This window comes from Engystomops pustulosus, chromosome 9 (assembly GCF_040894005.1).
Source record: "Engystomops pustulosus chromosome 9, aEngPut4.maternal, whole genome shotgun sequence".
In the NCBI taxonomy this organism is placed as follows: domain Eukaryota; kingdom Metazoa; phylum Chordata; class Amphibia; order Anura; family Leptodactylidae; genus Engystomops; species Engystomops pustulosus.
The window spans coordinates 44,157,287-44,734,002 of NC_092419.1; the positions used below are offsets into that span (position 1 = coordinate 44,157,287).

At 42.4% G+C, this 576,716-nt stretch overlaps 17 protein-coding genes and 1 non-coding gene across 32 annotated transcripts; 10 read left to right on the forward strand and 8 right to left on the reverse strand.

Annotated features, from left to right (window-relative positions):
- Window positions 1–298: 298 nt before the first annotated feature.
- PGRMC1 (progesterone receptor membrane component 1) lies at window positions 299–12,335 on the reverse strand. The gene is made up of 4 exons (XM_072123995.1): window positions 12,196–12,335; window positions 11,734–12,075; window positions 5,203–5,358; window positions 299–4,643 (listed from the first exon to the last, which is right to left on the reverse strand). The coding sequence occupies exons 2-4, from the start codon at window positions 12,026–12,028 to the stop codon at window positions 4,537–4,539; spliced, it is 558 nt and encodes a 185-aa protein (XP_071980096.1). The 5' UTR covers window positions 12,029–12,075; window positions 12,196–12,335; the 3' UTR covers window positions 299–4,536.
- A 4,604-nt stretch (window positions 12,336–16,939) lies between these two features.
- On the forward strand, window positions 16,940–44,320 carry SLC25A43 (solute carrier family 25 member 43). The gene is made up of 5 exons (XM_072123994.1): window positions 16,940–17,487; window positions 23,996–24,237; window positions 26,947–27,119; window positions 41,826–41,960; window positions 43,109–44,320. Exons 1-5 carry the CDS (start codon window positions 17,216–17,218, stop codon window positions 43,313–43,315), a joined length of 1,029 nt encoding a protein of 342 aa, XP_071980095.1. The 5' UTR covers window positions 16,940–17,215; the 3' UTR covers window positions 43,316–44,320.
- Window positions 44,321–46,202: 1,882 nt separating this feature from the next.
- On the forward strand, window positions 46,203–49,199 carry SLC25A5 (solute carrier family 25 member 5). Its single transcript, XM_072125760.1, has 4 exons — window positions 46,203–46,399; window positions 47,872–48,358; window positions 48,445–48,585; window positions 48,686–49,199. The coding sequence occupies exons 1-4, from the start codon at window positions 46,289–46,291 to the stop codon at window positions 48,841–48,843; spliced, it is 897 nt and encodes a 298-aa protein (XP_071981861.1). The 5' UTR covers window positions 46,203–46,288; the 3' UTR covers window positions 48,844–49,199.
- Window positions 49,200–75,438: 26,239 nt separating this feature from the next.
- On the forward strand, window positions 75,439–117,776 carry LOC140076717 (uncharacterized). 2 transcript variants are annotated; one of them, XM_072123375.1, is made up of 20 exons: window positions 75,443–76,008; window positions 84,169–84,226; window positions 93,913–94,132; window positions 95,691–95,824; window positions 96,862–97,051; window positions 98,075–98,112; window positions 98,690–98,799; window positions 99,011–99,115; window positions 101,032–101,157; window positions 103,029–103,139; window positions 104,696–104,824; window positions 106,170–106,272; window positions 108,325–108,386; window positions 109,075–109,183; window positions 109,856–109,917; window positions 111,605–111,800; window positions 112,794–112,830; window positions 114,629–114,810; window positions 114,913–115,025; window positions 117,078–117,776. In XM_072123375.1, the coding sequence occupies exons 1-20, from the start codon at window positions 75,841–75,843 to the stop codon at window positions 117,144–117,146; spliced, it is 2,322 nt and encodes a 773-aa protein (XP_071979476.1). In that variant the 5' UTR covers window positions 75,443–75,840; the 3' UTR covers window positions 117,147–117,776. The 2 variants fall into 2 exon arrangements, with proteins under 2 accessions (XP_071979477.1, XP_071979476.1); XM_072123376.1 differs by lacking the exons at window positions 111,605–111,800; window positions 114,913–115,025; window positions 117,078–117,776 and having other exon boundaries at window positions 75,439–76,008; window positions 114,629–114,762.
- An 8,976-nt stretch (window positions 117,777–126,752) lies between these two features.
- UBE2A (ubiquitin conjugating enzyme E2 A) lies at window positions 126,753–139,637 on the forward strand. Its single transcript, XM_072125579.1, has 7 exons — window positions 126,753–126,806; window positions 126,917–126,981; window positions 127,086–127,166; window positions 133,661–133,686; window positions 136,573–136,662; window positions 138,051–138,139; window positions 138,221–139,637. Exons 2-7 carry the CDS (start codon window positions 126,938–126,940, stop codon window positions 138,347–138,349), a joined length of 459 nt encoding a protein of 152 aa, XP_071981680.1. The 5' UTR covers window positions 126,753–126,806; window positions 126,917–126,937; the 3' UTR covers window positions 138,350–139,637.
- Window positions 139,638–144,598: 4,961 nt separating this feature from the next.
- Window positions 144,599–151,201, reverse strand: NKRF (NFKB repressing factor). Its single transcript, XM_072125962.1, has 3 exons — window positions 150,849–151,201; window positions 150,147–150,271; window positions 144,599–147,333 (listed from the first exon to the last, which is right to left on the reverse strand). The coding sequence occupies exons 1-3, from the start codon at window positions 151,124–151,126 to the stop codon at window positions 145,370–145,372; spliced, it is 2,367 nt and encodes a 788-aa protein (XP_071982063.1). The 5' UTR covers window positions 151,127–151,201; the 3' UTR covers window positions 144,599–145,369.
- Window positions 151,202–159,343: 8,142 nt separating this feature from the next.
- SEPTIN6 (septin 6) lies at window positions 159,344–389,967 on the reverse strand. 8 transcript variants are annotated; one of them, XM_072123546.1, is made up of 11 exons: window positions 371,582–371,713; window positions 370,303–370,465; window positions 199,144–199,258; window positions 194,341–194,536; window positions 194,033–194,219; window positions 193,668–193,829; window positions 193,250–193,346; window positions 192,365–192,533; window positions 191,592–191,724; window positions 174,971–175,161; window positions 166,383–167,866 (listed from the first exon to the last, which is right to left on the reverse strand). In XM_072123546.1, exons 4-11 carry the CDS (start codon window positions 194,505–194,507, stop codon window positions 167,842–167,844), a joined length of 1,131 nt encoding a protein of 376 aa, XP_071979647.1. In that variant the 5' UTR covers window positions 194,508–194,536; window positions 199,144–199,258; window positions 370,303–370,465; window positions 371,582–371,713; the 3' UTR covers window positions 166,383–167,841. The 8 variants fall into 8 exon arrangements, with proteins under 8 accessions (XP_071979644.1, XP_071979648.1, XP_071979649.1 ...); XM_072123544.1 differs by lacking the exons at window positions 166,383–167,866; window positions 370,303–370,465; window positions 371,582–371,713 and adding exons at window positions 170,272–171,079; window positions 172,415–172,450; window positions 389,837–389,965; XM_072123543.1 differs by lacking the exons at window positions 166,383–167,866; window positions 370,303–370,465; window positions 371,582–371,713 and adding exons at window positions 159,344–161,885; window positions 389,837–389,966.
- Window positions 385,205–389,476, forward strand: LOC140076815 (protein EOLA1-like). Of its 2 annotated transcripts, none has more exons than XM_072123549.1 (3): window positions 385,205–385,335; window positions 385,413–385,685; window positions 387,208–389,476. In XM_072123549.1, exons 2-3 carry the CDS (start codon window positions 385,433–385,435, stop codon window positions 387,417–387,419), a joined length of 465 nt encoding a protein of 154 aa, XP_071979650.1. In that variant the 5' UTR covers window positions 385,205–385,335; window positions 385,413–385,432; the 3' UTR covers window positions 387,420–389,476. The 2 variants fall into 2 exon arrangements, with proteins under 2 accessions (XP_071979650.1, XP_071979651.1); XM_072123550.1 differs by having other exon boundaries at window positions 385,257–385,298.
- Window positions 389,968–396,852: 6,885 nt separating the features above from the next.
- Window positions 396,853–404,644, forward strand: SOWAHD (sosondowah ankyrin repeat domain family member D). Its single transcript, XM_072123379.1, has 2 exons — window positions 396,853–397,320; window positions 399,458–404,644. Exon 2 carries the CDS (start codon window positions 399,619–399,621, stop codon window positions 400,525–400,527), a length of 909 nt encoding a protein of 302 aa, XP_071979480.1. The 5' UTR covers window positions 396,853–397,320; window positions 399,458–399,618; the 3' UTR covers window positions 400,528–404,644.
- A 4,410-nt stretch (window positions 404,645–409,054) lies between these two features.
- On the reverse strand, window positions 409,055–412,225 carry RPL39 (ribosomal protein L39). Its single transcript, XM_072123961.1, has 3 exons — window positions 412,067–412,225; window positions 410,412–410,515; window positions 409,055–409,239 (listed from the first exon to the last, which is right to left on the reverse strand). Exons 1-3 carry the CDS (start codon window positions 412,067–412,069, stop codon window positions 409,191–409,193), a joined length of 156 nt encoding a protein of 51 aa, XP_071980062.1. The 5' UTR covers window positions 412,070–412,225; the 3' UTR covers window positions 409,055–409,190.
- On the reverse strand, window positions 409,320–409,454 carry LOC140101504 (small nucleolar RNA SNORA69). Its single transcript, XR_011850100.1, has one exon. It is a non-coding gene; the product is annotated as a small nucleolar RNA SNORA69 (small nucleolar RNA).
- A 3,866-nt stretch (window positions 412,226–416,091) lies between the features above and the next one.
- Window positions 416,092–425,863, reverse strand: UPF3B (UPF3B regulator of nonsense mediated mRNA decay). Of its 3 annotated transcripts, none has more exons than XM_072125334.1 (10): window positions 425,762–425,863; window positions 424,114–424,220; window positions 423,893–423,999; window positions 423,294–423,392; window positions 422,224–422,334; window positions 421,326–421,369; window positions 420,817–421,005; window positions 419,303–419,448; window positions 417,612–417,927; window positions 416,092–416,953 (listed from the first exon to the last, which is right to left on the reverse strand). In XM_072125334.1, exons 1-10 carry the CDS (start codon window positions 425,816–425,818, stop codon window positions 416,807–416,809), a joined length of 1,323 nt encoding a protein of 440 aa, XP_071981435.1. In that variant the 5' UTR covers window positions 425,819–425,863; the 3' UTR covers window positions 416,092–416,806. The 3 variants fall into 3 exon arrangements, with proteins under 3 accessions (XP_071981435.1, XP_071981436.1, XP_071981434.1); XM_072125335.1 differs by having other exon boundaries at window positions 417,708–417,927; window positions 425,396–425,854; XM_072125333.1 differs by having other exon boundaries at window positions 425,396–425,853.
- A 263-nt stretch (window positions 425,864–426,126) lies between these two features.
- NDUFA1 (NADH:ubiquinone oxidoreductase subunit A1) lies at window positions 426,127–436,808 on the forward strand. Its single transcript, XM_072125336.1, has 3 exons — window positions 426,127–426,347; window positions 435,556–435,645; window positions 436,709–436,808. Exons 1-3 carry the CDS (start codon window positions 426,246–426,248, stop codon window positions 436,727–436,729), a joined length of 213 nt encoding a protein of 70 aa, XP_071981437.1. The 5' UTR covers window positions 426,127–426,245; the 3' UTR covers window positions 436,730–436,808.
- Window positions 436,809–441,701: 4,893 nt separating this feature from the next.
- Window positions 441,702–446,782, reverse strand: LOC140077094 (putative defense protein 3). Its single transcript, XM_072123979.1, has 5 exons — window positions 446,498–446,782; window positions 444,936–445,048; window positions 444,581–444,696; window positions 443,244–443,308; window positions 441,702–441,951 (listed from the first exon to the last, which is right to left on the reverse strand). Exons 1-5 carry the CDS (start codon window positions 446,694–446,696, stop codon window positions 441,803–441,805), a joined length of 642 nt encoding a protein of 213 aa, XP_071980080.1. The 5' UTR covers window positions 446,697–446,782; the 3' UTR covers window positions 441,702–441,802.
- Window positions 446,783–453,567: 6,785 nt separating this feature from the next.
- AKAP14 (A-kinase anchoring protein 14) lies at window positions 453,568–464,046 on the forward strand. Of its 2 annotated transcripts, none has more exons than XM_072124035.1 (6): window positions 453,568–453,720; window positions 457,770–457,905; window positions 459,963–460,054; window positions 460,331–460,510; window positions 460,928–460,980; window positions 462,498–464,046. In XM_072124035.1, exons 2-6 carry the CDS (start codon window positions 457,776–457,778, stop codon window positions 462,580–462,582), a joined length of 540 nt encoding a protein of 179 aa, XP_071980136.1. In that variant the 5' UTR covers window positions 453,568–453,720; window positions 457,770–457,775; the 3' UTR covers window positions 462,583–464,046. The 2 variants fall into 2 exon arrangements, with proteins under 2 accessions (XP_071980136.1, XP_071980137.1); XM_072124036.1 differs by lacking the exon at window positions 453,568–453,720 and adding an exon at window positions 456,760–456,827.
- Window positions 464,047–465,270: 1,224 nt separating this feature from the next.
- Window positions 465,271–472,035, reverse strand: NKAP (NFKB activating protein). The gene is made up of 9 exons (XM_072123551.1): window positions 471,689–472,035; window positions 470,272–470,352; window positions 468,866–468,942; window positions 468,098–468,208; window positions 467,850–467,898; window positions 467,390–467,502; window positions 466,105–466,183; window positions 465,850–465,999; window positions 465,271–465,701 (listed from the first exon to the last, which is right to left on the reverse strand). Exons 1-9 carry the CDS (start codon window positions 471,952–471,954, stop codon window positions 465,527–465,529), a joined length of 1,101 nt encoding a protein of 366 aa, XP_071979652.1. The 5' UTR covers window positions 471,955–472,035; the 3' UTR covers window positions 465,271–465,526.
- An 8,325-nt stretch (window positions 472,036–480,360) lies between these two features.
- LOC140077682 (phosphoglycerate kinase 1) lies at window positions 480,361–503,467 on the forward strand. Its single transcript, XM_072125029.1, has 11 exons — window positions 480,361–480,514; window positions 484,962–485,012; window positions 491,383–491,538; window positions 492,923–493,067; window positions 493,613–493,716; window positions 496,032–496,151; window positions 497,506–497,620; window positions 500,869–501,048; window positions 501,883–502,060; window positions 502,633–502,731; window positions 502,997–503,467. Exons 1-11 carry the CDS (start codon window positions 480,450–480,452, stop codon window positions 503,035–503,037), a joined length of 1,254 nt encoding a protein of 417 aa, XP_071981130.1. The 5' UTR covers window positions 480,361–480,449; the 3' UTR covers window positions 503,038–503,467.
- A 29,502-nt stretch (window positions 503,468–532,969) lies between these two features.
- Window positions 532,970–574,704, forward strand: AMOT (angiomotin). 3 transcript variants are annotated; one of them, XM_072123459.1, is made up of 13 exons: window positions 532,970–533,097; window positions 550,419–550,529; window positions 551,605–552,462; window positions 554,783–555,236; window positions 555,510–555,654; window positions 556,928–557,020; window positions 564,127–564,272; window positions 566,853–567,002; window positions 569,875–570,065; window positions 573,105–573,227; window positions 573,439–573,671; window positions 573,778–574,002; window positions 574,097–574,704. In XM_072123459.1, the coding sequence occupies exons 3-13, from the start codon at window positions 551,642–551,644 to the stop codon at window positions 574,192–574,194; spliced, it is 2,679 nt and encodes an 892-aa protein (XP_071979560.1). In that variant the 5' UTR covers window positions 532,970–533,097; window positions 550,419–550,529; window positions 551,605–551,641; the 3' UTR covers window positions 574,195–574,704. The 3 variants fall into 3 exon arrangements, with proteins under 3 accessions (XP_071979560.1, XP_071979561.1, XP_071979563.1); XM_072123460.1 differs by lacking the exon at window positions 532,970–533,097 and adding an exon at window positions 541,077–541,379; XM_072123462.1 differs by lacking the exons at window positions 532,970–533,097; window positions 550,419–550,529; window positions 551,605–552,462 and adding an exon at window positions 553,442–553,781.
- The last annotated feature ends 2,012 nt before the right edge of the window (window positions 574,705–576,716 follow it).

Sequence of the window (576,716 nt, forward strand, 5' to 3'; positions counted from 1 at the left end):
CGCATGCGCGAGTTTTTAGACAAGACCACGGGAGGATGGGGAGGAGACCAAAAACAAGGAGGCGGGAGTTACCTGACGAGGCAGCCGGGTGGTTGGATGAATGCTTGACTACTGTTCGTTGAAACCCAGCCCCTCTGACTGGTTACTAACCATGAATATACAGGCGGTCCCCTACTTAAGAACACTTGACTTACATACGACCCCTAGTTACAAACAGACCTCTGGATATTGGTCATTTATTGTACTTTAGTCATAGGCTAAAATGATCAGCTATAACAGTTATCACAGGTGTCTGTAATGAAGCTTTAGTGTTAATATTTATTCTTATGACAACCCAACATTTTTAAAATCCAATTGTCGCAGAGACCAAAAAAGTTCTGGCTGGGATTACAATCATAAAATATACAGTTCCGACTTGCATACAAATTCAACTTAAGAACAAACCTACAGACCCTATCTTGTATGTAACCCGGGGACTGCCTGTAACTATATTTTTCAGGATAAAGGTAGCGTTAGAAATTGATAAACACATGTGCAGAAATCATAAAAAAGCACCTATAACGTACATTTTGCTGGTTTATAAGCGGTTTTCCAGGTGACAGGCTCCCTTTAAGTTTGTGAAAAAGTAGTAGAGGGAGCTTTTTAGGCACTGAAATGGGTTATTGTTGTAAAAGGTAAATTAATGATTAGATCACTTTTATGCCGCAGCTTTATAGGCGTTGTTCACAGGTTTAAAAACTTGGCATATTTCTTCCAAAAACAATGACACACCTGACCATTGGTAGTGTGTGCTGCAATACCAACACAATCTATGGTCGCTGTGGCACTGATTTTGGAAGAAAGCAGCCATGTTTTTTGACCTGTGGACAATGTGTGCGATTTTTAACATACGAGTCTATGGTGCAAGTAAAATCCACAAGAAAACTTTGTATTCATGTAAGCTCACATGTGAAAATGATGTGCAGATGACCTCAGGGTATGTTCATACAGAACAGTTTGGTTTAGCTTTTTTTTCCACCAGAAAAACCTGTGGCAGAAGGTGGTCATTTTTATATTGAGCAGATTTATCGGCTTGTGTAAGGAACATGCCCTATATTTTGTGCAGAATATTGTATTGAGGGCAGACCTCATTCTCAACATAGTGAAATATGCAAGTACACCCATAACAAGACATCACAGGCACTTTCTTTTGTGAACAGATCATACAATACAGTTATTTTGATGAAACAATAGCCAAAAACTATGAAAGCATTTTATTAACCAAACATGCACAGAATTTCCCCATTGTGCTTTTCATCTAACTAGTTTACATCGGGTGTGATGGCTCTTATTTCCATTCCTGCATCTCTTACACAAACTTCCGTTACACTCCCAGCGGTATACTTCACATGAATTCAAGTGTAGTCCAATTCTCAGATGAATACATTTTTATATTGATGGGGTTTAGACAACATTTTTCTAAATAGGGGGTTAAAGTGTCCCAGTCGAACCGTCATGTTTCCTATTATATCTGAACTAACGTAATTAAAAAGCAGGAATGATGTGAAGACTTAGACCTAACCTGGTCACTACTACCATAGACAGGGATAGTAAAACAAAGAAAAAAAACACAGGTAAAAACATAAGGTCCACCATAACAGGCACAACAATTCCAAAAATTGGAGCAACTCAGCAGTATTGACTGCAATTCAGTTGTCAGGGCTAGACAAGTGACCCATGTCTTTTGATCTGAGAGAGAGAGATGTGCTGTGTCCATTCAAGAAATCTGCCATTTAGAAAAAAGGTGGATTACTACACAGAGCCAAAAGTACATCTACCACCAGAATGAAGGACTGTATGCAAATGAGGGGTCAGGCTATTTTGCATACAGTCTTTCATCCTGGTGGTAGATGTTCTTTAAAAAAAAAATCTACCATTTGATTTAATGCATTATGAAGCAAACATACCTCGAGAATGCTGTAGCTACACTGATGCAGAATCATATCTTGTTTAAACCCTGTGCTGAGAGGTTTTTAGCTAAAAAACTATTATAAAATTCAGGACCTTGGGAAAGCTGGATCCACCTTACACAGCAAAGACAGGACTTATCAGCCAGAGCTGGATCACTCATACACAGCAGCTGGGGGATGGCGCAGCAATTGATTATTCTGCCTGGCAGGGAGAACAGTGATTGCATCATTCTCCGGTGTAGTGCATAACTAATGTAAGAAGAAAAGCGCTGGAGCCTGGTAAAGGAGCAACAGAGCTTCATTATCTTAATTTTATAATTATTTTTTCACCAAAACCACTCGGCTACAGCATTCTCAAGGTAGGTTTGGTTCATAGTGCATCAAATCCAATGGTAGGTTTTCTTTCAAGGAAATCTACCACCAGGATCAAGGATTGTAAACCAAGCACACTGACATACTGTCAAGTGTCCCCTCTGGCATGATAAGGAAGCTTATTTTAACAAAAAAAAAAAAAAGGCTTAAAACATTATACAAATAATGGGCTCTATCGCTGTGAACCCCTCGGGCTCATTGGCACAATTTTAAAGCCTTTTTTTTCTTAATAACAAGGACATAGGAAGCTAAATGACAGATCCTCCCAGAAGGGGCATATTCCAGCATGTAACTTTGCTTGGCTTACCCTGATCCTGGTTGTAGATCCCCTTTAAGCTCTACTTTCAGCAAATATTTGATATGGTTTGTGTAAGGAAAAGTTATCAAATTTTCCACTATACTTTCTGTATCAATTCCTCACTGTTTTCTAGAGCACTGCTTGCTGTCCTGCCATAGAACGCTTCTTTGTTTACTTCCAGTGGATAGAAATCTGTCTATGTGATGTTATGGACATTCATGTGCATTCTCTGTTATTATTCTCTTAATAGAAGCTGCATTTCCATCACATCACATGGGCAGATTTATATCCACCGGACATAAAAAATAGAAGCTTTTAAAGCAGTACAGCAAGCAGAGATCTAGAAAACTTTTCCTTACACAAGGCATATTTAATATTTGCTGAAAGTGGACAACCCCTTTAAGGACTGCCTCTGGGGCACATGAAGGAACAGAAGGCTGTGCATAAGAGGATCACTTCTACAGTCAGATACAAACATCAACCAATGTGATTAAACCAGTTTTCAGGTCCCCTTTCATTTGCTGCAAGTAGTGATACTCCCTTCAATATGCAAAGGAAAAAAAAACGTGAATGATGTAAGGCTGAGGTTGTATTTAAAAGGGACATAAAGGGAAAATTTTCCAAGGAAGAAAATTTGCAGTATGAACTTTTATAGTAGTGCCAATCTGAATGGGCTGTGTCTGGACCTTTAGTACAGCAATAGTCACTTGAGCAGGAGTATAGCGCATAAAATCTCCCAAAGAGAAAGATTAGAAAGCTCATCCTAGGAATGGCGGCTTGTGTATGAGTGTAAAAGGTGAACAATAAGGCCTCATACACAGAGAGCTCCGATACAACACCACAACACAAGGGTTTTTAGAAGATTTAAAGGGATTGCCATGTTCTTTAACCAAAAAAAAAAGATAGAGGTCATTTATCCTCTTTATGACTTTACTAGCTCCATCCTGGGACCAATCTTTTGCAACACTGCAAATAAGGTGCATAGATCTATTAATTGGAACTACATGTAAGAAAGCAAGTTCCCAGCTATGTAAGAAACTCAAAACTATCAACTCACAAACAAATGTTTCTAGAGGAGTATAAAACCAGCAAAGGAAACATATAAGTAAGGCACCGAAACATTGACTGCCGAAATTAATCCTTGGATGTATACTAGGCCTCATCTTAGATACAATTCCTGGTCAATTACACCAAATATTCTCTTTCACTTTTCTTAATGATCATTTTTTGTATGATGAGATATCCCATCGATTCAGCAGCTCTTATGTATAATATATCAAGCATATTATGTATGCAATGTACATAATATTTCTATATAAAATGTGAAATATAAGATTTCTAACATGTGCCTAACCATGCTTGGGTCAAACTGATGGGGGGATCTCTATAGGCTACCGTTACAGCTCTTATGGGGTGGTTCCTTAACTCTCCAAGGAGCAGATTTGATGAATAAGTATTTTGTAAGTAGGGATGCATCTACTCCTGTGTAAGAACAGGTAGGTTTTTCAGGAATTTGTCTTTAGAGAGCTGTACCATTCATGTACAGAGCCAATTGGTGGGTGCATCAGGGGTAGACCCCCTATCAATCAGGCATTAATGTCTTAAGTGAAGGATATATGTCATGAATAATAATATCCTGGAAAAAATGAACACTGCAAATGGTTAATGCTAATTTAAAGAGAGACATTTCTAAAGGATTCAGCTTATTGGTCATTCATGACATAGTTTACAATAGTTAGTGTTCTTACATTGCCATAGAGCTTTGTAATTACACATTGCTCCTAACAAGAGGGTCATGGTAAGGGGTGTGCACACAAGATGCTGCAAGAACATTGCTTGCAGTTACATTGTGCACCAAAAATGAAGCAATTACAATGCGTGTTCTGGAATGTTACAGGTTATTATCATGTGTTTTCTTTAGTTTTTCTTCTTCTGATCTGAAGAATCTTTTACATCCTCTTCATCAGTGTATTCTGTAGGTTCCTCTCCATCCCTCAGAAGCTTCCCAACATGATGGTACTTAACTGGAAAACAAGAACAGAGACAATCAATAGACACATTGGGGGTCATTTACTAAGGGCCCAATTCGCGTTTTCCCGACGTGTTACCCGAATATTTCCGATTTGCGCCGATTTCCCCTGAATTGCCCCGGGATTTTGCCGCACGCGATCGGATGGTGGCGCATCGGCGCTGGCATGCACGCGACCAAACGAAAACCCAACGGATTTGGAAAAACCGCCGTATTTTTTTTTTTTTTTAAATGTGTCGCGGAGCTTGCACTTACCTTCACTCAGCCCGGCTCGGTGTATTCCAGTGCGTTCCGGGGAACTTCAGCGCAGCAGCGCCACCTTGTGGACGTCGGAGGAACTACCTTAATGAATCCCGGCTGGACCCGAATCCAGCGCAGAGAACGTGCCGCTGGATCGTGAATGGACCAGGTAAGTAAATCTGCCCCATTCTCTTACAGACATCAAGTGTGCAGATCCGTACACTACTGAATGGCTTAGGAGTTGTGATGGAAAACTTGGTTTATACTTGGGTAAATATACCGTAGATCAAACAACCATTACAATTACAACTTACAGGTAAATTGGGATTCCCAGTCACTCAGAGTCTCCCTCTGGGAAGCGGTCAGATCTGACAGGTCATCATATGTATCAGTCAGGGCTTCTTTATCAAGGCAGAAAGTGGCCAGACCTCTTGATGCATCACGTCCGGCAAATATACCATAAGGTCCCTCTGAAAACAGAAAAGTTAGGGAGATAGATATCTTTATATAAAACATGTGTAGCGCTTTACAATTTTTTGGGGAGTCAGCAGAAATACTCTGCCTAAAAAATGTTTTCATATCTTAGAACAGATTCCAAATTGGGCCCATCCAGATCAGAATATAGCTACATTCTAGATCTTTCCAAGGGGGCCACAAGAGTCAATATTTCACAGAAAATACAAAATAATTACAAAAAAAATACATTGTGAGAGGTGCTTGCAGCAGGGTTGGACGAGGGAACCACACCTAGCCAGCCAAACCGGATACTTAAGATTTATGGCAGGTATAATCCAGGTACTGATTTCTATCATAAAGTCATGCCTGCTAGCAGACTTTATATAACACATACTAAGCCAATTATTATGCAAATGAGCCCGACTCTGGGTTCAATTAACAAGACGAGACTGGAGCCTCTAAGGCTCATTTGTATAATTTTTAGAGCCTTTTTTTTTTTGGAAAAAACAGGGCATAAGAGGCTAAATGACGATCAGATGATGCCAGAGAGGGGCACACACCAATATGCCAGTGTGCTTGGTTTACAATCCTCCATCCTGGTGGTAGATGCCCTTTAAGATGAAGGGCAGTTTTGTACATTTCAAATTCCAAATCTGTAGGTTACAATGACTGAATTATATCAAAAAGTATATTTTATTATTTTTTATGTTGACACTAACACCTTGGAAAGCAAAAGGTAAAAATGACAAGTGTATATGAGATAAAAAAAACCCCAATAACTCATTATTACTGCTGCCCCCTCTCAAATCTACCGACCACTACAGAACCACTGGATCAGCACTTTATGGCCCCATTACACCAAAGCCAACAAAGATTATAAGTTGGACTATAAGTTGAGGCTTATTGACACAGCCTCACCCACGGTAAATACGAGTGAGTAGGATTGACCACTGACAGATTTAATTGGGGTCAATCACATACACATTTCACTGCACTCCACTGGAGAAGGATAGGGATATAAATAAGTGACAACCTAGATAAATAATAGTTCACTAATGTATTAACCTCATATCGAAAAATTCATATTTTTTAGTCAATAAGTTAAATATTATCCATCCAGACTACTCAGATACAAAAATCTCGACATTGTGTCCACAACTATATTACACAGGACAAAGTTCCAAGTTCTCCGTCATTCATCGTTTTGCAAATCACTGCAATGTCCAACTGAAGGTTATACAATCACTGATCTTATCACTGCTGTCAGGGGCACAGGTCAGAACCAGCCCATGTGACAATTCCTGAAGTATATAGAAGAAATAAAGTGATATGGGCAGATTTATTAAAAGTGTCTAATATTAGAAAAAGTTTGGCTAGATGCTCCATACACTTGCAGTATTTACCAGACCTGAACCAGGACGGGTTAGCAAAGAGAGAGTTGAAGTTTCATGCACTTAGGTAATGTGATAGGATAGATGGGCTTTCAGAGCATGTTTGAAGCTTTGGAAGTTGGGTATTAGTCTGACAGTCTGAGGAAGAGCATTCCAGAGAATTGGTGAAGTTCAGGAGAAGTCCTGGAGATGGGAGAGGGAGGAAAATCAAAGATCACTGGCAGATTGAAGAGCACAGGTTGGACTGAAATGAGACGAGCCTGGGTGCTGCATTAAGAATAGTTTATAGAGCAGAGAGTTTAGTGAGAAGACAAATTAGTAGGGGGTTACAGTAGTCTAGACGAGAGGGAATCATAGATATTTTAGAGGTTTCAGTTGTAAGAAATGGGCGGATTCTAGAGATTTATGCAGCAACAGCGAGCAAGTGAATGAAAGGAGAGGTCAGAGTCCGGCACAACTCCACGACTGTGAGCCTGCTGCCTCACGATAATGGCGATACCGCAGACAGAAATGGAGAAGTCAGGGTTGGGTCATTTAGTAGATGGTGGAAAGATAAGGAGTTCAGTCTTAAGCTACATGCACACATCCTTATAAGTGACCAGTGCTAACCCTCCCCTCTCCACAGGGGGCCGAGAGGCCATACTGCAAGTCAGGACAGGGATAGGACCTGCTCCATCTTTTGCAGTGCAGCCGCCCAGCAGCAGTTCAGCTTCAAGTAGTGAGAGGACATGATGTTAGGGGCTGCAGAGAGGCAATGATTGCTGCTCTGTAGTAATGATTCCTGCTCTGTAGTAAGGCAGGGGTGGTGCACAAGTATAAAGTTGGGCATTAACAGCATAGAGATGATACTGGAAACCAAATCTGCTGATGGTTTGTCCAATGGGGGCAGTATAAATAGACAAGAGAAGAGGATCTAGGACTGAGCCCTGACTGAGGAAATGAGAGAGATCCAGAAAAGGAGGCACCGAAAGTGCGGTCATAGAGTTAGGAAGAGATCCAAGAGAGTACGTTTTTATCAGACCAATGGAGTGAAGCATCCCGAGGAGGAGCTGGTTGTCCGTAGTATCAAACGCTGCCAAGAGCATAGAACGAAACCAGATTGTAGGGGATCAAGGAGGGAGTTAGCAGAGAGAAAACGGGGCAGACGAACTTAGACCAGGCATTCCAGGAGATTGGAGATGAAAGGGAGATAAGAGACTGGTCGTAGTAAGTAGCACTGGATGGGTCCAGGAAAGGTTTCTTTAATAATGTAATTACATTGTAGAATTTCTTGAATATTGTACAACTATAATGCTATATGCCTGGCTAACAGGGCAATGTTTGGTAGGTAAAATGTGGCCAGCGTATGGCCGGTGCTTTCTGTACCAAACGGGATTGTGTGAAACCAGACTTTATCACCAATTTTTCTCTACTATCAATTTAAATGAAGAAATAACTTGGAAATGGCAATAAACTTGGAAAGCATCCTTTTTTGCGGATGTAAACAAACGAAACAAAAAAAACAACAACTATGGATCAAACAATAAAATGAAACATGGCCTGAAAATGGATAGAGTTGTGAGACTTGCATTATCTATAAACTTGTCCTTATGGTAACTGAATGGCATCAGCATTATTAATGTGTACAGATAGAAGGCGAGGTTTGGCAAGTGGGAAGTATTTTATTGTTTTACCTGCCTGACAAGCAAAGTACGTTCAAGGGTCAGTTCCAGGACAGTCTTACGATGCAAGCATTAGGGAAAAATTATTTATTTAGACGGGGGTCAGAATAGATGTTAAACACAAGACAAGTTCTCCCTTCATCAATGTCTGTTGCTCTTTTTCAGACCCTTCAAATGTATTTCTATTATGAGCTGCAGCTATCCAGTAGTAAAGGAGGACGGCTTTATTCCTGTGGTTTCTCTGTACAATATCAATGCCAGAAGCCATCTGTATCTGTAGCAACTAGTTCACATTGCATTTTAAAATGCAAATATAAGAGCTGAGGAAAGGAAATCTGCCTAACTACATTACTGTTAACCATTGTGTTTACAAAATATGTTAACACAATGTGTTAATGTGTTAACCATCTGTTAGCAAACTGCAAATATCAATACAGGCGGTCCCCTACATAAGAACAGCCAACTTACAGACAACCCCTAGTTCAGTGGTGGCGAACCTGTGGCACTCTGAGCCCTTTTTGTGGGCACCCGGGCCATTGCCCCAGCGCACCAGATAGGACTCTAAGAATCTTCCTGAAGTTCCAAGCAACATAAAAGATGCGGCTTTCAGTGATATTTTGATACTTGCTTTGCTACTTGGGACTGTAGGAAGAGGGAGAATGTGTAGACCAGGCCGAATTATCTTTGGAGGACCTTCTTCCGGTCCCACAATTCTATGTGTACAGAGGGACACTGGAAAGAAGCTAAAATGATGAAAATTTTCCATCTCTCTACTGTGTTGCTGTCCTCAGGAGGCCAATATGATTGAAAGTTGTTGAACAGGGAGCAACAAGTTATTGCTTTAACTTTTGGATGGCACCTCGCGATAAATAAGGGGGGTTTTGGGTTGCAGTTTGGGCACTCGGACGCTAAAAGGTTCACCATCACTGCCCTAGTTACAAACAGACCTCTGGGTGTTGGTAATTTACTGTATTTTAGTGCCAGGCTACAATGATCAGCAGTAACAGCTGCAATTAAGCTTCATTGTTAATCCTGGTTCTTATGACAATCCAAAAGTTTTAAAATCCAATTGCCACAGAGACCCAAAAAATTTTGACTGGGGTAACAATTATAAAATATACAGTTCCGACTTACATACAAATTCAACTTAAGAACAAACCTACAGAACCGATCTTGTACGTAACCCGGGGACTGCCTATATAGATGTTCACATTATGTAAACATTACAATAACGCCTTTTTGTAAACAAATGTTAAAAGCAATGTCATGATTCCAATCTCCTCTCCTCAGCTGTTGTATTGCGTTTCAAAACACAATGGAAACACAAGCGGCCCGTCCCCGTATGCTAGCGACTTTATATGCCAGACACCTGGTAAACAATAGTGTTGTTTGTTTGGTTTCTTTTCTGGTTTTTAATCTTCAGATTCTTTTATTTCTTAAGATATATGCTGGCAGTGAGAATTCTTCCAGGTATTATTTCCACAACTTGTTTATCCAGTTCTGATGTATTAGAGATATCAACACAGGAGGGTTGTTACATAAAGTGAAGGTTTATGCTGAGGCTACACATACAACATGTCATGTTACATGAATATGTATATGTCACAAGACGTAAAAAATATAAAAGGCATGACATAAAAAATAAACTCCTCCTACAAGATACACACAAGTCATGTGAAAATACTGCTATGTCTGTATGTAGGGTCCTGATCTGGTGGCTCATAAGAGGACTAAAATACTCATGATGCATCTTTTTTAGAGGTCATAAATATCAGGTCCGAAACCCCGAACATCCACCGCTCTACAGTTTGATGCAGTAGTGGTGCTTCAGAAAATGTCTTCCTCATGGATCATTTATAGCTCGGACTAGAAAAGTGAATAGGGGCGAGCTGCATTAGTGGGTATGAGTTGGAACGGGATCTCTCCGAATACAGTCCGGGAACCGTTCATAAAAAATATGGAACCAAAAGATGACATGGCTGGAGAATATAGGAGGGCTGTTGGTGATTCTCCTACATTTATTGCTATTACCAGGTACTGCCTCTATACAATGTATGGCAAGGACTGCAGAGGCCTTATCACTTGTTTGAACAGTGCTGGCCAACTGGATGAAGGACTGTGTGCAAATGAGCCTGAGGGGCTCCAGGCTCCATTAACACCTATGGATCATGGAGCCCCTCTGGCTCATTTTCATACAGTCCTACATCCTGGTGGTAGATGCCCTTTAACACTGGGGTGACAGGCGTCGGGCACTAATCTAATACTGGTGATCATTGAGGCTATACCTAGCTTGTTTCCAGTGACTGGCATCTGCAGGAGGGCATGTCATTTATGTCACCCTCAACCCTTTCACATTATACAGGCAGTCCCCGGGTTACATACAAGATAGGGTCTGGAGGTTTGTTCTTAAGTTGAATTTGTATGTAAGTCGAAACTGTATATTTTATAATGGAAGTTTTAGACAATTTTTTTTCTTTTGGCCCAGTGACAATTGGAGTTTCAAAATTTTTGGTGTAATTGGACCAAGAATTATCAATAAAGCTTCATTACAGACACCTTACAGCTGATCATTGCAGCCTGGGACTATAGTAAAGCATTCAGAGAGCTTCACCAGATGTCACCGTGGGCAGAGGGGTCCGTCTGTAACTATGGGTTGTCTGTAAGTCGGGTGTCCTTAAGTAGGGGACCGCCTGTACTATGATTCTAGTATGCCGTATATGGATCAACTCACTGTGGTGCATGCGGTTAAGCAGCTAGCAAAAGCAATATATCTGCCCTGTGTATGCACAATGCTCTCAAATATAAATCAAACTTGGTATTCACACATATAAACCTAGTCATGATTGTGGTATGATGATGCTTTGTCATCATGACAACAAATTGTGCCAGAAACTGCCTGTGTAAACACAACCCGTGGACTATCCTGGCACCCGAGATTTCCTTTTAATCTCTGCCTTTCAGCCCACATTTGCTGTAGACATGTGAGATAAGTCTGAAAGTTCAAGGCCACAGCGGGTGAACATTAGCCGTCATCTCCAGCACTTGCCAGCAGGACCATGACTGGGGACAGACCACTAATCTGCTAGGACTGACAGTCCCAAGAGGTGCTGCGGAATATCCTGCATAGTCATCGTGTCATATGTGACGTCCTATAGATTACAAGCGCCGATGACATCATACAATTGTTTCAAATGTGATAAATGTAACAACTACATTAAGCTTCTTATTCTATAAAATAAGGGAAGACCTCACGGAACTGGAGAATATTATAGGGAATATCTCACCCCAGTCTGGATTACAGGAATGTTATATTACTATATATTCCTATAGTCCTCACCTGGTCCGTAAAACTTCTTTCCTCTTGTCACATCAAAGACCTTTCCGCTGATGGCCATGAGGATGCGGGGGTTCTGGGTGCCATCATATTCCTTCAGCTGAGCCAGAGTGAAGTCTCTCCTCTTCATTTTGGGGAGCTGCTCCTCCCTGGGCTCGTCTGGTGGGGGTCTGTCCCCCCTGAGGATCTTGTAGAGCAGGTACAGGCATAGGCACAGGAGGCAGATATTGAGGGGAGAGGAGAAGATCTCCTGCAGGATGCCCTCCTCTACCTTCTCCTCCAGCTTCTCCTCAGCCATGATCAGTGAAGTCACAGGGCACTCAGCACACACTTCAGTATCCGCACCTGCAGGGTGAGAGACAGCTTACACCCCAACTCACACCGTACACGTTATACTGCGTAGAGGAGTATTCACACAGTCCGTTTTCCCACTGACCCAGGCACATATCATGTGTGACTACTCACCAGCACTGCTCCGTGTTGTCCTGTGCACTGGCGCTCCCCGCTGCTGGCTGCTCTGCCTCCCGCACACACAGGGATTGGCCGGAGCCGCACATTACACAGGAAGAGGAGGCTGCTCCGGCTCTGCCCCGCCATGGTGTTCCAGGTCAAGTGTCGCAGCTCGTTATGAGGGGCCATGGCTGACACTGTACCGGGGCACTAGTGCTGCCGCCATCCCTGCACACCAAACTGCAAAGAACGCCTTCATTTGCATCAACTGCTGCGTTTTTGTCCTTGTGCGGTTTCTTAACTTTTGTTTTGGCTCTAGTCCAGTTTTTTTAAGTTGGCCATCGGTTTCTGAAGCCCCTGGCCACAAGCTGACTACGGCTGCGGTCACACGTGGCGTTTTGCTCCGTTTGTAAACGCAACTGGGAGGGGCACGGACAAAATACAAATTGGGTTTCCACCGAATGCATGAGTTTTGGAATGAACACTACATGCTTTGCATTACTTAGACGCAAAATGTGGTGCTTATTCCAAAACCTATGCGTTTCGGCGAAAACGCATATGCGTTTTTTCAAAGTCTCTACCCCCGCCCCGCCCAGTTGCATTTAAGATTGCCATGTGTGAACGCAACTTGAAACCTGATGGGGAGGGGCTTGGCACGATCACCTATGTGCTGCCACTGAAACGCGTGTGATCAGTAAGCAGCACCACGTGTTTAGCATTGTTAATGCAGCCGCAGGAGCCAGGGGCTAGTCACAGCTTTCTGCCAGGGATCTCTATGTAGCTAAATAGAAATTTAAGGTTTCTACAAAACATGGTATGCAGTTATGGATCTCGGTTAAGGTTCTCAGAGTCTACTTATGGGTATATAACATTCGGGTAGGAGATCACTCACTGTTAGAAGCGCCATATGAAGGCATTTTGCCCAGATATCATTCTCTGGCTACGTTCACACATTGCCGTCATGGTTTCAGTAACCAGGACAGCAATGTGAAAACAGAGACGTACAGCGACAATAGCATATAAGCACAAGCAATATATAACAAAATATATAATACTACAACACATGCACAAACAGACACATACTTCTTCATGAATCTGGCCACCCCTGCACAGCTCCGACAGAGCGCACCACTTTTTTTTTTTTTTTTGGAGCACGTGTAACACTGGACCTGCATCACTGGACCCTCTCCATAGCCGGTAAGTTTTTGCTGCATATTGCAGCAAAGGCTTACCGGTAACACCCGCGATCGGTGCTAGCAGGATGGCGCACATGGACGCCGCCATCTTTTCTAGGATCGCTGCTCCCTGTTACGTCATCGGGGAGCGGCGATCCGTCACCATGGTAGCCTCGGGTCTCACGAAGACCCGAGGCTACTTCCGGTTAACCCATGCATTACAATGTGCTATCAGCACATTGTAATGTATGAGTAGTAAAATACACATATACTGCCATACTGTAGTATGGCAGTATATGATAGGATCGTGCAGACACCCTAGGGTTAAAGTACCCTAGGGAGTGTGAAAAATACTAAAAATAAAAAAAAAATTATAATAAAAAACCCTAAAAACTCAAATCACCCCCCTTTCCCTAGAACTGATATAAATATAAATAAACAGTAAAAATAATAAACACATTAGGTATCGCCGCGTCCTAAAATGCCCAATCTATCAAAATATGATAATGGTTTTTCACTGCGTTTAATCCCGTAACGGAAAATCGCGCCCAAAGTCAAAAATGCCACTTTTTTGTCATTTAAAAAAATATAAAAAATTCTATAAAAAGTGATCACAAGGTCGAACAGTCCTAAAATTGATAACATTGTAAACGTCATCAAAATCCGCAAAAAACTACACCACCCACAGCTCTGTACACCAAAGTATAAAATAGTTATTAGCGCCAGAAGATGGCAAAATCCCAAAAAAAAAATTTGTACAGGAGGTTTTAATTTTTTTAAATGTATGAAAACATTATAAAACCTATATAAATTTGGTATACCCGTAATCGCACCGACCCAAAGAATAAAGTAGACCTGTCATTTGGGGTGCACAGTGAAATCTGTAAGATCCAAGCCTACAAGAATGCGTTTTTTTACTAATTTCACTGCATTTGGAATTTTTTTCCCGCTTCCTAGTACACGGCATGGAATATTCAATACCATCTCTATGAAGTGCAATTTGTTACGCAGAAAATAAGCCATCACACAGCTCTGTACATGGAAAAATAAAAAAGTTATGGATTTTTGATCATGGGGAGTAAATAATGAAAATGAAAAAACAAAAAAGGGCCAGGTCCTGAAAGGGTTAAAAAAAAAAAAATCTACTTACCTGCGCTGCTGTCACTCCGGTCCGGGCGCCATGGAAACAAACATGGCCGCCGGAGCAGTGCAGGAATCAGCTTCCGGCCGGACCCGACAACCTTCCGGCCCCCATACACAATGCTGTGAATAGGGACGGTAGGCGTGGCCGGCCGGAAGCTGAGTCCTGCGCTGCTCCGGTGGCCATGTTTGTTTACATGGCGCCCGGACCCGTGAGACAGCAGCGCGGGACACCGGAGGGCACCGGAAGGTAAGTAGATCTTTATTTTTTTTTTAAGCAGCCCCCTCCGGCCACCTTTAGTTTTTTTTTTTTTTTATTACTTTCGGACAACCCCTTTAACACTGCGACCCAGAACATGTCCATAAAGTTATTGGAGGATATTGGTCCCTGTTGACGCTTATGGTGACGCCGTGTCCATGCACAGAGAAATACAGGATATGTCCTATATTTCTCCGTGTTATGGTGCCGTCCCAGCGCTTCTCTATGGAGAGGGGAGGGGTGAGCAGCGCTCCTCCCTCCTCCTCTCCAGGGCATTGACGTGCGCTTTCCTACACCCAGGCGAGCATGCGTTTGTCTGAATGTACCCTTAAATGACATCTACCAGCAGGATCAAAGATTGTAAAGTGTGCCCCGTCTAGGAGGATCCAGTCTTCTTTTAGCTTTTTTTGAGCTTGTTTTTAAGAAAGATGTTTTAAAAATGATGCAACTAAGCCTTATGGGCTCCAGGCTCCATTAAACGGGTATTCCCATGAAGACAAGTTTCTTACCTGTACTCAGGATAACAAAATAACACATTCTCTAATTCACTGTTATTAACAAGAATGCAGCATTTCACAGATATAAGTCCAACCTGTCTCTATCAGTCCTGCTGTACACAATTTCAGTTTCCCCTAGACATGACCCAGTAACTTCTCTTGGGGTCGGGCACCATCTTGGATGAGATTGTGGAGAGTTGCACAGAGCTCAGAGACACTGACTGATTACATCCTGTCAGCACATGGTGAGCAGTAGTGATGGGAATTACAGCTCTTCTTAGGCCTCTTGCACACTAGCGTTGCGTTTCACGTGCGGGTGCAATGCGTGAAAAACTGATGTTTTGGCTGCGTTTTTGTTCCATTTTTCCTTGGAGTAATTTGCGTTTTTGCGTTTTTCACGCGCGTGTTGTTAGCGTTGTTTTTGCGTTTTCGGCGCATTTTTGACGCGCGTTTCAATGGGAGACTCGAGCAGTTTTCAAAGGGACCATGATTTGGGATTAAAATGTGTTATTTAATTGAAAAATAATGTCTTCTGATAATTTGCAAACATCTGCGATCTATTCTTCACTGTTCCGCGCGTATATTATCTCCCGACAATTTAGCAGATGTGAAGAACAGTGAAGAATAGAATAAAAACAGTGAACACAGTGAACACAGTGACCACAGGATCATTTAAGATAAAAACACAGTGCAGAACACAGTGAAGAATAGATTACAGATGTTCGGCACATCTGCTTACTTGTCGGGAGATACGCGCGGAGCGGTGCGAACAAAATAGCATGTGAAGAACAATATATATGTGTGTAAAGAACACATTGCAGATGTTTCCATACATCTGCAATGTCTTCTTCACACATATATATTGTTCTTCACATGCTATTTTGTTCGCACCGCTCCGCGCGTATCTCCCGACAAGTAAGCAGATGTGCCGAACATCTGTAATCTATTCTTCACTGTGTTCTGCACTGTGTTTTTATCTTAAATGATCCTGTGGTCACTGTGTTCACTGTGTACAATGATTTTATTCTATTCTTCACTGTTCTTCATTGTGTTTTTTTAATTAAATGATCGTTCGCGAGCAGGGGAAATACTGTTATACTGGTCACCTAGCAACCCTTACGTTTAAAACGCATTGCACTCGCATTGCACTTGCAATGTTTGCGAGTGCAATGCGTTTTTGATACGTCCCCATAGACTTGAATGGGGCGTGAAAAATGCGCGTGAATCGCAAAAATAGAGCATGCTGCGATTTTGACGCGCGTGCAAACGAACGCAAGCACGCGCGTTGAAAACCACGCAAATGGAGAAAGACCCATTGAATACAATGGGACAGAGTGCAATGCGAGTTCTGCGCGTCAAATGCACGCGCAGAACTCGCGCGTGAAAAACGCCAGTGTAGAAGGGGCCTGAGTCAGACGGCCTCCTGCTGCTTCCAATCTGTGGCTCTTGTGTACATGTGTAGTGAGAGCAGGAACAGTATCAGTATGAAATGTGGTGGGTGGTTTGGGTGGCCATGGGTTATATAATCCACTACTGCCACCCAATGCTATACTGCAGCGAGAGGTACTGCAGTCTACCCTACACACTGCAGGTCACTTATAGCGCCCTCTGCTGGTAATATTGCTCAAGTACAATCCAGCACGCTATGGGAGTGATGCATCTGCTTCCTACCGAGCATGCGCCTTGCCCAGAGCAAGCAGCTAAATCATAGCAGTACAGGACGGCACCCCACTACATCGCTCAGATCTCGTACGCTTCTCATTAATGAAGCCAGAACCAGTGTGTGATTGGCTGGCGTTATTAGAATGGGCGGCGCTTATCGACACAGAAGAAAACACAGAGCTGCCGGCAGCCAATCAGAGGGTGACATATGAAGCAGCATCGACAGCGAAAGACCTAAAAGAGGAGTGAGCGCCCCCAGTGGTGAGCGCGGGCACAGCAGCGTTCCATATACAGTAGTGTACATGGCGACATTAAAGCGGGACTCCAGACTCACGTCCTGGCAGAGCACGCTATGTGGGGGGCTGGCGGGGGTCCTGAGCCGCACCGCCACTGCTCCCCTGGACGTGGTGAAGATCCTCACACAAGTGGGCACCTTCCACTCCAAGCAGGGCTTCCTGAGCTCCTTCCCGGTGCTGTACAGGGCGGAGGGGCTGAGAGCTTTTTGGAAGGGTAACCTGACTGCCTGTGTGCGCCTGTTCCCGTACAGTGCTGTGCAGCTGTCAGCTTATCACAGGTAAGTGCGTCCCCATATACACTTATATCTCCATCACTAGCATTGCACCCAAATATTCAGAGAACCTTCTCATGGTGTAGTGTACGGGGTCTGGTGACAAATATTCTACATTTGGTAATCCTTTATGTATGGGGATTCTTATTTATGATGTACACATTCCTAATCCTGTATTGGGTGTCTATATCCATATAGATTATGTATATAATATATATATATATATATATATATATATATATATATATATATAATGGGGCACATTTACTTACCTGTCCATGTGCGATCCCCGATCCGGAATGTCCCCCGTAATGCACATCTGCCGCGATTTAAGAAGATCGTGCGCCCGATATCCTGCATGTGTCGCTTCCCTGCTCAGGTCTGCTGGAGTTCACCATCTTCTTGCCGGTGTATGTAAGTGCTTGATCTTGTGACACAAACTCAAAGTTAAATCCTGCGGTTTGTCCGAATCCGTCGGATCGTGTCAAAATCCGATTGCGTGCTACACAATCCCCGGCGCGATCCCCGAAAAGTTGGGAAACCCGAAGAAAATGTGCCCACAGGACCCTTAGTAAATAAGCCCCATTCTCTGTGTTATGTCATGTGCACTCATTCCCTAGGCAGCTACGTGGATACGACCCATATACACATCTGTATACATGGCACATTGACTGAATACAATCAGCCAACAAACTCTCGCCCAGAGTACGGGTCATGTGGTATAGCCACAGATGAGAATCTATGGCTATACCACATGACCCGTACTCTGATCCTATCAGCACACATTACAGATTCCATGTGCATTTTAAGTGTACATTTTGGTACAGAAAACACGCAGCGTAATACTATGGCAGTCAAGGGAATGTGGTTTTGAAAAAGTAATGTAGACGTGTTTTTTTTTTGGAAAATAAAATAGCGATCATGCTACTTCTCTTGTGCCTCCTCGCAGATCTTTTCATGCAATTTTTTTTTTTTCACATCGAAGTCTATGGGAGAGTGAAAATCTGCATCAACTTGTGGTATTTTGATGCAGAATTACCTCACTCTAATAGGATTTCGAAGAAAAAAAAAAAGCACGTGAAAAATGTGCATAAAAACACAACACTAAAAAGACAAATCTGCATTAAAAACGCTCATAAAAACGGTGTGTATTGGATGCAGACTTTCATGCAGGTTTTCAACATGACCGTCCTAAACATGTGCCAAACATGGCAGCATTTTGAAGTCAGTGGTCCACCTTCTTATATTTGGAGTGCGCCAACATAAAATACTGTAGATGGTCATGATTGATATAATTGGCATATTGATCGCAGCAGTGCTGGCTATGGGAGCAAATTGCTGTATCTTGCAGATATAGTGTATACAGGCGGTCTCCTACTTAAGAACACCCAACTTACAGACGACCCCTAGTTACAAATGGACCTCTCGATTTTGGTAATTTATTGTACTTTAGCCTTTGGCTACAATGATCAGCTATAACAGTTATCAATGGTGTCTGCAATTAAGCTTTAGTGTTAATTCTGGTTCTTATGACAACCCAACATTTTAAAATCCCATTGTCACAGAGACCAAAAAACATTTGTCTGGAGTTACAATTATAAAGTATACAGTTCCGACTTACATACAAATGCAACTTAAGAACAAACCTAAAGAACCTATCCTGTACGTAACCCGGGGACTTCCTGTATTTTACAGAAACTGTCACGCTCCTTTTATAAATGTGGAACATTTAAGAATCCACCCCCTTTATAGACACCTATGAAACATTATTGTCCGTTTTTCATGGCCTAAATCTGTCTGTGACTACCTTTCCACATGTTCCATCAGATACTGGAGTATTTGTAGAGTTGGAGTTCAGGTCGGGTAGTGTAACAGGGGACTGGCTAAGAGCTCATATATCTGCAATATGCCACCTGTACCAAATTTAACTGCACAGATATTCCCAAGATGTGCATCACAAGCCGGGCAAACAGTATTACAGTTTCCAAAGTTTTTCCTGAATAGTTTGTATCACTGTTTACTTATTCTACCAATGTTTATTTAATGGGTAAGCTGTGTGTACTGCTGGATCCTAAATATTTATCTGTACCAATGCTCTCTTATTTAGTTTCTTATTATTAGTGGCGTTATTTTTAGGATTATTTTGATCATATGGTTATACACAGCACAGGTCCTAAAGGTGCAGGTGCTTATTCTCTGTGCTTATTTCCTTCATCTTGCCGGGTTACTATAGGTTAAATCTGTGTGCCAGGGAGGGAAGGACAGCTCTCAGAACACCATCCCGTCCTCCAATCCTGACCACTGCTGTGTCATGTGAGGGAGACGTCACCCACTCAGTATAACTCATGCAGTGCTGCCTGCAGGCGGTGTCCCGGTCATGTGGGCATGTAAAGGCATTTCTTCTGCTTCAACTATAAAAATGTATTGTATAGTGTCTGGCTTCACATTGGGAGAAAATCCAATCTTACTGCACATGCATGTGAATAGGTCCCCTATGTAAGCACAGGAATACAGTATCTACATGTAAATAATGTATACAGTATCTGCATGCAGATAGGTATTACTACTGTAAGGTGAAATAATGACATTATTACTCCCCCCTATCTTGCCAGCAGATTATGGTTTATTTGGAGGTAACACTAAGGCCCTGTTGTACTGGAGCAGATTAACATTGGTAAGGGGCAAAGTGTGACGGTGAGTACTGGGTCAGAACAGCAGGTCTTGTGCAAACTTAGTTCCTACTAAAATTCACTTTAAGGACCAATGGTAAACCAGTGACAAGGCTCATTAATGGATGTCAAAATAGTTGACAAAAGGTGACAGAACACACTGGGGAAGATTTATCAAACGTGTCTTAGAGCAAAACTGTTCTAGTAACTCATGGCAACAGTTTAGTGCTCAGCTTTCATTTTCCCCTTAGCAGTTTATAAAATGAAAGCTGAGCTCTGAATGGATGTTATTAGCAACTAGAATAGCTTTGCTCTCAGACAGTTTTGATAAATGAGACAAACTATGTGTCAGAGTTGGCTCTTTTATATGGCATTTTATTTGCCAGGACGCAAAATTGATGAGCGACGAGGTGAGTATAAAGTTTTTGATTCCCCCTCCCCCCCCGGAAGCTGAGATGAGTCACTGTGTAGAGGCTACGGGGGATGTCACATCAGATCCCTGCTTTTGTGCTATAGATATAGGGTCAGTTAACGATTTAAAAGATGAGATTCTTATGATACAAAAACATGCTTATAAGTGCAATAGAACCAAAGTTAGTCATCTGAAGTGACCCTATCCAACCCGTAAAAATTACTCTTCTCATCTCCATTGCATTTTTTTAATAGGCAAATACTTCCCAGTGACTGTATTTAATATTCCATGCCATGTACTGGGAAGCGGGAAATGCCAGATGCCATGAAATTATTGAAAAATCACATATGCGCCATTTTCTAGTGGGCTTGGATCTTGCAGCTTTTCACCCCGCACCCCAAATGACAGGTCTACTTTATTCCGTGGATTGGTTTGATCACGGTGATACCAAATTTATATAGGTTTTATAATCTTTTCATACATTTACATAAATTAGGACCTCCTGTACAAAAAGAAAATTCTTAATTTTGCCGTGTTCTGGCGCTAGTAACTTTTTCATACTTCAGTACAGAGCTGTGTGTGGTGTCTTTTTTTTGCGACTTCAGATGACGTTTTCAATGCTACCATTTTGAGGACTGTACGGCCTTTTGATCACCTTTTATAAAAAACCATTTATGTGTTGCAAATTGGCAAAAAAGTCGAATTTTCCACATTTGACACTATTTTCCGTTAGATGTTAAATGCGTGGAATAACTGTTATTATATTTTTATAGATCGGACATTTTGGGATGTGGCGATACTTACCGTATATACTCGTGTATAAGCCGAGTTTTACAGCACAAAAAATGTGCTGAAAAACGTCCCCTCGGCTTATACACGAGTTAGTGCACGAGTAAACAATACTTAAAAAATAATAAACGTATATACTCACCCTCCGGTGGCCCTGATGTGCAGCGCTGCTCCCCCGATGTCCACGCGGCTTGTCTTCTGGCTTCTGCGCCCGTCTTCTTTCTTCTGATGGGCGCCGCCATGTTTTTCCCCCGGGTGGCGCCTAGTATGACGTTAGCAGCGGCACGTCATACTATGCGCCTGCGGCTGGGGGAGGAAAATGGCGGCGCCCAGCAGAAGAAAGAAAACGGGTGCGGAAGCCAGAAGATGAGCCGTGCGGACTTCGGGGGAGCAGCGCTGCACATCAGGGCCACTGGAAGGTGAGTATATAGGTGTTTTTTTTTTTATGCTGGGCAGGCAGTATACTACTGGGGGCAGGCTGTATACTACTGGGGGCAGGCTGTATACTACTGGGGGCAGGCTGTATACTACTGGGGGCAGGCTGTATACTACTGGGGGCAAGCTGGGCTGGCTGTATACTACCGGGGGCAAGCTGGGTAGGCTGTATACTACAGGGGGCAGGCTGTATATAACAGGGGGCTGGCTGGCTATATACTGGGGGGGGGCTGTGACCAATGCATTTCCCACCCTTGGCTTATACTCGAGTCAATAGGTTTTCCCAGCTTATACTTGGGTCGGCTTATACTCGAGTATATACTGTAACATGTTTATGATTTTTACTGTTTATTTATATTAAAAAAAAAATCTTCATTTAATAATATTTATTTACCCGTATATACTCGAGTATAAGCCGAGGCCACTAATTTTACCACAAAAACCTGGTAAAACCTATATTTCTTTATTTGAGTATAAGCTGAGTTTGGGTTTTCAGCACAATTTTTTGTGCTGAAAAACTAGGCTTATACTCGAGTATATATGGGTATATAGCGCCATCATATTCTATAGTGCTTTACAAATCACAGGGGACAAATACACATATAATAAAACATGACAGAGCACAAGCATTCATATGGGACAAAACCGGTGAGGTCTCTGCTCACAAGAGCTTACAGTCTATTTATATCAGTTTTTTTTTTACTATTTTTCAGACCCTATAGGGTACTTAAACCCTAGGTTGTCTGATTGATCCTACCATATACTGCAATACTATAGTATAGCAATGTATGGGGATTCTACTACTCATTTATTACAATACCCAGAAATCATTCAGTCCCGGGTCTTACAGAGACCCAAGGCTGCCATAGAGACAAATTTTCTTTGGCGGATTTTACCAGGGTTAACAGCAGCATTAACACCGATCGCTGGTGTTACCGGTGGGTGTTTGCTGCAATATGCAATAACTAAACTTCTGGAACAAGGTCCAAAGACGAAATCAAAGTGGAGATGTGTTTACCATAATATACAGCAGCATATCTGCATAAACACATCATATAAACTGTTAAGCAGGTAGGTGGAAGTTTATGATTTGGGCTTGAGCTTCAGTTGACCATAGACTCCTCTGTTTATCAAAGTATTTTCAAGGCAAATGTGAGGCCATTGATTCAACAGCTAAAGCTTGGCCACGAGAGCCATCCAGGGCAGCCATAACAATAAAGTCAATGAAAAAGTTACATGCCTACTTTCAAAATCTGCTTTAGTGACCTAGTGTGTCTATGCGTGACAAGGAGCTAACTCCCGTTCTGATTAATTGTAGAGGGCCCCTTCAGCTTTCTTCTTTAGGGACCTTCTTCCTGAGGGACATTTTTGTCCATCAGTTTTTATATTTCAAATGTTAACTAATCTCCAACATATTTTTATCTTAAAGCTGTTGGTCTACAAATTCCTAATTCCGAGTTTCTATGGAGGAAAAGCGATGAGGATTGAAACACTTGCGTCCACTTTGGACTCATGCGGCATGCGCATTGGAGCTTATTTACTAAGGGTCTGCGGATCGCACTTACGTCGGATCTTAGAAATTTTCCTGTTTTGTGCCTCTGTGACAGGTATTTAACTGGGGATTGTGTTGCACGCGATTGGATTGTGGCACAATTGCACTGGCTTTCATGCGACAGATATTAGGGGCGGGCAGTCGAATGATCCGACTGATTCAGACTGAGCGCAGGATTTAATATTCAAATTGTGTTGCAACCAATGTACTTAGATACACCGGGAAGAAGAAGGTGAACTCCGGCAGACCTGAACGGGGAAGCGACACATGCAGGAAATCGGGCGCACGATCTTAGTGAATCGCGACACAGTGCATTGATGTTGGACAATGCACTTTGGGTGAACTCTGTCGGCCGGGTAAGTAAATGTGCCCAATGTGTGTAAAGGGACAGAAGTCAGGACCCCTCATTTTACTGTGTAAGCTCTGAATATCGGGCGCATGCGCTTTGAAGCAAGTTGTACTCGCTTCATCTTCACTATGCACTTCACTTTACTAGCTCTCCAAGCTGACTTGCCGTAATTCACTGTACCACCATCTCCCAGCTGCATAATTCAAGAAATATAGAAAATAATGCAAAATTAGGATTGTGACTGATACTTGTGGATAAAAATCTTTATTGTAGTTCACCATTGGCTTTTTTCTCTTGCATTTTTTTAGGTTAACTGTGCTGTTCATGGATGACTTGGGACAGATCTCACAATGGCAAGCTATTGTTGCTGGAAGCGTGGCTGGGATGTTGGCAGCTGTTGTAATCTACCCAACTGATGTTGTGAAGACTCGTCTCATTGTTCAGAACAGCATGGAGCCCACATACAGAGGCATCGTTCATGCTCTATGCTGTGTGTATTATCAGGAAGGATTCCGCTCTTTATATCGAGGGGTCTCTCTTTCCATTCTTGGTAAGATGGTAGAGGCAGGCCTGCCATTCTGTATTATACGTTTTTGGGGCTAACAGCCTATTTCACAGTTCCTGAGATCCATTCTCTTGTAGGGCCAGTTCACACCACATATCATTGTTTATGTGCATCAATTACTGTGAGCCACAGCCAGCAGTGGTCAGACCTTTTCATTTTACCTTTCCTCCCTTTTTGGTTCACAAATATTTGTGCAAGAAATTATCTTCTGAGGTGTAAAGTGCTCCTTATTTTTACTGCTGAATCCTGTCATTACACCTCTTCCTCATTCATCCACAGCAAACCTGCATGTGAATTCCACAAATACATTTAACTTGCTACATATCATTGATTTAAAGGGCACCTACCACCACGATTCTACCTATAAAGGTAGATCGGGTGGTAGATGGATGTAAGGCACGTGGGGATAGCTCTTTTTAGAGCTAATCCTCACGTCGCCGCTAACTTTTAATAAACTTTATTCCCTTAATATGTAAATTTACTTATGCGGCTACTGGGGCGTGGAGTAGCCGGGCACGAGGCTACACGGCGCAGCTACTCCACGCCGCAGTAGACACGTTACTCCTCCTACCCTGTTGTGTGTGGCACGCAGCCCCGACAAGCCGGAGTTCTAGGCATGCGCAGTAGCTCCGGCCTCGGAGCTGTGGCTGCTCAGCTGCGGACCTGCATTCTGCACATGCGCAGAACGCCATCATGTCGGACACAACAGGGTAGGAGGAGTAACGTGGCTACTGGGGCGTGGAGTAGCCTTGTGCCCGGCTACTCCACGCCCCAGAAGCCGCATAAGTAAATTTACATATTAAGGGAATAAAGTTTATTAAAAGTTAGCGGGGATGTGAGAATTGGCTCTAAAAAGAGCTACCCTCAAGTCCCTTACATCCACCTACCACCCGATCTACCTTTATAGATAGAATCGTGGTGGTAGGTTCCCTTTAAATGGGAGAATCGTCAGCCCTATGTAAACAAAACCTTTATATTGTTCCGCGTCTTTCTAATATAAAGGGTGACATTTGTCGGGGATTTTCTGGCATACAAGCCCTGAATTCATAAGCGGGCCGTGCCCTGTGGTTGAGTGGTTGTGGGGCATTCCTGCCCTGTGCCTGCACACTAGCTTTAGTCAGCGCCAGTTTAGGCCTGATGTTGAAGATTAAAGCACAATTCAATGCCAGGCCGGACATATTTTAGAATTATAGGAGGGGTGCAGCCACCCTCTGGATATATCAGGAGGCAGTAGCTGGTTGCACCAGTCTATAATAAATAATCCCTGAATTGTCTAAGTATGTATAATGTATATGTGAGAAAGAATATAGTGACTCAGCTAATCTGCTAAATCCGCTTTCTTGGGTCAGCTGCACGCGATCGTATTCTGCACGTGGAAACTGACCTGTACGTTATTCCGTTTCTACAAACTGCATACAATGCACAGGATGGGAATCCCTGCATCTTACTCCAGCGAGAACTGCAGCACCGGCGCTGTAACAATTCTTCCAGTATAGGTGGTACCGTTCTACTGGCAGACAGGGAATCCTTGAATATTATTTCTGTATGATGCAATGTGTGCAGTCCATGGGATGGGACCAACATACGGGTCAGCCTCAATGGGTTGAACACGTTCATGAGGGCCTTTAAAGGTAAAATCCTGAAAACACTAAGGCCTCATTTACACGCATATGACAGCGTGCTGGAGCGCCTAGCTCTCCCCTCTCCTTTGGAAATATAATAATACAGGGAAGGATAGAGCATACCGTGTATAGTATGCTGGGTGCAGCTGGGTCACCATAGCCGTCACGGCTTCGGCTGTGTGAAACAGTTTAAATCTGCCTTTAACATATTCTTATGTGATCCTGTATGGAACTTATGCATGGAAAGGTCCATATTTATATGCTGAACATATCAAAAGCTTTTTCCTCCAATAGAGGCAAAAGAAATGTAGTAGCATATATTACATTTTTGTGTCAGATATTTAAAGTACACTGACACAAAATGTGAACAGGGCCTAAATACAGGAACATTCTTCGTTTGTGACAGTTTTCTTCAGAAACTAATAATTTAGTGACTGTACTACCTACAGACATGATATGTGTAGAAGATGCCAATCTATATTTTCTGTATTCATATGCTATGTCGTATCTAATTCAACAACTATGAGCTACTGCAAGATAAGGATCCTGGCAAAACACTAGTAGAGGGTTCTCTTTAAAGTAAGGCATTAACCTCATTAAAAATACCAGGTTATTATATCAAAAGTTCTGTAATATAGAGGCTCTTAACCCCTAAATTCATGAAATAAGATTTAAATAACTTGTTTCCTAATACAGAATACCTATAATTGGAGCTATAATTAATTTTTGGCTAAAGAAACAGATGATTTGAAAGAACCGGCCTATTACTTAATACAGCCAGTGTTATATGCACCTATCATGTCTGTAGATAATGTATCATTTGTAGGAAGTCATCATCCTCCAAAATAATGCTGTACTCATCTTTGCCTTCCTAAACCTAAGACACTTACAAAGAAAAGCTTAGTAGCGGCCTTCATAGATAAGCCTGAGGTTTCTCATGTGACTGTAGTCCACAATGAATCTTCATACCATAACTACAGTTAGTCTTATACTTTATTACATAGTCATATGATGTCAATCTACAGAAAGAAAACTTTGATGGTAAAGAATATGAAACTTTTGTCCATTTCAGGAGCTGTTCCATTTTCAGCTGGTCTGTTTTTTATGAATATGAGTTTGGATAAGTTTTGGCAGAAGCCTGGTGACCGACTATCTCCAGTACAACATTTTATAAATGGATGTCTCGCCGCAGGAGTAGCACAGACAATGTCTTTTCCATTTGAAACTGTAAAGAGAAAAATGCAGGTAATACTTTTCCTTCTATGTTTCTTGTATGTTCTCAGATTGTGAATCAAAGGTTTTCAGTCCTGAGTTGTAGCCCCCTCCCTGTACCACATATATAAAAGGCTCTGGTACCCAGATGAACTCCATGCCAGCCAATATATTGCCAGTCTATAGTGAATTGGGGAGGGCCGTTTCTTCCCATCACACCCTTTTGTCCAGGCATGTTATGGTCACTTGGCATAAGGCTAATGTAGGTGTGGGCGAAATCACAATTACTCGATGTGCACCAGGATTTGTGACTCTTTCATGCCTTGTACGCAAGAACGCTGAAGTATGCTGCATGCTAAATACCCCTCATATATCTGTCCAGTTGGTTACCATACACTTTAGAAAGGTTGGCTGAATGCTAAATGCCAAACTATCATACCCATTTAGGGCTCATGCACACTAACGTATACCCGCCGTGCTGTAGCCCAGCGGGCACACATTGGTGTGTGGGGGTGAGCGCCGTTCTCCATAGAAAAAAGTAGTCGCATGGCCGTCGATACAACCAAAAATAGAGCAGGCTCTATCTCTTTGTGGCTACGGCTGGGAACGGTGAGCTCTTGTTACGCTCACCTTACCAGCCCCGTGCGCCATAGCCGTCTATGGAGGACGTATGTATGGCTGCAAATTTGCGGCCGTACATACGTCCACCAGACAGTCGTGTGCATGAGCCCTTAGAGTGTGTGTCTGCAATAAGGATTTATTGTTGATCCTGGTTCTTATGACAACCCAAAAGTTTTAAAATTATCACAGAGACCCAAAAAAATTTTGGCTTGTGGTTAGAATTATAAAATATAGCTGTTCCGACTTGCATATAAATTCAACTTAAGAACAAATCTACAGAACCTATCTTGTACGTAACCTGGGGACTGCCTGTGTATGTTAAATTATGCGGATTCTTGTCATGTAACTTCAATGTTATTGGTTTGCTCCTGGCGGTGGAATGGTCTTTTTCAGTAGACTAGGTTCTGAGTCTTGAAAATGGGTCTGAAGGAATCAAGGGAAAAAGCATATGGATCGAGATGTTGAGGAAACCGTCAAGTTTGGTGGAGAAATCCTAATATAGGGCTGTTTCATAGCCAAGGTTGTTTAATACTTGACCGGGTTCGATGGTGGTCTCTGTGCTGAGCTATTCGTGAGTGTCCTACAAGATGACTTTCTTTTTACACTAATGCTATGGGTGTGAAAAGAACAACATAGTGTTCCAGCAGGACTGCGACCTGAAGCATACGTCAGATGGCGAAGAAATAATTCAATGATAATTAAGTAGTGTCGGTGGATTGCCCCCATAGTTCCTAGACCTCAACCCAAACTGAACACTTGGCTAGAGTTGAAGAAAAAACTGTATGTCGACCAGTATGTAGTAGTCTCACATTCAGAGCTGTAGTGGATGGTGCCATATGTTGACTGAAATTTAAAAGTTGATAATATTGTTGCCCATATGCAACTTTGGCTTCAGTGCTCATGGATGTGTGAGAAATTACCACTTTATTGAATATTTTTGCTCTTGAAATACACTTGTGTTTTTTCGTGACTCTCAAATATTGATTTAATCTATATTATTTTACCATATAAAGGGGTAGTTTGAAAAAAATAATATATTATTAATATATAAACTTTTTGAATTATGCTTCAAAGGGTGGGGGTCATAAAAATAGAACAGTACTTGCACCCCCAGGTGTAAAGCTGACCATCCTGTGCTGAAAATACAAGTCATTTCTACAGTCTCGTGGCGCCTGTACCGAGGCCTGTAATTGGCTGCGGAAAAGGGACCTGCCCTGCATCGGATGTAAGCTGGGGAGCAAGAAGCCGGACAGTCAACTGTAGCCAGTGCTAAAAAGTGGTAAAGATGAGGGCACTTTTATTTTTTTTTTTATGCTCCCTCTCTGCAGCAAAGTTAGGATAAAAAATATAAAATGGACAGCCCCTTTAATATTTTAGATGACAGCCCTCTTGGAATGTTAGTATACATTATAGCATAGATCTTGCTAGTAATATATGGCGTGTACACACTCTTTCTTTTTTTTTTCTGTGCATGAGTAGTAAATGTCAGGTATGAGACACTTGATGTCGCTATAGCTTGTGTGTGCTTCAGATCGGGGATTACATTCTCTAATCGCCTGCTGCCCTGAGGTGACTTTCTTAGTTTTGTGGAGAACATGAAATGGCCACTAGGTGGGGCTAATGGAATATAACGTGCTATTGCTAATGCCCTTGACAGCTGTTATGTTGACCTTACAGTCGGTGCTTCTTATTCCTGGGTCATTACAGTGATCTCTTTTTAGCACACACCTTTACTCATGTGCGCATGTCAGGGTCTGTAACCGGTAGCTGAGGAGATAAATCATAGTGTAGACAAAATTAATTCTATAATGACCAGACTTGCACACATAAAATATGAGTCTCAGATATTTGGTAGATGCATTATATCTGAAATGAAGTGCTACAAAATCAATACATACAAAATTACTTGATAAACTTTATAATATGCATATATCACTTAGATGAGATCTCAACATCTACTACAGGTTATTGCTTATGTGTATTGTATATCCATAGCTGACATCTATGCATCCAAGACTGTAATGTAAACTTTAAGTGGTTATATATATATATATATATATATATATATATATATATATAGTACAGACCACACCTTTGGGCACACCTTTTCATTTAAAGAGTTTTCTTCATTTTCATGACTTTAACAATTGTAAATTTACACTGAAGAAATGAAAACTATGAATTAACACATGTGGAATTATATACTCAACAAAAAAGTGCGAAACAACTGATAATATGTCTTATATTCTAGGTTCCTTTTGCTTTGATTACTGCTTTGCACACTCTTGGCTTCTCTACATGAGCTTCAAGAGTCACCTAAAAAGGTTTTCACATCACAGGTGCCCTGTCAGGTGTAATAAGTGGGATTTCTTGCCTTATAAATGGGGTTGGGACCATCAGTTGTTTTGTGTGGATACACAGCTGATAGTCCTACAGAATAGACTGTTAGAATTAGTATTATGGCTAGAAAAAAAAGCAGCTAAGTAAAGAAAAATGATTAGCCATCATTACTTTGAGAAATTAAGTTCAGTCTAAAATTGGGAAACCTTTGAAAGTGTCTCCAAGTGCAGTTGCAGAAACCATCAAGCCCTACAAAGAAACTGGCTCACATGAGGACCACCCCAGGAAAGGAAGATCAAGAGTCACCTCTGCTGCGGAGGATAAGTTCATCCGAGTCACCAGCCTCAGAAATCGCAGGATAACAGCAGCTCAGATTAGAGAGCAGGTCACTGCTGCACAGAGGTCTAGGAGCAGACACATCTGTACAACAGCTGGTAAGAGGAGACTGTGTGCAGCAGCCTTCATGGTAACATAGCTGCTAGGAAACCACTGCTAAGGACAGGCAACAAGCAGAAGAGACTTGTTTGGGCTAAAGAACCCAAGGACCAGTGGAAATTTGTGCTTTGGTGTGATGAGTCCAAATTTGAGATCTTTGGTTCCAACAACCGTGTCTTTGTGCAACACAGAAAAGGTGAAGGAATGGACTCTATATGCCCCCGTGAAGCATGGAGGAGGAGGTGTGATGGTGGGGGGTAATGTTTTGCTGGTGAAAATGTTGGTTGGGGATTTATTCAAAATTGAAGGTATACTGAACCAGCATGGTTACCACAGCATCTTGCAGCGCCATGCTATTCCATCCGGTTTGCGTTTAGTTGGACCATCATATATTTTTCAACAAGACAATGATCCCAAACACACCTCCAGGCTGTGTAAGGGCTATTGGACCAAGAAGGAGACTGGTGGGGTGCTATGTCAGATGACCTGGCCTCCACAGTCAGCAGACCTGAACCCAAATGAGATGGTTTGGGGTGATCTGGACCGCAGAGTGAAAGCAAAAGGGCCAACAAGTGCTAAGCATCTCTGGGAACTCCATTTTAGGTGACTAACTCTTGAAGCTCCTCGAGAGAATGCCAAGAGTGTGCAAATCGGTAATCAAAGAAAAAGGAACCTAGAATATAAGACATAGTTTCAGTTGTTTTTTTTGTACATAACACCACATGTTAATTCATAGTTTAGATGCTTTCAGTGTGATTCTACAATTTTTATAATCCTGACACTATAGAAAAGTATTTTCGTGAGATGGTGTGGCCAAACTTTTCGTCTGTACAGTATATTTATAATAGATTTAGTTGGGGTCTCCTCTTAGCACATGGTATTCTTACTGACATTGACATTACTGTAGAGTGTATTTGTTTGATTTTTTTTTTTTTCCGGTAACAACCCACTCCATTTTAAGATGTCTTCCCCTGGATTTTTCATGTGGATTTGAATGTCGTACACAGATTTATTAAAGGGGTATTCCGAGAATATGAACGTCTGACACAAAAACCCATAATGATTTAATTGAATGAATACAACAATACTCAATGTCATTAATCACAAAACAGAGCTTAAATAGTTTGATTTTATGATTTACAAAAATTATGGCCTCCCTAGGTGGAGTTATCACTAAGATGGCTGCCACTGGAAACTACAAGTCCCATGATCCTTTAGTTCTCAGTAACTCCTCCTGCTTCTTATGCTCTGCTCCCAGTAATGATATAACAGACTGTCCTGCTGTGTTACCATAGTAATGATGTGTAACTGCCATCACCACAACACTGGCCATACTGGATGCACTTCAACCAACCGACTACAGCCAAACATAGTGGTGATCACATGACCTACCCAGGCAGGTGCAGGACATGTGATGTGGACATGTGACCAGAAAATTCGTAGAGAAAGGGTACAAGAAGAGTGATATTATACAAGTAGGTAATACAGTAGCACAAAAAAATTGGAAAGAATTAAGAACTAAAAGAAATCCCATCAATAATACAGATAGAGACAATTTGACGTTTATCTCCACATATGACAAACATTCAAGAATGATTCAGAATACAATATTGAAACATTGGGATATACTCCAATGTGACCCCAATTATGGTAAAATATTCAAGAACAAACCATGTTTTGTCTACAGGAAAGGAAAATCATTAGCGAATTATCTAATCAGAGCAGATGTAGAAAAGAACTCTAATAAATCTAAAAAACAATCGTTCCTTAAAGCACAACACAAAGGTACATTTGCATGTTTATCATGTCAAAACTGTAATTCCATTATAAAGGGCGACATATTATACCATCCTACTCAAGGTACACCCATTTCAATAAAAGGTTGGCACTCCTGCAACAGTAAAAATGTCATATACATGTTGAAATGCCCATGTGGGAAAATATACATAGGACAGACATCTAGAAGCATCAGAATCAGGTTAAACGAACACAAGAGTGCCATAAGAACACATTCAAAAACAGGAACAATAAAAAAAGAAGACAAGAGTAGTAATAAAAAAATATGGAGAGACGACAGTAGCAAGACATTTTGTAGAAAGAGGCCATCAAGTGTCAGATCTTAGATGGATGATTATCGAAGAAGTGGAAGGCAGTGATAGCGAACAAATAAAAACTCAATTACTCAGAAGAGAAGTCTATTGGATTAACCGTTTGGAATCTCTAAGTCCTAAAGGTCTAAATGAGGATTGTAACTATAAAGTATTTCTATAATAACATATAACAGGGTAATGTAATATATCGAGAACAAATATATCGAAAAAATAACGTTTACACATGTTAAAAAAACGTTAAAAAATGTTTACATATTGTTAAGTTTGCACATTTTGATATTTGACGTCTATATACTTAATGTTATGCCACCATTTAGATCGTAGATTGAATTTATATACACATTTAGTTATTGTATGCATTTGCTAAGTTTATATTATGCACAATACGGTAACTTCCGGCCAACAGGGTTTAAATACCTTGGAGAGGTGTGTCGTATACGTCTGAGGAAGGGGGCGTGTCCCTCGAAACGTCACAACAGGTGGACGATACCACTCTGTCCAACAGTCAGAGACAAGGCAGTCTCAGCCCTGGGGCCTCCAAATATGTGAGTGTTGCGAAGAAAAAAACTACTAGAACGCCAAATTAGGTGAATTTCTTTATATCTCTAAAATTCATGTGATAGCACACTCACTAGGACGTACGTACACTAGCCGAAAAAATGTTGTAATATATAAGAAGATTTAAGAAAATGAATTGATGTAAATACATGTATATATTTGAAAGAAGTAAAACTTGATGAAACAAAAAAAATGGTTTCAAATGGTTGATTTATAGGGCACTATTCATAGATGCGTTTATTTGGTGGACCAGGAGATCCCCGAAGCCCTAGACCTAAGATTCACTAAAATACCTCTGTATCTTATTATCAAATACGTCTGTCCAGAGACATGTGACCAGCGGCCATCTTCTGTCCTGTGTCTGCTCCGCAACGGACTGTGCGGAGGAAATTAACGGACTGATTAAAGGGCCAGTAGCATATTAATTCTTCATTACATTGCATGTACCAGCATTTTTCTGCTAAGGGGAGTAACGTTTTAAATAACTAATTACACATTAGCTTATATTTTGAGTACCCATTTGTATATGAATTATGCTGATTCCTGGAATACCCTTTTAAATGTGGCTTTGTTAAAAGTTGTAAATTCATATGCATGAAAGAACAGGAAAGAAAGTATTCTAGGCTGTGAAATTAACACCACATTTGCCAAGCTGTCTAAACCACTAAAGTAGATTGTACATACACAACACTCCAAAATGGATCCAAACACATCCTGGTAATAGATGACACATCTGCCCTATAATTTGGACACACATTGGGCTGCTTAGAAAGATTTGGTCTACTGAAATCAAAAATGCCTGAATTGTATTTCCCCGTTTTTTCCATAATGTATATACATTTGATTATCCGTAGGATTCATCTAAGATGTATGTACAGCCTGTGTATCAATGTAAATGACCTATGTGTCTGGCCATCTCAGTCCAGCTTCTTTTGACTTATTTTTCTACATTTGTGGGCTAATATTTACATACTGCAAATTCACAACATAAAAGGGATCCCCCTTTGACTCCTTGTTGAAATACGTCCACGTGATAAGTCAAGCTGTTTACAAACACACATTGAGCAGGAGATCTGACATTTCACAAGAGCCTCCTGGGAATGTGAACCATTCTGGACTTTGGCCAGGAGAGAAGTCGCCTCTGTGTGCAGACCACCACCTGCCAAATAGATCTCTGCTTACATAAATAATCTGCATCCATATAACCCTGTGCTGGAAATGACACTTTAATACTGTAAGCCTAGCACCTCACCACTCACATTGAACTTACTGAATGGATAATAATTCTATTTCCTGCTCTAGAATTGTAGACTGTGGGGCGATGTATCAATCTGTCTACCCTACGGCATCATACTGGAGTCATTTATAGTGAGTTTAAGGGTTTTAGACAGTTTCCCAACATGCCCAAAAAAGGGGTGTGTCCTCTGTAAAAGTTTCCTGCAGGAAATAGCTTGTTCACCAAAAAAATTTAGATTCTGGTGCAACAAACTAGAGCAACTAATAGAAGGTGTAAAGTATAATTAAGGGTGCATTCACACGCGGTATGCCCGCCGTGTGGGCAATACTGCTCTGTGCTGGAGAGGAGAACAGAACATAGAAAACAGCGGCGCACAGCCGCACACTCACAGAAAGATAGAGCATGCTCTGTCTTTTTGCGGTGTGCAGCCCGGATCGGTGCCACACATGTGTGACACCATATTGCCGCTATTGCCGTCTATGGGGACGAACATGCGGCCACAAATTTGGGGCCGCATGTACTTCCCCGCAGACGGCAATGTGAATGAACCCTAACCATTTTTATACTGCACGAGATTAACCATCCGGCATCAGACACAGGGATTAATGTTGCACAGCGGAGAACCATCTAGTCCTACTCTGCACTGGTCTAAAGACTAACACATTTCCCCATTTGTTGGGGCATTCATTCAGCTGCTAACATAAATTTCTAGAAGGAATACAGGGTTTATACAGCTTAAACTTCTAAGAAAAGATCGTGTGGAATTGTCATCATGTAAACAATAAAGTTGCTGTATTTACTAAAATGTACACGTTAGAAGTTGTGACATGTTCTCTTTAAAGGAAATCTACCATCAAAATCTATCATGATAAACCGGAAGCACTCACTCATAGATCCAGGCACCGTGACTGTGGTAATCTCCTTATATTTGTTATCCATGCCTTCCTTCCTTATTAAATGAACTTTTCAAATTATACTAATGAGCCAGAAAGGCTCCTGGGCTGTTACCAGAGCCCCCAAACCCAGTGTTCTGGCTTCATAAACTGTTACACTATTTTACTCCCTCTGTTTGCCTGAGCAACAGAGCAGCAGCGGAGGAAGTTTCAGCACACAGTGGGAAGGGGAAGCTCTCCTTTACATTGCAAAAGCTGCAGCATGGAGGGGCTCTGGTAACACCCCCCAAGAGCCCTTCTGTCTCATTAGCATAATTGTAAAAATAGTTTTTTAGAAAGAAGGAGGCCATAGATACCACAGTCACAATGCCTGGATCTATGAGTAAGAATTCCTGGTTTATCATGCTTAAATTTGATGGTAGATTATCCTTAATATCTGAAACCGACCAGAGGCTCATCCTCTATTGAATGACTCTTACAGTGGCATTTTCTAATTTTTTGTCATCTACATAAATCTAAGAAGTACGTGATTTATACCATGATGCTTTGACTAGGATTTCCGAATTTTAGCCACTAGTAAGATAAGTACTAATACAGGTGAACAAAATGATAAACTGTATTGGTAATATTAGGAAATCCAGACACAGAGAGTGACAAAAAGAGAGCGCAAATTTACTAAGGGTCCCGCAGCATTTCCAACAGGTTTTCCAACGTTTTCGGGTATTGCACTGCACGGACAGGGTTTTAGAAGGGGATTGTGTTGCACGCAATTAGATTTTGGCACATCGGCGCCGGCCAAATGTGGGCCGTCGGACCATCCAACTGATTCGGACAGAGCGCGGGATTTAACTTTCATATGTATGTATTATTGCCTCCTCTTTTCTGTTCATCTACTTGCTCCTTGGTCTCTGACTATTCATGTTGTAGGTGGTTCTAATACAGCTAGTAGAAGACAGGCTCACCTTTGATCTAACTATGTCAGCATGAACCTTACAACCCTCACACTGAAATGCTAATATATTGCAAAGCTCTTGGTAGTGTAAAGCAAGCAGACAATACAAATATGCATTTTCTTCATAACCTGACTATCTTGATTGTATAGTCCTTCATTAGATAAAGGCCTTTTACATGGTGCAGTTATTGGGAATGACTTTTCTTTATAATTCTTATGTATAAATGGTAAAAAGGGAATGGGAAAACATTCACCCAACAAACATGCTAGCGGTTATTCATCAATGAGCAGATTTGTCCCCAGTTTTTGCTTCTCCTGATGATTGTCATAGATTTTATTAAAGATGAAAGAAAATGTGCTGTAAATAATGTACATTACTAAATGTAGTACGTTCAAGTGTTGTGCACAGGGCCGGTTTTAGACAAAGTGTGCCTGGGCAAACTAAACCAAACTAAAAGTGGGGCTCCAAAATAAAACTATTTTATGAACAGTCAGTCAGTAAGAGGCTCCTTTACCCCTGCACAATAATAACACTTTGTATTTACAAGCAGTAGTAGGGTAAGGTATAGTGTTTAATATGGGATTGTAGGAGAATGTTTTTAGAGATTGATGGTCGAAGATACATATGAAAGATGGTATAGATAGATGATAGATTTATGTATGCATAAATATTAAAGATAGATAGATATGAGTGATTGATTGATGGATGGATAGGTAGGTAGGTAGATTTATAGATAAGTACTGTAGACAAAAAGCTAGATAGATAAATGGTTGGATAGACCGATATATACATGGGTAATAAACACATTATGTGCACCAATGTGCACTATTTTTATACACTTTTAGTTCTGCAACACATTCAATCTGAATATTGGATGCTTTTGAAAGGAAGTGGTGCCCTTACATTGGCAGAACTTTGTGTTGCATTGATTTTACTAATGTAGCTGATGGCAGTGTATCTCTTCCCATCATTAGGAAAATACTGACTGCTCTGTACTGTAATAGGAATTCTAGACAAGAAGTCTGTTGTGTGCAAGAAATAATCTCAAGAATACTGATGATATCGGGGTGGTAATGTCATCTCTGCCTAAAGTTCTTTAGGTAGAGCTGGCCAAATCCTAGTCATCATGGCAAAGTCCGCTGTAAGAACCAGGTTTTGCTTTTTTCTGTGACTAAGTCAAATGTTTCAAAAACTATGGCCATCATTGAACCATTGGACCACATTAGGTCCGTGCGCCAGTCTTCTGTCGGACTTTGTACATTCTTTTCAGTCCGAACTGCTTGCACGGGTATTCAATAAGTGTCTGAGCCACATATGCGTCACATTAAACCGTTTTGTGTCACTGCTGCACTATTCTTCATGCAACACAAATTTCTGCACTGAAATGGGTGTTCCGGTGCTCAATAGGACCCTGCGCCACATTTATCATGCAAAGTCAGAAAAAAGTTGGTTTCCTCTGTCAGGGCAGTGCAGGGAGCGCCAGAAATCCCGAACTATTTTTAGTAAATGTGGGCCATTGTGTATTGCTGTAATGCATAAGTAGTTAATGGATCAGGGAGCCTTTTGCAAAAGATCGTCTTGGGAGGACCACCTCTATCCATGCACAACTACTTTTTATGGCAGATTACTCCCACGTGCAACTTTGGCCTAACCTTGTTTCTAAAAAAAATGGAAGATCATGACTCCTCCTTTGCACCCTATAGGTAATACTGACTCCTCTTGCTCCCCTTTAAAAATCAGACCACCCTTTGTGCAGTGTTTTGAATGCATAGCTGATGAGGGTGTTTGTATCTCAATAACAGTGTGCCTACACTCTCCAGCCATGAAATGCAGCAGCATGTGCATCTTTAATGTTCTTCCCCTCCTATCTACCATCAAAATCAAGCATGATGCCTCTGATACTACTTATAACACTTACATTGCCTTCCCCTCCGTAGGTCTCTTTCCTTTGTTCTTGCCTTCCTGTCCTTTTTTGAATGTCTTTCTGTTATGTGACCACTATAGTTGTATACATATGATCTCCCCTGAATAGGATGTTTTGACATCTTGTGCCTTCTTAATTTTTTGTATATACTTGGCCTCTTTTGTCCTGCTGTTCTCTAAACTAGGCTCCGTATAATTACTGTCTATTGCCCCGTTAGGGGATTCCTGACATACTGTGCCTCTCCGCTATCTGTTTGGCTTACCTCTCAATAAAAACCTGTAAATTCATACACTGAAGAGACTCATTGGGGCACATTTACTTACCCGGTCCATTCGCGTTCCAGCGACGAGCGTTCGGGTCATCTGGCGATTCATGAAGGTCCTGCGCCAAATGCTGCGCCGAAGTCCGCCGAGGTGCCCTGGAGTTCATCGTCTTCATCGTGGTGCATGTGAGTATGGCCCGTGCGACCAATTTTTTTTTTTTTTTTAAATGCGGCGTTTTTTCCGAATCCGTCGGGTTTTCGGCAATCTTCTGTCTTGTCATCAGCGTGTAAGCGGACACACCAATTTAGTGTGTCGAAATTTGGACCTCCTGGCAAAGGAGCCAAGACAGTACAGCTAGCAAATGACTATTAATTATTTGTAAATAACTTTTTTACCAAAAATATGTTTGGACATCAATCACTTTCATGGCTATCTTAGTCATGAACATAACTTAGGGGGGCACTATGTGCAGTTTGCCTGTTTATAGTGCAAATGGCGCCAGATTCCTGATGTGTTGCCCACGTTCTTCATGAATCTTGCCCTCCCCCCCTGCACTGCTCCGACAGAGTGCACCTTTAACATGGGAAGTGCGTCACAATTCTATCTTCGCATGTTAAATGTGGCACACGGTCAGACTGTGCATTGGAATAGTGCAGCTGCATCACAAATGTAGCATGTGCTCTTCTTAAATACCTGTGCAAGCAGTTTGCACATAAAAGAATGTGCAAAGTCCGCCAGCAAAATGGTGCAAAGACCTTAGTAATTGTGCCCCAGTACCTTAAGTCACATTATCCTTGAAGGTAGTGCACATGACTGACCAGATTGGTTGATTGCACTTGGCCCCATAATTGTAGAACATGTCTACATTATTAGATTTTCCAGTTTTTGTCATAATTTTCTTTATTCTCTTAAGATGCCCTAACACCTTCAGTAAGAGTCATCCAAAAAGTTTTTCAGTCGATGGCTTTACCTCCCCTACCCCCTTCATTCCTATGCATCGGGTAGTCTTTTGTTCTTGGTCTCATGCACTGATGTGTAAGGGCAGCTTTAGTTCCCCAATGTAGGTTCACTTCCTGCTACACTGTTCCAAATACTCAGCAGTCAGGGACACTCACTTCAGGAGACTCTCAGATCTCCTCCAGGGCTTCTGCTCCATGGAGGAGGGAGAGAAGATCTCCATCCTGGTGGGGCAAGAGGAGACCACAGTGGCCATAGCCGCACAATGGGGGACATGTATTATCGTATCTGCGCCTAAAAAATGTCAGGATCTTTTGTTTTTTTTGGGCACACAATTGTTGTGGATCATTTATAATGAGTTTGCACCAGAAAGAACAGATGTTTCCGACTATCTCGACTCCTCCGTCTCTTTTTGGCGCAAGTGGGCGTGGCCTAACTTTTCCACATTATCTGTCACATTTATGTGTATTTTGTCGGCATTTTTAGGCGCAATTTTTGGCACACAATAGACCAGGAAAAAATTGGTCAGAGAGCAAAATTAAGGCGCAGTCCATGTCAGATTTTGGCAAACATCTCATTGATGTTGGCATTTTTATGGCGCACGACTGATTATTACGATCTATCCATTATTTACTTACAGCCGTGCGCCACTTTAAAACATCGGGCTGTGCTTTCCGGAGACTGATCTCCGATGCTGACAGTCGTGCTTGCGCTAGAATTAGTAAATCCCCCCCCAATGTGTCACTGCTTGCCATAGACTGAGAGACATGTACTATAATAACCCCCCAAACCCCATGTCCCCATTCATCCTGTTTCCCATGACCCTGTACCCCACCTTATTCCCCAAAATCCAATATTTTATAAATGCTTTGGCAATGCTAACTTATATATCGTCCTGCCAATAAAGCTTCGTTGAATTGATACCATCGTAAAGATAATCATCTCGAGTTTTGAGGATCATCATTGAAGCTTAGGGTCAATTATAGCCCATGTTAGTTCAGTCTCTGTTGTACAGCCTTGGCTTCACTTAGTAGAAAACCAGTATGGTGACATTAGCACAGGAATGTAGTTATCTTGCTATGGCTTCTGTAATGGATAGTATCTAGGACAATGGTTTACACGTCTATCTCATCTACTTTCCCGCTGACTACTCGCCTTTTCTAGAATATATATTCTTCATAGTTTTACTCCCGAGGTTTATATCTAGGCCTGTATATGTGCCCTGCTGGGTGAAAACTGGATTTACCTGTTCTGGGTGTAGCAGATGAACCATGGATATAAATACAATGGGGCACAGCTCAGTACAACATTTCATATGTAACACTGAATAAAGTCCTGTGTAAGATAGACAGCAAATAAATGAACAATTGGCTATCTCTTTATCATATCTGGCACCAATGGCCCCCAAAAGAACACATGGTCTAAAATGGGGTCCATCAGATTTCCATCGTGACTTGACTGTTCTAAGACTATAAGGTGGGAACAGACCCCTTTGGACACATTGGGGGAGATTTATCATCAAGTTTCCCAGGTAAAACTGTTCTAGTTGCTCATGGAAACTAATCAGAGCTCAGGTTTAATTTTATAAACACCTGTGGGAAAGTGAAAACTGAGCTCTGATGTCTCTGCTCTAGGAGACCTATAATAAATCTGCCCCATTTTCATTATAAAGCCTTCTGGTTTCCATATGTATATTGGCAGTAACTGCTTTCATTTAAATTTTGACGAATCCAAGAATGGATTTTATAACGATTTTCTAGTGTTAGACTACAAACTTACTATACTGCATCATACATAGTTATAATTGGTCATGATCAGAATTTGTTGTCAATCTCTGCATGATTCTACAAAATCACCCACAAATCCATTCACACATTTAGGATAAACTATCAATAGACAATCAGTTTTTAACACATCATGAGGAAATTGCATAACCACAGAAACCACAATGACTGCCCTGCATATCAGCAAAGCTTACTGCTACAATTTGGCTGCCCCCTGTGTTGTAGCAATAGAAGAATGTATGTATGTATGTCTATATATCTATGTGTGTATGTATTTGTCCTCATCTACAATGCTTAAATTAAAGAACTCTAACCCTAATGAATGTATTTTTTTTAACTCTGCATTTTGGAATGTGGGACTCACCCTCAGGGTTTTGTGTATAGCATCACTTTAATTCCAAATTTTAGGATGGTTGCCATTTGAAAAAATCAGATGCATTTCCTTAACAATAGTGGTGGAATTGCATTGTGATACTTGATTAGACTTATTTCACAGTAGTACTAAATATTAAACAGCAGCCCCCCACCCTGTCATCTTTTGGGACACTGAAGTTTTTAGTGCACCCATGGCCATTAGCATCTTTGCAATTAATGGGTGTTTGCATTGAAGACTCCAGACCTTTTGTCTTTTGTAAATGTTAATTTTCTTTTTTATCTTTGCAGGCACAAAGCCACATTCTTCCACATTGTGGGGGGGTTGATGTCCACTTCAATGGTGTGCTTGATTGCTTTAGACAAATGGTGAAAACAAAAGGTGTGCTAAGTCTCTGGAGTGGACTGACTGCAAACCTGCTTAAGGTAACTCCAAATCATATTTAAACTCCTTTATTGACTTCCTGACTTTTAACATATATCTGAAGAAAATGCTAATTATAGCAGACTAATACTACATACAGAGATATCTAAAGGTTCTAATTGTAAAATTGGGTTACAGTTGGGTTGAAACTGATAATTTGGAGGGGGGGGTAGTTGATTTCCTCCTGTAACAATTTTCTCCCTCAGCCACGTGTATTGATTTAACATTGTAAAATATTTAGAGGGAATTATCCAATTTATCTCTTATCTGCAGCATAGGAGATGAGATGTAAATCAACTGCTGGGGCCCCTTTTCTTGTGGTCATGGTTGTCCCAGCAGTCAGACTCCTCTAAAACTCATTGCTTGCTGATCTCTGGCATTCCCATGAGAAAAAAGAAACAGGGATTGGAGGCAAATCTCCTTTAATTTCCCTCTAGTTATGCAACTGTATAACATAACTAAAAGTATCAATACACAGAAATACTATGGAATGTAAATAGTAAAAAAGTTTGTGTGCAGCTCACCCACTCGTCACGCTTCTTGGGAATGGTTCACATCGGGAAGTTACATTCAACAACGTATGGCTAGCACGTGTGGGAGTGCAATCGCGTTCAGCCGCTTGGACTGCGGACGGAATTCGTGAGCTTCAAAAAGGTGGGAAGGTTAGTCATGGCATGACTAAGAGCACGGACGTGCTCGAAACGCGTAGGCGATTTCACTACCATCTGTGATGATTTAAGGAATCCCCAATAAAGTTTCAACATTTTATGAGGATGTGCCGCGTCTTCCCACCTTTTTGAAGCTCACAGAAATACTATACAGTAATTCAGATAATAAGATAACTCAAGCACCACCTGAATACCTGTGCAATGAATCAAACAGGCGTTGGTCCTTTCCCATATAAGAGAGCAGATTTTTTATGTATGTACACCAATGTGTGTGGTTTTTTTTATTGGGGGGCCTGGGAGGGGTGTCTTGTCCTAATCTATTTCGATGGACAAGGTACACAAAATACTTTCCATCTTTTTTTCTAACAAACAACCTGACAATGATCTGTACAAGACTTATGAAAAATATCTGCTGTTTAGGAAGCGATGTTTTGCTCTTCCCATGTTTTTCACTTACGCCAATTTTCCTTTTATATTGGCAGGTTGTCCCTTATTTTGGTTTGATGTTCACCACCTTTGAGTTCAGCAAGCGGCTCTTTCTATATCGAAACGGTTATATCATTTCCCCATTGAGTAACCAGCTGACACCAGGCGTGGATCAGAGCCTTGGACCCCGAGAATTGGAGGAGCTGCGCAAATTTATAAGACATAAGAATTTTGCCAACAGAAATCCTTCTCTAAAAAGCTGAGTAAAAAGAAGAGAGAACCGGAAAATGCACTATACGTTTATATTTATGGAATAGCATTGGGTTCTTACTAATATATTTTTTTAATAAATAGAAATATGATTTTTATGTTTATTAGAATATTGTCTATGGAAATATCATGTTTCCCTGTAATGATGACCACCCTGTCCTATTCATTCATAGCAATGCAGCATTGACTGACAACTTGTGTCACTAGTGTTGCATGTCCAATATACAGTGTAAGGTAAATAATGTAGGCTACAAGGTATAAGCACATACCACTAAAAGCTTCCCTGAATGTTGTGTGTGAATGTAGCCCACTTCATTGCCCCGTACACATTGGGGCACATTTACTTACCCGTCCCGTTGACGCCGCCGAACCGGAATGTCCGACGAGGATTTGGAGCAGCTGCGATCCACTAAGATCTTGCATGTGTCGCTTCCCCCCCATCCGCCGGAGTTCACCTTCTTCTTCCCGGTGCATGTGACTGCTGATCTTGCGACACAATTTCATTTTTAAATTCCGAATTGCGCCCCCATGAAAAGCTGGTGCCGATGCGCCACAATCCAATCGCGTGTGCCAAAAACCGGGGCAATTCAGGGCAAAACGGAAAAAAATTTCGGGAAACCCAACGGAAATGCATCCTATGGACCCTTAGTAAATGTGCCCCATCATGTAAAAGTTATTTGAAGGACTGAACTTATCATCTGCCAAGGGAGAGAAGGATTGGGCACATTGAATCTCCTTTTGTTCTTCCTGGATATAAGACGCTGCCACTGCAGTTGTGTACTGTCTCTGATGGCAGAGGTATTAGTCCTTTTCTAATCTAATTCTGTACATCATACATTTTGTTTACACTGTTTATTGTATATTTTAGCTGGAAATATTCTATATTTGACATAAAACTTGATATTTTGAAATTGCCAAATACTGTACAATTTGTAGTTGATGTCACTGTATGTTCCCACTAAATCCCAGTTGTACATTGTAAATAACAATAATAAATTATTTTCTGTAATATAAACCGAACATTGTCTTTGTTTTTAAATGTTACAAGTACTGCAAAAATGTGTTATGTTGCTCAGGATCATCAGTCAGACACTTGTTTCATTTTTAGATTCCAATGGAAAAAGAAAAGCATTTGTGCAGTCTCATTGAGTTTTTTTTTATTTTTGCAATCGAGTAAAACTCAAGAATTGCATGTAAGCTGGAAATGTAAAAAGCAGTGATTGTTGGAAAGATTTGAGCATTTTATATTTATGGTATGTTCCTGGAACTTGCTCAGTTGGACCCAATAATAATACAAGTGACACTTTTAAACATCTCTCAAGTTAGAGTACATTCAGACGTCCGTCTATGGGGATGTATATGCGGCCGCAAATACATTCCCATAGACAGCAAAGGCGGCCCAGTGGCAGTACGGTGCCACACATGTGTGGCAGCGATCGGCGCCATACACGGGGAAAAGATAGAGCATGATCTATCCGCCCGGCGGACATACCGCTGTGTGAATGTACCCTTATTCTCATATTCTGGTTATTGAGGAGCTGCCCCCCCTCCACCCCCCACACATAACCTCCGGTAACTGCTCCGTCATGTGTCTAGTTCAAATTTGAAAAATCTGCCCGTGTTCAGTCACATAGGTGTTAATGGAGCCTGGAGCCCCTCAGACTCATTTGCATAAAGTCTTTCATCCTGGTGGTAGATGTCCTTTGGGGCGCATTCACACGATGTGTTGCGTCGCGTGTTGCGTTTTTGACGCATTCCACTGGCTTCAGCCTTGATCACATGCTAAGGTTACACTTCATTTCCACTGCATCTGCTAAAACGCAATGTAACCCCAGCATGTGATCAAGGCTGAAGCCTGTGGAATGTGTCAAAAAACGCAACACACAACACATCGCTTGAATGTGCCCTCAAACTAACTTATTATCATTTTTTCTTAAATGCCCAGTTTTACTATAAAACACCTGGTCACTGTGCATTCTCTCTATAGGACACGGGTGAGCCAGAAAATTGAAGAAAAAACTTGCCACTTAGTTAATCTTTTATTGTAAGGAGGACACAGCAATCCAAATAATGAAATAATCACATGGACACATTTCTATCCACTGAAAGTAAAAATAGAAGCTTTTATAGCACGACAGCAGAGATCTACAAAACTGTGAGCAATGGATGCAGAAAGTATATTGGAAATTGGATAACTTTTCCTTACACAAACCATATCAAATATTTGCTCAAAGTGGACAATTCCTTTAACTGCGTTACAACAGATCACATTGATGGCGTCTGTCAGGTTTCCGTTATGGCGTCCAAGCATATTATCCCATTGGAGACAGACTTGGCAAGCTCTGTGTAGCGCTGCGATATCTGTGCGCTATATAAATAAAGGAATTATTAAAACTATTATTATTTATGGCGCAATCTGCAACTGAGCCTGAGAACATAACCTTCAGTGCAGATGTGATCCATATTTTACAGACTCTCTGGTGCAGCTTTGTGACCAACCTAATGTGGGATCTCCCATGGTATAAGTACATGGCAGTGTAAGCCTCTTCCATTCACAAGTGTGACCCCCTCCACCAGCCCAGCAGGAGGGAGGTCGCCTCCATGATTACTACGTTGATGGAGGGGAAGGGGGGGGGATTGACTACACATTAACGTCGTCACCTAGCAACTCAAACCTCCCTCACCCCCCACGTCATCACTCCCCAGCCCTATCCGTCCTGTGTGATCAGCCCCTCCCCCTCCGTCCCGCCCCGCTGCGCGGGCGCCGCAAAAGGAGACATTCCTATCTTGTCCTACGTCACATCCCCCCCCTTCTACTTGAACCAATCAGCGTGAGGGCAGCTCGGGCCCCGCCCATCCAGGGCATTACGTACTATAAAAGCCGTCCATTTCCTTGCTGTAGTCCCCAGCCCTCGGAAGCTCCGTGCTGCAGTAAGAGCCACTCGCCTCTCCATCCAGCGATCACCATGACCGACGCAGCTATCTCCTTCGCCAAGGACTTCTTGGCCGGCGGTGTGGCCGCTGCTATATCCAAGACCGCTGTAGCACCCATTGAAAGAGTCAAGCTGCTGCTGCAGGTAAGGACATGCGCCGGAGGCTCCATTCAGTAAAGCGGGAGCCGGTGGGCAGGGTGGGCGCTAGTGATGGGTGCGCGGGTGCTGGGGGTGTATCGACGGGTGACCTGCAGCGCGGGCAGTCGGTGCGGCCTGTGTCATCCCCGGCGCCCTTGACCATAGCTGTGGCTGTAGGGCGGGCACGGCCTGATCTGTACTGGTGGACCGGACTGGTTCTGCCGGTTATTCATACAGACGCACAATCTACATTTGATATAGTTTAACTCTTAAATCGTTAAAAGGTCTCGATCAATGTCGGCCAAGGTCGCAGCAAGGAGATGGCAGTAATCGGCCGGTGTGATCACAGCTCAGGCCGGAGCTTTATAATCCCGTGACTGCAGCATAAGCCAAGGACATGTTCACACACAACATCCCTCCCCACATAGACGCAGCGGCCGCATAGCACAGGCGCGGTGACCGCTGTGTTAAAGCCGCATCACTAAGATAAGGGCTTAGGGTGATGTTCTCACCGGTGCAGCTCCTGGGCCGCCTCAATGACTTGTCCTTCCAGATGGAGGCTGCGGTTGTGTAATGACTTCCCGGGATTCTCGGCTCCTCCCCCTTTCTTTACCACGTGTTAGCGGCCGGCACAATGAATGAGGAGGTCGGCTCCATTTTGAGGCGCGCAGCTCGGCGCCTGCAGAGGAAGCCGGGCCCAGGCCTCATGTTATCACCACTAATGCAAAGTCCTGTGATTTCTAAACGAAATTATGGTTAAACATTGAACCTTTACCCTCCCCAGCCAGCAATATACTCCCTGCATACAGTAATAAGGCAGATGTTACATTGGGCTAAAAATGAGTCCTAAATAAATCCTTTTCATGTAATTTAATTATTTTATTCCAAAATGTATTGACATTTAAATACTCTTGAGGTTTTTATTTTAATTGGCTTAGCAGTTCCAGGGTTTACATTTCATAATGATGTCCAATGTGCACTTCATGTGTTTCCAAAAGTGCAATTTTGAACCATATTGACTATTTTTGGGCTCTTTTTGTAAGAAATAGATCACTAACTGATGCATGTTATCCAGTGACTAATTAAAGGCATTTAGTTTGCAGTGTTGGATTAGGGAGGTAGTTTCCTTTAAGGGGTTGTGCAGGAGATTATAAAGGTTACACAGTAAGTCTGTACCACACCTGACCTTGGGTTGTCTGCTATTGCAGCTTTGTTCTTGAAGGTGTAAGGGCAGAGCTGCAATACCACCCTTGACCTTTAGATGGGTTTTACAAATCCTAGGCAACCCCTTTAAGTATTAACTCTTACTTCTCCACGCCATTAATAGCAAATAATTCCAATTCTAGCTTTTCTTCCATACTTTTGAAAAGTGACTTTCTGTTACTTTTAATTTTGATAAGGTTTCATATCGTTTTGCAAAAATGGACAAATTCATGTAATTTCACAAGTTTTAAAATTATTTATTTTTATCCCTTTAGGTCCAACATGCAAGCAAACAGATCACAGCTGACAAGCAATACAAAGGAATCATGGACTGCGTGGTCCGTATCCCCAAGGAACAAGGTTTCCTGTCCTTCTGGCGTGGTAACCTTGCCAACGTGATCAGATATTTCCCAACCCAGGCCCTGAACTTCGCTTTCAAAGACAAGTACAAGAAGATCTTCCTTGATGGTGTTGACAAGAGGACCCAGTTCTGGCGTTACTTTGCTGGAAACCTGGCATCTGGTGGTGCCGCTGGTGCAACCTCTCTGTGCTTCGTCTACCCACTTGACTTTGCCAGAACACGTCTTGCTGCTGATGTAGGCAAAGCCGGTGCTGATAGAGAATTCAAGGGTCTCGGAGACTGCTTGGTAAAGATCTTCAGATCCGATGGGCTTAAAGGCCTGTACCAGGGCTTCAATGTGTCTGTCCAGGGCATCATCATCTACAGAGCTGCCTATTTTGGAATCTACGACACAGCTAAAGGTGAGGGTCAAGTGTAAGCAATGGTTGGGAGGTCTGTCTGTGAGAATATCTGAATGTCTTACTAATGTGAACCCCTCTTCCTGCAGGTATGCTTCCAGATCCTAAGAACACACACATCATCGTCAGCTGGATGATCGCTCAGACTGTAACAGCCGTGGCAGGTTTCGTCTCCTACCCATTCGACACAGTCCGTCGTCGTATGATGATGCAGTCTGGAAGGAAAGGAAGTAAGTGCACAATTCATTATAAGTCTATCCTCTTCTCATCCTAACAGTAGGGTTATGTTTGCTACAGTGCGGATCGGTAACTCTTCTCTTTTCCTTACAGCTGATATCATGTACACTGGCACCATGGACTGCTGGAGGAAGATTGCACGTGATGAGGGCTCAAAGGCTTTCTTCAAGGGTGCTTGGTCCAACGTGCTGAGAGGAATGGGTGGCGCTTTTGTGCTAGTCTTGTACGATGAGCTGAAGAAGGTCATCTAAACGTGTTCCCATGTCTGTGCCCCGGCATGCTGTAAAATGTAACATACCCTGAGCGTTCATGGACTTTCTATATTTTTTTTTTGTCAAACACACCGTTATTTATAAATTGTAACCAGTAATCTTACTGGTTAATGTTTGGGAACCAATTTGATTACATTCACCAGCTTTCCATATTAACATAAATCATTCCCTTATACCTGGATACTTCCACTGGAGCCTGCAGTGAACAATCTGTAGAGTGCCTATGGTAGTACCTGGGCTGACCTGTTGGGACTCAATGCTCCTTTATTTTTTATTTCAGTCATTCATGTTTTTAAGTAACTTAGGTTGGAGGAAATAAAAAATATGGAACTATCTTTTGTGTGTGTTTAATGACTTTAGGAAATGTTGAACCCAGATCAAAATAGAACCATTTTGCCTCTGACTAATAAACTGGAAGCTTCAAGTGTTAATGAGTTTGGTCTGCTAGTGTAATCCTTATCTCCCTGGGGCTTGGACTTTTGGCCTTTAGATATGAGAATTGGCATGTATAAGTTATCTACATGGTATAATACATTCACCATCGGGGTGAATAGTCGCACTGCATTACACTTCTATACACCCCTTTGTGTGGGCATAATTCACTGCTGTAGTTATCTTCCATAACCCGTTAGGCATCTTAGACATGCAAGCAATAGGAAAATGATGGATCTGTACACTACCTGCAAGATCACTCATCGGACGACTATTGGTGGGTTAGTTCAGTTGTAATGTCCACCCACAACTAGGCACAGTGATGGCTTCCCACATAGCTATTGTATTGGCAAATAGTTTATAGGCCGCATTCACATGGCTGACTGGGGGATGTACATGCAGCAGTACAGTGCCATGCTTGGCATTGATCTGTGCTGTACACCAGGGGGAGGATTAGAGCATGCTCTTTTCCCTGTGTGGCTGTGTAGACACAGTTTTCTATGGAGGGTAACCTCCTTCGCTCAAGCTCAGTGGTATGCCAGCCAGGCATATGCCTGTATGAATTCAGACACCAGTTAGTCAGTGTCACGGGTTTAAAAGATTGGAATATAGGGAAGTGACTTCCTTGAATGTATGATGCCTGAGGCTGTTACTATATATCTATAATTTATATGGTCTGCTCATAGCAACGAAGGCTGTGCACATATTGAGGTAGCCAGGATAATGCATGCATCTATGGCTAGTTTTCTGTAGCTGTGATTGCAAGATGTGGATTAGTACCTGTAGGTTACAAGCACCCCCTGGTATATGCATTACCTGACATGGCACTTTACCAGAGAAATAAGGAAGACTCGCACTGGCACACTGACACCCATATTGAAAAATGGTGCACGTAACTGCTGGACACGGTGTCCTTCTGTTAAGCATAGTGTTTCCTTTCAATAAGGAACTTGCACTTTCTAAATGTATTGCAGTGATTAAATCCTGCTCAGTTGTATTGAAATTGCAGGTGCATCGCACTGATCAGTAGTATGCAGGCACTGCTGTTCTCCATAGTGCCAGCAATAACGGGCATCATCTGTCAGTGTTAGAAACTGGAGACAGGCATGTGCCTTGTTAACAAGCTGCTGAGCTGTAAATATGAAGATGTGTTGGCTGTCCTCCGTTCTTGGACAGGATTAAATCCATTCTGAATACCAGGCATTCTTGTGATGTAAAAGCCTGATGGCATCCATGATGTAAGACCACATGATAGGAGTGCACTGGGCTCCAATGTAACCACTGACTTGTGTGCAACAAGCAACGTTTTATGAAACTTAACGCAAATTTACCACTGGGATGAAGGTTTGTAAAGCAAGCACACTTACACTTCTTGTGCCCTGGTTCTTAAAAAAATAAATAAATACATTTTTCAACTGGAAACCTGCCTAAAGTGTCTTCACAGTGGTAGGTCGACAAAATCATCTTTAATGATTCTTCCCGCTTGAATTATTTTGGTGGCAAGAATAAGACTGTTTGGTCCTAAATTCTAGACCTCCTCAAAAGTGACACTTTTTGTACCCTGGATTACAGTGTGAAGCTGCGGAGTCTTTCTAGACATGAAAATGTTTTATAAAATTAAATTCCCTATGATAATCCACCTAATCTCCACATCAAAGTGCCTGGGATTTGTGGCAAAGTTTGGAACTGACAAAAAAAAACAATTTATCGAATTTTGGCAATTTTGTTACTAGTATTGCATATAGTATAGTGACTATTGCAAAAGTTTGGCATCACCATGTCATTGGCCTAAAGGTATGAGGTCTTCTCACTTCCATCATGTTCCCTTTTTGCATATATGTGCAGACTAGTTAAGGTCTAAATACCTATAAAGCTGAAATGCTAACTGCCCCTTCAGAAATACAACTAAATTAAAGGACATCTACCACCAGGACGAAGAACTGTATGCAAATGAGCCTGAGGGGCCCCTTAGCCTCATTTGCATACATTCTTTCATTAAGATTTTTATGTCATATATAACCATCTTTAAAAAAAAATGGCCATGACTCAATAGCAATATAAATGGAACTTATATTGCCATTTTAGATTCAAGATACATATAACTAATTTATATGAAATTAAGCATCTTCACTATATACATATATGACGAAGAAGAAAACAGGAAACGGTAACAATAGTTGGTAACAGTCGTTTTGTGCAGGAGGACATTCTGTATCACTTGGTTCTCTATAAAGTGAAACTTGCTGAGGCCTACACTCGGCTCGGCATTCCTAGGCCTGCACCTTGCAGACAGCACAGAATAGGATATGACCTCTATGGAGCGCACCGTCACCATTGAGGGTTCGCCCTCATCTTATTGGTTGTGACGGTTACAGCCCAGGAAGTAAGACGTCGTCTGTTAACTCTTTAGTGTGACACAACTTCTAAGGAAATCTCTGCAGCTTACGCCACATGACTCACTGCGGCTGCCTGAAGCAGATCAGCTGCAGAGGTTGTCACTTCTGCTTCACGTGTGCAGAGGCCAAACCTGCCAGAGAAAACGTCTTGACTAAACCTTTACAAAATGACATTAAACCACAAGATAAACAATTGAAATTTCTACACCACATCATTTGGAGTCATGGCAATCAGTCTGTGATAACATCATCAAACAGATCCCCCAAATTCATAAAATGGCTCCTACTAAAACAAGTGGTTAACTCTGTAATACATGCTGGCCTCAAGTTTTCCCGTGCTATTCCTGTAATAATAACTAGGGAGGAATCCTGATCTGCAAAATTTAGTATTCATCAAATATACAAGTGTACTAAAGGGTTAAAGCAAATGCTTTTCAGATGGGGTTCTATAGAACATGGAGTTCTGCCTGTACAGAGGACTGTATAGATGAGATAGATGTGTGAAACACTAGGCATTACTGTGAAAACCGAAAAACTTTTTATTCACAGAGGGCACTTTTGTTTTGTTTTTGGATCTGTGTATTGAATAAAGTCAAGGACCTAGTTCGTTTTATTTTCCAGTACTGCTACCCACTTGGGGTGCTATAATAAAGATCTGAATGTTAATATTTGGCATAGCCTATTATCTTCAGTTCCAGAATAGATGGTCTATGTGTTATACTTTACTGCCCAAAACAGTATGCCAAGTAGAAATTTTTGGTTGAAAGTGGAACAATCTTAAATATGAATGATTGTCCCAAACACATGTAAGGCTGAACTGGATTGTGCAGAATGGACACCTTTTAAATTGGAAGGTCTAAGATCACGTCAGAGTTTGATCAGGGTGCGATCAGGGTTTGGTCAGTGAAAAACGCACATTTTGCATCAGAGTGCAATCAGTTTTCAGTCAGAGTTTGTTCAGTGTCTCAGTTTTTCAAGCGCGTTTTCAATGCAATTTGAATGCAATTTCAATGCTTTTTTCACGCGCAGAAAATGCGCGTGAAATGGACTCAGGACTGAGATCTTTTCTATGGCAATTGATGTGTGAAAAACGCATTGCACTTGCATTGCAATGCGTTTTTGATGCATCTCCATAGACTTGTATGATGCGTTTTTCACTTGCAAAAGTAGAGCATGTCGAGATTTAAAAAAAATGCAAGTCTGAAAAGACCCATTGGTTACAATGGGTCAGAGTGCAATGCAAGTTCTGCGCGTCAAAAGCACGCTCAGAAAACGCGCGTGAAAAACGCAAGTGTGAAAGGGGCCTTAGTCTTTCTTAGGCCACATTTACATAATGCGTTCTCATTGCATCTAAAAGGCACAACAAATGCATCATGCAAGACGCATCCTAAAACACATCAGTATTAATGAAGTATTTTGAGAAACGTTTTTTCCCATGTACTTGCATCCTGTTTTAAAACACAATATAAACATATAATGTGAACGCAGCCTTAGGCTGCATTTACACGAATGTAAGGAGGAAGCATGAACGGCCGCAAGCTACATACATCCCTCATCGACGGCAATGGCTGCACGGAGTGATACTGTGACACTTTGTGGCCTTTCATCTACCCCTCATATTGTGGCCCCTCTCATCTCCCCCTCATATTGTGGACCATCTCACCTACCCTTCATATTGTTGCCTCTCATAATCTCCTCATATTGTGACTTCTCTCATCTCCCCTCATATTGTGACTTCTCTCATCTCCTCCTCTTATTGTGGCCCCTCTCATCTATCCCTTATATTGTGGCCTCCACCATACCCCTCATATTGTGAGCCCCCTCTCATATCCACCCTATCTAGGCCCTTTCTCATATGCCCTTCATATTCTGGGCCCCCTCTTATATCCACTCCCCATTTTGTGGTCTGCTTCACATATCCCCCTATATTGTAGGCCAACTCTTTAAATCCCCTCCATATTGTGGGCCCCCTCTCATATACCACCCCCAAATTGTGGGCCCCTCTCATACATACTCAAACTGTAGCCCCCTCTCATAACCCCCCTATATTGCCCCCTCCCACTTGTCCTCTTTTTCTTGTTTCAAAAAATACTCACCAGGGGAACAGGGACAGGTGAGTTTTAACATTCAGCTCTCCTCTTCTTATGTGCTGTGATGCTGGCAGATGATGACATCATCACAGGATATAGTAGAGCTGGAACGGGTGCAGAGGAGAGCAACCAGGATTATTAGGGGAATGGGGGGAATAGAATACACTGACAGATTACAAAATTTGGGATTATTCAGTTTAGAAAAAAGACGACTGAGGGGAGACCTCATTATAATGTACAAATACCTGAACGGACAGTACAAGGATCTCTCCAAAGATCTTTTTATACCTAGGCCTGTGACCAGGACAAGGGGGCATCCTCTACGCCTACAGGAGAGGCAATTCTACCATCACCATAGACAAAGGTTCTTTACTGTAAGAGCAGTGAGACTGTGGAACTCTCTGCCGCAGGAGGTTGTTATGGCGGACTCTATGTACATGTTCAAGAGAGGCCTGGATGCCTTTCTGGAGAGCAAAAATATCACGGGTTATGGGGATAAAACATTTATTTAATTCTTAAAGGTTGGACTTGACGGACTTGCATCTTTTTCCAGCCTTATTTACTATGATATGATGCAGATAGTTAATAGCACTATCCGTGCACCATGCGGACATAGATAGAATAGAAGTCCCAACATGGGCGCTGGGGGCAAAGTCAGTTGTGGTGGGGGGCCCTCCAACACTCATGAGCGGGGCTAAAAGACATCCTGGCCACCGATGGGTCAGTCCAACCCTAAATGCAATAGCATCTGGGAACAGGAGCTTTAAGCCTAAAGTATAATCTAGGAGTGATACATGAAAAACGGTTCTGATACATTACATATAGGGGAACTGCAACTATAAGATATTTATCTTCAACTAGTTTTCAACAAGTTTCTATTATATATTAATATCCCCTATTGAACCCCTATAAAAGTTTAAGATGTTGTTAAAAGAACTCCCAAGTAGTAGACTGGGTCTCATTTACTAAAACTAGTATATAAAATATGGCATTGCCTATAGCAGCAATCTGTACTCACTATCTGGACTTGGTATTTAGACATATATATATATATATATATATATATATATATAAAATGTATATATAATTGAGATCATAAAGTCCCAGTTTATGAGTGTGAATTACAATCCAATAGAGTGTTACTGGCTGCAGGTACATTTTCCCATGAATGTCACAACCTCAGGGTGTGTGTCTAATCGTATAAGAAGGCAGTGAACTGCAGTGTAATTCATCTGGAAGGCTTGGCTCCTCTGCGTCACACGTGGGCATGTGCCAATGTGCAGCCCTGTTCATGCCCATCCTATCCAGCCACATTTATAGGAATCAGTAACACAACACGTTATGGCGTGTACTACACAAGCACAATACCAGCCCGTGTGTCATTCTGACTTGGAAGGTCATCCTGACAGAGAGGTCGGGTGTTGTAGTGTCAGGGTCCTTATTACTGCTGTCCTGCTGTAGCTGGATTGAAGAGACCTGTTCTACAAGCAGCCTCTAGTCTTGGGCAGGTTTAAACCAGATATTACATAGGTGATACCTGCCCTTCACCAAGAGATTGAGGACACCTTGCTAGGAAGACACATCCCAGAATGTTACATGTAAATTAACTAGTGGGATGGTGTTTTCTTCTTCCTCTGGACAAGTTTAGACTCTTGCTTAAGAGATTTCCTTGCATTTTCAAATTCCTAGAGTTGTAGGAGAACCCGTGCTCGAGGTTTATTTGATGGTATCTGTCTCAAAGTGAATTTGACCACAGATTACTACCACAGTGTGACATCCTGACCACAGTGGAGGTGGTCATTTGAATAAGGATGTCACTAATCAGAGCCTAAATATCTCTACAAGTTCCGTCTCCTTTACATAAATATTGTCTCAACCCACCAAAACTTATAAATAAGTCATAGATTCTCATACAAATCCCACCGGCAACTTGGCCGAAACAAACTATCTTGAACAGGGATACAACTACAGCGTTAGCAGCCGCTAAGGGGCATGCAGTGTAAGGGGGCCCCAGCCATCTACCTGACACACTGAGAAATGGAGGATGTACGTTATTATATACATATTATGCTGTACATTGTACAGCTCAGATGTCACAAATGTCGGGGAGAGGAAGGTACAGCAGAACAACAGGACTAGGAATCTTTCATTTAGTTCCTGCCATCTACTTCCCCCATGTGGTCAGCAGCTACTGGGACTGTAGGAACTGTGTAAATGTATATATCAGTGCTTAAATGTGTGAGTAGAGAGGTAGGGAGCCTTGCCTCCAGGGACGCACCCAGGCCCACGAGGTTAAGGGGGCCCTTGTAGTGTCACTTTCCCATATGAGAAGACTATTACTATAAACCATACATTATAGTCAGGGGGCCCGGCACAGACTTTGCACTGGGGCTTCTAGTTACGCCACTGTCTGCCTCTACACTGATCTTGAACCACCTCTTCTCGATTATGATGAGATGGAACCTATGGTGAACGGAAACAACATTGTTATATCTGAGAACACGCAATCCTTACGATATACAATGCTTTATTGCTTTTTTTTTCTTATTATGTTAATATTATAGGTGACAATGTCAGAGATAATAGAATGGGCTATGTCATGGGGTTTGTCTTCCGATTTGTTTCTGAGAGCTCCATGTAAAAGCAGGCTGACAGGAATGTAGTTATCCATGAGCACGACTCCTGCTTCCAAGGACACAGCTTTATTGACACATCAGCAGTTGTGACTCTGATAGTTACCTTACAAGTGCTGCAACCTTTGTGCGTGGAGCTACCATTCACCACTTAAAGCATTTCTCAGTATGATAAAAAATGATAACACATATGTTTCACTGTTGGGTCCAACTCAAAAAATACATTGGTTGTGAACTGTGCACAGAAAATTACATTAGTTATGTCAAGATCAGGGGCGGACTAAGACTGCCAGGGGCCCTGGGCTGTATAAATATTAGAGCCCCTAGAAGTCTATGAAATTGACTTCCTACATATGGTACTAGAATCAAGCTTGTGGATGATGTCTTCTTTCTGCCTGATTTCAATCTGCGGTTTAAGGCCATATGGGGGATCTTCAAAGGGCCTGAAATGGCTTTGCTCCAGTTTTCTGGTGGACTTCTTTCTAGCACAAACTGCTTGCACAGGTGTTTAAGAAGTTTCTGCACCACAAATGTGTGGCATGCAACCGTTTTGTGGCGCAGCTGCACTAGGAATCATGTGTGAATTAGGGGGTGTTCCGGTGCTCAGAAAAAAAGTGGTGCACTCTGTTGGGCTAGTTTAGGGAGCATGAAATTCATGAAGAACGGGTGCCAGAAATCATGAATCTGGCGCACCCTGCATTATACACAGGCAAGCCATGTGGCGCAGGCGATTCTTAAATACCTGTGCAAGCAGTTTGCCTTAGTAAATATGCCCCACTGTGTGCAAGTAGAACTGCTATATAGCCTGCACCTGAACGAGCATAGGCTTTGGGTAGAGTGTAGGCATGGGGCAGGAACACCCAGTGCCAGCCACTTAGCTACCGGACGCACCCCCTTCACACCCACTTGGCAGGGACGTTGCATAAGGGGTGAAATAGTCACAATTCATGGCTGTGCCCCAAGGCTTGTACACCAGTTTTCAGGCATATAAGCCCTGATAAATCTACCCCAATGTTTATCATAGAAATGTTATAATACGCTAATATTTATTTTAAGCAAAATAGGAAAGGAATTGAGTTAAAAAAAACCTCAGGAATTTAACCCCTTAAGGACTTATGTTTTTTTTTCCCAAAGGAGGTCAGATCCTATTTCCTGTGGATTTTGTCATGTAGATTACAACGGATAGGAAAAGCAGATGCATTTCTGTTGACATGTAGAAAATGTATTATGGATGCCCGTGTAAACCCAAATTTAACCCAAGAATAAAATTCTTAAAAACAGTTTATTCTTAAATCAGATTACGTAATCATGCGTAGTCATATCTCTTGGCTGAATTTCTACTACAAATTTACAGTGTGTTTTGGTATTTTTTCCAAATCTGTTTAATTTCCAAGGTCATTCCCAGGCTCCCACAGGTCATTATGAACCAGAAGCCTTCAGAAGTGAAAGTAGAACACAGAACATTACCCCTGCTAGGCTGCATCACGTTTTAGCCCTCCATTGTAAGGATTTCTGACATGTCCTTGCGGAGGGTTAGGATGTACCGCACAAAGAAAAACACATATGTGGGACATTGCTGTCTGCAATATGCAGGTGCACGCAGTTGATGATCCGAGTTGCCACGATGCAGGTATATATGCAGAATAGAAGAAAAGCACTACTTTAAGAAAATCTACCATCAAAATTCAGCATGATAAACCAGGGACACTTACTCATAGGTGCAGGCATCATGACTGTGGTAATCCTCTTTTTAAATTATGCTAATGAGACCTAGGGCTACCCTAGCCCCTCTGTGTTGTAAATACACAGGCTGTTAGTGTGAAGGAGCACTTCACCCCTCCCAGGAAGTGCAGGGAAAGGGGAAGACTGACAGTTGCTTCTGCATAGTTTAACAACAGTTTGTAAAGCCAGAGGACAAATGGGCTAGGGTAGCACTTCTGGCTCATTAGCATAATTATAAAAGTTGATTTTAGAAGCAGGAAGGCTATGTATAACAAATATTAGAAGATTACCACAGTTCCGCTACCTGGAGTAAGTGTCCCTGGTTTCTCATGCTTGATTTTGATGGTAGATTTCCTTTACGTTTGCAGTGAATCACCAAACATGTGCATGTAAAGGAAGTATCTGATTCACTGCTGTTTTTTCTTCTATCCTGCCGAGGACGTATCCCATTATATACTCCCACAGTGGGATATGTCGTCCTGTGCAGCCCATCACCCCTGAAAACAGACGAAGGAGTAAACACACACAGCAGCCAGTTATTGTCTGCTGCTGATGTGCAGGGTGTATGCTCAGCGGAGGCCGGTGTTGGATGCAATACAGGTGAGCGTATACTTCCATTAGCAGAATGTAGGATGGAAAGACATAGCTTTCCATCCTGTGTTTCTTGCAGAATGGGATGTTTACTGGGTAGATGGACGCGAAAATGACACCCTTATGTCTATGGGTATGCTCAGCTCATCCTTGCATATAATCTGAACGTATCAAAAAAAATGTGGTGTAAATGTACCCTTATACCACACACCTACGTTCACACCTATGGGTCAGTTGTCATTTAAATAAACATCATAAAATTGCTTGTGGATATATGAAGCAGTATTTGTTTGCCTGTAAAGGCTGCACAGCCATCCTCTATGTCTTTATATAGTCTTGCAATGGAAAGCAGTCAGCTTTTACGTTGGCAGGTAGTAGTTTCTGGGGTTTGTAGACCAATATCTGCCTAAGGTCTCTTTCACACTTGCGTTTTTCATGCGCGTGTTCTGCGCATCCTTTAGACGTGCAGAACTTGCATTAAACTCTGACCCATTGTAAGCAACAGGCTTTTTCAGACTTGCATGTTTTTTCAGGCACACACGTGCATTTTTTTTTTAACGTGCATTTAAATCTCAGCATGCTCTACTTTTGCAAGTCACATGTGTGAAAAACGCACCATACAAGTCTATGGAGACGCATCAAAAATGCATTGCACTCTGAGACACATGCAAGTGCAATGTGTTTTTTCATGCATCAATTGCCATAGAAAAGATAGACCTTTTTAGTTTTCCCTGACCAAACCCTGATCAGACTTTGCCATGATCTGCAACGCAAGTGTGAAAGGGGCCTAAGAAGAACCACAAAATTCTTCATTGACTCCTAAAGCACCACCTGAAGGTTAGGACAATATAACAAGGTCAAGCACAACCAGCAGTCCAAGCTAAAACAAGCTGTTCCAGCCTGTCACACTCTGTACTGTAACCCTTGGACTGCCAAAGAATTCTCCCAAAGTATTAACATTCCTTCGCAGAATTTGCTTTAGAAGTGTGAACTCATGGGAGCAGTGCCAAAAGATGGCCACACTCTACACAATGCTGCACAAAAATTGGCAGAGGATGGAATATACTTTGTAATCATTCACCATATTGTCACAGAAGGCAAATATTGTACATGTTCTGAAAGGCAATGACCAGTGTATTGGCCTATATCACATTTATACCGCACATTATTCGCGCTACAATATTGACATGCTGCAAAAAATACATGGTACACTATTTAAATTATTCATGGTCACTACAAGCTCAGCTCCCATTGAAGTGAAGGAGAGATGCACTGGACATCTGGCTGTGTCCTGTGTGTAGCGGCGCTGTAGCCACTAATATGTTTATCCTGGAAAACCCCTTTAATACACCAATATGATTTAACCAGGATCTCTGCACTTAAGTGGATCTATATTTTTCCCCTGTGGATATAATGCTGGTTGTGCTTTTATGTTACACACCATGCTGCATATAATCCAATCAGAGAGAGATTATGTGCTATTTTCTGGTTGCCAGATGATTAGTGGAGTTTTAATACCGCTCTGGCACCTAGATGGAAGTGGTCCACGATAAGCATTAATGGTGTCCTAAATAAAGAAAGCGCAAACTGGAAGTTTTATTTATTAATAAATAATGAAGAATGCATCAAACTATTTTTTAATTATTGTTAAACATTCATTGACACTATGTACAATATGATATGATATGCTTATTCTGCTCTATAACAAGCTGTCTGCAGATAGGGCACTATGGACAGCTGCTCATTTATTTCTGCTCTATAACAATCTTCTTGCAGATATAAGGCACTATGTAAAATCTGCTTAGTTCATACTTTTCTAAAACATGCTGCCTGGAGAAATTATGTATGCAGAGAGGACACTATGTACAATCTGCTCATCTCCTCCTGCTCTATACCATACTGCATGCAGAGAGGAAACTAAGGACAATCTGCTAAACTTCTCTTGCTCTATAACATGCTGCTTGCAGATGCGCCACTATGTTCGTTCATGCCTGCTCTATAACATGCTACCTGCAGATAGGACACTATGGGGCACATTTACTTATCCGTCCGCTCGAGTTCCCCGAAAGTACATTGCCTGTCCGCAATGCACTCTGCCGCGATTCACTAAGATTGTGCGCCCGATATCCTGCATGTGTCGCTTCCCCGCTCAAGTCCGCCGGAGTATACCTTCTTCTTTCTGGCGCATGTAAATGCTTGATCTTGCGATACAATTTAGTCCAAATCAGTCGGATTGTCGGACGTCCTGCCCCCTATTTCTGTCGCATGAAAGCCAGCGCAGCCGTGCCGCAATCCGATCGCATGCGACACAATCCACAGTTAAATACCTGTCCCAGAGGCGCAAATCCCGAAAGCGACGGAAAATCCAACGAAAGCCCTAAGTAAATAAGCCCCTATGTATAATCTACACTGCTTCTCCTACTCTATAACGTGATGCATGCAGATAGGCCCCTGTGCACAATCTGCTAATTTATTCCTGCTCTATAACATGCTGCGTGCAGATAGGACACAATGTTAAGCTCTTTCTGATCTGTAACATGTTGCTTGAAGATAGGACACTATGTACAATCTGCTCTGCAACTCCTGCTCTGTAACATGCTGTCTGCAGATAGGACACTATGTACAATCATCTACTCAGCTCCTCCTTCTATTTAACATGATTCATGCAGATAGAGCACTATGCACAATCTGCTCTATAACATGCTGTCTGCTATGTTATCTGCACAAGGGATGAGAAGTCTGTCTCTTTATAGTGAGCTGGATCTTTAGGTTCCGCTCACTATAATGGGATGACTGTTCTGGCTCCCTATGTTATAACATAGGGAATAGTTTTAACCCATCCCCACTCAAACCCCAAATTAAAAGGGGGCGTGGTCACAGGGGTGGGGCTGAGTGAGCCGTGGGCTCTGAGGTCAGAGCTGATTCCTCTTGTTCACCTGAAAGAGCCGGCTCTTTGTGCTGGCTCGTTCGTGAAACAAAACATCACTTATCTGCACACTATGTACAGATTTTATAAAGTTGACATATGTTACTTTTAGAACCCTCATTCATTGTGTTTATTTTGAGCCTGGTTAATAAATTTGGTATCCTTTTTCCTTGTTGCCTGTAAGTTATGAATATTTATGACTTTTTATTACTGTGATTGTAACCAGTGACTCTGGTTTTTATAGCAATTAAAAATGCATTTCCAAGTAAACATAATCAATAAATTATTAATAAAGCTTATCAATAAATTATTAATAATAATTAATAAAGTTAAAAAATAATAAAAAAAAAATTCAAAATCATAATTTGCCTCCCACATTCAGTTTGTCATAAAGTGCTCTGACCCTCGATCTCTACCTCTCTAGATCTACTTTTACACTCCCTTGCACAGGGGCAGCTGTTTGGAATACGTAATCCAGCACCAAATCATTTTGGAGTTTTTAGGGATTGGCTCCATTCTTGTGTCCCAGCAATGAGGACTCTTGGAGATATTTTCCTACCTGGTCCCTGTGTGATCCCCGATCCGGAATGTCCGATGAGGATGAAGTCTGCCGGGATTCACTACCAGCGTGCGCCCGATATCCTGCATCTGTCGCTTCCCCGCTCAGGTCCGCCGGAGTTCACCTTCTTCTTCCCGGTGCATGTAAGTTGCGACACAATATTAAATGTTCAATTGTTGCGTTGTTCGAAACTGTCGAATCGGCGGTCAGCACGCCCCGATTTGTGTCGCGTGAAAGCTGGCGCGATTGTGACACAATAAGATCACGTATGACGCAATCCCCGGCACGATCCCCGAAAACGCCGGGAAACCCGACGGAAATGTGGCCGCGGGACCTTAGTAAATAAGCCCCAGAATATCATTGTCCTATTGATAAAAACCAAAGTAGAAATCTTTCAATTATAAAGTATCTGGTAGCTTTATTTGATGTGAGACTATATCTCGAGTGACTTACATTAATGATTAAAAATGCTGACACGACTTCACTAATGTATTTCATAGAAAACTGCCCGGTACAATCTTTGCATAGACTTGCACCTAGAATTCTGGATATGACCTTAGTGTAGTGAATGTCACAAGGAAATACAGTAGTGTAGTAATCACATGACACTAGGTCACCCTCCCCGGTGTCTCCAGCTGGACTTCCATTTATGGTCACATCTCTAGTGAGGAAAGGCTTTCTCTAGAACCAGCTCCACCTCTAAGCTTTACTGTCATTCAGATCAGGCAGTGCAATCTAAGGCTAGAATTGCCTGACCTCTAGTGGGGTGATATGAAATGGCATGATCTTAGTGGTGAAAATGACACCAAATTGCACTTTTAAGTGATATATCAAGTGTAGGGTAAACAGCAGAATCCTTAAAGTGCATTACCATTAAAACCATATCTCTCCCCTACCCACATGATATCCCGTTGCACAAAAGTTAACGGAGTAATGGCTGAGTATGTATGTGTATCATTTCTCTATCCATAGTTTTTAACTTAATCTGGGATCTTGTTCTTATGATCACTGGGGGGTCCCACCAATCAGACCCTCAGAGATAAGATACTTATTCCGCCAATAGTTCTAGTAAGATAACTGGGAGAAGGAGCACTAGCCTCAGCAGTTGTATTGTGTTGTAGCCATCTCCCAGTGTTTCCTCTAAGCTTTTGAGTGGGGCACAAGAAATATATTTTAGTGTGCAGAGCCCTAATAATTCACTAATATCCCTGGTAATTCTAAGGTAGACAAATATCTGAATTTAAAGCATAACTAAAACTTCTAAAATGTTGTTGTATTATCTAGGGCTAGGGTATATAATAATAATTCCTTTATTATATATATAGTGCTGCGCAGAGTTTGCCAGATGAGTCCCTGTCCCCTGTGGGCACAATCTAATCAACATACCAGTATGTTTTTGGAGTGTGGGAGGAAACCAGAGGACCCGGAGGAAACCCACACAAACATGGAGAGAACATACGAGCTCTTTGCAGATGTTGACCTGGATGTTACTTGAACCCAGGACCCCAGCACTGCAAGGCTGTAGTTCTAACCACTGAGCCACCATGCTTTATGATTACTATTACTTTCTTAAAGGAAACCTACCACTTAAAAGTGGTAGGTTTTATACACATATACATTGCACCAGCTCAGGGTGAGCTGGTGCCAGAGTATATTTTTGTTAGGGGAACAAAGCCCCTATCGCAGATTTCTAAGTTATATTAACTTATAACTCGGCGCACTACACTTGGGCATGGCGCACCATGCGCGCGCCGGATTCTAAAGTGCTGGAGAGCCGGTGACGTCACCGAGCTCTCCGGCACACGCACGCCTGCGCAACTTAGCACGCCCTGTTTCCCCGTGCTAAGTTGCGCAGGCCGTGCCCAAGTGCGGTGTGCCGAGTTATAAGTTAATATAACTTAGAAATCTGCGATAGGGGCTTTGTTCCCCTAACAAAAATATGCTCTGGCACCAGCTCACCCTGAGCGGGTGCCATGTATATGTGTATAAAACCTACAACATTTGACATATTTGCCCTATTTCGTTCCTTTGCTTCCAGCAATGCCTATTTAAAGAGTTTTGGTTTCAAATATACTTCCTGCATTAATTCCTCATAGTTTTCAGGATCTCCGCTTGCAGTCATCCTACAGAAAGCATCTATGTCTACTTCCTGTGAATAGGCTCGTTAGTATCAGAGAGCTGTGTGATATAAGGAGCCGTGCACATTTCTGTCCACTGCAAATAAACAATAAAGCTTTATATAGCAATGGCAGCAAGCAGAGATCCAGAAAAACATGAGGAATTGATACAGAAAGTATATTGAAATATTGTATAGATTTTCATAATTCAAGAAACAATAATTTGCTGAAATGGGAATATCCCTTTAAGCTCTGCCCTAAATTGCTAAATTTGAGAAGTGTGGTTTACTTGCTTCCACATTGGGCTCAGAAGGGGAAATTAAAGAGAACCTGTCATCAAGAAGGTCTGTTTTTCAATGTGGACAGGTTCTAGTAGTTAATGATGAAAATACTTTTCTCAAAATTGGGATTAATTTTAGTGGTTTATAATATTATATTTTATTTTACTTGGCTCCCTGCCAGTAGCTTCTAGTAAGTCCCCAGAGGGTGAAAGTTCAAAATTCAGTAACCATTGTTCCATCTATTCCTCCCCCATTCCCCTGCAATTCTGGCCCCCACATCCCCCACCCTCTGTCTCTCTCCTCGTAACCCCCTTCCTGCTTACGTCAGCTCACACACCCAGGCAACCTTCGTGCTTGCACAGTGAACTATAGCTTTCTGTCACTTCTACCGATTGCCAATCTGCCGATTGCTAGGCAGTGGGCGGTATTCAACTCATTTGTTTGTGCCCCGCTCATTTCCTAGCTACTGGCCGCAGTACACAACTCATGTGCAATGAAAGGTGAAGAGGTGAAGCCTACCACTAATCTAGCCTACTGGAACCTGTCATCATGAAAAATTACTTTCTTCATGACAGGCTCCCTTTAAGTTCCCAATTCAATGGGAGGAGAATTTATAGCTCTCTGTAGCGCTGTGTAATCTGTGTGCGCTATGTAAATAAAGGAATTATTCATCATTATTATTCTAAACTACTATAAGATCTACAATGGCATAAATTGTACAAAATGACCTATATTAATCAAAACTAGTGCAAACTGCACTGTGAGCAGTTTGCCTGTAGAGTGTGCAGAGTGCACTAGATTCATCAAAACTGATTCGCGGTCTTGATTAATGCGCATGTCAGTAATAAATGGTGCGCAAACTCTGACTAAGCACTAACATGCCCCTATTGGTGCACATTTTTTGTCGGACACAGCTTGCACATGTATGTATAAAGTGTCCGCAATACAAACGCGACACAGATTTCTGCACATAAACGGGTGTTCCGGTGCATAGACAGACCCTGCGCCACATTTATTACCGCAGCTCGACAGCATAGTGTCACACGCTCTGTGTTAAAGGTGCACCAAAAATAGTTGGTTAACTCTGCCGGAGCAGTACAGGGGGCACCAGATTCATAAAGAACGTGTGCCACATTTCACTACACAGGCAAACTGCACATGGTACAGACTGCGCTGTTTTTTAGAATTGTAGGCCAGTGCAGCCGCAACACAAAACTGGCGCAGATACTCTATAAATACATGTGCAAGCAGTTTCCACGTTCTTTTTAGTGTAAAGTCAGACAGAAAACTGGAGCAAACCATTGTATTCAGTTTTTCATATTGCTTCTGTCCTGAGATGTTTTTTACTCCACCTGCTCACTAATTTTAAGTGAACTATTTTTGCAACTTGCTAAATAAAATCCCATTTGATTGATCAGGTGTACAGATGGATGGATGATGAAAATGAGCTCAGTAAGTCACAAAACGTCATTTTGCGACAAGGCTTGATACCTTACCTACACAGTGCTTATAATATCATGTGTGATCTCCTCAAAGGGGTTCTCACTGAAAAATTTGCAAAAGAAAAGTGGTCTTGGTCAGGAAAAAGGGGCTCCTGCTGCCGATGATTCCTGGGTGCTGAAGGGGGCAAAAGGGTGAGTCCCAAGTTGTTGCCGCGGGGGTAGGAATTGCCGGAGCCGATGCACATGAAGCCACCTACTGAGGAGCCATTTTGCCAGTACATTCTCCTAAGTGTAACTCCACCAGATTTAGATTGTTTATTGAAGGAGGACAGAGGTAATGGTGTGACTTTAGTTTTGTAAGTGTAAGATGAGTGATAAAGTATTTTTAGTTAGACAAGTACTTAGAAGAAAGAGTTCTTTTGTTCGCTTCTGTAGGTGTAATTCTGGTATAATTCTGTTTGTGCACTTAGAAGGGTGCAGTGCTAGACTCGGAAGATTAAAGGACATCTACTATCAGTTTGACCAATGGTAGATGTCCATCATTAGATGCCCGTTTCTTTATGCACTAAGTGGAACAGTTTTTCCTATATAAAGAAAGGTCATATAAGCGCAGAAAATAACTTTAAAAATTATTTAAATGAGCCAGAGGCTATCAGACGTCACCTGAGCGCCTCTCGGCTTCCCCGGGTTTTAATTAATTCTGCCCCCTTGCTGTAAGCCTACTTCTGCTCCCAACTAAGGAACTAGTAGCAGGTCGGGGGGTGGGGTGGAATAAATTAAAACCCAGGGAAGCCCATGTCTAATGTCACCTGAGTGCCTCTGGCTCAGGCTCATTTACATATATCTTTTTTTTATTCTGAGCTAATATGCTCTTTGTTTATACACTAAAAACACTAAAAAGAAATAAGCATCTAGATGTCCTTTAAACCATCTACCATTGAGCTCAAGAGAAGCTGTGAAAAACTCTCTGCACTGGGCCCCCTAGTGGCAGCTTCAGGAAAATGCAGCTAATGTCAAGCAACAGAATGTCAGCATAGGGTCACCTCACCCTCAGGCCCCATAGCAGCTACATGGTCTACCTATAAGGAACATATGGCATGGCCATGACCATACAGAAAGAGGAGCTGGGAAGCAATATGTACTTGTAACCTTATGAACAACTTATAGAGCATGAGGATATGTGCCATATGTAATGTCCATTATATACCTTAAATATACATATGTATGGCATAGTACAAATATTGTGACCTCTTCCGTGTTATACAGTATTGAATAATATCATGTTCTCTGCTTGCAGCACAATGGGGGACCTGTCCCTTCGCGATCTACGCTGTGCATTGTCCGACAAGGATTCAGGTCTGCCACGATTCATTAAGATCATGCGTCCAATTTCCTGCATGTGTCGCTTCCCCTGCTGAGGTCCGCCGGAGATCACCACCATCGAAACAGTCAGGTTGTCCAACATCCATGCCCCCCGATTTGTGTCACATGCAACCCAGCGCCGATGCGCCACAATCCGATCACAAACCCGGGGCAATTCAGCGCAAAACGGAAATGCGTCCAATGGACCCTTAGTCAATGTGTCCCAATATGTCACATAGACTAATGCTATATTCTTTTTATTTTTCCTTTAGGACCCAGCACCTCTGTAACACCCGGATCGAATGCCCCTCTTACCATTGGTGGCTTCACGGTCCTTGCGGTGCTGTGCAGGGGCAGCTTCAGCAAGGTAAATAATACTGTTTCCTCTTTGATCTTGGTTAAATATAAAACCTAGCTGTTACAGAAGCTGCATATAACATTATGCTATAGCTCTGATGGGCACCTTAGGATAAAGCTCCTTTTCATGTTTTTCCCTGCTCAAATTACAAAGCACATAACTTTTTTATTTTTTAACCAGAAATGGGCATTTGTGGGCTTGTTTTTTGTACTAAGATTTCTATTTTCCAATGGGTTAATTTTTATGGTAAAAATTGCATAATGATTCAAATGTATTAACTCTTTCCTGCAGCAGAACAGCTGTTTTGCCACTTGTTTTCTAGTAACTTTACAGTACAATAAATATGACAAAATTCCTTTTACTACTTTACTACTTCTTAGTACTTACTAATTCATTTTACTACTTTAGCAAATAAAACATTTTTTGAGGTAACGGCATTTGCCTATGTGGCGCCGTATTCTAAAAGCTATAAAGTTTTTTTATTTTTTCAGTGAAGAGAGGATTATTAAGGGTACATTCACACGCGGTATGCCCGCCGGGTGACCCCTCCTCCCTCCATAGAGAATAGCATGCTCTATCTTTTTGCGGTGTGCAGCCCGGATCGGTGCCACACATGTGTGGCACTGTATCTGCGCCATGCCGCTATTGCCATCTATGGGGACGTACATGCGGCCGCATGTACGTCCCCACAGACGGCCATGTGAATGAGCCATGAGGCTTATTTATTGCTGTTAGATTGGTATTATTATAGGGTACATCTGAGTTTTTTATTGCTGACACAGCGGGGACCAGGCTGTATGTAAAATATGGGTATTCCCATACAAATCATTACATGCTTATCTTGTATTATCTTTCCTCAGGTGATGCTGGCATCAGTTCCCGGCCAAAACATCTACAAGGCCATTAAGATCATCAACATTGGGGACAATGCAGAAGCCCTAGAGCGAGAGAGGCGGATAATCATGGCTGCTAATGACTGTCCGTTCGTGTGTCATGTCAGTGCCTCACTGAAGTCTGAGCACCATATCTATTTCATCCTGGAGTATCTGTCCGGCGGCAGCCTCGAGTCTCTGATCATTAGGAGCGGCAAACTTAACATCGATCTTGTAAGGTTCAACACAGCAGAATTGATCTGTGGCATCCAGTTCCTCCATGGGCATGGCATCGCCTATCGGTAAGAGATACTACGTTTATATTGTCTTCGGGCACCACTGATATCAATGGGCCTGCTACTACTGGTTAGGTTTATTTATTGAATGTGAATACCATATACGTCCATGGACAGTCTTTTATACCACTATTATGTGTCCAGTATAACTGAGCTAATGAAATTTCCTCTATAGTCAAGTTCAGGGTTGATACCAGCGCATAACTATCCCTGTCTGATGTTACTCCTATAGAGTTTTACCAATGAGTAATAAAATAAAATCTTGATCTTAGGTCACATTGACAAATGGACTTTTGCAGAAATTTTGTAGAATTGAATTACACATAAAATTTTGCAACCAATGTACTGAATATGTACTGAATATTTCTCTATGTATCATCTGTCTACATTGCTTACCACCTGTCAGTCTCCACTGCTATATCAGGTGGTTATGTTTGAAGACAAGAGTAAGAAATGTTCTTATTTCATCGCAGAGACATCAAACCAGCAAACATCATGCTGGATGAAGATGGTCATTTACGGATCATAGACCTGGGGCTGGCGCAGGAGGGTCTGGCCGATTCCAGTAAGATCTGCGGACAGACTGGAACATACCGTTATATGGCCACAGAGGTGCACCTGGATAAACATTATACTGTAGGTGGGGTCTTGGGATTGTTTTTTTCCAAAATGTCAGCAGGAAAATCCTCCTTTTATGACCTCCTCCAGATGCAAAGGGTCTTCCTCTCGATCACCAGAAAGAAGCCAAAGATTCCATCATGGCTGAATGAAGACCTGAAACATCTTTTACAGAACCTGTTACAGAAGGATCCAGAGATGCGCTTGGGTGTGTCCGGTAACATCAGAGACCACCCATTTTCCGAACCATCTGTTGGGAGGAACTGGAGACGAGGAGAGCACAGCCACCCTTTATATCTAGTTCTGGTGATAAATCATCTGGTTAGGCCGGGAGATGACCTGCGCCTCCTTCCGCTGTGCCTCCTCTACCCCCAGACGAAGGCTCAATACGAGCCAAAACACGCGTTGAGAAGCAGTCATCCCCGGACATCGGAGCTCATTACATCTCCACACTTGGTAAGGACTAGTTATTTCACTTATGTTCTCTGAATACCTGTGCATACATTGTCCATTAGGTCTATGTAGTTCATAGTCTTCATCCCTTACCACTGCTTGTAGACCCGACCCTGACTTGCCCCGAACATTGCCTTTCTCGGGTGCTTTACTGCCGTTAATGTCATCATATTGCTGCCCTAGTCTCTTGGCTCTAAATCTTCTGACCTCTGACCTGCATTTTCTTTGGCTCCAAAGACCACCCTGAAACCACAGATTTCCATCCTTATGGTGAGTATCAGGTAAGTATGCGCTCTTGATCCAGGGAATATTTCCATCCATATTTGGTGTCAGGAAGGAATGTTTTCCCCTTATAATCAGGACAAATTGTCTTAATTGTTTTTTTTTTCCTTCCTCTGGATCAAAACAAAAGGCCCAATCCAAATTCACCCCCCTCAAAACCATAAATACAATTTAGCCAAGCTTCTAGAAACCAATTATTTATTATGTGATTCAGGAATTTCTCCCCTCATCAATAAAATTGTAATATCAATTAAATTCTTTGTTTCTAAAATTCTTTGTTCCTAGTTTTATTTCCATTGACCATAGACATTTGTTGTGTGTTTTTGGTCTTGCAATACTATTATAGGAGAATATAGGAATATATAATAAATATTAATATCTAATAGTCTTTGGCATGCAGAGATTTATAAATTGAATTGCTATTGAACAAACAGTATAGTATACAGGGATGATTAAGGATTTCTATAAAAGCTTCTATAATGAGCTGGTCATAGTAAAAAAAAACATGGGTTTTGTGCACATAAAATTTTTCTCCACTCTCACCACTTTCACAGAAAGGAGCATGGTTAAGCTAGGGAATAGGAGAGGACTCTGCTGTAGTTCTTATGATCTTTACAATAGGGTCACAGTAATAATCAACCAGAAAATAATTTACGAAGGATATCAGTGATCAGGTCACATCAGCACAAATTCTACCACATAAAAATTAAGTGGAAGACGAGATAAAGTATCAAGTTACTTTTGCCTTCAAACATGAAGAAAAAATATAAGAACCTATTTAATTAAATCTATTTGTAACAATACTGTAGTGTAACAAACTATTGTGTGAGTAAACTATGAAAGTGAGAAGGTTTTGTCAGAACTGCATTATCTTTGGAGGTCATCATGCTGGACCCAGCCATTGTTCCTTTACAGAGAGACCCTGGAGAGAAGGTACAATGATAATTTGAATTTGCCCTCCTTCGTTTAACTGGTGGCCTCAAACCGCTAATACAATCGCAAGATGTGAAAGAACAGGTAGCAATAAGTTACTGCTTAAAATTTCATGTTGGCACTTCACAGTAAATAAGTGGATTTTGGTTGTAGTTTGGGCACTCGGTCTCTAAAAGGTTCGCCATCACTGTCCTAGAGTGTCCCGACTCCTGGTCCCAGTCCCGAAACACTAGATAGGTTTCGGGAGCTGAAGGTGGGATCATTTCCTGCTGCCCCACACAACTCAGTTATGTAGAGATAGCTCCTCCCCTGCCCCCTCTTCCATGTCATCTCAGAGCCTGTGAGAAGAGGAAGCTGGACTGCAGGGGGAGCAAGAGAAAGATTTGTAGCAAAGTTATTATTTGTGTAATATCCAGGGGGCCACATTATGAGAGAGGAAAGGGGCCACAATATCAGAGGAGGGAGCCAAAGTATGAGAGAGGACAGGGGACCACAGTATGAGGGCTAAGGGCCACAGTATGAGAGTAAGAGGCCACAATATTAGGGGAGGAGGCCAAAGTATGAGAGAGGACGGGGGGAGGGTACAATATGAGAGGAGAGGGCAACAGTATGAGAAAGGACAAGGGGGCACTGTATGAAAGGAGGGGGGCACAATTTAAGATGGAAGGGGTGCAGTATGAGAGTGGGCAGGGGTCCATAGTATGAGAGGAGGGGGCCACATTATGAGAGAGGAGAGGGGGCCACAGTATTAGAGGAGGGGCCACAATATGAGTGGAGGGGGCCACAGTATGAGAGAGGAAAGCGGGCCTTAAAATGAGAGAGGACAGGGGGCCACAATATGAGGGTAGGGAGCCACATAAGGGGGATGGAGGACAGGAGCTCATAAATAAAAGTGGGGAGCAAACAAAAATGGGGATGATAAAATTAGAGAGGGGACATTATATGTTGCTGAGTTTCACTACGGGGAATTATATGGGTCCATAGGGGGTTTAGCCACAGGAAGGGAGGATTATACTATGCAACACCCCTGCCAATGTGCAGGCAGAGGAGTGTTGCGAATAAGCCCCTTTTCTGTGTCTCTCCCCAGCAGTTGAGCCTGCACAACTCACCTTAGGGATTATACAGTCATTTTAGAGGTAATTAGCAGTGGTAGACCCTGCCTGTACAGCAAGAGTTAACAGGGTATGTGTTTTGATTTACTGTCATCCAATTGTATTCCAATCTGTAAACTGGAGTGTGATTGGAGAGTGAGCCACCACCTGACCAGGGAATAATTAAATCCCTGGACAGGAAGGGGCAAGTCCTCTTTCTAAGCACAGACCTCAAGCTCTCTTTGGCCTCTCTGAGCCTTGCTCTTGGAGCACATGCTGTTACCACATGAGCATCTTCTAGGCCTCAGCACATCTTTTAGAACACACTGAGTGAAGGAGACAGTGTCTGTGCACCACTAGCACAGACACACAGCTAATCCCAGGACAAGCTGCAGTTCCACATCTGGACACAGCTTCTTCCCAGTCCAGGCTGGCGAACCTATACCTGAGGACATTCTCCATGACCACTCCAGTAATCCGTCATCTGTTCTGAAATCGTATGGCCCGTAGCCTGCAGTTGTTCCAATAAAGAACCGTGAGTTCCTTTTCCACAACGTTGCCTCCGTCTGATCCCTGAATACGGCTCTACCATCAAGGGCTGTACCACCCAGGAACATATACTACCAACACAAAGGGGTTACCCCAGGGAGATTCAGTACATCAGCCTCTCCCTCTACATTTTCTTGCACACACCACCTGCTGGAGACCTGCCAGGCTGTAGGACAGCCCTCCAGTCTCTATACCAAGCACCGTGACACTAGCGTGCCTAGGCCGCAACCGCCAGCCACTCCGTTATTCTGGGCCCCGGCTGCCTCCAGGCCCCAAGGAAAAGGCTGGGCCCCGGTGGGGGATGTTGCACTATGGGGGAGCCGTAAAGGATCATATCAAACTATGTTTGGGTGTGGGACAATGGGCTTGATTTAGGAATAAAGGGAGGGACTTTTTTCCAACACATCATGAGGCTTTCTGCACATTCGAGTTATTTTGGACAGTGTTCTAGCCACTGTTTCATGTATTTCTATTGGCTCATACACACAATGGTGGTTTTTGTATTTCCTATTCCTTTCCTGAGTTTTCGGATCAGGCAGTCGACCTAGGGGCAGACCTGAATATATATGCGTTGCAAACACTAGAACAGGTTTCCATTGTTTGCGGCCGTACAATGCAGTGGTGTACACATGGTTTGTATCTGCATTAGAATGTCCACAGACGGACAGGTGCAGACATTCTCCACAGAAATTACTGCTCCAAAAAAAAAAAACATAAAACCCCCAAAAGCCAAATGAAGATAATGTTGATGGAGTTGACATGAGGGGGAAGATAGTTGCAATTCTTTTCTGCGTGCCAGGAATTGTGACTTTTCAGGGCTCGTACTCCACAAAACTGGAGTATAAGCCGTCATAAATTCACTCCATTGTTTTTTCTTTTGTTGTTTTTTCTTCACAGAGTTGTCAGCTCACTGCATTATCAATGTGCCTCTGCTGCTGCTGTGTCCAGCAGAGGGCGACTGGTGCTATGATATGACGTCATTCTGCCTGACAACTTCAGAGCTGTACACAGCAGAAGCAGAGGAGAAGGGAGGAGAGGACTGCTCAAGGAGAACGGGAAGAGATGAGTGTTATTTTATTAAACAGCAATGAGCAAAGGAGGAAGTGAGAGGGCCACAATATCAAGGGGAGTTGTGGGGGCCAAAATATCAGGGGGAGCTGATGGGGGCCACAATATCACAGGGATCTCCTCAGGGGCACAATATCAAGGGGTGCTTGTGGGGTTTGCAATGTCAGGAGAAGCTGCTGGGGACCATAATATCTGGGGGAAATTGAGGGGGTGCAATATCAGGGGGCTACAATGTGAGCGCAGGGGTCACAATGACAGGGACACAATGAGAGGAGGAGATAGGCAGCACTAAGGGGTACTTTCCAATTTTCAAGGGAGCAAAAGAGGGATGAAAGATGCAGCATGCTGTGGAAATTTTTCTTTGCCCTAACTCCACCACTTACTTTACCCTCACATATGATTCCCGCCTTAGTGACTTCCATCTTCCCCTCACATTGTGTCCCCTTCTCCTCCTCACATTGTAATGTTCCTCCAGCTACCCAAAATATTGTGCCCCCCAGCCGCTCCAGGGGGCATTAGGGCAATATACAGTTTAAGGGGATAGCCACAGCACAGTTGGCATCATACAATGGAAGCCAGAGGAACAGGGGGCATTGCAGCAAAAGTTATCACAGTTTAAAAAAAAACAAAACAGGCCTCCGGCTTTCCCAGAGACGTTCCAGCCTCCAGCTTTCCCAGAGCCGCTCCAGCCCCCGGCTTTCCCAGAGCCGCTCATGCCTTCGGCTGCACAGTCCGCAGAAGTGCCAATACAAGTTGACAGAGCCCAACTCAAAGCCAAGGGACGTTCCAGGCATCTCCAGCAAAATCTCTCCCTGTACTGTGTCAGTTCCAGGTTTAGGAGACACCGACACCTTGGGGTCCTGGTTGAGACTTCCCTCGGTATGTATTCGGTGTCTCCACATCTGTCGGTCCATGTTCTCGTCGCCATAAAGAAGTGGAGGACACAGAAGAAGAGGCAAAAGAGGAAGAGGGGGGGTACTGTCACGATTGTCCCCCGCGATCCATCGATCCATGCTCCGGATCGTAGCAGCAGTCACCTTTCCAATGCTCCTGCTTCCCGACTGGCCCGCGCGCTCCCGCTCCTAGGGTGCGCATGCCGGCTCATTAAGACTTAAAGGGCCAGCCTCCTCCTGATTGGAGCTCGTTCATCCGGCTAGCCCTTATAATCCGGCATCTCTCTTCCTGCCTCGCTGGATCTTCAGCATCATTTTCTGCTAAGTGAAAGCCCTCCTACGTTCCCCGTGTTTCCAGTGTACCTCTGTGTTCCTGTGTTACCAGCGTTCCTCCATGTTCCTGCCATTCCTGTGTCCTGCTGTGCATACCAGGCTTCCTGTCCTGCTGTGCCTCTTAGGGTTCCTGTCCAGCGGAATCTTTAGTCCGTGCCAGCATTACCAGTGTTCCTCTGTGTGTCAACGTTACCAGTGTTCCTCCCTGTTTCCTGCTGTCATCTCAGGTTTGGACTGTTTCCTGCATTTCCTGCTGTACTACCTTCGTTGCCACCCTGTGCCTAGTGGAACCCGTGGAACGACCTGGTGGCACCCCGCCGCAGCAAGACCATCCCGCTTTGTGGCGGGCTCTGGCGAAGACCAGGTGCCACTTAGACTCCAGTCCCGGGTTACGGCTAGCTCCATCACCTCCCGCGGTGATCCAGAGGGTCCACAGACTCTTTACAAAGAGACTCTCAGACATTTCATCCCCTCCGAACTGTGACACTGCACCGCAGGCCTTGGCCTGGTGACTCTATTAATAGCCTAGACATAATGACAGGAGCCAGGCTCCCAGAAGAAGGGAATTCCTGAAGTTGCTCAACCACTTTTACATAGCGACTCTGGCGCCACCTTCTGGTAATGACACTGCATCTAGAAGGAAAGAAGCAATAACTTTCTTCCTGTGTACAGCTCTGCAATGTCTTGCCTTCAATGGATATATCAGTTTGTAACTTTTCTTGGCAATGTATTCAGGAATGCTATACTGTTTTACAGTACAAGATATGGGAAGCCGAGCCTTCAGGACGAGATACATGAAGAATATAGCGAGAATAATCAACTGTCCGCAAGAACAGAAAACATAGTGGTAAGTACAACACAGCTGTTGTGTTCCTATGTTACTGTACTGTGTGTCCTGGAGAAGCCCCGTGTGTATATGTACCAAAATGAAATCATATTGTGAAGTAAATATTCACATTACAAAGTTATACCATATATGTTTACATTGTCGACACTCTTCAGCCTCGTAACAGCAGCAGATCCAGTTCTTTCACAGTAGAGAATGTAAACCGATCCCTACTCAAGGGGGGGGGTTGTAAAAACCTGCAACAAGACATTTACTTTAACATTCAATAAAGACATGTGTCCTGGATGTGTACATTCACATGACGTTGTAATATTGGGATTTTATGCACATAAGCACTTTACATTTTCACTTTCACATTTATGATTTTGTAAAAATTTTTACAGTTTTTTACAATTTTAAACAAAGATTCCAGTAAAGAACCATTTAAGAGCTGCAGATCGTGGCACAATATAATGAATCATGTGTAAACACGCCATATACTGCAATAAAGTAGTATAAAAAACACAAGCACACAAACACCACATATTTGGTATTGCCGCGTCCATGACAATCTGTATAATAAAACAGAATTGTTACTGGACCTGCACGGTAAACGCCAGGGGAAAAAAATGAAAAAATGCTCTAAAAAGTGATTTAAAAAAGTTACGCACTCTAAAATGTAACCATTAAAAAGAACAACTCTTCTCGCAAAAAATAAGCCGAAAAATAAAAAAGTTCTGCATATGAAAAGATGGTGATGCTAAAATGAACAAAATTTTCTCCAAGTTTTTATTCAGTAAAATTTTATAAAATACACAAAACCCCCACATATTTAGTATTGCTTTGTCCGTGACATTCTGCATAATAAAACAAAATCATTATTGGACCCGCAAAGTGAACCCCGTAAAAAACAACCTAAAAAAACTCTCCAAAAAAAAGATTTTTAATTAATACCCTTTAAAAATGCTCTAAAAAGTGATTTTAAAAAGTTACACACTCTAAAATAAGACCACTAAAAGGAACAACCCTTCTCGCAAAAAATAAGCCCTAAAAAGAACAATCCTTCTCGCAAAAAAATTTGTTCCTAAAAATTGATGATTTTCATTTCCTCCACCAAAAAAGCGTTCATAAAATCTCGCCAATTAGCTATAGATGCCCCAAAATTATGTACCAGAAAAGTGCATCTCATGTGGTAAAAAAATAAGCCCCTATAGGTCCACAATAAAAAAACTAAAAAAAATATAGCCTGTACAATGTGACATAGCAAATCTGATCTGGATGGCGCCTCCTTCCCTTCTATGCCCGTCCTTGTGCCCATACAGCAGGGTAGAAATTGGGTATCACACTTTGTGGAGTCTTTTTTCATTTAATCCATTACAAATGTTTAATTTTCCACCCAAAATCAATGTATTGTCAAAAAATATTACAATTTGTAGACCGCATCTCCATTTTGTTTCAACCCCTATAAAACACCTAAAGGGTTAACAAACTTCTTAAAAGTGGTTTTTCGTACGTTGAGGGGTGTAGTTTCCATAATGGGTTAATTTATGAATCAATTAAAAGTTGAGCAGGTCCATCTAAATATTAGTTTTGAAAAATGGCACCCAAATTCGGAGCCTCATAACATTCTAGTAAAATATGTGTGTCAGGGTTCGAGGTTGTGGATCCTCTGGACCACTGCGGACGATAACACAAGCCACAACCTGGGACCGGAGTCTAAGTGATACCCGGTTTTCACCAGAGCCCGCCGCAAAGCAGGTTGGTCTTGCTGCGGCGTGGTACCACCAGGTCGTTCCACAGGCGTGACTTGTCCGCAATGGCAGCCAAGGTCGGGGTACAGAAACGGCAGGCAAACTCGTAGTCGGGGACAGGCAGGAGGTCAGGACGGGCAGCACAGGATCGGAGTCAGAGACGTAGCAAAAGGTCAAGGCAGGCGGCAAAGGAGCAAAGTCAAAAACAGAACCAGGGTCACAACGGAAAATCACATAAACAGCGCACAGCATAAACAAAGCTTTCTCCAAGGCATAGGGCACAAAGATCCGGCAGGGATCACAGGAAGAGGCAGGAATAAATAGTTTACCTGAAATGGCCAGCGCCAATTAGCGGCGCGCTGGCCCTTTAAATCTGAAGAAGTTGGTGCGCGCGCCCTAGGAGCCGGGGACGGGCGCGCACGGCCGAGGACGGAGGAGCAGCGCCCGCCGGGATTGGAGAGGCCGGGACAGGAGCCGGGACACGTAAGCTGCGCCTGCGGCGCGCAGGCGAGGAGCGAGAGGCACGGGTGGCCCCGCGATCCGTGATATGGATCGCGGGACCACCCGTGACAGTACCCCCCCCCTTCGGCCTCCCCCTCCTCCTGGGCTGGAGAAATCTCTGCAAGAGGTCCTGGTCCAAGATATTGTCCTCGGGCTCCTAAGATCTCTCCTCTGGCCCGAACCCCTTCCAGTCAACCAAGAAGAACCGCTTACCCCTCACTGTCTTCATATCCAGGATTTCCTTAACCTCATAGATGTCAGAGGAGTCGGCCACAGGGGCAGGAGGGAAGAGTTGACGGGAGAAGCGGTTCAAGATAACAGGCTTAAGCAAGGAGACATGGAAGGAGTTCGGGATGCGCATGGTGGGAGGAAGACGCAGCTTGTAGGAAACTGGATTGATGCGATTCAGCACCACGAAGGGACCCAGGAAACGAGGACCAAGCTTGTAGCCAGGAATCTTAAGTCGGACATACTTGGAGGACAACCAGACTTTATCACCAGGATTGAAGACAGGAGAAGGCCTGCGTCTTTTATCGGCCTGGGACTTGATTCGAGCTGAAGCCTGTAGTAAGGAAAGACGAGTCTGTTCCCAAATGGTCTTAAAGTCCCGCACCAATTCCACAACAGCAGGAACTTCCGATGGCACAGGCAGGGGCAGAGGAGGGCGGGGATGCAATCCATAATTAACAAAAAATGGGGCAGAACCCGCGGATGAAGAGTCCAAGGAGTTATAGGAGAACTCTGCCCACGGCAACAGAGTGGACCAATCGTCCTGACGGGCAGAAACAAAATGGCGTAGATAGCAGCCCAAGGTCTGGTTGACTCTTTCCACTTGTCCGTTGGACTGGGGGTGATAAGCGGAAGAGAAGTCCAATTTCACCTGAAGTTGGTTGCAGAGAGCACGCCAGAATTTCGAGACAAACTGAACCCCATGGTCAGAGACGATGTGCTGGGGAAGTCCATGGAGTCTGAAGATGTGATGGAAGAACTGGCTGGCAAGATGTGGAGCAGATGGTAAACCTGGAAGGGGGACAAAATGGGACATCTTCGAAAATCGGTCAGTCACCACCCAGATGACGGTATTGCCAGAAGAAGGCGGTAGATCCGTAATAAAGTCCATGGCGATATGAGTCCAAGGACAGCTGGGTATCGGCAACGGCAGAAGAAGACCAGCAGGCTTGAGACGTGACGGCTTATTTCGGGCACAGGAAGCACAGGAACCCACAAAATCCCGAACGTCCTTGGCCAGATCTGGCCACCAGTAAAACCGGGAAATGAGGGCGATAGAACGCTGCACCCCAGGGTGCCCAGCCACACGTGAGCAATGTCCCCAAGACAGAATCTTCCTACGTAGAGCAGGTTGTACGTATGTCTTGCCAGGGGGTAGTTGACGAAGATCCACAGGCGCAGCCAGTACCAGTCGGTCAGGAGGAATGACATGCTGAGGAGCCGGTTCCTCCCCAAGAACATCCGAGGCACGAGAAAGGGCATCAGCCTTGATGTTCTTCTCGGCAGGGCGGAAATGAATGAGGAAATCGAACCGGGCGAAGAAGAGTGACCAGCGGGCTTGACGTGGATTTAGTCGTTGAGCAGATTGGAGGTAGAGAAGGTTCTTGTGGTCCGTATAAATGCTGACCGGAAACCGAGCTCCCTCCAGGAGGTAACGCCACTCTTCTAAGGCAAGCTTAATCGCCAACAGTTCACGATCTCCTATGGAATAATTCCTCTCAGCGGAGGAGAAACTCTTGGAGAAAAATCCGCAGGTGACAGTTCGGCCTTTGGAACCCTTCTGCGTGAGCACTGCACCGGCCCCCACCGAGGATGCATCTACTTCCAGATGGAAAGGCTTCTCTGTGTCAGGACGTACCAGTACTGGGGCTGAAGCGAACTTGGACTTTAAGTTCGTGAAGGCCTCCTCAGCGGACGAAGGCCAGAGTCGGGGGTTAGCACCCTTCTTGGTGAGCGCCACGATGGGGGATACCAGCGAGGAGAAGTGTGGGATGAACTGCCGGTAGTAATTCGCAAAGCCTAGAAACCGCTGTATAGCGCGTAGTCCTACTGGACGGGGCCACTGAAGAACCGCAGACAACTTTGCAGGATCCATCTGAAGGCCTCTGTCAGAGATTATATAGCCAAGAAACGGGATACTCTGCTGATGGAATAGACACTTTTCTTGTTTGGCATAGAGGCGATTGGCCCGTAAACGACTGAGGACTTGCCGTACATGAACTTGGTGGGTCTCAAGGTCCGGAGAGAAAACCAGGATATCATCCAAATAGACCACAACACAGACATAAAGTAAGTCTCTAAAAATGTCGTTAACGAATTCCTGGAAGATGGCCGGTGCGTTACAAAGTCCAAACGGCATTACCAGGTACTCGAAGTGACCATCACGGGTATTAAAGGCGGTCTTCCACTCATCTCCCTGGCGGATTCGAATGAGATTGTAGGCCCCTCGAAGATCCAAATTGGAGAAAATCTTGGCTCCATGAAGACGGTCAAACAATTCCGTGATCAACGGCAATGGATAGCGGTTCTTAACGGTGATCTTGTTAAGTCCGCTGTAGTCAATGCACGGACGGAGTGACCCGTCTTTCTTGGTCACGAAGAAAAAACCTGCACCAGCCGGAGAAGAGGTCTTACGAATAAATCCTTTTTGCAGGTTTTCCTTGATATAGTCAGACATGGCCGCTGTTTCAGGTACTGATAGCGGGTACACACGACCCCGCGGAGGAGAGGTACCCGGCAGCAGATCCACTGGACAATCGTAAGGACGGTGAGGCGGCAATGTCTCGGCTTGCTTCTTAGAGAAGACATCAGAAAAGTCCTGATAGCAAACGGGAAGACCCTCCAGGGCCTTGGGAGCCACAGCTGAAGCCAGGACTGGTACTGGAAGAGACATCTTCACACAGCGGGACAAACAATTAGGACCCCACTGAAGGATCTCCCCCGACTTCCAGTCAAGAACGGGTGCGTGGAGCTGCAACCAGGGTAGGCCCAACAGGATGGAGGAGGTGGAGCGCGGAAGTACATAAAAAGACAAACTCTCCCTGTGCAGCACACCGACTTGCATGGACAGAGGCTTGGTGCAGTACTGGACCGGGTCAGAGAGGATTTGGCCACTGACAGAGGAGATGACCAAAGGCTTTTCTAGACGAACCACAGGGATGTGATGCCGGGAGACCAGGGCGGCATCCACGAAGTTCCCTGGAGAACCGGAGTCCAAGAAAGCTGAGACTTGGATCTGGGTGCGGGTACCAACACAGAGAAGAACAGGAATCATCAGGCATGGAGAAGCTTTACTTGCACCTAGGGACGCTTCTCCCAAGAACCCTAGGTGCTGGCGTTTCCTGGACGCTGGGGACGGATGGGACAAGTCCCAAGGAAGTGCTCAGGGCTGGCACAATACAGGCAGAGGTTACCCTGACGTCTTCTATTGCGTTCCTGAGAAGAGAGTCTGGCCCTGTCCACCTCCATAGGCTCCTCGGCAGATGGTGCTACAGGAGGCTGGAGTGGTCTGTGGAAAGTAGGTGCCAGGCGGGGAAGACGTCGTGGGCGGACTTGGGGTTGTTCAAGACGTAACTCCTCGACACGTTCCCTAAAACGCACATCAATACGGGTGGCCAAGGTAATGAGAGCGTTCAGGGTAGGCGGCAAATCCCGGGCGGCCAGAGCGTCCTTAACGTGAGAGGAGAGTCCCTTCTTAAAAGCTGCGGACAGAGCCTCATCATTCCAGGAGAGTTCCGAAGCCAGAGTACAGAACTGGATGGCATACTCTCCCACGGAAGAGTTCCCCTGGCGTAGATTCAACAGTGCCGTCTCAGCAGAAGAGGCCCGTGCTGGTTCTTCAAAGACAGACCGGAACTCTGCCAGAAATGCCGTCAGATTTGCCGTGACCGGGTCGTCTCTGTCCCAAAGTGGGGTAGCCCAAGCCAGGGCTTTCCCGGAGAGGAGGCTGATGAAGAATGCCACCTTGGAACGCTCCGTGATGAATTGGGATGGCATTAATTCTATGTGCAGGGAGCACTGGGTTATAAAGCTCCTGCACATCTTAGGATCACCGTCATACTTGCTGGGCATAGACAAGCGTAGCCTGGGTTCAACGGCGGGAAGACTAGCTGGAGTAGCGGGTGCCACGGGAGCAGCCACAGGAGCCTGTTGTTGTTGCTGATTGGCTAGCAGTTGCTGCAGCATGGCGGTAACCTGTTCCAGTTGTTCACGTTGGGTGGCAATCTCCCGGGATTGCTGGACCACGATGGTAGCCAGAGTCGGCCGAGTGGGAAGCGGAACCTCGGCGAGATCCATGGCCGGATCTTACTGTCAGGGTTCGAGGTTGTGGATCCTCTGGACCACTGCGGATGATAACACAAGCCACAACCTGGGACCGGAGTCTAAGTGATACCCGGTTTTCACCAGAGCCCGCCGCAAAGCAGGCTGGCCTTGCTGCGGCGTGGTACCACCAGGTCGTTCCACAGGCGTGACTTGTCCGCAATGGCAGCCAAGGTCGGGGTACAGAAACGGCAGGCAAACTCGTAGTCGGGGACAGGCAGGAGGTCAGGACGGGCAGCACAGGATCGGAGTCAGAGACGTAGCAATAGGTCAAGGCAGGCGGCAAAGGAGCAAAGTCAAAAACAGAACCAGGGTCACAACGGAAAATCACATAAACAGCGCACGGCATAAACAAAGCTTTCTCCAAGGCACAGGGCACAAAGATCCGGCAGGGATCACAGGAAGAGGCAGGAATAAATAGTTTACCTGAAATGGCCAGCGCCAATTAGCGGCGCGCTGGCCGTTTAAATCTGAAGAAGTTGGTGCGCGCGCGCCCTAGGAGCCGGGGACGCGCGCGCACGGCCGAGGACGGAGGAGCAGCGGCCGCCGGGATTGGAGAGGCCGGGACAGGAGCCGGGACACGTAAGCTGCGCCTGCGGCGCGCAGGCGGGGAGCGAGAGGCACGGGTGACCCCGCGATCCGTGATATGGATCGCGGGACCACCCGTGACAATGTGGAATCTTAAAAAACCATCCAACATAAAGCAGACATTTGGGAAATGTAAGTTATGAATTTATTTGGGGGCTATGACTATCTGCATCAAAAGTAGAGAATTTAGAACTTTGAAAATTTAGTTTTTTTCATAACTAAACACAAAAGATTTCATCCAAATTTTTAAACTAATTTGAAGTACAATGTGTCACAAGAAAACATTCTCAAAATCCCCTGGATATCTCATAGCGTTCCAAAGCTATAACCACTTATATTGACACAGGGCAGATTTGAAAAATGGGACTGCGTCCTAAAGGCCAAAAGAGGCTGAGTCCCGTATTGGTTAATGCTGACCACAAGTCGCTGGAAACCAAAATTATTGGTAAAAGAACAAGTTCCTCTAATTTTCATATTTTTCTTGAATATTAGTCTTCTGTGGAACCATATCTCATAACTAGACCTGGAGGCAACATCCCTCATCCCAGGGAATGGATACACTGTTGAAAAAAAGGAGGAAGAACAATGGGGACTGCAATAATTGGAGGGTGAAAGGCGAAGCAGACTTGTTACATTTTAGGTGGGAATAAAGTAATATGGGGTACAAGTCACAAGTGCCCCCTGAAGCATCAGGAGGCCCAAATGTTACATTGTAATAATATGTTATAAAGTCATATTTTACCTTTAATCAAGATCCTTCTACAATGTACTTCAGGTCTCACATGACATTTACTGGCTTACAGATCTAAAAGAGCATTGGTGAACATACACTTACAGTATGTCTATATCTCTACATGTCCATGGCTACATCTGCAACATATTTTACCTGTACGCATAGCCATATTTTGCCCAGATGCTAAATATTTTTTTATATAATGCAAAATACTAAGACACATTTGATGTTATTGCTGTTTTATCCATTTTTTAATCAGTATTATCATTGTTTAATTAGGAAGAAGACACAGTGGATTTCAGTGTGACAGATGGCCTGAAGAATTCCCTGGATAGAGGTATTTTATCTTTATGCTGAATATTAACCTCCAATACATACAATAGGTTAATAGTAAATCGTTAGGGGTATGACATATGATCGGCCATTTTACAGTACAGTTGGAACCAGAAGAACACAGATCCGTCAGAGATGTATCCACTACATGACCACACTGTAGGTGTTCCTCTCTTTGAATTGATGTGATAGTGTATTTCCATGCCAAGGACTTAGGTTATATGTCTTATAAAGGTGGTTCTTTAGTAGCCAAAGACGTATATATTGCATCCTGGCTACTTACACCCATAACTTCAGTGGTCAGTGATCAGTGATTCCTAAAACGACAATTACATATTCACATAGTACAGTTAAAACACATATGTTTCACTGAAAAAGCATTGTCTGTCTACAATGCAGTGTATGGCTATTCACTAAGATCGTGCGCCCGAAGTCATGAATGTGACGCTTCCTCGCTCAGGTCAACATCTTTTGTGTGGTGCATTTTAAACATAGGGCTTGCTTCACAATTAGAGATGAGCGAACATACTCGTCCGAGCTTGATGCTCGATCGAGCATTAGCGTACTCGTAACTGCTCGTTGCTCGGACGAGTATTTCGCCCGCTCGAGAAAATGGCAGCTCCCGCCGTTTTGCTTTTTGGCGGCCAGAAACAGAGCCAATCACAAGCCAGGAGACTCTGCACTCCACCCAGCATGACGTGGTACCCTTACACGTCGATAGCAGTGGTTGGCTGGCCTGATCAGGTGACCCTGGGATAGACTAGCCGCTGCCCGCGCTGCTCGGATCATTCTCTGTCTGGATGCCGCTAGGGAGAGAGCTGCTGCTGGTCAGGGAAAGCGTTAGGGTGTTCTATTAGCTTACTGTTAGGCAGGAGTGATTCTACAACAACCCAACAGCCCTTCTTAGGGCTACAATAACGTTATACTTTTTTTTTTTATTTGCTTGTGGCTGGGCTTGCTGGCACTAGTAGTGCAGCTAGTACCATATTGTGAGGAATTAGCAGGGGGACTTGCTACCGTTGTGTTTAGCTCTTAGTGACACACATATCCACCTCAAACACCAAAGTGGGAAAATTTATTAGGGGTTTGATTTCAATTAGGCACAGTCTGCCAGTTTCTTTTTATTTTACGTTTATTTTTTTAATAACTCAGTGTCATCTCATCTGGCATAGTAGTGTGCTTTAATACTTGGCTAGAAAATAGCCATAGGAGAATCCAAACGGCTTACTTACGCCTACAGTAGCGTTATATATATTTGATTTCTGGTTGATCTGCTGGTGGCTGTAGTTGCTGCAGTGCATCTACTAGCAAATTGTGAGCAATTTGGAGTTAGACTTGCGACCACTGTGTATTGCGCTTAGTGACGCACATATCCATCGCAAAGACCGAAGTGGGAAAATTTATTAGGGCCCGGGGTTGGATTTCAATTAGGCACAGTCTGCCATTTCCTTTTTTATTTTACGTTTATTTTTTTCATAACTCAGCGTCATCTCATCTGGCATAGTAGTGTGCTTTAATACTTGGCTAGAAAATAGCCATAGGAGAATCCAAACGGCTTACTTACGCCTACAGTAGCGTTATATATATTTGATTTCTGGTTGATCTGCTGGTGGCTGTAGTTGCTGCAGTGCATCTACTAGCAAATTGTGAGCAATTTGGAGTGAGACTTGCGACCACTGTGTTTTGCGCTTAGTGACGCACATATCCATCGCAAAGACCGAAGTGGGAAAATTTATTAGGGCCCGGGGTTGTATTTCAATTAGGCACAGTCTGCCATTTCCTTTTTTATTTTACGTTTATTTTTTTCATAACTCAGCGTCATCTCATCTGGCATAGTAGTGTGCTTTAATACTTGGCTAGAAAATAGCCATAGGAGAATCCAAACGGCTTACTTACGCCTACAGTAGCGTTATATATATTTGATTTCTGGTTGATCTGCTGGTGGCTGTAGTTGCTGCAGTGCATCTACTAGCAAATTGTGAGCAATTTGGAGTGAGACTTGCGAACACTGTGTTTTGCGCTTAGTGACGCACATATCCATCGCAAAGACCGAAGTGGGAAAATTTATTAGGGCCCGGGGTTGTATTTCAATTAGGCACAGTCTGCCATTTCCTTTTTTATTTTACGTTTATTTTTTTCATAACTCAGCGTCATCTCATCTTGCATAGTAGTGTGCTTTCATACTTGGCTAGAAAATAGCCATAGGAGAATCCAAACGGCTTACTTACGCCTACAGTAGCGTTATATATATTTGATTTCTGGTTGATCTGCTGGTGGCTGTAGTTGCTGCAGTGCATCTACTAGCAAATTGTGAGCAATTTGGAGTGAGACTTGCGACCACTGTGTTTTGCGCTTAGTGACGCACATATCCATCGCAAAGACCGAAGTGGGAAAATTTATTAGGGCCCGGGGTTGTATTTCAATTAGGCACAGTCTGCCATTTCCTTTTTTATTTTACGTTTATTTTTTTCATAACTCAGCGTCATCTCATCTGGCATAGTAGTGTGCTTTAATACTTGGCTAGAAAATAGCCATAGGAGAATCCAAACGGCTTACTTACGCCTACAGTAGCGTTATATATATTTGATTTCTGGTTGATCTGCTGGTGGCTGTAGTTGCTGCAGTGCATCTACTAGCAAATTGTGAGCAATTTGGAGTGAGACTTGCGACCACTGTGTTTTGCGCTTAGTGCCGCACATATCCATCGCAAAGACCGAAGTGGGAAAATTTATTAGGGCCCGGGGTTGTATTTCAATTAGGCACAGTCTGCCATTTCCTTTTTTATTTTACGTTTATTTTTTTCATAACTCAGCGTCATCTCATCTTGCATAGTAGTGTGCTTTAATACTTGGCTAGAAAATAGCCATAGGAGAATCCAAACGGCTTACTTACGCCTACAGTAGCGTTATATATATTTGATTTCTGGTTGATCTGCTGGTGGCTGTAGTTGCTGCAGTGCATCTACTAGCAAATTGTGAGCAATTTCGAGTGAGACTTGCGACCACTGTGTTTTGCGCTTAGTGACGCACATATCCATCGCAAAGACCGAAGTGGGAAAATTTATTAGGGCCCGGGGTTCGATTTCAATTAGCCACAGTCTGCCATTTCCTTTTTTATTTTACGTTTATTTTTTTCATAACTCAGCGTCATCTCATCTGGCATAGTAGTGTGCTTTAATACTTGGCTAGAAAATAGCCATAGGAGAATCCAAACGGCTTACTTACGCCTACAGTAGCGTTATATATATTTGATTTCTGGTTGATCTGCTGGTGGCTGTAGTTGCTGCAGTGCATCTACTAGCAAATTGTGAGCAATTTGGAGTGAGACTTGCGACCACTGTGTTTTGCGCTTAGTGCCGCACATATCCATCGCAAAGACCGAAGTGGGAAAATTTATTAGGGCCCGGGGTTGGATTTCAATTAGGCACAGTCTGCCATTTCCTTTTTTATTTTACGTTTATTTTTTTCATAACTCAGCGTCATCTCATCTTGCATAGTAGTGTGCTTTAATACTTGGCTAGAAAATAGCCATAGGAGAATCCAAACAGCTTACTTACGCCTACAGTAGCGTTATATATATTTGATTTCTGGTTGATCTGCTGGTGGCTGTAGTTGCTGCAGTGCATCTACTAGCAAATTGTGAGCAATTTGGAGTGAGACTTGCGACCACTGTGTTTTGCGCTTAGTGACGCACATATCCATCGCAAAGACCGAAGTGGGAAAATTTATTAGGGCCCGGGGTTGGATTTCAATTAGCCACAGTCTGCCATTTCCTTTTTTATTTTACGTTTATTTTTTTCATAACTCAGCGTCATCTCATCTGGCATAGTAGTGTGCTTTAATACTTGGCTAGAAAATAGCCATAGCAATAGGATAGCATCGTTTGGTTTTAAAAACTAAAAAACACACAAAAAAAAAAAACACAAAAAAAAGTAAAAAAAAAAATTAAAGTTATAACTCTCATTTTCAAAATGTTTAACCCGAGGGCTAGGGGTAGAGGACGAGGGCGGGGACGTGGGCGTCCAACTACTGCAGGGGTCAGAGGCCGTGGTCCTGGGCGGGGTGAGACACCACCTGCTTATGAGGGAGCAGGGGAACGCCGCAGAGCTACACTCCCTAGGTTCATGTCTGAAGTTACTGGGACTCGTGGTAGAGCACTGTTGAGGCCAGAACAGTGCGAACAGGTGATGTCGTGGATTGCCGACAATGCTTCGAGCAATTTGTCCACCAGTCAGTCTTCCACGCAGTCCATCCATGTCACCGAAATCGGCACTCCTCCAGCTCCTGCACCTCAGCCTCCTCCCCCCAGTCTGCCCCCTCCCAGCAAAATTTGCCATTTGAACCGGCATACTCTGAGGAACTGTTTTCTGGACCCTTCCCACAGTCACAAACCACTTGTCAGGTTGCTGATGAGCAATTTTCCGATGCCCAGGTTTTCCACCAGTCGCAGTCTGTGGGTGATGATGACCTTGTTGACGTACTGGAAGAAGTGTATAAAGAGGTGTCCGACGATGAGGAGACACGGTTGTCAGACAGTGGGGAAGTTGTTGTCAGGGCAGGAAGTCCGAGGGGGGAGCAGACTGAGGGATCGGAGGATGATGAGGTGACAGACCCAAGCTGGGTTGAGAGGCCGGGTGAACACAGTGCTTCTGAGACGGAGGAGAGTCCTCGACCAGAACAGGTTGGAAGAGGCAGTGGTGGGGCCAGACGGAGAGGCAGGGCCAGAGCTGGTGCATCAGCGCCAAATGTGTCAACTAGTGAAGCTCCCGTGGCGAGGGCTCCTGCGGCGAGGGCTAGATTTTCAGAAGTGTGGAGGTTCTTTAAGGAAACACCGGATGACCGACGGACTGTGGTGTGCCACATTTGCAAAACCAGGATCAGCAGGGGTTCCACCACTAATAGCTTAACTACCACCAGTATGCGCAGGCATATGAATGCTAAACACCCCACTCAGTGGCAACAAGCGCGTTCACCTCCGGCCGTGCACACCACTGCTCCTTCCCCTGTGTCAGCTGATAGTCAGCCCCCTGCCCAGGACCCTGCCACAAAAACCCCATCGTCGCCTCCACGATCCTCCACAGCATCCACCAGCGTTCAGCTCTCCATACCCCAGACGCTGGAGTGGAAACGCAAATATAGTGCAACCCACCCGCACGCCCAAGCCCTTAATGTGCACATCTCCAGATTGCTAAGCCTGGAGATGCTGCCCTATAGGCTAGTAGAGACCGAGGCCTTTCGCAGCCTCATGGCGGCAGCCGCCCCTCGGTATTCGGTCCCCAGCCGCCACTACTTTTCCCGATGTGCCGTCCCAGCCCTGCACCAGCACGTGTCAGACAACATAATCCGTGCCCTGACCAACGCCGTTTCTGACAAGGTCCACCTGACCACGGACACGTGGACGAATGCTGCCGGGCACGGCCACTATATATCGCTGACGGCACATTGGGTTAACTTGGTGGAGGCTGGGACCGAGTCTGACCCTGCGGCTGGTCATATACTGCCGACGCCGAGGATTGCGGGGCCTACCTCGGTCCAGGTGTTTCAGGCCTACTATGCCTCCTCCTCCTCCCACCCCTCCTCCACCTCCTCCGAATTACCATCTGTGGGCATGGCACCATCAGTCGGTAGCTCTAGGCACAGCAGCAGTGCCGTCGCTAAGCGACAGCAGGCGGTGCTCAAACTGCTGAGCCTAGGTGATAAAAGGCACACCGCCCAAGAGCTATTACAGGGCATACCACATCAAACTTGTTAACTTTGTCGCCACCGTGCTGTGTAAGCCACAAAATATACTGGAAAACTTTTTTCATTTACGGATATTATTTCAGCGCTTCTTGCGCAGATGTTTACATTCCCCTCACCCGCCATATCCCAAACTTATAAGAACGCTACTACACTTGATCTTATACAAAAGGTTCTTAGAAGTGCTGTTTGGGGAGTAGCCTAGAGACAGGGGCTTGGATTGGCGAAAGCTCGCCTGGCAGCGGAGCGCCAGCTCCATGCCAAGATCCAACTAACATAGTTTTAACTGCAGCACCTTTAATCTACTACTAGTTCACTGCCTCCATACATGGTCCCCTTATCAAGCGAGCTGTGTCAGGCAGAATTTTGGATTGTTTTCATGGCTTCCATGTTAACTTTGTCGCCACCCTGCTGTGTAATCCACAAAATATACTGGCAAACTTTTATCATGTACCGATATTATTTGAGCGCTTCTTGCTCACCTCCTTTGGTTCCTCTCTGCCACCCATTGGTTTGAAGCCTGAGTCCATTTAGGGTATGTCGCCATGCCACTCTCTAGCCTGCCGCTGCTGCCGCTGCCTCTGCATGCCGTCCCCTATAGTGTCAGGGTCAATTATTGGATGTTTTAGATGCTATCTAGCTTCATTCTGTCACTCTGTCATGGCCATGCTGTTGCCCATAATTTTGGCATAATGGTGCGATTAAGCAGCCTCAGAGGCATCCATGCATGCTGCCCCTGCTGTTTCCTGTCCATTTCCGTGGTGTTTCCATCCTTTTCTGAGGTTCCCAGGTGTTTGGCCAAGCTTCCCTGTGCAGAGCCTTGGTCCCCTTGAAAAATGCTCGAGTCTCCCATTGACTTCAATGGGGCTCGTTACTCGAAACGAGCACACGAGCATCGGGAAAAGTTCGTCTCGAATAACGAGTCCCCGAGCATTTTAGTGCTCGCTCATCTCTATTCACAATTTAAAAGTTAAATACAGCACTCAGTCCGAATCAGTTGGACCTTCTGACCGCACACCCCCTAATTTGTGTTGCATGGAAGCCAGCGCAGCTCTACCACAAAAAGGTTGTGTGCGCCACAATCCCAGTGCGGACACTTAGTAAATTCCTGTGCAAGCCAGTTTAACCCCGAAAAGGTGCACAGTGTGACAAAAGTGTGCAGCACAACTCTTAGTAAATGAGCCCCAATCTCTTCTTTAACACCTAGAAACACAATCCTGTGTATCACGTTTTTAGAGTTGTGTAGAGGGGTTGCAAAATTTGTTTGGTGAACCCTGTGCATTAAAATGGATTTCCAGTCTTTACCTTTTTTAACCGAGGCCCTGGATGGGGTAGAAACAAGAAAGAAGCTATACTTACGGTACCTTTCTCTGACACACCTGTCACTGTCAGTCTGTGTATGTGACATCACTTGGTACCAGAGCGTGCACCCGTTTCATGTCCTGGCTGCGTCTTGGTTCACACAGCCAGTAACCTCTTTAAAAAAATAAGCATAGGCCTGGACAACACCTGTAAAGGTTCTTCTAAAAACTGGTTGTGAGAAAATAGATTTAATAGCAGTGTTAAGTTGCTAGCTTTATCGGAACATATCAATAAGCTAGCAAACACTGCACTACATAACCCTCTGAACGCCGGCCAAGCTTACAGCAGTATTCACGAGGGGGCTCCCCACTTCTTAGCTTCTCCCCCCAACCGCCCCTCCCACATCATAGGCCGGCAGTGACTGCCAGGCTTCAAGCTAAAGTCACCACCTCCACAGACCGCCCCCTCATGAATACGCCACACCGCTGTAAGCATGGTCCGCCGTTCAGAGGGCTATGTAGTGCAGTGATTGCTAGCTTTATCGGTATGTTCCAATAAAGCTAGTGATTTAACTGGGGTAGGGCTAAAGTAAGCAGTTGCTAGAGCAGTGATGGCGAACCTATGAGACGCGTAGCCATTTTCAGTGACACGCGGCCGCCGAGGAGTTAAGTTTAATCCTCAGGTGCAGTACCCAGGAGGCTGAGAGACTGTTACAAACTGAGCTCCCAGCACTCCCCCCTTCTCAACCTCCTTCCCAAGCTGTGTCTCCAGTCAGCACAGGTATCATCCTGGGGCTCAGCACCAGGAGAGGTGACCCGGCCATCAACTCCAGACACTCCTCTGCAGCTCCTGATAGTTTTCGTGGGGGGAGGGTGGCAGCACAGACAGAGGCTACATCGATGCTGCCTCGTGTGATGTCCCAGCAGCTGCCACCTCTACACTGACCATCTCCACAGCAGGGACCAGTGAGGAAAACCACTCTCATCTTACAGTGAGTAATGTCAGTGTAACTTTTCCACCTCTACACTGACCATCTCCACATTATGGATGAGGAAGGACAACCTGCCACTCACATCATACAGTGAGTAAGGTCAGTGCACTGTATGATGAAAGACAGACATTGCGATTATTTTGCTCCCCATGAAGGAGATGCGGACAGCGGCGCCTGCTCCCTCGCTATAACCTGTGAACTTTCATAACTGAAAGTTTGCATGTTACTAAGCATTTCCACACCTGTCTGATTGTAACTGATCTATTACAATGTGCGATTTGCACATAGTAATAGATGATGCGGAAAACCCCCATATACTGCCATACTGTAATATGTCAGTACATGGTAGGATCAATCAGGCAACCTAGGGTTAAAGTATCCTAGAAGTTTAATAATTATACATATTTGTTATTTAAACTATAAATATCGCAAATTTATGTTTTTTTTGTCAAGGTGACACACCACTTGAGTTATGCTCGGTTTTTTGGCAAATTTTGACACATGAAGCTCAAAAGGTTGCCCATCACTGTCCTAGAGGAAATTTTTTTTGGTCTCTGTGACAATTGGATTTTAAAATGTTGGATTGTCATAAGAACACAACCCAAAAGAGAACCGAAGAAAACCTCAATAAATGAATAAAATAAACAATGTATTTTATTAAAGTGACAATGCACACATTACAAAAACATGTATTAGGACAGAAATTAGGACCTCCTGACGAAGCATCAGCGAAACGCGCGTCGGGGTGTATGTCTACTGGCCTCCTAGGATCCCCCATAGAACCTATCATCATGCTCACGGGTAAGCAATAAATGATTGTGTGTTTGGTGGGAGCCGGTCGGTACCCCCGGTCCCCACTGCACATAGGACTGCATTGAGGATACTTCCTCTTTCTTACACTCCCGTTTGCACCATTTACTATTATCTATCAGACCGTGCAGTCTGTAGCACTAGTTTTCTTACATTAGGTTCAGGGGTTTCTTTTAGGGCGCTTATGTTTTCGATGGTTGCCCCAATTTCCATCAGGGGCTAAATTGTTCCCCCCCTATTTCTGTCCTAATACATGTTTTTGTAATGTGTGCATTGTCACTTTAATAAAATACATTGTTTATTTTATTCATTTATTGAGGTTTTCTTCGGCTCTCTTTTGGGTTGTGTATTGCATAGTTTTGAGAGTTGCGGTGATATACTGCTGTACCAAATTGGGCTGCCTCTTTCTTTTTTGGTTTGGATTGTCATAAGAACCAGGATTAACAATAAAGCTTCATTACAGACACCTTTATTAACTGTTACAGCTGTTTATTGTAGCCTAAGGCTAAAGTACAGTAAATTACCAACATCCAGAGGTCCGTTTGTAACTAGGGGTTGTCTGTAAGTCGGGTGTTCTTAAGTAGGGGACCACCTGTATATTTTTTACATGTTTTTTGGATAATAATGAAATATTGCAAGGTTTTTATTTTAATGTGGTATTTACTCTGCACTAATGGTACTTGGTTCTTGTGATCCATGGGGCTCCTAGCAGTCATAAAGGAATCAGACACATAAGTATAAATTAATTGTCCTTAAAGATGATTAATAACAGCTATTGAAAAGTTGTGATTATGCTAAAATTCACTTTTATTTGTGATGCTACTGCTTTGTCTATTTGTCCGTTTACAGTATCAGAGGCCATTTACAAGAAGTTTGTCTCAGACTGGCATAGTCCACCTGAAGAATTACAAAACCAACCGCTGTATATAGAGATCAACTCTGCAATACAAAGTGTCTTCTGTAATATACAAAGCAGAGTGCGTCCCTCAGAAGAATATGAAGCAATTATATCCATTATGACTTGTTTGATTGATCATTTCCAAAACAAGAGAAAAAAAGTGACTAACAGGTAAGAACAAGAAAAACTATCATTGTTAACAGCCATCTACAGAGATCTACCTCGGGTTTTGGGTTGGGGATATTGACTTCTTGTGATATCTTCTAGTGATATCTTGTCTGCTTAGTCCATATTATAGGAAAACAAACACAGTCCTATATCAGTATCAGTATTAATAACAGACAAGAAAAGGACATATTATAATAGAGAAAGTGAGGATATGTTGGGAATTCCGAAAATGCTTCTATCTATCCTCTCCTTGCAGACTATACAGTGGACCTACTACAGACCCTAGTAACATTGATGCAGAGGTCAAATACATACTTACATCTAGCGTATTTTGGATGAAATCATTTCTAATTGAAGTTGTTCACTCTTATTTGAATATATTTTTCCCAAAAGTATACATGAAGGATGTAGTTAATTCTTAACACCATATGTGTACAAAGCTGATATAAAGGGTCGGCTCCAGGTTTCAATAGGCCCTTGGCCGATAGAGCCTCAATAGGTCCCTTTGCAGTGAACTCACATGGTGACTCACATTCAGAAACTAAAACAGTCTCATGTTCCCTAAAATATTCCCTAGTTTATCATACCAAACAGCCCCCTCATGGTTATTTTATATAAAGCCCCCCTTGCCCCTATGAATTCATAGTATACAGCCCCCTTTAACCTCCTGGATTCCTTATGTACAGCCTTATGAGGACCCCCAGCAGCTCTGGGCCCCGGCACTTGCCCGGGTATGCCCAGTGCTGGTGCCCGCCCTGCTGATATGCCCTTGGTATTTAACCCTTCAGTTAGTAGTGACATCATCAAAGGGGTTGTTTAGGAATATTGCCCTTCTGTGTTGTGTTGGTAAAGAAAACCGAAGCCTGAAGAATGACCGATACAACACTCACAACCACAACCTGTGTACTGTTTAACGCCACCAGTGTACAGTCTGTTTACCTAAAACACAAATGTGTAACAATAAACAAGTAAATATTGTTAATGAGTTGATTTGAGAAATAGACAAAATAATGTTAAACACTAATACACATTCTTTATAATGTAAACAAATAATGTAAAACAAGAAATGAAGTTCTACCGCAAAAGAAAAACTCGAGATTTGGTCAGCGAAATGCTGTCTTACTACAATCTCAAAACATTTAACTAAACAGTATCAAGCTCTACTTCTGACATTACTAAGGTAAAGAGTCACAGCTGTGCCCCCCCCCCCCTTAACACGATTGAGTCAACCTAATTATAACTCACTTTATGGCAGATATGGTCCTCATAATACCCTCCCAAGAGGGAGAACCTACAGGAGTAAAATTGATAAACTACGTCAATGAACAAAGTGTTGCCCATAACAACCATTGTATGATTTATTATTATTTTCTTTATTTACTGCTGGAAAATTATTCTTTGTTGTGGTCACATTTTCCACCCCACTCCCAAGTCTCGCCCAATGACTTTACCTCCTGTCTTTGTGAAAGGTGGCTGTTATTCCTGATGCAAAGACTAAAATAAAATGAGGGGGCATCCATTGGGCTTGTACTAAAAAAATAAACATTTTCACATTTAACAGAATGAAAACACGTCAAGAGGAGGTTGATTTTGTTAGAAAGAATATTAGATGTCTACTAGACTACTGGTTACCTGAATCCATCCAAAGATCCCAGCCCGTGTATGTCTTCCTTACTGAAATCATATCCATAAATGGTAAGAGATATTAGTGGTACCTACCATAGTCATACTAATATGTATATGTATGTAAGACTCTGCCTCTTATTCAATAGATTGCTCAGCAAAACCCCAAAGAAACATAGTATTAGACAGAAGCCGCGATGCAGATGTGAACAGAGTATATGTGGCAGTCGTTTTTCCCATGCGAGTCTCATCCGAGTTTGTTGCATCTTATTGCATCCATTTTACACTGATCCATTGCTATAGAAACATAGGCTATATGCATTAGTTTTTTTCATGCACACAGAACTAGGATAAAACTCTGACGTGAAGCCTGTTTACAGTCTGATGGAAAAATTATCAGTTTTTCACAGCAGTGAAAAGTAACACTTGTGCGGGATAGCCCCTTAGCTTCCACTCCACATAAAGACCCTAAAACAATGGAGGATGTGACTAGGACATAGACTTGTGCAAATTTGCTAAAAGGTGGCTATTTTATGTGTCTATAGTTTCTGGTGACAAATTTTACATTTCCGAACTTTTACCGCTACAACGAAAGCCATAAGCTGGGAATCTATCACCAGGCATTCCCCCCTCTAAACGGTCTATGCAATGCTTGGTAATCCATTACCAGGTGTCCTAAGTAGAGATGTATACTGGAGATTACTCCTTAGGCCTGTAGCGTTTTGAACCTGTTTTTGGGCTGTTTTTAAGCAGTCTGTTAAAAAACGCATGCGTTAAAAACGCATACATTTTTGACCCATTTTAATTACGATAATTGATAAAACCACTCAAAAACGCATGTGTTTTATAACGCATGCGTTTTTTAACGGACTGCTTAAAAACGGCCCAAAAACTGGTTCAAAACCCCACGTGTGCCACCGACTCACGTTGAGGGTTAAGTGCAGGTGAACGATCGTAAATCAGTTATGTAGAATCTTTACCCATTCCACGACAGCAGTGTGTCAGAATAAACCATAGTGACAGATACCATAAATGTGTTCTGTGAGTTGTTATCATTTTAGTCTTAAAATATGGTATTCAATTGAACTTTTTTCACAATTTCTTTGCAGTCTTAGAAATATTTATCAACTATTATTCAGAATTTTCAAATATAAATGAAGCAATAGTAGTGGCCCTTGATGATAAACCAGCCACTCAGCAGAACGAAGGATTTGTCAAATGTAATGATATTATTCAGGACAATGGATGCAGTGCACCAGATGAATCGAATATAACAGTGGAAAGTTATATTAAATCCAGGTAATAATTACAACCATCAGTCTATTACCTCTACTAGAGCAGAGAATAAAGGTATATTGTAGATTTTCCATGTAGACTATGATATTTATTGAGGGCTTGCCCCTTAATGTAGTTTTACATATCTCTGTTACATCACCCAAAACATTTTTAGGTAGAATCATTTCAGCAAATTCACCTAATTTGTGCTGGTGATCACATATGCTCAGGTCTCAGGCCCAACATTGTGATCTTGTGTATATTTACAATGACTCCTGACGGCACTCAGGCTAGCCATTAAAAATAGATGCTCTATTCTTGTCTTTTTTCCACCAGTATACATATAGGGTAACTATAGCAATTAAATCAGTTGTTTTAGACATATTTAGACACTTTTATGACAAAAGTGACCTCGCTAAAGTGACCTCGCTAAATGTTAAATTGCAAGCAACACATCGGTGGCATTCCCTACTGTGGGTTTGTGCACATAACAGAAAGAAAACCAAACAAGAGATACATCAAGTCAAATGGTGAGGTGAGGCAAACCAAGTCAAAACCAAGATGTCAGCGAGTTACAAAATCATAAGGCAAAGAATAGTCAAAGTTGCAAGCAAATGGTCAGAGGTTAACACAGGAAAAGCACAGAAAATATACAGGTAGCCACAGCAAAAAAATGAAGTCACCAGTGAGTTTAAATGGAGTGTTTGGACACCAGCTCAGCTGCTTGGTTTGCCGGTCACAATAACTGGCACCTGTGACACACCCTCAGCTTCAAAGAGCCAGCAAGATGTCAATCACTCAGCCCTCTGTAGGTCACCTTTATATATTAATGCTTTGTAGTTGCTCTGTATATTATATTAAACCATAGAAAATGATAGATACCTGAACTCTGCATCCCGCCACCTCTTCCCTCTACACTACCCATAGATAGGGTATAGAGAACCAAATAGATCTGCTATGATATATTGTATCTTATGTATCTGCTTTTGTTATTTGTAGTACAGACATCTTGGCCTTAACATTGTGTTATGTTTATATGTATTCTAGAAAGAAAGAAAATAAAGGCATTAAACAAAAAGTTAAAGGTAAAACATCTCTATTGTATGGAGTTATATGATATCATGTAATGCATTTACCTGGTCTGTATTGATTTTTTGTTTGAGTACATGAACAGCTCACATAAATGCTTCTTAATGTCATCTAAAATCATGGGGCTTATTTACTAAGGGTCCCAGGGCCGCATTTCTGTGGGGTTTTCCAACTTTTCGGAGATCGCACCGCCAGTACAGGGATTTAGAAGGACAAATCAGGGCGGGCCGTCGGATGATCCGTTGGATTCAGACAAACCACAGGATTTAACTTTAAAATCAAAATCAAAGTATACTGTACATTTAATAAGAAATGGACATGTTTGCTTAGTACTCTCTCACTGTATATTATACTTCTTTATACTCCTGGACCGGAACCTTAAAGGCCTCCTAAGGTTCCTGTGCACAGGTGTGGCTCTAACTTTTACATCCCTTATAGTGACATAGTTGATTTGTTTAACCAAAAAGGGTCAATACTGTACAAGCTCCCCCTTTTTACCTGGATAAAACTGCATAGCAAGTTTATATAGACACTGAGAAGAAAATAATATTTTTTTGTTCCACTTTATTTAAGGAATATTTAAGCGTTTTAGAAAAAGAAAACCAGATAAAGAAGCGTCTGTATTCCGCGCATGTGCATTCAGGCACACCATTGATGATGATAATAATGATGTTGCGGACACAGTAAGTAGGGAAACTACTTTCCTGGCAGACATATCAATACTGTCTCTTTGGATAATAAAGAAAAAAGTTTTATGTTTGGAAGGCACCAATTTAGAAAGAAATTGCAATTTTTTTCTGCAGCTCATTCCATATTCTATGATTTTTCTTTTGAAAAAAGAATAAAGATTGATAAAGATGATAAAGATTGAATTTATCATCACTGTTAATACAGGACTTCTATGATGGCTGTAAAGACAGTGAAGAAGAAGTGTCGTCAATCATTGATACTTCACTTCAGAAGTGGCTACAGAATCACTGGACGGCAAAAGTCTCGCAGGTATTAATTAAAGAAGATAAAACCAATGCTTTATTGATTGTTAGGTCGGTACATTCGTATAGCAGCCATTGCTGCCAAATGGACTTTAGCATTAATAGGGGAGTTGTCCGCGCTTTAGTTGAAGGGAAAGGAAGAAACAGCTAAATAATAATCACAAAAGCTATTACATTGACATGCCAGACATTCTTAGTGTCATATTGTCTCTAGTTTAAGTTAGATCACGGTGGCCCACATTTATCAAAAACAGCGCAAACTGTACTACGTGCGGTTTGCCTGTGGAGTGTGCAGAGTGTGCTTGATTCATGAAATGCGGTGCACATTCTTCATAAATCTTGCGCCCCCGCACTGATCTGGAAGTGTGCGTCATTTTATTTTGGATCCACCTTGTTCATGCTGCAGAATTTTGGCACACATCAGTAATAAACGTGGAGCACGGTCCAACTAAGCACTTGCACGCCCCTATAGGTGCACATTTTTTTCTGTGTTGTCAGACACAGAGCAGTCATGACACAAAGCTGGCGCATAAATACACGTGCAAGCAGTTTACACATTTTTAGTGCAAAGTCAGACAGAAACACTTTAATAAATGTGGGCCATAGTGTCTCTATCATAACACAAGTCCAGTCCTATACTTACTAGATTTATCATCCAGCATCAGGGTGGTTTCACATTGGTATTTTTTTTACATTTATTGAACCCATTTTGGCTTATGGACACATACAGATGGATTTTCTCTGCCTGGCTTCAGAGACTTTTCACTGATGCCTTACTGACCCATTATTTTTTATTTTTTTTCATTATTTTTTACACTTCAGTTTTTAGAAAATGTAGAACATGTCCTTTTTGTGTTCACTGATCAAATTAGTTGGATAAGAAATAATTGGTCTAATAAAATATATAATAAGTGCCAGGGGAAAAAAATTGTGTAATGCTTGAATACCTTACGAGCATTTTATCGTTGACACCATGATGAATAGGGATCATGACTAAGGGGGTTTGTAAGGAGAGTATAGCATCCCTGGAAACTGATCCCTGATTGTGAGTAAGATTAAACCTAAACTCTGCTGCCCGAGGCAAGATATATAATGCTACCCCTCTTCCGCATCCAGTAGTTATCAGGTTATTTTTTTATTAAGTGGCTTCTCCATTCAGTGTCTCACACCAATGCTGACATGAAACACTATTTTTAAGTGGCAGGTCCTGTTTTGCTACCCTGATGCTGCCCTCCATCTTAATGCAGGTGGTGCTGCCTGAGGCAAGAGGTTCAACTCGCCTCATGGCTGGTCCACCCTTGATTGTGGGGTACCAATCCCATTACATGGCAGCCAGGGACCTTATAACAAATTTTAGTCTCCCAACAGTGTATTCCTATAAGGCTTTGGCCAAAGACTAATAGTAATATACTGGCCTTGAGTAGACAGACCTGAGAAAGCGCTTGCAACGCGAAGCGGTCCGTTGTTTGTGGCTTGTCCGGCACCTTTCTGCCTTTTCTTGTCGGCTACAATAAAAGTCTGCACGTTTGGTGAGTGACCCGTCTCCCTTCTTCTTCTTCACTTTTAATTGGATTAATTGTCAGGTTTTTCAATGGAGAGCACCACTGAAGCTTACTAATACCATTGCCTACGGTCCCAAATACTTGTGAGAGGTGTGTAAGGTGCGTTGAGGACGCAGTTGCCTGCTTTTTTGCTCTAGTTACCTTAACCCATGTTTACATTATTGATTAGAATGTGTTCTTCACATTTCTAAACACAATTAGGGGTTGGATTTCTAGACAAAACATAAATATAAAAGCTGTTTCAGCATCATCTGAGTTGCATATGAAATAGTCATTTTTAATATTATCTATAAATAATCCTACTTTGGTGATGTTATCCAAGTATACAAAACTTAAACATTTAAATACTACATTTTCTTAGGGGCCCAAAGAAAAAGAAGATGGATATGAAATTTCTGTGTTTGATGAAGGTGAACCGGATACTGTTCTCTGGAACACTGAAAGATCTATTGAAGACTTTAAATTAATATATGATCAAATATGTCAGGTAAAAACTATTTAGTATTCCTTGCCAAAAAATACATTATTTTGTCACTCTCTATAATTATGTAGTTTAGTGATTATTGTGTGGAACAGAAAACTGGTGCAAGCGCCTTAGTAAATGTGGGCCAATGTGTTTATGTTAGATAACATAAATGACTAAATACAAATAGAATTAGAAGTCCCATCTGGAGACATTGACAAGCTGGGCTTTGGATTTAAATGGTTTTGCTCCATTCAGAGGAGGAACTAGGAGAGGATGAATCCCAAAGCAAGTACTGAATAGGACCACCCTTCCCTTTAAACTTAAAAAAATACATAATAATTAATAATAATTCCTTAAATTATATAGCGCACACAGATTACGCAGAGCTACACAGAACTTACCAAATTGGTACATATTTATATACAGATGTACATTCATACACACATGAAAATATTTATTCACTCATACAAACACACATATACTACACTTGTTTAGTCATTGACTACATGATTGCTCAGACACAGGCAGAAGTGGCATCTAAATACTCACAGGTTTCTTCTCCATTGGTTCAAGAAGCGAATGACAACTTCTTCCCACACAATTTCTACCCTCTGGTTTCCTCTCATACTCCAAAACCTACTGGTGGGATGATTAGATTGTGAGCCCCATGGGGTCAAGGACTAATTTGGCAAGCTCTTTGCAGCGCTGCAGAATCTGTAGGCGCTATATAAATAAAGTAATTATTATTATTATTATATACAGTGCCCCTAACAACAAATGGTATACAGTCCCCTGAATAATGATATGCTATGCCCTGCGATAAATAATGTGCCAGGCCCCCTGATAAATGGTATGCCATGCTTCCCTACTATATTACATGCCATATCCCCCCCAGTGAAGTACCTACCATTTGATTTGTAAAGAGCTACAGAATTTGATGGTGCTAAATAAATAAAGATTATTATTATTATTATTATACCATGCCCCCTAATAAAGCACAACCCATGACCCTCAACAAAGTACCATCTTTGCCCCCCTAATAAAGAACATGTCATGCCACCCTAGTAAAGGACATGCCATGTCACCTTATAAATTATATACCATGCCCCCAAATAAAGTACATACCATACCCCCTATTATATTATCTGCCATACAGCTCTAATAAAGTACATGCCTTGCCCCCTTATAAATCATATGCCATGCCAATATATCAAAACTGAGAAACAAGTCCCCCAGAATACATAAGATACAGTGCTCCTTTGGACAACATGACTTAACAAAGGGCAGGTTACAATCAGAAGAAATAACGTAATTTTCCTGCATGGTTCTTTTGGCCGCCATCTTCATCTCTGCAGCCCGGGCTCCAGTCGGGTCAGGGGGCCCTGGGCAGTTGTACAGTTAGCCCCCCTCTCAATGCCAGCCTTCCAGGCCCTGTAGTTGCGTCCCTGTCTGCCACTTTTATTTCTCAGTTTCCTAAAAAAACTGGTTTTCACATGGCCATAGTACATTTCCACTTAGGGTCTGTATTATGACCTTATGTCTACAATACTACACTTGGTTAACCATATAAAAAATACACAATAATAATAAAAAAAATAAACAATAATAATAATACATTTAAGACATTTCCATTATGACATTTGGTGGGTCAAAACATTGCTATCCCTATGATTACTAAATGAAATGTTTGTAGAAGGTCTGCCACGTCATGCTCATACCCTTTTTCAAGTCCTGTTGCATGTGATTAGCTTCACTGGCCATTCACTTACCTAGTTAGACAATATTATTTAGCAGTACAGTGTAGAAACCTCAATGGACAGTATACTGAACAAATAATGTGTAATTATTCTATGTGTGATGTAGAATCCTATTTTTTTTTTTGCTATCTTCAGAAGTATCCTGATTTCAAGATTGCAAAGCCAGAAGCTACAACAGGACCCCTAACTGACACGGACAGACAATTTTTTGACTCGGTTGGCACAACTCCTGATAAGTTTATAAATGTGAGTTGTATATAAAATAATATTGTTTTAAAGTGTACTTTCATCAAACGTCGCATTAATCATTACTGTAGTGTGTGTACATAAGAAATAACACTATTTATTATCATTATATACTACTTTTTCACCTTCAGCACTAAGATATCCCCCTATAAACCGCACATGGAAAAAGAATAGAATCTGCTTCTTACTCTTTTTCTCTTACCTAAAAACATTAACAGGGTCCACATAGAAATCATGGGGCCCCAGCGCAAAAGTTGGGTTTGCCTCACCTTGCCACCAAGAAAAAAAATGTAATTTTTTTTCATGATACAAGATATACCATTCTGCAGTGCATTGAAGTCATTGGTCTCTATATTCATGTTCAACCACTTAGGCCCCTTCCACACTTGCGTTGCAGATCACGTCATGGTCTGATCAGGGTAAGATCAGGGTTTGGTCAGTGAAAAACTGACATTTTGCATCAGAGTGCAATCAGTTTTCAGTCAGAGTTTATTCAGTGTCACAGTTTTTCACCAGCATTTTCAATGCAATTTCAATGCGTTTTGACTCAGGACTGAGGTCTATCTTTTCTATGGCAATTGATGCGTGAAAAACGCATGGTGTATGATGCTTTTTTCATGCGCTTGACTTGCAAAAGTAGAGCATGCCAAGATTTAAACGTGCGTTAAAAAACATGCGCGCATGAAGTCTGAAAAAGCCCATTGATTACATTGGGTCAGAGTGTAATGCAAGTACTGCATGTCAAATGCACGTGCAGAAAACGCGCGTGAAAAACCCAAGTGTGGAAGGGGCCTAACAGTTTATAATTACAAGCTGATACTGAAGACCTTTATATTATGACACAATATTATCAATAATAACAGTCTACATTTAACAAATATTACTGCTAATATTGATAAACATTACTTGTAACCCTACTGTTACTGAGCAAACACCAGGATTCAAGTAATAATACACAGTTGTACAAAACCCATGATCGCTGCGTTGCAAATAAATTATACCGCAGCTTTTGAAATGGCCAATACCCATGTCCTCATAGCAGCTGTATAGTCTGCCTCCATTGGAGGGTCATATTCAGTCCTGGCGTTAGGAGGCGGCAAACTGCGCATTTGCCCAGGGCCCCCTGTTCTAAATAGGCCTCATACATGTGGACCTTTGTGGGCATAGGATGTAATGCTCCTTTAAAAAGGTTTCAGGGTGAATGTTAGTTTAGTGAGGGGAGGAGGAAAATAGCCTGATAAGTCGTTAAAGAGGCGGTTTTGGTGATAGGATATATTAGTTAGTTAATAATTTTCACCTGTACTTTTGATTTGTAAAGCTTTTTAAAAGGAACTTGTAACTAGATGTCATATGTAAGTCGAGTGTTCTTAAGTACGGGACCGCCTGCATATATAAAATTGGTAATTCTGGAGTTTTGTAATATACATGTATAAAACTCTGCTCATATATATTTCTAAAAATTTGATACTTAATGTTTTGTTACATTGCATCATTTTACACATAAAGAAATAAGAATATCGTATAATATTATCATATTTGGTAACTTTCTTCCTTAGGCACTGTTAATCTTGATTGAAGACTACAAAGAAACAGAAGCTGTGTTTTTCTTTTCTCCTTTTGAATATAAAGATAATGTTAGAGAACTTCTACAATGTGCCGCAGATATTGATGTACCCGACAGTAATGTGAGTAAATAATTATATCGGAGGACTTTTACTATGCCACGTCTACCAGTTTTCAGGGAAAATATGCAAAATATGCATGACCTACAAGAGGAGATTTTTTTCTGGATTCAGCTTTCATGCAGATTAAAACCGCCTTTATTGATTAATTCATCATGAGTAAGAGCACATGAGTATGCTAGACACGCATTGACAAGTTTGACCGTTCTACCTGTTGGATGCCATGTATTAATCAATAAAGGAGGTTTTAATCCGCATGAAAGCTGGGTCCGAAAATCTCTTTATTTTATTATTTGGAAGCATTACCCTGCAGCGGGGTGGATCCATGCACACAGAAAAATCTACCGTGGATTTAGGTGAGCTTGAGGAAACCCTGTGATGACAAAAGGCCTTATGGCATAATGTGGGATTAAAACCAAACCAGTTTATCTGTTCCAGAAAGAACAGACTCCCAACCGTAGACAGCACTGTTTTTAACTGATTGGGTCTCCTCAGTACAGCGTATGGAACTGATTTGGAGTGAGAGGCTTGTGACTAGGGTCGTGAAGTATTTGAGGCAAACATTGCATGTTCAGGAATTGCAACTTTTTGCCAGTTTTTGCCGGAGAACTGGTTAGTTATCCTATGTATAGGGAATAAGTGCATTTGCTGGGACGCTTATGGTTTCTGCAGATGATGTGGAATTTCCTAGCAGTATTTCTGCAGCCATTTGGAATGGAACAGAAACCAGACAAAACCTTTTCTTATGTGGTTTTATGTTGCGTCTTTGGAGCAACAGAACAACCTCAATCTTGCAAAGGTTTAATTCACAGCAAATAATCTACATGCTATAGATCATAAATACACATTTTTTTCTGCAGTTTGTATTTGGGATTTTGATCAGTCTCATACACTACACTACTACAGTATTAGGCACAGGACTGTATCATGATCCCCGTAGAGGTCTATGGCACCTATTCATGGTGCTTCGAGCACATGTTCACAGAACTTGTGATCACATAAAAAATGCTTAGAGTTTGAATGCTGTCAAACATACATGCTTCACTATCCATCTCTTCCATCATAAGCATAGGTTACCAATATTCTAGTCTAAGACAAAACTTGGTTATCAGGGCCAAATGAACACTGGGAAGCTAAGAGTTTGAAAGTGGTAGCTTAGTATTCATTTAGTATTCATTTATTTGCAACACAGTAATGCACCTGAACCAGGGTACGCACATATATATCTGTTATCTCAGAGATCCTGTGATACATTCCGCTTTAATCATCAAGTCTTTATTTGTAATTTTTAGGGCCAGATTTAGTAATAAGTTGAAATGTATGAAACCTCTCATTAATAAAATTATAGGATGAATATTTCAACGATCAGTTCAACACAGAAGAAGAATCCTCTGCCAATAGTGGAACGGAGTTTAGACTGTACTGCACACAAAATGAAACTTCTTACAAAGGTTTGATTGTTCAGTAATAATTGAAATTGCCAAGAGTTTTTTTTAATACACTAGGGGAAATTTATTAAAGGGTCCAAATATGTTTTCTGATATAAAAGTTAGGCATTTCTTGGATAATAAGCAATTTTTGGCTTTCTAGCACATTGAACCTCTTGGTAGCTCTGGTGGATATCATTTCAGCAGGGTATTCATTGTGAATTCATGACTTACACACCTTCTTTCAGTCTTGTCATATTTTGGACTGTTGTAATTAGGAAAGTATTGACACTGTCAGGGACCCTGATACATTATAGAAAATGGTGTCTGGCTTCCCACCACCCGCTGCTTATAGATCTCATTCGCAGTAAACCTTCCTCCAAGCAACCTTCCTGTCACTTCTGCTCCTCTTTTAGGCCGGTAGAGAATGACCCGGCCACATTTCACAGACCAATCACCATAACTGGGAGGGGAATTAGAGCAACATATTGAAATGAATCAGCTGTAACCATGATTACATTTCAGCCCAGCTATTATGTCTTTCTTCTCTCTTTCTCCACATTACTGTGGATAGAAATTTCCTGGATTGCTAGGTTAGAGCTTACTACATTGAAGAGAGACAGTCTGAGTTCAGACTAGATCTACTGACACACAATGGTCCTTATTTATTAAAATGTCTGAGAGCACATGGCAACTAATAACAGCTCAGCTTTCATTTAAGAAGTCGCCGTCGGAAAATAAAAACTGAGCTCTGATTGGTTGCTATAAGCAACTAGAACAGTTTTGCCTTTAGACACTTTTGATAACTCTACCCCAGTGTGAGAGTTATCCATCAGTAGGTCAGGAAGGGTAGACTGTGAAAGAGGGGTTTATGAGTTAAGAGCCAATGAATGTGCTTCTTCCCACTGTTCAGGTAGCTGTTTCAGAGGAATTAATATTTAATGAGATTATTATTAGCATGCTGAATGCTTATCATGTCCCTCTTCACCAAAGATCCTGTTGTTTTTCTTTTCTGCTATTGCCATTGTCATTCTCAGCCTTGAGGTTGAAATAATGTAATGATTTATTTGGTGGGAGCTATATTTATTTATCTCATAGGTTTCATGTGTTGGGAAGAGATTTTGTCTTTGCCTACCTACTTTCTCTGCCCCACCTCTTTTAAAAATCTGCACTGGAGACTTTTTGTCACCCCTAATCACCTCCTGAGGGAATGTTTTCTTTGCTTTTGAAATTCCTCTTGGATTCATTTCCATGTGTGTATTTAGACTTAATATCAACTCTGGGAATAATTTTGGCAAACGCTAAAAATACAGTTATTTCCCTGAAAGGATTGAGACCACTTTGCAGCCTGCTGGTATGCCCAATTTCCAGAGGTTGTTCTAGGTTGTAAAATGAAAGTCTTTGCTCTGCAGCAAGTATTTACCGCAGAATCATACATTGTTAACAAAGCAGTACAAAAACTGAATATATTTCAAAACAAACATAAACAGTTCTCATAACTTACATAACCTACATACAGGAAAAAAGAAACAACACAACATGGCCCGGATGAAGTAGACTAAGGTTGCATTCACACTGCTGTTGGGGGACGTATATATGGACAACGTCCTCCATAGGCCGGCCATGCGTGCATGGCGCCTTATGGAGCGGTACTGTACCGTTCCGTAGCCGGGAAAAAGATGGGACATGTCCTATCTTTCCTCGTAATACGGCGCCATGAATCTCTATGGAGAGAGGCTGAGACGAGCAGCGCTCACCCCCTCCTCCTCTCCCAGGTGGCGGCATGTGCCCACCGCGCTACGGTACGGCGGCCACATGGTGGTTCCTTTATTCCATAGTGATAAGTGGTTTTGACTCTCACAGAGCCTTTCTCTATGGAATAAAGGAACCACCTTATTTCTACTTCATCCTGGCCGTGTTGGATTGATGCTATTTTCCCTGTATATATTACTGGAAGACATTAATGCCTGGCTCTTATAGGTGTGCCTTCTTTCTAATACACAATTGTGCTACTAGGAACTTTCTTTAAGTAGTTATGAATAACCAAACTATCTTTCTACCTGTCTACAACCACAGATAAAGAATCTTCACCAATTGAACTTCAGGACATCATTCATTTTAGCGTTAACAGAACAAACGTAAGTTAAGTTTCTTCTTTTGTTCAAGTTTTAACAAGAAATCAGTCTCTCACTTTCTAACAGGGATATATTAGGTGCAAAAGTAGGGTGCCATTCCTTTTTTAAATATATAATGAATAATTGATACTCCTTAGGAATGCAAAATGTAAATATTGTATAGCATTTCGACAGGGGCGTAACTACAGCTATGGGGCAGTTGACCTGACACCATGTTCACCATAATATCCAGTACATATTATGCTGTGCATTGTACATGTGTATGGATATATTACCTAACCTGAAGGTTTAGCCTTTTTCTTTGAGAAGACCACCACAACTACTTTCTGTGCATATTTGTGCTACTGTTGCTAAACACAAACTTAAACTCCCACGGTAGTCAGCTCCAAACTTCTCCCACCAGACAGTGGACCGGCCAGCTTGTAGTGCCCAAGGCAAAGGCATATACTTGCAAAGAAGAAAACGGAAGAAAACTCCAGCGCAGGCTCCTTGGTCTTTATAAAATCAACTTTTCTTTATTCAGCATACAGCATGGACGTACATCGGGTAAAACACAAGAGATTCTGATCCACGCGTTTCGACTGTTGCTAAATTGGGAAGATATTTTATACATACGTACACAGGGTACCTGTAATTGTTGCTCTGAAATAAAATTATTAGCTGGATTGAAGTGTGTTTCTTTATTGAACAGCTCCTAAAAGTTGACGAATCCATGGCAGACTCCAATGACCCGGAAACTGACTTTAGGTATCAACCAGATGGCATCAATATCGTACGGTCAAGGAAAAAACATAAGAAAGGTTAATCTTTTTTACTTGGTTGGTTACTGTGTTTCATTATGAGAAAGGCATTTTATTGAGGCATTTCTTTCTTACCAGATAATTGCAGTTATGCCTATGCTGAATGTTGATGGCTATATGAATATTACATATCCTAACACATGTGCTTCTATACTCAGCGGCAGAAGGGTCATATGACCTTTACGTGGTTCCCACAGGTAGATGACACTATAAAAAGACCTGCCTGAGCCACAAACATCCACAGGAATAAGACCTGACCCAAAACTTGCAGCTTGGGCAGTGCAGCTCATAGACACAACAACCCATTGTAATACAAGGGTCAAAATGCAAATTTGTGTGAATTTTCTGCAACATAAACTGCCTCATTTACCAAATGGTAAACTGGGTATGAGTGTCAAACTCTATATTATCAAGTAAAAGCAAGTTTTTCTTTTAGTTTTTACGATGCTCTTATCATCAAAACGTTTGGACAATAATCTTTGCCTTATCATTCATGGTCTTCCATTTACATTGTTATCTGGACTGCACATACCTGTTTACAACACTTGTTGTGACTTCTAGCGACAAAAATAGTTGCTTGGCCAAAACTGTGAACCTGGGATCTTTATTAAAATGAACAGATATTGAACATATTGGTGACACATTTCACTTTTATAATTTCTTTTTCAACAGAAAGAAGAGCTTCTCCGAGAGAGCATGAGGACATGCCCTGCACCAGTGTGACTAGGCACGAAGTAGGTTAACATTAGAATTTTTGTCCCATTGTAAATTTTGGCCTATTTTTAACAAACATTAAAGATGACATCAGCTGATTCCTCAAACTGGCCTCTCACACACCAGAAATGTTTTCAACTGTAAAATATTGGTTGGTTGGTGAAGGTCTGACAGTCAGCACCTTCTAATCAGCTATTTTCAGCTTACCGACATTAAAGGACATCTACCTCCAGGATGAAAGATTGTATGCAAATGAGCCTCAGGAGCTCTAGGCTCCATTAACTCCTGTGGAGCCTGGAGCACCTGAGGCTCATTTGCATACAGTCATTCATCCTGGTGGTAGACTCCCTTTAAAGTCAAAAATTAAACTCTACTTTCTGGGTAGTGGGCAGTGCCGGGAACTGCAGATAGCTCAAGGCTTCACTCAAAGCCGCAGGGACTAAACAGCAGGGACTATAGAATCTCTGTTTAAGATTATAAAATGCATTTGCAAACTGGCCTTCGGCTGCATTCAAAACGTGTGTGTTTCTGATGTGTCAAAAACGCAACAAAAACCGCAACATGGGAACGTGGCTTAAAAGGAGTAATCCTCTTTAACTTTGCTAGGAAAGTTCCCTTTAGCTACATAGACAAGACAGTCTACCACAACAAGATGTATGCAAATAATGACAGAACCTCTTTAATAACTAAAATCTTCACTTTCTGTCTGAGGCTATAGCCTAAAAAGCTTCACGGCCTCCATTGCAGATTGTGATAAAAAGTGTGGTTGAAACATTTTAGTCGGTCGGGTCTTTTGAGCACAGATCGCCCACACGTGTAAATTTGCAAAATTTGCAACAGGGTAATATAGTGTAGTGCAGTCTAATGTATAGGATTTGTGGAAATCTTTACACATATTCTGGAAAAAATCTGCAGCGGAAAGGATTTATGATCTGCAGCATGTCAATTAAATGCTCCGGATCACTGTGTGGAATTCAAGCTATGCAATGCACCAAATTGCGGCATTTAACCCATCAGGAATCAGACGATTTTGGTCAGATACAATTCAACTACCAAAGAATCCGTAGGGATATAAATTCTTCAATATTTATTTGAAAACTTCCATAAAAACATAACAAGTATGGTACCACACCACGGGTAACTGAGATACAATGCAGCCTACATGTTTTGAGAGTGAGACACATCACACATGCTGGCATGTAAGGGGCGTTTGTCTTCTTCATTATTGCACATCACTGGGTCTTCCATTTTTTTTATTGTCATGAACCTTTCAGAGCAGAACAGCAAACGCCCCAATGCTTATGGGAATCTAGTTTAAAAGGGTAGAAAACTTTTAATGTGGATCCGGGTTGTAAAAATAATATAGATCTTATACTTACCCACTGCAGTGTTCTTGTTCAACGAGGGCACCACCGCACCCCCCCACCCCACCCCACCCTACACGTATACAAACAGTGGTGTTGTGCATGCAACAGCCTGCAAATGCTGCTGTGCCAGGACAGGTACTGTCAATGTGACCACCAAACTCTGTAAATTATACAGTGGCTGGATGGGAGCGCTAGAGAGGGTAAGTATGACTTTTATTATTTTTACAACCCCTGAGCCATGTATCAAAAGTTTGGAAAAATAATACAGAAAAAAATCCTAAGACACACAGGCATAATTATAATTATGCATTATACATTTTTATATTTGTCTTTTTCATAGGAGAGTGAGAATGCAAATTTATTCAACATTCAGCATCAGCCTTTTGTAATTATGAACTCAAATTCACAACAGCCTGCCCTTAAAGGCCCAGATCTCACCGGCCAAGACACTACACTCACTATGGAACAACAGAAGAAGAAACTACAGGAGACTTTCCTCAATGTGCTGTATCAATTAGTTGATGTGGTTTTAGCAGGTACATTGTATGCAAATTGTACTATCATGTAATACATGTACTATATACAGAGGCAGATTCCAACATCAACAAATTGTATACTGTAGCTTATATATTCAGCATACTGTATGTTACATATACCACATTACTGGGCTAAGAAGTTATCTCATGCTCTATCCCAAATGATACAGTGTTTTCGGGTTTCCTTCGGATAGGTTATCTGCATTGGATCTGTTGCAATTTAAAGAGCTGCAGCAGAACTGGAAATAGCACGGCTCCATTCACACTGCAGTGGTCAGGAATTGTACTGCAGCATGATCCTATTTACCTTTATTGGAGAAAACTGCAGTACCATTCTACATCTCTGCCCCATTGAAGGAGCTGTCTTATTTTCAGCAAAATCATAGCATCTTTGATTGGCTGATAGGTGGTGATTATGGAGTACTTATTAAAGTGTGCGCTCTGCGATCTCTGTCTGCTCCATAGAGATTAATGGAGCAGAACGGTCATGTGCAGCCATCTGCTCCATTAGTCTGATGGAGCGGCGAGGGGTCGTTTTACGCGATCTGTGGTGGTCTCAGCACTGAGACGCCCACTGATCAGCAACTTAGGCCCTATCCGGTAGATAGGGCTTAATTTTAGTTTGTGGGAAAACCCCTTTAACACTAGAACATTGGATGCATGAAGAAACATACATACAGAATCAAACTGTCTTCACTCTCTTTCCTCATCTAGCTTGCAACAGATTCAACACTTTGTTGCTGAATCTGGTGAAATGCTATAAAAATGATGGCAAGTTAGACCAAATGGCCATAACTGTTAAATCTCTATTAATTTCAATTACCAAAGCTTTTAGTCTTCATAAACATATTCAAGTGCATGTATATTTTGAAAAGTGCCACATCTGACATGTGGTATCCACTAGTAACTGGTAACAATGGTGCATTGCTGGCAGCTTTAGTGGATATTTCCATATATTCTATTACAGCGGCTAACAATTATTTCACTTCTCAGGTGGTAATTCAATTGTTTGTTTCCTGCACAGGACTGGGTAAGCATATTCTTTCACTCACTGTACATAGATACACTGTCCTGCACATGAGATTTGTATGTCATCTTCATCTGGATATTCCTGGTGACAGGTTTCATATTGGGGGCATTTATTATTTCTGTTGCTAGATCTTTTTTTGGCACCCAGTTTTATGTGCATTGCGCTGTGACGTTATAATGTTGCGCACGGCCTTAATGAATTTGATGCACCTTAAGAAGAACAAATGAGCCTCAGAAATGACAAAAGGCGTTCTTGAAGGGTTTAGAAGTTGGTAGACTTGCTTTTTGTCGACTTGATTATGCGCCAAAAATGTGTTGGTAAACTGGAAGTGCAGGAAACTTGTTCGGATTCAAATGCTGCACCCCAATTGAGGGACAAAAAAAAGTGAGAGTCAGAAAACTGAAGTTTTTGTGGTGCTGACACTATACCATTAATAAATGTGTCTCAAGTAAGGATGGAGATCTTACCAGTCTTGTCATAGCTGTAGCGGGAGCAGTAGCAGCTAAAGTTAAAGAAGGGGATTGACTCAGACTCTTGGAAGAACTTAGTGCACTAGATATATATAGATATATATCATAAGACTTGGTATAAATGGGTAACATTCAGGGAATTGCCTGTCCTATCTACTTGGCTTAAGGCATCTTAACAGGAAATGTCACTTTATTAGCAAAAATTGCTAAGTTCCTACTCTGGCTATCGCAGGTAACCTCCCCCTCCCTCCGTTTCTTTCCCCTTGCTTCCCTATCCCCATGCCCCCCTCTCCCAATTTATTCGTACTGTTTGGTTGTATCTTATTTTTTTAGAGTCAGAGGCCTACTTGAATGTACTTCCTTTCTATAACTCAGTATATGGCTGCGGCCCGAACATGTGCCCTTATTGTGGGCCCTCTGCTCTCTGTTTATAGTGTTACTCAATAAAATAATAATATAACCATAAAGCTGAAGAAGGTGTTTGAGGGTATCCATCTGGTTTTGAGCACCTTGAGGATGAGCTGGAAAAAAGAAGCTCCCTATAGATGGATAAAAAGCAGAGATGTAGAAAACTGTGAGGAATTGATACAGAAATCATATGGAAATATAAATATATATATATATATATATATATATATATATATATATATATAAATATACGGTATATATAAAATGTTAAATATATATATAAAATGTATAACATTTCATTACACAAACAATAATATTTATTTCCTGAAATTGGATAATCCCTTTAATTAAAATCACATTGGAAACTTATGCCAAAAGAAATAAAAGAGATGAGGCAGCACTCCTGGAAAAGGCTAGGTGTTTATTCACCCAATGTGGAAGGTGCAACGTTTCAGCCACCTGTTCGATATACTTCGGAGCAAACTGCATCAGAGGCAGAGAGTCCTATTGCTGGGAAAAATAGCTCCATTGAGGGGCTGAAACGTCGCACCTTCCACATTGGGTGAATAAACACCTAGCCTTTTCCAGGAGTGCTGCCTCATCTCTTTTGTTTCCTTTGGCAATCATTTGCTTACCTTGAGTCCGATCAGCGGAGGCTTGCACCCACACTGGGACCCTAGTCCCCTCCGTCACAGTGCTGCTCTACCTTCACAGTTGTACACATTGGAAACTGTGGTAATAATATGGTCAATGAATTTCACCTCTAATTTTCTAATAGTTTTACAACTTACTACCAGATGTGAAGCTTGAGTTGCTCTTTATTCTATAATTCCTAACAATAATTTGCATGTATCAGTAGGTACATAGGTATATAACTAGATTTATCACAATTCCAGAACAGCCTTTTTTATATTTTTCAGCTTCCTGAAGGACCTGAGTAAATATATCCTAAACAATATTCCAGGCATTTACGCTGAGGAACAGATTATTTTCTACTTGAATCAAGTTTCTGAACTGCTATTGTTTCCAGTACGTCCACTACAGCTGCCTCCTGATGTTCTACAATCCATGGCTCTAAAACTCTTAAAAAACAAAGTCCTAGGTACGTTGCACAAAAAATATAGGTTCTTGGTTCCTGGTATAATTAAATGTAGGGAGGAAGGGGTTTCCAAAGATTCTTAGCTAATGATAAAGATTCCTGCAGGATCGATGACTGGTTCTTTTCTCAAGACACTAATTAGGAAGCCGATTCTGAAGCATTTGGAGGCATCTCATGAAGCTTTACAAGACGCATCAGCAAATAAAGCGACTATATTTGTGAGTAACTGTACAAACAGGATTAGAAGCTGATATAAGATTTATTCAGTGTCATAAACCTCCATTATGGATTCAACCAAAAATGCCAGAAAAAAAACAAAATGCAGAATTATTTTGCCCTGTAAAATAATGGAAGATAATGGAACTCATTAATAAGCAATTGGGTTTGTCTGTCTCTTTCAGACAACGCTAGCCCTGAGATAATCTTTGTCAGAGCAACTGTATAACAATAGGAAAGACTGCCCAGGCCACAAAGACAGGCACGGATAGGACTTGCTCCATAATTTGCCACTGGGGCAGTTGGCTACCACATGGGGCAATGGAATGTGAATGAGCCCGTAGAAGTAAATGAGGACATGTGTCAGCTGTTGAAAACGCCCCAAACAACATTCTTGTGCATGAGGCCGCAGTCTGTTAACCCCTTAAGGACGCAGCCATTTTATAGCTTAAGGCTTAGCCCCATTTTTTGTATTCTAACTTGCGTCTCCTTATATGGTTATAAATTTCAAACACTGTTACTTATAAAAGCGATTCAGAGATTATTTTTCCCCACATGTTGTACTTAAGTTTTGCGTTTAGTTACAAAATAAAAAGAAAAAATAATGAATTTTTTGAAAAATTTTAAATCAACGCGTTTTCAGGCAGATAGATTTATTTACTTTACATTTTCATAATTTTTGAAATGTCTGGATAATTTATTTTGACGTCACGCAGCTTACAAATTAAATATCGGTTTTCCGTATTTTCAGAATTGACTGTTTTGGGGATAAATACTGTTTTGAATGAAATTTTAAATATTTAGTATTAAAACTACCCTATATAATCAACCCATTTTCAAATCTGCGACCCTCACACTATCAGGAACAGTTTTTAGGAAGATTGCTAATCTCTTGATATCTTCATAGTAATTGAATCAAAATGGAGGTGAAATTTAGAATGGTCAAATTTTGTCGGTTGTACGTTCATTTAGTCCTAAGATTTACACATTTCCAAAAGATGAAAAGAGAAATCCCATTTTAAAATGAGTTTTTCTCCCGAGTACAGAGACCCCCCACATGTGGCCGTGACTTGCTTTATGGGCGCACAGCGAGGCGCAGAAGGGAAGGACCGCCCTGCAGCTGCCAGGATTTTAGTTTCCTTATTGGCCTCTTTTGTGCCAGCATTTTTTTTTTTTTTGTGGGATGAGATGCTTTTTCCAGTGTTAACATTTTGGGGTTGGTATCCTCTATTGTTGAAAATTTCTGAACTTTTTTATTGAGGTCAGGAGTAGAAAAGCATCAATTCTGTACTGGATTATTTACTTTTTTTTGGTGTACACCGTACATCACCGTCTTCCAAGTGGCATAACATTTTTACTTTTTGGGCTACGAGGCTGGTTGATGGCTTGTTTTTTGTGGGACACATTGTGCTTCGCAACAGTATCATTCTGGAGTGCGTATGTTTTTTTTATTTGCGTTTTATTGCATTATTTGTGGGATTAAATAGGTAAAAATCATAATTTTTGGCAGGTTTTTTATGTTTTTTTTTTACGGTGTTCATCATACGGGTTTAATAATTATTTGCTATTATTCTACGGGTTGTTACAGATGCGGTGATACTATATATGTGGGGTTTGTGTTATGATTTAGACTTTTTTGTGCATTATATGTCTCTTTATATGTATTGGGGCTTTTTTATTAATTTATTTTTTATTGAATAACTTTTTTTTTTTACTTTTTTAACATGAACAAGCAATCATCTGACCACGGTGTTACTCGGGGATCCACCGCTGACACCCCGATGCTGGCTCGGCTACGATGCAGAGCCGAACCGGCATCGGCTCAGCGCCATACTAGTACGCTTGCCCGCATAAGGGGTTAAATCTAACTTAATTTATACAAGAACTGCACAATTTTTGGAGCCTGTTAATTAAACTTAGGCCATGCACCTGTTACCCTAAGTCACAGCTTTCCTGTCCTGTCCTGCAAACACCAAATGATGGGGAAAGAGGGCGGTTTTATAAGGCTTTGCTATGCTGCATACATTTACCTTGTATTTTTTTTCTATTTGCAGAGGTTGTTGGAGGACCTTACCAAGATCATCACTAATGATGCTGCCATTTGTAATACTCTAAATGTATAAATCATGTCATTTCTTATTTCTTTCTGCAAGTGGATTATGCCATTCTAGGAAAAAGTCTCTGCAGACCTTAAATTGATTTTATAAAGATTTTCAGATTTTCCCATTCTTTGAAGTGTCCTAAAGGCAGACTGTATCTTTAAAAACTGCATAAGAAAAGCTGAACATATGGAAACCCCTCTCAGTTCATACCAAACAGTTTACATTTTGTTTACATTCAGACAGTCTGCTTTGGAGGGGTTAAAATGGTATAAGGCAAAATACCGGTGTTAATATGTGGGATTTTGAGGTGGTATTATATAGCACGTTGTGGATTTATCATTATTGTATTCCAATTTCCTAGCGAACCACCAAGAATTGTGATTATTTTCCCCTTTACACCACCTCCATGGCAAGTGGGTGTGGGCATGAAAGACGTCAGAACGCACTCACTATAGCCTCAACAGATGCTGGTAATAAGGCAGTTTTATGACAGACAACCTTTTTAAAGGTTTTGATGCTGTTTCCCTGCAAGCTGCACTGTCTGGATCAGCCCTTTATGTTTACATGTATAGAGGCATTATTATTGTTTATCAGGGGCATACATGTAAATGGTTTTATATTAGATAATAATAGAAATAAATAGAAATACAACTTTTATATCAGTAAAGTTGTCCTTTGTCTAATATGTATCAGATTGTATAAGATTAAAAGTGACTCCACTGAAAGCCATCGCATATGTGAATGTATGGACTGAGCCCGGACATGACGGACAAGGTGCCACTGAAAACTCTGTCCATGTGGAGCTGAAAATGAACTCTACTGAATCCACTTTCCTATTATTTCTGTCAGTTTTAATTCACCCTCCTGATGCACTTTAGCCACTGTGCAACCTAGCCTTAGGGTGCATTTACACAAGAGTATTTGACATGCAACTTTAGTCTGAAAATCTGGGTCAAAATCTGCTGTTGGCCTTTTTGATGCAGATTCTGAGCAAAATACTCTGCATTATGAGCAGTGTCCACCCAAATAGGGCTGGCGCCAGCACTGGGCGTGCCGGGGAGAGTACCGGAGGCCTACCTAAGGCTGTACATAAGGAATACATGGGGGGGGGGTAAAGGGGGCTGTATCTAATGGTGGTTTTGTACCAAAAACACTGTCTAAAATACCTAGCACCACAGTTAGCAAGGCTCTTAGACCTTTTTTTGGCACTTTCCCGACTTGTCCGAATAAGAGGGCGTGGACACTGAGAGATGGTCTCGTGGAAAAGGGGCGTAGCTTGCCTGAAATTGTCCATGTGTCCAGAATTCATCATGACGGTAATAAATCTGGCGCAACAGTGTTTTCCAGCTAGAAACAGGCGGAACCTGAGACACATTGTTAAATCCCCCCCGTTGTCTCATCCTTGAGCAGGAAGTGCAATTGCCAAAGGAGTAATAGGCCTGGGTAACAAAGTTGTTGCATTATTCCCTAAAATTGGGTGGTTTTGGCTGTGGTTGCAAATGCTAAAGTCTGTAGAACATTTCTACACACGTCTAGTAAGAACAAAAGAAAAAGTACTGAATAGTTCTGTCCTAACTGATTAAGTGAATTCTGAAATTTAAGAAAATGCCAATAATGTAGGTCCATGACCTCAGGCCCCTCACAGTCCTCAAATTGAGGGTGTGTTCACATGTTTAGTTTTTCAGATACGGTTTTTGAAGCCAAAAGCAGGAGTGGATGATAATGGGTAATCATACTGTATATGACGGAGAGTTGCTACCCCTCCTTTTTTTCACTCCACTCCTAGATTGGACTTTAAAAACTGCAGCTAAAAAATTGAATGTGTGAACGCACTCTAAAGGGACTGCAAAAACCATTAATTAAGTAGACTTGGTAAGACACTTACCCTTTGCGATAGTAAATTAACCATGTGAACAATGAGTGATAAGAGCATGGGAAAGGCAGCCGAACTGCAGAACAAACAGGTCACCGAGGCCAGTCTGAACCTGCTGACTTCTTACTTAACACTGATATGAACTAAGATACATTTTCACAGTATCAGAATACAATTTTTGTGCTGCCTGGTCCTTGCTCACCAAATTTAAAACAAGTCGAAATACAATGTTAGGTTTTTTTTCTTTATTTTCACATATTTCTCCATAGTCGGTTCATATTTACTACCAAAGGCTTATGTGTAGAAACTCAGTACATGTTTTTGAAAAAGTTTATTCATGTGGGAAGCGTCCCGTGCAGAGCACCCAGGGCATTGGCGTAACTACGAGAGGCAGGGCCCCATAGCAGATTTCTCCATGGGGCCCCATTCCACTTAAAAAATATTTATACATACACACACGTTTATACAATGACACAGTTATAAACTTAAAAACACACACATAACATTCTACACTCACTTTTATATACTCGCACACACATACATACATATGTATACAAATACACTCATATGCACACATTTAGGTACTCATACATATATTTATACACTAATACTTACAGTATATACAAACTCATACTATATATACATACAGTATTTTTGCTTTAAATTTGCATACATACTGTTTTTATATATACGTTTAGCATACATACATCATATTCTTCTGCATACGGTATACACCCAATGTGTATACATATACATGCAGTATAAAAACACCATATACACATATACTGAATTTATATACAACATTTACACACATACATACAGTATATACAATGTATACACACATAATGCATATACATACAGCATACACACAAACATACAGTATATACACACAAGCATATAGTATATGCAGCAGATACACACATACACCTATACACACACATATACAAATATATGTATATGCATGTGTCTACATACTGCATATAACCACACATACAGTATATACAGCAAATACACATACACAGTATATACAGCATTTACACACATACTGCGTATACCTGCAGTATTTACACACATACATACGGTATATACAGCAAATACACACACATACAAACAGTATATGCTGTACAGCATATGCACACACACGTACAGCATATACTGTACAGCACATACACACAAACATACATCTAACTATAAATTCATAAATAGGGACTTACTTGCATGTCTTGCAGACAGGCTGCTGTGCAGTGGGGTGGGACGGTTTGGAGGCTGGCTGTGGCTTCATGCCAGCTGGTAGCTGCGACTTCGGGGCTGGTAGTGGTTGTGGCATCGTGCGGGCCTATGTGCCTGGGAAGCCACAAGAGAAGTAGTCTGGCCAGGCGGCCGCATAAGTCGTGGGCCCGGGCGGCCACACATGGAGTAGGCGGGCCCGGTGTCAGCCAATAGAACAGGCCTTTGTTGGAGCCATAAGGGTGGTCGGTGGCAAATGAAGTGGGTGGGCTGAGTGGCCACAAATGAAGAGGCCAAGTCGGGCTGCACTCCGCAGGTGGGCAGACAGGGACAGGGGGACGGCACAGGGGCCCATATTACTGTACAAGGGAGGTCCCATCGCCCCAGTATGCAAGGAGGGATGGAGAAAATACGTTTATAAATTTTGTTTTGGCTGTTCATCCCGGGCCCCTGTGCCACCCAGGCCCTGTAACTGCTACGTCTGTTGTTACACCACTGGCCAAGGGCCTCCTCCTGAACACTTTTGGCTGTTCCATTACCCTCCAATTAACTGTGTGCAGGGAGGATAGCCCTGTTAATGCTGTTTTCTTGCTTATACAACTTGCAGGACCATCACTCCAGGTATGTGTACTCCTGTTTTTTTATACAGTAAGGGCTGTAAGGGGTAAAAAACTGATAAAACTTATTTTTATAACTTGCCAAATCTCTAGTATGCATCCATCTCTTCAATGTTTAAAGGAAACCTACCACTTAGTATGGCAGGGGTAAGCTGTAAGTACCGAGCACCAGCTCAGGGTGAGCTGGTGCCGGTACTTACTTTCGTTAGTGTTAAAACCGCGGTATCGCGGTTTTAACACTTTTTAAACTTTAGGGCAGAAGACACTTCGGCGCTGCGTGCGCACGATCGTGCGCGCGCCTCCATAGGAAATAGCGGAGAAGTTGCGCGCGCACGGTCGCGCGCAGCGCCGAATCCCCTTCTGCCCTAAAGTTTAAAAAGTGTTAAAACCGCGATACCGCGGTTTTAACACTAACGAAAGTAAGTACCGGCACCAGCTCACCCTGAGCTGGTGCTCGGTACTTACAGCTTACCCCTGCCATACTAAGTGGTAGGTTTCCTTTAACTGTTTATTACGGTAGGGATCAATATTAATACCCTCCGCGCCGTACATGTATGGCACAGAGGTGCAGGGAGTGTATGAAAAGGGATTACGGGCTTGCACCGATCTTGGGTATTCACTCTTCCGATGCCACTGGCGAAGCTGCCATTAGAATTTAAAAGACGGCGTTGCCCATGCCTATCTTGGTTCCGATCGTTGCTCCCCAAAACGTCATCAAGGGGTGGCAATAGGTTGCCATGACAGCCTTGGGTCTTTTGTCAGACCCGCATGGTTTCGAAGTACTTAGTAGAAAGAGTCCTTTTGTTCGCTTCTGGTATAATTCTGTTTGTGCACTTAGAAGGATGCAGTGCTAGACCCGGTATAGCTCAGAAAATAATTTTTTAAAATTATGTTAATGACCTGGAGGTGCTCAGGCTGAGGCATATTCAAGAGGCAAACTGCACTTAGTTCGCATCCCACTAATTTTCATAAATGTGGGCCACTGTCTCTAGTATACGGAATACTTACTCCCATTGTTGCTTTCAGTAGTAATTTAAGAGTGAGTGATTTCCATGACAACCAGGTTTGTGCTAAAATTCAGAATTTTTCTTTTGCTATCTAAGAGCCAAAAGGTTAAAACTATTAGCCCTTTTGGCAGGAAATGAATACCACTGCTGCTAATGCCATCAGATTAAAGACATATGTTGTCTGGAGACAATGGTAGCGTCGTGTGTCCATCTGTCATTCTTAGTGGACTTGAAAGCAGGTGGAGAGCACCTCATCATTACTTATTCATCACCAGAAGCCCTTACATCACAAAATACAACAAAGCTTGTGTACGGTAAGCCATCACTGTTACAGTCTGTCCAATAGCAAAGTATCTAGAGAACAGTGTAAAGCAATGATAATAAATGTCTGTATGATATACTCTATTCAGGGCCAGGGTTATATAAAGTGGGGCCCTAAAATAACATAAATGTATGAATATTCACAGTCAGTAAGAGGCTCCGTTATCCCTGCACAATAATAACACTTTGTAGTTACAAGCAGTAGTACGGTAAAGCAATCTGTAATATTGGACTGCAGAAGAAGGTTATAGTAGGTAGACAGAAGATAGGTAGATTGATGATAAAAGATAAAGATGAATTATCGTATAACATATTTTTTGGATTATAAGACGCACTTTTTAGCAAAAATCTTGCTAAAAAGTGACTGCGTCTTATAGACCGATGATCAGGAGGATCCAGCACTGCCAGATCCTCCTGACCACTGTAATGGAGATCAGGTGATGCCCTCATATAGAGCTGCACCCGATCTTTAAGAGAGGAGACCCTCCATACTGCTCTCCCCTCTACCTACAGGTACAGGACCTGCGACAATGTTAGAATCATGTGACTGATCACATGCTTCTTATCACCACATGCTGCCAAGAATGGTAGAGCTGTGTGTGTCTTCATGAGTATAGTAGAGCTGTGTGTGTCTTCATGAGTATAGTAGAGCTGTGTGTGTCTTCATGAGTATAGTAGAGCTGTGTGTGTCTTCATGTGTATAGTAGAGCTGTGTGTGTCTTCATGTGTATAGTAGAGCTGTGTGTGTCTTCATGTGTATAGTAGAGCTGTGTGTGTAAATGTATGGATGAAACAGGGCTGTGTGTGTAAATGTATGGATGAAGCAGAGCTGTGTGTGTAAAAGTATGGATGTAGAAGGGCTGTGTGTGTAAATGTATGGATAAAGCAGAGCTGTGTGTGCTGTGCTTTAGTGCGACCAACAGGGATATTTTAATTGGTGTAAAATATATTTTTCCTTTTTTGGAAGCCTAAATCTGGGGTGCGTCCTATAGTCTGAAAAATATGGTAGATTTAGATATGTGAGATAGACTTATAGATGCATAAATATAAAAAATGTGTATATATAGATAGAAGGTCGATTGATAGATAATAGATAGATATGAAAGATAATGGATAGGAGGAAGATATATAGACAGGAGACAGAGATGCATTTAGATGCCTACAGAAATATAACACTCCATGTCTAGAAATATGAGACATGCAAATACATGCAAACATGGGGTGAAGGTAACGTACATACATTTTCCTTGTCAAAGATGCAAACATTTAAATTATTCTTAAAGAGGTTAAGTAAGATAAAAAAAATGTCAGGGAACATATGCTGCTTTAAAAGAATTGGTATTTACAAATTATGATCATATAATGGTTTTGTGCACAGAGGTAAGTGATGTTTCTCAACTCTAATCATTTTTAGACCAGTGGAATAAATTGAGAAATTTCAACAGTGGAGAATGAATTGCAACCATTTTTGGTGGGATTATTATAACAAAAGAAGTATAGTATTTCATCATATGTTCACAATACCAACTATATCATGATAACCCATCATCCACCATAATCATCAATTCAGTACGAAGATGTGAAGAGAAAGGGGCACTATCTGTACTTTCTTAATATAACCGCTGATTCAGAGGTGGCATGATGGAAAACTAATCTGGGTGGTGCTTGGCATTCATAGAAAAACACATCAGTAATGCAGTAAAGAAGGAGAAAAAAGCGGCACTCACCCAGAAAAAAGTGTCTTCTTTATTTCATATGGAGTAAAAATACATTCGGCGTGTATGCCAACGTGGGGTAGAGAGGGGAGCAGGGGTACACATAAAGGCCTTTTTGTGTACCCCTGCTCCACTCTCTACCCCACGTTGGCATACACGCCGAATGTATTTTTACTCCATATGAAATAAAGAAGACACTTTTTTCTGGGTGAGTGCCGCTTTTTTCTCTTTCTTTACTGCATCCACCATAATCAGATTGATGTTAAAGCCCTTTCCATTCTGCCAGCTCATGGGTGAATATGGTCAAAGGCAGAATAGTCAAAACTATGACTTGCTGAAGATGTCCGCAGTCACATTGTGGCATAAATAAATATCAATGTAAACTTTGCCCTAAGGATTAAGCAGTGAAGGTCATATAATTTTAGTGCACTTATACATTCAGCAGTCCTGGCTTAGTAGTGCAGAGTACACCTATTGAGTTATGTGCTTTTTCTTTGTTACACAAACCGTATGTTCCCAAGCAAAGCCATATGAGATGTTATAAAATAAATGCATCACTACCCTTAGGCTCTGTGTACACCTCAATTGTCATTGTCAATGTTCTGCTCCATGTCAGACACCCAGTGCCGGCGTCAGGGGGCAGCAAACTGGGCATTTGCCCAGGGCCCCCTGTCCTAAAGGAGCCTCCTGCATGTGGACTTTTGTGTTCAGAGAATGTATAGCTTCTTTAATATCCCTTGGTTGAATGCCCAGGTGTAGATGCTTATAATCTATCCCCTGTCTATATATCATTTAACTGTCTAGTTATCTATTTCCTATCTGTACATCTTTCTATCTAACCATTTATCTGTGTAGCTTTTTGTTTATCAATTGATCTACCTATTTTATATACATTTATCAATTAATCAATCTTCTATCTCATATCTATCTCTCATATATAAAATCTACTTTATATTTATGCATCTATAAATCTATCTTTCATATTTATCTTCTATCATCCATCGACCTATCATGTGTCTATCTCCTATAACATTCTCCTACAGTCCCATATCACACACTACCTTACCCTACTACTGTTTGTAACTATAAAGTGTTATTATTGTGCAGGGGTAAAGGAGCCTCTTACTGACTGTGACTGTTCATAAAATAGTTTTATTTTGGGGGCCAACTTTTAGTTTTGCCCAGGGCCCCACTATGTCTAAAAGCGGTCCTCCAGACACCAGAGGTTCCTAGTGGTTGCCACTAACTTCATTCAAATCCTTTAGGGTGCATCCTCTACCTGTCACTTCATCAACAATGTGGAACATGACTCTTGTTCTCGGTGGGAGTCCGTGCAGCCTTTTATCCATCCACAATGTTATCCTGTGGATAGGGAAGAACATTTAAATATTGAAAGCACCTTTAAGCTGGCTTCCCTTAGACAATTGTTCTGTAAAAGTAGATTCCATCAGGTCGGCTGCCCACCCATGCATTACATAGATAGCCATTTACCTACCGTAATTGGGCAAATAACAAAACTTGACTGACAAAAAAAATTCTGGTACATCTAGAAGGGGTTTTCCCACCAAACTAGTTAGGCCCTATTCACATGGACTAACCATGGGGCCTGACTTGCTGATCGGTGGGAGTCTCAGCACCAGGGAATTTCAGTCATCTCTAAAGAGATGAATGGAGTAGAACAGACATGAGCAGCCATCTGCTCCATTTATATTGGGAAGCGACCTGGGACGCCATGAGACCCTCGTTCTTATGATCTGTGGGAGTCTCATCACTCATCCTGTGGATAGGACCTAATTATTTGGAGGGAAAACCTCTTTAAGACACCCTTCTCCTACTTTGTTCACATTATTAAAGGAAATGAACCCCTGAAAAAACATAAAACATACCTACAAATACTCACCTGCGCTCTTTTTCATCTTGATCCTGGTGCTATGCGTCGCTAATCTTGACACGCCAGGATCTAAAAAAGAAAGTTATAATTAGCCGTCCGGAGAGCGGGACAAGATGTCTGGCAGTCCAGGCTGCTAATTATGTAGGCCCCCACATGCCCTATGCTGGGAGCATGGGAGAGGGAGGCGATGTGACGTGAGAGGCGGGAATCCACGCCTCTGGGACTTGCATTGTGTACACAGATAAGGTACCGCCTGTACACAGACAGTAATCATACTATACAAAAACAAATCTCATCTACAATATATAACTGATAATAATACATCTTTATTTCTATAGTGCCATCATATTCTTTACAAATCATGGGGTAATTATACAAACATTATATTACATTATAGAGATATCACATGGTCCTATAATACAATGGAGTGAGGGGCCTGCTCACAAGAGCTGACATTCTATGAGGGAGAAAAGGGTTTTTGGAGGAATAACAGGTAGTAAACATACATACTATACATATAAGGAAAACACACATAACATACATACATAATGTACCACGTATGCACAGTATTCACGCATAGTAAACATTATATGTGATGTACACACATGTCTATGGCATGACTATACACACACAAACAAACACCCAGGTCTCTGCTAAGTTCAACGTCAGTCATTCCCGATGGGCGGTAACACGTGACGTCATGTTGGTGGAGCAGCTGTTTAGATGACAACAAGATGTGGACTGTACCAAAATTTTAACAGGGGGTATAGTGCTCGTTTACTATCAGGTTATCGTTTTAGTAACCTTACCTTCTAATTAATTTTTAACTCACGATAAAATTGTGTTTTTTTTATATTTTACTGTGAATTTACAGCTGCTGAAGCTTTTCTGAAATAGTTATTATCCTGTTACGTAAAAAACGAGCACCCCTGTAAAAAATGGACGCGGCCGAGGCGCAGGACTTGTTTTTCTTTCTGCCGCTGTGCACTCAGATATCCCTCCGCCAGGGTCGGCAGCTCCCGGAAGAGAGGTTAGGCTCCTGCCGCCGGCCTTGCTTTCTCCGCGGTGTTCCGGGCGCAGTGTTATAAAACCCGGATCTCCGGCCCTTGTGACTCTCTCTCTCTCTCGCTATTTCCACAGCCTTTATTCTACTCATTTCCAATGTCAACCCCAGCGAGACGGCGCCTTATGAGAGATTTTAAAAGGTAAGTGGGAGACGATAAAATGGCGTCTCCCTGTGGGATCTGAGCCGGCACCGCCGCCGCTGACGTGTGGCTGGCTCAGGCTCATGGTGTCTCTTTCTCCACAGGCTGCAGGAGGATCCCCCCGCAGGAGTCAGCGGAGCCCCCTCTGAGAACAATATCATGGTGTGGAATGCTGTTATATTTGGGTAAGGTCCTGCTGCCCACCCCTAGTGCCCCTCACCGGTAATACCCCGCGTTCCCCCAAGCCTCGTGTCTTCGTCCCAGTAATGGTGTGGTGGTGGGCCCCACTGCTCTGACTGCGACTACACCAGTCATGTGACCACCGCAGCCAATCGCTGTTCGTCTACCTGTCACACTCAGTAGTGTATGTCGCAGTGGAGGCCAGGGATTGGCTACAGCAGTCACATGATTGATGGGAGTGACATGGCTACTGAAGGAACCATGTGTGGGGCCCCTGGAGCCAATAGTGTAGCTTCTCAATTTTTAAAAAATCTTTTTTACTGTTTTGACTATAAACAGATCTGATATTTATATAAAGATCAGCATTGGATATTGCAGGTTACACATGACAGTTGAGGGAATCTCTCACTTCACTGGTCACTTCACTGGTCACTTGGCATCCAATAATATAGCAGGGATCTTTGGTGTATAATAATGTGTGGTATATTGTCCATTAACTACTCTGATGCCAGAGGCTGAGTAATGAAAATACCTCTCCCTGACAATAACTGGATCAGACATGTAAAATTCTACCACCCGGCCTTCTATTCCCAAATATCTTCTATCTAGGAAGAGTCCAATACCAATCTCTACATCCGGCAGTGGATCTAGCCAATGTTTCATGTACGTCACCGCGACATGTAGAAAGAAGTTTATCGTAAGTGTCTAACCAGTCAGAGCTTAGCTTTAAGTTTTCCAGTTTCTCAAGGGTGCATCATTCACTTATTCAGTTTTTCAGATGTAGTTTTTTTTTTTTTTTTTTTTGTCGAAACCAGGAATGGGGTTTACAAAAGAGTAGAAACTCTTCTCAATAACGTGGGGTTACCCATTATCATCTACACCTGCTTTGGCTTCAGAAACTGCTTTTGAAAAACTGAACGTGTGAATGCAGCCTTGGACACTTAGACGCCCCAAAGTCCACATAGGTTCTTGGAAAGGTTTTTTTTTTTTTTTTTTTTTTTTTAATGTTTAGCTGCTTTTCTTCATGTTTTATACCTAATATATTCACTAAAAGAAGCTTAAAGTGAAAAGGGGCTCTGTCATCCTAGGTGGAGAAAATAATCCTATTCTAAACACAATTCTGCAGCATCTTTATAGAGTAATCCAAGACAGAGATTTCATAGTCTGCTCAGCGTGTTGGAGTGTAATAGTGACCTCTTACTAGTGCTCAGAAAGGAGGCAATAAAATGCAGTTTTTCAGATGCATTTTTTGGAGCCTAAGCCAGGAATGGAGTAAAAGTGGCAGGATGTGCAGCACCTTTCAGTTATTTGTCTCAACCCATTATCATCCACACCTGCTTTTGGTTTCTGAAAAACTGAACTTGTGGACGCGCCCCAAGACTTGTGTCGGCAACTATGAGATGGATGAAACAAAATATAATAATCTCTGGCGCTGGAGAATAATTCTATTGTAGAATCTTCTCTTAGCACTCAGTTTCTTTGTATGGGCTCCTCCTTTCTGCAGGTAACGGCTATTTAATTTCTTTTTTTGCGTTCCTCAGATGACTAACAGAAGAACAACCTAATGCAGAGCTTTAAAGAAAGTACAGGAAGTGCTCGCTGCACAAGTGTTGAGGCGGCAGGGGCAGGGTGAGACAGTTAAACAGCTTATAAAGCCAGATCAGAGGGGCTAGGGTAGCCCCTTGTGCACATTAGCATAATTTTACTAGTTGACTTTAGAAGGAAGCCATATGTAACCAATATAAAGAAGTTTACCACAGTCCTGATGCCTGCATATAAGTGTTCCTGGTTTATCCATGCTTCATTTGATGGTAGATTTTATTAAAGAAAATGTCTTGATTCAGAAATATATTTCATATAAGAGGAATCGGCATGTCTCCTATAACTGGTGGCAAGATTAATATACTAGTCACAATGGGCACGTTAGGGGAACCACTTAAGAGGAAGGGGGCAACTGGGGGGGTGCAAATTTTTTTTTTTTCATTTTGGGGTGAACAAAGTAGTGATTCCACTTTTGATCCCTTTTTGGAATTTGGTCATTTTTATGGCATTCAGAACTGAAAGTGAATAAATCAATGTGCTCAGCTATACCAGTGGCCGACATGGTCCACGCTCATTGGGAGTGTTTTATCAATCTGTTTACGCCCAAATTCTAGAGTAACTTGCACCTGAAATGCAGTGTGCCACGTTTGAGGGTTTAAGATAATTTTAGGCAGCTTTCTGATTTATTTATTTATTTTTTTTTTAAAAGCAGTGTTGTCTAGCCCAGGAGCCAAACAATTGAGGTAAACTAAACCAACTATTAGCTGGTTTAAAGTAGATTTCACAGTTCTAAACTACTCTTGATATATCACCCAGGATTTATATGCCACAGTATAAGGCCAGTTTTACAATATTCCGTGGCAAATAATGTGACGTGTGCTGTGCCACGGACTGGGGACTCCGTACATCCTATTGATATGATGCACTTATTTCCCTGATATATAGCAGAGCCAAAAGTTGGCTCTGTTTCATATCGGGGAAATAAGAACTCGGTGCATCATATATTGATATGTTGCAGAGTTCAGTCCCCAGCATAGTGATGAGTCCGGCATGACAATCATCACTTCCCTGATTATGGAATAATGTGAAACCAGCTTAAGACTGGAGTCTAACTTTGCAGTGGTCTATTCACCAACACTTAAATTGTTGCTATTAAAGGAAATCTACCATCAGGATGAATGATTGTAAACCAAGCACTGTCACTGTTGAATGGATCTTTAAGCGTCTTGTGCCCGGTTTTAAGAATAAAAGGCTTTGAAAATAATGCAAATGAGCCTGAGGGCCTCTAGGCTCCATTAATACGAAGTCGGGAGTCCCTCAGGTACATTTGCATAATTTTGAGGCTTTTTTGTAAAAAAAAAAAAAAAAAAACAGGGAATAAGAAGCTAAAAGGGAAGATCCTGCCACAAGGAACACACAAGTATGTCAGTGTGCTTAGTTTACAATCCTCCATAATAATAGTGACTTGCATATGTGGTTGTTACTCGTACGCTACATAGGATGATGGAATAGCTAGCTATATTTTGGCACAATGGGGCAGACACACTTTTGGATTGAATTAAGGATTTGGTTTTAGCACAGTTCCCATCCTTTTTTTCCCTGTTCCCCTCCATTGGCTGTATTCACCTCCAGAGCTGTCATTGATTTTTCCAGCAGACTTCAGATAAATCTTTTGTTGCCAGAGAAACTATTGAGCTATTGGCAGGTATAGGAGGCGGCACATGTCAGAGCGTCCATATAAATTGTGTGTGTTGCTGTCTGCTCTGTAATATCTTAATTTTTTGTTTACTTGCTCCATGATCTGTAGAATGTTTCTATACAATTACTGCAGCAGCACTTTGTTAACCCCTAGGGGACAGCCTATTTTGGCCTTAAGGACGCGGCCCCATTCTTCAAATCTGACCTGTGTCACTATAAGTGGTTATAGTTTTGGAACGCTGTGAGATATCCAGGGGATTTTGAGATTGTTTTCTCGTGACACATTGTACTTCAAATTAGTTTAAAAATTTGGATGATATCTTTTGTGTTTAGTTATGAAAAAAAACTAAATTTGGCAAAAATTTGGAAAAATTCTTTATTTTCAACGTTCTAAATTCTCTACTTTTGATGCAGATAGTCATAGCTCCCAAATAAATTCATAACTTACATTTCCCAAATGTCTGCTTTATGTTGGCATGGTTTTTTAAGATTCCACATATTTTACTAGAATGTTATGAGGCTCAGAATTTAGGTATCATTTTTCAAATTTTTTGTAAAATCACCAAAACCCGTATTTAGATGGACCTGCTCAACTTCTAATTGACACTGAGAGGCCTAAATAATAGCGAGACTCATAAATTACCCCATTATGGAAACTACACCCCTCAACGTATGAAAAACCACTTTTAAGAAGTTTGTTAACGCTTTACGTGCTTTATAGGGGTTAAAACAAAATGGAGGTGCAGTCTGCAAATTGTAATATTTTTTCACAATACACTCATTTTGGGTGGAAAATTAAACATTTACAATGGATTAAATGAATAAAGGCTCCACAAAGTTTGTTACCCAATTTCTCCCAAGTACACGGATACTCTATATGTGGTGGTATCCTGCTGTATGGGCGCACGGCCGGGCATAGAAGGGAAGGAGGCGCCATCCAGATCAGATTTGCTATGTCACATTGTACAGGCTATAATTTTTTTCTTTTTTTAATGTGGACCTATAGGGGCTTATTTCTTTTGCCACATGAGATGCACTTTTCTGGTACGTAATTTGGGGGAATCTATAGGCTAATTGGTGAGATTTTATTAACTCTTTGTTGGTGGAGGAAATGAAAATCATCACTTTTCAGGAAGATTTTTATGGGGTTTTTTTTTTGGCTGTTTACCATACCATAAAAATAGTATATTATATTTATTCTATGGGTCGCCACGATTACAAAAAGACCTCATTTATATAGATTTTTTATTTTTTTCCCATTTTTAGTGCATAAAAAGTAATTTGGCAAAAATGTTGTTACTTTTAGCATCACCGTCTTTCATATGCATAACTTTTTTATTTTTCGCCTCACAAATCTGTTTAAGGGCTTATTTTTTGCGAGAAGGATTGTTCTTTTTAGTGGTCTTATTTTAGAGTGCATAACATTTTTTAAATCCCTTTTTAGAGCATTTTTATAGGGTATTAATTGAAAATGATCTTTTTTCTGGAGCTTTTTTTTGTTTTGTTTTTTACGGGGTTAACTTTGCGGATCTAATAACGATTCTGTTTTATTATGCAGATTGTTACGGACGCAGGGATACCAAATATGTGGGGGTTTTGTGTATTTTATTCAATTGTACTGAATAAAAACTAATTTGGAGAAAATCTTATTCATTTTAGCATCACCATCTTTTTATATGCATAACTTTTTTATTTTTTGGCAGATAAATCTTGTTAGGGGCTTATTTTTTGCGAGAACAGTTGTTCTTTTTAGTGGGCTTATTTTGGAGTGCATAACATTTTTTAAATCACTTTTTAGAGCATTTTTTATAGGGTATTAATTAAAAATTATCTTTTTTCGGAATGTTTTTTGCGTTTTTTTCCTCCGGCGTTTACCGTGCGGGTCCAGTAACAATTCTGTTTTATTATGCAGATTGTTACGGACGCGGCAATACCAAATATGCGGGGTTTTTTTGTGTTATGTTTTTTATACTTTATTAAGTTTTTTTATGGGAAAGTGACATTTTAGGGGCTTATATTTTTATGTATTTATTTTTTATTTATTCTAATGTGTTAACTTTAGTGTTTTTGACTTTTTTTTAACTATACATACTTGAACTTAAACCAGTGATGCTCTGATCACTGGTTTAAGTTCAATACACTGCTCTACAATACTATTTTATTGTAGAGCAGTGTAAACTGTCTGAGCAAGCTTGCGCATGCTCAGACAGTTTACAGCCAGACCCGGAAGGGGTCTGGCTGCCATGGAGACCGGGCAGCTCCGGGGCACATGCCAGTCCTCGGAGCTGCCCAGAAGTGGATCGGATTCCCCGGTAAGCGGCACGGGGGATCCGATCCACAGCTCAAACACACTTACACGCCGCAGTCATGTTTGACCGCGGCGTGTAAGGGGTTAACACCCGCGATCGGAGCCGGCTCCGATCGCGGGTGTTAGCGCAGGCTGTCAGCTGTACTAGACAGCTGACAGCCGCTGCTTCTGGTACCGGCTCCGTTCGTGAGCCGGTGCCAGAAGCAGGACGTTATAGAACGTCCCCGTGCGCTAAGCATCTAGCCCCGGGGACGTACTATAACGTCCTGGTGCGCCTAGGGGTTAAAATATACAACTAAACGTTTTTTTGGTTTTTTTTTTTACTATGCATCCTGGTACACCAGTCTATTTAGCCCCTCCACAACACTGTCCTCAGTGGTTGTTTGTCTGAGTGTCTATATAGCAAATGCATGTCCATGTATGTGAGTGCAGACTGTATGGGGATGGTCTCCAGCACCTGGACAAGCTGCTGCCCCTATACTATACATGGGGTGAGGTCTGTCCTGCTTCCCCCTGTGTTGTCTGCAGGTCCCTGGTAACAAGGCGCTGCCCTGGAATGTGTTGTAGCTGTCACTTCCTGCCTCACCCCCTGCTGCTCCTTATCTGTTTATTTCTATGTGAAAATGCTGAAGGATCTAGAAATGTTCTGTACAGCTTGAGGGGAAATGCTTCTACATGTCTCCTTATTACTATCTTATTCATGTGCTTGGGGGGGGGGGGGGGGATTATCTATCACTCTACAGAATTTCCTTTAGTCATTGCTTCAGAAGACTCCTCCATATCATGTGTGGTGTATACTCTAGTTTCCGTGGTTTGCTTTAAACTGTGCTCATAGTAAGTCCCAAAAAGAGAAGGCTCTGTGGGAGCTCAAGATTTGACGGTATTTAGCAGTAACCTATTTTGTACTTTTCTAATATGTTGCTTTTTTATTTTTTTTGTTCACCTCCACAGGCCAGAAGGAACGCCCTTTGAAGATGGTAAGTGAATAGAGCCTATAAATTAAGTATTATCTAAGATGGTGCCTCCTTCTTTCTAGGTGTTTCAGCTTTTCCCATTGAACTCAGTAGTAGGTGTCCATGTAGGTTTGGGATTACAGAGACCATATATTAGGGAGTAGGTTCCTTCTGTAACAGATTATACTGTGGACTTGCAGAAAAATTAAAACGTGGCACCCAATATTAATGTCAAATATGATGCAGTCACTTCCAGGAACCACTGGGACGACATGTATAAATAGTTCTGTGCTGTTGATGAAAGTTAGCTGGCAGTCTATGTAGGTGCAGGTCTAGCCAGAAATTGTCATTGTACATATCAGGGCTGTGGACTGGTGCTATTACAGTATAGTTGATATACCGTATATACTCGAGTATAAGCAGAGGCCCTTAATTTTACCACAAAAACCTGGGAAAACTTATTGACTCGAGTATAAGCAGAGGGTGGGAAATGCATAGTTCACAGCTTCCACAGTATATAGCCAGCAGCAAGGGAAGCCAGAAAGCTGAGTTTTGAGATTTTAGTTTATTTTTTTCTCGAGTATAAGCAGAGTTTGGGATTTCAGCCTTTTTTTTTTTTTTTTTTTTTTTTTTGTGCTGTAAAACTAGGCTTGCACTCGCCGGCCACTTTATTAGGTACACCTGTCCAACTGCTCGTTAACACTTAATTTCTAATCAGCCAATCACATGGCAGCAACATGACAAGAGTATTTCAGAAACTGCTGATCTACTGGGATTTTCACGCACAACCATCTAGGGTTTACAGAGAATGGTCCGAAAAAGGAAAAACATCCAGTGAGTGGCAGTTCTGTGGGCGGAAATGCCATGTTGATGTCAGAGGAGAATGGGCAGACTGGTTCGAGCTGATAGAAAGGCAACAGTGACTCAAATCGCCACCCGTTACAACCAAGGTAGGCAGAAGAGCATCTCTGAACGCACAGTACGTCGAACTTTGAGGCAGATGGGCTACAGCAGCAGAAGACCACACCGGGTGCCACTCCTTTCAGCTAAGAACAGGAAACTGAGGCTACAATTTGCACAAGCTCATCGAAATTGGACAGTAGAAGATTGGAAAAACGTCGCTTGGTCTGATGAGTCTCGATTTCTGCTGCGACATTCGGATGGTAGGGTCAGAATTTGGCGTCAACAACATGAAAGCATGGATCCATCCTGCCTTGTATCAACGGTTCAGGCTGGTGGTGGTGGTGTCATGGTGTGGGGAATATTTTCTTGGCACTCTTTGGGCCCCTTGGTACCAATTGAGCATCGTTGCAACGCCACAGCCTACCTGAGTATTGTTGCTGACCATGTCCATCCGTTTATGACCACAATGTACCCTGTAACATCTGATGGCTACTTTCAGCAGGATAATGTGCCATGTCATAAAGCTGGAATCATCTCAGACTGGTTTCTTGAACATGACAATGAGGTCACTGTACTCAAATGGCCTCCAGTCACCAGATCTCAATCCAATAGAGCATCTTTGGGATGTGGTGGAACAGGACATTCGCATCATGGATGTGCAGCCGACAAATCTGCGGCAACTGTGTGATGCCATCATGTCAATATGGACCAAAATCTCTGAGGAATGCTTCCAGCACCTTGTTGTATCTATGCCATGAAGAATTGAGGCAGTTCTGAAGGCAAAAGGGGGTCCAACCCGTTACTAGCATGGTGTACCTAATAAAGTGGCCGGTGAGTGTATACTCGCATATATATGGTTAAATGGACTCAAAATATGATTGAAAAAATGCAGCCAATTCAACCAATCAGTATTTGGGGCAAATTATTTTTCACTTGCTTTTCCCATCATAGCAACTAACCTCTATGATCATGATCTCAAATTCAGAAATGCAGTATCTCACATATGGAAAAATACTAGACTTGCAGAAGCCAAGCTTTCATGCATTATGATGTGAAACGGTGAGCTGTTCCCAGAGAAGTCAACTCTTCTATATCCGAGAATTGTTAGAAATGTTGCCTGTGTGGTTCCTGCACTGCCACCACCCCAAGTCAGTGTAGAGGCTGCTCTCTAGCCTTAAAATAATTGGGTCAGACTTGAGGTCTTCTATGGAGGCAAAACAGCTTCTAAGAACAAATTCCCTAAACGAATATTATTCGGTACATTTTTGTCAAACTTTTTTTTTTTTTTTCCTCCAGTGTTTCATAATTGCAATTTATTAAAGATGGTTTTAAGTTTGTATTACAATAAATAACATATTGTATCATAATGGTGACCAAAAACCTCTCCCATTAGTCAAGTTGGGGAAATTGAGACGTAGGCTGTTTGGCTTGCCGCATCCACAGTCCTGGTACATAGTCATGTGTGTGGATTTATACCTTGGCTGTTCTTTGTTTCTTATGGCAAGTCATATTATAGGTATCAGAAATGGGATCGGTTTTCAGGATCGCTTAACCTTAAATATCTTTAGTCCAGAAGTCCAGTGAAAACAACTTTTGCCATATGTGTGCGGAAACAATGTCCTGCATAGGTGTAGATCCCATGGTCAATATCAATCATCCATAGTGTGTATTAAGTCATGCTTTTCCATTCAGGCCCTGCATAAGGTAGACTCCCTTTGAGCTGGAAAGAGTTGCTCATAAAGTGACGTCTTTCTGACCAGCGAGAGCCGTGTGGTTATCTGAATGGTCGCCGTGTGAGGCCGGCTGTATATGAACATGTGCATCCCATGTAAATGGTTTTCTCCGAACTCTGGATTTCATTAGGAATTTCTTGTGACTCCTTTCTCCTCAAAACTTGGCATATAACTTCTCTAATGTTGTAAATGTGAACAGATTTTCTAACACTCCATGCATGCAAATAGGTGAATATAGAATTATTTTTTTTTTTTTTTTTTTTTTTGTCCCCAGGAACATTTAAACTCACAATAGAATTCACAGAAGAATATCCTAATAAGCCTCCCACAGTGCGATTTGTATCCAAAATGTTTCATCCAAATGGTAAGTGTCGGAGGCATCTACAAAATAAAAATACTTATTTTGGAGGTGTGAAATTTTCAGTAATGTCAATGTAATCTCTGTTGTCCAACATTATATATGCCTCAGTTTATGCTAGATGATAATTTAGTCAATTACAATAAAATGCTCATGGGTCTTGGCTACATTCACATGACTATGTGCTCTGTACCGTAGCACGGCGGGTACACCTCGGCAACCTCTCTATAGCAATGTATTCCGTGGAAAGATGGGACGTGTCCTGCCGTGCGCCCATTGCCATCTATGGGGATGTATATACGTCACCTGTATATACATCCCCCATACAGCAGTGTGAATGTAGCCTAAGATGCTAAAAGAGGAGTCGAACCTGCCAGAGGGGGCACACGCCTGCTTTTAAGTGCTTGGTTTACAATCTCTCATCCTGGTGGTAGATTTCCTTTAAATCTTTCATACATGGAGTGCCACCCAATTTACAAATATAGTGTGCCCACTCAATGAATTTACATGTGCTCAGTTCAGACTACCATTAGGGGTGACCACCACTATTTTTCTGTGTTATTTTGGTAATAATAGAGTTTTTTGGGTGTGCTAGTCCGTAATGACACGAAGGTGATTGGTTGTGAACTAAGCCAAATCCCTGTTAATGAATTTTCATATTCTTGGCAAAATAATAAAGCCACTTGCCTAACTGGCGATACAATACAATTTTGCAGGATGCCAGATGCCATTGTATCTTGCTGTGATCAGTGACATTGCCTGTGCCACATACAGGGAACTGCACCAAAGCCTAGACGTGGTCTCCTAGTAATACACATTTATACTAGTTTATACACCTACAATTCACATGTTCACCTACACTTTACACATTTGTAGATTTGACAATTATACGTGTTTTTACTGATCTTTGTGTAGAAATCAACTTTCGTAGTGCCCAAATACCTTGGGCTGTAACCAGTGACCTAATACATAGATTCAGAGGTTGCACATTATGGGGGACATTTACTTTGTCCTGTCCGCCAGTTATGTGGCACTCACTGCATGTTCTTCTTTCTGGCGTACTCATTACCAAAAAATTACTTTTACGACTGTGTTCAAAAAAGGGGCGTGGCTTTGGAGGAGGGGAAACGCCAACATAATGAATGTGTTGTAGCCATCTTTGGGCGCTGTAAACTGCCACTAGCTGTATAAATGAGGAACATTATTATAAATAATACCATATATCAAGACTGCACCTGGGTTGATAATTGTGAGATTGGTGTATGTCAGAACAGACCATAGTCTCCTTTATGTTCAGGAAGAGAAATGGACTGGAATTCTTAGATGTTTTATGATGTTGTGGTGTCGATGTTATGACTACGTATTCCTGACATGTATGTCTCTCTCCCCTCCAGTATATGCTGATGGCAGTATATGTTTGGACATTCTTCAGAATCGTTGGAGCCCCACATATGATGTCTCTTCAATTTTAACCTCTATACAGGTAACAACCCTTGTCATAGATGACCTGCCTTGTATTAATGCTTTTGCATAGTGTAACATTTTAATGTTTCTTTTTCTACAGTCTCTGCTGGATGAACCAAATCCAAACAGTCCAGCAAACAGCCAGGCAGCCCAGCTGTACCAAGAAAACAAGCGCGAATATGAAAAAAGGGTGTCCGCAATCGTGGAACAGAGTTGGCGTGACTGTTGACACTAGGCCTTGTATATGAACACTCTGATCAAGAGGAAAAATCTATATATATGAAGTGTTTGAGTGATCTTCCTCTTGCTAGAATCTTTACATTTACATCAACTGCAAAATGGCTGTTGTGCTGTCACTGACTTCCTTAGCCCCAGCTGATGCTTTCCTCCCTCGCCCCCCTCGGACACCTGAGAGCATTCGTGTTGAAAACAAATGTACCGTACATGGGTTACTTGCTAAAGGTTTCTCTTCTGTGATCCAGTCACTTGTTGTTGTAGCGATACAAGAGCATGGACCACCGTTGTCTCTGCTGAATTTGGACCAGCTTGTAGTCCAGGATGTTGGGCTAGTAACGCCGCTCGTGTGCTCACTCAGCCTTTTTACTTTCCTTTTGGTTTTATCTTGCTTTATATTTTAATTGACCTTCGTGACATCCTGGTTTTGCAGGTTGTGTAAAACATTGTTCTTAATTTAATTCCATGTTGTCCTTTGAACAGAAGGAACAAATTTATTATTTTTTTTTGTTTCTATTTCTTCAAATTGTAAAGTTTCCATTTTTGTTCCACTCTTCCAGAAACTTTACTCTTTGGTGCTGCCCAATGGACCATCATTTTATGAATTTCTTTAAAGGGTTAACATGGATGTATGGCATTTAGAGGTGATAACTGGGGAGAGTTATCAAACTAGTGCAAGGGTAAAGGTGGAGGCAGGTTACAGCTCTTGTTTTTTTTTTTAAAGAACCTGAATGCCTTGTTATTCTACTGTAATCCATGCCTTAAATTACCAAGTGTTCAGAATGAAGAAAATCTTGGCGCAACGTCATCAAATATATTGATGGTCTAACTCTCGGATTCAGCTGTTTGAAGGGGCCACAGCACTTTGTCTCTAAATTACAAAGTGGAGCTCCATGCTTTCTGTAGTGGTAGTGATTGGTACTACATATAGCTTTGTCTCATTCACTTACATGGGACAAGGCTGTATTTAGTCCCAGTAACCTGCACAACCATCACCAAATGATCAGATCATTAATTGCATTAAAATTTAAGGTGATGACCCTTTTTCATTGGAGCCACATTAAGCGGATTCACAGATGGTTCTGGATACCAATTGTTTTCAGTTCCTCCATTTTTGTTTTCCATTTTGTAATAGGAAGTAAATTTAGTTTTACTAAAGGCAAATTCTGATGCTTTGACTTTGCACAAGTAACCCATGTAAAACTGTACATCCTAAACTTGTAAATAAAAAAAAAAAAGTAACCTACCATCGTTTCTTATGGAACACTGTGACATCCTTTCTTCCTGCTGCTCATGCGTTTTTTGGTAGGTAGAGAATTTTGGATTTTTGATTCCTGTTCAGGATTGGCAGCCATTACAGGCGGTCCCCTACTTAAGAACTCTCAACTTGCATACGACCCCTGGATGTTGGTAATTTATAGTGCTTTAGTCCTAGGCTACAATAATCGGCTGTAACAGTTATCACAGATGTCTGTAATGAAGCTTTAGTGTAAATCCTGGTTCTTATGACAACCCAACATTTTTAAAATCCAATTGTCAGACAAAAAAAGTTCTGTCTGGGATTACAATGATAAAATATAGTTCCGACTTGCATACAAATTCAACTTAAGAACAAACCTACAGACCCTATCTTGTATGTAACCCGGGTACTGCCTGTATAGCAAAAATAAGCTGCACTACAGGCAACTGCTTAGAAGAAAATCTACCATCAAGCATGATAGACCAGGAACACACAGGCTACATTTACATGTACATATGCCCCCCGAGTTGTAGGCCGGCACTGGACAGGAGGCATGGCCATTCCCACGGCAGAAGATGGTGTGATATTTTTTGTGTCCATTGCTCGGAATGGTAAGCACTTGTGCTTACTGTAACAGCCTGCGTGCCATTGCAGTCTGAGGGACCTATTTGTAGCCTGATATGGTGTCCCAATTGATGTGTGAATGCACTTGCTCATAGATGCAGGCATGGTTTCTGTAGTAACCTAATTACATTTATCCATGGCCTCCTTCCTTCTAAAAATCAATGTTTAAAATGATGCTAATGAGACAACTCTGGGGGGTTTAAAGCTCTGTTCTGCAGCTTCATAGGCTCTTGCCAGGGGTGTAACTACAGTGGTAGCAGCCATAGCTGCTTCAATGGGGCCCACTGTGTCAGGGGGCCCTGTCATCTGTCCTGACACTAAAAATGGAGGATGTGCACCATATGTATTTAACATGTGCGTGTATATATTCTACTGTATGTTCTATACTGTATGTGAGTTAACTGTATGTTTCTCTATATAGGCGTGTAATATGTAAATTGTGTGGGAGTGAGTAGGCAGAGGGAGGCGTTGATGAGGGTGACAGCATGTGAAGCTGATCGAAGGGGCTCTGCTAATGTGTGTACCCCCCCCAATCCCCTGAGCCCTTCTGGCTAAAAGAATCAAGGAGGCCATGGATAAGTCTCATATTTATCATGTTTGATTTTGATGGTCGATTTCCTTTTAAAGCTTGTGGCTGAGTTGTGTGTATGGGTACCAGAACTCCCATTGTTTTCCCCTTTGATTTTGGTATAATTTTCTGATTGCTTGGTTTTGCAACTCTACAGAGTATCTTAAAAAAAAATTGGCTAGGAAAAAAATGGTGCTGGTGGTTCTCGAGCCCACCTCTACCCTGCAAAACAGTAGCCATGTTAGTTTGTTTTTATATCTGGGGCATATTAAGGCTCCCCGGTTTTTAACTTTTCAGTATGTTATGTTAAATAATAATTCCTTAACTTATATAGCGCACACACAGATTACGCCGTGCTTACCAAATCAGTCCCTGTCCCCAATGGGGCTCACAATCCTAATAAACCTAGCAGCATGTTTTGGTGTGTGTGTATATTCTGTTTGTGTGGGTTTCCTACCAAACTCTTTGCAGATATTGACCCTATGCCCAGAAATCCCCTATAAAAGCTATTACCCCTTTAATGACCTACCCCTCACATGGAAAAACCCCTGCGCCTATTCTCTTCATTCACTTCCTTGCATCTTGATCGGTGTCGCTCTGATGCAGGCACTGACATTTTTACTCTAGCCCCTATTTTCAAGCATTTGATGCTGTTAAATCTTTATACCCAATATGCTGATAAGCCTCCCCATTGAGATTGGTGGTGCCAGGCTGTGCACACCAATAAGAAAAATTGCTTATAGAATATACAACAATTGCTTTATATTCCTACAATAGGTTCTTGGGCTACAATATATCACATTATGTAATATTTTTAGACCCTTTTCCTCTTGAATGGCATGTTAATTTAATCAGTACAGGCGGTCCCTGGGTTATGTACAAGATAGGGTCTGTAGGTTTGTTCTTAAAGGAAGCTGTAAGTACCGAGCACCAGCTCACCCTGTGTGGTATCGTGGTTTTAACACTTTAGAGCAGAAGAGCCTTTGGCGCTGCATGCGCACGCCTACATAGGAAATAGTGGAGATGTTGCGTGCGCACGGTCGCGCGCAGCGCCGAAGCCCCTTCTGCTCTAAAGTTTAAAAAGTGTTAAAACAGCGATACCGCGGTTTATAACACTAACAAAAGTAAGCACCGGCTCCAGCTCACCCTGAGCTGGTGCTCGGTACTTACAGCTTACCTCTACCATTCTAAATGGTAGGTTTCCTTTAAGTTGAATTTGTATGTAAGTCGGAACTGTATATTTTATCATTGTAATCCCAGACAGAACTTTTTTGGTCTCTGTGACAATTGGATTTTTTAAAATGTTGGGCTGTCATAAGAACCAGGATTAACACTAAAGCTTCATTACAGACGCCTGTGATAACTGTTTATAGCTGTTTATTGTAGCCTAGGACTAAAGTACAATAAATTGCCAATATCCAGAGGTCCGTTTGTAACTAGGGGTCGAGTGTTAAGTAGGGGACTGCCTGTTTTTTTTTTTTTTTTTTTTTTTTTTCTGTAAATTGGACTCCTTGAGGATCTCATTCATGGCTCCTAGTGGCGGCTTTCTTTCTCCTCCAGTTGTATAAGTTGATATGGACTTCTACTTCTTTCCTTGTCTGTGTTTTGGGACATTTCTTGGCTTTTCTTTTGGTCAGATATCTTGGTGGTTTTTCCTCATAGATACATGTGGCATTTGGCCTTTGTGGCTTTTTGAAACCAGTCAAAATGCCTCAAATTCACCAAAGTTGCAATAGTTTCTAACCTTATGTATATGCCTGGTCAGATGCAGCCTTAACTTTGCAGGAGAAAATTTGACTTTTTTTTTTGCTATTTTCTAAAAAAAAAAAAAAAATCTCCCAAAACCAGATGTTGAAGTTGTGATATCTTGGGAACCATTGCAGAAACCTAGACAACTTTGTAGGAAGACTCTAAGGTGCAAATGAGCGCAAGCACCATGAAAAGTCTCAAATGAAAGATTTACTCCAGGTAAAAAAAAAACCAGCCCTATATACTGATTGTCACTGGTAGAACTAAGCTATGTAGACCCTGACTATTAGATGGCTTGCTTTGATGAATTAAGTTCTTATTTTAACCCCTTCCTGCCGCAGCCCTTCTTCGTTTTTGCATTTTCATTTTTCACCCCACCTTCAAAAATCTATAACTTTTACTTTTCCATGTACAGAGCTGTTTTATTGCTTATTTTGTGGGTAACAAATTATGCTTCAAAACGGTGATTTAATATTCCATGTCGTGTACTGGGAAGTGGGGGGATCCAAATGCAGTGAAATTGGTAAAACAAAACAAAAAAAAAACACTTGTGCCGTATTCTTGTGGGCTTGGATTTTATGGATTTCACTGAGCGCTCCAAATGACACGTCTACTTTTATTCTTTGGGTTGGTATGATTACGGGGATACCAAATTTGTATAGGTTTTATGTTTTCATATATTAAAACCTGTACAAATTTTTTGGATTTTGCCATCTTCTGGTGCTAAACTTTTTTTTTTACTTTTTACAAAACTCTTTTTTTTTTTTTTTTTTGGCGGATTTTGTTGACTTTTACAATCCTATCATTTTTGGGACTGTACAACCTTTTGATCACTTTTTATAGAATTTAAAATTTTTTTTTTTTAAATGGCATTTTTGACATTGGGTATGATTTTATGTTACTGGGTCAAACACAGTGAAAAACCGTCATTATATTTTTATAGATCGGGCATTTTTGGACGCGGTGATACCTAATGTGTTTGATTTTTACTGGGAAAGGGGGTGATTTGAATTTTTTTTTATATATATATATATATATATATTTTTTTTTTTAACTATTTTTCAGACTCCCTAGGGTAATTTAACCCTAGGTTGTCTATACAATCCGATCATATACTGCCATACTACAGTATGGCAGTACATGGGGATTTTATTCCTCATTCATTACAATGTGCTGATAGCCCCGAGGCTACCATGGTGACAGATCGTTGCTCCCCGATGATGTCTCGGTGAGTGTCTATCCTCGGAAAGATGGCAGTGCCCAGAAATTGAAGTCCAAACAGGTTCCTGCAGTAATTAGTTTGAAAAGGATAATACAATATACTGAGAATGAGTGGTCTTCTTTCTGTTACCTCACAAAACAGCATGCAGGAGGAATAGGATCATAGAGGTTGTTAGGGTGTCAAACACATGGACATTTATCATTCATTGATGGTCAGTGTAAAACTCTAGAGCATGGGTGGTGACTCTCTAAGCAAACACTTCATGATTCCTCTGTGCTATGAGATGCTGTGTGCTGACAATGTGCTTATATTATCAGGGTACAAGGTTTCTATAAACTTTCAATTAGCTTCTGAACATTGTACTAGTAGCTGACACAGAAGCGACAGATCAGAGATGCATATTACATTCTTGGCTCTGCTACATCTCGGCTCTACCACGGGTGCCCCCCTCCCCTGGATGGCCCTAAACTCAGATACAGGGTCAGGGCTAGGGGCAACCAAAATTGTGTACACCAGGACCAGTTGGTATTATCTGTGACATGCTGTATTTTTTTTTTATTAACAGTGAATTAGAGAATGTTTTCCTGAGTACATTTAAGAAACTTGGCTTTGTTTTAGAAAAAAACCTGTCACAGGCTTGCAAACAGGAGGGAGGCTCGTACTGGAGTGCTGCTGCCTCAAACAGCCCATGTGCAGGGGTTTCATCTACACATCCCATCCAGATAACAAATCCTAATGACAGACAGACTGTTTTATTCAGAGAGGTTTTCTGGGACTAAACATACTGCAATAAATGTGTGAACCTACTGAACAGAGGGGAAAAAAAAAAAGATAGCCCAGGTAAATAGGAAGAGTTTACTGAGAAACATTTTACATCAGTATAAGTGATCAGCCAGAGAGATTATCATGCCGTGTAAATTACAAGATCCCTTCAACAAAATCTACAAGACAAGAAAATGTCTCTTCAGGAACTATTACACAACATTAATAAGAAACAAACGAAAAATAAACAATCATCCTTATAGAAAAGGGGTCAATTTAGAGGAAGCAACTTGAGAACAGGCTCATAATGGGTATGAATTATAGAACAAGCTGCAGTATCTGCCTCCTTGTCGCCCCCTGCTGCTCTCATTCTTAGGGCTCTTGTACATGAATGTGTGTAAAGGGGCCATATGGTGGCAGGATCCTAGGGGCTGCACATAGGGCAGTGGACAGAAGTCCCTGCATTATATAGAAATATCATGTTCAGGCAGATTTGACATCCTTGCATTATATTTCTATATAATGCAGGCACTCCCATGCACTGTACTATATGCAAGGGTGTACTATGTAAGTTTCCTTACCTGGACACGTCTTTCAGCCAATTAGTAGCCAACACTACAGCAGAGGAATGGCTCTGTGGTCACTCCTGTGTTTAGAAGAGTTAAGACAGGGTCATTTTTTCCCCATGTCAATGCATTAAGCCTCTGCCTAGATTTTTTTTTTTCCACCCACAGAACATCCCTTTCCAGTTTAGCACAATAATTAGCATTAAAACTCCATTTGTTCTGTTGTTGTACAAGTGGGCAAACCAAAACAGGTCTGTATATAGAGAACAAGCCAACTCCACTAACTACTGACTGGGTTGTACTAGGGTATAGGCGCCGACCTGGCCCTCTTGTTGTAACTGGCGTAAAAGTTCCTGGTTATTCCATTTTCTGCTGATTGTTAGAAACCTTTCCCTGCCTTTCCCGTAAGACTTGCTCTTCAGTCCATATTTGCGAGCCATTAGATGGAAGTGCTTCCTTTCTTCAGGGCTCAGATCTCTCGTAAAGGTCAGGTCCTCCTGCTTTTCAGACATGGCATAGTTTTGGATAATTCTCTCAATGTCTTTTTTGGTAATCTTTTTGTTAGATGTCATTAAGCCAAGGCCTTCACGACTAAAGCGCTCCTTTACCACCACCGGCTCTGCAATGCCCTCTCCTTCCTTGCCTAAGCCTCCACCACTCCACCCCATCTTCCTTAGCATTTGGTTGCCAATATTATCACTTTTGATTTGCTGCTGGTTGTTGGCCATATTGAACGAGTCATGGATCTCATTTCGAGAAATAGCATCATCTGCAGGGGCCGTCTTCCGATTGACCGTCACCAATGGTTGGGTCTTCATTAAGATGGCGAGAGCCGCCTCAGCAGCATGGTGCTTTGCAGTTTTCTTAGTGCCAGTGCCTTCTGCTATCAGATTTTGTGCAATATAAACCTGACAGCAAAAATTAAATCCACTGAGCTGCTGAAGGACAAATTCTAGAGATACCTTGTTGAATTGAGCTGTAGCAGTCAGTATCTGGATGGGGTCTTCTCCTTTCTGGCAGATCACAATGTCTTTTAGTGAGATACTTTTGCCTGGGCATTCTGGGTTATCAGATTGTTCGTAATTTGATGGAAATTTCTTTAGGACTATGACCGCCGCTCTAGCTGCAGCATTTTGGCTTGTCCTCCTACTTCCAAACCCTTCAGCTACAAAAGTGCCTTCTATATAGACAGTACATCGCCACATGCCACCTTTCTGTGTAAAATTATAATTCACTTTCATCTTGTTATGAGCTGCAGATTCTTTCAACACCTTTACTGCTGTATCCTTATTTTCAACGAGGATGAATTTGGACAATGTTTTGGCTCCCTGTTTGGCTACTGGATTTTCTGGTTTCAGAGCTGGAGGGAGTTCAGTACCTGTTGAATGAATGGGACATAACAGCAGGTCTTCACGATATCCAAGTCCACATTTTCGTTTTGCCGATATCACTTTTACCTTAGAATTTATTAAGAGCTTTATGGCCTGCTCAGCGGCGTCATCTCGAGAGCCCGCTTCATTATAAGAATATCCTGTAGCCACGTAAACATCTTGGCATCTGAGTTCACAAGCCATTCCATATGGGAGGCCTGATTTCATTCTAGCAAGGTCTTCTTGAGGGATTTTCTTCACGGGAGCATAAATATATTCTGGATTTGTTTTCAAAGCCCCAAGGGACTTTTCTAATATGTTGGTGTAGTAAATTTTTATGCTCCCAGCGGCCAATGCGTTCTGTATATTTTCTTGCACACAAGTAGCAAGTTTGTCGAAAAAATCTGGTATATCCAAAGTATGAATTGTGCGACCTGTATATCTCATTGCCGTCTCATTGACACGCAACCGAGCTTCTCTTGCTGGTTTCACAAAACCAAAACCTGTTTTTTCGTGAAAGTTTTTGTTTTTCCACACATCGAGAACATTAGAACGGAAATCTCTGGACAGGTCTGATCCATGAGTCTCAAACTTAGAAGAGTAATTCTGATGCACTCTGGTCATGAAGTTACTGAATTCACCTCTTGCTTGCTCAATCACCACATTGGGGTCAAATATAAAAGGGCTGCAGTTCCCCTGCGTTTCTGAGAGGTCATCGTCACAGAATGACTCATTGGAAGTATGAGGAGGGCTGGGATTGTCCTGACTGCTCAACTGCTCTTTTCTTTCATTTACTTGGAACTGCTTGTCGTCCTCTACTGTGCTGACTACGAATTGTACTGGCTCGAAACGTGGACGCGGGCCAAACCTCTTTTTGCCTGCAAGAGAAAACAAGATTTTAGCTCCTAGAATGTTTCCACATTTAGAGTTAACTTTTTTTTTTGCAAGTAATCGGCTTTTTCTCTACAAGTATGGCCAATATAGAAACTATATTGCCTACAAATGGGTATTTTCCACTACCTGGAGCACAGATCACAAGAACTGAATGTAGAATGATTAAGCCGGTATCTTCTTCAGAAAGAGGTCACAATTCCTAGATAAAACTACAACTGTATGTTACTTGTAGGGGTCCAGAAGGCCCTGACCAATCAGCTAGGGATAGTAATTGGGAAACTTATTGGAGGATTTCCAAATAACTAGAGCACAGAGGTTAAAGGAAATCTACCATAAAAAGTAAACAGCATCACTTACACTTAGATTCAGGCACCATGACCGTGGTAATCTTCCAATAAATGGCCTCCTTCCTTGTAAAATCAACTTTTAAAATAATGCTAATGAGTCTGAAGGACTGAAGGACTCACCACACATGGTGAAACAGACTGTGAATCTACAGCATGGAGAAGCTCTGCTAACAGGTGCCTTCAGATTCATTAGCATAGTTTTAAAGGTTGATTTTAGAAGGAATATTAACACAGTCACAGTGTCGGGATCTTTGAGTAAGTGCCCCTGGTTCATCATGATGGATTTTGGTGGTAGATTTAATTTGATGTGACCTAGTGAGATTAGATGTGATCTGACTGATCTTTCATCTATGCTATATGTCCGAGAAGAAACTCAATTTGGATCATTTTAGTGAACCACAATCAATACTCCCTTTCATTTAGTTGTTTGCACACAATGTCTAGACGTCTCCTAATGGCAGATTCTAGTCTTCTATTTATTTTTTCCGACACAAATAGCTGCCAAATCTTCCCACTTTCCTCTCTAAAAACTTTCCAAATTACTACTGGCCTTTAAGAGCTGTTGGATTTTCAAGGCTTAATCATTTATTCACTTTGCAAAAATGTATTTATAGGTCTCAAGATGATGACTGCTGATTAACCCACAGGCATGGTGATGGTGATTTTCAGCATTCAAATATGCTTAGCCCATTTGGATCAGCACTGAACTTTAGGCTCACACATATACTATAAAGTTGCATGATTTAGAATATTGCAATGAGAACCTTCCATGCAAATTAACCAAAGTAAAAATCCTGTAGGAATACCAGCATCTAGAAGAAAATTATTAGATACAAAAAGTTAGAAACATACAGCAACATCAAATGGGTCCTGTTTCGGACAATAAATTCCTGACAGTGTAGAGCAGGGGTGTCAAACTCATTTTCACCAAGGGCCACATAAGCCTTGTGGTTGCCTTAAAAGGGCTGAATGTCATTTTAGTACTGTAAAAATGTAGATACTGCTCAACAGTATTGGTGAGCTGTTTAGTAGTTACATTAAAACAGCAAGACCATCACAATGAGCCCTTTGAGACCAACCAGAAAGCTGAACATATTGGTTTAAGAACCAAGAGATGAGACCAAGAGATGGTTTTCTGACCATCTCTCCCCTCACAGGGGTGTCCCCGGTAGCCATTGGGGTGTGGCTATTGGATTGTGGATTCATTCCAGCACATTGTTATTCCAAAAAAATTAATTTTATAAAATATATAAATGAGCCCGATACGCTCAGGCTGACATCACCTGAACGCCTCATGGAACCCTCCTACTCTACATGCGCCTCTCGTTCCCATCGCCCCCTCCTACTCTACATGCGCCTCTCGTTCCCATCGCCCCCTCCTACTCTACATGCGCCTCTCGTTCCCATCGCCCCCTCCTACTCTACATGCGCCTCTCGTTCCCATCGCCCCCTCCTACTCTACATGCGCCTCTCGTTCCCATCGCCCCCTCCTACTCTACATGCGCCTCTCGTTCCCATCGCCCCCTCCTACTCTACATGCGCCTCTCGTTCCCATCGCCCCCTCCTACTCTACATGCGCCTCTCGTTCCCATCGCCCCCTCCTACTCTACATGCGCCTCTCGTTCCCATCGCCCCCTCCTACTCTACATGCGCCTCTCGTTCCCATCGCCCCCTCCTACTCTACATGCGCCTCTCGTTCCCATCGCCCCCTCCTACTCTACATGCGCCTCTCGTTCCCATCGCCCCCTCCTACTCTACATGCGCCTCTCGTTCCCATCGCCCCCTCCTACTCTACATGCGCCTCTCGTTCCCATCGCCCCCTCCTACTCTACATGCGCCTCTCGTTCCCATCGCCCCCTCCTACTCTACATGCGCCTCTCGTTCCCATCGCCCCCTCCTACTCTACATGCGCCTCTCGTTCCCATCGCCCCCTCACACTCTATATGCAACTCTCATTACTATCAGGCCCTCCTACCCATTTGCGGCAGCGCAAGGAAATACTTCTTACGCGCGCGTAAAAGTTTTGCAGGGAGCCATCCAATTTTACCGTCAGTCTGCGAAAAGTGGGACGAAATGATGGTTGCATATTTTAGAAAACGACGGAGCCATGAGACGCTCAGGTGATGTCAGGTTCATTTACATATTTTTATACACTTAATTTCTCCGGAATAACGATGGGCGGGAATGAATGAAAAACAGTGCCATCTACCCCTGGAGGTAATGAGTGTGCATGTGAGGACAGTCTACCATCAGTAATCTGGAGGTAGATTTCCTTTAACTGCACTGTGACGATTAGCCCTGCATACAGAGAAGCATCGAAGAAGCATAGCCGCTGTAACCGTGGGCACCCTCTGGATTATGGTGCACAGGTTAACAAATTCTGCCCCTACAATGTTTGAACCACCAACAATATAGACCGAGCAGTGCAGCATTTTTCACCAGAGACTTACCAGCATCTGAGGTTGCAGGTCTCTTTGTCGCCTTGGCCCCAGGCACCAGCTCAAATGTAGGCATCTCTCCAACATCGATTCCCTCACCCATCTGGAGCACCTTTTCGGTTAACTGCTGACCATACCTAACAGCACAAACATAAGGACCAGGTCAGATTGACAGATTATCTATTATTAAACACACACAGATAAAAGTCCTAGAAGTCAGGGATCCCTGAAAAAAGAACTTGTCTCTGCATTTTGGTAGGTGAGGGAGGGGGAAGGGGGGGACACAATTAAAAAAAAAAAAAAAAAAGTGTTGCCGGAACAGAATCATTAAACATCAATGCTGTCTTTGACTTACAGGCTTTAGTATTTATCCACACAGACATGTTCGGTCTATTTTACAAGAACTGAACTTTGCTGCAAAAGAAAATATGATATGATACAAGGAGTCCCTGCAGAACCAATGCACTGTAATGTTTCCAGGAGAGTATTCCCATAAAGACACAGGGACTCCTTCCATCAAATATAATTATGCTTGGAACCCTTCCACCAGAGCAATGTTTGTTCCATGTAGTATGGCCACCATCCAGTTCATTTTCACAGACCAAACATGTTTGTGTGAATAAGCCCCAAGTACATAAAACCAGGCAGGGCCGGGAAGGGGGCACTGCCCGATTAACAGGACACTGCACGTGGCACACCATAGGCCGCACTCACCTGTTCCCTATGTAGACTATGTTGCACCACACCATGGACATGGCGAGGAGCTGGTCCATCTTGCGCCCGGGATACTCATGTAGGTGCCGGGTCAGGAACTCTCTGCGGGCGAACCACTGCTTATTATTCTCGGAGAACTGACGGAACTCCTCCAGACACAGCTGTGCCTCCTCCCCGGAGGCTTCTGCGTTCTCCTCCATGATACAGGCCCGAAGCTTCTCACAGGAACGAACTACACAACGCCACTGACGTCTCGCACCATGCAGCGCATGCACCATAGAGAAGCACAGCGGCAGAGCGACACAGGAACCATAGAGAACCGCTCTGTCACGTGCTTGTGAGATACTACAGCGACCTCTAGCGTCCCCTCGCCCACACTACTATCACAGGAAGTGGTGGCAGGGCTGGAACTTCTCTATTAACCTCATATGGGTTGTGACTAAATTCCAGGACTCTGAGGTACCTGGTCCTCCCCAGTCATGGGATGTAGCCGGCTCTGCATGAGATGTCTATTTGCTATGACTGGGAAATATATTCTTCTTCTAGTGGCGAGGTCCTGAATAATTATAGTATTTAGCTATGGCTCAGGAAGTAAGAGTTCCTAAGGCTCCTTATACTCTTGTGATTTTGATGCACTGAACTCGCATCACACTCGCTGCATGTGCTGCCTGGATCGCCCGGCCCAAACGCAGAAAATCCGAACTGAACGACATGCTGAGTTCATTTCCGGTTTGCAGCGTTCGGGCCGTAAGATCCAGGCAGCACTCGCTGTGAGTGTGATACAAGTTCAGCGTATAACACTCACAAGTGTGGAAGGAGCCTAAGGAGAGTCCGGAGAACACTTGCTCCCTGACCCTAATCAATAGCCTCTCACTCAGCCAAAGTAGTTCCCTACACTGTACTGAGGAGACCCAACCAGATTGAAACAGTTCTGTCTACAGTTGGGAGTCTGTTACTTATGGAATAAATATACTGGTTTGGCTTAACCCTTTCAGGACCGGGCCCTTTTTTGTTTTTTCATTTTAATTTTTTACTCCCCATGATCAAAAATCCATCACTTTTTTATTTTCCCATGTACAGAGCTGTGTGACGGCTTATTTTCTGCGTAACAAATTGCACTTCATAGTGATGGTATTGAATATTCCATGCCGTGTACAGGGGAGCGGGAAAAAAATTCCAAATGCAGTGAAATTGGTAAAAAAAACGCATTTGTGCCGTCTTCTTGTGAGCTTGGATCTTACGGATTTCACTGTGCGCCCCAAATGACATGTCTACTTTATTCTTTGGGTCTGTGCGATTACGGGGATACCAAATTTATATAGGTTTTATAATGTTTTAATACATTTAAAAAAATTAAAACCTCCTGTACAAAAATTTTTGGGGGGATTTTGCCATCTTCTGGCGCTAATAACTTTTTTATACTTTGGTGTACTGAGCTGTGGGTGGTGGTGTTTTTTGCGGATTTTGATGACGTTTACAATGTTATCAATTTTAGGACTGTTCGACCTTGTGATCACTTTTTATAGAATTTTTAAATTTTTTTAAATGACAAAAAAAGTGCCATTTTAGACTTTGGGCGCGATTTTCCGTTACGGGATTAAACGCAGTGAAAAACCGTTATCATATTTTGATAGATCGGGCATTTTTGGACGCGGCGATACCTAATGTGTTTATGATTTTTACTGTTTATTTATATTTATATCAGTTCTAGGGAAAGGGGGATGATTTGAGTTTTTAGGGTTTTTTATTATAATTTTTTTTTTAAACTGTTTTTTATTTTTATTTTTAGTACTTTTCAGACTCCCTAGGGTGTCTGCACGATCCTATCATATACTGCCATACTAAAGTATGGCAGTATATGGGGATTTTACTACTCAGACATTACAATGTGCTGATAGCTATGGCTATGCCGGCTATGGAGAGGGCTCATGCTATTACGTCACGGGTCGTGAACGGGTTAATCCCACATCTTGTTATTAGGCTTCTTGTAGGTCATGTTGGTTGTTAAAGGAAACCTACCACTTGAAGTGGCAGGCTTCAGAAGGAAATACCGAGCACCAGCTCAGGGTGAGCTGGTGCCGGAGCTTATTTTTGTTAGTGTTTTAAACCGCTGTATCCCGGTTTAAAACACTTTTTAAACTTTATAGCCGAAGCTGCTTCGGCGCAGGGAAGTACGCGCTCGGCGCTTACCATGCGTGCGGCTCTCCTTTACTTCCTATGTAGCCGCACGCATGGTAAGCGCCGATCGCGTACCTCCCTGAGCGAAGCAGCTTCGGCTATAAAGTTTAAAAAGTGTTTTAAACCGGGATACAGCGGTTTAAAACACTAACAAAAATAAGCTCCGGCACCAGCTCACCCTGAGCTGGTGCTCGGTATTTCCTTCTGAAGCCTGCCACTTCAAGTGGTAGGTTTCCTTTAAAGGACACCTGTCATCAGGTCTCTGCCACTAGTCCTGTCACTACTACCTGTTGGAGCAGCTCACAAGGATCCCATCCCAGCCTTTATCTAGTCAATTCATACATTAATCATTATAAAATCATCTTTTCTTTATCATGTAAATGAGGCTAGTCACATGGTCAGAGGCAGTGATGTCACCCCTGTTACCCCTCCCCTCTCCTCCCCCTGCTCATGCCTGTGTGTAATGTATAGTAAATCATGGCTAGTGTGTGTGATGCATCTGCTGACATGCTGCATCCTCCTAATATACAGGTGAGAGACACAGACATCAGCTACACATGAATCTGACATGTTCTGCTGTAACATGGCTGCCTGGAGCTGCTGTATCTCTCCTATACACACACACATGCACACACAGGCTGCAGGGGCCACCAGCACCAGGAAGCACATCATTATACAGCCTCACATCATTATACAGGCTGTCAGTCAAGCACTGGGGGTGTGGCTGTGCCTCCCACTCATGAATAGAGTGGACAGCTTGAATATGCTAATGCTTCATTGGACATTTCACAGGTCATTTGCATACAGCTTTAGGACCTCATTGCTTAGGTTTACAGGCATGTAGAGGGACAATGAAGGGATAGATGCAATGCTCTCTAATGGTAGTTTATGAAAATATATTTAGTTTAGGGGGGTTATTTTGCATGACGGGTTCTCTTTAAGTGGGCTGCCTTACAATGTAGCAAAAGGAGGCATTGTTTTTCATTTCCCAGTTTGGAAAACAGATTTGAATATTTCCCAGTATTCAGCCATCTCACAGTGAATAGGTGATTTCCATATCTAATAGGGACCTGGTCCTCCCCAGTCATGGGAATTAGCCAGCTCTACAGTGGATGTCTATATCCCATCATCTGTAAGGACCATGTATTCCCTTATTTCTCTGGACCCCATCTATTATAGTTTTTAGCTTCTTCACAGTAAATTGACACTTTTTTATTCAGTTCAGTTTGTAACATTGACTAAAGTACCAACCGATGTTTTTTCCTTTTCACATAGAAGGACCTTTTCCATCTAGTATATAGTGAGAAGGTGCCATGTAGGAGACGTCCTTCTGAGTTATGGGTTATAGGACCTGAGCCGCAATTAGGAATTTTGGGGCCTCTGATTGGAAGATTTTTGTGGCCCCCGCTGGCGTCCATTCCCAAATTCATACATAATATTGTGTACACAATTAGAGTCAGTATTCTAGTATGTTTGGTACAGAGTCTACAATGAGTGCTTTCATAAATCTGGAAAATCAGAGCCATTTAATAAAATAGATGCACTTACTCACTTCAGCTCGCATTTCCAGAGCAGACATAAGGCCTACTTCATCCAATGACTGGCTTCCTTGGACCGGATGTCACTCCTGTTTTCCACGGGACTTTTTACCTGTGTTACCCCCTGCTCAATAGATGAACTGACCACCAAGATATTCTGTTCAGGCCCAGGTCTGAAAAGTAGAAAAGTAGCACTAGAGTGCTATGGGGAGGAGCCGGAGTGGGTTATGTAAAATCCTTTATACCCCTTTAAGAGGTACCTTCATTCACCTAGGTAAAAAGTCCTAGGTAGTGTGGATTAGTGGGTAGAAGTACTTAAACTAATAGTCATTCATTAGAAGGTCCTCCTCTTGGATGCGGAGGGGGGGGGGGGTTATCATGCTTTGTGTTTTCTGACATACATTCTGACATTTGAGGGTTTTACAGCCTGCCTGCCCTGGCCTGCCAAATGGACTGTAGCTTTTGCCAGAATACCAGTGCAGATTACAATGGAAATCTATGGCCGGTTGGGCCTGGCATAGATGTGGATTGCTAAGCAGTTGCTGTACAATGCCCTAGTAATTTGGTCTATTCTCATTAGTGTAGACGAGAGTGGAGCTGTCAGGAGAAGGTCCTCCCTGCAATCTAGTCTTTTCTGAGGAGGCTACTGTAGAATTGAGGAGTATTTGCACCAGTTTCCTCAGATCAGGATGTGGTGTTTTGAGGTATTTCCCCATTAGGGAATATTTTAGGAAAGGGTCAGAAGTTGAAGTGTGAACAGTGGGAGAAATTAAAAAAAAAAGTGATTTTTTTTTAAAAATTTTATATAACTTTATTGGCCACAATGGAGCAGTGGTAAAACGAGGCTGCGAGGGAGCTACAGAAGCATTCAGCTCCGTCGAGGATGTCCCCCCACTCCACACCACTTTTATTGGATTAAAAGGGGCGGAGTTAAGTGAGCCATCAAGCTCATTAAGGGGATACGACTCCCGTCGTTCACGAACGACCTATTAATTAGCTGAAATCCCAGAAAGTCCCAGAACATAGAGTTTATAAAAGTCCGTTGGTTGCTGATCTCCAAGGAGATTCTTCCAGCAAAGCTGACAAAGCGGTCCATGCTGATGTTCCTGCAAGCCAACAATGTTGACTGTAAATACAGCCAGACAATATATGGCCATCCTAGCCCTCCAAAAGGAAGGAGTTCATTGCCAGCCTGTAGTTTGCTGCTGTTCTTAGCCCGTCTATAAAGGAACCATTTAAAAATCATGTTCTACTCAGTGTCTCCCTGACTTGCCCTCATAACACCTGCTTGGGACTAGTCAACTGCATGGACGAAGGACGAAACCTTGTAACCAATGCCGCATCCCACTCTACTTGCTTCTCCTTGCGGGCCTAGATGGATCTGGATGAATCCTATCCCGAGACCCAGGCTTCTGTGACACCTACAACCAAGGCACTCAAAGTTCAAGTCTCTTTCTGCCCCCTGCATACTGTAACACTGTGGATCTTGCACATTTAACATTAAAAAAGGGTAAAATATATTTCAAAGGATGACTGCGGGAGGAAGACTAAAGACACGGGTGACTCCCCAAAAATCAGGTATAGTTGACGTACTCAAGGAAATCCTCGTCACAATAAAACCCTATCCATTTTGGTTTTTGTAAAATCATTCATTATGATTTTCATCCATCTCGTATTTAAGTAGGTGATACTATGATTTTATCCTTTAAAAAGAAATCACCCTGTTTGAAGTCCATAGACAAATAGCATTTCCATATTCTAGCTGTAGTTCAGGGGCTCATCTCTGCCTCTTATATTGAATTTTTGAACTAGCTGCTATGAAATCTTCCACATACTGCACACAGAATCTGCCCCATTACTTACTCTTGGGTATTAGCAGGATCATGTACAGTAAAACATTATACATGTGCTAACTTGCATTCAATAAAGCACAGATGTCCCATCTGTCCCAGCTTTGCCCTGCTACTTTGAAAGCAATAAGGTAAGTTCGGATACAGACACTGCAGACTTCAGAGAAAGTACTGCTGCATGAGAATGAGGAAAGGTGAGTATGTTTTTTTTTTTAAAATAATACAACAACATGGAAAGAAGGATGTATATTGTACGGCGGAGCAAGGAACACAATGGGGCACATTTACTTACCCGGTCCATTCGCGTTCCAGCGGCGGCTTCTCCGCTCTGGATTCGGGTCCGGCCGGGATTTAATAAGGTAGTTCTTCCGCCGTCCACCAGGTGGCGCTGCTGCGCTGAAAGTAAACTCATCGCGCCGGAATGCACCGAGCTGGACCAGGTGAAGGTAAGCGGTCCTTATGCGACACAATTCGGTTTTTAAATTCAGGGGCTTGTCCGAATAATTCGGGTTGCTCGAAAACCACGCCCCCTATTTGTGGCGCACGGAAGCTGGTGCGCGCGCGACACAATCCAAACCCGTGCGCCACAATCCCGGGGCAATTCAAGGAAACTCGGCGCAAATCGGAAATATTCGGGTAACACATCGGGAAAACGCGATTCGGGCCCTTAGTAAATGACCCCCAATGTGAGTGGTTGGGAGTACAAAAATGAAGGTCATTATAAGATAATAAATAAAAGTATCAAAAGTTGTCCACTAAGGGTGGGTATTATACAAATAGAAATGCTGGGTGGGGGGGGGGGGGCTGGGCAAAATGGTGTGACTTAAAGTACAAAAAAGTTGTCTCTCTTTAGCCTAAGAAGAACACCTAGTCCATGTCTGTATTTCTTCTGCTCCTACCCTCTCTGTAGACTTCTATTTAACCCAATAGCTCTGTTAGCTGCAGTCCTATTAAGGAGAGATTTCAGAGCACATGGTAAATGTCAGTTTAGTTGAAAGAGAAATAAAAAGTTAAGGGATGCAGGTAATCTTCATTTATCGGGTAGCACTAGCATTCACTGCATGCACTGCTCATGAGCCACAGCACTCTGCTGCAAGGCCAACATGCTCGAAATCACTCAAAAAATGGGCCCTGCAGTGGCATATACATGGTGTGCCTATGAATCCAGCGAAGGATGAGCGGGGCCACCACCAAACTCATAGACAAAGTGTGAATGTCCGATATTTTCGCTGCATAGAAGGGATCATCAGCATCATTGAACATTTTACTTGGGCCACAGACAGGATTATTAGGTGTCCTCTATCCTGTGGAAATGTCTGATTTGCAAGACCACCCCTTTAAGTAAATTTCCCTAGAAATAAAGAAAATGGTATAGAGTAATAAATCTTATGTACATATCATAATAGTCTGAAATGAGATACCCCTTTATTCATTTGATATGCTTTTGCTGTTATATGTGGTGCAGTAAATCAGTATCAGAATCAACAGAAAATATATTTGGGATCTTTCTGCTATCGCATTGTAGAATATCTGTGCCACACTGTACATTAGCGAGTCTACGTGGCCACACATAACTGGAGTATTTACCTGAACTTTCATAGCTTTTTGATGCAACATGGAACAATTTTTGGGGGGAATTCATACGAGGCAGAGTAAGGTCCCCTACTCTGTTGGTTTATAATTTTTTTTTTTTCATGAGCAACAGGTTTGTCAAGGATTTCAAGTTACCGTATATACCGGCGTATAAGGCGACTTTTGAAGATTAAAAATCTTCTGTCCAGTCTGGGGTCGGATTATACGCCGGTAATGTTTCTCACCTTTCCCACGATCCACCGAAGCTCCGCTGCCGGTCAGAGGTCCGATAACTCGGCACAGCGCAGCGGGCAGATGTTTTGAATTGTGACAGCCGCGGGCCTGCCTGTTACAGCGCACGGACTGTTCTGCATCTGGTCCGTGCGCTGGATCAGGGAGGGCCCAGAGCTGTCTTAATTCAAAATTAGAACGGGCCCCCGATCCGCCCCCGTCCCACCCACCTCACACTACTTACCCGCCGTCGACAACCATCACTTTCGCTGACGCATGTTATGTGACGCGTCATCAGCCGTCGCCGGATCCCCTGATGAGAGGCAGCACGAAGAGGAGCGGGATAAGGTAAGAATTATGTTTTTTATTTAGCTTAAATATATAGGGCCCTGTTTGGTGGTGGGGGACATTATTTATGGCTACTGGGGGTGCAGGACAGTAATTATAGCTACTGGGGGGGGGCATTAATTAGGGCTACTGGGGGGCAGGACAGTAATTATAGCTACTGGGGTGGGCAGGACAGTAATTATAGCTACTGGGGGGGGGCAGGACATTAATTATGGCTACTGGGGGGGCAGGACATTAATTATAGCTACTGAGGGGGGGCAGGACATTAATTATGGCTTCTGGGAGGGGGGCATAATTTTAATTTTTACCGGTGTTTTGTATGCGTTGGAAAAGGGGTAGTCTTATACGGCGAATATATCTTAAACTCTATATTTTAACAGGAAAGTAGGGGGGTCGTCTTATACACCAGGTCGTCTTATACGCCGGAATATACGGTACCCCTATAATAATGGATAGGTTTAATTCTGGTTTGGGTCCATTTGCCTGACCCTCCATCAATTGAGTGAAAGCAAGTTCTGGTTGTTCTTTATAAGGGTAAACATGTGCACTGCTGCTCCAATTCATCTCTATGAGACGTCAAGAAATAGGCAACAGTTGCTTAGAGATAAAATGTGCAAATTAGTCATATGCTGCTCCATTCATATGGTCCCTCTAGAACCTCCAGTCTTGTAATGCGCCAGAAAACCCCATTAAAAGTATTAAAAGTTTGATATTTGTATACTCTACAATCTCTTTGACCGTACGTGTTATCCACAGCTTACACAAGTAAATACAAAAGTTAGGAAGACACAAATGTAACTGATTTTATTTTATTTTTTGAAAATGTACAGAAAGTGAAAGTGTTGGTCCAAAATTAAATATGCATACAGTGCATTTGCATCTACACATTGTCATACAGTTCACATATTACCATAACTCCTAGCATATTTGCTTGGTTGGAAGTACTGGATGCCAGGAATAGTAGTTCTGCAACATTCCATACGTCCAACCTTAAACAACCAACAAAAAAGGAGCAGAACATAAACTGTTGGGGGCCCTCACCTGAGGTCTGGTCTATTGGTTATGGGCTTTCAGGTACTTGGTGTAACTATCCTAGGGAGCCGTTTACCAGCAGTAAGGGAGGTCAATTGCAATGAGTATTAAGACTTAGAACATTGTGTATGAGAGGATGCAGCTATTTTTTTTTCCACTAGGGAAAACTTTAGATGCACAGATGGCGAGGAAAAGAATTAAGCCTAAATTTCCTCTTTTCGGAAGCTATCAGAAGCATTTGTTTATTCATTATGAGGTATTTTTGGTTTTACTTTTTTAGTGTGCCTTTATAAGCAACCATGTTAAACAGATTCCGTTGGATTTAATCTAAAATCAATCAGAAAAAAGGGGAAAAGCAAAACATAAAAAGCAAATATTCCAAAAGATATAACGCTGACCATAAACATCAGAGAGAGACGGGAATTGGTATTGAGGAAACGGTTGATATTCTTAAAACCAACATTTTTAGCCACCATTAATCTGATGTGTATAACTAGTCTTGGCTTAGTTAAAGAGAAAATGGATAATGTGAGCTTTATTACTGTGACTAATAGATACACAACTCAGGTTACAGTATGTGGTGTAAGGAGCTGGGGGGTCATAATCAAAGAAAGTTGATGTAATAAACAAGTCTCATCTTTTGGATAAACAAAAAAGGAAGGAAACTTAAAACAGGTCAGTACAACACTTATATAAATGCAGCCGTTCTTTGTGCCAAATTTGAAATGTAAAGAAGCAGAGTAAAAATCTACATGAGGAAATTCTGATTTCTGAAGTGTGCTTTTAATGCAAGTGTGGCCTCGTGAGACAGAGGCAAATTATACTTTAGCAGAGATTAAGTCAGTGGGTCCTAAGAGCTCCTGTGCATATAATCTAGCAGAAACCCTACTAGCTGTCACTCAGCTGCCACACATTCAAAAAGCCCAATATTCCTGACAAGCAAAGTGCTACTTGGGTTCTTTCAAAAAATTTTTATTTTTTTTGCTAAAACCAGACACACAGGATAACACTGCATCAGACTCCTCTGGGAGCTGTACGGCAGAAGCTTTTACAACCCACTAAGTTAACACTTATGTGCACCATATAAATCTTATTATTCGAAGTGCCTTTGTCTTGTGACAGCACTATTTCATTTTAAGATTAAAGCATAGGTTCCTTGGACACCATTTTACTTGAACGTATAATATACATGTATTCTACAATTGTAGCTTACACTAACCTTGAATTACAAATAAAGTGGTGGTATTGATAGAAAAGCGCTAGGCCACATTGTTGTCTATTAGCTTGATTTTTTTTTTCCTGGCAGGCAGATGGCTGGGCACAAATTATAATAGGAAAACAAACTTTTCCTTGCATTCAGCCGCTTGTTCTAGGGATTGGTGGCATATATTATGGGGCACGTATTATTTTTTTTTCCCCAACTTCTCTTTTTGGAGAAATGTTATATAACAAAAAAAAAAAGTTTGGTTTTTACCGTTCTGATAAATGAATTTAATAGCGTGTGTGTGTTAAAAACTGCCAAATTCTAAAATCTACTGTATTTATCACATTGTAATTGAGGAATGTGGGGAGTGTCCCCCATTACTCCCTCCTCCCCAAGTCCTGTGGGTAAATAGGTTGTGGTTTTTTTTAATTCCCTCTTAATTCTTGACAGAATGAAAACATACAAAAAACTTTTGCCGCTAAATAACCATTATAGTCCTGCTTTGTAACTTGTCCCTCTATCAGCGCTGTAAGACAAGTTGTAACTTTAAATTCAGTTCAAGATGAGTAATTTTCCTATAAAACAGTGTCCAGTGAACTTGCTCTCAAACTGAATATTTACTGCAATTGTCACAATAAAAGTCATCTCTCCCTAGACATTAACTTTATTCTTTCAGATCATTCACAAAACTACTATAAAAATGGCTTTCTTGACATTAACCTGAGCATCGCTCTGTGGGTAAATAATATGGCAATTTACATAAGCCAGTATCCATAGCAAAAAAGGCAAGTATATATATTTCTATACAGATACTCTTGTTACTGCTGGACAATTAGAATGAGTTGTGTTAGCCAAACATTGCAAAAACCTTAACTTGTGAAACTTTTTTTTAACATCTCAATGTATTCCATGCAAGGTACAGAAGAACAACCTTTAAATTATTGGTAGCAATGGTTAGGGTTATTAATATTGGTTCTTTAATAAACTATTTTCCTTTCCCAGTTCCAGATAAAATAGGACCTCTATATCTTCAACAAAGAGTAGTCTTCTCCTTTAGACAGATGCTGAGAAAGATTAAAAGAAGCTAAAGAGAGAAAGGGAAAGAGAAAAAGGGTAATTATCAAGAAAGAGATAAAAAGCGAAAATATGGTTCAGTCAATTCAAGAAAAATATCATTAGTGTTAAGAGGGTAGATGGGTAAGAAAAATGCCAAAGTACAGTAAAGTTGATGAAATTTATAATATTTGTATATGCGCCCCAATAGTAAGGGGCATGTTTGCCAAGCAACTGCAGGGAAGTGAACAAAGCTCAGCAGTGATCAATAAAGCAGCGGTGCCAGTATAGATGATGAAGAATTTAACATGTAAATTCAGGGTGTGTTATGTTATTAGTTTTTCGTGCATTTCAGCATTTTATTTTAAAATCCATTGAAACCCCTTTTATAGGAATTGCAGAAGGATAGGTATAACATTAGGTTGGCAGCTTGAGCTCTACATACAAGTCAGTGCTAACATGTTCATTAAATGCCATCAGTGGAAAAAATAAAACGTTACAGCGCTCCAAGATCACCATGTGCAATACTTTCTCTTTCCAGCTCAGCTCTTTTGATAAAGACCTGTACACACTAAAGCAATACCAAGGCTGCTGTAATTGCAGGGCTTTATAGATTATAGAAATATAAAGAAGTTGTGCATTCACAACAAGTTATCGCCTAGCCACAGCAGAGGCCATAACGTGGGGTCCCCTGCACATCATGATAGAGCAGCAGAATCCCTGTTCTACCACCACTGGGACCAGCAAGTCATCCCATTTCCTGTAAATAGGGGAAAACTTAGCATATTAACCCCTTTAATTTTAGGTGCAAAAACAATCGGAAAATATCTTGCTTAATCGTTAGTTTGGATACACTACAAATTAGAAAAGCCATTGAACGGTACTAGTTCCCATGTGATTTTCTTCTGAAATTTAAGTGTCAACAGTTACAATAAGAGCAATTGAGTTTTTAGCCAAAGTTATAATGATAATCTTAATTTATATAGCAGCATCATATTCCGTAGCGCTCTGCAGGGGCTGACTGGCGGGAGACTTCACGGTGTGCCGCTGCTCTGAAACAGCTGATAGGGCAGGTCCCTTCCTCCTTACTACATGCAGGGCCGGGGCCTCTCCTCACCCTCACTACACATGTGCCAGGCTGTTGGGTACATCACCTCCTATGCACAGGCTTCTGCACTGCCCTCCCTCCCTGATGTATCCATATGATAAATTAACCTTATTATATGGATGCACAGCGGGGGTGGCATTGCAGGCAGCCTGTTCTCTCCTGCAGAAGTCAGCCCCAGCCAAGCTCTTCACTGGCCCTGCACTGCACATTACAGTGCTTCTCCAGCTACACTAAAGAGGCCATGCCCCCACAGCACAGCCCAGGCCTGGCAGCACGGAGGAAGAGGAGTGCTGGAAGGTGCCTGTAGTGTATGCTTGTGCATGTTGTGTGTGGGGGAGAGCTGGTGCATGTTGTCAGTGGTGGATGGAGGGCTGGTGCATGTTGTGTGTGTGGGGGAGAACTGGTGTATGCTGTCAGCGGGGGAGGGTGGCAGGTGCATGTTATGTATGTGTGTGGGATGGGGGGAGAGCTGGGGCATGCTGTGAGCAGGGGAGGGGGGCTGGTGCGTTGTCTGTAGGGGATAGGGTCTGGTGGTGTTGTGAGCAGGGAGGGGGCTTCTGCGCATTTTGAGCAGTGGAGGGAGCTTGTTCTTGTGAGCAGGGGAGGGGAGTTGTGGGCCTTGTGTCTGGGGGAGGGAGGGGTAACAATGCGATGTCTATACATGTACAGTCATATGCCTTGCGTTATATGTGTTGGTCCACATGGATACAGATTTGCCTGATTTTGTCCCATTGGCTGATCTCTTTTTTTACATGGACCGTTTTCTGTTTGATGGCTGAATCGGTCCATGTATTCCGGCTGTAGATGCGTGATTATGCGCCCATTTTACATTTTTCTTATTATTTTTCTGATTTGGCGGTGTACATGGGGTGCGTCCACACGTTCCGTTTTTCAGATGCAGTTCCTGATGTCCAAACAAGCAGTGAAGTGAAAAAAAGTAGCATCACTTAATGATATGTACTCAACCATTACGATCCTCACTGCATCCGAAAAACTGAAAGTGTGAATGCACCCACGTGTTGTTTGCAAAGTGTTTTACATATTACCATGCGTTTAGCTTTTTTGAGAGCTTTTTTTTTTACTTCATTTCCATGAGGCTGTGTCCACAAGTTCCGTTTTTCAGATGCAGTTTTCGATTATCAAACCTGGAATGGAGTGAAGACAGGAGGAGCAGCACCTTTCAATTATGTATCTCAACACATTATGATAAAAACCTGCTTTTGGCTCCAAAAACTGTGTCCGAAAAACTGAACGTGTGACCGCACCCTTAGTGTTCACATGATGTGTTGCGTCCTGTTTTTTGTTGCGTTTAAAAACACATAAAATGTAATTCTTAAATAAAAGTAAGATCCATATTTGGGCATAAAAACGGATTGATGCAAATGCTGTAACACTTCATGCATACATAGTCTATATACGCCAAATGTTAAAAGTATACATTTTGAATATGTTTTCCAAAAGGACATGAAAAACGTAGAAGCCCACGTTTTGATCCTTTTTTCTCAGTGAAAAAAGCGTCCTTTGGCAGATGTGATGTGATGTGAACCCAGCCTTATTGTCGCTTATGGTTAGTTGACACATGATGGCTACGCCTACAGAAAATTGGTCCTGCCTTTATCATGGGGCCACTTTTAGTTTTTTCCAGGGCCACTTTAAATTCCTAGTCCGCCTCTGCCGTTCTGTAGGATGATTTGTAAAGTGTTAAGTCCTCCTAAAAGATTGAGCTGTATATCATATTAGAGCAAATTGTTACTTTATCTCCGATTATCCTTCTATGCATCCTGATGAAATAAGTTTCTCTCTGTTAAATAAATGTGGAATTCTATCTTATGAGCAGAATCTTAGGAGCCCCATTATATATATTTGGAATAGAGAGGAGGGGAAGCAGACATTCACAGTGGCTAGATCTCTCCTCACCAACTCAAAAGGACTGTAGCCTACAGAAACAATGTCAAGATCAGAGCTAATGGACAATAAGGACTGTAGGTCTCAAAATGATCATAGAGTCACCCCTCATGTACACACTGGATAAGGACTTCGGAAAAGTCTGTTGAATGTTAGGAACACTTCAAAAGCACTTCACAGTGATCACAGTGCAAAACAAAAAAAACTTTGATTTTCGATTTGCATCATCTACCACTCAGAAGAGCATTCATACAAAATAAGTCAATAGCCTCCCTTTTTAAGCACATTATTTAGTACATTATTAAGCACAGGGTTCAGTATTTGTTATAGTGGCCAAGGCTGTCTTTGACTATAAAGATTTTGGAAATTTGCATTCAAAGAGGTTGTGTGACACATAAGTTTTATATCATATTACAGTAAGTCTACACGCTCCCAAATGACCCCAAAATTATTTTGTAGGGCACATAAACTTACTTTTTAAGATGTCAATTACTGTGTTAGGCTAAACGTAAATTCATGCAATCTTCTTTTATTTGTTAGATTTGATTTGCTGGATTTGAACATGAGTAGCAATCCAGAACATACGTAACATTTTGCTCTCTTTATGTGACTTTCATGAGATACGGATTTGTCCACGGAGAGAGGTATCCACAACAAGGAGCCTGCTGGTGGAGAAGGCTATAGCGTCAGTGCAAGGCCGATGGCACACGTGGAGTTTGGGTCCGGTTTTGGCACGTTTTTAAGCAGTCCGTAAAAAAAAAAGCATGCGTTTTTGAAAACGTCCATTTTTTACCTGTTTTAATTAAGATAAATGGTGAAACATGTAAAAAAACGAATGCGTCTTCAAAACTGCATTCGGTTTATAACGGACTGCTTAAAAAACTGCCCAAAAATGGGTTCAAAACGCCACTTGTGCTGCCGGCCCAACAGCGTTCTCTAGCAGTGTTGCAGCGCCGCTGTTACACTGAAGCTATAATCTCCTCCACTTATAAGGCTCCCCAGGTTGGATACCTCTTTCCATGGACAATCTTACTGATGGTCAAGTAAAGACACCGAAACATTGTACATGTTCTGTATTGCATCCCCTGATAAAACCACAACTTGAATCTAACAAATAAAAAAAAAAAAAGAAAAAAGAAGATTGTTTGAATTTGAGTGCATTTGATAGTATTTTCTGTTCCACCTATACCAAGGAATGACTTGTACTTACTCATTACAGAAAAAATAAAGCTATGAAGACCAAAAATTCTAAACTTGTAAGAGGTGAACATTACTTTTAGATCAGTCCTGGCTGTAAGGATATTTATCTTCATATTGTATTTTAAAGCAGATACAGGCAGTCCCCGGGTTGCATACAAGATAGGGTCCGGAGGTTTGTTCTTAAGTTGAATTTGTATGTAAGTCGAAACTGTATATTTCATAATTGTAGATCCAGACCAAAAACATTTTGGCCCCAGTGACAATTGGAGTTGCAGCCTGGGATTATAGTAAAGCATTCAGAAAGCTTCACCAGAGGTCAGAGGGGTCTGTCTGTAACTATGGGCTGTCTGTAAGTCGGGTGTCCTTAAGTAGGGGACCGCCTGTATATCTCCATTTCAATCAATTTCAACATTTAAACATTAACATGTAGCATTCTGTAAATAATAATGGACGTGACCCAACCTCGATGGTCTGAACATACATTTTATTTTATCAGAATGCTCAGACAAAGGCAATGACATAAGACATAGAAATTATACAAATACACTTATAAAAAGGCTTTACGACAGTGACCATCAACCAGTAAAACAGCTTATAACTAACCATATTTCAAGGTTACACCTTACAAATAAGCATAACATGACTAACATGTTAATAAGGCAAGTAATAAAAATATACATCTTAGAATTACGAGGAAGGATGGGAAAATGTCAGTTGTGCATGTTCCGCTTCTTCAATAGTATGGAGAGGTTATAGAGGTAAATGATCGCAAGTGAGTAATATAAAGTAGGGGGTATATCACTTCACTTGATAAATTCACCCTTTGAGATTTGAAGATGAAAAGAAAAGTTAAAATAGAAGAGTATATTATGACCCTTGTCTATGAGCCAGTGTAATATAGTTAGTGCACCTAAATTTTTTTTTAAACTTTTACCCTTAAGCTTATTTTTGGGGTCTGAAGAGGCCTCTGGGGTAACCAGCTACATTTTAAAAAATGGGGGTTGATAAAATGTTGTAGCCAATTAAAATGACTCAACTACATTTATTGCGTTTAAAAAAAAACATTACTTTTACACAAAAATATGTACATTAAAATTAAATACAAAATTCTGAGTGCTAAAAATTTACAACATAAATATGGTAAATTATGGTAAAGTTTGAAAAACGGAATTAAAAAAAATTTTTTGTCGAGTAGGGGGCAAGTAATTACCATACTAATCGCTGCTGTCCCGTTTCTGATGCTTCATTGATTCCTGTTGGTCTCTTATTAGCTGGTCCCATCCCTGGTGATAGCAGTAACTTGCCGTGACTGAACAAAAGGTTTTTTATTTTTGTGCAATGAGGTAGAGACCAACAGGGACCCAGAAGTTATAATGGAAGTGAGAATAGATTTTTTAAGGACTTTTATATATATTTTTTTTAAAACATTTCAAGGTTTGCTTTCTTATTTCCTGCGGGCCAGCTTCTATAGAGGCCAGTTTTCATAAAAGCTTACAAAAGTCTGAAAATTAAAGAACTGGACGATATCTGTATTTTGAGACTTTTCACAACTTATGAAGGACAATGAGAGCAAACCATAGATTGTAAAACAACTGAAAATAGTTTTTTCAGACCAAAAATATTAGAAACTGGCAAACTTGATACGATACTACTGCACCTCAAACAAGACTAGATCATCATTTAACACTTTCTGCACAATAATTTCCATCAAATGATATTGAAAGCATACTAATACGAATGTGTTCATAAGAGACTTCCCACCAGAGTAGTAATTTTACTCAGTGCACAGCCAAGGGTTACTGGAAAGAAAAAAAATGTTAAAGAAGAAAAATTAATCGTATAGAACACAATACTAAGAGAAAAATCCAAACAATGTTGAAACACAAAACATAGCATCTCCAAAAATGTAGGCAAGTGAGCACATTTCTGATTTACAATTTAAAGGAGTCGCAAAAATTCTATTACATGTTTAATACCTGTCAACTCTATATACACACACCATCTCCATGTTGCACAACTCATAGTACTCATTTAGACCTAAAAATATTGCCTTTGAGAATAATTCATAAAAACTATAAAAATCTATAAATTTTCTGATGACTTATTAATGCAGTTCCTTACAAGTAATCGTGTCGGTTATAAAGAAGTAGATCATGTTCTTCAGCCATCTTTAAATAATGTCATTTGGGGAGATTTCTCATATGTGTCTGAGTTCAGAACTCATGGCAACCAATCAGAGCTCAGCTTTAATTTTCCAACAGCTGTTTCTAAATTTATAGTTGAGCTCTGACTGTTTTTCATGGGCAACTAGAACAGTTTTACCTCAGACACTTTGGATGAATCGACCTCAAATTGTTTGAGAGCTAGAACAGCTGTATTCATGAAAATGTGCCACTCCTAGAGCTCTCATCTGTGCAAAATACAATATTCAGTTTAGACCTAAATCAGCCAACCTCTACATTATAATAGATTTTGGTTGGGTATTGGCATAAAAATACAGCAATAAATATATTAAAGGAAACCTACCATTTCAAATGGTCGGTGTAAGCTGTAAGTACCGGGCACCAGCTCAGGGTGAGCTGGTGCCGGTGCTTAGTTTCGTTAGTGTTATAAACCACGGTATCGCGGTTTTAACACTTTTTAAACTTTATAGCAGAAACTGCTTCAGCGCTGCGTGCGCACAATCGGTCGCGCGCAGCGCCGAAGCAGCTTCTGCTATAAAGTTTAAAAAGTGTTAAAACCGCGATACCGCGGTTTATAACACTAATGAAACTAAGCACCGGCACCAGCTCACCCTGAGCTGGTGCTCGGTGTTTGCAGCTTACACCGACAATTTGAAATGGTAGGTTTCCTTTAAACAGCATGCATATGGTGCCTCAGATTACAGAAGACAATAGTTTAACAAGTATTTTCAAATGACTTGACTAAAATCATGCACAATGACAGTCTTTATACATAATTTGACCACGATTGGTCAAAACCCAATTTTTATACTACAAGTGAATTCTGATGATCCTTTGCTGCTATGGCCAACCCCAAGCTCCCTGGTCCGACTGTAGTCTGTCGTTTACAGAAAGGGGTCTTTGCACAATGTATTGCAGATAATCATTACCTGAGGCCCTCTGTTTCCATTTTTCATTCCCCACCTTCAAAAATGTACAACCTTTTTTATTTTTCCATTTAAAGAGCTGCGTGGGGGCTTATTCTCTGTGTAACATATTTATATTCATAATGACAGTATTTATTTCATATTCCAATGCCCTGTACTGGGAAGCGGGACAAAAAGTTCCAAATTAAGTGAAAATGGTGAATGCATTTGCGGCCAATTTCTTGCGGGCTTAGATTTTACAGCTTTCCCTGTGCTCCCTAAATGAAATGTCCCTAAGTGACACATTCTTTTGGTTGGTATGATCCAGGGAATACCAAAATTATATAGGTTTTATGTTTTCATACATTTACAAAAATTAAAAACCTCATGTACAAAAAAAGTAATTCATAATTTTGCCATCTTCTAGCGCTAATAACTTTTTTTACTTCAGTGTGCTGAGCTGTGTGTGGTGTCATTTTCTGCATCTTCAGATGACCTTTTCAATGCTCTGATTTTGAGGTCTGACGGCCTTTTGATCAAAATGTTGCATTGCGGCGAACGTAGCCCGTCCAGCTATGGCCCGGTGGGCATACATTTGTGTGCATGAAGGCTTAATGCCACTATCTGTGCCAAAGACATGATTACAAGGACAAGGTATGCAAAAAAACAATTTGTACAATAATATAGGGTTATCCTAACAAACATGTCAGATTAGGGTATTGGATCAACTACATGTGCAATGCCTTCCATTGGGACTTGTGCAGGATCCCCCAATGCTTATTTGCATCATTTTACAAATGTATTTTCTTAAAAACTAAACTATTAGAAGCAAAATAATACTGTTTTAGGAGGTACACCCTAGCACTTAAGTGTGCTTGGTATAAAGGCACTGCTTCCATTTGGTAGATTTCCTTTAATATGAAGAGAAAAATAGTATGATATAATAAATAACTCCTAGATCTCACTACACTGAGCTCATCACTAGTCAGTTTTCTTTGGGAAAAAGGTTGTACACGTTGTAGAGTGACCCCAATATTGGAAAGACTAAAAACAATATTGCAGTTTAGAAATGTTAAAAAATTAAGATCTACTAAGAATGACACAATTCAGAGGGAGACAAAGTAAAGATTATTTAATTATCACGAACTTTTACAAAATTAGTAATTCTTGGACAAAATATGTCAATAATTAATTACTGTGTCTGAGTACCTTCAGCACTATAGTACTTTTTGTTTCAAAAAATTGCCGAACTATATGAAACAATATGAAAATTCTAGAAAACTACTGAAATAAAAGGACACCACAAATATCCCATTAGAACCGTTCTAGAATAAAACGAGGAAAGAAAAAAAATCCAGCTCAACGTCCTCTGTCCTTTTTAAGACAAACTTTATTGCAGTTCCAGCCAAAATACTTCACTCTTAAACCAGTGTTTTTACCAAATGTTTTGTATTCTGGAACAGCAACAAAGTTTGCCTTAAAAAGGACAGAGGATGTGAAGCTGGATTTTCTTTTTCTTTATGTTGTTGGTTCAACCTTGAGCATTCCGAGCACAGTCCATTAACGAGGGGTAATAGAGCCGAATTTGGAACCGAATTGCTATATAGTCTAGAATAAAACGGTACAATACAATATGGAACGATGCTTCTATGGTAGATGGATATCGACACAAAGGAAAGCTACGTCACTTCTGGGTATCAGAAGATTTATTAGCAGTACATGCAAAAAAGCTAAAAAGGGAAATGAAATATTCAACATTGCCAGTCCTTGCACGAGTCATGAAGTCTTCCACAAACTGTCAAGAATTCAGGCTTTCATGCAAAGAAATAGACGGTGATTGGTTGGAAGCAGGTGACATGGTAAGGGAACATGGGGGGTGATGAAAACAATGTACCATAGGGATGTGTATTACAGGAAACCAGAACTGTGAACAAAACAGAAATAATAAAATGGATTAATGATGAAATGGGTTAAAACAAATCCAAATGGTTAGCTCAGGAAGCATGCAAGGGGAAGAAAGTGGCTGGTAGTGGAATTATGCAAAACGCTATAGACATTGCAGACAGCATACATAAAGACACATAATCCAAATGCCTCAGCATGCAAATGTTATTCAGGGCTGCAAAACTTTTTTTTTTAAATAACCGAAGGACATGTAATGCAAATTGCAAAATGTATATTACAATGTAGTAGGTTATGAATGTCCGGTCCCTCATGCATTTTCCATACCAATGATCTACACAGAGGAAGGCTCTATCCAGTGTATAACAGTGGGAGAGTTAGGCAACTGTACTTCAGCTCCAGATCAGCTGGCGGGATAGGTCATCAGTATAAAAAATTATGGCGCCGGACAACCCAAAGAAATGGGGTAGTCCACTTGTACATTACATGTGTCCACCTTCGTCTCTCTTAGATTTCTGGACTTAAGAGAGTTTTTGAAAGCATATATTTGCTAATTTATAATATTGGATTGTGTGTCTTTTCCCCAGTGCCTGTGATGGATGTACAGCCCCTCTAGTACAATTTATTCTGCTGTGTCTAATGATCCTTCTGGTCCTTGTATATGGTACATACTTTGCCTGCAATAACACAAGTCTAGCACAAGGTGGCCACTTGACATCCACAGGAAACAGGTCCTTAGTGTGGTTTCAGATGTACAGATCAGATACGGATTTGCTCATAGCATGTTTGACTCCTGCAGGCTAGTCGCAGAGAACAAGTGGCAGCATGTATTACAATAAACTACATGCTCCATGGGGAGCAATGAGCAGTGATTGTACCCCCTCAATGTAAGCTATGAGCCCAGTCATTAATAATAAACATTTTCCCATTTCCCATAATATGCCGTTTTATTTCATGTAAAGCTTATTTTCATTTATTGTACTTCCTTCCTTTCATTTGCCGGGGACAATAGACAATTGTCCCCTAGACATTTCCAATGCAGGCAGTAAAAGGAAGCTTTACATAGGCGTTCAGCCCTCGCTGGAGCTTTCTTGGAAAGCATTTTCTGGAGGAAAAAACATGTATATGCATCTGGAGAAAGGGGGGAAAAAAAGGTTACAGTGACTGGGAGAGGCTGCACTGAATATGTGAAAGTGGACTAAACATTCAGCCACTGGATACTTTAGCATACTGATGCTAAATACTGACCCAATACTAATTGTGTAAAAGTGCCCTTTATGGTATTTACATCCTAAATCGACTATAGTAACAGGCTGGCACATCAAGTTTAGATACCCCACCTATTATAATAGCTTACCAGAGCCATGCGCCATGCAGCAAACAGCAGAATTAACTGTAAAAACAGCACACAGGTAACAAGGAATGGAAGTGTGAAATGGGTTAATGGGTTAAAAACAACAGATATGTCAATAAAAACTTAATAAACCATCACATTCACTAAATTGTTACAACTGAGGGTCATTTACAATTAAGAGAAGCACAAGGAAAAAAAAAAAAGTGGCTTCTGCTCATGTGAAATAATCATGAAAATCTGCAGTTTATACTGTATTATATGTTTGCCAAGATCATGAAGGGCAGAGGAAACTATTGTAATATAGGCTGGCAATACCATGGAACATTTAAAAGTTCAATAATTCAAAAATTATGAGGAACAATTTATCAATTAAGATGGCTTTTGCTGCACATTGGTGTTTGCGTCACAGTTTTCAATTCTTACTACAGTTGTACCCCACGAGCCACTATTCCCAAAAGAGACCTAAATTGTTCTATTATTTGGAGAAGTCATGCCAAATTCTTGAACATCAATAGCAGGTGTCAGATAGATCCGGGTGTCTGGAAATTTGTACCTGGTTTTATTTATCTTTGATAGTGAGAAACCTGCCAACTGAGCCTGTTGTCATTTTTAAGCAGTGCCTACAAAACTTTTTCATTTTTTCATTTTTTTTTTTTGATTTTTCATACACTAGCAGGAGATGGGAACTTTTTTGTGCAAAATGTGCAACATTTTTGAACGATCAACATCCAGACTCTAAAGACAATATCAGACGCAATGCTGAAAAACTGGTCGCAGGGCAGTGAAATAATTGTGATTTTTACCAAAAAGTTGCAGATATACCAGAAAAAAAAATAACTTACTCTTTAATGAATCTCTACATTGAATTACAGAGTATATCCTACATGCTAAAGGCAAAAAAGTAATGCAGTATATTAACAGGTAAAAAAAGAAGTTGAATTTAAAAAAAAAAAAAAAAAAAGCATGAAGTATGAAACTACACTCCTAATACAACACATGAGTAAATATTAGTTGGATCCAATACATGTGTAAGATGCAGTATGTGACAGCATGATAACAGCAGGAGTAAAGGGGAGTGTGCACATTTGATCTCGTAAGGGTAAGTCATCTTGAGAACTTTGCAAAAAGTTTTTATTTAGAACTACAGGCGGTCCCCTACTTAAGAACACCCGACTTACAGATGACCCCTACTTACAGAAAATATAGTTAATATTTATGCATATTAGCTTCCCTGTGCACCACAGCTAAGGTCATATATGCTGCTGGCATCGAAAGATCGCTGGGAAACGTGAAAGGTCTAGTAAAATTTTCGGTATAGGTAAAGCAAAGATGCAAATAACTAAAGTACACAATAGAATAATGCTGAAAGCAGCACATACCGTATATACTTGAGTATAAGCAGAGTTTTTCAGCACAATAATTGTGCTAAAAAAACCTAACTCGGCTTATACTCGAGTCTATTAAAAAACTGACCACTGTACTCACCTTTCCAATAGCACACGCAGGTCCTCTTCTTGCTTTGGATGTCAGCGATGCACAAACAATGACGTCGGCAAGCACCTGACGTCACTGTGTGTGCTGGCTGTGCAACGGGGAACTGAAGAGAGGGGGGGGGGGGGCTGGCAGGTTATACAGTGGATGGAGGCTGTGACCAATGTATTTTCCACCCTAGGCTTGTACTAGAGTCAATAGGTTTTCCCAGTTTGTGTTAAAAATTAGGTACCTCGGCTTATACTCAAGTATATATGGTAGGACACAATGCACATCCTATTTTGCTCCCTCTGGTCTGTTATGTGCTCCCTGCAGACTGGGCTGCAATTTGTAAGGGATGATCTATTTTTGCTTATCAGACACTACAAGCACCCACATCACCCCATTGTGTTGTTTAAAATTGAAAGAGCTTGAAGTTTTTATATAAAAATACTAGAAACTCCTTTCAGAATATCTGCACATATTTTGTGTAATCTTTCCTTAGTTGATAGCAGCAGATGTGACGTCTGGTCACAGCCCAACTGTGAGGCTATTTATAATCCAGAATGAAAAGTGAGCACCTGAAAACACTTCTGGAATATTTTTGCATCATAAATTAAATACTTAAAAATCAAATAAAAGCCCAGTGGTAAAAACATGTGATTACAAAATATAAATATTTGATTTTATTAACCAATGCCAATATAAAAAAAGAAGACAAAGCCAATTTCCCTTATTTGTACTGGTTAAATCGCCTTTACAGGGATAATGGATAATCACTAGTGTATGCCATCACTTTTATTAGGGGCTTGATATGATATCAGCCATACAGCGTTTTCCGCCTTCCTCTGGATCAACATTGTAGGATTCTAGGCATGAGCTACTATTCCAACCATGAGGTTGTTAACTGAATATCTACCACAAAAGGTTATCTGTAATTTAATAAAGGAATAGCTACCCTGCGGCATCATAGAACAAGAATTCATCACATGATCTAGGGATTATATGGAAAATGCAGCTCTGTGATATTGTATATAAATCACATTAACAGTTGTCCTTTGTGCGCTACACTATGGTTGGTTTACTTACTTTTTTCTTTCTTTTTCCCGTTTTAGGGTCTGTGATCCCCCAGCTTGTTGTGCCTGGGACTGAAGCAATTCTGTCGCAGTCTTCCGTTTCTTAAACTCATTTACTTCGTCTTCTAAACTCTTCTTTTTGTCTTCTAGCTTTTTCTTCTCATCTTGATGTAGTTTCTTCAGTCGATCAAACTTTTCATGAAGCTTTAAAACCAAGAACACATTGGACAAAGTAAAAATTTCTTTCCGGGCCATTTCTCTTACCATACCCAGCAGAGCATGCATGGCCTATAAGACTCTGTACACCTGACAAGTTGGGTTGCAGAGGTAATCTCCCTAACCTATCTTTACCTAATACTAGAATACTTTTTAAAACTCAGAAACACTTTATCTAATATGCAAATTTTCGGCAGAGATTACTGGGGTGTGAAGTAGCCTCTCTGGGCGGTGGGATGAAAGTCTACTCCACTCCAAAGTAGCCTCCGAGATCCCTCCCTACCTGCGCATCCTCAGCTAGCTCCGCACACTGCAGCAGGGGCCCGACTTCTTTTGAGCTCTATGCATGTGCAGTAGTGTCAGGAGCACCATGAGGAGGCGCAGAGAGGAGCGGTCGCAGAGGCTATTGCGGCGTAGAGTAACCTTTGCTCCTACAGCCCGGAGATGTTACTCCACGTGCCAGTAACCACCGAGTAAATTAAGCTAGCTATTAGGTAGATACTGTGTAGCTTAACTTAGAAAGAATTACAGGATTAGGTAAAGATAGATGAGGAGTTAAAAGGTTACTAGAAAACTACCATCAGATATACCTTAATAGATAGATTCCTAATGGAAGTTTATTTAAAGAGCTACTAGGATTTATGGCATCTTCAAAATGTATTTAGACTCAAGTGGACAGGTATTTTTTTTTCCATAGATACTACAAAGGATCAGTTTTAACCTCGCCAAGGCCCTTTTTTTGTTTTTGCGTTTCCATTTTTCACTTAAAAAATCTATGGACTTTTTAATTTTTCCATGTAAAGAGCTGTGTGATGTCTTGTTTTCTGTGTAACAAATTGCACTGCATAGTGAGAAAAGTGGGAAAAAAAATTCCAAATGCAGTGAAAAACCGAATTTGCGCCATTTTGTGGCTTTCACTGTGCGCCCCAAATGACATGTTTACTTTATTATTTGGGTTGGTGCGATCACGGTGATACCAAATTTGTATAGGTTTCACAACTAGAGATGAGCGAACACTAAAATGCTCGGGTACTCGTTATTCGAGACGAACTTTTCCCGATGCTCGAGTGCTCGTCTCGAATAACGAACCCCATTGAAGTCAATGGGAGACTCGAGCATTTTTCAAGGGGACCAAGGCTCTGCACAGGGAAGCTTGGCCAAACACCTGGGAACCTCAGAAAAGGATGGAAACACCACGGAAATGGACAGGAAACAGCAGGGGCAGCATGCATGGATGCCTCTGAGGCTGCATAATCGCACCATTATGCCAAAATTATGGGCAACAGCATGGCCATGACAGAGTGACAGAATGAAGCTAGATAGCATCTAAAACATCCAATAATTGACCCTGACACTATAGGGGACGGCATGCAGAGGCAGCGGCAGCAGGCTAGAGAGTGTCATGGCGACATACCCTAAATGGACTCAGGCTTCAAACCAATGGGTGGCAGAGAGGAACCAAAGGAGGTGAGCAAGAAGCGCTCAAATAATATCGGTACATGATAAAAGTTTGCCAGTATATTTTGTGGATTACACAGCAGGGTGGCGACAAAGTTAACATGGAAGCCATGAAAACAACCCAAAATTCTGCCTGACACAGCTCGTTTGATAAGGGGACCATGTATGGAGGCAGTGAACTAGTAGTAGATTAAAGGTGCTGCAGTTAAAACTATGTTAGTTGGATCTTGGCATGGAGCTGGCGCTCCGCTGCCAGGCGAGCTTTCGCCAATCCAAGCCCCTGTCTCTAGGCTACTCCCCAAACAGCACTTCTAAGAACCTTTTGTATAAGATCAAGTGTAGTAGCGTTCTTATAAGTTTAGGATATGCCGGGTGAGGGGAATGTAAACAGATGCGCAAGAAGCGCTGAAATAATATCCCTAAATGGTAAAAGTTTGCAAGTATATTTTGGGGATTACACAGCAGGGTGGCGACAAAGTTAACAACTTTGATGTGGAATGCCCTGTAATAGCTCTTGGGCGGTGTGCCTTTTATCGCCTAGGCTCAGCAGTTTCAGCACCGCCTGCTGTCGCTTAGCGACGGCACTGCTGCTGTGCCTAGAGCTACCGACTGATGGCGCCATGCCCACGGATGGTAATTCGGAGGAGGAGGAGGTGGAGGAGGGGTGGGAGGAGGTATAGTAGGCCTTTGAGACCTGGACCGAGGTAGGCCCCGCAATTCTCTGCGTCGGCAGTATATGACCAGCCCCAGGGTCAGACTCGGTCCCAGCCTGCACCAAGTTAAGTGTAGTAGCGTTCTCATAAGTTTGGGATATGGCGGGTGAGGGGAATGTAAACAGATGCGCAAGAAGCGCATGATGCGCATGGAGCTGGCGTTCCACTGCCAGGCGAGCTTTCGCCAATCCAAGCCCCTGTCTCTAGGCTACTCCCCAAACAGCACTTCTAAGAACCTTTTGTATAAGATCAAGTGTAGTAGCGTTCTTATAAGTTTAGGATATGCCGGGTGAGGGGAATGTAAACAGATGCGCAAGAAGCGCTGAAATAATATCCCTAAATGGTAAAAGTTTGCCAGTATATTTTGTGGATAACACAGCAGGGTGGCGACAAAGTTAACAACTTTGATGTGGAATCCATGAAAACAACCCAAATTTCTGCCTGACACACCTCGTTTGATAAAGGGACGATGTATGGAGGCAGCTATATGGACGACTTTTGGAGGTAGCAATGGAGACAACGTGTGGAGGCTGCTATGGAGACAATTTAATTTGGATAGTGCCTGTATGTGGCAGTCCCAAACATTTTTCAAACCAGAGGAGCAGGTAGGTGGCCCTCCAGTAAAATGGCATAGATTGAGTGCCTGTATGTGGCAGTCCCAAAAATGTTTCAAACCAGAGGAGCAGGTAGGTGGCCCTCCAGTAAAATGGAATAGATTGAGTGCCTGTATGTGGCAGTCCCAAAAATTGTTCAAACCAGAGGAGCAGGTAGGTGGCCCTGCAGTAAAATGGAATAGATTGAGTGCCTGTATGTGGCAGTCCCAAAAATTGTTCAAACCAGAGGAGCAAGTAGGTGGCCCTGCAGTAAAATGGAATAGATTGAGTGCCTGTATGTGGCAGTCCCAAAAATGTTTCAAACCAGAGGAGCAGGTAGGTGGCCCTGCAGTAAAATGGAATAGATTGAGTGCCTGTATGTGGCAGTCCCAAAAATTGTTCAAACCAGAGGAGCAGGTAGGTGGCCCTGCAGTAAAATGGAATAGATTGAGTGCCTGTATGTGGCAGTCCCAAAAATGTTTCAAACCAGAGGAGCAGGTAGGTGGCCCTCCAGTAAAATGGAATAGATTGAGTGCCTGTATGTGGCAGTCCCAAAAATTGTTCAAACCAGAGGAGCAGGTAGGTGGCCCTGCAGTAAAATGGAATAGATTGAGTGCCTGTATGTGGCAGTCCCAAAAATTGTTCAAACCAGAGGAGCAGGTAGGTGGCCCTGCAGTAAAATGGAATAGATTGAGTGCCTGTATGTGGCAGTCCCAAAAATGTTTCAAACCAGAGGAGCAGGTAGGTGGCCCTGCAGTAAAATGGAATAGATTGAGTGCCTGTATGTGGCAGTCCCAAAAATTGTTCAAACCAGAGGAGCAGGTAGGTGGCCCTGCAGTAAAATGGAATAGATTGAGTGCCTGTATGTGGCAGTCCCAAAAATGTTTCAAACCAGAGGAGCAGGTAGGTGGCCCTCCAGTAAAATGGAATAGATTGAGTGCCTGTATGTGGCAGTCCCAAAAATTGTTCAAACCAGAGGAGCAGGTAGGTGGCCCTGCAGTAAAATGGAATAGATTGAGTGCCTGTATGTGGCACTCACAAAAATTGTTTCAAACAGAGGACCGGGTAGGTGGCCCTCCAGAAAAATTAAATGCATGAAGTACTATAGCAAGAGCCAGTGGGCCCTGTCAAAAAATAGCCAGTTTCCTCTGCTTTACTGTACAAAGAGGAGGAGAAGGAGGAAAATGAGGAGGAGGAGTGGATCAATTATTCAGGTTGAGCTTCCTTCACCTGGTGGAGATTGGAAATTCTGAGAAATCCAGCCTTTATTCATTTTAATAAGCGTCAGCCTGTCAGTCGACAGGCGTGTACGCTTATCGGTGATGATGCCACCAGCTGCACTGAAAACCCGCTCGGACAAGACGCTAGCGGCAGGGCAGGCAAGAACCTCCAAGGCGTACAGCGCCAGTTCGTGCCACATGTCCAGCTTTGAAACCCAGTAGTTGTAGGGAGCTGTGTGATCATTTAGGACGATGGTATGGTCAGCTACGTACTCCCTCACCATCTTTCTGTAAAGATCAGCCCTACTCTGCCGAGACTGGGGACAGGTGACAGTGTCTTGCTGGGGTGACATAAAGCTGGCAAAAGCCTTGTAAAGCGTACCCTTGCCAGTGCTGGACAAGCTGCCTGCTCGCCTACTCTCCCTCGCTACTTGTCCCGCAGAACTACGCACTCTGCCGCTAGCGCTGTCAGAAGGGAAATACTGTTTCAGCTTGTGCACCAGGGCCTGCTGGTATTCATGCATTCTCACACTCCTTTCCTCTCCAGGGATGAGAGTGGGAAGATTTTGCTTGTACCGTGGGTCCAGGAGAGTGAACACCCAGTAATCGGTGCTGGAATAAATTCTTTGAACGCGAGGGTCACGGGATAGGCAGCCTAGCATGAAATCTGCCATATGCGCCAGAGTACCAACGCGTAAGAATTCACTCCCCTCACTGGCCTGACTGTCCATTTCCTCCTCCTCCAACTCCTCTTCTTCTGCCCATACACGCTGAACAGTGAAGGACTCAACAATGGTCCCCTCTTGTGTCTCGCCAACATTCTCCTCCTCTTCCTCCTCATCCTCCTCCACCTCCACCTCCTCCGATATGCGCTGAGAAACAGACCTCAGGGTGCTTTGGCTATCAACAAGGGAATATTCTTCCCCCGTCTCTTGTGACGAGCGCAAAGCTTCCGACTTCATGCTGACCAGAGAGTTTTTCAACAGGCCAAGCAGCGGGATGGTGAGGCTGATGATGGCGGCATCGCCACTGACCATCTGTGTTGACTCCTCAAAGTTACTCAGCACCTGACAGATATCAGACATCCACGTCCACTCCTCATTGTAGACTTGAGGAAGCTGACTGACCTGACTACCAGTTCTGGTGGAAGTTGACATCTGGCAGTCTACAATCGCTCTGCGCTGCTGGTAAACTCTGGATAACATGGTCAGTGTTGAATTCCACCTCGTGGGCACGTCGCACAACAGTCGGTGAGCGGGCAGTTGGAGGCGGCGCTGCGCTGCCCTGAGAGTGGCAGCATCTGGGCTGGACTTCCTGAAATGCGCACAGATGCGGCGCACCTTCGTGAGCAAATCAGACAGATTGGGGTATGTCTTGAGGAAACGCTGCACTATCAGATTTAACACATGGGCCAGGCATGGCACATGTGTCAGTCTGCCGAGTTGCAGAACCGCCACCAGGTTACGGCCGTTGTCACACACAACCATTCCCGGCTTGAGGTTCAGCGGTGCCAGCCACAGATCAGTCTGCGCCGTGATGCCCTGTAATAGCTCTTGGGCGGTGTGCCTTTTGTCGCCTAGGCTCAGCAGTTTGAGCACCGCCTGCTGTCGCTTAGCGACGGCACTGCTGCTGTGCCTAGAGCTACCGACTGATGGCGCCGTGCCCACGGATGGTAGTTCGGAGGAGGAGGTGGAGGAGGGGTGGGAGGAGGAGGAGGCATAGTAGGCCTGAAACACCTGGACCGAGGTAGGCCCCGCAATCCTCGGCGTCGGCAGTATATGAGCAGCCCCAGGGTCAGACTCGGTCCCAGCCTCCACCAAGTTAACCCAATGTGCCGTCAGCGATATATAGTGGCCCTGCCCGGCAGCACTCGTCCACGTGTCCGTGGTCAGGTGGACCTTGTCAGAAACGGCGTTGGTCAGGGCACGGATGATGTTGTCTGACACGTGCTGGTGCAGGGCTGGGACGGCACATCGGGAAAAGTAGTGGCGGCTGGGGACCGAATACCGAGGGGCGGCCGCCGCCATGAGGTTGCGAAAGGCCTCGGTCTCTACTAGCCTATAGGGCAGCATCTCCAGGCTAAGCAATCTGGAGATGTGCACATTAAGGGCTTGGGCGTGCGGGTGGGTTGCACTATATTTGCGTTTCCGCTCCAGCGTCTGGGGTATGGAGAGCTGAACGCTGGTGGATGCTGTGGAGGATCGTGGAGGCGACGATGGGGTTTTTGTGGCAGGGTCCTGGGCAGGGGGCTGACTAGCAGCTGACACAGGGGAAGGAGCAGTGGTGTGCACGGCCGGAGGTGAACGGGCTTGTTGCCACTGAGTGGGGTGCTTAGCATTCATATGCCTGCGCATACTGGTGGTAGTTAAGCTAGTAGTGGTGGAACCCCTGCTGAGCCTGGTTTGGCAAATGTTGCACACCACAGTCCGTCGGTCATCCGGTGTTTCCTTAAAGAACCTCCACACTTCTGAAGATCTAGCCCTCGCCGCAAGAGCCCTCACCACGGGAGCTTCACTAGTTGACAGTGGCGCTGATGCACCAGCTCTGGCCCTGCCTCTCCGTCTGGCCCCACCACTGCCTCTTCCAACCTGTTCAGGTCGAGGACTCTCCTCCGTCTCAGAAGCACTGTGTTCACCCGGCCTCTCAACCCAGCTTGGGTCTGTCACCTCATCATCCTCCGATCCCTCAGTCTGCTCCCCCCTCGGACTTCCTGCCCTGACAACAACTTCCCCACTGTCTGACAACCGTGTCTCCTCATCGTCGGACACCTCTTTACACACTTCCACTACGTCAAGAAGGTCATCATCACCCACAGACTGTGACTGGTGGAAAACCTGGGCATCGGAAAATTGCTCAGCAGCAACCGGACAAGTGGTTTGTGACTGTGGGAAGGGTCCAGAAAACAGTTCCTCAGAGTATGCCGGTTCAAATGCCAAATTTTCCTGGGAGGGGGCAGACTGGGGGGGAGGAGGCTGAGGTGCAGGAGCTGGAGGAGTGGCGATTTCGGTGACATGGGTGGACTGCGTGGAAGACTGACTGGTGGTGGACAAATTGCTCGAAGCATTGTCAGCAATCCACGACATCACCTGTTCGCACTGTTCTGGCCTCAACAGTGCTCTACCACGAGTCCCAGTAACTTCAGACATGAACCTAGGGAGTGTAGCTCTGCGGCGTTCCCCTGCTCCCTCATCAGCAGGTGGTGTCTCACCCCGCCCAGGACCACGGCCTCTGACCCCTGCAGTAGTTGGACGCCCACGTCCCCGCCCTCGTCCTCTACCCCTAGCCCTCGGGTTAAACATTTTTAAAATGAGAGTTATAACTTTATTTTTTTTTTTACTTTTTTGTGTTTTTTGTTTTTTTTTGAGTTTTTAAAACCAAACAATGCTATCCTATTGCTATGGCTATTTTCTAGCCAAGTATCAAAGGAAGCACAGTACTATGCCAGATGAGATGACACTGAGTTATTGCCTAATAGAAATCCAACCCCTACTGAATTTTGCCACTTCGGCCTTTGCTATGGATATGTGCGCCACTAAGCGCAGAACACAGCGGTCGCAAGTCCCACTACAAATTGCTCAGAATTGGCAAGTACATGCACTGCAGAAACTACAGCCACCAGCAGATCAACCAGAAATCAAATATATAGAACGCTACTGTAGGCTTCAAGATCAAGAAGCTGTTTGTATTCTCCTATGGCTATTTTCTAGCCAAGTATCAAAGGAAGCACAGTACTATGCCGGATGAGATGACACTGAGTTATTGCCTAATAGAAATCCAACCCCTACTGAATTTTGCCACTTCGGCCTTTGCTATGGATATGTGCGCCACTAAGCGCAGAACACAGCGGTCGCAAGTCTCACTACAAAATTGCTCAGAATTGGCAAGTACATGCACTGCAGAAACTACAGCCACCAGCAGATCAACCAGAAATCAAATATATAGAACGCTACTGTAGGCTTCAAGATCAAGAAGCTGTTTGTATTCTCCTATGGCTATTTTCTAGCCAAGTATCAAAGGAAGCACAGTACTATGCCGGATGAGATGACACTGAGTTATTGCCTAATAGAAATCCAACCCCTACTGAATTTTGCCACTTCGGCCTTTGCTATGGATATGTGCGCCACTAAGCGCAGAACACAGCGGTCGCAAGTCCCACTACAAATTGCTCAGAATTGGCAAGTACATGCACTGCAGAAACTACAGCCACCAGCAGATCAACCAGAAATCAAATATATAGAACGCTACTGTAGGCTTCAAGATCAAGAAGCTGTTTGTATTCTCCTATGGCTATTTTCTAGCCAAGTATCAAAGGAAGCACAGTACTATGCCGGATGAGATGACACTGAGTTATTGCCTAATAGAAATCCAACCCCTACTGAATTTTGCCACTTCGGCCTTTGCTATGGATATGTGCGCCACTAAGCGCAGAACACAGCGGTCGCAAGTCCCACTACAAATTGCTCAGAATTGGCAAGTACATGCACTGCAGAAACTACAGCCACCAGCAGATCAACCAGAAATCAAATATATAGAACGCTACTGTAGGCTTCAAGAAGCTGTTTGTATTCTCCTATGGCTATTTTCTAGCCAAGTATCAAAGGAAGCACAGTACTATGCCAGATGAGATGACACTGAGTTATTGCCTAATAGAAATCCAACCCCTACTGAATTTTGCCACTTCGGCCTTTGCTATGGATATGTGCGCCACTAAGCGCAGAACACAGCGGTCGCAAGTCTCACTACAAATTGCTCAGAATTGGCAAGTACATGCACTGCAGAAACTACAGCCACCAGCAGATCAACCAGAAATCAAATATATAGAACGCTACTGTAGGCTTCAAGAAGCTGTTTGTATTCTCCTATGGCTATTTTCTAGCCAAGTATCAAAGGAAGCACACTACTATGCCAGATGAGATGACACTGAGTTATTGCCTAATAGAAATCCAACCCCTACTGAATTTTGCCACTTCAGCCTTTGCTATGGATATGTGCGCCACTAAGCGCAGAACACAGCGGTCGCAAGTCTCACTACAAATTGCTCAGAATTGGCAAGTACATGCACTGCAGAAACTACAGCCACCAGCAGATCAACCAGAAATCAAATATATAGAACGCTACTGTAGGCTTCAAGAAGCTGTTTGTATTCTCCTATGGCTATTTTCTAGCCAAGTATCAAAGGAAGCACAGTACTATGCCAGATGAGATGACACTGAGTTATTGCCTAATAGAAATCCAACCCCTACTTAATTTTGCCACTTCAGCCTTTGCTATGGATATGTGCGCCACTAAGCGCAGAACACAGCGGTCGCAAGTCTCACTACAAATTGCTCAGAATTGGCAAGTACATGCACTGCAGAAACTACAGCCACCAGCAGATCAACCAGAAATCAAATATATAGAACGCTACTGTAGGCTTCAAGAAGCTGTTTGTATTCTCCTATGGCTATTTTCTAGCCAAGTATCAAAGGAAGCACAGTACTATGCCAGATGAGATGACACTGAGTTATTGCCTAATAGAAATCCAACCCCTACTGAATTTTGCCACTTCAGCCTTTGCTATGGATATGTGCGCCACTAAGCGCAGAACACAGCGGTCGCAAGTCTCACTACAAATTGCTCAGAATTGGCAAGTACATGCACTGCAGAAACTACAGCCACCAGCAGATCAACCAGAAATCAAATATATAGAACGCTACTGTAGGCTTCAAGAAGCTGTTTGTATTCTCCTATGGCTATTTTCTAGCCAAGTATCAAAGGAAGCACACTACTATGCCAGATGAGATGACACTGAGTTATTGCCTAATAGAAATCCAACCCCTACTGAATTTTCCCACTTCGGTCTTTGCTATGGATATGTGTGCCACTAAGAGCTAAACACAACGGTAGCAAGTCCCCCTGCTAATTCCTCACAAAATGGTAAAAGATGCAAATTAAAATAAAAAAAGTAGAACGTTATTGTAGCCCTAAGAAGGGCTGTTGGGTTCTTTGAGAATCACTCCTGCCTAACAGTAAGCTAATAGAACACCCTAACGCTTTCCCTGAGCAGCAGCAGCTCTCTCCCTAGCGGCATCCAGAGACAGAATGATCCGAGCAGCGCGGCCAGCGGCTAGTCTATCCCAGGGTCACCTGATCTGGCCAGCCAACCACTGCTATCGACGTGTAAGGGTACCACGTCATGCTGGGTGGAGTGCAGAGTCTCCTGGCTTGTGATTGGCTCTGTTTCTGGCCGCCAAAAAGCAAAACGGCGGGAGCTGCCATTTTCTCGAGCGGGCGAAGTATTCGTCCGAGTAACGAGCAGTTTCGAGTACCCTAATGCTCGACCGAGCATCAAGCTCGGACGAGCATGTTCGCTCATCTCTATTCACAACGTTTGCATACATTTACAAGAATTAAAAGCTCCTGTACAAAAAAAAAAAAAATCTATTCTGCCACCTTCTGGCGCTAATAACTTTTTCATACTTTGGTGTACGGAGATGTGTGTGTATTTTTAGGACTGTACGGCCTTTTGATCACTTTGCCATTTTGAAAAATATAAAATGTTCCATTTTCAACTTTGGGCGCTATTTTCTGTTACAGGGTCAAACGCTGTGAAAAAACGGTGTTCCATTTTGATAAATCAGGAATTTTAGGCCGTGGCCGATACTCAACTTGTTTATGATTTGTACTATTTATATGACTTCTAGGAGGAGGGGGGGGGGGCAACTTGAATTTTTAGGTTTTTTTAATACAGTTTTTTTTTCAACGTTTTTTAATTTTTATTTTTTAACTATTTTTAACCCTAGGTTGTCCAATTGATCCTACCATTTACCAACATACTACAGTATGACAGTATATGGGGATTTTCCTCCTCATTCATTACAATGTGTGAATGGTACATTGAAATGAATAGACCCGAGGCTGTCATGGCAACTGCCACCCCTTCAATTAAAGGATCAATACCTATAACAAATGCAGAGGAACGGAAATGTATAACTCAGCCTAGTATAAACCCAAGGATTTCAACACTAAAACATGTACCCAACCAAAGAAATCAAAGAAGTACACAAATACATTGTCAGTAAAAGTATATGTTTATTTAATAGCAAATCTAAAACCACAATTCTTCATATATACGAGGGCGGTTCAATAAGTACCCGTGTTAGAAATAAAGACACCATTAAAAAAAACAAAACAACTTTTTATTTTTCAACATAATCCCCTTTTAGAAAGATACACTTCTCCAAACGTTCCTGCCATTTTTTTTAACCCCTTGCAAAAAATAGGACTGGTCTCCAAAATACGCCTCTGTCTCGGCGATGATTTTTCCTGCGAGCCATTTCTTGATGTTAGGGAACAAGAATACGGGGGTGCGGCAACAATTCATAACGCAATTCACTTACCCCAACAGTGCTGCAGCAAAGGGGCACCAGAAAGACACAGGGCATTCATCTAACAACATGAATGATGAATTGCAAATAATTAACCTCTCTAAACGCCCCCTTACAACTGTGGAACTACAACTCTTAGCCAAAGGCTTATCATTTGTCCCAACATCAAAATTTGACTTATTTACGTGGGTCAAAGACCTGGCATTATTCACTTGTGAACTAAGATGGGCCAAATTTATGGCCATGATGACCGTAAAACATGTCAAACACTAGGCATTGATGAATCTGATCTCTCTAACCTAAAAACACTTGAGGAACTCTGGGAACAGGGCCAAAGGAACTTGGGGGAGAGCCCATTTACCGACCTCAAGAACAAGAGCAAATCTACACCCCCTGTCTTCGATACCAGTGCTATCGATATTTGAGGAACTGGTAGTCAGGGAATTGAGCTCAATGTCATCTTTAGAGAGATCTCGACCCAATCTGAACAAAGACCACATACAAGCCCTCGTATCTTTAGAAAAAGATCAATCAATTATTATAAAATTCTCAGATAAGGGGGGTAATGTGGTACTCATGGACAAAACTGACTATAAAGCCATGTGCCAGTCGCTACTAAGGGACAATGATTGTTACAGAATCCTACCCCAGGATCCCACTCAAACATTTGCCATCCAAATACTAAATATATTGGATCCAGCACTACAGATGGGCTTAATCAGCAAGCAAGAATTCGATTTCCTGATGCCTAAATATCCCACTTTTGCGACCTTTTATTGTCTACCCAAAATACATAAGGGGTATCCCCCATTAAAGGGTCATCCAATAGTGTCGGGGATTAACAGACTAACACAGGGGATATCCACATATGTAGACAAGGTTCTACGTCCGTTTGTGTTGGCATTGCCATCTTACGTGCGCGACACCATGGACGTTCTCAGGAAAATCGATGACATCACAGTCCCACAAGGAACTTTGCTGGCAAGCTTAGATGTAGAAGCATTATATAGTTCCATTCCGCACGATAAAGGCTGTCTGGGGGTTAAACATTTTTTATCTACGAGAGGTTCTCATTTGTCCAACCACAACCAACTGATTATGGACCTTCTGGTGTTCATATTAGAAAACAACTACTTCTTGTTTGACTGACGCTTCTTCCACCAGCTCAGGGGCACTGCAATGGGGAGCCCGGCGGCTCCCACATATGCTAACTTGTTCCTGGGCTGGTGGGAGGAGCGCTTCGTCTTCACCGAGGAAATGGATGAATGGATATCCAAGATATGTCTTTGGACAAGATTTATAGATGATGTCCTGCTGCTATGGACATGCACCAGAGAATCATTCTCTGAGTTTGTGACGATCCTGAACAACAACAATCTGGCATCAGATTGACCTCAGAGATCCAATAAGAAACTCTCTCTTTTCTGGATCTCTCCATCACCATCATGAATGATGGTAGCCTTGGCACTTCAGTCTATCGTAAGCAAACTGCCTCAAACAATCTACTCATGTGGCAAAGCCATCATCCACCAGCTTTGAAGAAGGGAATCCCAAAGGGGCAGTTCCTCTGAATTAGGAGGAACTGTTCCTCTATCCCTGACTTTGAAATAAAGGCCAGGGAATTGAAGACATGCTTCATGAATAGGGGATATCCTGAAAATATTCTGGATGAGGCAAGGTCCTATGCTAGAGATCAAGATCGATTCTCACTGCTTATCCCAAAGCAACTTAGTGATGGTGACAACAAAATCAGACTCATCGCTACGTTTGATGAAAAAGCTCCAGAAATTAACAATATTCTGAGGAAATTTTGGGATATTTTGAAACATGATCAGGATCTAAAACACAGGATTGAAATGCACCCCTCGATTACTTATAGAAGGGGCAGGAATCTTGGTGACCGCCTGGTCCACAGCTACCACACACCGGCTGTGTCTGATAATACCTGGCAACAGAAATGTAGAATTAAAGGGACCTACAGATGTGGTAAATGCAAGGCCTGTGGACACATAAATCAAAGTAAAACCTTTTCTAGTGTGAAGACAGGCACTACATACCAGAATCGAGAATTCATCAACTGTAGGACAACGGGGGTGGTTTATCTTGCAACCTGCCCATGTCCCTTAAATTATGTTGGTAAAACCATCAAAGAATTCAGAGTGAGAATCCTTAACCACATTGGGTATACCAGAAGAGGCGAGGATAGATCCTTGGCTAACCATATTCACCAATGTCATGGTGGTGATCTCAATGCCCTCAGGTTTCAGGGCATTGAGAGAATTCTACCTTCTCCTAGAAGAGGGGAATGGAATAATAACATCCTGAGAAAAGAACCTCAATGGATCTTCCGGATGAGATGCACAAAGCCGGATGGTCTGAATGATGCAATATCATTTGCTCCCTTTATATGACTCTCAGTTCCAAATACATGATGCCCAATATATCTAAGACACTAGAGTGTTTATAATGATCTATTATTTTGAATCAAGGTCACTATGATTGGAGTGGACGTACATCGGATTCACAGTTTCTTCAGTACATGCTTGTTATATAATGTACCTCATGTCCATACATTTTCATTGATGAGCATCACGGGATAACCTTTCCTGTTTTCCTGGTCTGATTTATGAGTGTCCCACCCTGTGTTCATACCCAGGTGTTCCCTTATAATTGCTTTATCTATTTATCCTGTCATGTGAATCATCTACCTGTCCGCCGTTACATGAGGGGGCGGGGTTTCCACAGTTAGCTGCCGCCGGTCACCCTGATAGGTGGGCGGTCCTGAGCATCATCCAGTGTCTAATCCCGCACTGGCCAGGGGGCTGAGTAATGCTGAATATAAGGCCAGCTGATGCGCCGCGCCAGCTGCTACGTCTATTACACGCCGGCGCCCACCATCAGGACGCCGTCGTTCTATGTTTTGTGTTGTCTCTGTCTGTATGTGCTAGATTAGACACGTCAGCGTTTTGTTTCCCAGCTCTATGGCTCTTGATGAGCCCATCTATCTTGGGCGAAACGCGTAGAGCTTGAGGGATTATGAGACTAAAGCTATCCGTAGCTAGTGAGAGCTGATTAGTGGGCAATAGGGCTGGATGTAGTACGACCTCATTGCACCGAGGTGTCGTACGGCAGCTTAACACAAACTGCCCCTGATCATTTTGCCCACACTAGAAGTGAATTACTACGACTTGTCCGCGGCATTCCACTATATCCGCAGTCATATGTAACTCATTTCTTGCTCTTAAGAGTGTCATTTAACACATCGGACACTCTTGTTACATTGTATGTTTATTTCACACTGGGGTTTTTTTCAAAATAGTTTTCTAAAAAAAGTTATTTTTTATCTACCTGCGTGACTACTCCAGTCAGATAACGCAATTCATGCAGTTTGGCGACGACAACTCCAAATGAATGTACTGGTGTGTTATCATTTTGAAACAGCACTATCTTTTTTCACCAAATGCGGCCGTGTCTCCTTCAATTTTTTGTCGAAGCGGTTCAATAACTCACTGTAGTATTGTCCAGTGATCATTCTTCCTTTTTCTAAAAAATCCACGAGGATGATGCCGTTCACATCCCAAAAAATCGTCGCCATGACCTTTCTGGCCGATGGAACCTTCTTCACATTCTTTGGAGCAGATTCACCAGGAGAAATCCATTGTTTTGATTGTTGCTTAGTTTCTGGTGTGTAATGATGAATCCAGGTCTCATCAACGATGACAACTCGACGCAAAACTCCTTTGGATCTCGCTTAAATTGCTCCAAACACTGCTTCGAAGTTAACAGCCACATCCGCTTGTTGTCCACTATTTTTTAAGTTGACAATTTTTTCATCGCCAACTTATCATGTAAAATATTAAATGCCGTTCTGGTCGACTAAGTGCACTTTCGTTCGTCGATCAGCGAGTATCACGTTGAGGACTTTTAAAATGATTTCCTCGATAATCACGTCTGCTGGGCGTCCTGGTCGCTCATCAAAACGGATGTTCGTCCACGTTTAAATTTGTTGAACCAATATCTAAACTGTGGTCAAAGATGGCAAAGTGTCCCCATAAACAGCATCCAACTTTATCTCCTCGCATTTTTTCCCATCCAAAAACAAAAAGCGAATTACCGAATGATACTGCTCTTTATCCATCTTAGCAAAAATCACAAAACACTTCTTACTCAAATGGCTGCCAAATCCAAACTAACCAATCAGTCTGCAATTTGTTTTGCCGTCGTTTGATAGATGGCAGCACACAATGGTAACTCCAACTTCCCTCAGGAACGCCCTCTGTCATCGAACACGGGTACTTATTAAACCGCCCCTTGTATACTATAGGATCTGGCTTTTGGGTTCAAAGTCAAACAGGCCTGAGCAAGTATATGCATACAGACCCAAGGAGCCAATCCCCGTCACGAGTTTCTAGTAGGACGCTTTGTCAATGGAGTCGGGAATCAGCTCCACATATATTTTGCTCATATACATTGCGACCTTATGTGAGCCATGTATTTTCTGTATGTGGTTTTAGATTTTTTTTATCAAGTAAACATACTTTTACTGACAAGGTATTCTTGGATTTCTTTGGTTGGGTACTTCATTTAAAGGAACAATAAACCTAAAATGTGATAAAAAGTAAGCAACACATACATTTTCTCACATGGGTTGTCAGTCATATTTCCACATATTTACAAAGAGCGAAGTGGAGGGCATTTATAAGAATTTGACAAGTGTGATGTGATTGTTTTCGCGCCAAAAAAGTTGTACCATTTGTGCACCAACTTTTTGATACAAAAACAAGCACATTAGACTAATCAGAGTTCTGATAAATCCCTCCTAAATGATGAATTGTGGAGTATATCAACCTTTGTGTCTTATTGTAGACATGGGAGATAAAGGAAAAGCCTGAATTTGATGGCTGGGACAGGATCCTGCAACAGAACCCAAAAATTGATAAACCCAGTCATGGTCTAAACTTCACCCTGTGTTTAGTGTTCCTTTAATAAATCATAAAATCTAAAGAAAGCTACATTTGCAACAAAAAAAAAAAACGTCAAGAAAAATAACTAAACACAATTCTGCACCTCTTTTTCAGCTTCTTTAAGTTCAGCCTCCTTCTCTTTTACCCTTTGTACAAACATTTGTCTCATTTCTTCCTCTTTCTTCTGCAATTCTCCCAGAAATTCATTTCTTTTTGCTTCATAAGTCTCCTGCAAACTAAATGCAACAATAAAACAATGAAACAATGAATTTTAGGGACAAACCTACAAGCATCTTTAGTATGCTATACTGATTCTGCAGCTTTCGAGGTAACCTCACTTCTCTGAAATTCTCACTGTTATATCAGTTCTAATCCAATCGTATGGCCACATGCAACCCATGTTTACATGAAAAACTATAAACTGGAATCAACTGATGCATCTAAAATACCAAGGCATACAAGCCCTGAAATAGTCGAAATGCCTGGCGCACAGGAATTGCGCAAATATTTTCCATTACGTCACCTCTATGCCAAGTGGGCGTGAAGGGACACAAAGGGAGAGATGCCCAGCAGCAGGGTTGGCCAACATGGGACGTTCCTGCTTCACAGCTGCAGGACCTGGCACAGAATTGCCCAGGAATGCAGCCAACTGCAGGATATATCAGGAGGACGGAGCCTCCAGATATAATCAGTGGCTACAGGGGGCGAAAGGTGCTCCAGCAACCCTGCCGCCCCCCCTTGTATACATACCAGGTTTTCTGTGATGTTTAAACACACAAGAATATAAAAGATCTATTTTTGCCTAAAAATGTAAATTATTATTTTTTTTCATCTCTAAAATGTACAATGCAAAGCTATCGTATAATAAATCAATACCTAAATGGTTTGCTGTCCGGGTCGGTGTCTTTGAACCCCATTTCCTCTAGCTTGCACCTTCGGTATAACTCATAATGACGTGTGTGCGTTTGCTCCCGCAGATCTTCCATGTTCACCCGTATGAGCATCTCTCGCAACTTGACAAAATCGCAATGGGTTTCATTCTCAACTAGAAGAAATAAAGAAGCTGTTGTTATACCATGGAAATAAAAAACATATTTGGGAAACCAAATCAAAGTTAACATTCTGCATATCAATAAGTATCCTGATTCAAATCAGGATCAAATTCAAATGCAAAAGTATAACAGACAGTATGCGTTTTTGGCAATTGTCTACTTTGATGTGCACCACTACAAAAACTATACTGCAGGTTTTGAAAAAAAAATATATATATATATTTAAAAAAAAAAAAAAAAAAAAAAAACCAAAAAACTGAATAGATGACTGGACACTCTCTTGCACTTTGCTTGGTGTATGAAGGCCTGTAATGTGTGTAATATGTGATATTCTCAAGCAAAAAAAAGCTTTAGGTAAAAAGTGAACAGAGTCTTCCAAACATAAACATTAAAAGTACAGGTGGTCCCCGACTTACAGACAACCTCTAGTTACATATCTGCCCCCTGTGAACTCTGGTGAAGGTCTCTGGATGCTATAAATTAAGTCCCAGGCTGCAATGATCAGATGAAAGGTACCAGTAATGAAGCTTTATTGATTATCCTTGTACCCATAATAACAGAAACATTTTTAAAATCCAATTGTCACATGGGCAAAATAAATGTTGTCTGGAGTTACACTTATAAAAGTTCCGACTTATATACAAATCCAATTTGCGAACAAACCTAAAGAACCTATCCTGTAGGTAACATGGGAACTGCTTATACATACCTTGTACAGTTCCCCATGGGTACTGTCGAACTTTCATCATTTTGTTTCCTATTTTGGCTTCTTCTGTGCTTCCAACAACAGCAAATGGTAAGTGAGCCTGCCACAGAAAGAAGAAATATACAAGTTATATATAAATAATGGATCACAATCTACATTATATAGGTGGTTCTGATGGAATGTTTATACAGTAGTATATGCTACTGTCTTCCATCCGGAGGTACATGATAGTCTACATCTGATGGAAGGGGCTAGCATGATGCCAACATAGCCTAACAGAGTATACTTGCTCTTAAAAATCGTCATACCATGAAATATATATATAGGCAGTCTATGCCTACACAATTTGTACGTTTAAAAGAAAAAAAAAATAGACATTAACATTTGACAGTGTGTGTGTATTGAGGTGTAAAACACTTACATTCATTGTCCCATTTATTTCTGCCACGGTTTCATCATCTGTTGGGAACTGATAGATCTGAACGCCATTACTAACCAGCTCACTTGTGATTTTAATCTTGAATTTTGTCAGCTCACTCTTTGAGATGGCATCGGACTTTGCAATAATCGGTATAATATTAACCTAGGGAACAAAAAAAAAAAAAAAAAGGAATAATTCTCAGTGCACCCAACAAGATTTTTCAAGATTAAATTTCTCCAAATTTTAGTAAATTACTGTTGATGTGTACTGAACCTATAATACTAATGTAAACCTGGAATACATGTTGGAACTACAGAGTTTTACATGGATTTACATTGCTATCATAAGATATCAGGGGCACCAACCTTACTGTCCAGTTTCTTCATTGTCACCAAGTCCAGAGATTTTAAGGAGTGTCCAGTAGGGGCAATAAAGTAAAGGCATGCATGTATACGAGAGTCATGGTAATTGTGAAGAACTCTCTTAATCTTCAGCTCTTCTTGTAGATATGACTCAAACTGGGAGTCAATGAAGTCTACAATGGGCTTGTAACTTTAAGAGAAAACATTAGTGATTACTTAAACTATGGGACAAATAATGACAATTACTACTTGAATGACTGGCTGAGGGTATTTAGAAAGTTTTTTTACTCCCAGGGTAAAGTTTATCTTACCTGTCCTCTTTGTTAATCTGATCTCCGAAGCCTGCAGAGCTGACAATGGTCATTTTCAGACGAACGTTACTTTCTGTCAGATCATAGGTGCTTGATTTCAGCTGAACCCCAGGCTGTGAATGAGAAGTTTGTTCCCCTTCAAACTTTGTATTAAATAATGTATCCATAAGGGTGGATTTGCCAAGACCCGTCTCACCTGAAAATTAAAAAAAAAAAAATACATTTGTTAATGAGTCCTAAGAAATCACTATCAATGACTTTTTAATGAAAAAAAGGTATAAAGGGGTTTTCAAGACCAAAGCAGAGGCATGGGGCAGGGTTCCCTAACATGAAGCATAAGTACTTGCCTACGGGGCACTGGTTAGGCTGGGTTCGCATCACGTTTTATGTACGGCATCCAGCGTATACACTTAGCGTATACGCTGACAAATAGTGGGAGACGGAGGCACAGTTGTTGAATTGATAACAGATACTAAATGTAAGGTTTTTTTGTTGTATCAGTTATAATTTCCTTGCATGTGAAGGTATTAGGTCCCCTATCCAACACATAAAGACATAAGGCATCTATCAGACCCTCATTAAGCACACGTTGTGTCAAATAAATTCAATATTGGGGGTGTGGGGGGTGTGGGGGAAGAGATATCACCTTTAGCGTACCGTATCATACTGGAGAAGCTTGAATGACAGAACAACTGTTTAAAATATTGAAGTTTTCAAGCATTATTCATGGCATACCACTGCCATGGTATGACCCCAGTCCTCAGACACTGCGAATGTGGAAGCAAATAAGTCAAATGCTGCCATACATAAAAACACAGAAAATGTCAAAGTTTGGATGGATATGGGACACATGGTGTGATTCAGTTGAGAAACGCTACTCGCCACACAGGCTCAGAACGGTTCTATTAGAGAAACAATCTGCTAGTTGATGTATAACCAATGTGTGATGGGCTGAAATAGCATTTCAGGTAAATAGAATGGACCACCAAGGTTCGAGATCCTGATGATGTGGAGTAAGGGTACCCAAATTAAAACAATTAACTGGACTTAAAGGGGTATTCCCACAAAGATAACATCTTCTTTAACAAAATAACACATTCTCTAATTCACTGTTATCGACAAAAATGAAGTATTTCACACATATAAGTCCAAACTGTCTCTATCAGTCCTGCTGTACATAATTTCAGTTGCCCCTAGACATGACCCAGTAACTTCTCACTTGGGTCAGCAGCCATCTTGGATTTTTGTGCGAGATCGTGCTGCTGAGATTACCGTCTGTAGCCATGTCCCCTGCACGGAGCTCACACGGAGACACAGATACTTGCTGCCAGGAGATCGTGCGCAAAGAGAAAGGCTGCAAACAATAAGCTACAAGGAGATAAGTGACCCGGGGGAAGCAGGCACATTTCTGTGAGATGTAGCAGAGGTCACTCTGTAACAGTGTAATGGTCTATCAGCCTCTGTGTAATCATCACATGCATCTCTGATCTGTCTCTTCTCTCTATGCATCAGTACAATGTCAGAAGCCAGATGAGAGTGTATATACACCTTGTACCCTGATAATGTAACCACACTGTCACCCCACAGAACTAGATGGATCATACAGTAAGGTGTCTGCTTACAGAAGCCCTGCCCACACCCTGGGATTTTACACTGAGCAGCATAGAGTGTGATACGAGCTAAAACAACAATAAAACTGAGTAATATATTAAAGTAGGGTATAAGTGATCTTTATTGTGTTAACATCACTAAGGATTGAGATGTGGGAATTTTCTTTTGTGGGAAAACCCCTATAACTCAGTCAGCAAGTCAGCCACTTAGTGAAACTTATAAATTCCGTTCCCGGCACCGATTGAACTACTTCTGCCATTTGACTCACCTTGTCAGTTTTGCTTTAAGTGTTCTTAGTTCGCATTACACTGTAATATGACTTATACATATTATTTCTCAGTTGTATGTTGTACATCTGCTATGGATTAACATGTAATACAGTGAAGGAGAGTGATTGGTAAGAAAGACTACTCCAGACGAAATATAGTACAAATGCCTCAACTTTATTGACTCATGTAAGATACTTGAATTTATTGCATCTGTACTCTTATTCTCTGATGTTTCAATAAAACAGTTTAAAAACAAAAATACTAAAGGGCGAGTTGACATTATTCAGCGGGGGGAAAAAAAATGCAAAGCATCTTTTCTTCCACAAACAACAATGGAATTGCAACAGAAGGTACATTTCCATACATAGAAGTCTATGTGGAACGGAACACTTCCCTTTTAGTTGCACCCTCAGAAAACAGAGTGTTATGGAAAGTCACAAAATGTTGGCACATTCCATAGAAAAAAAAACTGTGGACTTTAACACTTGGTTGTATCCATAAGTACCGCCAAGTACATCCATTAGCTTTTTTCAATTTATTCAAATGAAACTTGTTGTAAATATCATTTGTTAGCGGAGATGAATATTGTTATGTGTACACAGACACGTTGCTACCATACAATTAAGTCACTATTACCAAAATAGAAGATGGAAAGAACACATTTCCTCTCAGGAGTTAAGACAGATCTGACAACATGTGTAAAACAGGTTAAGGGCAGCAGAAAAACCCTGGAAAGCCAAACTACCAAAATAAAACTAATTTTAGCCATCGCGGTTCCCTCAAGAATATAACCAGCTTATGAAATGGAACACAAAGTAAATAGAGAGAAGCAGGGCCGAGCTTCTGCTAATCCTACATTAAATGTCCCATAGCTAGAAAACTCAAATATAGAACAGGCAGAAACAATCAATTTCTGTGTTATTAATATATGGCTTTGTTCACATCTGCCTCACTCATATTGTTCAATGTCACTGTTTGTACTTTATAAATACATATTATTATTATCTGAGAATGGCACTGGTTTGTAATGTAGGATAGATCACAAGGAGGCCAGTGGGACATCACTGGTTTACAATATTGTCCTAAGGGTTCAGTCTAGGCTTCTGTCATAGTGAGTAAGAGCACCCTTTTAAAGCCAGCTCCAGAAAATACAATTACCAATACAGGGCAGAGCTCTCAGAAGGGAATTTTTAGGTGTATTAAATATACATTATATTGCATTACTCTATTATTAGTTTTATATGACTAGAAAGTATTACAACGGATTCAATGCACCTGAACACATCCATTAGTGTTACAGCAGAATTCTGTTAGTGTGGCACCAGGCTGGCTGGCTTTCTCATAGTCTGGTGCTTACTGGGTTTCTAAGCAGTATGGCCCAGCAAAAAAAAAAAAAAAAACTAACTCTGCTTATACTAGAATTTATTAAAAAAACAAAAACAAAACCCTCTCTGTACTAGTCTTTCTTCCGGTTGCTCAGACTCCATCTCCCACTGCCGGCACACACACTTTGACATCAGCTTTAAAATTAGGTACATTGGCCTATATTTGAGTATATACGGTACTTGGGTTTGCTTGTGTCCATCAGCGTACTGTCCAGAGCCTGGAAAATTACCTCAAGCAGGTCACAAAATGTGTGTGCCTGCACAAACAGCTAGAAACATACATTATGAGGTATATAGGCCGGATGTCCACATATGCAGGCTGTGCTCACCTCCCAACATTGTGCAGGATGCTTGGCATTTGCCAGAGAACACCAGGATTGGCAAATTGGCAACCCCCGCCCTGTGCTCTTAACAGATAAAAGCAGGATCACACTGAGCCCATGTGGGGTAGGGTGGCATTTCTTTGGAGGGCCACACAGCCCATGTGCTCGCCAGAGGTAGCCTGACTACCATTAGGTGCCCAAGATGCTCAGACCCCTTGTGAGACCATATGCTGGTGCGGTTGGCCCTGGGTTCCTCCTAATGCAGGATAATGCTAGACCTTATGTGGCTGGAGTGTGTCAGCAGTTCCTGCAAGATGAAGGAATTGAAACTATGGACTGGCCCGCTCATTCCCCAGACCTGAATCAGATTGAGTACATCTGGGACATTAAGTCTCGCTCCATCCACCAACATCACGTTGCACCACAGACTGTCCAGGAGTTGGCAGATGCTTTAGTTCAGTTCTGGGAGGAGATCCCTTAGGAGACCATGTGAAACCGCATCAGGAGCATGCCGAGGCATTGTAGGGAGGTCATACAGGCATGTGGAGGCCACACACACCATACTGAGCCTCATTTTCTCTTGTTTTACGGACATTACACCAAAGTTGGATAAGCCTGTAGTGTGCTTTTCCACTTTCATTTTGTGGGAGACTCCAAATCCAGGCCTCCATTGGCTAATAAATTTGAATTCTATTGATGTTTTGTTGTCAGTACATTCAACTTTATTTCATTCATTAGGATCCAGGATGTGTCATTTGAGTGTTTCCTGTAAACACTGTAAAGCACACAATCCACTATGAAAGTCCGTTGAAAGAATTGGCTGTGGATATACAGCAAGACCTGGAGTTTAGTTCGTGCATGCATAAAACAATATTTTCAAAACATTAGACACCGATCAATATAACCAATTTTTGTTATACTGCAAACTGGTAACTGAAAGTATTTATATTCTTGACACTTTATCCATGATAGTTATTAAATGACAGTATCATTGTAGTGAAACAAGGCTAGGACCCGACTTGCTACCATGCACTGTGCAGCTGGCAGTAAACAAGTCTTATGTACAATACACTGTATTCATCTGTATCCGGCCATTCAATGCTCTCATTTTCAGCACAGTTACAGAAAGCCTGCCCCTCTTGTGCTATTCGTACAAGGGCCATTGGATCACAGCTTTTCCTAACAAAGTCTTTAAGCATGTCTGTAAATACTCACCCACACACAGGATATTGAAACAAAACCCATGATTTATTGATTTATTAACCAGTTGATCTGGAAGGCTGTCAAATCCCACATGTCCAGATAGAGGTAGAGAACGGCACCCTTCACCCTAGAAAACAAACAGACATAAGATGTGAATACCCCGGGTTACGTAAAAGATAGGGTCTGTAGGTTTGTTCTTAAGTTGAATTTGTATGCAAGTCGGATCTGTATATTTTATAATTGTAACCCCAGCCAAATTTTTTTTGGTCTCTGTGACAACTGGATTTTAAAAATGTTGGGTTGTCATAAGAACCAGGATTTACAATAAAGCTTAAATACAGTCATATTTAATAAGGTTATAGCTGTTTATTGTAGCCTAGGGCTAAAGTACAGTAAATTTCAATATCCAGAGGTCCGTTTGTAAGTAGGGGTCGTCTGTAAGTCGGGTGTTCTTAAGTAGGGGACCATCTGTACAGCAAATTCTGAATTATGTGTTGCATATAATATGATATAATTATCACAACAGAAATCTGATATCTACACTGGAGAACAATGTATGAGCACTTGATTATTTTCCAAAAATAATGTAATTGTCAAGGAGATATTAATTGTGAATGTATAAGATTGGTTTAACTACAGGGCAATTACAAACTTTGTAGAAATATATGGCATCTATTGAAGCATCCAGGCCTCCTTTACAACATCCTGGAGATCCTTACAACCTGATAAACTCTGACCTGCAGAACGTTCTGTGGTGACCTCAAAAGCCATTTGGTCACCTCTTCTCTGCACCTACCCCCACCCCTGCATCTAGGGATTTGGAAACAAAGAACTGTTACATATTCCTGGACTCTCCCCCTCATTAACACTTTACCCAATGGTGAATGACCCTCTGGACTAATTAATGAATGGGAGGTTCTGAAACCTGAACCAAACTGAGAAGATATAAAACAATATGAAATCCAAGAATTGGTGTTCACATTTTGTGGGCTGCTTGACAAGCTGAGTGTGTTCCTTATTTCTCCCACCTCCAGGGAATCAGGATTTACTTTAATTTGTAAGTTTCTGTTATTTTTCTCCCTTTTTATTTTATAACTGTTTTGCCGTGTTGTGTGTCATTTTATTTTGTAATTCTTTTGCTTTTAACATCTATTTTTATGCACTGATCAACTTTTTGTAATTAAAGCTTTTCACTTTAATTTTGGTCCCTGCATGCTCTGCGAACTCATAGCCTTGTGAAGTGTGGTTAGCTGTGTGACTGCTAGAGTGCCGAGTGTGCATGTCTAGTGGTGTGACAAGGTGACTGCTTGAGAGCAAGAGTTGATGTAGAGTGGGATACTTCTTGGTCCCAGTATAAATGCAATAAGTGGTGGCAGCGGGTCTGGGGGGTGCTGGAGCTGTATGAGGTGTGATTTTTGCTCAATTTGTGTCTTGAGTGAAAAGGTGAGCGCAAGTTTGAGTAGGCTAAATTAACCCGTACAGTTGCACCCCAAGTCACGGCGTCCTCGCCGTGACAATAATTATCACAACAGAAATCTGATATCTACACTGGAGAACAATGTATGAGTACTTGATTATTTTCCAGAAATAATGTAATCTCCATTGATGAACATTCGATTTATTTTTTGAAGGGTATACCATGCCACAAGAACAATGTTTTGAAAAAAAATACCAAAGCATACAAAACCTAAAATCTTTATATAAAATCTTTTTATAATGACTATAGCCCAGAGAAAGAGAACAAAATTTTCTTAAGGCTACAATAGTCACCAATCAGTAGGAAGTGCACAGGACTTTGCATTCAATGATTCCAGCACATCTGCAGCCACGGGATATCACTGTCTCTCACACTGCTCTGGTGGGATTTTTGGGCTACACGTCAAATCTCTTCCACTGTTCGGTGACTGTTGTGCATCTTTTGGCCTATCTTGGTCTCCAAGGATTTTCCAGAGGTTTTCTATTGGGTTAAGATCGGGAGTCTGAGCATGGCATTTCATGGTTTCAATGTTTTTTGTTTCAAAGGGCCCATTTTGCTGTGAGACATTGCAGCTTATTTATTAAGGGTCCGCGGACCGCACTATCGTTGGATATTCCGACGATTACGTTTTGCACGGCATTTAGCAGGGGATTTTGGCGCACACGATCTGCGCCGGGTTTCATGCGGCACACAAAACGGGGGTGGGTCGTCGGACAATCCGGCTGATTCGGACAGAGCGTGAATGCACTTACATGCACCGGGAAGAAGGTGAACCCCGGTGGATCTGAGCTGGGAGCGACACATGCAGGCGCACGTTCGTAGTGAATCGCGGTACAATCTATGATAGTTGGATTGCAGATCGGGGATTGCGACGTGGACAGGTAAGTAAATGTGCCCCATTGTCTTGCATAAAAATTAAGGGATTGAGTGAAGAATGCAGTGTATGAACCATGTTTTGCTGAAGAAGGTTCTGATACACACTTGCACTCACACTGCCAACTCCTGCTGCAGAGAACATTCCCCAAACCATGAGACTTGCTCCACTGCCTTTCACCGACTTATTTACACACTTTGAAATAAGCCTCTCCCCAGTTTGTCAACAGACATGTTTCCTATCAGATCCAGATCACCAAAATGAACTGTGACCAATTCTCCTCTGTCCACACAACATGCTCCTCAGCAAAGTGGACTGTAGCCTTTTGATACTTTCTACTAATGAGAGGTTCGGTCAATGCAGAGTGGCCTTTCAGCCCAAATGCTCTTAACCTTTTCCCGCCACGGCCCTTTTTTGTTTTTGCGTTTCCATTTTTCAATCCCCACCTTCAAAAATCTACAACTTTTTTATTTTTCCATGTAGAGAGCTGTGTGAGAGCTTGTTTTCTGTAGAACAAATTGCTCTTCATAGTGATGTTATGTAGTATTCCATGTTGTGTACTGGGAAGCAGGAAAAAAAAATCAAATGCAAGTGAAATAGGTTTAAAAAAACGCATTTGCTCTGTTTTCTTGTGGGCTTGGATTTTACGGATTTCACTGTGCGCCCCAAATGACAGGTCTGCTTTATTCTTTGGGTCAGTGCACTCACAGGGATACCAAATTTGTATTGGTTTTTTAAAGTTTTCATACGTTAACATTAAAACCTCTTTTTTTGCCATCTTTTGGCGCTAATAACGTTTTCATACTTCATTGTATGGAGCTGTGGGTGGTGTCATTTATTGAGACTTTTGATGACGTTTTTAATGCTTTTATATTTAGGACTGTACAGCCTTTTGTTCACTTTTTATATTTTTCATAATTTTCAACTTTGGGCTCCATTTTCCGTTACTGGGTTAAACGCTGTGAAAAACCATTATTATATTTTGATAGATCAGGCATTTTCAGACATGCTGATACCTACTGTGTTTATGATTTTTACAGTTTATTTATATTTATGTAACTTCTCTGGAAAGGGGGTGATTTGAATTTTTAGGTTTTTGTAATAGATTTTTTTATTTTTATTTTACCATTTTTCAGACCTTCTAGGGTACTTTAACCCTAGGTTGCCGATTGATCCTACCATATACTGCCATACTACACAGTATGGCAGTATAAGGGGATTTTCCTCCTCATTCATTACAATATGCAAATCCCACATTGTAATGAATAGGTTAAAACGAGACCGCCTCGAGTTTTCAGAAGACCCAAGGCTGTCATGGCAACCGATCGCAGCTCCCTGTTGATGTCACAGGGAGCGACAATGTTCATCAAGATGGTGGCGCCCATGCGCCTTAGTATTTTAATCTTATTTCATAAATTGTATATATTCTGCTATTTTACACGTTCCGATATGTTCACATCGGACTGCACAATGTCCTTGGCATTTAGGAAATTGTGTATTTTAAAATGTTTATCTATAGCATTTATTCAAGACAACGAAGCACAAACCCTAGACACTAACAATTACACTGTGATAAAAACAAGATCCTTAGTTCTTCATGTCAGGAGATAGATCTGTACAGAGATGCCATGTGCCGCATACAAAACAGGTGTTCTCTGTTAGGGAGACATGAGCTGGAACAAGCAGAGGAAGGAGGCAGCAGGAATCACTCATGGATGCAACTCAAGCCTCAGTGCAGTGAGAAAAACACTTAACCCCTTAAGGACGCAGCCATTTTACAGCTTAAGGCTCAGCCCCATTTTTTGGATTCTGACTTGCGTCACTTTATATGGTTATAACTTTTGAACACTGTTACTTATCAAAGCGATTCTGAGATTGTTTTTTCCCCACATGTTGTACTTCATTTTAGTGGTAAATGTTGGCTGATAAGTTTTGCGTTTATTTTCCAAAAAAAGGAAAAAATGATGAATTTTTTGAAAAATCTCACTTTTTTGAAATTCAAAATCATTACATTTTCAGGTAGATGGATTTACCACCTAAATAAGTTGCTGCATAACATTTCCCATGTGTCTACTTTACATTTTCATAATTTTTGAAATGTCTGGATAATTTATTTTGATGTCGCTCGGCTTACAAATCGAATAGCGATTTTCCGTATTTACAGAATTGACTATTTTGGGGATAAATACTGTTTTGAATGAAATGTTACATATTTAGTATCAAAACACCCGTATATAATCAACCCATTTTCAAATCTGCACCCCTCAAACTATCAGAAACAGCTTTTAGGAAGATTGTTAACCCCTTGAGATCTTCATAGTAATTGAATCAAAATGGAGGTGAAATTTAGAATGGTCAAATTGTTCCGGTTATATGTTCATTTAGCCCTAAAATTTACACATTTCCAAAAGATAAAAATAGAAAACCCACCATACAATTTGTTCTGCAATTTCTCCCGAGTGCAAAGACCCCCCACATGTGGACATTACTTGTTTTATGGGTACACAGCGGGGCGCAGAATGGAAGGAGGGACCTGCAGCTGCCAGGATTTTAGTTTCCTCTTTGGTCCCTTTTGTAGGTTATAAATTTTCGCTTTTTCGTTATTGGGGCCATGTGATGGCATTTTTTTTGCGGGATGAGATGCTTTTTTCAGTGTTGCCATTTTGGGGTTGGTATCGCCTATTGTTGAAAATTTAGGAACTCGTTTTTGAGGGTATGAGTAGAAAAGCATCAATTCTGTACTGGATTTTTTACTTTTTTTTTTTCGTGTTCACCGTTTAGCCTAATAATCATGTTAGCTTTATTCTATGGGACGATACGATTACGGGGATACCAGACTTGAATATATTTTCTTACATTTTACTAAATTTGTCAAATAAAACCGTAATGTGGGAAAAAAAATCTATCATTTTTGCATTGCCGTCTTCCAAGTGGTATAACATTTTTACTTTTTTGACTTGGGAGCTGGTTGATGGCTTGTTTTTTGCGGGACATGCTGTACTTTGCAGCAGTATCATTATGGAGTACATATGTTTTTTTGATCACTTTTGATGGCATTTTTTGTAAGATTGAATAGGTAAAAATGTTAATTTTTGGTGGGTTTTCAATAGTTTTTTTTAACGGCGTTCATCGTACGGGTTCAATAATGATTTACTTTTATTCTACGGGTTGTTACGGACACTGTGATACTATATATGTGGGGTTTTTGTTATGATTTAGACTTTTTTGGGGTTATATGTCTCTTTATATGTTATGTGGCTTATGGCCATTTTTATTGATTTATTACTTTATTTTTTATTGAATAACATTTTTTTTTTTTTACTTTTTCACTTTTTCCACCATGGGAAATAACCAAGCAATCATCTGATTGCTTGTTCATGATAATACTCTGCAATAATCATGTATTGCAGGGTATTATCAGTGTTAGCCTATGCGCTTGCATAGGCTGGCGCTATGCCAGTAAGATGACGTCACAGACGCCATCTTACTGGCAATGCCTGCAGGCAGTGCTGGGGACCAGATCGGACCCCAGCACTTCCACAGCAGCGATCGGCGTCCCCCGAAAACGGTTCAGGGGGGGCCGATCGTGGGGGAAAGACCCCAGAGGCATGTTAGATGCCGCGGTCGTGCTGACCGCGGCATTTAACGGGTTACACACCCGCGATCGGAGCCCACTCCGACCGCGGGTGTTACACTGGGGGTGCTGGCTATTAGTTACAGCCGGCATCCCGTGTTTCCCGATGCCGGTTCGGCTCTGATCCAGAGCCGAGCCGGCATAAGTGCCGTGGCGGATATATCCGCCACTGAGCGCTAAGTCACTGCGCTCCGTGGCGGATATATCCGCCACGGAGCGTGAAGGGGTTAAACTACGAGGCACAGGATATGTTCAAGTAACTAAAATATGGATTAAATTAAAGCATGGAAACTTTATATTGCAATCAGAAAAAGTGGTCAAGGAAGAAAAGGACAGACACTTAGTAATGCTGCTCCCAAGATGAAAAACAGAACTAACTGTGTCACTTGCAGGACTGCATAGTGTATGGGACCAGAAAGAAATGTACTTTCTCCATTATCTACCAGGGTTGTGGTGTCAGAGCCAATTTCAGTAGAGTAATTAAATGGACCAGACACAAAAATATATAATTTGGTACCGTTTATCAATGCAGTATATGCCTAATATTTTTTAAGAGTAGAGCTCATTTTAGAGCTCCTAGAGCAGTGGTTCTAAACCTTTTTAATGCTGTGACCCCGCAATACAGTTCCTTATGTTGCGGTGACCCCAAACCATGTACAAGACTATAACGACTATAGTACTGCCCCCTATGTACAGGCATATATCTACTATAATACTGCTCCCTATGTACAAGAATATAACTACTATAACACTGCTCCCTATGTACAAGAATATAACTACTATAACACTGCTCCCTATGTACAAGAATATAACTACTATAATGCTGCCCCCTATGTACAAGAATATAACTACTATAATGCTGCCCCCTATGTACAAGAATATAACTACTATAATACTGCCCCCTATGTACAAGAATATAACTACTATAATACTGCCCCCTATGTAAAGGAATATAACTACTATAATACTGCCCCCTATGTACAAGAATATAACTACTATAACACTGCCCCCTATGTACAAGAATATAACTACTATAATGCTGCCCCCTATGTACAAGAATATAACTACTATAATACTGCCCCCTATGTACAAGAATATAACTACTATAATACTACTCCCTATGTACAGGAATATAACTACTATAATACTGCCCCCTATGTACAGGAATATAACTACTATAATACTGCCCCCTATGTACAGGAATATAACTACTATAATAGTGCCCCCTATGTACAAGACTATAACGACTATAGTACTGCCCCCTATGTACAGGCATATATCTACTATAATACTGCTCCCTATGTACAAGAATATAACTACTATAACACTGCTCCCTATGTACAAGAATATAACTACTATAACACTGCTCCCTATGTACAAGAATATAACTACTATAACACTGCTCCCTATGTACAAGAATATAACTACTATAATGCTGCCCCCTATGTACAAGAATATAACTACTATAATGCTGCCCCCTATGTACAAGAATATAACTACTATAATACTGCCCCCTATGTACAAGAATATAACTACTATAATACTGCCCCCTATGTAAAGGAATATAACTACTATAATACTGCCCCCTATGTACAAGAATATAACTACTATAACACTGCCCCCTATGTACAAGAATATAACTACTATAATGCTGCCCCCTATGTACAAGAATATAACTACTATAATACTGCCCCCTATGTACAAGAATATAACTACTATAATACTACTCCCTATGTACAGGAATATAACTACTATAATACTGCCCCCTATGTACAGGAATATAACTACTATAATACTGCCCCCTATGTACAGGAATATAACTACTATAATGCTGCCCCCTATGTACAAGAATATAACTACTATAATGCTGCCCCCTATGTACAAGAATATAACTACTATAATGCTGCCCCCTATGTACAAGAATATAACTACTATAATACTGCCCCCTATGTACAAGAATATAACTACTATAATACTGCCCCCTATGTAAAGGAATATAACTACTATAATGCTGCCCCCTATGTACAAGAATATAACTACTATAATACTGCCCCCTATGTACAAGAATATAACTACTATAATACTACTCCCTATGTACAGGAATATAACTACTATAATACTGCCCCCTATGTACAGGAATATAACTACTATAATACTGCCCCCTATGTACAGGAATATAACTACTATAATACTGCCCCCTATGTACAGGAATATAACTACTATAATAGTGCCCCCTATGTACAAGACTATAACGACTATAGTACTGCCCCCTATGTACAGGCATATATCTACTATAATACTGCTCCCTATGTACAAGAATATAACTACTATAACACTGCTCCCTATGTACAAGAATATAACTACTATAACACTGCTCCCTATGTACAAGAATATAACTACTATAATACTGCCCCCTATGTACAAGAATATAACTACTATAATACTGCCCCCTATGTACAAGAATATAACTACTATAATACTACTCCCTATGTACAGGAATATAACTACTATAATACTGCCCCCTATGTACAGGAATATAACTACTATAATACTGCCCCCTATGTACAGGAATATAACTACTATAATACTGCCCCCTATGTACAGGAATATAACTACTATAATACTGCCCCCTATGTACAGGAATATAACTACTATAATAGTGCCCCCTATGTACAAGACTATAACGACTATAGTACTGCCCCCTATGTACAGGCATATATCTACTATAATACTGCTCCCTATGTACAAGAATATAACTACTATAATACTGCTCCCTATGTACAAGAATAAAACTACTATAATACTGCCCCCTACCTACAAGAATATAACTACTATAATACTGCCCCCTATGTGCAAGAATATAACTACTATAATACTGCTCCCTATGTACAAGAATATAACTACTATAATACTGCCCCCTATGTACAGGAATATAACTACTATAATACTGTGCCCCCTTCCCCCAGTTTTGGTTCCTCCATTTGCTGCCCCAGTTGTAGTGCCACCCCTCCTGCCCCCAATTCTAGCCCCCCCTCCTGTCTCCAGTTTTGCCCATTCTCCTGCCTACAGTTCTAGTGCTTCCCCTCCTGCCCCCAGTTTTGGTGTGCCCCCCCCTGCTGCCTCCAGTTTTGCCCCCTTCTCCTGCCCCCAGATCTAGTGCTTCCCCTCCTGCCCCAGTTTTGGTGTGTGTCCCCTCCTGTCTCCAGTTTTTCCCCTTCTCCTGCCCCCAGTTTTGGTGTGTCCCCCCCACCCTGCTGCCTCCAGTTTTGCCCCTTCTCCTGCCCCCGGTTCTAGTGCTTTCCCTCCTGACCCCAATTTTGGTGTCCCCCCCCCCCCTCCTGCCCCCAGTTTTGGTGCCCCCCCCCCTCCTTTCACCAGTTTTTCCCCTTCTCCTGCCCCCAGTTTTGGTGTGTCCCACTCCTGTCTCCAGTTTTGCCCCTTCTCCTGCCCCCAGTTCTATTGCTTCCCCTCCTGCGGCTTGTATACAGTAGGAAGGTCCTCAAGCAGTGAGTTATCACACATGTTATACTCAGTTTTTGCTGCGAATCGCGGCAAAAACGTAATAGGATCGCGACCCCTGTGTTTTGGTCGTTCGACCCCCTCTGGGGTCGCGACCCACAGGCTGAGAAACGCTTTCCAGAGTGACTAGTAAAACATCTGTGGACCAACATGGGGGTCAAAGTCAGTGACCATTTTGGTGGAGTTGGAGTTAGGGAAATTGTGGGAAGTTTGACTTGCTCCACAGGCCGGATATCTACCCAATAATTCTGTGCATAATATAATAATAATTCAATAAATATAATATAATAATTCAGTGTGGAGGGAGCCCCTTTACAGCAATGAAACATGGCTCTGCCCCTTCACATTAGATATCACAGTCCATTGATTAAATGCATGGGAAGAGATAGAGTGCACACCACGGACCCCTCTACCCACATAAATATTAAAAATGACAATTTAATTACTTTGGAGTTGGTAAGGTGAAACTAGGGGAAAAAACGTTTTTTTCTTTGTTAAGGTAAGTAACAAAGTTCCTTATAATTATGTACTACTGATTTACTACTGAGTTGTAACAACATTTAAACAATTATGCAATTTATATTGGCTCCATTTAAATTTTTGGTACCTTGCAGTCACCTCGTAGAGCAGGGGTCCCCAAACTACGGCCCGCGGGCCACATGCGGCCCCCATCGCATCCGGCCGTGGCCACCGGCAGTCAGGCAGGGGCCTCCGTCCATCCGGACAGGAAGCTCCTGCCGTAACTGTATAGTGCTCGATGCGGCCCTTTTCAGGCCAGAAAATAACCCCAGTGCACATTGCTCCTCGAACCTGCATGCGCAGCCGCGTGATGACGTCATCACGCGGCCGCGCTCCTTTTCCTGTCCAGCAGCCGCAAGAAAAAAGAAATCGCGGGAGGCAGAGGTGAGTATATGATTTTTTTTTTTTTTTTAAACAGCAGTAAAATTATTGTGCCGGCCGTGGGACCCTAATATATGAAATAATGCATTATGGGAGCAACATATAAAACAACTAATGGTGGGGGTATATAAAATCACTAATGGTGCGGGGGGGGGGGGGGGGGTGGAAGGACATATAAAACAACTAATGGTGGGGGGACCATATAAAACAACTAATGGTGGGGGGACCATATAAAACAACTAATGGTGGGGGGACATATAAAACAACTAATAATGGGGGGTATATAAAATAACTAATGGGGGGGCATATAAAACAACTAATGGTGGTGGGGGGGTTCATATAAAATAACTAATGGTGGGGGGGGGGGTTCATATAAAATAACTAATGTGGTGGTGGGGGGGTACATATAAAATAATTAATGGTGGGGGACAGTCTGGTAATTAATGGGGGGCAGCATGGGAAATAATTAAATGGAGAGGCGTCCCAGTATATTTAATAATTAACTGACCCAATTAATTAATTCATTGGGCCAATATATAAAATAGTTCACAAGAGGGTACAGTATATTAAATAATTAATTGAGGGGTGGCCAGGTGTATTACGGATGTGGTCACATGTACCGCTATTTATCCGGCCCTCCAATGGACTGAGAGGGACAGTGAACGGTCCCCTATGCAAAATGTTTGGGGACCCCTGTCGTAGAGCATCACTTCTATTTTTGTGCATTACTCAATACAGGTGGTCTCCTACTTAAGAACACCTGACTTACATACGACCCCTAGTTACAAACGGACCTCTGGTAATTGGTAATTTATTGTGCTTTAGTCCTAGGTTACAATAAACAGCTATAAACAGTGTCTGTAATGAAGCTTTAGTGTTAATCCTGGTTCTTAGGACAACCCAACATTTTTAAAATCCAATTGTCACAGAGACCAAAAAATTTTTGCCTGGGATTACAATAATAAAGTATACGGTTCCGACTTACATACAAACTCAACTTAAGAACAAACCTACAGAACCAATCTTGTATGTAACCCGGGGACTGCCTGTAAAGCATTATTGTACCATAAACAATTATGAAATTTTGCCATAATTCTAGCTCTCTAAGTAAATGTATGGTTTTGTCCTTAACCCCTTCATTTTTCACTCCCCACCTTCAAAAATATATAAAACTTTTTTATTTTTCCATGTACAAAGCTGTTTTATGGCTTATTTTCTGCGTAACAAATTACACTTCAAATGGTGGTATTTAATATATCATGCCATGTACTGGGATGCGGGAAAAAATTCCAAATGCAGTGAAATTGGTAAAAAAACGCATGTGTGCCGTATTCTTGTGGGCTTGGATTTTACGGATTTCACTGTATGCCCCAAATGACATGTCTACTTTATTCTTTTGGCGCGATTTTCCATTACAGGGTTAAACGCAGTGAAAAACAGTTATTATATTTTGATAGATCGGGCATTTTTGGACATGTCAATACCTAATGTGTTTAGGATTTTTACTGTTTATTTATACTTATATCAGTTCTAGGGAAAGGGGTTGATTTGAGGTTTTAGGGTTTTTTCATTGTAATTTTTTTTTAATTTTTACTATTTTTCAGACTCCCTTAGGTACTTTAACCCTAGGTTGTCTGTACGAACCTATCATACACTGCCATACTACAGTATGGCAGTATATGGGGATTTTACTCCTCATTTATTACAATGTGCTGATAGCACATTGTAATGAATAGGTTAACCCGAAGCAGCATCGGGTCTTCGGTGATGTCACAGGAAGAAACAATCCTCTGAAAGATAGCGGCGCCCATGTGCCTCCATCTTTTTTAAGCCACCGGCGATCAGCGGGAAAACACCTACAAGCGGCAACGATCACAGGTGTTACCGGTAATATGCAGCAAAGACTTACCGGCTATGGAGAGGGCTCAGCCTGTAAGCCCTCTCCATCCACCCGCACCTGGCATGTGACGTAGTATTACGTCACATGTCGGTAAGGGGTTAAAGAGGTTTTTAATGAATATGGGAAAACTGCTATGGAAGCGGACATTGGTAAGGGAAAATACACACACAGGTTCCGGATTCCGATTTTTATACGGGTTACGGTTGTTTAACCCCTTTGGGCACCAGGAAGTACTACAACGTCGTGGTGCTGTGGAGCATGTATGGAGAGAGCTAAAGGATGAGCTATATCCATACAAAGCGGTTGTCGGCTGTACAACACAGCTGACAGCCTCCTATAACTGCTGTGGTAATCGCAGCAGTTAACGGTTTGGTATAAGATTATTCCCGGTTATGAACACCGTAACAGAAAATCTCAAATAGTCATATAGGTCCCAAATGAATAATGTCAGCACCTACCGCAGAATATGAGAGCCTACCGTATTTTTCGGCCTATAAGGCGCACCAAAAATCCTTTCACTTTCTCAGAAATCAAAGGTGCGCCTTCTAGGCCAGTGCGCCTTATATATGAACTTATACAGAAATGTACTACAGACAAGATGTACTGTAAATTTACCAGTGTTTAATAGCTCGATCCCCAGAAATTTCCTGCACCTTCCAACACAGTATACAGGGTCCCTGGCTCCTGAAGAGCCCTGGCACCACAACTAACATTGTGCCCACCCTGCCCTCACCTAGCACGGAAAGACCGGAGCTGCCATAGTGCCGACCACGAGGCAATCATCATCATCAGTAAACAATCCCCCATACCTTACAGGGCAAAGAGAATGAGCCACAGAATGAACCCCACAGAAATAACACCCTGCCTGAGGAGGGAAGGAGAAGGGGCAGAGGGAGACCGCTTAACCCCTGCTGCATCACCCTGCATTAACCCCCAGCAGATCCGAGCTCTCTGACACGCTGAAGACAAGTTTCCCGGGAAGTGTAGCTGGCTTGAGCTGTGCACAGGTCTGCCACCTGCTGGTCATTTTTAGGTACTGCATTTGATCCTGCGCCTTGTACTCCAGTGCGCCTTATATATGAACCTAGATGTCTTAGCAGGCATTTATTAGAGGTGCGCCTTATAGTCCGGTGAGCCTTATAGGCCGAAAAATACAGAACATAGGTCCGTACACTAAAAAAGAAAAGGTTCTTGGACCAAGAACTTTGGCAAAATGGCAATTCTTTAAAAAAAAAAAAAAAAAATCTAATAAAACCTACACAAATTTGGCATCCCTGTAATCGTACTGATAAAGGGGAAGTGTCATTTGGAGGGCACAATGACATCCGTAAAACCACAGATCCAGAGCCCACAAGCATACACCACATTGGGAATTTTTCCAGCTTTCAAGTGCATTGCATGGAATATTAAATGGCACTACTAAAAAGTACCATCTTGAGTCCTGTAAGGGTTAATAAAGTGTACAATAATGTATCTGCGAAAATTGTTTGTCACAATCCATGGATTTAAAATAGACTGATGCATATTTTGGAGGAAATACACATGTGGGGGTATGTATTGACTCCACACATCTTAATTTTTTTTTTCCGGAAAGTATATTTACTTTACAAAGGTCTGGATTTGTACAAATTTTAGTGGTCATTTATGCATTTTATCACAGTAAAAGTTAGGGGCATTTATCAGGCATTAAAGGAAACCTACCACCACGGATCTACCTATTAAGGTAGACCCGGTGGTAGGTGCATCTAATGTATGTAAGGATAGGGCTTTTTCTTTACTCCACTCCCTATGGTGGCTATGGTGGAGTGGAGTAGCTGGAGCTGACGCTACACGGCACAGCTACTCCACGCCCCAGTAGACTTTCATCCTTCTACACAGGTATCTTTAGTGCGCAGCTATGAGGAGCTGCACGCACTCATTCGCAAAGCCGGAACTCTGCGCATGCACAGAATGCGCTGCGTGATCTTGCCTCTGAAGCTGGAGCTACTGAGCATGCGAGGGACGAGTGTGTGCAGCTACGAGGAGCTGAGCGCTGGAGATATCTGGGTGGGAGGATCAAATAGGCTACTGGGGCTCCAGCTACTCCATTCCCCAGTAGCCTCTTTAATATTCTTTTATTGGGGTAATTTGCTAATTTTCTACAGAGTGGAGTAAAGGATTAGCCCTAAAAAGGGCTATCCTTACATACATCAGATGCACCTACCACTGGATCTACCTTAATTGGTAGATCCGTGGTGGTAGGTTTCCTTTAATGTTTGATAAAGCCCCCTAATTTTTAAAAGAATGAGGTTCCCAAAATCACTTAAAGCGCTACAGAGAAGAAATGGCCCGTTGCTCTGTGTGTGTCAGACACTTCTATGTATCCTGTTGGCCTGAATAGAGCTGCCCATTTTCCTTATTCATTTGAGAGATCTCCCAAAATCATCATTCTCTTAAAAAATATTTAAAAATTTTGTGTATAATTAAGATTTGCAAAATTACGGCAAAATTAGAAATACTGTAGAAAAATGTACATTTGCATCCCATAAAATGACCAAAGATGTCTTTGCTCAGATGTAAGCAGAGATAATTCAGTAGAAGCATCACATGCCAACTTACTGTAAAAGGTTAGCTACTTACAAGAGTTTACAACAAAGCATAAGTACTAAATCCAAGAGGCTGAAGATAAAAAGCCTTCAGTGTGATCCTAAGAAGTTGGAAGTGGCGACAGGAACTCTCCATGGTGATGACACAAGTTTATTATTCTAAATATTTATAGTGCGCTGAATGCTGCGGATGATCCATCTGGAAGAGAGAGTAATGCCACCACATAGAACAAAGCTATAAACACTGGAGGATCGCCAACAGGGCTGATACTCTAATGGACCAAAAACATTCACAAGCCAACTGAAATGTCAATGAGCCCGCACATACAAGAGCATAAGCACCTTATAAAACACAATGTGATTGCTTCCTAACAAGAGGAACGTCAGAAAGTTTCTAGAGCATACATCCCTTTAATGTATTCTGGGCGGATAGTGGTCACATAGAATCAGAAATGGTGGTCACATAAACACAAGCCAGCCCATCATTTTGCACAGCTGGTGAACATCAATGAAAATCACTAACAAAAATATGTTCCAATTTTTTTTCCTCCTTGTGATACAAATATAGCTAATGGAAGCAGGCCCTTTGACATCAATTGTCACCACCATGCCTCATTGCCCCACAGCCTCATCTTGAAATAGCTTAATAACCTCTCTGGATGGTAAGCTTCAAAGGCCTAAAGGAGAAAAATGGCACAAACAGTGTTCAGAGTCCTCCACTTTTTAGACCAGGACACAAAAATACATAAAAAAGCCAATATAACCAATATGCCAGTTATGGCCAATTCCAGCCCAAGGCCATATACACAACTGGGATCAGGGCAGCGAGATAAACATTTACCTGGGTCTCAATTTGTTCTAGCGGCCATGGAAACAGAGATATAAATAAAGCTCAATGGGAGAATAGTAGGTGGGTCATGTTTGGTCTCAATAGGATCCAGACCGATCCGGTAAGTCCAGAACCCTGATCCCTTGACCTGCCATTGAGAAGCTAGAACTCATCCAAGGTACTAGATCTGATCAAAAGTAGGAGATTTCCTAGAGCCCTCATACAGGTGTGAAGGGTGGATCTACACCCAATATCAGAGGTCGCACTAACATTTTTCCAGAAGGGTAAAAATACTCCTCTCACCATTTTTGAGGAGTATTTTTTACCCGAGGAGGAGTATGAAAATTTCGGTAATACACCGCACACAGAACGCTACACTCACATTGCACACAGAACGCTACACTCACATTGCACAAACTGCACACACTCACCCGGCCTTGCTCTTAAGTCCCGTCGAGATCTGCGGGCAGGTAGAGATGGAGCTCTCGCTCCGGAGCGCTGCTGACACAGATCACTGTGTCATGTGTCCCGCTGAGCGGCCCGGCGCGCTGTGATCGCGCTACAGACATTTACCCGTTTTGCAGCGCGCGCCGAACCGCTCAGCCTGCGCGCTACAGGGAATAATTGGCAAGCGTAACTGTACGCATGGCAATTATTTTGGGCGTTAATGCGACCTCTGCCCAAAATAATCAGGGCATCCCTTATGTTCCTGGTCTGTGCCCAGGGGAACTATTTTACCATCACATCAAGAGTAGGGAGGATCTTATGTGTGGAATGACCTCTTTCCCCATTAGTTCAGCACAGGGTAACCAAATTGTCTGTACTTGTAATCTACACTCTGTAATCTGTGTGTATATACACATTTGTGTATAATGTTTTGTCTGGTGCACTATTAAGGCAATTAAATATAAAATTAAACCTGCTGTCTTTTATCTAGATACACGAATCCCCACATCCGTGCCTGTTATAAACACGCTACTGGGTTGATTCTGACCCGATATAACGGACTGGGCTTATATCAAATGAGAGTTGGTGGCAGACTACCATGCTGAGAAGGCTCTGTTTCACTGAGTCTAGTGAAAGTGGACTTCAGTTGTTCAAGGTTGTGGGCAAGTGTTGTGCCATACCGGAGGTTGTATGAACCACTAACTCACTTCCTAACGCATAGGTTTAGGGAGGGTCTATAAATAAAACAATTAATTGACCTTGGATACCCTTCAGGGGTTCGGAGCGTCCCACTCCTATTTATCCAAGGGTGGAGATCTGGGACCAGGGCATCAAAAGCAATAACCAAGCTAAGGCTAAAAACACACAAAGGTTTTTTGTTTGTCTATTCTGAACATGCGGCAGCCACACTTAATGGACTACACAGAACAAATACCGTATATACTCGAGTATAAGCCGACCCGAGTATAAGCCGAGGCCCCTAATTTTACCACAAAAAAATGGAAAAACCTAATGACTCGAGTATAAGCCGAGGGTGGGAAATGCATTGGTCACAGCCTCTCCAGTATGTAGCCAGCCAGCCCCTGCCCCAGTGTATATAGCCAGCCAGCCCCTGCCCCAGTGTATATAGCCAGCCAGCCCCTGCCCCAGTGTATATAGCCAGCCAGCCCCTGCCCCAGTGTATATAGCCAGCCAGCCCCTGTGTATATAACCCCCCCTTCCCCGTCGTGCAGCACAACAATACCGGATGGATCGCACAGAAGATCTACGGGTGCCGCCAGAAAGGCGAGTTTTGATTTATTTATTTTTTTGACTCGAGTATAAGCCGAGTTTGGGTTTGTCAGCACATTTTTTGTGCTGAAAAACTAGGCTTATACTCGAGTATATAAGGTATATATATATTTTTTTTTAAAGAATAAGTCATAGACATCCTTTTATCACACTGCAGTACCTGCCACAGCAATGAAAGCATGGGAGAGTAGAAGTAAAAAAGCAAAAATCAGTCCATGATTTACAAATGCTTTTAGCACTTAAATTATATTTTCTAGTTTTCGTCATAGAGGTAGTTTCTTGTTCATTTACTTTTAGATCCATTGATAGTAATCATTTATGCCATTTACATAACTCATAGGCCGTGCTAGCGTATCCGAGGTACAGGTTTTGTCAGACACAAAAATGACATAATCCCTGAGAATGCTAGCACTAACAAAGGCGGATGTCAGAGCAGGACAATGGAAAACAACTGGTCGATGTGTCTTGACGTTACTCTCCTCTAGTGCCAGTGTGCACAATCACTACTCGATGGCATAGACAACAACAGCAATATTAGTCTTCCATATGTTTCCCAAACTAATGAATAGAAGAAAGACAGAAACAGACAGTGAAGAAGAAATAGAAGAAAGACAGTGGAGATTTCTGGCTATAAGGGACACTTGAGTACCATATATAATCGAGTACAAGCTGAAAATTCCCCACTTTGTTTATTTTTTATATACCTGAGTATAAGCCGAGTACTCACCTTTCCGACGGCCCGGGCAGCTCCTCTTCCATCTTCATGTACGTGGCAGGTCCATAGGCAGCGTCTTTTTTTCTTCATGTCGGCGCCAGGTCCGCGACAGCTCCATGGCACTACCCGGACGGCGCACTCTGTGATGTCAGCAGCGGCTGACATCACAGTTGTACAATGGCCGGGCCGTGTGCACGGAGCTATCGCGGACCTGCCGGGCACATGAAGACAGAAGAGGAGCTGCCTGGGCCGTTGGAATGGTGAGTACTCCGTTTATTTTCTTATGGGGGGGGGGGCTGGCAGGCTATACACTACAGGGGGCTGGTGAGCTATATACTGGGGTCACTGACCAATGCATTTCCCACCTTCGGCTTTTACTAGAGTCAATAAGTTTTCCCAGTTTTTGGTGGTAAAATGAGGTACCTTAGCTTATACTCGAGTATATACGGTAGATATTATATTCTAGTCAATAGTGTTATTCAAGCAATGTATTTTGGCCCGGGAACTGGGATTTGTAAACTTGATGAAGGGTTTTTCAGCTGAACTTCCTGCAGTCTTGAACTCATGAATATCACCAGATGCTGCGTTTCTTCCTTTGTAATGCTCTGCCAGGCCTTTAATGCAGAAGTTTTGAGTTGTCCTTTGTTTCTGAGCCTCTCTTTCTGAAGTTTAGTCTTTAACAAGTGAAATGTGGCTCAACTGCATTGTGATCAGGTGACTGACTTTTCCAATCAAGAACATATATGCTTAACCACTTGCTGCACCAGGACATGGTCTGCTTGTACTTTGCGCACCATGGTGTTCCCCAAGGTCACGAACATTGCATGGGCTGAGAACCAGAGCCCCTGTGATCTGTGCAGGAGGCCGGCTGCCGAAAAACTCAGATTGGGATAGTCATAATGCTGCCTGTTTAACAGTTCAGGCACCACGGACCACTGCGTCTATAGGGCTAACTCACCTCTCCCACAAACAAGCGGCACCCAAATGAAGTACCCCAAGTCTGACTGCCTCTTGGCTGCTGCCAGGGACAGGACATAGCAGTGGAAGCGTCAGCTTATGCACAAATTTCATACACATATAAAAGTCTTCTAAACGCCCTTACATAGTTGAAAACCCCCAATCCTCATAAAAAGTGAAAATAACCAAACAAACCACACATTAGGTATCACCATGTCCCTAACAACCAGTACAATAAAACTTCAACTCAGGTCATCCGGAGTGTTTTATGTAACAATTATTTTACTGGTTCCTTGTAAATGTAATTTATTTTATTTTACTTTACAGCCATTTGAAACCATTTATGAAATTACTAAAGAGAAACAAAAGCGTTTAAACAAACAAAGGAATAGTCCTTGGTTTACATGCCAAAACACCCACCAGATAAATGAGCAAGTGGCAAGAATGGATACGCTTCCAAGACATTGACATACTTCTACAAAATGTGTTGAAGCATTACATTGTATTCCAAGACAGACTGCTTTAGCACATGGGGGTCTAATCCACATGTCCCTTTTAACCGGTTCTTGGCCGCCCGCTGTGTATTCACTGCGCGCATTGGGTCCCGGTGGATGGAGAGGGCTCACGGGCTGAGTCCTCTCCATAGCTGGTAAGTCTTTGCTGCATATTGCATTGTGTTAACCCGGGAAAGCTGCCGGCGGCTTCAAAAAGATGGCAGCGCACAGATGCGTCTTTGCAGGCTAATACAGTGTAGAGAAGACAGAAGGAGCCATGGGGACCGGAGCATCGGGAGCCGTGCCGAGCATCAGGAAACCGCCGGAAATGGAGTATGTAAGTTTATTACATTTTTTTAATAGACTCGTGTATAAGCCGAGGTGGGGTTTTATACACAAGTATATACGGTATATTCCAAGAGTGAAAAATAGCAGTAAAGTTCTAAGGGGAATAAACTATAATATTTCTCAACAATTCATAGAACTGCCACAAAATTACTAATTAATTCTGTACATGTAGTCCTATGGGGAACATCATTCTTATATACGTTGAATGGATTGGCAGAGAGACTCACACTGATTACAAGAGGGGACTCTGCCGGGGAACAGGTCACACAACCAACTTATACAGTACGCACACCAAATCTCCCAATGAAGAGAAAATGAGATCAGAAAATTTCACTGATGAAAGGATGTGAAATACGTGAAATATTTTTTTGCTTCCCATAAATATCTTTAGTTTAAAAAAGTAAATATAGCAATTTTCGCTCTAACCAGTTATCTTAATAATAGACTGAGACTTCCTGTTCTGTAGAGATCACTTCTCAGATTTTAACACTTTACGGTAAAAGAAATAACCTATATATAGACAATTCCTAACTGGTGAATCCAATATCCAGCCTATTTTGGTGTATATGGTTGTTATGAAGCTTAACTCTGACCGCCCGCTGACTTTAGACTCCAGCAGGTGAAGGTCCCGAGTCTGCAGCTACTTGTTTAGACGGCGCTGCAGTTTTCTTCTACTTCCATGCTAGTTACAGAAGTATGCTCAAAAAAAGAAGAAAAAAAAAAAGAAGTTGTGGCCCTTAAACCCATTATCATGAATCACATGCCTCTCTACAAGCTTATAAGTGGACCACATGTCAGTTTTCCCATTAGATAACTTGGTGCTATGGAGACCCAGACAGAATTGAAATTTCTCAAAGAGTCTTTCATATGATGAGAAACCTACACTACCATCACCCTCATCATCATCTAACCCGAAATAGTGCTGGTCAAAGTGAGCAACACTTATAAAGTAAAGAAGATCTGAAATATTATGTAGAAGTGGGAGCTGCGGGCCTCACTGGCATGTCATCTAGGGAACTCCTAACTAAATCCAATTATAATGCAGTTATTTTAGTCCTGGTTGAGGCAGAAGGCTGAGCACTGGCAGGATGTGCGAGACCACAGCAACAGATCATAGTTATAATGCATTTCTATGTGTATATGCTGTAGAAGCACGAATTATATCTTCTCTACATATAACACAGGGAAACTGCCTATAATAGAAAATCCTGTACCCTGCAATATAGAGAATAACTCACCACTAGCCATCTCTACACATCAGATCTAATTCTGTGCAAAATCCATACTCTACCCAAAGGCAATACAGCTAGTTACTGCTATGTCCTCCGCCCTGAACTAATTGGAAAGGACAGCAAGGTCGCTGCTGCAGCGCAACAGCCAGAACAGGATATTCACAGCCGGGGTATATCCCTGGAATACAAAGCATGTTCCACGCTATTGAATAGCACTGGACTGGCTACCCAGAAATCAGCCGCCTTATTTTATTTTTCCATGTAGTATACTCGACGGCATACGTCACAACCTTTACTGTGCACAGGAAAATCTTTATAACGTATACCTCCAATGAGGCTTAGGTGCAGCGAGCACAGATACTCATTTGCATTGCTTAGGTCATGGAGATGGCATCAGCAGATCTACACGTTTACAACAGACTATTCTATGAACAGATTGCGGCTCAGATATGGTAATAGAGCTTATTGCTGTGTTCGGGCATCATCATGTAATTCACACAGGGGTCTGGAGCAGTCTTGCAATTGTTAAGTAGCCCCAGAAATGACTGACCCCTAGTGATCATACTCCGCTAGTATTCTGCACTAAAATCATAGGAGTAATTGACATACTGAGGATTTCAAAGCTCAGTTCTCTATGTAGTGGTCAGAACGAATTACTGCAGATCACCTCTAATTTATCTAAGCTACAGTGACTTTGTGGGGGGTGTTGGCTGTTGGTCACTCCCCATTGGATATGAAAGGAAATCTAAATCAAGCATGGATAAACCAGGGACACTTGCTAATCTTCCTATATTTGTTATCCAGGACCTTGTCCCTTCTAAAAATCAACTTTTACAATTATACTAATGAACATGAAAAGCTTCTGGGGCGGTTCCCAAATTCACTGTTACACTGCCTCACCCTCCTACTCTGCCTGATGATATATATAATTGCAGCATAGAAAGTTGGGAGGGGGAGAGAAGAGTTCTCATTGCACACTGCAAACGCTTGTGATTCTGTAGCACTGAGGGGCTCTCGGAAAGCTTAGTAGCTTTGCAGGCTAATTAGCAAAATTTTAAAAGTTGATTTTAGAAGGAAGGAGGCCATGGATAACAAGTATAAAAAGATTACCACAGTAACAGTGCCGGGATCAATGGGAGAGATTTATCAATGTTTATATGAAAGTTAGCAGGACTGAAATCACAATTTTTTTGCAGACTGCAAGCAATCATGATTAGTCTTGGGACTATGGCTGGTGCAGAGTGTTCCTGTCACGTGCACGCAAACACGCGCTAAGGCCTGCGAACATTCATTGCTGAACGTTTGAAAGTTTTACACTAAACAACATCAGGTGGGCCTGGCTTAGTTTTTCACAAGATGCGTTGTGTTTTTGACACATTCCACTGGCTTCAGCCTTAATTACATAAGGTTACATTGCGTTTTAGCAGATGCAGTGGAAACGCAATGTAACCTTAGCATGTAATCAAGGCTGAAGCCAGTGGAATGGGTCAAATGGGCAAAAGCACACAACACATCGTGTGAATGCGCCCTAAGGGTGATGCCTCTCGTGGAGTTTTCAGTCCGTCTTAAAACGCATCTGTTTTTTTACTGTTTACCATGCAATAGGCAGCCAAACGGTAAAAAACGGATGCATTTTTAAAACAGGCTAAAAACGCATGCTTAAAAAAGGACCAAAAAATGCCATGTGTGGCATCACCCTAGGCCACTTGGTGTTTCCACCAAAATGAAGCGGGGGCGTGGCTTACGGCATACCCAGGCATATGATAAATACCTGCCAACGAGCAAGTTGGCAGGTATCCAAGTTTGATTGTGATGGTAGATTTACTTTCTTAATAACCTTATTTTATGAATATATGGTCAATATTGAAAAATTTTAAGTAACTTTAAATTTACAGCTTTTCATCATAATTGGGTTTAAAGGACACCAGTCATCAGGTCTCTGCCACTAGTCCTGTCACCTCTACCTGTTGGAGCAGCTCACAAGGATCCCATCCCAGCCTTTATCTAGTTATTTCATACATTATTCATTGTAAAATCGTCTATTCTTTATCATGTAAATGAGGCTGGTCACATGGTCAGAGGCAGTGATGTCACCCCTGTTACCCCTCCCCTCTCCTCCCCCTGCTCATGTCTGTGTGTAATGTATAGTAAAGCATGGCTAGTGTGTGTGCTGCATCTGCTGACATGCTGCATCCTCCTAATATACAGGTGAGAGACACAGACATCAGCTACACATGAATCTGACATGTTCTGCTGTAACATGGCTGCATCCTGGAGCTGCTGTATCTCTCCTATACACACACACAGGCTGCAGGGGGCGTGGCCACCAGCAAGCACATCATTATACAGCCTCAAATCATTATACAGGCTGTCAGTCAAGCACTGGGGGTGTGGCTGTGCTTCCCACTCATGAATAGAGTGGACAGCTTGAATTTGCTAATGCTTCATTGGACATTTCACAGGTCATTTGCTTTAGGACCTCATTGCTTAGGTTTACAGGCATGTAGAGGGACAATGAAGGGATAGATGCAATGCTTTCTAATGGCAGTTTATGAAAATATATTTAGTTTAGGGGGTTATTTTGCATGACAGGTTCTCTTTAAAACCCTTCACTTAGTATTATTGCAAGTACTTAAAGAGGACCTGTCACCCAATAATTTGGCACTGGGAGCTGCATACTAAAAGTGCCGAATTTCTGGGTGACAGGTCCTCTTTAAGTTCTTACATTTTTTTTCTAATGTCTTACGTATAAATGAACAGAAAATTTGATTTCTACAACAGAAAACCAGAAGCCCAGAGTATGGCTGTCAGTTGCGCTATTTTCCATTACACTGTTTCTCTACACCAGACACTGCCAGCTTTGCTAGTCAGACATGATATACAGTAGGTGGAGCAGCACAGCATATGGTGAATAACTAGCCGGGTTAGTGCCAATGATGGAATCAAATCCTGTCCTGTGACATCGGAAAAGGTCTTCCCATACACACAGGATGCGACCCAATCCCTTCTTGGCTTTATTCTTGTACAAAGCAGTTATTAACTCAGGAGCATGATTAAGTTTTGGGTACAAAAACAGAACGGAAAATGGAAAAACACTTGGAGGACTGAACCACGCCGAGCTCCACAAATATATTCTTTAGTTTATGTGGAAGGTAATTTGGGAAATCTCCCACATTTTGGTTGGGGTTTGTTTTCCCACTTGTATTGCATTATTTTGAGCATTTTTTTTTTTATTTCCTGCTTTTTCTTACAAGCTCCCAAAGAAGTACCATGTAATAATAAAAAAAAATTCTCAAGAGTTCCTTGCATGAACCTCAGACGACTGGTGTTGTGGCTAGTTATACCCACCATAAATTTGGCCGTGTATAACTGCCATTAGGACAGCAGTGAAAAAGGGAGGCCGTGACAAACGGAAGAAATGTACCATCGTTTTTTCAGGGTCGAGATGTGGAATGATCTTCTGCAGGTAATCTTAGGGTCCAGCTCAACGTCTACAAACACAGCTCTAGGGTACAGGGACAGGCCTCAGCCAGATCCTGTATGTGGTTCTTTAAAAACGCAAGTGATCAGTAACCAGAACCCAGTGTAAAATGTGCAAAACACATGGGGGGAATTTATCATGCGTTGGGCAGCCACGGCGCTAACACCATGCCAGGGCTGACCTCGCATAGTTGTATGAAAAACATGCCAACGTAAATTTTAAAAAGTACACAGGCAGGAATGTCCCATGCCAGCCCACAGCGCAGGCAGTCGTGCACTGAAACGTGGACTGCAAGAAATTGCGATTATTTTAGTGCAGTGAGGTAGAAGCAGTAATAAATGTCCCCCATGGCGCTTGTTGCAGATCTCAACCGTTTCAGTAGCCTATGAATTGTGAACACAGCCTTAGGCTTGAGCCAAAAAAGCGGCTTCATTTTTAGCAAAAACATTCAGCTGCACATTCTCCTCCAAGATGTCACATAAAAAAAAAAAAACAACAGAAATTGGCTACTTTTTGCTGTGGCTCTTCTTCCAGAATCCCTACAGGTGATCTACAGGGGTAAGCAGTATCCACCAATGTCATGCTGTGGATTTCAATCACATAATGTAATATATGAAAACAACTACGGTAATCTAAAATGTTGTTACTAGAGACCACAGTAATAAACCCGCTACAACCCTCAACCATGCATCCCCAGCCTGCAGACGAGGTCACACGGGGTACCACCACCGCTGCTGATACTTCACCGGCAAACATACATCAATGTTTTACATGAATACGCATTGGTTAAGAGACAGATTTCCATAGAATGCCCAATGTGATTGTGCCATAAACCAACACGTAGCACCGATGGACATAATACAGGGTAAGGATTGGTTGTCCCATCACAAAGACCCTCTAACTATGAAAAGGTCCGGTGGTCTTTGCCTTATTTGAATGAAGTGGTGGTCACGTGCTGTCACTTCATTGAATGTCTAATGACGCCAAGCACGGCGTCTATGTGTGACCCCTCATTCATTAAGATGCACAAGACCCCCCTCCTCCCATTCCTGGGATCTGTGCAAGTCCTAATGTTGTTGATCACTGGACAACCCCTTTAAGGTGTCAAAATATAGGCTGTAGGTAGATGTGCATGCATGCAGGGAAATGTACAGATGTGACTGACCAGTCATAGACAATGCCAGGGAGTACTGCTCAGTCCTGGCCATGAGGCGGTACTGCTGCCTGGTACTGCTGGTACAGGAGGAGCTCTGCCCGCACCTGCTATATAATGGGCTTCTCTCATCCTCCTCTCATGCCATGCAGCCTGTACATTGCCAACGCCCTGCATGGCAGCCGGCTGGTGCAGTACAACCTCTAAACAGACTAGATAACGGGGGGCAGCGGCGCCCCATCACCGCTATGTCTGAAGACGAGCAGAAGACGCCGCCGCTCCTCACACACATGACTGCTCGGTGTACGTACACATACACGTACGTATGTACGAGCCCCTCATATACCTCGCACCCCCGGGTGCACTCACCATCTGCCGCGCTATCTCAGTAGCCGCCATGGTCAATCCTTCATAGACACTGAGCAGGAAAAAAAACCTACAAAGAGAAACTGTTACAATCTGGACGATACCAACTGCAGGAGGAGGGGGAGGCGCCCTTCACACATCATGCTCATTTTTGGAATAAGGACAGGTGTAATATAAATTGTAACAGGGTAAATATGACATATTTTAATATAGAAAACCCTTATATGTGTTTTCTGCTATTCTTTAGATGAAGAAGTTGGGGATCAAAAGGTAGAAAAATCGCCCCCTGTTTTGGGGTTGGTGGACTGTTCCTCTTTTCATTGAAATGTCATTAAGATGTGAATGTGAAGCGGTGAGGTGCAGAGGAAGGATGGACTGAGGCTGTGGAGCCCTACAGTAACACATGTGGGGTGTACATTGGGGAAATGGCTCACTCTATGCCATATCCTTCTAGATTCCTACTTATTCTATGTAAACTATTTATAGTACATTCTATGCGCCAAGAAATAGTAATATAGTGCAACTTTCTTTTTTGGTTCTTTTTTAGGACCAAAATCCTTACCTGTTTATAAATGAGCACAGATTGAGTCATTTTGAGGTGGCCTGCTTCTTCAAAATCCACAACAAATGTGTGACTAAATCTATTTCATGGACTGTACCCTATGCAGGGGATGGGACTCCTAACATCATAGTAAAATATGATAGAAGGAGTCACAGCAAAACTTCCTCATGATTACATTTGAGCGCTGTTGTTCTGCAGAGAAGTAGGGACTCGTAGCATCATACCAGTGCACAGCCTGAAATTCATAGACTGAACAAGGTTGTGTGTTTTTAGCCTATCAAACTATCCACAATCAGCTCGTGATCACGGACCATGCAGAATCCTGTGTGCTGACCATACTGCAGGGGACAGGAATCATTGCATATTGATTTATATGATACAAGGAGTCCCTACTTACCCCACTAAACAGCATACAGACACTCCAATTATGTTGTATGGAAGGGCCTGAGATAGACGAGCGCTGTGCTCAGCTTTCATCAGCTCTCCCATACAGCTAAATAAAGCAACAGGATGGATGTGTGCCTCGCTACTCCACTGGTTCATGAGAACTGGACCCCTGTGGGGGTTCTGTTCTCGTGATCAATGGAGGTCCCAGCAGTCGGACTCAAGCTGACCACCTTGTCATCCCCTATCCTGTGGATAGCGGATAACTGTTGGATACGTTTAAAACCATGTTGTAGCTATGGGTAGCCCTAGTGTTGACAACAAACAACATGATATTAATATGACCTTATATACTGCCCATAAAATAACCTGGATATGTTAGTAGATCAAATAAAAAACACCAATTCATTACCCTTAACCTACACTTTTATTTAAAAGGGGTATTCTCGTGTAGGCATTTCTACACATTTCTACAAACACATGTTATTAAAAACAATTCACCTGTGCGAACATAATTTCCCATAAATGTCCCATAGAAATGAGATAGCTGTCTTTGGTTACGACTACCTACGCACAATGGCAGCAATGGGTTATTGAGGCATCTGACCACCTGGATTCAGCGTTTCTTTGTGCAATCACTCCAGCAGCTGTGGTCGTATCCAAGGATTACCATCTTGTTTCTAAGGAAATTATCTTCACACAGGTACATTTTTTTAATAACATCCAAATGAGGGCGCTTTCACATGATGCGTTGGGATTTTTAATGCGTTTTTGACACATTCCAAAGCCTTCAGCCTTGATCACATGCAGAAGTTACATTGGGGCAGATTTATCAAGCTGTCTGAAAGTCAGAATATTTCTAGTTGCCCATGGCAACCAATCACAGCTCCCCTTTAAAATATTCATGAGCAATGGTAAAATGAAAGCTGAGCTGTGATTGGTTGCCATGGGCAACTAGAAATATTCTGACTTTCAGACAGCTTGATAAATCTGCCCCATTGTGTTTCCATTGCATCTGCTAAAACGCAATGTAACCTCAGCATGTGATCAAGGCCAAAACCTTTGGAATGCGTCTAATGCGCAGGGGCGCACCTACCATGAGGCGAGTTGAGAAACTCGCCTCAGGCGGCGGCGCCTCCTGGTGGACGGTGGGGCGGCATCAGGCAGGTCACTCACCGCAGCTCGGCCCCTCTGTCTGCGGCCGCCTTCTGTCTGCGGCTGCCTTCTGACCCTCCTCTCCCGGACCCCCGGCTCGTCTCTCCAGTCTGTGGTCCGCCCCCACGCTGTATGTATTATATGGTATACGGCGGCACGCTGTATGTATTATATGGTATATGGGGGCACGCTGTATGTATTATATGGTATACGGGGGCACGCTGTATGTATTATATGGTATACGGGGGCACGCTGTATGTATTATATGCTATATGGGGGCACGCTGTATGTATTATATGGTATATGGGGGCACACTGTATGTATTATATGGTATATGGCGGCACGCTGCATGTATTATATGGTATATGGCGGCACGCTGCATGTGTTATATGGTATATGGCGGCACGCTGTATGTATTATATGGTACATGGCAGCACCTTGTATGTATTATATGGTATATGGCAGCACACTGTATGTATTATATGGTATATGGAGGCACACTGTATGTATTATATGGTATATGGCAGCACGCTGTATGTATTATATGGTATATGGGGGCACACTGTATGTATTATATGGTATATGGGGGCACGCTGTATGTATTATATGGTATATGGTGGCACGCTGTATGTATTATATGGTATATGGGGGCACAGTGTATGTATTATATGGTATATGGGGACACAGTGTATGTATTATATGGTATATGGGGGCACAGTGTATGTATTATATGGTATATGGCGGCACGCTGTATGTATGTTATGGTATATGGCAGCACGCTGTATGTATTATATGGTATATGGCGGCACAATGTATGTATTATATGGTATATGGGGGCACAGTGTATGTATTATATGGTATATGGCGGCACGCTGTATGTATTATATGGTATGTGGCAGCACGCTGTATGTATTATATGGTATATGGCGGCACACTGTATGTATTATATGGTATATGGCAGCATGCTGTATGTGGTCCTGACACTCCTTGATATAATACATATATGGAGTGGGGAGGGAGGGGGGGGGGCTCATTTTATAGCTCTCCTCAGGCAGCAGAAAGGCTAGGTTCACCCCTGCTAATGCGCATAAAAAAAAAACACAACGCAGCCCATCATATGAAAACGTCCGAAAGAAATGTGATAGAAGGTAATAAATTAAATGTCAATGCCCAGGCGAGAATACCCCTTAAAGAACTAAATATATTTCTGTAACTGTAATTTCCACTTTATTTGTAAGATGATCAGATAACTGAGACAGAGAGTTGCGAAAGTGTTACTTTCCTGAGGTGTTTGCTGCTTCCTGTGTCTTCTGTGGTTTATATAGTCGTCTTACCTGCAGTTCTGAGAAAAGCCACTGTAAAACACGCTGATACAACAATCAATTGTCAAACTTACCAATTTAGCTTTGCTGCATTTGCACTGCTATTTTTAATTGGTAAAATGGGAATTTCTATCTGTTATATTTATGGGATGTTCCATTTTATCAAGTGTAATAAAATATCATTCAATTTCCTTATTCTATCAGCCCCTTGCTGCCTCTACAGTACTGTTCAGTATGTACCAGATCATATAGAGCCACCTAGTGGTAAATTAAGACAACTAATTTCTAGATACAAGGTATCATTGCAGTTACATATGTTTTCTATCTTTGAAATGTCTCACAATTGTCGCCCAGTATTTTTTGCAGCTTATTACCAAACCATTCCCCTTTTCATTTCAGACAGCTGATTCCAGTTTTATCATGTGAATTCAGATATGGTAGAAAGATACATAAAGTACCACAGTTGAAAATTTAGGTGCAAATCCACTCCAGTCCCTTCCTGGTGTAGGAAAAACAAAATAACTAGTTGCGAGTTTTGTACAACTAAATAAATCTAGTGTAAATGTGACTAAACATTTACACAAAACTCGCTTTTATATTTTGAACACATAAAACAGATGTAACAATATAATGTAATAATAACACTATACAAGGATGGGCCATGCACAACCAACAAGATAAAGTATGTGTCAGCACACAAATCAGGCAATAGAATACTATAAAAAGAAAAGGTGTGTGTCAAAAGGCAAAAAGTCAATAAAATACAATAAATCTTTATTTTAACAACATGAAAAATACTCCATCGAGGACATGAAGGACAGGTTAAAAGCAACTTAAAAAAATATAATAATCAAGTGTTTTGTGCCACCAGGTTTGGTTCACCAAACGCACACCTCCTCCAATAAGGGTAAAGCTGTACAGCCCCTGGTAATGAGTAAAAAAAGTACAAAAAGAACAATACCCACGCTATCTAGTACCCCAAAGGGATAAAGAGTAACCAGCCAAAGCAAAAAGGTAAGTCACTGAAGTAAAGAAAGGGAAGTATACATTACAAAGCAGTTACATGGAAAAAGGGGTACACAGGTCGGCATCTATACAATAGATCATCACAGCGGTTCAGCAGTAATGGAGGACGTGGAGGACTCCCCACGACTTCCTCAGGGGTAAGAATGTCCTCTAGTGTGGCATGCTCCCTTAATTACCCCCCATCGTACCTCTCAACAGGTGCGTGTCTAATCAATGGAGCAATGTGTTCAGCGCGAGTGCCGGATATGACGCAGGGCCCTGCTGGAAGTAGGGAAAGATCGCAATATTAGGTTGGTAGGTACCGAGTAAACGGGAAGTTTCTACATAGACCACTCGAGATTGGGTGAATAGCGGAAGATATGTTTCTAGGCATGTGAAGCAGCCGAAGATGTATACTGAGTTAAATAAACAAAAAAAAGTATAATAATATCCTATAATAATATCCCCAATGGGATATAAAGGGCTATCATACGCAATACTAATAAAAAGTATAGGTTATAAAAGTAGCTGTATTATGTAAAATAGTACCTAAATAGATTCACGATATAGAAAAAAAAAGTATAGGTTATAGATAGACCAACTCACACGGGCGCTCATTCAAATCGCAAAAAATATATGTGTACCCTAGAAATAAAAAAGAAGCCGAAGAGTCAAGTACTAAAGGAGATATCTATTGTTTCACTATTGTTTCAAGAAATAAGGGAGTTCATCTGGGATCAAATCAACTGCTATAGATCTTATCACTGAGGTAGATACTATATATTTTTCCTCGCGAAAATGAAGTATAGGAGTAACAACAACATATCTAATAGACATAGATATCAATTTGAAGTGAAGAGCAACCAAAGGACTGATTGTCCTGTAAATCCCATGGTGAAGAGTCACCATTATCTTAGGCTTAAAGTAGCGTGCAAATGTGGTATAAAAATTAGAACGAGAGGGAAGAGGACCCCCAAGAGAATACACGAGAATACGACGAATACAAAAGTTTATGTAAAGCCGAATTTTTATTATTATCATTAAATATTATCTAGAAAGAGTTTCCACATGTAACATAGATAAAGTACAAGGATGTTGATGATAGAGAGGCAATGGGGGGCACAACAAGGGCGCAGGCAAGCATAAACAACAAAGTATAACATATGGCAATCCATCATTCCGATTGGTGTAGAGTAGCTGTGGAAGGCATAAGTAGCCATTATAGTCCAGAGATAAGCATAAAGAAAAATATATAACACACATTTGGATTGGTCAAGTCCATTTGGTCCATGGGGGACAGGTCCATGCAAGATCCAGAGGAACCGTATATATGCATATCCTAAGGGGGAATTGGGTTCCCAGGGTAAGAGGTCAAGTAATTGTTTCTGTTATCGTTTACTTCATTCAGATATGGAACAGTGCCCATGATGATCCAAAAAAATTGTAGAGGGTTTCTTGAGAGGATGCAATATTCATTGTACCACAGTATGCATTGTTGGACAGGAGCAAAAATTAACTTATAGTTGTTCTAAGGGTTAGTAGTAACATAATATAAAAGAAGAAAAATATTATTATAGTGACAAGCAAGGGGAAATACATGTGTGAACCAAGTAAGGGGACTGTAAGGTACTCTCCCAAAAACTACAGGGGGCCAAGGCCCATGCTCAAAATAAGTGGACTATAAAATTCTTATAGTGACGTTTTGAACGCGTTTTTGGCCCGTTTTTAAGCAGTCCATCCAAAACTTCATGCGTTAAAAAACACATTTGTTTTTGACAGGTTTGACCGATTATCTTAATTCAAACTGGTCAAAAACAGATGCGTTTTCAAAAAACGCATTGTTTTTTTTTTTCATCTCCTGGCCTAAACAAATGATTCATCACCAGAACTAGATGTAAAGGGTGGCCATGCTCTCTTCATCTTCAGTTCCTCACACGGCGCGTTCACGCGATGCGCTGCATTTTTGATGCGTTTTTAACGCATTCCAAAGGCTTCAGCCTTGATCACATGCTAAGGTTACATTGCACTTCCACTGCATCTGCTAAAACGCAATGTAACCTCAGCATGTGATGAAGGCTGCAGCTATTGGAATGCGTCAAAAACGCATCAAAAAACTTGATGCAACGCATCGTGTGAAAGCACCCTAACAGATGGTTCAGAAAAATGGGTGGTCTCTGATGTTACCAGACACACCCAAGTGCATCTCTGGATCATTCTGTAGCAGGTTTTGTATAAGATGTTTCAGGGTGCAGTCACATTGTGCATTTTGGTTGCATATTCATTGGGGCAGATTTACTTACCCGGGGTCCATTCGCGATCCAGCGGCGGGTTCCCCGACGCTGATTCGGGTCTTCCGGCGATTCACTAAGGTAGTGCGCCCGATGTCCACCAGGTGTCGCTGCTGCGCTGAAGTCCGTCGGAGTTCACTGGAGTTCACCAAGCTATCCTGGGTGCAGGTAAGTGCGTGTCAAGCGACACATTTTTTAAAAAAAATTCCATGGTTTTTCCGAATCCGTCAGGTTTTCCTACGGCCACAGCCCCCGATTTCCGTTGCGTGCATGCTGGCGCCGGTGCGCCACAATTCGATCGCTTGCGCCAAAATCCCAGGGCAATTCGGAAAAATTTGGGTAACCCGACGAAAATGTGCGATTCGGACCCTTAGTAAATGAGCCCCACTGTGTTTTGAAATGCATTACAACAGCTAAGGAGAGGTGATTTTCTTAATTACATTACTGTTAACATTTGCATTTACAAATGGAATCTTAATAAATGCGTTAACAATACACAAATGTAACATTTGTGTTACATTTCGTTAACATTTGTGTTCACATTTGAAACTCAATGAAAACGCAACCAAAATGCACCGTGTGACCGCGCTCTCAGGTCTTCATTTAGCCATGATGGAATCTCTGGCTTCTTTTTGGTAATTATGATCTCCATTAGATGTAAAACATTTCTCATCTGGTGGAAATCATAAAAGGGGGATTTTCCAGATGGCATTTTGGAAACAACAATCCCAAGACCCCACCAGTCCACTGCTACAGTATAAGGTTTATCCAGGTGCACCTCTGGGGCCATATACCAGTATGGTCCAGTCTGTTTGCAGATCTTACTGGAATTGGTCAGACCGTCCTGCGCCAGGCCCAGGTCTATGATATTGGCTGGTTTGATACTTCTGCAATTAAATAAGAATATTTCTGACTTGTGTCTTCAAAAATAACTAGATGATATTGAGCCCTGGAGGTGACAAACATGAGGTAAGAAATGTAGACAGATGAGAGATGATACATCCGGATATATTCATATGCAGCAGATGGTTGCAGAACTTTTATGTCCCATTCTGTCCCACACAAATTTCTGCAACAAACCCTTCTTGTATGTATACTGCATATCCTAGGGTCATGTATTCTCATTTCTTATATTTCTTATTGATAAAACAGGTAGGGATGGTTGTTTACTGCTGTCAACCCAGAACCTGACTATAGGGCAAATCTTTTGTTAGAATGTTAGAAACAGAACCACGTCCATGGATGTACTGTTTATCCTCGAGTATAAGCTGTGTTTTTAAGCACAAAAAATATGCGAAAAAACCTAACTCGTTTTATCCTTGTTCTCTGCTCATGTGCTGCTGGCTATATACAAGGGTGCAGGACTTGGCTATATAATGGGGGGAATGGGCAGGCTGGCTATATACTGGAGCAAAAGCTGGCTAGCTATATACTAGGGGGCATGGGATGGCTGGCTATATACTGGGAGGTATGGGCAGGCTTGGTATACACTAGGGGGTATGAGCTTGCTGGCTATATACTGGGGGGCAGGGGCTGGCTATATATTGGGGGGACGTGTGGTGGCTTGGTATATACTGGGGGTATGGGCTGGCTATATACTAGAGGGCATGGGCTGAATGGCTATATATTGAGGGCATGGGCAGCCTGGCTAGATAGCTATATACTGGGTGGAGGCTATGACCAATGCATTTTCCTCCCAAGCTTATACTCGAGTCAATAGGTTTTCACAGTTTTTGTTTTAAAATAAGGTACCTTGGCTTATACTCGGGTCAGCTTATATTCGAGTATATACAGTATATGTCATTGCCCCTCAGTCTATAAAGAAACTTGTAAAACATCAAGGATAGTGATGGCACTGTTAGACTAGATTCACACTGCTGTTGCCCGCCGTACTTTAGCACGGCAGGCACACGGCAGAGCGCGGGGAGAGGAGGAGGAGGTGAGCGCTGCTTACCCCCGCCCCTCTCCATAGGGATATATGGCGCACAGCGCCATAATACGGGAGAAGTTAAGACATGTCCTATCGTTTTCTGGGGTATGGAGCGGTACGGTGCCGCACATGTGCGATCCTTACCGCTCCGTAGGGCGCCGTGTGCCCATTGCCGCTTATGGGGGACGTATATGGCCCGTATATACGTCAGCCGTATATAGGTCCCCCATGCAGCAGTGTGAATGTAGCCTTACTCGGTATCTTCCCATATAACTTATACATCCATCATCAATGTGTGGGCAGCAAACTTGACAAAGCCTTCAGGGGTGCTCTTTATTTATCAAGTGTTAGCAGATTGCAAAGATGTAGAACAAAAAGAATAACATAGCTCTCACCTGGCTTTATTTTTCATGCATGTCCTTTATTTAGACAATACTTACAGGGGAGATAGCGGAGTGCAAAAAGCAAGCAACGGCCGTTTCTTCTGGCTTCCATATGCATAAACCTATGCAGCAGTAGCACAAATGTGCATATCAGTGGTGCCCACTTTTCCATTTAGTGATGGGTGATGCCATGCCTGTGGAGGAACTAAAGGCAACAGATTAATTATGCTGTGTAGAATCTGATGAAGAAAGGAGAATGTTTAGGATTAATAACATTACATTATTTTGTATAATAGAATATCATGTGTAACAGAAGCCATAGACTGTATAATAACCTTCTGTATTGTCATACACCACCTAATATTACCCAATAAATCCTTCTAAACATCTTCATTTCTATTTGTTTCGTTTAGCCATGTAAATATTTCAACAATAACTTTATTGAGCTACAAACAACATAGGAATATTAACAACTGCCATATCAATGTAGCGTGTAGATGGCAGTATACATGTTCTATATAAATAACTACCAACATTCTCCCTTTCTTATGAAATCAAATTAAACTTTATAACAAAGGTAATAATTTTTTATCTAGAATAGAATTTGCATATAGGAGCACATTTAATAAGAACAGTGCAAACTGCACTATATGCAGTTTGCCTGTGCAGAGGGCGCCAGATACATGATTTCTGGTGCACGTTCTTCATGAATCTGGCGCCCTCTACATAGCTACACTTTTCTTGGTGTACCTTTAATATGGGACGTGCAACACAATTCTGTCGGACTATGCATGATAAATGTGGCGCACGGTCCAACTGAGCACCAGAACACCCCTTCAGTGCAGAAGGGTCGAGTGCGGCACATATGTGGCGCAGACCCTTCTTAAATACCTGTGCAAGCAGTTTGCACTAGAAAGAACATGCAAAGTCCGAAAGAAAACTGTCGCATGGCCCTTAGTAAACGTTCCCCATATTGGGGCACATTTACTTACCCGGTCCTGTCGCGATCCAGTGGAGCGTTCTGTGTGGAGGATTGTATCTTCCGGTGATTCACTAAGGTAGTGCGCCCGATGTCCACTAGGTGTCGCTGCTGCGCTGAATTCCGTCGGAGTTCACTGAAGTTCACCAAGCCAGGCCGGATGCAGGTAAGCGCGTGTCAAGCGACACTTTTTAAAAAAAAATACGGTAGTTTCTCTGAATCCGACGGCCACGCCCCCCGATTTCCGTCCCGTGCATGCCGGCGCGCTGAGCCACAATCCGATCATGTGCGCCAAAATCCCGGGGCAATTCAGGGAAAATCGTTGCAAAACGGTAAAATTCGGGTAACCCAACGTAAAAACACGATTTGGGCCCTTAGTAAATGACCCCCATGGTCTTTATATTTTGCTGGTGTCCGGATAATTATCATCAACATCCCATAGAAATTTTAAGTTTCTTCTGTACAGTTGTGTGTTTGATGTAGGACTTTTGCCAAATTAACTGAATGCGCATTGGTTAGGCAATATTTAATTCCGGTAGCTCCTTGGCTCCTCTGTCATAGTATGTCTGTCAGGATCAGTGGATCCTCTGGACCACCGTGGGAGATGGAACTAGCCGACACCTGGGACCGGAGTCTAAGTGGCACCTGGTTTTCACCAGAGCCCGCCCCAAAGCGGGTTGGACTTGCTGCGGCAGAATACCACCAGGTCATTCCACAGGTGCGACTAGCCCGTGGTGGCAGCCGAGGTCGAGGTACCTTAGGAGAAGACAGTCTCGAGGTCAGGTCCAGGCTAAGGGTCAGGGCAGACGGCAGAGATGCAAGGTCAAGTACAAATCCAGGGTCAGCAACGGGAGGTCCAGGCAGGTGGGAACGGGAACATAGGCACACGGAACACAGCAACACGGAGGAACTCGGGTAACGCGGCAACACAGGACTCAGGAGCGGAGACACACAGTAACGCAGGAATACGCAGGAACGCAGGAATACAGGTATATTCACAAAGAAGGGGAACGGCACTGCATAAAATTATTATATGAATGTGTACTAAGGCCAAGTGCACCCAATTGGGCACCATATGCAAAACAAAAGAACAAAAGGGAATGCAAACACTGGCCTATGCAAAAAATATTTTATTAGAATAATTCATATCAAAAAATAACAATGAGGACACCACAATGATAAAAACAATTAAAAATGTGACACAATGGCACAATAATTCCCACTGGGAGAGGAAACCTGGTCCCAAACCAAGGAACAACCCCCACCACTGACTCCAGACCCCTCTAGTGACCCCCTACTACTATACTAAATGTGTAAAAGGTCCTGGAAACAAAGAAGATGACATAATACTGTACAATACCTCACAAGAGTGCCAAATAAGAAATGAGCATGATCCCAGAACACAAAAAAAGAAGGTAAATGAGATAGGTCAGGCGTGGGGAGGGAGGAGGAGTGTGGGTGGGAGACCCCACGCGTTACGTCACGTTACCGTGACTTCCTCAGGGGTAGTGGAGATTAAATGGTTCTGTCCCGTTTATATAGGAAAAGTAATCAGGTAAATACCTTGTTATCAGGTGTATGAGGCATGATGTCCGGGTGGACACACAGGAAAGATGAACCCTGACCCGGAAACAAAACACCACGCATGCGCTGTGGTACGTGCGGTGCAAAGACCCAGAAAGTGATGAAGTGCGCATGCGCCAAGTGGTCTCAGGCGCAATTCAGGGGAAATCGCCGCAAATCGGAAATATTCGGGTAACACGTCGGGAAAACGCGAATCCGGCCCTTAGTAAATGACCCCCAATGTGAAAGATATATAGAAATATATATACGTATATGTATTTAATAAATTGCAGTATGAAGCCGATAAGTGAAAATAAAGAAGGTAAAAGACATTGTTGAAGTGATACAGATGCATGGTGACCGGGCTACGTTAATAAGGATGGACAATCGATAAGGGCCATACAAACGGGACAGAACACATAGCTAAGAATAAAGGTGAATACATAGGAGAGGGTGTCTCAAATAATGCGTACTGAATACAAGTTAGATACAATGGATGCATATTGGGGAATTCAAGGGACTGAAATCCAAGCCACAGTCGATATATAAACAAATATCAAAGATGTATCTTTGGTCACACAAAAATATTATCAAGACAAAAATAAATGTAAATACATACATGTGTAAATGGGTTTATACAAAGATGTTCCAAGGGATTTATAACATATAAACATATACATCTCCGGAATCATAGAATCAAGGTTCCGGGAAACCAGAGCAGGGGTGGAATATATTGTAGAAGTCACATCAAGTGGCTGCAAGACCCAGGTAAGTATGTAAAGAATGCAAGCCATGATCAATAAACAACACAAATCCGAGTCCTGGCGTGGACTCAAAAGATAGAGGTCTGGCCATCCATTGCTTGGGAAACAACGGGTGGGTAGAAACATCGAGGCAGATGAGTAAGAAAAACGGCCCATTTAGATCATAATGTGGATATTACACTAAATATGAGGAAAGCATAAGCGTTAATATGGGAGTACATATATAAGTGGGGAAGAGATGTAAATAACTATAGGCAAAGACATATAAGGAAAAAGCAAAAAACAGGAGAAAGAGGAGAGAGGAAAAGAAACGAAAAAAGAAAAAAAAAGGGGAAATGAAGGAGGAAGGAAGAGAAAAAAAGGCATGCGAGTGGCAAGAAACGCAAGAAAATGAAAAAGTGGAAAATGAATGAATAAGAAAGGGTGTAGCAAGAGTGAAAGGAAACATGCTAATAGAGGGACCCAAATGAAAAAATTTAATAAATACCAAACGTAAGGGGTCTCAAAGTGACACCACAAAGCAAGCGACAAAGTGCAAGGAAATGTGTGAGAAAATGCACAAATATAGTGAGTGAGAAACAATACAAGAATATTGTGTAACGTGAAAAGAATGAGAAATATACAAACCCATGAACGTCTGTTCCTGAGCAGTCCAATTATCAAACAAGCGATAAGGCCGGCCTCCTGTAAAAACTAAATGGGCCCAAAACACTACATGTAACCAGACAAATCAAAAAATGTATGTGGTATCCAAAACAAAATCATAGTACCAATCACCATGTGCCGAAGCATTGGTGAAATAAACAATTGAGTAAAGTGGTTCATGATGGGAGGACATCTAACCACAACAGTGGGACTGGCCTGCCCATGACGACCATGGTATATTGGGTAAAGGCGTGAAAACAAAGCACATAAGTGAGTTGGATGAATGAATAATAAAACATAATCATAATGGAAAATGAAAGTTGTATAATAAGAAAGACAACTTACCATACAAGGACACCAATTGTTCCCAAGTAGATATTTATTGCTTACAGAAGCCAGAAAAGAGGAGGTCCTCATTTAGTCCTCTCGGAGCCTGACAGTCAAGTCTAAAGATCCATCTTGCTTCGCTACGAAGTAATGCTGGGGTAATATCCCCTCCCCGGGTATTCCTCCTCACTATATCAAGGCCCACCACCTTGGTGCCCGCTGTTCTTCCCTGATGGCAAGTCCTGTAATGTGCGGCTACTGTGGATAACGGTTTTTCTTGTCTGAAATGGGACTCCGCATTCGTTATGGTCGAAAGATGCTGTTGAATGAGTTTGCGCAGTTCTTGCGTAGTTTGTCCAATGTACAGTTTGTTACAAGGGCATTTTAGGACATAAATGACATTTTTCATTCTGCAGTTGATGTAGTTATGAAGTCGGATCACACTGCCTGAAACGGGATCCTGGAATGTATCTCCAGATAGAATCAATGGACAGATAGAACATCTTGCACGTCTTGCAACCAATTGGGGATTAGGGGGAATTAGGGAGACGAGTCTCTCATCGCTGAGGAGAATGTTCCAGTGCTTCTCTAAAATGCATTGTACATCATCCCACTGATTGTTATAGGTCACAATCAGTTTGGGCATATCTGATGTCAATTTTGGACGTTCGTGTACTTTGCACCACACGAACCACATTGCACGCGTGTTGTTTTGTTTCCGGGTCAGGGTTCATCTTTCCTGTGTGTCCACCCGGACATCATGCCTCATACACCTGATAACAAGGTATTTACCTGATTACTTTTCCTATATAAACAGGACAGAACCATTTCATCTCCACTACCCCTGAGGAAGTCACGGTAACGTGACGTAATGCGTGGGGTCTCCCACCCACACTCCTCCTCCTCCCACCCACACTCCCAGTGGGAATTATTGTGCCATTGTGTCACATTTTCAAATATTTTTTATCATTGTGGTGTCCTCATTGTTATTTTTTGAATTATTCAAATAAAATATTTTTTGTATAGGCCAGTGTTTGTGCATCCCCTTTTGTTCTTTTGTTTTACATATGGAATACAGGAATAATCACCAGGAAGCTTTCTCTTAGGCTGTGAGGCACAAAGATCCGGCAGGGGACACAGAAAGAATCAGGATTTCTAAAGGTGAGGTATTCAGCCAGCGCACCAATTAGCGGTGCGCTGGCCCTTTAAATTTTCGGCATGTGCCGCTTGCGCACCCTAGGAGGCAGGGACGCACACGCACGGCAGTCTGGGGAAGAGCAGGATCCGGAAGAGTTGAGTGAGCTGGCCAGGCTGCAGCGGGGGCACATGCAGGAGCACGGATGTGCCCGCAATCCGAGACAGGGATCGCGGGAGCACCCGTGACAATGTCTTTGCCTTTTGCTGTCTTTCAGTTATATTATTTGCCATAGCCCTTTTATCACGTTTGGAAAAAGAAGTTTCTGTACCATAGGAAGTAGAGTCCTGGTCCTTCTTGGCATTAGCCGTTGTACCGGACTACTGGTTATACCTTCTGTTGGGGTATTCCTCCAGTCAAGAACAACTATTTTACAGATGCTTCTGCTTTCCCATTTGACTGACTGTGATATAGGGAGGATGCAATGGGGATCATTTACTAAGGACCCCCTTTCCCTAGAACGATATAAAACATAATAAACGGTAAAAATCACAGACACATTAGGTATCGCCGCGTCCCAAAATGCCCGATCTATCAAAATATAAAAACGGTTACGGGCGACGGTGACCTCCGAGGCTGGAAATGGCGCCCAAATGTCCAAAATGCGACTTTTACACCTTTTTACATAACATAAAAAATGAAATAAAAAATGATCAAAATGTCGCACAGACCTCAAAATGGTAGCAATGAAAACGTCGCCTCATTTCGCAAAAAATGACCCCTCACACATTTCCGTGCGCCAAAGTATGAAAAAGTTATTAGCGTCAGAATATGGCAAAATTTTTTTTTTCTTTTTTGTACACATTCGTTTAATTTTTGAAAATATATTAAAACACAATAACACCTTTATAAAATTGGTATCACCGCGATCGCACCAAACCAAAGAATAAAGTAGGCGTGTTATTTGGAGCGAAGAGTGAAAGTCGTAAAAACTGAGCCCACAAGAACGTGACACACGTGTGTTTTTTTTTTTCAATTTTTCCACATTTGGATTTTTTTTTCAGCTTCGCAGTACACGGCATGTTAAAATAAATAAAATTACGGGAAAGTAAAATTTTTTACGCACAAAATAAGCCCTCACACAGGTCTGTACACGTAAAAAATGAAAGTTGGAGAGCGAGAAATGAGCCGAAAAACCCTGCGTCCTTAAGGGGTTAAATAATCTTGTCTTGGCAAAGAAAATAAGTCGATGCCTAGCTTGATCCATGGCAGAGTTGGCAGTTTGTGGGTGATTGGTGATTATTTTGTTTGTCAGCACATATACTCATTGCAAGTATCAGATTCTATATTGCTTCTTTTATCTCTGGACCCATGTGTGGCCAGAAAATAACATCTTTGTTTTTGCAAAGACATGCTTCAATTCTTAAGTGGCTAGAATGAGTCCTCATTATCATTTCTTGGTGTAACTTATAAGGTATGATGACTCTGTGTCCTTAATACAGAATTCCATTTTGTATGCTTACTTCATCCCTAAAGCCTCAATAGTCTATTATGCATATAGGCATATTATTAACACTTTTTCTTTCTGATCAGGCCATCCTGTAAGGACTAATGTTTTTAATACTTGCAAAACCTCATCTCGTTCAGTGCACCTCTGGAATTGTTGCAGAGACATTTCTGCAACTCAATTCTGAAAAGTTAATTTGCTCCGGTCCCCTGGACAATGCATATTCTGGGAGGTAATGCTGATCCTTTTTTGCAGACCACATCTAGGTTGTATTTCTGTAACTGTAGCAGCATGTACTGTAAAAGTTATAGTGCTCCTAGAAGAGATTTGTTTAAAATCCTCTCTAATGGTTTATGATCAGTCAACCTCAAAGAGGAACTTTCATTACCTCACTTATATGGAGATTAGCATACCATACTGTAGGGACTACTACACAGATTTACGGGCACTTTACTAGCCCCCACGGTTGCATAGTTATTAGTCCCAAGATCTGACCATTATAATCTGTGTTTGGTCAAAGAGGAGGAGCTGAGCTGGAGCTTGAGGCGTGTATTATGCTAATCTTCTCTCATACTATGAGCTATGAGCTGTAATTTCTCTATATGCATCTAAAGGCTATGTTGACACACATTCTATTATTCTGTTGACATTGCGTTTGCACCGTGTTTACAAAAATGCAATTTTACGCGCATTGTAAACATGCATACAATGTAAATGGAAACGGCCCGTAACCATAAACGCAACTTAAATGTGAGGCAGATGCAGCTCAAACACAAACGCATTGCGTAACCACAAATGTGACACAAACGCTTGTCGTTGCAGCGGCTTACAGCAAGTTATCTATGGGTGTGAGAGTGAGACAGACAGACTGACAGACATACAGGGGGTCATTTACTAAGGGCCCGAATCGCGTTTTCCCGACGTGTTACCCGAATATTTCCGATTTGCGCCGATTGTACCTGAATTGCCCCGGGATTGTGTTGCACGCGATCGGATTGTGGCGCATCGGCGCCGCCATGCGCGTGGCGGAAATCGGGGGGCGTGGCCGAACGAAAACCCGACGTATTCGGAAAAACCGCCGCATTTAAAAACCGAAAAAGTGTCGCTTGGGGACCGCTTACCTTCACCTGGTCCGAGGTGGTGCATTCCGGCGCGTGGAGATGATTTTCAGCGCAGCAGCGCCACCTGGTGGACGGCGGAGGAACTGCCTTCATGAATCCCGGCCGGACCCGAATCCAGAGCAGAGAACGCGCCGCTGGATCGCGAATGGGCCGGGTAAGTAAATTTGCCCCACAGAGAGAACAGAGTCATCCCCCCATAGGAGATAGTGGGGGTAGGGAGTAGGGACAGAGACACAGGTGACACGTTGTTGCTTAGTGCTCCATCCACCTTCCCCCCCAGAGCATTCAAATAAACTTTATTATATATAGTGAAATCCTGGGACTGCCCCTCACAATCTACATAGACATGTGACTGATGACATAAGAGAACACATGATGCCATATATGTCCTTTACATAAAGCTGATGATAAAGCTAGAATGTGTAACTAAATATAAAAATAGTCTTTAGTCATGGGGGAAGTCTTGCAGAGTCCAGCTATAGCTGTCATTCACAAAGTTGTACAATGTCTATTCTTGTCAGAGGTCAATGACCTAAGACAGCCTTCACAAGGCAATAATTGTGTTCACATAAACTTAATACATTATTATTTTATTTGCATTCACACGCTACATAAGCGTAAGAGTAACAAATGCACCACGTAAGCGCAAAAGTGACACAAACACTGCGTAAGTGTAGAAGAAACGAAAACATAGCGTTAGCATACACGTGGCGCAAATGCCGCGTAAACTCAAATTTGACGCCACGTAAGGGCAAACACTAGATGAGCGTAAACACAAACACAAAGTAAATGCAAACACCATGAAAACACAACTGCCAGCAAAAAAACACACAAGTGCTCTGTCAACGAAAATGCCGCATACCCACAAATGTAGTGCAAACACCATGTAAATGTCATGTTTGCATAAATGTAATGTAGATACTTAACGTTTGACATAACGTTTGATGTTCGCATTTGCTTTCACAATTCATTTGTGATGAAAATGGAATGTACACGCAATGTGAGCGCAATTTAGAAACATTGTGATTGTGTAAACACAATGTCAACAGAATATTAGCGGAATGTGTGTGAACACAGCCTTAAGATGAACATTTCAGTATTCATAATAGCTTCTCTGACATTGTCTGCCACAAATTGGACAGAGATATACTTCTCTACAAGATGCCATTTTGGATCAAGCGGATGACATTTTAGTTTTAGCCGGGGGTCATGTTTATCACTGAATCATGACATGGCTGACAAACTTCATTTTATGTGAACTGTTTTGAAATTACTGTGTCTTCATTATTGATACCTTATTTTGTTCTGCAACTTCTCTGTTTGAAGGCCATGTTGAGGTGGAGAAGAAAAAATTGTGGGGGATTTTTTAGAGCCAGGCGCCAATTAGTATGCACAAAGAAGGGGGGAGGGGAGGGAGGTAATGGAGTGGAGTTGCAGCGTCACGCCCCGGAGCTGGATGTGTATCCAGTTGTAGTGTGCAGAAATAGAGAAAAAGGACGGGGTTGAATAGTGAGACGCGCTACATCCAAGGTGTAATATTGATTCTTTTTTATTGGAAATAATGACTACGCGTTTCAACGCCGTAATGGCGTCTTCATCAGGTCAAACACTGTAAGATTACATAGTAAAAACAGAACAAAACATAATGGGGCAGATTTACTTACCCTGACCATTCGCGATCCAGCGGCGCATTCTCTGCACAGGATTCGGGTCCGGACGGGATTTATGAAGGCAGTTCCTCCGCCGTCCACCAGGTGGCGCTGCTGCGCGGAAAATCATCTCAACGCGCCGGAATGCACCACCTCGGACCAGGTGAAGGTAAGCGCTTCCCAAGCGACACTTTTTTGGTTTTTAAATGCAGCGGTTTTTCCGAATACGTCGGGTTTTCGTTCGGCCACGCCCCCCGATTTCCGTCGCGCGCAAGCCGGCGCCGATGCGCCAAAATCCCGGGGCAATTCAGGTACAATCGGCGCAAATCGGAAATATTCGGGTAACACGTCGGGAAAACGCGAATCGGGCCCTTAGTAAATGACCCCCAATGTGTCATGGTTAGTAGTTAGTAAACATAAAATTGAAACATAAGAATGAAACATAACATAAAATAAAAGGCGCAAAGTATAAGATGCGTAGATATAAATATAAACATAAAAAATATAATAATATAAAAAAATATATACTGTATATATATATATATATATATAATATAATAATAAATAATAAATGGAATAAGCTTAAAAAATAGCAAGGTTTTAGTGTGTATATATAGATGCAAAGTAATGGATATAGGCAGGAAGATTGTAGTGGTAATGGTTAGTCTGGATGGAATTGGGCAGATGTTTGGTTAATTAATTAGATAGATGATTTGTAGTGAATGAATCGATAAATAAATAGATGAATGGATGAATGGATAAATGAACAAGTGAATGAGTGAATAAATAATTAATTAATTAATTAGTAGATGATGATGATGAGTGGATAGATCAATGGATGGGTATGCAAAATGGTAAAGAGTGGGTGAATGGGTAGAAGGGTAAGGAGTACCTGCAGGGGATCCTGCTGTATTTGGGGCAGGTGCTTTGCTGCGTAGGTGTCCGAACCTAATGGGGGAGAAGAGGATGTAGATGAGACCGGGGGTGAATAACGACAGCGATGAGATCCGAGGGGGGGCGTGTGGGGTGTCAGAGCGACTTACCGCTGCGTTCAGTGTAGCTGGAGAGAGGGCTGCGTGCTGTTTCTGGCGCGGGATGGACAGAAAGCGTGCCAGGAAGACACGCGGTTTTTAATTGATTGACAGACCGACAGGTCCGGACGGTGTAGTGGCAGTGCGCCTGCGCAAGACTCAGAGCAGGGTCGCAGAGTGGATGGGTAAGGTGATTGTAAGGAGAACAGAGGGTCAGGTCGGTGTGAGTGTCAATGGAGGAAGAATATATAAATGAATGAAGGAATGAATGCATAGTCTAAGGTGTCGGTGTGAATAGGGGGTAAATAAATAAATAAATAAATGGATAAATAGATACATGATTACATAGGGTATGAAGGGTATAAATGCATGCACGGATAAATTGCATCAATGTCTTAATTAGGGGCTAACTCAGGTATTAAAAAATAAATAAATAATAAATATAAATATAAGTAAATATATATAAGGATGGAAGACCCTGTGTAAATATATATGTGTATGTATATACATATACCTACACATGCGCATGTGCTTGTGCACATGGGATATGGATAAATAGCATAGATGATTGTGAATGTACTTGAATAGACACATAAAAGTGGGACCATAAATGTAAATGTAAACCATATGTGAATATCGTATATAGAATAGAGGGTGTAAAAAAGACTAAATGATTAAGTAGAAATGTAAAAGGAGATTTCCAGGTAAACCTAGGTGTATGAATAATGAATGAATAAATAATGGATAAATAAATAATGTAGAGTAGGAGAAAATGGATGAAAATAAGGTACAAAATTGGATAAAATATATGAATAAATATATGAATAAATATGGATAAATAAATAAATAGGTATAGTGGGTAAATGGATAGATTAATAAATAAATGAATAAATGAATGAAGAGTAGAAAATGAATGAAAATAAGGTACATAATTGGATAAAGTAAGATATAAAGAGCATTACAATATTAAAATGAGCAGTAATAGTAAAGACATTATAATTGGTCTCATTGGGGGGGGGGGGGGGTCAGAAGATGTGGCTAAAGGGATCCAGGGGGAGAGGAGATGTAAATGAGAGGTTAGAATGATGTTTCAACCATATCGTTGAGCCCAGCGGGGGAAAGGGTGTCCAATTTGTAGATCCAGTATGATTCGCGTTGACGGAGTCTCTGGAATCTGTTGGTGGTGGTGGAAGGAATTTCTTCGATCGGGGTGATCTTGATGTCACTGAAGTCCTTGCCGTGTTTGAGGGAAAAGTGGCTCGACACGCTATGTTTCAAGTAACCATTTGTGATGTTGGACCTGTGGTTATTCATTCGAATGTGTAGTTCCTGGGTGGTTCTGCCATGAAGGCCATGTTGTGTTAATTTAAAAGTCACCTTACAAATACATGCAGGGCGGTTTAAGGCTTAGAAAAAAATCTCTTACATTAGCGTCGATTGGGTCAGCATACTAAAATGGACATCTGACCATCGAGGTGACCTCTGCAGGAGTCCAGTGACCAGAATTGACAAAGAGCGCTTGGTAGAGTTGGGCGAATTGATTCTAATGCAGTGGAATAAGGTCCAAATTTCAGGGAAAATTTGATTCTTCACAAATCCGAAGTTTTACGGTGATTCATGGAAACAAAGGTTATTTTTTTTCCTTAATTACCAAAAGGGGCGCAAGCACAATGTGTTACATGGGGCATAGAACTCTGGGAAGGAGAAAGGAACACCCTCAATCACATGTGCAGACCTGTAAGCCAATCAGCGACGGGCAGGCTTATGTAATGTCACAGCCCTATAAAAACAGGCAGCCAATTCCAATCTCGGCATTTCACACTGCATGTGCTGTCTGTAGCGTCCTGCTGCTTGTACTGTACTGTGCTGTAGCAATTTCTACTCCAATCCCAGGGTGTCTGTTTTGGGGGATCAGTATACCCCAAATAGCAGTTCTTTTTTGTTGCTGAAGTGAATAGGAAGAAATCTGTTTAAAATCCACATACTTTCTGTAGTGATTTCTGCTCGTATCCCAGGGTAGCAATACTGAAAAGGAAGGAAAATGAGCACCAATGGTAATAGTAAAACCACAATTTTATTAGGTATAATTAAAAAGGTAACATGTAACAAGATGCATCCTATCTGTCTCCTGGTGAAACTGACATGCGTTTTTATTCATCTCACTTTGGGACAACTCCCTGATTGGCCAGTGCATCGCTCCGCTTTATATGTTTTGAATTGGTATCCATATGGCTGTTCACTTATTCTGGGCAGCATTTCTGTCCTATATATGCTCCGACACTTAGCACTTTATTATCACACAGCTTATTATCATCATGCATCATTGTCCATGTAGCTGCTAACACTTGTCACTTTGTCTCTTTGTATTCTAATGTGCTTGTTTTTAGCCAATGTATAGACATAGATAATAATTTTTAGTGGATTGTCCTTTTTTGTGCACAACATCGACTCACCTGTATTTTTCACGTTTGATCTGCACTTTGTATTTGTACTGCCCTTTTTATGGTTTTATATAAATGTACTGTGATCTACTAATTTGTTCATGCACACTTGCACTTTACCCCCTTTTTTATATGGCTAGCATATACATTGCTCCTTATATATAGCCTCGCCCATGGCCCATTGAACCCATTACCGCTGTCTGTTATACATTGCCAGAGTATATCTTCTATGCCCATTTCTAAGATGGCGCCTTCGCCCACAGGTGGTTGTGCGGTTGTGCGGGCGGGCGGCCATCGCATCGTCCGGATCACATGACTGCTCCGGATGATGCGTTTGTCCCGCCCCTGTCATCGTTCCGGCGCACATGCCCCTGGACATGCGCCATACATCTCACCACCTCCTACGTCCTTTCATCTCCTCATTTTGTACAGGTGCGTTCTTAATCCATATTGGTCAGCTCCAGTTTTTAATCTGTTCACACCTTTCTGGCACCACCCCTTGACAAAGTCCTGAGAGGACGAAACATGTGTCGGGGAGGTGCTGAGCAGCGGCCCTTCTGTTCACTTTACTGTCACTGGATTCAAGGTATTACTACTATGCTTTATGGCTGTCTGTGTACCACTAATACTTGTGATGCAATAATACTTACTTATTGTATGTTCAGTTCTATGCACTTTGGCACTTCGCTTATTATATATCTATAATCTTAAAGCTCACTGAACGTTTCCTGCTGCTCAGCACCCACATATGCTTGCTGCATAATCACCCCGTCTTGTTACATGTTACCTTTTTAATTATACCTAATAAAATTGTGGTTTTACTATTACCATTGGTGCTCATTTTCCTTCCTTTTTCAGTATTGCTAGTTGTTAAAAGCGGATGGTTGTATAACATTATTGTGCCCTTTCTACGTATGGCACATGCCTATTACTGTCTGGTATAGGTCCATCTCTTTCTAAATAGGATTTGTCGTATCCCAGGGTGTCTGTGACTCTGTGAGGCCAGAACTGCCGTTGTCATGTAGAGGCAGTGAGCTGATAAACAACCCAAAGGTTGTCGATTGGTTGACAGCCAAGAGTCCGTGGGTTCGTCAAATACAACACTTAGTTGGTATGGCTGAGCAGCAGGTCAGAGGCGCTCACCTTTGCTCAACCTGTTCATTTCCCTCAGCCAGAGATCTACTAAGTGGCCTGGGCTCAGCGCCACTATACAGCGAGGACGAACTCCTTAAGGACAGTCAGCAGCTGCTTGGCAGTGAAATGGTAGGGCAGACATCTGCTGCTTTGTGCAGTAGGTGGGAAAGTAGAGATGTGGAGAGTGGCACGGTAGGTTATGTTGCACTTGCAAGTAGTCAGGCTGTGCATTCTGAGACCATTGAGGAGAATAGCAGTGACAGGGAAACACAAATCGATGATGATGGGGGTCTCAGGAAGGCAGCAGCGTTAGCCACTCAGTGCAGAGTGTTGGCAGTAAAATCACCACCTTGGTGGTCTGGCAGTTTTTTGTGTATATGTAGAGAAGTGTGGCCAGGGAGCTAACGTTGCCACCACAGCCCTGCGTCAACTCATGCACCATCACCATCCAATGGTCTGGGAGAAACGTGATACAGATGTGGAGGTCCATTCTACTGCGCAGCAACAGTGGCAGCAGCTAGTGGCACACATGCCATTTCAGCCAGTCAAGGCTCCAGCACCTCTGCCAAAGGGAGCTGTTTGTCTTTGACAGCATCTCCCGGTCCAAATGCTCCTGCTCCTCGCTACGCAAGGCGGCAGCAGTTGTTGCATGAGGCGATTACAAAAAGACAAATGTATGCGTCCTAAGGCGCAGAAGCTGACCATGCTCCTGTCCAAGTTGTTCGTACTGCAGTCCCTCCTTTTCCTTTCTAGGGGATGGCTGAGGGGTCTTAAAGCTTGTTTTGGGGATGACTCAAGAGACTTACAGCTTGTACTGGGGGGCCCAAGTGACTTACAGCTCTTAGACTGTTGGGCCTTCTCCTTTAACAGCTTGCTCCGGAATAGACCCAAAAGTCCTACAACTCACACTGGGAAAGATCCAGGAGTCTTACAGCTCACACTGGGTGGACCTAGGTGAATTAGAGGTCACACCAGGGAAGACCCAAAAAACTGAGCACTTCTATTGGTGTTGACCCAGAAATCCTACAGCCTGCCTGTGGGGATGACACATGAGTCTTACAGCGCGCTCTCTGGGTGACAATGTAGCCTGAACACGTGCAGAAATTAGAAGCAATTTTACACATGGCAAAGCGATATAAAGAGTTGTATGCCAGCGTCCGCAGTCGCTGGATATTTTGAGAGGCCAGACCTCCTGATATAACTGTCGAGGAAGAGGGGCGGGGCTTTTATCATACAATAGTGTATGATGTGCCAGCGTATGATAATTTCACCAAAAGTACCATACAAAACCATATATACAATGTCTATGAGTTCAGCCCTGTTAATGTTTATGGTAAACCATTTAACATGAATGGTAAATTGATTAAAGTTCACCTATTAAAAAACAAAAAAGCGGCCTCCTCCATAAACCCCTACAGCCGTCCTAGCCATTACCAGAATAGGTGAAAATTCTGCCATTGTAGCAGAAGTAACCTTTAATCAATTTACCAAAATTTGGGCAAAATAACTGGACAATACATCATGACACTCTGCTAATTTAACTGGTCAAAAACTATGTACTTTACTTTCTAAATATGATTACAATATATACTCTTACCATGTGCAATGCTAAAACAGGCGGTGGCCAAAATGTCTTACAGACTCTCTCTAGGGGTGGCTGAGGGGTCTTAAAGCTTGTTTTGGGGATGACTCAAGAGACTCACAGCTTGTACTGGGGGGCCCAAGTGACTTACAGCTCTTAGACTCTTGGGCCTTCTCCCCTAACAGCTTGCTCCGGAATAGACCCAAAAGTCCTACAACTCACACTGGGAAAGATCCAGGAGTCTTACAGCTCACACTGGGTGGACCTAGGTGAATTAGAGATCACAAAAGGGAAGATCCAAGAGAATCTGCGTGCTTGTAATGGCGCTGAACTAGGAATCTAACAGCTTGCTGTGGAGTTGACAAAGGAATCCTACAGCTCACACTGGGTGGACCTAGGTGAATTAGGGCTCACACTAGGAAAGACCCAAGAAACTGAGCACTTGTACTGGCGTTGACCCAGGATTCGTACAGCCTGCTTGTGGGTTACACATGAGTCTTACGGCCCGCTCTCTGGTGCTGACACTGGAGTTTTGCAGCCCGCCCTGTGGGTGGCACAGTAGTCTGAACATGTGCAGAAATTAGAAGCAATTTTACACGTGGCGGAGCTATATAAAGAGTTGTATGCCAGCGTCCGCAGTCGCTGGATATTTTGAGAGGCCAGACCCTCCTGATATAACTGGTGAAGAAGAGGGGCAGGGCTTTTATCATACAATAGTGTATGATGTGCCAGCGTATGATAATTTCACCAAAAGTACCATACAAAACCTTATATACAATGTCTATGAGTTGAGCCCTGTTAATGTTTATGGTAAACCATTTAACATGAGTGGTAAATTGATTAAAGTTCACCTATTAAAAAAGAAAAAAACGGCCTCCTCCATAAACCCCTATAGCCGTCCTAGCCATCACCAGAATAGGTGAAAATTCTGCCATTGTAGCAGAAGTAACCTTTAATCAATTTACCAAAATTTGGGCAAAGTAACTGGACAATAAATCATGATACTTTGCTTATTTTAACTGGTCCAAGACTATGTACTTTACTTTCTAATCACTATTACAACATATACTCTTACCATGTGCTATGCTAAAACAGGTGGTGGCCAAAATGTCTTACAGACTCTCTCTAGGGGTGGCTGATGTTTTGGGGATGACTCAAGAGACTCACAGCTTGTACTGGGGGGCCCAAGTGACTTACAGCTCTTAGACTCTTGGGCCTTCTCCCCTAACAGCTTGCTCCGGAATAGACCCAAAAGTCCTACAACTCACACTGGGAAAGATCCAGGAGTCTTACAGCTCACAGTGGGTTGACCTAGGTGAATTAGAGGTCACATAAGGGAAGACCCAAGAGACTGCGTGCTTGCACTGGCGCTGACCTAGGAATCTAACAGCTCACACTGGTAAGACCCTGGTGTCTTACAGCTCACACTGGGTGGACTTAGGTGAATTAGGGCTCACACTAGGGAAGACCCAAGAAACTGAGCACTTCTATTGGTGTTGACCCAGAAATCCTACAGCCTGCCTGTGGGGATGACACATGAGTCTTACAGCCCGCTCTCTGGGTGACAATGGAGTTTTGCAGCCCGCTCTCTGGGTGGCACAGTAGCCTGAACAGGTGCAGAAATTAGAAGCAATTTTACACATGGCAAAGCCACATAAAGAGTTGTATGCCAGCTTCCGCAGTCGCTGGATATTTTGAGAGGCCAGACCCTCCAGATATAACTGGCGAGGAAGAGGGACGGGGCTTTTATCATACAATAGTGTATGATGTGCCAGCGTATGATAATTTCACCAAAAGTACCATACAAAACCATATATACAATATCTATGAGTTCAGCCCTGTTAATGTTTATGGTAAACCATTTAACATGAATGGTAAATTGATTAAAGTTCACCTATTAAAAAACAAAAAAACAGCCTCCTCCAGAAACCCCTACAGCCATCCTAGCCATCACCAGAATAGGTGAAAATTCTGCCATTGTAGCAGAAGTAACCTTTAATCAATTTACCAAAATTTGGGCAAAATAACTGGACAATACATCATGACACTCTGCTAATTTAACTGGTCAAAAACTATGTAATTTACTTTCTAAATATGATTACAATATATACTCTTACCATGTGCAATGCTAAAACAGGCGGTGGCCAAAATGTCTTACAGACTCTCTCTAGGGGTGGCTGAGGGGTCTTAAAGCTTGTTTTGGGGATGACTCAAGAGACTCACAGCTTGTACTGGGGGGCCCAAGTGACTTACAGCTCTTAGACTCTTGGGCCTTCTCCCCTAACAGCTTGCTCCGGAATTGACCCAAAAGTTCTACAACTCACACTGAGAAAGATCCAGGAGTCTTACAGCTCACACTGGGTGGACCTAGGTATATTAGAGGTCACAAAAGGGAATACCCAAGAGACTGCGTGCTTGCACTGGCGCTGAACTAGGAATCTAACAGCTTACTGTGGAGTTGACAAAGGAATCCTACAGCTCACACTGGGTGGACCTAGGTAAATTAGGGAATTAGGGCTCACACTACAGAAGACCCAAGAAACTGAGCACTTGTACTTGCGCTGACCCAGGATTCGTACAGCCTGCTTGTGGGGGTTACACATGAGTCTTACGGCCCGCTCTCTGGTGCTGACACTGGAGTTTTGCAGCCCGCCCTCTGGGTGGCACAGTATTCTGAACAGGTGCAGAAATTAGAAGCAATTTTACACATGGCAGAGCTTTATAAAGAGTTGTATGCCAGCGTCCGCAGTCGCTGGATATTTTGAGAGGCCAGACCCTCCTGATATAACTGGTGAAGAAGAGGGGCGGAACTTTTATCATACAATAGTGTATGATGTGCCAGCGTATGATAATTTCACCAAAAGTACCATACAAAACCATATATACAATGTCTATGAGTTGAGCCCTGTTAATGTTTATGGTAAACCATTTAACATGAATGGTAAATTGATTAAATTTCACCTATTAAAAAACAAAAAAACGACCTCCTCCATAAACCCCTACAGCCGTCCTAGCCATCACCAGAATAGGTGAAAATTCTGCCATTGTAGCAGAAGTAACCTTTAATCAATTTACCAAAATTTGGGCAAAGTAACTAGACAAAACATCATGACACTCTGCTTATTTTAACTGGTCAAATACTATGTACATTACTTTCTAAACACGATTACAATATATACTCTTACAATGTGCAATGCTAACAAAGGCGGTGGCAAAAATGTCTTACAGACTCTCTCTAGGGGTGGCTGAGGGGTCTTAAAGCTTGTTTTGGGGATGACTCAAGAGACTCACAGCTTGTACTGGGGGGCCCAAGTGACTTACAGCTCTTAGACTCTTGGGCCTTCTCCCCTAACAGCTTGCTCCGGAATAGACCCAAAAGTCCTACAACTCACACTGGGAAAGATCCAGGAGTCTTACAGCTCACACTGGGTGGACCTAGGTGAATTAGAGATCACAAAAGGGAAGATCCAAGAGAATCTGCGTGCTTGTACTGGCGCTGACCTAGGAATCTAACAGCTTGCTGTGAAGTTGACAAAGGAATCCTACAGCTCACACTGGGTGGACCTAGGTGAATTAGGGCTCACACTATGGAAGAGCCAAGAAACTGAGCACTTGTACTGGCGTTCACCCAGGATTCGTACAGCCTGCTTGTGGGTTACACATGAGTCTTACAGCCCGCTCTCTGGTGATGACACTAAAGTTTTGCAGCCCGCCCTGTGGGTGGCACAGTAGCCTAAACATGTGCAGAAATTAGAAGCAATTTTACACTTGGCAGAGCTATATAAAGAGTTGTATGCCAGCGTCCGCAGTCGCTGGATATTTTGAGAGGCCAGACCCTCCTGATATAACTGGTGAAGAAGAGGGGCGGGGCTTTTATCATACAATAGTGTATGATGTGCCAGCGTATGACATTTTTACCAAAAGTACCATACAAAACCATATATACAATGTCTATGAGTTGAGCCCTGTTAATGTTTATGGTAAACCATTTAACATGAATGGTAAATTGATTAAAGTTCACCTATTAAAAAACAAAAAACCGGCCTCCTCCACAAACCCCTACAGCCGTCCCAGCCTTCCCCAGAATAGGTGAAAATTCTGCCATTGTAGCACAAGTAACCTTTAATCAATTTACCAAAATTTGGGCAAAGTAATTGGACAATACATCATGACACTTTGCTCATTTTAACTGGTCAAAAACTATGTACTTTACTTTCTAATCACTATTACAACATATACTCTTACCATGTGCTATGCTAAAACAGGTGGTGGCCAAAATATCTTACAGACTCTCTCTAGGGGTGGCTGATGGGTCTTAAAGCTTGTTTTGGGGATGACTCAAGAGACTCACAGCTTGTACTGGGGGGCCCAAGTGACTTACAGCTCTTAGACTCTTGGGCCTTCTCCCCTAACAGCTTGCTCTGGAATAGACCCAAAAGTCCTACAACTCACACTGGGAAAGATCCAGGAGTCTTACAGCTCACACTGGGTGGACCTAGGTGAATTAGAGATCACAAAAGGCAAGATCCAAGAGAATCTGCGTGCTTGTACTGGCGCTGACCTAGGAATCTAACAGCTTGCTGTGGAGTTGACAAAGGAATCCTACAGCTCACATTGGGTGGACCTAGGTGAATTAGGGCTCACACTAGGTAAGACCCAAGAAACTGAGCACTTGTACTGGCGTTGACCCAGGATTCGTACAGCCTGCTTGTGGGTTACACATGAGTCTTACAGCCCGCTCTCTGGTGCTGACACTGGAGTTTTGCAGCCCGCCCTGTGGGTGGCACAGTAGTCTGAACATGTGCAGAAATTAGAAGCAATTTTACACATGGCAGAGCTATATAAAGAGTTGTATGCCAGCGTCCGCAGTCGCTGGATATTTTGAGAGGCCAGATCCTCCTGATTTAACTGTTGAAGAAGAGGGGCGGGGCTTTTATCATACAATAGTGTATGATGTGCCAGCGTATGATAATTTCACCAAAAGTACCATACAAAACCATATATACAATGTCTATGAGTTGAGCCCTGTTAATGTTTATGGTAAACCATTTAACATGAATGGTAAATTGATTAAAGTTCACCTATTAAAAAACAAAAAACCGGCCTCCTCCATAAACCCCTACAGCCGTCCTAGCCATCACCAGAATAGGTGAAAATTCTGCCATTGTAGCAGAAGTAACCTTTAATCAATTTACCAAAATTTGGGCAAGTAGTTGTACAATACATCATGACACTTTGCTTATTTTAACTGGTCAAAGACTATGTACTTTACTTTCTAATCACTATTACAACATATACTCTTACCATGTGCAATGCTAAAACAGGTGGTGGCCAAAATGTCTTACAGACTCTCTCTAGGGGTGGCTGATGGGTCTTAAAGCTTGTTTTGGGGATGACTCAAGAGACTCACAGCTTGTACTGGGGGGCCCAAGCGACTTACAGCTCTTAGACTCTTGGGCCTTCTCCCCTGACAGCTTGCTCCGGAATAGACCCAAAAGTCCTACAACTCACACTGGGAAAGATCCAGGAGTCTTACAGCTCACACTGGGTGGACCTAGGTGAATTAGAGGTCACATAAGGGAAGACCCAAGAGACTGCGTGCTTGCACTGGCCCTGACCTAGGAATCTAACAGCTCACACTGGTAAGACCCTGGTGTCTTACAGCTCACACTGGGTGGACTTAGGTGAATTAGGGCTCACACTAGGGAATACCCAAGAAACTGAGCACTTCTATTGGTGTTGACCCAGAAATCCTACAGCCTGCTTGTGGGGATGACACATGAGTCTTACAGCAAGCTCTCTGGGTGACAATGGAGTTTTGCAGCCCGCTCTCTGGGTGGCACAGTAGCCTGAACAGGTGCAGAAATTATAAGCAATTTTACACATGGCAAAGCCATATAAAGAGTTGTATGCCAGCGTCCGCAGTCGCTGGATATTTTGAGAGGCCAGACCCACCAGATATAACTGGCGAGGAAGAGGGGCGGGGCTTTTATCATACAATAGTGTATGATGTGCCAGCGTATGATAATTTCACCAAAAGTACCATACAAAACCATATATACAATATCTATGAGTTCAGCCCTGTTAATGTTTATGGTAAACCATTTAACATGAATGGTAAATTGATTAAAGTTCACTTATTAAAAAACAAAAAAATGGCCTACTCCATAAACCCCTACAGCCGTCCTAGCCATCACCAGAATAGGTGAAAATTCTGCCATTGTAGCACAAGTAACCTTTACTCAATTTACCAAAATTTGGGCAAAATAACTGGACAATACATCATGACACTCTGCTAATTTAACTGGTCAAAAACTATGTACTTTACTTTCTAAATATGATTACAATATATACTCTTACCATGTGCAATGCTAAAACAGGCGGTGGCCAAAATGTCTTACAGACTCTCTCTAGGGGTGGCTGAGGGGTCTTAAAGCTTGTTTTGGGGATGACTCAAGTGACTCACAGCTTGTACTGGGGGGCCCAAGTGACTTACAGCTCTTAGACTCTTGGGCCTTCTCCCCTAACAGCTTGCTCCGGAATAGACCCAAAAGTTCTACAACTCACACTGACAAAGATCCAGGAGTCTTACAGCTCACACTGGGTGGACCTAGGTATATTAGAGGTCACAAAAGGGAATACCCAAGAGACTGCGTGCTTGCACTGGCGCTGACCTAGGAATCTAACAGCTTACTGTGGAGTTGACAAAGGAATCCTACAGCTCACACTGAGTGGACCTAGGTGAATTAGGGCTCACACTAGGGAAGACCCAAGAAACTGAGCAGTTGTACTTGCGTTGACCCAGGATTCGTACAGCCTGCTTGTGGGGGTTACACATGAGTCTTACGGCCCGCTCTCTGGTGCTGACACTGGAGTTTTGCAGCCCGCCCTCTGGGTGGCACAGTATTCTGAACAGGTGCAGAAATTAGAAGCAATTTTACACATGGCAGAGCTATATAAAGAGTTGTATGCCAGCGTCCGCAGTTGCTGGATATTTTGAGAGGCCAGACCCTCCTGATATAACTGGTGAAGAAGAGGGGCGGGGCTTTTATCATACAATAGTGTATGATGTGCCAGCGTATGATAATTTCACCAAAAGTACCATACAAAACCATATATACAATGTTTATGAGTTGAGCCCTGTTAATGTTTATGGTAAACCATTTAATATGAATGGTAAATTGATTAAAGTTCACCTATTAAAAAACAAAAAACCGGCCTCCTCCATAAACCCCTACAGCCGTCCTAGCCATCACCAGAATAGGTGAAAATTCTGCCATTGTAGCAGAAGTAACCTTTAATCAATTTACCAAAATTTGGGCAAAATAACTGGACAATACATCATGACACTCTGCTAATTTAACTGGTCAAAAGCTGTGTACTTTACTTTCTAATCACTATTACAACATATACTCTTACCATGTGCTATGCTAAAACAGGTGATGGCCAAAATGTCTTATAGAATCTCTCTAGGGGTAGCTGATGGGTCTTAAAGCTTGTTTTGGGGATGACTCAAGAGACTCACAGCTTGTACTGGGGGGCCCAAGTGACTTACAGCTCTTAGACTCTTGGGCCTTCTCCCCTAACAGCTTGCTCCGGAATAGACCCAAAAGTCCTACAACTCACACTGGGAAAGATCCAGGAGTCTTACAGCTCACACTGGGTGGAGCTAGGTGAATTAGAGGTCACAAAAGGGAAGACCCAAGAGACTGCGTGCTTGCACTGGCGCTGACCTAGGAATCTAACAGCTCACACTGGTAAGACCCTGGTGTCTTACAGCTCACACTGGGTGGACTTAGGTGAATTAGGGCTCACACTAGGGAATACCCAAGAAACTGAGCACTTCTATTGGTGTTGACCCAGAAATCCTACAGCCTGCTTGTGGGGATGACACATGAGTCTTACAGCAAGCTCTCTGGGTGACAATGGAGTTTTGCAGCCCGCTCTCTGGGTGGCACAGTAGCCTGAACAGGTGCAGAAATTATAAGCAATTTTACACATGGCAAAGCCATATAAAGAGTTGTATGCCAGCGTCCGCAGTCGCTGGATATTTTGAGAGGCCAGACCCACCAGATATAACTGGCGAGGAAGAGGGGCGGGGCTTTTATCATACAATAGTGTATGATGTGCCAGCGTATGATAATTTCACCAAAAGTACCATACAAAACCATATATACAATATCTATGAGTTCAGCCCTGTTAATGTTTATGGTAAACCATTTAACATGAATGGTAAATTGATTAAAGTTCACTTATTAAAAAACAAAAAAATGGCCTACTCCATAAACCCCTACAGCCGTCCTAGCCATCACCAGAATAGGTGAAAATTCTGCCATTGTAGCACAAGTAACCTTTACTCAATTTACCAAAATTTGGGCAAAATAACTGGACAATACATCATGACACTCTGCTAATTTAACTGGTCAAAAGCTATGTACTTTACTTTCTAATCACTATTACAACATATACTCTTACCATGTGCTATGCTAAAACAGGTGATGGCCAAAATGTCTTATAGAATCTCTCTAGGGGTGGCTGATGGGTCTTAAAGCTTGTTTTGGGGATGACTCAAGAGACTCACAGCTTGTACTGGGGGGCCCAAGTGACTTACAGCTCTTAGACTCTTGGGCCTTCTCCCCTACCAGCTTGCTCCGGAATAGACCCAAAAGTCCTACAACTCACACTGGGAAAGATCCAGGAGTCTTACAGCTCACACTGGGTGGAGCTAGGTGAATTAGAGGTCACAAAAGGGAAGACCCAAGAGACTGCGTGCTTGCACTGGCGCTGACCTAGGAATCTAACAGCTCACACTGGTAAGACCCTGGTGTCTTACAGCTCACACTGGGTGGACTTAGGTGAATTAGGGCTCACACTAGGGAATACCCAAGAAACTGAGCACTTCTATTGGTGTTGACCCAGAAATCCTACAGCCTGCTTGTGGGGATGACACACGAGTCTTACAGCAAGCTCTCTGGGTGACAATGGAGTTTTGCAGCCCGCTCTCTGGGTGGCACAGTAGCCTGAACAGGTGCAGAAATTATAAGCAATTTTACACATGGCAAAGCCATATAAAGAGTTGTATGCCAGCGTCCGCAGTCGCTGGATATTTTGAGAGGCCAGACCCACCAGATATAACTGGCGAGGAAGAGGGGCGGGGCTTTTATCATACAATAGTGTATGATGTGCCAGCGTATGATAATTTCACCAAAAGTACCATACAAAACCATATATACAATATCTATGAGTTCAGCCCTGTTAATGTTTATGGTAAACCATTTAACATGAATGGTAAATTGATTAAAGTTCACTTATTAAAAAACAAAAAAATGGCCTACTCCATAAACCCCTACAGCCGTCCTAGCCATCACCAGAATAGGTGAAAATTCTGCCATTGTAGCACAAGTAACCTTTACTCAATTTACCAAAATTTGGGCAAAATAACTGGACAATACATCATGACACTCTGCTAATTTAACTGGTCAAAAACTATGTACTTTACTTTCTAAATATGATTACAATATATACTCTTACCATGTGCAATGCTAAAACAGGCGGTGGCCAAAATGTCTTACAGACTCTCTCTAGGGGTGGCTGAGGGGTCTTAAAGCTTGTTTTGGGGATGACTCAAGAGATTTACAGCTTGTACTGGGGGGCCCAAGTGACTTACAGCTCTTAGACTCTTGGGCCTTCTCCCCTAACAGCTTGCTCCGGAATAGACCCAAAAGTTCTACAACTCACACTGAAAAAAATCCAGGAGTCTTAGAGCTCACACTGAATGGACCTAGGTGAATTAGAGATCACAAAAGGGAAGATCCAAGAGAATCTGCGTGCTTGTACTGGCACTGACCTAGGAATCTAACAGCTTGCTGTGGAGTTGACAAAGGAATCCTACAGCTCACACTGGGTGGACCTAGGTGAATTAGGGCTCACACTAGGGAAGACCCAAGAAACTGAGCACTTGTACTGGCGTTGACCCAGGATTCGTACAGCCTGCTTGTGGGGGTTACACATGAGTCTTACGGCCCGCTCTCTGGTGCTGACACTGGAGTTTTGCAGCCCGCCCTGTGGGTGGCACAGTAGTCTGAACATGTGCAGAAATTAGAAGCAATTTTACACATGGCAGAGCTATATAAAGAGTTGTATGCCAGCGTCCGCAGTCGCTGCATATTTTGAGAGGCCAGACCCTCCTGATATAACTGGTGAAGAAGAGGGGCGGGGCTTTTATCATACAATAGTGTATGATGTGCCAGCGTATGATAATTTCACCAAAAATACCATACAAAACCATATATACAATGTCTATGAGTTTAGCCCTGTTAATGTTTATGGTAAACCATTTAACATGAATGGTAAATTGATTAAAGTTCACCTATTAAAAAACAAAAAAACGGCCTCCTCCATAAACCCCTACAGCCGTCCTAGCCATCACCAGAATAGGTGAAAATTCTGCCATTGTAGCAGAAGTAACCTTTAATCAATTTACCAAAATTTGGGCAAAGTAATTGGACAATACATCATGACACTTTGCTTATTTTAACTGGTCAAAGACTATGTACTTTACTTTCTAATCACTATTACAACATATACTCTTACCATTTGCTATGCTAAAACAGGTGGTGGCCAAAATGTCTTACAGACTCTCTCTAGGGGTGGCTGATGGGTCTTAAAGCTTGTTTTGGGGATGACTCAAGAAACTCACAGCTTGTACTGGGGGGCCGAAGTGACTTACAGCTCTTAGACTCTTGGGCCTTCTCCCCTAACAGCTTGCTCTGGAATAGACCCAAAAGTCCCACAACTCACACTGGGAAAGATCCAGGAGTCTTACAGCTCACACTGGGTGGACCTAGGTGAATTAGAGGTCACATAAGGGAAGACCCAAGAAACTGCGTGCTTGCACTGGCGCTGACCTAGGAATCTAACAGCTCACACTGGTAAGACCCTGGTGTCTTACAGCTCACACTGGGTGGACTTAGGTGAATTAGGGCTCACACTAGGGAAGACCCAAGAAACTGAGCACTTCTATTGGTGTTGACCCAGAAATCCTACAGCCTGCCTGTGGGGATGACACATGAGTCTTACAGCCCGCTCTCTGGCTGACAATGGAGTTTTGCAGCACGCTCTCTGGGTGGCACAGTAGCCTGAACAGGTGCAGAAATTAGAAGCAATTTTACACATGGCAAAGCCATATAAAGAGTTGTATGCCAGCGTCCGCAGTCGCTGGATATTTTGAGAGGCCAGACCCTCCTGATATAACTGGCGAGGAAGAGGGGAGGGGCTTTTATCATACAATAGTGTATGATGTGCCAGCGTATGATAATTTCACCAAAAGTACCATACAAAACCATATATACAATATCTATGAGTTGAGCCCTGTTAATGTTTATGGTAAACCATTTAACATGAATGGTAAATTGATTAAAGTTCACCTATTAAAAAACAAAAAAACAGCCTCCTCCATAAACCCCTACAGCCGTCCTAGCCATCACCAGAATAGGTGAAAATTCTGCCATTGTAGCAGAAGTAACCTTTATCAATTTACCAAAATTTGGGCAAAATAACTGGACAATACATCATGACACTCTGCCAATTTAACTCGTCAAAAACTATGTACTTTACTTTCTAAATATGATTACAATATATACTCTTACCATGTGCAATGCTAAAACAGGCGGTGGCCAAAATGTCTTACAGACTCTCTCTAGGGTGGCTGAGGGGTCTTGAAGCTTGTTTTGGGGATGACTCAAGAGACTCACAGCTTGTACTGGGGGGCCCAAGTGACTTACAGCTCTTAGACTCTTGGGCCTTCTCCCCTAACAGCTTGCTCCAGAATAGACCCAAAAGTTCTACAACTCACACTGAGAAAGATCCAGGAGTCTTACAGCTCACACTGGGTGGACCTAGGTATATTAGAGGTCACAAAAGGGAATACCCAAGAGACTGCGTGCTTGCACTGGCGCTGACCTAGGAATCTAACAGCTTACAGTGGAGTTGACAATGGAATCCTACAGCTCACACTGGGTGGACCAAGGTGAATTAGGGCTCACACTAGGGAAGACCCAAGAAACTGAGCACTTGTACTGGCGTTGACCCAGGATTCGTACAGCCTGCTTGTGTGGGTTACACATGAGTCTTACGGCCCTCTCTCTGGTGCTGACACTGGAGTTTTGCAACCCGCCCTCTGGGTGGCACAGTATTCTGAACAGGTGCAGAAATTAGAAGCAATTTTACACATGGCAAAGCCATATAAAGAGTTGTATGCCAGCGTCCGCAGTCGCTGGATATTTTGAGAGGCCAGACCCACCAGATATAACTGGCGAGGAAGAGGGGCGGGGCTTTTATGATACAATAGTGTATGATGTGCCAGCGTATGATAATTTCACCAAAAGTACCATACAAAACCATATATACAATATCTATGAGTTCAGCCCTGTTAATGTTTATGGTAAACCATTTAACATGAATGGTAAATTGATTAAAGTTCACCTATTAAAAAACAAAAAAACAGCCTCCTCCATAAACCCCTACAGCCGTCCTAGCCATCACCAGAATAGGTGAAAATTCTGCCATTGTAGCAGAAGTAACCTTTATCAATTTACCAAAATTTGGGCAAAATAACTGGACAATACATCATGACACTCTGCCAATTTAACTCGTCAAAAACTATGTACTTTACTTTCTAAATATGATTACAATATATACTCTTACCATGTGCAATGCTAAAACAGGCAGTGGCCAAAATGTCTTACAGACTCTCTCTAGGGGTGGCTGAGGGGTCTTGAAGCTTGTTTTGGGGATGACTCAAGAGACTCACAGCTTGTACTGGGGGGCCCAAGCGACTTACAGCTCTTAGACTCTTGGGCCTTCTCCCCTAACAGCTTGCTCCAGAATAGACCCAAAAGTTCTACAACTCACACTGAGAAAGATCCAGGAGTCTTACAGCTCACACTGGGTGGACCTAGTTATATTAGAGGTCACAAAAGGGAATACCCAAGAGACTTCGTGCTTGCACTGGCGCTGACCTAGGAATCTAACAGCTTACAGTGGAGTTGACAATGGAATCCTACAGCTCACACTGGGTGGACCAAGGTGAATTAGGGCTCACACTAGGGAAGACCCAAGAAACTGAGCACTTGTACTGGCGTTGACCCAGGATTCGTACAGCCTGCTTGTGTGGGTTACACATGAGTCTTACGGCCCTCTCTCTGGTGCTGACACTGGAGTTTTGCAGCCCGCCCTCTGGGTGGCACAGTATTCTGAACAGGTGCAGAAATTAGAAGCAATTTTACACATGGCAAAGCCATATAAAGAGTTGTATGCCAGCGTCCGCAGTCGCTGGATATTTTGAGAGGCCAGACCCACCAGATATAACTGGCGAGGAAGAGGGGCGGGGCTTTTATCATACAATAGTGTATGATGTGCCAGCGTATGATAATTTCACCAAAAGTACCATACAAAACCATATATACAATATCTATGATTTCAGCCCTGTTAATGTTTATGGTAAACCATTTAACATGAATGGTAAATTGATTAAAGTTCACCTATTAAAAAACAAAAAAACAGCCTCCTCCATAAACCCCTACAGCCGTCCTAGCCATCACCAGAATAGGTGAAAATTTTGCCATTGTAGCAGAAGTAACCTTTACTCAATTTACCAAAATTTGGGCAAAGTAACTAGACAATACATCATGAAACTCTGCTTATTTTAACTGGTCAAAGACTATGTACATTACTTTCTAAACACAATTACAATATATACTCTTACAATGTGCAATGCTAACACAGGCGGTGGCCAAAATGTCTTACAGACTCTCTCTAGGGTTGGCTGAGGGGTCTTAAAGCTTGTTTTGGGGATGACTCAAGAGACTCACAGCTTGTACTGGGGGGCCCAAGTGACTTACAGCTCTTAGACTCTTGGGCCTTCTCCCCTAACAGCTTGCTCCGGAATAGACCCAAAAGTCCTACAACTCACACTGGGAAAGATCCAGGAGTCTTACAGCTCACACTGGGTGGACCTAGGTGAATTAGAGATCACAAAAGGCAAGATCCAAGAGAATCTGCGTGCTTGTACTGGCGCTGACCTAGGAATCTAACAGCTTGCTGTGGAGTTGACAAAGGAATCCTACAGCTCACACTGGGTGGACCAAGGTGAATTCGGGCTCACACTAGGTAAGACCCAAGAAACTGAGCACTTGTACTGGCGTTGACCCAGGATTCGTACAGCCTGCTTGTGGGTTACACATGAGTCTTACAGCCCGCTCTCTGGTGCTGACACTGGAGCTTTGCAGCCCGCCCTGTGGGTGGCACAGTAGTCTGAACATGTGCAGAAATTAGAAGCAATTTTACACATGGCAGAGCTATATAAAGAGTTGTATGCCAGCGTCCGCAGTCGCTGGATATTTTGAGAGGCCAGATCCTCCTGATATAACTGTTGAAGAAGAGGGGCGGGGCTTTTATCATACAATAGTGTATGATGTGCCAGCGTATGATAATTTCACCAAAAGTACCATACAAAACCATATATACAATGTCTATGAGTTGAGCCCTGTTAATGTTTATGGTAAACCATTTAACATGAATGGTAAATTGATTAAAGTTCACCTATTAAAAAACAAAAAACCGGCCTCCTCCATAAACCCCTACAGCCGTCCTAGCCATCACCAGAATAGGTGAAAATTCTGCCATTGTAGCAGAAGTAACCTTTAATCAATTTACCAAAATTTGGGTAAAGTAGTTGTACAATACATCATGACACTTTGCTTATTTTAACTGGTCAAAGACTATGTACTTAACTTTCTAATCACTATTACAACATATACTCTTACCATGTGCAATGCTAAAACAGGTGGTGGCCAAAATGTCTTACAGACTCTCTCTAGGGGTGGCTGATGGGTCTTAAAGCTTGTTTTGGGGATGACTCAAGAGACTCACAGCTTGTACTGGGGGGCCCAAGCGACTTACAGCTCTTAGACTCTTGGGCCTTCTCCCCTGACAGCTTGCTCCGGAATAGACCCAAAAGTCCTACAACTCACACTGGGAAAGATCCAGGAGTCTTACAGCTCACACTGGGTGGACCTAGGTGAATTAGAGGTCACATAAGGGAAGACCCAAGAGACTGCGTGCTTGCACTGGCGCTGACCTAGGAATCTAACAGCTCACACTGGTAAGACCCTGGTGTCTTACAGCTCACACTGGGTGGACTTAGGTGAATTAGGGCTCACACTAGGTAAGACCCAAGAAACTGAGCACTTCTATTGGTGTTGACCCAGAAATCCTACAGCCTGCTTGTGGGGATGACACATGAGTCTTACAGCCCGCTCTCTGGGTGACAATGGAGTTTTGCAGCCCGCTCTCTGGGTGGCACAGTAGCCTGAACAGGTGCAGAAATTATAAGCAATTTTACACATGGCAAAGCCATATAAAGAGTTGTATGCCAGCGTCCGCAGTCGCTGGATATTTTGAGAGGCCAGACCCACCAGATATAACTGGCGAGGAAGAGGGGCGATGCTTTTATCATACAATAGTGTATGATGTGCCAGCGTATGATAATTTCACCAAAAGTACCATACAAAACCATATATACAATATCTATGAGTTCAGCCCTGATAATGTTTATGGTAAACCATTTAACATGAATAGTAAATTGATTAAAGTTCACCTATTAAAAAACAAAAAAACAGCCTCCTCCATAAACCCCTACAGCCGTCCTAGCCATCACCAGAATAGGTGAAAATTCTGCCATTGTAGCAGAAGTAACCTTTAATCAATTTACCAAAATTTGGGCAAAATAACTGGACAATACATCATGACACTCTGCCAATTTAACTCGTCAAAAACTATGTACTTTACTTCCTAAATATGATTACAATATATACTCTTACCATGTGCAATGCTAAAACAGGCGGTGGCCAAAATGTCTTACAGAATCTCTCTAGGGGTAGCTGATGGGTCTTAAAGCTTGTTTTGGGGATGACTCAAGAGACTCACAGCTTGTACTGGGGGGCCCAAGTGACTTACAGCTCTTAGACTCTTGGGCCTTCTCCCCTAACAGCCTGCTCCGGAATAGACCCAAACGTCCTACAACTCACACTGGGAAAGATCCAGGAGTCTTACAGCTCACACTGGGTGGACCTAGGTGAATTAGAGGTCACAAAAGGGAAGACCCAAGAGACTGCGTGCTTGCACTGGCGCTGACCTAGGAATCTAACAGCTCACACTGGTAAGACCCTGGTGTCTTACAGCTCACACTGGGTGGACTTAGGTGAATTAGGGCTCACACTAGGGAAGACCCAAGAAACTGAGCACTTCTATTGGTGTTGACCCAGAAATCCTACAGCCTTCCTGTGGGGATGACATATGAGTCTTACAGCCCGCTCTCTGGGTGACAATGGAGTTTTTCAGCACACTCTCTGGGTGGCACAGTAGCCTGAGCAGGTGCAGAAATTAGAAGCAATTTTACACATGGCAAAGCCATATAAAGAGTTGTATGCCAGCGTCCGCAGTCGCTGGATATTTTGAGAGGCCAGACCCTCCTGATATAACTGATGAAGAAGAGGGGTGGGGCTTTTATCACACAATAGTGTATAATGTGCCCGCGCATGATAATTTCACCAAAAGTACCATACAAAACCATATATACAATGTCTGTGAGTTGAGCCCTGTTAATGTTTATGGTAAACCATTTAACATGAATGGTAAATTGATTAAAGTTCACCTATTAAAAAACAAAAAACCGGCCTCCTCCATAAACCCCTACAACCGTCCTAGCCATCACCAGAATAGGTGAAAATTCTGCCATTGTAGCAGAAGTAACCTTTAATCAATTTACCAAAATTTGGGCAAAGTAACTAGAGAATACATCATGACACTCTGCTTATTTTAACTGGTCAAAGACTATGTACATTACTTTCTTAACACAATTACAATATATACTCTTACAATGTGCAATGCTAACACAGGCGGTGGCCAAAATGTCTTACAGACTCTCTCTAGGGGTGGCTGAGGGGTCTTAAAGCTTGTTTTGGGGATGACTCAAGAGACTCACAGCTTGTACTGGGGGGCCCAAGTGACTTACAGCTCTTAGACTCTTGGGCCTTCTCCCCTAACAGCTTGCTCCGGAATAGACCCAAAAGTTCTACAACTCACACTGACAAAGATCCAGGAGTCTTACAGCTCACACTGGGTGGACCTAGGTATATTAGAGGTCACAAAAGGGAATACCCAAGAGACTGCGTGCTTGCACTGGCGCTGACCTAGGAATCTAACAGCTTACTGTGGAGTTGACAAAGGAATCCTACAGCTCACACTGAGTGGACCTAGGTGAATTAGGGCTCACACTAGGGAAGACCCAAGAAACTGAGCAGTTGTACTTGCGTTGACCCAGGATTCGTACAGCCTGCTTGTGGGGGTTACACATGAGTCTTACGGCCCGCTCTCTGGTGCTGACACTGGAGTTTTGCAGCCCGCCCTCTGGGTGGCACAGTATTCTGAACAGGTGCAGAAATTAGAAGCAATTTTACACATGGCAGAGCTATATAAAGAGTTGTATGCCAGCGTCCGCAGTTGCTGGATATTTTGAGAGGCCAGACCCTCCTGATATAACTGGTGAAGAAGAGGGGCGGGGCTTTTATCATACAATAGTGTATGATGTGCCAGCGTATGATAATTTCACCAAAAGTACCATACAAAACCATATATACAATGTTTATGAGTTGAGCCCTGTTAATGTTTATGGTAAACCATTTAACATGAATGGTAAATTGATTAAAGTTCACCTATTAAAAAACAAAAAAACGGCCTCCTCCATAAACCCCTACAGCCGTCCTAGCCATCACCAGAATAGGTGAAAATTCTGCCATTGTAGCAGAAGTAACCTTTAATCAATTTACCAAAATTTGGGCAAAATAACTGGACAATACATCATGACACTCTGCTAATTTAACTGGTCAAAAGCTATGTACTTTACTTTCTAATCACTATTACAACATATACTCTTACCATGTGCTATGCTAAAACAGGTGATGGCCAAAATGTCTTATAGAATCTCTCTAGGGGTAGCTGATGGGTCTTAAAGCTTGTTTTGGGGATGACTCAAGAGACTCACAGCTTGTACTGGGGGGCCCAAGTGACTTACAGCTCTTAGATTCTTGGGCCTTCTCCCCTAACAGCTTGCTCCGGAATAGACCCAAAAGTCCTACAACTCACACAGGGAAAGATCCAGGAGTCTTACAGCTCACACTGGGTGGAGCTAGGTGAATTAGAGGTCACAAAAGGGAAGACCCAAGAGACTGCGTGCTTGCACTGGCGCTGACCTAGGAATCTAACAGCTCACACTGGTAAGACCCTGGTGTCTTACAGCTCACACTGGGTGGACTTAGGTGAATTAGGGCTCACACTAGGGAATACCCAAGAAACTGAGCACTTCTATTGGTGTTGACCCAGAAATCCTACAGCCTGCTTGTGGGGATGACACATGAGTCTTACAGCAAGCTCTCTGGGTGACAATGGAGTTTTGCAGCCCGCTCTCTGGGTGGCACAGTAGCCTGAACAGTTGCAGAAATTATAAGCAATTTTACACATGGCAAAGCCATATAAAGAGTTGTATGCCAGCGTCCGCAGTCGCTGGATATTTTGAGAGGCCAGACCCACCAGATATAACTGGCGAGGAAGAGGGGCGGGGCTTTTATCATACAATAGTGTATGATGTGCCAGCGTATGATAATTTCACCAAAAGTACCATACAAAACCATATATACAATATCTATGAGTTCAGCCCTGTTAATGTTTATGGTAAACCATTTAACATGAATGGTAAATTGATTAAAGTTCACCTATTAAAAAACAAAAAAACAGCCTCCTCCATAAACCCCTACAGCCGTCCTAGCCATCACCAGAATAGGTGAAAATTTTGCCATTGTAGCAGAAGTAACCTTTAATCAATTTACCAAAATTTGGGCAAAATAACTGGACAATACATCATGACACTCTGCTAATTTAACTGGTCAAAAACTATGTACTTTACTTTCTAAATATGATTACAATATATACTCTTACCATGTGCAATGCTAAAACAGGCGGTGGCCAAAATGTCTTACAGACTCTCTCTAGGGGTGGCTGAGGGGTCTTAAAGCTTGTTTTGGGGATGACTCAAGAGACTCACAGCTTGTACTGGGGGGCCCAAGTGACTTACAGCTCTTAGACTCTTGGGCCTTCTCCCCTAACAGCTTGCTCCGGAATAGACCCAAAAGTTCTACAACTCACACTGAGAAAGATCCAGGAGTCTTACAGCTCACACTGGGTGGACCTAGGTGAATTAGAGATCACAAAAGGGAAGATCCAAGAGAATCTGCGTGCTTGTACTGGCGCTGACCTAGGAATCTAACAGCTTGCTGTGGAGTTGACAAAGGAATCCTACAGCTCACACTGGGTGGACCTAGGTGAATTAGGGCTCACACTAGGGAAGACCCAAAAAACTGAGCACTTGTACTGGCGTTGACCCAGGATTCGTACAGCCTGCTTGTGGGTTACACATGAGTCTTACAGCCCGCTCTCTGGTGCTGACACTGGAGTATTGCAGCCCGCCCTGTGGGTGGCACAGTAGTCTGAACATGTGCAGAAATTAGAAGCAATTTTACACATGGCAGAGCTATAAAAGAGTTGTATGCCAGCGTCCGCAGTCGCTGGATATTTTCAGAGGCCAGATCCTCCTGATATAACTGGTGAACAAGAGGGGCGGGGCTTTTATCACACAATAGTGTATGATGTGCCAGCGTATGATAATTTCACCAAAAGTATCATACAAAACCATATATACAATGTCTATGAGTTGAGCCCTGTTAATGTTTATGGTAAACCATTTAACATGAAAGGTAAATTGATTAAAGTTCACCTATTAAAAAACAAAAAACCGGCCTCCTCCATAAACCCCTACAGCCGTCCTAGCCATCACCAGAATAGGTGAAAATTCTGCCATTGTAGCAGAAGTAACCTTTAATCAATTTACCAAAATTTGGGCAGAGTAATTGGACAATACATCATGACACTTTGCTTATTTTAACTGGTCAAAGACTATGTACTTTACTTTCTAATCACTATTACAACATATACTCTTACCATGTGCTATGCTAAAACAGGTGGTGGCCAAAATGTCTTACAGACTCTCTCTAGGGGTGGCTGATGGGTCTTAAAGCTTGTTTTGGGGATGACTCAAGAGACTCACAGCTTGTACTGGGGGGCCCAAGCGACTTACAGCTCTTAGACTCTTGGGCCTTCTCCCCTAACAGCTTGCTCCGGAATAGACCCAAAAGTCCTACAACTCACACTGGGAAAGATCCAGGAGTCTTACAGCTCACACTGGGTGGACCTAGGTGAATTAGAGGTCACATAAGGGAAGACCCAAGAGACTGCGTGCTTGCACTGGCGCTGACCTAGGAATCTAACAGCTCACACTGGTAAGACCCTGGTGTCTTACAGCTCACACTGGGTGGACATAGGTGAATTAGGGCTGACACTAGGGAAGACCCAAGAAACTGAGCACTTCTATTGGTGTTGACCCAGAAATCCTACAGCCTGCCTGTGGGGATGACACATGAGTCTTACAGCCCGCTCTCTGGGTGACAATGGAGTTTTGCAGCACGCTCTCTGGGTGGCACAGTAGCCTGAACAGTTGCAGAAATTAGAAGCAATTTTACACATGGCAAAGCCATATAAAGAGTTGTATGCCAGCGTCCGCAGTCGCTGGATATTTTGAGAGGCCAGACCCTCCTGATATAACTGGCGAGGAAGAGGGGAGGGGCTTTTATCATACAATAGTGTATGATGTGCCAGCGTATGATAATTTCACCAAAAGTACCATACAAAACCATATATACAATATCTATGAGTTCAGCCCTGTTAATGTTTATGGTAAACCATTTAACATGAATGGTAAATTGATTAAAGTTCACCTATTAAATAACAAAAAACCGGCCTCCTCCATAAACCCCTACAGCCGTCCTAGCCATCACCAGAATAGGTGAAAATTCTGCCATTGTAGCAGAAGTAACCTTTAATCAATTTACCAAAATTTGGGCAAAATAACTGGACAATACATCATGACACTCTGCTAATTTAACTGGTCAAAAGCTATGTACTTTACTTTCTAATCACTATTACAACATATACTCTTACCATGTGCTATGCTAAAACAGGTGATGGCCAAAATGTCTTATAGAATCTCTCTAGGGGTAGCTGATGGGTCTTAAAGCTTGTTTTGGGGATGACTCAAGAGACTCACAGCTTGTACTGGGGGGCCCAAGTGACTTACAGCTCTTAGATTCTTGGGCCTTCTCCCCTAACAGCTTGCTCCGGAATAGACCCAAAAGTCCTACAACTCACACAGGGAAAGATCCAGGAGTCTTACAGCTCACACTGGGTGGAGCTAGGTGAATTAGAGGTCACAAAAGGGAAGACCCAAGAGACTGCGTGCTTGCACTGGCGCTGACCTAGGAATCTAACAGCTCACACTGGTAAGACCCTGGTGTCTTACAGCTCACACTGGGTGGACTTAGGTGAATTAGGGCTCACACTAGGGAATACCCAAGAAACTGAGCACTTCTATTGGTGTTGACCCAGAAATCCTACAGCCTGCTTGTGGGGATGACACATGAGTCTTACAGCAAGCTCTCTGGGTGACAATGGAGTTTTGCAGCCCGCTCTCTGGGTGGCACAGTAGCCTGAACAGTTGCAGAAATTATAAGCAATTTTACACATGGCAAAGCCATATAAAGAGTTGTATGCCAGCGTCCGCAGTCGCTGGATATTTTGAGAGGCCAGACCCACCAGATATAACTGGCGAGGAAGAGGGGCGGGGCTTTTATCATACAATAGTGTATGATGTGCCAGCGTATGATAATTTCACCAAAAGTACCATACAAAACCATATATACAATATCTATGAGTTCAGCCCTGTTAATGTTTATGGTAAACCATTTAACATGAATGGTAAATTGATTAAAGTTCACCTATTAAAAAACAAAAAAACAGCCTCCTCCATAAACCCCTACAGCCGTCCTAGCCATCACCAGAATAGGTGAAAATTTTGCCATTGTAGCAGAAGTAACCTTTAATCAATTTACCAAAATTTGGGCAAAATAACTGGACAATACATCATGACACTCTGCTAATTTAACTGGTCAAAAACTATGTACTTTACTTTCTAAATATGATTACAATATATACTCTTACCATGTGCAATGCTAAAACAGGCGGTGGCCAAAATGTCTTACAGACTCTCTCTAGGGGTGGCTGAGGGGTCTTAAAGCTTGTTTTGGGGATGACTCAAGAGACTCACAGCTTGTACTGGGGGGCCCAAGTGACTTACAGCTCTTAGACTCTTGGGCCTTCTCCCCTAACAGCTTGCTCCGGAATAGACCCAAAAGTTCTACAACTCACACTGAGAAAGATCCAGGAGTCTTACAGCTCACACTGGGTGGACCTAGGTGAATTAGAGATCACAAAAGGGAAGATCCAAGAGAATCTGCGTGCTTGTACTGGCGCTGACCTAGGAATCTAACAGCTTGCTGTGGAGTTGACAAAGGAATCCTACAGCTCACACTGGGTGGACCTAGGTGAATTAGGGCTCACACTAGGGAAGACCCAAAAAACTGAGCACTTGTACTGGCGTTGACCCAGGATTCGTACAGCCTGCTTGTGGGTTACACATGAGTCTTACAGCCCGCTCTCTGGTGCTGACACTGGAGTATTGCAGCCCGCCCTGTGGGTGGCACAGTAGTCTGAACATGTGCAGAAATTAGAAGCAATTTTACACATGGCAGAGCTATAAAAGAGTTGTATGCCAGCGTCCGCAGTCGCTGGATATTTTCAGAGGCCAGATCCTCCTGATATAACTGGTGAACAAGAGGGGCGGGGCTTTTATCACACAATAGTGTATGATGTGCCAGCGTATGATAATTTCACCAAAAGTATCATACAAAACCATATATACAATGTCTATGAGTTGAGCCCTGTTAATGTTTATGGTAAACCATTTAACATGAAAGGTAAATTGATTAAAGTTCACCTATTAAAAAACAAAAAACCGGCCTCCTCCATAAACCCCTACAGCCGTCCTAGCCATCACCAGAATAGGTGAAAATTCTGCCATTGTAGCAGAAGTAACCTTTAATCAATTTACCAAAATTTGGGCAGAGTAATTGGACAATACATCATGACACTTTGCTTATTTTAACTGGTCAAAGACTATGTACTTTACTTTCTAATCACTATTACAACATATACTCTTACCATGTGCTATGCTAAAACAGGTGGTGGCCAAAATGTCTTACAGACTCTCTCTAGGGGTGGCTGATGGGTCTTAAAGCTTGTTTTGGGGATGACTCAAGAGACTCACAGCTTGTACTGGGGGGCCCAAGCGACTTACAGCTCTTAGACTCTTGGGCCTTCTCCCCTAACAGCTTGCTCCGGAATAGACCCAAAAGTCCTACAACTCACACTGGGAAAGATCCAGGAGTCTTACAGCTCACACTGGGTGGACCTAGGTGAATTAGAGGTCACATAAGGGAAGACCCAAGAGACTGCGTGCTTGCACTGGCGCTGACCTAGGAATCTAACAGCTCACACTGGTAAGACCCTGGTGTCTTACAGCTCACACTGGGTGGACATAGGTGAATTAGGGCTGACACTAGGGAAGACCCAAGAAACTGAGCACTTCTATTGGTGTTGACCCAGAAATCCTACAGCCTGCCTGTGGGGATGACACATGAGTCTTACAGCCCGCTCTCTGGGTGACAATGGAGTTTTGCAGCACGCTCTCTGGGTGGCACAGTAGCCTGAACAGTTGCAGAAATTAGAAGCAATTTTACACATGGCAAAGCCATATAAAGAGTTGTATGCCAGCGTCCGCAGTCGCTGGATATTTTGAGAGGCCAGACCCTCCTGATATAACTGGCGAGGAAGAGGGGAGGGGCTTTTATCATACAATAGTGTATGATGTGCCAGCGTATGATAATTTCACCAAAAGTACCATACAAAACCATATATACAATATCTATGAGTTCAGCCCTGTTAATGTTTATGGTAAACCATTTAACATGAATGGTAAATTGATTAAAGTTCACCTATTAAAAAACAAAAAAACAGCCTCCTCCATAAACCCCTACAGCCGTCCTAGCCATCACCAGAATAGGTGAAAATTCTGCCATTGTAGCAGAAGTAACCTTTAATCAATTTACCAAAATTTGGGCAAAATAACTGGACAATACATCATGACACTCTGCTAATTTAACTGGTCAAAAACTATGTACTTTACTTTCTAAATATGATTACAATATATACTCTTACCATGTGCAATGCTAAAACAGGCGGTGGCCAAAATGTCTTACAGACTCTCTCTAGGGGTGGCTGAGGGGTCTTAAAGCTTGTTTTGGGGATGACTCAAGAGACTCACAGCTTGTACTGGGGGGCCCAAGTGACTTACAGCTCTTAGACTCTTGGGCCTTCTCCCCTAACAGCTTGCTCCGGAATAGACCCAAAAGTCCTACAACTCACACTGGGAAAGATCCAGGAGTCTTACAGCTCACACTGGGTGGACCTAGGTGAATTAGAGATCACAAAAGGTAAGATCCAAGAGAATCTGCGTGCTTGCACTGGCGCTGACCTAGGAATCTAACAACTTGCTGTGGAGTTGACAAAAGAATCCTACAGCTCACACTGGGTGGACCTAGGTGAATTAGGGCTCACACTAGGGAAGACCCAAGAAACTTAGCACTTGTACTGGCGTTGACCCAGTATTCGTACAGCCTGCTTGTGGGTTACACATGAGTCTTACAGCCCGCTCTCTGGTGCTGACACTGGAGTTTTGCAGTCCGCCCTGTGGGTGGCACAGTAGTCTGAACATGTGCAGAAATTAGAAGCAATTTTACACATGGCAGAGCTATATAAAGAGTTGTAAGCCAGCGTCCGCAGTCGCTGGATATTTTGAGAGGCCAGATCCTCCTGATATAACTGGCGAGGAAGAGGGGCGGGGCTTTTATCATACAATAGTGTATGATGTGCCATCGTATGATAATTTCACCAAAAGTACCATACAAAACCATATATACAATGTCTATGAGTTGAGCCCTGTTAATGTTTATGGTAAACCATTTAACATGAAAGGTAAATTGATTAAAGTTCACCTATTAAAAAACAAAAAACCGGCCTCCTCCATAAACCCCTACAGCCGTCCTAGCCATCACCAGAATAGGTGAAAATTCTGCCATTGTAGCAGAAGTAACCTTTAATCAATTTACCAAAATTTGGGCAAAGTAATTGGACAATACATCATGACACTTTGCTTATTTTAACTGGTCAAAGACTATGTACTTTACTTTCTAATCACTATTACAACATATACTCTTACCATGTGCTATGCTAAAACAGGTGGTGGCCAAAATGTCTTACAGACTCTCTCTAGGGGTGGCTGATGGGTCTTAAAGCTTGTTTTGGGGATGACTTCAGAGACTCACAGCTTGTACTGGGGGGCCCAAGCGACTTACAGCTCTTAGACTCTTGGGCCTTCTCCCCTAACAGCTTGCTCCGGAATAGACCCAAAAGTCCTACAACTCACACTGGGAAAGATCCAGGAGTCTTACAGCTCATACTGGGTGGACCTAGGTGAATTAGAGGTCACATAAGGGAAGACCCAAGAGACTGCGTGCTTGCACTGGCGCTGACCTAGGAATCTAACAGCTCACACTGGTAAGACCCTGGTGTCTTACAGCTCACACTGGGTTGACTTAGGTGAATTAGGGCTGACACTAGGGAAGACCCAAGAAACTGAGCACTTCTATTGGTGTTGACCCAGAAATCCTACAGCCTGCTTGTGGGGATGACACATGAGTCTTACAGCCCGCTCTCTGGGTGACAATGGAGTTTTGCAGCACGCTCTCTGGGTGGCACAGTAGCCTGAACAGTTGCAGAAATTAGAAGCAATTTTACACATGGCAAAGCCATATAAAGAGTTGTATGCCAGCGTCCGCAGTCGCTGGATATTTTGAGAGGCCAGACCCTCCTGATATAACTGGCGAGGAAGAGGGGAGGGGCTTTTATCATACAATAGTGTATGATGTGCCAGCGTATGATAATTTCACCAAAAGTACCATACAAAACCATATATACAATATCTATGAGTTCAGCCCTGTTAATGTTTATGGTAAACCATTTAACATGAATGGTAAATTGATTAAAGTTCACCTATTAAAAAACAAAAAAACAGCCTCCTCCATAAACCCCTACAGCCGTCCTAGCCATCACCAGAATAGGTTAAAAATCCGCCATTGTAGCAGAAGTAACCTTTAATCAATTTACCAAAATTTGGGCAAAATAACTGGACAATACATCATGACACTCTGCTAATTTAACTGGTCAAAAACTATGTACTTTACTTTCTAAATATGATTACAATATATACTCTTACCATGTGCAATGCTAAAACAGGCGGTGGCCAAAATGTCTTACAGACTCTCTCTAGGGGTGGCTGAGGGGTCTTAAAGCTTGTTTTGGGGATGACTCAAGAGACTCACAGCTTGTACTGGGGGGCCCAAGTGACTTACAGCTCTTAGACTCTTGGGCCTTCTCCCCTAACAGCTTGCTCCGGAATAGACCGAAAAGTTCTACAACTCACACTGAGAAAGATCCAGGAGTCTTACAGCTCACACTGGGTGGACCTTGGTATATTAGAGGTCACAAAAGGGAATACCCAAGAGACTGCGTGCTTGCACTGGCGCGGACCTAGGAATCTAACAGCTTACTGTGGAGTTGACAAAGGAATCCTACAGCTCACACTGGGTGGACCTAGGTGAATTAGGGCTCACACTAGGGAAGACCCAAGAAACTGAGCACTTGTACTGGCGTTGAGCCAGGATTCGTACAGCCTGCTTGTGGGGGTTACACATGAGTCTTACGGCCCGCTCTCTGGTGCTGACACTGGAGTTTTGCAGCCCGCCCTGTTGGTGGCACAGTATTCTGAACAGGTGCAGAAATTAGAAGCAATTTTACACATGGCAAAGCCATAAAAAGAGTTGTATGCCAGCGTCCGCAGTCGCTGGATATTTTGAGAGGCCAGACCCTCCTGATATAACTGGTGAAGAAGAGGGGCGGGGCTTTTATCACACAATAGTGTATGATGTGCCAGCGTATGATAATTTCACCAAAAGTACCATACAAAACCATATATACAATGTCTGTGAGTTGAGCCCTGTTAATGTTTATGGTAAACCATTTAACATGAATGGTAAATTGATTAAAGTTCACCTATTAAAAAACAAAAAACCGGCCTGCTCCATAAACCCCTACAGCCGTCCTAGCCATCACCAGAATAGGTGAAAATTCTGCCATTGTAGCAGAAGTAACCTTTAATCAATTTACCAAAATTTGGGCAAAGTTACTAGACAATACATCATGACACTCTGCTTATTTTAACTGGTCAAAGACTATGTACATTACTTTCTAAACACAATTACAATATATACTCTTACAATGTGCAATGCTAACACAGGCGGTGGCCAAAATGTCTTACAGACTCTCTCTAGGGGTGGCTGAGGGGTCTTAAAGCTTGTTTTGGGGATGACTCAAGAGACTCACAGCTTCTACTGGGGGGCCCAAGTGACTTACAGCTCTTAGACTCTTGGGCCTTCTCCCCTAACAGCTTGCTCCGGAATAGACCCAAAAGTTCTACAACTCACACTGAGAAAGATCCAGGAGTCTTACAGCTCACACTGGGTGGACCTAGGTATATTAGAGGTCACAAAAGGGAATACCCAAGAGACTGCGTGCTTGCACTGGCGCTGACCTAGGAATCTAACAGCTTACTGTGGAGTTGACAAAGGAATCCTACAGCTCACACTGGGTGGACCTAGGTGAATTAGGGCTGACACTAGGGAAGACCCAAGAAACTGAGCACTTGTACTGGCGTTGAGCCAGGATTCGTACAGCCTGCTTGTGGGGGTTACACATGAGTCTTACAGCCCGCTCTCTGGTGCTGACACTGGAGTTTTGCAGCCCGCCATGTGGGTGGCACAGTATTCTGAACAGGTGCAGAAATTAGAAGCTATTTTACACATGGCAAAGCCATATAAAGAGTTGTATGCCAGGGTCCGCAGTCGCTGGATATTTTGAGAGGCCAGACCCTCCTGATATAACTGGTGAAGAAGAGGGGCGGGGCTTTTATCATACAATAGTGTATGATGTGCCAGCGTATGATAATTTCACCAAAAGTACCATACAAAACCATATATACAATGTCTGTGAGTTGAGCCCTGTTAATGTTTATGGTAAACCATTTAACATGAAAGGTAAATTGATTAAAGTTCACCTATTAAAAAACAAAAAACCGGCCTGCTCCATAAACCCCTACAGCCGTCCTAGCCATCACCAGAATAGGTGAAAATTCTGCCATTGTAGCAGAAGTAACCTTTAATCAATTTACCAAAATTTGGGCAAAGTAACTAGACAATACATCATGACACTCTGCTTATTTTAACTGGTCAAAGACTATGTACATTACTTTCTAAGCACAATTACAATATGTACTCTTACAATGTGCAATGCTAACACAGGCGGTGCCCAAAATGTCTTACAGACTCTCTCTAGGGGTGGCTGAGGGATCTTAAAGCTTGTTTTGGGGATGACTCAAGAGACTCACAGCTTGTACTGGGGGGCCCAAGTGACTTACAGCTCTTAGACTCTTGGGCCTTCTCCCCTAACAGCTTGCTCCGGAATAGACCCAAAAGTCCTACAACTCACACTGGGAAAGATCCAGGAGTCTTACAGCTCACACTGGGTGGACCTAGGTGAATTAGAGATCACAAAAGGGAAGATCCAAGAGAATCTGCGTGCTTGTACTGGCGCTGACCTAGGAATCTAACAGCTTGCTGTGGAGTTGACAAAGGAATCCTACAGCTCACACTGGGTGGACCTAGGTGAATTAGGGCTCACACTAGGGAAGACCCAAGAAACTGAGCACTTGTACTGGCGTTGACCCAGGATTCGTACAGCCTGCTTGTGGGTTACACATGAGTCTTACAGCCCGCTCTCTGGTGCTGACACTGGAGTTTTGCAGCCCGCCCTGTGGGTGGCACAGTAGTCTGAACATGTGCAGAAATTAGAAGCAATTTTACACATGGCAGACCTATATAAAGTGTTGTACGCCAGCGTCCGAAGTCGCTGGATATTTTGAGAGGCCAGATCCTCCTGATATAACTGGTGATGAAGAGGGGCGGGGCTTTTATCATACAATAGTGTATGATGTGCCAGCGTATGATAATTTCACCAAAAGTACCATACAAAACCATATATACAATATCTATGAGTTCAGCCCTGTTAATGTTTATGGTAAACCATTTAACATGAATGGTAAATTGATTAAAGTTCACCTATTAAAAAACAAAAAAACAGCCTCCTCCATAAACCCCTACAGCCGTCTTAGCCATCACCAGAATAGGTGAAAATTCCGCCATTGTAGCAGAAGTAACCTTTAATCAATTTACCAAAATTTGGGCAAAATAACTGGACAATACATCATGACACTCTGCTAATTTAACTGGTCAAAAACTATGTACTTTACTTTCTAAATATGATTACAATATATACTCTTACCATGTGCAATGCTAAAACAGGCGGTGGCCAAAATGTCTTACAGACTCTCTCTAGGGGTGGCTGAGGGGTCTTAAAGCTTGTTTTGGGGATGACTCAAGAGACTCACAGCTTGTACTGGGGGGCCCAAGTGACTTACAGCTCTTAGACTCTTGGGCCTTCTCCCGTAACAGCTTGCTCCGGAATAGACCCAAAAGTTCTACAACTCACACTGAGAAAGATCCAGGAGTCTTACAGCTCACACTGGGTGGACCTAGGTATATTAGAGGTCACAAAAGGGAATACCCAAGAGACTGCGTGCTTGCACTGGCGCGGACCTAGGAATCTAACAGCTTACTGTGGAGTTGACAAAGGAATCCTACAGCTCACACTGGGTGGACCTAGGTGAATTAGGGCTGACACTAGGGAAGACCCAAGAAACTGAGCACTTGTACTGGCGTTGAGCCAGGATTCGTACAGCCTGCTTGTGGGGGTTACACATGAGTCTTACAGCCCGCTCTCTGGTGCTGACACTGGAGTTTTGCAGCCCGCCCTGTGGGTGGCACAGTATTCTGAACAGGTGCAGAAATTAGAAGCAATTTTACACATGGCAAAGCCATATAAAGAGTTGTATGCCAGCGTCCGCAGTCGCTGGATATTTTGAGAGGCCAGACCCTCCTGATATAACTGGCGAAGAAGAGGGGCGGGGCTTTTATCACACAATAGTGTATGATGTGCCAGCGTATGATAATTTCACCAAAAGTACCATACAAAACCATATATACAATGTCTGTGAGTTGAGCCCTGTTAATGTTTATGGTAAACCATTTAACATGAATGGTAAATTGATTAAAGTTCACCTATTAAAAAACAAAAAACCGGCCTCCTCCATAAACCCCTACAGCCGTCCTAGCCATCACCAGAATAGGTGAAAATTCTGCCATTGAAGCAGAAGTAACCTTTAATCAATTTACCAAAATTTGGGCAAAGTAACTAGACAATACATCATGACACTCTGCTTATTTTAACTGGTCAAAGACTATGTACATTACTTTCTAAACACAATTACAATATATACTCTTACAATGTGCAATGCTAACACAGGCGGTGCCCAAAATGTCTTACAGACTCTCTCTAGGGGTGGCTGAGGGATCTTAAAGCTTGTTTTGGGGATGACTCAAGAGACTCATAGCTTGTACTGGGGGGCCCAAGTGACTTACAGCTCTTAGTCTCTTGGGCCTTCTCCCCTAACAGCTTGCTCCGGAATAGACCCAAAAGTCCTACAACTCACACTGTGAAAGATCCAGGAGTCTTATAGCTCACACTGGGTGGACCTAGGTGAATTAGAGATCACAAAAGGGAAGATCCAAGAGAATCTGCGTGCTTGTACTGGCGCTGACCTAGGAATCTAACAGCTTGCTGTGGAGTTGACAAAGGAATCCTACAGCTTACACTGGGTGGACCTAGGTGAATTAGGGCTCACACTAGGGAAGACCCAAGAAACTGAGCACTTGTACTGGCGTTGACCCAGGATTCGTACAGCCTGCTTGTGGGTTACACATGAGTCTTACAGCCCGCTCTCTGGTGCTGACACTGGAGTTTTGCAGTCCGCCCTGTGGGTGGCACAGTAGTCTGAACATGTGCAGAAATTAGAAGCAATTTTACACATGGCAGAGCTATATAAAGAGTTGTAAGCCAGCGTCCGCAGTCGCTGGATATTTTGAGAGGCCAGATCCTCCTGATATAACTGGCGAGGAAGAGGGGCGGGGGCTTTTATCATACAATAGTGTATGATGTGCCATCGTATGATAATTTCACCAAAAGTACCATACCAAACCATATATACAATGTCTATGAGTTGAGCCCTGTTAATGTTTATGGTAAACCATTTAACATGAAAGGTAAATTGATTAAAGTTCACCTATTAAAAAACAAAAACCGGCCTCCTCCATAAACCCCTACAGCCTCCTAGCCATCACCAGAATAGGTTAAAATTCTGCCATTGTAGCAGAAGTAACCTTTAATCAATTTACCAAAATTTGGGCAAAGTAATTGGACAATACATCATGACACTTTGCCTATTTTAACTGGTCAAAGACTATGTACTTTACTTTCTAATCACTATTACAACATATACTCTTACCATGTGCTATGCTAAAACAGGTGGTGGCCAAAATGTCTTACAGACTCTCTCTAGGGGTGGCTGATGGGTCTTAAAGCTTGTTTTGGGGATGACTCAAGAGACTCACAGCTTGTTCTGGGGGGCCCAAGCGACTTACAGCTCTTAGACTCTTGGGCCTTCTCCCCTAACAGCTTGCTCCGGAATAGACCCAAAAGTCCTACAACTCACACTGGGAAAGATCCAGGAGTCTTACAGCTCACACTGGGTGGACCTAGGTGAATTAGAGGTCACATAAGGGAAGACCCAAGAGACTGCGTGCTTGCACTGGCGCTGACCTAGGAATCTAACAGCTCACACTGGTAAGACCCTGGTGTCTTACAGCTCACACTGGGTGGACTTAGGTGAATTAGGGCTGACACTAGGGAAGACCAAAGAAACTGAGCACTTCTATTGGTGTTGACCCAGAAATCCTACAGCCTGCCTGTGGGGATGACACATGAGTCTTACAGCCCGCTCTCTGGGTAACAATGGAGTTTTGCAGCATGCTCTCTGGGTGGCACAGTAGCCTGAACAGGTGCAGAAATTAGAAGCAATTTTACATATGGCAAAGCCATATAAAGAGTTGTATGCCAGCGTCCGCAGTCGCTAGATATTTTGAGAAGCCAGACCCTCCTGATATAACTGGCGAGGAAGAGGGGAGGGGCTTTTATCATACAATAGTGTATGATGTGCCAGCGTATGATAATTTCACCAAAAGTACCATACAAAACCATATATACAATATCTATGAGTTCAGCCCTGTTAATGTTTATGGTAAACCATTTAACATGAATGGTAAATTGATTAAAGTTCACCTATTAAAAAACAAAAAAACAGCCTCCTCCATAAACCCCTACAGCCGTCCTAGCCATCACCAGAATAGGTGAAAATTCCGCCATTGTAGCAGAAGTAACCTTTAATCAATTTACCAAAATTTGGGCAAAATAACTGGACAATACATCATGACACTCTGCTAATTTAACTGGTCAAAAACTATGTACTTTACTTTCTAAATATGATTACAATATATACTCTTACCATGTGCAATGCTAAAACAGGCGGTGGCCAAAATGTCTTACAGACTCTCTCTAGGGGTGGCTGAGGGGTCTTAAAGCTTGTTTTGGGGATGACTCAAGAGACTCACAGCTTGTACTGGGGGGCCCAAGTGACTTACAGCTCTCAGACTCTTGGGCCTTCTCCCCTAACAGCTTGCTCCGGAATAGACCCAAAAGTTCTACAACTCACACTGAGAAAGATCCAGGAGTCTTACAGCTCAAACTGGGTGGACCTAGGTATATTAGAGGTCACAAAAGGGAATACCCAAGAGACTGCGTGCTTGCACTGGCGTTGACCTAGGAATCTAACAGCTTACTGTGGAGTTGACAAAGGAATCCTACAGCTCACACTGGGTGGACCTAGGTGAATTAGGGCTCACACTAGGGAAGACCCAAGAAACTGAGCACTTGTACTGGCGTTGACCCAGGATTCGTACAGCCTGCTTGTGGGTTACACATGAGCCTTACAGCCCGCTCTCTGGTGCTGACACTGGAGTTTTGCAGCCCGCCCTGTGGGTGGCACAGTAGTCTGAACATGTGCAGAAATTAGAAGCAATTTTACACATGGCAGAGCTATATAAAGAGTTGTATGCCAGCGTCCGCAGTCGCTGGATATTTTGAGAGGCCAGATCCTCCTGATATAACTGGTGAAGAAGAGGGGCGGGGCTTTTATCATACAATAGTGTATGATGTGCCAGCGTATGATAATTTCACCAAAAGTACCATACAAAACCATATATACAATGTCTATGAGTTGAGCCCTGTTAATGTTTATGGTAAACCATTTAACATGAAAGGTAAATTGATTAAAGTTCACCTATTAAAAAACAAAAAACCGGCCTCCTCCATAAACCCCTACAGCCGTCCTAGCCATCACCAGAATAGGTGAAAATTCTGCCATTGTAGCAGAAGTAACCTTTAATCAATTTACCAAAATTTGGGCAAAGTAATTGGACAATACATCATGACACTTTGCTTATTTTAACTGGTCAAAGACTATGTACTTTACTTTCTAATCACTATTACAACATATACTCTTACCATGTGCTATGCTAAAACAGGTGGTGGCCAAAATGTCTTACAGACTCTCTCTAGGGGTGGCTGATGGGTCTTAAAGCTTGTTTTGGGGATGACTCAAGAGACTCACAGCTTGTACTGGGGGGCCCAAGCGACTTACAGCTCTTAGACTCTTGGGCCTTCTCCCCTAACAGCTTGCTCCGGAATAGACCCAAAAGTCCTACAACTCACACTGGGAAAGATCCAGGAGTCTTACAGCTCACACTGGGTGGACCTAGGTGAATTAGAGGTCACATAAGGGAAGACCCAAGAGACTGCGTGCTTGCACTGGCGCTGACCTAGGAATCTAACAGCTCACACTGGTAAGACCCTGGTGTCTTACAGCTCACACTGGGTGGACATAGGTGAATTAGGGCTGACACTAGGGAAGACCCAAGAAACTGAGCACTTCTATTGGTGTTGACACAGAAATTCTACAGCCTGCCTGTGGGGATGACACATGAGTCTTACAGCCCGCTCTCTGGGTGACAATGGAATTTTGCAGCACGCTCTCTGGGTGGCACAGTAGCCTGAACAGTTGCAGAAATTAGAAGCAATTTTACACATGGCAAAGCCATAAAAAGAGTTGTATGCCAGCGTCCGCAGTCGCTGGATATTTTGAGAGGCCAGACCCTCCTGATATAACTGGCGAGGAAGAGGGGAGGGGCTTTTATCATACAATAGTGTATGATGTGCCAGCGTATGATAATTTCACCAAAAGTACCATACAAAACCATATATACAATATCTATGAGTTCAGCCCTGTTAATGTTTATGGTAAACCATTTAACATGAATGGTAAATTGATTAAAGTTCACCTATTAAAAAACAAAAAAACAGCCTCCTCCATAAACCCCTACAGCCGTCCTAGCCATCACCAGAATAAGTGAAAATTCCGCCATTGTAGCAGAAGTAACCTTTAATCAATTTACCAAAATTTGGGCAAAATAACTGGACAATACATCATGACACTCTGCTAATTTAACTGGTCAAAAACTATGTACTTTACTTTCTAAATATGATTACAATATATACTCTTACCATGTGCAATGATAAAACAGGCGGTGGCCAAAATGTCTTACAGACTCTCTCTAGGGGTGGCTGAGGGGTCTTAAAGCTTGTTTTGGGGATGACTCAAGAGACTCACAGCTTGTACTGGGGGGCCCAAGTGACTTACAGCTCTTAGACTCTTGAGCCTTCTCCCCTAACAGCTTGCTCCGGAATAGACCCAAAAGTTCTACAACTCACACTGAGAAAGATCCAGGAGTCTTACAGCTCACACTGGGTGGACCTAGGTATATTAGAGGTCACAAAAGGAAATACCCAAGAGACTGCGTGCTTGCACTGGCGTTGACCTAGGAATCTAACAGCTTACTGTGGAGTTAACAAAGGAATCCTACAGCTCACACTGGGTGGACCTAGGTGAATTAGGGCTCACACTAGGGAAGACCCAAGAAACTGAGCACTTGTACTGGCGTTGAGCCAGGATTCGTACAGCCTGCTTGTGGGCGTTACACATGAGTCTTACGGCCCGCTCTCTGGTGCTGACACTGGAGTTTTGCAGCCCGCCCTGTGGGTGGCACAGTATTCTGAACAGGTGCAGAAATTAGAAGCAATTTTACACATGGCAAAGCCATATAAAGAGTTGTATGCCAGCGTCCGCAGTCGCTGGATATTTTGAGAGGCCAGACCCTCCTGATATAACTGGCGAAGAAGAGGGGCGGGGCTTTTATCACACAATAGTGTATGATGTGCCAGCGTATGATAATTTCACCAAAAGTACCATACAAAACCATATATACAATGTCTGTGAGTTGAGCCCTGTTAATGTTTATGGTAAACCATTTAACATGAATGGTAAATTGATTAAAGTTCACCTATTAAAAAACAAAAAAACGGCCTCCTCCATAAACCCCTACAGCCGTCCTAGCCATCACCAGAATAGGTGAAAATTCTGCCATTGTAGCAGAAGTAACCTTTAATCAATTTACCAAAATTTGGGCAAAGTAACTAGACAATACATCATGACACTCTGCTTATTTTAACTGGTCAAAGACTATGTACATTACTTTCTAAACACAATTACAATATATACTCTTACAATGTGCAATGCTAACACAGGCGGTGCCCAAAATGTCTTACAGACTCTCTCTAGGGGTGGCTGAGGGATCTTAAAGCTTGTTTTGGGGATGACTCAAGAGACTCACAGCTTGTACTGGGGGGCCCAAGTGACTTACAGCTCTTAGACTCTTGGGCCTTCTCCCCTAACAGCTTGCTCCGGAATAGACCCAAAAGTTCTACAACTCACACTGAGAAAGATCCAGGAGTCTTACAGCTCAAACTGGGTGGACCTAGGTATATTAGAGGTCACAAAAGGGAATACCCAAGAGACTGCGTGCTTGCACTGGCGTTGACCTAGGAATCTAACAGCTTACTGTGGAGTTGACAAAGGAATCCTACAGCTCACACTGGGTGGACCTAGGTGAATTAGGGCTCACACTAGGGAAGACCCAAGAAACTGAGCACTTGTACTGGCGTTGACCCAGGATTCGTACAGCCTGCTTGTGGGTTACACATGAGCCTTACAGCCCGCTCTCTGGTGCTGACACTGGAGTTTTGCAGCCCGCCCTGTGGGTGGCACAGTAGTCTGAACATGTGCAGAAATTAGAAGCAATTTTACACATGGCAGAGCTATATAAAGAGTTGTATGCCAGCGTCCGCAGTCGCTGGATATTTTGAGAGGCCAGATCCTCCTGATATAACTGGTGAAGAAGAGGGGCGGGGCTTTTATCATACAATAGTGTATGATGTGCCAGCGTATGATAATTTCACCAAAAGTACCATACAAAACCATATATACAATGTCTATGAGTTGAGCCCTGTTAATGTTTATGGTAAACCATTTAACATGAAAGGTAAATTGATTAAAGTTCACCTATTAAAAAACAAAAAACCGGCCTCCTCCATAAACCCCTACAGCCGTCCTAGCCATCACCAGAATAGGTGAAAATTCTGCCATTGTAGCAGAAGTAACCTTTAATCAATTTACCAAAATTTGGGCAAAGTAATTGGACAATACATCATGACACTTTGCTTATTTTAACTGGTCAAAGACTATGTACTTTACTTTCTAATCACTATTACAACATATACTCTTACCATGTGCTATGCTAAAACAGGTGGTGGCCAAAATGTCTTACAGACTCTCTCTAGGGGTGGCTGATGGGTCTTAAAGCTTGTTTTGGGGATGACTCAAGAGACTCACAGCTTGTACTGGGGGGCCCAAGCGACTTACAGCTCTTAGACTCTTGGGCCTTCTCCCCTAACAGCTTGCTCCGGAATAGACCCAAAAGTCCTACAACTCACACTGGGAAAGATCCAGGAGTCTTACAGCTCACACTGGGTGGACCTAGGTGAATTAGAGGTCACATAAGGGAAGACCCAAGAGACTGCGTGCTTGCACTGGCGCTGACCTAGGAATCTAACAGCTCACACTGGTAAGACCCTGGTGTCTTACAGCTCACACTGGGTGGACATAGGTGAATTAGGGCTGACACTAGGGAAGACCCAAGAAACTGAGCACTTCTATTGGTGTTGACACAGAAATTCTACAGCCTGCCTGTGGGGATGACACATGAGTCTTACAGCCCGCTCTCTGGGTGACAATGGAATTTTGCAGCACGCTCTCTGGGTGGCACAGTAGCCTGAACAGTTGCAGAAATTAGAAGCAATTTTACACATGGCAAAGCCATAAAAAGAGTTGTATGCCAGCGTCCGCAGTCGCTGGATATTTTGAGAGGCCAGACCCTCCTGATATAACTGGCGAGGAAGAGGGGAGGGGCTTTTATCATACAATAGTGTATGATGTGCCAGCGTATGATAATTTCACCAAAAGTACCATACAAAACCATATATACAATATCTATGAGTTCAGCCCTGTTAATGTTTATGGTAAACCATTTAACATGAATGGTAAATTGATTAAAGTTCACCTATTAAAAAACAAAAAAACAGCCTCCTCCATAAACCCCTACAGCCGTCCTAGCCATCACCAGAATAAGTGAAAATTCCGCCATTGTAGCAGAAGTAACCTTTAATCAATTTACCAAAATTTGGGCAAAATAACTGGACAATACATCATGACACTCTGCTAATTTAACTGGTCAAAAACTATGTACTTTACTTTCTAAATATGATTACAATATATACTCTTACCATGTGCAATGATAAAACAGGCGGTGGCCAAAATGTCTTACAGACTCTCTCTAGGGGTGGCTGAGGGGTCTTAAAGCTTGTTTTGGGGATGACTCAAGAGACTCACAGCTTGTACTGGGGGGCCCAAGTGACTTACAGCTCTTAGACTCTTGAGCCTTCTCCCCTAACAGCTTGCTCCGGAATAGACCCAAAAGTTCTACAACTCACACTGAGAAAGATCCAGGAGTCTTACAGCTCACACTGGGTGGACCTAGGTATATTAGAGGTCACAAAAGGAAATACCCAAGAGACTGCGTGCTTGCACTGGCGTTGACCTAGGAATCTAACAGCTTACTGTGGAGTTAACAAAGGAATCCTACAGCTCACACTGGGTGGACCTAGGTGAATTAGGGCTCACACTAGGGAAGACCCAAGAAACTGAGCACTTGTACTGGCGTTGAGCCAGGATTCGTACAGCCTGCTTGTGGGCGTTACACATGAGTCTTACGGCCCGCTCTCTGGTGCTGACACTGGAGTTTTGCAGCCCGCCCTGTGGGTGGCACAGTATTCTGAACAGGTGCAGAAATTAGAAGCAATTTTACACATGGCAAAGCCATATAAAGAGTTGTATGCCAGCGTCCGCAGTCGCTGGATATTTTGAGAGGCCAGACCCTCCTGATATAACTGGCGAAGAAGAGGGGCGGGGCTTTTATCACACAATAGTGTATGATGTGCCAGCGTATGATAATTTCACCAAAAGTACCATACAAAACCATATATACAATGTCTGTGAGTTGAGCCCTGTTAATGTTTATGGTAAACCATTTAACATGAATGGTAAATTGATTAAAGTTCACCTATTAAAAAACAAAAAAACGGCCTCCTCCATAAACCCCTACAGCCGTCCTAGCCATCACCAGAATAGGTGAAAATTCTGCCATTGTAGCAGAAGTAACCTTTAATCAATTTACCAAAATTTGGGCAAAGTAACTAGACAATACATCATGACACTCTGCTTATTTTAACTGGTCAAAGACTATGTACATTACTTTCTAAACACAATTACAATATATACTCTTACAATGTGCAATGCTAACACAGGCGGTGCCCAAAATGTCTTACAGACTCTCTCTAGGGGTGGCTGAGGGATCTTAAAGCTTGTTTTGGGGATGACTCAAGAGACTCATAGCTTGTACTGGGGGGCCCAAGTGACTTACAGCTCTTAGTCTCTTGGGCCTTCTCCCCTAACAGCTTGCTCCGGAATAGACCCAAAAGTCCTACAACTCACACTGTGAAAGATCCAGGAGTCTTACAGCTCACACTGGGTGGACCTAGGTGAATTAGAGATCACAAAAGGGAAGATCCAAGAGAATCTGTGTGCTTGTACTGGCGCTGACCTAGGAATCTAACAGCTTGCTGTGGAGTTGACAAAGGAATCCTACAGCTTACACTGGGTGGACCTAGGTGAATTAGGGCTCACACTAGGGAAGACCCAAGAAACTGAGCACTTGTACTGGCGTTGACCCAGGATTCGTACAGCCTGCTTGTGGGTTACACATGAGTCTTACAGCCCGCTCTCTGGTGCTGACACTGGAGTTTTGCAGTCCGCCCTGTGGGTGGCACAGTAGTCTGAACATGTGCAGAAATTAGAAGCAATTTTACACATGGCAGAGCTATATAAAGAGTTGTAAGCCAGCGTCCGCAGTCGCTGGATATTTTGAGAGGCCAGATCCTCCTGATATAACTGGCGAGGAAGAGGGGCGGGGCTTTTATCATACAATAGTGTATGATGTGCCAGCGTATGATAATTTCACCAAAAGTACCATACAAAACCATATATACAATGTCTATGAGTTGAGCCCTGTTAATGTTTATGGTAAACCATTTAACATGAAAGGTAAATTGATTAAAGTTCACCTATTAAAAAACAAAAACCGGCCTCCTCCATAAACCCCTACAGCCGTCCTAGCCATCACCAGAATAGGTGAAAATTCTGCCATTGTAGCAGAAGTAACCTTTAATCAATTTACCAAAATTTGGGCAAAGTAATTGGACAATACATCATGACACTTTGCCTATTTTAACTGGTCAAAGACTATGTACTTTACTTTCTAATCACTATTACAACATATACTCTTACCATGTGCTATGCTAAAACAGGTGGTGGCCAAAATGTCTTACAGACTCTCTCTAGGGGTGGCTGATGGGTCTTAAAGCTTGTTTTGGGGATGACTCAAGAGACTCACAGCTTGTACTGGGGGGCCCAAGTGACTTACAGCTCTTAGACTCTTGGGCCTTCTCCCCTAACAGCTTGCTCCGGAATAGACCCAAAAGTCCTACAACTCACACTGGGAAAGATCCAGGAGTCTTACAGCTCACACTGGGTGGACCTAGGTGAATTAGAGATCACAAAAGGGAAGATCCAAGAGAATCTGCGTGCTTGTACTGGCGCTGACCTAGGAATCTAACAGCTTGCTGTGGAGTTGACAAAGGAATCCTACAGCTCACACTGGGTGGGCCTAGGTGAATTAGGGCTCACACTAGGGAAGACCCAAGAAACTGAGCACTTGTACTGGCGTTGACCCAGGATTCGTACAGCCTGCTTGTGGGTTACACATGAGTCTTACAGCCCGCTCTCTGGTGCTGACACTGGAGTTTTGCAGCCCGCCCTGTGGGTGGCACAGTATTCTGAACAGGTGCAGAAATTAGAAGCAATTTTACACATGGCAAAGCCATATAAAGAGTTGTATGCCAGCGTCCGCAGTCGCTGGATATTTTGAGAGGCCAGACCCTCCTGATATAACTGGCGAAGAAGAGGGGCGGGGCTTTTATCACACAATAGTGTATGATGTGCCAGCGTATGATAATTTCACCAAAAGTACCATACAAAACCATATATACAATGTCTGTGAGTTGAGCCCTGTTAATGTTTATGGTAAACCATTTAACATGAATGGTAAATTGATTAAAGTTCACCTATTAAAAAACAAAAAAACGGCCTCCTCCATAAACCCCTACAGCCGTCCTAGCCATCACCAGAATAGGTGAAAATTCCGCCATTGTAGCAGAAGTAACCTTTAATCAATTTACCAAAATTTGGGCAAAATAACTGGACAATACATCATGACACTCTGCTAATTTAACTGGTCAAAAACTATGTACTTTACTTTCTAAATATGATTACAATATATACTCTTACCATGTGCAAATGTGCAATGCTAAAACAGGCGGTGGCCAAAATGTCTTACAGACTCTCTCTAGGGGTGGCTGAGGGGTCTTAAAGCTTGTTTTGGGGATGACTCAAGAGACTCACAGCTTGTACTGGGGGGCCCAAGTGACTTACAGCTCTTAGACTCTTGGGCCTTCTCCCGTAACAGCTTGCTCCGGAATAGACCCAAAAGTTCTACAACTCACACTGAGAAAGATCCAGGAGTCTTACAGCTCACACTGGGTGGACCTAGGTATATTAGAGGTCACAAAAGGGAATACCCAAGAGACTGCGTGCTTGCACTGGCGCGGACCTAGGAATCTAACAGCTTACTGTGGAGTTGACAAAGGAATCCTACAGCTCACACTGGGTGGACCTAGGTGAATTAGGGCTCACACTAGGGAAGACCCAAGAAACTGAGCACTTGTACTGGCGTTGAGCCAGGATTCGTACAGCCTGCTTGTGGGGGTTACACATGAGTCTTACGGCCCGCTCTCTGGTGCTGACACTGGAGTTTTGCAGCCCGCCCTGTGGGTGGCACAGTATTCTGAACAGGTGCAGAAATTAGAAGCAATTTTACACATGGCAAAGCCATATAAAGAGTTGTATGCCAGCGTCCGCAGTCGCTGGATATTTTGAGAGGCCAGACCCTCCTGATATAACTGGCGAAGAAGAGGGGCGGGGCTTTTATCACACAATAGTGTATGATGTGCCAGCGTATGATAATTTCACCAAAAGTACCATACAAAACCATATATACAATGTCTGTGAGTTGAGCCCTGTTAATGTTTATGGTAAACCATTTAACATGAATGGTAAATTGATTAAAGTTCACCTATTAAAAAACAAAAAACCGGCCTCCTCCATAAACCCCTACAACCGTCCTAGCCATCACCAGAATAGGTGAAAATTCTGCAATTGTAGCAGAAGTAACCTTTAATCAATTTACCAAAATTTGGGCAAAGTAACTAGACAATACATCATGACACTCTGCTTATTTTAACTGGTCAAAGACTATGTACATTACTTTCTAAACACAATTACAATATATACTCTTACAATGTGCAATGCTAACACAGGCGGTGCCCAAAATGTCTTACAGACTCTCTCTAGGGGTGGCTGAGTGATCTTAAAGCTTGTTTTGGGGATGACTCAAGAGACTCATAGCTTGTACTGGGGGGCCCAAGTGACTTACAGCTCTTAGTCTCTTGGGCCTTCTCCCCTAACAGCTTGCTCCGGAGTAGACCCAAAAGTCCTACAACTCACACTGTGAAAGATCCAGGAGTCTTACAGCTCACACTGGGTGGACCTAGGTGAATTAGAGATCACAAAAGGGAAGATCCAAGAGAATCTGCGTGCTTGTACTGGCGCTGACCTAGGAATCTAACAGCTTGCTGTGGAGTTGACAAAGGAATCCTACAGCTTACACTGGGTGGACCTAGGTGAATTAGGGCTCACACTAGGGAAGACCCAAGAAACTGAGCACTTGTACTGGCGTTGACCCAGGATTCGTACAGCCTGCTTGTGGGTTACACATGAGTCTTACAGCCCGCTCTCTGGTGCTGACACTGGAGTTTTGCAGTCCGCCCTGTGGGTGGCACAGTAGTCTGAACATGTGCAGAAATTAGAAGCAATTTTACACATGGCAGAGCTATATAAAGAGTTGTAAGCCAGCGTCCGCAGTCGCTGGATATTTTGAGAGGCCAGATCCTCCTGATATAACTGGCGAGGAAGAGGGGCGGGGCTTTTATCATACAATAGTGTATGATGTGCCATCGTATGATAATTTCACCAAAAGTACCATACAAAACCATGTATACAATGTCTATGAGTTGAGCCCTGTTAATGTTTATGGTAAACCATTTAACATGAAAGGTAAATTGATTAAAGTTCACCTATTAAAAAACAAAAACCGGCCTCCTCCATAAACCCCTACAGCCGTCCTAGCCATCACCAGAATAGGTTAAAATTCTGCCATTGTAGCAGAAGTAACCTTTAATCAATTTACCAAAATTTGGGCAAAGTAATTGGACAATACATCATGACACTTTGCCTATTTTAACTGGTCAAAGACTATGTACTTTACTTTCTAATCACTATTACAACATATACTCTTACCATGTGCTATGCTAAAACAGGTGGTGGCCAAAATGTCTTACAGACTCTCTCTAGGGGTGGCTGATGGGTCTTAAAGCTTGTTTTGGGGATGACTCAAGAGACTCACAGCTTGTACTGGGGGGCCCAAGCGACTTACAGCTCTTAGACTCTTGGGCCTTCTCCCCTAACAGCTTGCTCCGGAATAGACCCAAAAGTCCTACAACTCACACTGGGAAAGATCCAGGAGTCTTACAGCTCACACTGGGTGGACCTAGGTGAATTAGAGGTCACATAAGGGAAGACCCAAGAGACTGCGTGCTTGCACTGGCGCTGACCTAGGAATCTAACAGCTCACACTGGTAAGACCCTGGTGTCTTACAGCTCACACTGGGTGGACTTAGGTGAATTAGGGCTGACACTAGGGAAGACCCAAGAAACTGAGCACTTCTATTGGTGTTGACCCAGAAATCCTACAGCCTGCCTGTGGGGATGACACATGAGTCTTACAGCCCGCTCTCTGGGTGACAATGGAGTTTTGCAGCATGCTCTCTGGGTGGCACAGTAGCCTGAACAGGTGCAGAAATTAGAAGCAATTTTACATATGGCAAAGCCATATAAAGAGTTGTATGCCAGCGTCCGCAGTCGCTAGATATTTTGAGAGGCCAGACCCTCCTGATATAACTGGCGAGGAAGAGGGGAGGGGCTTTTATCATGCAATAGTGTATGATGTGCCAGCGTATGATAATTTCACCAAAAGTACCATACAAAACCATATATACAATATCTATGAGTTCAGCCCTGTTAATGTTTATGGTAAACCATTTAACATGAATGGTAAATTGATTAAAGTTCACCTATTTAAAAACAAAAAAACAGCCTCCTCCATAAACCCCTACAGCCGTCCTAGCCATCACCAGAATAGGTGAAAATTCCGCCATTGTAGCAGAAGTAACCTTTAATCAATTTACCAAAATTTGGGCAAAATAACTGGACAATACATCATGACACTCTGCTAATTTAACTGGTCAAAAACTATGTACTTTACTTTCTAAATATGATTACAATATATACTCTTACCATGTGCAATGCTAAAACAGGCGGTGGCCAAAATGTCTTACAGACTCTCTCTAGGGGTGGCTGAGGGGTCTTAAAGCTTGTTTTGGGGATGACTCAAGAGACTCACAGCTTGTACTGGGGGGCCCAAGTGACTTACAGCTCTTAGACTCTTGGGCCTTCTCCCCTAACAGCTTGCTCCGGAATAGACCCAAAAGTTCTACAACTCACACTGAGAAAGATCCAGGAGTCTTACAGCTCACACTGGGTGGACCTAGGTATATTAGAGGTCACAAAAGGGAATACCCAAGAGACTGCGTGCTTGCACTGGCGTTGACCTAGGAATCTAAAAGCTTACTGTGGAGTTGACAAAGGAATCCTACAGCTCACACTGGGTGGACCTAGGTGAATTAGGGCTCACACTAGGGAAGACCCAAGAAACTGAGCACTTGTACTGGCGTTGAGCCAGGATTCGTACAGCCTGCTTGTGGGTTACACATGAGCCTTACAGTCCGCTCTCTGGTGCTGACACTGGAGTTTTTCAGCCCGCCCTGTGGGTGGCACAGTAGTCTGAACATGTGCAGAAATTAGAAGCAATTTTACACATGGCAGAGCTATATAAAGAGTTGTATGCCAGCGTCCGCAGTCGCTGGATATTTTGAGAGGCCAGATCCTCCTGATATAACTGGTGAAGAAGAGGGGCGGGGCTTTTATCATACAATAGTGTATGATGTGCCAGCGTATGATAATTTCACCAAAAGTACCATACAAAACCATATATACAATGTCTATGAGTTGAGCCCTGTTAATGTTTATGGTAAACCATTTAACATGAAAGGTAAATTGATTAAAGTTCACCTATTAAAAAACAAAAAACCGGCCTCCTCCATAAACCCCTACAGCCGTCCTAGCCATCACCAGAATAGGTGAAAATTCTGCCATTGTAGCAGAAGTAACCTTTAATCAATTTACCAAAATTTGGGCAAAGTAATTGGACAATACATCATGACACTTTGCTTATTTTAACTGGTCAAAGACTATGTACTTTACTTTCTAATCACTATTACAACATATACTCTTACCATGTGCTATGCTAAAACAGGTGGTGGCCAAAATGTCTTACAGACTCTCTCTAGGGGTGGCTGATGGGTCTTAAAGCTTGTTTTGGGGATGACTCAAGAGACTCACAGCTTGTGCTGGGGGGCCCAAGCGACTTACAGCTCTTAGACTCTTGGGCCTTCTCCCCTAACAGCTTGCTCCGGAATAGACCCAAAAGTCCTACAACTCACACTGGGAAAGATCCAGGAGTCTTACAGCTCACACTGGGTGGACCTAGGTGAATTAGAGGTCACATAAGGGAAGACCCAAGAGACTGCGTGCTTGCACTGGCGCTGACCTAGGAATCTAACAGCTCACACTGGTAAGACCCTGGTGTCTTACAGCTCACACTGGGTGGACATAGGTGAATTAGGGCTGACACTAGGGAAGACCCAAGAAACTGAGCACTTCTATTGGTGTTGACACAGAAATCCTACAGCCTGCCTGTGGGGATGACACATGAGTCTTACAGCCCGCTCTCTGGGTGACAATGGAGTTTTGCAGCACGCTCTCTGGGTGGCACAGTAGCCTGAACAGTTGCAGAAATTAGAAGCAATTTTACACATGGCAAAGCCATATAAAGAGTTGTATGCCAGCGTCCGCAGTCGCTGGATATTTTGAGAGGCCAGACCCTCCTGATATAACTGGCGAAGAAGAGGGGCGGGGCTTTTATCACACAATAGTGTATGATGTGCCAGCGTATGATAATTTCACCAAAAGTACCATACAAAACCATATATACAATGTCTGTGAGTTGAGCCCTGTTAATGTTTATGGTAAACCATTTAACATGAATGGTAAATTGATTAAAGTTCACCTATTAAAAAACAAAAAACCGGCCTCCTCCATAAACCCCTACAGCCGTCCTAGCCATCACCAGAATAGGTGAAAATTCTGCCATTGTAGCAGAAGTAACCTTTAATCAATTTACCAAAATTTGGGCAAAGTAACTAGACAATACATCATGACACTCTGCTTATTTTAACTGGTCAAAGACTATGTACATTACTTTCTAAACACAATTACAATATATACTCTTACAATGTGCAATGCTAACACAGGCGGTGCCCAAAATGTCTTACAGACTCTCTCTAGGGGTGGCTGAGGGATCTTAAAGCTTGTTTTGGGGATGACTCAAGAGACTCATAGCTTGTACTGGGGGGCCCAAGTGACTTACAGCTCTTAGTCTCTTGGGCCTTCTCCCCTAACAGCTTGCTCCGGAATAGACCCAAAAGTCCTACAACTCACACTGTGAAAGATCCAGGAGTCTTACAGCTCACACTGGGTGGACCTAGGTGAATTAGAGATCACAAAAGGGAAGATCCAAGAGAATCTGCGTGCTTGTACTGGCGCTGACCTAGGAATCTAACAGCTTGCTGTGGAGTTGACAAAGGAATCCTACAGCTTACACTGGGTGGACCTAGGTGAATTAGGGCTCACACTAGGGAAGACCCAAGAAACTGAGCACTTGTACTGGCGTTGACCCAGGATTCGTACAGCCTGCTTGTGGGTTACACATGAGTCTTACAGCCCGCTCTCTGGTGCTGACACTGGAGTTTTGCAGTCCGCCCTGTGGGTGGCACAGTAGTCTGAACATGTGCAGAAATTAGAAGCAATTTTACACATGGCAGAGCTATATAAAGAGTTGTAAGCCAGCGTCCGCAGTCGCTGGATATTTTGAGAGACCAGATCCTCCTGATATAACTGGCGAGGAAGAGGGGCGGGGCTTTTATCATACAATAGTGTATGATGTGCCATCGTATGATAATTTCACCAAAAGTACCATACAAAACCATATATACAATGTCTATGAGTTGAGCCCTGTTAATGTTTATGGTAAACCATTTAACATGAAAGGTAAATTGATTAAAGTTCACCTATTAAAAAACAAAAACCGGCCTCCTCCATAAACCCCTACAGCCGTCCTAGCCATCACCAGAATAGGTTACAATTCTGCCATTGTAGCAGAAGTAACCTTTAATCAATTTACCAAAATTTGGGCAAAGTAATTGGACAATACATCATGACACTTTGCCTATTTTAACTGGTCGAAGACTATGTACTTTACTTTCTAATCACTATTACAACATATACTCTTACCATGTGCTATGCTAAAACAGGTGGTGGCCAAAATGTCTTACAGACTCTCTCTAGGGGTGGCTGATGGGTCTTAAAGCTTGTTTTGGGGATGACTCAAGAGACTCACAGCTTGTACTGGGGGGCCCAAGCGACTTACAGCTCTTAGACTCTTGGGCCTTCTCCCCTAACAGCTTGCTCCGGAATAGACCCAAAAGTCCTACAACTCACACTGGGAAAGATCCAGGAGTCTTACAGCTCACACTGGGTGGACCTAGGTGAATTAGAGGTCACATAAGGGAAGACCCAAGAGACTGCGTGCTTGCACTGGCGCTGACCTAGGAATCTAACAGCTCACACTGGTAAGACCCTGGTGTCTTACAGCTCACACTGGGTGGACTTAGGTGAATTAGGGCTGACACTAGGGAAGACCCAAGAAACTGAGCACTTCTATTGGTGTTGACCCAGAAATCCTACAGCCTGCCTGTGGGGATGACACATGAGTCTTACAGCCCGCTCTCTGGGTGACAATGGAGTTTTGCAGCATGCTTTCTGGGTGGCACAGTAGCCTGAACAGGTGCAGAAATTAGAAGCAATTTTACATATGGCAAAGCCATATAAAGAGTTGTATGCCAGCGTCCGCAGTCGCTAGATATTTTGAGAGGCCAGACCCTCCTGATATAACTGGCGAGGAAGAGGGGAGGGGCTTTTATCATACAATAGTGTATGATGTGCCAGCGTATGATAATTTCACCAAAAGTACCATACAAAACCATATATACAATATCTATGAGTTCAGCCCTGTTAATGTTTATGGTAAACCATTTAACATGAATGGTAAATTGATTAAAGTTCACCTATTAAAAAACAAAAAAACAGCCTCCTCCATAAACCCCTACAGCCGTCCTAGCCATCACCAGAATAGGTGAAAATTCCGCCATTGTAGCAGAAGTAACCTTTAATCAATTTACCAAAATTTGGGCAAAATAACTGGACAATACATCATGACACTCTGCTAATTTAACTGGTCAAAAACTATGTACTTTACTTTCTAAATATGATTACAATATATACTCTTACCATGTGCAATGCTAAAACAGGCGGTGGCCAAAATGTCTTACAGACTCTCTCTAGGGGTGGCTGAGGGGTCTTAAAGCTTGTTTTGGGGATGACTCAAGAGACTCACAGCTTGTACTGGGGGGCCCAAGTGACTTACAGCTCTTAGACTCTTGGGCCTTCTCCCGTAACAGCTTGCTCCGGAATAGACCCAAAAGTTCTACAACTCACACTGAGAAAGATCCAGGAGTCTTACAGCTCACACTGGGTGGACCTAGGTATATTAGAGGTCACAAAAGGGAATACCCAAGAGACTGCGTGCTTGCACTGGCGCGGACCTAGGAATCTAACAGCTTACTGTGGAGTTGACAAAGGAATCCTACAGCTCACACTGGGTGGACCTAGGTGAATTAGGGCTCACACTAGGGAAGACCCAAGAAACTGAGCACTTGTACTGGCGTTGAGCCAGGATTCGTACAGCCTGCTTGTGGGCGTTACACATGAGTCTTACGGCCCGCTCTCTGGTGCTGACACTGGAGTTTTGCAGCCCGCCCTGTGGGTGGCACAGTATTCTGAACAGGTGCAGAAATTAGAAGCAATTTTACACATGGCAAAGCCATATAAAGAGTTGTATGCCAGCGTCCGCAGTCGCTGGATATTTTGAGAGGCCAGACCCTCCTGATATAACTGGCGAAGAAGAGGGGCGGGGCTTTTATCACACAATAGTGTATGATGTGCCAGCGTATGATAATTTCACCAAAAGTACCATACAAAACCATATATACAATGTCTGTGAGTTGAGCCCTGTTAATGTTTATGGTAAACCATTTAACATGAATGGTAAATTGATTAAAGTTCACCTATTAAAAAACAAAAAACCGGCCTCCTCCATAAACCCCTACAGCCGTCCTAGCCATCACCAGAATAGGTTAAAATTCTGCCATTGTAGCAGAAGTAACCTTTAATCAATTTACCAAAATTTGGGCAAAGTAACTAGACAATACATCATGACACTCTGCTTATTTTAACTGGTCAAAGACTATGTACATTACTTTCTAAACACAATTACAATATATACTCTTACAATGTGCAATGCTAACACAGGCGGTGCCCAAAATGTCTTACAGACTCTCTCTAGGGGTGGCTGAGGGATCTTAAAGCTTGTTTTGGGGATGACTCAAGAGACTCATAGCTTGTACTGGGGGGCCCAAGTGACTTACAGCTCTTAGTCTCTTGGGCCTTCTCCCCTAACAGCTTGCTCCGGAATAGACCCAAAAGTCCTACAACTCACACTGGGAAAGATCCAGGAGTCTTACAGCTCACACTGGGTGGACCTAGGTGAATTAGAGATCACAAAAGGGAAGATCCAAGAGAATCTGCGTGCTTGTACTGGCGCTGAGCTAGGAATCTAACAGCTTGCTGTGGAGTTGACAAAGGAATCCTACAGCTTACACTGGGTGGACCTAGGTGAATTAGGGCTCACACTAGGGAAGACCCAAGAAACTGAGCACTTGTACTGGCGTTGACCCAGGATTCGTACAGCCTGCTTGTGGGTTACACATGAGTCTTACAGCCCGCTCTCTGGTGCTGACACTGGAGTTTTGCAGTCCGCCCTGTGGGTGGCACAGTAGTCTGAACATGTGCAGAAATTAGAAGCAATTTTACACATGGCAGAGCTATATAAAGAGTTGTAAGCCAGCGTCCGCAGTCGCTGGATATTTTGAGAGGCCAGATCCTCCTGATATAACTGGCGAGGAAGAGGGGCGGGGCTTTTATCATACAATAGTGTATGATGTGCCATCGTATGATAATTTCACCAAAAGTACCATACAAAACCATATATACAATGTCTATGAGTTGAGCCCTGTTAATGTTTATGGTAAACCATTTAACATGAAAGGTAAATTGATTAAAGTTCACCTATTAAAAAACAAAAACCGGCCTCCTCCATAAACCCCTACAGCCGTCCTAGCCATCACCAGAATAGGTGAAAATTCTGCCATTGTAGCAGAAGTAACCTTTAATCAATTTACCAAAATTTGGGCAAAGTAATTGGACAATACATCATGACACTTTGCCTATTTTAACTGGTCAAAGACTATGTACTTTACTTTCTAATCACTATTACAACATATACTCTTACCATGTGCTATGCTAAAACAGGTGGTGGCCAAAATGTCTTACAGACTCTCTCTAGGGGTGGCTGATGGGTCTTAAAGCTTGTTTTGGGGATGACTCAAGAGACTCACAGCTTGTACTGGGGGGCCCAAGCGACTTACAGCTCTTAGACTCTTGGGCCTTCTCCCCTAACAGCTTGCTCCGGAATAGACCCAAAAGTCCTACAACTCACACTGGGAAAGATCCAGGAGTCTTACAGCTCACACTGGGTGGACCTAGGTGAATTAGAGATCACAAAAGGGAAGATCCAAGAGAATCTGCGTGCTTGTACTGGCGCTGACCTAGGAATCTAACAGCTTGCTGTGGAGTTGACAAAGGAATCCTACAGCTCACACTGGGTGGACCTAGGTGAATTAGGGCTCACACTAGGGAAGACCCAAGAAACTGAGCACTTGTACTGGCGTTGACCCAGGATTCGTACAGCCTGCTTGTGGGTTACACATGAGTCTTACAGCCCGCTCTCTGGTGCTGACACTGGAGTTTTGCAGCCCGCCCTGTGGGTGGCACAGTATTCTGAACAGGTGCAGAAATTAGAAGCAATTTTACACATGGCAAAGCCATATAAAGAGTTGTATGCCAGCGTCCGCAGTCGCTGGATATTTTGAGAGGCCAGACCCTCCTGATATAACTGGCGAAGAAGAGGGGCGGGGCTTTTATCACACAATAGTGTATGATGTGCCAGCGTATGATAATTTCACCAAAAGTACCATACAAAACCATATATACAATGTCTGTGAGTTGAGCCCTGTTAATGTTTATGGTAAACCATTTAACATGAATGGTAAATTGATTAAAGTTCACCTATTAAATAACAAAAAACCGGCCTCCTCCATAAACCCCTACAGCCGTCCTAGCCATCACCAGAATAGGTGAAAATTCCGCCATTGTAGCAGAAGTAACCTTTAATCAATTTACCAAAATTTGGGCAAAATAACTGGACAATACATCATGACACTCTGCTAATTTAACTGGTCAAAAACTATGTACTTTACTTTCTAAATATGATTACAATATATACTCTTACCATGTGCAAATGTGCAATGCTAAAACAGGCGGTGGCCAAAATGTCTTACAGACTCTCTCTAGGGGTGGCTGAGGGGTCTTAAAGCTTGTTTTGGGGATGACTCAAGAGACTCACAGCTTGTACTGGGGGGCCCAAGTGACTTACAGCTCTTAGACTCTTGGGCCTTCTCCCGTAACAGCTTGCTCCGGAATAGACCCAAAAGTTCTACAACTCACACTGAGAAAGATCCAGGAGTCTTACAGCTCACACTGGGTGGACCTAGGTATATTAGAGGTCACAAAAGGGAATACCCAAGAGACTGCGTGCTTGCACTGGCGCGGACCTAGGAATCTAACAGCTTACTGTGGAGTTGACAAAGGAATCCTACAGCTCACACTGGGTGGACCTAGGTGAATTAGGGCTCACACTAGGGAAGACCCAAGAAACTGAGCACTTGTACTGGCGTTGAGCCAGGATTCGTACAGCCTGCTTGTGGGGGTTACACATGAGTCTTACGGCCCGCTCTCTGGTGCTGACACTGGAGTTTTGCAGCCCGCCCTGTGGGTGGCACAGTATTCTGAACAGGTGCAGAAATTAGAAGCAATTTTACACATGGCAAAGCCATATAAAGAGTTGTATGCCAGCGTCCGCAGTCGCTGGATATTTTGAGAGGCCAGACCCTCCTGATATAACTGGCGAAGAAGAGGGGCGGGGCTTTTATCACACAATAGTGTATGATGTGCCAGCGTATGATAATTTCACCAAAAGTACCATACAAAACCATATATACAATGTCTGTGAGTTGAGCCCTGTTAATGTTTATGGTAAACCATTTAACATGAATGGTAAATTGATTAAAGTTCACCTATTAAAAAACAAAAAACCGGCCTCCTCCATAAACCCCTACAGCCGTCCTAGCCATCACCAGAATAGGTGAAAATTCTGCAATTGTAGCAGAAGTAACCTTTAATCAATTTACCAAAATTTGGGCAAAGTAACTAGACAATACATCATGACACTCTGCTTATTTTAACTGGTCAAACACTATGTACATTACTTTCTAAACACAATTACAATATATACTCTTACAATCTGCAATGCTAACACAGGCGGTGCCCAAAATGTCTTACAGACTCTCTCTAGGGGTGGCTGAGGGATCTTAAAGCTTGTTTTGGGGATGACTCAAGAGACTCATAGCTTTTACTGGGGGGCCCAAGTGACTTACAGCTCTTAGTCTCTTGGGCCTTCTCCCCTAACAGCTTGCTCCGGAATAGACCCAAAAGTCCTACAACTCACACTGTGAAAGATCCAGGAGTCTTACAGCTCACACTGGGTGGACCTAGGTGAATTAGAGATCACAAAAGGTAAGATCCAAGAGAATCTGCGTGCTTGTACTGGCGCTGACCTAGGAATCTAACAGCTTGCTGTGGAGTTGACAAAGGAATCCTACAGCTTACACTGGGTGGACCTAGGTGAATTAGGGCTCACACTAGGGAAGACCCAAGAAACTGAGCACTTGTACTGGCGTTGACCCAGGATTCGTACAGCCTGCTTGTGGGTTACACATGAGTCTTACAGCCCGCTCTCTGGTGCTGACACTGGAGTTTTGCAGTCCGCCCTGTGGGTGGCACAGTAGTCTGAACATGTGCAGAAATTAGAAGCAATTTTACACATGGCAGAGCTATATAAAGAGTTGTAAGCCAGCGTCCGCAGTCGCTGGATATTTTGAGAGGCCAGATTCTCCTGATATAACTGGCGAGGAAGAGGGGCGGGGCTTTTATCATACAATAGTGTATGATGTGCCATCGTATGATAATTTCACCAAAAGTACCATACAAAACCATATATACAATGTCTATGAGTTGAGCCCTGTTAATGTTTATGGTAAACCATTTAACATGAAAGGTAAATTGATTAAAGTTCACCTATTAAAAAACAAAAACCGGCCTCCTCCATAAACCCCTACAGCCGTCCTAGCCATCACCAGAATAGGTTAAAATTCTGCCATTGTAGCAGAAGTAACCTTTAATCAATTTACCAAAATTTGGGCAAAGTAATTGGACAATACATCATGACACTTTGCCTATTTTAACTGGTCAAAGACTATGTACTTTACTTTCTAATCACTATTACAACATATACTCTTACCATGTGCTATGCTAAAACAGGTGGTGGCCAAAATGTCTTACAGACTCTCTCTAGGGGTGGCTGATGGGTCTTAAAGCTTGTTTTGGGGATGACTCAAGAGACTCACAGCTTGTACTGGGGGGCCCAAGCGACTTACAGCTCTTAGACTCTTGGGCCTTCTCCCCTAACAGCTTGCTCCGGAATAGACCCAAAAGTCCTACAACTCACACTGGGAAAGATCCAGGAGTCTTACAGCTCACACTGGGTGGACCTAGGTGAATTAGAGGTCACATAAGGGAAGACCCAAGAGACTGCGTGCTTGCACTGGCGCTGACCTAGGAATCTAACAGCTCACACTGGTAAGACCCTGGTGTCTTACAGCTCACACTGGGTGGACTTAGGTGAATTAGGGCTGACACTAGGGAAGACCCAAGAAACTGAGCACTTCTATTGGTGTTGACCCAGAAATCCTACAGCCTGCCTGTGGGGATGACACATGAGTCTTACAGCCCGCTCTCTGGGTGACAATGGAGTTTTGCAGCATGCTCTCTGGGTGGCACAGTAGCCTGAACAGGTGCAGAAATTAGAAGCAATTTTACATATGGCAAAGCCATATAAAGAGTTGTATGCCAGCGTCCGCAGTCGCTAGATATTTTGAGAGGCCATACCCTCCTGATATAACTGGCGAGGAAGAGGGGAGGGGCTTTTATCATACAATAGTGTATGATGTGCCAGCGTATGATAATTTCACCAAAAGTACCATACAAAACCATATATACAATATCTATGAGTTCAGCCCTGTTAATGTTTATGGTAAACCATTTAACATGAATGGTAAATTGATTAAAGTTCACCTATTAAAAAACAAAAAAACAGCCTCCTCCATAAACCCCTACAGCCGTCCTAGCCATCACCAGAATAGGTGAAAATTCCGCCATTGTAGCAGAAGTAACCTTTAATCAATTTACCAAAATTTGGGCAAAATAACTGGACAATACATCATGACACTCTGCTAATTTAACTGGTCAAAAACTATGTACTTTACTTTCTAAATATGATTACAATATATACTCTTACCATGTGCAATGCTAAAACAGGCGGTGGCCAAAATGTCTTACAGACTCTCTCTAGGGGTGGCTGAGGGGTCTTAAAGCTTGTTTTGGGGATGACTCAAGAGACTCACAGCTTGTACTGGGGGGCCCAAGTGACTTACAGCTCTTAGACTCTTGGGCCTTCTCCCCTAACAGCTTGCTCCGGAATAGACCCAAAAGTCCTACAACTCACACTGGGAAAGATCCAGGAGTCTTACAGCTCACACTGGGTGGACCTAGGTATATTAGAGGTCACAAAAGGGAATACCCAAGAGACTGCGTGCTTGCACTGGCGTTGACCTAGGAATCTAACAGCTTACTGTGGAGTTGACAAAGGAATCCTACAGCTCACACTGGGTGGACCTAGGTGAATTAGGGCTCACACTAGGGAAGACCCAAGAAACTGAGCACTTGTACTGGCGTTGAGCCAGGATTCGTACAGCCTGCTTGTGGGTTACACATGAGCCTTACAGCCCGCTCTCTGGTGCTGACACTGGAGTTTTGCAGCCCGCCCTGTGGGTGGCACAGTAGTCTGAACATGTGCAGAAATTAGAAGCAATTTTACACATGGCATAGCTATATAAAGAGTTGTATGCCAGCGTCCGCAGTCGCTGGATATTTTGAGAGGCCAAATCCTCCTGATATAACTGGTGAAGAAGAGGGGCGGGGCTTTTATCATACAATAGTGTATGATGTGCCAGCGTATGATAATTTCACCAAAAGTACCATACAAAACCATATATACAATGTCTATGAGTTGAGCCCTGTTAATGTTTATGGTAAACCATTTAACATGAAAGGTAAATTGATTAAAGTTCACCTATTAAAAAACAAAAAACCGGCCTCCTCCATAAACCCCTACAGCCGTCCTAGCCATCACCAGAATAGGTGAAAATTCTGCCATTGTAGCAGAAGTAACCTTTAATCAATTTACCAAAATTTGGGCAAAGTAATTGGACAATACATCATGACACTTTGCTTATTTTAACTGGTCAAAGACTATGTACTTTACTTTCTAATCACTATTACAACATATACTCTTACCATGTGCTATGCTAAAACAGGTGGTGGCCAAAATGTCTTACAGACTCTCTCTAGGGGTGGCTGATGGGTCTTAAAGCTTGTTTTGGGGATGACTCAAGAGACTCACAGCTTGTACTGGGGGGCCCAAGCGACTTACAGCTCTTAGACTCTTGGGCCTTCTCCCCTAACAGCTTGCTCCGGAATAGACCCAAAAGTCCTACAACTCACACTGGGAAAGATCCAGGAGTCTTACAGCTCACACTGGGTGGACCTAGGTGAATTAGAGGTCACATAAGGGAAGACCCAAGAGACTGCGTGCTTGCACTGGCGCTGACCTAGGAATCTAACAGCTCACACTGGTAAGACCCTGGTGTCTTACAGCTCACACTGGGTGGACATAGGTGAATTAGGGCTGACACTAGGGAAGACCCAAGAAACTGAGCACTTCTATTGGTGTTGACACAGAAATCCTACAGCCTGCCTGTGGGGATGACACATGAGTCTTACAGCCCGCTCTCTGGGTGACAATGGAGTTTTGCAGCACGCTCTGTGGGTGGCACAGTAGCCTGAACAGTTGCAGAAATTAGAAGCAATTTTACACATGGCAAAGCCATATAAAGAGTTGTATGCCAGCGTCCGCAGTCGCTGGATATTTTGAGAGGCCAGACCCTCCTGATATAACTGGCGAGGAAGAGGGGCGGGGCTTTTATCATACAATAGTGTATGATGTGCCATCGTATGATAATTTCACCAAAAGTACCATACAAAACCATATATACAATGTCTATGAGTTGAGCCCTGTTAATGTTTATGGTAAACCATTTAACATGAAAGGTAAATTGATTAAAGTTCACCTATTAAAAAACAAAAACCGGCCTCCTCCATAAACCCCTACAGCCGTCCTAGCCATCACCAGAATAGGTTAAAATTCTGCCATTGTAGCAGAAGTAACCTTTAATCAATTTACCAAAATTTGGGCAAAGTAATTGGACAATACATCATGACACTTTGCCTATTTTAACTGGTCGAAGACTATGTACTTTACTTTCTAATCACTATTACAACATATACTCTTACCATGTGCTATGCTAAAACAGGTGGTGGCCAAAATGTCTTACAGACTCTCTCTAGGGGTGGCTGATGGGTCTTAAAGCTTGTTTTGGGGATGACTCAAGAGACTCACAGCTTGTACTGGGGGGCCCAAGCGACTTACAGCTCTTAGACTCTTGGGCCTTCTCCCCTAACAGCTTGCTCCGGAATAGACCCAAAAGTCCTACAACTCACACTGGGAAAGATCCAGGAGTCTTACAGCTCACACTGGGTGGACCTAGGTGAATTAGAGGTCACATAAGGGAAGACCCAAGAGACTGCGTGCTTGCACTGGCGCTGACCTAGGAATCTAACAGCTCACACTGGTAAGACCCTGGTGTCTTACAGCTCACACTGGGTGGACTTAGGTGAATTAGGGCTGACACTAGGGAAGACCCAAGAAACTGAGCACTTCTATTGGTGTTGACCCAGAAATCCTACAGCCTGCCTGTGGGGATGACACATGAGTCTTACAGCCCGCTCTCTGGGTGACAATGGAGTTTTGCAGCATGCTCTCTGGGTGGCACAGTAGCCTGAACAGGTGCAGAAATTAGAAGCAATTTTACATATGGCAAAGCCATATAAAGAGTTGTATGCCAGCGTCCGCAGTCGCTAGATATTTTGAGAGGCCAGACCCTCCTGATATAACTGGCGAGGAAGAGGGGAGGGGCTTTTATCATACAATAGTGTATGATGTGCCAGCGTATGATAATTTCACCAAAAGTACCATACAAAACCATATATACAATATCTATGAGTTCAGCCCTGTTAATGTTTATGGTAAACCATTTAACATGAATGGTAAATTGATTAAAGTTCACCTATTAAAAAACAAAAAAACAGCCTCCTCCATAAACCCCTACAGCCGTCCTAGCCATCACCAGAATAGGTGAAAATTCCGCCATTGTAGCAGAAGTAACCTTTAATCAATTTACCAAAATTTGGGCAAAATAACTGGACAATACATCATGACACTCTGCTAATTTAACTGGTCAAAAACTATGTACTTTACTTTCTAAATATGATTACAATATATACTCTTACCATGTGCAATGCTAAAACAGGCGGTGGCCAAAATGTCTTACAGACTCTCTCTAGGGGTGGCTGAGGGGTCTTAAAGCTTGTTTTGGGGATGACTCAAGAGACTCACAGCTTGTACTGGGGGGCCCAAGTGAATTACAGCTCTTAGACTCTTGGGCCTTCTCCCCTAACAGCTTGCTCCGGAATAGACCCAAAAGTTCTACAACTCACACTGAGAAAGATCCAGGAGTCTTACAGCTCACACTGGGTGGACCTAGGTATATTAGAGGTCACAAAAGGGAATACCCAAGAGACTGCGTGCTTGCACTGGCGTTGACCTAGGAATCTAAAAGCTTACTGTGGAGTTGACAAAGGAATCCTACAGCTCACACTGGGTGGACCTAGGTGAATTAGGGCTCACACTAGGGAAGACCCAAGAAACTGAGCACTTGTACTGGCGTTGAGCCAGGATTCGTACAGCCTGCTTGTGGGTTACACATGAGCCTTACAGTCCACTCTCTGGTGCTGACACTGGAGTTTTGCAGCCCGCCCTGTGGGTGGCACAGTAGTCTGAACATATGCAGAAATTAGAAGCAATTTTACACATGGCAGAGCTATATAAAGAGTTGTATGCCAGCGTCCGCAGTCGCAGGATATTTTGAGAGGCCAGATCCTCCTGATATAACTGGTGAAGAAGAGGGGCGGGGCTTTTATCATACAATAGTGTATGATGTGCCAGCGTATGATAATTTCACCAAAAGTACCATACAAAACCATATATACAATGTCTATGAGTTGAGCCCTGTTAATGTTTATGGTAAACCATTTAACATGAAAGGTAAATTGATTAAAGTTCACCTATTAAAAAACAAAAAACCGGCCTCCTCCATAAACCCCTACAGCCGTCCTAGCCATCACCAGAATAGGTGAAAATTCTGCCATTGTAGCAGAAGTAACCTTTAATCAATTTACCAAAATTTGGGCAAAGTAATTGGACAATACATCATGACACTTTGCTTATTTTAACTGGTCAAAGACTATGTACTTTACTTTCTAATCACTATTACAACATATACTCTTACCATGTGCTATGCTAAAACAGGTGGTGGCCAAAATGTCTTACAGACTCTCTCTAGGGGTGGCTGATGGGTCTTAAAGCTTGTTTTGGGGATGACTCAAGAGACTCACAGCTTGTACTGGGGGGCCCAAGCGACTTACAGCTCTTAGACTCTTGGGCCTTCTCCCCTAACAGCTTGCTCCGGAATAGACCCAAAAGTCCTACAACTCACAGTGGGAAAGATCCAGGAGTCTTACAGCTCACACTGGGTGGACCTAGGTGAATTAGAGGTCACATAAGGGAAGACCCAAGAGACTGCGTGCTTGCACTGGCGCTGACCTAGGAATCTAACAGCTCACACTGGTAAGACCCTGGTGTCTTACAGCTCACACTGGGTGGACATAGGTGAATTAGGGCTGACACTAGGGAAGACCCAAGAAACTGAGCACTTCTATTGGTGTTGACACAGAAATCCTACAGCCTGCCTGTGGGGATGACACATGAGTCTTACAGCCCGCTCTCTGGGTGACAATGGAGTTTTGCAGCACGCTCTCTGGGTGGCACAGTAGCCTGAACAGTTGCAGAAATTAGAAGCAATTTTACACATGGCAAAGCCATATAAAGAGTTGTATGCCAGCGTCCGCAGTCGCTGGATATTTTGAGAGGCCAGACCCTCCTGATATAACTGGCGAGGAAGAGGGGAGGGGCTTTTATCATACAATAGTGTATGATGTGCCAGCGTATGATAATTTCACCAAAAGTACCATACAAAACCATATATACAATATCTATGAGTTCAGCCCTGTTAATGTTTATGGTAAACCATTTAACATGAATGGTAAATTGATTAAAGTTCACCTATTAAAAAACAAAAAAACAGCCTCCTCCATAAACCCCTACAGCCGTCCTAGCCATCACCAGAATAGGTGAAAATTCTGCCATTGTAGCAGAAGTAACCTTTAATCAATTTACCAAAATTTGGGCAAAATAACTGGACAATACATCATGACACTCTGCTAATTTAACTGGTCAAAAACTATGTACTTTACTTTCTAAATATGATTACAATATATACTCTTACCATGTGCAATGCTAAAACAGGCGGTGGCCAAAATGTCTTACAGACTCTCTCCAGGGGTGGCTGAGGGGTCTTAAAGCTTGTTTTGGGGATGACTCAAGAGACTCACAGCTTGTACTGGGGGGCCCAAGTGACTTACAGCTCTTAGACTCTTGGGCCTTCTCCCGTAACAGCTTGCTCCGGAATAGACCCAAAAGTTCTACAACTCACACTGAGAAAGATCCAGGAGTCTTACAGCTCACACTGGGTGGACCTAGGTATATTAGAGGTCACAAAAGGGAATACCCAAGAGACTGCGTGCTTGCACTGGCGCGGACCTAGGAATCTAACAGCTTACTGTGGAGTTGACAAAGGAATCCTACAGCTCACACTGGGTGGACCTAGGTGAATTAGGGCTCACACTAGGGAAGACCCAAGAAACTGAGCACTTGTACTGGCGTTGAGCCAGGATTCGTACAGCCTGCTTGTGGGGGTTACACATGAGTCTTACGGCCCGCTCTCTGGTGCTGACACTGGAGTTTTGCAGCCCGCCCTGTGGGTGGCACAGTATTCTGAACAGGTGCAGAAATTAGAAGCAATTTTACACATGGCAAAGCCATATAAAGAGTTGTATGCCAGCGTCCGCAGTCGCTGGATATTTTGAGAGGCCAGACCCTCCTGATATAACTGGCGAAGAAGAGGGGCGGGGCTTTTATCACACAATAGTGTATGATGTGCCAGCGTATGATAATTTCACCAAAAGTACCATACAAAACCATATATACAATGTCTGTGAGTTGAGCCCTGTTAATGTTTATGGTAAACCATTTAACATGAATGGTAAATTGATTAAAGTTCACCTATTAAAAAACAAAAAACCGGCCTCCTCCATAAACCCCTACAGCCGTCCTAGCCATCACCAGAATAGGTGAAAATTCTGCAATTGTAGCAGAAGTAACCTTTAATCAATTTACCAAAATTTGGGCAAAGTAACTAGACAATACATCATGACACTCTGCTTATTTTAACTGGTCAAACACTATGTACATTACTTTCTAAACACAATTACAATATATACTCTTACAATGTGCAATGCTAACACAGGCGGTGCCCAAAATGTCTTACAGACTCTCTCTAGGGGTGGCTGAGGGATCTTAAAGCTTGTTTTGGGGATGACTCAAGAGACTCATAGCTTTTACTGGGGGGCCCAAGTGACTTACAGCTCTTAGTCTCTTGGGCCTTCTCCCCTAACAGCTTGCTCCGGAATAGACCCAAAAGTCCTACAACTCACACTGTGAAAGATCCAGGAGTCTTACAGCTCACACTGGGTGGACCTAGGTGAATTAGAGATCACAAAAGGGAAGATCCAAGAGAATCTGCGTGCTTGTACTGGCGCTGACCTAGGAATCTAACAGCTTGCTGTGGAGTTGACAAAGGAATCCTACAGCTTACACTGGGTGGACCTAGGTGAATTAGGGCTCACACTAGGGAAGACCCAAGAAACTGAGCACTTGTACTGGCGTTGACCCAGGATTCGTACAGCCTGCTTGTGGGTTACACATGAGTCTTACAGCCCGCTCTCTGGTGCTGACACTGGAGTTTTGCAGTCCGCCCTGTGGGTGGCACAGTAGTCTGAACATGTGCAGAAATTAGAAGCAATTTTACACATGGCAGAGCTATATAAAGAGTTGTAAGCCAGCGTCCGCAGTCGCTGGATATTTTGAGAGGCCAGATTCTCCTGATATAACTGGCGAGGAAGAGGGGCGGGGCTTTTATCATACAATAGTGTATGATGTGCCATCGTATGATAATTTCACCAAAAGTACCATACAAAACCATATATACAATGTCTATGAGTTGAGCCCTGTTAATGTTTATGGTAAACCATTTAACATGAAAGGTAAATTGATTAAAGTTCACCTATTAAAAAACAAAAACCGGCCTCCTCCATAAACCCCTACAGCCGTCCTAGCCATCACCAGAATAGGTTAAAATTCTGCCATTGTAGCAGAAGTAACCTTTAATCAATTTACCAAAATTTGGGCAAAGTAATTGGACAATACATCATGACACTTTGCCTATTTTAACTGGTCAAAGACTATGTACTTTACTTTCTAATCACTATTACAACATATACTCTTACCATGTGCTATGCTAAAACAGGTGGTGGCCAAAATGTCTTACAGACTCTCTCTAGGGGTGGCTGATGGGTCTTAAAGCTTGTTTTGGGGATGACTCAAGAGACTCACAGCTTGTACTGGGGGGCCCAAGCGACTTACAGCTCTTAGACTCTTGGGCCTTCTCCCCTAACAGCTTGCTCCGGAATAGACCCAAAAGTCCTACAACTCACACTGGGAAAGATCCAGGAGTCTTACAGCTCACACTGGGTGGACCTAGGTGAATTAGAGGTCACATAAGGGAAGACCCAAGAGACTGCGTGCTTGCACTGGCGCTGACCTAGGAATCTAACAGCTCACACTGGTAAGACCCTGGTGTCTTACAGCTCACACTGGGTGGACTTAGGTGAATTAGGGCTGACACTAGGGAAGACCCAAGAAACTGAGCACTTCTATTGGTGTTGACCCAGAAATCCTACAGCCTGCCTGTGGGGATGACACATGAGTCTTACAGCCCGCTCTCTGGGTGACAATGGAGTTTTGCAGCATGCTCTCTGGGTGGCACAGTAGCCTGAACAGGTGCAGAAATTAGAAGCAATTTTACATATGGCAAAGCCATATAAAGAGTTGTATGCCAGCGTCCGCAGTCGCTAGATATTTTGAGAGGCCATACCCTCCTGATATAACTGGCGAGGAAGAGGGGAGGGGCTTTTATCATACAATAGTGTATGATGTGCCAGCGTATGATAATTTCACCAAAAGTACCATACAAAACCATATATACAATATCTATGAGTTCAGCCCTGTTAATGTTTATGGTAAACCATTTAACATGAATGGTAAATTGATTAAAGTTCACCTATTAAAAAACAAAAAAACAGCCTCCTCCATAAACCCCTACAGCCGTCCTAGCCATCACCAGAATAGGTGAAAATTCCGCCATTGTAGCAGAAGTAACCTTTAATCAATTTACCAAAATTTGGGCAAAATAACTGGACAATACATCATGACACTCTGCTAATTTAACTGGTCAAAAACTATGTACTTTACTTTCTAAATATGATTACAATATATACTCTTACCATGTGCAATGCTAAAACAGGCGGTGGCCAAAATGTCTTACAGACTCTCTCTAGGGGTGGCTGAGGGGTCTTAAAGCTTGTTTTGGGGATGACTCAAGAGACTCACAGCTTGTACTGGGGGGCCCAAGTGACTTACAGCTCTTAGACTCTTGGGCCTTCTCCCCTAACAGCTTGCTCCGGAATAGACCCAAAAGTCCTACAACTCACACTGGGAAAGATCCAGGAGTCTTACAGCTCACACTGGGTGGACCTAGGTATATTAGAGGTCACAAAAGGGAATACCCAAGAGACTGCGTGCTTGCACTGGCGTTGACCTAGGAATCTAACAGCTTACTGTGGAGTTGACAAAGGAATCCTACAGCTCACACTGGGTGGACCTAGGTGAATTAGGGCTCACACTAGGGAAGACCCAAGAAACTGAGCACTTGTACTGGCGTTGAGCCAGGATTCGTACAGCCTGCTTGTGGGTTACACATGAGCCTTACAGCCCGCTCTCTGGTGCTGACACTGGAGTTTTGCAGCCCGCCCTGTGGGTGGCACAGTAGTCTGAACATGTGCAGAAATTAGAAGCAATTTTACACATGGCATAGCTATATAAAGAGTTGTATGCCAGCGTCCGCAGTCGCTGGATATTTTGAGAGGCCAAATCCTCCTGATATAACTGGTGAAGAAGAGGGGCGGGGCTTTTATCATACAATAGTGTATGATGTGCCAGCGTATGATAATTTCACCAAAAGTACCATACAAAACCATATATACAATGTCTATGAGTTGAGCCCTGTTAATGTTTATGGTAAACCATTTAACATGAAAGGTAAATTGATTAAAGTTCACCTATTAAAAAACAAAAAACCGGCCTCCTCCATAAACCCCTACAGCCGTCCTAGCCATCACCAGAATAGGTGAAAATTCTGCCATTGTAGCAGAAGTAACCTTTAATCAATTTACCAAAATTTGGGCAAAGTAATTGGACAATACATCATGACACTTTGCTTATTTTAACTGGTCAAAGACTATGTACTTTACTTTCTAATCACTATTACAACATATACTCTTACCATGTGCTATGCTAAAACAGGTGGTGGCCAAAATGTCTTACAGACTCTCTCTAGGGGTGGCTGATGGGTCTTAAAGCTTGTTTTGGGGATGACTCAAGAGACTCACAGCTTGTACTGGGGGGCCCAAGCGACTTACAGCTCTTAGACTCTTGGGCCTTCTCCCCTAACAGCTTGCTCCGGAATAGACCCAAAAGTCCTACAACTCACACTGGGAAAGATCCAGGAGTCTTACAGCTCACACTGGGTGGACCTAGGTGAATTAGAGGTCACATAAGGGAAGACCCAAGAGACTGCGTGCTTGCACTGGCGCTGACCTAGGAATCTAACAGCTCACACTGGTAAGACCCTGGTGTCTTACAGCTCACACTGGGTGGACATAGGTGAATTAGGGCTGACACTAGGGAAGACCCAAGAAACTGAGCACTTCTATTGGTGTTGACACAGAAATCCTACAGCCTGCCTGTGGGGATGACACATGAGTCTTACAGCCCGCTCTCTGGGTGACAATGGAGTTTTGCAGCACGCTCTGTGGGTGGCACAGTAGCCTGAACAGTTGCAGAAATTAGAAGCAATTTTACACATGGCAAAGCCATATAAAGAGTTGTATGCCAGCGTCCGCAGTCGCTGGATATTTTGAGAGGCCAGACCCTCCTGATATAACTGGCGAGGAAGAGGGGCGGGGCTTTTATCATACAATAGTGTATGATGTGCCATCGTATGATAATTTCACCAAAAGTACCATACAAAACCATATATACAATGTCTATGAGTTGAGCCCTGTTAATGTTTATGGTAAACCATTTAACATGAAAGGTAAATTGATTAAAGTTCACCTATTAAAAAACAAAAACCGGCCTCCTCCATAAACCCCTACAGCCGTCCTAGCCATCACCAGAATAGGTTAAAATTCTGCCATTGTAGCAGAAGTAACCTTTAATCAATTTACCAAAATTTGGGCAAAGTAATTGGACAATACATCATGACACTTTGCCTATTTTAACTGGTCGAAGACTATGTACTTTACTTTCTAATCACTATTACAACATATACTCTTACCATGTGCTATGCTAAAACAGGTGGTGGCCAAAATGTCTTACAGACTCTCTCTAGGGGTGGCTGATGGGTCTTAAAGCTTGTTTTGGGGATGACTCAAGAGACTCACAGCTTGTACTGGGGGGCCCAAGCGACTTACAGCTCTTAGACTCTTGGGCCTTCTCCCCTAACAGCTTGCTCCGGAATAGACCCAAAAGTCCTACAACTCACACTGGGAAAGATCCAGGAGTCTTACAGCTCACACTGGGTGGACCTAGGTGAATTAGAGGTCACATAAGGGAAGACCCAAGAGACTGCGTGCTTGCACTGGCGCTGACCTAGGAATCTAACAGCTCACACTGGTAAGACCCTGGTGTCTTACAGCTCACACTGGGTGGACTTAGGTGAATTAGGGCTGACACTAGGGAAGACCCAAGAAACTGAGCACTTCTATTGGTGTTGACCCAGAAATCCTACAGCCTGCCTGTGGGGATGACACATGAGTCTTACAGCCCGCTCTCTGGGTGACAATGGAGTTTTGCAGCATGCTCTCTGGGTGGCACAGTAGCCTGAACAGGTGCAGAAATTAGAAGCAATTTTACATATGGCAAAGCCATATAAAGAGTTGTATGCCAGCGTCCGCAGTCGCTAGATATTTTGAGAGGCCAGACCCTCCTGATATAACTGGCGAGGAAGAGGGGAGGGGCTTTTATCATACAATAGTGTATGATGTGCCAGCGTATGATAATTTCACCAAAAGTACCATACAAAACCATATATACAATATCTATGAGTTCAGCCCTGTTAATGTTTATGGTAAACCATTTAACATGAATGGTAAATTGATTAAAGTTCACCTATTAAAAAACAAAAAAACAGCCTCCTCCATAAACCCCTACAGCCGTCCTAGCCATCACCAGAATAGGTGAAAATTCCGCCATTGTAGCAGAAGTAACCTTTAATCAATTTACCAAAATTTGGGCAAAATAACTGGACAATACATCATGACACTCTGCTAATTTAACTGGTCAAAAACTATGTACTTTACTTTCTAAATATGATTACAATATATACTCTTACCATGTGCAATGCTAAAACAGGCGGTGGCCAAAATGTCTTACAGACTCTCTCTAGGGGTGGCTGAGGGGTCTTAAAGCTTGTTTTGGGGATGACTCAAGAGACTCACAGCTTGTACTGGGGGGCCCAAGTGAATTACAGCTCTTAGACTCTTGGGCCTTCTCCCCTAACAGCTTGCTCCGGAATAGACCCAAAAGTTCTACAACTCACACTGAGAAAGATCCAGGAGTCTTACAGCTCACACTGGGTGGACCTAGGTATATTAGAGGTCACAAAAGGGAATACCCAAGAGACTGCGTGCTTGCACTGGCGTTGACCTAGGAATCTAAAAGCTTACTGTGGAGTTGACAAAGGAATCCTACAGCTCACACTGGGTGGACCTAGGTGAATTAGGGCTCACACTAGGGAAGACCCAAGAAACTGAGCACTTGTACTGGCGTTGAGCCAGGATTCGTACAGCCTGCTTGTGGGTTACACATGAGCCTTACAGTCCACTCTCTGGTGCTGACACTGGAGTTTTGCAGCCCGCCCTGTGGGTGGCACAGTAGTCTGAACATATGCAGAAATTAGAAGCAATTTTACACATGGCAGAGCTATATAAAGAGTTGTATGCCAGCGTCCGCAGTCGCAGGATATTTTGAGAGGCCAGATCCTCCTGATATAACTGGTGAAGAAGAGGGGCGGGGCTTTTATCATACAATAGTGTATGATGTGCCAGCGTATGATAATTTCACCAAAAGTACCATACAAAACCATATATACAATGTCTATGAGTTGAGCCCTGTTAATGTTTATGGTAAACCATTTAACATGAAAGGTAAATTGATTAAAGTTCACCTATTAAAAAACAAAAAACCGGCCTCCTCCATAAACCCCTACAGCCGTCCTAGCCATCACCAGAATAGGTGAAAATTCTGCCATTGTAGCAGAAGTAACCTTTAATCAATTTACCAAAATTTGGGCAAAGTAATTGGACAATACATCATGACACTTTGCTTATTTTAACTGGTCAAAGACTATGTACTTTACTTTCTAATCACTATTACAACATATACTCTTACCATGTGCTATGCTAAAACAGGTGGTGGCCAAAATGTCTTACAGACTCTCTCTAGGGGTGGCTGATGGGTCTTAAAGCTTGTTTTGGGGATGACTCAAGAGACTCACAGCTTGTACTGGGGGGCCCAAGCGACTTACAGCTCTTAGACTCTTGGGCCTTCTCCCCTAACAGCTTGCTCCGGAATAGACCCAAAAGTCCTACAACTCACACTGGGAAAGATCCAGGAGTCTTACAGCTCACACTGGGTGGACCTAGGTGAATTAGAGGTCACATAAGGGAAGACCCAAGAGACTGCGTGCTTGCACTGGCGCTGACCTAGGAATCTAACAGCTCACACTGGTAAGACCCTGGTGTCTTACAGCTCACACTGGGTGGACATAGGTGAATTAGGGCTGACACTAGGGAAGACCCAAGAAACTGAGCACTTCTATTGGTGTTGACACAGAAATCCTACAGCCTGCCTGTGGGGATGACACATGAGTCTTACAGCCCGCTCTCTGGGTGACAATGGAGTTTTGCAGCACGCTCTGTGGGTGGCACAGTAGCCTGAACAGTTGCAGAAATTAGAAGCAATTTTACACATGGCAAAGCCATATAAAGAGTTGTATGCCAGCGTCCGCAGTCGCTGGATATTTTGAGAGGCCAGACCCTCCTGATATAACTGGCGAGGAAGAGGGGCGGGGCTTTTATCATACAATAGTGTATGATGTGCCATCGTATGATAATTTCACCAAAAGTACCATACAAAACCATATATACAATGTCTATGAGTTGAGCCCTGTTAATGTTTATGGTAAACCATTTAACATGAAAGGTAAATTGATTAAAGTTCACCTATTAAAAAACAAAAACCGGCCTCCTCCATAAACCCCTACAGCCGTCCTAGCCATCACCAGAATAGGTTAAAATTCTGCCATTGTAGCAGAAGTAACCTTTAATCAATTTACCAAAATTTGGGCAAAGTAATTGGACAATACATCATGACACTTTGCCTATTTTAACTGGTCGAAGACTATGTACTTTACTTTCTAATCACTATTACAACATATACTCTTACCATGTGCTATGCTAAAACAGGTGGTGGCCAAAATGTCTTACAGACTCTCTCTAGGGGTGGCTGATGGGTCTTAAAGCTTGTTTTGGGGATGACTCAAGAGACTCACAGCTTGTACTGGGGGGCCCAAGCGACTTACAGCTCTTAGACTCTTGGGCCTTCTCCCCTAACAGCTTGCTCCGGAATAGACCCAAAAGTCCTACAACTCACACTGGGAAAGATCCAGGAGTCTTACAGCTCACACTGGGTGGACCTAGGTGAATTAGAGGTCACATAAGGGAAGACCCAAGAGACTGCGTGCTTGCACTGGCGCTGACCTAGGAATCTAACAGCTCACACTGGTAAGACCCTGGTGTCTTACAGCTCACACTGGGTGGACTTAGGTGAATTAGGGCTGACACTAGGGAAGACCCAAGAAACTGAGCACTTCTATTGGTGTTGACCCAGAAATCCTACAGCCTGCCTGTGGGGATGACACATGAGTCTTACAGCCCGCTCTCTGGGTGACAATGGAGTTTTGCAGCATGCTCTCTGGGTGGCACAGTAGCCTGAACAGGTGCAGAAATTAGAAGCAATTTTACATATGGCAAAGCCATATAAAGAGTTGTATGCCAGCGTCCGCAGTCGCTAGATATTTTGAGAGGCCAGACCCTCCTGATATAACTGGCGAGGAAGAGGGGAGGGGCTTTTATCATACAATAGTGTATGATGTGCCAGCGTATGATAATTTCACCAAAAGTACCATACAAAACCATATATACAATATCTATGAGTTCAGCCCTGTTAATGTTTATGGTAAACCATTTAACATGAATGGTAAATTGATTAAAGTTCACCTATTAAAAAACAAAAAAACAGCCTCCTCCATAAACCCCTACAGCCGTCCTAGCCATCACCAGAATAGGTGAAAATTCCGCCATTGTAGCAGAAGTAACCTTTAATCAATTTACCAAAATTTGGGCAAAATAACTGGACAATACATCATGACACTCTGCTAATTTAACTGGTCAAAAACTATGTACTTTACTTTCTAAATATGATTACAATATATACTCTTACCATGTGCAATGCTAAAACAGGCGGTGGCCAAAATGTCTTACAGACTCTCTCTAGGGGTGGCTGAGGGGTCTTAAAGCTTGTTTTGGGGATGACTCAAGAGACTCACAGCTTGTACTGGGGGGCCCAAGTGAATTACAGCTCTTAGACTCTTGGGCCTTCTCCCCTAACAGCTTGCTCCGGAATAGACCCAAAAGTTCTACAACTCACACTGAGAAAGATCCAGGAGTCTTACAGCTCACACTGGGTGGACCTAGGTATATTAGAGGTCACAAAAGGGAATACCCAAGAGACTGCGTGCTTGCACTGGCGTTGACCTAGGAATCTAAAAGCTTACTGTGGAGTTGACAAAGGAATCCTACAGCTCACACTGGGTGGACCTAGGTGAATTAGGGCTCACACTAGGGAAGACCCAAGAAACTGAGCACTTGTACTGGCGTTGAGCCAGGATTCGTACAGCCTGCTTGTGGGTTACACATGAGCCTTACAGTCCACTCTCTGGTGCTGACACTGGAGTTTTGCAGCCCGCCCTGTGGGTGGCACAGTAGTCTGAACATATGCAGAAATTAGAAGCAATTTTACACATGGCAGAGCTATATAAAGAGTTGTATGCCAGCGTCCGCAGTCGCAGGATATTTTGAGAGGCCAGATCCTCCTGATATAACTGGTGAAGAAGAGGGGCGGGGCTTTTATCATACAATAGTGTATGATGTGCCAGCGTATGATAATTTCACCAAAAGTACCATACAAAACCATATATACAATGTCTATGAGTTGAGCCCTGTTAATGTTTATGGTAAACCATTTAACATGAAAGGTAAATTGATTAAAGTTCACCTATTAAAAAACAAAAAACCGGCCTCCTCCATAAACCCCTACAGCCGTCCTAGCCATCACCAGAATAGGTGAAAATTCTGCCATTGTAGCAGAAGTAACCTTTAATCAATTTACCAAAATTTGGGCAAAGTAATTGGACAATACATCATGACACTTTGCTTATTTTAACTGGTCAAAGACTATGTACTTTACTTTCTAATCACTATTACAACATATACTCTTACCATGTGCTATGCTAAAACAGGTGGTGGCCAAAATGTCTTACAGACTCTCTCTAGGGGTGGCTGATGGGTCTTAAAGCTTGTTTTGGGGATGACTCAAGAGACTCACAGCTTGTACTGGGGGGCCCAAGCGACTTACAGCTCTTAGACTCTTGGGCCTTCTCCCCTAACAGCTTGCTCCGGAATAGACCCAAAAGTCCTACAACTCACAGTGGGAAAGATCCAGGAGTCTTACAGCTCACACTGGGTGGACCTAGGTGAATTAGAGGTCACATAAGGGAAGACCCAAGAGACTGCGTGCTTGCACTGGCGCTGACCTAGGAATCTAACAGCTCACACTGGTAAGACCCTGGTGTCTTACAGCTCACACTGGGTGGACATAGGTGAATTAGGGCTGACACTAGGGAAGACCCAAGAAACTGAGCACTTCTATTGGTGTTGACACAGAAATCCTACAGCCTGCCTGTGGGGATGACACATGAGTCTTACAGCCCGCTCTCTGGGTGACAATGGAGTTTTGCAGCACGCTCTCTGGGTGGCACAGTAGCCTGAACAGTTGCAGAAATTAGAAGCAATTTTACACATGGCAAAGCCATATAAAGAGTTGTATGCCAGCGTCCGCAGTCGCTGGATATTTTGAGAGGCCAGACCCTCCTGATATAACTGGCGAGGAAGAGGGGAGGGGCTTTTATCATACAATAGTGTATGATGTGCCAGCGTATGATAATTTCACCAAAAGTACCATACAAAACCATATATACAATATCTATGAGTTCAGCCCTGTTAATGTTTATGGTAAACCATTTAACATGAATGGTAAATTGATTAAAGTTCACCTATTAAAAAACAAAAAAACAGCCTCCTCCATAAACCCCTACAGCCGTCCTAGCCATCACCAGAATAGGTGAAAATTCTGCCATTGTAGCAGAAGTAACCTTTAATCAATTTACCAAAATTTGGGCAAAATAACTGGACAATACATCATGACACTCTGCTAATTTAACTGGTCAAAAACTATGTACTTTACTTTCTAAATATGATTACAATATATACTCTTACCATGTGCAATGCTAAAACAGGCGGTGGCCAAAATGTCTTACAGACTCTCTCCAGGGGTGGCTGAGGGGTCTTAAAGCTTGTTTTGGGGATGACTCAAGAGACTCACAGCTTGTACTGGGGGGCCCAAGTGACTTACAGCTCTTAGACTCTTGGGCCTTCTCCCGTAACAGCTTGCTCCGGAATAGACCCAAAAGTTCTACAACTCACACTGAGAAAGATCCAGGAGTCTTACAGCTCACACTGGGTGGACCTAGGTATATTAGAGGTCACAAAAGGGAATACCCAAGAGACTGCGTGCTTGCACTGGCGCGGACCTAGGAATCTAACAGCTTACTGTGGAGTTGACAAAGGAATCCTACAGCTCACACTGGGTGGACCTAGGTGAATTAGGGCTCACACTAGGGAAGACCCAAGAAACTGAGCACTTGTACTGGCGTTGAGCCAGGATTCGTACAGCCTGCTTGTGGGGGTTACACATGAGTCTTACGGCCCGCTCTCTGGTGCTGACACTGGAGTTTTGCAGCCCGCCCTGTGGGTGGCACAGTATTCTGAACAGGTGCAGAAATTAGAAGCAATTTTACACATGGCAAAGCCATATAAAGAGTTGTATGCCAGCGTCCGCAGTCGCTGGATATTTTGAGAGGCCAGACCCTCCTGATATAACTGGCGAAGAAGAGGGGCGGGGCTTTTATCACACAATAGTGTATGATGTGCCAGCGTATGATAATTTCACCAAAAGTACCATACAAAACCATATATACAATGTCTGTGAGTTGAGCCCTGTTAATGTTTATGGTAAACCATTTAACATGAATGGTAAATTGATTAAAGTTCACCTATTAAAAAACAAAAAACCGGCCTCCTCCATAAACCCCTACAGCCGTCCTAGCCATCACCAGAATAGGTGAAAATTCTGCCATTGTAGCAGAAGTAACCTTTAATCAATTTACCAAAATTTGGGCAAAGTAACTAGACAATACATCATGACACTCTGCTTATTTTAACTGGTCAAAGACTATGTACATTACTTTCTAAACACAATTACAATATATACTCTTACAATGTGCAATGCTAACACAGGCGGTGCCCAAAATGTCTTACAGACTCTCTCTAGGGGTGGCTGAGGGATCTTAAAGCTTGTTTTGGGGATGACTCAAGAGACTCATAGCTTGTACTGGGGGGCCCAAGTGACTTACAGCTCTTAGTCTCTTGGGCCTTCTCCCCTAACAGCTTGCTCCGGAATAGACCCAAAAGTCCTACAACTCACACTGTGAAAGATCCAGGAGTCTTACAGCTCACACTGGGTGGACCTAGGTGAATTAGAGGTCACATAAGGGAAGACCCAAGAGACTGCGTGCTTGCACTGGCGCTGACCTAGGAATCTAACAGCTCACACTGGTAAGACCCTGGTGTCTTACAGCTCACACTGGGTGGACTTAGGTGAATTAGGGCTGACACTAGGGAAGACCCAAGAAACTGAGCACTTCTATTGGTGTTGACCCAGAAATCCTACAGCCTGCCTGTGGGGATGACACATGAGTCTTACAGCCCGCTCTCTGGGTGACAATGGAGTTTTGCAGCATGCTCTCTGGGTGGCACAGTAGCCTGAACAGGTGCAGAAATTAGAAGCAATTTTACATATGGCAAAGCCATATAAAGAGTTGTATGCCAGCGTCCGCAGTCGCTAGATATTTTGAGAGGCCAGACCCTCCTGATATAACTGGCGAGGAAGAGGGGAGGGGCTTTTATCATACAATAGTGTATGATGTGCCAGCGTATGATAATTTCACCAAAAGTACCATACAAAACCATATATACAATATCTATGAGTTCAGCCCTGTTAATGTTTATGGTAAACCATTTAACATGAATGGTAAATTGATTAAAGTTCACCTATTAAAAAACAAAAAAACAGCCTCCTCCATAAACCCCTACAGCCGTCCTAGCCATCACCAGAATAGGTGAAAATTCCGCCATTGTAGCAGAAGTAACCTTTAATCAATTTACCAAAATTTGGGCAAAATAACTGGACAATACATCATGACACTCTGCTAATTTAACTGGTCAAAAACTATGTACTTTACTTTCTAAATATGATTACAATATATATACTCTTACCATGTGCAATGCTAAAACAGGCGGTGGCCAAAATGTCTTACAGACTCTCTCTAGGGGTGGCTGAGGGGTCTTAAAGCTTGTTTTGGGGATGACTCAAGAGACTCACAGCTTGTACTGGGGGGCCCAAGTGACTTACAGCTCTTAGACTCTTGGGCCTTCTCCCCTAACAGCTTGCTCCGGAATAGACCCAAAAGTTCTACAACTCAAACTGAGAAAGATCCAGGAGTCTTACAGCTCACACTGGGTGGACCTAGGTATATTAGAGGTCACAAAAGGGAATACCCAAGAGACTGCGTGCTTGCACTGGCGTTGACCTAGGAATCTAACAGCTTACTGTGGAGTTGACAAAGGAATCCTACAGCTCACACTGGGTGGACCTAGGTGAATTAGGGCTCACACTAGGGAAGACCCAAGAAACTGAGCACTTGTACTGGCGTTGAGCCAGGATTCGTACAGCCTGCTTGTGGGTTACACATGAGCCTTACAGCCCGCTCTCTGGTGCTGACACTGGAGTTTTGCAGCCCGCCCTGTGGGTGGCACAGTAGTCTGAACATGTGCAGAAATTAGAAGCAATTTTACACATGGCAGAGCTATATAAAGAGTTGTATGCCAGCATCCGCAGTCGCTGGATATTTTGAGAGGCCAGATCCTCCTGATATAACTGGTGAAGAAGAGGGGCGGGGCTTTTATCATACAATAGTGTATGATGTGCCAGCGTATGATAATTTCACCAAAAGTACCATACAAAACCATATATACAATGTCTATGAGTTCAGCCCTGTTAATGTTTATGGTAAACCATTTAACATGAAAGGTAAATTGATTAAAGTTCACCTATTAAAAAACAAAAAACCGGCCTCCTCCATAAACCCCTACAGCCGTCCTAGCCATCACCAGAATAGGTTAAAATTCTGCCATTGTAGCAGAAGTAACCTTTAATCAATTTACCAAAATTTGGGCAAAGTAATTGGACAATACATCATGACACTTTGCTTATTTTAACTGGTCAAAGACTATGTACTTTACTTTCTAATCACTATTACAACATATACTCTTACCATGTGCTATGCTAAAACAGGTGGTGGCCAAAATGTCTTACAGACTCTCTCTAGGGGTGGCTTATGGGTCTTAAAGCTTGTTTTGGGGATGACTCAAGAGACTCACAGCTTGTACTGGGGGGCCCAAGCGACTTACAGCTCTTAGACTCTTGGGCCTTCTCCCCTAACAGCTTGCTCCGGAATAGACCCAAAAGTCCAACAACTCACACTGGGAAAGATCCAGGAGTCTTACAGCTCACACTGGGTGGACCTAGGTGAATTAGAGGTCACATAAGGGAAGACCCAAGAGACTGCGTGCTTGCACTGGCGCTGACCTAGGAATCTAACAGCTCACACTGGTAAGACCCTGGTGTCTTACAGCTCACACTGGGTGGACCTAGGTGAATTAGGGCTCACACTAGGGAAGACCCAAGAAACTGAGCACTTGTACTGGCGTTGACCCAGGATTCGTACAGCCTGCTTGTGGGTTACACATGAGTCTTACAGCCCGCTCTCTGGCGCTGACACTGGAGTTTTGCAGCCCGCCCTGTGGGTGGCACAGTATTCTGAACATGTGCAGAAATTAGAAGCAATTTTACACATGGCAGAGCTATATAAAGAGTTGTATGCCAGCGTCCGCACTCGCTGGATATTTTGAGAGGCCAGATCCTCCTGATATAACTGGTGAAGAAGAGGGGCGGGGCTTTTATCACACAATAGTGTATGATGTGCCAGCGTATGATAATTTCACCAAAAGTACCATACAAAACCATATATACAATGTCTATGAGTTGAGCCCTGTTAATGTTTATGGTAAACCATTTAACATGAAAGGTAAATTGATTAAAGTTCACCTATTAAAAAACAAAAAACCGGCCTCCTCCATAAACCCCTACAGCCGTCCTAGCCATCACCAGAATAGGTGAAAATTCTGCCAATGTAGCAGAAGTAACCTTTAATCAATTTACCAAAATTTGGGCAAAGTAATTGGACAATACATCATGACACTTTGCTTATTTTAACTGGTCAAAGACTATGTACTTTACTTTCTAATCACTATTACAACATATACTCTTACTATGTGCTATGCTAAAACAGGTGGTGGCCAAAATGTCTTACAGACAGACTCTCTCTAGGGGTGGCTGATGGGTCTTAAAGCTTGTTTTGGGGATGACTCAAGAGACTCACAGCTTGTACTGGGGGGCCCAAGCAACTTACAGCTCTTAGACTCTTGGGCCTTCTCCCCTAACAGCTTGCTCCGGAATAGACCCAAAAGTCCTACAACTCACACTGGGAAAGATCCAGGAGTCTTACAGCTCACACTGGGTGGACCTAGGTGAATTAGAGGTCACATAAGGGAAGACCCAAGAGACTGCGTGCTTGCACTGGCGCTGACCTAGGAATCTAACAGCTCACACTGGTAAGACCCTGGTGTCTTACAGCTCACACTGGGTGGACCTAGGTATATTAGAGGTCACAAAAGGGAATACCCAAGAGACTGCGTGCTTGCACTGGCGTTGACCTAGGAATCTAACAGCTTACTGTGGAGTTGACAAAGGAATCCTACAGCTCACACTGGGTGGACCTAGGTGAATTAGGGCTCACACTAGGGAAGACCCAAGAAACTGAGCACTTGTACTGGCGTTGAGCCAGGATTCGTACAGCCTGCTTGTGGGGGTTACACATGAGTCTTACGGCCCGCTCTCTGGTGCTGACACTGCAGTTTTGCAGCCCGCCCTGTGGGTGGCACAGTATTCTGAACAGGTGCAGAAATTAGAAGCAATTTTACACATGGCAAAGCCATATAAAGAGTTGTATGCCAGCGTCCGCAGTCGCTGGATATTTTGAGAGGCCAGACCCTCCTGATATAACTGGTGAAGAAGAGGGGCGGGGCTTTTATCACACAATATTGTATGATGTGCCAGCGTATGATAATTTCACCAAAAGTACCATACAAAACCATATATACATTGTCTGTGAGTTGAGCCCTGTTAATGTTTATGGTAAACCATTTAACATGAATGGTAAATTGATTAAAGTTCACCTATTAAAAAACAAAAAAACGGCCTCCTCCATAAACCCCTACAGCCATCCTAGCCATCACCAGAATAGGTGAAAATTCTGCCATTGTAGCAGAAGTAACCTTTAATCAATTTACCAAAATTTGGGCAAAGTAACTAGACAATACATCATGACACTCTGCTTATTTTAACTGGTCAAAGACTATGTACATTACTTTCTAAACACAATTACAATATATACTCTTACAATGTGCAATGCTAACACAGGCGGTGCCCAAAATGTCTTACAGACTCTCTCTAGGGGTGGCTGAGGGATCTTAAAGCTTGTTTTGGGGATGACTCAAGAGACTCACAGCTTGTACTGGGGGGCCCAAGTGACTTACAGCTCTTAGACTCTTGGGCCTTCTCCCCTAACAGCTTGCTCCGGAATAGACCCAAAAGTACTACAACTCACACTGGGAAAGATCCAGGAGTCTTACAGCTCACACTGGGTGGACCTAGGTGAATTAGAGATCACAAAAGGGAAGATCCAAGAGAATCTGCGTGCTTGTACTGGCGCTGACCTAGGAATATAACAGCTTGCTGTGGAGTTGACAAAGGAATCCTACAGCTCACACTGGGTGGACCTAGGTGAATTAGGGCTCACACTAGGGAAGACCCAAGAAACTGAGCACTTGTACTGGCGTTGACCCAGGATTCGTACAGCCTGCTTGTGGGTTACACATGAGTCTTACAGCCCGCTCTCTGGTGCTGACACTGGAGTTTTGCAGCCCGCCCTGTGGGTGGCACAGTATTCTGAACATGTGCAGAAATTAGAAGCAATTTTACACATGGCAGAGCTATATAAAGAGTTGTATGCCAGCGTCCGCACTCGCTGGATATTTTGAGAGGCCAGATCCTCCTGATATAACTGGTGAAGAAGAGGGGCGGGGCTTTTATCACACAATAGTGTATGATGTGCCAGCGTATGATAATTTCACCAAAAGTACCATACAAAACCATATATACAATGTCTATGAGTTGAGCCCTGTTAATGTTTATGGTAAACCATTTAACATGAATGGTAAATTGATTAAAGTTCACCTATTAAAAAACAAAAAACCGGCCTCCTCCATAAACCCCTACAGCCGTCCTAGCCATCACCAGAATAGGTGAAAATTCTGCCATTGTAGCAGAAGTAACCTTTAATCAATTTACCAAAATTTGGGCAAAGTAATTGGACAATACATCATGACACTTTGCTTATTTTAACTGGTCAAAGACTATGTACTTTACTTTCTAATCACTATTACAACATATACTCTTACTATGTGCTATGCTAAAACAGGTGGTGGCCAAAATGTCTTACAGACTCTCTCTAGGGGTGGCTGATGGGTCTTAAAGCTTGTTTTGGGGATGACTCAAGAGACTCACAGCTTGTACTGGGGGGCCCAAGCAACTTACAGCTCTTAGACTCTTGGGCCTTCTCCCCTAACAGCTTGCTCCGGAATAGACCCAAAAGTCCTACAACTCACACTGGGAAAGATCCAGGAGTCTTACAGCTCACACTGGGTGGACCTAGGTGAATTAGAGGTCACATAAGGGAAGACCCAAGAGACTGCGTGCTTGCACTGGCGCTGACCTAGGAATCTAACAGCTCACACTGGTAAGACCCTGGTGTCTTACAGCTCACACTGGGTGGACCTAGGTATATTAGAGGTCACAAAAGGGAATACCCAAGAGACTGCGTGCTTGCACTGGCGTTGACCTAGGAATCTAACAGCTTACTGTGGAGTTGACAAAGGAATCCTACAGCTCACACTGGGTGGACCTAGGTGAATTAGGGCTCACCCTAGGGAAGACCCAAGAAACTGAGCACTTGTACTGGCGTTGAGCCAGGATTCGTACAGCCTGCTTGTGGGGGTTACACATGAGTCTTACGGCCCGCTCTCTGGTGCTGACACTGCAGTTTTGCAGCCCGCCCTGTGGGTGGCACAGTATTCTGAACAGGTGCAGAAATTAGAAGCAATTTTACACATGGCAAAGCCATATAAAGAGTTGTATGCCAGCGTCCGCAGTCGCTGGATATTTTGAGAGGCCAGACCCTCCTGATATAACTGGCGAAGAAGAGGGGCGGGGCTTTTATCACACAATAGTGTATGATGTGCCAGCGTATGATAATTTCACCAAAAGTACCATACAAAACCATATATACAATGTCTGTGAGTTGAGCCCTGTTAATGTTTATGGTAAACCATTTAACATGAATGGTAAATTGATTAAAGTTCACCTATTAAAAAACAAAAAACCGGCCTCCTCCATAAACCCCTACAGCCGTCCTAGCCATCACCAGAATAGGTGAAAATTCTGCCATTGTAGCAGAAGTAACCTTTAATCAATTTACCAAAATTTGGGCAAAGTAACTAGACAATACATCATGACACTCTGCTTATTTTAACTGGTCAAAGACTATGTACATTACTTTCTAAACACAATTACAATATATACTCTTACAATGTGCAATGCTAACACAGGCGGTGCCCAAAATGTCTTACAGACTCTCTCTAGGGGTGGCTGAGGGATCTTAAAGCTTGTTTTGGGGATGACTCAAGAGACTCATAGCTTGTACTGGGGGGCCCAAGTGACTTACAGCTCTTAGTCTCTTGGGCCTTCTCCCCTAACAGCTTGCTCCGGAATAGACCCAAAAGTCCTACAACTCACACTGTGAAAGATCCAGGAGTCTTACAGCTCACACTGGGTGGACCTAGGTGAATTAGAGATCACAAAAGGGAAGATCCAAGAGAATCTGCGTGCTTGTACTGGCGCTGACCTAGGAATCTAACAGCTTGCTGTGGAGTTGACAAAGGAATCCTACAGCTTACACTGGGTGGACCTAGGTGAATTAGGGCTCACACTAGGGAAGACCCAAGAAACTGAGCACTTGTACTGGCGTTGACCCAGGATTCGTACAGCCTGCTTGTGGGTTACACATGAGTCTTACAGCCCGCTCTCTGGTGCTGACACTGGAGTTTTGCAGTCCGCCCTGTGGGTGGCACAGTAGTCTGAACATGTGCAGAAATTAGAAGCAATTTTACACATGGCAGAGCTATATAAAGAGTTGTAAGCCAGCGTCCGCAGTCGCTGGATATTTTGAGAGGCCAGATCCTCCTGATATAACTGGCGAGGAAGAGGGGCGGGGCTTTTATCATACAATAGTGTATGATGTGCCATCGTATGATAATTTCACCAAAAGTACCATACAAAACCATATATACAATGTCTATGAGTTGAGCCCTGTTAATGTTTATGGTAAACCATTTAACATGAAAGGTAAATTGATTAAAGTTCACCTATTAAAAAACAAAAACCGGCCTCCTCCATAAACCCCTACAGCCGTCCTAGCCATCACCAGAATAGGTTAAAATTCTGCCATTGTAGCAGAAGTAACCTTTAATCAATTTACCAAAATTTGGGCAAAGTAATTGGACAATACATCATGACACTTTGCCTATTTTAACTGGTCAAAGACTATGTACTTTACTTTCTAATCACTATTACAACATATACTCTTACCATGTGCTATGCTAAAACAGGTGGTGGCCAAAATGTCTTACAGACTCTCTCTAGGGGTGGCTGATGGGTCTTAAAGCTTGTTTTGGGGATGACTCAAGAGACTCACAGCTTGTACTGGGGGGCCCAAGCGACTTACAGCTCTTAGACTCTTGGGCCTTCTCTCCTAACAGCTTGCTCCGGAATAGACCCAAAAGTCCTACAACTCACACTGGGAAAGATCCAGGAGTCTTACAGCTCACACTGGGTGGACCTAGGTGAATTAGAGGTCACATAAGGGAAGACCCAAGAGACTGCGTGCTTGCACTGGCGCTGACCTAGGAATCTAACAGCTCACACTGGTAAGACCCTGGTGTCTTACAGCTCACACTGGGTGGACTTAGGTGAATTAGGGCTGACACTAGGGAAGACCCAAGAAACTGAGCACTTCTATTGGTGTTGACCCAGAAATCCTACAGCCTGCCTGTGGGGATGACACATGAGTCTTACAGCCCGCTCTCTGGGTGACAATGGAGTTTTGCAGCATGCTCTCTGGGTGGCACAGTAGCCTGAACAGGTGCAGAAATTAGAAGCAATTTTACACATGGCAAAGCCATATAAAGAGTTGTATGCCAGCGTCCGCAGTCGCTAGATATTTTGAGAGGCCAGACCCTCCTGATATAACTGGCGAGGAAGAGGGGAGGGGCTTTTATCATACAATAGTGTATGATGTGCCAGCGTATGATAATTTCACCAAAAGTACCATACAAAACCATATATACAATATTTATGAGTTCAGCCCTGTTAATGTTTATGGTAAACCATTTAACATGAATGGTAAATTGATTAAAGTTCACCTATTAAAAAACAAAAAAACAGCCTCCTCCATAAACCCCTACAGCCGTCCTAGCCATCACCAGAATAGGTGAAAATTCCGCCATTGTAGCAGAAGTAACCTTTAATCAATTTACCAAAATTTGGGCAAAATAACTGGACAATACATCATGACACTCTGCTAATTTAACTGGTCAAAAACTATGTACTTTACTTTCTAAATATGATTACAATATATATACTCTTACCATGTGCTATGCTAAAACAGGCGGTGGCCAAAATGTCTTACAGACTCTCTCTAGGGGTGGCTGAGGGGTCTTAAAGCTTGTTTTGGGGATGACTCAAGAGACTCACAGCTTGTACTGGGGGGCCCAAGTGACTTACAGCTCTTAGACTCTTGGGCCTTCTCCCCTAACAGCTTGCTCCGGAATAGACCCAAAAGTTCTACAACTCACACTGAGAAAGATCCAAGAGTCTTACAGCTCACACTGGGTGGACCTAGGTATATTAGAGGTCACAAAAGGGAATACCCAAGAGACTGCGTGCTTGCACTGGCGTTGACCTAGGAATCTAACAGCTTACTGTGGAGTTGACAAAGGAATCCTACAGCTCACACTGGGTGGACCTAGGTGAATTAGGGCTCACACTAGGGAAGACCCAAGAAACTGAGCACTTGTACTGGCGTTGAGCCAGGATTCGTACAGCCTGCTTGTGGGTTACACATGAGCCTTACAGCCCGCTCTCTGGTGCTGACACTGGAGTTTTGCAGCCCGCCCTGTGGGTGGCACAGTAGTCTGAACATGTGCAGAAATTAGAAGCAATTTTACACATGGCAGAGCTATATAAAGAGTTGTATGCCAGCGTCCGCAGTCGCTGGATATTTTGAGAGGCCAGATCCTCCTGATATAACTGGTGAAGAAGAGGGGCGGGGCTTTTATCATACAATAGTGTATGATGTGCCATCGTATGATAATTTCACCAAAAGTACCATACAAAACCATATATACAATGTCTATGAGTTGAGCCCTGTTAATGTTTATGGTAAACCATTTAACATGAAAGGTAAATTGATTAAAGTTCACCTATTAAAAAACAAAAAACCGGCCTCCTCCATAAACCCCTACAGCCGTCCTAGCCATCACCAGAATAGGTGAAAATTCTGCCATTGTAGCAGAAGTAACCTTTAATCAATTTACCAAAATTTGGGCAAAGTAATTGGACAATACATCATGACACTTTGCTTATTTTAACTGGTCAAAGACTATGTACTTTACTTTCTAATCACTATTACAACATATACTCTTACCATGTGCTATGCTAAAACAGGTGGTGGCCAAAATGTCTTACAGACTCTCTCTAGGGGTGGCTGATGGGTCTTAAAGCTTGTTTTGGGGATGACTCAAGAGACTCACAGCTTGTACTGGGGGGCCCAAGCGACTTACAGCTCTTAGACTCTTGGGCCTTCTCCCCTAACAGCTTGCTCCGGAATAGACCCAAAAGTCCTACAACTCACACTGGGAAAGATCCAGGAGTCTTACAGCTCACACTGGGTGGACCTAGGTGAATTAGAGGTCACATAAGGGAAGACCCAAGAGACTGCGTGCTTGCACTGGCGCTGACCTAGGAATCTAACAGCTCACACTGGTAAGACCCTGGTGTCTTACAGCTCACACTGGGTGGACATAGGTGAATTAGGGCTGACACTAGGGAAGACCCAAGAAACTGAGCACTTCTATTGGTGTTGACACAGAAATCCTACAGCCTGCCTGTGGGGATGACACATGAGTCTTACAGCCCGCTCTCTGGGTGACAATGGAGTTTTGCAGCACGCTCTCTGGGTGGCACAGTAGCCTGAACAGTTGCAGAAATTAGAAGCAATTTTACACATGCCAAAGCCATATAAAGAGTTGTATGCCAGCGTCCGCAGTCGCTGGATATTTTGAGAGGCCAGACCCTCCTGATATAACTGGCGAGGAAGAGGGGAGGGGCTTTTATCATACAATAGTGTATGATGTGCCAGCGTATGATAATTTCACCAAAAGTACCATACAAAACCATATATACAATATCTATGAGTTCAGCCCTGTTAATGTTTATGGTAAACCATTTAACATGAATGGTAAATTGATTAAAGTTCACCTATTAAAAAACAAAAAAACAGCCTCCTCCATAAACCCCTACAGCCGTCCTAGCCATCACCAGAATAGGTGAAAATTCCGCCATTGTAGCAGAAGTAACCTTTAATCAATTTACCAAAATTTGGGCAAAATAACTGGACAATACATCATGACACTCTGCTAATTTAACTGGTCAAAAACTATGTACTTTACTTTCTAAATATGATTACAATATATACTCTTACCATGTGCAATGCTAAAACAGGCGGTGGCCAAAATGTCTTACAGACTCTCTCTAGGGGTGGCTGATGGGTCTTAAAGCTTGTTTTGGGGATGACTCAAGAGACTCACAGCTTGTACTGGGGGGCCCAAGCGACTTACAGCTCTTAGACTCTTGGGCCTTCTCCCCTAACAGCTTGCTCCGGAATAGACCCAAAAGTTCTACAACTCACACTGGGAAAGATCCAGGAGTCTTACAGCTCACACTGGGTGGACCTAGGTGAATTAGAGGTCACATAAGGGAAGACCCAAGAGACTGCGTGCTTGCACTGGCGCTGAACTAGGAATCTAACAGCTCACACTGGTAAGACCCTGGTGTCTTACAGCTCACACTGGGTGGACATAGGTGAATTAGGGCTGACACTAGGGAAGACCCAAGAAACTGAGCACTTCTATTGGTGTTGACACAGAAATCCTACAGCCTGCCTGTGGGGATGACACATGAGTCTTACAGCCCGCTCTCTGGGTGACAATGGAGTTTTGCAGCACGCTCTCTGGGTGGCACAGTAGCCTGAACAGTTGCAGAAATTAGAAGCAATTTTACACATGGCAAAGCCATATAAAGAGTTGTATGCCAGCGTCCGCAGTCGCTGGATATTTTGAGAGGCCAGACCCTCCTGATATAACTGGCGAGGAAGAGGGGAGGGGCTTTTATCATACAATAGTGTATGATGTGCCAGCGTATGATAATTTCACCAAAAGTACCATACAAAACCATATATACAATATCTATGAGTTCAGCCCTGTTAATGTTTATGGTAAACCATTTAACATGAATGGTAAATTGATTAAAGTTCACCTATTAAAAAACAAAAAAACAGCCTCCTCCATAAACCCCTACAGCCGTCCTAGCCATCACCAGAATAGGTGAAAATTCCGCCATTGTAGCAGAAGTAACCTTTAATCAATTTACCAAAATTTGGGCAAAATAACTGGACAATACATCATGACACTCTGCTAATTTAACTGGTCAAAAACTATGTACTTTACTTTCTAAATATGATTACAATATATACTCTTACCATGTGCAATGCTAAAACAGGCGGTGGCCAAAATGTCTTACAGACTCTCTCTAGGGGTGGCTGAGGGGTCTTAAAGCTTGTTTTGGGGATGACTCAAGAGACTCACAGCTTGTACTGGGGGGCCCAAGTGAATTACAGCTCTTAGACTCTTGGGCCTTCTCCCCTAACAGCTTGCTCCGGAATAGACCCAAAAGTTCTACAACTCACACTGAGAAAGATCCAGGAGTCTTACAGCTCACACTGGGTGGACCTAGGTATATTAGAGGTCACAAAAGGGAATACCCAAGAGACTGCGTGCTTGCACTGGCGTTGACCTAGGAATCTAAAAGCTTACTGTGGAGTTGACAAAGGAATCCTACAGCTCACACTGGGTGGACCTAGGTGAATTAGGGCTCACACTAGGGAAGACCCAAGAAACTGAGCACTTGTACTGGCGTTGAGCCAGGATTCGTACAGCCTGCTTGTGGGTTACACATGAGCCTTACAGTCCACTCTCTGGTGCTGACACTGGAGTTTTGCAGCCCGCCCTGTGGGTGGCACAGTAGTCTGAACATATGCAGAAATTAGAAGCAATTTTACACATGGCAGAGCTATATAAAGAGTTGTATGCCAGCGTCCGCAGTCGCAGGATATTTTGAGAGGCCAGATCCTCCTGATATAACTGGTGAAGAAGAGGGGCGGGGCTTTTATCATACAATAGTGTATGATGTGCCAGCGTATGATAATTTCACCAAAAGTACCATACAAAACCATATATACAATGTCTATGAGTTGAGCCCTGTTAATGTTTATGGTAAACCATTTAACATGAAAGGTAAATTGATTAAAGTTCACCTATTAAAAAACAAAAAACCGGCCTCCTCCATAAACCCCTACAGCCGTCCTAGCCATCACCAGAATAGGTGAAAATTCTGCCATTGTAGCAGAAGTAACCTTTAATCAATTTACCAAAATTTGGGCAAAGTAATTGGACAATACATCATGACACTTTGCTTATTTTAACTGGTCAAAGACTATGTACTTTACTTTCTAATCACTATTACAACATATACTCTTACCATGTGCTATGCTAAAACAGGTGGTGGCCAAAATGTCTTACAGACTCTCTCTAGGGGTGGCTGATGGGTCTTAAAGCTTGTTTTGGGGATGACTCAAGAGACTCACAGCTTGTACTGGGGGGCCCAAGCGACTTACAGCTCTTAGACTCTTGGGCCTTCTCCCCTAACAGCTTGCTCCGGAATAGACCCAAAAGTCCTACAACTCACACTGGGAAAGATCCAGGAGTCTTACAGCTCACACTGGGTGGACCTAGGTGAATTAGAGGTCACATAAGGGAAGACCCAAGAGACTGCGTGCTTGCACTGGCGCTGACCTAGGAATCTAACAGCTCACACTGGTAAGACCCTGGTGTCTTACAGCTCACACTGGGTGGACATAGGTGAATTAGGGCTGACACTAGGGAAGACCCAAGAAACTGAGCACTTCTATTGGTGTTGACACAGAAATCCTACAGCCTGCCTGTGGGGATGACACATGAGTCTTACAGCCCGCTCTCTGGGTGACAATGGAGTTTTGCAGCACGCTCTCTGGGTGGCACAGTAGCCTGAACAGTTGCAGAAATTAGAAGCAATTTTACACATGGCAAAGCCATATAAAGAGTTGTATGCCAGCGTCCGCAGTCGCTGGATATTTTGAGAGGCCAGACCCTCCTGATATAACTGGCGAGGAAGAGGGGAGGGGCTTTTATCATACAATAGTGTATGATGTGCCAGCGTATGATAATTTCACCAAAAGTACCATACAAAACCATATATACAATATCTATGAGTTCAGCCCTGTTAATGTTTATGGTAAACCATTTAACATGAATGGTAAATTGATTAAAGTTCACCTATTAAAAAACAAAAAAACAGCCTCCTCCATAAACCCCTACAGCCGTCCTAGCCATCACCAGAATAGGTGAAAATTCTGCCATTGTAGCAGAAGTAACCTTTAATCAATTTACCAAAATTTGGGCAAAATAACTGGACAATACATCATGACACTCTGCTAATTTAACTGGTCAAAAACTATGTACTTTACTTTCTAAATATGATTACAATATATACTCTTACCATGTGCAATGCTAAAACAGGCGGTGGCCAAAATGTCTTACAGACTCTCTCTAGGGGTGGCTGAGGGGTCTTAAAGCTTGTTTTGGGGATGACTCAAGAGACTCACAGCTTGTACTGGGGGGCCCAAGTGACTTACAGCTCTTAGACTCTTGGGCCTTCTCCCGTAACAGCTTGCTCCGGAATAGACCCAAAAGTTCTACAACTCACACTGAGAAAGATCCAGGAGTCTTACAGCTCACACTGGGTGGACCTAGGTATATTAGAGGTCACAAAAGGGAATACCCAAGAGACTGCGTGCTTGCACTGGCGCGGACCTAGGAATCTAACAGCTTACTGTGGAGTTGACAAAGGAATCCTACAGCTCACACTGGGTGGACCTAGGTGAATTAGGGCTCACACTAGGGAAGACCCAAGAAACTGAGCACTTGTACTGGCGTTGAGCCAGGATTCGTACAGCCTGCTTGTGGGGGTTACACATGAGTCTTACGGCCCGCTCTCTGGTGCTGACACTGGAGTTTTGCAGCCCGCCCTGTGGGTGGCACAGTATTCTGAACAGGTGCAGAAATTAGAAGCAATTTTACACATGGCAAAGCCATATAAAGAGTTGTATGCCAGCGTCCGCAGTCGCTGGATATTTTGAGAGGCCAGACCCTCCTGATATAACTGGCGAAGAAGAGGGGCGGGGCTTTTATCACACAATAGTGTATGATGTGCCAGCGTATGATAATTTCACCAAAAGTACCATACAAAACCATATATACAATGTCTGTGAGTTGAGCCCTGTTAATGTTTATGGTAAACCATTTAACATGAATGGTAAATTGATTAAAGTTCACCTATTAAAAAACAAAAAACCGGCCTCCTCCATAAACCCCTACAGCCGTCCTAGCCATCACCAGAATAGGTGAAAATTCTGCCATTGTAGCAGAAGTAACCTTTAATCAATTTACCAAAATTTGGGCAAAGTAACTAGACAATACATCATGACACTCTGCTTATTTTAACTGGTCAAAGACTATGTACATTACTTTCTAAACACAATTACAATATATACTCTTACAATGTGCAATGCTAACACAGGCGGTGCCCAAAATGTCTTACAGACTCTCTCTAGGGGTGGCTGAGGGATCTTAAAGCTTGTTTTGGGGATGACTCAAGAGACTCATAGCTTGTACTGGGGGGCCCAAGTGACTTACAGCTCTTAGTCTCTTGGGCCTTCTCCCCTAACAGCTTGCTCCGGAATAGACCCAAAAGTCCTACAACTCACACTGTGAAAGATCCAGGAGTCTTACAGCTCACACTGGGTGGACCTAGGTGAATTAGAGGTCACATAAGGGAAGACCCAAGAGACTGCGTGCTTGCACTGGCGCTGACCTAGGAATCTAACAGCTCACACTGGTAAGACCCTGGTGTCTTACAGCTCACACTGGGTGGACTTAGGTGAATTAGGGCTGACACTAGGGAAGACCCAAGAAACTGAGCACTTCTATTGGTGTTGACACAGAAATCCTACAGCCTGCCTGTGGGGATGACACATGAGTCTTACAGCCCGCTCTCTGGGTGACAATGGAGTTTTGCAGCATGCTCTCTGGGTGGCACAGTAGCCTGAACAGGTGCAGAAATTAGAAGCAATTTTACATATGGCAAAGCCATATAAAGAGTTGTATGCCAGCGTCCGCAGTCGCTAGATATTTTGAGAGGCCAGACCCTCCTGATATAACTGGCGAGGAAGAGGGGAGGGGCTTTTATCATACAATAGTGTATGATGTGCCAGCGTATGATAATTTCACCAAAAGTACCATACAAAACCATATATACAATATCTATGAGTTCAGCCCTGTTAATGTTTATGGTAAACCATTTAACATGAATGGTAAATTGATTAAAGTTCACCTATTAAAAAACAAAAAAACAGCCTCCTCCATAAACCCCTACAGCCGTCCTAGCCATCACCAGAATAGGTGAAAATTCCGCCATTGTAGCAGAAGTAACCTTTAATCAATTTACCAAAATTTGGGCAAAATAACTGGACAATACATCATGACACTCTGCTAATTTAACTGGTCAAAAACTATGTACTTTACTTTCTAAATATGATTACAATATATATACTCTTACCATGTGCAATGCTAAAACAGGCGGTGGCCAAAATGTCTTACAGACTCTCTCTAGGGGTGGCTGAGGGGTCTTAAAGCTTGTTTTGGGGATGACTCAAGAGACTCACAGCTTGTACTGGGGGGCCCAAGTGACTTACAGCTCTTAGACTCTTGGGCCTTCTCCCCTAACAGCTTGCTCCGGAATAGACCCAAAAGTTCTACAACTCAAACTGAGAAAGATCCAGGAGTCTTACAGCTCACACTGGGTGGACCTAGGTATATTAGAGGTCACAAAAGGGAATACCCAAGAGACTGCGTGCTTGCACTGGCGTTGACCTAGGAATCTAACAGCTTACTGTGGAGTTGACAAAGGAATCCTACAGCTCACACTGGGTGGACCTAGGTGAATTAGGGCTCACACTAGGGAAGACCCAAGAAACTGAGCACTTGTACTGGCGTTGAGCCAGGATTCGTACAGCCTGCTTGTGGGTTACACATGAGCCTTACAGCCCGCTCTCTGGTGCTGACACTGGAGTTTTGCAGCCCGCCCTGTGGGTGGCACAGTAGTCTGAACATGTGCAGAAATTAGAAGCAATTTTACACATGGCAGAGCTATATAAAGAGTTGTATGCCAGCATCCGCAGTCGCTGGATATTTTGAGAGGCCAGATCCTCCTGATATAACTGGTGAAGAAGAGGGGCGGGGCTTTTATCATACAATAGTGTATGATGTGCCAGCGTATGATAATTTCACCAAAAGTACCATACAAAACCATATATACAATGTCTATGAGTTCAGCCCTGTTAATGTTTATGGTAAACCATTTAACATGAAAGGTAAATTGATTAAAGTTCACCTATTAAAAAACAAAAAACCGGCCTCCTCCATAAACCCCTACAGCCGTCCTAGCCATCACCAGAATAGGTTAAAATTCTGCCATTGTAGCAGAAGTAACCTTTAATCAATTTACCAAAATTTGGGCAAAGTAATTGGACAATACATCATGACACTTTGCTTATTTTAACTGGTCAAAGACTATGTACTTTACTTTCTAATCACTATTACAACATATACTCTTACCATGTGCTATGCTAAAACAGGTGGTGGCCAAAATGTCTTACAGACTCTCTCTAGGGGTGGCTTATGGGTCTTAAAGCTTGTTTTGGGGATGACTCAAGAGACTCACAGCTTGTACTGGGGGGCCCAAGCGACTTACAGCTCTTAGACTCTTGGGCCTTCTCCCCTAACAGCTTGCTCCGGAATAGACCCAAAAGTCCAACAACTCACACTGGGAAAGATCCAGGAGTCTTACAGCTCACACTGGGTGGACCTAGGTGAATTAGAGGTCACATAAGGGAAGACCCAAGAGACTGCGTGCTTGCACTGGCGCTGACCTAGGAATCTAACAGCTCACACTGGTAAGACCCTGGTGTCTTACAGCTCACACTGGGTGGACCTAGGTGAATTAGGGCTCACACTAGGGAAGACCCAAGAAACTGAGCACTTGTACTGGCGTTGACCCAGGATTCGTACAGCCTGCTTGTGGGTTACACATGAGTCTTACAGCCCGCTCTCTGGTGCTGACACTGGAGTTTTGCAGCCCGCCCTGTGGGTGGCACAGTATTCTGAACATGTGCAGAAATTAGAAGCAATTTTACACATGGCAGAGCTATATAAAGAGTTGTATGCCAGCGTCCGCACTCGCTGGATATTTTGAGAGGCCAGATCCTCCTGATATAACTGGTGAAGAAGAGGGGCGGGGCTTTTATCACACAATAGTGTATGATGTGCCAGCGTATGATAATTTCACCAAAAGTACCATACAAAACCATATATACAATGTCTATGAGTTGAGCCCTGTTAATGTTTATGGTAAACCATTTAACATGAAAGGTAAATTGATTAAAGTTCACCTATTAAAAAACAAAAAACCGGCCTCCTCCATAAACCCCTACAGCCGTCCTAGCCATCACCAGAATAGGTGAAAATTCTGCCAATGTAGCAGAAGTAACCTTTAATCAATTTACCAAAATTTGGGCAAAGTAATTGGACAATACATCATGACACTTTGCTTATTTTAACTGGTCAAAGACTATGTACTTTACTTTCTAATCACTATTACAACATATACTCTTACTATGTGCTATGCTAAAACAGGTGGTGGCCAAAATGTCTTACAGACAGACTCTCTCTAGGGGTGGCTGAGGGGTCTTAAAGCTTGTTTTGGGGATGACTCAAGAGACTCACAGCTTGTACTGGGGGGCCCAAGCAACTTACAGCTCTTAGACTCTTGGGCCTTCTCCCCTAACAGCTTGCTCCGGAATAGACCCAAAAGTCCTACAACTCACACTGGGAAAGATCCAGGAGTCTTACAGCTCACACTGGGTGGACCTAGGTGAATTAGAGGTCACATAAGGGAAGACCCAAGAGACTGCGTGCTTGCACTGGCGCTGACCTAGGAATCTAACAGCTCACACTGGTAAGACCCTGGTGTCTTACAGCTCACACTGGGTGGACCTAGGTATATTAGAGGTCACAAAAGGGAATACCCAAGAGACTGCGTGCTTGCACTGGCGTTGACCTAGGAATCTAACAGCTTACTGTGGAGTTGACAAAGGAATCCTACAGCTCACACTGGGTGGACCTAGGTGAATTAGGGCTCACACTAGGGAAGACCCAAGAAACTGAGCACTTGTACTGGCGTTGAGCCAGGATTCGTACAGCCTGCTTGTGGGGGTTACACATGAGTCTTACGGCCCGCTCTCTGGTGCTGACACTGCAGTTTTGCAGCCCGCCCTGTGGGTGGCACAGTATTCTGAACAGGTGCAGAAATTAGAAGCAATTTTACACATGGCAAAGCCATATAAAGAGTTGTATGCCAGCGTCCGCAGTCGCTGGATATTTTGAGAGGCCAGACCCTCCTGATATAACTGGTGAAGAAGAGGGGCGGGGCTTTTATCACACAATATTGTATGATGTGCCAGCGTATGATAATTTCACCAAAAGTACCATACAAAACCATATATACATTGTCTGTGAGTTGAGCCCTGTTAATGTTTATGGTAAACCATTTAACATGAATGGTAAATTGATTAAAGTTCACCTATTAAAAAACAAAAAAACGGCCTCCTCCATAAACCCCTACAGCCATCCTAGCCATCACCAGAATAGGTGAAAATTCTGCCATTGTAGCAGAAGTAACCTTTAATCAATTTACCAAAATTTGGGCAAAGTAACTAGACAATACATCATGACACTCTGCTTATTTTAACTGGTCAAAGACTATGTACATTACTTTCTAAACACAATTACAATATATACTCTTACAATGTGCAATGCTAACACAGGCGGTGCCCAAAATGTCTTACAGACTCTCTCTAGGGGTGGCTGAGGGATCTTAAAGCTTGTTTTGGGGATGACTCAAGAGACTCACAGCTTGTACTGGGGGGCCCAAGTGACTTACAGCTCTTAGACTCTTGGGCCTTCTCCCCTAACAGCTTGCTCCGGAATAGACCCAAAAGTACTACAACTCACACTGGGAAAGATCCAGGAGTCTTACAGCTCACACTGGGTGGACCTAGGTGAATTAGAGATCACAAAAGGGAAGATCCAAGAGAATCTGCGTGCTTGTACTGGCGCTGACCTAGGAATATAACAGCTTGCTGTGGAGTTGACAAAGGAATCCTACAGCTCACACTGGGTGGACCTAGGTGAATTAGGGCTCACACTAGGGAAGACCCAAGAAACTGAGCACTTGTACTGGCGTTGACCCAGGATTCGTACAGCCTGCTTGTGGGTTACACATGAGTCTTACAGCCCGCTCTCTGGTGCTGACACTGGAGTTTTGCAGCCCGCCCTGTGGGTGGCACAGTATTCTGAACATGTGCAGAAATTAGAAGCAATTTTACACATGGCAGAGCTATATAAAGAGTTGTATGCCAGCGTCCGCACTCGCTGGATATTTTGAGAGGCCAGATCCTCCTGATATAACTGGTGAAGAAGAGGGGCGGGGCTTTTATCACACAATAGTGTATGATGTGCCAGCGTATGATAATTTCACCAAAAGTACCATACAAAACCATATATACAATGTCTATGAGTTGAGCCCTGTTAATGTTTATGGTAAACCATTTAACATGAAAGGTAAATTGATTAAAGTTCACCTATTAAAAAACAAAAAACCGGCCTCCTCCATAAACCCCTACAGCCGTCCTAGCCATCACCAGAATAGGTGAAAATTCTGCCATTGTAGCAGAAGTAACCTTTAATCAATTTACCAAAATTTGGGCAAAGTAATTGGACAATACATCATGACACTTTGCTTATTTTAACTGGTCAAAGACTATGTACTTTACTTTCTAATCACTATTACAACATATACTCTTACTATGTGCTATGCTAAAACAGGTGGTGGCCAAAATGTCTTACAGACTCTCTCTAGGGGTGGCTGATGGGTCTTAAAGCTTGTTTTGGGGATGACTCAAGAGACTCACAGCTTGTACTGGGGGGCCCAAGCAACTTACAGCTCTTAGACTCTTGGGCCTTCTCCCCTAACAGCTTGCTCCGGAATAGACCCAAAAGTCCTACAACTCACACTGGGAAAGATCCAGGAGTCTTACAGCTCACACTGGGTGGACCTAGGTGAATTAGAGGTCACATAAGGGAAGACCCAAGAGACTGCGTGCTTGCACTGGCGCTGACCTAGGAATCTAACAGCTCACACTGGTAAGACCCTGGTGTCTTACAGCTCACACTGGGTGGACCTAGGTATATTAGAGGTCACAAAAGGGAATACCCAAGAGACTGCGTGCTTGCACTGGCGTTGACCTAGGAATCTAACAGCTTACTGTGGAGTTGACAAAGGAATCCTACAGCTCACACTGGGTGGACCTAGGTGAATTAGGGCTCACCCTAGGGAAGACCCAAGAAACTGAGCACTTGTACTGGCGTTGAGCCAGGATTCGTACAGCCTGCTTGTGGGGGTTACACATGAGTCTTACGGCCCGCTCTCTGGTGCTGACACTGCAGTTTTGCAGCCCGCCCTGTGGGTGGCACAGTATTCTGAACAGGTGCAGAAATTAGAAGCAATTTTACACATGGCAAAGCCATATAAAGAGTTGTATGCCAGCGTCCGCAGTCGCTGGATATTTTGAGAGGCCAGACCCTCCTGATATAACTGGCGAAGAAGAGGGGCGGGGCTTTTATCACACAATAGTGTATGATGTGCCAGCGTATGATAATTTCACCAAAAGTACCATACAAAACCATATATACAATGTCTGTGAGTTGAGCCCTGTTAATGTTTATGGTAAACCATTTAACATGAATGGTAAATTGATTAAAGTTCACCTATTAAAAAACAAAAAACCGGCCTCCTCCATAAACCCCTACAGCCGTCCTAGCCATCACCAGAATAGGTGAAAATTCTGCCATTGTAGCAGAAGTAACCTTTAATCAATTTACCAAAATTTGGGCAAAGTAACTAGACAATACATCATGACACTCTGCTTATTTTAACTGGTCAAAGACTATGTACATTACTTTCTAAACACAATTACAATATATACTCTTACAATGTGCAATGCTAACACAGGCGGTGCCCAAAATGTCTTACAGACTCTCTCTAGGGGTGGCTGAGGGATCTTAAAGCTTGTTTTGGGGATGACTCAAGAGACTCATAGCTTGTACTGGGGGGCCCAAGTGACTTACAGCTCTTAGTCTCTTGGGCCTTCTCCCCTAACAGCTTGCTCCGGAATAGACCCAAAAGTCCTACAACTCACACTGTGAAAGATCCAGGAGTCTTACAGCTCACACTGGGTGGACCTAGGTGAATTAGAGATCACAAAAGGGAAGATCCAAGAGAATCTGCGTGCTTGTACTGGCGCTGACCTAGGAATCTAACAGCTTGCTGTGGAGTTGACAAAGGAATCCTACAGCTTACACTGGGTGGACCTAGGTGAATTAGGGCTCACACTAGGGAAGACCCAAGAAACTGAGCACTTGTACTGGCGTTGACCCAGGATTCGTACAGCCTGCTTGTGGGTTACACATGAGTCTTACAGCCCGCTCTCTGGTGCTGACACTGGAGTTTTGCAGTCCGCCCTGTGGGTGGCACAGTAGTCTGAACATGTGCAGAAATTAGAAGCAATTTTACACATGGCAGAGCTATATAAAGAGTTGTAAGCCAGCGTCCGCAGTCGCTGGATATTTTGAGAGGCCAGATCCTCCTGATATAACTGGCGAGGAAGAGGGGCGGGGCTTTTATCATACAATAGTGTATGATGTGCCATCGTATGATAATTTCACCAAAAGTACCATACAAAACCATATATACAATGTCTATGAGTTGAGCCCTGTTAATGTTTATGGTAAACCATTTAACATGAAAGGTAAATTGATTAAAGTTCACCTATTAAAAAACAAAAACCGGCCTCCTCCATAAACCCCTACAGCCGTCCTAGCCATCACCAGAATAGGTTAAAATTCTGCCATTGTAGCAGAAGTAACCTTTAATCAATTTACCAAAATTTGGGCAAAGTAATTGGACAATACATCATGACACTTTGCCTATTTTAACTGGTCAAAGACTATGTACTTTACTTTCTAATCACTATTACAACATATACTCTTACCATGTGCTATGCTAAAACAGGTGGTGGCCAAAATGTCTTACAGACTCTCTCTAGGGGTGGCTGATGGGTCTTAAAGCTTGTTTTGGGGATGACTCAAGAGACTCACAGCTTGTACTGGGGGGCCCAAGCGACTTACAGCTCTTAGACTCTTGGGCCTTCTCTCCTAACAGCTTGCTCCGGAATAGACCCAAAAGTCCTACAACTCACACTGGGAAAGATCCAGGAGTCTTACAGCTCACACTGGGTGGACCTAGGTGAATTAGAGGTCACATAAGGGAAGACCCAAGAGACTGCGTGCTTGCACTGGCGCTGACCTAGGAATCTAACAGCTCACACTGGTAAGACCCTGGTGTCTTACAGCTCACACTGGGTGGACTTAGGTGAATTAGGGCTGACACTAGGGAAGACCCAAGAAACTGAGCACTTCTATTGGTGTTGACCCAGAAATCCTACAGCCTGCCTGTGGGGATGACACATGAGTCTTACAGCCCGCTCTCTGGGTGACAATGGAGTTTTGCAGCATGCTCTCTGGGTGGCACAGTAGCCTGAACAGGTGCAGAAATTAGAAGCAATTTTACACATGGCAAAGCCATATAAAGAGTTGTATGCCAGCGTCCGCAGTCGCTAGATATTTTGAGAGGCCAGACCCTCCTGATATAACTGGCGAGGAAGAGGGGAGGGGCTTTTATCATACAATAGTGTATGATGTGCCAGCGTATGATAATTTCACCAAAAGTACCATACAAAACCATATATACAATATCTATGAGTTCAGCCCTGTTAATGTTTATGGTAAACCATTTAACATGAATGGTAAATTGATTAAAGTTCACCTATTAAAAAACAAAAAAACAGCCTCCTCCATAAACCCCTACAGCCGTCCTAGCCATCACCAGAATAGGTGAAAATTCCGCCATTGTAGCAGAAGTAACCTTTAATCAATTTACCAAAATTTGGGCAAAATAACTGGACAATACATCATGACACTCTGCTAATTTAACTGGTCAAAAACTATGTACTTTACTTTCTAAATATGATTACAATATATATACTCTTACCATGTGCTATGCTAAAACAGGCGGTGGCCAAAATGTCTTACAGACTCTCTCTAGGGGTGGCTGAGGGGTCTTAAAGCTTGTTTTGGGGATGACTCAAGAGACTCACAGCTTGTACTGGGGGGCCCAAGTGACTTACAGCTCTTAGACTCTTGGGCCTTCTCCCCTAACAGCTTGCTCCGGAATAGACCCAAAAGTTCTACAACTCACACTGAGAAAGATCCAAGAGTCTTACAGCTCACACTGGGTGGACCTAGGTATATTAGAGGTCACAAAAGGGAATACCCAAGAGACTGCGTGCTTGCACTGGCGTTGACCTAGGAATCTAACAGCTTACTGTGGAGTTGACAAAGGAATCCTACAGCTCACACTGGGTGGACCTAGGTGAATTAGGGCTCACACTAGGGAAGACCCAAGAAACTGAGCACTTGTACTGGCGTTGAGCCAGGATTCGTACAGCCTGCTTGTGGGTTACACATGAGCCTTACAGCCCGCTCTCTGGTGCTGACACTGGAGTTTTGCAGCCCGCCCTGTGGGTGGCACAGTAGTCTGAACATGTGCAGAAATTAGAAGCAATTTTACACATGGCAGAGCTATATAAAGAGTTGTATGCCAGCGTCCGCAGTCGCTGGATATTTTGAGAGGCCAGATCCTCCTGATATAACTGGTGAAGAAGAGGGGCGGGGCTTTTATCATACAATAGTGTATGATGTGCCATCGTATGATAATTTCACCAAAAGTACCATACAAAACCATATATACAATGTCTATGAGTTGAGCCCTGTTAATGTTTATGGTAAACCATTTAACATGAAAGGTAAATTGATTAAAGTTCACCTATTAAAAAACAAAAAACCGGCCTCCTCCATAAACCCCTACAGCCGTCCTAGCCATCACCAGAATAGGTGAAAATTCTGCCATTGTAGCAGAAGTAACCTTTAATCAATTTACCAAAATTTGGGCAAAGTAATTGGACAATACATCATGACACTTTGCTTATTTTAACTGGTCAAAGACTATGTACTTTACTTTCTAATCACTATTACAACATATACTCTTACCATGTGCTATGCTAAAACAGGTGGTGGCCAAAATGTCTTACAGACTCTCTCTAGGGGTGGCTGATGGGTCTTAAAGCTTGTTTTGGGGATGACTCAAGAGACTCACAGCTTGTACTGGGGGGCCCAAGCGACTTACAGCTCTTAGACTCTTGGGCCTTCTCCCCTAACAGCTTGCTCCGGAATAGACCCAAAAGTCCTACAACTCACACTGGGAAAGATCCAGGAGTCTTACAGCTCACACTGGGTGGACCTAGGTGAATTAGAGGTCACATAAGGGAAGACCCAAGAGACTGCGTGCTTGCACTGGCGCTGACCTAGGAATCTAACAGCTCACACTGGTAAGACCCTGGTGTCTTACAGCTCACACTGGGTGGACATAGGTGAATTAGGGCTGACACTAGGGAAGACCCAAGAAACTGAGCACTTCTATTGGTGTTGACACAGAAATCCTACAGCCTGCCTGTGGGGATGACACATGAGTCTTACAGCCCGCTCTCTGGGTGACAATGGAGTTTTGCAGCACGCTCTCTGGGTGGCACAGTAGCCTGAACAGTTGCAGAAATTAGAAGCAATTTTACACATGCCAAAGCCATATAAAGAGTTGTATGCCAGCGTCCGCAGTCGCTGGATATTTTGAGAGGCCAGACCCTCCTGATATAACTGGCGAGGAAGAGGGGAGGGGCTTTTATCATACAATAGTGTATGATGTGCCAGCGTATGATAATTTCACCAAAAGTACCATACAAAACCATATATACAATATCTATGAGTTCAGCCCTGTTAATGTTTATGGTAAACCATTTAACATGAATGGTAAATTGATTAAAGTTCACCTATTAAAAAACAAAAAAACAGCCTCCTCCATAAACCCCTACAGCCGTCCTAGCCATCACCAGAATAGGTGAAAATTCCGCCATTGTAGCAGAAGTAACCTTTAATCAATTTACCAAAATTTGGGCAAAATAACTGGACAATACATCATGACACTCTGCTAATTTAACTGGTCAAAAACTATGTACTTTACTTTCTAAATATGATTACAATATATACTCTTACCATGTGCAATGCTAAAACAGGCGGTGGCCAAAATGTCTTACAGACTCTCTCTAGGGGTGGCTGATGGGTCTTAAAGCTTGTTTTGGGGATGACTCAAGAGACTCACAGCTTGTACTGGGGGGCCCAAGCGACTTACAGCTCTTAGACTCTTGGGCCTTCTCCCCTAACAGCTTGCTCCGGAATAGACCCAAAAGTTCTACAACTCACACTGGGAAAGATCCAGGAGTCTTACAGCTCACACTGGGTGGACCTAGGTGAATTAGAGGTCACATAAGGGAAGACCCAAGAGACTGCGTGCTTGCACTGGCGCTGAACTAGGAATCTAACAGCTCACACTGGTAAGACCCTGGTGTCTTACAGCTCACACTGGGTGGACATAGGTGAATTAGGGCTGACACTAGGGAAGACCCAAGAAACTGAGCACTTCTATTGGTGTTGACACAGAAATCCTACAGCCTGCCTGTGGGGATGACACATGAGTCTTACAGCCCGCTCTCTGGGTGACAATGGAGTTTTGCAGCACGCTCTCTGGGTGGCACAGTAGCCTGAACAGTTGCAGAAATTAGAAGCAATTTTACACATGGCAAAGCCATATAAAGAGTTGTATGCCAGCGTCCGCAGTCGCTGGATATTTTGAGAGGCCAGACCCTCCTGATATAACTGGCGAGGAAGAGGGGAGGGGCTTTTATCATACAATAGTGTATGATGTGCCAGCGTATGATAATTTCACCAAAAGTACCATACAAAACCATATATACAATATCTATGAGTTCAGCCCTGTTAATGTTTATGGTAAACCATTTAACATGAATGGTAAATTGATTAAAGTTCACCTATTAAAAAACAAAAAAACAGCCTCCTCCATAAACCCCTACAGCCGTCCTAGCCATCACCAGAATAGGTGAAAATTCCGCCATTGTAGCAGAAGTAACCTTTAATCAATTTACCAAAATTTGGGCAAAATAACTGGACAATACATCATGACACTCTGCTAATTTAACTGGTCAAAAACTATGTACTTTACTTTCTAAATATGATTACAATATATACTCTTACCATGTGCAATGCTAAAACAGGCGGTGGCCAAAATGTCTTACAGACTATCTCTAGGGGTGGCTGAGGGGTCTTAAAGCTTGTTTTGGGGATGACTCAAGAGACTCACAGCTTGTACTGGGGGGCCCAAGTGACTTACAGCTCTTAGACTCTTGGGCCTTCTCCCGTAACAGCTTGCTCCGGAATAGACCCAAAAGTTCTACAACTCAAACTGAGAAAGATCCAGGAGTCTTACAGCTCGCACTGGGTGGACCTAGGTATATTAGAGGTCACAAAAGGGAATACCCAAGAGACTGCGTGCTTGCACTGGCGCGGACCTAGGAATCTAACAGCTTACTGTGGAGTTGACAAAGGAATCCTACAGCTCACACTGGGTGGACCTAGGTGAATTAGGGCTCACACTAGGGAAGACCCAAGAAACTGAGCACTTGTACTGGCGTTGAGCCAGGATTCGTACAGCCTGTTTGTGGGGGTTACACATGAGTCTTACGGCCCGCTCTCTGGTGCTGACACTGGAGTTTTGCAGCCCGCCCTGTGGGTGGCACAGTATTCTGAACAGGTGCAGAAATTAGAAGCAATTTTACACATGGCAAAGCCATATAAAGAGTTGTATGCCAGCGTCCGCAGTCGCTGGATATTTTGAGAGGCCAGACCCTCCTGATATAACTGGCGAAGAAGAGGGGCGGGGCTTTTATCACACAATAGTGTATGATGTGCCAGCGTATGATAATTTCACCAAAAGTACCATACAAAACCATATATACAATGTCTGTGAGTTGAGCCCTGTTAATGTTTATGGTAAACCATTTAACATGAATGGTAAATTGATTAAAGTTCACCTATTAAAAAACAAAAAACCGGCCTCCTCCATAAACCCCTACAGCCGTCCTAGCCATCACCAGAATAGGTGAAAATTCTGCCATTGTAGCAGAAGTAACCTTTAATCAATTTACCAAAATTTGGGCAAAGTAACTAGACAATACATCATGACACTCTGCTTATTTTAACTGGTCAAAGACTATGTACATTACTTTCTAAACACAATTACAATATATACTCTTACAATGTGCAATGCTAACACAGGCGGTGCCCAAAATGTCTTACAGACTCTCTCTAGGGGTGGCTGAGGGATCTTAAAGCTTGTTTTGGGGATGACTCAAGAGACTCATAGCTTGTACTGGGGGGCCCAAGTGACTTACAGCTCTTAGTCTCTTGGGCCTTCTCCCCTAACAGCTTGCTCCGGAATAGACCCAAAAGTCCTACAACTCACACTGTGAAAGATCCAGGAGTCTTACAGCTCACACTGGGTGGACCTAGGTGAATTAGAGATCACAAAAGGGAAGATCCAAGAGAATCTGCGTGCTTGTACTGGCGCTGACCTAGGAATCTAACAGCTTGCTGTGGAGTTGACAAAGGAATCCTACAGCTTACACTGGGTGGACCTAGGTGAATTAGGGCTCACACTAGGGAAGACCCAAGAAACTGAGCACTTGTACTGGCGTTGACCCAGGATTCGTACAGCCTGCTTGTGGGTTACACATGAGTCTTACAGCCCGCTCTCTGGTGCTGACACTGGAGTTTTGCAGTCCGCCCTGTGGGTGGCACAGTAGTCTGAACATGTGCAGAAATTAGAAGCAATTTTACACATGGCAGAGCTATATAAAGAGTTGTAAGCCAGCGTCCGCAGTCGCTGGATATTTTGAGAGGCCAGATCCTCCTGATATAACTGGCGAGGAAGAGGGGCGGGGCTTTTATCATACAATAGTGTATGATATGCCATCGTATGATAATTTCACCAAAAGTACCATACAAAACCATATATACAATGTCTATGAGTTGAGCCCTGTTAATGTTTATGGTAAACCATTTAACATGAAAGGTAAATTGATTAAAGTTCACCTATTAAAAAACAAAAACCGGCCTCCTCCATAAACCCCTACAGCCGTCCTAGCCATCACCAGAATAGGTTAAAATTCTGCCATTGTAGCAGAAGTAACCTTTAATCAATTTACCAAAATTTGGGCAAAGTAATTGGACAATACATCATGACACTTTGCCTATTTTAACTGGTCGAAGACTATGTACTTTACTTTCTAATCACTATTACAACATATACTCTTACCATGTGCTATGCTAAAACAGGTGGTGGCCAAAATGTCTTACAGACTCTCTCTAGGGGTGGCTGATGGGTCTTAAAGCTTGTTTTGGGGATGACTCAAGAGACTCACAGCTTGTACTGGGGGGCCCAAGCGACTTACAGCTCTTAGACTCTTGGGCCTTCTCCCCTAACAGCTTGCTCCGGAATAGACCCAAAAGTCCTACAACTCACACTGGGAAAGATCCAGGAGTCTTACAGCTCACACTGGGTGGACCTAGGTGAATTAGAGGTCACATAAGGGAAGACCCAAGAGACTGCGTGCTTGCACTGGCGCTGACCTAGGAATCTAACAGCTCACACTGGTAAGACCCTGGTGTCTTACAGCTCACACTGGGTGGACTTAGGTGAATTAGGGCTGACACTAGGGAAGACCCAAGAAACTGAGCACTTCTATTGGTGTTGACCCAGAAATCCTACAGCCTGCCTGTGGGGATGACACATGAGTCTTACAGCCCGCTCTCTGGGTGACAATGGAGTTTTGCAGCATGCTCTCTGGGTGGCACAGTAGCCTGAACAGGTGCAGAAATTAGAAGCAATTTTACACATGGCAAAGCCATATAAAGAGTTGTATGCCAGCGTCCGCAGTCGCTAGATATTTTGAGAGGCCAGACCCTCCTGATATAACTGGCGAGGAAGAGGGGAGGGGCTTTTATCATACAATAGTGTATGATGTGCCAGCGTATGATAATTTCACCAAAAGTACCATACAAAACCATATATACAATATCTATGAGTTCAGCCCTGTTAATGTTTATGGTAAACCATTTAACATGAATGGTAAATTGATTAAAGTTCACCTATTAAAAAACAAAAAAACAGCCTCCTCCATAAACCCCTACAGCCGTCCTAGCCATCACCAGAATAGGTGAAAATTCCGCCATTGTAGCAGAAGTAACCTTTAATCAATTTACCAAAATTTGGGCAAAATAACTGGACAATACATCATGACACTCTGCTAATTTAACTGGTCAAAAACTATGTACTTTACTTTCTAAATATGATTACAATATATACTCTTACCATGTGCAATGCTAAAACAGGCGGTGGCCAAAATGTCTTACAGACTCTCTCTAGGGGTGGCTGAGGGGTCTTAAAGCTTGTTTTGGGGATGACTCAAGAGACTCACAGCTTGTACTGGGGGGCCCAAGTGACTTACAGCTCTTAGACTCTTGGGCCTTCTCCCCTAACAGCTTGCTCCGGAATAGACCCAAAAGTTCTACAACTCACACTGAGAAAGATCCAGGAGTCTTACAGCTCACACTGGGTGGACCTAGGTATATTAGAGGTCACAAAAGGGAATACCCAAGAGACTGCGTGCTTGCACTGGCGTTGACCTAGGAATCTAACAGCTTACTGTGGAGTTGACAAAGGAATCCTACAGCTCACACTGGGTGGACCTAGGTGAATTAGGGCTCACACTAGGGAAGACCCAAGAAACTGAGCACTTGTACTGGCGTTGAGCCAGGATTCGTACAGCCTGCTTGTGGGTTACACATGAGCCTTACAGCCCGCTCTCTGGTGCTGACACTGGAGTTTTGCAGCCCGCCCTGTGGGTGGCACAGTAGTCTGAACATGTGCAGAAATTAGAAGCAATTTTACACATGGCAGAGCTATATAAAGAGTTGTATGCCAGCGTCCGCAGTCGCTGGATATTTTGAGAGGCCAGATCCTCCTGATATAACTGGTGAAGAAGAGGGGCGGGGCTTTTATCATACAATAGTGTATGATGTGCCAGCGTATGATAATTTCACCAAAAGTACCATACAAAACCATATATACAATGTCTATGAGTTGAGCCCTGTTAATGTTTATGGTAAACCATTTAACATGAAAGGTAAATTGATTAAAGTTCACCTATTAAAAAACAAAAAACCGGCCTCCTCCATAAACCCCTACAGCCGTCCTAGCCATCACCAGAATAGGTGAAAATTCTGCCATTGTAGCAGAAGTAACCTTTAATCAATTTACCAAAATTTGGGCAAAGTAATTGGACAATACATCATGACACTTTGCTTATTTTAACTGGTCAAAGACTATGTACTTTACTTTCTAATCACTATTACAACATATACTCTTACCATGTGCTATGCTAAAACAGGTGGTGGCCAAAATGTCTTACAGACTCTCTCTAGGGGTGGCTGATGGGTCTTAAAGCTTGTTTTGGGGATGACTCAAGAGACTCACAGCTTGTACTGGGGGGCCCAAGCGACTTACAGCTCTTAGACTCTTGGGCCTTCTCCCCTAACAGCTTGCTCCGGAATAGACCCAAAAGTCCTACAACTCACACTGGGAAAGATCCAGGAGTCTTACAGCTCACACTGGGTGGACCTAGGTGAATTAGAGGTCACATAAGGGAAGACCCAAGAGACTGCGTGCTTGCACTGGCGCTGACCTAGGAATCTAACAGCTCACACTGGTAAGACCCTGGTGTCTTACAGCTCACACTGGGTGGACATAGGTGAATTAGGGCTGACACTAGGGAAGACCCAAGAAACTGAGCACTTCTATTGGTGTTGAAACAGAAATCCTACAGCCTGCCTGTGGGGATGACACATGAGTCTTACAGCCCGCTCTCTGGGTGACAATGGAGTTTTGCAGCACGCTCTCTGGGTGGCACAGTAGCCTGAACAGTTGCAGAAATTAGAAGCAATTTTACACATGGCAAAGCCATATAAAGAGTTGTATGCCAGCGTCCGCAGTCGCTGGATATTTTGAGAGGCCAGACCCTCCTGATATAACTGGCGAGGAAGAGGGGAGGGGCTTTTATCATACAATAGTGTATGATGTGCCAGCGTATGATAATTTCACCAAAAGTACCATACAAAACCATATATACAATATCTATGAGTTCAGCCCTGTTAATGTTTATGGTAAACCATTTAACATGAATGGTAAATTGATTAAAGTTCACCTATTAAAAAACAAAAAAACAGCCTCCTCCATAAACCCCTACAGCCGTCCTAGCCATCACCAGAATAGGTGAAAATTCCGCCATTGTAGCAGAAGTAACCTTTAATCAATTTACCAAAATTTGGGCAAAATAACTGGACAATACATCATGACACTCTGCTAATTTAACTGGTCAAAAACTATGTACTTTACTTTCTAAATATGATTACAATATATACTCTTACCATGTGCAATGCTAAAACAGGCGGTGGCCAAAATGTCTTACAGACTCTCTCTAGGGGTGGCTGAGGGGTCTTAAAGCTTGTTTTGGGGATGACTCAAGAGACTCACAGCTTGTACTGGGGGGCCCAAGTGACTTACAGCTCTTAGACTCTTGGGCCTTCTCCCCTAACAGCTTGCTCCGGAATAGACCCAAAAGTTCTACAACTCACACTGAGAAAGATCCAGGAGTCTTACAGCTCACACTGGGTGGACCTAGGTATATTAGAGGTCACAAAAGGGAATACCCAAGAGACTGCGTGCTTGCACTGGCGTTGACCTAGGAATCTAACAGCTTACTGTGGAGTTGACAAAGGAATCCTACAGCTCACACTGGGTGGACCTAGGTGAATTAGGGCTCACACTAGGGAAGACCCAAGAAACTGAGCACTTGTACTGGCGTTGAGCCAGGATTCGTACAGCCTGCTTGTGGGTTACACATGAGCCTTACAGCCCGCTCTCTGGTGCTGACACTGGAGTTTTGCAGCCCGCCCTGTGGGTGGCACAGTAGTCTGAACATGTGCAGAAATTAGAAGCAATTTTACACATGGCAGAGCTATATAAAGAGTTGTATGCCAGCGTCCGCAGTCGCTGGATATTTTGAGAGGCCAGATCCTCCTGATATAACTGGTGAAGAAGAGGGGCGGGGCTTTTATCATACAATAGTGTATGATGTGCCAGCGTATGATAATTTCACCAAAAGTACCATACAAAACCATATATACAATGTCTATGAGTTGAGCCCTGTTAATGTTTATGGTAAACCATTTAACATGAAAGGTAAATTGATTAAAGTTCACCTATTAAAAAACAAAAAACCGGCCTCCTCCATAAACCCCTACAGCCGTCCTAGCCATCACCAGAATAGGTGAAAATTCTGCCATTGTAGCAGAAGTAACCTTTAATCAATTTACCAAAATTTGGGCAAAGTAATTGGACAATACATCATGACACTTTGCTTATTTTAACTGGTCAAAGACTATGTACTTTACTTTCTAATCACTATTACAACATATACTCTTACCATGTGCTATGCTAAAACAGGTGGTGGCCAAAATGTCTTACAGACTCTCTCTAGGGGTGGCTGATGGGTCTTAAAGCTTGTTTTGGGGATGACTCAAGAGACTCACAGCTTGTACTGGGGGGCCCAAGCGACTTACAGCTCTTAGACTCTTGGGCCTTCTCCCCTAACAGCTTGCTCCGGAATAGACCCAAAAGTCCTACAACTCACACTGGGAAAGATCCAGGAGTCTTACAGCTCACACTGGGTGGACCTAGGTGAATTAGAGGTCACATAAGGGAAGACCCAAGAGACTGCGTGCTTGCACTGGCGCTGACCTAGGAATCTAACAGCTCACACTGGTAAGACCCTGGTGTCTTACAGCTCACACTGGGTGGACATAGGTGAATTAGGGCTGACACTAGGGAAGACCCAAGAAACTGAGCACTTCTATTGGTGTTGACACAGAAATCCTACAGCCTGCCTGTGGGGATGACACATGAGTCTTACAGCCCGCTCTCTGGGTGACAATGGAGTTTTGCAGCACGCTCTCTGGGTGGCACAGTAGCCTGAACAGTTGCAGAAATTAGAAGCAATTTTACACATGGCAAAGCCATATAAAGAGTTGTATGCCAGCGTCCGCAGTCGCTGGATATTTTGAGAGGCCAGACCCTCCTGATATAACTGGCGAGGAAGAGGGGAGGGGCTTTTATCATACAATAGTGTATGATGTGCCAGCGTATGATAATTTCACCAAAAGTACCATACAAAACCATATATACAATATCTATGAGTTCAGCCCTGTTAATGTTTATGGTAAACCATTTAACATGAATGGTAAATTGATTAAAGTTCACCTATTAAAAAACAAAAAAACAGCCTCCTCCATAAACCCCTACAGCCGTCCTAGCCATCACCAGAATAGGTGAAAATTCCGCCATTGTAGCAGAAGTAACCTTTAATCAATTTACCAAAATTTGGGCAAAATAACTGGACAATACATCATGACACTCTGCTAATTTAACTGGTCAAAAACTATGTACTTTACTTTCTAAATATGATTACAATATATACTCTTACCATGTGCAATGCTAAAACAGGCGGTGGCCAAAATGTCTTACAGACTCTCTCTAGGGGTGGCTGAGGGGTCTTAAAGCTTGTTTTGGGGATGACTCAAGAGACTCACAGCTTGTACTGGGGGGCCCAAGTGACTTACAGCTCTTAGACTCTTGGGCCTTCTCCCGTAACAGCTTGCTCCGGAATAGACCCAAAAGTTCTACAACTCACACTGAGAAAGATCCAGGAGTCTTACAGCTCACACTGGGTGGACCTAGGTATATTAGAGGTCACAAAAGGGAATACCCAAGAGACTGCGTGCTTGCACTGGCGCGGACCTAGGAATCTAACAGCTTACTGTGGAGTTGACAAAGGAATCCTACAGCTCACACTGGGTGGACCTAGGTGAATTAGGGCTCACACTAGGGAAGACCCAAAAAACTGAGCACTTGTACTGGCGTTGAGCCAGGATTCGTACAGCCTGCTTGTGGGGGTTACACATGAGTCTTACGGCCCGCTCTCTGGTGCTGACACTGGAGTTTTGCAGCCCGCCCTGTGGGTGGCACAGTATTCTGAACAGGTGCAGAAATTAGAAGCAATTTTACACATGGCAAAGCCATATAAAGAGTTGTATGCCAGCGTCCGCAGTCGCTGGATATTTTGAGAGGCCAGACCCTCCTGATATAACTGGCGAAGAAGAGGGGCGGGGCTTTTATCACACAATAGTGTATGATGTGCCAGCGTATGATAATTTCACCAAAAGTACCATACAAAACCATATATACAATGTCTGTGAGTTGAGCCCTGTTAATGTTTATGGTAAACCATTTAACATGAATGGTAAATTGATTAAAGTTCACCTATTAAAAAACAAAAAACCGGCCTCCTCCATAAACCCCTACAGCCGTCCTAGCCATCACCAGAATAGGTGAAAATTCTGCCATTGTAGCAGAAGTAACCTTTAATCAATTTACCAAAATTTGGGCAAAGTAACTAGACAATACATCATGACACTCTGCTTATTTTAACTGGTCAAAGACTATGTACATTACTTTCTAAACACAATTACAATATATACTCTTACAATGTGCAATGCTAACACAGGCGGTGCCCAAAATGTCTTACGGACTCTCTCTAGGGGTGGCTGAGGGATCTTAAAGCTTGTTTTGGGGATGACTCAAGAGACTCATAGCTTGTACTGGGGGGCCAAAGTGACTTACAGCTCTTAGTCTCTTGGGCCTTCTCCCCTAACAGCTTGCTCCGGAATAGACCCAAAAGTCCTACAACTCACACTGTGAAAGATCCAGGAGTCTTACAGCTCACACTGGGTGGAGCTAGGTGAATTAGAGATCACAAAAAGGAAGATCCAAGAGAATCTGCGTGCTTGTACTGGCGCTGACCTAGGAATCTAACAGCTTGCTGTGGAGTTGACAAAGGAATCCTACAGCTCACACTGGGTGGACCTAGGTGAATTAGGGCTCACACTAGGGAAGACCCAAGAAACTGAGCACTTGTACTGGCGTTGACCCAGGATTCGTACAGCCTGCTTGTGGGTTACACATGAGTCTTACGGCCCGCTCTCTGGTGCTGACACTGGAGTTTTGCAGCCCGCCCTGTGGGTGGCACAGTAGTCTGAACATGTGCAGAAATTAGAAGCAATTTTACACATGGCAGAGCTATATAAAGAGTTGTAAGCCAGCGTCCGCAGTCGCTGGATATTTTCAGAGGCCAGATCCTCCTGATATAACTGGCGAGGAAGAGGGGCGGGGCTTTTATCATACAATAGTGTATGATGTGCCATCGTATGATAATTTCACCAAAAGTACCATACAAAACCATATATACAATGTCTATGAGTTGAGCCCTGTTAATGTTTATGGTAAACCATTTAACATGAAAGGTAAATTGATTAAAGTTCACCTATTAAAAAACAAAAAAACGGCCTCCTCCATAAACCCCTACAGCCGTCCTAGCCATCACCAGAATAGGTGAAAATTCTGCCATTGTAGCAGAAGTAACCTTTAATCAATTTACCAAAATTTGGGCAAAGTAATTGGACAATACATCATGACACTTTGCTTATTTTAACTGGTCAAAGACTATGTACTTTACTTTCTAATCACTATTACAACATATACTCTTACCATGTGCTATGCTAAAACAGGTGGTGGCCAAAATGTCTTACAGACTCTCTCTAGGGGTGGCTGATGGGTCTTAAAGCTTGTTTTGGGGATGACTCAAGAGACTCACAGCTTGTACTGGGGGGCCCAAGCGACTTACAGCTCTTAGACTCTTGGGCCTTCTCCCCTAACAGCTTGCTCCGGAATAGACCCAAAAGTCCTACAACTCACACTGGGAAAGATCCAGGAGTCTTACAGCTCACACTGGGTGGACCTAGGTGACATAGAGGTCACAAAAGGGAAGACCCAAGAGACTGCGTGCTTGCACTGGCGCTGACCTAGGAATCTAACAGCTCACACTGGTAAGACCCTGGTGTCTTACAGCTCACACTGGGTGGACATAGGTGAATTAGGGCTGACACTAGGGAAGACCCAAGAAACTGAGCACTTCTATTGGTGTTGACCCAGAAATCCTACAGCCTGCCTGTGGGGATGACACATGAGTCGTACAGCCCGCTCTCTGGGTGACAATGGAGTTTTGCAGCATGCTCTCTGGGTGGCACAGTAGCCTGAACAGGTGCAGAAATTAGAAGCAATTTTACATATGGCAAAGCCATATAAAGAGTTGTATGCCAGCGTCCGCAGTCGCTAGATATATTGAGAGGCCAGACCCTCCTGATATAACTGGCGAGGAAGTGGGGAGGGGCTTTTATCATACAATAGTGTATGATGTGCCAGCGTATGATAATTTCACCAAAAGTACCATACAAAACCATATATACAATATCTAAGAGTTCAGCCCTGTTAATGTTTATGGTAAACCATTTAACATGAATGGTAAATTGATTAAAGTTCACCTATTAAAAAACAAAAAAACAGCTTCCTCCATAAAGCCCTACAGCCGTCCTAGCCATCACCAGAATAGGTGAAAATTCTGCCATTGTAGCAGAAGTAACCTTTAATCAATTTACCAAAATTTGGGCAAAATAACTGGACAATACATCATGACACTCTGCTAATTTAACTGGTCAAAAACTATGTACTTTACTTTCTAAATAAGATTACAATATATACTCTTACCATGTGCAATGCTAAAACAGGCGGTGGCCAAAATGTCTTACAGACTCTCTCTAGGGGTGGCTGAGGGGTCTTAAAGCTTGTTTTGGGGATGACTCAAGAGACTCACAGCTTGTACTGGGGGGCCCAAGTGACTTACAGCTCTTAGACTCTTGGGCCTTCTCCCCTAACAGCTTGCTCCGGAATAGACCCAAAAGTTCTACAACTCACACTGAGAAAGATCCAGGAGTCTTACAGCTCACACTGGGTGGACCTAGGTATATTAGAGGTCACAAAAGGGAATACCCAAGAGACTGCGTGCTTGCACTGACGTTGACCTAGGAATCTAACAGCTTACTGTGGAGTTGACAAAGGAATCCTACAGCTCACACTGGGTGGACCTAGGTGAATTAGGGCTCACACTAGGGAAGACCCAAGAAACTGAGCACTTGTACTGGCGTTGAGCCATGATTCGTACAGCCTGCTTGTGGGGGTTACACATGAGTCTTACGGCCCGCTCTCTGGTGCTGACACTGGAGTTTTGCAGCCCGCCCTGTGGGTGGCACAGTATTCTGAACAGGTGCAGAAATTAGAAGCAATTTTACACATGGCAAAGCCATATAAAGAGTTGTATGCCAGCGTCCGCAGTCGCTGGATATTTTGAGAGGCCAGACCCTCCTGATATAACTGGTGAAGAAGAGGGGCGGGGCTTTTATCACACAATAGTGTATGATGTGCCAGCGTATGATAATTTCACCAAAAGTACCATACAAAACCATATATACAATGTCTGTGAGTTGAGCCCTGTTAATGTTTATGGTAAACCATTTAACATGAATGGTAAATTGATTAAAGTTCACCTATTAAAAAACAAAAAACCGGCCTCCTCCATAAACCCCTACAGCCGTCCTAGCCATCACCAGAATAGGTGAAAATTCTGCCATTGTAGCAGAAGTAACCTTTAATCAATTTACCAAAATTTGGGCAAAGTAACTAGACAATACATCATGACACTCTGCTTATTTTAACTGGTCAAAGACTATGTACATTACTTTCTAAACACAATTACAATATATACTCTTACAATGTGCAATGCTAACACAGGCGGTGCCCAAAATGTCTTACAGACTCTCTCTAGGGGTGGCTGAGGGATCTTAAAGCTTGTTTTGGGGATGACTCAAGAGACTCACAGCTTGTACTGGGGGGCCCAAGTGACTTACAGCTCTTAGACTCTTGGGCCTTCTCCCCTAACAGCTTACTCTGGAATAGACCCAAAAGTCCTACAACTCACACTGGGAAAGATCCAGGAGTCTTACAGCTCACACTGGGTGGACCTAGGTGAATTAGAGATAACAAAAGGGAAGATCCAAGAGAATCTGCGTGCTTGTACTGGCGCTGACCTAGGAATCTAACAGCTTGCTGTGGAGTTGACAAACGAATCCTACAGCTCACACTGGGTGGACCTAGGTGAATTAGGGCTCACACTAGGGAAGACCCAAGAAACTGAGCACTTGTACTGGCGTTGACCCAGGATTCGTACAGCCTGCTTGTGGGTTACACATGAGTCTTACAGCCCGCTCTCTGGTGCTGACACTGGAGTTTTGCAGCCCGCCCTGTGGGTGGCACAGTAGTCTGAACATGTGCAGAAATTAGAAGCAATTTTACACATGGCAGAGCTATATAAAGAGTTGTATGCCAGCGTCCGCAGTCACTGGATATTTTGAGAGGCCAGATCCTCTTGATATAACTGGTGAAGAAGAGGGGCAGGGCTTTTATCATACAATAGTGTATGATGTGCCAGCGTATGATAATTTCACCAAAAGTACCATACAAAACCATATATACAATGTCTATGAGTTGAGACCTGTTAATGTTTATGGTAAACCATTTAACATGAAAGGTAAATTGATTAAAGTTCACCTATTAAAAAACAAAAAACCGGCCTCCTCCATAAACCCCTACAGCCGTCCTAGCCATCACCAGAATAGGTGAAAATTCTGCCATTGTAGCAGAAGTAACCTTTAATCAATTTACCAAAATTTGGGCAAAGTAATTGGACAATACATCATGACACTTTGCTTATTTTAACTGGTCAAAGACTATGTACTTTACTTTCTAATCACTATTACAACATATACTCTTACCATGTGCTATGCTAAAACAGGTGGTGGCCAAAATGTCTTACAGACTCTCTCTAGGGGTGGCTGATGGGTCTTAAAGCTTGTTTTGGGGATGACTCAAGAGACTCACAGCTTGTACTGGGGGGCCCAAGCGACTTACAGCTCTTAGACTCTTGGGCCTTCTCCCCTAACAGCTTGCTCCGGAATAGACCCAAAAGTCCTACAACTCACACTGCGAAAGATCCAGGAGTCTTACAGCTCACACTGGGTGGACCTAGGTGAATTAGAGGTCACATAAGGGAAGACCCAAGAGACTGCGTGCTTGCACTGGCGCTGACCTAGGAATCTAACAGCTCACACTGGTAAGACCCTGGTGTCTTACAGCTCACACTGGGTGGACATAGGTGAATTAGGGCTGACACTAGGGAAGACCCAAGAAACTGAGCACTTCTATTGGTGTTGACCCAGAAATCCTACAGCCTGCCTGTGGGGATGACACATGAGTCGTACAGCCCGCTCTCTGGGTGACAATGGAGTTTTGCAGCATGCTCTCTGGGTGGCACAGTAGCCTGAACAGGTGCAGAAATTAGAAGCAATTTTACATATGGCAAAGCCATATAAAGAGTTGTATGCCAGAGTCCGCAGTCGCTAGATATATTGAGAGGCCAGACCCTCCTGATATAACTGGCGAGGAAGTGGGGAGGGGCTTTTATCATACAATAGTGTATGATGTGCCAGCGTATGATAATTTCACCAAAAGTACCATACAAAACCATATATACAATATCTAAGAGTTCAGCCCTGTTAATGTTTATGGTAAACCATTTAACATGAATGGTAAATTGATTAAAGTTCACCTATTAAAAAACAAAAAAACAGCTTCCTCCATAAACCCCTACAGCCGTCCTAGCCATCACCAGAATAGGTGAAAATTCTGCCATTGTAGCAGAAGTAACCTTTAATCAATTTACCAAAATTTGGGCAAAATAACTGGACAATACATCATGACACTCTGCTAATTTAACTGGTCAAAAACTATGTACTTTACTTTCTAAATAAGATTACAATATATACTCTTACCATGTGCAATGCTAAAACAGGCGGTGGCCAAAATGTCTTACAGACTCTCTCTAGGGGTGGCTGAGGGGTCTTAAAGCTTGTTTTGGGGATGACTCAAGAGACTCACAGCTTGTACTGGGGGGCCCAAGTGACTTACAGCTCTTAGACTCTTGGGCCTTCTCCCCTAACAGCTTGCTCCGGAATAGACCCAAAAGTTCTACAACTCACACTGAGAAAGATCCAGGAGTCTTACAGCTCACACTGGGTGGACCTAGGTATATTAGAGGTCACAAAAGGGAATACCCAAGAGACTGCGTGCTTGCACTGACGTTGACCTAGGAATCTAACAGCTTACTGTGGAGTTGACAAAGGAATCCTACAGCTCACACTGGGTGGACCTAGGTGAATTAGGGCTCACACTAGGGAAGACCCAAGAAACTGAGCACTTGTACTGGCGTTGAGCCATGATTCGTACAGCCTGCTTGTGGGGGTTACACATGAGTCTTACGGCCCGCTCTCTGGTGCTGACACTGGAGTTTTGCAGCCCGCCCTGTGGGTGGCACAGTATTCTGAACAGGTGCAGAAATTAGAAGCAATTTTACACATGGCAAAGCCATATAAAGAGTTGTATGCCAGCGTCCGCAGTCGCTGGATATTTTGAGAGGCCAGACCCTCCTGATATAACTGGTGAAGAAGAGGGGCGGGGCTTTTATCACACAATAGTGTATGATGTGCCAGCGTATGATAATTTCACCAAAAGTACCATACAAAACCATATATACAATGTCTGTGAGTTGAGCCCTGTTAATGTTTATGGTAAACCATTTAACATGAATGGTAAATTGATTAAAGTTCACCTATTAAAAAACAAAAAACCGGCCTCCTCCATAAACCCCTACAGCCGTCCTAGCCATCACCAGAATAGGTGAAAATTCTGCCATTGTAGCAGAAGTAACCTTTAATCAATTTACCAAAATTTGGGCAAAGTAACTAGACAATACATCATGACACTCTGCTTATTTTAACTGGTCAAAGACTATGTACATTACTTTCTAAACACAATTACAATATATACTCTTACAATGTGCAATGCTAACACAGGCGGTGCCCAAAATGTCTTACAGACTCTCTCTAGGGGTGGCTGAGGGATCTTAAAGCTTGTTTTGGGGATGACTCAAGAGACTCACAGCTTGTACTGGGGGGCCCAAGTGACTTACAGCTCTTAGACTCTTGGGCCTTCTCCCCTAACAGCTTACTCTGGAATAGACCCAAAAGTCCTACAACTCACACTGGGAAAGATCCAGGAGTCTTACAGCTCACACTGGGTGGACCTAGGTGAATTAGAGATAACAAAAGGGAAGATCCAAGAGAATCTGCGTGCTTGTACTGGCGCTGACCTAGGAATCTAACAGCTTGCTGTGGAGTTGACAAACGAATCCTACAGCTCACACTGGGTGGACCTAGGTGAATTAGGGCTCACACTAGGGAAGACCCAAGAAACTGAGCACTTGTACTGGCGTTGACCCAGGATTCGTACAGCCTGCTTGTGGGTTACACATGAGTCTTACAGCCCGCTCTCTGGTGCTGACACTGGAGTTTTGCAGCCCGCCCTGTGGGTGGCACAGTAGTCTGAACATGTGCAGAAATTAGAAGCAATTTTACACATGGCAGAGCTATATAAAGAGTTGTATGCCAGCGTCCGCAGTCACTGGATATTTTGAGAGGCCAGATCCTCTTGATATAACTGGTGAAGAAGAGGGGCGGGGCTTTTATCATACAATAGTGTATGATGTGCCAGCGTATGATAATTTCACCAAAAGTACCATACAAAACCATATATACAATGTCTATGAGTTGAGACCTGTTAATGTTTATGGTAAACCATTTAACATGAAAGGTAAATTGATTAAAGTTCACCTATTAAAAAACAAAAAACCGGCCTCCTCCATAAACCCCTACAGCCGTCCTAGCCATCACCAGAATAGGTGAAAATTCTGCCATTGTAGCAGAAGTAACCTTTAATCAATTTACCAAAATTTGGGCAAAGTAATTGGACAATACATCATGACACTTTGCTTATTTTAACTGGTCAAAGACTATGTACTTTACTTTCTAATCACTATTACAACATATACTCTTACCATGTGCTATGCTAAAACAGGTGGTGGCCAAAATGTCTTACAGACTCTCTCTAGGGGTGGCTGATGGGTCTTAAAGCTTGTTTTGGGGATGACTCAAGAGACTCACAGCTTGTACTGGGGGGCCTAAGCGACTTACAGCTCTTAGACTCTTGGGCCTTCTCCCCTAACAGCTTGCTCCGGAATAGACCCAAAAGTCCTACAACTCACACTGCGAAAGATCCAGGAGTCTTACAGCTCACACTGGGTGGACCTAGGTGAATTAGAGGTCACATAAGGGAAGACCCAAGAGACTGCGTGCTTGCACTGGCGCTGACCTAGGAATCTAACTGCTCACACTGGTAAGACCCTGGTGTCTTACAGCTCACACTGGGTGGACATAGGTGAATTAGGGCTGACACTAGGGAAGACCCAAGAAACTGAGCACTTCTATTGGTGTTGACCCAGAAATCCTACAGCCTGCCTGTGGGGATGACACATGAGTCTTACAGCCCGCTCTCTGGGTGACAATGGAGTTTTGCAGCACGCTCTCTGGGTGGCACAGTAGCCTGAACAGTTGCAGAAATTAGAAGCAATTTTACACATGGCAAAGCCATATAAAGAGTCGTATGCCAGCGTCCGCAGTCGCTGGATATTTTGAGAGGCCAGACCCTCCTGATATAACTGGCGAGGAAGAGGGGAGGGGCTTTTATCATACAATAGTGTATGATGTGCCAGCGTATGATAATTTCACCAAAAGTACCATACAAAACCATATATACAATATCTATGAGTTCAGCCCTGTTAATGTTTATGGTAAACCATTTAACATGAATGGTAAATTGATTAAAGTTCACCTATTAAAAAACAAAAAAACAGCCTCCTCCATAAACCCCCTACAGCCGTCCTAGCCATAACCAGAATAGGTGAAAATTCCGCCATTGTAGCAGAAGTAACCTTTAATCAATTTACCAAAATTTGGGCAAAATAACTAGACAATACATCGTGACACTCTGTTTATTTTAACTGGTCAAAGACTATGTACATTAATTTCTAAACACGATTACAATATATACTCTTAAATTGTGCAATGCTAACACAGGCGGTGGCCTAAATGTCTTACAGACTCTCTCTAGGGGTGGCTGATGGGTCTTAAAGCTTGTTTTGGGGATGACTCAAGAGACTCACAGCTTGTACTGGGGGCCCCAAGTGACTTACAGCTCTTAGACTCTTGGGTCTTCTCCCCTAACAGCTTGCTCCGGAATAGACCCAAAAGTCTTACAACTCACACTGGGAAAGATCCAGGAGTCTTACAGCTCACACTGGGTGGACCTAGGTGAATTAGAGGTCACACAAGGGAAGACCCAAGAGACTGAGCACTTGTTCTGGCGTTGACCCAGGATTCGTATAGCCTGCTTGTGGGGGTTACACAAGAGTTTTACGGCCCGCTCTCTGGTGCTGACACTGGAGTTTTGCAGCCCACCCTGTGGGTGGCACAGTAGTTTGAACAGGTGCAGAAATTAGAAGCAATTTTACACATGGCAGAGCTATATAAAGAGTTGTATGCCAGCGTCCGCAGTCGCTGGATATTTTGAGAGGCCAGACCTTCCTGATATAACTGGCGAGGAAGAGGGGTGGGGCTTTTATCATACAATAGTGTATGATGTGCTAGCGTATGATAATTTCTCCAAAAGTACCATACCAAACCATATATACAAGGTCTATGAGTTCAGCCCTGTTAATGTTTATAGTAGACCAATTAAAATGAATAGTAAATTGATAAAAGTTCAACTATTAAAATCCGAAAAAACTGCCTCCTCCATAAACCCCTACAGGCTTCCTAGCCATCACCAGCATATAGGTGAATATTCTGATAGGAAAATAAATAATGCAACTCTGCTAACTGAACTGGTCAAATATTATCTACTGTAGTTTCAATACACTATTACAATATACACTCTTATCATGTGCTATGCTAACTCTGGTGGTGGGGAAGGATTTTTACATGCCCTCTCATACTTTGGGAATGACCCAGGAGACTCACAGCCTGCACTGGGGGAAGGGGGGGCCCAGGTGACGTATAGCTCTTACTAGAGGTGACCTAGGTGTCTAACAGCTTTCTCTGGTGTTGAACCAGGAGTCTTGCAGCTCACATGGAGAAAACCCTAGTAAATTACTAAATTAGAGCTTACACAGGGGAAGACCCAAGAGACATACAGCTTGCACTGTCTTACAGCCTTCTCTGAGAGTGGCACAGGTGTCTGACATAAAGTACTGGAGGTGGTCAAGGGGTCTAATTGAGCACAGATTGTAGAGCAATGTTACGGCAGGGCCTTCTAAAGAATTGTATGCCAGCGTCAACAGTCGCTGGATATTTAAAGAGGCCACACACCCCTGAAAATTGGCGAGGAGGAGGGTTGGGGCTTACTTCAAACAATAGAGCACTACGTGCCAGTGTATGATAAATTCTCTGAATTGTACAATGCACAACCAAATACAAGGTCTTTGAGTTAAGCCCTGTTAATGTTTATGGTAAACCAATTAAAATGAATTGAAAATTGATTAAAGTAGAATCTTACTCCTAGTTGGTCAATCCTGAAATGCTGATTGGCTTCACCTGATTGGTTAGATCAGCCACTTGTAGAATGACTCTAGTTTCCGTCGGCGCCTCTATGACATTATACACATAGGGGCACATTTACTAAGGGTCTGCACAGTGCATTTTTGTTGGGTTTCCTGACTATGCTGATTTGCACCGCATTTTAGTGGTTTTTTTGGTGCATGTGATCGGATTTTGGCGCAATCGTGCTGACTTACATGCAACACAAATCAGTGGCATGGCCGACGGACAACCCGATTGAGACTAAGTGCAGGATTTACAATTCAAATTGTGTCACAAGACAATGCACTCACATACACCAGGAAGAAAAAGGTGACCTTCGGCGGACTTCAGCGGGGAAGCGACAGATGCAGGAAAATGGACGCACGATCTTGAAGAAGGTGTCGGACTTCATCCTCATCAGAGAACGCACCTTGGGGATCGCGACAGGACCAGGTAAGTAAATCTGACCCACTGGGGCAGATTTATCAAGTGTCTGAAAGTCAGAATATTTCCAGTTGCCCATGGCAACCAATCACAGCTCAGCTTTCTTTTTACCAGTGCTCATGAATATTTTAAAGGGGAGCTGTGATTGGTTGCCATGGGCAACTGGAAATATTCTGACTTTCAGACACTTGATAAATCTGCCCCATTGTGACTATATAATAGCCATTGTTCTATCCCAATATGTTGCATGGCCATGTTAACAGGACTACAATTACCATGGCAACCATGGCCGAAATGCAAGATTAGGGCAGTTTTAGAGGGCCTAGGTTAGGGTGTCTTTTAATAGAAGTTGTCTATTAAAGCTTTTAGTGTTCTTATTAGAGCAATTTTTCAATTTTTTTCCAGGAAAGAAGGAAGCTCATATAAATCCAATTTAATGGCAGATGGCCTCCTGTCAGTCCTTTATCTACCTTGCACTTTGTGGTGTAAATTATATTAAAACTGGTAGGAAAGGCACCAAATTAATAAGGGTCATAATCTTTTTCTTTGCGCCAAAGTTGGCACCTTTTTTCTAAAATGTATGCCAACATACCACCACCACAAATTGCCGCAAATTATACTAAAGCTGTGGTAAAAGTGGCAGGAGAGGCACTAAATTAATAAAATTAGTAAGCTTTAGATGTATGCCAATGTTGCATCTTTTTGAATACAATTTACACCAGGAATTACTTGAAAACTATTTTTGCTACGCAAGAAAGAATTAGGTCCAATTCACAAAGCCATGGTTGACCCTTGATGAGTTTGACACATCTCCTTTGCCAAAAACTGAATGCTGGCAAAGATTAGCGTTGTAATTACGCCACTTTGTGGGGCAAATTATACTAAAACTGATAAAAGTATCAGGAAAGGCAGCAATTAATTAAAGTCGTAAGCTTTAGCAGTGCCTCTTGTGCCTTTTTTCATAAAATTCATACCAGGAAGTGGGCTAAAAAGTATGACAACACGCCACCAGAACCACCACCACACCACTTTCTGGTGCAAATTATACTAAATCTGTGATGAAAGTGGCAAAAGCTTTAGCTGTGAGCCAAAAGTTGTGGTTTTTGCATATAATTAAGACCAGGAAGTAGTTGAAAATATATGACAACTACCCCCTTCCAAGATAAAGGCCCAAGTACCTAACTTCTTAACTCAGCTTTCATCATCCATGTCCATCATCCGTCCTCAGGTCTCCTGGAGTCTAGTTCTTGAGGTCTTCTGGAGTTCAGGTCTCCACATCCTTCTCCTAGCTCTGCCTCCTGTAGAATGACTCTAGTGTCTGTTGGCGCTGGTATTTAAAGCCTGGAAGGTGGGCGGGACTTTAGAATATTGCAGCTTTATGACATCATAAACATTGTGACTACATACAATTCTGTGTTCTATTCCAAAAAAGAGGAATCCCTTATAAATCCAAAAAATGGCAGCTGGCGGCCTCCTGTCAATACTTTATCTATCTTGCGCTTTGCAGTGTAAATTATACTAAAACTGATAAAAAGTGTCAGGAGAGGCACCAAATTAATAATGGTCATAAGCTTTAGCTTTGCGACAAAGTTGCCACATTATTTATAAAAAGTATGACAAAATCCTACCAGCACCAAGCCGTTTTCTGGTGCAAAATATGCTAAAGCTGTGATAAAAGTAGCAGAAGAGGCACTAAATTAATAAAATCAGTAAGCTTTAGCTGTACGCCAATAATTGGATCTATGGCATACACTTTTTTTTACCTTATTCTATCTTACTGCGCAAGATAGAATAAAGCCCAATTCACAACTGATTAAACAACTCAACTGATTAAAGTGGAAGAAGAGGCGGCAAATTAATAAAAGTCACAAACTTTAGCTCTGCGTCTTGTGCCTTTTTCATACAAATTATACCAGGAAGAGGGCTAAAATGTATGACAACACCCCACCACAACCACATCACTTTCTAGCGCAAATTATCCTAAAACTGTGATGAATGTAGCATGAGAGGTGCCAATTTAATAAAATTCGTAAGCTTGAGCTGTGAGCCAAAAGTTGGCTCACTTCTTTTCTCTGTGCAAGATAGAATGAGACCCAATTCTCAAAGCCACGAGTGACCTTTGATGATCTTGAAACATCTCCTTTGTAAAAAACTGAAAGCCTGGCATAGACAACAGTTAGAATTCTGCCTCTTTATGGTGCAAATTCTACTAAAACAGATTAAAGTGGCAGAAGAAGTACCAGGAAGTGGGCTAAAATGTATGACAACACCCCACCACAACGCTTTCTTGTGAAAATTATCCTAAAACTGTGATGAATGTAGCAAATTAAAAAAATGTGTAAGCTTTAGCTGTGAGCCATAAGTTGTTTTTTTTTTCATACCATATATAACAGGAATTTTTCTAAAATGAATTCCCCCCCCCCCCCCCCCCGCAAGAAAAGGGCCCAAGTACTTAACTTCTTAGCTTGGCTTTCATCATTCACGCCTTCTGGCCAGGTCTTGAGGTTTCCTGGAGTCCAGGTCTCCACATCCTTCTCCTAGCTCTGCCTCCTGTAGTGTCTGTTGGCGCCGGTATAGATAACCTGGAAGGTGGGCATAATTTAAGAATATGCCCCTCATTGGATAGTCCAACTAGATTGAGTTATTTTACTCCATTTATCAATCTTGAAGTGCTGATTGGCTTCACCTGATCAGTTAGATCAGCCACATGCCACCTGTATTACTATAGTGCCCAACAGCGGCTTTATGACATCATAAACTGTTACTACATAATAGTCAGTGTTCTATCCCAATATATTACATGGTCATGTTAACAGGACTGCAGTTACCATGGCAACTATGGCTGACATGCAAGAACTGAGCAGTAGAGTTCGTCTAATTTAGGTTGGCATTTAATAAAACTTGTCTTTTAAAGTTTTTAGTGTTCTTATAAGAGAAAATTTTTTAATTATTTCTTGGAAAAAAAGAAGCCCTTATAAATCCAATAAAATGGCAGCTGGCGGCCTCCTGTCAATCCTTTATCTTTCTTGCTCTTTGTAGTGTAAATTATACTAAAACTGATAAAAGTGGCAGGAAAGGCACCAAATTAATAAGGGTCGTAAGTTTTTGCTTTGCGACAAAGTTGTCACTTTTTTAATGTTTCTAAATGTTTTTTCTGCACAAGGTAGAATAAGGGCCAATTCAAAAAGCCATGGATGACCATTGATGATTTTGACACATCTCCTTTGCCACAAACTGAAAGTTTGAATTACGCCACTTTGTGGTGCAAATTATACTCAAACTGATAAAATTGACAGGAAAGAACACAAAATAAAAAGTTGTAAGCTGTAGCTGTGCATCTTGCACCTTTTTCATACAAATTATACCAGGAAGTGAGCTAAAATGTATGACAACACCCCACCACAACCACAATTGTGCAAATTATCCTAAAACTGTAATGAATGTAACATGAGAGGTGCCAAATTAATTAAATTCATAAGCTTTAGCTGTGAGCCAAAAGTTGTTTTTTGTCATACATTATATAACAGCAATTTTTCTAAAATGAACTACCCCCACCAAGATAAGGGCCTGAATACCTAACTTCTAAACTCTATGCCTTCTGTAATGTCTTGAGGTCTCCTAGGGTCCTTAAGGTCTTCTGGAGTTGGCTCTAGAATGTAGAATGACTCTAGTGCCCATCAGCGCCTTTATGACATCAGAAACATTGTGACTACATAATAGCCAGTGTTCTATCCCAACATGTTGCATGGCCAAGTTAACAGGACTGCAATTACCATGGCAGACATGCATGAACTGAGCAAATTAGTTTGTATTTCAATAAAAGTTGTCAATTAAAGTTTTTAGTGTCCTTATTAGAAAAGATTTTTGAATTATTTACAGGAAAAAAGGAAACCCTGTAAATCCAATAAAATAGCAGCTGGCGGCCTCCTGTCAGTCCTTTACCTTTATCTTGCGCTTTCTGGTGCAAATTATATTAAAACGGATAAAGTGGCGGGAGAGGCACCAAATGAATAAGGGTCATATGCTTTTGCTTTGCGCCATAGTTTGCACCTTTTTACTAAAAGGTATAACAACATCCCACTACCACCACGCTGCTTTCTGGTGCATATTAATGTAAAGCTGTTATAAAAGTGGCAGGAGAGGCACTAAATTAATAAAATTCATAAGCTTTAGCTGTGCATCAAGGATTGCGTCTTTTTGCATGCAATTTATACTAGTAGTAGTCTTAAATGTATTTTCTTTGCGCAAGATAGAATAAGGCCCAATTCACATGGGTGATCCTTGATGATCTTGACATATCCCCTTTGACAAAAACTTTAGCGGTGCCTTTTACTCCTTTTATTATATCATTTATGCCAGGAAGTGGGCTAAAATGCATGACAACAACTACCGCACTTCACCCTGCGAAATAAGGGCTTGAGTACTTATCAGGGCTGGGAGTCTGTGGACCCTCTGGATCACCACCGGAGATGGTACTAGACGACACCTGGGACCGTAAAGCGGGAGGGTCTTGCTGCAGTTGGGTACCACCAGGTCATTCCACAGGTGCGATCAGGAACACAGGAACGGACTGGCACACAGGAAATCAGGATACACAGGAACGCAGGATACACAGGAACGCAGGATACACAGCTTTCTCTGCAGGGGATGGCTTGAAGATCCGGCAAGGGTGACAGGAAGAGGCAGGCACTTATGGCAGGCCAGATCGCTAGGAGATGGGGACGCAAGCGCCAAGCCACTGGTGCCAGAGAGGGCGCCGCTGGAGCCATGGGAGGTAAGATCCGCTGTACTGCGGCTGCTACTGGAGGTACACGGGTGTGCCCGCGATCCCTGTCACCCGTGACAGTACTTGACTTCTTTCCTCTATTTTCATCATTCATGTCTTCTGGACAGGTTAAAGTCACCTTGGTCCAGGTCTTTAGATCTCCTGTAGTTCAGGTCTCCACAGCGGCCACTTGTAGAATGACTCTAGTACCTGTCATTGGCGGTATTTATAACCTGGAAGGTGGACAGGACTTCAGAATATTGAACAGTTCAACTGAATGGAGCTGCAGAGCAGTACCTTGATAAATCCAATTTAATGGCAGCTGGCAGCCTCCTGTTAGTCCCTTATCTACCTGCCAATCTATGGAGGGAGTTTCTTTCTATTACCGTAAACCTTGTGAGGAGGGGATCCCGCCCTCACACCATCAACGATGAGGCATTACAGGGTTATAGAGAGAAAAATAAATTTTGTAAAAAACAGATAAAGCCAGAAAAAATAGAGACTGATAGAAATATTGTCAAGGATTATTTTTCAAGTACCATATATACTCGAGTATAAGTCAACCTGAGTATAAGCCAAGGCCCCTAATTTTAACACAAAAAACTTTAAAAACCTATTGACTCGAGTATAAGACGAGGGTGGGAAATGTATTGGCCATTTCATAGTCCCCTTGTATATAGACAGTGCCTGCCCCCTTGTATATAGACAGCCAATGCCCCCTAGTATATATGCAGTGCCTGCCCCACAGTATATAGCCAGTGCCTGTCCCCAGAGGGGACATTGTTATATATATTTACTAACTTGTCAAGGAGATATTAATTGTGAATGCATAAGATTGGTTTAACTATAGGGCAATTACAAACTTTGTTTAAATATTTGGCATCTATTGAAGCGTCCAGGCAGCTTTTATGACATCCTGGAGCTTTAACAGCCTGATAACCTCTGAACTGAAGACAGGTCTGTTCAGACCCCAAAGGACATTTGATCTCCCTACCCCCCCCCCCCTCCTCTTCTGCATCAGGATTTGGAAACAAAAGACTGTTTAAATATTCCTGGACTCTCCCCCCTCATTAAAACTTTGCCCAATCGTGAATGACCCTGTGGACTAATTAATGAATGGGAGGTTCGGAAATCTGAACCAAACTGAGAAGTTATAAAACAATATGAAATCCAAGAATTGGTGTTCACATTTTGGGGGCTGCTTGACAAGCTGAGTGTGTTCCTTATTTCTCCCACCTCCAGGGATCAGGATTTACTTTAAGTTGTAAGTTTCTGTTATTTTTCTCCTTTTTTATTTTATAACTGTTTTGCCGTGTTGTGTGTCCTTTGTAATTCTTTTGTTTTTAATATCTTTTTATGCACTGATCAACTTTTTGTAATTAAAGCTTTTCACTTTAATTTTGGTCCCTGTATGCTCTGCGAACTCATAGCCTTGTGAAGCGTGGTTAGCTGTGTAACTGCTGGAGTGCTGAGTGTGCATGTGTAGTGGTGTGACAAAGTGACTGCTTGAGAGCAAGAGTTGATGTAGAGTGGGATACTTATTGGTCCCAGTATAAATGCAATAAGTGGTGGCAGCGGGTCTGGTTCTGGTGCTGGAGCTGTATGAGGTGTGATTTAGGCTCAATTTGTGTCCTGAGTGAAAGGTGAGCGCAAGTTTGAGCAGGCTAAATTAACCCGTACAGTTGCACCCCACGTCACGTGACGAGGCGGCGGCGTCTTCGCCGTGACAAATTGGTTGGCAGCGGTGGGATAAATTCATTTTTGTCAGAGCATTAAGTGTTGGGATTAAGTAACTAAGCCCTGCACTTAAGAACTAGTGGAATCCTTGCGAGGAGTACCCTAGCTTTACACGGACCAAATCAGTGCTGTTCTAAGACACACGTGCAAACAGTTCCCCTTCCCCGTTTTTCTTTTCTATCTTTTATTTGGCAAAGGTTGCACTCAGTGATGGCAACCATCTACAAGAGACAGAGCAAGGAGGCTCTAGTCCACTTATGTGAGCAGAGAGGCATCGACCCGGCTGACAAGTCCAAAGAGCTGCTGGTTTGTGCTCTGATGGAGCAAGATGCAGAGCAAGGATCTGGCACGGCTCAAGGGAGCCAAGATATGGACATTAATCCTGGAAGAGTTTCCCCTGAGGCTACCCACAGCAGGAGCCCTCAGGAAGGCATGGATGTGTCTCTACAAATGGCCCTACAGCAGCTAGGTGAATGTGATCCTAGCCTGCGACTGCAGCTTATCCTTCAATTTAATCAGGCGGCCGCAGCGCGAGAGGAGAGAGCAGCGCGAGAGAAGGAGAGAGCGGCCGCAGAGCGAGAGGAGAGAGCAGCCGCAGAGCGCCAGGCTGATAGAGAATTCAGGCTGGAAATGGCGCGTATTGAAAGGGGTATCAATTCTGTGCAACCCCAATCCCAGGATGTAGACCCCAAAAGACCTCGTCAAGAACGTTTTCCAGTACTGGACAAGGATGGGGACTTGGACATTTTTTTGCGGTCGTTTGAGAAGACCTGCAAACAATACCATCTGCCCCGTGAGCAGTGGGCACAGTATTTGAGCCCAGGACTAAGAGGCAAAGCCCTGGAAGTATTTGCTGACCTTCCTCTTGAGCTTGATGAGGACTATGATGCTATAAAAGCTGCTTTGATTAAAAAGTACAACTTAACTCCAGAGGTGTATCGCAAGAAATTCCGGAGTGTAAAGCGAGAAACAACTGAGAGCTACGCTGATACAGTAGGCAACTTACGGACTACCTTTCTACAGTGGACCCGAGGACTTTCTGTCAACAGCCGTGAGGACCTGGAGGATCTCATGATAAAAGATCAGTTTCTGCACATTTGTCCTGTGGATGTACGACAGTCTGTTTGTGACAGGGAGCCTAAAACTGCGGATGAAGCTGCGCAGATTGCAGACTCCTATACTGCCAACCGGATGCCTGAAGCCAAGAGGGAAACATCCCCCCAAAGGTCCACCAGCTGGAAGGAAAAACAAGCCAGGACAACATCACAGCCTTCTGTCTCCAAAGTGGGTGAGAATATTACACTGAGGGAGTCTATAAATCAGCGGGATTTGCGCAAATGTTTTATTTGTAACAAAGTGGGTCATCTGAGGTCTGCATGCCCAGAGAGAGGGGCAACTGTCTACTCTACAGTACCAGTAGTCATGCTGCTTTCTGGTGATATGGACAAGTTACAGCACCATATGCAGACTGTGATAGTGGGTGATAGAGTCACCCAGGGATTAAGAGACTCAGGGGCAAGTTATTCATTGGTTCGCCCTGAGGTTATAAACCCTAAGGACATCATTCCAGAAAAAACTTTGCCTGTGAAGGGGATAACCGGATGCCATCCAGGAGTGCCCGTTGCCAAGGTTTTTATGGACTGGGGTTCTGGTAGAGGTATCAGACAAGTGGGAGTGTCACAAGAATTGCCTGTGGATGTATTGTTGGGAAATGATTTGGGAAAAATGACAACTGTGTATGTGCCTGATGTACAACAATCATATGAGAAAATGGGCAGAAGCCCAAGGGGACTGTTCTGGGAAGGAGGACAGGATAGCAAGAGCAAGGCTATGCCTGCTCCAGAACCAGAGGTGTCCCAGTATGAGGAAGCTACGGGGGAGGGGGTGGTGAATGGGCCCCCAGAGATAACCCTGCAGTCAGCAGATATGGTGAAGGGTGTGAGAGGCTGCCAAGATGGAGTCTCTGAATCTGCGCCTCGAAGCTCTAAGGTCCTGAGTGTGGATCTGGTGGAGGCCATTACTCAAGGAGAGGTCCTAGAGCAGACAAGAGGTGTCAAGATGAGTAAGGCTCAGAACATGAGCCACAAAGATGCCTCTACTCAGACTGGGGAGATGCAGTGTGCCTATGAGCCAAAGACAGCCTGTACACTAGAACCAGTGCTGAGAGAGGAGACTGGGGTCCACAGTGAGGTCGGGTTCCCAGTGATGAGTGTGGCCAGTGCAGTTTTGGGGAGCGATCAGGAAGTGGAGCAGGGGCATAGGGACTCTAAGGAGAGCGTTCAGTCAGTGGTCCAACCTAATCCCTGTAGTATAAATGGTAAAGAGAGGGACCCTAATAGCTGTACAGCTGGAAAACCAAAGCACAATGTAACTGGGTACAGTAGTCCTACACTTAACTCCATTGGCATTTCATCCAGCAGGGAGAGGGTTAACCATTTCACACTTGGGAGAGGGGACACAGAACTTAGTGTTTCTGCAGCACAAAGCCATAAAGTCAGCAGGTGGTCCCAGCACAGCAGTGTACAAGTGACCAGGGGAGATATTACTTGGCCTTATACATAGGACAAAGGACCAGATGGTTGATGTGCCAATGTTATCACATCTTATGGTAATGATTTTTATGGTACTGAACTTCTGCTATGTATTATTGGTTATTGGCTTGGGAAAATTTAAAATGGCGTGGGTCATTTCAAATTTGCCCAATCTTGAAAGGGGGAGGTGTGAAGGAGATATTAATTGTGAATGCATAAGATTGGTTTAACTATAGGGCAATTACAAACTTTGTTTAAATATTTGGCATCTATTGAAGCGTCCAGGCAGCTTTTATGACATCCTGGAGCTTTAACAGCCTGATAACCTCTGAACTGAAGACAGGTCTGACCCCAAAGGACATTTGGTCTCCCTACCCCCCCCCTCTTCTGCATCAGGATTTGGAAACAAAAGACTGTTTAAATATTCCTGGACTCTCCCCCCTCATTAAAACTTTGCCCAATCGTGAATGACCCTGTGGACTAATTAATGAATGGGAGGTTCGGAAATCTGAACCAAACTGAGAAGTTATAAAACAATATGAAATCCAAGAATTGGTGTTCACATTTTGGGGGCTGCTTGACAAGCTGAGTGTGTTCCTTATTTCTCCCACCTCCAGGGATCAGGATTTACTTTAAGTTGTAAGTTTCTGTTATTTTTCTCCTTTTTTATTTTATAACTGTTTTGCCGTGTTGTGTGTCCTTTGTAATTCTTTTGTTTTTAATATCTTTTTATGCACTGATCAACTTTTTGTAATTAAAGCTTTTCACTTTAATTTTGGTCCCTGTATGCTCTGCGAACTCATAGCCTTGTGAAGTGTGGTTAGCTGTGTAACTGCTGGAGTGCTGAGTGTGCATGTGTAGTGGTGTGACAAAGTGACTGCTTGAGAGCAAGAGTTGATGTAGAGTGGGATACTTATTGGTCCCAGTATAAATGCAATAAGTGGTGGCAGCGGGTCTGGTTCTGGTGCTGGAGCTGTATGAGGTGTGATTTAGGCTCAATTTGTGTCCTGAGTGAAAGGTGAGCGCAAGTTTGAGCAGGCTAAATTAACCCGTACAGTTGCACCCCACGTCACGTGACGAGGCGGCGGCGTCCTCGCCGTGACAGTTATATATATTTACTAACTTGGTAAAACTTCAGATGAAAAGACTTGATTGTAGAAGGTAAACTAAAATTTAAAATAATGTAAATAAAATTAAGGGAAGTATCAAGAGAGGAAAAGATTTTCGGTGCAGAGGAGTCCAACCAAGATTATTAAGGGAAGGGGTGGGGGGACTAGAATACAATGACAGTAAAAAAAATTGGGGTTATTCAGTTTAAAAAAAAGTTGGCTGAGGGGAGACCTCATTACAATGTACAAATACCTGAACGGGCAGTACATGGATCTCTCCAAAGATCTTTTTATACCCAGGCCTGTGGGCATCCTCTACACCTTGAAGAGAAGGGGCTCTACCATCGCCATAGACAAAGGTTCTTTACTGTAAGAGCAGTGAGCTATGGAACTCTGTGCCACAGGAGGTTGTTATGGCGGACTCTTTGTATATGTTCAAGAGAGGCCTGGGGACCTTTATGGAAAGCAAAAATATCATAGGCTTTTGATAAAAAACATTTGTTTAATTCTTAAAGGTTGGACTTGAGGGACTTGCGTCTTTTTCCAGCCTTATATACTATGATACTATTACATGTGCCTACAGGTTTATTATCGACCTTCCAGGACTTGAGACAGGTTCTTTACCTGCAGCACAGCATAGAGCAGGATAGTGAGGTGTATGTAATGTGTACAGCATAGTATATAGGGCCAGATTAATCAAAAGAAGTGCAAACTGTATTATGTGGCACACAGTCTTCAATTATCAGGCGCATTCTGCACTGCTCTGATTTGCTACATATGTTTCAGATTGCCCCAAGTCGCCCACCCCTTGTAGTCCTGCCTAATATACTAATATATCTCTTAATATATCTGGGAGACGGCTGCGCGTCTGGACAATTTTACGCCAACGCCGGGAATACCTTCTTCTTTGCAATTCTTTCCAATTATGTAATTTCTAATTTTCAGATCTTTTATTACTTAATCATTCTTTTTTTCTAGATGATCTCTTGCCACCTACAGGAAGGAGAGGAGAAGAAAGAGCTTCCACTGGCACTAAGTGACAGCATGGCCAACTCCACATCCAGGTAAGAATTAACATTACCACATCTAATGGTTCTTACTATTAAAAGATTAAAGATTTAAGATTCTAAATATTTTAATAACATGATACATCTACATCACGTCAAGGATTAAAAGAAAGACTAAGATTTAGCTAAAAAACTTAAAGGGGATTGCACATGAAAGATAGTTCTCCAACCTTCACCCCTATTCATGTCTAGACATTAAAGAGAACCCGTCATGCAAAATAACCCCCCTAAACCAAAGATATTTTCATAAACTGCCATTAGAGAGCATTGCCTCTATCCCTTCATTGTCCCTCTACATGCCTGTAAACCTAAGCAATGAGGTCCTAAAGCTGTATGCAAATGACCTGTGAAATGTCCAATGAAGCATTAGCATATTCAAGCTGTCCACTCTATTCATGAGTGGGAGGCACAGCCACACCCCCAGTGCTTGACTGACAGCCTGTATAATGGTGTGAGGCTGTATAATGATGTGCCTCTTGGTGCTGGTGGCCACACCCCCTGCAGCCTGTGTGTGCATGTGTGTGTGTGTATAGGAGAGATACAGCAGCTCCAGGCAGCCATGTTACAGCAGAACATGTCAGATTCATGTGTAGCTGATGTCTGTGTCTCTCACCTGTATATTAGGAGGATGCAGCATGTCAGCAGATGCAGCACACACACTAGCCATGCTTTACAACACATTACACACAGACATGAGCAGGGGGAGGAGAGGGGAGGTGTAACAGGGGTGACATCACTGCCTCTGACCATGTGACCAGCCTCATTTACATAATAAAGAATAGATGATTTTACAATGAATAATGTATGAAATAACTAGATAAAGGCTGGGATGGGATCCTTGTGAGCTGCTCCAACAGGTAGTAGTGACAGGACAAGTGACACAGACCTGATGACAGGTGTCCTTTAAAGATAGTTTTTAACCCCTTTACTTACAAATTTACTCAGTTTTATTGCTATTTATTGGCATATTATCAGTCCTCTGTGCTATGAGATGCTGCATGCTCACAATGTGCTTAGACTATCTGGGTCCAGGATTTAGCTACACGTTCATTTAGCTTCTATAGTAGTATCTGCCACAGAGAAAAAGAGAGATGAGACAGGCGAGAGATGATGAGATCCATGAAATGGATATAACACACAATGCCACCCAGGGACGATTCTAGCATATTTTCGGCCTGAGACAAATATTAAAATGCCAGTGACAATCTCTTCCATCAGGAGGACTTTATTCTCCAATCGATCATGTATAACTGTGGAATCCACAGCCAGATAGCTTCAGCTCCGTGCAGCATCTCCACCCGGCGTCCCTTAAAATACCACAGTCACTTACAGCATAAAGTCACCTCGATAACAACACTGTGGTCCTAAATAATATATACCCCTCACAACACAACTGACCTCACTCTCCACCTATATAAAACATCCCTTCATTATATATATTCTACTGGAATTATAGCATGCACAGCACACCAATCAATATACAACACCCCTAATTTATTAATACAGACCCCCCCCCCCAACATTTGGTTTACATGATGCAAAGTAATCTATCCTTGTATCCTATAAATAATATATCCCACCCTGTTATTATGTTACATATGAATTTATATACAGTGCTACCCTGACCAATGTAAATATATAGCACCCCCTAATGAATATATACTGTATATAATTTATTTTCATATATTCTCATATATTAAAAGTGTTGTTCACCCCCCAATTAAATTATATACAGCTCCCATATGAATACATACAGACCCCCCCTGTATAAACCATATGTGACCTAATATAACTGTATATAGAACCCCCCAGTATAAACAGTATCCGTCCCCATATGAATGTATATAGACCCCCCCCAGTATATACATATATACAGCCCCCCAAGTATAAAACAAATGTGAACCCCATATACATATATACAGCCCTATCCCCCCCCCCCCCCCCCGCAGTGAACAAAACAAATCTGGCCCCGTATACATATATACAGTGCCCCCCCCCCCCCCGAGTATAAAACAAATCTGGCCCTATATATATATATATATATATATATATATATATATATATATACAACCCCGAAAGTATAAAACAAATCTGGCCCCAAATACACATATACAGCCCCCCAAGTATAAAACAAATCTGGCCCCATATACATATATAAAGCCCCCCTGTGTCAGGTTTGCTAGGGAGAATGCTGGGACTTCTGGTTCTTCTGGTGGTACCAGCAGTGTTCTCCGACCCCCGGCGCGTATCTGCACAAACTCTGCCTCTCGTCCAGGGCAGCGGCTGCTAAGATCTCGCGCTGTCTAGGAGTTGTGTTAGGAACTGCTGGGACTTGTGGTACCTCTGCATGCTGCCTGCTTGTTCTGCACCATGAGGGGTTAATTCCCAGAAGCTGTCCAGCTCCTATCAGGTTCTGGAGGTGGAGTTCTGGCTGCATAAATTGCAGCTTCACTAGTCACCTGTGCCAGTGTTTGAAATCCCTTCATCACTCGCTCGCTGCATTAGGTTGTCTTGCTCTGTATCTGTATAGGAATTGTTGTGACCTCGGCTAGTTTTTGACATTGACTCTTTGCTTTCTGACTTTGTTCTTGACGTACCCTCTCGTTGTGACCTCGGCTAGTTTACCATTCTTTTGTGTTTTATGTTTGTCAGTCTGTTTGTGTTTTCCTTCCCACACTTATCCAGTGTATTTCGAGTCTTCAAGTAGTCGCCCCACGGTTTAGCGTGGGGGGGGGGGGGGCTATAGGAAGAGACAGAGGTTGGGGCAAGCTCAGGGCACACTATCCCCTGTCTTCTGTGTTACCCAACACTAACACCCTGAGCATAAAACAAATCTGGCGCCATATACATATATACAGACCCCCACGTATAAAACAAATCTGGCCCCATATACATATATACAGCCCCCCCAGTATAAGACAAATCTAGCCCTATGTAAATATATACAGCCCCACAGTATAAAAGAAATCTGGCCCCATATAAATATATATAGAAGCGCCCAACCCCTACCCCGTTATAGCTGTATTCGCCTCTTAGAAATATATATAGCGACATTTAATTAATAAGTGTACATGAAAAATAATAAAACTGATACTAACCTCCAGGCAGGGTGCTCCCATGGCGTGTGGCTCTCCTCTTCTCGCGGCTATTCCATCAGCCGCGGCTCCGCTCAGAAACACAGGCAGCGTGACGTCATCATCCGCCCCCTGTGTCCATTGCATAGAACGGAGCAATGCCAGCAGCCGGAAAGACACTGCGTTGCTCCGCTTATAAGACCTGTGTCTTAAAGAGACAGATGCGATTTAATTATCTGGTGGGTGATTCGAGTGGCAACGGGCGCCCGAATCGTCCACATTAGAGTGTCAAATTTCGCCGCTCTCCTAAGGGCTCCGCATTCTGCCACCTGAGGCAAGATGAAAATCTGGCAGATGCGACCCTGATGACACCCTGCTAACTCAACTATAACACACACTGTCAGATCTGCAATATCTCAGCTATAACACACTATCAGCTTTGCTATACCTCCTTCCCCTGCTATATCTACATACTAGTACTTCACGTGTCGGTAAGGGGTTAATAAATGTGGGCCCATGTGTTTTGTTATGTGTGTGTGTGTAAATGTGGGGGCAGGATACTAGATAACTTACCAAAATACATCTATTAAATGTTCTGAAAGGCTTAATATGTAAAGCAGAGGCACTTGTTCACACATTGATAATATCGCTTGTCATTTAGGTCTTAAGTTTGCGGATCTCCGCCGGTAACTTGAGTTACCGGTAACTGGAATTAATTATTTTAACTGTGGTTCTGTTTGTAAGATGGCCAGTATGTTTTAATGGTTTCCAACATTTTATCCAAATGTTTCTAAGTAGTAATTGAGGCTTGCTTGAGAGGGTTGCATTTTGATGTTTGGACATGAAAGTGAATCTGTTGTAGTCATCCCTGGCTCCTATATATGTTTTCTTTATATGGTTCTATTTGAGTAGCCTCACTCCTTGAATCTCAACCTAATGCCTGCTGTCCAGCACAGAACTTCAACTCTTTCTTTTATAAACAGTATGGTGATATCACAGTACTATTACTCCTAACCTGTATATATATATTATGGGAATATCACACTACTACTACTACTCCTAACCTGTGTAATAGGGCATTGCACAGTACTAATGTTCCTATCCGGTATATTTCAGTACAGCACACTACTACTCTTACTATCCTTTATATGAGGACACAGCACAGTACTTCTACTCTCATCCAGCATAAGGGCACAGCACAGTACTACTACTCCTATCCTATATAAATGGGTACAGTACTTCTTACAGTACTACTAATTTTATCTTTTGTATAGACTCCCAGTATTACTACTCCTTTTCTTTATTTATAGGCCATATATAGTCAAGAAATGTAGTTCCGGTTACCTGGCAGGGTTCCCTGGAACTACAATACTGAGGCAGAACAAATACATGGTTTACTGGAGAGATTTATTTGAGAGGTTTATTGAACAATTCACATGGTTTATCATAGTGAAGTGATGCAATAGCTCGTCAATAGACAGCCATCACTTACTAAAAGCCAGAGTCAGGCCCTGTATATTGCCAATGAGGGTGGGAAGTAAAAAATAGAAAATGAACGTTAGATAAAAAAAAATTGATGCTGTTAAGCGGTTAAAAACGACACATCACCCTGAAAAAATAAGACACCATAAAGCTATAGGGACCTAAAAATAAAAAGCAAAGCTTGTAGAAAAGCCAAAAAGAAAACAATGAAATAGCCCTGTCATTAAGGGATTAACCTGGTATTTTTCCTAAAAATGGTTAAAAACTGTGCAGTTCAATAATCAAAATATATTGATCATTGTCAGGTTCATGTCATCCTGATTTTCAATAAAGTTATACAAAATGCAATCATGAGAGAAGGGTACTCTGGGAATTGTAGTTTTACACGCTGTAAACACTGCCCGGCGACGTGAGTGACGCTGCTTTTGGTGGTCTCTCTGAAGCTAGTGATTGAGTTATGGTTCTGTGCACACTGTGAGCAGCTACAACCTTCTTACTGGACTTGTAATCTCCTCTCTCTCAGGTCAGAAGCCTCAGGAAGACATGCAGGTCGGATGTCTCTCCTTCCGCCAGCCATATGCGGGACTGCTATTAAACGGAGTCAAGACAGTGGAGACACGCTGGCGCCCCCTGCTGGCTGACTACAGGAACAGCACGCTAGCTGTGCACATCGCTGTCAGGGACTGGGAGCAGCAGGACTGGAGGGACATTGTGCAGGACAGACTGGGGATGTCACATGTGCAGGTGCAGCAGCTGTTACATGAAGGGGAGCAGTTCGGCAGAGGAGTCATCGCAGGTGGGGCCATGTATTATTAGTTATTATCATTGTCAACTGCTTCCGCTATGTTAGCTACTTCCTCCCATTGCTGTGGTCAATAGATTCTGTTCTATTAGATGACGGCCACTTGTCAAATGAAAAAAATCATGTTAACTCTGCCACAAAAATGCAAGCAACCAGGGGCGTAACTACAGCGGTAGCAGCCGCTATGGGGGCCGCAGTGTCAGGGGGCCCCGTCATCTGACCTGACACAATAAAGAATGGAGGACATGCACCATTATATCTATATTGTACTGCACACTGTCCAGCATAATATGTATATAACATATACTGTGATGTATATATGCAGTATCTGTGATGTGTATAAGGTCTGTATGTTGCATATGGCACTGTATGTGTGTGTATATTCTGTGTGTGCACATGAGTGTATTTATATGTGAGTATACTAATATGTATATTTTTTAAGTGGGAAGGGGGGCCCCATGCAGTAGCCTGCTAGGGGGCCCTGTCTCTCCTAGTTACGCCACTGCTAGCAACAGCAGGTCAGTTCAGTTTCTGCTGCTCTGCGTTTGAGCTGGACGTTCCAGCCAGCACATGCTTCATGTTTGACGGATCAAACTTGCTTGTGTGTAACCAGCCATAGGGTGATGCCACACGTGGTGTTTTGGTCCATTTTTGAGCGTGCGTATTCAGTCCATTTAAAAACGCATGCGTTTTTAAAATGCATCAGTATTTTCACCGTTTACCATGCGTGTGGCTGCTTTGAACCTGTTAATCTATTAAGATCAAAGAGCATGCATGTTAAAAACACCCATAGGGTGAAGACACACGTGGCGTTTTTGGGCCGTTTTTTGACGCACGCATTTTTTACGATCTAAAAACGGCCTAAAAAACGCCACGTGTGTCTTCACCCATACACCTTGCATGTTGTTAATGTGGTTAATTGTTTTGTATCTGATACCCTGTTTCCCCGAAACAGGTCTTATTTTCAGGGGATGTCTTATATTTCCATGAAAAATAATTTGCATTTATTGTTGGACAAAAAAAATCAACTTCTCTAACATCCTTATGTCTCTCCAAACTTATTTCATGCTGAATTTCTTGTGACTCAATTTCTATTGGAATCATTGGCCCCAATCTCTCATGTTTAGCAATGGCACTTTCCTTAAATGATCCCCTTCCAGGTAGCTGCTTGTATCACATTTGCAGCGCAACAGTCAGATTTTAGCCCACAATTTTTTTCCCCGCATGTCACAACCTCTTGTGGTATCTAAATGATCTACTAATACTAATGTAAAACACGGGGGAGCTGCTGCAATGGCTGCCGCTAGGTCTTCTTTTCAGGGGAGGCCTTATATTTCTAAGCTTGAACAAAATTCTACTAGGTATTATTTTCAGAGGATGTCCTATTTTAGGGGAAACAGGGTATTTGGCTTGGAGAGACTGAGTACATAGCTGATCCCATCATGATGCAGGAAGTTTGGGTCATTGGACAGGATTTGTTGCAATGATACAGTCACATTGTGTATTATTTTGACAGGACTGATTGACATTGGAGACACCTGGCAGCATACTGATGATGTCCCCGTTGAAGAAACCATTGAACTTGAGAATAAAGCCTTGTTAATGGGACTGCAAGGAAAGTACCTGACCCATGTTTCCAATGCCAGGTGGTTATTACAACCAATTCCAGCCAGAGGCGGCAAAGATGTTTGGCAAGTGACAATACCAGAAGAAGTCATTCCCTGTTAAATATATGGCAAAGAATTTAGAACTCTCTACTTACATTTACTATAATAATTCTTTATTTATATAGCGCACACAGATTACGCAGCGCTGCACAGAACTTGCCAGATAAGCCCCTGTCCCCATGGGGCTCACAATCTAATCAACCTACCAGTATGTTTGGGAGGAAACCGGAGGAAAACCATGCAAACACATAGAGAACATACAAACTCTTTGCAGATGTTGACCTGTGTGGGACTCGAATCCAGGTCCCCAGTGCTGCAGGGCAGAAGTGCTACCCACTCAGCCACCGTGCTGCCCGTATTTTTTTACTCATTACAGAGTATTAATATCAAAGGAAATCTGCCATCAAAATCAAGTAAGATAAACCAGAGACCCTTACTCATAGATCCAGGCCCTGTGACTGTGGTAATCTTCTTAGATTTGTTATCCATGGCCTCCTCCCTTATAAAAATCAACTTTTAAAGTTATACTAATGAGCTTGAGGGGCTCCCCCAGAAATTAGATTACAGCAGAAAGTGCTCACTGCACAAGTGCTGAGGAAGCAGGGGGAGGGTGAGACAGTGATACAGTCTGTAAAGCCTGATCACACAGGGGCTAGTAGAGCCTTTCAGACTCCTAATTTTAAAATGTTTTTAGAAAGGAGGCCATGAATAACAGGGGCTCATTTACTAAGGGTCACAGATCGCACTTTCGTCTGACTGTTGGCAGCTTTCGGGGATTGCATGGCTCGGACAGGTATTTTGCAAGTGTCTGCGCCTGGAATTTTGGTGCACGCAATCGATTTTTGGCGCAGCTGCACTGGCTTACTTGCGACACAATTTAGGGGGTGGGCCGTCGGACGATCCGTCTGACTCAGACTGAGTGTGGAATTTAACATTCAAATTGTGTCGCAAGACCAAACACTTACATGCACCACGAAAAAGATTGTGAACTCTCTCGGTCCTGAGCAATTTGGCCACATATAAGCCAGTTTACAAGGGGATTGTACTTACCCTGGTAACCTTTCCCCTTCTGCCCAAAGGAACTTCAGGTCACATGACCTGCTGGCAGGCGCTTTCAGAACTCCAGTGATGTTGTGCAGACTTCCTGTAGATCAGAGGGTCCTGCGCTCACTGATCCGCTGGAAGTCTGCAGGACAGCAGAAGTAACGAAGTCCTGAAGTGGGCAGGTGTGGCTTCTCGATTTTTGATATTGGGTTTAGTAGTTTGGAATTGCACTGTACTGCATATTTATAATGTGTTAATAGGGCTGTTTCTACTTTAATTTTCTCATGAACTAACTTTTTGTAAGGGCTAGTCCACAATTCCATTAGGTCTTCAGTTATTGTGAGCCAAAACCAGGTGAGGCAACTACAGAGAGTTAAGGTATAATAGAAAGACTTGCAACTTTTTGTGTCGACAACTTCTGGTTTTGGCTCACAATTAACCAGGAAAATCACAACTAAAGAAAATCACGGAACGGAAATATGAATTGGGCCAAATAGAATATGTGAAGGGCTCCAATACAAAGTATACAGTTGTCAGCCAAATGTTCTTTCATCCAGCATCTGTCTATCTAGACTACACATGCAGTATTGGCTTGGCCATAATAGAAATAATAATGGAAGCAAAGCAGAAGTTAGATCCCAGGACCCCACCAGTCCCCTGCTACAGTATAAGGTTTATCCAGGTGGGGCCATGTAGCAGTATCTTCCAGTCTGTCCACAGATCTTACTAGACGAAGTCAGACCGTCCTGGTCAGCCCCAGGTCTATGACCCGGATATGATAGAGCATCAGTCAAATATAGATACATATGCATGGGTATCAACCCAGATCACTATCAAAGTGTTTCATTACCATCATATAAATTACAATAAAGGGTTAAGGCACATAGTATGTATTGAGGATCTTACTGTGGGCAGTGGTTTGAGACTAACAATATACATGGGTAAGATTATTTCACTCTAGATACAAATAACAAATTTCGTAACTAAAAATGTCTACTACATTTGGCTTTATAGTCTGATAATATTGACTTGAAGTGTATAGTAAAATTTAATAAAACTACATTGTGTATTTCATGGAATTTATTGACTTTATTCACCAAAGACTCTTCTATTAAATATGTCCTACATTTCAGACAAGAATTGTCTACCTGATTACAAACTGTCATGCTGTAACCTTCCACTAACAAAGCTTTAATGTACAGGGGAGATAATGCACCAGCAATACCCTCCCTCTATCTGCAATGTATGAAATGGACCTATTGGTAGCAATACAGTGTAATTTCTATCTATATGACATACAGATGTGAATAAACCTCCTCATAATGTTTATATGAGTGCATTTACAATAAATTTAGAACTACAACCACATTATACATTGAGCAAAACAGGCCCCATATGAATAAAGTGGTCCTCTACCTGCTCTTGGCTCCTTACCCTCTGACTCTCTGGCATTGCATCCAGTCTTTTTCTTCTTCTGGGCATATTTCTCTCGGCTGGGATCTTCTCTCCTCTTTTCATCTTTTCCTCATCTTCTCTCTTTTCTTCTCATTTTCATCTTGTCCTTTGGATGTCATCTTGCACAAATCCCTCTTTTCCACTTGCAGCAGTTGACAGTTGGAAAGTGAAGGGCAGTTGGGCATGCGCCAGTCACATGACCACAGGACAGGATATTCAGGTGGCACCTGCCATGCCGGTGCTCCCTGTACCTGCTCTGCCACATATACTGTAATGTAGGCATCATGAGTGGCATCTAGTGTGTGGATGCATATAGACATTCAATGTACAGGTGGTCCCCTACTTAACAACACCCAACTTGCATACGACCCCTAGTTACAAACGGACCTCTGGATGTTGGTAATTTACTGTACTTTAGCCTTAGGCTATAATAAACAGCTATACAGGCAGTCCCCGGGTTACATACACAATAGGGTCTGTAGGTTTGTTCTTAAGTTGAGTTTGTATGTAAGTCGGAACTGTATATTTTATCATTGTAATCCCAGCCACAACTTTTTTGGTCTCTGTGACAATTGGATTTTAAAAATGTTTGGTTGTCATTAGAACCAGGATTAACACTAAAGCTTCATTACAGACACCTGTGATAACTGTTATAGCTGTTTATTGTAGCCTAGGACTAAAGTACAATAAATTACCAATATCCAGTGGTCCGTTTGTAACTAGGGGTCGTCTGTAAGTCGAGTGTTCTTAAGTTGGGGACCGCCTGTAACAGTTATCACAGCTGTCTGCAATTAATCTTTATTGTTAATCCTGGTTCTTATGACAATCCAACATTTTTAAAATCCAATTGTCACAAAGACCCAAAAAAATTTGGCTTGAGCTACAATTGTAAAATATACATTTCCGACTTACATGCAAATTCAACTTAAGAACAAGCCTACAGACCCTATCTTGTTCGTAAAACGGGGACTGCCTGTGTATATTTTATAGTAATATAATACTACCAAAAAAAATTAAAATGAGGTTCACACGGTATAACTGGTGTATCAGGGTGTACATTCATACCCTTATTAGGGTTTCTATAAATGAAAGATTTAATGAATATTTGGCAGATAAAAGAATGTACAGGTGGTCCCCTACTTAAGAACACTCGACTTACATACGACCCCTAGTTACAAACGGACCTCTGGATGTTGGTAATTTACTGTACTTTAGTCCTTGGCTACATTGATCAGCTATAACAGTTATCAGAGGTGTCTGTAATGAAGCTTTAGTGTTCATCCTTATTCTTATGATAACCCAACATTTTTTAAATCCATTTGTCACAGAGACCAAAAAAGTTCTTGCTGGGATTACAATGATAAAATACACAATTACGACTTACATACAAATTCAACTTAAGAACAAACCTACAGACCCTATCTTGTATGTAACCCGGGGACTGCCTGTATTAATCCATGTGGGTCGCTGTTTTGTGCAAAGTTATATGGCTGTGTATTCCCTGCTCTTAATAATGTCTGGGTCTTTCCTTTGGACTTGTTCAGTTAACTTCATTATCTCCAAGAATCATTGGTGACAACTCTACCTTCCGGGGGCAATGTGAATCTTTCACCCTATTTTAAGGTCTGTTTCTAAAAGCAGTTATCCCAATGCCTTGGGGAAAAAGATGTTAAAGGGGTATTCCAGGAATAAGCATAATTCATATACAAATGGGTACTCAAAATATAAGCTTATGTGTAATTAGTTGTTATTTAAAATTGTGCTCCCATTAGCAGAAAATTAGAATTAGCAGAAGAATTAAAATGCTACTGGCCCTTTAATCAGTCTATTAATTTCCCCCACGCGGTCCGTTGTGGATTAGACACAGGACAGAAGATGGCCGCTGGTCACATGTCCACATAACATGTCCTGCACCTGCCTGGGCAGATCATGTGATCACTACTACGTTTGGCTGTAGTTAGTTGGTTGCAGTGCATCCAGTGCAGTATGGCCAGTGTTTTGGTGATGGCAGTTACACATCATTACAATGGTAACAGAGCAACAAAAACCTGTTACATCATCACTGGGAGCAGAGCGTAAGAGGTAGGAGGAGTTACTGAGAACTAAAGGATCATGGAACCTGTAGTTTCCAGTGGCGGCCATCTTAGTGATAACTCCACCTACTTTAGAGAGGCCATAAATTTTGTAAATCATAAAAACAAACTATTTAACCTCTGTTTTGTGATGAATGACATTGAGTATTATTGTACTCATTTATTTATATCATCATGGGTTTTTGTGGCAGATGTTCATATTCCCGGAATACCCCTTTAAGTGTAGAGCTCACATGACATAATGAAATAACAACGCAAAGGGTATCCTTGTGATTCCCCACTAGATCTAAATTGGCACCATGGTCCATGTTCCTTATATAAAATAAGAAGTAGGTTGAGCATGTATATTGCTGTTCCTTCCCTCTCTATGGGACTACCAGACAGTCTTATAAACTGTAAGCTTTTGTGAGCAGGGCCCTCACTCCTATTGTTCCATATGTTTGTACTCTGTAATGTAATATTATATATGTATATGTCCCATATGATTTGTAAACCGATACAGCATTTAATGGCGCTATATAAATAAAGATAATTATCATAGAAGTGTATAGAAGCAGCGGGATAAACTTTCATTAGTTCCATAGAGATAAATGTAGTGGCAAAGTGTATGCTTCACCTGCTACCCAATTCACATGGGAAACATGGAGGGGGTCCCAACAGTCGCACCCTAACCAAAATGATTTGAAATTAAACATTAATATTATTGTTAACTTGCAGCGTCGGACTGGCCCACCGGAGAATCCTCCGGTGGGCCCTGACGCCTGCCGGGTCCCGGTGCTCCGATGCTGTCGGGTTCCCAACTCTCCCATGACGGCGCGGCCCCGGCGCTCTCACGCCTGCGCGGCCCCGGCGCTCTCACGCCTGCGCGGCCCCGGCGCGCTCACTGCTTCGCGGCCCCGGAGCTCCCGCCGGTGGTCGCGTGGTCCCGGCGTGCTTCCGATGCCTGCTTCCTGCTCCTGTGCTCTATCCTGGGGTAGGGGATGAGGCCCTATTTCTATCCTGGGGTGGGGGTAGGCCCTATTTCTATCCTGGGGTGGGGGATGAGGCGCTATTTCTATCCTGGGTTGGGGGATGAGGCGCTATTTCTATCCTGGGTTGGGGGATGAGGCCCTATTTCTATCCTGGGTTGGGGGATGAGGCCCTATTTCTATCCTGGGGTTGGGGGATGAGGCCCTATTTCTATCCTGGGGTGGGGGGATGAGGCCCTATTTCTATCCTGGGGTGGGGGGATGAGGCCCTATTTCTATCCTGGGGTGGGGGGATGAGGCCCTATTTCTATCCTGGGGTGGGGGGATGAGGCCCTATTTCTATCCTGGGGTGGGGGGATGAGGCCCTATTTCTATCCTGGGGTGGGGGGATGAGGCCCTATTTCTATCCTGGGGTGGGGGGATGAGGCCCTATTTCTATCCTGGGGTGGGGGGATGAGGCCCTATTTCTATCCTGGGGTGGGGGGATGAGGCCCTATTTCTATCCTGGGGTGGGGGGATGAGGCCCTATTTCTATCCTGGGGTGGGGGGATGAGGCCCTATTTCTATCCTGGGGTGGGGGGATGAGGCCCTATTTCTATCCTGGGGTGGGGGGATGAGGCCCTATTTCTATCCTGGGGTGGGGGGATGAGGCCCTATTTCTATCCTGGGGTGGGGGGATGAGGCCCTATTTCTATCCTGGGGTGGGGGGATGAGGCCCTATTTCTATCCTGGGGTGGGGGGATGAGGCCCTATTTCTATCCTGGGGTGGGGGGATGAGGCCCTATTTCTATCCTGGGGTGGGGGGATGAGGCCCTATTTCTATCCTGGGGTGGGGGGATGAGGCCCTATTTCTATCCTGGGGTGGGGGGATGAGGCCCTATTTCTATCCTGGGGTGGGGGGATGAGGCCCTATTTCTATCCTGGGGTGGGGGGATGAGGCCCTATTTCTATCCTGGGGTGGGGGGATGAGGCCCTATTTCTATCCTGGGGTGGGGGGATGAGGCCCTATTTCTATCCTGGGGTGGGTGGGGGGGGGGGGTGGAAGGCCCTGTCTCTATAGTATATAGTCTTTATACAGCCCCAGTACACAGCCATACATGGAGCTACAGCCGCAGTACACAGTCATACATGGAGCTACAGCCGCAGTACACAGTCATACATGGAGCTACAGCCGCAGTTCACAGTCATTCAAGGAGCTACAGCTACAGTACACAGCCATACATGGAGCTACAGCCGCAGTACACAGCCATACATGGTGCTACAGACGCAGTACACAGCCATACATGGTGCTACAGACGCAGTACACAGCCATACATGGAGCTACAGTCGCAGTACACAGCCATACATGGAGCTACAGTCGCAGTACACAGCCATACATGGAGCTACAGGTGCAGTACACAGCCATACATGGAGCTACAGGCGCAGTACACAGCCATACATGGAGCTACAGGCGCAGTACACAGCCATACATGGAGCTACAGGCGCAGTACACAGCCATACATGGAGCTACAGGCGCAGTACACAGCCATACATGGAGCTACAGGCGCAGTACACAGCCATACATGGAGCTACAGGCGCAGTACACAGCCATACATGGAGCTACAGGCGCAGTACACAGCCATACATGGAGCTACAGCCGCAGTACACAGCCATACATGGAGCTACAGCCGCAGTACACAGCCATACATGGAGCTACAGCCGCAGTACACAGCCATACATGGAGCTACAGCCGCAGTACACAGCCATACTGGGAGCTACAGCCGCAGTACACAGCCATACATGGAGCTACAGCCGCAGTTCACTGTAATATAATAAGATGTTTTCCCAGAGATGATTGGACACAGTTAGTGTGCATTCACACTGCCATTGTGGGGACGCATATTTGACTGCAACCTTGGCTGAATGCTGCAGTTATGTATGGACCTCGATTCTGGCTCTGTATCTTATGTTTGATAGAACGTGATTTACACTTCAATTAGGAGTAGTCTTTCTTATTACACCAAAGAAATTTTCTCTGGTGGGCCCAAGGTACACCAGTCCGACACTGTTAACTTGTATAACTTTTTGAAAAATCTTGGTAGTAGGTTGCCAAGTTTTCTTCAATTCACACAAATGTGAGCAGATAACCCTTTTTACAAGTAGCAGAAACTGAAATATTAGTTACAGCAAGAAACTAGTTACTTTATCTAAGTGTAATCACAGGGGCTTCAGTGGTGAGCAGTCATGGTGTCTGTTGTCACAGGGACTCACAGAACTCACATGTGGTGAGTACAGGGTCGTCTGTGGTAGAGGGGCTCATGGGGTATTTAAATTACTTAAAATCCACTTTGTTAACAAGATATCACAAAATAATATTGTGCCATATGATAAAAGAGTACACAACATGGCTTGTGGTGTCCCTATATCTATAACAACCTATATTTTAAACATATATACATCTTACTGGTTAACCCTAAATCAACACAGTATATTATGTGCAATGTACACAGACATGTTATTAAAAATAGTGAATACTTTAAAGGTAAATAAAATAAAAAGGTTTTAAATTCAGAAAGTATTTCCCATTGCTGCATCCCCTTCATTATCTGTAATGTTTAAAGTCTTAGAGTTCAGACTCCCACCTATCATATAGCGACAGCCTTCAATTCTAAACCCAGACCAACCACATAAAGTCTAATAAGAAAAATATAAAGGTGAGTATGAGGGACTGAACAATATACTGGAATCAGATAACTAAATGCTTGTGGCAATCTTATAGATAAATCCACAAGGCCATGGAATTGATTCAGAACAACTTAGTTTGCAAGATCTTTATCTTTAAATGGCAAAGAGATGGGCATTTGAAATTAAATGTTATAGATAATGCATGGCAAATAAATCATGATCTCTAGAATAAAACTTTATGACTTCCCCCTATGATGTCTTCTCCTCTCATCCAGGGACTTTTATTTTACTATCTAGAGCCAACAGGGCCAAGTCTCATTATCTCTGTGATATCAGTTGTCAATGCAGTTGGTGGACCTTGACCCCTGACCCCGCCCTTAGGGTTAAACATTACAGTAAAAATTATTACTACTGTACTAGGATCTCATATCCATGATTTTTTTAAATAGTCAGACAACCCCTTTAACTTTCTAAAAGAGCCAGAAAGTGGATGTAATGGTTCACCGGACTGGTAATCATACATGCTTTAGGGCAGTGATGGCTAACCTATGGCACTGGTGCCAGAGGTGGCACTCAGAGCCCTTTCTGTGGGCACTCAGGCCATCACCAGAGATGACTCCAGGTATCTTCCTGCAGTCCCAGACAGCCCAGGACTTGCTGTGCACAGAGGTAATTTAAAGTGACAGCTCTACCTGGGACTATTTTTTGCTTTATTGGTGTCCTCAGAGTGCTGGTATCAATGAAAACTGTGACAGAGAAGGGAGTATAAATCACAAATTAAATTTCTGTGTTGGCACTTTGCTATAAATAAGCGGGTCTTTGTTGTAGTTTGGGCACTCGGTCTCTAAAAGGTTTGCCATCACTGCTTTAGGGCATTTTCATACTGCCGCTGTTGGTCCGTTAACCATAGACTGTGCAGAGTTCTATGTCACGGATCGAAACTGCTGAGGATGGGACTCCTTACATCAAAGAGATATATGTTCATATATATCAAAATGATATTTAACAATAAACAACAATACTTAATAGATTTTTGTTGTATAAAGTATTTCAAATAATAAACAAAGAGAAAAAACATTGAATACATCCTAGAAGAGGATGACCTGCTGGTAGGAGATGACCAGGAGATCCATACCAGGTGGACCAAAACAAGACCCATTGTACCAGACTTGTATCATGGCACTAGAAGCTTCCTTCTATATATAAGTAGCTGTGTGTGTGAGCTTGTGTTTACTTATGTGTGTGTGTGTATACACTCCTTGAGCATTCCAATACTATTTGCAAAGTAAACACGATGAACATGATACAGTTGTTATAAAGTGCAGCTGTCTTACACGGAGCTGCAGTTTTGCAACAGTCCATGCAGCTATTTCTAAGGGTGCCTCTTTCCCCTAAGGAGTCATAAAGGAAGTTAGTCATTACACTAAGGTCCTTTCCATGTGACCTCTCTGTCGTGGATACATGTTATTCCTTTCTCTTCCTCCCTCTCTCTTCTTGAGTTGTTTTCTCTCCCCAGTATGTGACACTGAGCTTACACCAGTCAGCTAGTCAGACCTGTTCTAGGTGTAGAGGTCATGGCTAAGAAAACTTTGTTACTTCTGTGACTTTTGGCAAGCTTCACGGGAAGGCGGAAGGGATTTGACTATTGGATTCCAAAGGGAGGGACGTGGACATTGTCCAGACCACAGGTTGGAAACTGAAAACTGCTCAGACTCACCTTTTAAATCACAGGAAAGCTGTAAGTATGTGCATCTATTTTATACTGGCCATTTTATGTATTGTAGAAAAGATTACTTTTCTATATCTACTCATCTGTCATCCAGTATATATTATGATTATACATAGTCTTATGTATCATTAACAGTTAAAATAGTCCTTGTCCTTTTGGGGCTCAAAATTATTTCTCTTATTTCAACCATTCATATGGAGAAGAGAAAGCGAACATATAAAACCCAAGCATATGTTTTCCTAGTCAGATTGTTGACCACCATGTCACACTAATAATATATACGTCTATATTTATTTAATGCCATTATATTCCACAGCACTTTACAGATGAATAATAGAAATTTAATCACAGAATAGATGACGCTTTATGTTGTTTGGTCTATGATACCCATAATGCATTTACACTTTGCCAGCAATAGACTTCAGTGCACAGTAGTAGTAAACTAGGTGATATTCACACATCTTCTCCACATGTTGCTGTCTTCCAAGCCAATATCTTCCAACCTCCATTCAGTACACTTAATAGTAGATATAGATACTACATAGAGTACAATACAGACTGTAATGAACCAAGTAAATACCTGCTCCTGCCATCCTAACCAGCTTTACATATACAGGAATGTAGATATGGGGGTGCAATGGTAGTAATTACACGATGTCACTAGTATTATAGGTTGCACATGATAGGTGGAAGTCCTGCACTGTTACATTTCTGCCTCCTCGTGTCTAGTGGTCCCTAGTTGTTTTACTTGTTCTACACATTATGTGCATTTATTAAAGGGGTTGTCCAACTTTACCACCTCTGGTGCTCCCAGTGTCCAGCGCCGCCCTTTCCTGGTGCTATTTACAGTGGCATGGCACCTCAGCTCCCACTGCTTACGGCCACCAGGCAAGCCCACCCATCCCCTGTCCCGGCGCTGAATGAGGTGCTGGAAAATAGTGACCAGTGGGTGTGCCAGGCGGCTAGAAGGAGTCAGAGCCGAAGTGCCATGCCACTCTAAACAAAAGGACACATGGTACCAACGGATGGCAGCGCAGGACACAGGGAGTGCTAGAGGAGTGAAGTACAGATTTATTTTAAAGGCAAAGCCACTTTTTTGACAACCCCTTTAAATAACACCTTCTACCAGGCATAGGACAAGAGACCAGGCAGTGATAATTCCTATGTACTGTAGGTTGTATAGGGTCTCTGCAATCAAACATTCCAGCAAGAAGTTTTATCACTTGCTTATCTATATTGTTCATACTTGCTTAAACATGGATCGCAATCTTCTGCAAAGTCAAATATGACAATAACATTCACCCAGTTGTACACAAAGGTAATGGTTTTCAATGTCCATATAACCAATAGTCCATTTCCATGCATGAAGGAGCATGTCAGTCAGAGGTCAGTCAATGGATGAAGGTGGTCCCATGAACCCCTTCTGGTTGGATTCAGTGCCCAAAACGAGAAGTACCAGAATGAGGCGGTAACTAGGAGTTGGATCATGGTAAGTATGTATTCTTTTTTTTCTTTCCTTGGCCCCTTGAGGGTTTTCCAGATCTGTGGAAAAACCCTTTAAGCCTCTTCTCCCATCGTTTCAACAATCTTAACTAGTTAGGTACTTTTAGCAATGGATTTGGCTAGTATTACAATGCCTTAAAGCTTTATCCCATCAGAGACAGCTGCTATGAAAACTTTGCAGCTGGGTCTGTACAGAGCGGTGTAAACAATAAAGAGAGTGTGGAGCATCGCAGAATCTTTATTCTGGTGGCCAGGACAAGTGAGAGATTCCCACCAATCTACTTTTGATGGTCTACAAAGTGAATTTTAAAGCACTGCCAAACCCTTCAGGTGGGGTCCATAGCTTTTCTTTTTATCTCAGGGAATATAACTTATTTTGTCCTAAGACAGAGTTACCTCTGCAAAGAGACCACAGACACTTAAAGGAAATCTGGCAAGGAGTACGTTTCGAACTGGTTCTGTACAGGTTCGACAAGAATCACTGTAGACAAATATTTTCAATCCATTCCATCGTTAATGTCAGCTTTGATGATTTAGATAAGAAGTTTTCTAAGAATTTAACGTTTTAAAAAAAATTTTGTTGCCAATGAAGAGTTAAAAAACTGTTCCTTCTTTCATTTACTTCTTTGTCACATACCAACAGATAAAGGAAGCAGCTTGCAAAATCTAAAAGAAGAAGTCAGAGAGACTCATGGCATTATTATATTGCTTGGTGTTTTCTGACAGACAGGACAACCTGACGGTTCCAGATGATAAAGTCTTCTATTACTGATCCAACTCTTATGAGGAAATCTGCACAGGAAAATGGACTCGTATATATCAGGTTGGCAAGAACAGATTGGGGAGAAGAAGCACTCACTCCAGAGCAGCATGAAAAAGCTAATCTACAGTACAGACAAAGAAATGGAGAACAGATCTTCCTTTATTCTAGATACGAAAAGTATGAAGAGAATGGAAAGTATCAGCAGGACTCCATCGCCAGCCACAATAAGTAAAAGGAAAAGAGGTATGAGAGGAAGCTTGTGGAGCACAACCGGATCGCTGCCATTTGGTGGAGCATGGATCTCAGCAGCTAGTTTTGACACTCAAGAACAACAGCCACAAGATTCAGGAGATAGTGGTTGTGTACTTGACCCTGTGGAACATGCCTGGATGATAATGGTTGCAGAGGGCAACTTTGAAGAACTACAGGACTCACTCCAGGAGGATCCTAACCTGCTGTACAAAAGAGATTTTGTAACTGGTTACTCTATAATCCATTGGATTGCCAAACATGGCTACCATGAGGATTTTATACGACTTATGGATTTTGCACATGCCAGAGGCTACTTTTTGGATATTAATTCTCGCGCTAGTGGTGGTTTAACTCCACTCCACATTGCAGCTCTACAAGGCCATGTTATGCTCATTAAGGTTCTGGTAGGTGCCTACAATGCAGATATACATATCCGGGACCATAATGGAAAGAAAGCTTGGCAATACTTAAAGATTAGGACAGATGGAAATCTTTTAATACTCCTTGGTGCTCCTGAAGAAGAAGAGGCTGGTGCATTGGCTGGCATGAACAACAATAACAACAGCCTTGCAGCTACTCTGCAGAGAAGGGCACATCTGGACCATGATGAAACTGATTCTCTACCCAAAGTAGCACTGTCAGTTGTGCCCTTGAGAAACTTCATAAGAAATGCTTATAGTTTTCTTAAGAAATGGTAAACCTATCCTGTATGGTACTACACTGTGTGTCATACAAATGATTAATACAAGCACATTGCACTAGGGTTTTTTGTGATAGAAACTCAACAAATGAAACCGGAAATTCGGAACAAGAATTTGCTTATATTTACTAAGGGCTTTGCACCACACTTTCGTCGGACTGTGCATGTTCTTCTAGGCTAAAACGGCTTGCACAGAAATCTCTGCGCTGATATTGTGTCGCATGAGACCCTTTTGTAGTGCAGCTGCGCTGGATTCCATGCAACACAAATTAGGGGGCGTGCGTTGGTTGGTCCGACTGATTTGGACCGAGCACCATACTTAACTTTCAAGTTGTGTCGCACACCCTATGTTAAAGGACTAGGTTGGACCAGTGCGGGGAAGCGACACATTCATGATTTCTGGCGCACAATCATAGTGAATCACCACGCCCAGCATTATACACGGAAATTGCACTTTTAGTGAACTGTCTGACTTTGTAAGTAAATGTGCCCCATTGTGTGTGATATTTATATGAAATGTCACTCCAGTGAACCTAGAAAAGAGAATTTTAGTGATGTGAATACATTTAGTTTTTTGTGGTTTGTCAAAGTTGGCAAAATATTTGCCAAAAGAGTATAAATGTGAATAAGTGTAAACGTGCATACCTGTTTATTCCCACACTATTCCACCTCCTACAATCTAGTCCTCCTCACTAGGATCGATATGTTGGTGATGTAGAGGTGCAGTTTCACATGGACAGGCTTCTTATATAACGTTATCATATTTTTTGCTCAGGGAAAATGCTATTTTACATACATACATTTTTTTTTTTTAAGGTAATATATGGGCACACTCTGGGATATTCTGGCTAGCAGATGGAGATCTCCAGCTATGTATCCTCTTCCGTGTTGTCCCAAAAGGGGTATCTACCACAGGGAATCTACTTTCTGAGAGATTCCCCATGGTAGATTACCCATCTGGGCAGCAGCTGCATCCGTTTTTCAGTAATTCAGTGATGCAGTTGATGCAGAAATAAAGTACAATGTTTCAATATGCAAATTAATTTGTAAGGCTACTGGGGCTGTGGAGTAACGTGAGGCGCAAAGACTACTCCACGCCCCGAGTAGCCACTAAAGACCGGCCTCTACCTGCTCCGGCCTATCTACGGCATCATTAGAGCGCTGGCCAAGCGCAGTAGCACGCTGTCGGTAATGTGCCTGCTGCTAGGGAGCTCTGCGCATTTGCTCCCATTCGTCTGCCAGCGGTGCGCCGGCAGAAAGCTACTGCACTTGCATAGAGCTTGCATGATGCATAGAACTTGCATGATGCTAGAGGCGGCAACCAACCTGCTGCTGGGGAGCTCTGTGCATGTAAGAAAATGTCTTGGAAAACTATTTGCATATTGAAGCATTAAACTTTATTTCTGCAGCACTGAATTAGTGAAAAATGGGATGCAGTTGCTGCATAGACGGTGGGGAATCTACCATGGGGAATCTCTCAGAAAGTAGATTTCCCATGGTAGATTTCCTTTAATTACATAGCTATGAGTCTGCTGTATTTATGAGGAGAGTGCTAGTCTCCACCCTTCTTCTCACTCCAATCAGTAGTAATTGATAGGAGGCATATTTATGCCATCCGTCACTGCTTAGAGAGTTGGGAGAGGGCAGTACTACTATAAGGGGTGGATGCGGGATTTGTTAGAAGAAAAACTACTTTTGTTGCCCAAAATCACCAATCACAGTAAAGCAATAATTTATTATGCAGTTTAAAAGTGAATTAGTGAATTGCTATTGGTGACAAGGATGTTCCCCTATTAGTCCATTGAATGTTTTATTATCTTCTTTCAGCCAAGTGGCAGAAGAAGTCTCAGAGCTATTAGGGCTTATTGCAGCTACCCCTATACAGAACAGCACATGGGTATGGCCATAAAAATAACACATAGGTACTATGGTTCCATAACTGTATCAAATAACATGGATTGTGATTGCTAGACCAGGTTCATGCCACACAAAATGCCCATTCGGTTAGTATTCTCAGCCAAAAAATGTGTGCAGAATAAATGTGTACTGACCTTGAGCTTGTAACATCATTCTGCAATGATTACACATTCATGCAAGTTTTTATTTTTTTGCAAAGAGCTTATGCATAGTTGCACAGTAATGTATACAGGGCCAGGACCAGCATCGCCAGCTGTAGCATGTGCCCATGTAGTATAATAGGACGTAGTGTATATGTAGATGCATACAATATGTTTGTGGTACGTTGTGAGCTGTCAGATTTCTTAAGAAATGTTTGTGAATGCCTTGATAAAGTTGTGGCATTTTTTGTAATTTGACTTTTGCAGGATGGGGCCAAAAATAAACTTGAAAACTACCATATACTCAATTTTTATTCTATGAAATCATGCAAAAAGGTTATAACTTTATCAAAACTCATGATGACTAAAGCAGTCATAAAACACTTATTGTTACTGTTACTAAGATATTTGAAACAGCAGAGGCTCAGCAGATGCTACTTGGGTTGTGCTCTAAGCAGCCTCTGAAGATAATTAGCATACAAATGAAATCAAGTTTTAAAACATTTAGGAAAATAGTATAAACTGTATTGGGATGAACTTTATTTGGGGAATCTATTGTCAGGATCTACTAAGAAAGCAGATTCCTAGCAGTAGATTTCCTTTAATGTCTATTTTTACATATAATTTGTACTATAACATCATTTTAGGTTTTGTAATTCATTGCTCTTTAAAAAGTGAGAATACACAATACTAAACATAACACAAACATGCAGCACATGATCAAAGATAGACGTAGGATTCAGGATATCCTGTGACATAGACTTATGCGGGCTTACAATGACAATGCTCTGTTCAATTACTAAGAATAGTGCAGCAGAATGAGCACAGCTCTGCTGGGTGGAGCCCTCTGCAGTTTAACCTTTAATATTAACCTTTAGAAACTCCACAATTTATATAGAACTTTTTTTTTAACTATTTATAGATCTTTATAAAGGAGATTGCCTCAGTAACATGGTGTAACTGTGTGCGCAATTGTGTAGTCTCAATGAACGCTGGATTTATGAAGAGGATCTACTAATCACGATCAGCAAGATACAGAGGATACAAAGAAGTAGTAGAATTGATTCTAATGTAGAATATCTCTATACACACGGATCCAATATGGCGGTACATGCTGGCTGTACTGCTCTCTACTAAGCAGTAGACAACATAGGGACACATTTACTAAAGGTCGTGCGCCAAAGTTTTGTCGGACTGTTCATGTTCTTCATGGCTAAAACGGCTTGCACGGGTATTTAAGAAGTGTGTGCGCCGTGATGGTGGTGCAGCTGCGCTGGCTTCCATGCGACACAAATTACGGGGTTTGTAGCAGATGGTCCGATTGATTCGGACTGAGCGCCGTATTTAACTTTCACATTGTGTCGCACACCCTATGTTAAAGGTGCACAACAAAAAAAGATGGTGACCTCTGTCAGACCAGTGCATGGAAGCAACACATTCATGATTTCTGGCGCACGATCTTAGTGAATTGCCGCACACAGCATTATACACGAGAATAACTTTTAGTGAACTCGGGTGACCATGTAAGTAAACGTGCCCCATAAAGTCAGTCGCTTGTTGCTTTTATTGACATGAGAATGTAATGTCTCCAGTTGACGAGTCTGTTTATCATACACACAGCACATCCTCTATGATACTAGGGTGTTGGCACATCCTGACTAGGAAATGCTGAAAACGTCTCTGTTTAACATAAACCACTTAGAGTGCAATGTTAGATTTAAAGACGACCCATCCCTCTATTTTAAATTATTTTTTTTATTATTGATTTGTAACTATGAAGGGCTACAAATATTTTTCAACGTAATAAATCTTTCTTTAGGGCAGCACGGTGGCTTAGTGGTTAGTATTACAGCCTGGCAGCGCTGGGGATCTGGGTTCAAGTCCCAGGGTAAACATCTGCAAAGCGTTTCTCTCTGTGTTTGCGTGGGTTTCCTCTAGGTCCTCCCACACTCCAAAAAAACATACTGGTAGGTTGATTAGATTGCGACAAGGACTGATATGGCAGTTCTGTGCAGTGCTGCGTAATCTGTGTGCACTATATAAATAAAGGAATTATTATTTCTTATACTGTGTTTATTTTTAATAAATATCTATTCAGGAAATGTGTTTTTCTATGTAGAATTGAAGAAACTTTCATCCATACAATGTTCAAAAAATTTGCATAAAATGATCTGTAATATACCGTAAATATCAAATCTGTGGGTTTGTCAATTAGTGATTTCAAGTTTCATCACAAATTTCAATCCACAGTTCATAAATTGTGGCTGGAGGTACAGAGAAAGTATCCATTTTCCAATACTGTTAAATTTAGGTTGGTAGTGCAGCGGGGGTAAGTAATGGTGGAATTAAAACTAAAATATCTACTCTATAGTTCCCATGAAAGTAAGTACAAGTTATAGACAGTGTATCCTGCTGTGTCCTATTTACTTCTATAGGATTTTCACAAAAAACACAATATAGCTGATGAGTAGTTTCCATCACCTTTTCATTAGATAATGTTAGAAAGGCATTTAGAAGTTTAGTTTAGTCTTGGAACATTGAGTTGTATTCATAATACTTGTGCCTGACCCCCTCCCCTATCACTGTCCCAGGCCAACTCTGTGTAATGGAAAGTTTATTATACAAATCGCTGTGGTTTCTGGCATCCTCCACTGATAAGGACTTTGGTATTTTTGAAACTTATGCATAAACTTATTTAAAAAAAAAAAAAAAAAAAACAATTTTGAAATAGGACTGATGGATTCTTAGATGTATGGATTTAAGCTGTACATACAGATATAGAAGAGAAGGGTTTATCAACAAAGAATAAATTACTTTTCACTAAGGGTGAAGACACACATGGCGTTTTTGGGCCGTTTTTACTAAGTGCGTTGTCAGATCGTTAAAAAACGCATCCGTTTTTTAAAAACGCATGCGTTTTTGTCCGTTTTTAATTGCGCAATTTCAGAAAACGGACAAAAACGCATGCGTTTTCGAAAAAACGCATGCGTTTTTAAAAAACGGATGCGTTTTTTAACGCATGCGTTTTTAACGATCTGAAAACGCACTTAGTAAAAACGGCCCAAAAACGCCATGTGTGTCTTCACCCTAAGTGTCTTTTTTTTTTATATATACAAATTATATTTAGGGTGGATCCGCATTGGGGTTTTTTAACTGAACCCATTCAGATTGCATTTCTCTTCCTCGCTTTAATGATTTTTCATTCATACCTTACTGAAGCATTCTTTTCAATGTTCTTTTTCACTGTTTTTTTTCAGTGATCAGTTTAGAACCTGTTCTTTTTGTGTTCAACACTGAATCAATGGGAAAAGACTGTGTGCAAAGGCCCATTGAAAAGAATAGTTCAGTATGGCATAATAAGGAAAAAAAAAACACAGAAGCCAGGAAGAGAAAACCAATTTGTATGTGTCCGTGAAAAAACACCAATGTGGAAAAAACCTAAATAGCGACTATGCCACACAGAGACAGAGGGCCAGTGTAGTTGGTGGGAACTTTTATTCGCAGGTTTTCATTCAAAACTACACCAGTTCTGAACGGATGCGCAAAACATCAAGAGGCAACTGCCCTTTCATGTAGTCGGCGTGACAATGGGGCACAAACTGCCAAAATGGTTTTAGAGTGGCGTAAGGATAACAAAGTCAATGTTTTGGAGTAGCCATCACAAAGCCCTGATCTCAATCCTATTAAAAATTTATGGACAATGCTGAAAAGGCCGGTGTGAGCCAAGAAACCTACAACCATGGCTCAATTACACCAGTTCTGTCAGGGGAAATAGGCCCAAAATTCTTCCAACTATTGTGAGAAACTGGAAGGACATCATACAGTTTCAGGGCAATGGTACCAAACCCTAATGAAATGTATGTATGATTTGGCAGAATGAGTTTTTTTTTTTTTAAATTACTTTCAGCAATTTGACAGATAAATGTTGGCTGTTTATCCAAAACAGGAAAGGTTCTTTCTGATTGAATGTCAGATAGTGAGAACAACATGTCTTTATATAATGTATGGAAACTTTTGGTTTCAACTATACATCAGAAAGAGCTCATCAACATATTGTTTTGTAGGTCAAGTTCAGATCATTATTCAGCAGCTTCAGTGATTCCATTCAATAACTTGTAGCAGGAGGAAAAAAAAACAAAAAAAAACCACGTGCAGACCAGCACATAGAACTGCCGACACACAATGGCTGCAGGGGCTGATGTCAGTGCCTGTGTGCAGCAAAATCACACTGACCTGCCACATGTAAGAAGAGAAGACCTGCATGGGGAGTCAGAAGGGTGAGTATTGACTTTATGTGCTGGGCATTTTGGGGGTTGGCTATATGCTGGGAGGCAGGGGGCTGGATAGCTATATACTGGGGGGGACCCCGAAAATAAAACATCAGATCTGCAATCTGTCACAGTAAAGCTTGACAAATGGAGCAGTCCAGAAGAGGTTAAAGGGAGGGTAGACCAAAAAACCCCCCAAAAACATAGCTCACAAGAAGGTTAGTCACTATAAACTAGCTGACGGGTACCAAACATTGGGGTTGCTATACTGGTTTCATACAAACTGCCGCTTCAAAAAATACATTTCCAATCTGATGTTTTTGGGGAGACTGATTATTAGAAATTGGAATGCAACACAGGATCCCTCCATCATAGAAGGGAGAAATTTGCTTACAAAGATAGATTATTTGAGACTACTTTTTGAATGAAGGCATCATAGAGGTAATAAAAATAGACATCTGAGAGTTATGGCGTTTGTTTTTATTCCCATTTGGGAAATATCTAGCCTCCTTATGGGTTGGGGGTGGAATAGATATTTATACTAGTTTGTAATAATTACAAATATTATTCCTTTAAAGGGAACCTACCACCACGAATCTACCTATAAAGGTAGATCGGGTGGTAGGTGGATGTATGGGACGTGAGGATAGCCCTTTTTAGAGCTAATCCTCACGTCCCCGCTAGCGTCACAAACTTTATTGCCCTAATATGTTAATTTAATTAAGCGGCTACCGGGGCGTCACAAACTTTATTGCCCTAATATGTTAATTTAATTAAGCGGCTACCTGGCAGCTGCGCGCCCTCGTCCGAGAAGCCAAGATGCGCGATCTCGGGAACGAGGCCGGAGTTACTGCGCATGCGCAGAACTCCAGCTTCTCGGACGAGGGCGCGCAGCTGCCAGGAGCTGCGCGCCGAAGATCACAGGGTAGGCGGGGGAAAGCAGCTACTGGGGCGTGGAGTAGCCGCGCCGTGTAGCCTCGTGTCCGGCTACTCCACGCCCCGGTAGCCGCTTAATTAAATTAACATATTAGGGCAATAAAGTTTGTGAAAAAAGCGGGGACGTGAGGATTAGCTCTAAAAAGGGCTATCCTCACGTCCCATACATCCACCTACCACCCGATCTACCTTTATAGGTAGATTCGTGGTGGTAGGTGCCCTTTAAAGAGCACCTACCACCCCGATTCTACCTATAAAGGTAGAAGGGGTGGTAGGTGGATGAATGGGACGTGAGGATAGCCCTTTTTTGGGCTAATCCTCACGTCCCAGGTGTCTTTTAGAAAACTTTACTTTTTTTATGCGGCTACTGGGGCGTGGAGTAGCCGGACATGAGGCTACTAGTCGCGGCTACTCCACGCCCCAGTAGCCGCGTTACTCCGCCTACCAGGTAATCTTCGGCGCGCAGCTCCTGGTAGCTGCGTGCCCTCGTCCGGGTCCCCTGCGTTCTGCGCATGCCACGGCTCCGGAGCTACTGCGCATGCGGCCAAAGATGCCGAGGGAATCGGACGAGGGCGCGCAGCTCCTGGTAGCGGAGTAACGTAGATTACCTGGTAGGCGGAGTAACGCGGCTACTCCACGCCCCAGTAGCCGCACAAAAAAGATTGCATATACATGCAATAAAGTTTTCTAAAAGACACCCGGGACGTGAGGATTAGCCCAAAAAAGGGGCTATCCTCACGTCCCATCCACCTACCACCCCTTCTATCTTTATAGGTAGATTCGGGGTGGTAGGTTCCCTTTAAGGGTAATGCTAAAATTATATTGAAATTATAAAATTTTTATAAATTGTTATTTGGTATGTAAAAATTGGAATAAAAAAGTAAAAAACTAGCGGCAGGTGATTCAACACTATAGTAAAAAGATGCACATTATTAGATGTCAGGTAGTTTTGTTGTAGCAGTTTTCAGGGAAACACTGCTAAAAATTAAGCATTGTGTGGTGCAGCCTCAGGGTGCTGTCCCACGTTAGTGTTTTGATTCAGTTTTGTAATGGAATAAAGTCACACTGGGCAATCAGCACCCGGAGTCCTGCATTTAGACACCAGGTGCTGATTGCCAATTGCACGCGTTTGCATACAAATGGCCAAGCACAGCGAGTTTTGATTTTATTACAAACCAGATTCAAAACTAACGTGGGATAGCACCCGAAGACATCTGACCTGATGTCAGCTTTGGTCTTGTATATAAATGAATAGACCGACACATACTGATGTTATGTTTTTTATTTATTTCCAATGCAAATAGCCAATAATGCTACAAAATTATAACTGTATAATAAGATGTTTTATCAGGTCTTTACAAGGAACCCACAGATATCTGCTCTGCCATCGGCCAGGTTCTTTACAAGCCAAGCTTGGTCCTTCTCCAGTGTCTTCTCTTGGAGTTGTACCTGTAATTACAACACATTTTACTACCACAATAACAAATATGCATAAGCTAGTCCTAACTATATGTACATAAACAGCAGTAACATGTAGCTGTCAGCGCTGAAGAATTCTCCTTGAATAAAAGAAAAAATCCATCAAACAAGCTGACATCTTTCATTTCTGCAGGAAAATGACAGCACTTCCACTATAAAGAAGCACTGGAATTGCAACCTGCATTGAATCCTTCAACACACATGTAACAATTCATCACAAAATGCTTTAAAGGGAACCTGTCAGGCATATCCGAAGGTCCTACCTCCTTTACTGTAGTGTGTTTCTCTGCATTTTGATATTGAAATCAATCAGCAGCTGTGAATTATAGAATGAACCCCGACTGGATTGTAATCTTGTGAATTGAGCCAGCCGGGTGATCCCGAGCAGAGTCAGACTGCAACGCCGCATCCCTCCTCTGATAACACGACCCTACACATGTCATTCATTCCCTGTTTGTGCTGCAGCTTAGCAGGAGATGTGCAAAGGAGGTGTGCAGGGGACAAGTTTACCAGAGGAGGAAGGGCCAGCACTGATCTCTGGTGTTTCTAGTGTTTTTTTTTTGCTGCATCATACATCAAAAACCCAGTATGTTTGAAGTGGTCTCAGCCTGTGAGCCCTCGTCTTACATCCTTAACAGTACTGTGGAGTTTTACGTTACATGTCATTAAGGGGTTAATAGCACAGCGCGAAGACACTTAAAATCATTCAAATACAAGGCCGACAATTGGAGTAGCGTTCATCATTAAGCTTTTAGACGGTCTTAATACCTATGCCAGCTTGACAAGTATGGGATATGAGGCGCTAATGTCTGCACCAAGTACATCTGTCTACAATAACTGGATAAATTGTCACCAGCGTCTGTAGCTTTAAGTAGAAAGCACTTTCCCACTTCTCCCATTTAGGGCACGTTCACAGTGCGTTTTGGTTGCGGTTTGAAATGCATTGCAACAGCTGAGTAGCGTTTTCCCTCATTACGATTAACATTTGCGTTTACAAAATGCAATGTAAACATGTTAACATTGTTAACACATGCATTAACATCTCGTTTTACAACTGTTGTAATAAGTTTCAAAACACAATGAAAACACAACCAAAAGGCACCATGTGACCGTGCCCTCAGAGTGCAGAGCTCTATATATACCTGATCTTATTGCCAGTCTTCATTCTGATCCACTGTGGGATTGGTCTGTTCTGTTTCTGCTTCTTGGCAAGAAACCTCTTGATTCTGAAGGTCTTGTGGGACGACTGATGGAGAAAAAGAATAGAAACCATCAATACTCAAAACATCTCACCTTCCATAAAAGAATGGAAAGAACGTCACTATATTAGCATAATGCAGTAGACTACATAAAGTCATGAGTGAGGAAGGGGCACCCCAAACTCTCATATTGTGTATATGCAGCCTGCCAGTATTACTCAGACGCAGAACTAGAGGCAACAGTTGCAATTATCAGTCCCTAGACGAATGCATCCCCTGAGGTGTGAATCGCTGCTCGCTCTACTCCCACATTTTGATGTGGGGAGATATTCTACTGCAGGGTAACGGCACCAAGATAAATGCGAGTCTGCACGACCCACTCAGTAACACAGCATTTAGGTTATTATATAATATCCTGGGCAGATGAGCCACTTCTGTGATGCAGATATAAACTAAGAGGACATATACACAAGTCATCTTGAGATTGACCCTGTTAATTTGAGATACAGCAATAATACCCTCATCCGTAGCTGACACCAGAGTACCAACAGCTCATAAACTTCCCACTTAAATGTGCACAGGAAAAAAAAAAGTTAAAAAATGTGCATACAGTCCACCATGGCATCTGAGGCTGGCGCCACACGTAGCGCTTTGTCTGCGCTTGCAAACGCAGACAAAGTCGCGCCCACCGGGGCGGGCTTCAGAACGATCGCATCGGCGTTTCTATGGAAACGCCTGCGATCGGGAACGAGCCGCCGGTGTTTTGCGTTAATTTTGGCGGCTCATTTGCAAGCACAGACAAAGCGCTACGTGTGCCGCCAGCCTTAGGGTGATGGCATTTTGAACTCGTCTTTGGCCCGTTTTTAAGCATTCCATCAAAAAGAGCATGCGTTTTTGAACAGTTAGAATTAAGATAATTGGTCAAACCTGTCAAAAATAACATGCATTTTTTAATGGACTGCTTAAAAACGGCACACATGGCGCATCTCCGCATCTCTTTAGAGGGAAGACTGTCACAGGGATTCTTGCTTTGCTGTAGGATTATAGGTAGGAAATTATTGACCTGCATCTTTATTCAGCCTGATCCACTGACACTGCCAGCGGATCCCCTGCCAAGGTAACAAATGCACAGACACAGATGCCCACAGCAACACAATGTGCTGTCACTACATACTGTATGGAGAACAGGCCATTGCCATGTGTGAATGATGCCAATGATCCCAGCTACGGCCATTACCAATCATTGAGCTCTGAGCGCCCAAACCAGACCCACAAATACGTAGCAGTGGATCCATGGACTCCAATACAAACAGTGTGCGCTGTGCTCTGCCATTACCACAGTGCGGGGGTCACCGCGCCCTCATCTGCCCCGCATTGATCTCACAGGACACTGTGGTACTTTTAGTCCTCCAGAGCACAGAGTAATATCTCTATAGCACAAGACACAGCAGCCCCTAAGAGGGAGTATAACCCGGCACCTATACACCCCCGGTACAATATACACATGAACCGACAGCTCAAGCCCCCCGCCGCCATCCTGCGGACCACCGGACCGGAGATAACGCAGCATCACGCAGGATTACATCGGATACACTCACCATAATGATCCCGAGCGACCCAGTCACCACAATGGCGGGGGAGAAAGAGGAAGACGGAAGCCAGAGGGCAGAGGTTACCTGCACGGAGGAATAGAGAGCGAGCAGGCGGGAGACGCTCTTCTAATATGTCCAGCGCAGTAAGTGCTCCACCTATCGGTCGGAGGACGAATTGCGGGGGAACCCGATTAAAAAATGTTTCTTTTAATATAGAACATCAGGCAATGTTTTAGAATTTTATTCCTGTTTTTTCATTTCGATTTTTCACTCCCCACCTTCAAAAATCTATAACTTTTTTTATTTTTACACGTAAAGAGCTGTGTGACAGCTTGTTTTCTGCATAACAAATTGCACTTCATAGTGATGTCATTGAATATTCCATGCCATGTACTGGGAAGCGGGAAAAAAAATCCAAATGCAGTGAAAATGGTGAAAAACGCATTTGCGCCATTTTATTGTGGGCTTGGATATTACGTCTTTCACTGTGCGTCCCAAATGACTTGTCTACTTTATTCTTTGGGTCGGTGCGATCACGGGGATACAAAATTTGTATAGGTTTTATAATGTTTTCATACATTTACAAAAATAAAAACTTCCTGTACAAATTTTCTTTTTTTATTTTGCCATCTTCTGAATTGAATTTTTTTTTAATTTTTAATTTTTACTATTTTCAGACTCCCTAGGGTACTTTAACCCTAGGTTGTCTGATCGATCCTATCATATATTGCCATACTGCAGTATGGCAGTATACAGGGATTTTCCTCCTCATTCATTAAAATGTGCTATCATGGCGACGGTTCGCCGCTCCCCGATGACGTCACAGGGAGCGACGATCCTAGGCAAGATGGCGGCAGCTTTGTCGGCAGCGATCGCTGTGATAACACCTGCGATCGGTGCTAGCACCGATCGCGGGTGTTATCGGTAAGTTTTTGCTGCAATATGCAGCAAAGACTTACCGGCTATGGAGAGGGCTCAGCCCGTGAGCCTTCTCCATGCCGGCGGGCGGTCGTGAACTAGTTAAACATAAAAGTAACATTTCACAATAAATCTGGTCCTTACGTTCGGTACTAGTCAATATAACAGAAGGAGCTACACAGTGACATTGGCCATCATTACAGTAGTACAAAACAAAGATGGACATGTCACCCAGAAATACGTCACATTACCACACAAGGATTTTGCCCCTGTAGTGTCGACTTATATATCTAGCAATGCAATGCTTGCTGCTTTTACACTAGTGAACGGGTCGGTGGGCAACGCAGAAACATTTGGTTTCACAATGAGAGTTATGGCTAATGTCACAGAGAGGGTATATATAATGTATTTTTGCCTCAATGCTAAATATTTTTTACCCTTGCCACGTTATGGTGGCTAGAGTGGTGAAAAACTCCACTTGTGTAAAACTTAAAAAAAAAAAGAAATTGTGCCCCCCCCCCCTCCCCCAACTTTCCATGGGATTCGGATTCTGCAGGGCGGTTTTTAGGGCTGTCCTGGATGGTTGGGAGTTTGTCCTGAATTTTCCTACTGTGTCCCACTTTCTCATCCCGAGACAAGTAATGCTCATCGGGACAAGAAGGCAGAATGCAGAGGAGACCTGCGGGACATAGTTGCTTCACTCAGTGCTCCATATATCACCACCTGACATGCTAGCTGCTGATTTGCAGTGTGGAGACTGGGAAAAGGAGGTGGAACTAGGCTTCTGCCAGCTCCCCCCCACAGTGCTTGCTTCAGCCCTGTCCCACAGTGCATTGCGTCTTTGTTGCATTTTAGGCACATTTGGAAAGATGCTTCTGTTCCTGTTCCTTTTAAATGCATGTGCTTGTGGCCCTGCTTTCTCTTTGTTGTTTGCAAAAACGGCCTTTGCGTTGGGTTTTTAAAAAGTACATAAACTTCTAATTGGATCGCGTCACGTTTTGGGATGTGTTTTTTTTACATCTGCATTTTGCTGGGAAGCAATCCCAACTTTTATGGGTTTTTCAAGGGTGCAAAAGACAATTGTTTTTATATGATTAAGACTATAAAAAGCATTTGCAAACTGGTCTTCTGCTGCGTCAAAAACGCTACAATAAACAGGATTTTGCATTGTGCGATTCCGTTTCTAAGGGCGCTGTCCCACGTGGCGTTTGCAAACGCAGACAAAACCGCACCCACCGGGGCGGTCCGCGGTCCGATCGCATCTGCAATTCTATGGAAACGACTGCGATCAGGTACGGGCCGCCGGTGTTTTGTGTTAAATTAATGCAAAACACCGGTGGCTCGTTCCCGATCGCAGGCGTTTCCATCGGCGGTTTTGTCTGCGTTTGCAAACGCAACGTGGGACAGCGCCCTAAATGGAGTCAAAGTGTCTGGAGACACACTCTGGACTGGCAGCTGCTGAGGGAACACTATGAGGGAGCAGCTAGGGGACACTGAGGCCGGCGCCACACAGGGCACTTTGTCTGCGCTTGCAAACGCAAACAAAGTCGCGCCCACCGGGAACGAGCCGCCGGTGTTTTGCGTTAATTTAACGCGAAACACCGGCGGCTCGTTCCCGATCGCAGGCGTTTCCATAGAAACGCCGATGCGATCGGGCCAAGGACTGCCCCGGTGGGCGCGACTTTGTCTGCGTTTGCTTTTGCAAACGCAGACAAAAGCGCCACGTGTGGCGCCGGCCTGAGGGGGAGATGCTGGAAAAGCACAGTATGAAGTGGGGAACAACCTGGGGGTAGAGTATGAAGGGGAGCTACAATGAGGGGGGCCTAAATATGATAGTGAAGTGTTATTCGTGAACGAGCCGGGTCAACATCAGCAAAGTTTGTATGTTTACTCCGTGTTTGCGTGGGTTTCCTCTGGGCCCTCCGATTTCCTCCAAAACATACTGGTAGGTTGATTAGATTGTGAGCCCCATGGGGACAGGGACTGGTTTGGCAATCTCTGTGCAGCGCTGCGTAATCTGTAGGCGCTATATAAATATAGTAATTATTATTATTATTGTGTCTCATTGCACCTGAACTGTTATTGTAACAAAGCAGTCGTATTTATCGACCACTGGACAACACCTTTAGCTTCAGCATGGAGCTCTCTGCCTTTGTGACGTTATACATCTAATTTACAGATCCCTTTGATTTTCTGGATGACGCAACCACACTTGCCCATAAAAGGATCCTGACTGGAAAGGGGTTAATCTACTTTAAAATGTATTGATAGTGGTTTATAAAATGAAAGAACCATGGATTTGAATACTGCACCCTACCATTTCCACCAGTACAAGTAAGGGCGCGTTCACACGTTGCGTTTTCATTGCGTTTTAAAACGCATCACAACAGCTGCGATGAGGTGATTTGCCCAATTACATTACTGTTAACGCATGCATTTTGTTAACACGTGTGTTAACATAGCGTTAACAAATGTGAATAGTAATGTAATTAGGCAAATCAACACTTCTCAGCTGTTGTAATGCGTTTTAAAACGCAATGAAAACGCAACCAAAGTGCAACGTGTGAACGCGCCCTCAGGGCCGATATAAGCCCCGTACAACAGAGAGAAATGCTTGCTGACTGCTTCTACCAGCAACATGCTATCCAGTGATAGGGCACACACGTACTACACACATGTATATAATCGGGCATTGTTCACAGGTCACATAATATGAGGTAGTGGGCCCTACCGGTTTATAGGAGTCACTTGACTCAAACTGAGGAAATCTTCCTGGGGGGTGGGGGGTAGAGGGTTGTTTTGTGTAAATCAAGTAATATTCTGCTTGAAATGAATGAAATTGTGTTGTGTATATACCAGTAGCAACTTCCTTTTACTTGCCAAAGCAATTCCACAGTTGCCAGCCCAAAATATAGCTACGCCTCAATACAAATATGCTACACCTTGCTAATCTCTGATCACCATTGCAAAAGGATATAACAGTATAGGGGTCATACGTGTGTGTATGCATGCAGTTTGTATCATAGTATACCAGATGGGAATGCACATGCTACATTGTTCTTCATTAGTGCATTGTGAATACGTAAATCAAGGCATAAAAGATAAAAGCAGCATTTTTGATTCAAATCTCATTTTATTTTTCCTAGAAAAATGTTAAGAAATCATATAGGTTACATTTAAGATAGTTTATATGATCCAGTCGTGATAAAATAAGCCGCCGCGTGCCTGTGAATACGTCAATGTAGACTTCTCTTGTTGCAAGTAATAAAGATCTGTATGAAAATAATTCCAAAAAACCAAAAGTTACAGCATTATTGTGAGCATTGTACAGCAGCGATCATTCTTCTCTCCAGAATGTCCAACGTTAGAGAAAGGAATAAAAAGCAAAATCTTTATTAACACTTAAACAGCAAAACTGAAATACAGGGCAAGCTCTATGGAAACGGCCCATGTAACACTGGGCTGGAACAATCAAAAATATTCTTCTGTTATAACCCTCTGCCAATACGGGAATGGAGGACTCATGTTTCATTAAGGCCACAAGACAAGATATTGTAAACTTGAGATTCTCACTCTCTCTCCATTACCACTAGTAATTACCATTAGTACTATATACTAAACATTCCACCAGTTCTGGTTGCTATGTGAACCCATTATGGATTCTGAGCCAAACTCTGCACGATATACACCCATTAGGTGCCTCTATGCCTTTCCTCCGGACACTGTCCCTGCCTGTTCCCGATTCCTTCTCTTTGAAGGCACTTCTGGATTGCAGAGTTTGTATTCTTTGGTTGTCGCAACGGGCAGGACACTAAATCCTCCAGCTCCTTACTCCTCTTTTTGTGCATCATTGGTCTCACTCTCCTGCGTCTTCTCAGTTGTCTGATCGCTGGATTTGACAGGGCTTTCATCACATGGTGTTAACCTGCTCCTGCTTCGTGTCCCAGGTTGATATAACTGCATTGCAGGGCGATCCTTTAATACAAAAGAAAAGAATATAATGTTATAAGCTTATATGGTCATAGCGATCATTGCAGAAATACCATCATACTGACATCTCACAGGTTTTGGTTTAATATGCCGGCTGAGCCCCCACAAAAAAAAAAAAAAAAAAAAAATAGAAACATAAAAGCTCAACTGTAGGCTACCGAGAGTAATAAAAATAGCGAGGGGGCCCGACGGGGTCTGCATGAAAAAAAAAAAAAACAAAAAAAAAAACCTCGTACTTCGTCTGATGCTCCCAGTGTGTTGTGCCGCGGTACCTAAGTGTTGTTTACAGCACGGAAGCTCTGCACGTACAGCTTCCGACCAGATGAGCACGTCCATAAGGCCTGATACAGTGCTGGGACATGGTGGCAGCTGGGCATGCCCGACCACCCGGAAGCTGTCAGAACAGAGTATGTAGGAACGCTGGACTAGGGAAGTACAAGTTTATTTTTTTTATGCACCATACAACCCCTTTAATAAGCACCTAGTTGGTTATCAACACTCATTTAGGCTGACATCTTAAATTTGTGTTTCAAAACAATCTGAGCCTTCATGAGAGTGTAAGAAAAAAACAAACATTCACAGAAGAAATACGAATAAAGCCCCAAATCAACCATGTTGAAAGATAACATTAATACAGTCCCACCTTGTTCCTTATTCGATCTCTTTTGGCCATATCTTCCTTCTTTTCTTCTCGGGATGGACGCTCAGCTTTATCACTAGTCGAATGAGATTCACTAACCTCCTGCTTCCTCGATCTTTCTCTTACTACTTCCCGTTCCTTCCTAAAGTCATCATCCCGTCTCCGGTAACATCGGTCTTTTTCATATCTATCTCTCTGCTTGCGTCGATCATCTTCATGATATCGTGGCTTCTCCTTTTCCCTCGGGCGTCGTTCTATATCATAGTCTTTATCTCTGTAATCCTTTTCTCTATAATCTTTTATATAGTCATCTTCACATCTGCAACGGGAGCACATAAAAATCTACATAAAATTTGTTTTGCCGTTTTTATGAAAAGAATTAACTTCAGGAAAGCTGCAAAGCCTTTGAGCTGTAGAATTAACTAAAAACAATTGAAAAAAAGTGCAGACACCTCAGATAATTTACTTCAGCATAAAGAGACCCATAGGGACACATTTACTAAGGGCCCGAATCGTTCTTTTTCGTCGGGTTTCCCGAAAATTTCCGCCGAATTCCCCCGGGTTTATTTGGCGCACATGATCAGATTGTGACTCATCGGCGCCGGGTTGCATGTGACGGATATCGGGGGCGTGGCCGTCGGGGGTATAAAAAAAAAAGGGGGGGGGGGGTTGTGAACATCGGGCGCAAGACCTTAGTGAATCGCCGAAAGACCCGAATCCTCGGACTGGGTAAGTAAATCTGCCCCATAATCTCAAAAAAATCTCAGCACCTCAATTTACATCCAGGCCAAAACATTATCACTCTGTTTAAGACATGATTATTTTCTTAAACTTCTTTTCAACATTCTTAACTGCTTTGTGGTACATTTTTTAAGAGTGTTCATATTTCTATACAGTGCCCAAGGAATTTGTGGCCATAAAACAGGTAGACAAATGAGAGCAGACAGAAACAAAATTAATTCAGGTCAAAAAAACATGAAAAGGGATATACCATATACAGGCGGTCCCCTACTTAAGAACACTCGACTTACATACGACCCCTAGTTACAAACGGACCTCTGGTAATTGGTAATTTTCTCTGCTTTAGTCCTAGGCTACAGTAAACAACTGTAACAGTTATCACAGGTGTCTGTAATGAAGCTTTATTGTTAATATTGATTCTTACGACAGACCAAAAAAAGTTCTGGCTGGGATTACAATGATAAAATATACAGTTCCGACTTACATACAAATTCAACTTAAGAACAAACCTACAGACCCTATCTTGTATGTAACCCGGGGACTGCCTGTATATACTTGAGTACAAGTCAACCAGAGCATAAGCTGAGGTACCCAATTTGAAATCTGGTAATACTTATTGGCTCATGTACAAGTCTAGGCTGGAAACGCTACTCTATAATAACATGTCCAGCAGAGTGCCCCCATTAATAACGAGTCCAAAACAGTGCCCCCTTAAAAAAAATAAAGTTAGTACTCACCCTCTTCTAGTCCTCTTCTCCCCACAGCATGTCCACGGGTTCCCCATCAGCAGGCAGAGACACTGCCTGTCATAGTTCTATGCCAGTAGATCGCATAGACTTGCATCTGCCGGCCAGGCAAGGCACGTGCTGTGGGGAGAAGAGGACACCGAAGGACCGCTCCGGAGGGAGTACATGCAGAGTAGGGCTTTTTCAGCACAAACATTGGTAACTTACCTTTTCAACTTTTCCTCTCCAGTTTCTCCTTCTAATCTCTTGGTATTTGGAATGCGCTCTTCTCTCACGCCATCTTTTTCCAGCTTTCTGGGCTTAAATTTCTTTTCTGGCTCTCGTTCGTCGTCTTTCTCAGGCTTTCTAAGAAGCTATGGAGACAATACATTGCAATTTAATAAAGACATATTCTTTAGACTTCTGACCCAAATGATTGGCCACATCCATCACAGGGACACACTTCTGGTCGGGCTAAATGTAATGCAGTATAAAAGTATACAGTTTCTATACACAGCTTACCATATTTATTGGACTAATTGACTCACTTTTCAGCAAAACAAGTCCTGCTAAAAAGTGCCTGCGTCTTAAAGTCTGAATTTAGGAGAATCCAGCGCTACCAGAACCTCTCACTGTCGTCTTTGAGACACTGACAAATCGTTTCACCCAATCTATGAGGGAGGAGCGTATCTGCGCCACTCCCCCCTTGCTTCCTCACACCATCCAACCATTAGTGCAGGAAGAAATATAACATTCCTACAGCAGCAGTACAGGACTTTCAGTTTTGCAGTGATGTCAAAAGTATCAGCCACTTACAGAGGATGAACCGGAAGAGGTAAAAAACTATCTGCAAACTGCAGGTTCAAGTAGAATTAAAGCAAGTTAAATAAACATAACCATGGATGAATTTAGCAGTGCAGTCTGTGCATGCATGTGTATATTGCAGATGCGTGCGATGCAGATGTAAGGGAATTTTTAATTGGCTTCAAAATATATTTAGTTTTTGTTTAAATCTGGGGTGTATATTATAGTTCCAAAAACATTGTATATATTGGAAAGATGGAAGCCTGTTGGTACCTGATTTCAGGACACAAGCACAGTGTAGGGTGCTATAGATTATAATTCATTGACCCTACTTTAAAAGTTTTGAACTCCAGAACTTGAATATGTTGTGCTATAAAGTAGCTAGGTCTTCATTCAGTCATACATCCACATAATGTAGCATAACTGTTCAGATGGACAATTTACAGATCACTTACATTGATTTTAATGGCAGCAAGATCTGGAAAAAACCTATTGACTATATGCCCCCTAGTATGTGCTGAAAAAAATTGGTTTATACTAGAGCAGTGATGGCGAACCTTTTACAGACCGAGTGCCCAAACTAATACCAAAACCCACTTATATTTCAGAAAGTGTCAACATGGTATTTTAAGCAGTAACTTATTTCTACCTGTTCTTCCACATCTTTCAATTGTATCAGCCCCTGTGTACAGGAAGAATTATGGGTCCAGCAGGAGGATCTCCAAAAATAATGCAGCCCTGTCCACACCTTCTCACTTTTCCACGCAGTTCCAAACAGCCTGGGGTGATGGCCTGAGTGCCCACCGAAATGGCTCTGAGTGCCACCTCTGGCACCTGTGCCATAGGTTCGCCACCACTGTACTAGAGTATATACGGTAACAAAAGTCTCTTTTTAAACATTAACCTCCAATCCAATTTTCATGTGTGATTCTGGATACCTTAATCTTAGGCTCATCCTTAACTCTTTCAGTTTCTTTCTCTGGAGTTCTATCAAACTTCTTTTGTTTTTCAGCTTCTTTTCTTTTTCTTCGCTCATCCTCTTTCCATTTCCTCCTTTCTTCTTCACGCAATCTTTTACGGTCAAGTTCTCTTCTCCTTCTCTCTTCGCGCTTTTCATCCCTTATTCTCTGTAAAATCGTTCATACAAGTTATTATCTGTCAATCTCCAGTTACCAAGACGTCAATAAACTAATCTTGCAATACAGTATTAGTTTATAGAGAAAATTATGAAGATTATATGTGCTGCATTTCAAAGAATATATTGACGTCTGGTGGTAGATTGGGTTTTTGTTAGCTTTTGTAAGCAATACATAGGATTGTATGAATGTGATAACATGGTACATCTATTTTAGGATACCATTGCACCTTATAATAGCAATATATGAGTACTTACAACTTATTTGGATAAAAAAAAAATAAAAATAAATGAGCAAGATTACATGCTTACCTGTCTGTTTTTTAAAAAGCTTAACAATGGAGTTGTCTTCTTAGCTATAAAGCAAAGAAGAAATTAATGGCCTGTCAGATATTTATGACTGCTATGTCATTTGTATATTGTGAAGAAAAAAAAAATCAAGCGTTTAATATTAAGTTTTATGGTAAGCTTAAACTGAAGTTTTTGGTAGTCACTTATCACCTCAAAATGTGTATCACAATCCATGCAGATCCCCATAAAAATATTGAGCACAACAGTTAAAACCTGTGTTGGAAAGCCTGGTGTTATGTATTTGGTGAGAAGTTTCCATCTGAATAACTGCATCACATTTTACCCTTAACTGGGAAGCCCCCGGTTTTAAAGTTACCCCCTACCCACAGAATAAGGGGCAACAAGGTGAATGGTGTGTGTCTGACGACCAGGACCCTAGTAAGTGGTCGGCTATCTCACATTAATTAATTAATAGAGCTGCAGGGTGCATGCTTGTTCTGCTGTTCCACCCATTAGTGAAAATAGGATCCCCTATCTCTAAAGAGCTGGGGGTCCCAGAAGCTGGACCACAAGACAGAGGATAACTGTTAGACTCAGGAAAACCCTCTTCAACTGGACTTCAGGGTAATGTTGTATAGCATGCTAACACAGGATAACACATAAAACCAGAGTCCTATCCATATTACTGCTGGAAGTTTCCACTTCTGAGCAGCTCTGAAAGCTTCCATCAAAGAAGCCGGATGAAAAGTACCTAAGGGCTACCAGTCAAGTCAAGTTTGGGTGGTGATTACAGCTTTGTAAAGCATCTCTGAGCAGAAAGACATTAATTTGACTTCATACTGCAGAAGTGACAGGTCCCCCCTGAGCATTAATCAAATCCTGAATTACAAAAAATCCTTAAGACTATATTTTTCATTACCTATCATTTCTTTATTTCTTGCTTCTATTTCTTCTAACAAAGTCTCTGGGGTAGAAGTAGGCTTGTCCTCATCCACACTGTATGAATCCAAAAACTTTCTGTATTCTGGATCTAGAAGGAGAGAAATGAGTAAAACAATATATTTTATAGGTAAAGTAAATGGTGACAGAGCAGTATTATTGAATGGGGATGGCAGGCAAAACATATTGAGAAGTAGATCTCATGATGTACTAAAATTCCAGGCTTACTTGCCTCACTTTAATAAAAATCTGTATTTATATATCATATTCTGTAGCGATTTAGAAATCATAGGGAACATATACAAATAAAATAAAACATTGCCGACAGTCAGTCATAAGGAACAATAGGAGCGAGGGCCCTGCTCCCAACAGCTTACAGTCTATGAATATGTGCTGGTATTACCAAATACTGTATATACTCGAGTATAAGCCGACCCAAGTATAAGCCGAGGCCCCTAATTTTACCACAAAAACCTGGTAAAACCTATATATTTTTTACTCGAGTATAAGCCGAGTTTGGGTTTTCAGCACATTTTTTTGTGCTGAAAAACTAGGCTTATACTCGAGTATATAAGGTAAGTATTTTTTTAAATAACTGGTGGATCAGTGATTCTACCCTTGTTTTAATAGAAATTAGCTAACCTAAGCTCACTAATAACATTTTTTTTCTTTTGCACATTTCATTTCAAAATATTTAATAAATCAAGAATTTTGAAAATAAACAACACAAATGTCCTAAAAATACTTGTATATGTATACTTGTATATGACAACAACTCTTAACAAGAACAGCTGCTTAAAGGACATTTACCACCAGGATGAAAGATTGTATGCAAATGAGCCTGAGGGGCTCCAGGTTCAATTAACAGCTCTAGATAGCCCTTTATATTCTCATGGACAGTATTTATGACTTAGCCACAGAATAAGTCATATATGATTGATAGGTGCGGTGTTATATAGAAGACCATTTTTAATGGGACAACCCGGTTAAACTGCTTCAAACCGAATGCCAAAAAGCCTTGTATATCAGATACAGAAGAAAGCATCTTACCATCATCAATAGTCCCCGTTTTGGAATCCTTTTTCTTGCTTTTCTTTTTTGCCACTTTTTGAAAAGGGGCAAATTCCACAATGGCTGGATATTCTTGTCCTGTGATAAAAACAATAAAATTATTAAGGATTTTCACAAAAAAAAAAAAAAAAAACACTCCATAGACATGATACTACACAGCAGTAGTGTGAAATCATATCTGTAACTGCGGTGACTCTGATTTTGCGTTGCAAAATACTGGATCATAGTCAAGTCCTGGCGACTTCAGGACTGCATTTGCCAATTTTGCTTTAGGTGTCACAGTGATATTTGGAGTGATAACAGGAGTTGTAGCTGAAATCCCCATGTAGTATTTAACATCTAGAGAGCTTGTCCATAATCAATGCGGTGTAGAGACTACAGTACTGACAAATGCTGAAATCTATCCAAAATCTCTACTGTGCTGAATTCCAACCAAGCACAGTACTGCATTTATAGCTGCACTTATTGGAGAGGTGCAACTGCTTCAAAGAGCAAATCCCAATAAACTAAAAAAAAATGTAAAAAAAAAAAAATCTTTAATATTGTTTTTTCCCCCCATCAGCTATAATAAAACATACCTTTATGATCAATGAATACATAACCATCAAAGCGATCTCGGAATAACACTATGTCGTCTGGACTTTTGAAATTGATATATGCCCTTGAGAACATATGAGGAAATAAGCTGTTGATCAAATACAAGGAGATATATTAGCAACGGAAAAAGCGAATACATAACCAATGGAACAAAAACAACACCAAATTATAAGGACAAAGGCTTTTCACTCCAACTGATTACCTGGTGTCATTAGCAAAAAACTCAAAGTAATCATGATCTGGTAGAGGCTGAAGATGCTCTTCCAGCTGTTCTTTGGTAAGACTTGGAGGCAAGCGACGGATCACAACCTATTAAACAAAAGGTTCTGGTTAAAAATGTCTAATAAGTGTAGAGCAATCTTTATCTTTCCATCAAATTGTAAAAAACTATTAGTATAGATCTTCTGATAACGAAGTAGGCCAATTTATATTCACAGACCTGACACCTATCACATATGCATACAAGACAGGCTTCTAATGTAGATGTCAGTGCTTCCTTCCTGACTACATGCTTATGGGCTCATACCTTTATTTAAAAAAAAAAATAAAAAAAAACAATTTTAAGATTGTAGGAATTACACTGTTCTCCTAGCAGACAGAGGTGCAATGTGGTGCCAAGGCCTCATGGGATCGGTAAGCATAGAGCAGAAGTGAAAAATGTTGTATAAGAAGATATTGGGAAATGCTTGATCATAAAAGATGTCCCATGGGTGCCATGTAAGAAAAGAAAAAAAAACAAAAGCTTTTTTTTTTTTGCTTCAAGTAAAATTAATGGATACATTTATTTATTTTTTTTTATTTACTATAGTGATTCTTTGCACATAAACCCCTTCTGGTCGTTTGCCCTTTATGCAGAATAACGGAAGTTTTCATAGATGTAGTATCCTTGTAAGTGAAGTTGTAGTCCTTGTTGGACTGGAAGTCGTGAGGTTATATCTTGTTCAGAACTGTGGCAGCCAATCAGTGACCTCGGCCCTGAGTTGTACACATACATCATACGACTGCCTAGACCAGCTCACGTGTCACCTATAGAGACCTGTACGAGTACAACATACGACTGCCTAGACCAGCTCACATTTCACCAATAGAGATCTATACACGTACATGTGACTGCTCAGACCCCCCACTCATCCCCTATAGAGACCTGTACACATTTATGTGACTGCTCAGACTCCCACTCATCCCCTATAGAGACCTGTACACATAGAGGTGACTTCTCAGACAAGCTCACATGTCACCTACAGAGACCTGTTCACATACAACATGTGAGCTGGTCAGAACAGTCACATATCACCTATAAAGACCTGTACACAATCCTGGTCCAATCATAGGACAGCTTACGATTTCTTCTAGGGCTCACGAAAAATGAGAGACGTGTTGTGATAGGTTGCTATGGGCAACCTCTGAGCAGGAAGCCAGTGTGTGTGACAGATGGCCGTGTCCCCCGGGGCCCCATGTGCTGCGCGGAAGGCCTCTGCTCTCACCTTGCTCATGACTTCCTTCTTCTCCTTCACCCTCTCGGGCTTGTCTCCATCCTCCGCCCCGGCCTGCTCCCCTTTCCTCTCCTTGGGTTTTGCGTTTTCTTTATCTTCCTTCATGGCTTTCTATGGGGAGGCGGAGACCAGAGCTTCACGGCCAAAACTAACTGACTTCTAGCGCAGCACTTCTTCTCAGCAATCCCCTGCCCCGCTCTCTGATTGGACGAATGTCGCGTCACGTGACCTGCGGCAGCGCAAACCAGCCGCCACCTTGGGCGGGGAATCACCTGACAACCACTGACACGTACAAATCTACCCAGAGTGTACACCAGCAGGCGGCGTAACCTGCGCTACCTCGTGTGCGTCTTATACCTGTCCACTGGACCCAATACAGAACTGTGAAGTAACTTGTCTCTGCGCGTAGAGCATCTGTCATCGCAGGATGTTTTCCCTTCACAATATGGCGGCGCCGTGACATCATCTGTTGCTGTGTGGTGTCAAGTCTCGCGATGTATAGACTTCCGGCTACGTCAATTAACAGGACTTCCGACTCCATTACTAGTAAGGGCAAATGCTTTCATTCCCTTTTTGAGTATTACATGATATTCTCCCGTTAACTTCACTTTAAACAAAGAAAGGGCTCATATCATGTTATCGTCTATATATGTATTACGTATAAAGATATCTCAGTATTTGTATATCATGAGGGTTAGCGGTTCTGCCAGGAGTAAAGATGGCGGACTGGTGTGACATGAGCAGCGCGCTGTGCATGCTGGTCTAGTACAGTGACCCTGAGCTGCTCCTGGTTCTATCATTTGCTTAGTATACGTACCGGGGAGACCGGAGCAGCGGCGCCATGTGGTACGAGATCCTGCCCGGGTTCGCTATTATGACCGTATGTCTCATGGTCCCCGGGATATCCACCATCTACATTAATCGCTTCACTAACGGGGGCAAGGTAAGCGCCTGACAGCCGGCCCTTCACCTGACGCGAGCTCTGCACTGTAGCTGGGGGTTTACCATGTAATGGGGTTCCCATAAGTGCTAGGACAGTGATGGCGTACCTTTTGGAGACAGAGTGCCCAAACTACAACCAAAATCCACTTATTTACCGTGGAGTGCCAACATGGCATTTTATACAGTAACTTATTGTTACCTGTTCTTTCTAATTTTTCAATCGACCACCTGAGGCAACCAATACAGTTGAAAGAAATCAGACTCTTGTTGTAGCTTCTCTCCAGGGTCTATCTGTAGGTGGGTCCAGCTGGATAAGCTTTAAAAATATTGCAGTTCTGTCAACACCTCACTTTTCCCGCAGTTCGAAACAGCCAATGAAATGTCATTTAAGTTGCCTTGGACTGCAGGAAGATTTGGTCCTATTTGATGAACTCTGTCTTTGGGTGATGGTCCGAGTGCCCACAAAAATTACTCTGAGTGCCACCTCTGGCAACTGTGCCATAGGTTTGCCACCACTGTGCTAGGAGATCACTGCTGTAGTGTAGAAATGTCACCTCGACCTCTAATATACAGTAACTATAAGCTGCCCTGTATATAGGGATAGCAGATCAATCATCAGAATAGATCCTGACATATCTGTAAAGAATATCTGAAATATTTCTTTTTGGAATTCTGTGTTTTAGTGTTCCACTCTTAGGCTGTGTTCACACATGGCGTTTGCGTTGTTTTCCATATGCAAAGCACAGACTCCTTATGCATTGACCTATTGAAAGCACATCTACCACCAGGATGAAGGATTGTAAACCAAGCACACTGACTTACTGGTGTGTGCCCCCCTCTGGCAGAATCTGCTCTTCTTGTAGCTTCTTATGCTCTTATTTTTACAAAAACAAGGCTTTAAAAATTATTCAAATGATCCTGAGGAGCTCCATAGATGTTAGTGAATCCTGGAGCACCTCAGACTCATTTGCATTATTTTTGAAGCCTTAAAAAAAATAGCACATAAGATAATAAGAACAGATCATCCTGCCAGACTGGGCACACACCAGCATGTAAGTTGGCTTGGTTTACAATCCTTATTCCTGGTGCTGGATTTCCTTGAATTAAGATCGTGTTTGTATGTGCATTCGGTAGTTAATCGCAGGAGCAGTCTGTATTGTATTTGGAAACCCTTTATAAACACTGGTAATGCATAAAAAAAAAAAAATTCATTTATAAATACACAATTGGTATTGACCGTTGCCCTTGACAAAGGTGTGTGTCCAAACACAGTGCCGTACTGGTAGCTCTGGGTGTCAGACTATGTAAGGGCCCTGCGGTACAACAGAGAGTTGTGAAACTGTGGATGATTTCTGTACTTTGGAACACTAAACTTCCAATTCTATAGCAATGGGATAGCAGTTTGAGAGTGAATACCCGGCTCCATTTGAATTATGGAATTTATTAGTTGTTGTATGAGAGAAAAGATCCCCACGTTATATTTTATAGATCATCCTTGAGTAAAACTTCTCTTTACAATGCCCTGTGCTATGTCACCGTAAAACCATTTAATTTATCCTTGTGAATGGCTATTGTAGGGGATTACAATCTGGAAAATTCTAATTTGCACTGAAAACTATAAAATAAAAAAAGAAAACTAATTACAGGCGGTCCCCTACTTAAGGACACCCGACTTACAGACAACCCATAGTTACAGACAGACCCCTCTGCCCACTGTGACCTCTGGTGAAGCTCTCTGGATGCTTTAAAATAGTCCCAGACTGCAATAATCAGCTTAAAATTGTCTGCAATGAAGCTTTATTGATAATTCTTGGTCCTATTACAGCAAAAAAATTTGAAACTCCAATTGTCACTGGGGCAAAAAAAAAAATTGTCGGGAACTACAATGATAAAATATACAGTTTCGACTTACATACAAATTCAACTTAAGAACAAACCTACAGTCCCTATCTTGTATGTAACCCGGGGACTGCCTGTACTGTATTTTTCGGACTATTAGATGCACAAAAAATCCTTTGATTTTCTCTGAAATCAAAGGTGCGCCTTATATATGAACCTACTTACAGACAACAGCTGCCTTGAACTGTGCACAGGTCTGCCATCTGCTGGTCATTCATCCTTATAATCAGGTGCGCCTTATAGTCCAGTGCGCCTTATATATGAACCTAGACGTCTTATCAGGCATTTATTGATGGCACGCCTTATAGTCCGAAAAATACTGTACATAGGATAGCAACTTCTTTGAATATCTCACTGGGTAAGGGGGGGGGGGGAGTGAGACTGTGATTGGAAGTCTTCCTGACCTCAAAGTGGTTGTACAAGCAATCCCTGAGTTATGTACAAGATAGGTTTCTCGGGTTTGTACTTAAGTTGAATTTGTATGTATTTTATAATTGAAGCTCCAGACAATTTTTTTTTTTTTTTGTCCCATTGACAATTGGATTTCAAAAATTTTTTACTGTAATTGGAACAAGGATTATCAATAAAGCTTCATTACAGACACCTTACAGCTGATCATTGCAGCCTGGGACTATAGTAACATCCAGAGAACTTCACCAGAGGTCACAGTGGGCTGAGGGGTCCGTCTGTAACTAGGAGGCGTCTGTAAGTCAGGTGTCCTTAAGTAGGGGACTGCCTGTACTAAGTTTCCAGGGTAAAAGGATAACACTTTCAAGAGAAAGTAGAAAAATAAGCCGGCTCACCCAACCATTGGACCGTCCTAGTTGTCCACACTCCGTGGAAGTCCTCTGGTGCTCGGAACTAGTCCATAGTCAAGTAGAAATCCAGGGAAAAAGCAAGGGTACCGGCACTTCAAGAAGGACGTCACAGGGTGCGATGACAAAGTGTTTTCTTTATTGTTTAAAACGCCATGACACGAGGACTGATAGGTTGACGCGTTTCGACGGAGACCGTCTTAATCATAACCTGCCACACGCTCTCTGAGCTAGCACCTTTTAAACTGTGCGGTTATCACGTGGATCGAGTCGCGCCCCCAAGTCACATGACAGAAAACTCCTCCCACTTTAGTCACATGACCGGGAACGCGGCTCGAGAGTGCACAGCTCAGGTGAGTGATTACATACTTAAAAACCTCTATTACGTAAAAACATTTTGGCAACTCCATTGGTGTTAGTCGATTACACTGTTCACCAAATGGATGTCAATAACTCTGTACACAGGGAACAACCTACGATATAGCAAAATATAATATAGATAATTCTTAATGCAAGTCTCTTATTTACACTTATTCAGAAAAAACCTTTACACTTATATCATTTTGGTTATCAAAAAAGGGTGTAAAAAAGAGTATAAAAAAGATGCTATACTATGGTCTACTCTTTAGTGACATTCCTAGAAAGTTTAAAGGAAAAAAGGATAAAAAGAATTGGAATTAGAACGTCATGCAATACCAGTAGAATGGCATATAGACACAAATATCGTCAAGCAATACAAATAGAATAGCATATAGACACAAAAATATATATCTCATGTGTCCCATGGGCACTATGCATTATATTTTCTGTTTATGTGCATATATGACATATCACTAGGCTCAAAATACTTGTAATGTGTGGCCGTAATGTTAGGATTCCCTAAAGTCATAAAGTGGGCTGAAGGTTTTTAGAAGGGCTGAGTCGGGGAGTGTGACAGGGAATGTGACATAACACTATCTAATAAGTTAGAATTATGTCCTGCCTTTTGTTCATACCCTGTGGAGTTCTACTTTCCATTATAAAGATCCAATAACTTTCCCTGTTTATTAATTTCCTCTTCATATTGCCTCCTCTGATTGGTTGACTAACTTTTTCAAAACCAGTCCATGTGAAAAAATTTGTAGATTTTTTGTGTGACTCTCTAAAATGCCTGGAGGCTGCTGATATTCCCACTGCTTCATTAGTGATGTCTGATAAGTGACGACGTATTCTAACCTTAAGGGGGCCTGTGGTGTGCCCTATATATTGGATATTGCACTTAGTACATTTAATGGAATATATCGCATTGCATGTGTTGCAATTAAGATATGACCGGATAGGATAACTTTTATTGGTGGTACTCGATGTTATATTTGTGTCTACTGCGATGTAACTGCAGGCTTTACACTGTATGTGTCCACATTTGAAACAACCTTTGGTATTTAACCATGATCCACTGGAATTCTGACTCCTAAATAAACTGGGTGACAAAGACCCACCCAAGGTGGGAGCCCTTTTCGCCACACATTTAATGCCATTATTCAATATGGTATACAAAGTTGGGTCCTGTAACAAGATCGGGATAAATTTTTGGACAATCCTAGTTATTTCTTTAAATTGTCTGCTATATGTTGTGGTAAACACTATAGGAGTTCCGGATTTGTTTGTATCTGAAGCATTGCTGTTTTTATGTTTATGTTTATGTTCTTTATCTTTCAATAAATCTTCTTGTTTGATATGTTTGATCTTATGTTCCGCTTTCTCTATATTGTCTTTTTTATAACCTCTTTGATACAGCCTAGATTTAAGACTAATACTCTCCTTTTCAAAGTCAACATTGTCTGTGCAGTTTCTCCTCAGTCTTATTAGTTCTCCGTATGGTATGTTCTGTGTCACATGTGGGGGATGACAAGATGAGGCTAAGAGAGTGGTGTTCCTCGCCATTTCCTTCCTATAGGGTATACTTTTGACTCTGTTGTTCTCCCCTATTAAAGTGACATCTAAAAACGGGATGGATCTTCCCCCAAACATAGATGTAAATTTCAAATTCATGGGGTTATCATTAAGATAATCTACAAAGTCTTCAAAGGATGCTTCTGAATCCCTCCAAACCCACACCAGGTCGTCTATGTAACGGCCAAACCATACTATAGACGCTTGGTGTGGGTTGGACGCTGAAAAAACATATGCCTCCTCCCACTGTGACATATAAATGTTGGCAAGGGAGGGGGAGGGAAAAGGACTTCCTATATGTAGAGGACCCGGTTACTCCAGTCTTCCACTCACTCCCCAAGGTCCATAAAAATGTATTTCCACCACCTATGAGACCAATAGTGGCTGGGATCGGGGGAGTGGGTGAAAGGCTGGGGGAATGGCTTGACCATTTCCTTCAACCGATTACCAGAGTCACTCCGTCCTTTTTACGTGACACTAAACATTTATTACAAATCATGAAAAATTTTGAATGGCATGAAAGCTTTAGCTGGGCTACATGCGATGTCACCGCCCTATATTCATCTATCCCTCATGAATTGGGACTGATATTCTTACGGAGACACTTGGATAAATATAGTACGTATGACTCGGCTTTAAAGGAGTATATAATTTTGGCCACAAATTTTTTACTTCAGAATAACTTTTTTTATTTTGATGGTAAATATTTTTTGCAAGTGGAGGGGGCCCCAATGGGGGCAAAATTCTCCCCCTCCCTTGCCAACATTTATATGTCACAGTGGGAGGAGGCATATGTTTTTTCAGCGTCCAACCCACACCAAGCGTCTATAGTATGGTTTGGCCGTTACATAGACGACCTGGTGTGGGTTTGGAGGGATTCAGAAGCATCCTCTGAAGACTTTGTAGATTATCTTAATGATAACCCCATGAATTTGAAATTTACATCTATGTTTGGGGGAAGATCCATCCCGTTTTTAGATGTCACTTTAATAGGGGAGAACAACAGAGTCAAAAGTATACCCTATAGGAAGGAAATGGCGAGGAACACCACTCTCTTAGCCTCATCTTGTCATCCCCCACATGTGACACAGAACATACCATACGGAGAACTAATAAGACTGAGGAGAAACTGCACAGACAATGTTGACTTTGAAAAGGAGAGTATTAGTCTTAAATCTAGGCTGTATCAAAGAGGTTATAAAAAAGACAATATAGAGAAAGCGGAACATAAGATCAAACATATCAAACAAGAAGATTTATTGAAAGATAAAGAACATAAACATAAACATAAAAACAGCAATGCTTCAGATACAAACAAATCCGGAACTCCTATAGTGTTTACCACAACATATAGCAGACAATTTAAAGAAATAACTAGGATTGTCCAAAAATTTATCCCGATCTTGTTACAGGACCCAACTTTGTATACCATATTGAATAATGGCATTAAATGTGTGGCGAAAAGGGCTCCCACCTTGGGTGGGTCTTTGTCACCCAGTTTATTTAGGAGTCAGAATTCCAGTGGATCATGGTTAAATACCAAAGGTTGTTTCAAATGTGGACACATACAGTGTAAAGCCTGCAGTTACATCGCAGTAGACACAAATATAACATCGAGTACCACCAATAAAAGTTATCCTATCCGGTCATATCTTAATTGCAACACATGCAATGCGATATATTCCATTAAATGTACTAAGTGCAATATCCAATATATAGGGCACACCACAGGCCCCCTTAAGGTTAGAATACGTCGTCACTTATCAGACATCACTAATGAAGCAGTGGGAATATCAGCAGCCTCCAGGCATTTTAGAGAGTCACACAAAAAATCTACAAATTTTTTCACATGGACTGGTTTTGAAAAAGTTAGTCAACCAATCAGAGGAGGCAATATGAAGAGGAAATTAATAAACAGGGAAAGTTATTGGATCTTTATAATGGAAAGTAGAACTCCACAGGGTATGAACAAAAGGCAGGACATAATTCTAACTTATTAGATAGTGTTATGTCACATTCCCTGTCACACTCCCCGACTCAGCCCTTCTAAAAACCTTCAGCCCACTTTATGACTTTAGGGAATCCTAACATTACGGCCACACATTACAAGTATTTTGAGCACAGTGATATGTCATATATGCACATAAACAGAAAATATAATGCATAGTGCCCATGGGACACATGAGATATATATTTTTGTGTCTATATGCTATTCTATTTGTATTGCTTGACGATATTTGTGTCTATATGCCATTCTACTGGTATTGCATGACGTTCTAATTCCAATTCTTTTTATCCTTTTTTCCTTTAAACTTTCTAGGAATGTCACTAAAGAGTAGACCATAGTATAGCATCTTTTTTATACTCTTTTTTACACCCTTTTTTGATAACCAAAATGATATAAGTGTAAAGGTTTTTTCTGAATAAGTGTAAATAAGAGACTTGCATTAAGAATTATCTATATTATATTTTGCTATATCGTAGGTTGTTCCCTGTGTACAGAGTTATTGACATCCATTTGGTGAACAGTGTAATCGACTAACACCAATGGAGTTGCCAAAATGTTTTTACGTAATAGAGGTTTTTAAGTATGTAATCACTCACCTGAGCTGTGCACTCTCGAGCTGCGTTCCCGGTCATGTGACTAAAGTGGGAGGAGTTTTCTGTCATGTGACTTGGGGGCGCGACTCGATCCACGTGATAACCGCACAGTTTAAAAGGTGCTAGCTCAGAGAGCGTGTGGCAGGTTATGATTAAGACGGTCTCCGTCGAAACGCGTCAACCTATCAGTCCTCGTGTCATGGCGTTTTAAACAATAAAGAAAACACTTTGTCATCGCACCCTGTGACGTCCTTCTTGAAGTGCCGGTACCCTTGCTTTTTCCCTAAGTTTCCAGGGTATCCCAGAGGACAGGGGATAACAAGCTGATTGGTGAGGGTCTGGCGCATGGAACCATCACAGATCATGACAGCGGGGGTCCTGTCATCTCTAACTTATGGAGCAGCAGGTTGAGCAGTCAATAGTATATGAGTGATGGGAAGTGCTGAGCACAGAGTTTAGCTTTATCCTGCACTCACAGAGACAAGGGAGTGGGCATGCTGAAGGAACCCAAGTGCTGTGCGCCACAATTTCTGGCACTCCTATACAAATGAATGCAGCGACAGGAGTCGCAAGTGAAAACAGGACCCCCATTCTCCGGATTCTCCCATTGTCCTGTGTACAACCCTTTTAATAACTTGGTCAGCCATCCTGTCGGCCTCCTCAGAAGTGTCATCGTAAACCAATAAAGTGCAAGATGCTCACTGGTCTATAATATAAAAAGATCAGTAGAAGGTGCAAACAAAGAGGCTGAGGGTAACAAAAGCCTCATCTCCATCATAGTCTGTACATGTTATAAAACAGCCAACCATGCTTCACATGTATTGAAAAATGCCTCTACATAATAGCAAAATTAGGAACCACAAATCCATCAACTGTGGTAGGTTGAGCTCACCATGTATTGTGTATGACTTAACATGGTGACTCTTCCTGGCTTTTCTTAGATGACAGCTGTAGTGTTTAGATCTACTGCCCGACTCTTGTCCTGTGGAGATAAGCTGCCACCAGAGATCTGGCCATAGCGAGATGGTAGATGAATGGACGACTCTATAATTTACCTAAGTCAGTGATGAGAGCCCCACAGATCATGTGAACAGAGGGTCCAATGGGCAATCTCCATGAGCTCCCTATGGATAATTAGGGCAGCAAGGACATGCGTGGCTGGGTGCTCCGCTCATCTTTGGAAGCGACGTGGAGTCCGAGCAAGGGCCTTACCTTGTGAAAAAACCTCTTTTAGGCTCCTTCACACAAACACGTTGTCTGTAACATAGTATACCGTCCGTACTGCCTATACTGTACACGGTGCAGAGGCCTGGACTGTCAGTATAAAGCAGTGTGTTTCTCTCCATGGGACTATCGTGCTGTACTATAATCATGCATTCATTATAGAACCGTAATCCTGCGGGGAGGGACTGTTCTAGCCTTGCAAAATGACTAAATGTTGCTTATTATTTGCCAACCAAACCCACCTCGTGTATGGCTCAGCTGTGTGACAAACAGAAGTCTGACGGCACCCTATCAATATAATTGTTCCGAATGGTGGATGGAAAAGCAGAGGTTCGGACTTGTTGTAGTATTACTATGCTGTTTTGGCTGCCATACATATGAACAGAAGCTAATCGTGTAACCAGTAAAATCTAGTGTGGACAGAGTCTAAGGTCAGTGTTACTCAGTTGTGTTCCTGAGATATACATACCATGTGTGGTCCAAGCACTGTGCATGGATGCCCTATTCAGCATAGTAGTCCTGCAGGGTGCTAGGAGGTCACTGAATCATAAATTATTGAAGTAGTCCCTGCTCAGTGTTCCTACTGTTAAATACTGCCGACATAAAGTCCATATTTCACTGACCAGCCTTAAATGCTACTGTGTGAGATCACAAGAAGTTTTCTTTTCATAGCTTTTATATCTTCTAGATGTAACACCTCTCTGCTTTTTAATGTGACACATTACTCTTCTCTTATAGGATAAGAGAATCACACGGTTACCCTACCAGTGGTATCTTATGCAAAGAGACAAGAGAGTTTCTGGGGAGCAGCTCTACTATAAATCAAAAGTAAGTAACATCTTACTCCGGATTAAAGGGTTGCCTGGCCCACAAAATATGTATGTGAAAAGGAAAACAAAGAGGAAAGTTACCTCCCCTATCCTCCCCTTCCCTAGAACTGCCGTTCTAAAACCTCCTAAATGCTTGTAATGTGTCTACCATATATTTACATTTCTTCAATTAGATTTTATTAAAAAAAAAGTTACCCATGTGAAGATAATTTCTCATAAATGTAGTCATTTGGTCCCTTAGAAACAAGACTGTGTACTTGGATACGGCCACCTCTCCTGGAGGGGATGCACAAAGAAACAAAGGGTGTTTGTATATGAAATGTCCAGAAGTTACTGCATGTCCTATAGCTGTCCTGTGGTAGTGAAAGCCGAATCCAGGTGGTCAGGCAGGACTCAATAGTGCATGTCTGTCCGCCGCTGCCAGAGTGTGGGGTGGTCATATCCGAGGAAGCCATCTTGTTTCTAAGGGACAACATGGCTACATTTATGAGAAATTATCTTCACACAGGAACATTTTTTTAATAACATCTTATTGAAGAAATGAGTTAAATTAAATGTGAATGCCCGGTTGGGAATACCCCTATAACGTATAGGAAACTTACCATCACAGATCTACCTAATAAGGTAGATCTGGTGGCAGGTTCATCTAATGTATTGAAGTAACCCCAGCTTTGGACCTGAGGGCAGACAGTGGCTCAACTGTGAAGCCGCAGCTACTTTGCATGCACAGAACTCTGGTTTATTAGAGGAGGGATTCAAAGAGGCTACTGGGTGTGGGGTAGCTGTAGCTCCCACTCCACGTCTCGGCTACTTCACACCCCAGTAGACTCTTAAGAAAATTAGCATATAGATCAGATAAAAGATATAATGTTCTGGGCCACTAAAGGATTAGCAAAAAAAGTGGATAGGGCTTCAACTCATTAGATGAACCTGCCACCGGACTACCTTATTTGGTAGATCTGTGATTGTAGGTTTCCTTTAACTAATGAAGTCACATCTTTTGGATATTTAAAAATGATAACAAAAATACTTTACTCTTAATCTTTTATTTATTTTTTTAGGGCTTGGAAAACATCAATTAAGATGAGTTGAAGATCGTCCCTAAATGTTTGTTTTCAATAGAATTTCTGTACAAAGTAAAATAAAACTATTCCAAATTTCCCAACTGTTCATCATGTGTCTGTATTCATCATGCATTATACAAAAGTTAAATTAAAGTTGGTAACCCCTTGACTGCCACCGCCAGTGATGTCATTGGGAGCAAAGATCAGCGGATCTGTCATGTCTTCACATCTGTAAGAGTGTGCCACTGGCACACTGTTAAAGATCTCTATCAGGTTCTCCATATGCTGCAAAACAGTAATATTGCAGTATATGGTTGGCGCAATTGGATTCCCACCATAGTGATGCTGCACCTTCTGGCAGCCGAGTGCCCATACTACAGCCAAAAACCCACTTCTTTATCACAAAATCAACTTATCGCTCCCTGCTCTGCCACAGCTATTATTAATAATGGAGTCTTGAGTGCCATTGAAAGAAGGGAAAATCGGAGTATCATTGTAGCCTCTCCCCATGGTCCCCTTGAACAGGAGGAATTGGGGGGGGGGGCAGAAGCTCAAATAATAATCCAGCCCTATACACACCACCTTGCTCCTTGTGCAGTCCCAGGAAGTATTGCTTTAACCTCTTATCGGTTTGGCCATTTTGCACTTTCCTGACACGGTTCTTTTTATAAATCTGACATGTTACTTTGGAATGCTTCAACATATCTAGTTGATTTTCAGAGTTTTTTTGTGACGCATTGTACTTTATGTTAAGAAATTTTAGCGATATGTATAGTATTTATTTATGAAATAAACAGAAATTAGTGAAAAAAATTTTGTCATTTGTTTTTCAAAAACTTTTTGGAAAGTAAGACATATCACCATAATAACTTGGTAACTAACATTTACATATGTCTGCTTTAACTTGGCAGAATTTTCCAAACATCCTTAACTTTTTTTTTTTAGGATATTAGGAGGCTGTGATTTACCAGATTTTCACAAATATCATCAAAACCCATTTTTGGAGGGACCAATTTAGTTAGAAGTGACTTTATACTGCCCTTATGATATAAAACCCCTACAAATAACACTATTTTAGAAACGCCCCTCAAAATATTCAAAACTACTTTTGGGAAGTTTGTTAACCCTATGAACGATGTTGTATGGGTGCACAGTAGATGGAAAGAAGGATGTTTGTTTTTTTAGAGCCAAATTTGACAGAAATCTTTTACATGCATTTGGAGAAACCAAGTGGTACAAAGCAGAGAAGAACCCGAAAAGTGACCCTAATTTTTGAACGCATACCCCTTAGAGAATTCAGAAATATGTAATATGTGTATTTGCCCCTAAAGGTGAATGATCCAATTAGGCCCTAAAAAGGAAAAAGGTGAAAATTTTCCTATAAAGGTCACTTTTACCCCTGATTTTTTGTAAGGTTGTATGTGCAGCTTTCTGTTCCCAATTATAACTTTAACCCCTTAAGGACGCAGCCATTTTACAGCTTAAGGCTCGGTCCCATTTTTTGGATTCTGACATGCGTCGCTTTATATGGTTATAACTTTTGAACACTGTTACTTATCAAAACGATTCTGAGATTGTTTTTTTACCCACATGTTGTACTTCATTTTAGTGGTAAATTTTGGCTGATAAGTTTTGCGTTTATTTACAAAAAAAAAGAAAATATGATGAATTTTCTGAAAAATTTGCCATTTTTGACATTTGAAATCATTGCGTTTTCAGGCAGATAGATGTACCACCTAAATAAGTTGCTGAATAACATTTCCCATTTGTCTACTTTACATTTTCACCATTTTTGAAACGTCTGGATAATTTATTTTGATGTCACGCGGCTTACAAATCGAATAGCGCTTTTCCGGATTTTCAGAATTGACTATTTTGGGGATAAATACAGTTTTGAATGAAAATTTACATATTTAGCATCAAAACCCCCCTATATAATCAACCCAATTTCAAATCTGCACCCCTCAAGCTATCAGAAACAGATTTTACGAAGATTGTTAACCCCTTGAGATCTTCATAGTAATTACATCAAAATGGAGGCGAAATTGAGAATAGTCAAATTGTGCCGGTTATACGTTCATTTAGCCCTAAAATTTACACATTTCCAAAAGATAAAAATACAAAACCCACCATACAATTTGTTCTACAATTTCTCCCGAGTACAGACACCCCCCACATGTGGCCGTGACTTGTTTTATGGGCACACAGTGAGGCGCAGAAGGGAAGGAGCACCCTACAGCTGCCAGGATTTTACTTTCCTCATTGGCCTCTTTTGAAGGCTGTAAAATTTTCGCTTTTGCGCTATTAGGGCCATGTGATGCCATTTTTTTTTGCGGGATGAGATGCTTTTTCCAATGTTACCATTTTGGGGTTGGTATCACCTATTGTTGAAAATTTAGGAACTTCTTTTTGAGAGCAGGAGTAGAAAAGCATCAATTCTCTACTGGGTTTTTTTACTTTTTTTTTTTTTTGTGGTGTTCACCGTATAGACTAATAATCATATTATCTTTATTCTATGGGTCGATACGATAACGGAGATACCAGACACGAATATATTTTCTTGCGTTTTACTAAATTTGTAAAATAAAACCCTATTGTGGGGAAAAATCTATCATTTTTGTATTGCCATCTTCCAAGTGGCAATGTTTTTTGCGGGACACGTTGTACTTTGCACCAGTATCATTCTAGAGTACATATGTTTTTTTGATCACTTTTTATAGCATTTTTTGTGGGATTGAATAGGTAAAAATCATAATTTTTGGAGGGTTTATAACAGTTTTCTTTTACGGCGTTCATCGTGCGGGTTCAATAATTATTTATTTTTATTCTACGGTATTCGACACGGTGATACTATATATGTGGGGTTTGTGTTATGATTTAGACTTTTTTTTCAGTTATATGTCTCTTTATATGTTTTGGGGCTTTTGGGCATTTTTGGTGATTTATTACTTTATTTTTTTATTGAATAATTTTTTTTTTACTTTTTCACTTTTTCCACCATGGGAAATGAACAAGCAGCAATCTGATTGCTTGTTCATAATAATACCCTGCAATACTTATGTATTGCAGGGCATTATCAGTGTCAGCCTATGCACTTGCATAGGCTGGCACTCTGCCAGTAAGATGACGTCATAGACGCCATCTTACCGGCAGTTCCTGCAGGTAACACTGGGGTCCAGATCGGACCCCAGTGATACCGTAGCAATGATCGGTGCCCCCCGAAAATGATTCGGGGTGGCCGATCGTGGGGGAAAGACCCCCCAGATGCATGTTAGATGCCGCGGTCGCGATGACCGCGGCATTTAACAGGTTAATCACCTGCGATCAGAGACAACTCCGATCGCGGGTGTTACACTGGGGTGCCGGCTATCAGTCACAGCCGGCACCCCGTGTTTCCCGATGTCGGTTCGGCTCAAATCTTGAGCTGAACCGGCATCGGCTCAGCGTCCGATATATCGGACGCTGAGCGTTAAGAGGTTAAAAGTGGATATCATCACCAGAATTGTGTTTGTATATGCAAGGGTTCAGGAGATGTTAGTGTTCGAAGTAAGCCTTTCCCCCCTAGACCAGTGTTGGCGAACCTTTTAGCAAAAATAGCAACCAAATGGATAAGTTTAAAGTTCCTCCCGTAACTTACAGTACAGAAAACAAGCTAAATAGGGGTATATAGGAGTAGAATTATGCTAAAATGTAACTTTTATTTAGTACACATAAAACCGCACCAAAGTAACATGTGCTATTGGTATGATGTAAGGGAAAAAAAAGACAAAACAATTTAAACCTTATTGAGTGCCGTATCCTCACAGGTCTCGGTGTGAATTTGGACATCAATATCAGAAACAATAACACTCTTACCGTGATTCTGACGCCAAAAGGATCATTCGGGCCGGAGGTTAGGGGTGACAAGTGGACATCTGTCCCTATAGTACCCCAATTGACTCCTGCCCTTACAAGGACAGTCCACAACTGACCCTGTAAAGTCAAAGCATGCCCCCTAAAAAACACTGTATACCCTGACGCGTTTCGTCAAAATAGACTCTTCAGAGGGATTTGTAGATAAATAAAGCAACCTGCCAGATGCTCGGCTTTAGTTGCGGTCGCAAGTGGCATGCATAGGAAAACATGAACGGGCTCGCTGTAAGTTGCTGCCCCGAAGACATTAATAGAAGCTGCTTATCCCTAGTCCCAGTGGTGGACTTAGGAACCTGTTGTGAGCAGCTGGCACAGGAACTATTTTGACGAAACGCGTCAGGGTATACGGTGTTTTTTAGGGGGCATGCTTTGACTTTACAGGGTCAGTTGTGGCGCCTAGTATGACGTCAGCAGCGGCGCGTCATACTAGGCGCCGGTCGGGAGAGAGCAATGGCGGCGCCTAGCAGAAGAAAGAAGACTGGCGCGGAAGCCTGAAGACAAGCGGCGTGGACATCGGGGGAGCAGCGCTGCACATCGGGGCCACCGGAGGGTGAGTATATAAGGTTTTTTTAATGCTGGGGGCAGGCTGGCTATATACTTGGGGGGGGGGGTCTGTGACCAATGCATTTCCCACCCTCGGCTTATACTCGAGTCAATAGTTTTTCCCAGTTTTTGGTGGTAAAATTAGGGCTCTCGGCTTATACTCGGGTCGGCTTATACTCGAGTATATACGGTACATATCAGGTTAAAGTCCACATGCCATAAATAAAAGGAAAATAAAAATTGTTATGACATGTAAAGCTTTTCCAGAGATATTGTCATTTAAATGAGCGCACAGCAAAATGTCAAAAATGACGTTCTGCTATGAGGCACCCGTGACCATCAGTCACGAAGGGGTTAAGCATGGCATCTAAAACAGTTAGATATCCGTATTTATATAAAAATCCGTAATGGATTGTAAATACAGAAGAGGCACAGGTCTTCTCCATAGACTAGAACTATGCTTGATAGTAACTTTATTTGTATGGCTCCATCATATTACATAGCACTTTACAAATGTGCGTGTAACTTACCCCCCCTAAAATAATAAAACACCTTTTCAGTATTAACTTTTATTTTTTACATGATGATAATATTCAGCTTTTGCAGCTTTTAAATATGCAATGAAATGCACATTTCTCATGGCTCAAAGTGACCAAATAGTAGGAACAATACAAGCTGCAGGCACATCACCGGGATCAGGGCTGGCTGCCAGGCCGTTCCACTATTGACGGCCAAAAAAACCGATTGCCCAGTATTTACACTGTTGCTGCATCCCACTGCTGGATCTAGTGGAGAGAAAAGAAATTAAGCAAACTTATACAATACAGGCGGTCCCCGGGTTACATACAAGATAGGGTCTGTAGGTTTGTTCTTAAGTTGAATTTGTATGTAAGTCGGAAACGTATACTTTATAATTGTAGATCCAGACAAATTTTTTTGGTCTCTGTGACAATTGGATTTTAAACATGTTGGGTTGTCATAAGAATCAGGATTAACAATAAAGCTTCATTACAGACACCTGTGATAACTGTTATAGCTGATTATTGTAGCCTAGGACTAAAGTACAATAAATTACCAATATCCAGAGGTCCGTTTGTAACTAGGGGTCGTATGTAGGTCGAGTGTTCTTAAGTAGGGGACCGCCTGTATACAATATTTAGATCTACGTGGCTGCTAAATTTCACTAAAAATAACCTAAATCCCAATGAATTTGTACTTGGGTGTACAAAAAGGTGAAGTCATTGCGTTGTCAACATTTGTTTTTATTTCTGTACTCTAGGAGGCCTTAAATAACAGTAAAATAAAAACAAATATTAAAAGACTAAACATTCAAATTTATTCCCCTTTTCTAGAAAAAAATTTACATGTTGGGTTTCGCCACATCCCAAATTGTTTTGTCTATCAAGATATAAAAATGTAAATGCCATTACAAAAGAAATGTCCTGAAGTTTTTAAAATAATATTTTAAGATTTTAAAACATTACAAAACTATATAAAAATGTGGTGTCTCTAATCAAATTGACCCAACAAATAAAGGGGACATGTCATTTGGAGTTCATTTGAAATTGTGTTTTATGTTTACTTTATAACATTGAGAATTTTTTTTCAGCATACCAGTACAATGCGTAGAATATTATATGGTCAAATTTACTCTCGTATATTTTAGTAAACAGAAAAATAGAAAAGTTTTGACTTTTGGAAGCAGGGTAGCAACAAAAACAAAAAAGGCCTTGGTCTCAAAAGGGTAAAATACTAAACTTTTTTCAATTTTTTTCCATTAGGAACCGGCAATCCTGTCCTCTTACAAGTGGGTTGCTATTATATGATGGGAAAAGCGGGTAACTGCCTTGCTTTTAAAAAATCTGTTTAATATTATAATTGTACAGGTTTCATTCTGGGTATTACCATTACCAGATGTTACCATTAAAAAGTGTAATTCAGAGGGGGATCCAGTGTGTTACTAAACAGATTTGCTTTTGGACTACTTTTAAGGGCAATTTTTTTTTGGCCTCTAATTATGGCAGGAAGAAGGAATAGTTACATAAAAAGGTATTTAGTTCTTAGTCTATATACGTACCTTTAAAGATTATAGCTGACCGTACTCCAAGCCAGTAGATGTTAAATGCCTCTGCTACTGTGGCACTAATAAAAAAAAAAAAAAAGTATAAACTCATTTAACTATGATCATTTAAATGTAATGTATACACTTATAATATTATAGCACAAATCCAATAGCACTCTAGAGATTTTAATAATTATAATTTTTCAACAATGAACCAAAAGTCTTTAAGGGCTATTCCCATGTATGGCCACCCATCCGCTCACTTGGTTCTTTCACCAGATTGGCTTTTGAGAACTTTCAGTCTTAGACTATACAGTGAATACGAGAAGTATTCAGAGCCCTTTACATTTTTCACTTTTGCTTTTGCCGATTGGTAAGCTCAAAAGAAGTTATTTTGTGGCTTAAAAAATTCTGCGGCACTCAAAGTCCCTACTAGCAGAGAAGCCTCAAGAATGCTTAAATGGAATAAATTTGGGATGACCACAACTCTTCTTCTACCTGGCTGTCCAGCCAAACTAAGTAATTGTGGGAGAACCCCAAGATCACTGTGGCTGAGCTTCATAGATGCAGTAGGAAGAAAGTTCCACAAAGTCAACTATCACTGTAGCCTCCACCAGTCAGGGCTTTATGGCAGAGGCTGCCAATGGAAGCCTCTCCTCAGTTACAGACATATGAACGCTGCATACAATGTGCAAAAAAGCACATCAATGACACATCAAGAGACGAAGATTGAACTTTTTTTTTTAAATCAAAGAACACTTTATTCATGCATATACCTCAGAATAAATTGCAGTTTTACATCTCAATAGAGTTACAAACTGCATCAGAAAGAAAGAATGGTAACGTAATCAAACCTGAGCGAACTGGAGAGAATCCGCAAGGAAGAGGCAGAGGATCCCCAAATCCAGGTGTGAAAAACCAGAAGACTTATGGCTGTATTAGCTCAAAAGGTGCTTCTACTCTATACTGAGAAAACGCTCTAAATACTTAGGACCATGTGATATTTCATTTTTTCTTGTTAATAAATTAGCAAAAATATCCAAATTTCTGTTTTTTTCTGTCAAGAAAAGGAGCCGGGTGTTCATTAATGAGCAAAAGAAAAAGAACTTTTCTGATCTTACCAATTGGCTGCAATGAAACGGAGTGTAACATTTAAAGTGGTCTGAATCCTTTCCATACCCACTGTATGTAGGTACCAAAAGTATCTTTACCTTTATGAAATTTTCAGTAAATATTCCAACAATACACCATATGCACCATATCCCTTCTAGGCTAAACATATCCTAATGAAATCTACTATTTTACATTACATTGGGGTTGAAGGGTTTTTCTAGAGGGTAAAAAAGACTTACACGAAGAACAGAACATTTGGGCAACTTGAATCTGGTGGCATCCAGATATATGTGGTGGACTGGTCCTTGAAGTTGGTGTTAGAGTGTGTTATAGAACCGAGAGTATTTTCAGGACACTGCAATGAAAGATACCATCAATCATAACTGTATGCACTCCTGCTACCATTAGTAGGTGTGGCAATAAGTATGGTATACAGACATAGAGATAGATATGGGTAGATTTACTAATACTGTTTTTGACAAGCTTGATGCTATGTTGAAACATTTGTTAATTTGCAGGTAGACTTGGAAGACTGTATGAAGGTAAAAATGGTCATATAGTAAAATAATTAGTACTTGACAACTATTCATTTACCGCCAAAATCTTGGTGTTATTTGGAGGTTCCAGCCATGTCCCATACAGTGTAGGCTTGGAATATGTCCGAGCTTGCAGTAGGATTCCTCTATACGGAGGGCCCTGGATCTGAACTACAAACAGAGAACTTTTTCTGTTAATAAAATAACATTTATTTTAAGGACTCAGTTATTGCATACGTTTTTTGCATCATTTATTAGGAGACAAACCCAGGAGTGGTGGAAACACAGAACAGGTGCAGATCTGTCCATTAGAGCTTATCTCATCTGTGTTTCAACCGAAACGCCTGCGACCAGTAACGAGCAAAAGGTGTTTAGCATATTTCAGTTGAAACACATATGTGATTGGGAAAAGCCCCTCCCCATTTCAATTGAATGGGGGAGATATATCAATATGTCTATGCCAGGAACTGAAGTAATTTGCACCTCAACTGCCGTGCACCACATTTATTGAAGGTTTTAGACCATTATTAGGCAGTTTTCTATATCGCCTAAAAAGGGGCTGGTCCTCAGTAACTACGGGCCGCGCCCAGACAGATATTAGCTTGTGCGCCAGGAAATTCAATCTTGTGGTGCAGCAAACTAGACCAACTAATAGGAGGTGCAAAGTAGGACTTATACTGCACCAGATTGATCCTCCAGCATTAGACACAGGTAATAATCTGGCGCAGCAGAGATCTGTCTAGTTCTTCTCTGCACTGGTCTAAAGACAAATAAAATAATATGCAATTCAACTGGAAATTCAGCTAAACATACATTAATACTAATATTAATAAAATAATGATATATTTTTTTCTATTGTCTCTGCTTTTAGTTTATAGTGGGCTAGATTGTATTCGCATAGAGAATATGTAATATTATGTAATATTTTGAGGCTGCTTACAATTTCTTTTTGTTAGATAATTTTTTTTCTATAATTGCAATAAATTAACAATATAAGAAAAAGTTTATTTTCATTGATCACATTTAAACCGGTTTTGAGAAATGGAAACTCTCTGAAGGGCCAAAACAGGTGAAACATAGATTCTTTTTTTCAGCTTGGCCCATAAATGAATTCCCTGTTCTCCAAATCTTCAAGTGTAGGGCAATAAACAAAAGCAGTAACTCCGGAGGCACTCAACCATTCAGTGCCTGGATTTCATGGAACAACACAGCGCCGAGGATGGAACTCCTGCTCATAGCAATATATGATGTACGGATTCCCTGCTTCTTCACAGAACTGCAGTAATAAACTCTACTGATTACATCTGTGATATTGTCTTTTAACATTCATTATACGCCTAAATTGGACCCTGGACCTACCTCTAAACCAATAAGTCCCTACACAAATAAATAAATAATAAAAATTAATTAAATAAAAGTACACTAAAGGCTATGAATATACTCTGTGCTGATCGTCATAAGCTGACCACAGCCATGAAGACGAATGGAATACACTCATTGGGTACACACTAGAATATAAGGTCCAACAACCCCTTTACTATACATTTTATATGCTATATAAGTTGTTTTCACACATTTAGCAGCATACACTGGTTAATGGTAACTGTATAGGATTCTCACCTTGTATGGGTTTTCCAGGTTGGTACAAACTAGAGTTGATTTTCATGATGTAGGGTGCAGGTTTTGACTGTGGATAGACACCCACATGACCAGGCTTCATTGACTGGCAGGCAGATATTGGTGCCCCGGTTGGATAGGCGATTGATATTGTGTTGCAGGTTATGAGCACCAGCAGCAGGAACAGAATAAGTTGTGCCATCGTGAAAGGCGAGTATCTGTCTAAAGACTCCACAAGACTGGGGAGAGAGCCTTCTAATACCCACACTGGAGCAGATCAAGCTGTGAGTCACAATTTAGCAATTTGCTGCAGTTATAAAACAGCGCCCTTATTATATTTAAGTTCATTCTATGCCATGAAATCAATGATTTGCTGATTTTTTGGGTTCACTAACAGACTGTAACAAAGTAATACATACGCACATTGTCCGGTACACTAAATGTCTGTTGGTTGTGCAGATGTGTTTATTTACGGTGCCAAGCATTGGCAGCAGGGTCAGCTCTAGGTTTCAGTAGACCCCTGGGCGACAGAGCCTCAGTGGGACCCTTTGCAGTAAACTCATATGGCAGCATTAAATGGAACCTACCACCACATATCTACCTAGATCGGGTGGTAGGTGCATCTATTGGACGTGAGGATAGCCCTGTTAAGGGCTAATCCTCACGTCCCCACAATCTTTTGCTAACTTTTATTTTGCTAATATGTAAATTTTGTAAAGAGGCTACTGGGGCGTGGAGTAGTCGGAGCTGAGGCTACACGGCCTGGCTACTCCACACCCCAGTAGCCTCTTTGTTCCTCCTACCAGAAATCTCAGTCGCGCAGCTACCGTCCACCCTCGTCCGCGAAGCCTGCCGTCTGTGCATGCACAGCGGCTCTGACTTCGGAGCAGAGACTGCACAGCTGCGGGCCTGCTGTTCTGCGCATGCGCAGACAGCAGGCTTCACAGACGAGGGCACACAGCTACAAGGAGCTGTGCATCAAAAATTTCTGGTAGGAGGAACAAAGAGTCTACTGGGCCGTGGAGTATCCGCGCCGTGTAGTCTCAGCTCTGGCTACTCCACGCCCCAGTAGCCTCTTTACAAAATTTACATATTAGCAAAATAAAAGTTAGCAAAAGATTGTGGGTAGTAAGGATTAGCCCTTAAAACGTGTCCTACAGATGCACCTATCACCCGATCTACCTTTTATATATAGATATGTGGTGGTAGGTTCCCTTTAAGAATTCAGAGACTAAAACTGTCTCCTGGTCCCTAAAATATTCCCTGGGTTAGCACACAAAACAGCCTTCACATGGTTATTCTATATACAGCTCCACTTACACTTTATGGATTCATTAGTTATGTACAGCCTGATATGGGCCCGTCCATCAGCTCTGGGCCCCGGCACTTGCCTGGGTATGCCCAGTGCTGGCGCCAGCTCTGGTTTTGTAATTTACTTTTAACCATTAACTGGTGAAGAATTATCATTATCATATTTTAAAAATCAACACAAACGTTTATAAATGCAGTACACTATTGCTTAAACATTCTAGAACACACAGGTAACTCCTCACAGTCAAGGTAAATGGTTGCATAATTTTCAACAAACTTTTATTATATCAATTCTACAAGGGAGATTTATCCAAAGTGTCTGAGAGCAAAACTGTTATAGTTACTCATGGCAACCAATCAGAGCTCAGCTTTCATTTTATAAACTGCTGTGGGAAAACAACACCTGAGCTCTGATTAGTCACCATAAGCAACTACAACAGTTTTGCTCTCGCCATTCTTTAATATGTTTATGCTCTCTCATAAATCTCCAGGAACTTTTTTTTTAGGAAAGTAATTTTTTTATAAACTTGGTTCCTGTTATGCCCCTTCCTGATGATTTGCCCACTGAAATCCTTGCTGAATTCCTTCTTGCAAAAAATATACACTGAATAAGACTTAAGTTTAATTTGGAGGGAAGGGAAAGGAGTGATTCAAAGTAGTTTGATCTTCTCTCTAATTATAGATAGACTACTAGAAAATACAGAATACAAGACAGTTACGAGGACATTTATCATTAGGCAGGCATTTTGTGACCTATTAAAGAGAACCTGTCAGGCACATCAACCAAAGTTCATTTATCTGTAGTGAGTTGCTCTACATGATGATATTGAAATTAGTAAATTACAAAATGTGCCCCACACTCTGCATAGTAATCCTGGGAATTGAGTTGCCCCCCTGAACACACCACCTGCATATATCCTTCATACTAATTCCTGTGCTGCAGCTTAGCATTAGGTGTGTGCAGGGGACGTGTACAACAGAGGAGATCCCAGTCCCCATAGAGTCCCCATTGTACACTGCCAATCAGTTTTTGTATGAAAAATCGGTTTTACAGAAAAAAAGATAAGTTATATATTAACTTACAATACCATGTGCTCTGTGACTAGTCAATTCGCCCCCTGTGCTGGGCTGAAGAGTAGTTTCCCCCCTACCCTTGGGAAACCACTCCCCCGTTTGTCATTTTCAAATGACTATTACTGCACCTCACCTGCCCTACTCCCGTAATGTGCCACACTACACGGCCGTACAGAAGTCGATACATACTTTGCGTATCTCCTGCCACCTTATTGTCTATCCTGTCCTGTCCCGCACTGAGCAAGAATGCCTGATGCGGTCAGGGAGAGTTTCGGACACCCGGTGGAACAAGGGGGGGGGGGGGGGGGCGGTATTAGTCAATCGAAAATCACACCAAGGAGCGGTTTCCCGAGGGTGGGGTGAAACTACTCCACTTCAGCCCCACCCAGGGGGGGGGGGTGAATTGACTAGTCACCGGACACATGATATTGTAAGTTATATAATGTATATTATGTAAACTTTTTCATGTAAAACCTATTTTTTATACAAAAACTGTTTGGCAGTGTATGTACAATGCTCTATGGGGACTGAGGAGGGGCTCAATTGGGTCTCCTGGTGACAGGTTCCCTTTAAATCTGGCAGGCAGCAGTGTTTTACTTCTATGCAGTGGCTTTGAAGTACATGATACATTAGCTGGTTAGTGCTCTTATGTTTGATTGCCGTGAATTGCCCCTTGCACCTTTTTTGGGACTTTTTGAAGCCATAAGAGCCTTGGAAAATCAATGATGTAGACCTTGGGACAGACCACTGATTTTATGGATAATGAGATGTTTCTTATGTGGCAAGAAGTTTAAAATCTTCAAGGCAAAGAAGCATCTGTTTCACACCTGAAGCTTGTGCCGTGTCAGATGTGAAACGGCGCTTGCTCATGCATCGCGTACCCCCTTCTCCCACTTATACTGGCTGCTTCCTTAAAGAGGACCTGTCACCCACATTTTCGGCACTAGGAGCTGCTTACCAAAGTAAGCAGCTCCTAGTGCTTGAACAAACGCCGCATTGTTAGAGTGATAGCGTTACCGGAAACCTCCTATAACGCTATCAAACACTGCGGCGGGGTACAGTGTAATCATCAGACCGCTCGCATGAGGTTCCCCGGAGCACCCCGCTCGCTCCATAGGCCGGCAGTGACTGCCGCGCGCCAGGTGGCAGTCACCACCCCTAGCCCCAACCACACCCTCATGAATACATCGGACAGCTTTGCGAGCTGTCCGACAATTACACTGTACCCCACCGCAGTGTTTGATAGCATTACCGGAGGTTTCCCGTAACGCTATCACTCTAACACTGCGGCATTTGTTCAAGCACTAGGAGCTGCTTACTTTAGTAAAATTTGGGTGACAGGTCCTCTTTAAGAATAAATTAAAGAAAGCCTTGATTTTAATTGGTGAGTGCCTCTGACTTCTAACTTCTTAATGGCAGTCTGCACCACCAGCTGAGATCTCAAAGTGCTTGAAGGGATAGTGCCTCCTCTTTCTTTATTTCTAGTGTGGTACTTGGGTAATGAGACACATTTTATAGTCTATCAGTTAAACCAGTGACCGGATTGCTTTCTAATTACTGATAGATTTCAGTAGCTATCATGACTTTCTGTGGCTTTTTGCACCTCCCTTTCTTCAGACAAAGTCCTTTACAATGAATCATAGACATTCATATCTTTGTTGTCACAAGTTTATCATACTTTAATATGTTTGTGCTTTGAAGTAGTCACAGATTTCTAAAGACTGAAATGTAAAAGGAAGAATAATTGAGGTGAAAAGCAAAAATACAGAAAACAACAAAATGCTAAACAAAATTCTAAGGTTGTGCCTACATAGATTTCAGACAGGAAAACCGTGGAAAAGAGCAAAATGAGCAATGTGATCAGCTTGGTGGTTGAAATATGAATGAAATACTCAGCTGACTCAAGACCATGAAAATTAGCTTTATATGGTATTTCTTTATAGATAAGGTTGGCCTAGTAATACGTTTCATCATTTAAATCAATTATTTGCATCATACTCCACCAGAACAAGAGATGTCTGATGTGGAATAGCCCTTTTCTGACTGTGGATGTTCTGTGACATATATTGTGTCTGCTGGCAAGAAGATCCACTTTCCTTGAATATCATTTTCGTTGCAATTTAAAGGACATCTATCACCAGATCAAGTATTGTAAACCAAACATACAGACATACTGGTGTGTGCCCCCTCTGGCAGGTACTGCTGTTCTTTTAGCTTCTTATGCCCTTGTTTTTAAGAAAAAAAGGCTTTAAAAATTATGCAAAAAGGCTTGAGGGGCCCCTCAGGTTCATTTGCATAATTTTAAAAGCCTTTTTTGTAAAAACCAGGGCATCAGAAGCTAAAGGAAGAACAGATCCAGTGAGTAGGGGTGCATGCCAGTATGTCTGCATGTTTGGTTTACAATCCTTGATCTGGTGATAGATGTCCTTTAAGATTTGAGTTGTTTTAAAAAGATTTCACTGTCTATAGTATCTTTTCCAAATATTTTCCAATTCCAAAAAAACATAATCTAAGGCTACATTCACACGAACGTATGGAGGACGTATATACGGCCGACGTATATACGGCCGATATACGTCCCCCATACACTCCTATGGGCGCACGGCACCCTACGGGAGCGGTACGGTGCAGCACACGTGCGGCACCGTACCGTTCCGTACCCGGGAAAAAGATAGGACCTGTCCTATCTTTTCCCGTAATACGGGGCCGTGCGCCATAGGTTGCTATGGAGAGGGGCGGGGGTGAGCTGCGCTCACCTCCTCCTCCTCTCCCCGTACACTGCCGTTGCCCGCTACGGTACGGGCGGGCAACGGCAGTGTGAATATAGCCTAAGAGTGATATATGTTAAAACATATTTTAACGTTTACTATCTTATAATTGTGATCTGATTTCAAGATAAAAAGGACACTTAACAGGGACACTTAGTCATAGATCCAGGTACTATGACTGTGATAATCTTCTTCTATTTGTTATCCATGGCCTCCTTTCTTCTAAATTCAATGTTTAAATTAAGCTAATGGACTGAAAATACTATTGGGGCGGTTCCCAGAGTTCCTTTGAGTTGCAGATTCGCAGGCCGTTAGACTGTCCCACTCTGCCTCCCTGCTACTGCTCAGCACTTCCCCCTCCCTCTGCCTTTTGTAATCTAACTGAAGCACAGGAAGCTTCAGCACACAGTGTAACAGCCTGTGAAGCTGCAACACAGAGGGGCTTTGGAAACAGGTCCAGTAGCCTTTCAAGCTCATAACAAATATAAAAAGATTACCACAGTGACAGTGCTTGGATCTATGAATAAGTGCCTCTGGTTTATTATGCTTAATTTTGATGGTGGATTTCCTTTAAGCCCTCACCAGTCTCATATTGATGACAATCCCAGGGAGGTATTTTCACCTCATGGCAGATACACCCCTGATACATAACCTATTCTAGTTTGTTGATATCATGAACCTGGAAACCCCCTTTAAGAAACTGCTGTTAGTTATTTGTGTAAGATGAGGATGTTAGCTGTTTTTGATTGTTAAAAAAAACTTTCTACTACTGCAAATGTGATACTAATCTGCTGACTCACTAAATATCCATGTAACATTTTTTCCGGCTTTTCTTGCTTTTAAGAGAAGTTGTTAACAGATTTTCAATCATTACACTAGCAGCCCCTTCAACAAGGGTATGAAATGTCCTTATTAGAATTCTCTGTTTTATGTGACATCTCACCCCTTTACCTATAAAATAAATCTCCACCAAAGTAATTTCAAAATGAGTAGAGAAGAGTCACATTTTGCCTGAGATTAGTCAAGTTTAGAGGCTGCAAGGTGAGTCACACTTAAGATGCCTTTATCTTTGGTTCTATAGCACCTACAGACATGAATTGGAGATACAGAAAGTAAAAAACTGAACTGGAAAAGTGAGTTGCAAATAAAAATTCAATAATGACTTTATTTCTAACTGTCTGTATCACAAGATGGATTATAGGGCAGCACAGTGGTTTAGTGGTTAGCATTACAGCCTTGTAACCTTGGTTCAAGTCCCAGGGTCAACATCTGCAATGAGTTTGTATGTTCTCTCCGTGTATGCGTGGGTTTCCTCCTGGTCCTCTGGTTTCCTCCCACACCCCAAAGACATACTGGTAGGTTGATTAACCGATTTGGCAAGCTCTGTGCAGCACTACGTACTCTGTGTGCGCTATATTAATAAAGGAATTATTATTATTATTACTAATCTTTAATCTGACACCAAAAGCATATTTCTAGGTACAGCTTGCAGCTTCTACACTTGACTATCTGCAAATATGACTCTTCTTTGCTCATTTTTACATGACTTCTTATTCAATTGAGTAACCAGAATTACTGGCTATGTATTTCTTCTGATTTATATGTTACACTCATTGTGCCCTTATTGCCTGCATTTTTTCCCCTGTTATACAATCATTATTACTATTAACAGTAATTATATTTGGTTGCTCAGCGTGAAAACATGTTACGTCTGTGGCAAGTTTTACAGTATATTCCAGACATCTGTTGTGTTTTATTTCAAAATGATTTTTTTTTTAGGTCCAATTCTTAAAAATGCTACAAATGATTGTTATAAGACAATTGCAGGATCAGTTCTCAACATGGAAATGTGGTTAGTTGTGTGCAGAAGATGTAGCATGATGTCAGCATGCTGCAGACCAAACCCCTGTGACTGACCGCTCAAGGTATTGGAGACTCTGCAGCGAGCCTGTCATTGGTTGGTGCACAGGTCTCCATAGCTACATCTGTGTTCAAACACTGTTCCCTGCAACTCAACCCAAGCTGTGACATATGCTCAGCCACACAACATAGGAGAAAAAGCTCTGAAATCTGGTAGGTTGTTATTTTACCGCAGGTTGTGTTCCAATATAACAAGAAGCAATGTTAAAGGATTTTTTTTTTCTATTCTTGCCCTTTAACTACATAATAAGGATGCATCAGCGCTGAGGTCATCGTTTTATAGACTCATTGTAATACATCAGGGTACCAGCTGTTGGTTTTATAATCTGTGAGTAGCAATATGTATAATGCATCTGCACACACAAAACGACAAATTCATCTATGCTACATCTGTATCGCATTAAGAACCAAACGCTTAATGATAATGTGTTAGGATTGTGCTGCCTTGAGACGGAACGGAAAAAGAAATGATAGAGGAATGAAGATGAACCCTGTGTGACACTTTATTATACATCTGCAGTTCTATAAAATGCAGACTAAAGACCAAATAGCAAACAGCAAATAGCAAAAATATTTTCAAGAAAGTAACTCAAATATCAATTTGATATTTTTATTATTATTTTACTACTTTACTACTTACTCCTAATACAAACTTATTTGGAAATGTTAACACTTTAATTATTTTAGCCGAAGTATCTTAAAAATAGAGGAATAATTATAAGGTGCTTTCTGCAGATTCATTTATTTATCTGTCACCACTTCTGAAACGTGATTAATTTTATCCCCCAAAAATAACTTTAGTTCTGAAGCATCTTTAGGTATAACTGCATGTATAACCATTCCTATCTTATTACATTTTCTAAAGTTATAATGAATATATTGGTAACTGGGTGTTTCCTTTATCAAAGGGGTGTGTCTCTACATAGGTTAATTTATTTATCTGTCATCACTTCTGATACATAAATAATTTTATCCCCAAAAAATAACTCTAATACTGCAGCATCTCTCCGCATAATTCTATTTTAAACCGTTCCTATCTTATTACATTTAATGAATGGATCATGAATAGATTTTCAGCAGGGTGTTCTTTTGAATATCAGGTTGTCAAATAGGCGTAGGGCTAAAATTGAAAAACACGGTCAGTCCGTGAATTACAGACTGTGTCCTGTTTCACAGAAGGGATTCCATACATCAGAGTGAAATATGATGCAAAGAGTCCCTGCTTCCCAGCTAAAAAGCACCACTGACGGTGCTGCGGTTTAGAAGGGAAGCAGGGACTCCTTGCTTCATATATAGATACGATACACGGAGTCCCATCCCCGCCAGTGTGGTCGGTCTGTGAATAAGAACATGGCACGTCCTTGATTTAAGGACAGACTATGGGCGTGTTTTTTATCCTCTATTGAGATTGTAAACTTGTGGGAGCAGAGCTCTCACTTCTACCGTTTCTTTTTATTACGTTTTACTTTTTAATTTGTATGTATATGCTGTACAGAGCTACAGAATATAATGACGCCATATAAATAAAGATTATTTTTTATTATTATTGTAAGCTTTTGCGAACAGGGCCCTCATTCCTATTGTCATTTGATTATGATATTAATCTGTAATGTCTTATTTAATTTGTATATGCACCCTGTGATCTGTACAGCGTTGCGGAATATGATGATGCTTTATTATTATTCTATGGTGGCACTGATTAGACACGGACTACCCCGGCTAGGAACAACCATTTATTCATACATTTCCAGAAGGGATAAAAGTGGAGTGACACATTGTAACATTATAAGATCCCCCTGAAGTTGTTTAGTTAATAACACAGTTTAACTTTAAAGAGGACCTGTCGACCCCCAAAAGACCCCAACCAAATATGCCCCCCATAATACTCTCCCCAGTCCCTTTCTATATATGCCAATTTTTTTTAAATTTATGTTGGGAAAGTTGGTTGTAACAGATCCAACCTCTTAACAAATAAGAGGTTGGATCCTTGTATCCCCTGCGCTGGAAGTCGGCTTTATACATGAGGGGGCCGGCCTACACTCCCCCACCACGCCCCTGTCAGCAGGACCTGTAAGAGTAGTCAGCAGCAGCGCATATATATCGCGCAATCGCTGACGGCTCTCCGTGATGTGGCCGCGCTGCACTGACAGTGGCAGTGCCGTGCCCTCATAAATAAAGCCAATTACCAACGCAGGGGATACGAGGATCCGACCTCTTATTTGGTAAAAGGTTGAATCTGTTACAAACAACTTTCCCAACATAAATTAAAGAAAAATTGGCATATATAGAAAGGGGCTGGGGAGTGGATTATGGGGGGGGGGGGCATATTTGGAGGGGGTCTGTTTGGGGGTGACAGGTCCTCTTTAAAAAAAAATAAAATAAATAAACAAGGTAGGTAACAGGTTGATTCTTTATAGGTGTCCTTACAACGGCTGGGCTAAAAAAGGGCACTTAGCCCAGCCTAAGATCTAATAAGTTGTTACACACTGGTATGCATACCATATTATTGTCATTTTTATCTGATGTACCATTTGACTAGTATCTTGTTTTAAACATTACACCTAATAAATATATGTGTATTAATACATCTCCGATTATCAGTGTGGATTGGTGCTTGGTGCGATTTTTTATTTTTTATTTGTTTTATCCTTATACAGTCAAGCACCTGTATACCACCAAAAGCACATCCACTGTTGTTCTAGTCAATGTTGGCGTCAGGGTAGTGCAGAGACACTATTGTCGTTCTTTCATAAGGTGGGATGTGTCACCTGGTGCCTCCTCCTCTCTGGAGGTGTGAACATCAGCAGCAGCCTGTCCATATATAAACAGTTTTATCACTGGGGATCCTCCCTCAGGGGAGGTCGGAGGGTGCAGTACTGCTTCATCTATCAACCCGTAGGTTTCAGTGTCCTTTACTGAGCGTATAGGTCACCCAGCAGGAGGGAGCAGGATGGAATATGCAGTTTGCTGTATTTTGCACATTACACAACATATACTGTGCAGATGGAAGCAAAAACTTTGCTTTCATCTCCCAGTATATGTCTATGGATACACTCTGTGTATATGCTGAGCGTGTTTAAAAAAAAACTAGGTTTGAATCTAACTTAAAGGGGTTGTCCACTTTTAGCAAATAATTGATTGATATTGCAGCTGTGATAATAACAGCTCCTGCACCTCCATCACATCACCATGGACAGATTATATCCACTGGAAGTAAACTTAGAAGATTATTATAGAAGCAGAGATCTAGAAAACCAAGAGTAATTGATATAGAAAGTATATTAAAAAATTGTATAACTTTTCATGACACAAATAATCAATTATTGACTGAAAGTGGAAAACCCATTTAACACTGTGGTACATTCTATACCAGCTGTGCCCTGTACTACACCAAGCTCTGTCCCATTTTCTTAAACTGGGTCGAGCTCCAGGACTGTGTACATGTCCTACACAATGTAAGGCTCTGTGTCTGATAGACAAAGAAGAGACCACATCACTTGCCCAAGAACCACAACTCTTAAAACCGTCGTTTTAAAATTGAATGTCCCAAAAATGTTGGAGAATTAGAATTTTGTGAAAATCCCACAGTGTAAAAGGAATGAGCTCATGTTCATTTTACAATACAACCATGTGCAAATGTCTATAACTATGTCACATGCATTCGAAATGGCTGTATTGCTATTGTGTGTAATGTATTCGCTTAGAAACCTTTCTAATGCTGGGACCGCGCAATACTGTTCCTCATGTTGTGGTGACCCCAAACCATGCAACTCGCAGTAAAAACACAATAAAATTGCGGCTGCGATGGCTTTAGGCGACCCCCGGTTTTGGTCGTTCGACCCCCGCTGGGGTCCCGACCCACAGGTTGAGAACCGCTGGCTTAGAATCTAATGTCCCTGACCAAGGCATATTGGTATGTTGTCCCCTGGTCTGAGGAGACCATTCTTTGGATGAAGCGGGACCTGTGAGCACCTGGAACTGCCAACTGAGAACAGGCCCAAAAACCATAAGTACAGAATCTTTTTGGGAACGAGGAACCAGAGAGCTGGGTAACTATGTGTTCTTTTATCCCACAACGGACCCCCTGGGGGTTTCCCATGTTTTTGGAAAGCCCCTTAAACATAACCAGGCAAGACATGAAATAACTAAAACAGAAAATAGCATTTTAGTATTTCAGTATAGTAAGATGTCTTGTTTTACAGGGTAAGATGGATTCTGAGGAAATGTACTTAGCAGCACTTAAAGAAAAAGCCTGTGAGCTGGTAGAGGCTGCCATGAGAAATGCCCAGGACAGCCTGAGAAGCCTACAAACTATGCACAGCGAGGAAGGGGTTAAAGGTACTGTCAACCTGCTTCTTCGTCACACATCAGGCATATGTATAACTAAATCCGTACAGTAATACATATTAATAATAATTCTTTATTTATATATAGTGCACACAGATTATGCAGCGCTGCACAAGCATATCAAATTGGTCCCTGTCCCCATGGGGCTCACAATCTAAACAACCTAACAGTATGTTTTGAAGTGTGGGAGGAAACCGGAGTACCCGGAGGAAACCCACGCAAACACGGAGAAAAACATACAAACTCTTTGCAGATGTTGACCTGGGTGGGATTCGAACCCAGGACCCCAGTGCTGCAAGGCAGAAGTGCTACTCACTCAGCCACCGTACATATTTTTGGTCCTGTACATTATAACAATGAATTTTAAACAAAACAATTAAGATGCAATTGAAGCTCAAACTTTCGGCTTTAATTCAATGGGTTGAACTAAATGATTGCATAAAATGCTGAGGAACACAATTATTAAACACAATCAGGACAGTTTCTTGGTGATTTAGTCAACAAAGTTTTAGAAAAGCACAATCCCCCTCCGCACATCATGAAACTGTATCTCTGCTGACAGTGCCATCACTGTGGTGCCCCGGGTACGGCACTCCCAAAACAGCGCTGAACACAATCCCTTAATTTCTGGGGATTGTGAAGCAGGACCAGGTAATTTGACAAATTTTATAATTGTAAATAGAAGGTTAATTTCTAATACTTGGTTACTCTTTGTTGGCAATAACTGCCTGAAATCTTGCATCACTTCCACCTTTTTATGGTAATTCACTGCCTTTACTGCAGTAGTTTTTAGTTGCTGTTTGTTTGTGGATTTTCTGTCTGAAGTTTAGTCTTTGCTTTAATAAACTCCTGGGTTGCTTTTGCTTTATGATTTGGCTCCTTGTCCATCTGTATTATAAAACACAGATCAATCAGTTTGGCTGCATTTGAGCACACAATATGGGGCTCATTAACTAAGGATCGCAGAGCACACTTTTGTCAGACTGTTCGACTTTTTCAAGGATTGCACGGCTTGGGCAGGTATTTAACAGGTGTCTGGCTGGGATTTTGGCGCACACGATAGGTTTTTGGCGCAGCTGGGGGTGTACCGTCTGATGATCCAACTTATTCAGACTGAGTGTGGGAAATTGTGTCGCAACCAAATGCACTTACCTGCACCACTCCGGTCACGTGCGTCACAATCCCCTTCTATATAGCTGTCACAGCAGCGCAAATCCTGAAAATTTCCAAAATCTGACGAAAGTGCGTTCCGCGGACCCTTATTAAATAATCCCCATTGTGTCTATTTTTTTTACATGGTTCCTTGCATTACATTCATGTCATGTAACCAGTGTGACATCATCTAGGGTCCTTTAGCCTCCTAACATTAGCAGACTGTACCCCATGTGTATATCTGATGACATGAAATCCATGGAGGAAGTAAAAGGCAAAGGGTCTTTGATGACATCACCCTGGTCACATGACATGAACCACTGAATAGTAAGGAGGTATAAGACATAGGGAGCAGTAGATAGGAGTGGCTGGCTGAGCAGCACACCCCCTCTGATGTCTGGTGAAGATAAAGTTAATTTATAGGGATGTAAGGGAAACAATTTTTAGCTAGAAGGTTGTCAGTTAGTTAATAGGACTCTATGAACCTGTCACTAGCTGTATTTGTGAACATGTGGTGACAGGTTCCCTTTAAGGATGGCTTGTTTTACCTGCACAGAGAGCTCCTTTAGTCACATTTTACTCACAGTAAAATCTTCCCTTTGCATGCACTGTACCTCAAATCAACTTCAGGCCTTTTATCTGCTTAACTAGGAGTGACATAATGATGGAATTACCCACACCTGCCCATGAAACATTCTCACCGCACCATGATCTGGCCTGGTGTCTGCCTAGTCCTATATTTTATCGGACTACGGCTGCTCAACTTTCTGTGGAGAGGGGTGGGGTGAGGAGCATTCACTGCCCCTCCTTCCTCCACTCGTGCTACATCTGGGTTACTGCCTGGGTGAGCACATGCCCATGTGCAAGGAATCTAACTGTATCATGTCTTGTTTCAGGGCAGGAATATGAAGTGAAAAACATCCCTTGGCTCTCCTGTCAGGACTTTACTGTAGAGTTGGGAAAGAAGCAAATTGAAGAATATGTTTCGGTAAGATCAAACAACATAGACCATTGTTCCACCAGCTATAAACACGTTATCTTCTATCCTGTGAGGAGGGGATGACAATATACCTTGGTACAACCCTTTTAAGCAAGATATTCAAGCTATGACTCAAGCTTTGTTATAAAGATGTATGGAAAACATTGTTATGCACAAGAAATATCTTTATGAGGATTACTTAGCCATACAAGCAAATTAAATGACAAAACTTTCATAGAAACCTCACCAATAAATACTTACAATAATCTCATTTATTATGAACAGACCTGGGAATTCCATGAGAGCTGGTTGTACTGCACAGATTTCCTGAGAGAAGAAGACACCGAGTTCAATAAACTATTCCATTACAGGATGAGATGGAGTATCCCAACTTGTAGGAAGCCGATTCCCAGGGCAACTGCCTGCGTCTACTTCACTGTAAAGATATCTAAGATTAAACCTCCGGTAGGTATCTGTTTGAGGAAGGCATCAAAACATATTATCAGTAAAATATGAAGAACGATGTGGCTGTGGCAAGGTCATAGGTGACTAAAGACAGGTCACAGTGGAAGTGTGGGCTTGGGGGCAGTGTGAACGACCGGTGGGCCAAGTCACACCGACCTTGAGGAGTTGGGGGGAGCATGAAAGCTCTCCTGCCTCCTTGACTGGATGAAGGGAACATGGGGAATAAACATTGCTTTTAGACCACAGCAGAAACGCAGATGAACTGCATTAAAAGCACCTTATACGAAACGACTTTACAGTCTTGTATAAGGCACTTTCTGGGATTTATAATTGGTTGGAGGTGACAGGTTCCCTTTAAGGTCATGACAGCTTGTGATTTCTTTTATCCTAACTATTTATTTATTTTGCATTATTCAGGCACTACCAGTTGAAGTTTTCTTTGTCTTCGAATCCAACAGACTTGTTCACAGGTAATAGACCTTCTTATATTCAGGAATGTTCTCAGGTTAGCTCTCCCAAAACCTAGGTACCCAGCTATCAATTCTGACTGCTCCATATGAATGCACACTTTACTTGGCTGGGAGTGCATGTGTTCTAAATGGGGAGTTAGGGGCTCTTTTACACTAGATAGACCGCTACGTGTCAGCAATTGTGCAGTGTTTATTTTTGCGTCGATTCATTAACTTATAGGGAAGTCTGCATATGGGCAAAATGCATGCTAGTGTGAAACAGCCTGAAGTCTAAATGTGGACCATGTGACTGCCGTTTTTGCCAGATCAAACTCTGAGCAGAGTACAGGACTCCAACTGCCAGGAATCCCTGTCTCCGTGTAGAATGGTTCTGTAATCATGTTTTTGCTGTGAAAAGTAGTCAAGCAAGGACTCACAGCATCATAGAGTCCTGCTACTTACAGAGTGTCCTGTCCGGTAAATATAGCTGCCTAACAGAATGCATTTCACAGACCTCTCAACCTGTCTGTTGATTTTCACACAAGCAAATCATGGAAGCCAATAGAAGTCTATGGGTCCGCAGGAAAAACCTGATGGCAGATCCAAAATTATATGCTATGATACTATGCGCTGCCCAGATATCACCAACCAACTACAGTGTAGAGCAAGGGTGGGCTATTCATTTTCCCATAGGGCCACATAAGAAATTGGAACGCTTTTAGAGGACCAGGCCCATATACTTAAGTCAGTTCTATCCAATATCTATTTACTGTATCCAGTATATAACCTATCCCTACAATTAAAAAAAAAGTAATTTAAACATTACAATGCTTCAATGAAAATTTGGAGAACTTAATTGCTTTACTATTTAATGATGGGGAGGGAAGCTTAAATTTTTCAACAATCTCACGCAGGCCATACATGCCCAGGTCTGATGTAGAGTAAGGAACTCCATGCATCATACTGATATACTGTATATAAAGCAAGGAGTCCCTTATTTCTCAATATTATTTACCAGAGAAGGTATCAGGGTTGGACCTTGAAATCAAGACAGCGAATAGTCTGTGAATTACCATGGTAGTGTGCCGTACACCGTAGTCTAATCTTTTCGAAAAATACATGTCTAATTTATGTGCTTAATATGGTCACAAAATAAGACCAAGAAATGGTGTTGAGTGCAGTTTTCCAGCTTCACATTTATTTTTATGTGGATTTCAGGTTCAGAGGCAGCCCAATTACAGTGAAGCTCGAAAAACAATCCAGTTGTAAATAAAATCTTCAGATTCCTAGTTAAGGCACCTTTCAGACAAAAGTTGTAGGGAGATATATACATCCCCCAACTATGGTGCCCGGCAGCGCTACAGTGAGCACAAACGTGTGTCACCATACCGTCGCCGGAAGTACAGCCGGGTGTAGCATGTTTGTGTGAAAGAAGCGGATTTGGAGCACTATTCACACTGGTACCAATTCGCTTTGAGCGATCACACCATTTTTTCTGGGTATAAAGTTTGTTTTAGCTATTTCTCTTTGTTTTGTAGGCCTGGACAGACGAGATTTAGAGAGAAGTGGCTGAAGGACATCATTGAAAGCAAATTAATAATGTTGAACAGTATTACCTTTTAATTTATTGTGCCACTCGGAGTAAACATGTTCATGCCAATCCATCCTATTTGTAAAAACTATATCTGGAGAACACATTCCATGAATATTCCTTCACTATGTTAGATAATGCAAATCTTGGTAAAATTTGTAATTATTTGTTAAAAATGGTCCTGTATCTTCATGTGATGCCATAGGGTGTTCTTGTCCATTTCTCTAAAATCCAATGGCCCACATTTACTTAAAACAGTGCCTGTGTAGTGTGCAGGGGGAGGCCGATTTGTGATTTGTGGTGCCCATTCTTCATGAATCTGGCTTCTCCTGCACTGCTCCGAAAGAGTGCACAATTTGTTTGGGTGCACCTTTAACATAGAGCGTGCAACACAATTCTGTCAGACTTTGCATGTTAAATGTGTTGCTCGGTCCGACTGAGCACCAGAACGCCCATTTCAGTGCAATGTGTCTCTGACACTTCTTAAATACATGTACAAGCAGTTTGCACTAAAAAAAAAGCTTGTGCAAAGTACGACATAAATCTGGCGCAAGCACCTTGGTAAATGTGGGACAATGTGTGCAGTACAGGCTGCAGTCAATACGCAGTAAATCCTTATAGTCTCACTAACACCGGACATTAGGACCCTTTCATGTTCAGTCAGGAAACCCGGTTCTGACCTGAATGTACAGCATCATTTTTGATCGGGTTGACAAGGTTGCTAGTTCCTATGCGACCATTGCTCTTCGGTCTCGTACACAACTGATGCTCTAAGTGCAGGACAGTAAGACACGCAGTCGTTCTGACTTTAAGGTCCACAACATGGTCAAGACACGGTTGGGCTAGGAAGTCAACTAACAAAACGATTCCTGAAATATCCAAATATAGTAACAATTTAAAATTTTAAAAATGTTCATTATTTGTTTGATCCAAAAGAGAAGTGAGAGTTTGTACCTCGTGAGAGATTTGTATATTTCCTACAGCGAATATCCCTAGAAGAGGAATGGTGACACCTGGTTGTCAATTCAGAGGAGAGCAGGGCAGGTGCCAGCACTAGCCATACCGGTAAGGTGCCGAGTGCTGCTGTACATAAGCAATCTAAGGGAGGTGAAGGGGGCGAGGGTTTATATAAAATAACCATGAGAGGGCTGTTTGGGATGATAAACTAAGGAATATTTTAGGGAACAGAAGACTGTTTCAGTTTATGAATCTTTAATGTCACCTACATTAGTTCACTGCAATGGGGCCAACTGAGGCTCTGTCGTCCAGGGGCCTACTGAAACCAAACCTGGAGATGAGGCACAGGACAGTGTTTTTCCAAGTTTCAGGTCCGCTTAGTAAATCTCTACGTTGTGTAAAATCAGTGTTGTGCTGTAAATTACCATGTATTTTTCATCATGAAATATGCAAATATTATATTTTATTAGTGAAATAATGTTTTTTTTTTTCATTGAAGTGACTTTCAGCAGCAAAATAAAATATTGTTTTTCAACTGACTCAAATTTATATGGGATCCTATAGCAGCCAGTCTGCTGACAGTGTGTGCCCCCTGTAGATCACCATCAGAATTGCATTAGGTGTCAATAGTCTTCAATGGCGGATACCTCCTTAGCCAACTGCAGCTTGCGCCCAGTATGTGGTGAAGCAAAGCACAGGCTTCGCTACAACCGACTTTAGGGTGAATTGTAGCGCGGCATGAAGGTTAGTAAATACAATCTCCACCTTTTCCCTGCCCTCGCCAAACTCCCTTTAGTGGCAAAAGTAATGAAAAACTCAATTTTGCGCAAAATCTTTCATGCAAGTGGAGTAAAAAAGAAGAAAACCAGTGCTTTGTGACTTTTCTATGCCAAAATGTGCTTTTATGTCACCACCAATATGTGTTTTTACTGACCCAGCTAAATGTATATATCGCTTTTCACAACACATGTACTAGTGCCCATCACAAGCCAGTTATGGGCCCTTAATGCAAGGTGACATTCTGTCAAGCATCAGTATTCCCACAGACATGATTGCTGGGTACCGATGTCATTACATGGTAAGTAAGAAGGGGGCAGTGAATGCCCCTAAAAATATAGCTGCCACACTACATACTAGTTTACACCCACACTTGGGTTTCCACTACACACTCCATCTAAGGAAAGCAGAACAGAAGGTGGATAGAAGGTCTTCCATTCACACAGACTTTAACGGACCTTCTGTTACTAATAGATGTGGGCCGCTGTGCTATGTTTTTCCATTATTGATAATAGAATGTGTAATAGAACGCAGGGGTGATATAACATGCCTAAAGTGCATGTGAAGGGGTGGTCACACGTTTCGCTAGCAATGAGTTTTGTCACGCAATGCAGCCAGAATGGGGAGGGGCCTGTGCCAATCACATTTGTGTCTACTCCGAAAAACAGGGGATCGGTAACTAGCACCAAGATGCAATTTTTACATGTAAAGCACAGATGCGATTGGCACAAACCCCTATCCATTCCGGTTGCATTGCATTTTATAAAGCAATCCAAGCGGAACGTGTGACTGCAGTTTTGAGAAATCCCAATATATGTGTTGGTTTCTGTGGTAGCTAGAAGACTGGAGAATCCACAGCATATTATCTTATTTGTATATCCCCTGCACATTCCAGATCCTGCAGATACTTTAGCAAGGCCCATCTAGGCTCAGATGAAGCCAACAGAGTAACTTTCTTAATTCCAACATAATAACATAGTGCTTCATTTGTTCATGAAATATTGTGCACTTTAATAAATTATTTAAAAGCAACATTACATGGGTCATTTGTTCCCATAACCTGAACAAAATATTTGAAGTCAAAAGATTGTGTGTGTGCAGTATCGGTCCACGTATATGCAAGGAGTTGATGAAGTTCTCATTGGAAAAGAAATCAAAAACCTCCACCAGGTCTTCTTGAGAATCTTGGGGACAAACTCCAGCTATGCAGTAAAGCAAGCAATGCAGGAAAATGTGTGTCTCTCATTTGTCCTCCTTTCCTTTGGTTTTCCTGTAAACCATCTCTTTGAAGCTGGACAAAATTTTGTTTTCTCTCTTACGCCTCTCCTCTTGGTTGAAGGAAGCCAAGGCCCTCTTCTCATCTGCACTATAAATCTGGTTTTCCTTACGCAGACGGACAGCCTCCATACGACGATGCCTTAAAAACAATGCAAGTTATGTTAGGAAGAATGAAAACTTAATTTTCCCCAATACAAAATTTGGAGAATACACATGGAAACGCATACACAAAACCGGTTTATATATTTTCATGGCCATCCCAAGCTTACAACAATATAACTACATACCTGCTTCCACTCATTACATAGCCAGATATCTCAAAAGATGCAATTTCATCACTTGTCAGCCCGATTTCACCTCTTCTAGGGATACGTTTACCAGCCTTTACATATTCTGCCATTGCAGCACCTTCACCAGGGAGCAAGGCATGGCCATAGCTAGGAAATACAAAAGTAAAGTATGAAACATCAAATCATAAGAATTTGTCATGTTTTAGGCTCTAACGGTAAGGTAAACCATAAATAATTTATACACAGACTTACTTAAGCGGTTTATCATCCTGGGATAAATGTGTTATTGGAGCTTCGGGCCCAACAAAGTCCACATCTTCAAAATTAGCTTCTGTGGAGAGAGGTATACAAGCATTCTAATGTTCATATTGCTTGTCTTAATACAAAATAAACAGGTAAAAAATTAAAGATACAGCCTTGGCATAAACATACAAATTTATAAATGTGTTTTCAAACACAGAAATCCTTATCTTTAAGGTATAGGGTTCGGTAGATTTTTGCCCAAATTCCACTGCAATGACAAACACATGACATGTTACGTTTGCAGTGAAATTACAAGAGTCCTTCATTCCCTGCAGATTTCACCTCTTGCATTGCAAAGTGTGAAATCCACAGAGAAAACCTAAATCTAAGGCTTCATTAGCACAAACTTGAGTTTGGAAACGCTAGGGTTATTTATAATGCATTAGATAGTGTTGCAGCCCATACAATTATTTCCACTATAAATAATGGACGTTAGCCCTCTGTACATTGAACTCTATGGAGAACAGAAGACCTTCCATTAACCTTCAGTATTTTCTTCCCTTTAATGGAAGACCATAAGAGAGTCAGCTGGGCCTAAGCGGTATGTAACAGTTCTCCAACTATGGCAGATGCTTTTGTAAGCATCCACAAGAGGGCCCTTCCCCATTATTTCACAGTATCATAGTTTATATGGTTGACACATGTCCATCAAGTTCAACCAAGGCAGGATCTGTTTAAAGGGAACCTGTCATCAGAAATTGGCCAAATAAACCACTAGCAGTATGTTGTCAAGCAGCTGAGCAGCTTCCTAGATGATTTTTATTTTGTGGCCTCTTGTGGTGGCATCACGTTGAAAATCAACTTTGAAGTGGGATGTAAATTGGTTGTATAAAGTCAAGAAGGCGTAGAGTTTAACACTGAATTCAAACTTACCCTGCCTTAAAAAAAATGCCCCCTTCACTGTAACTGATGGTCCTGTGTCCAGGGATCAATGATCAGATCTCTTGAAGCCCGGTGCTTAATGCCAATGACATGGGAGGTGGTGTTCAGAGGCAGGGAGAGCTTGACTTTAGTGTTAAACTCTCTGCCTCCCCAATTTTATACAACCCATTAACATCCCACTTCAAAGTTGGTTTTCTGGGTGATGCCACCAATCTGGGCCATGAAAGAAACATGACCTAGAAGCTGTTCAACTGCTTGACGACATACTGTAGTGGTTTATTAGGCCAATTTCTGACAGGTTCCCATTATCTCGTAAAATGCCAGGCTGCACTAAAGTATCCAAAATACTTACTTGTCCTCTCCACCCACACAGTTTCTTCCTGCATCTGTTCATCTGAATCTTCACTACTTGAGTCGCTGGACTCCTTTCTGGTTTTCTTGCTTCTTTTTTTCTTGGATTTCTTTCTGTAACAACAGTGTCAAATCACATTTAAACAATAAAAAAGATCCAAAAAGTTATATAAAGATTATAAGGAGGCAGAACCCCTTAGGTAGGTAGTAAGCAAGGCACAAACTACGATTGGATCATGAAGGACTCATGAGGATCCAAAGATCAACTTTGGGGTGACCCTAACCTGGGTAAAAATCAACATTTTAACTTTTTACAAAAGTTACTCTCAGAGACCATTGACTCAGATTACCATATTGAGGAGCCATCCCAAGAAAAGGTCAGTAATGTCCGCTAACCAAAACTCGATGACAATGGATACACACATAAACCATTACATAAAATTACATAAGCATACACATACTTTCTGTGTTTCTTCTTCTTTTTCTTGGATTTCTTTTTTTCATCCTCATCTATAGGAAAAAAATTAAATGTAAATGATCTATGTAATATTCCTTTAAAGCCATGTTCACACAGACAATTTTTAACATAGAATTTTTTTGTATGCTAAAATGAATGTGTACAAGTACCTGTGTATACTACATCAATCTCAATTCTTCCTGCCACTACAGACCCATGTATATTCTGCCTATGGTGAAAAGGGATACTTACCGCTGCTTTCTGACTCATCCGAGCTGTTCTCGCTGTCTTCTGAGTGTTTCCTGTGTTTTTTTCTGGATGACTTTTTCTTTCTTTTCTTTTTCTTTTTTTTCTTCTTCTCCTCTGTGAATCAAAGGCAAATACTGTATATACTCGAGTATAAGCCGACCCGATAAGCGGAGGTACCCAATTTTACCACAAAAAAAAATTTGGGAAAACCTATTGGCTCCAATATAAGCCTAGTGTGGGAAACGAATTGATCAGAGCCTCCACCCAGTATATAACTAGTTATCCATCTCATGCCCCCCAGTATATAGAAAGCCTATGTCGCCTAGTATATAGCCAACCCACTGCCCCCCCGTATGCCCAGCACATAAAAAAATACACTCAGTATTCAACTTTCTATGCCCCTCGCAGGTCCTCTTCTAGATTCCAGCAGCAGGTCCGTGCGCGCCGGCTGCGCACACACTGTAATATGTAATTGCTGACATTATAGTGTGTGCACGGCCAGAACTATTATGTCAGCAGGCGGCTGACATAATCGCGAGTGTGCGGCTAGCTCACCCGGATCGGCTGCTGGAATCAAGAAGAGGACTTGCAGGGGGCATCGGAAAAGTGAGTACTCAGTTTATTTATTATACTCGAGTATAAGCTTAGTTTAGTTTTTTCAGCACATCTTTTGAGCAGCAAAACTCAACTTATACTCGAGTATATACAGTAAATCTTATCCAAAAATCTACTGAGAATACTGATCATGAAGTAGAAAAGAATGTCACCCACCTTCTGAAGATGAAGAATCTGAACTGCTGGATTTTTTTGATTTTTCCTCTTCTTCTACAGGTGTGTGCTCATCTGAACTGCAAAAAAAGAGAAAGTTATTGTAAATTGAAATCATTACTTTCCTCATCATAATAATAATTGACCACATCTCCACAGTACTTCTTTAAATCCATATTGAAGGAGAACTGGTATGTGGTGTGAACAGAGATAGCAGGACCAACTTCTCCAGTTAGGGGATTTCTAACACTACCTCAAAAGTGTAGTTGGTGTGATTTAAGTGTTGAACATGGAACAACCCCTTTAAGGGCTAAAGCACTCAAACATGCTAAGTTATTGAATCACAGAGCGCATAGTTACCGCATTTCATGGACTGAACACTATTCCAGGGACAGAAGCTTCATAATGATAAATGCTGCAAGGAGCTGCCACATGACTTCAGGACCATTTGTACTGTACTGTGCTCATGTTCTCAGTACGCTTGAGCTGGGAAGCAGGGACTCCTTGTCTCATGTATAACTATGGTGCTTAGACTCCCATTCCTGGAACAGTGTTAAGTACAGACAGTCCCTGAGTTACGTACAGGATAGGTTCTTTAGGTTTGCACTTAAGCTGAATTTGTATGCAAGCCAAAACTTCTATATTTTATAATTGTAACTACAGACAAAACTTTTTTGTCCCTCTGACTATTTGATTTAAAATTTTTTATGCTGTAATGGGACCAAGGATTATCAATAAAACTTCATTCCAGACACCTTACAGATGATCATTGCAGCCTGTAACTAAAGGAAAAAGAGCTTCACCAGAGGTTTCTAACAAAAATTAACCCCTTAAAGATGAGGCTCCTTAAGCCCTTAAAGGGATTGGTCCAGGATTAAACATTATACACAATCCATAGGAGGATAAGATTCTAATCAGTGGGTTTCTGACCGATGAAAACTCCACCAATCTTCATAACATGGGTCTTGTTCACCTTGATGCAAAGCATGTACCCTGCCTCTCTAATAATTCCCCAGAAGATGCCTCGGGGATAACCTTACATCTTAGGCTAACCATTTATTTATGATATGTTGCCTTTTCAGGATTGTTTTTCTGTGGTTCAATATTATTATGGCAATACCCAATATGTACAGCATTGTTATTTTTTTCTGTTATATTTGTATTGGTACCATTTTGTGGTATAAACAAATTCTGTCAGTTTCTTATTCTGTTTGGGATTGCAGGAAGAACTAAAGAACTGATAGTAAAGCCTTGTTTTCTTTTTGTAGGCTGTCCTCGGACAAGCCCTTTATTTGGAAACTTCTTGGGATCTAAGGGATTACAGCATTGCAACTTTAATAGCTAAATTGATAATATATTATAATCAGGTTAGTAGGAAAACACTAAACAATAACAGTGTCACAACTTACTCTGGTTCTGGAACTTTTGGCGACAGACCCCAAACTTCTGGAGCTCCCAATTCTCCAATCCTCTCTCTTTCGCTCAGACGTCTGCACAAAACAAAAATAAAGTAATGTAAACCCACTGGTACAGGCATTGTCTTGTAACAGTCAGAACAGATTTAAAGGGATTGTCTGACAAAGAACACTGTTTATAGTTCAATGCAGATCTTTGTATTTACCCAATGTAATAATAGCTCAGTCTTGCTTCTCTTTTCTATCTACAGGGATATCTGGTGTGGTGATCCAGCTGCCTCTGAAGCCTCTCTGGTGATGGTTCAAAGAAATCTACCATTTCTACCTCTCTGTCACAGTAGTAATCTTAAATTTGTAACATCTAAACTCACCTTTTAAAATTATGCTTAACAAGTCTGAATGGCTCTGGGTGTTACCAGAGCCCCTAGGCACTGCAGATTCACAGGCTGTTTCAGTGCGTAAGGAGCACTTCACTGTGTGCTATAACTTCTTCTGCTGCAGTGAGATTACATTGGGCAGAAGGAGAAGGCAGTGCTAAGGGAGCAGAGAGGGAGGGTGAGACAGTATAACAGCCTGTGAAGAAGCAGCAGGGATGGGCTCTGGTAACACTGCAAAGAGCCCTTCATGCTCATTAACTTAATTTTAAAAGTGAAGGTTAGAAGGAAGGAGGCCATGGATAACAAAACTAAGACGATTACCACAGTCACGGTGTCAGGATCTATGAGTTACTGTCCCTGGTTTATCATGCTGGATTTTTGCTGGTAGATTTCCTTTAATACTTTATCGCATGGAAGCCCTACGTATGAGCCCAGCAGTGGGCAGCATTCGGACATCTTCGTACGATAGGCAGCAGTAACTTAATTTGTGCTCTAGTAGATCTTCTGCGAGATCAGACCAGGCCGATTATAACTTCTCACTTGCATTAATAAGCCATGATTCCACAAGATCAATAACAGTTTACATTTTTCCTACTGTAACTCAGTGATAACAGGTGCCGGGTCATCCACAGCTTTAGAAGTTATCACTGCAGTTACTTTCTACCAAGCACACTGCCACACACTGTATAGTGGCTGAACATGGTACTGCAATTACTGAGAGGAACAGAAGCAACCGTTAGATTATACAGGAGGTCCCTGGTCTGTGATGGTGGGCTACCTGAAGCGCTGGTGCCACTTAAGGCAACCAATCTGTAGAGGATGGGGCTCACAGGTTTATGATCTTATGTAGACTGTAATATTTAAGAAATCTACAACATGGCTCCTGACACATATAGGACTGTAATGAGGACAAGACTGACAGGTCTAGGACACATTTGTAGGCCTGACTCCCCCTATAGCTGTGGACATGAAGCTGCCCGCACAGAAACCTGCAGACACCTCTGAGGCGCTACCATTGTACAGGGGGGGCTCACCTGGCAATAAACGCGTCCTGCCTCTGCCTCATTATCTCCTCCTTCCCCTTCTCGTAGTAGTCCCCCCACTGTTTGCCGTGGTAGCTCCGGCTGGAGGAGGCGCGCTCCCTGGAGCGGCTGCGGCGGTGGCCATTGCTGACGCCTCGTTCTCTGGACCGGGATCTCCGGGACTTCCTCTCCGGGGATCTATCACTGCTGCTACTGCTACGATGTCGCTTCCTGGGAGAGACCGGACTTCGGCTTCGGGAGCGGTGCCCGGGCGGCATGTCTCCCTACGTTGTTTACAAGGTACCGGAAGCAGTTTCTACGGAAGCCGACAAGTGTCCAAAACGGAAACGCGATCATGTGACGTCACGCAACATAAAGCTTATGATGATGGACAAGGAGGAGGCTAATAACTGAAACTGAATTCTGTGTATGCAGTACTTTGTGTGATTTAGTGTGGGCAAACATTTCTTAATAAAATTAAAAAAAAACATTGGCTTTTAAGTTTTCAAAATTACAATTCATTTTTACATTGAAGTCAAATGGAGGCAAATAGTTAGAAAACCTGTCAGTTATGGCATCAGTTTTGTTTAGATAGCTAGTGAGATATATTTAATATAGATAGATAAATAAATAGATAAATGTGAGATAGATATTAGAATGTTAGTGTGGGTTTAACATCCTGGGGGAAGATTTATTTATTGCCCATGGAAACCAATCAGAGGTCAGCTTTAGGGTTCATTCACATGGCCGTCTGTGGGGACATACATTCGGTCGCAAATCCACGGCCGCATAGACGGCAATGGCGGCACGGCGGCGGTACATGTGTGGCACCGTTCCGCACCACACACGTATGTTGTTTTTCACGTCTGTGGTTCAGTGATTTCCAGGGATGCCTAACTGAGCTATTGATTTCTATGGGTTTTTTCACATTGTTTGTATTTTCACTGATCCGTTGCCCGTGGAAAAAATTAAGAAACATATCCTATTTTTTTCACTGGTGCGGATCACAAAAGGCAATAAAAGTCTATGGGTCGGCGAATGTTAAACCTTCAGGATTTTTTGCGGGCACAAAGACAAAACTGATGCATCATAGAGACAAAACAGAAAAAAAAGGAGACACAATGGAGACAAAACGCAACAAATGCGCAACTGAAGCTGAACATCAACGCCAATGTTTAAGAGCCCTAACAGAAAAAAACGGAAATGCTGATGGTAGTGTGAACTGAGGCTTACTCGTGTGTCATATACTGCACAAGGAGTTTAGGAGAAGTAGGAATATATAGATATAATCACCCCTGCAATGGCTAAATGTAACTGCCACTTAAATTACATTTTGAAATAGAATCAGGAAACCATTTCATTATAGATTGAATTTTTGGTTACTTTTATAAGACACCATATTAGTTCTGCTTTTAGTCCTTGGAATACCCAAAGACACCCTAACACTGAATGCCCATGAGTGGTAATTGTCATGGCACACACTTACACAGCAACTTAAATATGAAGAAAAATACATACTATTGCCACCATCTCTCTATATTGTGAAAATGTATAATATTTTTTTTTAATAAACCTGAAATTAACATTAAATTATTTTCATGATTTCTTAATCATAACGGACATTGAATGCTATGATGTAAACCTAGACCTACTTTCTTGTAAAGGGGAGTTCTTATAAATGGATAAAGAATAACTGCTAAATCCAGTTGTTGGGACCCCTCTAATCACAAAATCAGTAGAATAAAAAGAAAAAAACAGGCGCTTTCTGGTGCAGGTAAACTTGAGAAAGGAACTTTCCTTAGGAAATACAATAGTGCGCTCACCTTAGAGGGTTGTGCGTGCAGGCACAACTCTGTAGCAAAGTGCAAAGGGTGCTGCCTAGTCCTCACCGGCAGTAGAATCTCCGTTTGTTGAAGAATATAGATGATCCAAGAGGAAAAGTCCGTTTTTTTTTTTGCATCCTACTGTCCAGAGAGAACGGAGTCATCATCCTTTTCCTCTTGGATCATCTATAATCACAAAAACAGGGGTCCCATATGAATAGAATGGTGGCAGGTTAAATTTGCACCTTGCTATTTTAATCATTTCTATGAGAATACTGACAAATATCCAATACTAGGGTCTGTCCCAGCAAATTAAACTAAATATATACAATGGAAATAGCCAAACAGTGCCTAGAAGGATATCAGATTATAAAATTAATTTTGAATAGAGTAGAATCATATATTTTGATGAACAGGAAATACATATCAATACATCTATTGTATATTGGACAAAATTTCCATAAGTATAATTTCTATATCTATCCACACACTTGATGCCACTCATGATGCCTACATTACAGATCAGGTACATGGAGCACCAGCATGGCAGGTGCCACCTGAAGATCCTATCCTGGCGCATACCCAACTGCCCTTCACTTTCCAATTGTCGACTGCTGCATTTGGAAGGGAGCTGGATTGCCCCGCAAGGGATTTGCGCAAAATGACGTCCAAAGGACAAGATGAAGATGAGAAGAAGAGAGAAGATGAGGAGAAGATAAAAGGAGGAGAGAAGAGGAAAGAAGAGAGCCAAGAGGAAGACCCCCAGGAGAAGAAGAAGACTGGATCCAATGCCAGAGAGTCAGAGGATGAGGAGCCAAGAGCAGGTAGAGGACCACTTTATTCATATGGGGTCTGTTTTAATCCACATAAGACTAATGTATAATGTGGTTGTAGATCTAGATGTATTTATTGAAATCAATGAGGCAGTTCATCTGAGTCCATATGTTACTCAGATAAAAAATGACTAGTGTTACCACTAAACCCAGTTCACACAGTATACAGCCTGCCCCAAAAAGTATACAGCCTTCCCTCAGTATGCCTAGCGAATAATAAAAAAATAAACTTAATACTCACCCTCCGACGATACTCACCTTTGATGCTTAGTGGCGACTCCCGGTCCTCGGCGCGGGCTCCCGGTCCTCGGCGGCGACTCCCGGTCCTCGGCGGCAGCTCCCGATCCTCTGCGGCGGCTTCTCTCTTCCATCTTCACGTGCCGGCAGTCGCGTCCATGCGACTTGCCGGCGGGCGCACAGTGTGATGCGGCTGTGTCGCCGCTGATGACGCCACCAGAGGCGACACCGCTACATCATATTGTGCGCCCGCCGGCAAGTCGCATATACGCGACTGCCGGCACGTGAAGATAGAATAGAGAAGCCGCCGCAGAGGATCGGGAGCCGCCGCCGAGGACCGGGAGCCGGAGGGTGAGTATTAATTTTTTTTTTATTATTATTGACTTGTGTATAAGCCGAGATGAGGTTTTTCAGCACATTTTTTGTGCTGAAAAACTTGGCTTATACACGAGTATATACTGTAGTTTCCCCTAGTGGCAGCTACTGTATGTGCATCAGTAATTTATATTGTGCGACCTGCTCTTTACTGTACAAGGTTGTGGCTTGTCTGCCTCCTGCTGCAAACTAGTATTGTTGCCGGCCCTTGTATTAGTAGGTAGAGACTTTTACAATGTAATACAAAGTATTAGCTACTCTGAACATAATATAGCAGGAAGAGCTGCAGCATGTGTAACAGGATTATATACATTATTGTACATGTATTTCACAATTCAGATATACTGACTTCTGCAGTGTTACAGAGTTTAATCTCATGTATTTGTTTGTCTCATCACATACAATATAATAAACTAATATTGTGTTTCTTATTTCATTCCCTTAGGACCCAGCACCTCAGTAACACCTAGATCGAATGCCCCACTTACCATCGGTGGCTTCACAGTCCATGAGGTGCTGGGTAGGGGCAGCTTCGGCAAGGTAAGATTTACACTTTGATATGTTATCTTCATTAAATATAAAGCTCTATCTTATAGTACAAGGAAACTGTCACTCACTGAAGTCTAAGCGCCATATCTATTTCATCCTGGAGTATCTGTCCGTCGGCAGCCTCGAGTCTCTGATCATTAGGAGCGGCAAATTGACATCGATTTTGTATGGTTCTACACAGCATAATTCATCTGTGGCATCCAGTTCCTCCATGGGCATGGCATTGCCCATCGGTAAGAGATACTACGTTTATATTGTCTTCGGGCACCAATGATTTACATGGGCTGTGCCTGATACTGCAACTCAGTTCGTTTAAGAGTGGCAATACCATAAACATCCATAACATACACCACATAATGGGGGCATTTATCAAGCAATGTTGCTCCGTGTGCCAGAACATGGTGTCCCTGCCACTACTTTTCTCACACCAGATTTATCAATTATCAATATCCAGCAGGCAGCCTAAAATTGTATGCCAGGGCCATGCTTTAACCAGTACCATTATACAGCACTTAGCAGAAATTTGTGTGCCATAACATTTTTTGAAACCAATGTCCTGGAGGTGACTATATCTCTATGTATTATCTCATCTGTCTACATTTTTTACCTCCTGTCAGCCTCCTCTTGGGCTCACTATCATCTGATATATGATGTGGTAACCTTTGAAGACAAGAGTCAGAAATGTTCTATTTTTATTGCAGGGACATCAAACCAGCCAACATCATGCTGGATGGAGATGGTCATATCTGGATCATAGACCTGGGGCTGGCACAGGACAGTCGGACCGATTCCAGTAACATCTGCGGACAGACTAGAACATACCGCTATATGGCCCAAGAGGTGCACCTGGATAAACCTTATACTGTAGCAGTGGACTGGAGGGGTCTTGGGATTGTTGTTTCCAAAATGTCATCTGGAAAATCCCCCTTTTATGATCTCCTCCAGATGCAAAAGGTCTTTCTCTCCATCCCCAGAAAGAAGCCAAAGATTCCATCATGGCTGAATGAAGACCTGAAACATCTTATACAGAACCTGTTACAGAAGGATCCAGAGATGCACTTGGGTATGTCCGGTAACATCAGAGACCACCACCTGGAGACGAGGAGAGCACAGCCATCCTTTACATCTAGTTCTGGTGATGAATCATCTGGTTAGGCCGGGAGATGACCTGCGCCTGCTTCCCCTGTGCCTCCTCTGCCCGCTGCTTGTAGAACTGACCCTGGCTTCCCCCCGACATCGCCTTTCTCTACTGCTTGACTGCCATTTATGTCATCATATTGCTGCCCCAGTCTCTTGGCTCTGAATCTTTTGACCTCTGGCCTGACCCGACGACCCTTCAAGCCTCCATTTTCTTTTGCTCCAAAGACCATCCAGAAACCACAGATTTCCATCTTTATGGTGAGTATCAGGTGAGTATGGGCTCTTGATTCAGGGAATATTTCCAGTCATATTTGGTGTCAGGAAGTAATGTTTTTCCCCTTATAATCAGAACAAATTGCCTTAAACGATTTTTTTCTTTCCTTCCTCTGGATCAACATAATAGCCCCATTCCAAATTCACCCCCCCCCCTCAAAATCGGGAAGGAATTTTTCCTCCTGTTGAGCTGAATTGGCAAACAGCTCAATGAGGTTTTTTCGCCTTCCCCTGGATTAATAATATTCTAATAGTTATTCCAGGGATCTAGTCTTACTGACCTAAGTGGAGTTGGGAAGTAATTTTTACCCATTTTCAGGGTTTTTGCCTTCCCCTGAATCATCAAAAGTCAGATATCTAAAATATCCTTGACTTTTATTTTAAATATATCAATACAATTGTCCCCTGATCATTAAATAATTTCAATAAAATTCTTCATTTCTACCCCATGCTTTGTCTACCTGGTTTTCTTTCCATTACCTATTCATGGTTGTACTTTCTCTATAAGCTCCATCCAGACCACACATTGATCGATGCCTCAATAAACAATTGCGTCTATGGCCTTCAGCATGGTCATATTTGTTGAATCTTAGGCTTCAGCTACAGTTAGCAGGGCAAAATTGCCTGCAGAAAATAAATGCCTTAAAGCAGTGGTTCCCAACCAACTGGGCCCAACTGGGCTACAGCCAAACTGGAACGGATGGTTGAAAAAAAATCCTTATGCTCACTCCTCTCCACTCCCCCGAGGCAGCAGGAATCTTTTCCATGCAGCTAGACATTGGAACATTGCATTGCTCATATTTAGGTATATAAGGTTTCTCGCAGTGAAAAGGCCAAAGACAAGGTGACATTATAGGTGTGTGTGGAGGGCTATAGAAAAAGGAGTATTATGATGTAAAATTTTCTGTAGCCCCCTTCTTATAAAGACAGACAACACAAAAAGGGGGCTACAGAGAAGGAGGCACAATCATTGGGGCTAAAAAAAGGAGTACTATAAAGGGGAACTACAGAAAAGGTAGAGAGCTAAATAAGTAAGGACACTATAAAGGGGGTTACAGAAAAGAGAGAAGGTTACATAATAGGTGGCAATGTAAATGGGGACTGCAGAAAAGGGAGGGGGCTAAATAAAAGGGCACACTATAAAGTCAGGCTACAGAAAAGGGGGAGGCTGCAGGGGGCATTTTAGATGGGCTGCGGGAGATGGGACATTATATTGGTTGTGGTTAGATATGGAGTATTTTTGGTGCACGCTAATTTTTTTCCAGGTACCATGGTAAGGTGGTTTTTTTAATGTGCTATTCCCAATTATTCATCAATCTGTTCCAAGCAATAAGCCCTTATGATGTAAAACTTGGGTTGGTGGGATCTGCAGTTATAATCCAGTCTGTAATAGGAAATTATACATATCCCAATGAGCATCTACAGTCAACTAATTGGGATAATCGAATTTGTGGTTGTGGGCACTCTAAAAAAAAAAAAACGGCTTTGGGAATGAATTATATATAGTTTTTATTTTCTTAAAAGGATAGAAAATACAACAGACAATTAATTTTTAAAAATGCAACAGACAATACAGTTTTATAGACAGATTACCAACTGTGTGTACATATGTATATTGTGTATTCTGTAATGTCCTAGACAGGAGGATGCAGGGACCTAGTTGGTCCTTTTCTATTTAGTTCTTGTAGTATTCCTCCTCGTGGAAATAGTATTACGTACAAATTCAAATTCAAAAACTGTATGTACATATATGCTATAGCAGTGATGGCGAACCTTTTAGAGCCTGAGTGCCCAAACTTCAACCAAAAGCCACGTATTTATTGCAAAGTGCCAGCACAGCAATTTAAGCAGTAATTTATTTTTCCTTGTTCTTTGACAACTTTCAATCATTCAGCCTCCTAAAGAGACCAACGCAGTTGAAAGGAGGAGGGCAAATTCCCCTATCATTGTAGGCAGATTCTGCAGGAAGATTCTTTGATTCCTGTCTGGTAACCTTCATGCTGGGGTGATGGCCTGGGTGCCCACAGAAAGGGCTCCGAGTGCCGCCTCTGGCACCAGTGCCATAGGTTCGCCACCACTGTGCTATAGTATCCTGAACAAGTCCTAAACAAGAGGCTGTGGGGACCTGGTCAGTTCTTTTCTATTTGATTCTTCTAATACTCTTCCTCGTAGAGAAAAGGTAGATATACAAAAAAGATGTACAAAGAAAAATTAAAAATTCATGTAAAAACACGTTGATGTAAAAAATATATATTAAAGGTGAATTTATATCCAGTTTGTTGACTGACAGGGTGCAGGGCCCTACACCTGTAGTATCTCTTACAGATCGTTTTTTGAACAGTTCAAATAAAACAGAGTCCGATTTTAAATATAGATGTCACTTTACTGTATACTTAAATTTAAACACTCACGGTTGGTTGACAAGTGCTGGTATGAATACCTCTATGTTCGTGTCTCCGCTTGTGATATACGGGAGTTACCAAACGCGGGAGTGACCAAACGCTGTGTGGGGTGTTTGTTGGCTGTTTCCCTCGTGTTTGATGTAATGGCGTCCGTGAATGCCGTCCAGGAACGCTGTCTGGGGATGTTGTCTCACACGTTCCTGTTCCACTGAGCGGCTTTTCTTTCTCGAAGTCCGGACTGGGTGACTCCAATCAAGCGGCATGCATAGTATCGCACTCACCGGTAGGTTAAATCGCATTGACCGGTGTGGTTTTAATTCTTTAGCGTTTTGTAGGTATATGTTTTTCTATTTCCCAGATGCAAAATTTCTTTATACTTGTTGTTGATGCGTGAGTGATAGTGATGATAAGTTCGGTTCTGTAATACTGACTATTGTAGCTAGACGCGTTTCGAAGTGCGATGCTTCTTCCTCAGTAGCTTTTTGTTATAACTGATTGAATCTCTTATTGAATCAACTTCCTTGGTCTCTTTTGGTGTTGAGCCTTATTGTGGTTGCACCCAAAATCGGTCTAACAGAAATCGATAAGTGCCACTAAACTAACTGTATAATTGAGATAATCGATGGAATTTTTTTTCCAAAGACATGGAAATCTCCCTTACATCTGCAGGATACAGACTTTGAGGATCTATCACAGAATCTACACTAAACTCCGTGTCAATAGGTGTTAATGAGGTTAATTATTAAGAAACTTAATAATGCGACCTATATTTCAGCAGTGTAAAGATGTATGCAATGACTCTCCTATTTCCTCCCAGGATACACACACATCACTATGGATGCTCTATGTGCAGTTACACTACACGTGACAGACGTGACCGGCTCACAGCGGCGCCGCACTCCTCACTGACTCACCAGCCTGTCACTCTCCACAGACCCCGCCCTCCTAGCGGTGCTAAGGGGGCGGGGACACTTTGACATCTGACAATCGCTTCTTCCAATAGCGGAGGGGATACGCGGTTAGTCCTTCATTGTAGACCAATCAGAGTCTTGAGGGGCGGATACTCCGCAGTGTTAAGGTGACCTGCGCCGACTTAGAGTGGTTGCCATTTGCGAGCTGCTTTGAGTTGTGAGCTGCAATCATGTCTCTGTCTACTAAGCTCACCCTGGACAAGGTAGATGTGAAAGGGAAGAGAGTGGTAATGAGGTGAGTGCTGTAGCCGACGGTGATCCCAGCTATACTGCACTGCACTGCACTGTACTGTACTGTGTGGGTGTGACCTCCCGCAGATGGAAATCGCAAGAGTACGTTCACACAGGGCCTTGCTCATAACCGCACCGTCCGTATCTCGCAGGAGTGTAATTATTCCCTGTTATTCGGTGCATTGATTACTTATTTCCTTAGTGCTTTGTTTTTGTGCAGGAGAAAAGTTAACATTTTCTCTATCAGATAATAGTATAAATTGTGAAGATGCAGAATATTTTTCTTATGAGAAATATTCGCACAGATTTTGATTTCCCCCCCCCCCCCCTTTTTTTTTTTTTTTTTTTTTTTTTTTTTTTTTTTTTTTTTTAAGATGGCATGTTGCAGTGTATTAGGGGGTGGCTTATAGATGCATATATTTGCTTTTTAAATTAGTTTAATTAAATCTGAACATTGTGGTGGGGGGATCACATTTACATAATTTGAGCTGCAAATGTCCATGATTTCCTAATGATCCGTTGATGATTAATTTCTTACTCTTGCATCATTACGATAAACTTACTACAGTTACTTTTTCCAGTAAGTTCATACTTTGTGTTCACACGCTGCAATTCTTCTACATTCATCTGCACAGATGGCCAATGAGCCTCAGAAATTTCAGCAACTGATCTGCCACATGTGAATTTATTTCTTTAATTTTTTATATGGGTGGTTATTACTATAACTTGGACATGTTGGCTTATTCTTGATGTGAGATGTCGTTCATTTGATATATTCCAGCTTTCCAACTATCTCATGTCTCCTGGTGCTTATCCTCAGATTATGATATGATGGTCCAGCAGTGAAATCCTTCGTTTTGGATGAATCTTGTATGATTGTCGCTTCAAGTACGCAAGTGTGTCTTTAGTTTGCTTTGCCAGGAGAAATATGGTGTGTGACAGTGGCAAATATGGGTGCCCACAATGCAATTTACAGGCCTGAGTAAAGGTTTACAATATTCCAGTCTCTAGCTATGATCCCTCAGGGCATTGGTTGTGAATGTAAATTTTCTAAAGCGGCTACTGAGGTGTGGAGTAGCCGGAGCTGAGGCTACACTGTGCGGCTACTCCCCACCCCAGTAGCCTTTGTTCCGGTAGCTGCGCGCCCTCTCCTGAGAAGCCGGAGTTCTGCGCAGTAGCTCTGGCTTAGGAGCAGTGACCGCGCATGCACAGAATGTTGGCTTCTCGGATGAAGGCGTTCAGCTATGAGGAGCTGCGCGCCAAAGCTGTCGGGGCAGGAGGAACAGAGGCTACTGGGATGTGGAGTAACAGCAACGTGTACTCCACCCCCCAGTAGCCGCTTTTGAAAACTTGCATATTAGGGCAATAAAGATTTAAAAAAAAAAAAGATGGCGTGGACGTGAGGATTAGCTCTAAAAAGGGCACATACACCCGTTCTACCTTTTTATAGGTAGATTTGCGGTGGTAGGTTACCTTTAAAAGCTGTGTCAGTTCAGGGAGCAAGAATTTGCTGAGTATATGGTTGTTGGCACTTTGTGTTTGGCTGTAGTTTGGGAACTCTGCCTGTAAAAGGTTCACCATCAATGACCTAGGGCCCTAGAGGGTTATGAGGGCAGTTTGGCTACCCACGGCTGCACACAGGAGAGTATAGGAGCATCCGAACTGTATTAGTTATGCTGACTGTCCGTCAGAGGGAATGTCCTTGTATTATATTTCTATATAATGCAGGGACTCCGTCCTCTGCTCTATGTGCAGCCCGTGGGATTGTGCCACCATATGACACATATACACAGGCCGCGCACGTTTGTGTGAAGTAACCTTTAGGTAGTAGTTTGGGCCATTACTGTGCTGTGCTTTTGGACGCCCTGAATCCTGGTTATTCAGTTTTCTTGCACCTGGCATCAGGTTTAGTTCATCACTAATACATTATCAAGGCTTAGGGCATCTGTTCATCTCTTTCTGCATTTAGGATTATTGTGGTTGATACAACGTGACTGGTTTACATACTGCTCCATCAAATATGGAGGAAAGAAGCATCCCAGATACTTATCATGTGATGTATCCCTCTGTGAAGGGCAGACTGAAGGTCAATGGAGATGTAAACTCTCATGGGGGAAATGCTATTATTGGATTTACTACATCAATGTAGGAAAACGATGAGAAAACTAATCTCCCATTATCAAGGCCCAATCTCCTTCTAATATGCAAGTGCTTCAATATTATTAATAAACATAATATTTATTATTGACTTTTATAAGTGGCTATTGTTATATTGTTTAATTTCATTCTTGGTGGTTTTTGGGTATTTAGACCTTTGTTTGTTCACATTATTGTGCCTTCCAGTTGCTGTACCCCATCAGACACGACTCGCCATACTTCATAAGCCTGCTGTAAAAGGCCTAGTTTTTTTTTTTTTTTCTTTTACAATTTATTTTTTTTCTTCCACATAGTAAGTATTTGTGTTCTGATAACTGAATGCTCCCATTCTTGTAGTAAGACATGCAAACATGACCCTACAAATGTATACTAAAAGGAAGGTCAAGATAATTCTGTCTGGCATCTCTGTAGCCTAAAATAGCACTGTGGAGACTGCAGGAGGGCTGACCGTGAGGCTCGGTTTAACATGTGCATTGCCATGTTTCAGTGCTACAACCAATTGCTTTAAATTGTGGCGTCACAATGAAAATATTTTCTAACATGTGTCCTTCTAAACCACCTGCTGCTTCAAAAGGAACTTGTCACACTAAAAATGAGGTACGATCTGCAGGCAGGAGGAGCTGAGCAGATTGTACTTGGTGTCCTATCTGCAGGCCCCATGTTCTAGAGAAAGCCTGCAGTAAAAAAATTTCGTGGGGTTGTATTAGGAAGAATGGGCGCATTGCTGCAGCAGATTTTAAGTGTGGAATTTAATCTAAATTCTAAATTTCTTTAATTCTAAAGCCACTGCAGAAACTTTGTGATGCAGTGGGAATTGCTGTGAAATGTCCATGGTGGTTGTTCTGCAGAAATTATGCCACATGTAATTCTACGTGATCGCAAAAGGCTTAATCCATGGGCCAGTGTGTTTTGCGTTCAGACTTGTCTGGGCAAATGGCCAAGGTAACCTTACTGCAGTAATGAATAGATATCAGCAAGCATGAAGGCGGCATGATCCAGATACTGTACATGGAGGATTGTCTAGTTCAATACTCAGAAGTGTGTGTGTGTGTGTGTGTGTTTTACATTATTAAATTTTTAGACTTTCCCTTTGCTTGCTGTACTTTTGCCAAAACTTCCAGCTTCCGCTGTAGGAGCTGAGTCACTGTGCAGCACGCCGGGGTCCTACTCTACATATAAAGAGGAATTGACTCTGTCACAAGCCCTGACACATAAAGTAAAATATTACTGGACAAGAACTTTGCTTTTCTGTGAAAAGCGAAATCTGTTTAGGTGCATGTCTGCTGGGGTGTGTCCTGGCCTCTTACAGAAGTAGGTGCATCAGATGTCACCCTAAAGTAGCCATGTAGTAGTTAAATTGTTATTATACTAGACAGATATAATACAAAGGTTGTCAAGCAGACTTGAGGTGGGACTGCAATTATTTTGCATGTACTGTAGGACTGAGAGTAAAAGCACGTGGTACTGGGCTGCCCACACATTTGCATGCAGAAACATTGCTGGGTAAGGCAGTGACTTATAAAAGCAGTATTTTTGGAACAGAAACTGATGTGAAATCTCCAGTTCACAATGTTTTCTTCTACAAATCAGAAGCAGGTTACTCTTAACTGAGCAAGGGGAGAAATTCCCTGTTTATCTGACCAAATCTGCATGAATCAACCCACGGGGAATAGCTGCATCGTTTAGGATTCTGTAACAAGAATTATGATGGCTGTAGCAGGGGTGAGACTGACCCCTGGAACTGTACAGATACCTATATAACCATCTGAAATGACACTTGCATAATGGTTTAAAGGAAATCTACTAGATCCAGGCACAGTGACTGTGGAAATCTTCTCATTTGTGATCCCTGGCCCCTTTCCTTCTAAAATAAACTTTTATAATGATGCCATTGAGCCAGAAGGGCTTCTGGGGTTCTGAAACTTTTCTGTTATGCTGAGATTATATCAGGCAGAAGGACGGGAAGACATCTAAAAAAAAAATCTGAAGCAGCAGCACAGAGGGGCTCTTGTAACACCCCCATGAGCCCTTTCAGCTTATTTGCTTAATTTGAAAAGTTTATTTTAGATGGAAGGAGACCATGGATAACAGTGCCTGGATCTGAGTAAGTGTCCCTGGGTTTGTCATGCTGGATTTTGATGGAAGGTTCCCTTTAATCTGCCTGTACAGAAAGAAGTAGCTGGGTGCATAAACACAAGCTTTTTGTTACACCAAAATGTTCATATGTACCTTATCTGCTTCTACATTGTGCTAAAAAGAATTTGTTGTCTAAAACATCCTTTTCTTTCTTTTAGAGTTGACTTCAATGTTCCAATGAAAAATAACCAGATTACAAACAACCAAAGGTAAGATGATGCTTCATTGACTTCCTATATCATCTTTCTGCACCTCCGTTGTGTGGTGTTGTAGTGTAAATGGAAACTTCATTGTGTGCAAACCTACGTTACACCAATTGTCTGTAGGAGATAAAATGAGATTCATATCTACCTTTATTTATTTATTTTTTCCATGTCGTCCCCCATGACGGCACCTGGAGGTTGCACCTTGACCTTTGGTAGGGACAGGATGTTGCGAAGGCTATAAGGCCCCTCCTCTGCTGCTGTTCCCCAGTGTATTCCTGTCCCTACCAAGGGTCAGGGTTGCGAGACCTCGTCTCTCCCCCTAGGGGGGGGGGGAGGGATAGAGCTAGAACCCCCCAGGACTGGTCGCGAGCGGGGGTCCTACCTTCCTTCCTGGCCTGGTGTCCTACAGGACGCGGTCCTGGCCCCCCTCCTCCTGCGGCCCAGAGCTAAAGCCGAGGGGGGCATAGGTCTCCGGACCACGGACGAGGTGCCTCCCGGCTTCCGGGGGCTACCTCCCACAGCTATCTCCCCTCAGCGGTGTCGCGAGACTTCCGGGTTCGGGCCACGTGACCGCTAAGGAAGCCATCTGATTGGCTTAGGGGGCGGCAGGAAGTTTAAAAATGCTTCCTGCTCAGCGTCAGCCTCTATACCACCAACGAGTTCACCGCTGAAGCTGTGGAATAGTCCTTACTATGGCGGACGACTCCGTTTCTTCCCCCATGGTCCCGGGTACTGTGAGTAAAAAAAAAAAAAAAAAAAAAAATCTCGTTGTGCATCATTCTGTGGATTTTAATGTGCTCTATCTCCTTGTCCTAGGATACCCCTTCAGGACCTAAGGACAAGGAGAAGAAAGACAGGGACCCCAAAAAAGGAAAATGTCTTACTAAATCTAAAAGATGCCTTTCTTGTAACATAAGATTGTCAGACCAATATCCAAAATCACTATGCTCTGAATGCCTAGCCAGGGCCTTACAAGAAGAAAAAGCGTCTATGTTAAACGAGCTTAAAGCGGCCATGCGGGAGGAATTCCAATCCTCCCTCATGATGTTCGCTAACCTAAATCATCCAGTTCCGGGACCAGGTCCTGAGCCAGATCCTGAACCGGAGCTGGACCAGGATCCGGAATCATATCTAGAGCCAGCTCCTAAAAAACTCAGATCTCTAGATACTGAATCCGACTACGATAGGCACTCTGCGGCTCCCACCTATTCTTGGAAGGACTCGCTTGAAGATGTTTCCTCGGTATCTGAGGACAAAGGAACCTCAAAATACCTCTTCTCTAATGATGAATTGGATAACCTCCTTAAAGCTGTACGCAATACGCTTAATGTGGAAGAGGTGGTTGAGCCTAAGTCCATTCAAGACGAACTTTTTGGAGGGTTAAAATCCAAAAGGAAAAGGGTTTTTCCCATAAATCAAACCCTAAAGGACATCATCCAGGAAGAATGGAGGAATCCCGAGGGGCGAGCGAACATCACTAAAGAGTTCAGAAACAGGTTACTCTTTGACCCCAAAGAGACAGAAACCTGGGACAGCCCCCCCAAGGTAGACATCCAGGTATCTTCCATGCTCAGCCTCAAGTCCAAATAGCCGCTACTTCGATAGCAAGGACTCTGTTTTTCTGGCTAAGGGAATTGGTAGAACACCTACAGATACGGATAGGAATCTCCTTCTGCAAACGATACCGTTGCTGCGTTCAGCGACAGGATTTCTCACCGATGCTTCAGCAGAAAACATCAGACTGTCAGCAAAAGAAGGGGCGCTATCTAACTCAGTCCGCAGGGCTATTTGGCTTCGACAGTGGGGCGGGGACGTAAAGTCCAAAACGAAGCTCTGCAACATCCCGTTCACAGGAGATTTCATGTTCGGTGCCGAACTAGATACTCTTCTGGAAAAAGCCTCTGATAAAAACAAAGGGTTTCCCGAAATTAAGAAACCTCAGAAAAACTTTTCCTTTCGGAATCCCAAGGATCCTAAGGACTCTAGAGGCAGAGGAAAACAGGGCCGCTGGTCCTTCAACAAAGGTGGAAGAGGCCGAGGATACCTATTCTCCAACATTCCACATCAATCTAAAAAACAGTGACTACCAGGTAGGGGGGCGTCTTCTTTTCTTCCTCCACAGATGGAAGACGATCACATCAAACAAGTGGATCCTGAGTATCATCAAATCAGGTTACCAGTTAGAATTCAGCTCCCCTCCACAACAAAAATTTCTTGTCTCCAACCCAACATCTCGGAGAACGACAACACAGTTATGGAAAAATCTTCAAGAACTGTTGACAATGAAGGTAATTGTTACAGTTCCCAAAGAAGAAGAAAAGAAGGGCTTCTACTCCCCCTTATTTCTTGTGAAAAAGCCAAATGGGACCCTTCGACTTATTATAAACCTCAGGCGGCTAAACAAGAACATAAAATACAAATATTTCAAAATGGAATCGGTGAGGACAGCCACCCCACTAATCCCTCCAGACGCACAAATGTGCACTATCGACCTAAAGGACGCCTACTATCACGTCCCCATACACAAAAATCATCAGAAATTCCTAAGATTCGCGGTAGAATCACCACAAGGGAAGGTCTGCCACTTTCAATTCAGAGCCTTGCCATTCGGAATTTCATCAGCCCCAAGAACTTTCACAAAGGTCATGGCGGAAGTGACGGCATTCTTGAGGAAAGAAGGAATCTCCATTATCCCATATCTGGACGACCTCCTCATAGTGGCAGACTCGACTCCGACTCTTCTCAACCACAGAGATCGGACAATCCGAACCCTGGAAAATCTGGGCTGGATTATAAATCTCCAAAAGTCTCATCTAGTCCCTCAGAGGGAGACAAAATTCTTAGGGGTGATATTAGATTCCAGGCGCCAAGCCTCTTTTCTTCCACAAGACAAGAGAGAATCCCTCATCTCTTCCATAGAGAAATTCCAAAAGAAAAAATCATGCAGTGTCCGTTCGACCATGAGACTGCTGGGTCGCTTAACAGCCTGCCTAAACTGCGTATCATGGAGCCAATTCCATACAAGAACACTACAGGCGTGGACATTAAAAATCTGGGACAAGAACGTGGAACATTTAGACTTCAAGAAGGTCATTCCCCTGGAAGTCAAAAATTCTCTAAACTGGTGGAAACACCAGCAACATCTAGAAAAGGGAATACTATGGAACCCGATTCCAGTCCTGACCATCCAAACGGACGCCAGCTCCTCTGGATGGGGAGCCGTACTACCAGACCGTTACCTTCAGGGGTCATGGTCCCCTTGGATGAGAAGACAATCTTCAAATCTAAGGGAATTATCGGCAGTGTGGGAAACACTAAAAAGGCTTCCCAGAACCCAGGTAAAAAATATCAGAATCCTGTCAGACAACGTGACTACAGTGGCCTATCTACGCCGTCAAGGGGGCACAAGATCCTCGGACCTGATGGAGGTCACCAAGAAGATCTTTTTCTGGGCGGAGAATCACCTAGAATCCCTAACAGCGGTGTTCCTAAAAGGGGCAGAGAATCAGTCGGCGGACTTCTTAAGCAGAGAAAAGATGGACCCACACGAATGGTCCCTAAACAGGGAAGTTTTCCTTTCTCTAACCCAAAAATGGGGCTTCCCGTCAATAGACCTGTTCGCCTCAAAAAAGAACACTCAAATAGAGGTATTCTTTTCCATCTCACCCAAGGACAATCCTCTAGGACTAGATGCCTTAAGTCAGTCATGGAAAACAAATCTAGCATATGCTTTCCCTCCATTCCCCCTAATCTCCAGAACCCTACAAAAAATTCAGTCGAGTCAGACGACAGCGATCCTAGTAGCACCATTCTGGCCAAAGAAACCATGGTTTCCACTCCTCTTAAAACTAGCAATCTCAGGTCCCATCTTCCTTCCCTGCAGAAGGGATCTGCTACACCAGGGCCCTCTTCTTCACCCAGACCCGAAGTTTCTGAACCTAGCGGCCTGGCTCCTGAAAGGGAACTGCTCCTAGCCAAGGGTATTTCTTATCAAGTCATACAGACCCTAACAGCAAGTAGAAAACCAATCACCAACAAAATATACTACAAAATCTGGAGAAAGTATATATCTTGGTGCGGGGACTTCCCCCCGACTCCAGACAAACCGAATATCGCTAGAATTCTCGATTTTTTTTTTTTTACAGGATGGGTTCTCTAAGGGGTTAAGACCTAATACCCTTAAGGTCCAAATATCGGCCCTAAGTGCCTGTTTCGACTTCCCCCTGGCAGAACACAGGTGGGTGAAGAAGTTCATGAAAGCAGTTCTAAGACTAAGACCTACAATCAGATCAGATATCCCTAAGTGGAACTTATCATTAGTCCTAAACTCCCTTATGAAGCCTCCGTTCGAACCACTCTCGGAATGCAGCCTGAAGGACCTATCTCTCAAAACTTCCTTCCTTGTGGCCATAACATCTGCCAGGAGAATTGGAGAACTTCAGGCACTATCCTCCAAAGAACCCTTCCTGATCATCTCGGAAGACAAAATAGTACTAAAATTAGATACGTCCTTTCTCCCAAAGGTAGTCTCAGACTTCCATAGAAGTCAGGAAATCGTCCTACCATCCTTTTGTAACAACCCAAGGAACGAGAAGGAAGCACTCTGGCATACGCTTGATGTCAGGAGAGCTGTCATAATTTATCTAGACAGAACCAAATCCTTCAGAAAGTGCAGAAACTTGTTTATTCAGTTTGGAGGAAAAAATAAGGGAGAAAAATCATCTAGTTCCACCATTGCCAGGTGGATAAAACAGACTATCTCTAAATCCTACCAGCTGCAAAACGCAAGTCTTTCAGAAAGTATAACAGCCCATTCTACTAGAGCTATGTCTACTTCCTGGGCAGAGAAACGGGGAGCATCCATCTCCCAGATCTGCAAAGCAGCTACGTGGTCAAGTACATCGACATTTCCAAAACACTACCGCCTGGATCTACCCTCTAGCCATGACTTGAGCTTTGGACGGAAAGTTCTCCAGGCTGTGGTCCCTCCCTAGTCTATTTATCTGGTAAGTCTCCAGGTGCCGTCATGGGGGACGACATGGAAAAAGTGAATTAGTCTCACCGGTAATTCTGTTTCCATGAGTCCTCCATGACGGCTATATATACCCTGCCCTGTGTTATTAATGATGTCTGGCTAATATCTTCTAGTACTCTACTGGAACCTCCGGTGGTCATTTGGAAGACACTGGGGAACAGCAGCAGAGGGGCCTTATAGCCTTCACAACATCCTGTCCCTACCAAAGGTCAAGGTGCAACCTCCAGGTGCCGTCATGGAGGACTCATGGAAACAGAATTACCGGTGAGACTAATTCACTTTTTTTGACATTTGTATTGAAGGTCATTGATAATAAATGTACCTATATTCTGTAATGGCTGTTCTGGAAATCAAATAGAAGGGAATTGATCACATGCACAGGGCCCTTGGACACTACCATTCCCTGATTGAGAGCGGTAGCACTTTAGTTGGACCCATAGTAATCACTTATTCCCTGGTCACAGGAATAGATGTAAAAATACTCAACAAATCCTACATTTATTATACAGGCGGTCCCCTACTTAAGGACACCCGACTTACAGACAACCCATAGTTAGATGGACCCCTCTGCCCACTGTGACCTCTGGTGAAGCTCTCTGGATGCTTTACTTTAGTCCCAGACTGCAATGATCAGCTGTAAGATGTCTGTAATGAAGCTTTATTGATAATTCTTGGTCCAATTACACCAAAAATTTTGAAACTCCAATTGTCACTGGGGCAAAAGAAAAAAAATTGTCTAGAACTTCCATTATAAAATATACAGTTTGGACTTGCGTACAAATTCAACTTAAGAACAAACCTCCAGACCCTATCTTGTATGTAACCCGGGGACTGCCTGTACATGCCTCAGTTTTTAAAGGGATTAGTCCTGTCAGATCACAGCTTAATCCCAAAGCATTGTGTTGGTGATGGGGAAGACTTGAACATCAAGCCTATAAATCAATGTTAAGAATTTTTCACAAGAAACTGAGTTGTTCAGACTAGGCTCTTTTTTCCAGTTTGTATAATGATTCTTCTCAGTAACAAGTGAATGAGAATCTGAATTGTGTAGGCAATTCTCAAGATAAATCTTCAATGTTCATCCAAATTTATACAGGGGAAGCGGTGTCCCTATTAACTTAATAGTTACAGAAAAGTTTTCAGACCTTCCCTAACTGACCGGCTTGGGTGCTTGGAGACCGGAGCTGTGTCAATTCATTTCCACCACAGGTTCTGCTCGGTCTTCCCCCGTTGAGACAACATTGTTCTTTCTAGCATGATTGTATTAGCTGATGTTAGACATTTTTATAGTTTTCCAGACTGCTGATGTGTATAGTTTTCTGTCTCATTGATCTCCAGGATTAAGGCCGCTCTCCCCAGTATCCAGCACTGCTTGGACAATGGTGCTAAATCAGTCGTTCTAATGAGCCACCTTGGCAGGCCAGATGGCGTTCCCATGCCTGATAAGTACTCCCTGGCACCAGTTGCTGAGGAACTGAAGACACTTTTGAAGAGGTAATGTGGTGGTCATTTTTTATCTGCAATAAAATAGTTTTTGGCTACTTTCTCAGTACAAAGATTTTATCGCCAGTATTCATACTTTAGAGACTTTAGATGTGAATTCTATAATAGAGCATCTAGCAACCGATGTCCATTTTGTTTTTTATTAGTATCCGCCGAGATTCACATATTATTGAGGGTGCGTTCACACTTGGCAGTAATGCATGCATTTGCAAATGCACCAGAACAGCAGAGGAGATGGATTTGCCTGATTTACATAGCAGTTAACATTGCATTTAAAAAGTGCATGTGTTAACACGTGCATTAACATTGCGTTAACAGCTATGTACTCGGGCAAGTCTCCTTCTCTTCTGCTCTGATTTAATTGAAACCGCTTGTGTTACTGCCACGGGTGAACATACCCTTAAAAGTATCCTGCCACTTAACACTTCACCACTTAAACATGTATAAGCTGCTGGGGTTAAGTGGCCCCTGGTGCATGCATACACATGTTTTTCACATTCTTGAATTTTCTCTAGTGTTTACCACATGCAGATGAGTTCATGTGAACTCTTTAAAAGCGGACTCCCCGAATCATCCTGGAGGATCTGGAGTTTTATAGCCTTAGTGCTCATTGTGCCAATGCGCAATGCTCCTTGTGAAAAAAAAAACATGGTGGGGTTATTGCACAGCTCCCTTATAGGGGTTTTTCCAAAAGTGCTAGGGCGGTTTGCTTGCACTTGTACTTGGGGCACATTCTGATGGCTGTGTGCTCGCCTGGATGAGTACAGGACCGGAGAAGGGGGAGTGAGCGCTCTTCACCCCTTCTCCCTACATAGGCAGACGAGCATCGACCGTGTTTAATAAAGGTGATGGAATTATGATGGGAGATTTATCAAGGTTTGCATATCAGTTTTCTGCTCTACAAACCCTGATATCGCAATTCTGCATGTTGGCAATTTTACTGCTTGTGCCACCTCCACGCCATGTGGGTGTATAGGGGGCAGCACCAAGCGTTGGAGTGGCCCGGTGCTGGGCATTCCTGCCTGTGCACGATCAGACGGGGGTCACTTCTACGGCAGGTGGTGGGCTGTCTGGTGTGGAATTGTATGACAGTGCTGACCTGACAAATCCAGTGTGGCAGGAACATCATACACTGGTGCACAAAATGCCTGTAAATGAACGTTGACATGAAAAGTAAATGTTGACAGGACTCAGAGGAGACTTCTAGTGTCCTGTGGACCCTAGACATAGACAGTGCTTGACCGATCTCCTTATCTGTGTGTTCAACAAAGCCTGCGGATCTGTGTAGACAGGGCAAACTGGACTTTTACTTACAGTAGATGCTCGATATTACCTAGATCTGTAAATCTCAGTTCATCACATGTTCTTTGTACAGAGATGTTGTGTTCCTAAAGGACTGTGTGGGAGCAGATGTAGAGTCTAAATGTGCAGATCCAGCTACTGGGACCATCATTCTTCTGGAGAACTTGAGATTCCATGTTGAGGAAGAGGGAAAGGGCAAAGATGCATCTGGAAATAAGGTAAGAGGCAGCACAAGAAACCCACAGACTCCTTTCTTCCATCACTTACCAATGTTCTGCCTTCCAAAACCTCTAAATGTTTAAAAACCAGTTTGTCCTGCATGTTCTTTCAGAATAGCCATAGGCACCAGTCTCTTCTCTGGGGTCCAAGTTAGTTCTCTGGGTTCCAACCTGATCCTACCTCTTGGACTATGGCCTTATGACATTTTGCTGAAGGTCACTTAAAGCATTTCAGGCACTTTCTATTTTTGGCATGGCCGACCTGGGTTAGCATAGCACACTGTCCTTGAGTATTTCCCCTACTGTACAGCTGGATGAATGCTGACCTAAACTGTGACCTTTTACTGCCTGAAACAGGAGAACCAGAATTTGAACTTTAGAGAGTTCACTTGTGCATGATTTGTAGAGACCTAGCAGGCTTTTTAAAACTACCAGATCTGAGTATTAAAAGGAACAGCTTAATCTTTAAATTGTAGAAAGTAATGATTTGATGCTTGCACACAATTGTTATATTAAACCATGGTGTTCCATCCCCTTTCTTGCAGACAAAGGCAGACCCTGCCCAAGTGGAGGCTTTCAGGGCATCGCTGTCTAAGCTTGGAGATGTGTACGTCAACGATGCTTTTGGGACCGCACACAGAGCTCACAGGTAAAGCCGCACCTTCCAGGTAGATTATGAGTGATATTTGCTTCTTGAACTGTTAAATGAAGAAGTAAATTGGTTGCTTCCTCTGTTTCTTCTGCAGTCTCCCAAGTGCCTCCACACTAGCTGCACAGCCTGTAGGGAGTAGATAGTTGCTTCCAAACAGCTAAGAGCCATATGTGCCAGAACCTCCATGATCTTGATGCTCTTTTGTTTGTTATGAATTAATCTAATCTGCATTTCACACTGCAAACCTGTAGAAGCTCTTCTATAACCTGCCCAAAGAGCAATATAATAGTGGAGGTTTATCTTGTAGCATTGTTGACAGTACCAATGCAGCCTGGTGTAGTTGCTTGCAGACTAGATCATTTTTATTGGTAAGCTTGCTTATTAAAGGTTTTCCCACCAAGCAAGTTAGGGCCTATCCACAGATCACAAGAACGAGGAGTCCAATAGAGTCCCAGGTACCTCCTTCAATCCCCTTGTCGCTACCTGAGATGAGTGGAGCAGACGGCAACGGGTGACCGTTCTTCTCCATTTATGTCTATGGAGCTGACTGAGATGGCGGAGCACTGCACAAACCCTTTTAACTATGTTCTTCCACTGGCCTTTTCATGAATGATTTACATTACGTAATCGTGTCATGACTAGGGATTGATATTTTACTCCGGCAGGTTTGTAAATTGTCTCCTTGCAATGTGACTTGTGCAAAAGTAATTTTGGCCATTTGCCATTATACAGAAAGGCTTTGATCCTACCAGGCAATAACAATTCTGTATAATTTGTGCACCGCAGTTTAAAAGCTCCTTCAAGGGGTTGTAAGTTTGATTGTTTTTCCCACATGCATCCTTCTGCTCCTTGGGGGCATCTGGATTTGCTGAGCACAGCCTTGGCCATCTCCAACACTCTCCTAGACAGTATATATCCTCCTATAGTATTGAATGGAAGAATGTATGCTGCCTATGCATTCAATTAGTGAAAACAGGAGCCCTGGGTTGCTGGGTCATCGGACTGTTAATGTGGATATAGGTTACCGATCCAACTTGGTACAACCCCTTTAAAGGGCTTGTCCAGGCTGGGCAAAATTAGATAACCTAAATCTTAGAAGTGGGGTGGCTGTAAAAACAAAGTTGTACTTACCACTTCCATTGTCCGCCCATCAGTGTGATGTTGCTGTTTGTTTAGAGGCAGAACACGCCTACCTGTCCAGTGCCACGCGCCTGGCAAAGCACTGAATCTAGTGCTGTAGTATGCAACCGAAAGTAGTCGGACAGGAGAGTGCCTGCCTCTGTAGACAAACGGGGACTTGGCAATGTTGGACAACAGGAGAGGCGGAGGAGGTAAGCATATGTCTATTTTACAAGTTTCTTAATACTAGTAAAATTGCATTTAATTTTATAAGCCACAAACCTTTGACCATCTTCTGGGTAGTTTATAGAACCTACATCAATCTGTCATTGTGTTTCTATATAGACAGAAAAGCTATAACAACGAGTTACACACTTATTTCTTTCAGGAGCTACAGACAGCCAGGGACCAATCCAAAAAAAGTCCAAACATTAAAAAAAAAATTACTGACCGGAGTTCCTCAATCTTTTCTTTGAACACAGTTCAGCAAGTGTTTTTTTTTATTTATTTATTTTTTTTTTTCTCCTTCATTGGCAAAGATCGCTCTCATATGTTCACACAATTTGAAAGCTCCTCCGATTTAGAATAAGCCACTTTTCAGACAATAAATTTGCACACAGCGTAATACGTTCTTGGTCATGGTTTATTCAATATAAAACATACTCGCAAACATGAAGTTTAAAACTGCGCATATAAAAGTAACAATTGGGACGCCAGTCTCTCGTGTCTGCCCTCTGTCTCTATCAAGAACGTACTACGTGATCTATGTGCAAATTTCTTCCGGCGTTCTGCTATAATCATTAGTAAGAACAGAGGAAGATGGAACATGGCGGTGGTTGTCTGAATAGGGGCTTATTTTAATCAGAGGATCTTTCAAATTGTGTGAACGGATCAGAGCAATCTTTGCCATTTAAGGAGAAAAAACTTACTGAACTGTTTAAAGAAAAAAAGATCAATTGGCTCCAGTCAGAGTAATTATTTAATCTATAGTATTTCAACAGAACTGCAATTCATGGACTCTTGACCATGGTTGGAGGCGACAAAGGATTGGGACAAAGGTAGTGCGGCTATAGATCAAATCGCTCAATGTTGTCCTAAACCAATTTCTTTTATTAAGTTGTCCAGCAAAGAGCAAACTCCCTGCAGCAATGTGTGCACCCAGACCTGCTCTTATGTTTTTACCTGTCTTCTAGCTCCATGGTAGGCGTCAATCTTCCCCAGAGAGCTGCCGGATTCTTAATGAAGAAAGAGCTTGATTATTTTGCTAAGGCTTTGGAGAACCCCGAGAGACCATTCCTTGCTATCCTTGGAGGGTAAGCAATAATTTGGTTATGTCACCTATTATATTTTGGGGTTCTTGCTTTGCCACTATATAATACTATCATTGAAGCCAATCTTCAATTGGATGTACCGCGGATGAAGTTGCAATGTCCCTTAATTTGTGTAGTTGGTGTTGTGTCCTTGTTTTTTAGCAATCCTGTGTCCAATAACTTTGTACTGTGTCTTTTAGCTAAGTCCTTTACTTCCAGAAGTCTTACCAGGCTTCGTACTGTGGTCTTTAACTGCAAGGGAGCAATTTCATGTGAAGTTTTCATTGATGTTCTGCTGCTGTATAACCACTTGTATGTTAATAGGAGACACTGTAGACTTCGACCTCTTGCCACAGTTCTCTGCTCCATTTTCTAGATTTGCAGAAATTGCTGTATAAGCACTGAGATGTCTGCAAATAAAATAACCAGGATCTGTCTGTTTAGCATTTGTGTGAGGGCTTGTATTGCTTGGTGCACTTAAATTTTGTTATTATTGAACGTTCTTCAGTTTATAATCCGTGGGGGGTTGGAGATCTGACCCTAAAAATGAAGGGCATGAAACTCTACATCTGTCCTCCATTCTTTTTCTCCCCCTATAGGGCATCCCAATAGATCTTATTGGGTATTTATTTCTTAAAATGTATTTAATTGGCATTAATGTAATCAAATTAAACAAGTCAGTGTTACTAAAAATGGAGATGAAGGGGTCCATGTGTACTTTGAGATATATCCAATAGGACCTGTTTACACTTCTTCACCCTCCACCCCACTAATGCAAGTATGTAGATAAATGTTATCTACTATGTATGGATTTTATATTGGGCAGATATCTGCGGATTCATGCATCATTTTAAAAATATCCTGCCCAAAGCTACAAACTAACCTTTCTACACAAAGTTAGTTTTCAGAGAATCAAAGCTGGACACATACTGTAGAAGACGGTGAATCCCCTGGTTATGTAGGATTAGGATGCAATACATTAGTATTAGATGCAGACAAAATAAGAAATTACTGAGTAATACAATGGTCTGATGAAGCAACATGGGTGTGGCCCCTGCTCACAAGAGCTTACAATCTAAGACTGCTACAATGTCAAAATTACCAATGACTATTACACTGGCTGTGAGTATTACTCTGCATATCTATTCAGCTGAATGATTTATCTGTAGATATACATGATGCTCATGAATGGCAATTTATAATCCCACAGCAATCTGTAAGCTGAGTGAAGTGTATGTTGGGTTGGATAATCTTTATTGCTGAGGTCAGATACAGGACAACAGAAGTGGACATGTAAATCCCCAGGTAACAGACAGCTGCCTTATTTCTGATCTATAAACTGTTCTTTTCATTCCAGGGCCAAGGTAAAGGACAAGATCCAGCTCATCAATAACATGTTGGATCAAGTCAATGAAATGATTATTGGTGGAGGGATGGCATTCACCTTCTTGAAAGTATTGAACAATATGGAGGTAAGTGTTTATGGGGAGCTTGATTGCCTAATATTGGCCTTTAATATAGTGTGTGTGTGTGTGTGTGTGTGTTCTGCACTTGTAGTTAAGCTTTTTGCAACAGTGGTTTGGAAGTCTGCATGTTGTGGGCGCGCTGTATTCTGCAGGGTGTGTGTGGGCGTGCTGTATTCACTTGCATCCAGTGGTTTAGATGAATCCAAAAATATTGATGGCCATACACGTAAGTTTCTGGTTGATGAAAGTGATTGCTTTGGTGACTACAAAGTGTGAACAAGGGATCAAAAGTCCTCTTAATATAATGCAGTACAAGTGAATACTCGCCCTGTGCTCATTTCACTTCTTTGGGATGTCCTGTATCTCCTATGGGGATTTTTCAGTCCCCCTTTGTCTCAATTGCTGTTGACAGGGTGAAGTGCTTTTGAAGCTGCAGGTTTTATTAACTAAGCAAGATGGTAATCCAAAATAAAACCACTTTAATACACAAAGATATAAAAATGACTAATGGTCATAGGTAAATTACTATAGTTACTGAAAATCCCTAAATGCTGCCCAAGATCAGTTGTACTCTGTCAGCATCTAGCTTGGTCAGCCAACATACATATAGCACAGGGTTAAATAAAGATCATGTAATGTCAACAAAATGCAAACTTGTCAGGTGTTCTTTAAAAAAAACTCTAACACGCTTTGTCCTTAATGAATGGGTTAGTCGGGCCCCAGCTCTGAGGGTGCATTCACAAGTTTAGTTTTTCAGATGCAGTCTTCGAGCATGGTAAAAGAGAAGCAACTTCTCTCAATGAGAAGTCCTCGCCCATTATGATCCACATTGTTTTTTGGCTTCAAAAATGTAATCTTAAAAACTGCATGTGTGAACACACCATCATAATACACGAATGGTAATCTGTAAGAAACTTAACCATGGATGATGTATGCAGCTGGAGAGTCTATTGGGGCTCAGCTGCAGTTTGGTCTTAAATTTACCACCCATGAGGAAGACTATTGCAAATAGGTTTTTTTTTGCAAAAGAATTATTTCCTCCCCCAATTTGTGAGACTTGTAAAATGCCTTCTGCATTTGGAGTGTCACTGTCTGATAGGACACCAGTCAGGGTACCGCCCCCAACTTGCTTACATGGCGAATCATATGATGTGAGCAGTGGGACTGATTTTCCAGCATTAGTCAGCGATGGCACCCAGTATTTATCATGCTGGGTGCCCTATTAAAGCAGTCGCTGCTGTAAGTTTAGCCCTTCGCTTGGCTAGGGTTTTCTGGTGGGAGCCATTTACTTCTGTCCCCTGATGAACCTGCTAGATGCAGGGGCATTGCCTTGGGAATAAGGGGCACAAATAGTGTCTAGTTTTCAGAAATGGAGAAAATAATTTCACTATGACCCAATATTATTCTTCTCATTCGTTATTCCATCTTTAACCACCGATGAACAGCACTTATCCTTAGTTTCTCCTTCTGAAAGTATGTCACCATTCAGACTAGCATCATCGCACTCTCATCATCCTCATTTAATTATATTGTAGCTGGAAGAAAATATGCAGGCACATGGTGTGGTACGTTCCAACAAAGTTAAACATTTATTTAAGTTCATCATACTCACATGAGTCGATTAAAAATGCGCATATCACCAAGTCAAATAGCAAGACGCTAGCTTTCCTTTCCGCCTGACCCAGGGTTTCGCTGGCAAGGCTTCTTCTAGGGCGTTGCAACGTCCCGTTACTTGATTTGTGATATGCACATTTTTAATTCACTGTTGAGTATGATCTTAAATAAATTTTAACTTTGTTGGAAAGTACCACACAAATATTTTCTTCCAGCTACAATATTATTAAAGGAGGATAGTGAAAGTGCGATGGTGCTAGTCTGAATGGTGACATACTTTCAGCAGGAGAGGATTGAGGATTAGTGCAGTTCATCAGTGGTTAAAGATGGAATAACGAATGAAAAGAATAATATTGGGAGCTCCGGTAATTTTCTCTATTTCTGTGGACTTTTTCTGAGACTGTGTGTGGACCGGTCTTATACCGTGAGTAGCTCCTTAAGGGGCAAACTGTGCACCACGGATAACTGGGTATCTGGTTTTATCTAGACTTAAGGTCAGATGCTTGTTATTGTGTCCCACACTCCAGAAAAATTCTCGTAGGTTTTTTAGATTGTGAGCCCAATTGTGGACAGGCACCGATTTGGCAAGATCTGTGTAGTGATGCGAGGAATTATTCTTAGATGTGGACTGTCCTTGTTAGGGCCTACATATGAGTAAGTGGTAGCATTTTGTGGGCTGGCTCTGGCTCTGCATGCCTGCTGTGGATGAACACAAAACTTCCTTGGCACTCCTTATGTTGGGCCCCAATTCCCCCTGGTCACTGGATAGCTGATATTGGGTCATATACTCACTTATTTCTCTTTGTTCTCATGATGGGTTTTCAGCAATGCATGTTGGAGTTATTTAATGAGTAATTTACCTATGACACTAGTCATTTTTATCTTTGTTTATTAAGTCTTTTAACTTTGGATTTTCCTTGGGGTATTTTTGTTTAGGATGGTGGGTGCTGGTCTTTAAATTGTAGTATTGTTTTGCCTATTTATTACTCCTGAGACTATGCTTTGGCTGCAGGATTTACCCATCTGGTTTCTGATGGGCTTCGTGCCTTGATTAAAAAAAAAAATGCTTACATGCTCTGCATTTAATACCATTCTTATCCATCCACCCTGGTTTTGGCAAGCCACCTGATTCTCTTTGAAAGTTTCCTGAATGACAAAGAAAATTGCTATGAAAACATAGGATTTTAACATGCCCATGTCTGTCAGTGGCACACTCCCCTCTGCCCATTTAATATGTGTGTGCTGAGATAAGCCGTATGTATGAAATGATCTCTGAAGGATGCAGTAGAGTTTCCATGTATGGTCATTATAATCTAGTGAAAGGGAGATATAGGAATCTACAGACCTCTTGGGGTTCTGTCACCCAGTGCATCTTTTGGTTCATTTTTAAATGGAATGAAAGTGTGCATTTTGGCTCATTTTGATCTGTTTCCCAGCTGCCTACACTTCTAGAAATGAACATAAACCAATTCAAACCAGCCAAACGCATGGTAAACGTACAAAAATGCATGCGTTTTTAAACTGACTGAAAATGCATGCATCCAAGAACGCACTGTGTGATAGCAATCTTATGCGATTTTGTGAATGATCCCCATATATTTTCATTTATTCACATTTTTTTTCCCCTTCTATGTAATCAGATTGGCACATCCTTGTATGATGAAGAGGGTGCAAAAATAGTGAAGGACTTAATGGCTAAAGCTGAGAAGAATGGAGTCAGGATCACCCTGCCCGTGGACTTTACCACCGCTGACAAGTTTGATGAGAATGCAAATACTGGACAGGCCAGTGTCTCCACAGGCATCCCCGCAGGATGGATGGTAAGTCGAAGCAAGGGTGCCATCAGTTCTGTGGTGGCAATTATAGGAATTTAAGGGTTATTGTGGGAATATGAACTTCTGATACAATGAATGAGTATAACAAAACTCAATGTCATTGGTCACAAAATGGAGCTTAGTTTGATTTTGATTTACAAAATTTATGGCCTCTAAAGCAGGCAGAGTTATCACCAAGATGGCCTCCACTGGAAACTACAAGTCCCATGATCCTAAAGTTCTCGGTGACTCCTCCCTCATATGCGCTGCTCCCAGACTTTCTTGCTCTGTTACCATCGTAATTATATGTAACTGCCCTCCCTGTCGGTTGGTTGCAGTGAATCCAGTATGGCCAGTGTTGTGGTGCACTGGCCATACTGGATGCACTGCAACCAACCTACTACAGCCAAACTTGGTGGTGGTCGCATGACCTGCCCAGGCAGATGCAGGACATGTGACCAGCGGCCATCTTCTGTCCTGTCTGCTCCGCAGGGGGAAATCAACACTGATTAAAGGGCCAGTAGCATTTTAATTCTCCATTAGTCTGTCAACAGCATTTTCTGCTAAGGATAGCAATATTTTAAATAACAAGTAATTACATATTGGCTTATATTTTGAGTACCCTTTTGTATATGGATCATGCAGATTCCTGGAATACCCAGTTACGGAATTGGCTGAGTGAGCTACACAGTTTCTGTAACTCCTTGGTGCAGTAAGAACTGCATGGTAAAGATTTGCTTTTGGTGTAGCTTCTGATTGAGTTTTTTTCTGATCCAGTTATTTTTGGGGCAATCTCTTAAAATGAATGTTGGAATAATTGACAGTTCTCTTGGTTTACAGGGTCTTGACTGTGGACCAGAAAGTATGAAGCTGTTTGTGGAAGCCGTGGGAAGAGCCAAGCAGATTGTATGGAATGGTCCAGTCGGTGTATTCGAGTGGGACAAGTTTGCTAAAGGAACTAAAGCCGTTATGGACAAAGTTGTGGAAGTCACAGGAAAGGGCTGCATAACCATTATTGGTGAGTCATACTGCAGTGTGATTACAGGTCATTGACTGGATGGGTGCAAAGGAATGGCTTTTTTTTTTTTTTTTCCCCCTCTTGTTGTGCTGCGAAATGTAGTCGAGACTATCCTTTGCATTACCATAATGATGCTGCTCTATTTGCATTAAAAAAAAAATTTAATTGGCATTTGAGTTTTTTGGGGTCAGTATTCTGGACGGAGCCACAGCTCTACATAATGTTCTAGTTTCTGCATCTGGAATTGCAGCTTGGTCCCATTTATATGAAATGATATAAGGCCGCATTACATTTCAATTGTGTTTTGAAGCACAATTTAAATGCAGTGGAGAGGTGCTAGGCCCTATTGCATAGGTTTCCATTGATCGGCATGTCATTGGAAAGGAGTACCACGTGTTTTGTGTTTTAAAGCATGCCAAACAGGAAGTGCTTGTTACAGATGCGATTTAGCCAAGCTTTTCTTCGTTGTGTTTTAGTCGCATTTCAAAATGCAATTGCAATCCAACGTGTAAACGCAGTTTAAAAGTTGCGGTGCTTCAGCCTTATGTCTTTGTATTACTACTTTCTAACAGGTGGTGGAGACACTGCAACCTGTTGTGCAAAATGGGACACTGAAGACAAAGTCAGCCATGTGAGCACTGGAGGAGGCGCCAGCCTGGAGCTGCTTGAAGGTAAAGTGCTTAAGACATATACCACCATTATGAAATACTGTGCAAATGAGCCTGAGGGGCTCCACTAACGCCTACGGAGCCCCTCAGGTTAATTTTGCATATGCTTATTATGTACTAAAACTCCATTATATTAGAGGGTGGTCCACTCTAAAGAACTGTACTATTTAATATAATTAAGTTTTTTTTAGTATAGTATATACATTCACACTTCTGTTTCCTATAATGAAGTCTAAGCAGTGTCCTCTCCTCTTTTGAATCCCTCTAGGTAAAGTCCTTCCTGGTGTGGATGCACTGAGTAGTGTGTAACCATTGAACAGTAAGAAACTGAGAAACCCATCTTGAACGAGAACGATTGGGGTCATGTCCTGAGGATGAAAGTAGAAGTCACAAGCACTTTTCCCTGAAATCCTACAGTTCTTACCTGGACACTTATCAAGCCATTTACTTGACAACCTTTGTGCATTGCATAGTCTGTCGTAGTGAAAGGGTCATTGTTCCATGGTTTTTCACCATTGCCCAACTCTTGGCTTGTCTGGACAGATTATGTTGCAGTATGTACTAGGCCCCTTTTGTGCGGTGTATATTGTTTTGCTCCTAGATGTATATATTGCCCTGTAGATGTCTGTTTTGAGGATATGTGCTATTCATCAATTTTCAAGTATGTTCACGGTTTACATGACAAATTTTATGGGCACCCCAGTACAATTTGCTCAAAATAAAGAGTATACACCTTTAATCTTGGCTGTTTCATATTTTTAATGAGTATATAATATTCAGATATAATGGAAAAAGGGTTATTTTAGGATCTGCATGTGAACACTGCATGTGCTTGGGAATAATGAAGTTACCAGTGTCTGGATGTGAATTTCCTCTGGCATAACTGTTCCAAGCAGCTGATTGACAGGTACACTAGGTGCTGATCTGATACTGAACACATAAACCTAAGGCCGGCGGCACATGGCGTTTTAAACAAGTTTTTGGGCTGTTTTTAAGCAGTCCGTTAAACGCATGGGTTTTTGAAACTGCATCTGTTTTTTGTTGTCTGTTTTTTCCAATTGTCATGTGTAATTAAAAAAAAAAAGATTTTGTACCAATTTTTGCCAATCCTAGCCATGGCTAGTTGCTAGGGGCGTCACTTTGCCAGATTGGCAGCAATACGTCTGGGTTAGGTGGCCGAACTAGAAACGTCGGATCCGCTAACTTGTAATCCTGGAAGTAATTCTTTAAGCACATGCAGTGGGGCTGTCATTTTGGGAGTGCAGCCTCTTAATCCAGAAGAGGTTTATATTAAAAAAAAAAAACCTTGCATGATGTGGTTAGATGGGGGCGGGGAAACTGGTGCAACATGGGCATATGCTCTGGGCATGCAAAGTATCATAGAAGAACTAAGTTGGCCCTCTGTGCCACATTCACACGTTGCAATGCATTTTTTGGAGCGTTTCAAAGGCTTCAGCCATGATTACATGCTGAGGTTACACGCGCTTTAAGAAATACAATGGAAAACTCAATGTAACCTCGGCATGTGATTACGGTTGTAGCTTTTGATATGCGTAAACAAACTTGCCAAAAAAAGCAGTGTGTGTGTGAATGCGGCCTCACTGAGCATGGGGAATGTTCCTTGCACGGTATATTACCATAGGCATAATTCTATAGAAGTGTATTTTAGAAGGAAGGAGGACATGGATAACAAATGGAAGATTACCACAGTCAGTGCCTGGATCTACAAGTGAGGTTTATCATTAAAGGGAACCTACCACCATGAATATACCTATAAAGGTAGAACGGGTGGTAGGTGCATGTATTGGACGTGAGGATAGGCCTCTTAGAGCTAATCCTCACGTCCCCGCTATCTTATTCTTCTTTTTTTAAATCTTTATTACCCAAATATGTAAAATTTCTAGAGCCTACTGGGGCGTGGAGTAGCCATGCATGAGGCTACACGTTGCGGCTACTCCACGCCCCAGTAGCCTTTCCTACTCCTACCCTGACTACATCAGCGCGCAGCTCCTCGCAGCTGCGTGCCCCCGTCCAAGAAGCCAGCATTCTGTGCATGCGCAGTACTATGGTTTCTCGGACGAGGGTGTGCAGCTAACAGGAGCTGCGCACTGAAGATGTCAGGGTAGGAGAAGGAAAGGCTACTGGGGCATGGAGTAGCCGCGACGTGTAGCCTCATGTCGAGTTACTCTATGCCCCAGTAGACGCTTTAGAAAGGCAATACAGATTTTAAAAAGTTCGCGGGGACGCGAGGATTAGCTCTAAAGGGGCTATCCTCACGTCCCTTACATCCACCTACCACCCGATCTACCTTTAAAGGTAAAGTTCCGTTAACCCCTTAACGCTTAGAGCTACGGTGCAGAGGTACAGGGAATGTATGAAGAGGGCTCACGGGCTGAGTCCTCTTCATACAAAGGTGGGGGTTGTTGCATATTGCAGCAAACCCCCAACGCTAATAACCGCAGTGATAAAGCTGTGAAGACTTGCTCTTTTCTTGACATATGGTGTCCTCTTGTGTTTGAGTGAATGAGGACACGGCCTTCTCGAAGTTTATATGAAACTCATGCAATGTCCGCGCTTGCTGCCGTTCTACTTGAATCTGCACATGGCTCTTGATTTAAAGAGGACGTGTTTGGGGTGACTTGGCACATTAAACTACCCACAGGTCCTTATGGATCAGTGGTTTAATGTCCCAAATCTCCCTCTAGTCCCTTTGTGCATGCTATCAAAAGATGGGTTTGATCTCTGGTACTACCTGCACTTACACTGTAATTCAATGAAGCTGCAGCAGTAAACTGTCTTCATTGCGCAGATTCAGTGCGCTGGCACGGTTGTGCTGTGGAATTAGGTATTTTAATAGCTGGCACAGAGGAACTAGCTACTGAAGCAATTGCAATCGGGATGAGGACATCATATGTCTCAGGCTGGCGACACACGTGGCCTTTTGAATCCGTTTTTGGGCCATTTATAAGCAGTCTGTTAAATGCATCCTTTCTTTTTTTTTTTTGTTTGTTTTTTTTGTATTTCCCCAATGATAATTATGGTAATTGGGGGTGGGGGGCAGACAAAAACTGATGCGTTTTCAAAAACTATTAGGGCTTGGTGCGTTAAAGTAACGGCAGCTCGTTCCCGATCGCAGGCTTTCTATAGATGGGTGCGGCTTGCTCTGGGTTTGCAAAGGCAAACGCAGCCATAAATGTCCCGTGTGACAGCGCCCTAGGGGTGATGCCACACGTGGCATTTCTGGTCCATTTTTAAGCATGTGGTTTAAAAACGCAAGCGTTTTAAAAATTCAAGCCACACGTTCAGTTTTACAAATGCAGTTTTTGACCCCTTTTTTGGGCTGTTTTTAAGCAGTCCATTAAACGCATGCATTTTTGAAAACGCATCAGTTTTTGACCGGTTTTACCAATCTTAATTAAAACTGGTCAAGAACGCATGCGTTTTTAAACGGACTGCTTAAAAACGGTCCCAAAACAGGTTAAAAACTCCACACCGCTACCAGTTCATTCATAACGCGACTCTAGCGCACAGGGGGCGGCCTCGGCCCGATCGCATGTGCAAGATAAATCGGGCAAGCCCCAAACCTTAGGCTGGTGGCACAAGTGGCGTTTTGAACCAGTTTTTGGGCCATTTTTAAGCAGTCTGTTAAACCCATGCATTTAAAAATAGTATTTATTATCTAATGCAACATAAAAAATAATACCGTATATACTCGTGTATAAGCCGAGTTTTTCAGCACAAAAAATGTGCTGAAAAACGTCCCCTCGGCTTATACACGAGTCAATACTGACTAAAATTGACTAAAAAAATAATAAACTTATATACTCACCCTCTGGTGGCCCCGATGCGCAGCGCTGCTCCCCCGATGTCATCGCAGCTCCTCTTCTGGCTTCCCGGCTGTTCTTCTTCCTTCAGCGTGCTGGGCGCTGCCATGCTCTTCTCGCGGGCGGCACCTAGTATGACGTCAGCAGCGGCGCGTCATACTAGGCGCCGCCCGCGAGAAGAACATGACGGCGCCCAGCAAGCTGAAGCAAGAATAGGAGCCGCGATGCCATCGGGGGAGCAGCGCTGCGCATCGGGGCGCACGGTGAGTATATAACTTTATTTTTTTATTCTGCTGGGGGCACGGCTGTATACTACTGGGGGCAGGCTGGGCTGTATACTACTTGGGGGCAGGCTGGGCTGTATACTACTTGGGGGCAGGCTGGGCTGTATACTACTGGGGGCTGACTGGCTATATACTACTGGGGGCTGGCTGGCTATATACTACTGGGGGCTGGCTGGCTATATACTGGGGGGTCTGTGACCAATGCATTTCCCACCCTCGGCTTATACTCAAGTCAATAGGTTTTCCCAGTTTTTTGTGGTAAAATTAGGGGTCTCGGCTTATACTCGGGTCGGCTTATACTCGAGTATATACGGTAATAATTATGCTCAAATCGACACTTTTGATGTGTACAAATAGCCTCTACACAGCCAAATTGACAATGAATTAAAAAAGTTTAGGGCTATTAAGTGACCATGCAAAAAGCACCCCCAAAAAGGTTTTTTTCACTGAACACATACAGATTGTGGTGGTTTTTTTTTTTGTTTTTTTTCCCTTCTTCCTGGCTTCGTCTCCAGTCTCAGGTTATGTGCTGCCTGGGCAGTAGATGGTGAGAAAATGTCTACATGCAAGGATTAACCCCTTCCGGCTCTGAGTGCAGTGACTTAGCGCTCAGTGTCCAATATAACGGACGCAGAAGCGGATGCCGGTTCAGCTCAAGATCTGAGCCGAACCGGCATCGGAAAACAAGGGGTGCGGCTGTAACTAATAGCCGGCACCCAAGTGTAACACCCGCGGTCGGAGTGGGCTCTGATCGCGGGTGGTTAACCCGTTAAATGCCGCAGTCAGTGTGACCGCGGCATTTAACTTGCCTTTGGGAGGGTCTTTTCCCCATGATTGGCCCCCCGAGCCATTTTCGAGGGGGGGGGGGGCATTGTTACTATGGCAATACTGGGTCCGATCTGGACCCCAGAGCTGCCTGTTAGAAGTGACATCATCTTACAGGCACAGTGCGAGCCTATGCATGTGCATAGGCTGACACTGCTAATACCCTGCAATACATCAGATGATTGCTTGTTCATGTCCCATGGTGGAAACTGTAAAAAAGTTGTAAAAAAAAAAAGATTATTCAATAAAAAAAATTATGTAAAAAATCAATAAAAATAGCCAGCAGCCCCATAACATATAAAGAGACATACAACGCAAAAATGTCTATATCATAACCCAAACCCCAAATATATAGTATCACCGCGTCCGTAACATACCGTAGAATAACAGTAAATAATTATTGAACCCGCACAATGAACTTCGTTAAAAAAAACGGTTATAAACCCTCCAAAAATTATGATTTTTACCTTTTCAATCCCACAAAAATAAAAAAAAATACTATAAATATTGATCAAAAAAACCATATGTACTCCAGAATGATACTGGTGCAAAGTACAACATGTCCCGCAAAAAACAAGCCGTCAACCAGCTACGTAGCCAAAAAAGTAACAATGATATGAAACTTGGAACACGGCAATGCAAAAATGATAGATTTTTCCCACATTAGGGTATTTTTTGACAAATGTAGTAAAACTTAAGAAAATATATTCATGTCTGGTATCCCCGTAATCGTATCAACCCATAGAATAAAGATAACATGATTATTAGGCTATATGGTGAACACCAAAAAAAGTAAAAATCCAGTACAGAATTGATGCTTTTCTCTACTCCTGCCCTCAAAAAAAATAAAAAAAATTTTCAACAATAAGGGATACCAACCCCAAAATGGTAACACTGGAAAAAGCATCTCACCGCGCGAAAAAAATGCTGTCTCATGGCCCCAATAACAAAAAAGCAAAAATTTTATAGTCTACAAAAGGGGCCAATGAGGCCTAAAAGAGCAATGATTTCAGATTTTGAAAATGGCACATTTTTCAAAAAATTCTTAATTTTTTTTTTTGTAAATAAAAGCAAAACTTATGAGCCAAAATTTACCACTAAAATGAAGTGCAACATGTGGGGAAAAAAAACTATCTCATAATCACTTTCATAAGTAACAGTTTTCAAAAGTTATAACTATATAGCCTCAAGCTACAAAATGGCTGCGTCCTTAAGGGGTTAATTTAGCCAGAAATCTTATTAATACATCCCAAAACCCAAGGCAATGCTAGATCACTATTGAAAATGTGAAATATTTAAATGTGTAGCGTACACTTAGAAATCTGTTATGTATATAATAATGAAAAGCTCTGAGTCTTTTGCTGCCTGTAACCTGCATATTTTTAGTTAAGTATTTAATTGTCTATTTGGCCTGCAGGGGGCACTGCTGTGAAAAAATATAAATATTGTATGTAAATTGGCACAGCTCTGTTAGGAAAGCAGTACAACACATTTTCCATGCCCGTTCAATAGATTACCTTGTTTTTTATTTAAATATTTGGAACATATTCCATGAGAACTTAGAAGATAAATAATTTATTTTTAAAATTGTTACAATTCTTTTTGGAACTTTTTACCAATTCTTGAACTGGATAAAATGTTTGAGTGAGCAAATCAGCAGCTACTATTATGTTCCTGTAGTGCTAAATATACACAGTGCAACCAACCACTGTAAAAATGTTTAACTTATTGGGGCATTTGCTATTCTTGTGTGGGTGCAAAGTAAAAATATGTCAGGCTTATCAATTCTCATAATTTTTTTGATCCACCTGAACCAAAAAAATGTATATTCCTCTTTTTGAAGTCTATCCAATTGCATTGCAAAAGTTTTTCTCATTTTTATATGTTAGACACAAACTTATGTGTATTTTATTTCATAGAGGGACACAAATTATCAAGTATTTGTGTGAAAAAAATGCATTTCTGCAAATATTTATGTTTTTTTAAAAAATGCTGTGCTACGTGATAATTATTGAGGGTACTGTCTTGATTAATATTAATGAGGGGATGCATATAAATTGAGGGGGCAGTTGTGTATTACATAATTAAGGGATTAGATTGTGAGCCCCATTGGGGACAGGGACCATTTTGGCAAACTCTGCAGCGCTGCGTAATCTGTGTGCGCTATATAAATAAAGGAATTAAGGGATGACATTGCTGTTTAAAAATTTGTGCGCTGTCTATAAATTAGGATCACTTTGCATCTGGGTGACATTATGCTGTAAGTGACTAGTATTTTTAGGGGCACAGTGTGGAGATATGATGCAAAGAACGAGAGACATCCCATTGTGAATTCTGCAACAATCAGTCATGGCTGGGAGACGTTATCATGAATTGTCACATGTGAGGTGTCCACAGGATGAAGACCAGGGTGGACCAGGCCTGCACAGAAAAAGGAGGCAACAGCTGCAAGTGATTTCTACAGTGAGGACTTTGTGTGCGATACATTTTTTTGCAGCCATATAGTAAAGTGCAGTATATTCCCAACTGGGTTTACTGTATAATAACGTATGTGGTGCATTCATTGCTAGTATATTGGCAATATTTTACATTTTAAATTTAGATTGTGGTTATATATTGTGTGTGTAAAATAAACATGGTGTGTGTTTGTAGAGTATATATGATGAAATGTTAATATATGTGTTTGTATAATGCTTATGTACAGTGAGGGAAATAAGTATTTGATACCAGGCCAATTTTGCAAGTTTTCACACCTACAAAGAATGGAGAGGCCTAATTTTTTGTAGGTACTGTATTGTAGACAAAATAAAAAAAAAAAACCCCAGAAAATCACATTGTATGATTTTAAAATAATTATCATTTTATTGCATGAAATAAGTATTTGATCCCTTTACCGATGAGCAAGAATTCTGGATCTCTCAGTGCTGTTAGTTTCTCTTTAATAAGCTCCTCCTACTGTGCACTGCACGTGAAAAATGCACCATACAAGTCTATGAAGACGCATCAAAAACGCATTGCACTCTGAGACACTTGCAAGTGCAATGCAAGTGCAATGCATTTTTCACGCATCAATTGCCATAGAAAAGATAGAGCTCAGTCCAATGCATTGAAATTGCATTGAAAACGCGCGTGAAAAACTGAGACACTGAACAAACTGACTGAAAACTGATTGCACTCTGATGCAAAATGCGCGTTTTTCACTGACCAAAGCCTGATCGCACCCTGATCAAACTCTGACGTGATCTGCAACGCAAGTGTGGAAGGGGCCTAATTCACAAGGTAAATTTACACCCAGTGTTTTGCTCAACATTTTTATGGCTATATGCTATACATGATAGGAAAATATATAGTTCACTGCACAATATTGGGCCTCATTTATGAGAACAAACTGGTCAGGTTACCCACAGCAAGCAGGAAACCTTTTTCATTTCTTCAATTTCCCAAAACAAACTGCTATGGGAAACCAGAGTCAGGAAATAAGTTCTCCTTATAGAGAGTTTGCCAATTAATGCCTCCTTATAGGCATGTGGGGGCTTAAATCCATTGATGCTGTACTAGGGAATTTTGGGAAATATGCAAATGTTTTCCAAGGTGGGAAATGGAAAACAATGCCTCCTTTTGCTACCTTGTAACGTAGTCCCCTTGATACCAAGTATGACCTACAAGAAGCCTTATGACATAGTGTGGGATTATGCCAAACCAGTATATCGATTCCAGAGGGAACAGACTCCCAACTGTAGACAGCACTGTTTTCACCTGGTTGGGTCTCTTTAGTACAGCATAGGGAACTGGTTTACTGTTACTTCCTGACCCTAGTCAATAGCTACTCACTCAGCCAAACTAGTTTTATGCAGCGGCAAGAAGTTTATTGACTTTATAGAGAAAACATCCTATGGGCAGATCAGTAACACCATGAAGGCCTAGGGGTATTTAGTGGGACACTGGTGACCTAGGTGATCTCCTCTCTGCTGGGACCATAGTATCACTCTAGTACAGTGATGGGGAACCTTTTGACGACCCAGTGCCCAAACTACAATCAAAACCCACTTATTTTCGCTCTGTCAGTTTTCAATCGTATTGGTGTCCTGAGGAGAAAAACTTTAATTTTTCTACTAGCTTCCCTTCTGGCTCCCCTAAACGGGAAGAATTCTGGGGCCCAGTCCAATGTTAATCCAGGTCTGCCCACACTTCTTCACTCCTACTGCAGTCCCATACAGCACAGGAAGTGCCGCTTTACAACTGTAGTGATGTCCTAGGCTTTTTGGGACTGCAGGAGGAGGCCATGTCTGGTGAACTTTGTGCAAGGGGTGACAGCATGGGTATCCACAGAGAGGGCTCTGAGTGACAACTTTGGTACCTGTGTTTGCCACCCCTGCTCTAGTATTATCAAACACCCCCCCCCCCCCCCAACTCATCGTAGCTCCACAACATCTGGAGATTCATTGGGTTGCTTAGCACCAGTCGCAATAATAACGGATATCCTAATTGCTCTGCTGCCTTATATGGTAAAGTTCTCATCGGAAACTGAAAGGAAAGTTGGCTGTCCAAAAAAGTTGAATGGGAAAGATGATTTTGGAACAAGATCAATTTAGAGCAAAATATAGGAAAGCGTGGCTTCCTGCCAGCTTCCTCCTCTGTTTGAAATTCAGGGGAATTCCTGAACCATTCCTTGCCTACAAATAGTTCCCAATCTTCTTCTGAGTTTAAACCAGGGAAACCAAAATAAGCGGAAATTCCAGCAGTAGAGAAAACATCATTTAATGATGATTTTAGCATATTACAGAATATATACATATTGTTCTGTATAGATAATATATTTCAAATATTATTTTCGAACCATATCCTAATACTCAAAGCCTTATTGTGACAAATTCTATCAATTGCATCCAACTTGGAGATACAACAATAAGCACAGGGATACTGGTGTTACATACAGTATTGGATATTTAGGTATTCAACAAGCATTGTATACGCATAAAGAGCATTTAGGAGCTTTCCCTGGGCCATACTTAAGACAATTCAGATTCAAAATGGTTAACGACATATCCATAGAATATATTAGTGGGCACAGAATGGTGTTGGTCTGCCCACCGGTTTTAGTAAGTTGCTGGATCAATACATTAGAAATTGCTTTCCACTTCAATGATTACACATTTTTAATATGTATGTTAGAGCTATTTGGCTTCTTCCCACACAAACAAGTTTGCCATATCTGCCATTAAATCTCCAGACTCATGCCCCAAACATAGTCTTAGGCAACCATCAACCTAAGAGAGACCAAAATAGGATCCTGCATGTAGTGGGCCATCACAAGAATACATGGGATGACCAATGGTGCCTGAGGCCACTGAATTGCTGTATTTAGGCACATAATGGAGGTAAATGTAGGGGAATGCTTATGATGAATACTTACAATTTATACCCGTAATATGAATAGTTCTTAATACAGATTTTAGGATTTGAATTAAGGCTGAAATACCAAGACCAGAACCTGTGGCTCACCTCAGTACCCTAGCAAAATAGCCAAATGAGAGCACAATGTTATATTGTATTAGTAATTTTATTATTTACTTATAAAGCAATATATTCCTTCCATTGAACTAACTATAAATAAGTGCAAATTATTATCAATAAACATTAAATATCTTTTAGATTAATTTTAATTTGTCCGCTATCCCTCCCGAGTCCCACAAACACATGCAATGCTCAAGTTATCTGACAGCGCATGTAACAGTAACATGTCACATGGACAGGCAGCTGAACGCCTACTGCCTAATACTCTTTGGGTATTTGCCATTGACTTGAGTCTGGAGGCCTGAAACACATCCAAATTATCCAATAACTTTGGCTATAGATGATTTACATGTAATGTGTATGGGCAGCTTAGCTTTAAAGAAGCAAACAATCTAGAATAATAATAAAAGAAGAAACTACATACACAATTATGTTATGTGGTGAGTGGTGCCCCAGAGACAGTTTCCTGGCATCACTTAGAGCAGTTTTCTGCAGCGGAATGGGACTCTGAAAGATAGACAGGATAGTGAGACCTAAAGTGAGTCCACCAAAACTGACACCTGCCTTCTGCCTCAGCGTGTCCTAGTGACACTGGACAACTTGAAGACAGTCCCTCCTTAGGACTCTGTGCGGAAACAAAACAAGACAAACAGAAAAACACAATAAGTCGTAGTGTACAAACTGGGTCAGCAACTGAGATTGCAAACATTAGAGAATCACAGTCCAAAAGAGAAGCCAGAGACCAAAAACAGGAAGATTAGCAGAACGCAAAGACAGCACAAATTTGACCAACTGAGTGTGAGGAGAGGCTCTACCCCAGCTGGTAGGAGCAGACAATCATTCAAATGGAGACTGATGGGTGTGGTGAACACAGGACAGTCTACATCTACTCAACCTACCAACTTAAACTGAGGAAAACGCTGACACAGATGTGACAAGTTTAAAGAATATTTCCAGATAAAAAATGATGAAAAAATCCCCTTTAAATGGATTTGTACCAAACTTCAAACATCTCTACACTTATTTGAGACAGTAAGACAATGACTTAACTTTTGTCTTTAAAAAAAAGGTGTGTGAAGGTGCGGCTTGTTAGTCGTAGATCAGAGGCATTCAGTGTTTATGAATGTCTACGAACAGTCGTTTGTCTTCCGACACTGAAGCACATGTATAACAGGTCAGACCTAGCTCATAGCTTATGTTTTGTAGGTTGGTTGTCTGAAGACATTTATCATGAGTTAAAAAAAATGTAAGAAAATGTTTTAATTCTTTACATCGGGGATTATATTCATTACACAATCTGGTTGCTGCTCTGTAACTCCCCCTCATCATTTTACACCTCTTGTTCTAGAAATGTACATTTTTGTTTCTAAATTCTGTTTCGTAAGTACAGGGTGAAGAATTTGGACAGGAGGGAAGTGGGCAGGATGCTCTGTACAGGAAGACAAGAAGGAAATGGGCACTTTCTGTCACAGTGAAATTCACATTTATAGCAACAATTCTATAAGTCACAATACAAATTAGTATTTTTCTGAGAAACATTTTTAAATACAATATTTGTCTCTCCCAAGTAGAAGGAATAAGTGGAGAAATAAAAATTCTGATATAATTAACATGTTTTTAAAGTTTTGTGATCAGGATATCCTCCATTGGTCAGAGATGAGAGCCACTTAACAAATGAACCCGTAACTTTAAGGCTGTCTTACTAGTAAATGTCTCAGGGTCACATATTGGGGCACATTTACTTACCCGGTCCTGCGGAGTTCATGAAAGTGCACTGTCTGACGATCATGCACTGTGCTGAGATTTACTAAGATTGTGCGCCCGATATCCTGCATGTGTCGCTTCCCTGCTCAGGTCCGCCGGAGTTCACCTTCCTCTTTCATGTAAGTGCTTGATCTTGCGACACAATTTTAAAGTTAAATCTCACGCTCAGTGCAAAACAGTCGGATCGTCAGACTGCCCGCCCCTGATTTCGGTTGCGCATAAGCCAGCGCAGCTGCGCCACAATCCGATGGCGTGTGACACAATCCCGGCGCAAACCCCTGTTAACTGTGAACAGTCCAACAAAAGTGCGGCTGCGGACCCTTAGTAATGAAGCCCCATTATTTCTTAACAGATGCTGTGCACATACCCTGAGAAAGCTCCTGACTTGTGCGCTCAGCGTATCCATACACTACACTGGAAAACAGAAGCATAGTTTTTGCCTCTGTTTGGCCAGGACACTATGGGGCTGCAGGAGCATTTCCTTAGGGTTTTCCAATGTAACATACAATTAATGAAGAGGGTTGATTTTATCAAATAAATGTGAACACAAAACATCTTCTATGATACTATGAATGTTTGCAAAAAGATTATGGAGACTTTTTTTTCTGGAACAGACTCTCAGTGGCACCAGGGACATGTGGAAGGGTGAACACTGTGAACCAGCAGTAAGATCATGTACACATCCTGCAATGTATTTGTAGACAAAAGATTCTTTTATAAATCCATCCAGCTTCAAATCTTAACACTTAATACTTGTTACAAATATGTATTGGTATTGAATATACGTTATGTTAGTAATTAATAAGAACCACATGATACAGGAACCTTACATGTATTAGATTATGAAGATCTGAACTCCATTTCTTCATGTGAAAATGTTTTCCTCCTCCTTCCATACAGCCATTACACATGCACGCAGCTGATGAAAGAGTCTCTTAAAGTAACTAAACATGTTGCTGATTGATGTCATAGTTATGTAGAAGGATCTCGCCCCTTTGTTTGGTTTATACAAACACAGCAAAAGCGAAATAGATGTGTACACAAAAGTAACCTATTGCTAACCAGATGCACCACAATCATAGAATAGATATAGGGTTATTAGAAACATGTTTTCAGTGTTGTCCAAATAGATTATAAACCATAAAAATATTAGATTCATATAGTGAAGTAGGGATTTTCCCCCACTGATCTGATATTGATAAACTATCCAATATCCAAAAGTTGGAAACATTCTTTAAAGGAAACCTACCACCATGGATTAAGGTATTAAGGTAGATCCAGTGGTAGGTGCATCTAACGTATGTAAGGATAGCCCTTTTTAGGGCTAATCCTTTAGTCCCCTATAATCTTTTGGGGATTATGCAAATTTTCTAAGAGGCTACTAGTATAGTGGGGGACATAGTGGGGGGAAGCGCCATGAATTGTGATTGTTTCCCTCCTTACACCACCAATGTGCTGGATGAGGACGGTAGTTAGGATTTACATATTGTTATACCACTGCCAGCACCCTCTCTTAGTTTATATACATCAACAGAGGTCTGTGACCATTTGAAATATAATAAATGACTTACCTGCTGGTTTTCAGCAATCCAGTAGCTGCTTCTTCTCTTGGCTCAGAGGACAATGGAAACACAATGATCTTATTGCATTGCCAGTGTAATGTAAAGGGCACAGGCAGATGTTTCTCATAATCAATTGTATCTGCATCTTCGATGTACCCCCTTAGCATCCTTCATAGCACCACGAGATGGGTGGAGCAGCCGGTTGCGCATTTGTGGGCTGCCCCGTTCCTCTCTGTGGCTTTGTGGGAAAACCCCTTTAAAATGCAGTCTCCTATTGCTATTGCAACACCTCTAAAATTAGATCCCTTTCCATGCCATAGAGATTAAGGAGCCTGATCAACTCACTAGGGGTCTCAGGTACTGGATAATGGTAATGAAGCTGATAACTTTCTGCAATGTTAATAATGTTAACCAATGAGATGTGTTGTAACATTTGTTATGCAAGGAGAGAGCTGGTTGGATAATGAGCTTGCCAACTCACAAGGGGAGTTAATAAAACCCCTTGTGGGTGGAAAGTCACAGAGTTCAGTCCAGGGTTCAGTGCAAGTGTCTTAGTCTAGAGAGCTAGATGAAGCAGTGCTGTCTGTGGCATGCTGCCTTGACACCCTTGGCCTGTCTGGAGACCAGGCCCAAGCAGACCTCCACCCTTAGACTGACGCCACACGTAGCAAACGCAAACGCAGACAAAGTCGGGAACGAGCCGCCAGTGTTTTCCGTTAATTTAACGCGAAACACAGGCGGCTCGTTCCAGATCGCAGGCGTTTCCATAGAAATGCCGATGCGATCGGGCCGAGGCCCGCCCCGGTGGGCGCGACTTTGTCTGTGTTTGCGTTTGCAAGCGCAGACAATGCGCTACGTGTGGCGCCAGCCTTAGGAGTTTGTCTTACCCAGCTGCTGAACCAACCAACTATCCTCTAAGCCTGAAGCTACCTCACCAGGCTGAGAGCATTGCTGTGTAACAAAATCCAACCCGCCATCTGTATCCAGTTGAAGTTCCTGCTGTTGTTGTGGCCATTGCCAAGTTCCAATAAAGGACTGAAAGTAGAAAGCATTACCAACGTTGCCTCTGAGTGATCCCTGTGCCAGGCTGTTTACCTACTAGGGCACCCCACTCACCAACACCAGGGATCCCATAACTTCATTGTAGTTGCCCCAGAAGGAACCTACACTGTCAGCCTCTCCCTCCATTTTCATGTGCATTCCACCTGCCACAGACCTGCCCGGCTGTGGACGAAGCCTACGTTCCCTAGTACCAAGCACCGGTGACCACCGACGAGCGCGAGCCCAATGTTGCACTATGACTGATGGGGAAAAAGGCTAGGCCCCGATGGAGGATGTTGCACTATGACTGAGCCCCTTACATCTGTATCACAAGTACTACCCTGATGGTGTTTTTTTATTCAAAGCTTAAACAAGCATTTCTGCAGGTACTATAATACTTAAAAATTTACCATATACAGTAGAGAAATGATTGACATCCTTTACCTCACATGCTCTTCAACAACTCAGATCATCTTTGGGAGTACCTATAAATGCAATACTGTTAGATAGCACATCCTGCTCATATTATTGGGCCAGAAAAAACCTTCCATATCAAAAATATTGACATAAACATACTAAAATTACTTCCAAGAATGCATATTTATATGTATGTTAGGAGAAAAAGGAAGGGCAGCCACAAGCCCTATGGTAAGCTTAGAATGTGGGAAACTTTGAAAAAAGAAACACAAACTCTGCTTAACGTAGTCTTCCGGAGTGGTGGGTTAAAATTTTCATATCATTCATTCCGGTGACCCCTCAGTAAGCCGATATCCCTAGAAAACTCTTCACCAGCTATTTGAAGAATTTCTCATTGTCATGCCTTCAAGTAAAGGGAGATTCATACTAAGGATAGTAAATTGGCATCTAATTGCAGAGGCTGACATCTTAGTAGGTGTGCCAGCCGGGCAGTGCGCACGGACCTGGCGCTGACATGGAGCAGCCGCCGTCGCACATGAAATAAGAAGAACACCTGCCCGGGCCCCGGAAAAGTGAGTACTCAGTTTTGTTTTGTTTTTTACATACCCAAGTATAAGACGAGTGGAGAATTTTCAGCACAAAAATTGTGCTGCAAAACTCGACTTATACTGGAGTCTATACGGTACACACATGCTACATATACGTACATATAACACACATACACTCATCGGCCACTTTATTAGGTACATCTGTCCAACTGCTCGTTAACGCTTAATTTCTAATCAGCCAATCACATGGTGGCAACTCAGTGCATTTAGGCATGTAGACATGGTCAAGACAATCTCCTGCAGTTCAAACCGAGCATCAGTATGGGGAAGAAAGGTGATTTGAGTGCCTTTGAACGAGGCATGGTTGTTGGTGCCAGAAGGGCTGGTCTGAGTATTTCAGAAACTGCTGATCTACTGGGATTTTCACGCACAACCATCTCTAGGGTTTACAGAGAATGGTCCGAAAAATAAAAAACATCCAGTGAGTGGCAGTTCTGTGGGCGGAAATGCCTTGTTGATGCCAGAGGTCAGAGGAGAATGGGCAGACTGGTTCGAGCTTATGACCACAATGTACCCAACATCTGATGGCTACTCTCAGCAGGATAATGCGCCATGTCATAAAGCTGGAATCATCTCAGACTGGTTTCTTGAACATGACAATGAGGTCACTGTACTCTAATGGCCTCCACAGTCACCAGATCTTAATCCAATAGAGCATCTTTGGGATGTGGTGGAACGGGAGATTCGCATCATGGATGTGCAGCCGACAAATCTGTGGCAACTGTGTGATGCCATCATGTCAATATGGACCAAAATCTCTGAGGAATGCTTCCAGCACCTTGTTGAATCTATGCCACGAAGAATTGAGGCAGTTCTGAAGGCAAAAGGGGGTCCAACCCGTTACTAGCATGGTGTACCTAATAAAGTGGCCGGTGAGTGTACATACAGTATATAGACATCATGCACACATACATACAATAAATACACACTATACAGTGTATACACAAACATACAGCATAACTCATACACATACATAAAGTACATGCAAAATATACACACATACACTGCATAAACACACACTCAAATAGCATACACACACACCATATACATACATGCAACATATATAAACAAACACATACATCGTATACACACACACATATAGCAGATACACACACACATAGACCGTAACAGACATCTCATATACACATCCATACATTTATACACACATGCATATACTCACTGCCAGACAGCATTCTAATCTCAGGGGGTTTAAGAGGCCACAGATATGATTACATGCAGCCCACATCGGGGAAGTAGATGGAAAGAAGAGGAGGTGAGAGATCCCTAGTCTTGGTGTCCTGCTGTCCTGTCCCCCTCCCTTGACCATGGTGAAAAGATCGGGTCCGGAACTTTTGACCTGTGCCCTGGATGTCCCCAGCTCAGCAGGACACTTGGCCCGCTGCCAGGCATCCCTTACAAACTCCCACCTCTATCGCTGTCTCCCGGACACAGATAGAGTTGAATACTGTAGTAAACCGAGAAGATGTGAGCTCCTTGCTCCACTATAGAGAGAGGGCGATAAATGATATCATTACACTGCGCCCCCTTCTCTCAGTAGCTGACTTCAGTGCCATAAGCAGAGGGCGCAGTATTATGATGTCACCGCACCTGTCTTGCACACAAAGAAGCGGAGGAGGTAAGAGGGGAAGAAAGCTGAGTGTGACTGTTTATTTTTTTATTATACATTGTGAAGGGGAAGCCCAGTGGGGCTGTGAGGACATAACTGGGGGATTGTGAAGGGCTGTGAGGATATGACTGGGGGACTGTAGAGCTCTGTGAGCAGATTACTGAGGGCAGGGGCGGATTGGCCATTGAACCCATTGGGGGAAATCCCGGTGGGCCGACTGGCTGGTTTGGGACTTTTGGGGCCGGTCTAAAAAAATAAACGATGAACTCATGTCTACAACTGCAGGGGCTGGCTTTATACTATGTGAGGGTGGCTGGCTATATACTGGGGGGGGGCAGGCTGCTATATACTGTGTGTGTGGGGGGGCTGGCTGGCTATATACTGGGGGGCAGGCTGCTGTGTACTGGAGGGGCTGGCTGGTTATATACTCTGGGGGGCTGGCTGGCTATATACTGGGGGGGCTTGCTATATACTATGGGGAGGCTAGCTGGCTAAATACTGGGGGGGGGGGGCGGCTGGTAATATATAGGGGAGTGGCTGGCTATATACAGGGGACTGGCTGGCGGTGTTTTATGGCTTAGTAGCAGTAGTAATAGTAGTTATATTCCTCTACATTGGGGGCAGTATTATAGTAGTTATATTCTTGTACATAGGGGGCAGGATTATAGTAGTTATATTCTTGTACATAGGGGGCAGGATTATAGTAGTTATATTCTTGTACATAGGGGACAGTATTATAGTAGTTATATTCTTGTACATAGGGGAGTATTATAGTAGTTAAATTCTTGTACATAGGGGGCAGTATTATAGTAGTTATATTCTTGTACATAGGAGGCAGTATTATAGTAGATATATTCTTGTACATAGGGGGCAGTATTATAGTAGTTATATTCTTGTACATAGGGGGAAATATTATAGTAGTTATATTCTTGTACATAGGAGGCAGTATTATAGTAGATATATTCTTGTACATAGGGGACAGTATTATAGTAGTTATATTCTTGTACATAGGGGACAGTATTATAGTAGATATATTCTTGTACATAGGGGGCAATATTATAGTAGTTATATTCTTGTACATAGGAGGCAGTATTATAGTAGTTATATTCTTGTACATAGGGGGCAATATTATAGTAGTTATATTCCTGTACATAGGGGGGCATTATTATAGTAGTTATATTCTTGTACATAGGGGGCAATATTATAGTAGTTATATTCTTGTACATAGGAGGCAGTATTATAGTAGATATATTCTTGTACATAGGGGGCAGTATTATAGTAGTTATATTCTTGTACATAGGGGACAGTATTATAGTAGTTATATTCTTGTACATAGGGGGCAGTATTATAGTAATTATATTCTTGTACATAGGGGACCTCACACACAGACCCACTGGTCCCACAAGGCCGTGCACGGGGACGCTGCCATTGGGCCCCCACAGCCCCAACCTGACCACTAGTTCGCACCTATGATTCAGACCAAGGTAAGAGAACAATATCTTGGCGCTTTTTGCTTCACCTTAACTTTGGGCCCCTTGATATTTGTTGGTATATGAAACACAATTTACAAAACTTCCCCCTTTTTATAATAGGGACCATCCACCACTGTGTCTCCCGCCTAGAGTAAGGTAGGACTGTTTAATTTTAATATTGACACTGGAAATCTGTCATACCACCCATTTGCTTTTGGGTACCTTGGTCTATTGATTGAAACAATGTTTTTTGATTGTTTTCATTAGGGACTCTTTTGGCGCACAGCATTTTCCCCTGATGAGCCCAAGAAGGGTGAAACAGGTCCTGTCGGGATTTGGTTGCCTTGACCCCTACGATGTGTATCAGTGTATATAGGACGAAAAACTGTCCATAACTGATTACTAGACGCCTATTCTCTTTTATTTCCTACTGGGACCAATCCGGTTGTGTAGGCTTTTTGATAGGGTTATCCAGCCATGGATAGGTTCCTGTCGGGGTTGTGGCCAAATAGGACCACAACTCCGAGGTTAGGTTTTCAGGGTATCAGAAAAGTTGGACTTAGGGTGTATCAGGGAGAGTGACATTGTCAACTTGACCCCATTCTTGACATCCACAAGTCCCATCTTACCCTCTTTACATTCACCTATCCTCTTCACTTTGTAAAAACACTGTGGGGCAGATTTATCAAGCGTCTGAAAGTCAGAATATTTCCAATTGCCCATGGCAACCAATCAGAGCTCCCCTTTAAAATATTCATGAGCACTAGTGAAATGAAAGCTGAGCTGTGATTGGTTGCCATGGGCAACTGGAAATATTCTGACTTTCAGACTGCTTGATAAATCTGCCCCTGTGTGTTTCTTTCTTCTGGACGAGCACCCTGACGTATCTCGCCTGAGACAGTACCAATAAAACATGCATTGCGTTCGTGGAGTACGGATAATGGGGCACATTTACTAAGGGTCCGCAGCCGTGAATCCTTCGGGTTTTTCCCGAATATTTCCTCTTTGCGCTGTAGTTCACGGGATCGATTTTTGGCGCAATCGCGCCGACTTTCGCGCGACAGAAATCGGGGGCGTGGCCACCGGACAACCCGAAGGATTTGGAAAAACCGCAGAATTTAAAAAGCCATTTGTGTCGCAAGATCAAGCACTCACATACACCAGAAAAAAGCAGGTGAACTTCGGCGGACCTCGGCGCAGCAGCGACACCTCGTGAATATCGGCGCACAGACCTTAGTGAATCCCGGCAGACCCGAATCAGCGTCAGAGAACCCGCCGCTGGATCGCGACTGGACCGGGTAAGTAAATGTGTCCCAATGTGTTTGGTGACATATGCTGCTGAGCCTCTAAGGTGAGCCACGTATTAGTTCCTCAATTTTGCCATCTGTATACTATGAACATTAAGGCCACCCAGCTCATGTTTTGCAAATGTCTCTTTCTTTCCCAGATGGGGTTCATGCACTAAGGATTCTGCATGGAAGCAGCTTTTTTGTATTATATTACGTTTTATATGTATCTTGAGATTTCAGTAAAAGTTAAGTTTTAGATCACTTCTTTGTATGTATTTTTTGCAGTATTATAGTAGTTACATTCTTGTACATAGGGGGCAGTGTTATAGTAATTATATTCTTGTAAATAGGGCGAAGTATTATAGTCGTTATATTCTTGTACATAGGGGGCAGTATTATAGTAATTATATTTTTGTACGTGTATGTGTTGTAGTAGTTGTATTCTTTTACATAGGAGACAGTACTATAGTAGCTATCCTCCTGTACATAGGGGGCAGTATTATAGTAACTATTGTAACAATAAAAAAGCAAAAAAGAGCAAAAGTATGGTAACGGCTCACCCTTCTGAAGACTATGGTTTCCACAATGTGAATTGCGGCCGGATGCACGGAAAATCCCTTTAACTGGTCCGGAAATCCAATATAGTAAATTTGTAGAAAAGGAAAAAACACATGTAAGACCGGGAGATCCAGCATCCAAGAAATATCAATGAAGAATCGCTGTTAAGACATAGTTGAATATTTCCAGGATGCTTCTCTGGATAGAAGCATTTAGCTTTCCAAAGGGGCTAAACTATAAGCAGGATCTATTATAATTTTATTAGAAAATTTCTATTGATATTTGGTTATCTGCATTTCAAAGAATAGAAAGCCTATCACACACCTTTCAATGGGCGTGTCATTCACACGCCGGAAATCCGCTTACTGACACTGGGTCTTTTCATTATTTAAACCTCAGGCGGACACAAGCAGGGCAGGTATGACTAAGGACTAAGATGTAATGGTCTGAAACCCGTTACCTTTGCTTATTTTTTGTCTTGTGTTTTTTGGTTGTTTTTTGTGTCTCTATGTTTTTCACCATGTATATTTTTTAAAAGAAGAAGATTAAATATTCAACTATGTCTTAACTATATCATTGATATTTCTTGGTTGCTGGATCTCCCGCCCTTACATGTGTTTTTGCCTTTTCTAAAAATTATAGTACCTATATTCCCGTACCTAAGGGACAGTATTAGAGTAGTTATATTCTTATTTATAGGGGAAGGTATTGTATTGTTTTTTTTGTATATATATATATATAAGTCAGTATTAAGTTGTGTTCTTAAAAAAAGAAGCTTTATTCCTGTATAAGGGAGGCAGTATGAGTCTGAGGCTGTATATACGCACACTGCATGGCCATGCCTACTTGTTCTATCCCCGCCCACAGAATGGGGACACTTTTACAGTTTTTTCCAGGGCCACTTTAAATTCCCAGCCCGCCTCTGACTGGGGGGCTTGTAGAGGACATTACTGAGGGGCACTGTGAGGACATTCCCGGGGGGGCTGTAGAGGAAATTACTGGGGGTGGGTGTGGAAAACATTACTGGGGGGTGGGGGGGGGGGGCTGTGGAGAATATTGCTGTGTGGGGCACATGACTGGGGACAGGGCTTGGTAGGCAAAGTGGGCATTTTCCCAGGGCCCCCTGAAAGAGGAGAATCTCTTCCTTCAAATTAATCTAAAACTGTGTTTCCAGGAGTTAGGGAACCGGAGATATTCAGGTTTAAAGTGAGGATTTCAGGTGCGATTTTTATATATAAAAATCACTCCCAACAGCACTTTAACAGTTAATATCTCCATTTTCCTGGGACTTAGAAACAGAAATATAGATTCATATAAAAGAGGAGAGTCTCCTCTTTCATAGAATAAAAGAAGTGAGATTCTAAGTCACAGAGCCAGAGATACAGCCCTCTAATCCTTACAGATAATGTAAATATTGGGGCTTATTTACTGAGGGTCCGTGGATGAACTTTCGTCGCGCTTTCCAACGTTTTCAGGTATTAAGCAGGGGATTGTGTCACGCATGATCGAATTTTGGCACAGCTGCACTCGCTTTCATGCGGCAGTAATTGGGGGGGCGTGCTGTCGGACGAACCGCCTGATTCGGACTGAGCGCGGAATTTAACTTTCAAATTGTGTTGCAAGATCAAGCACTTTCATACACCAGGATGAGCGGGGAAGAGACACATGCAGGATATCGGGCACACGATCTTAGTGAATTGCGACACAGTGCATGATGTTGGACAATGCACTTTCTGTGAACTCCTCCGGACGGGTAAGTAAAAGTGCCCCACAGTGTCAGGGGGTCACGCAGCGCTGCAGAGAGCTTACCAGATCAGTCCCTGTTCCCTAAGCAACCTATCAGTATGTTTTGGAGTGTGGGAGGAAACCAGAGGACTGGAGGAAACCTAGGTGTCACGGTTACACCCTCGATCCTCGGTACGGATTGAGGGTGCACCCTTGCCTGCTGCCGCGGTCCTGGCTCCCCCAGCCCTCACTTACCTCTCCTTGCTCCGGCCTGCACTCTGGCTCCCACATAGCTCCCAACCGTCCCGATTTGACGGGACTTTCCCGTTTTTCGTACCTCTGCCCCGCGTCACGGGCAGCTATGAGATTGTCACGGATTCTCCCCCCAGGTCCCGCTGTGTCCGCATAGTAAATACTTTGAAAGTCTGAACTCACAGTACAGAATGGCTTCTACAGACATCAGGGACCACATCATCAGCTCAGATCAGCATCTGTCCATATATGGTCACTGCATCTCCTAGGGTTCCCCAGAGCAGACATCGGGCAGGGAATCCTTTTCAGAGAATTGTCGACTTAGCGGAGAGAGCAGGGACCACGTCATCAGGTCAGATCAGCATCTGTCCATATATGGTCTCCAGGGCTTCCCCAGACACAAGCTCTTTATATATAGACAGGAGTCTTACTAACTGAGCTATAAGCCCAGTGATACAGAGCTGAGGATTTCTGGTAACTAAGACATGTTATCAGCCAGTGTTACATTGTGATACAGACTAATGCACTGATATATAGAGAGGGATCTTCTCAGAGATTATTATTGTAATTATTGAGACTATTATTATTATTATAAATTTTATTATTTTTATTATTATGGAGATGATTATTAATAATGGTAATAATAATAATATCATCTCAATAATAATAATAATAATAATAATAATAATAATAATAATCTCCATAATAATAATAATAGTCTCAATAATTACAATAATCTGAGATCCCTCCCTATATACCAAGGCAGTATATAGTCATAGTTCTTAGTTACCAAAATTCTACACCTTGTTAATCACTGAGGCTATAGCTCAGTTGGTTGGGGTGCTGTGTTATTATTGTACATGGACACTGCAGGTTCTGGGTTCAAATCCCGATGAGGATAATTTTTTTTTTTTTTATTGAGATGATTTTTATTATTTTAATATGGCTAAAATTTGGGGTGTGGCCAGGGAGTGATTGGGGGTGTGGCTTAGGGGGATCGTCCATTAACGCCCGAATCGCCCACCAGCTAAATAAATCGCGCCTGTCTCTTTAAGACACAGGCGCGATTTATATGCGGAGCGACGCAGCGCCTTTCCGGCAGCTGCGTCGCTCCGTTCTAAGCAGTGACACAGGCGTGAACACCGGAGCCGCGCCGAGGGAGCAGCTGCCTCCAGGTGAGTGTGATTTTATTATTTTTCATGTATTTAATTAATTAAATGTGGCTAATAATTAGTAGTAATAGTAATAATAATAATAGCGGGGGCGCTATATATATCATATGGGACCAGAATTATTTTATACTGGGGGGGGGGGGCTTGATGGAATGCTATGTATTTTATTTGGGCTATAATTATTTTATACTGGGGGGGGCGCTATATATATCATATGGGGCCAGAATTATTTTACACTGGGGGGGGGGGAGGGATGATGGAATGCTATGTATTTTATTTGGAGCTATAATTATTTTATACTGGGGGGAATGCTATATATATATTATTTGGGGCTATGATTGTTTTATACTGGGGGGATGCTATAGATATTATATGGGGCCAGAATTATTTTATACCAGGGGCGGGGGGGGGGGGGGTTCTGTATATTTTATTTGGGGATTTGGGGCTATAATTATTTTATACTGGGGGGATGCTATAGATATTATTTGGGGCTATACTTATTTTATACTGGGGGGATGCTATAGATATTATTTGGGGCTATACTTATTTTATACTGGGGGAATGCTATAGATATTATTTGGGGCTATAATTATTTTATACTGGGGGGGGATGCTATAGATATTATTTGGGGCTATAATTATTTTATACTGGGGGGGATTCAGTATATATTATATGGGGCCAGAATCATTTTATACTGGGGGGTGCTATATATATTATATATCACTATATCACTAAGCTGGGGGGATGTATATGGGCTACAGTATATTACTAAGCTGGGGGGGGGGGGTGTATATCAGGTACAGTATATTACTAAGCTGGGGGGATGTATATCAGGTACAGTATATTACTAAGCTGCAGGGGCTGTATATGGGATATAGTATATTACTAAGCTGGGGGGATGTATATGGGATACAGTATATTACTAAGCTGGGAGGGGACTGTACATGTGGGGCAAGATTTTATCCCTTTATAATGAAGGGATGTGTTATATGTGGGTAGCGTGCGGTCAGTTGTGTTGTGAGGGGTATATATTATTTAGGAGCACAGTGTTGTTATCCAGGAGACTTTATACTGTAAGTGACTGTGGTATTTTTAGGGACGCCGGGTGGAGATGCTGCACGGAGCTGAAGATATCCGGCCGTGAATTCAGCAGTGATACGTCATGGATTGGAGAACCCGGAATAAAGTCCTCCTAATGGAAGAGATTGTCATCTATAAGGTACTAGATGCCACTAATGACTCCCAGATTCTGTAGTCAGTCACACAGTGTCAGGGAGCTGCCTGTAGGGATGTTACTTGTTAATAAAGTTTAAGGATTTACGTAACAGGGAGCGGGGGGGGGGGGGGGGCAGCATTTTAATATTTCCCTCAGGCAGCAAATATGCTAGAATCGGCCCTGGCTGTGGGGGAAATTATATGCTGGGTCTGGGAGAACATTACTGGGGACAGTGGGGACTTAGTGTGTGCCACATTTGGGAAACATTTGGGGAACTGTTGTTTTTGGTGCAAGCACATGTGAGGGGTACAGGAGCGGATAAATATGTATATAATGGTGCACATCCTTCATTCTTTAGTGAAGCAGGTTGGGTAGCTGGACCCCTTGACACTGTGGGCCTTATAGCAGCTGCTATAGTTACTACGGCTGAAATTACACCTCTGGTTCTAGCAATTGCACTGTCAGTGAATACATGCTTATCTTCTATTCTTGTAAATAGGTTACAGTTATTAAACTAGTGGTAGATAACTCCAGATAGTTGTCTTGAGTGACAGCCATTGCTCTTGATCTTCACATATACATGTATGTGCTCTAAATAAGGACCAGAGAGTTAGTTGCTCTCTGTTGATGGGTGGCATCCTCTAAGCACAGAAAGATTTGGAATATTTAGATCAAACTATCCAATCCTTCCATCTCATGCAAACTGTGTTTAAAGAAAATCAGGAGACTCCCATTACATGAGACGGTTGGATGGTTCTTTTTCAGTTTTATAAGATTTAAACAGGGAAATATAGCAATTACATTAGTGACCCTGGTGATGGGTGTAATTTATGATTTAAAGCTAAAAAAGTAATATACAAACGTGCTTTAGGAAAATATATATTAGGTCTACTACTTATTATTTTTATACCTCTTCTTATTACACTATATACAATTGCAACACAACATGTATTAATCATCAGAGCTTGTCGTCAGCCTTACTCCTTTGGGTATTAGGACCTAGTTAAATCTGCAATGTCTGCACATATGGTCATGACTATGTTACATCTAGATGATGCAGGGTAACATATCATATAATACAGTATTACAATACAAATAATAATGAACTTCCGCATGTTCATGTGTACATACAATGGAGTATAATAAACTCTACTTTATTGGTTCATAGGTCTTTAGAGGCAGTCATAAGATAGCAATATTTATGAGCTATGGTTTAACTAGTGACCTTGAGCAGCATGAAATGATGTCTCTACTGTATGCATTGTGTGGATTGCATGCTGTATAACATGGTTATTTAAGAGCTTGTGTGTACACTGGTGCAAAATTCCAGCAAATAAGATTTCCTTATATTAGGTTCAGGATACATTTAGATATAAACCACTAAGGAACCAGAGAAATTACAATAGAGGTTTTTGACATCACTTGGGTCCTTTGATTTTAGCTGTGACATCACTGTGGCTCTTTGCCTATAACTGTGACATTACTCTGACCCTTAGTCTTTAGGTGTGGCATCACTGTGTGTGTTACCCTATATTGAATATTCCCTATTTGATATTGCCTTGCCTTTAGCTGTGACATTACCATTGTCCTTTACTTTTAGCTGTAACATCACCGTGGGCCCTTGCCTTTAGCTGTGACTAACTGTGGCCCTTTCGCATCAACTGTGACATCACTGTCATCCCTTAGCTTTTAGCTGTGACATCACTACCATCCCTTAGATTTTAGCTGTGACATCACTGTCATCCCTTAGATTTTAGCTGTGACATCACTGTCATCCCTTAGATTTTAGCTGTGACATCACTGTCATCCCTTAGATTTTAGCTGTGACATCACTGTCATCCCTTAGCCTTTAGCTGTGACATCATTGTGTGCATTATCTTTGTATATCCATTATTACCCATTTGGCATCATTGTGGTCTTTAAATGTGACATCAATGTGGTTCTTTGCCTTGAGTGGTGACATCAGCTAAGTTTAATAACCCTATAACCCTCGGAGAGGGGGCAGAAAAGGGGGCATAATAAAGGGGGGCACGGATAAAGACACCCAATGGGAGGGGGTTAGAGAAGGAGGTATATTAAAGGGGGCACAGTTATAGGTGCACAATGGCAGGGGGCACAATAAGATGGTGAAGCAGAAGTGGGAGCCATAATAAGAACAGATAAGGGGGGGGGGGGGAACCAATGAGAGGAGAGAGGAAGAAAAGATGAGATTCAAAATAAAAGGGGGAGCAGAAAAAGGGAACACAATAACATGGGAGGGGATTGTACAGGGTGAGAATATACACTGAACAATATACAGAGCACTTTATATAAGTATTATACTGTGTGGGAATACTAGGTGGTGGGGTAAGGGTTGAGGCAAGGGGCGTGGTTTATTATGCAAAACTAAATTTTTGTCACGCTACATGCAACACTATTTCTCTTCCTCTTTCTGTTCCTCTTTTTTTGGCCCAGAGGTTGTGAGGTATGCACATCACAGCTACGCCACGCACCAGAGGCCTCCAAAGAAAATTTGCATATATATAAGATACATCGGGGCAGATTTACTTACCCGGTCCATTTGCGATCCAGCGGCGTGTTCTGTGCGGTGCATTCAGGTCTTCCGGCGATTCACTAAGGCAGTTCCTCCAGATGTCGCTGCTGCGCTGAAGTCCGCCGAGGTCCGCCGGAGTGCACATCCTATACTTAGAATGCGGCGGTTTTTCCGAATCCGTCGCGTTATCGTTTGGCCACGCCCCCGATTTCCGGCGCTTGCATGCCGGCGCCGATGCGGCACAATCCGTGCGCCAAAAACCCGAGGCAATACAGGGAAAATCGGAAATATTTGGGTAACACGTTGGGAAAACGCAAATCGGGCCCTTAGTAAATGACCCCCATTATCTCCATACACTTATATGTGAGGATGTCCAATGGATCCACAGTTATTAAAGAGTAGTATGAGTACCAGTATTATAAATGATTGTTACAATAAGGGTCCATATTTCCAATTAGATATTGGAGAATGAGAATTTAAAGGAAATCTAAAATCTCAAAATGAAGCATGATAAACTTATTCATAAATCCAGGCACTGTGACTGTAGTAATCTTTTTATATATGGTATCCATGGCCTCCTTCCTTCTTAAATCAACTTTTATAAATATGCTAATGAGTTTGAAGGGCTGAGACATGTTCTCCTCATTGTCACATTGGGGGTCATTTACTAAGGGCCCGATTCACGTTTTCCCGACGTGTTACCCGAATATTTCCGATCTGCGCCGATTGTACCTGAATTGCCCCGGGATTTTGGCGCACACCATCGGATTGTGGTGCATCGGCGCCGGAATGCGCGCGACGGAAATTGGGGGGTGTGGCCGAACGAAAACCTGACGTATTCGGAAAATGTGTCGCTCGGGATGCGCTTACCTGCACTCAGCCGGCCTTGGTGAATTCTGGCGCGTTCAGATGCTTTTCAGCGCAGCAGCGCCACCTGGTGGACGGCGGAGGAACTACCTTATTAAATCCCGGGCGGACCCGAATCCAGCGCATAGAATGCGCCGCTGGATCGAGAATGGATCGGGTAAGTAAATCTGCCCCATTGTCTGTGAATTAGCAACACTGAAGGGCTCTGGTAACATCCCCAGAGTCCTTGAGATTCATTAGCATAATTATAAAAGTTGATATTAGATAGGAGGCCATGGATAACAAATTTAAGAAGATTACCACAGTCCGGGTCCCTGGATCTATGAGTAAGGCTTCGCATCACACGCGTGCTGCTTCATTTTGACGGTAGATTTTTAAAAAGGAAATCTACCATTTGCTTTTATGCATTATGAACCACACATACCTTAAGAATGCTGTAGCTACACTGATGCAGAAACATGTCTTGTTTAATCCCTGAACTGAGTGGTTTTGCTGAAAAAACAATTTTAAGATTCTGATAATAAGGCTCTGTCACTCCTGTGGCTGTCCGGTGCTTTCCTTACCCTAATTATGCACTGCTCCAGCCTTATTCTGCCCAGCATAAGCCGAGAATACGACATCGCTGTGTTGTCCCTGAGAGGTAGAAGTAATCAATAGCTGCACCATCCCCCAGCTGCTGATTAGTTCCATCTGGACAGTTCAGGCAGCTCTCTGCACCCAGCTTTCCCAAGGTCCGGAATTCTACAATTGTTTTTGAGCAAAACCACTTGGATTAGGGATTAAACAAGATATGTTTCTGCATCGGTGTAGCTACAGCATTCTCAAGGTATGTTTGTTTCCCAATGTATAAAAACAAATGGTAGATTTCCTTTAAAGTTACAGCTGCTTTGACAGTGACAGTGTCTGTAATGAAATGTTATTCATAATCCTTGTTTCTATGACAGCAAAAAGTTTTGAGAATCCAATTGTCACAGGGACAAAAATACATTTTGTCTACAGTTACAATTATAAAGTATACCTGTTCTGACTTACATCATACTTATGTCAGTTTTTCACATTGGTTTTTTTGAGCAGTTTTTACGGGTTTTTTTCACATGAACACTGGTGAATGCGGTTTATGGTTTCTATAGCAAAGGATCAATGGTAAATGCATTGCCCTCTCACTTATTGCATCATTTCTGATGTGTCACCATAGTGCGTTTTCCCCACACGTCACTTGCAAAAGTAGGTGTAGGTGTGAAAAGGGCCATTGAATGTAATGGGTCAATGTTCGATGAGGACACATGAGCAGGTATAGAGATCTGCTGTTGGAGCAAAACCAGAAAATATCAAGGGATTTATCTTAATTCTGATAAAATGTACATATTTTTATAGTGATAGTGGAAACTTTAGAAGAATTAATACAGAAAAAAGTGCAATACAGAAAAGTGACTGGATGCTATAGGCTCCTGCTGTTGTGTTTCCTACAGTTTGTATATGTCCCTCTCCCCGTATATCCACACACTGCAGTCTGCCTTGTATCCCTGTAATGTCTGTCCCCGCATTGATTCCGGCGCTGTAAGAGTTACTAAACCTTGCCCTGAATAAACCTTGGGAGCACAATAGACGCCTGTGTGTCCCCGACTGACAGTTCTCTCCTCCAATGGGAGCGGGGGTGCTGTGGTTATCGTCCTATCCGAGCGTGGAGGCGGGGCCGGAGCCTGAGCTGAGCGCTTCCCCGGCCCGTGAGTGTTGTAGAGCGCTGGGGCTGCTGAGGGGACCGGAGGAGAGCGCACCGCGGCCGCTGCACCGGGACAGCACGGGACAAGGCGTCCATATGGTCAGTAGCAGCCATGCTGGCGGGATGACAGCTGTGTGCGCTACCGCAGGTGGCACCCTCCACTCCGTCCTTTTCTCCTTGCGTCTTTGTTGGCTGTCAGTGTGGTCTGCGTTGTACTTGTGATGGCTGGGGTTGCGGTACCGCTTGTGTGACATACGGAGCTGTCACTAGGTAGTTGTTCCTTGTCTTAATTTGCTCCACCCCCTAAGCGCCTCTAGTATGAGTGTGGTGTGAACAGTCACATAGTTTAGCAACTTTTTAATGACTAATTATGACATTCCCGTTGATCGGATGGTGCTGTACAATGTTCACATGATGCGGCATGGGAACAGGATGTAATAATTGTTTTAGTCACGGAAGTTTCTTAATATTGTATGAATTTGAGAAGAATAGGGCATGTAAAAGACGCCTCCGTGGATGTCTAGGTATAAGGATGTGTTCACATTCTGTGATCTGAGGCTGGAGAACTATTGTAAAATTGTAGTAAAACAAAGGATCTTCTTTTTTTTCTGATGTTTTCTTACAATTACAAGTTTTTACTTGCAGGGTGTAAAAAGCCCAGTGTGGACACGGAGATGGATGTTGTAGCCTTTGGATTTTTTTTTAGTATTGAATCTGTATGCGTATCTGTCACCCTGATCTGTCCATCTGCAGATTATGTCACCCACCAATACTTGTAGATTGTATATGAATTACTCTGACGTATAGATAGCGCTTCTATGTCCCTATGTACAGATCTTGCAATCATTAACATCATGACATGTCGCCTAAAGAGCTTGCAATCCAATCTGAACTCCTCTTTTGGATGCAGTGACTGTGTGCTATGGTCAGATCCGGCTGGCACAGTGTGGGGCACTGGCAGGATGCTTGTTAGTTGGCACACCTGTCTCCCTGTGAGATCTAGCACCTGTTCCCAGCACCTCTCTCCTTCCTCCCCTTGTCATTCACCTCTAGCCAATCTTTCCAGGGAAGAGAGGAAGGGAGGAGCGCAGTTTGGCAGGGAGGGCTCCTACGTGGCTGGAGACCTGGGGTGGGAGCATGAGATTCCTGTCTCCAGGAAACCACAGGACCACATTCTCCCTCCACAAGACTCCCTCCTCCCCCTGGCAGACAAATATCCAGGGATACATGAGCCCGGATCACTAAGCAACAATACGGACACATGGCGAATATGGCTACAACATGCGCTAGTCTGTAATATAAAAAAACAATAATTTTTCGCTCCGGCTAGATTGTTGATTGTTCTCTAAAAGATTCCTAGTCTGTAATATTTTCTCACAAAGTTCTATTTGATTAAATTTTCACTTGTTTGTAAACAAATCATATCATCTAATAATCGACACAACGTTGTATCCTTCAGGATACTCCAGGAACTGCTACATACATGTTTACCAAGGCCTGTTAATAATTTTATTTTCTGCATATTTTCAGCTTCCTGAGCATTTCCTTGGTAAGACGACAATGCCCTGCGTCCCTGTGACTGCACATGGTTTGTCCTGGTGCAGCGCTGCATAGCTGATCACCATCTGCCTGCCCCGTCCTTTATGTGGAACTTGGCCCATTATTAATTCTCAAGGCCATTGCCTGAGCTGCTCGCTCGTACCCGTCCCCCTTCACAATTCCAATTCCCAACATCTCATTGTACATCCTAATGATGATCCATGAATCAAAACTGTAAAAAGATGCAAGTCCAGCCTCACACTGTGCAGTTCTATCACAGAAATGGCTTCTAATCAGTTTCTGATTTAGGTTCTAAACTCGAAAATTTTGAATTGTAAAGTGAAGCCCCTGACCTTATGCAAAATTTTATCAAGAGGCCCAACTTTACTGCCCTTGTATACAGTTACATTAACACTAAAGGGTGAATTCACCTGCAGCAGGTGAGTTGGAGATGTGTCCCATTCATCTTAATGATGCGTCCGCCTCCCCCCCCAGGGGTTTGTTAAAGGCATGTTCACATGACAGAATATTTTCCAGCTTGTACATTCTGGGGCAGCAATCTCCTACTTTTCTGCATAAGGGTTAACCCCTTAGTCATTTATTTGGGGCTATCCTTGTTATTTTCCACCAGAAATTAGTTTGACAGTTTTATGCTGCACAGAAATGTTCCCATGTGTGTGAATATGGTTGTAAAATTCTGCTCCACAATTGTGTGCAGTTTTGCAATGTGCTCATAGTCTAAATCTGAGGGCTCAATTTTTCTGTTAGAATGGATCTTTGGTTTTTTTTTTTTGGATGACCAGACCAGCACCTGTGTGTCAGTATGTGAAGCCATATTCACCCTTGGGAACAACCACAGGCTTGTCATGCTGCAGTCGCTGGAATGGAGCTGCAGATTCATCCTGTGAATGGTCCATTTGTGACGGAGATACAGAGGAATGCGGGGTTACCGGGTCAGGGGATTAAAGCCTATCAAATGGGAAAGAATCTGTAGATTAAAGGGAATGTTTGACCTCCCTGGCCAAGGCTGCTGGGAGATTTTTCCCTGTATTTTATGTTCTCCTGCATCTGCAGCAGCTTGGAGCAGGCACCTCGGAGTAGGTCGCTGTACTGGTTCCTATGGAAACACATAAGTAACCAGATTGGCTCATTATTATTGCAGTCTGTGGCGTTTTGCTTTATCATATAGTCTTGTATATAATTTGTTCTTTGCCTTAAGGGGGGTTGGGGAAACTTGCGGTCATTTCCTTCTCTCGGATAGTTTGTTGGATTACATTGTATTGACTTCAGTTCCGATGGATCACTTTTTAGGACAAGGTTACGCTCCAGTGAGTCCATCTGTGGCCTTTGTTTTCTTATGTTTTTTTTCAGTATTTTATATTGAGTACACAGAGAAGGTGCCGGATACCTCCACTGCATTCACACATTTTTAAACTGTAGTTATGGAATGAGGAAGCTGGGGTGGAATCCCTAATCTTGTGCTTAATGAAAAATCCCATTATGAGGCCCCCCCTCATTCTGAATATCTAATTTGTTAGTATTCCTCTGCATATTGTAATATGGATGATTTGTTTTCCACAGGTCATCAGTATGTGATCGATAGGGGTCTAACTTCTGGCGCCCCCTTGAACAGCTGTTTAAAGGGAAGGCGGTGCGCATGGCTTGCTCTAGCACCCTAGCCCCCTTAAGCAGCCGAATCGCTTGGCTTCCAAGATTTGGACCTCAACTGATCTTATCAAAATTAAATGACATTGGCGTTATTTTAAGGGAAGATTCTTTAAAGGAAATCTACCATCAAAATCGAGCATAATAAACCAGGGACACCTATTAATAGATCCAGGTTCTGTGACTGTAGGAATCTTATATTTGTTATCCATGTCCTCCTTCCTTCTAAAATCAACATTTACAATTATGAAAATGAGCTTGAAGGGCTCTGGAGTGTTACCAGGGCTCCTCTGTGCTGCAGATTCACAGGCTGTAACAGTGCGCAAGAGAACTTCCCCCTCCCACTGAAAAGTCCTCTGCTGCAGTGAGATTACATCAGGCAGAGGGGGGAAAGTACTGGGCTCGCAGAGAGAGAGCGCCTGCGAATCTGCAGCATGGAGGGGCTCTGATACCCTCCCCAGAGCCTTTCAGACTTGGTCACATTTGTCACGGTACCTGGATCTATGAATAAGTGCCCCTGGTTTATCATGATGGATTTTGATGGTAGATTTCCTTTAAGGACCCTTCATAGACTGCAATCCCTGAGTATTATCAGATTTTCTAGATTTGTGAGTAGGAGTTATGATAATCTGTGAGAAATCTCATAATATCTGCTATTGTCTAGAATACAGGTTTTGTATCTGGGCAGTAGTCTTAATCTAATCTTGTGTGCAATAAGGTGGCTTTTTACTGTTTTGCTTGTATCTTATATTCTGATGATGTGTTCATACAGATACAGTTTCTATGTGTTATAACTTCCTTTACTTGGGGCAGATGGATACAGTATAGTCCTTTGACCTGGCTATCGGTTATGTGATGGGTTCCCTATGCTGTGCGGTTCTCACACTAATACAGATTACTTGTATACTTTCTTATCTCGATTCCTCCTACGCTTTGTTTTTGTTAGCTTCTGCCCCACTTTTGCAGTGTTTGTAGATATTGTAGGGTCTGCAGTCCAGGAGATGTTGGTGTGTAAATGATTAGAGGGTAAGCCCTCGCAGATTCCTACATGCTGACGGATTTCCTGCAAACTGGAATTTTTTTCTATTTTTTTTGCTGATCTTTCCTTGTCTGTCCCTGGCCACTAAGTGCAGAGTTTCCGTTTCAGTGGCCCCACTTCAGAGGGCTGCCAAGCTTCCTGGTTACAGAAATCCAAACTCTTTCATTGCTGTTTTTTGAATAAATGACAATAGTTTTGCAATTGCTCTTGCTAAAATGTGATCAAATATTGTATCACAACTCTCACAAACACAGGCTAAAGAAAGTGGTAGGTATTGGCCCTGGAGATCAGTGTAACTATACCGTTTGTGTGTATTGTTATTAGCTGCAGAACTGTGATAACTGCATTAGTATTTCAGGATTGTAGCTGGACTTGGAGCACTCTGGCACACTGGTGTGAGATTTTTTCACTGAACAGAGAATAGCTCCCCCCCCTGATAAATTGCTGTGGAATTTAAACTATAGTAGTGACTCACAGCAGGGGGGAGTGATGAGATCTCACACACCCAGCGTGCTCCCAAGTCCAGCTACAATCCTGGATATAAATGCATTTTTCACAGCCCTGTTGCTACACACACAGAAGTATGGTTACATAGATCTCTAGGCATGTACCCTTACATGGGTTGTTCAACCACATCATGTTTTTCACTATCCAGACTTCCACCAATCAGCAAGATATCCATATTATGTAGATAGAGAAAACCTTGATGTAGCAGGACAACTCCTTTGATTGTGTTGGTGGTGACCCTCTGTGTATTGATGCTATGATTTGTAAAGTGCCATTAAATAAAGATTATTGGTGATATTTGTTATCCCAATGGGGCTGACCCTGTTGCTATAAAGGGGAAAATTGGGAGCATCACATTGGATTTGTTTGTTAGGAATTAGTTTTGTCTGTCTTGACAAGAAGCTCAAACTTCAAACTCAATGCCAGTGGTGGCAAACCTATGGCTTTGGTGGGACTGGTAGGCCCTTTCTGTGGGCACCCAGGCCTTCCTGCCAACATAGAGTTTGGCAGACAAGACTCAGGGCTTCCTCTTGTGGTCCAAGAAAGCCCAGGATGTGCCATGCTCAGCGCCATTTTAAAACAATATCCTTGGCTGCCAGCACTACAGGAGGAGTGAGAAGGTGTGGATAGATAAGGGTTGTCGTTGGAGCTCCTGCTCTGGGTCCCCTGATTCTTCATCTTCAGGGGACCCTGGAAGGAAGCTACAATCCAAATTTCTCCATCTTACTATTGTATTGGTGAACTCAGGACACCAATACGATTGAAACCTGTGATACAGCAGGGATCAATAAGTTACTACTTAAATGATCATGTTGGCACTTTGTGACATGTAAATGGGTATTGGTTGTAGTTTGGGCACTCTGTCTCCAAAAGGTTCACCATCACTGCTCTATGCCAAGAGCTTTGGTAAGATTTAGCAAACAATTACTTAAAACATACTTAGGAAATACCACATATCGTTATATGCAGCCGATTTTCTAGAACCAAGACTGCAGTTGCTGTAAAATGGAAAAAAAGCAACTTCATTCTGTGCTTGCTGGTAAGGAAGAATGAATGTGCCTAAAGCAAAAATGTGGGCTATTTTTGTGGCTCCATATGACAGTAATTTCCTTTGTAATTACTATTAGACATTCTTCCTTGCTTTCTTATTAATAATTCATATGTGCCTAGTATTACTAGACAAGGCTAAATACGTTTTGGGTTGCTGCCGAGCATTTTGTATCGTTGCTAGTAATTGACAAACCTCAATCGCTATCCACCCGTACAGATATTTCTTTTTCTTGGATCTCTCTGAATGTATCCCAATAGTGAGTTGCCCTAGACAGATGCATGACTTTTAGTATTCACTTCCCTTTATGTGTTTGGGTTCTTCTTAAAGGGCTTGTCCACTTCACATTTTTTGTAATGTGTGGGGGCAGGATATCGGGTTACTTTCCAATATACATCTAGTAAAAGTTTGCACCGTTTACTTGATATGTAAAGTAAAGCCCCTGATGTCTTGTCTGGTGGCATATGGAGGTTATGTGATCCTAACTGTTTTTGAGCAGTCTACATTCTAGGACCTTAAAGGAAATCTACCACCAGAATCGGGGATTATAAACCAAGTACACTTACATGCTGGTGTGTGCCCCCGCTGGCAGGATCCGCTTTTCTTTTAGCTCCTTATGTCCTTGTTTTTACAAATAATAATAGCTTTAAAAATGATGCAAATGAGCCTGAGGGGCTTGTGCTTCATAGCTGTTAATGGAGTATGGAGGCTCATTTGCATCGTTTGTAAAGCCTTCTTTTCTTAAAAACGAGGACATAAGAACCTAAAATAAGAGTGGATCCAGCTAGAGGGGGGCACACACCAGCATGTAAAAGTATTTGGTTTACAATCTTTCATCCTGGTGGTAGATTTCCTTTAACATTGTATTCATGAGTACCATCATAAGGTCATGGAGGGTAGATTGGTCTTGGACAGTTAGGAAGACATGACACTCCCTTCTGCGGCCAGTTAATGGACAGTTATCTCTGGCTGATGAGGTAAGACGGGGGCTTCATTTTACATATTAAGAAAGCAGAGCAGAACTAGTAATGTGAAGTAATATCCTGTCCTTAACACATTACAGAAAACTTCAAGTGGCCAACCCCTTTAAGTTGTCTAGGTAATATGTTCCCTATTTTTATCTTGGCTTTGGCGTTACTATTTTCCTTCATATAATAATCTTGACTAAACAATCATATTGTTGCCTTATAGAAAGGGAACAAATATTAACACCTCTGACTAGGATGTCGGTAAACTTTATGTCAACACATTATAGCGCAATTTCTTAAGTTGCTGTGGAGAGAGAAGCTGAAAGGCATTAGAGACATGAATGCTCACGGTGCTTATCAGCCAGTCAATAAAAGGGAGGAGGGGGCATTGGAAGAGAAAATTCTTGCCGAATACAATGACATCAGACATGTGAGGAGCAGACAGAGGAAATGGAACCTCTCCCAATTCTCAGCTTACCAGGGCAAAGTACACAGTGTTTCATACACCTCCTGGGGAGGAGACTTTGTATCTTTGTATGAATTGTTGTATTTAGGTTGGTTTACACTTTTCTGCGGATCATGAAGTAACATTTCTTAGCATATCTAATGACTTGCAGAGTGCTGGCTGTTCTGCATGGAATTTTGTAGCCTCACATGATTCTCATCAGTGAGGAGGCCTGTTACATCAGCATCAGTGTGTTATGTAGGGGGAGGCATCCTAGTGGGGGGATGGAGATGCAGGGTTTTGCTGGTATGGTCGTAGCTCTCTGTGCATATTCACTTACCTTCACTCCCCCTTTCCTCCATCATAACCACAACTTTCCCAACATCCATCTGTGTTTAATCAGTATAAAATCAGTTTGGAAACATTTACTGATTGATATGGTTACATAGTTATGGTTCATTGTTAAAGCAGCAACAAAAATGAGTGGAATCTCATATGGCTGTATGCACACGGCAGAGTAAAAGGGACAAAAGGGGGAATTTATCATATGCTGGTGCTTGACCAGTGATGGCAAACCTTTTAGACACTGAGTTCCCAAACTACATCCAAAACCAACATATTTTTTTGCAAAATGCCAATGCAACGATTTGGGTAGTAACTTATTACTCCTTGCTCTGTCACAGGTTTAAATTGTAAAGGCACCTGAGGACACAAATGCAGTAGAAGGGCCCTGGGCTACGTGGGACTGCAAGAAGAGAGTCCTGTTTGGCAAACTCTGTTCTGGGTTGAAGGCGTGGGTGCCCATAGAGAATGCCCTGAGTGCCACCTCTTGCACCTCTGCCATAGGTTCGCCGCCACTGCCCTAGACTTTTTGATGCGTGTGCCACTGGGCAAGACGATGCATAGTTGTGTAAAGTCTTATGTTCACACAGTTTTAGAAAATGTGCATGCACAGCAGATGCCCTGTATCGGACCTCAACGCCTTGGAGGTGGGGTAATCGACTGCGGGGACCCCCACCAATCACAAGAATAGGTCCCCCCAGGTGTCCTAAGAACGGGGATCTCATTCTGACTGTTGGATAGAGCGGCAGAACAAGCATGCTCTGATATCCATGGATCATGACCGCGGCTTGTTCAGGGTGCCTGCCTGCTTTTATAGAAGTTAATAAGGTTAGTAGCAGCCAATTTTCTTTCCTTTAATAGAATTTGATAATCTACCACCTGGGATTGTAAACCGAGCACACTTAGATGCTGGTGTGTGTCCCGGGATCTGCTTTTTTTTTTTTAGCTCCTTATGCCCTGGTTTTTAAGAAAAAAGGTTTTAAAATTTTAGCAAATAAACCTGAGGGGCTCCAGGCTTAATTTACATATATGGAGCCTGAAGCCCCTCAGGCTTATTTGCATAATTTTAATTTTTTTTTAAAAAAAACAAGGGCATAAGGAGCTTAAAGAAGAATGGATACTGCCAGCGGGGGCACACACCAGCATGGAAGAGTGCTTGGTTTACAATAACTGATTCTGATGGTTGATTTCCTTTAAGTGGGGTGGCCACCTTCTATAAAAGCACAGGTTGTGGAAGATTTCTTATGTCGGTTAAAATTGTTGTCCCAGACTAGGTAAAAGAAAATGAAGGTGGCAGGGGTGGGCTGCATAGAAAAAAAAAAAACGTTCTCTTGCAGCTTCTGGCCACCCTTGACAATGTCCCAGCTTCCAAACAAACAGGGGCACGGCATGGACAGAGCGCGGTGCAGAACCCTGGATGATTTAAATACTAGTACTTTCATCCCACTACCAGCTATATATATATCGTATATATATTCTTTCTTTTGGTCTGACAACCCCTTTAAGGCATTAAAGTGAGAAAATACATCAGCAATTAGTTTATATATTGCTCTCTTAAATTAAAAAAAAAAAAACCTCCAAACTTTTCAGTTATTCTTCCTTCATTTATTGCATGTTGCACCTTCATGTTATGTTGAGAGCTGTGCATGGAGCCGTGCATTATGAAATAATCGATCTGTCTTTTCTCCTTTTGGATTGTTTTGTATTACATTTATATACTGAAGGGCTGCAGACTGCCTAAACTTCTGCTTTTATAGAGGTGATCACACTTAATGATGATTAATTTGCAGCACCTGACTACTGCTTCCATAGGCATTTGGAGGGTAAGGGTACTGTCACACGCCATGCTTTGACTCCACTTATAAATTGAATCGTGGCACACCTCTGTGTGCTTTGATTCCATTTCTAAACAGTCAAAGCATTACGTGTGATGGTACCCTTAGGGTTCATTCAGACGACAGTCTGGGGGGACGTACATGCGGCTGCATATACGTCCCCTTAGACGGCAATGGCCGCCCGGCGGTGGTGCTGTGCCACATATGTGTGGCATCATTTTACGCCGTACACCAGGAGAAGATAGAGCATGCTCTATCTTATCCCCAGTGTACGGTCGTGCCCCTCTGCTTCCTATGGAGGGAGGGGGGGTCACCTCCTCCTCTCCAGCACACGGCAGGCATACTGCGTGTGAATGAAGCCTTAGGTTATGTTCACACTACGCACTTTGATTGTATTTTGAAACACTTTTCAAGCGCTTTGGGAGTAACTTCTCCCCAGACACAATTGCAAAATGTATTTTTCCTTGTTAAATATTGATGTGGTTGGATTTGTCATGTGGTAGTATTCATATGAGGTTGTATTAAAGACCTTCTAAGGTCCATATTTAAGGTATTTTTTTGTATTTTGCCCTGATCTGTAAAAACATAGTATTCAACAAGGGGGAACTGCCTTTCTCTTATGATTTTGAGTTAGTCTCTGTGTGCTTCCATCCAGTACAATATGTGCATGTCATTAGAGTGGAAGAAGTTGCTTGATTTGTCTTGGTTTTATACCTGGACAGTAGAAACCCACCCTCTTCACTGAAGAAATCATCTTGTATTAGTTGCATTCTTTTCTTTCCACTTGAGAATGGATCTCTCCATCACTTTTCTGGCAGCTGGTCCCTTGTGCTCTGCCTCTGGCAGCAGGTGGGTTAACTGACATGTAGCAGGAGTACAAAGGTAGTCCTACCTTTTTGTATTTCTGTTGAATAGCCTTACCTCTAGGAGGTTTGCAGTGGCCTTGGTAAATCAGAAGTATCAGTTGTCCTTTGATCACTGTCCCCTTGTTAAGTGTATGCAGAGCATTGAAATGACTCAGATTTCCGCCCAGTTCTGGCCTTTGTTCTGCATTCCGCGGTTTTATATTATTCTCTGTCCCTCCGGAATCTGCAGCAAACAGATTTCTATCCACGGTGAAAAAAATATAAGTATCAGGAAGGCAACATCAGCGCAGGTTGTAAAGAGGTATATGTTATAGCTGGGATGCTGGCAGCATTATTCCTCCAGAGTACGGTATAAATGGTATTATAATGGCAGCTTGTACAGCAGATAAGAAATCTTATGAGAACATTCCGTTTGTTTCAGTAAATAGTTAATGTAAAAGAGGAAGATTATAGAAGTCACAGTTATATATTAGGCTTCACCTATGGCTACCTGTACACGGACCTAGATTCTATATTGCATGATTCCTCTTAGCTGCTATCGTTTACTGTGAATTATCCTCAGATAAATCTAGAATTTGGAATAAATTGTTCAGCATTTGCTTTTAGAGGGGAATTCCATCATACTGAGGCGCCGTACGTGTAGTGCATACAGCTCTGTTGTTCCATAATACAGTCTCTGTGGTATATTTCATTGTTGCATCTACATTTAGAGTAATGGAAATGAGTGAACCCTTCACAGAAATAGGAGTTTGATGCTTATTTCCTATGGCAGTAAATAAAATAAACTAGAAAGAGACTGCCTACACTTTTATCACAGGTTTGCTGTGGCTATAAACAAGCGTTACTGTTTAATTTGGTTTGCTCCGGCGATTGTAACTATGTGACAACGCTAACTCACAATTCATATTCTCTGCTATTATTTGATTAAGTCTTCTATCACAGTACAAGTTGCCAATTATTTTGCATACGGGGTAAGGCCTCATGTACACGCAAGTTATTTGGGGGACATGTGCTTATTATAATGGACAGGACACGTCCCCATGTATTCTATGGGCTGATAGCTGTGATTTCCACGGCTCCCATATATGAGCCGACTGCTCAAGCCACAAAACTCAGTGCAGGTCCTTTTCCTCTATACTGATCACATGCTGATGACTTACAGGTCCTTTGTTTGCAGCCTGTGGTATATACACGTTTGACACAGACCAAAGACCACTCTGGTGTTTGGACCGTCTGCCCTTAGACTAGCGAATGTTTTTTTTTTTTTGTTTTTTTTTGCAACTTTAATGCTTTTCCCACTTTCACGATCACCATGTATGTGGGATAAGCACATATATACAGTAGGAAAAAAAGATTGTCAGCCACCAATTGTGCAAGTTCTCCCACGTAAAAGGATGAGAAGCCTGTAATAGACATCATGAGTAGACGTCAACTATGAGAGACAAAATGTGAAAACAAAGAAAAAAAAAAGCATTTTTAATAATTATTATTTCGTAGCCCTTTACAAATCAATTTTTAAAGAATTAACTTGCAAATTATGGTGAAAAATAAGTATTTGGTCAATAACAAAAGTACATTTCAATACTTTGTTATAGATCCTTTGTTGGCAATGAGGTCAAACATTTTTTGAAAATCTTCACAAGGTTGGCATATAGTGCTGATGGTATATTGGCCCATTCCTCCATGCAGATCTCCACTAGAGCAGTGATGTTTTTGGACTGTCACTGGGCAACATGGACTTTCAACTCTCTCCAAAGGTTTCCGATGGGGTTGAGATGTGGAGACTTGCTGGGCCACTCCAGGACCTTGAAATTTTTCTTAAAAAGCCGCTCCTTTATTACCCTGGATTCAGATCATTGTCATGCCGAAAGACCCAGCCACATTTCATCTTCTACGCCCTTGCTAATGGAAGGAGGTTTGCACTCAACATTTCCAGATACATGGCTCCTTTCAATCTTTCATGTACACGGATCAGATGTCCTTGTTGCCTACTGTGATGATGTCCCCCCCGCCCATATGCTTCAGAGTAGGTATGGTGTTGATCATATGACATCCTCCCAATATACTTCTGGAAAAACCCAAATGCTCTGGAGGACAGAGGATTCTCTTAAAGGGCATCTACACCCCGATTCTACCTATAGAGGTAGAAGGGGTGGTAGGTGGATGAATGGGACGTGAGGATAGCCCTTTTTGGGCTAATCCTCATGTCCCTGCTATCTTTTAGAAAACTTTATTGCAGGCATATGCAAATTTATTTATGCGGCTACTGGGGCATGGAGTAACCGGACATGAGGCTACTAGTCGCGGCTACTCCACACCCCAGTAGCCACGTTGCTCCGCCTACCATTTAATCTTCGGCGCGCAGCTCCTCGTAGCTGTGCGCCCTTGTCAGAGCCCCCGGCATCTGCGGCCTTCTGCGCATGTGCAGAACGCAGGGGACTAGGACGAGGATTAAATGGTAGGCGGAGTAACGTGGCTACTGGGGCGTGGAGTAGCCGCAACTAGTATCCTCATGTCCGGCTACTCCACGCCCCAGTAGCCGCATAAATAAATTTGCATATGCCTGCAATAAAGTTTTCTAAAAGATAGCCGGGACGTGAAGATTAGCCCAAAAAGGGCTATCCTCACGGGGTGGTAGGTTCCCTTTAAAGAATAAGCTACAGGTTTGTGAGAGCTAGAAATCTTGCTTGTTTGTAGGCAACCAAATACTTATTTACCACCATAATTGCAAATAAATTCTTTGTCTGTTTTTTTTTTTTTTTAATTAGTTTTCTCATTTTGTCTCTCATTGTTGAGGTCTACCTATAATGTTAATTACAGGACTCTCTCATAAAATACTAAACACCTTGGACTCTGATTAGTCATGTGGCCTCTGCACGGTGCAGTAAAGCCTGGGGTATCATGCAGAGATGTGGGAGGAGAGAGGGCTGTTTGGGTAACTTATCACACTGAATGCTTATACAATGGCTATCTCATGCTTTCTCTTGGAGGCATAAATCAAGAGCCTTGCAATGTGGTTGCTATTATAACATAATCCTTCAGTCTGTTAGACAGTGTGAACAAGTGCAAATAAGGGGCAAGCAGCCAAATTCCATCACTCAGTTGATGTCTGTTTAGTTACATTAAACTTTTCCCACTTTTCCATTTTTTTTATTTTATTTTTTTACATTTCACCAGTATTAATACGTTTCCTATATGTCTAGTATATAGTGTTATGATATTCTCCTGTCATTTTGATCTTTGGAATGTATATAATGTTTAATTCTCCCCCTACCATGTGTATAAGGGTTGTTCCCTAGGCTGCTCAGGTGACTCAGTCTATGTGCTATGGATAGTCCGGGTTGGCTTGGATCCATACACCTGCTTCTCACCACACCCTACATTGCAGAAGAATGCAGGCAGCTCTGGAATACGTTTACTGAACCACAGTTTACCCTCTTTATTGGTTTGATTTGCAAATTTGCCTTTAACAATTTTTCATTGGATTGTCTTCTTTGTTCTGTGAACTTCTTTAGCTGTTAGACTATTCATCCAGATCTGGACCTGCAGCAAAATTGTGGTCAAATATAAGACGGGCGCAGAATAATTACTTGACTTGGAGACTGTCTTTAGTTCTTGGTAATCATTTTTATTTAAAGTTTTTTTTTTATAGTTTAGGGTAAAATACTTCTTGTACTTTATCTAGCTTGGTGGGTATCTTCCTGGCATCTCCCTGGGCAGCAGTGACCTGAGTATTGATGTAATCATTATAATTATTAGTTTTATGCAAGGTCACAGGGCTGTAAGTGAAAGCTGCTCCTTCTGGAGCTGAATCATTAGGAGTGACACATTGAAATGCGGCAGAAACACTCCTGATGTGTCACACACGGGCGTAAGCTGCACCACCAGGATGTCCGAGAACTAACACCTATAACAAGCCAGAGAGTGAAAACCATTAGAAGGGTTACTGTGCTGGAAAAGGTTTTGTGGAAAGTAAAGCCTTCAGATTCATTGTCACCATAAATAAGACTTGAAACATGTGGGTCTGTGCAAGCCGATCTGTGTAAATGTTGTTCTTTACAATTTTAATAGAAGTGGACTAAAATATCTTTTTTTTTTTTTTTTTTAAATGTTGAGATCCTGCAGTACTGGATTGGATATCATTCTTTCCTTCATTTGCCTCTTTTGTCTCCTGATTTATACCTGTGCATCAAGGATCCCAATAGGGCAGATTTGTGGTGACCATTATAGACTGTCTCAGATGTTATCCAGTGGCCCTTACACTGAGCAATGGCAGTTATGATCTAGTTGCTGCTTTCAGTGAGTAGTTTTGACCAGGACATTTATTGATTTTATGGGTAATAGTTGCACATATAGAACCGCAAGCACATTCCAAATATGTATGCTTTTCCCCTTTCTAGTTTGCCCAATTGCACTGTCTGAATATGCACAGAGACATGGCACGGTGATTGATTATTACCTGATCCAGGCTTTTTGGCTAACTACAGGACATAGAAGCTCTTTGAGTCCATGTTGGTTGAGGAGATGGATTGGTCAGTACTGAAATATTTCCTCAGATTCTCTCTGCGTTTTAGCAGGTAACTAACACCCAAAACAAACACTTTTTAGTTGGACTTGCGCAGCCTTGTTTATGTGGTTTTGTCCTCCTAAATGTTGGTGCACTTTCAGGGCCTGTTAAAGTCGCATCATAAGGCTGCACCATTCTGAATGCTGAATTATCATGTTGTCACTACTGGAAGAGTCCCTATGCTCTGAAATTGCAATATAATAAATGATAGTTCTTTTGATACAACCTTCATCACTCACCATATGTAGATGGTGCATTCACCTTTACAGCCAGCATTACAGGTAGGGCAGATGACACAGTAGCGCTGTAATAATGAGTTAATAGCTGCCATTAGTCCCTCATAGTCACAGACAAAGGGTAAGATGTGTTAGGAAGTTCACAATACAGTTTGATTTCCTGCAGCCTTTAATCTCCATTTACTGCTGAGTATCTTACACAGTCTATTCTGAAAAATGTGTAAGCACTTGACTATCTGCAACATTTCCGAGATGTCTTCTTTTCCTATTCTGCTGCCAGAAATTATGATTATATTTCTGACTTGCTCCACTATTATATGGTACATTTATTGTAGTATCGGCACACTGATCATTGTGACAAGTACTTGTGTGTCACGGTCTCTTCACTAGAGATTGCCTTACTGTAACCTTTTGTGGTGACGAAATGATGGGATCTGTCATGGGAAGCTCAGGTATGCTGCACCACCCTACATTTTTTACTTGGGGAATAATTAATGCACCTTTACCTAACAGGTGCCAAAGCCGTATAGATATTCAGAGAAAACATGCTTGTTTGGACCTGTACTAGAAAATGATATCACTCGAGGATGTGATTGATCCAGTTAATCTAGAATCCAGTAAGAGAAAAATGTTCATTTCTATTCAGTTTATTACAATTTGGTTACAAAAGAAGTCAATATGAGATCTGTGAAGGTGTCTTAAAAATTTGGTCCTGACATTAAGATGACCGTCTCCATGTTTCAGTGTTCGAAGGGAGTGTACCACCAAGCATTATAATCTGTTGCCAAGAAATGCACTATGATTTCAGAAAGGCCTTGATCATTTCTGTCCATTATTCAGTTTCTGATAGATTTCCATTTTAATCCGTATGCTAATGAGGCAGTTGGTTCACCCATGACATGTCCTTAGCGGGAGACTACTATTCCTGCCTGGACCAATACACTCTATATCAAAGGGCCACCAGCTTCTCTCTCCTTGGGTTGTTTGACACAAAACTCCTGCTTTGGATTGCACCAGCTGAGAGTTGGAGGGTGGTAAAGTTGGTATATGCTAAATAAATTTTAATAGGAAAACTAGGTATTTCCATTCTGACATTGCACATTTGTAGTGATAATTTAGCATGATCAGGGAGTTGTTTAAACCATTCTGGTTGTTGTCTAATCATCCAGACTGATGAAAGTACAAATGGTTTTTTTTGGTATAATATTACAATTAATGAATGTCCTTAGGGGGACACAGTATATTCTACTCATTATGTCCAGCAATACTTTGGTCTCCTGGGATAAGACCTAGGATGTGTGTAATATATCACCATAGCACAGCACTCAACCTCCTCCGGCTCGAACAATCTTTGTCATTCTCTGAGTATCTTATTAATGGTGTTTATATTACAATGTAAGTAAGGGTCACGTGATATTAAACAAATCACCAATTCTTGTAAGACTGGGAGGTGAGAGGTTAAACCTGATGGCATTTTTTGCTCTTTTTTTGTGTAATCTGAGTAAAGGCAATTGAGAAGTGTTGCTTTGAAATGGTCCACTTTGTGCCCCTAACATTGTAGTTTAGTGTCAGGACTTGGATCAAAATCCACTGCAAACTTCAAAGAAAAATCCTTATCAAATACATGCCTGTTCCAAATCCTCAAAGCAAAGTAACCAAAATGAATGTCACATTTGTATGTGTGTATGTATGCGTGTGTATATAATAAAAATATACATATATACCATCCATTTATGGATATAGATGAATAGAAACCTGGAGGAGTGTTGGCTTTGCTTTATATATACAAAATGATAAGGATTGGCTTGTTTTGTTGTGCAGGATATGTGCAATATCTTGCCTCCGCAACATTACCAACTTGAAGCCTCTCAGTCTTTTCTTCACCTGCCTGTCACTTCCTTACAGCCGGATAGATTGTCATCTACTAGGAATGTGGACTGGGTGTTTGCTGTTGTAGGAGTTTAATGATCCACCCTGCACCTCTGTAGGGTTATAGTTGTTTAGTTACTGGAATGGCCGCTATTGTTTTATTGATTTATATGATTTTGCTATTGTAACAAGTTGGAATACATTGACACGTGAGAGGAAATTGTCTACACCACTGGTCAGATTCTACATGTGGATGAGATTTGCTGCAAGTCTATGGTGCGTGGGGATATCCTAAGTGTGCAACTTGCGGGTGGATTTTAAGGGGAAACAATGGATTGTTATGGATCATTACAGCAATAATACATTGGGTTTCAAGTCTGTTGGTACTGGTGTTACAGCTGTATTTCTTATTATATTTAGTAAAATTCTTATTTTTATGTTCTGGGCTAATCTAATATATTATTTACGGTATTTATTTTTTTGGTTTTTTTTAGACTCAAGACGGCAGTAGAGAGACAACCATTCCTCATAGGTTCACAGACCTCTCCATGAGCAGGAAAACTTCACAGTGTTGGTGGGCAGCAACCCTCACCAGACAGAAATAGGTGAAATTACTTTATTGTATATATTAAAATAGATTATATATGTATTATTTTTCTTTTTCTGAAAAGCAGATGTCCCAGGAAAGTTTAAGGGATTCTGTTAGCTGATGCAAATCTGCAAACATAACTTAGATCACGGGTGTCAAACTAATTTTCACCGGGGGCCACATGAGGTACGCTGCCTTAGAGGGGCCGAATGTAAAGTAGTTACATTTATATAGCATTACCATTACAATCAGCCCTCTGAGGGCAACCACAAAACTGAACATATTGTTAAATAAGTATGTGCCCCCACACCAGCCAGCGGCCTATGCTGCTCTCTTGGGTAGTTCACCAAAGGTGCAGGGTGACAGGACAAATAACACAAGGCCCCGGGCAGGATTTGGCCGAGGGTCCTTATGTTTGACACCTGTGTCTTAGATGATGAGGCTGGTGCACTTGTATTGGAAATCCTTGTCTGTACATTTGTTTTATAAAGGTTTCTAAGCATAGAATAAATTCAGCTGAGCTCATGAGTCCGGTTTAATAATAAGTTTAATTTACTTGCTTTACCCCTTTACTTAGACTACAACTTGTACTAAATTTGTATGAATTGTGCAAGGTCTTTCTTGCACTTCATGCACACAATGTTGGCCTGCCCCACGGACTGCACATAATAATCTGTATTTAAATACCTCCATTTTCCATAGCACTTTACAAATTATATCAAAATATAATATAAGCACTTCTCATCTCATGAAACGCTGGCACTGTTATAGTTAATACAGTGCCAGCGCTGCAGTGTGGCAGCAGACCAGAAGTCCTTGCATCATATTTTGATATAATGCAAGGATGTCCCTCCTCTGCACTATGTGCAGTCTGTTGGGCTGGCTGACATACGATGTTCGTGTGCTAGGGGCCTTAGACTCTTTGGACAGAGACTGAGTTTAGCTCATGGACAATACTAGACATGCTGGACTTGTATAAGGCTCTTCACATTGCCAAAGTAGGTAAAATCATAATACCATTTTTGTTTTTAATTAAAAGCTGTAAATGTGCAATGGTTCACTGTATAAATAGATGATTGCTGCTGTTTCAGGTCCCTTGGATTCCAGTTTGGAGGCAACACTCTGGAGATGAGGACTTCAGAAGAGCAAGCAGCCACCACAGTGTTGCAAAGACTTCTGCAGGAGCAGCTACGTTACGGAAATCCTAATGACAACCGTAACTTGCTGGCTTTGCATCAACAAGCTACAGGGAATGTGCCCCCCTATGGTGGTGGACAGGTATCCCAGAACGAGGGACTGAATCCTCAAGACCCCCAGTTAGTTCCACATGCTGCCCGCCAGGAGCCACAAGGGCAGGAGATCCAAGTGGAGAATATGATGGAGAAGCAGATGCCACTGAGAGCTCAGAACAGTGAAGAGCTCCCAACTTACGAAGAGGCCAAGGTTCAGTCTCAGTATTTCCGTGGGCAACCTCATACTAGTGTTGGAGCTGCTTTCTATGTAACTGGTGTGACCAATCAAAAAATGAGGACGGAGGGTCGCCCCACAGTACAGAGAGTTAACACGGGACGAGTTCATCAGGATGATGGCCTAAAGGACCTTAAGCAGGGCCATGTACGGTCGCTTAGTGAAAGACTCATGCAGCTGTCGCTAGCCACTAGTGGTGTGAAGGCCCATGCCCCTGTTACCAGCGCCCCTCTTTCCCCACAGCCAGGAGATTTCTATAAAACCTCTGGGTCAAATGAAGTATACAAGAATCCATCACAGAGTAGTGGACAAAACAGAGGGCCACCTCCTGACTACCCTTTTAAAAATATTTCTACTCTACCTACTCAAGGAAAAGCCAAGGAGATGGGCCATCATTATGGGGATCCTAGAGGCAGTCTTCAGAATCGCTCGGATGGACCGATGGTCCGATACCAGCCACCTCCAGAATATGGGTCATCCAGGTAGGCTTCTTTTTCATGGTATTTAGCTTGAAATAACTTGTTTTGTGTATGGCATTTGAAGTGTTCCCTTACTTATGGACAAAAATAGAGACTCACACACACACACACAAGACAGTGCCGTGGTTATTGAAATGTTTTTTTTTATAATCTGATGTCGTATCATAAAGATTTGCTATAAACATATCAATAGTGCATCCAAGTATTGAGACCCCCAGAACCCCCAGTCTATAGAACTGTGGTGCCCTTTTCTTTGTTGGCAGAATGGATTCTGGAGAAGTTTGAGAGAAGTAGAGATTTGTGAAGAAAACAATAAGACACTGGGGCACATTTACTTACCCGGCCCATTCGCGATCCAGCGGCGCGTTCTCTGCACAGGATTCGGGTCCGGCTGGGATTTAAGATGGTAGTTCCTCCGCCGTCTACCAGGTGGCGCTGCTGCGCCGAAAATAATCTTAACGCCCCGGAATGCACCATCCCATAGAAGGTGAAGGTGAGCGCTCCCCAAGCGACACATTTTCGGTTTTTAAATGCGGCGGTTTTTCCGAATACGTCGGGTTTTCGTTCGGCCACGCCCCCCCCGATTTCTGTCGCGCGCATGCCGGCCCTGATGCGCCACAATCCGCTCGCGTGCGCCAAAAACCCGGGGCAATTCATGTACAAGCGGTGCAAATCGGAAATATTCGGGTAACACGTCGGGAAAACGCGAATCGGGCCCTTAGTAAATGACCCCCAATGGGTTTTAATATCCAGCTGCCCTGAGACCAAGTACCTTTACATTTATGTCAATTGCAAATAGCCAATGAGATAGTTTGTACAAGAGCTTAATCTTTTAATAAGTATGTGTCTGAAGTAGTGCAGAGCAAGGAGGTAGTGAAATGAAGCGGGGAAACCAGTCCTGTACATTCTTGATGGCTGATAAATTACACCTCTGAATACAGCGTGTGAGGGATGTGACCTACATTCCTATTAATGACACATGTACAGATCCACCTTCTGGATGTGGGCAGATGCTATGATACTGACTGGTCCCAGCAGCGTCCGTCACACACCATCACAAGGCGTCTCGCTGCAAGAGGATTTCATTTACTGCATATCCAGAGGAGGACATGCTACATAGTGTTCCTGTATCCCCTTTACCTCTTGTGTACTTCAACACCCGCTCTACTACATAGGACGTGGAATATATATTGGGATTCGGTTATGGAAAAATGAGTTGATACTTCTAGAAGATGAAGAAGAGAGGGACTTCAAAATAATTGGGAGAATCCTGTCTAGTTTGTGAGATCTCTGCGTACTTGGGCTCCGTGCCTGCTTTTCATGTATGTGCCTGCTTTTTTAATGTCTAGACGATTTATATTTGTTTTTGTTTTTTTTTTAGTATATATAGTTATAGTATTTCTGGAATACTGCTTACAAAGCGAGGATCACATTTCAGCGAACCTGGCCCGTCCGTGTATTATATTGCTACTGAGTACTATAGGGGTAGGGGATGACTGGCCCATGATCACCTTTGTGGCTGTAATCTGAGGAAGGCTATTACTTCACCGACTACCTGCATATAATGTGTGTTGTAGTGAATTTCCTCTGATTACAAATTCAAATGCTGTGTCATTTTGGTTACACTTATAGTTATAGTTCTACTTATGTATAATTTTCTCCTATGATATTTTGATCCACTAAAATACATAACTGTATGGCAACAAATTGCGTAGATATCATAGCAATGTGCCTAACGATAAGGTGGTTGACCATTCACCTTATTGTTAAGTCTCCCAAAGGCCAAGTTCATATCCCAATTATTACTTCCTGTTCTCACCATGGTAAAGTTTTGTATTTAAAAAGAAAAGTATAAGACGTATATCTCGCTTACCCTGGTACAATTTCTGTGTATTCTCAGGAACTTGTTGGTCAAGTGACCCTCCAGTAGCAGGACTCGGGACTTCCTGTGATCTCCAGTGTCCTGCTGGCTTCTGGCAGATTTAGATAGTAAAGGCAGCAAGGGATAACCACTGAGATATGAATGGAGGAGCCTGCCAATGACTGCACGCCCCCCTCCAATCTGCCCAGAAGCTAACAAGCTGTCACACGAAGTCCACGAGTCCCACTACCTGGCCGTACTAGCGATTAAACAGATACCTGAATAGGTATGATATGGGTGACCCCGTTAGCATCTTTCTCTTGTATAGTTTTAGTAACAGTGCACATAAGTCACTCATGGTCTCATGGAGAGGAGTTCTTATCTTAAAATTGAGAGGAAGTCTTCTAAAAAAAAAAAAAAAACATTTTTTTTTTCAATTATTTTAAATGTTTTATTCCACAGGCAAAATCAGGATGTGCCACAACATTTTCAGCAGAGATCGCCACACTACCACAGCCCGACCTCTTCTCTCACATCCTTGGGATCTATGAGCCTTATACATTCCCCTCCACCATCCGGCATGTCGCCGTCTCATCAGCAGCTTCCGTCTCCGAGCCATGGAGAGTTCTTCTCTGGGACACCGCGGCCCCATCAACTATCCAGCCAATTTCATCATGGAGACTTTTACCGCATGTCTCAGACATACATTGGTCAACAGCAGCAACAGCAGCAGCAGCAGCAGCAAATGGACCTTTCAAGACCTCCTCCGCTACCCTCCCCATACTCTCAGATGCAGGGGGACCCATTTGCCATTGTCTCCAGGGCACAGCAGATGGTTGCCGTTCTGTCTGAAGAGAATAGATCACTCCGACAGGAGCTGGAAGGATGCTACGACAAGGTGGCAAGATTTCAAAAAGTAATTATGAGCCATCAAATTTTTGTCTCAATGTTGTGAAAAAAGGCTTCTTGTTTTACCATTTTTTTTCAGCCTCTCTTTAGTTTTAATAGAAAAAATATTGCACTAGGTATTACAAGTGCACTGCAGCTTTTTTTTTTCCATTATTGAGCAGATGCTTATTTTCTTTTATATCTTCTCATTTGGGAAGGGAGGAAACAGGTGCAGTGTGTCATTACACAGGGAGTGTATAGTTGGCCATGCTCCTCATGACGTTCTCTTGGCACATTTTAGATGGAGATGGAAATCCAGAGAGTCTCTGAAGCATATGAAAATCTTGTAAAATCGTCATCCAAGAGAGAGACTTTGGAGAAGGCGATGAGAACAAAACTAGAAGGCGAGATTCGAAGGATTCACGACTTTAACAGGGACCTTAGAGGTATTTTATAACTGTGTGAAAACGCACGTTAATTTTTTGCATGCATAACACAATAATGCCTGTTTTGGGCATCCCGAAAATCAGAACTAGGTTTTTTTAAGCACAACGGCGCATCTGGAATGCATTTACAGGATGATCCATTATTGAACATCACAGTCTGATATCTGTCATAGATATGTCAATGGATCCGCTCAAACAAATCTACCTGTAGGCTTTTATGATAGTAGATCTAATTAGACTAATTTTTAGGCTTAGGCCGCCAGCACGTTTTTTTTTTTTGTCTTTGTGCTACCTGTTAATTCAACGGATAGCACAGAGTCGGAGGCACAGTACTAAAGCCATTTCATGAGCAAGGGGGCTCCCAGCTAACAGATCTCCACCTTTAATAAAGTTATGGAATATCCATATAATATGCCACAGTATTGAAAAGTGGCAATATTTTCAGAGAAGAACTTCTGCCTGAGTATTTGTTTGTCACTGTAGTAGTTATTGGCCATGTACTTTCATGTCGGCCATGTTGATCCTGTATATAGACCCCACCCTAAACTCATCACTCCAAAAAGTCACACCGCCACAAATTTAACCAAGCAGCCATCATACTCCATAACAAGTAATATGTGAAAAAGCTTGTGCTTCAATTTAAAGCCCCTCCACAGAATGATTTCTACATTTTCAGTACCTGTAGCTGAACTGTGGGAATAGGCGTAATTGAATAGTCACTTTTCGGAAGTGATGCTATTAGGAGGATTTGTTCACATGACTCTCTAGTTTAGGCATTCTCTTCAAATTGTTAGGGTGTTTCTGGTATTGGAGGCCCGTCCAGCAAGACTATTTTTTTTTGTTTGCATTGTCATTAAACTGTGACTCCTGCAGAAATGTGGAGTCATTTCCTTTTCATCTTCCTATCCTATTCATTGAGTCTTATAAAGCACAATGGCTACATAGAATGGTTATCCTATGGTAGTAACAAGCAGATAATTGGGACGCTGATAGAATAGAGCCTGCCTCTCGTATACCTGCTTCTATTTTACATTTAATTCCCAGAGTGTTATGGAATCATTCTGTACTGTGAACCCATAAAATAACTTTTAAGGTATGAAACCATATTGTTCTCATAAAGTTTTGTTCTTGGATAGCTTGAGAAAAGCAAAGTCACGTCTAGTCTGTGGGCTAAGTATATACATCTGTACCTTGTCAAATGTGAGCTCATGAAACTTGTTATAGCCCTGATGTAAAGTCACTAACTTTATATTTTTGCTTTTCTGTTTCTCAGAGCGAATGGAAACTGCAAATAAGCAACTGGCAGCAAAGGAGATTGAGGGATCTGAGGACAACAGGAAGACCATATCCCAACTCCTAGCACAGAGTGAGTTTTCTGCTCCGATAATTTGGTAATCATTATACTTGGTGTACTTGGAGCTATATGGCTTGTCCTGGTACATACTTTCACCCAATCCAGGGTCCAGCAGGTATTCTGCAAACATCCAATTCTAATTGATGGTACCCATACATTTTATCTAGGCAGTCCATATAATTTGTTGTAAAGAAACAAATGAACACTGTTTACTGATAAAAACTGATGTGTTTTTGGTGTACATATCTAGAATTAACATGGTTAAGTTTAATTTTTTATTGTAGGTATTTATTTTAAAATAATTTACATAAAATTATCCAGAAGTCTTTGATTTTATGTGTAATTCAGGACTTTGCTATAACTGAATGTTAGGAAAGGTTGTCTTTAAAGGGATTGTCCTCTTTAAGTAGCCTCTTTAACGTTGGTCAGCAGATGTCTGGTTAGGGGAAAGTAAGCCATCTAGAGCAGGGGCTTCTTGTTTGCAGCTCTTACTTTGGTCCATTGTGACTTCATTTTATGCTGTCCATGTACACTAACTGGGAATAAAAAATATATAATCCTGGCAGTTGATCGAGTTCAAGAGGGATCATTTTCAGATGGGGCTTATAAATATGGATATATAAGTTTTTGTAAATTTGGTGGTGGCCCAGCTCTTGTTCTGCCCATGTGCAGGTGAATATGTGTCGGCTGTGCATTTTATTGTAAAGTGATTGTAAAAGCGTTCACTGTTTAATAAATGGGGAGTTAGCTCATATTAAACAAAAGTAATTCTTCATTGTGTGACTCTAACAAGTTAATTGCATAAGGGGCACCATTGATCAATGCCAGTCATCATGATTGATCTAATGAGCCCTATGGCACAACTTTCACAACACACACACACACATGCACGTGTATTCATGATCCTGGCCCCCAAGTTATATGATGGAAGATGTAAGAGGAAACCTGCCGTAGGGTTGATCTTTGCTGGTGGAAATTGATTCCTTCTCTTAAACAATAGAGAAATGAAAAGCGTAGATAATGATTTAGTAGGCGGCTGGTGGGGCGGGGGCTGGGGGTTTTCTTGTGGAGATTTGGGTAGATTGTCATTGTGTTTAACCCCTTAAGGACGCAGCCATTTTACAGCTTAAGGCTCAGCCCGATTTTTTGGATTCTGACTTGCTTCGCTTTATATGGTTATAACTTTTGAACACTGTTACTTATCAAAGCGATTCTGAGATTGTTTTTTCCCCACATATTGTACTTCATTTTAGTGGTAAATTCTGGCAGATAAGTTTTGCGTTTATTTACAAAAAAAAGAAAATATGATACATTTTTTGAAAAATTTGCCATTTTCGAAATTCTAAATCATTGCGTTTTCAGGCAGATAGATTTACCACCTAAATAAGTTGCTGAATAACATTTCCCATTTGTCTACTTTACATTTTCATAATTTCTGAAATGTCTGGATAATTTATTTTGATGTCACGCGGCTTACAAATAGAATATCGCTTTTCCGGATTTTCAGAATTGACTATTTTGGGGATAAATACAGTTTTGAATGAAATTTTACATATTTAGCATCAAAACCCCCTATATAATCTACCCATTTTCAAATCTGCACCCCTCAAGCTATCAGAAACAGCTTTTACGAAGATTGTTAACCCCTTGAGATCTTCATAGTAATTGAATCAAAATGGAGGTGAAATTTAGAATGGTCATACTGTTCCCTTATACGTTCATTTAGCACTAAAATTTACACATTTCCAAAATATAAAAAGAGAAATCCCACCATACAATTTGTTCTGCAATTTCTCCTGAGTACAAAGACCCCCCACATGTGGCTGTGACTTGTTTTATGGGCGCACAGCAAGGCGCAGAAGGGAAGGAGGGCGCTGCAGCTGCCAGGATTTTAGTTTCCTCATTGGCCCCTTTTGAAGGCTATAAAATTTTCGCTTTTTCGTTATTGGGGCCATGTGACGGCATTTTTTTTGCGGGATGAGATGCTTTTTCCATTGTTACCATTTTGGGGTTGGTATCACCTATTGTTGAAAATTTAGGAACTTTTTTTGAGGGCAGGAGTAGAAAAGCATCAATTCTGTACTGGATTTTTGACTTTTTTTTTTTTGGTGTTCACCGTATAGACTAATAATCCTGTTATCTTTATTCTATGGGTTGATACGATTACGGGGATACCAGACATGAATATATTTTCTTACGTTTTACTAAATTTGTCAAACAAAACCCTAATGTGGGGAAAAATCTATAATTTTTGTATTGCCATCTTCCAAGTGGCATAACTTTGTTACGTTTTTGGCTACGGAGCTGGTTGATGGCTTGTTTTTTGCGGGACATGTTGTACTTTGCACCAGTATCATGTCTGAGTACATATGGTTTTTTGGTCGCATTTTATAGCATTTTTTGTGGGATTGAATAGGTAAAAATCATAATTTTTGGAGGGTTTATAACAGTTTTTTTTTACGGCGTTTATCGTGGGGGTTCAATAATGATTTACTTTTATTCTGCGGGTTGTTACGGACGCGGTGATACTATATATGTGGGGTTTGTGTTATGATTTAGACTTTTTTTTTGAGTTATATGTCTCTTTATATGTTTTGGGGGTTTGGGGCATTTTTAGTGATTTATGACTTTATTTTTTTATTGAATAACTTTTTTTTTTTCTTTTTTACTTTTATACCATGGGATATGAACAAGCAATCATCTGATTGCTTGTTCATGATAATATTCTGCAATACTCATGTATTGCAGAGTATTATCAGTGTCAGTCTATGCACTTGCATAGGCTGGCACTTTGCCAGTAAGATGACGTCACAGACGCCATCTTACTGGCAATTCTTGCTAGTAACTCTGGGGTCCAGATCGGACCCCAGAGTTACTATAGCAACGATCGGCGCCCCCCGAAAACGGTTCGGGGGGGCCGATCGTGGGGGAAAGACACCCCAGATACTTGTTAGATGCCGCGGTCGCGCTGACCGCGGCATCTAAAGGGTTAAGCACCCGCGATCGGAGACAACTCCGATCGCGGGTGTTACACTGGGGTGCCGGCTATTAGTTACAGCCGGCACCCCGTGTTTCCCGATGCCGGTTCGGCTCTGATCCAGAGCCGAGCCGGCATAAGCGCCGTGGCGGATATATCCGCCACTGAGCGCTAAGTCACTGCGCTCCGTGGCGGATATATCCGCCGCGGAGCGTGAAGGGGTTAATAATTTGTCCAAAACAAAGGGTTTGAAAGATCCTCATGTTCATGTCAAAGTCTGTGGCTTGATTTGTATGTTTTTCTCTTTTACTTCATCTGAATCACTGGTGTTTGATGTTTGAGGCTTTCATCTCCATTTTTTCCCAGCGTTTGGTAGGAGGGGTGATATTATGTGGTTCCCTGTATGTCGCCAAGGTTTAGGAAATTAAAAGAATTTCCAGCTTTAATAAAGCAGACAATCTTGTTTTAAAGAGCGGCTAATTGTTTGAGGAAATTAAAAGGTGTTTGCATATTTTCTGTGGGAGTGAACCAGCCAGACCATATTCTAGATGGGAGTTTCCTCATTTCTCTTTTAAAAGTACATTTCTGTGGGTGTACCCATCCCTTTAATACTTAGTATATATGTTTGTACTTGGAAATGGAGAGAAGTTTTTTTTTTTTTTGTAAAATAGTGTTCGTCATGTAGCAAAACTAGACTATAGGGCTGCAATACATTCTGGTGGACCGGACTCTTCCTTACATGGGTGACCACTCATTGTAAATCCATCTCTCCTATCCCTTCTCCTGGCATAACGGGTTTAGGAAATATTAGCATTCTCATAAAATCACAATTCTCATAACATTTGTTCCATTACATCGCACCACTCGTGAAATAGGCTGTTCACATAAGTCAGGCATCCTTCTCTTCCTTCCTAGTATCCAGAAGTACTGCTCAGATTGCAATCTTTGTGATCCAGAAAAGCCTTGGGTGTGACGAAATAGTCACAAGGCACTTGGCAAACCGTAGTCTCAAATGCAGGCTATAGTCCAAATCCCATTTGGAACCATGAAATTTCAATCCACAATGAAGCATTTTTAGGGAATTCCCCTTCACTAGATTCTAAGATTTCTCCTTATTGTGCATTTAAATGTCCTTGTTCTACATAAAAGAATTTCTTGGAATTTGTGTCCTGCACATGAGGCTACTTTTTTCTTTTTTTTACTTTTACAGTGCCAATTGATGCCATGATTCTTGCAATATTTTTTCTAATATATTTTGCTACTGTTCATATCTGTTATAGCCGCACACTGAGCCATCACCTCATCAAGAGCCAATAGATATACCTGTAGGATACCCAGCTTCTTCTTGCTATTTTGCTATCCCATTGCTTAACACCAATCTTTACACCAATTGAGGGACATATCCCTTGAAGGTGTGGAAGAATGTTGTCTGGGCACCTGACGGAACCATATAGGGTTCTTGTCACTCTTCTCCTGGTTATTCCACTTTCACTAGATCCGTAGTCATTAACCTCAATCCAGTAACCTCAATTATAGTCATTATAACCGCAACTATAAAAACTGTGGAACATTTTTTAAGGACACAGCTAGTTGCTAGTCCACTGTTGAATTACATTGTGACATTATATCAATCAATTATGTCAATGTGTGAAAAGAAATGGAGAACTTGACTGTCAAACTCCCTGCACTGGCCAGATTGGTAAGATGGCAAAGAAAGTGCGTGCCATGCATGCTGGATTCTGGGGACAAGGGACCCTGTTAACATCACATTTTTGGAAGTATCAGGAGGACCCCCAGTGTATTTTTGCAATAGAGGGATGCAATTCTTTTTTTTTTCCACAGAAATCCTAAGATATAAATGTAGTGCTTGATTTCCGCTCCTTTTAAGTTCTTATTAGCAGCTGGCAGGTAGTGTAACCCGGTTTCCCACAGTGGGACTCGTAAGCCGGTAAAGACAGCAATTAGTTGTCGTCTTGCATCTACTGAAAGTGTAACAGTAAGATGAAAGCGTCTTGTAGAGCTCATTACAAGTGGCAGGCTTTGCTTTAGTCTTGTTCACGTGTAAACCTTTGCCCTGATTCACCTTCCTCCCACGGCCTCATCTCAGGAATGCTGCATTACTGGTTGGTCAGTGACAGGGTGGTAATAGCTGCGGGGACTCTAGTTACCAGATCTTCTGATTAGTTATTGTTACCAGTCACTCGCGGTTTAGCAATGTCTGTAAAATCCCCAGTCTGCTTCTGTCATAACCTCATCCCAATGTATTAAATTATCTTTTGATTTCTTCCTTTTTGACTTTCTCTTTGGCTTTCTCTTGTGTTCATATTTTAAGGTCTTTTGTTCCTCTCCCACTAAACTGGGGCTTTCCAGTTGAAATCTTTAGTCCCATTACCTGTCCTTTGCAGTATTTTTACACTTTTCTTTACTACATATAGTTTTTGTTTTTTCTGATCTAATTTTGTCAACTAGGCTATTCCTAACTTTATATTTACTTTGACTGTTATTTTGTTACTTTTTCTTTTGGTCTGTTTGCGCACGTACCCTTACTTCATACGTTTTTTCAATTCCATCCAAATAGTACTATTTAGAAACCTTTACCCCGGTGGGGAACCATCCAACCAGTGTCTGGCTATACTTTTCCTCACTTTTGAAGTTGCCAGTCGCACGCCTTGAGTCCCCTCCAGTCCTTCTACGCAGACCAGCATAAATGACATCACAAATACCCTCTCAATCAACTGTAGCACCCCACCCCCAACAAATCCAAGTCTCCACTAGTCCAAAACATGTAGTCCATCCGCTCCATCCACCCCACACTGTGGACAACAGACACACAATATTTATCTCTAATGTGGAGTCACAAAATATGCAGAAGATGTGCAACTAAAACAAACTGTGTGCTATACCCACAAGGATCTATCGGACCAGACCTCGATTAACTGACCTAAATAGACATGTTGAGCTTCGGTCTGCTAAATCACACAAGCACATGGAGCAAGTATATCAGAGACTATTATCCACAATTGGCTTTATTCATACCTTAACACTTGCTATATGAACTAAAGATTTATATCATTTTACAAAGGTATTGTTTATGGTAATAAATCAGCCCAGTATCCATTTGCAATATTCAGTCATCACAAGCCTCCCTCTTATGTTTTTTGCAATATGATGGCATTTTCTTGGTGAAACTACACCCACATTTTGCCCTGTTAGCAACTTGTGTTTCTGTCATTGATTTATGCCCTAGAGAATTGCACAGAAATACACCCATCAGTCCAGCAACGCCCAGATGTTTGTTGTGCGTGGCTGGGAATTGAGGGATGAGGGTGATGTTGTTTATAATTACTTTTTAACTGAATGAGTCAAAGGATTGGCACTAGGAACGAGGGAGCGACCACAGGAACAATGACAGCCATTTATGATTGTAGAATAATATGCATATTCTATAGTGGAGGGTCAGAAAACTGTCATGGATGTGGAAAGAGAAGCATCAGGTTTACATATCTGGTAAAAGAGTCTGTCACATGATTCATCATAATGTTCTACAGTGCAGAAATATGACAGAAGTGCGGCAGCCATGAACCTTAAAGGACACTGGTCATCAGGTCTCTGTCACTAATTCTGTCACCACTACCTGTTGGAGCTGCTTGCAGGGATCCATCCCAGCCTTTTATCTAGCTGTTCCATACAATAATCATTCTAGAATCATATATTTTCTTTAGTAAATGAGCAAATGGAGAAAGTTAAATTGCTGTTGTTACACTCCACCCCCCCCCCCCCCCGGTCATGTCTGTGTGTAATGTATAGTAAAGCATTGCTAGTGTTTGCATTCCTCCCAACTTTTAGACTCGAGAAAGGGGGACAACGTCGCTCCATTTTATCAGAAGCAACACCCCTTCAAACATACTATAATATACCCCTCCCCCATTTAGGACTCATATAATACCCTTTAATGCAACTCGGCTACATATAATACCCCTCTTGAATTTTATCCTCCCTCTACTTTTGTTGCTTCCTGCCCTCCATCTCTCCCCATATAGTAGCCTCCTGTCCTTGCTTTCTAATGGCAGTTTATGAAAATATATTTAGTTTTGGGGGTCATTTGGCTGACAGGTTCTCTTTTTAAAATCTTTCTTTAAAGACAAAGACCTGCAAAGAGAGAAGGAGAAGCTGGAAATGGAGTTATCATCTTCGCGCTCCATGAATGAGGACCAAAGACGGCATATTGAAATACGAGACCAAGCCCTCAACAATGCACAGGCCAAAGTGGTGAAGCTGGAAGAAGAAGTAAGTCTGAAAGTTGTACAGAATATGCACATTATATACGAACCGAATTCTTGGTTATTCCACCGTTTATATGAAATGACCCAAGCTGACCGGGTATTTATTTATTTTACAATACCTAATATCATTCCTTGATGGTAGCACAATCTTCTAGGGAAACTGGGCTTGTGTGGCCAACAAGTACAATGCAGATGGACAATTTGTTATGTGTGCCATTTGGAAGCTTTTTCAGTGGTTGACTCTAAAAGCACATATATTTCCACAGTAAAACATATGTATTCCACTATGCTGTTTCTTAAGGCAAAGTATTAGTTGGGCTTGCATACCATATACTCTTGGTGAGGTCATACCAGTGTCCTTTTCTAAAAAGTGGTTTACAAGTCCTCAAAATGCCTTGTTTTAATCATATGCAGAATGATATGAGGTACCCTGCTTCTTCTCACCCCACACATTCCCCGACAGTTTTACCACTCATGCTTCCGTAAGTGCCTCAACATTCCCCAAACTGCCAGCCCCCGTCTTCTAATGATGCCCAGATTGCCGAATTTTACTTTAACGGCTTCATTTACCCATGACATTGCTAGAGCTTTGACGAGAAATGACTTCTACTCAGCAGGGAGTCTGGGCAGTGTCTGGGAAAGGAATTTTCAGTAAATGAAGATGGAACATTACTTTTTTTCTTCTTCTTATTTTCTTGTTTTACTGTCTGGAAAACATCAGCCACTTTGTAACATTCCAGAGAGAAAGGAACGCTGCTGATCAGGATTGAAGACCGGTGGGGCTATCCACACTGATAAATACCTTCAGCTTTCATCTATGTACAGACTGTCAGCTGACAGTCTATAGAAAATACCAAATTGTTTTTAAAAACATTTTTCAGCATATTCTATTATAGAGAAAACAATTTTGCAACATTAGTCACTTCATTATTGAGCAAAGTAGTTTTCACCCTCTATAAATACCAAAGCCAGGGACAATATAATTTATTGGGATATAAGAAGCTAGTGTTTGTCTTAATATAACAAAGCAATGTAAGCAAGCAGTAATAGCTTGTAGTACTTGTGCAGTGCCCAGCATTCTAGTGTTTATATGGCTAGTCGTCTGGCACACGCTGTAGATTTGGATGAGAATATTCTTGCAAAGCCGGTGAAAGACAAAATGGTTGACTAGCACGTTAAAAGTGTTTAAAACAAAGCATAATATAGCATCAAAGAAATAATGTTGACCTTAAGGGTTTTACATTGGGCTGGTGTAAGAGTTAAATGTAAGAGTCTCTTGGCATGTTGTAGACATCTCCAGTGTTTTGTCCGGTGCCATGACAATTATGACTTTGTGATGGACTGGCATCTCTGGCCAACCTTATACCATAAGAGGTATCTTGAGCAGCAAGTATAAACAGAGGGGATTCCTCTCATAGTTCTCTCAAGTGCGATCTAAAAGAGACTTTGCTTGGCAAGTGCTTGGGATATACTGGATTCTTTACATACTAGAAGTGTACCATAAAAGGCCCTGGAATATGATGTGGGAACATTGCCTCTAGTTCTCTGCATTACTCTTTACATTTGACTCTTTACCTTGGTGCAGACTTGGACTTGAACATGTGATGTATTTGAAACCACTTGTATAGAACTTCATTTGTCTGAATTTGTTACCACAACTAGAGGGTAATAGTCAAAAGTGGAATGCAAAAAAATGTATGGGGTTACAGTCCTTAGAAGAAAAAGTAATGAAATTAATGTTAACTTTAAAAAATAAATGGGATTTTTGTTCTTGTGCTTAAGAATGGGTATTAAGGAGTTACGGGAAAATGATTCTCATCTCTTTGAAATGTGACCAAACTGGTATAGTGCTGCTTTGCCACCCATACAAGCACGTAAGGACAGGTCTCTTCATTCACCTGTTGTGCCAGTTATGGGATCCTATACATCCTATGACGCGGTACACTAGACCAGTGATGCTCTTCCCCAGGAGGGTCTGACTGGGTATGACTTAGTGCCTTTCCCAGGTGTAATCGTACCTAGGAGGGTTTGATATAAATGGGGTTACTATTGAAATTTCACAATTTTCAGTTGAAAACATGCAAAATGATGTTTTTGCAGAACACACATGAGAAATGGGAATCTAACGAGCATGTGTGAGATGTTCATATTTGCCATTTTACCTTCATACGAACATGTGCAAATTGTTAACGACAAATTTTGTGTAGATATCAAAGGGGTTGTCGGGGATCTTGAATTAATATATGGCTGGGGAGGGGTGGCTGCCATAAACCCCTTATACTACTCCAGCACCAGCTGTATGCAGAGGCTCCTATCCGACTACTGCTGTACGACTGCTATACACTGAAACTAATGATATAGCAGGTGCACGACGGGAGTGACTGGCAGCGCTGCCGGCGGAGGCTAGCATGAGGTGATTACTCTTTTGTAGCCCCCGCCCACAGCCATATTCGTTAATTTTATATTTTTTAGATTTTGGACAACCCCTTTAAATATCAGAGAACATGGAGATTGTATCATGAGGTAGTCATAAGTGAAGAAATCAAGAGCTTTATTGATCCCACACTTTCCTTTCCATTCCTAGTTGAAGAAGAAGCAAGTTTATGTTGACAAAGTAGAAAAGATGCAGCAGGCCTTGGCTCAGCTCCAGGCCGCCTGTGAGAAGCGTGAACAACTGGAACACAGGTTACGCACCAGGCTGGAAAGAGAACTGGAATCTCTTCGGATGCAACAGGTAACAGGTCCTGTTGGGATTATCATATGTTCTGTCTCTCTTTCTCCTTATCTGAATTACACAGTTTTAGATGCCTTTACATCCTGTCCTTCTGTTTACCAATGCCCTCCATCTTTTTTATTTGGATCATAAGACGCCACTTTACAGGGTGCTCCAATACTGTTCAGATGTAGGATTAACCCCCATTGACCATGCCCTTTATCCCATGTTCAGTGGATAGGGGGTTGTTTATCTCCCCTTTTATATTTCCTTTATAGTGGATATTGCATAAGTTTGACCAAGTTGAGCACCACTATGAGATTCGGCACAGAAATCATGTTTTAAGAAAACTACATTTCAGCTTTTAATTGTGTTTCTCCATGTTTTCTGAATGTATCCATTTGTATTGTGGCATTATCCGATTACACACACATTAAATATACATTGGCCTTCATATAGCAGACCATCAGACGCCCCAGAAATAGCCAGTATAAATTTAGGTCGTTCTTTGGCCAGAGTAAAGTGCTGTGTGTGCACATTACTCTGAGGTTATTTGCACAGTCAGGTCATTACAAACCCCCAGCCTTCCAAGAGTCCTGCAAAAACCAGCAGAGGTGAAGTGTGGTCAGCAGCTCCTGCCGAGAGCCAGCAAAACAATCGCCTTGTTTGTGTGTTGTGTCCAGAATGAAAACTTAATCCCGGTCACCGCAAGCTACTTCTGTGAGCACTGGACTTGTCAGCTGAGCTTGCTGTATATAGTATTCCTACATGTGGAGAGGCACTTTGCTGAAACAATATGTCCATTGTTCATCTCTTCATTACATTATACAGTCTGCATAATTTTATCTGATTTTGCTGATATTTGTAGATCGTTCAACTCTCTTTTTGACTTAATGTGATCCAACTGCTCAAACCCCCATAATTACAAGACTGGGGAATGAATGGAGGAGTGTGGTGTCCTGCAAGTTTAATATTATTGAATATATGTCATAATTATAAAGACATATGGCCAGGGGTGTACCTAGCCTGTCTGCTGCCTGAGGCGAGCCATAAAAAGACGCCCCCCCCCCCCCGCCCATATAAGTAATATATCAGGGAGCATCAGGACCATCATATTGGTTTGGTGTAAAAATAAATTAATGCAAAATGCATGCAGCGTGCCACCATATAGTATAAAATGCATACAGCGTATCGCCATGTAGTATAAAATGGATACAGCGTATCGCCATGTAGTATAAAATGCATACAGCGTACCACCATGTAGTATAAAATGCATACAGCGTACCACCATGTAGTATAAAATGGATACAGCGTACCACCATGCGGTATAAAATGCATACAGCGTACCACCATGCGGTATAAAATGGATACAGCGTACCACCATGCAGTATAAAATGCATACAGCGTAACACCATGTAGTATAAAATGCATACAGCGTACCACCATGTAGTATAAAATGGATACAGCGTACCACCATGTAGTATAAAATGCATACAGCATATCGCCATTAAATATAAAATGCATACAGCGTTACCGCCATGTAGTATAAAATAGATACAGTATATCGCCATTAAGTATAAAATGCATACAAATGCATCTCTACAAACAGAACATTAAGCCAATTCAAAAATTACATATATTTTATTGCATATTCAGTAAAAACAAAAAATTACAGTACATATACAATTCAACAGGGAGAAACATGTGGGTCAGTGGGGCTATCACATGACATATATATATATATATACACACACATACACACACACACACACACACACACACACACACACACACACACACACACACACACACACACACACACACACACACACACACACACACGCACATATATATAAACATTTACACATATACACACACATATAAACATATACACACACACATATATATAAACATTTACACATATACACACACATATAAACATATACACACACACATATAAACATATACACACACATAAACATATACACACACACAGATACACACAGATACACACAGATACACACATATATACAGATACATATACACACAGATACACACATATATACAGATACATATACACACAGATACACACATATACACATATACACACACACACATATACACATATACACACACACACATATACACAGATACACACACACACATATACACAGATACACACATATATACATATATACACACACATATACATATATACACACACATATACACACAGATATACATACATATACACACACAGAAATACCTCTCTGTTGTGTTCGGCGCTTTGTCCTGCACCGGCGGTGGCGCGGTGGGGAAGCCGGGAGTGGGAAGACTCGATAGCCGGGCCGGTGAGGCGGGGGCAGAGAGCCCGGAACTTGAGCGGGGGCGGTCGGAGCAGGGAGCCGAGAGCCTGGAGCGCAGCGGGGTTGACACAGGAGCGAAGGGGAAGCCGGGAGCGGAGGTATGCGAGGAGTGGAGGGGCGAGAGAACATTGTCAGCCGACAGCCAGGAGCACGGTGCCCGGCTGGAAAGTGGCGCTGGCCTGCATCAAACTCCCGCATGCCGGCCGGAAGCTCAGTGCCGGCGGCGGCGGGGGGCGGGCGCTAGGTGCCTGCGGCGGCTGGGGGTTGGCGCAAGGTGCCGGCAGCGTCGGGGAGCAAGGTGCCGGACGGAGGGCTGCAATGTGGTCCCGTCCGGTGAGATGCTCAACTCGCCTCATGGCAGGTGCGGCCCTGCATATGGCTCCAGATGCCACACACATAATATTGCTAAAGTATGTTGTATTGGAATTTCATATATCCCATACACTACAATTTTATAGTACATAGTAGGTAACATGTGCTTTTGCTTTCAAGTCAAGCTCATCTCACACTTGTATGCTTTATTACAGCGCCAGGGAAACTCTCAATCCACCAACGTTTCTGAGTATAATGCTGCCGCCCTGATGGAGCTACTGCGGGAAAAAGAGGAGCGGGTGCTGGCTCTGGAGGCAGACATGACCAAGTGGGAACAGAAGTACCTGGAAGAGAGCGTCATGAGACAGTTTGCACTGGATGCTGCTGCTACAGTGGCTGCTCAAAGGTGACTATGAGTTATGTTTTTAAAATTAAAATAAGGTTATTTTTTCATTCTTAAATGATCTGTGTGTAATGATGTCTCATCTAAATCATGCACGACTTCTTGCTGCCTTACAACTATGTGTATAACCTCATATCTATGACAATCGCGGAAATCTAATAGATGCCCATCTTGCGCCTGGGACTCCCACTTTACAGTAAAACAGGGGTCCCGATGTCCTTTCTGTTGAAATGGCTGCTGTGAGGAGTGATGGCCACCTATGCATGACTATATACCTCCATGACTGCAGCAACCAGACCAGGGTGGGGGCTCAGGAGATTAAAGGGAACCTACCACCACATATCTACCTATAAATATAGATCGGGTGGTAGGGGGATCAATGGGACGTGAGGATAGCCCTTTTAAGGGCTAATCCTCACGTCCCCGCTCTTTTTTAGTAACTTTTATCAGACTTTTATGCAAATTTTATTATGCGGCTACTGGGGCGTGGAGTAGCCACATCTGAGGTTACATGGCGCGGCTACTCTTTTTCTCCTCCTACTCACCATCTTCTACGAGCAGCTGCGCGCCCTCGTCCGACGGTCCTGCAGTCTGCGCATGCGCAGAACAGCAGGCCTGCGCCTGTGCGGTCACTGCTCCGAAGCCGGGGCTGCACAGGCGCAGGCCTGCTGTTCTGCGCATGCGCAGACTGCAGGATCATCGGACGATGGTGAGTAGGAAAATGGTGAGTAGGAGGAGAAAAGAGGCTACCAGGGCGTTGAGTTTCCGCGCCATGTAACCTCAGATACGGCTACTCCATGCCCCAGTAGCCACATAATAAAATTTGCATAAAAGTTACTAAAAAAGTGCGGGGATGTGAGGATTAGCTCTTAAAAGGGCTATCCTCACGTCCCATTGATCCACCTACCACCCGATCTACCTTTTATAGGTAGATTTGTGGTGGTAGGTTCCCCTTAATGCATCTTTTAGACATTTTTTGTGCCCCAAGCTTGAAGACAAGACATCTTCTTATAATGATGGACCATGCCACACTTCTTGTCCTTACTACTACTAATAAATGACAATGCAATGTGGATCATTAATATTTGGATATGTTTTTTGATTGGTCATTAGCCAGTGGGTATTACCTAGGAGAAGCCTGGGAAGAACATCGGAAAGGTCAAGAGATATGGGGGTCTCTGATTCATAAGCATACACACTGGGCAGAATAAATGAATGGACAAGTTATATTCCTGCTCCTAGGAAAAAGTTCTTATTTAGCTTTGTGCTTTCCCCTTTCACCTTTTTGGAAGGTTACTATTCTCCCACAATGTAGGTTATCGCATTGGCAGCCTCCAAAGCCCAGTCTGTGCTGATGTAGTGAAAAATGTGGCCAAGACCCTATAGATGGTTGTTTGGTGTGCTGTGCATTCCCCCCTTATCTTATCTCCCGGTGCACTCTTCTCAGCAGTGTGATGGAATTTACTAGTTATTTCAGGGACAGGGCTGTTTGTAGAGCTGAAAGTTGTAAAACTGTGGATCAGGGAACTGAGCCAACTAGTAAGCAAGTTACTTAACCATCAATGCTCTGGGTATGAACATCTATATTTGTTTTAGGTACTTCTACAATGTTCATAAATACCTGTTAATTCTATATAATGCTTGTCCCTCTAGTCTCTATTTACTATGAAATGTCACTTTGAAATGTTTGGGAGGTGAGGGTCAACAGAATTTTAACCTTCATAGTAAATGTACATGTATGTATAGATTTATTGAAGTACCATATCCTGGCCTCTATATATAGTATTTCTGGGACTATAAGGCGCACCATCAATAAATGCCTGCTAAAATGTCTAGGTTCATATATAAGGCGCACCTGATTGTAAGGATGAATGACCAGCAGGTTGCAGACCTGTGCACAGTTCAAGACAGCTGTTGTCTCTAAGTAGGTTCATATATAAGGCGCACTGGACAATAAGGCGCACCTTTGATTTCAGAAAAAAATCAAAGGATTTTTTGTGCGCCTTATGTTCCGTATTTTTCAGACTATAAGAGGGAAATAATCTGAACCCACCAAAATTGATCATCTAAAAAGTAAAGTACCTCTGTTTTCTGCGGGCTATCTGCAGATAGCAGGTGGTGGAGGTGGGTAACCTCCAAGATGACTTTGTCCATAATATGGCAAAATTGGCCGTGAAAAACATGTAGTAAGGTTTACCTCTGTCCACATCCCCAGCATCTGAATGGGACGCTTCACTGTCAGGAGGAAGAATGAGATATAATAATAATAATAATAATAATAATTCCTTTATAAAGTGTACACAGATTACGCAATGCTACACAGAGCTACACCGTGCCAAATCTGCCCCTGTCCCCAATGGGGCTCACAATCTAATTAACCTACCAGTGTGTTTTTGGAGGAAACCGATGGACCCAGAGGAAACCCATGCAAACACAGAGAGAACATAGAAACTATTTGCAGATGTTGACCCTGGGTCTTGAACCCAAGACCCCAGCGCTGTAAGGCTGTAATGCTAACCACTAAGCCACCGTGCTGCCCTACATATGACACAGTGGGTATAGTTCCAAATATAGTTACAAATAAAAGAAACTATTTTGAAGGTCTTAAAAGAACCTATTGGCAGCGTCACCTTTTGAATGCATAACACCATGTAGTAGGGTTTGTTACTACAGTGACAATCCTGTTTTAAAAGGTCTGTCAAGCTTGAAATGCATTTCTGTATGGAAAAACCTGACTGATATTAGGCCACATTCAGTTTTTTTGCTCATATTCTTCCTTCTGTTCATTTTGGATCTTTATAGCAAAAATACAAAAAGTAAGTAAGTGGATCTATTTTGCTGATTCCAATATCCGAAGTCGCAGCTACCTTTCTAAACCTGACATATGGTGCTGTGGATATGAAGATGCTGATGACTATATAGTTTAGCCTGCATATTCCCCATTTACTTACCTTATTCTTTCATTTACTAAAGTCTTGCGTCGTGAATGGACGCTGTGTTATTTTGTTAACATCTTTTTTTATTTTTTTTATTTCTCTTCAGGGACACCGGCTCAATAAGCCACTCTCCTAGTACGAGTTTTGATACGACTCTAGAGGCCCGTATACAAAAGGAAGAAGAAGAAATACTTTTGGCCAATAGAAGATGTGTAGACATGGAGGGAAGGTGAGGTCTATGGGGCACTGTGTTCTGTGTTATGCAGGACTATATCCTTTGTAGATTTTATATGTAGATTGTTGCATATTTCACACATACATGATGGATAACAGATCGATAATGTCTATTGCTTTATAGACCCCATTGACTTGTCTCTTGTTGTGGGTGATGTCATTTTGATGATTGATGTAAAGCATCTACTCTCTTTTGTCTATGCCAGGATAAAGACTTTACATGCTCAGATAATCGAGAAGGATGCTATGATCAAGGTGCTTCAACAACGTTCCCGTAAAGACCCTAACAAGACAGATCAGCCATCTTCCATGCGCCCATCCAAGTCCCTTATGTCCATCTCCAATGCCAGCTCTGGGCTACTCTCTCACTCTTCTACACTTAGCAGTACGCCTATCCTTGAGGAGAAGCGAGAGGATAAGAGCTGGAAAGGCAGCTTGGGTAAGATACTTTACTTTTTGCAGTATTTGGATGTATGTTTGTTAAGTTATTTGTCATTAAGGAGCAATAGACAGGACAGTATTTTATACATGTATTTTTTGTGTAGGTGTTCTGCTTGGAACAGAATATCGGCCAGAGTCCATCTCCTCCACTCCCTCTCCTGTACTTCCATCCACACCACAGCTTTCTGGACATTCAAAGTCTGGTAGCAAAGACTGCTGCACCCAGACAGATAGAAGTAATGAGCAAAACAAGGCCCCTTCATTGAGTGCATCTCCAGGCCCTGGGCGGCTGGCCACTCCGAGCCCTATGTATAGCTCAGAGAAAACCGGTAGGTGTACATATTCTCCTGCCCATTGCCATATTGTGCAATTTTTTTTTTTTTTTTTGCTTTAATATTAAAATGAATGCTGTTTCTTCCACAGATTCAGCTTTCCAATCCAGCACCTTGGATCGAAAAAATCCAATCCCGTCCCTGGGCCAAGATCTTACAGATGGAGAATTGGTGGAATATCTTATATAAACAAGATTTTTTTTTTACATTTTTTTTTAACTATTCTGATATTTATAGGAAGATCTACCCAAAACATATTTATACATATTGGAAGATTTTTTTTTCTTCTTGTTTTCCAGTCATACAGACTTTTTATATTTGTAGATATACTTTAATGCCTTTTGTACAGAACTGACAGGACCTTAGTTTTCAAAAAGTTCTCTCTAATTCTTGGCAGAAAACCTATGTCTCTGATTTTTTTTTCTTTGTAGCTTAAAGCACACGGCCTATCTGCTGGCAGAGGACTCCGCTCCCAGACTTGTTGGATGATGTTGGGGGATACATAGGCAATATTTTGTCATTTTTTTTAATGTGGAAAGAATTGAATAAATTTCGTTCTGCCAGAAGCAACATACTTTCGTGTTGCAGGACGACTTTTTATGAGAATTGAAACTTGTACTAGCATTTATATCATGAAGTAGATTATGGAATGTAAAGCAACCTATTCTATATGGCGTTTTGGCAAGAGGTCTGGTGAGCATGGCGGGAGGGGGGGGGTGAGTGCTCCACATGAGCATGGGGGGGGAGGGTATGACCATTCCACGTGGGCATGGGGGTGAGCATGGCATTCATTGTCCTGCATTGTGTACTGCATCTTACATTCCAGTGTGCCAATTAGGATGTATTGGATAATCTGCAGTATTTTTTTTTCTAACCTAGGATGCATGAACGTGTGTAGGCCTCGTGTGTAGGCATTACGAAAGCACAGAACACAAATTATTAGATACATGTATTTGTACATGACACATGAGCTATTCAGTGCAGTATTGACTGAAGCAAATAAATGGTCTTGTGTATACACATGAAGGGGATGAAATGCATTTCCAGTAACTTTTCCTCTACTTGCTACCTTGGAAATGGAATCCTAGACAATCACGGTTTTGTGGACTGGACAGAAAAATTTGTGAAGGTGACTGCATAGGCCATGGTTATTAATGGCAAAATTGCATTTTTTGACCTGTCACTGGGTCAGTGAGGTTCGCTTATCTGATTTGGTCTGTGTGCTGAGAAGGTTCCAATGTATAGCAAACCTATCCAAAGAGCACTCCTTTGTCTTCCTTTCTGGAGATAAATGCATTTTGATATTGTTTTTACTGTATTAAATATGACCTTTCACTGCTTCTACATTCTCAACTCTTTGCATCCTCTAATAGAAACCATCTGCTTCAGCCTATGGTCTGGCCTATTAATCCATCAATAGAGAGTGACATAAATATATTTGGTGCTTAAACCATCCTGAAACTCTGCTAATGGGGCTTCTTCGCAGAAGAGAGCTGAAATATTGACACTATTTACTCAGAAATTATGTTGGCTACAGAAACGATCAGAATCAATGGAACAAAGCTTCTTGGAGGATGCACAGAAATGGGATTTGTTGGTGGGGGCTAAAGGAGAGTCAATTATCGAGTGTTGCTGATGGATAGCTAGCTCTAAGACAATACTGTATTAACCTACTGACATGTCGGTAATTTAAGGTGGTTGTTCGGAGGTTAAAAAACAAGGCTGCTCTTTTTTTTTTATAAAACCGTGCCACACCTGACCATGGTTACTGCAGGGTAGCAGGTTTTCAACCACCAACAACTCCTTTAAATACAAAGGCCTTGAGGATCTGTTCCTTCAGTCCAAACATTTCTTGGGTCTTCTTACAGTTTGTTATTACGAGTTATTATTCCTCGCAATAACATTGGGTTCACCAATCACCTACTGCCCGCATGGGGCGTTACAAAATGCAATCATTTCCCAGAACCCCAGATTTCCACATGAGACTTGTTGGAGTCTGTATTATGCATGCATTGTGCATTTTGGGCACAGTTCATGAGTTTTATCCTGAAGCATGTTGCATCTTTTTGCCTGTCTGCATTTATGAATGTGTTATGTTTTACTTTATGGGAATTTTGATTTGGTAAAATGTACCTTATGTAAATGGCAATGTGTATTTAATAAGACACATTCAGTGGCTTTCTATGTTTAGATACAAGAAATCCGCATGACCCTGGTCTTCATATCAAACACGGCAATCCTAAAACATTACTATTTTTTAAGGCAATTCCTGCATACATTGCAACAGACATGCCTTCTTTCTATAAATGAAGAGTGATCTCCACAAATACATTCTTCTCAATCAATCTCCCCTTTGTTTGGGCACCTAGATCCTAATCATTCTGACAACACAGCAAAGGCAGCAAAATATACTGTTACCTTTATTTGGGCTACAAAGATCTGTATCACGGGTCTAAAATCTTTCTCCCATTCTCTCTGAATTAGCTTAAAAGCAAATCGCCCATATATTTTATGCTGTATCTCTCCTCTCTAAGATTCTCAGATATCAGTATTTTTTTATAATGCTTTAGATGCATGATTTATGTATGTAGGTATTTGAGAATTTTTATCTACAAGTTTAATGAAGCAGATCAATGGAGAAAATAAATTGCTTTAAAACTGGCACTAATGCTAGTCAGTACATAGAGGCGATGGTTACCTTGTATTTATCT

Excerpts from the sequence above, each read along its gene's own strand:
- RPL39 (XM_072123961.1), bottom strand. Across the intron at positions 409,240-410,411 it reads AAGACTGGCAATAAGATCAG|GTACAACTCCAAGAGAAGAC; the intron begins GTATATATAGAG and ends TTGTAATTACAG.
- LOC140076717 (XM_072123375.1), top strand. The coding sequence starts at position 75,841 with ATGTCTTGCCTTCAATGGATATATCAGTTTGTAACTTTTCTTGGCAAT. Across the intron at positions 111,801-112,793 it reads AGTTGATGTGGTTTTAGCAG|GTGGTAATTCAATTGTTTGT; the intron begins GTACATTGTATG and ends TTCACTTCTCAG. Across the intron at positions 114,811-114,912 it reads CTTAAAAAACAAAGTCCTAG|GATCGATGACTGGTTCTTTT; the intron begins GTACGTTGCACA and ends AGATTCCTGCAG.
- AKAP14 (XM_072124035.1), top strand. The coding sequence starts at position 457,776 with ATGGATTCTGAGGAAATGTACTTAGCAGCACTTAAAGAAAAAGCCTGT. Across the intron at positions 457,906-459,962 it reads CAGCGAGGAAGGGGTTAAAG|GGCAGGAATATGAAGTGAAA; the intron begins GTACTGTCAACC and ends GTCTTGTTTCAG. Across the intron at positions 460,511-460,927 it reads TATCTAAGATTAAACCTCCG|GCACTACCAGTTGAAGTTTT; the intron begins GTAGGTATCTGT and ends TGCATTATTCAG.
- LOC140077094 (XM_072123979.1), bottom strand. The coding sequence starts at position 446,696 with ATGGCACAACTTATTCTGTTCCTGCTGCTGGTGCTCATAACCTGCAAC. Across the intron at positions 445,049-446,497 it reads ACCTGGAAAACCCATACAAG|TTCAGATCCAGGGCCCTCCG; the intron begins GTGAGAATCCTA and ends CTCTGTTTGTAG. Across the intron at positions 444,697-444,935 it reads ATAACACCAAGATTTTGGCG|TGTCCTGAAAATACTCTCGG; the intron begins GTAAATGAATAG and ends CTTTCATTGCAG.
- LOC140076815 (XM_072123549.1), top strand. The coding sequence starts at position 385,433 with ATGCAGGTCGGATGTCTCTCCTTCCGCCAGCCATATGCGGGACTGCTA. Across the intron at positions 385,686-387,207 it reads CGGCAGAGGAGTCATCGCAG|GACTGATTGACATTGGAGAC; the intron begins GTGGGGCCATGT and ends TTATTTTGACAG.
- LOC140077682 (XM_072125029.1), top strand. The coding sequence starts at position 480,450 with ATGTCTCTGTCTACTAAGCTCACCCTGGACAAGGTAGATGTGAAAGGG. Across the intron at positions 480,515-484,961 it reads GGGAAGAGAGTGGTAATGAG|AGTTGACTTCAATGTTCCAA; the intron begins GTGAGTGCTGTA and ends TCTTTCTTTTAG. Across the intron at positions 496,152-497,505 it reads TTCCTTGCTATCCTTGGAGG|GGCCAAGGTAAAGGACAAGA; the intron begins GTAAGCAATAAT and ends TTTTCATTCCAG.
- UPF3B (XM_072125333.1), bottom strand. The coding sequence starts at position 425,509 with ATGAAGGAAGATAAAGAAAACGCAAAACCCAAGGAGAGGAAAGGGGAG. Across the intron at positions 423,393-423,892 it reads TGTATTCATTGATCATAAAG|GACAAGAATATCCAGCCATT; the intron begins GTATGTTTTATT and ends TTTTTATCACAG. Across the intron at positions 419,449-420,816 it reads AGGATGAGCCTAAGATTAAG|CTTCTTAGAAAGCCTGAGAA; the intron begins GTATCCAGAATC and ends TTGTCTCCATAG.
- NKAP (XM_072123551.1), bottom strand. The coding sequence starts at position 471,954 with ATGCCGCCCGGGCACCGCTCCCGAAGCCGAAGTCCGGTCTCTCCCAGG. Across the intron at positions 468,209-468,865 it reads AGATTCTTCATCTTCAGAAG|AGGAGAAGAAGAAAAAAAAG; the intron begins GTGGGTGACATT and ends TTTGATTCACAG. Across the intron at positions 467,503-467,849 it reads AAGAAGAAGAAACACAGAAA|AAAGAAATCCAAGAAAAAAA; the intron begins GTATGTGTATGC and ends CTGTTGTTACAG.
- SLC25A43 (XM_072123994.1), top strand. The coding sequence starts at position 17,216 with ATGGCGACATTAAAGCGGGACTCCAGACTCACGTCCTGGCAGAGCACG. Across the intron at positions 24,238-26,946 it reads GGTCTCTCTTTCCATTCTTG|GAGCTGTTCCATTTTCAGCT; the intron begins GTAAGATGGTAG and ends TGTCCATTTCAG. Across the intron at positions 27,120-41,825 it reads CTGTAAAGAGAAAAATGCAG|GCACAAAGCCACATTCTTCC; the intron begins GTAATACTTTTC and ends TTATCTTTGCAG.
- SEPTIN6 (XM_072123540.1), bottom strand. The coding sequence starts at position 389,920 with ATGAAAAGAGGAGAGAAGATCCCAGCCGAGAGAAATATGCCCAGAAGA. Across the intron at positions 193,830-194,032 it reads TGAAGAAACTGGACAGTAAG|GTTAATATTATACCGATTAT; the intron begins GTTGGTGCCCCT and ends TTTGTTCCCTAG. Across the intron at positions 191,725-192,364 it reads CCGGACAGCAAACCATTTAG|TTTGCAGGAGACTTATGAAG; the intron begins GTATTGATTTAT and ends TGTTGCATTTAG.
- PGRMC1 (XM_072123995.1), bottom strand. The coding sequence starts at position 12,028 with ATGGCTGAGGAGAAGCTGGAGGAGAAGGTAGAGGAGGGCATCCTGCAG. Across the intron at positions 5,359-11,733 it reads AAAGAAGTTTTACGGACCAG|AGGGACCTTATGGTATATTT; the intron begins GTGAGGACTATA and ends TTCTGTTTTCAG. Across the intron at positions 4,644-5,202 it reads CTGGGAATCCCAATTTACCT|TTAAGTACCATCATGTTGGG; the intron begins GTAAGTTGTAAT and ends CTTGTTTTCCAG.
- NKRF (XM_072125962.1), bottom strand. The coding sequence starts at position 151,126 with ATGGTGCATGCGCTGCATGGTGCGAGACGTCAGTGGCGTTGTGTAGTT. Across the intron at positions 150,272-150,848 it reads ATAGTCTACATAGGGAACAG|GTATGGTCAGCAGTTAACCG; the intron begins GTGAGTGCGGCC and ends TTGTGCTGTTAG. Across the intron at positions 147,334-150,146 it reads ACCTGCAACCTCAGATGCTG|GCAAAAAGAGGTTTGGCCCG; the intron begins GTAAGTCTCTGG and ends TTTCTCTTGCAG.
- SOWAHD (XM_072123379.1), top strand. The coding sequence starts at position 399,619 with ATGGACTCGTATATATCAGGTTGGCAAGAACAGATTGGGGAGAAGAAG.
- NDUFA1 (XM_072125336.1), top strand. The coding sequence starts at position 426,246 with ATGTGGTACGAGATCCTGCCCGGGTTCGCTATTATGACCGTATGTCTC. Across the intron at positions 426,348-435,555 it reads GCTTCACTAACGGGGGCAAG|GATAAGAGAATCACACGGTT; the intron begins GTAAGCGCCTGA and ends CTTCTCTTATAG. Across the intron at positions 435,646-436,708 it reads AGCTCTACTATAAATCAAAA|GGCTTGGAAAACATCAATTA; the intron begins GTAAGTAACATC and ends TTATTTTTTTAG.
- UBE2A (XM_072125579.1), top strand. The coding sequence starts at position 126,938 with ATGTCAACCCCAGCGAGACGGCGCCTTATGAGAGATTTTAAAAG. Across the intron at positions 126,982-127,085 it reads CTTATGAGAGATTTTAAAAG|GCTGCAGGAGGATCCCCCCG; the intron begins GTAAGTGGGAGA and ends CTTTCTCCACAG. Across the intron at positions 136,663-138,050 it reads CAAAATGTTTCATCCAAATG|TATATGCTGATGGCAGTATA; the intron begins GTAAGTGTCGGA and ends TCTCCCCTCCAG.
- AMOT (XM_072123459.1), top strand. The coding sequence starts at position 551,642 with ATGAGGACTTCAGAAGAGCAAGCAGCCACCACAGTGTTGCAAAGACTT. Across the intron at positions 552,463-554,782 it reads CCAGAATATGGGTCATCCAG|GCAAAATCAGGATGTGCCAC; the intron begins GTAGGCTTCTTT and ends TTTATTCCACAG. Across the intron at positions 555,655-556,927 it reads CTTTAACAGGGACCTTAGAG|AGCGAATGGAAACTGCAAAT; the intron begins GTATTTTATAAC and ends TCTGTTTCTCAG.
- SLC25A5 (XM_072125760.1), top strand. The coding sequence starts at position 46,289 with ATGACCGACGCAGCTATCTCCTTCGCCAAGGACTTCTTGGCCGGCGGT. Across the intron at positions 48,359-48,444 it reads AATCTACGACACAGCTAAAG|GTATGCTTCCAGATCCTAAG; the intron begins GTGAGGGTCAAG and ends CTCTTCCTGCAG. Across the intron at positions 48,586-48,685 it reads GCAGTCTGGAAGGAAAGGAA|CTGATATCATGTACACTGGC; the intron begins GTAAGTGCACAA and ends TTTTCCTTACAG.